This window comes from Bombus vancouverensis, chromosome 5, assembly GCF_051014615.1.
Source record: "Bombus vancouverensis nearcticus chromosome 5, iyBomVanc1_principal, whole genome shotgun sequence".
Taxonomy (NCBI): domain Eukaryota; kingdom Metazoa; phylum Arthropoda; class Insecta; order Hymenoptera; family Apidae; genus Bombus; species Bombus vancouverensis.
The window spans coordinates 12,863,456-13,372,808 of NC_134915.1; the positions used below are offsets into that span (position 1 = coordinate 12,863,456).

The window sequence follows — 509,353 nt, forward strand, 5'->3', positions numbered from 1 at the left end:
TGTCTGTTCGTGATAACGATATCGTCGGGCTTGCACGAAATTTCTCGTAGAAAATGGAGTCGAAGCGTGCCTCGAGTCCCTGTGAAATCTTAATATCCTGTTCTTTCGTTTTCTGCTTCATTTTGTTGCTCGATTCTACACGATGTTGGTAAATGACGGAAGATTAACGCGAATAATATCGTTAGATATTGTTGGAAAATTCTCGCGGTTAACGGCACTCGACACGTTTCGTGGATTAGATGAAAAATCTGAGTGCGAAGGAAAACGGAAATGTCGTGGAATCGTTGGTTTGCCGTATCTCGTCTGTCTAAGCTACTCGTGTTCGTTAATGATCCATCGTTCCATTATGCAGGTGTCAGCAATTATAACACTTGACTAAATGGTCCGACATCATCCCTCGGGAAGCCGTCCTACCTCCCGTTCCGGATAGTCACGCACGTATCACGTAGAGAGGTCATAGTCGAGACTTCGTCGTCCGTATAAGTGGCTCATCTCTCGTGTACGTGGATCGGTAAAGGACCTATCCGACCGAGGAATGTGGATCGTTTCGTTCGATCGAACCACGTTCGAGCGATTGCCTAGTACGGATCCTTCTCACGTCTAGCGAGAAGCATCGTTTTCGCGACAAAGGATGAAGTGAGATGCTACCATGGTGACGTAGCGTCTCGTTAAAGTTATTATTTTGTCCGTTTTAAGTTTGCTCCGGATTCTATTCGCCATGGGACAGACGGCCAGGATATACGCGTCGCGCGATCGTTTATCCGGTCATGGAATTTCAAAAGTTGCGAAGAGAGAAAGAGAAAAGCAAACATGCGGCGACGACTGGTAACGTGAGTCCTGGAATCTCTCGAATGATCCTCGATGAACAGCAACAGAAAAGTTCCTATCGAATGAACGGGGAGGAGGCACGCGCGGCTGATAACCATTACCCGTGCTGCTCTCTTTCTCTCGCTCTCCGTTGCGCTCGTATCATCATCGCGTCGAGATGCGTTCAATGCACCTGAAACAGATAACGCGAGCGCCGGCCAATGGCTTCCGGGATGCCCGATACGCTTCCCTGTTAACATATTTTCTCGTGAGCGGAGAGAGGTGAATTCCTCGCTGCTCGCGACGACTCGTTACTATTAAGGAACTGTTTCTCCGCAATTCTCTATCTCGGGGATGGAGAGATCGTTGCGCTCTTTCAACGATGCATCAACAATCGTGTCACGATGGAATCACCGACTTCGCGCGGCATTTTGCACGCGACGACTAATAGATACGTTTCCAACATTACGATCCGAATTTGTTCCTCCTCGAGTACTCGTTCGGTTAACGCAAATGGTGCAAAGATAGCCAAGGAGCAGGGGCCATTTTGTAGAAACTGGGAAAAGAGCCTAGAACGATTCCTGTTTTCACCAAAAACAGCCAGTTTTTATCAGCAGGTTCTTTGATCGAACGGACGATCCTGCTAATCCGCGGTTCGTCTACGAGCACGACATTACGCGGACCGCAAAAACGAGGGCCATTCTGTTCTGGTCGATGACCCTCGGTTCGTCTGGTTCGCACCGCTTCGTTCCCAGGCAGGGCCACGGCCGGATTCTGCGGTCCTGACAGATTATCTGGAGCGCAGTTCTCTCGACGAGAAGAGCAACGAATCGAAACAGAGACGATCATCTGCGCGGCGAGTAATTTGGTCATCGCCACAGCGGGCTCTTTCCCGATTCATCGTTGCGCGCGAACGCGTTGCCCTGCTAATTCTCTCCATTAGCGCATGGGCCGGCCGTGTAAGAGGATACTACAACCGTTATCATCTGGTAAGAGAAAATCGCGCGAAACGAATGCGCTCGCGTAAATGACTGCGGTGCGCACGTCGAACTTACAGTATTCCAATCTGCGAGATTTGGCCGCGCCTTCGCCCAAGGGAGCGCTGTCCGATTTCTCTGGGAATTTGGAAAATCGTCGAGCCTCGAGATCCGATTGGTATCGAGGAGAAACCGACGATTACGGCGTAACGTCTGTCACAAGTTGGCGGCAGTCGCTACTTAGCGCTGCAGGCAAACTTAGAGCGGGAGTTTAATAGAACGAACGGTTTCTCCAGGTGTTTTTGTCACGCTCTCATTTAGCTGGCACATTCAGGGTGGTGCCGAGCCGTCGGAACGAAACGGAGACAATCATCTGCGGCCCGAGTAATTTGGCCACCGTCTGCCCCCGTTCCCCAAAACTTCTTGAATTCCGTAGATCGTGGCGCGTTTTCGGAAACAGGGAGAGAGGACGGCGCGCAGCCTGCGGGCCGAAGACGAACAAAGTGGTATTCGGTGGATCGCGCGAGCGCAAGGAAAGAGATCAGAAGAAACGGCGAGGCGAGAGGAGTGCCGCGTGAAATTGCAAATGCAACGTAATCGTTCGCCACCCACCACGTGACAAATCACCGCCGCGTCGCAAAAGAACGGGGAACCGTTGCACCACCGAAACCGAACGACCATAAGGCAAGAACTGGAGCAAAGACACGGCTGCTCTGCACGCCCTACTCCGCGCATCCTGCTCCGCACGCCAGGCTCTCGCGAATTTATTTCTTGATTGCGAAGAGTTTCGGTGTTGTATATCCCTGCATAGACAGCGCGTTTTTGTAAAACTACGCCCAGCATTCACGCAAAACGTATTTGGGACGAAGCAAATGCACTTTGTCCGTTCATCCACCCTTTGCTGCCTCGTTTCGATGCAATATTAAAAGTTGTTAAAACGTTAAAAACATAAATAAACAAATGGAGGTATAATCTTTGAGAGAGCAGAAATGCTGTAACACGGAATCAATTAAAGGTTAATCTGACTTGAAAACTGTACTTTTTTCATTTCAATTATCGATGGAATTATTTCTCTGGCTTTCAGGAAACCGTGCGTTAATGGATTTCTCGTCGTTTGGAAAGTGCAATCCTATCATTTGTTCGTGTAAGTAATCATTAGCTTCGTCCGCAAACCTCGCATCTTTTCTCTTCGCGCTCTATACCCGCGTGCAAATTATTATTATCATTCAGTGAATTAACCGGTCACACGAAGGATTCCTCCATGTCGCGACGTTATCGGGGAAGATCAAACCCTTTTGACAGCTGGGCAACAACGACCACGGGGAATAAACGATAGAGAAGCATAATATTCGTTATCGCTAATGACCGATCGCGACATTGCTTCGCGGCACGCGAGTGTCTGTTTAAAAAAGTGTTTATTCGAGACTGAACACGAGACGCAGGGAAATCGAGTTTTACAATCGCTACGTGGAAGCTTTTGCCGGTAACTGGTTGCCAGCGACTCGTCTAGATAGAAGATTTTTTGAAATTAAATAAAAAAGCGGGCGATGCTTTCGACCAGTCCGTTGGTAAAACTCACAAAGCAATCAAGATTACCATTTGATCAGCCGCTATAGAGTCTATTTCCCTATTAACGTGGACGTGTATGATTGTTGGCTATTAAGGGATGAAAGAGCGCGAATTCAGGGGCTGGCTGACCAGTAATGATAGAGTCGCAGATGCTACGGTACAAATTCGATGGCGCGGCCATTGATTCGTTGCGGATACATATAGACTATGGATGGCCGAGCACCGCCAAAGATTCGCACATTATTATCAATATTGATATCTCGCAGCATCGGTGTAGGATTAGTACGCGCATCAATATTAACCTGCCTATTAATGCAAATACATTGGCGATTTCCTCGGTTCTTCTCGTGCGTGTTTCTGTTTCAGAGATATCCGTCGATTTCTGATGATATAAAAACGTCGATAGGTCGATAGCTATATCGTGTAATTAGCTGTATCGTATAATTTTCAGTAAATGATAATGAATCGCTTGGCGAGTACCTCGATTCTGTGCGTAAATTCCCCGCTTCACGGTAAAAGTGATCTTTCTACACATTTTCATGAGATAGATACAGAAGACTTTCACGGGGCGTAGAACAACGACGAGAGGGTACGATAAATTCCTTTAAATGGCATACGTTTATCAGTATATACGACATCTTCAACCCCCTCTCTGTCATTCGACCGAGTTACGATGGCCCGGTTTTATTCCGAGAAAAAGAAATCACCATCCATTTCTCCTTATCCTGCGTAGCTTGTGTTCTCAATAATTCTTTCCTTGGTAAATTCCTTTGGCTAGTCACTGACCTATCTTCACAGGTTTCCGTAGAGACCGCGATAAGACCACTGCGGCTGTTTATCGCCGCCGCAATATCGATTATCTGTTTCTTCTTGTAAGATTTATGATGAAAGAAACGAAATCGAAAACGGATATTATCTTTCGAATGCAAGGTTTTCTGTTAAGGCGGCGTAGAAAAAAAGAAAAAAAGAAAAAAACAGAACGGAATAACACGAGGCGAAGCAGGACGACGAGTGTTTCGTCTTCCTCTGGTACGTGGAAAACACGATCGACGTGATTTATCAACGTTTCGATTAAGCGTTTAATTCTCGATATCGCGTGGAAAACAATTAATCGAGTTTGATAATATATAGCCTCGACTTACGAGTTTCTCAAACTTTGCCAGATTGCGATCAGGCGAATTTTTTTGTAGCCGGCGTTTTCCCACTTCTATTAACGCGACGACGTTTAAAGAATCGATTAAAACGTTATTAATTTCCGGAAAAGTTAAGAGCTTCCGGTGACACGGCGTCGCCATAAGGAAGCAAACGACGTAGTGAGTCACGAGCGGCTAGAACGATTTTTATCGGCTGCGTGACGGTACGCGTTAATTACGATGACGAGCGATAAGAGGCAGGCAACGTTTCTCGCCTATCGTTCTTACCCCTTTTAAAAAACGCCGATGCTTTCTACGCGAAAAAGAAAACGAAGATAGACCAGGCGCCTAGATAAGATTCCATTTCGCGAACTTATCTTATCGTTCTCCTCGGACGCGTCTATTTCTAGAAAATGTTTGAGCTCGTCGTTCCATGGAGTCGATATTTCCGAGAACGAATAATAGTGTTCAAGTACTCGTTTTAACTATCGAATGTCAATAGATTGTAAAACGAGAGGTATCCCGTTTATATTCCTGTCGCTTAATCGAACGCTCACGCGTGGCCGGAGACACGCTGATTCTCAGATACGATTTATTAGAACGCGCGACTGATATTCCAAGGAGTCTGAAAGGTCGGCGGAAACAACGTTCCACAGATCGATTTAATTTCTTTTAGTCTAGACTATTGATACGGGTTCTAAGAAGCAAGAACAATTTCCGACGAATCAATGAGAAATACATAATACGATTATCTCGAAGGGGAGCGCGCTAAAAATCGATGATAACAATTATCGGTGTCAAGTGACGAACGTTCGCATATTTCGATAGTAAATCAATCGAAAGCGTTTGTCTCACAGAAACTAAGAATGTCCCCAAGATTAATAGAGAAGACCCCCACGACCTTTCTTCGCGACCCCCGCAGCAAGCAGAAACACGAGAACCTATAGGGGTGTATGTTTCTTCGATGAAAAATCAAAGTTTCGACTGAGTGAACCCATGTATATGCGTGGTTGCTTGTGTACGAGCGACTCCTAAAACGGAGGGTTTTCGAAAGGAAATCGACGACAGACGCGTGAAGGGACGCCGAGTGGGTGGAGGTGCGTACGTGCCTTTTGGCCTTCGAAGGGTCGAGGATGACGAGTAGTCACGGAAGAGAGGGGTTCGAACGATTCGACGCATATTTTGACAGGCACCGTAGACGCGTGCCAAACGACTGCGATCGTATGTCGGGACGTCCCCCGACCTGACCGACCCTTCGAGTTATATGAGGGTAGTTTGAGACTACTTTACGGCGATCGGTTTATTTACCGAGGGATCGTTCCTTAACGGGACGTATAATTAGCCGACGCATCGCGCCGCCGAAAACAAAATAATCTTCTAAGCGATTCCATGATTTCGCATGGAAAATCGTTGAGCAATTTGCAACGCACAAGAATGATATTCGAGGGGAGGAAGGTTCTTTCAGTTATTCGTCGTTTGCATGCATCGCAATCTTGATCGACACGACGACTTCATTATGACGCGCGGTACCGCTGAAATAAAGATAACGTGTCGAGATATACGTTGCACGAGGAATATTTGCCCGCAGAAGGGTGCATTCTATCTGGCCATAGGAAAACGAAATTTGTTTGATCGTATTTATTAAGATACATTTATTCCTCCTGAGCAGAGCTGAATTACGAACTTACCGAACAAGTTTTATCGCTAATAGTCCATGCGCGGTTAACCGAGTTCGAGATATCTGAGATGAAAATCTTGTTAGGAACTCGAATGGAGAAGGCAGACGTCCGGAGGATATCCACAGGATAACGACTCGCGCGCACGTGTGGGTGGTAGGACGGGGGAACGGTACGTGAGTACGAGCGAAACAGCTCCAACGATGGAGCGAAGGTGGTGCACACCGGAGAGCAGGGAGGAAAGGAGAGAGAGGACGAGAGAAAGAGAGAGTGGGCGGCTACATAAAGACAGGAGCTGGCGCGTGCCAGGTGCTTCGTTGCACACAATGCATCTCTGTTAGGCACCGGGGGACTCCGGCCAGCCGGAAGTCGAAATACAAGCGTGTACAGTGTACACAGGCGGCTCTTATTAAAGAGGAAGAAAGGAGCGCGTCTGCAGAATGCGAGATCTCGTTCGTGCCCAACTGGAAAATACTCGTGCACGTTAATGCGATCTAACGACTGATGCTCGTACGTGCTGTTCGACCTCAGACTGTCGTGTAGTCCCCATTCGACTAACCCCGGAATTAATTAAACTCTTCGCGCTAATACTAATTAACCAGATTTTTTACGCTTTCGCAACGCTTCCGAGAAAGAATACTGGGAGAGAAAAAGAGTACGCGGTTATCTTGCTGAAGCTAAAATGAAACCGACGAAGAGCTGATGCGTTGCCAGGAAAATTTGCCCGGTGATAAATGGAAAATAACATGGATTGGTCCAAGTACGATCGAATCACGACACGAAAACGTTCGTATCAACTTCGAAAGCAAAATGAAGATTGTACGAGTCGACTAGAACGCGTATTAAGCGTCGAAATTGAGACGTTTAGACATCCCATTAAAGAGATTCCTTCGTCCAACAGCGTTTCATAAATCACTGACTCGTTTTTCACCGTTCGACCGAGTGGAGTAAAGATGCACCATCCCCGAAAGGTGTTCGTGCTGATGTCGGTTGGCGAGAAAGACGTCGGAGCGAAAGGAATCGTTGGATAGTCGCGTGCCGTCAGACCTTTGAATAGCCAGCCCCTCGTATGCGCCCTCCTATAACTACTCACCCCCATTTCGCTAACGTGGAAGGCCAATCCATAAATATCCTAATGGGCTTAAACTGTCGCTTTTACCCTCGACTGTGGGGGTCAGCTCGCTGAATGAACCACCTATTCCGTCTCTATCTTTCTCTCGATCTACCTTCGTCTCTGGCCCTTTTGCCCATCCTGTTTCTGCCCTTTCGGCAAATTTCCTGCACCCGAAAACGACGTGAAAAACCATATTTACGGGGCTTTCAGCTTTACCGTGCACCTTGAAATCGTGCTCCATTCATTCGATAGTATTTTCGGTGAGAACTGGAAAACGAGAATTCACGTTCCGTAAATTCTACCAGCTTCCTGGAAAAATACAGCCAACGAATGCCACATTTAATGACTAAGAGCCCGCCATATGCAAATATATTTCCAATCTATGCGGTTGAGTTATTATAGTTTCGTGGTTGCTGATAGGTGCTTCTTTGGAAGGAAGTAACGATCGAAAGTTTTCAAGCATCATCCGTTGGAATTATTAATGACGCTTAAGACTCGGAGCAAAGTATTCAATGTCTGCTATCTTGTCACCCAATGTTCGCGTCTCTAGAAATTCACCTTCTTCATTTTTTCGTCGTTCCGCCGGTGATACCGGTTACGATAATCTTGCGACAAACTTCCACTCTTCTTTTCCTCTCGACTTTCTTACGTAACAGGAAAGAAGATGGTTGGGAGGGTCGTCGGCCGTGTCTTGGTATCTCGTTCCAGGACATTTTTTCTGAGACGGGAGTTTTCCAGAAGAGACACGCTCTCTTCCCATTGTTCCGCGCGTGGCTCATTTGCAAAGTTACATTTATGCAGCGTAACTTTATCCGCCGTGCAAACTTGCTCAGGCGAATCGACTGCAAGCTCGTTGAATTTTATTATAAAAAAAAAAAGAAACAAACAAGAAAAGAAAACACAGAATAAGGCGAAGGAAGGAAGAAAAAATGGAAGTAGCTAGAGGCGCGATAACAAATGTAACACGCTTGTGCTTTATGTAACCCTGAAGTATTACTTGCTACAAATAGTAGATAATATGAAGCACTACGAGCGAATATTCTTTGAATCTTCTTCGAATAAATCTAATTAGGAAGTTTCGATTAAAAGTTTTTCGATCGTTGTTCTAAAATTCCACCTCTTCGACTCGAAAATCGTCTTGGTTTGAAGTAATCACTCTCGGTTGATAGATAAGCTCCCCACGTTAAAATCCATAGAATCTTCTATCGAAGGGAAGGTGCGCCGAGCCGAGAATAATTTAACGTGGCCCGACGAATGGCCATTGATTTACGAAGCATCAAACTTCCACGAAAGTTAGCCGCGTATCGAGACCGTCCACCCTCTCTCTTCTCGTCCCTTCCGGTTTGTTCTTAGGCTGCAGTTAGCGGATTCGATTTAACTTCTCCTGTGGGCGAACGACATGGTTCTCGACTGGCAGCAAGCTCACCAGGCGAACCTACACAGAGATCAACCTAAAGGGAGAGGGAAGGAAGAAGAGAGAGTGCCAACGGATGCCCAGTAAGAGCAATTTGCCAATATCGAAAGTGTTTGTCGATAATCTGTTGGCGAGCTGTTCTTGCTAGTTACTAAAAACTTGCTTCCTCCTTTACTTTCCTCTCTTGTCGCTAGTCGATCGTACGTTTTCTCCTAGAAAGCACTTTATCGCTGTAGATACGTATTTTGTAACTTCTTCGGAGATTCGCTCGTTATATTATATATCTCAATAATTGTACCTCTCCCAGCTGTAATTTCTGTAATAGGCGCTGAAGCAATAAAGATACCGCGAAGCTGGGAATCACCGTGATTTTGGAAATGTCAGGATTCTTGTTCTTGTACTGTGCAATTAGCAATATGTATGCCCTGGTGACTACGGAAAGCGCAGGATGTGATCGATGAAAAAAAAGAATGGCCCAGAACATCGATGGACACCAAGGTCGAACGCATTTCAATATTAAATTATAGTACTCGGGGTCGTAACTTGTTGTCTTTAAATCTGTATAAGATAATACATTGTAGCTGCATTTATCATCTGATAGTTTCACTCCCTTCGGTGTAATCATCCGGATTCCGTGCATTTACGTTGGAGAATTTTTCAATTTTTCCGTAGTACTCGGTATTCGACTGGTTTAATTTTTTACATTTCACTGAAAACGATTCTTTTCCCCTTCTTAACCTTATCGCGTCAACAGTTTCAGAAGGGTTATTTGTCGATCTCGACACCAGTTTGTCGGACAAACTGCGTACCACATTCTCGATCACCGGCGAACGATCGAGAGTTCACGATCTTGATTTCTCACGGTGACCAATTGATTCTCGTTCGACGCGAGGTTTTATCTCGCGCGTTGAATCACAGCACTCCCCTACCGGAACCGGTTGTAGTTTACATTCAGCAAAATTGTTTCGATATTTAGGAAGTATTTTTCTACTGTGCATTTCCAATTCTGTTCAAACCAGGACTTGTTTTATTCGCTTCTGCTCCGAACTTTTCTACAGTGTAGGTACCTACTTTTCTATGTCGCTGCTCCGAAATTTTTCGATATAAGCACGTAAAACGTCAGCCAATTGAATCTCAGGAAATTTTACCGGTTCGCCGATAAATATTTGCTTTTCCCCTGTTCCGCAGGGCATCTCATCATTCCAGTTCGATAAAGATATTACGGATGCATACGCGACACTGGGTTATTTTCTTTCCGACTATGAACGGGAAGGTTCGTGTATTCGCGGAGCGGTTTCAGGAACCAGGAACAAAACGACGCAATGATCTGTGCACCACGTACTTATACACGTAGTTCGATCTAGGGACTTTTGAAGTAAGTCAGCGAAAAGCACACAGGTCGACATTTCCCATGTCGTTCTTACTTTTCAAAATATTTTCAAGGTACATCGATTCGCCGAGATCGGTTCCCCGAAAGCTTTCTCCCCGTTGGAGACGATATTTTCATCGTCTGGCAAATAATTTATTCTCCGGAACTTTTGTCGAACATCCCCCGTGCATAAATTAGTGCAACGTAAGTCAACCCGTTCATCTCTTAGAGATGGAGGGTGGATATATTAATCGAATTAGAGGAGTGTCGTGAGAACGAGGTAAGTCGTTCGTGCAACAAAATGCCTCGGGTTCAGTTTATGTGCGCGAGATAGTCGACGTGTAACGCTATATCGTATAATGTGTCTCATTCCGCATTTTCCTCCCACTTCTTGCTCGGCGATCGATCGTTTGGCGATCGTTAAACGAATACCACGCGTTCCAACGATCTAACCCCCTTCCAAACACGTAACTGCATGTCGACATCAAACACATTTTAGACCCCATTCCACTCGTGTTCAGGAACATTCTGGTAATCACCGGATGACCATGTGATAAGCGAAAAAATCGGAAGAATCAATTCGCGACATCGCTGCAAGAACGAGTGTTCCGCTTGAAAAATCGTGCCATAGGAATACGGCCGTGGTTTCGTTGGGAAAATCCATGCTGTGATTTATGCATTGTCGTGCAGATTAAAAGAGGACGGCCGAGATACCCAAGTAGGAAGGAAATTCATTTAAGGATACTGGATACGCGGAATTTATTTGCAGCATGTCATTTCCGGTCATTTGAGCGAAAATAAAACGCGGTGCAGAATGTTTCGATCCCATCAGCGAGAGATAATGAAGGACCATCGTGTCACTGATGCATTATCCTGATGAACGCGCCGTAAATATTCAGCTACAGAGCGAAACGGCGCCGATTAATCAGCCGAATTCGAACACGCGGTTATTTAACGTTCGGATATGCGGAATATAGCCGATCGCCAACTGTTTCTATTTATTATTTAAGCATTCGAAAACGATACGGTCGAAACGGTAGGACGATAGGACGCGGAACGGTTGAAAATGCAAAATTACGATGGTTCGTGCGGTAAAGAAAGAAACCACCGCGGGAGGTTCCGCGTAAATGGCAGCGTAGAGGAGAACGAAATGAAAACGTTAATTATGACGCGGCACGCTTAAGTGTCGCTATTTAACTCGGAATTAATCTGTCACGGAACGAGTGTGAAAAACTACCCGTTTAAGAGGCCGACTCTCTTGGCGGGTCGTTTGATTGGCAGCTCTCGAGGAGAGTTCCTCTTGAACGTCGTTGGTGCTCCCTCTCTCTTTTAAAAACCTCTCCGGGACTACTGGTGCGTTCGTATATTCGAGTCGGAAGCACGGCGCGATGCGGAGGGAACGAGGGGGCGCAAGAAGGAACGGCAGGGAAACGAAGGAAGACTTTATTTTCGGTGGCCCGATGACGCTGAAAGGCGCGAGCGTGGAAGAAGAGGAGGAACGACCCGTCGAACACCGAGCGTAAAAGAGCGCCGGAACGGGCAGGCTGGAGGGGACGAGACACGAAGAAAGCGAAATGTCCTCGAGACTCGGATAATGGCTCTGAACGCAGTCTGTGATTCGTAACAGTTTAACGTTTTATAGGAGCAACCTGATTGCACTCTGGGCCTGTGCCGTTGTAGCCGGTGTTGATTTTAATAAGTGCTTCGTCATTATGCCCGAACGTATTCGATTGTTCGACCTGTCTTCCAAGAGCAGGTAAATATTGAAGTACGGTATTAATTTGCGTTCTAATTTGAAACTATTCGTAGCAAATAACATCGGAGAAATCCCAGCTAGCGTATATTTCATCGGAAACGTTGCGATCTAAGGTAAACGACGTCCGCCGAAACGCGAATACAGCCCGAGTGAAAACAAAGTTCTATCTATTTTGAAAACATTGTTGCCGTGTACGCGTATGGGCCGATTTAACTCGTATTACGGGTTAAAATATCAATGTTTACCAGAAATTACGAGAACTGTCGACGTTAATTGCGCAATAACAATAATCACAACGACGCAACGTCTCGCGTATATTCATGCGTTAAAAATCGAAGTATCGTACGTCATTGTATAGAAACACGAAGCACGCTTGAAATCACATTTTGTCGGTGTAAAGGAAAACAGTATCGAGAGAAATCGAAATAAAAATGATACTACTAACGAGAGAACCTGATGTGCATTTCATGGCTGCGAACGAGATTTTCTCGGCACATAAATAAGCATAAAAAAAAAAAGAAGGGAAGGATAAAAAGTAACAACGTCGTCCACTAGATTGTACTTATAAATGTCTGAACGAAGGACAATCTAACGTCGAGGTAGAGGACAGAGAGAGACGGAGAAAGGCGCTTATTGTGCGCTGAACCATGTCGCCTTAGCGCACCGAGCAAAGTGAAACCTCCACAAAAAGCGTAAACAAAAAATAAACGTGACGAGGGTCAGTAGAACCTCCGTGTACGTCAACACCGCGTGAAAATACGACGTAAAACGAAGAATGGAATTTGTAACGCGAAGCATGGTGCAACAAGCGCATAAAGACGCTTCGAATCATTTCACGAGTGTACCGTTAATGACGCGACCGCCATCTTTAATGCGCGAACTTTTGGCGCGGATGCATCCCGATTAACGTTACGCGCTCGGATTATAGTGCGTTATGAACAAGTGAATATCGAGTGAAAACATCGCGATCCTCGTCTCTATCCTGCCTCTCGTGACGCAGTTTCGCGTTCAACGCATCGCGAGAGTAGATAACTAAGACGGAGATTCGTGATAGCAATCAGAATTACGCGAATGTATAACCTAACCAAAAAAAAGGAGGGCGGTCGCGTAACAAAGAGGACATTTATGTTTGGTACTCACGATTGGAGACAGATGAAGTTGGATGGAAGAGTGAAGGTGCGAGAGAGACACATGGTGATTGTGTGTGTGCAGTCAGGAAGGAGACGCGAGAGAGAGAAGAAAGAGAAGGATCACGCGTGCGGTTCCTCGGTTGTTAGGTCGTCGTTACACAGGTTCTTAAAGGTCCCGTGGTCTGGCGTCTGGCTGTGTGTAGAGTGGAGTGTAGCGAGCGCGGGGTTCTCGGTGTCGCCGCTTCGGTCGGTGCGCGCGCAGAGCCTCGACCGGCGTCCGCCAGGAGTCGCTGGCGCTGTGGCCGGCCTCGGGCTGCGCGAGCGGGCCGTTCAGTCTAATTTGAACCGTCGCGCGCGCCCGACGCGGGGCCACCGACAATCCCTTCTCCGCCTCGACGTGACACGAGGCTCCTCGTGCATGCCGCGTGCAACACACGCGCCGATCCCCCGCACGATATTAACCGAACGCGTGCCCGCCATCCAGCACAACCGACAGAAGCATCGTTGCCATCGTAGAATCGGTGTCGAAGTTGAACCGTGTACTACGATCGTCTCTTCGGTCGCTCCTCCTCGCGAATCCGACGACCACGCTCGTTGCTCCGTTCACCGTCTGCCGAGAATTTTCGCTCGCAAACCAGCGTTTCGTGTTTCGCTCGTTCCCGTTCTTACGTTACTCGCGATTCGTTGACGTGCGCGATCGTTGTCGTCGTCGTCGACGACGTTAGTGCCGCGATCACCGCGAAACGTCGACAAGTCTGGACGGCAACGGGGAGGAGGAGGCGGAAGAATCGTGTGGTAAAACTGAACAGTGAAGTGCGTCGCGCAAGGGCTAGACTTCGACGGTCGACACTACCAACCGCGCGAGAGCCTCGTGAGTATATTTAAATAGTGTGTCTCTCTGGCTGGTCAGAGGAAGCCGACAGTTTCTTGATCTTCTTCTTCGTCGTCATCGTCGTCGTCGTCGTCGTCGTCGTCGTTGTCGTCGTTGTCGTCGTCGTCGTAGTCGTCGTCGTCGTCGTCTTCTTCTTCTGCTTCGTCCTCTTCTTCTTCTTCTTATTCCGCTCCTTCCTACGTCGTGTGTCATCATCCTCGGCTTTTCCTCGTTCGGAGTGCAACGTGATACGACGAGAGACCGAGCCACGAGATCGGGGGTGGCGCGAAATTCTTTATCAATTCTCAACAATTTATTTCGAGATACGGAAACAGTGCCGCCGACTCGCCACCGGGAGAGTGCTCCAAAAAAACCAAAATCAAATACGGTCGAACAGGACGAACAGGTCGAACATACAATGAAGGAGTAGTCGGTTCGACGTGTACGCACAGGATACAACGATCGTCGATTTGGAGAACCAAGTCTCTCGATCGATCCGAAAAAGGTTTGAAATCCAACGAAAAAGTCGTAGAAGTACTCTATTATTTTCAATATAGGAGTGTCGCGTATATAAACAAAACTATTTGCAACGCAGGCACAACATTAAGAAGGGACGACGGCGCCTATTACGGATACAAGGAATCGCGAGCAGGATGTTATTCTCCATCGATCGACAGGATGATCGCGAGTTTTGAACTGTACTTCTCGATGAGGTTTAGAGGGAGTACAATCGCAGTAGCCGGCGGTCGTGATCGTTTGCGATAATCGCGAATAGACGCAGTACGAATTCGTACCGCGGTGTTCCTGTCGCATCCATCCCGAGGCATCAAGGATGAAGAGGACGGTACTAGGCTGGACGAAGAGCAGACAGCTGAGAATCTGTCCGATGGAAGTCCCGATGTTTTGCTGCTGCCGGTGGTACAACACCTCGTGAACGAGCGATTCTCATTATTCGACGACAGTCGTCTACGGAAGGAAGGAGACCTTGGTAGACGAAGGGGTCGCGAAGACAGCAGTTTCCGAGCGAATGAGGCTTCGCTGAAGATTGAACGCGTGCGAGAGACAGGAGGAGAGGGACGCGATATCGATAGCGAAAGAGATCTTCTCGCGAGATTTTTAGGCGAATTCGCGAACAAAGAAAGAGAAGAGAAAGCACCAGAGAGAAAGCGACAGAGATAGAGAGAGAGAGAGAGGGGAGAGAGAGAGTGTGTGTGAGAGATAGAGAGAAAGAGAGAGAGTGGTGTGTGCTGCGTTCGGGGTGACCGAGGTGTCGACCTCACCCCCGATTAAACCAGCAAGCAGGTCGGATGATGTGGGCGTCTCTGTTTTTGGCCGGGATCTTAAGCGGCTGGTGGGGCGCACTGGCGCTCGCTGCGGCACCCCCCGCCAATTGGAACTCCCTCGAGGAGACGTCGACGAGGACCACCAGCGACCATCCACCATCGATGAGCATCGCCGCCGTTGAAAAGCCCCTCGATTACCGTTTACCAACTTGGAACTTCGTTACGCGAACTATCGATATACGCGAGCATCGAACAGCCGACCAGACCCTCGCCCAACCTACGCGAGATTACAAATTACCGGTTGACGACGACGTTCAACCAACGTCACGGCTTAACCAACGATCCGAACAACTTTGGAAGGAACAGCAAGAGAGAAGATTCCCCTCGAACTTGCAACTCGCCACCGAGAATGATAAACTGTTCGTTGCATCGGATTCGTGGACGTACCAGAAGATCGGTGACGAGGGTCCATCGTCGACGATCGAGCAAGCTTCTGGCAGTTATCGAACTTCGACTTTCCCAGTGGGAAACCTTCGTTCCCAGGATGCTTCGAAGAGATACACGACTCAGGAAGAGTTCGACGACTCGATACGCGACGTGTTCGTATCATCGTCGAAGCGGGTCAACCGTCGTCTAGATGACGAGACGGCGAACATTTATCCAAAGATGGAGGAGACCGGATTGACCCAGCTACCTCGTCACTCGTCCACGCAAACACCGATCCTGCGTTCGTCCGGAACCGAATCGTCGATGGAGAGGCCGCGTGTCATCAGATCGACCAAGCAACGACCAAAGAACCGTACGAAAGCGGACTCGCCGAGAGAACAGCGACGAAGATGCCGGAACAAGGGTTGTCGCGGTCAGAATTGGTGTCCTGACGTGGACGTTGGGAACAGAGCTTATCTAGCGCCAACGGTGTTCGAGGGAAAAGCGAGAAGCATGTCCTCTGTGAGGAAACCAGGCTCGAACTACGCGGTGACGTTCGAGGTGAAGCAAGTATACAAAAGCCAGCCCGGTTTCCAGCCGTTGCAAAAGAACGACAGCGTCAGGCTGCACTTTCGAGACAAATCGGCGCCCGGCAAGTCGACGGTCTGTGGCTACGACAACGATGGGAAGCAGCAGCAGCAGCAACAACAACAACAACAACAGCAACGCGATAATCAGAGTGGTGTGGTGCGAGCCAATATTAAGAGGGGTAAAGTGTATCTAGTGTTTGTGAATCGCGTGGGACCCAGAAACTTCACGATCCTCGGTGAGCCGGTGATACGAAGCAAGAAGAACGAACAGGCGGTGCAGGCTGTCATTCGACCGGATTACGGTGAGTACGATTATCATCTCTAGCCCATTAATCTAAGAGCTTCGCTCTCGACCGAAGAAACGACTATTGAGAACGATCGGGAGTTATTGCAGCTGCGTGCTTTTGATTCGCGACCCCCCGTGTCTCGTATCGCATCGCGTCGCGTTTACGGATGCGTATGCTTCAACTCTTGCTATTATTTTCACGCGTGAGCGTATTCTCATATTCAACGATCCTATCGAAAACGCGCTATACCTCGGCCTGGATTCTGTCGAAAAATCTTCCACCGATACGATATCTGGTATCCTGATTTTTTGGATATCATACGCACAGATGCTTAGACGTTGAACCACCATGACGTTTCTTCGATACGGTCGGATTATATATGATGGAAAAAACGCAGTTTGCCGTCCGTTAGAAACCTAATCCGCGCGCGATACAAGCTTGTAGAACGTCTTTCGGCTTCGGCAAAATCATTCCAGACAGTTAGAACCGTGAACAATAAATTGTAACCAAGCTTTGACGCTATTACTTATCGTATCTGAGACTCGTTTCTGGCTACACGAGTACGCCCACGTAGAAGAGAAGAGGTGCTTTCCTCGAGGCGCGTAATCGAGACGCGAACACGCGTATATTTAAACCGCCACGTAAGTTGGATCGCCTTCAAGTCGGCGTGCGTGGTTCGTTCGTTCGCTCGCTCGCTCACGCGAGCGTCCGACTACGAGCTACTCGTCGGCTTTCCGAACAGGCGACCGTCGACGACTACGATGACGACGTGATCGGGCATTTCCACCGGAACTCGACGCCAGAACGAGCGTAACGAGTCTCGAGTTTTGAAGGTGGTCCAATTTGCCCGCGGTTCAACGCGCTCCACTCGACTGCCTGCTCGTTCCCTCCGTGACGATTCCCGGCCAAAGACTTGTTCGCGCTGTCCGATGACTACCGTGGCGGCGACCTTCCGCCACTTGATTTATCGCGATAAGTTGTGCGCCTTGGTCGACTCGGCTTTAGATATCGAAAGTAGCTCGTCACAGAACATCTGTGAGACTTTTGACGAGCCGATGTTCCGTTTCAACTCGTCGCGCACATGTGGTCTCCCTGTTTCGACCTGTAACATACCGCGTTTTCCAACTCTTCGATCCATCGAGACGTTTCCTCGAATATTTATCATCTACTAGTTTACTCGAATTAGTCACAGCTAGGAATAATGTATTACCTTAGTGTATTGCGACATTTTGAGACGAGTTATCGATACCGCCGTGATCGCATAGATAACGTCGCGTCGGAATTAGCGTTGCTCGTACGTTCCGATACAGGCGAGTTAATGAGCAGCGTTTTGAGAAATTTGCGCAACACACGTTAAAGGAGATCAACGTAGCGAGATCGATAAAATCGAAGCATCGACCGAAGCGTCGTCTATTCGAAGCACGTTCGTTCAGATTCTGTTTTATTCGTAAAGCGGACGCTTTGCAAATATGTCGGACATTTTTCGATCGGGCTTGCTGCTGTGTACGGCGCAAAGGGAGGAAAGTTCTTTGATACTTCTTCGGAGTAACTCGGCTCCAGCGTCGTTAGCGTCGTTTTCGTCGTCCACTTTCCTCGTCTCGTTTACGACTTCGGAACTGTTGCGCTCGTTTGCCCAGCAGCCCAGCTCCAAACCCTCTTCACCTGTGCGTATTACACATCCGCCTTGACGCGTATCGAAAGTTTCCGGGACTTATCCCATTATCAAGCCTTGGAGTATCTCGTTTCGTGAAGAGCGGAGAGGAGCCGTCCCACTCGGCTAGAGACTCGGCTCCTCTGCCTCCGCTTAAACCGATTTATCATGTACGTCTGAACGTTGAGGGGTAAATTGGATTCTCGGGAGCTTCGAATCTTGATAATCTCGTCGAATCTTAGTCACAGATCGTTAAAAAATCTCGTAAACCTGGAACCTCCAGTCTTTTCTTATCGAGAATTATTTCACTCTTATTTAACGATTCTCTCGAATATTTGATTTTGCTTTGTTAAGCGTTTTCAAAGTATCTTCTTGAGAAGAGCAGATTTTTAAATAAACCACTTTTCCAAAATGAAAAGCGTATGACTCGTAGGAAACGAGGGGTGCAGAAGTTGGGCGTGAAAAGAGGCGCAAACGCTTCTGGTGTCCGGCGACGCGACGGTTCGTTGATCCGCGATCCGCAAAAGCGGGTCCGCCAGCCCTTCTCCCAGTTGCCGGTGACTAAGCCAGACGGGGGGACCCGGGACGTCAATTATAAGGCCTTAATCGGAAACCCGTCCTTACTTCTGTTGGCTTACACTCGGCCATGCCACCCGAGTGAGACAGCGGGCGAAGAAAAACGGAATATCGAGAGCATAGTCGTGTCGCGCGCGACTATCCTCGTCGTCACGCGCCCCGAGTCCCTCGGATACCTGCGACTGTTATCGTATCTCGACGGTTGTTCTCGCCTTTGGCCAACGCGATCCGTTGCTTCCAAGGGAGCGCTTGTCTTTCTTCAGGCTTCTACGAGATTCCGGACGACTCTCTTGGGGATACAGGTTGCACGGTACAAGAATCTGCCGCTACTTGCAGCTCGAAATCCATCGAGAGCTATTAACGAATTCGCATGTCGAATCTCCGTTTCGGCAGTGATCAATGATCAGAGATGTGAATCACATCTTCGTAAGTAAGAGTTCTCCGATAGTAATTGCAACTAACTGCGATTCGTGAAAAGGTACCAGCACCGAATTGTTTCGGGTCAACATCGTTCGTCTCCGTTTAAATGACTACTTCTACGATTGATGAACTTCCAAGCGTAATCTCGAGAGCGATAAGCACAGGGTATTTAAAGTCGTATCTGTAGTTTAAAAAGGCGGAAACGTTTAGTCATGTGCGGCAAAATGTCGCACGGTCTATCGTCGTTGTTTTGGTACATCGTAACACAACGTTCGTTAGACGGGACTAATTATTAATCCTATTTATATCAGAACCTGTAAAGCCGATGAAATCGGGAAAGGTAACCGAGCACAGATCGAATAACCATAGTGTCGACCATTTTTCGGAAGCGGTCTCGTCGGGCAGATTAAGAGCTCGCGTTCGCAGAAATTTCTACGTGCTATTCTTAGATCGTGCACCGTGTATGCAGCGATTGCGCATTATGGTGTAACTACGAGTTCAGCGGCGCGATATCTGGTTCGTTGGTTCGTTCCTTCGATCGTTCTTGTGGCACACGCGATATTGCGTTATCGCGCAAGAGACTAGAATCTTCGGGCGCAATGTGTCGGCACGATGACAGGTCCTAAAAGGGACGCGCGCAACGTTCAGGGCTACGAGTTATTTTGGCATTTACCGCGAGTACCGTCGAGCGTGCGATGCAAGCACATGCGGGTGCTGGTTAATCGTTTCGATACTTGTAATTTCTCGGTAGGGAGCTGCTGTTCTCTGCATGAACCAAGTCTAATCAGAAAGCTCCAATTTTCAGGCATTTTCACCAGGAAACGAAAATGCAATCGCGTTGATTTTCACAACTTCATCTACTGCTAGATAGAGAAATCTTTGGTCGAGGCTGCGCAGCTGTCGCCTGCGAAGCAACGAATTACTATAGAAATTAATTGACGTCAATTATCGTTGCGTTCGACGGGTGTATGTAGGACGCACCATCGAGTGTCGGTGCACGGTGCAACGGTGCTATGGTGCAACGGTGCTTCGGGCAGATAGTTAAAAGACCGATCCTTCGAAAATAACGATCGTCTTGCTGTGACACTTTTGATCAAACGAGCGCGCCGTTGAAATTCGGTTCGTTCCTTTGGCTACGCGTTTTCAAGTGGCTAATCGCGTAGACGATATTGGATGCCTCTGTTTAAAGCGAGTAACGGGCAATGCGATGCCCCCATGCCAACCTTTACCTGTTACTGTTGCGACGCGACTACGAACCGACCGTGAAATTAATAGAAGCGACTTTCATTTATCGCTCGCGACTACGTATTTCGGAAATTGTATATGGGTCAGCGTTGACTTCGTTCTTTCCCATCTCCTATTCCGTTGTACGCTCACCGACGACGGATTAGCGCGATGTAATTAACGTGAATTAGCTAGATGAAATGCCTGGTTCGATCAAAGAGAATTTCGACTATTCATTTCTGCGAAAGTCGGTGTCTCGTGATAGTCGATCGATAAAGCATAATTGGCAACTTAGCGGGAACAGAGCTCGTACATGGGACACGAGATTGATCGTCGAAGGAAGGGGAGTAAGGCACAAGGGCATCAGGAGGAGTAGCAAAGAGACGGATAGAGAGTGAGAGATGGAGAGACAAAGCAAAGCGAAAGAAAGGACTGGGTGAAAGAGGAAGGAAGAACGAAGGAAGGAATAAGGGAGAGAAGTGGGCCCGCGAGGCGGGCAGGAGGAGGGAAATCGGCACGTACGTATCCAGAGCACGTACGGCCCTGTGCCCATACTCAGAGGAACCCGCAGGTACGCTCTATATACCGTGGACTGTGGACGGTGGCTCACGCACAGACAGACGGTCGCACACGCACGTGCATAGCTAGAGGTGGGGTATGCGAGTGGTCAGGGTGGGGGACCACACGTGTGGTGTGTGTATACACCGTAGCGGCGAGCAGGTAGACTGCTGGGCGGCCGGCGATCCAGCCTCGAGCACGAGGTCTCCGAGGTGATCCGCCGCCGATCTGGAGAACCGGTGCTCTCGATGCTGCGCTCCACCTGGCTCGCTCGCATCGAAATTAGTTTACCCGGAATGCGATTGTAGCGATGCGCTGCGATGCGTTCACTGCGCGACACTCGGATCGTTTCTCGTTCGCGTTCCACGGCTCGGTTCGTTCTTTCCTTTAGAAAATTAATTTACAGATAAGATTAATTGGCGAAAGAGTCAGGACGAGGGATCGGCAATTGGATCGAGCGTGACACCGCCTTGTCACGCCCTTTCATTGGTCCGTGGAAATGCCACGTTTCCGTTGGAATTTCTCGACTTTCGAGAGCGTTTGTAAGTAGATAGAAAAGAACGAAGAAACGATGAAACCTCCTTTCGAAGTAAAATTTATAATCTCGAATCGATGATCGGTGCTGCAACAAAACGTAATACGCGTACTTTGGAATAGAATTTGAATAGCAGCCTCAACGCGTTAATACGTTCAGGTTTAACGTAATAATTCGATCATGATAAATGGACGCAGGTCTATGTCGAGCGGCCGATTCAACGGTACGAACTGGAACACGGAATAAATTGCGGCATGTCGTTCGCTATGTCGACGATCGAGTAGACTGCTGGGCGACTGCCGATCTAACGTGGCCGGTCACTCGAGCGTGATTATTTTTAGCGATCCGAACGACAAGCGATCAGTGAACGGTGAACCGCATCGATGGTTCGTGAACGGCACGGCGCACAGTCCGCCTGTCCGTTCGCGAACATAGCAGAGATTTTTCCACAATAACGAAACCTCGATATTATCACGGAACGACGCGATAAGATCTATCCTCGCGATCCTCTTATCGCGCGAATTTCGTCGAATTGTGGCCGGCGATGGAATGTTTCGCAAAAGAACGAATTATACGCGAAGGAACGTTCTCGGTTTCAAAAACGACGAGCTTCTCCAAAAATGTGAAACTCGTGGCTGATTAATGTCCACGAATCGCGACGAATCTCCGTGGTCGGTGATAAGGAACGACATGCATCATTTCTGGAAGGAAGAAAAGTTTTAATATCGTCCAGCTCGCGAAATTTATGGTCCGCTTTTCTCCGCTGGGGAATTGGCCGGTGTTCGCAATTCGATGGCGTTTGCGGAAATGTTTTCCCTTCGGTGTTCCGTCTCATCGTACAGGATTGGGATTCACGAAATTGGCACAGCTGGCAGAACAGTTGCCGTAGGACAATCAATGTTCCCGAATACAATGCGATAATTTGCTATCGCTTGTCGCCATCAACGATTGAATTACGGGCATATTATTATCGTACCGGCGCATTTCTGACGCTTGACTATTTCTGCCACGGACAAATGTTCACGTGATTAACGATGCCTCGATTGTCTCTTCGGGCTCGTCGATTTTTCTTCCCGCTCAAAATCGCCAAAAGATCCTTCCATCGTCGAAAAGACCAATCGTTTTTTTTTTTTTTTTCTTTGCAAACGCGAAACGGAACTCACGATGAATATTTTTATGGTCGCGTATCACGGTAACGAGGTGAATGTTAAGATATCGTTAATCTTTAATGACTGGTAGCTGGCAACAATTCGAAGCCGCGACCCGCTTTCGCGAAATTCAAGGTTTCAAACTTGAAATCAACGCACGCGCTTCGCGACCTGTGCGACAGACCGCTCGATCCACAGTGTCGTAATAATCACGGTATAAGCGGTAGATCGATCGATCCATCGGAGAGGACGAACCTCGCTCCTTGTTATCAGAAAGCCTGCGCGAAAGTAGGGGAAAAAAGCAGCCTAAACTGCGACGCAGCGTTCCGAGAAACACGATTCTCCGGGTCTCTCTCCACTCGACTCGTCTACCCTTTTCTACTATCCCGTGGAAAACGCTTCGGTATCTCGTTAAAAACTCGGTAAAAAGTTGGAGTTAGGATTCCCCTCCAAGCTCCCCCTTTTTTTACCTCCTCTCGTTTTCTTTTTAACCTCGATTTCAACCTCCGCCACGAACGAGCCAACAAAAAAAAGACAGCCTGTCGATAACATGTGTTTTCCCTGCCGGTTAAGCCGCCACCCCTTCTCCCGCGACTCCGGCTTCTCTCTATCAGTTGCCCTTCCTACACACGCTTCTTTTCTAGTCGGAATAAGGGATGAGCCGGCTTAAAGAATCGTAGATTGAATATCACGGCTGCGAGACTGGTGGCGGCCACAGCATGCGGATACGCCCAGCGATTTGTATGCCGAACGCGGTTGACTATTTCACCCTTCCGTGAGCTCGCGCTTTTCCTTTTGTTTTTTTCTTGCCTCTTCTTTTCTTCCACTTTTGCGCAGATTTCTTCGCTTGTCCTATATTCCAGACGACTATATGCTGCTCTGTTTCGTATGCCGCTTATAGATCACTATGATCAATTTACGCTTCGGTAGCCGTGTTGTTCTTTTTTCGTCCGTTGATTTCGCTCGATCGAGTTTCCCGCTGTTATCGCGGCCCACCGTTCGCTTTCTTCCATCTTCGTTGGCATTCTTCTTTTATTCGAGATCCGAGAAAGCACCCTGGCGCGATTTCTGCATACGCGAAGGTCGGCCGAGCAGTTTCCACGGGCGAAAAAATATACTTTGAGAAGACGGCTGACGCAACACGGCTAGGAGCTGGTAGATCAGACGTCCGGTTCGTTGTCGCGGTTATAAATAACCTACTCACGGAGTATTATTTCCGAACGGTCTAGAACCCATTCGGATCTATGAAAGAGGTCACGTAATGCGAACGTGGAAAAAGGAGGAAGTAGGAAATCTGTAGCCGCAGCTTCGACTCGACCAACGTTTTCGCCACACGGAAGCACGATCCAACAACTGCGGTCGCTCGAAAGTATCCTACTGAAATAATAAAAAAAGTGAAATGTCGCGCGAATTTGCGGAACAATGAACCTTAGCCAGGAAGTATTTCGTGTCAACGAAGGGTTCGTGAAACAGAAGCGAAGTTGATATGGAACTCCGGTTGGTCGTACAATCGTCAGACAATTTGATAATTAACGAGCAGCCGAGCTGCTCCGGCTTGTTAAATAATTCCTGGATCGGATACCTTTGACGAACACCCGTATTTGCGCAACTCCGAGAGCTTTGTCGTTCCTCCGAATAACCCCTTCCAAGGGGAGGAATGCGCTTGCTCAAGGTTGTCGCGAGCTTTCCCGCGAATCCGAGCTTCCCTTGGTAATCCCACCGGCTAATCTTCCTCGTTTGGTCCCGTTGGAATGCAGCGTTCCTCCTTTTTCTCCCCTCTTGCTCCTTTTCCTTTTTCTAAAACAAAGCAGAACCGTACACGCCGGTCGCGAGTCTTTGTTCCGCCGCGTTTTGGAACGTTCTCGTTCCGTAAGAGAACGGAAGGAGCTTATCGCTCATTGGCAGAAGATACGAGCGATTTGCGAAGGTATTCGAAGCAACCATTATCTTCCTCTGCCAAGCACGTACTCTGTATGGTAATCGATTCGTTTTTCGAGAATCGCTGGTGCACGCTCCGATCGTCTTCTCGCTTCTATTCCGACCGATCAGGTCGAAGGGTTTCGGTTAAACGGCACCGACGATCTCGATTAAAGGCGGACACAGGGAGATGGCGAACCGATTGCATTGCTCCAGAATCGCGAATTTAGCGTTGATCCGTAGCGGGCCGACACAGTCGGCGGACAGATGGAAAAACGTTTTGTGTCGGGGGTGGGAGGGAGTTCGTATCGGGACTGAAATCTTGGCAGACTCGAGAACACTTCGCTACGGTTAATGCACGGGGAATGGGCCGCTGCACGGAAACAGGGTTTTCCTTGGAACACGAGCTAAGAATTCGTGGGAGCATTACGATATAGGATGACGTCAAGTGTGTCAGGAGACAGAGGCTCTCTTCTGGTTGCCTAACTTTGCGATTTTTCGAGTTTCGGAAAATTTGTAAAGAAACTCTTTGTCCAATGGCTGCGTCTGTTATCGTCGTCTGTTTTTTCCTCGTGTCGTAGTGTTTGCTTTGCTAACGAGAGGCAATCGAGGACTAGTTCGAAACACGACGAAACTCTCGTTTATTATGTTCGCTTTTCGTTTCTTCTGATACATCGCGAGACCTCGAAATGAGAAGAGGCAGGCGATTTTGGGTCGAGATCAAAATAAATAGATCAGATGTCGGCGCCACTTTCTTTCGATACGATCGTTCGGTGGGGAAAACCGTGAAACGACGGAGACGAATGCGACGTGAAAACCGCGCCAGGTGAAACACGGAGTCATACCGGAGGAGACGATAAAACGAAAAAAAAACAAGAAGCGAGAGACACGGCGAGCAGAAAGAAGAAAAAGCTAGAGAGAGAGAGACAGACAGACAAAGAGAGAGCAAATGACGGAAGAAAAGAAAGACAGCAGCGACCAGCGGTCTGGCCGTCATCGCGTAGTCACAACACGCCGCGAGTTATTGCCCCCGAGTGCTCTACCGAGACCTCCACCTCCACGTCCACCACCTCCTCCTCCTTCTCCTCTTCCTCCTCCTCGCGAGGAGTTGGCATACCCACTTTTCCTCCGACTTAATTCGTCCAATTCGCAGCCAAAAAAGCGACGATCGTCTGTGCGTGTTAGAGAAACCGAGTCTGGAATTATCGAGGAAGACAAGGATGGTTGGATGAAAGCACCCTCTCGAAACGAGAGAGAGAGAAAGAGAGAGAAGGAGATAAAAGGAAAGAAGCGAAGAGGAACGGAGAAGACAGAAAAGAATGGAAGAAGCTGGAAAGACGAAAACGAAACGAACGTGGCTGCGCGAGGACGCGGACGAGATAGTAGGAGGAGGCGGCAGCCGGTGTTGGCAGTGTTGGCAGCTCACGAGGAAGGGGATTGATGGCGTGGAGGTGGAGGCGCAGACGAAGAAGAGAGAACATCCACGAGAAAGATGCAACGAAGCGCGTCCGAGCGAGAAAGATGGGCGACAAGGGGGAAAAGGGGGTGCTCGCGAGTCGAAGTTACCTTGCCGAGAGAGAAAACAGGACGGGAAACGTCGAAGGGAGGAAGGGAAGAAGAGGCCCCTCGTTTTTCCATAGGAACCGGGAAACCCGAAGCGCGAGCCAGTCACAACAATAACTGCGTTACACAGCGGCGAAGATACCGGCGACGACTGGTTGTTTCGCCTGTTGGTTGACGTGGGTGCCGACCGACTGCTGGCTGAGTTCAATTGGACGGAATGTCTCGACGAGAGAGGCACTTCAGAAAAAATCCTCTCTTTATTTGCCCGTTGGCTGTCTCTCTTTGACTTAATCTGTCCGCGACGCGAAATCTCCCCTCAGCTCTACACTCGGATCTCGCTGAATTTCCCCGAGTATCTTTCCGTTTTTCGTCTTCTTCGTCGTTAACGCAAATATCTGTAATCGCGCGGTCCTCGTTTCCACGGACTACGCGTTTCTTTCGAAGCCCCGGAACGCAGTAGAGACAGACCGCTGCGTTGTTGAGAATATACCACGCTGAGAACCGATGTTTCCAAAACGCGTAGCGGGAAACAAATCGATCTGGCTTGTGTCCTTGATAGGTTGGTTTTTCCATTTTTTAGGTGCGCTGGCAATGGATAGCCCGGAACGAATGAAACCGTTTTGTTTTCGCTTGTCGTTGCATTTGTTTTTTCAAATTTCGTCGTTTTCCCCGAAATCTTTTTACGTCCGAGAATTAGTCGTTTTTTTCGTGTTTAGGTACACGTTTCTGGGAAGCTCGAGCTCGCGAAGCTATCTGCCATCTGTAAACGCGTAAGACCCATGAAAAGAGAAATGGGAAATCGTAGGAGGCGTCGAACGCGCGACGCGTTTGATATAGAAATATGGGAGAACAAGTGTAGGCGTTATGGACGAGGGATGCGTGACGAGATTGCAGAAAATCCGGCCTGGGATGAAAAAAAATGATCGTTAGAAGGCAGTCGCTTCTATGGCGGGTCGTTTATTGTTTGGAGACTTGTATCGAACCATGTAAACATGGATTCTTGGCGCGCGTACGTCCGTAATAATATCGCCGATGATAATAAACAGGCAGTCTGTTATCGAACCTGATCGTTACGCGTTCCTTGTTAAATTCGTTATTGTTTTGCGTAGTCGAAAATTCGATAACGGCGCAAGCTGCTGCTCGACGCGTTGTACGTTGCTGTCCATGATCGTACATATTGTACATGCTGCAGGCCAACCAAATAATTGTTCGATTGTTCCACTTCGGAGTTCGGTTAACCAACGATAATCGGAATAATCGTTTGTTGTTCAGTGAGTTTAATGATCTCGTAAATGTACCGGTGGTCGCGCGATAATACGCGCCATCGAAAAACACTAAGTATCCTCGAATCGCAATGCTTTTTCCATCGAGAACAGTCCGAACAAACGAGGTAAATAGGAAGCGAAAAGTCCAAATGTGAAAAATTCGAACGATCGAAAAAAGAAAAGATGAAAAAATAATGCGGGAAAAAACGAGAGAAGCAAAAGGTTGGAGGAAAAAGCGAGGACGCGTGAATCGCGTGGTTCGCTTGATGGACATGAGAGCAGTCGATGTTCTGTGTCGAGATCGAACCGCAGAAGAGACATCAAGTCGCAGAGTCGGTGGAGACAGACGGACGGTGGCATTTGCTCTTAAATCGGCAGATCGCCGTCTTTACTTTCTTTGCATCAAATGCAGTGGTCAACTGGCAGCGCGCTCATGGCGGACGATCATCGTATAAGGCGAAGCGGCCGTAGCCGGATCCGACGACGACCGGGATTCTGCCTTTAGTCGCATCGCTGGCTCGCGGAACTGTACTGCGGTGTTTATATGGTGTCCTCTGCTATTCCGTGTACGTACCTATCTTTCTATACGTGGACAGTGCCTATCGCGTATCGCCATGTTCGTTGTGGGAAAATCGTAGAAAACAAACTCGTTTATCCTCCCACCATTCCCTACCCATCCGATCTTTCGCGTCTCTCTCTCTCTCTTTCTCTCTTGCTCTCGCTCCCTGACCCTTTTCGCAACATGCCGTTCGATTGCCTCGGATCGTCGCAAGATTTTCAGGAATTTTCTTTCTCCCGATCGGGCGACTGGCGATCGCCCGTTTCGCGCGATCCGAACTGTTTCTCTGTTCGAAAACGTTCGTCGGTATTTTCGCTTTTCCCTTCTATTCGAACGTTCGTTCGGGACGGGAACGGGAAGGCCCAAAAATATTTTGGAATATTTAGCTGGAGATCGGACGTACCGATAAAGGAGCGTAGGCTAATTTTTACAGTTACGCGTTGGTGAAATCGTTTAACCGTTTGCGGCAAGAGGACGGCAATTTTTTCCAGTATACCCTTAAGTAATCTGAAAATCCACTTACCCCCATGAATGCCTCGGTTATGTTTCTATAATGCGGTGAGCGGCGTAGAAGCCCCGACACGTGACTTTGTTTCATGATTTACGGGCAATTACGTTATCGGCATAACGACGGTTCCTAATATTTCTCGCGCGCTAATGGGACACCGCGTGGAACGCCATAAAAGGAGCAACGAGGGAAGCCACTTCATTTATTACCCTCTTTTTCGAACGGACGTCTTCCCGCTGGGTCGGCTAATAAATGTTTAAACTCCAAAAATGTATCCCCTAATTGTTCACTTTGGTTAACGTCGTCGATCGCGAACCTTCGAGTGGAAAGGAAAATTCTTGCACAAACCAAAAAAAGGAAGAAAGATCTACCGTATTTAACGAGAGAAACGAAACCTCGTACAACGATCAATTGCTACGCTCGGGTTAAAAAGTTCTTTTGCTCGTGACCGTCCTCGTTGTTCGAGATCAAGTGTCTCGAAAACGCGGACCATGCTCTAATTCGTTTCCTTGTGAAATTCGGGCGAGTAAATTTCCGAAACATCGGCATACTCGACTTGGTATGAATGGCGAGCAAAGCCTCTTACGGGCCGGAGAAGAAACGTAGGGATCGGTGAGGAGGGATCGTCTCTCCTCCGTCTCTCATTCGATTCCCCTCTCTTTTTCCCTCTTTTCTCGCGCGTTCTTAGCACCGACGACGTCGCCGAACGACGAAGACGACGAAGACGACGACTACGACTGAGAAGACGCTGGCAGGCAAGGAGAGGTGGCGCAAATGCGAGACGACGAAAATATTGGGTCTATTTCGAAATTCTATTTCGGTGCGTCGGCCGAGCGACTTTCCTACACGCAGTTCACCGCGTCACGCACACGCTTCTGTCCACAAGCACGCAACTTGACGCACTCCTCCTCGACCGTTCCTCCGCTCGATTATCCGCCGCGACGTCGACCGAGCGCCGATTTTTCCACGAATACAGGCGGGCAATCGGTCAACGAGCGCGATTTTCTCTGCATTATTCTCTCGGTTGTTAGGTTCTCTACCCGTTAAGTATTTCAGCCGTTTAGCTGGAATTGTCAAAACTCCAGAGGCACGTGATGTAATTGGGAGAGCCGAAGCTCTTTGCGTATCCTTTAAATTTCGCGTACAACGTTTGCGCGGTCCTGTAATTGCGCTCGCATGAACGTAAGCAATTAAGTAAGCCGCGGAGACTTTCGGGAGATCGCCGCGACAGGATTTTTCCCAACGACTTCCCTTAATTTAATAGCCAGGCTCGTCGGCCGAACAAGAGAAAAACGAACGCGCGTTAAATTTCTCTTATCTACGAGCGGTCGTTTCACCGCGCCCAGGAAACATCGCGATGCGTAGCAAAAGTTCAGCAAGTTCCCTTAATTGCTGGTAATATAATATAATTACCGGGTCACCGGTACCACTGCCTGTCGAATGAAGTGGAAAAAGCTTGCAGCTACAGTGCTCTATGTCCTACCATTCCATGGTTACCACGAAATATTTGAACTCCAGCGGCAGACAGAGAGCGGAGATAGAGAGAGAAAGAAAGAGAGAGAGAGAGAGAAAATACGCTCGCTTCCCTAATATGGTAACTCTAAATTTAGCCTGGTCGCGGAGACAAGTTATTGTTGTAGATATAAAAAGAGCGCTGGTGGAGGATCCAGCGTTACCACTGTCCAGTACAATTAAGCTCCCCTTTTGTTTTGTAATCGCGGCGTTGTAGCTCGACTGACCCCTTGACCAAGGAACGTTGGCACGCGTTGCGGACGCGGTTGGCACGTGTTAATAAAACACCGGTCGCCAGCCAGTGGTTTACTAAATATCAACTTTTAAACAGGATCGCACTCGCCTCTCTGCGCCTGGCTAAGGTGACGGTCGCGCGGCTAATTATTGCGCAAACCCGCAACCGACGAATTCACCGTGACTCCCTCGCGTACGTTTCTCACGTTCGTTCTTCGCGCGATTTTAATTACACCGACGTCCTTCCGTTTCGTTCCCACCTGGCTTTTCACGAGCGTATCGTCGCACGCGATTCGCCGCGAAAGTATTTCATCTAGAGCAGACGACGCGAAGCGTAACGCGTAGCCAGTTCATTCCGCGGAGACGCTTCTTCCACGATGCGCTTACTTGAAATAAATCACCTGCTAAGAGAGTTCGACAGAGTAAAGTACGACGGTAGATCGCGACAACCGAGTCGGCGAAGCTCCTGTTGCAACGCAACTGTCCCGGGAACCACCCATAGATCACTGACCCGCGTTTACTGTATTTTCCACTAACGAGTAGTAAATTTGTATCGTCGAGTGATATACAATCCGACGAGTCCCCTGCTCGCTACTACCACTATAGTTACTCTTACGATCCCTGTGAAATATCATTTTCGAAACAGTGACAATTTCATTCTGCCTACGTACGCCGTCCTTCCTGCTCGCTGCCACGTAAAACTACATTTCACTGTTTATCGCGCTTTTCACCCTTCCCTTCGGCCGCTAATTTCATTAATCGGTTTCGCAATGTCGATTTCGAGGGATTTCGATGCGAAGGCACATTATTCGATGATATCTAGTCGCGACGCGTTAAGTGGTTAAGTGGTTGGCCGCGAAATCGGTTTCGCGATACCTTGAAATGAAATTTCTGCTTCGGAATTCAATTCCTCTCGAGGCTAAATTACCACTTGGAATTAAAGCTTCGACCTATCCCGACGGCTGAGTTAACATCGGCTATTTGTTCTCTGCATTTATATCGTGATAGCGAAGATACAAAGACAGGATAAGCCCTTTTGCTCCAGTTTATCACTGGTGACTTTCCGTTTGAAAACGGCGAAAAGTCGGAAGTCGTTTCGCGCGATCAATTCCCGTCGCCTCGAGTCGATGCTCGAACGAACAACCGGAAATCTATTAGCCTGAGTACACGCAGAAGGGTACAGGGACCGCAACAACATTCTTGAACATTGTTGCACGCGGTGGTCGTGCGTGACTACCATCGACGGCTCAACGTAATGGCTGGGCAGATTAAACGACGCCCGGTCTCCGTCTGCGCCGGCCCGGCTTCGGCAACATTTACCAGGAATCCGCGAGATAACCTCACGCTTACGAGCGAAAAACTTTTTATCTGCCGTCATGATATACGAGCCGAACTCCTAGTTTTCTATGTTCGGGCCCGACGGTGAACGCTCAAACGTTTACCCACACTGATAGCGATCTAGAGTGCAACGCCTATTTGCTGGTTTGCCTCCGCGGGAACGATCTAGCGCCTCGTTCAGACGCGAGCCAACGACACGCTCCTTCCATCTAGCCGATTGACGGTTCTCTGTTTATCTTTTGCCTTTCCTGACTCCGCGCTATATCTACGAGATGCTTTCAATCGTTTTCCTATCGTGAGCGTTTAACTTTCATTCGCTATTTTGACACTCGCTATTTATAGGAAACAAAGGTTCGTCAATCGTTAGTCACGTAACGTACGCGTCGCGCGACAGTGGAATCAGTCCTTGGACGCGTCACCGATCAGACGGTTGGCGTTTCTCGCACGCGCGCGACATCGCGTTTCTCCTCGACTCGAATCAGGTACAGAGGTAAGACGGCGCGCGTTCGATGGACTTAGCACGAGAGAGTTTACGAGCGCGTCCTCGCCGGGTCGAGAGCGTGACGCTTTTCTAACAGGCTCAAGGCCGTAGAAGTTGCGCCAATTATGCGATTAATCGTTAAATGCGCGTTCTTTCGACCTGTTGGCATCTACTGCCATCGAAACGATTCTGCGGCGCTTCGAGCTCGTTCAAGGCTGCATCGTAAATCTCGTTCGAACGCGAAATTCCGTTTCCCTCTGTGACACTCCATCTGAAAAAAGATAAAAATGGAAAACAGGAAAAAAAAAACAATAAAACTATCGAAAAAAAAGGAGGAAAAATAGAGAGACGAAAAAACGAAGCCAAACTGGAACGGTTGAAAATGTTCGTGGCACGAGTAATCGTGGAGTATTTACTGGCCGATCGTTTCTTCAGCCGGTAACGGATAAAACATGTATCTGCGAATTACAGGGTATCGCCGGTGTCGATAATCGTAAATCACGAACGATTTATCGAGCGGCCGGGGAATGCGCTTACGTCTGTGTTCGTAATTTTTGACGCGACACTCGGCACCGATCATTTGAACCATTGACATCGATGCCTGGGCGTCGCGTCGTTGACCTCGACAATAATCGCCACAGTGTTCGTTCGGAACGTAACGTGGCCCGATTTCGCCCGAGAATCGAAAATAATTCGATTTCATCGATCGCCTCTCTAGATCTCCGATCCACGACCAGACCAAACGATCGTGTCTCTTCTTCTCCCTATTCCACAGTTCGAAACGTTGGTCCGATTTTTCTGACTGTTTTCCGATCGTCGAAATGCTGTTATCTCGTTAAAACAATATCCACCTCATAGAATGGACAATTTCAGATGTCTCGACTCGGATGATATTTTATTACCGCAAAAGGATGACAAACCGAAGCTCAGGATACAGTATCGACACCTACGTTTACGATACACGGCTTTCACAAACGAACAGCTCCTATCGGTACATAGATCTGATAAACGATCATCATTCTGAAATACCTAGTACTTCGCGTACTTCGGTTTTCCGTTACATCCGTGCGAAACCGTGTTTCTCGATCGACCGTAGATTCTGTTACTCGGTAAATAAATAAGCAAATAGCTCTGCTTATCCGATGAGTAAGGTGAAACTCTGGAAAAGATCGCAACGAGCTGGAAAAGTCTGTGTGACTGCGAAGCAGAGGAGGGAAAAGGCTCCGTACGAAGGTGCAGACGGGAATCGCGCGCGCACTATGATTGGTCAGGAAAAGTCAAAGTTTCGAGCCGGCTAGCTCGGCTGCAGCGCGAGGTAAAACCGCTTCGATCAATCGCCTCGTGGGAGTAGTATCTTTTCCCCTTGTCGCGATCGAGCAACGATACCAGAGGCCCGATATCGCGAATCGATAGGGAGTCCACGGTTACACGCGGCCAACTGTGTATATTGTCGCGGCGTGCTCTGTGGCCCATTCCCACTGGACCACCGTGCCTTTTCCGCTTATACACGCTCGCGGGATCCACGCCACGCCGTTTGTTGTCTGCCAGCGAAACGATACGCGATGCGTTCGATTTCCGCGTCAACCACGTTTTTATTACCACTATTACGTCCCTAGAATAGAATGGTAGTTTACGATGGTTCGTACAACACCGAGCGTATACGCGATACCAAGCCAGATACCGATGGGTGGATTAGAGAAAATGATTAGAAACGACGAAGAGCGATTCTCGCGACGAGGGAAGAAGCGAAACGACAGAGGTCGCGCGTTTCGAAACATTTCCTGGCGGAAATGCATCGCGGAACCGAACGGACGAGCTTTCCAATCGTGCGTTCGGACGTTAATAAAGGCTTAATGAAAACGGGAGGGCGAAGTGAGCAGCGTGTGTCAAAGGCGTGGCGGGGAATCAACGAGCGTGCTTGGAACGGGCTACGGAAAATGTCATCGGCGTGCATGAGTAGTACGAAGCCGCATTGTATTCTCGTGGCTTTCCGCGAGCTCCACTTTAAAAGCTCTCTCTCTCTCTCTCTTCCTCTCGGAAGGTGAAAGGGTCGTAAAGCCAGAGAGAGGTCAGAGCTTGGACGAAGCTCTGCCGACGTTCCATGCACCTGCCTTCTTTTTCTCCTCCCCGCTTTCCACTTCTTTCCCGGAATATTTTTTCCTTCTTTTTAACGTTCGATCGCGAAAACTCTTTCAGAGAAGCTCATAAAAGATTGAAGTCACAATGAGGCGGGACCCGTTCACCAGCACAAAAAGATAGGAAAACCGACGGACGGCGTTGAATCCGGAAGATTTTGCCTCGCAGCCGACACGCGACCCCTTTGCCTTTGTCCGCTCATTTTCGTCCCCCGGATCAGCCCCCAGGCGTGCCACGGCCTGGAAAGAAAACGTACGTTTCCCGCCCGTTACGGACGCCCGTTCCGCATAGCAGCGGCGTAACGTGGAAACTTGAAAACCTTTAACGATTTTCTGTCACGTGGAAAACCCCGATGTTTTTTCCTTTACGTTCCGGCTCGGTCCGCCGACGTCGCAGCCGATTATACGCCGGGACTGGGTCATTGTCACGTCGTCGAAAGTAAAAATAGTTGGACCGAATGTCACGCTTGACGAGTCCACCCAAGGGACTATGAAGGGATAAGTTAATTGCCATACGCGTCTAGCAGCGTGTTCGTGTTATCGCTCCCTCGGAGCGAGATTAATTAATGAACTTTTAATAAGCGCATTAAACCGGCGACTGACATAAACGCTACCTGGTATACATTGTTTAAAAGCGCCGGGAACGAGACGATTAAACGGCATCGACGTGTACGGCATCCGATTTGAATTTTGTTAGAAAGTTTCTTTGTCCGCGGATAAGAACGCCGAGACGTAAGCAACGAAGCGAAAAGGAAGAGAAAGACTTGGTAAATTATGGCGGGCAGCTAATAAAAATTAATCGGTTCCATTATTTGCGCCGCTGCCGTGATTACACAAGCGGCAAATAGCCGAACCTCGACACCGTTCTTCGCCTCGATACACCAGTCTTTTACTATGTTCTCGCTGGTTTCGTGGATCCCGCGCAACGAGCATTGTCTATGCGTAATTAAAACTTTTAATTATCAGTCGCCAGCTCGTCATAGCTCTCCGTGTAATTGCGCCTCGAGCCTTAGGTTTTTCGCCTCTTTCAGTCGGTGTTTCGATAAAGAAACCCGTAAAGGTGTTCGCTAGATGAGACGTTCGATCGTCTTACTTTCTCGCCGTTCTCTCCCTCGTATCGGAAAATCCATCGATAAATAGAGATCGTAGCGCAAAGCCAGGCATTCGGGAAATCGGTTTTCCACAAGTTGCGAACAAACTACCGGAGGTTGGAGGTTCTTCTTTACGACGCCTTTTTCGCTCTCCAAGGAGCCGTGTTCTTAATTTGCAATCGACTCTCGTAATCACGATAAATGCGAAAAAAGCGGACCGCGGAGGCGCGAGTTTCGACATGCGAATAAACTTCCAACCTGATTGGAAATCGAACGGAGTATGGATCCAAGCCGGCGAACTAACCCGTGCAAAAAGTTTCAAAGCCTGTGTGTCTGATAGACGCACGCGCGCGTTTGCAAATCGACTTGGATTGTTTTTAATATCCGCGGTAAGTAAATACTATCCGTTTACATATAGAAGCCGTACAAAACGATGGAACGGTCTCACAGAAGGTCACTCAGCTTCATTCGTGCGTCGGTGTATCACGCGTTTAAAATGACGATCGAATCGAAAATCTTGGCGATGACGCTTTTACGTCTTTCGAAGGCTGTAAAAGTTCTTCCAAAAGGAATTCCCCTCCGCGTTACAGCAATAAATTGACGGTAATAGAGTTATGGATAAATTATTGGTAAGATCGTGGTTGCGGGAATTCAACAGGGACAGAGAAACTGTACGTGATCGTAAATGTTCAAGCCGCTCGTTACTCATTACAGACTTCATTGCAAATGATATTCATCGCAGTTTTTTGCAAAACTTAAAGAGTTGTTTGGTCGATGATGCTTCACAAGAAACGATGATTTAAAGGATTGCATAAGACGATGGTTATGTGAACTAGCGACGGAAGGGTATGACGAAGATGTACAAAAACTTGTATAACGTTATGGTGATTGATGGTTGCATTGAAAATTAACTTAGTACGTATACTAAAATTACGAACGAAGACAATTTTTTCCGATGCATTTGTACCGTTGTTATTTCAAAACGAGTATTACTTTCTGGAAGACTCTCGTATTTCGATTCGAATCTCTCGTGTAAACGGAAATATAGATAACAAGCGCGACATGCAACATAAACAGTCACGCACCCCCGTTACGATTAAATATTATTCACCATGGTTCAAGCTTTCTGCCAAAATTAGCGCGGCGATCAACGATCGACGAGCCAGATCGATTTCAAACACGAATCCATCGATGATTGGTTCTTTCGACGCCGTTTGCCTGCTGAACGAGAGCATTTCCTGAAACACGCGGTCAATAATTTCGAGAGGGAGCTTGAAAGCTGTTGGAATCCCTCGCAATCAGTTTGATCGGTGCCGAATCACGTCAAGATTGAAAGGTTCGCGGTGTCACTGTCAAAGCGTACAGCCGCTGTACGCGTACAACGAAGAGAATGATACTAGACGAATGAAGTGGAACCGGGTACGCACGAGTTATATAAAGAGCACACCGTGTATAACTATCAGCGCGAAGCGACACCATGCGATTACGTGAGTCACACTTTAGAAATGGAAAGAAATGTTTGCATTTGAAATATCGCGTTGCTCTAACGACGCGTAATCACCGATCGTATGAATATTAAGAATACTCGGCGGTACGGTCTTTACTGGAAGTCGAGTCGCGACGCGTCGTCGGCCCCGCGAGCTCAATGGCGGGTAATTAAAGTTCTCGCGTCGAGCGTTCCAGCTGGGTTTCGAAAACAAACCAGAGTTGCGATTCGATGTTATTTCATTTCACGCGGCGACAAAATCAATGGGACTTTCGGGAGCCGCGGTGAATCGGTCGTGACAGGAATCACAGGATCCGTTGGAAAGTTGTAGCGAACGGTGGCTACGCGTCGCGTCGCGTCGCACCATATCTCGTTGCGAGCGTTGTGCAGATTTGTCAGCAGGAAACTATTGATTTCCTCGTAATGAGGCGTGCCAGTGTGCTCGCTGAGAGCGATGAATACATAGGAGGGCGTCCAGCGGGAATGGCAACTGGGATGTGAATAGCACATACGGCGATATCTGTCCGGCCGAGTTCGCATAGAAACCGGCGAAACGCGGTAAAGCATCGTTATTCCGTTCGTTATGCATCGGAAAGCCGATTAAAGCGTTTGCAGTTGCCGTGCCGTTCAAGGCGATCCGTCGTCGCCTGCACGAGCTACGGATTCTACTTGAGCGTGTGACATTCTAATCGTAAAAAGGTCTTGGCGATGTAACCTTGCCGCCTTATGCGACCGACCGTTCCGCAGGGAGCTTCCGTGTCCTCGATTCTATGACGCGACGCGCGATCGACGATTAAGCCTAAGGTTGTCTGCTTCGTAATTGTCACGATGCGGCAGTGGATAATACGCGCAGAGACGGTGAACGCGAGTCTTAGGATCGCGAGCGTTGTTCGGTCGTTTGTAACGTCGAGTCGATGCGAATGAAGATGGTGATTCGGTTGTTTGCCGGCAAGGGAAATGCTCGCAAATGCTCGCAAACCTTTCTGGTAAACGGTGTGGTTCGTTCTCCCGGCGAAAAGCTGATTAACTCACCGCCCCTGGCGGTACTCACGATACTCAATACGAGCTCCGGTTACTTACCTTGAATGGCTATAAGGCGCCGAGCTCCGCAAATACTTGGGCTTTGATGAGCGCGCTTTCATGCTTCGAGCCTCTGCCGATGAATCGTTTTAACTCCTTCTGCTAAATATAACTCCCGGGTAGAATTAGCTTTACTCCGCGTCGCTAGTAATTACGCGGACACTCTCTGACGCGCATAAGCTGTCCACTTGTGATGAAAATTTCAAGCACCGTTATCCTCGTGTCGCGGCAACGCGTCGATACCGCATAAATCGCCGCTACATTTTATGCATCGAACCTCAGCGTATCCCGTCCCTCCGGTTTACTATCGTCGTTGATTCGCGGAAGCGTTCGCCTCGCGCGAAATCGCCGTAGAAAAATCGTTCCATCGAAAAGACTTTCCTTTTCGATCGGCGAACAACGTCCGCGGCGTAAAAAGAGGACGGCCACGTAACGTTCCGCTGAAACGATACCCGCAACTCCCGTTAAATAGGAAAATAGTTGGCAATTTGTCTTGATTCGTAATCGACGACATAATAGACCGGCGGAACGCAGGTGTGGTTCGCTTTAACATACCCGGTAACCCATAAATAACGATCTCCGACCTTGTCTCGTAGCTCACGCACAGGCAAAAGCTGTTCAGCAGCCATAGTTATTTCTCGCTTGTCGTTCGGCGTACGCGAAAGTTGTTGTTCTCTTGTTTGGCATCCGAGTCAGAAGTAGAATTCGATCGATTATTTTCTTCTTGGAAAATCGACGATTCGTGGAATGAAAGCGCGAAACGACACACGGGTCAACGGATTCGCGTCGGGTGAATCACTCGTCCATTCGGCGCCGATCCACGGGTCGTCATTAAAGGCGACCATGCCCGTGTTTCACCGTCGGTTCCACGAATTCGGCTGGCGTTGGAAGCCGCGTCGAGACGTGGGTGGACTGGAGGAAGGACCCGTTTCGCATAGAGATTCAATTGTAAACTTGTAATCCGACATAATCCGCGTTTGATGGCCGTAGATCAACAGGTCACGGGTGACGGTGGGCGGCATTGTTTTCTGTAATCCTGATGAATATTAATGCGGGTTTCGTGAACTAACAAAAACAAAATAAAGAGAGGGAAAAAAAGGAAAAGACACGTTGAAAAACGAGAATGGCAAGGTGGAGTGAAAGAGAAGGAAAAAAGACGGACCGCGTCTGAACAATTCGTCGTCCCCGCCTCGGTGCGTCTTCTCGATTCAGTCGCGACGCGCTCTCCTCTCCGACGGTATTCTTTTCGCGTGTGGCTTAGTCACCGAGAAAGAGACTCCGGGGCTCGCAGTGAATCCGCTCTACGTGGCTATTCAAATTTCGACTGCGTGTGACCAGAATGAAAGATCCCTGTCGACGTTCCCGCCGCGTCGTCTGCATCTCTTCGTGCCGTTCCTCTATCAGACCGTTTCGTTGCGAAAACGCTCGCATCGGGAGCAGGCAACTGCAGAGTCCTGCAATCACGATCGAGATTAATCCGTCACTTTGATCGCCAAGTTTCTCTACGATACACGCGTACGCATCGAATGGAGGTACACGTTTCCATCGTGAGTTCTATGCGAGAATTACGCGATTTTATTCAATCCTTCGATACCGCTCCTCCCAACGTTCAAGCTAATTATTTACCAGGAAATTAGAGTTTTCGTTGGTTATCGATGATATTGGCTAGCAACTGTTCACCGTGAAACAAGTCCGAAAATATGGCTTGTTTACATCGAATAACAATATCGTTTATTATGTAGTTAATTACGAAATATATATAAGTATATATATGTATATATGTATCACGATAAATATACGCGTACACGTACATATTATATTTATCCGGAGGACGCGGACGGTTGCGTACACATATTCTCTCACGGTATGCTATATTTTATTCAAATTATTTTACTTTAACACACTCGCGTCACGGCATTCGTGTACATAACATTTGCATAAGTTAGCCGTGGAAACGCGGTAACAGAAATATCCGTGATACAACGGTGACACGTTTTCTTTAAATCGCGAGCGTGCGTCACTACTCAGGGCGGATTCTCAATAACCCTCGAGTTTCATCGGAACCGGGACGGAATAAAGGGCTGCTCGACGAGATTCGTGATTTTAATATCGGCTGGGTCGCGATGGCTGACAAAAAGTCGGTCGAAAACGCAAAGTCCGTATCATCCGTTTGGTATTCGTGATTTACGGTGGAAACTGTAATTTCTGTCGGCGTTGAGTGGCCCGAGGAACGAAAACATCATCGGGACAATTACGCTGGCGCTCTGTAGCTGGCTCGGTCGCCGTGTTCGCGCTATTCCATATTCGCCGGAACGAAATTTCCCACGGTCGTGGAACTTGATTCGCGACCCAATATCAGGAGCACCGTGAAAAGAGTGCGGACTTGAGAGAAGCGGGGTAGACAGAACGATTTACGAAACGGAATTTCATTAAACGATAAATAACAAACGCCGTTACGCATACACGTATACGCGTACACTTCTACAGAGGCGATCACACGTACGGGACACTGGTGCGCCGTAGACAGGGACGCGAGAGGGACGAGGACAAGAAGACAACGAGAGAAAGGGAGAGACTTTCGTGAAACCGCGGCATTCAGTATTATTAGCTGGCGCTAGGCGCTGCCGGGCTCCGCGGTATAGGCGCCTTATTGGGTTACACGAAAGCAAGTAAGATAATATACACGTAGAATGCGAGATATCCGAAGTAAAAGGTGCAGGGCAACGCGAGAGAGCGCAAAGAGAGCGCGCCGCCCGGCCCAGACCCGTCGAGTCCCCACGGCTGATAAAAGGTTATGCCAGGAATGCAGTTTCATGAGAGAGCGCGCGCTACCATATTAATTATTGTCTTAGAAAATTAACTTTTTACGCGTCAGTACGTTCGCGAAACAATAGCGGCCAGGTTTCCGATGCCTCGCTCCTCGTCGCCATCCTTTTATCATATTCCGTTTTTCTTATCGCCCTATTGCACGCTCGTTAATTCTGGTGCAAAACGTTGCTTCGTTCTGCTCTCGATCCTGATTCTACTGACGTAACGCGGCTCACCGCGATAAAGTCGAGGACGCGAAATCGTACCGATTCCTATTCCCACTCCCTGAGATTCCAGCGTCACAGCGTGCTACTGCACTTGTCGCTTTCGATCGTGCTCGCTGCGCGCTTACCGGGTAACCTGACCGTTGAAAGCAGTATTCTAGGCCGCTACACTCAATATGTATTTCGACTCGAACGTGTAATGTGTTTGTTTGGCTGTTCTACCCGAGAAAAAAGTTCAGCTATAGGTCTGCGCGCGGTTGTGAATCGCGTGCCGATAAATCGCGGCCGAGACGCTAACTGTTTGATCACGATGGAAAATTTTGGAGCTTCTTGTGGGCCCTCGCGATCCCTCAGAAGGACATTCCATCGCCCGTCCCAAACGTTTCGTTTCGTTTTGCGTTGGAAAGCGTCTCGTACTTTCGGTAACTTGTAGATCGGAGGCTCGGCGACTTGTTTATTTGTTCGTTTATTGCTAGACGGTACTCTCCCTTTGGCGTACACGCATATGCCGAGATAAGATAAGTTGCAGCCGTTTTGAATCATTGTGAAGCAGCGTGGTTTAGATACGACTGTGGCAAAATATTGATTCAAACTTTAAACTGGTTAAAACACCTCCCCTAGATTTAAAGAGACGGAGACTATTTTTTAAGGGTTCGTTGTTTGATCGCGCGCGTGTTTTTATTATCGCGTTGTCTGCTGCCGTCGGTCGTAGCCAGGAAATCGACCGAGACGCGTCGATGACAACGAAAGCTTTCGTAATCGACAGTGCGTCTCGTTTTCTCGAGATTGAGATTCCAGCGGCGCCGCTGCTCGCTGCTGGCTGACCATCGAAACGAGTATTCTAGGGCACTGTACCCTGGTCTTAGAATAAACTCGGTTTACTTAAGCATGACGGGCATGCATATGAGTACAGGGCAAAGGAGAGCCGCCAAGCGCCATCTACCCAGTGACCAGAAATAATTGTCATTCTACTTGAGGCGGGCCCGTATTCGCCAAGGCCTCGTTGATCTCGCTTTTCTCTCCCTTCGTCACCCTTTTGACCTCCTGTTTCCTCTCTCTCTCTCTCTCTGACGCACCACTCCTCCACGACGCGACGTCCGTCTTTTTCCAAACGTGTTGCAATCGAATTACCTTCTTTCCTTCCTTTTTGTTTGCCTTCGAAGATAGACGGAAACTAGTCCACGAGCAAGCGTGTAAGATTTCTCTGGACATCGCGTTCTTGTCTTTCCGACTTTTCCTTAAAGTTGTTAAGAAAGGAGATAGTTTTCTAGGAGCGATGTTTCACTTTGTGTTAACACGCGGGTTTATGACCGCTTTGCGAGAAATCGATCGCCACCCGAGCGAATTCCTCGAGCAAAGAACGCGCGTACTCGTTTGATGTACGCATCCAAGACATTCCGCGTGCTCGCCTTCCCCCACGATGCTTTGGTAATTTGGTCGCGACGATGGTGTACTCGTGCGCAGGAACGGCATACGTTTGGCAGTAAAACGTCCAGCAGGACGACGCTCGACGATCGTTTACATTTCGTTCACGTCCGTTTCATTCTCTTTCGAGGAAGCACTGAAAAACTTTTGTTCTCCACCCAACGATTTTTCAGCCGCCGCACACCGCGCGACGGATTACCTCATTTCGGTTATTGCGTCGGGAGCCGGCGACGCGAAGCGCCATTATTTCTCTTTGCCCGCCGGTTGGCGGAGCACCAGAGATCAGGAGTCAAGTCAAAAGGAAGATCCACGAAGCTAGACGAGTTTTCTCGCCGGTTTCCCGGCCGGATTTCATTCGATTAGAGGGAAACCGTCGGGCTGTCTCGAACGACTCTCGTTTTTCTCTCTGCTGGTCGACGAAACGAACGACTTTCCTGGGTAAGCGGCCGCGGAAACACGACCGATCGTTCCAGCCCGTTTTCCGGTTACGCGGGAGTCTTAAACGGGCTCTTCATTGAATTACAAGTTCGGACTTTCGAGTCGGCAAACGAGTTCAGGTCGCGAGAACGAGCATCGGCCGATCTAATAAGCGTTGCGAACCTTCCAATTTCTTTCTTTCGCGGTGGAAACTTTGAACCACCTGCCTCACCGTGTTCCCGTGGTTTCTCGATCCATCGAGAGACGGTTTCTCGACGATTCACGTCGTTCGCAATTTCTGTGTTGGTCGACGCGAGACGCGAACCAGGTCCAAGAAAGGCTAGATGTGCGGTTCCGTATCGTATCGCACCGAGTAACCATAGATTACGCGATCTCGGTTTCGCGCGGAGCGTAAATTACCGCTATATAACATTGTGATTCGAAGCTCGCGGAGTATGCGGACGAGCAGAGACTAATCTGGCTCGGTCTGGACAAGAGCAATCCGTTTCGCCTAATCGCGGCGTAGTCATTAGACACGTGGCTCCGTATCGATTAAAATAATCTCTGTTCGCGAATAATCGCCCAGAATATCAAAACATTCTTTTTCTCTATTATTTACGTTTCTCTTTTGGTTAATCGGTTAATCGAACGAGCTTCATATGCTCGCCAGTAATTACGATAATGATAATGTTCCAGGAATAATAAATAAACAGAGACGGGGGTAATAAACACGAGCGCGCGGTTAACCACCGAGCTTTGTGTTCCTTGTGTGCTCGTGTATTTTAACGTAACGTTTTGTGACTCGGCGTTGTTTCATGGTCAGTTGCACGCGGCGGATAAGCGAACGGCAGAAATATATATATGTGTGTGTGTGTGTGTATGTGTGTGTGTGTGTGTGTGCGTGACAAATAATAGTCCCGATGCGAGAGATAAGCCATCTTCCCTGGCCGAACGAACGAACCGTTTTTTGACAAATTCTAGATCCACCGATAATCGCGTAACCGCGGTGCATACCAACGATCGTTGGTTCCCGGGAATTCCGAACTTACGATTAGCCTGGAATTTCTCTTTGCAGCTTGTGATCCGAAACGGGGTGTTTCGAAAGCGTTGCGGGAAATCCTGCCGCTGTTGGATATCTTTCGTAACACTTTTTCGTTCGCATCGACCGTGACATTGAGGAGAGCGTGGGCACACGGCAAAGTGCAAATCCTCCGATAAGATCGGCGACAAGCATGAACTCCACCTTCCGGTTACCTGTCCCGGAGTCGCCGATAAGATATCGGTCTTAGATAATTCTCTCATCGCGTACAATCGCCGGCATTCCGAAGCGGTTCTCGGTTTCTCGGTATAGCGGTTCTCCTTCTCAGGGCCGTGTCGCCGCGTGGGCGGACTGGACATCCGCGTGAACCAGGCGCCACCGTGGCTCTCGCTTTTCATTCCACGTCTAACACCGAATTTGTACACAAGTAGAAAGAGATCCTGTCCCGTATCGAGAATAGTATCAAGGCCTAGTGCGTCATTCGCGCCGCGACTTTTCCTCCGCTTCTCTGTTACCAAATTAGCGGAAACAGGAATTTCATGGAACAACGTCGATGACTCGACGACCGGTGTCGTTCGAACCGGTAGCGCACTGCTATCCAAGGGGACTGAACCGAGCCGTCGACTATAGAAGGACATGGTTATTTATTGCAACATTGTGAGCGTTCCCCGGTGTTCGGTTAACAAATCGATATCGCCTGGAGACGCAACTCTGAATACTTTCGCTGCTTCCCATCACCCACGTCGAGCTTCTTCCCCCCTTATTTCCTCGACTGTTCCACCGTGTTGTGGCTTCGATACGCTCTTCATCCGGTGTTAGATTGCGCCAGCGTTATCAATTTCCATTGTTTATATAACATTCTCCATTGTCTATTAGGGGTATCACCGGCGAGGCTGAATCAGTGGTGACACATACACACAGCTACCGATAAAGATTAAAGGCTTTTTCACTTAGCGCGACGGCGCCTAACAATCCGTTGCATTCTTTTCGCCTCTCGTCACTCCACGTGTGTGCACTTGACTCTCGTTCGGCGAAACTAGAGTATCGTGAAACCTTTCCTTTCGTGGTTTCCTTTCTCTCGTTTGATTCCAATCGTCACTGTGACGCCACGAAAAGTGGCCGAACTAAAGCGACAGCTGGTTAAAAGCGCGAGAGAATCGATCAAGCCGGTAAACGCGCGTTCCTCTTCCTCCTGAAAGGAAACAATCTGCCGATAGTGTTTCTATTTTACTCCCGATACCGATCCGGTTCGAACGTTTGCACGAAAGCGTCGCTCTGTTCTTCTATCTGGCCCCCTTTGTTGTCCTTTTCTATGGCGCGTTGCCTTCAGCTTTGTTCTCCTGCTCGCTCAAAGGTCGATTCTTTCGCTTCGAACTACTCGGATAGATATATGCCGCAGGCAGTATGCCACTGCCACGATTAAGGCACGTATATCGACTATCCCAGGGGAATCCCCGACACCGGGGAATGGATAAATAATGGCCACCACCACTGGCGTGCTTTCCAAGTCCAAGCGTGGTACTCGCAAGCACGATATCCGTGCGAACGGCTATCCGGTCGAGACGGAGCAGTCCGACTCGACTAAGTACATGAGCTTTTCCGTGATGTTTCCACCGCCACCCTCCTCTGCCGCCACGGAAGCGGTCAGAAAGACCTTTCGTCCCCGCAACGTGTTCTGAACTCTGAACACCCGCCTAACGAGAATCCCCGAAGAGTACAAACGACACCGTGATTTTCTCTCGTTGCCTCTCGTCCCACCTCGTCCCGTTTCTGCTTCGTTTCGCATCTCGGTCTGCTGTCCGTGCGAAACGATAAATCTCTTTCGTTCGGAACTTGCGCTCCTCGTGTTGTTGTTTGCATCGTAAACAGGCGAAAAGGTTTACCGTTTCTTTATTGATGAAATAAAATGGACCGTGCCGTTCGCGTCGATAATAACCGCTGTTGCGAAGATCCGTGCTTGATGGATCGATGCGGTTTCGAGGTGGATCGTTAAAATTCCTGCACACGGTGGACGGTTCGTAATCGTGAAATCCGCAGCCTCGTGATTTTGTAGATGGTGGAGCGTGAACTGTTAATTTGGCCAAGCGAAAAATGTGTTCGGGAATGACGTTCAATAGAAGGTCGGGCAAATCGTTCCGCGTTTCAATCAACAAACGTTCCATGGTAATATATTCGCGGACAGCTCGATAAAACGCGCGGAGCCCGCGCGCATCCGCTGCCATTCCATTCGCCCTACCGGACGAACAGTGAATGCTCTTGATGACCCCGCGTCAACTGTATAATTTAATTACGCAATAGCAATATGACGAACTTTTTGAATACACATGTCCATCGGCAGCGATTCACCCAGCACACCCTAGAGCGGCTTTTCGCGTGCTCGCTAATGAGGGTTTTTAATTGGCCATGCTGATCGCGATAACGCGAGTGAAAAAGGTGGATCGATTTTTCTCACTGATTTTTTCTTTTTTTTTCTCCACCATTCCGCTTTATCGTCAAATTCCCTGCCTCGTAACCTTCGAATTGCTGCACGGAGAATCCGCTTCCGGAAAAAAACACTCTCCGATTTCCTCGAAAACACGCGCATCGAGGATAAATCGAACGGCTGAAAATTGGCGAGTACGGCGGTGGCCGCGTGGAAGCCGGAATCAGAGAGAGAGAAAGGGACACAGCGGGGGAAGAGAGAGCGAGGGCATCGTGTCCGTCGTGGCACGACGATCGCAATAATGCCAGGACACGCTCGATCGAGCCTCTCGCATCGGGTGGGGTCCATCGCGCTTTATGGAGCCAGCTTGGCCTCGTGTACGTGCGTAATACAGGCTCGTAGAGGCGAACGGGTATTTACTAAATTACGTCCGGTGGAGGAGCGCGGGCTACCGTCGCTGCATAAGACGCGCCGCGGTGCATCGGTGGGCCTCAGCACGACGTCGAAATACGTCGTTGTTCCGCTCGAACGACTCGATAGTCCTGGGATTTTGCGAGGTCGACTTCCGTGTGCCTCTCTGTCCGCTCCTCGTCCCCCTTCTTTTCCTTTCTTCGTCGCGCTCTGAATGCCGCGGAGATCGTCACTGGCAAGGTGATCGCAGATCAACCAAACGAAAGTGGTCCTTCTCACGAGAGAACTTTATACGCAAACTTTCTGTACGTTTAGTTTCTATACGGTTTTCAGACGTTTGACAAATTGACTTCGGATAATGTACGAACTGTTGGCGTTCCGTGAAAAGTCATTCTACGAAAGAATCTGTTTCCCGGGTGGCGTGGGTTTCGCGAATCTGATACCGGCGCATCGGCCAATATCTCAGCGAGTTTACGACACCTTTACGACAAGCAATAAACTCATAAAGCCCGTAGATTCTGTGGGCGCGAGGAGATTTCTAACGCGTCGCGTGCGGTGAATACTATCAAGGAATAGCTTGGTAATATGCCGCCGGTAAGCGGATTTAAATCTATGAAACACCTGCCGCTCGTTACAAAGTCACCTCCGTGACTTCACGCCCGTCTTTATGCTCTCTTGCCGGGCATCGCGATAATCTGGCCGGATAAACCGGCCCGTTTCAACGTGTCGCTTAACATAGAAAAAGTTTCATCGACTGGAAAGTTAAATGGATTCGTCCTGTAGATTTTCAGTGTCGCTAGGAAAATAGATCATTGTTGGGAGTTGGCGGACGCATCCATGCCGATTGTGGGTGGTACCCGTGTGGGTGCGTTCATCGATTCCAACCTCGTTGCTCAGCCACGATGATCTCAGGGTCGTTCAACGTGCCTTTAGCGTTACATCCGGCAAGTGTCGTCGATCGTTCTGCACAACTTATTTCTATAACGCTCTGTCACCGTCGTGTTTCGTGCCACGTAATAGCTGCTATGTTTCCTTCGAGAAGGACGACGATAATTCATCGGTAGGTCGCGCGAGTTCTCGCATCTTTGTCATTCTTTATCCTCGGATTATCGATTCTTCCTATCAACTTTTATCCTCTATTGGATTTTATGTGACGATCGTGCATCAAAGATTCACGGTAAAACACGAAAGTGGCCCGACGCCACGAAAGAAAGTTACGTACTCGATCTCATCATGGCGAGAAGAAGCACACGATGCATCGATCGGACGATAAAAGCGACGATGCACGCCCGATAACTGGGTTGCCTTTTACAGGCGCGTAGCTTTTTCGCCCAGGTAGTATAACTCGAAAAACGACTGTTCCTTCTCCATTTTCCTAGATTTAACGACACATGACCATCGTTCGAGAGACATCGAGCTACGACCGTGCAGTAACTGTGTGTCGCCGTTCGATCGAGAAAATCTATTGTCACACGTAGCGCTGTCGCTCTCGTAGATTAAAATTCTACTCGCGATCCACGCGATTACAAACGACGTTAGCTTCTCGAATTAGCGCGAAATTAGCGGAAAGTAATTTTGTGGAAGTTGCCTTTGCGGCGTTGCAGTCTGTTGCGCGGGGACGAGAGACAAATTAAATCGTTACGCGGCACAAAGCGGAATCCTAATTGCGATCCGGTCGCGTCGACCGACGACGTGAACACGTGAGCCGTGTAAAATATGGAAACGCCCTTTGTATTATTTATCCGGACGGTTTCTCGCGATACCGTTCACCGTTCGCCGTTCGCAGGAATTAACGCCGTGCCTAGATACCACCGATCGCGCTGTTAATTACTTATCGCTCGGCGTGCCGAGTCCGCAATGCCGACTGAATTATCGATTTGTCCGCGTTATTTCGTGCGTGATCGAACGAGCTTTCCAACGTATAAAATCGTCCCGCGTGCACCGCCGCTATCTCCTCGCGCCGCTCGTAAACTTGCGCTTTTTTCCTCGCCGCGCCATCGTTCGGTACGCGACCGTTGGAACGAACCGGCCCGATTGTTCGCGAAAGGAGCAGGTGTTAAATTCTCCTTTAATCGACTCTGCCGATTACAGCGTAGAATCACTTAGTTATCAACGGTTACCTTTAATTAAAATATCCTTAAAGTAGCTGCACACCTGGCGAGAAAGTCACGCGATCGTCGTCGAGCGAAAGTGCCTCGAGGAAAGCCTCGAATCGCGATCCTAGTTCTACTCCCTATGAATTCTCCGATCGTAACGAGGTGGACGAAGGACGTGAAACACGTGCCGCGACTTCTCGTAAATATGCGCCAACTACGACGACGTAATGCTTATTTATCGTCGATAATAAACGCGCCAGCCTAGAATAGGACTATCGAAGTAAGTAGGTCGACCGTCATTCCTATTATCGTGGCGCATGATTTTCCACCAACTCGAAATTAATCCCTGGCTGGCCGTCGATTTCTGGAACGCGACATCACCGGTGATCGTTTTGTCCAGTGCCGCTGGCCAATCTATTTTATAAGCAGCGATTCCCGTGCAAGGAACGCTTCGTTTAGTTAGATCACGATCGCGTTGGATTTTCAGCTATAAATCTCGCGATCTTATACGTTCTCACGTGATATTTGCCGAGAACACGCCATGTTCTCACCGTGTACTTACTCACAGTTTTCGTTGCTCTAGGAAAAGACACCTTTGTGACAGAATCGGTCCACGTGATGGTCTGATCGCTCTGCACCCTTTCGATGGACCATGGCCATTTAGTCATTCTTCAAGACGATCGTATCGCTCCTTTTTCCATGTTTCTCACGTTAGTCGATGGTTTATATCGTTCGTCGTAGAAACTCGTCCTACGGTTGATATCGTGGTAAGGCACAACGAAATTATCGTGGCCATTTAAGGCAATTATCGTGGATATTGAAACGTTCCGTCGATTTTCAACATAAATTCTATTTTATCCTATTACGTAAATATTCTGAAGATTAGGTGTAATCTGGATGACGCATTTCGTATCTGTTTAAGGTATTTCGATCGTACAGTTTGCTATTATCTTGCTATCGTAACGAGGTTATTGTCGACTCGGAATCAACATGAACGTTGCACCTTTCGCATAGTCAGGACTGCACGCAACTTTCTATCGTTTCATAGACTCGAATGTTTATCTTATCGAGGTACGGTTAATTGGCTCGTCCTCTTATCAAATTACATATACACGATTCGTGGTGTTTTTTTTTTTAATACACATCGACGTTGCTCTACTATCGATAATACGATATATGAAGCACCGGTGCCAATTCTCTTATCAGAAAAAAATCACCAATGAATTCTCCAAGGATAAAGAGGATCGGCGGAACTTTATTTCGTTGTGCGGCAAAGTTCGCGTAATAATTTTCAAAGCCTAGAAGAAGTTGGCGAGGCACGACTTAATGCCTCGCAGAAATATCCGTCTCCACGTGGCGTGAGCCGAGGTCCGTGCACTGGGGTCCGCCTTTCTTATTAACGTAGATCTGAAATTCATATTAGCGCGAGGGCCGATTTACATCTCTACTCGGCGATGCGAAGTTCCGCGTAAGTAGCGCGACGTTCCGTGGAATGCAGCTTACAGAGGACGACGTTACTCGATTATTCTCGATAGTATGTTCCATCGAGATTCGTTCCGGTCTATACGTACCGCGACGAAATTACGGATAAAAGGGGGATTCGAAATCGGCACGACGCGACGCGACGTGGCGGGCCCCTACGAAAGAAGGACGAAGAAATCGTTGGCTCCAGGATTCCGTTCGTCGTTCGGCTGGCGCCGTTCCAAGAAACTAAATCGCGTCGGGATTGATTTATGACTGACTGGAACTTTTTACCCTCGACACAGTGGTCTCCGGGGCAGGCAGGGGTTGCGCCGTGCTGCTTATCGCGATCGGCTTGATTTATTCCGTTTGAAACGATCCGCCAGCCGAAAATATAATTGATCGTGAACAAAACATACGTAAAGACCGATCTAGCAATTAATACGCGACATCCGGCAATGCATCATCGTAGTCGGATCGTATATTATTCGAACGCTTTTGTCGTCCGTACACCGCCGCGTATTTGTATAAATCCCGTGGTGATACTCGCGATTATTTAATCGTTAATATATATGCGTGTTGCGCTCTAAATCGCAGCCAAAGTTTGTACCGACAAAACCTGGCGAGGTAATCCGAACAGAAAATGACGAATGGCGATCCGCGGGCGCGACTGTGTTTTCTCTATCGTCGACAGAAAGTAGCTACGGATATTGGTCGTCTGACGTGGAAGCTGCAGCGCGGCGGCGCGACACGACTCTGCAGGACTGCGGCAAGTTGGTGGGACGCGAACAAAGAAACAGGCAACGAAATCTTATTGTAAGTTGAAGCAAACGATATCGCGCGCAACTCTGACGGAACGTTAATTAAAATTCACAGGGAGAAGATGCATTAGATTCGCGGGCAAAGTTTGAAAGCTCGAGCCTCGGCCTGCGATAAAAGGACTGCTTGAAATTGTATTTGAATAATGTCCCATCAACGGGAACCGGAGAGAGAATACCACCTGCATTCTAGCACTCGTTATCGATCTTCCGTGTGCGAGCCGTGTATTATTTGTTCCCCTGACGCGTGTAATCGCGCGTCTCTCGCACACGGACATCGGCGCCCGCGTTTCCCTTCAACGAGATCATTTGTAACCCATCGCGAAGAACCGTCCCAATAGTCTCTCCGACTCGTACCCACCGTTTTGCTTCATTTGGTAGATGAGGCCAACATCTGGGACAAGACGAGCGGTCTCTTCTCGCGCGCTTTCAGATTTGGGTCAGATTGTGGAACACAGGAGCGTGTGCAGTGATACGTGAGAACGTGTGCAACCGACGTGATGCGTCACCGTGAGATATCGTAAAAATCATCGGCCATTAATTCGTCCAAAGCAAGCATCGTTTTGAAAGGTTGCGCACCGTTTGGCATTCCCACTTTTCTCGTTTCTCTGTTTCGCTTTTTCGCTCGAAATCGGAGAATTTCGCTTATAAATAAAGTCTTTCGTATTTATCGGAGAAGTTTCATAGCCTCGCAAATCGTTCAGACCCTTTGACCTAGCCTGCAGGCGGGCGCACGAATTTTCCCGTTTCGATTAAACGCGCTGGATTATTTTTAGCCGAGTGGAAGACACGCGGCAACGATCGAGATGCTCGCGTGGCGAAGCGAAACATTTAACTGGACAAACTTTGCCGTTTGCCGCTGATGTTTTCAGTGGTATTTCCAAAAGCTTTTACCGTCATTTTTCCCGTAATCGAGTTGGCAAAACTGACAGCTTTTTGTTTTTGGCACACGCGCGAGGGCGAATGTTCGGGTAGAAAGAAACGCGCACGCGCGATCTGCCGGCGTTCGATCGTCGAACAGACCGATAGAAATTTCCTAGGCCGGTAGAATGAGTCGGAAATTGACCAATCTTTAGCCGCGCAGCTAGGGAAAATCTCTGTATGGTGGCAGCGAGATTGCCGGCGTGGTTTTTCTACCGCTTAACGGTCCACGTATCAAGATTGCCTGCTGCGAGCTTTTCGCTCTGCTTCTCAATCTATTTCTCTCTTTGTCCATCTTTCGTTCGGAAAACGTTCGAACGTCGTTTTCTTCTCGAATCCATCCTCTCGCCTCTGTTTCTCGATAACAAATTCGATTTTACGCAAGACACTAATGCTCAACCGCTAACATCCGCAAAAACGATCTCGCAGAGCCTCGCCCTCGTTTTTTTTTTTTCCAGCAAACGAATCGGACCGGGAGAACTCCGACGAGGATCGAAGTAAAATTTGTCCGGGAGAAGGAACGTTTACGTGAGAAGATTTAGAGTTTACGCGGGGATATTTCTACGGGCCGATATTTCCACGGCGGGCGCGGCAAAGAGAGCGGTGCGAAGCGCGCCGTGACTTATGGCGCGCGGCGAGCAGCCCGAGCGAAAATAGCTTTTGACAGCGGCGTGTAACAATCACGATAAATCTCGCTTCATCGCTGGCAACGCGGAATGCTTCCATAATCCAGCCGCTGCGTGCTTGTCGCGAAAATCAGCTCGCTTCGTACATTGTTTCCCGTTGCAGAAATCGTGCCGGACCAACTCGCTTCGCCTTAAATGGACACGGATTAGTTACGATATCCCGTTCGAATCCTATTTCGAGCTCGTTTGCTATCGTCCGCCCACGGTCTCCGTCGACATCCAATTCTGTTTGTTTCGCCAAGATTTAACCGATTCCAATATATTACCGCACGCCTGTGTACGATATATATCTGTATATATTTAGGAAAACTGCGATTTAACGAAAGTAAATATCGTCAGCGATACGGAGAGAACAGAAGCCTCGAACAAGAGCGAGCCACGCTTTTCGATAACGTTGAATGCATCTCTCAGTCGTTGTTCGCTTGCGTATTTGCCGGTGCTTGTATTTAAATATCGTAATTATTTTCGCGTAATTATTTTCGCGTAATTATTTTTCCGCCGCACAATACGGAGCGAACGGTGGCTTAAAGAAATCACGAGACTTCTGTACACACTCCTTCCGTTTCTTTTTTTCTTCCTCCCGTTCTCTGTTGTGTCACAGTTTTCGAATCTCGTCCGCGCGTTTCACATTGCGCGCCAGTTGTATTTATTTGTTTCTAAACGGCCGTCTGCGCGACAAGGATTATTTGATCCTATTAAATTCGTTAACAGAATTGTGAGAGCGCCAGCGCGAAAGCCAGAACGTGGCCATTCACAGCTTAAGCCGCTTCGCGACAGCACCGCTCCAAGGAAAAAAGTCGGTCTATGTCGATTCGTGTCCCTATCCGGCGAAACTCGTTACGTGAGGGGAAAATTAAAACGACGCGAAGACGAAACGCCACCACGATTTCTCGTGGACAAACATCGTGTCCCCATTTCCGCAGCCTGGGACATTTAATTTGTTCGAAAGCTGACGCGCCGTGAATCAGCACACGAGGGCCGCAGACGCGATACCAGAACCAACTAGTAGCCAGACAAAGGCAAATATTTGCCTACGTTGTTAATTTCGATATTCGTATGCGAAGAAGATGTCCCCTTGCTGTAAATCGAGCAAACTCTTCGATCGTGTCGAGCAAAAGATAGCACTACGGTAACGAAATGAAAAGAATACAGTCGAACCGATTCGTGACCTCCGCCGTTCTTTCGTTCTCGTGCTTTCCCTCTTATTACTCGAGTTTTCTCTAAAAACACGGCTCAAAATGGAAACCTAGGTGGGCTAGCTGGAGGGTAACGTATTACAGCATTAAATACACAGTAGACTCCCTCGGTTTGTGGCACGGAAACGATCCCCCGACCGTTACGTGCCACGTAACAACGAACCATTGTGCAGCGATCCCTTTGGGGAAGGTTTCGGACTTGGTTCGTGATTGAATTTCAACCCTGTCGGAGGATGAAGTGCAAAAAGCGGACGGAAACCGCGTCCACGTCTCGTTACCCCTAAATTACGAAGGATTAACGAGCAAGTGTTTAATCGTATCGATGGAACGGCTATCTCCGTTAATTGCGAGACCTTTCCATAGGGCGGAGGGTGCGGCACCCGGCACCGCGCGATTTTCGCGCTCGGAACGAGCCACGGTATATTGTAGTTTCGGAACGACACGGAAGCGTGAACGAAAACGCGAGCGGAAACGGCAGGGCGGTTGGCAGCGTTCTGGGGATCCGCCGAAACTTTCTGATAATTGCCGCGATCCTAATAAAACCGAATAAGCGTGCGAAATTACCAAGATCACGCGTACACTACCGTCACTCAGGCATATTATTCGAAAAGTTGCAAGAGTTCGAGAAGTTGCTCTCTCCTTGGGCTTTAATGGTTTTCAGACAGCCGGCCAGTCGGATTCGAGCCACCAAAAAGTCGTTACAACTCCCTCGACACTCGTTCCGATTCTCACCCTCTTTCTCGGACACCGTTTCCGGCCGACTCTGTCCCATGCTTGGCACCACTCTTCGCTTTAATTACGATCCACTTTGGGGATCGTTTCCAACTATTTCTCGGGCATTTTATCGCGAGTGAATTTCGCGAAATTTTGTCGAACCGAGACTACCGTCAGACAAGGAAGGAATCGCATGTAAGTTCGATTCCTAGAACACAGATCTTGACGATAATCCGGTTCGATTTATTCGATTTATATTTAGATAATTATATTTGGATAGTTATAAGATCTCTATTTATATTTAGATGATAACCAGTGGATGATGTTACATTTTAATCGACGTGGTTCGGGGGTATTTTGAAACCGCATAGTGGCCTCGTTTCTGCCCTTGGTCGGCTCTCCGGTTCTTGGTAAGCGATCGATCAACCACCTCGTGATTTCACCGTGAACCCGGACCATTTTTCGTTCAGCCGCGTGGCAATAACTTTCATCGAGGATCCAGCGAAATTACGCGTACTTCTCTACGATACTCTATACTTCTATTGCCACTCTGTACTTGGCTCTTCGCGAAGTTACCATCCGCAACGATTCGCTGGTAACTGGTTCGCAGCGTTCGCGTTTCGAATCGAGGCAAGTGCAGCTATTTCCGTGGACCGCGGGAACCGATGCAACATGCAAATGAGCCGGTGGAAACCGCATTACCGGTGGAAGATCGTTCCACCGGCGGTTATTAAGCGATCCTAAATAGTCGGAGCGAGGAAGAACAGGAAAGCGCTTGTTACGTGCACGCCTGTCTTCCTCCCGTCTATCTATCCATTCGTTTTCGTTGTCCTCGTACGATTCACTCGCCTCGGACAATCAGCGCCATGGTAATTAGAATGGTCCTTCTCTCGCGAGCTGTCTCGCGGACTGAATTATTTTGTGATATATGATTCGTGACCAACGATTGAACGAACCGTGGATGCAAGAGCTCGGATGGAAACGGATTATCGAAAGGACGCTCGTTGAGTGAAAACGACGGGCTGATAAATACGCCAAGGTTTGCATCGGTGGAACAACGAGATCGTAAATAGTAATTAGCTACTAGTTGGCTGTATCGACGAACGAACGCGCGCTCGATCAACGTATCGGAATCAATTATTTCACGGGACCGTTGGCGAGTCGCGAAGGAACGATAAATCGTGAAAAAACAAGAACAAGGACGATGGCGGTTGTGCGTGCCGTCGAAGCTGAAGATGATCTGCTCTGAATTCCTGTGTCGTCCGATCGATATCCGCGGTGCTGGCGTCGATTAATCGGTCACAGGGAATTACCCCGGAGGATGATTTATAGCGGCAGGAGGTTTCGCACGAAACAAAATAGCCCGAAGAGCGTAGGGAAGCGACGTAGCTAAAAATTCAGCGCGCGATGAAATACGCGGCCGACCGAGGGCGACGTTCGTCGCGCGAACAAATTATTTACAACGTCGGGGCTTTTTTTCGCAATAATTGCCGCGATAACGTCGCGTCTGGCTCTGTCGAGAGTTTGACGCGAAGCGGGGACCGCGTCAGAATGGCCTACGGGAAGTTGAAGCGAAATAAATACGTCAAAAAGTTGCAACTGGATCGTCCCGTTCCCCCCTTCCACCTAACTCGTGACGGAGTTACAGCCGGTTGTATAACGAAGTCCAGGTTTGTCGGATAGCCGACCGGTAACCCGATTAATTAGATTCAATCCGAAACTGACGAATCATCGCGTGTTGCTATCCGGCGAGATTGCACGCTTGCATGATGCTAATTCGAGTTTTCAAGCTCACCCCCTTGAACCGCTCGCCACCTTGTCCTGCTCTGCCATCCCCTTGTTGCCACGGCTTAATAAACCTAATGGAATTAGCGGTAGAACAAACAAATCGATCGGCTTCGATCGCAGCCTGGAGAAAAAAATCGAACTGGCAGAAGGCCTTAACTAGGGCTCCGTTGGTCGAACCACCGAATCACTTTGTTCCGCTCGTGACTCTTGCCTCAGGGTACGTTGAACCGTTGCGTGCATCCAGTCTGAGCTTTTAAGACGCTTTACCGAGAACATCGTTCACCCTCGCTCGGCGAATCGTCGGCCGCGCTTCGCGGCCTCCTGAGCGATCTTGGCAAAAATTGGAAGTTACTGCCGCTACTTCCGTGTTAGAATCGTTCGATTCCGAACTATCGTTTGCAACGGGACTCTTGTCCTTTCCAATCAATTTTCTTCCTTCTGCACTATAGTGGCTGGAGTTGTCTCTCTCTCTCTCTCTCTTCCTCTCTGAGATTTCGCCTCGGTGCTTGATAAAAGCGTACTATGTTCTACGCCAATTAGACGCGATAAGTAGGAAAATAAGTAGTAAACGATGATAATTGCCAGACCGTGGTACAGCTGTGTAATAGAGCACGTTGTAAACTAGAAAGCACGGCGATGGTGTTTAAATCATCTTCGGCAAATTCCGCGAATCCAGTAACAGACTGGAACGAAGGCGCCAGTGTTTATTTGTTATTCGAAGCTTTAGAAGCACGGAGAGGAAACTAGGCAGCGTCATCCACCTTATCCGTCTTTAATTTCTTCGTCTTTGAGGGCCGCTATCGAGTGATTTATGGCGCGGTCAAGTGATACTTGGCAGAGGCCCGCAGTCTTCGCTTCTGTTTCTACGTTCTCGCTCTCTATCTGTTCGAGAGACCTTAATTCGGATCTCAGCGGGTCTCAATCATTCTGACGGTGTCGGTTAACGCGCGTACCGTTCATCGCGTTGAATCTAGGAAAACGCTTTTCGAAAAGCGAAGGAGTACCAGATCCGAGATTCAAATTTCGTGAAACAATTAGCACACTTTAAGAGAGGTCAGACTCGATCTGGGTTAATCGAATCTCGTTTCGTGCAACTAATTCATCCGCTTTGCTCCCCTCCGTGTTTTCTTACGTTCTTCTACGTCTGATGTTTATACACCGATGGAAAGAGTTCCACGTCTTCGCAGGTTATTACACGGAGACGATATTTCACGGTTGTCGTTTTAATCGGTATGCCAAAGAAAAAGAGGATATCACGCCTTTGTCAGCTCCGAGCAAAGAATCCTCTGAAACGAAAGGTGAACTTCTTCGATTCGAAGAAATGGTCGAAGATAATTCAAGAGGGTCGTTTACAAGGCGCAATCCGGCCCCATCCAGCGTCCTTTCCCTTACCGGACGGAGAGGGAGCAATTTTAATCTATCGTTCAGGCGCCGAGCCAATTGCACGGCTGAAAGGAGATGCGGATAGGCTCGAACGTCTCTGTCGACATGGATTCGATGAAAATCGATGATAGACCGGGGTTGCCGCAGCGAGGGGATGGGTCTAGCTACGGGAAGATTTGCTCAGACATGACGTGAGCCTCTACAATTTGAACAAGCGCGTAGTTGCCGGCCCCAGCATGGGCCAGAATGGAGTACTTAACGCCGGGATATATTACACGCTGTCGGCCTTCCACCCCCTCTAACCAACCCACGTTCTACGATCCGGCCTCCACGGTCTCACCACGCAAAAACGACGACGGAGACGATGGAACTGGTTACACCTAACCACTCCTCCAAACTCGTATATTCGTTCCGCGCTCCTCTATTAACGCTGACTCGTACCCCCTCAGGAAATTATTCGCGGTTCCACCTCCTGGCTGTCTTGTGATTTCGCTGGTTCTTTGCACCGCGAATTCTAATGGAACACACTCGTGCATTGGAGCCCGCGGGGCTTGTTCGTAGGAAAACGCGGATAAACGAAATTGCGGGACGGTACAACGAGGAAATGGGGATTGCGCCTTCCTCCCTTGCCCCCTCCCCTCCCAGTCGTCGAGGAATATTAGATAATGGCGAGACGAGCGAAGAACAGAAGCAACTGGAAAGGTTTTGCACGCGAGTACAAAGTACCGTCCCGTGCGAGATAAAAAGAAGGCCGTGTTGGAAACCGGTGGTAAAGAGTTAATCGAGTGACCACCGTCCAATGAGCAATTCACACCCCGCGAGTCGATCGAGCAACCCTTTTCTCTCCTTGCCTGCCGCTTTCATTTTTGATCTTTTGTTATCTGGCCGTATTTTTCCAGGACGAAAGCCGGTCGGTTAAGAGCAGAAAGAACGCGGTGAAAAAGTAAACGCGTTGGCACGGTAACGCCATCCCATTATCTGCCCAACGTGCGTCACGTTGGGGGTTGGAAGGAAAAAGGCGGAAAATTATTAAGCGCGATAAAGCTGTGGTTTATTAGAGAACGAAAGAGAAAGGGAAAGGGACAGGACAGAATCGATGAACGAACAGACTCCAAGTTTGCCGTTTGCCAGAACCCGAAAATTAATGATTTATAAATAGGTGGTGCGATTAAAGGTTTGACCGCGTTAGCACCGACTCCGATAATTAAATCGAACTTGCTAATGAAATCCGGTATCAACGAGTCGCGGGTGGGTTGCTTCGTGTTCAACGCGTTTGTTCTCGTGGGACGGAAGTGGTAATGATTGTGGATTTTGTATAGTTCCGAATTACAACAGCCCTGTGTTTCATCCTTTTGCACGGTCGTTTCAACTCGAAACCTTTCGCGAATAAATTATTCGGCGTGTAGGTAGTTTGACGGGACGAGAGGATCGTCTCGCGTGGTCCCGTGGTTCTCGCGCGTGACGTATCGAGCGGTTCGATTCGCGCGACATCGCGATACTCGACAGTCGAAACATTACGAACGCAATTTGTACGGTGGCTCGGCCGGAAAGCGAACAATTAACCTCAAACGTTGACCGCAACATCGTAGTTCACTGTCCGGAGCAGCTATAATTCGGTGCTATCTGTTCCTTGCTTATTGGCTAACTCGATTTCAATCAAACGGAACGAAATCCGGCCATCGATCGATCTGTCGTTCCACCGACACGATAACGTCCTGTTCCGGATTTGGGAAAATTTCGCGAACTCGCCAGGACGAGTAGAACGTCGCGCATTTTCGCGATAAAACATTCAGTCGGAATTCGTACCGTGTTCGAGACGGTTCGTGAAAGATCCAGGCGGAAGGAGAGTATTTAATTCATCGTCGCAACTCACAGACACATGTTTTACTGACGTTCACCTGCACCTTGGAGAATCGATCGCCGGCAGTGCAGACAACTCCTGGCTAATTCGATCGTCTTCCATTCACATAATAGAACTCGTGGATCGGTTATGAGCCGATCGCGATAAGTATTGTCAGTCACAGTAGTCGTGGAACGAGGTATTCAAAGGTAAATCGTAATAATTCCCGATGGATGGAAGGGGATAGGTTCGTATCGCGGCGAAACATCTGAAGGCGAAGTAACGGCGGCCAATAACTCGCCTTTGTCGAATCTTCCGGTCGGACGAGCTCCATCTTCCGGTTGGCCGAACGCAGAAAATATGGAATACTCAATCCAATACACCCAATATAACCCTCTCTCGGGTCGAGCCATCCCCGTTCGTCTTCCGTTTCGCGTTCCTTCCACCTGTCCCCATCGCGACGCGATTCCATCCTCCCCAGGGCCGCTGCATTCTTCTATTCACGGCACGAATGCGTCCTGCCAGTCGCAGACCGTGTGCCGAATCCATCGACCCGTTTCGTGGGTGTCCTCGTCACCCGGCGAGCTTCGAAACTTCCGCAGTTCTTTCGATTGCTCGCGTTCTGCCTCGTGCACGTCGGATCGTCGAGACTGACTTGGGGGAGATGACAGGAGAAAGGATAAGATAGCTCATCGTAGAGTATGGCTTTGTTAGGGATAATCCCGCGAATAGGGATAGCGATCGAGGGGAGATAATCCGACGGAGACGCACGATCGCTGCGTCGAGAATCGAGGAGATTTGGGGATGCGGTATAACTTGCAATTAAGGGAGCAGTGTGCGTGTCTCGCGTGTCGCCTTAAAGCGCACGATTCGACGTCTTCGAGCAATTTCGTCGCGACGATATGTTCTTTTTAGCCACGACACTAAATAGGCAGAGAACGAATGCTCGTGCCAGCTGTTTCCGGTAGCTCAAGGGGAAGAGAGCGAGCGAGTAATGCGTTAATGTCGCGCGCGTTTCTCTGGCTCGTTGGGCTTGATATTTTGAAGTAACTTTAATGCACGGGACAGACTCCGCGGCCCGCTTTCTCGCAATTTAAATATTTTTCTTGCCGGTAGCAGCCCGTCGCTCGGTGACGCAAATTTCACATTAGAATTTCAGTAAATATTCTCTGGAGCTCGGCCGGCTGCACGGCGCCTCATCATCTTCTTAATTCGAAATCTAAATTCAAATTGTCATTACATTCTCTTCGCGTCATCCCTTGGTCGTTTAAATCAAGACCTAAGGAATAATCGTCTCGGCTCCACTTGCACAGTTCTAGCTACGTCTTCCACTCTTCCCACCTCTGCAATCATATTTTCTCGCGATGACTTCGTTTCAACGACGTCTCGCGTTGAGATTCGAAAGGCAGCGGCGCGTTAATGACAAAGAGGACCGGCTTAATCGAGTTTGCGAGCGAAGACGTCGATTCGCATTCAGGAGGATGACGACCTGGATCGACTACGTTCTGTCGGCGCGCCGCGCTGCCTGCCAAAACCAACGGACTTCCTTCCGTATCGCGAGCCAGCCGAATAAGAAGGATACGGTCGGTATTTACGATCGACCGCCGCATTATTATTCCATGAATTTTAATGCTAAACGCACGGCATCGCCCTAACGTTGGTATACGGGAGGCGAGGTTGCGAAAAAGACACGGACGGAGGCGGCGTCAGAAACTCCGCATAATCCGCAATTTCAGGCGGTACGTTGCTCTGAAATCTCCTCTCTTAGAAGCGTGGAGCATTCCTCGGAGCGGCTTAATTCTAACGCTCCTGGGAATGACGGCGTGGTACCGTCCTTCCTTTCTTCCTCGCGGTGAATCTTTGCCTCCAGCTATTCCCTATCTCGTCTTGATTCGGTTAGGGGTGCATCCGTAAACAGGGCCACGAGGTGAAAAGGTTGATTAAACGTACTCTGCCACGCGTTTTACATTTTTTCCATTGGCGAGCGATGCTCCATAGCGGGTTTTACGAGGAGACGTTTCGGAAGCGGAATTCTTCGCGCAAGTTTACAGAGGCGGCAATGGTTCGTGGAGCTACGTTTCATCTCACTGAGCGGGAATCGACGATTTATTACGTAATGAAATACTTGACGGTGGAAAGCGGGTGTGTCGTTGAGCTTGGCCTACGGAGCGTGCGGAAACTTCCAAGTGACGGAGCAGCTGCTATCTATGCTAGCTCGTATACGAGCGGCCAAAGCACCGTGCAATAAAATCGTACGATAGCGCCCGGAACAACAGCCCTTTAACTTTGTTTCGGGCCGGCTCTATAACCGCCACTAGTTTTTCAACCTCAGCCAGAAGCCTGCGATGAACATCGCTTCGTTGTCGAAGTTGGTTTCAGCGATCAGAAACGACCCGTGTCTCCAAATATTGCCGCCAACTTCGGCCTCGACTTGTCGCTGACCGAGCCTGCAAATGGGTTTTTCCGGCGATGGGAAAGAGGTCGAGGACCACCGATACAACTTGGAAATATTCGACGCAGAACAGGACTGAACTCTTAAAATCTTGACAACTGAGTGAGACTCGGCATCTTGGAAATTACAAGATAGAAGATAGGATGGATTCTTTTCTTCGATGACGTTTATATCGAATCGGTTTAAACGGCCAACGTCTGCTTCTACGTCTTGGCACGAATTGTTCGTAATTGTTCGTTCGCCTGTTTTTCTTGAAGCATCTCGTCTCGGGCGTAGATGAACGCCGTTGAATCGTTAGAAAGTTAGCGCGTAGGCAGTGGCGGCGGCCGTCATGGGTTTTGATTAATCGCCAAATTAGATCGGCTTAGACCGAACCGGCGTTGGGTCGTCACGGCAGATCTTAATCCATCACTTCTAATTTATCGAGCGGAGTAAAAGTGAACCGTTATTCACAACGTTCGCCGCGTTTCTACCCCATTGTTTCGCGGTCGCTTATATTCTTTGAGAAGGCAAAGGTACCTGCCGCACGAAACGAATGGAAAAACTAGACACGAGCCAAAGATAAAGGGTACGTGTCTCCGCAAAAATACCACGCAGCCTATCGCAAGATGTTTTGCCTTTTTCTTTCTTCCTTTGCCACACGTTTTGGCTACCGTACGCGTACGTGCCTACCCGGATGACCATACTTTACTTATTTATTTACTCGCTCAAACGGGAAACCGGCCATGGAAACATACTTTTCCTCGATTCCGTTCTCTTCCTTACGTGCTCGAGTTCCGTAATGCGAGCCCGGATACGTGGCAGTACGTCGACGTACCATGTATTTTCCTCGTTCCTCTGGACTAGCCTTCTCGCGTGTCAACATACGCCGGAATAAATTTACAACGTATCCACCGACGTATTGTTGTATTTTTAAGAGGGCATACCTCTGAAGGAAGATACACCCCGTCGCCTCGGTGAGCGAGACGTTCTAAATTTCTCGCCCACAACGGTACACATTGTTCGCGAGACATCACGAGCGAGACAAAAGGAACGCGGTAGAAGTTGTTAAACGGGTTTAAGAGCATTCACACGGCTGTTGGGTATGTCTCCTTTCCGTTTGACGCGAAACTCGCACCCAGTTTCACCGTCTAAGTGATATAGCCCACTATGTGGGCGGGCAGGTGGTCCCGTCTCTGGTTGCCGCATGCGAAGCGATCTCGCGGTTCCTTGTGCATCCTGGAAATTTCGCCAAAGCAGTCACGTACGCGAGATCGTTAAATTCCGCGGATTCGTCGGTCGCGTTCATCCCGTTCGCGTTTTCGCGCGTTTGTTCATAGAATCATCAACCACTTGCAATTTCCTTGACACTCTTCCGCGTGGATCGTCTTCAACTGAAAGAGCTGCGTCTCGAACATCGTCTCGCGTACAGTTCGTTTCCGAGTTATCGAGCGTAGGTTTATCGGATCATAGAACGAGGGAAAGAACGTTTGGAAGCGGTGTTATTTCCAACGTCGAGGTGGGGTTAACGAATGCGTAACGGTAGATCGCGAAAAGCCATGCGACTTCCACTAAATCCAGTATTACCCTCGTAACATGAAAGTAACGGTCTGCGTGCCGTTTCTTTACTACTTTCCCGTACTTCTTCTGATATAGCATCTTCCTGTTATCGTCGGCCAGTAATTAAATTTAAGAGGAGAGGGGGCGGAGTCTGTAAACCCTTCCAACAGCCGTTTTATGTAGCTACGCGGAGTTCGCCGGAGACGAACAATTCGGACGATATATCGCGATAAACGTCCTCATTCTTTTATTAAAACGGTAAAACGTTGCGTTGGACACAGCGATGTAATGGAAACCCGTGCAACTTTTCGCATAATTCATGGAAGCGCCGTTTGTCCGTCGGGAAAGTTCATCCCGAACGTTGTCGTATTTTTGCTACCGGATTGTCGCCGAAACACGGTACAGCGGTTCGACCGTACATTTGCAAAAACACCAAGGTACCGGCGATCGAAGCTGTGACTCTTGTGCTAAGGGAGATACGAGCGTTTAAATTGAAAATTGGAAAGAAACGTGGGAAATCCGAGAATTAAAGGTCCACGATGTCCAGTCTACCGATCGGCGTTCCTAAGACGCGGCAAGTTCCAGGGAAAATCGAAGCGTGGAACCGGCGAGTCGGTGCGAAAAGTTGGCCCGATCGCCTAAGGCGCAATTAACGGAATTAGTGGCAATTAGTCGGGGTTAATTCGCGGCCTGTTACGACCAATTGGCGAACGTTAGTGGGTCAGTTTCCAGCGGGGTCTCGACGGACGAACGAATTTGAATATAATCAGAGATCCCGGACGGTCCTGGTTTCCGTCTAATTGTTCGTTTGCTCGCCAGCCGGCTCGTATAATGGATACCGGGTGTGATCGCATCCTATAATCGTGTAAGAATGTCAACAGTTATCGCGATTATGAGACAAGGCAGACGGGTGAACACGTTTCATGGAGGTTTTCGAGGCTTCGTTTCGCGGAAGATCGTTTATGCGCGAATAGAGTTACGTTATCGGTGTTTGTTATTCTTCGCTGGCTCATCGGCGAAGGGGACGCTTTATTCGAACCGATGCACCGAGAAAAAATAGAAGGAGACGAGAGGGTAACGGCCCACAAATCGCAGCCTGCAACCGATGTGCGTTTCTTCGTCCGCACCATGTAAATCAATGCGGGCTTAAACCGCTCGCTGAAATCATTTTCAAAATAAACTACCCTTCGAGAGCCGAACCGCCACTCGGTAGGCATCTCCTTAATCGTTGTTGCTCCTCGTTTGTCAAGAGAAAGAATCACGGTGAGCGAAAAAAGTGGACGCAGAATACGACGAGGTTTTTATCGAAACTGTTCGACGCGTTTCGCCAGAGAGAATGGAAAATGTTCTAGCGAATGTAATATAACGTAGGTATCTAGTTTGAGCGATGTAAAGATCGATTTCGAACTCGTTATATTTGACGCGGTCGTTTCTGTTGCCAGAGAGTAGGCATTCATAATTTCTCGGTGAAATTTCGCCGAAAACATTGATGAATAGGTGCTCTATGGTGATGCATCAATTAATTAGTCGTCGCATAAATTATAAAATTATATGGAGCGCAGCAAATGCGAGGCTCATTGACATATTTGAAATTTTGGCCGTCATGTGTTCGGTGAGCTTATTTCGATGGAATAATTTTCGTTTTGAAATCCCAAACGTTACTAACGTGGCTCCAATTGTGGATCAAAAAGGAGTGAATTCAGCTTCCACAACGAAAATCGAAAACCCTTCTCCCACCGCTCGGAATAAGCAGGCCGCTTGTTAAAGTTTGAACAAGTTTCGGGGTTATTTGTTAATTCGGAAAAGCGCGAATTATCGGAGAATGTAGCTTTGTATATGAAATCTCGTGCAGTGGATATATCGTGGCAGGGTTGTTAAAACGCTTTCAGCGAGCTGACTCGATGCGTTAGGTTGTGCTTCGGGAAAATGCTAGACAGCATTCTCTCCTTTCCTCTTTTCTTGCTTTTTCTAATTAAACTCATGTGATAACCAGCGTGGAAACGTTGCTCCAACTCATAATGACTTGACGAACGAGCATGAATATGCAAGTGACCGAGATAAGTTTGCAGGGATGGAGATACTTCTTAATTCACACGAGTTTCAATTATTATGCGCCTTCGAACTTTAGTTACGAGAGGCAAGTTTTACGTTCGAGCTGCGGCGAGTGAATCTCGAATGCAGAATTACCGGAAAGATGCTCGGTAATCCGGACGTCCTAGAGCTCGTTACTCATTCATCATCTAAAGCTGATACGTCTTTTGCCCGTGCAAACTTTCGCGAGCTTGTCGAGCACAACGCGCGATAATAATCCACGTGATCGTTCTCCATTCTCGTGTATGTTCTCCGTTAATGAGACAAACGAAGAAAAAGGATGGGAAAGTATAGAAAATCTGGCAAGAGATATTTGGATTCGTCGAATCGGTGAAATATCAGAACTCAGAGGTACTGGAACACCGAGTTAGCCGAGGGATGGAAAAATCTAGGAATAGTAGTTTAACGAGTGGAAAGACGAAGAAATAAAAGACAGAAGAGCACGACGAAGAGACGTTGAAACGAAGAGGTAAATTTTTTCACGGTCACAGCTCGGTCTCGACTCGTAAGGTATCAAATATTGACCTGGAAACAGTTGCTCGGATTCTCATAGCTGCAAGTGGGTTCATGAATATTCGCCAGTTTTAGCGGCGCCTAAGAGGGTACTCGTTGCCCGTACGTAACCATATACTCGATCTCGAAACGACATTTCTCCGCCACTCACGGAAGCGATTTAACCCTTAACAGCCACTGCATCCAGTACGATAGCTGCTCGAAAGATTAGTTCGTACCTTTGCCTATCTTTATTGCTCGCCGTAAACAGAATGTCGTTCGTTTAAGGGGCAACTAGTCGATTTATCAGAACTGCGCGATGTTTTTCGTACCGCGAGCTCGACCGTGCTGGTCGCACGCGAACAAAATTACATTTCTCGGCTCGTTGCGGACCCATTGAGAGAACAAATGAAATGTTCTCGCGTATCGTTAAACGCACCCCTTTTAATATCATTAGAGAACTTCGGCCCGTTTCTATTCACCGCTTTATTTTCTCCGACTCGCGACGAAAAGGCTGCTATCGGCCAGAGGCAGAATGTTGCGTGTCTCGCATTATGGCTAACTTTAAGAACACGAAGCACGCCCCTCGCCTGCTGCAAATGGGTTACCGTTGACGACGTTGCAAATTATATTATTAACCCTAGTTCACTGTGCTACGATCTTGGACAGCTCGTAAATTCAGCCGGTTTTCTAGTTACTTGTCGCGATTCGCGCACCAGTTCGATGGTCCACGAGTAACGACGGTAAAAATGTCGATTGGTCGGTCCAAAGTGATTCGCCACGACGAAATTAGGAGCCACGTGGATATCCGAATACTGGCCAGCAGCCTGCGAGCCTCTCCATCGTTCGTAGCGCGGAAATAGAGGGCTGGGTTCAAGTTTCGAATTCCAATCTCGTGGATCGGCGGAAACTACGCACGGTCGAGCGCGTCGCCGAGTTTCCGCGCGACAGACTTCCGGATCGACACGCCGCCGTTCGGCGGTCAAACTTGAGGGAAAAGTTAGTTCGTAGTTGAACGAGCGTCGTCGAACAGACACCCGTCGATTCAATTACCGACGATTCGCTGGGTTACCGCATTTTAATGAACCACCGCTTGCCAGTCCCGCGAACCATCCTTTTCCACCCTCGTTCCGCCTATGCCTTCCAATTTCGCTAGTTTCCAAACCGATCCGACCACCGTCAACTTTGGGTCCTATCGTCATCGTCGTCCTCGTCGTTGTCGTAGTCGTCGTCACTGTAGCAAAACCGCCAGCAGAAATTAACAACAGACTATCACCGTTCCGGCTGAAACTTCGAACGACGCTCGCTCGAAAATAAATCGCACGCGATGGCTCGGGTCTTTCTCTCTCGGCGACACACCGCTTTTCTTTCTCGCCAAAGGATTAAACGTCGTCGTCGTCGTCGACTCGTGATTCTTTCTTCCGTGCAGACACGCGAGTTTCTCTGCTGAATCTGCGTGACGCCGACCAAAGGGAACGGCACGAATGGAATACGTGCTTTAACGAGCTTCACGTGCGCCTTGGACTTTGTTTCTCTAATGACATCGTTTCATAATTCGGCCAATGGCCTGAATTCTCGAGGTCGCGGATCCACTGGCGAGCATTCTCCGATCGAATCGCGTTACGCGTACGTGACCGATCTTGCGTCAAAGGGAACTCTACGGGGTTCACCTGTATTCGCTCTAATTGCTCCTTCAAAGTGTCATCGAGTAGAACGAATTTATTTCGTTACTGGGATTTAGACTCGACGACGATGCGCCGCCTCACCGTTGCTTCGTACCAAGTAGTTTGTTGTTAATCCAGAAGGATAACGAACTGATCGTAACGGGATGGCACGCGAATTCGAAAAACTCTGACTGACCTTGATTGTTTTAACAAAGCCGATCGATTTTCTGGATCGTCGTTCTGTCGAGCAGACGCGAAATAGATCCGCGTGTAGAGGATACGCTTTTCATGAATTTAATTAATTAAAATACATAACGAGTGGCACGATCGAGGCACTCGAAAGCACAAAACAAGCCGACCGGCGAGGAAAACAGGGGCAGCATTAATTAAAGTTATTTTTAACCGTCATTCACACCTCATTCCCTTGGCTTTTTGCTTTACCCTTCCCGTCGGAGGGCTGTTATTTCGCGCGTCGACCGTGATTGTTAATTCGTTATTAAAGTTTTAACTGGATCGTTGCCCCAACCTTCTACGCGCCGTAATTTCACCGGCGAGACGGACAGCGCAACGGAAATATCGTCGACCGGATTTTCGCGATCATGGCCGTTGATTCACGGTCGGCGTTCTCCTTTCTGTCGCGAAACTTTCTGACGAACGACCAATCAATAGGCCACTTCTTCGGCAGCCAGCCACCCAGCCAGGCAAAACTTTAACCGATCCTTCTCTTTTTCTCGTTATCGTACGAACGAATCGTAAGCAGAACGATTTACCTTCCATTTAATAACGCTTCGTCCCACTGGAAAGTTGGCCGGCAATAATTTCAGAGAATCGACGATTTCAGAGATCTGAAGAAGCGCGAGTTCGGTATAACCGTCAGGAGACGAATCGAACGACGTCTCGTCTCGGTAACGCGGCAGTTTCGTAGGCCAACTCCTTGAGCCGCATGGAAAATAGGGAACAGACGGGACAAGCCGATACGATAAACCTTTAACACGAGTTTGATCTTCCGGCTGAAGTTGGTCGTCGGAACTTTTAAACCCCGGCAACGGCTTGCAAACGCTTCCTCTCGAACGCTCTTTCCGCTGTTGCTCCTCGTTTCGCATACTTGTCGAATTTCGTTTTTATCTCTTTCCATCCATTCGATTTTCACTCGATCGATCTGTACAATAGCTGTTGAAGCGTTTTAAAAGACGTGAAAATTATTAAATAAAGGAGCGAGGAAAGAAACGAGGTATAAACAGAGATCGTTTTCTTCGCGTTAACTACCTAATTTCCGCGAATTTACGCGCGTAACAAAGTCCATCGATCTACCTCCGACGATAAAATAAACCTTCTTAAACATTCTTACGCTCTCGTACCTCTGCCTAGTAGTTAAAGGTAGTAGAATGAGTGGACGAAGTGGTGGCGAACATACGTTAACATAAGCACGGAACAACGATCACGGCCAGTTTTAACCTGTCATTTATAGAAGGATATATAGGATAATTTCGTTGTCGTAACTCGACCCTGTATCCGTGATCCTTATCATTTTCATTATTCAAATGAGAGATCAATCCTGGCCGAGACGACTGCCCTCGGTCTTACCGATTTTCCACATTTTTTGTATCCGTCTACGTCGGATAGAAGGACGGTGATTTAATTTTCCAACGTCTATTGCGGCCTTGTTTCCAGAGACATGTCACCATCTTTATGGGTATTTAACCCATCAACGTGAGACTCGTTTTAAACGCCACCACGGTCGGAATTACAGCCGGCTGGCTACCTAGGATTGGCCGGTGTCCCCGGAAACGAAACCGCGTCGTTCCAGGGATGGAGAAAAATTAATGCCCGCGTGTTGTTCCTCCCGCAAATGGAAGGACGTTAATCAAGCCTTTAAGAAGCTTGGCTGGTGGTAGAAGATTTATAAAGCTTCATCGAAATTTATATATCATTTTGCTCGCTTTTTTAATACGGGCTTATATCGCTGGTTTTGTTTGGGTTTTGTTGCTCGTTCGCAATACGTCTCTAGCAGTTTATCTCCATTATAGTTGCTCGGCGGGAGAGATGGTGGGACTCGTGCAGTATTAATTTACGAAAATGCCCGCGATACTTTTTCTCGTATTCAGTCGCTCGTTCCATTCTATCCACTGATTGTTCCTCTCCCTTAATTACCCCGAGAACGCACGGAACGCCCCTACAACTTTTTCAATTCGATGAATTTATCGCGTGCGTTCGAGAAATATCTCGCTCGCCCCTTACATTTACTTTTTCGGCGATATCAATTTACACCTGTACGAACATGCAGGGATGCGATTAACTCTGTGGAAATCGCCAACGACCCGTCAGATACACGCGAAATCTTTTTAGAAGCGTTTTTCAACAGCCAGATCGTAAAACTCGTGGACGAAGAATACCTGTCGTACGATACTCTAAATTCGTGTAACGCTGATCGTACGAACATAAACCTATATCGTACACGTAATATACTCTTCGCGAATACGAGAAATTTCTCTATCCGGAACGTACTTTCATTATTCATGATACGTACTAGTATCATTTAGTTGCTCATTTTCTGTACTCGCTACACGATGTACGTCGCACTTCAATTTGTTACAAAGCAATATTTACACCTCGCTTTATGATATGTTCCGTTTAATAATCGCAAATTATATCTTAGTAAAATCCACCATTTTTCGTCCGTTCATATAACAACGTTGTAGTCATTGCATCTGTCAGATACAACGCGACCTACGATAAAAATGTTAGAACCGTGATCTTCGCAGGATTAAATCGCTGCGAAACGTATTGTCGGCCGGTGGTTATCTCGATCGGTATAATCACGTCTGGTACGTTCCAAGAGCCCCCGAAAAGCTTCTCCAACGGGGACGACTATTTATTTAATCTCGCGACGCAAATTCCCGCAGGAAACGCGGCCGTCAAATAAATCCCCATGCCGCGTTATCTGATTCGTCCGTTCTTTCCTCGGCTTCGCCGGCAATCCGTATCTATCCACCTGTTCGTCGGCCTGTCCAACCCCTGTCGGCTCGCGTTCGCTGTCGTCTGATCCTCCTCCGAGCGGTCGAGACCCGGAAGGGGTCGGGAAGCTCTCCGGCACGAGCTTCTCCGGTAGTTTACGGTCTCGAGGGCAAGTTTAACGACACGCTCGTCGATCTCTCTCGACTCGGCCTGGTGGCGCGCGGTTCCTCCGCTCCGGCAACCCCTTTCCTGCACTGTCTCGCGCACCCTCCCGGGTCATTAGTCCAGCAGTCGCGAGATTTCGATCGCAAAAAGTCCCGACACGAGCATCCGCATGCTCTTTCGGTCGCGACACGCGCGCATTCTCTATCGACCACCTCGCGTGACCATCCACCTCACCATTTACCAAATCTAGATACCTTTTTGCCAGCGTTTTTGTCACCGCTGAAGCTCGGAACGTCGATGTTTCGAGGACAAAGCGAGTTCAAAGGGTCGCGACGTTTCTACGGAGAATTTCGTACGTACGTAAAAAACGCACATTTGCCACGCGCGTCAATGAAACGCGGAAAAGCTGAAAAGGTATCTACAATCACTCGAATTGCAAGAGCAGCGGTAGACCGGCCGATAATTTCAAACGGCGTAGTCGCGTAGGACGTGTCCCGCGTGGACGATCAGCCGTGGAAAAAGTCGAGACGCCTGCGGAAGCGGAACGACGCATGGCTGGGTCGCGTCTCCGGAGAAATCTTATCAGATATCTATACGAAAGAAAGTCGTCTGCCACTGTATATATCGTCGATGCGGGTACGGAGCAGAGAAAGGCGACTTCCTCGCAGGTCTCCGGGATTCTTGAGATTCTCCGTGGGCCTCTTCCAACCCCCGGTTTCGAGTTCCTCGGAAAATCTCGACCACTCCCGGCAACCGCCTCCGCCCGCAATCTTGGATCAAGCTCCGCTACACACGCAGACACGTACGAGCATAAATTTTCCGCCAGCCTGAACTTATTCACGCAGCGCGTGTAAATCATAAACGTATCGTAGCTCGCGCGTACTTTCTCTCTCTCTCTCTCTCTCTCTCTCTCTGACAATCTCGCGGCGGAAAGGCAGCCGCTCGTGAAATTACAATTGCGTACTCGGAATCAACCGGTGTGATTATTCTTCCGCGTCTTCGATATTCCTGTCTGGCCGGCGATCGATTTTCATCAAAATCGAAACGCTTTGTCTCGCGTCGTGTCGTTGGAATCGCGGTTCTACAGCGGTCGTACACACGCCCGATATTGCGAGGCAAACGATAAAAGCAACGAATCGGTGGACAACTATTCTCATCGTCGCTCGGCGAAAAACAGAACGGTTAGAGACGCCGAGAGAGAGAAACGAAGATGTTATTTGCGTGCGTGGTACGTTAGGGGGCTTCAAACGGCCGGACAAAAAGAGTCGGGGAAAACGAGAAAAAGAGGGGAAAATCGCGAACGAGGCTGGTCGCGACGCGAGTGGCAAAGGGTGGGTCGACAGACTGTACGGTCGTGTTCGTTTATTACCGTTTTCCTAAATTGATTTCCAATTCACGTGCGAGCGTGCTAGGTGGATGGCACGTCGCGCAAAGGCTCGTGTGAGCCAAGAAGAAAAAGGGGTTGAAACGGCCGAAGGGAATCGGCCGACAAGTTCGGCCGAGCGAAACCCTCATCGAATGCTCGGTCAGCCGTGCAAATGCGAATGCACCGGTCAGACAAACAACGACGTCGTACCCACGAACGCGACCACACTCGCTCCGGAGGACACGGAGGCCGCAAGGAGTGCGTATCGACCTAGGAAACGAGATCCAATGGATGGAACGGAGAGGGACGCGAGAAACGTTTCTCCCCTTTTTCTTCGTTCCATCCCCTTTCGTTCGACGTTCTTCCGTTGGAAGTCTCGTGAAATTCGTCGTCGAGGGGGTAGCTGATTTGCCAGTAACCTTTAAACTTGCTCGTTCTTTCCGCCCGTTAGTTCTCCGCCCTAATCCCAGGGAAAATCGCGTTGCGGTTCGTACGTCGCATAGCGAACGTCGAGGGGAGAAGTAATTCCAACGTGTGTAAACGTTTGCAGCTTTAAGAGCAACGAAAGGGAAGGCGTAGCGAATTATCGTCGTGGAACATTTTTATCGGGACGCGTAAATTCGAACGTGGCTGTGGAAAAAGGAGAAAAAGGAACGGCGAACACGGGGCGGCAATTTTCCTGAAGGAGAACGGTAGCCACGTGACAGAGAACGACACGGGCCGAGGCTATTTTGCGAGGGACGGAGAAGCGTCGGGAGCACTTTGACAAAAATGCAGGCCGGAACGAAAGTAGAGAACCGCAATATCCGTCGTGGCCCGTCGATAGCGTGGCTGGTCGCAATTCCGGTTCCGGCGAATCCCCATTGGGGCTCGAACGATGGGAAGGGCAGAACGCATCCCGACCGGGAGAGCATTGTCGTAGCCGAAAGAGGCATTGATATACGTTCGCGCAGGCCGACAAGAAGCGGTAACGCATTACCAGGAAGCGACCCGATGGGTGCATACGTTACCGGATCGCGGCTACGTACCGGTGAGTTAACCCAAAGCCGCTTGCTACCTTCCCGGATAGTTAACTGCGGCGGATTCGAGTATTTCGATCGTACGTCACTCGTTCCTGACCGCCGGCCACGTCTCACGATTACCTCCTATTAGCTACGACCGATCGATTTCTTCCTGAGTGTCGTGTAGCAGAATTCGAGGTGCTTTCGCTTGTTGTCGAGGGCGTGTTAAAGTGGTGGAAATCGAGGTCGCTTGAAATATTTTTCGTTTAATCGCGTCAACAAGGAAATACAGAAGCTCGCGTCGGTTAATGAAATGCATGACTAGCCCGTCGATCAGTCGAAAGAGAACGCGCGTCAAAGTATCGAAACGTTGAGTCGGACGGCAACGCGTTAATTCGCGACAGCTCGACGGATTGCGTTGCGCACGGCCCTCATCCGGTCTGTCCATGAATAATTTCCGACGTTCATCAAAAGTTCGAACGAATCGGACGCCGATGGACGCGGGCAGACGCGGCAAGTTATTTGAATGTTAAATGGAATCGCGCGGAGCAGCGTTAATTTGTATTTTCTATTAGCGGGCGACTCTGTTCTCGTTCGGCCGGCGTTCACGATCGCCCGCTAATTTCCGCAAACAGCGAACCGTCCGCGATTTTTCCCAGCCGTCCGTTTCTCTGTGATAATTTAATCGCGATCACAAAGAGAGAAAGCACAACCCCAACTCCGACCGGCCGGCTACTTCTGCCTCTCGTCCTTTTTCTGCTGCTCGATGAAACGAATAAATCACGGCATAAAGAGTGCATTAACGCGACTGCAAACAATATAAATTCCCTTGGATAGTGGTATCTGCTGGGAGAGAGGTTTGACCGCGCGTCGATGCGCTTGGTGATATCATAAATCGGCGAGATAACAAATCGGCAATCTGTTATCGAGATTATTCTCGATATTGCCCCTGTTGGAAATCCTGTTTAAATGTCCCGGCCGCCAGCCGATAATTACACAGTTTTGCACGGCTACTGTAATTGGCGCAATCGAGAAATTGTCGCAATTAGTAGATGAGTAAAGCGACACTTTTATTGATTCCCTCGGTCTCGATTCCGGTCATCGTCGCGGCGCCCGTTCCACGACCGGCGAAAACTTTTCACTCGATTCCAATCTCATCGACGAGATCAGCCACTCTCTGCTCTCTCTCCTTCTGTTTACCGATCCAGCCGCGTCGCGGCCCTTAACGCGTTCGCCGCTGTTCTCACGGGAGGCTCGCCTCTGTCCTGGTCGTCGTAGAATTTAATTAAAACTTTTAATATCCGAGAAATTCCTGACGAGTTGCGTTCGATCGCTCGATTCAATTCACCGTGTTCTCGGAAACACTTGCTCGATGCGTCCCTTTACCTGCGTTCGAAGGTAGTCGTTTCCTCCCCACGGTGATTTTAATCTTTTTTGGCGCTACGAATCTTCGCCGCGTATACGCACAGATTCCCAGGTCGAATCATCGTACGACGTACTCCTATCTCAACCGAGTCTAGCGTTTTAAGTAGAAACAGGCTTTAACGAAACGCGACCTGGCGAGTTTCTATCGGCCTTTGGTGAATCTATGTTCTCACCAACTACACGAAAAACAACGGATACCTTCGTCTAAATTAATGGTCGTCGGATGTAGTCCGTTATCCCGGTCCAATTTCCGTTCCTCGTTAAATGCAATCTCGTCGAAATAACACGGACTATATAGCTCCGATTTCATCGTTTCGCTTGACAAGCGTCGAAAGGAAGATCTCGCTTTCTCGGCGAATAAAGATTCTATTCGAAAGTGGGTCCGGATTTCCGCGGAATCTCTTCGAGCTATAAGCGTCATCGTTGCGCGTCTTCTATGCCCGGAATCTCAGCGTCATTTAAATGTCGTATAATCGGAGGAATCTAACGTTAGATTATAGTCTCCTTTTGGTCGACGAACATCTTGCCGGAAGATTCTGTCCGACCTGTTTTCCATCGACCGTTTTACCGTGTAATTCAGCGACCGTCTATACGGAAACCGGAAAACGTTCCGCCTGTGTTTCTCTTATAACTCGTGCGTCAGGGTACAGTCCATTTACGCTCCTCTTCTCGAACCGAGATATCGTTGGAATAGGTCTATGAATCGCGAAATGAATTCATTCTCGTTTTGCTCGGCAATGTTTTTCGATCGATGAGAAAAATTCCGACCAACTAACGGCATGGAAACGCGGACGAGGAAAACGCCTGGTAATTTATTAGAATTCCAATCTCTGTTTCGTGTAAAACAGCAAAACGTAAAACGCTGGCTCGGTAGCCGGTCGGGTTTTATTGCGGCAACGAGAGCGTTTCGCGGCAAACGAAAATATTACCCGAAGTATAGCGGGGACGGTCGTCGACCCCTCTGGCAATATGTCTTTTCCCTAGGAAAATATTTCATTGGGAGGGAAAGTTCGCGGTCGTGTGACCCGGGCTCGCGAGCTTCGCAAAAGTCCGGCAAACTTTTGAACCTCGTCTCACTGCTCTCTGCCTCGATTGTTCTTTCTCCTGTGTTTCAACAACGTCATAAAACGCATTACCTGCGAGTTAATCGTGACGTGGATAAGTTTGCAAACGAAAGAGAAGCTTCCCGCGGGCGGAGTCCAAAAAATTTGTTTCCTTCCCGATGCTCCATTGGCACGATGCGCTGCAACTATTCTCCTTATGATCTCTTTCGTCTCGAAACAGAAGCCGAGATCCCACCGTGTTTGTCTTCGAAACGCAGACAGTTGGATGCTCGCTCGGCGTTCAGACGAGGCGACCCATTCCGTTTGTCCCTCGCGATTCCCAGCCAGAAGAGCGGAGACAGTTGGCGAAACTCGGCGAAGTTGGCAGCTCCTGCGACTCGGGTCTATACCACGTTCCATGGGAAAACATAGCGAGAGCCGAGAAGATGGATGGCGAGCGAAGACAGGATTCGCTGGCAGAAAGAGACAAAATGCCGGAAAGAGGAAGTGTGTTTCGTGACGAGGAAGTGGGAGAAGGAAGGATAAGCGGAGGACTCGCTTAACCACGAAAGAATGCACAACTCGGGTCATCCAATTTTATAAAAGCCCCGATATTTCGAATAAAACGAGCATCGCGGAAAATCGTGTTACGGCTCCGTTCCACCAGGGACGATTATTCCACGATTCCGCCTCTCCGACTTGGAAGCTTCGCCTTGAGAAATTTTATGGGCGAACGGTCATTCTCGGAAGTGCACCACCAGCCCCGGAAAAAGAGGCCAACTATTAACATCGCTCGATTTTATTCACCTTTAATTTCTCAAGGGAATTGAATGCCAAGATTCGCGCTGATTAAACGGAACGAGGAACGGCGTATCGTGGAAAACCACTTCTATTCCGTTAACACGAGTCTCCTTTGAAATATTTTCTACGATCCAACGCAAATATTCCTAAGATGCCTCACGGCCAAACGCGAACACGAAAGTCACGTCCTCCCTAATCGGAGAACTGACCTCCGTTACACCTCTGACACCTTGCTCGGGGAATAAATTACAAGGGCGGCTTCCCTCGTATAACCATTTTACCAGACCGTTACCCACCAAGTATGAATTCAAGCAAGGGGAAGCTGCTGGCTTTCCCAGGATCAACCCCGAAGGAGCAACGCCTTCGGTTCGCGGACAACGAGCATCGGAGGCAACCCCGAGACGTCGAGCTGCTTAGCGGCGTGCAAACCGGGGTTGGTTTCCACCCTTCCATCCCCTCCTCTGCCGCCAACACCCATCCACTACGGAGCATTACGCTTTCACGACTTATGCAAATTTCGCGTAAATTGTTGGGTCGCCGCGCGCCCCCATATCGCGTCGTTTACCGCTATACCAACCCGGCTTCCGCTCGAATCTTCCCGAGACAATTCCACTCACGCGACAACGCGATTACTTTAATGCTAACGCCTTAAGCGCGAAGTAATCGGTCGTGTCGGGTCGCGGACGAAAAATTTGCCTAGAACTCGCGGGAAATGAGAGCGCTCTACCAAAAGATTTTCTTTCGGATGAAAGATTTTCGGTGCATTTTCGCGTCGGATACGACGTTGTGTCGCGTTCCGTTTGAAACTTTCACGTTTTCATCTCCGCGGCCGTGCCACAGAATTCGCCTGGCATTCGACGTTTTAATAATTTAACGGAACGATGTTTCTCGGCGGCGAAGTAGTTACAGAGTTGCCTTGTTAGCGGTAATTTTATTTCACCTTTCAGCCTACGATTTTACATTCGCGTCGGCCTTGTTAACCGACCGCCACGCCGCGGACCAACTGCCAGCAAAGGTTCAAATGTTTCGGAATGCGTCTTTGCGCGCGCTTTATGAGCCTCGAGGGAAGCTCGGTCGGCCAAGAACAGTAGGGAAAGTACGAATTTATAAGGATTAAATTGCAAAGCTTCTAAACCAGAGAGAAGCGAAACTATAACAAACGGGTAGCTGATATTTCGCTCGTTTTTTTCCCTTTTACGACGGCCCGACGGGCCACGAAAAAACGCGTAAATTTCATCTTCCACGTATGCTCCTTGCATATCCCTGGTCCCTGTTAAAGTAATCCTGCGGAAACTGAAGAGGGCGCCAGGTCTCTTACATACTCATTAACACGGACCGCCGAGATTATCTGCATGCTTTATTAATGCTCCAAGTAATTAACTGCTTGGATAAACTACTTTTCCCCTTACTAAACTCGAAATATCACGGTTATTCGAAAGTTCTCGTGGACGTTCTGGTTGATAAAAATTGCGGGAAAAATTAAGCCCTTGCCGTTTTCCCCCTGTGTCCAATCGACTTTTCCATCCGCCTATACATAGTAACCGCTAATTATACGATATTTATCGAATTTGTAATTGCAGAGTGTTTATTTATATCGCGTTTCGATAACGCCGGATGTTCTCTCGCTTTTACAAACTTATTCTAACTATCACAAAGGCACATTCGATTCGTGTCTATGGTATACGGAGATCGACGTAAAAAGACGCGCGTGTCTAGTCGACCGGCGAACGAGTTAACAACTTGGCGACGCGAGTAATCGATAATACATTCTCGTTCCGCGGTTTCTAAGAGGATAACGAGACAGCAGGAAGGTTCGAGCGGCGGAAACTAAGTTGGTAATTTGCCGATGTCCCGCGGAATTCCGATACAGAAGATCGTACGAGCAGTCACGATTATTTCGTCGATGTCTGACTGTTTCTCGAAGACAACCGCTAATGGTTTCCGATTCGATTCCACGAATCGTCGTACACCGTTTCACGAAAATCGCCCCAGAACCGAGTCGTTATATGCGATAATCGTTCGAGCGCGCTTTACAGAGAATTCGTAGCCCGTCAGCGGTCGATCCAGCCGAGCGTGATCGTACGTCGATTTTGAACGGCGATAAACTTTTGGCGTCACGTGCACGATCTGCAGACCATAGTTCAGGTTCGATACGATGCGACCGGTCGCCGATTACCCGAGTAGGAGATTACACGATCACTGATCAAGCTTTCCAAGCGGCAGGATACGCTCTGCTTTTTCAGACAACTCTCTATTTTCCTTGGAATTGGCGGCTATACGAACGGCCAGCTTAAAGCTTTCCGATTCACAGACGTGGAATACACGAGTCCACCGACAGGATCAGAGTGTCCTTTCTGAGAGACTGAACGCTACCGTAAGACGATCCGAGTTCAATAAATTCCTCTAAAAATCCCGCCATCCAATCGCCTTTCCAGGCCGCAGATAATATAGACCGCTACCTATCTCTCTCTGTCTGTCAGTCTATCTGTCTGTCTGTCTCTCTTTTTTCCTCTTTCTATCTGTTTATCCCGATTCACAAGGGAGAAGTGGCTCGATTTCCGCAAAGCGTTCCCATAACTCGAGAACGGGAGGAGTGGGTTCGCCCGAGCGAGCTGGTGCGCGAACTTTTTGCCCGCGACGCGGAGTTGCTCGTGCAGAGCACGAACCCTGTTATCTTTGAACGTGTCGAGTTACCTCGTTAACCAACAATGGCCCAGCTACGAACGCGTCCGGGGCAACGTGCGACAACTTTTCACTTTACGACGATGCTGTACGTGCGCGACCACCGTTGCCGTTCTCGAACCTCTCGCGAAAAATCCCGACTCTCCTCCCGTACCTCGCCTCCCATTCGGAGGGGAGTCTTTCGTCGGAGATCGAGAAGAAAGGTCTTCATCCCGGGGAGCCGCTCGTTACCCCGACAAAAGAAAATAACGCGGCGACGACGAGGACGTCGACGGTCAAACGTTAGAAGCGAAGAAAGCCGAACTGCTTCGTCCGATGCCATGGACGTTCTTTGCCTAGTTGAAAGTTTGTTTCTTTGTCGGATGGAAAGTCGGGTTGCCAGCTCAAAGGGATTTCGATTCTTTTAGGGTCTTTTTGATACGTTCCCTGGCGAGCTACTTTCTTCCTTCAGCCTTCTTCTTCGCCGGTTTCTATGCCGTGCAATTCCAAACTTTCGGATATTCGCGGATCTTGGAAACACGCGAACAAGTTTCGCTCGCATATTCGATTACTCCAACTTTCCGTTTCTTCGTTTTCTCGCCTTTTTTCAATTTGTTTCCGAACAAGATGTAATTTATGCGTTAGGAAACGATCGGAAACTCGCGTGCGCGAACCAAAAAGTCATAGACTTTGGGCGAAGGGCGGAGGAAGTTTTATTCAGCAAATTCGAACATTTCTTTTTTAGACGGGTCAAGGGTAAACGTACGATCGTGTTTCTTATCGAACCGCGAAATTTCTAACGAGTCATTTACATCGATAGTTAATCACGCGGCGAAATATCGTTATGCCCCTGTAGATTGGCCGCGTTATATACAGGGTTGGCATCCTCGTCGTTCCCCAATCTATCGATCGCCGCGGAATTATTAAGTATGCATGCGACGGATCGCGCGTTACGGTTGTATTACGCGGCCCTATCAACTATTGCAGCCGTTAATCTGACTTCGCGTGACAACGTTATGGAAAACGCGCGCCCTGCTGAATTAAGGATCCTCGATACTGTTCCGGCCGCGTCTCTCCCTCGACACGTTTGCTGCTTCGAGTTTAAGGCGAATCAGCAAAAAGTCCGCGCTTACAGAATTCTCTAAATTGGTTGCTTTCGTTACACGAATCACTATTAAGGAGGAAACATTGAACGAGATTGCTTCCCGGTTTTCGATGTCCAGCTAATTGGAGGTGGTTGAAAAACGGGTAAGCAAGGATGGAAATTATCGCTTAATTATTGCCGCAACTTCTCCGAAGCTGGCTGTAAAAAATTCACAGTCGCTACACCGTGCTGTAAATTACGATGAGTTATTCGTAGATAAAGTTCGGCCCCAGGTGAATGTGCCGGCCAACTCACCGGGCGACGGTAACTTCCTTCGCAGTAACCCGCGGACACGAAACTTTTCTGAAAAATTGCACGCCCTTCGTCGCGATCCTGTACCGCGTACGTATAAATTTCGAGGGCATCGCGCGATATCGCTACGTTCCACCAAACCCTCGCTTGCTTCGTCGCGCGGAATTTTTCAGATGCCTTTGAAAAAATGATACACCGCGTCTCGATTAATAAAACGAAAGACGCCGCCACGTTTCTGGGGTTGCACGCTCCAGGGAAACTTTTGAACCAGCCACGGTGCATTTTCAAGAGACGGCTGATGATTCGCGCGGACGAATTTCGCGTAGCTCGCGGCCATGCGAACCGTTGTCATCTCGAGAAATCTTCAACGCTTATATATAATTCACGCTGATGAAAAATTCGTCGGCCCGATGTCGAAGACACTGTGCCGCAGGAATTTGCGACGAACGTTGTCGAGCTAAAAGATTCTCTGACTGCGTTTACACCGAAGAGCGGCAATGCCATTGCGAAGTAACGAAGAAATGAAATTTTTAAAAACGTCGAGGTACGCTCGATCGACGGGTCGCGTTGCAATCTTGCTTATCGCGGTACTATCCTGGCGAGAAACTTTAAGAACATCACGACGCGAGAATTCCCTGTATGACACTGAACGACTCTGGCCGCCATTAAACGGAACATTCGGGGTGCATGTCGAGCCGCAGGCAATCGTCGTTTCGCGAAGGACTCCTCGGGGAGGCGAACCTTCGATAGTCCCGCTCTAGAGAGGGATAAGTCGGCAAAAAACCCTTGAGCTTGCCGCTCCAGGAGCTCGAGCCAGTGGTCAATGCCGGGAGAATTAAAATGGTTTCACGGTACGGTCGTAGCAGGTCGAGGAAAAATATCGTCGTTAAAGTATCGCGGTTTAAAACTCATTGGGAATTTTAACCTCCATGCGTGCCACCATCGGCGGAGAATGTTTTAAAGCGATAACGAGTACGAATCGACTGGGAAAAACCATAATAAACGGGACACAGCTGGCTCACGTGCATTTTGTTTACTCGCGCGCGCTTGAAAACATATTTTTAATGATCGGTTACTTTAATTGCAACTAGCCACGGTATAACGAGTAATATAAATTCACGAGGACCAGTTTGTTGCTGCTCTCTCTCACTCGCGCGCGCGCACATTTCTTCCTCATGACGATCGTTATTCGCGTGAGTCTGTCGTTCGCGTGATCATCGATTACAATCGAATCCTCGTCGACTTCGCGGCTGTTCCGGTATTCATACGCTGGCTGGATCCTCGCCAAATCGAGACCTCTCGAACGCTTGTCGTAAACAACCGGGCAAGATTGATAACGCTTTCATAGGAACAGCTCGTGCCGAGCTTCCCGTTTCTCTTTCACGCGGCTTCTTTCGCTGCCATCCTCAGCTTCGAGATACATTTCGATGGGGCCTCCTCGTTCAAATCGAATTATCGGTGACGGGTATAGTAGCCCGAGAAACGTGCAATGTTTCTGAAACGATCTCCAAAGTTGTTCCAATCTACGGCTGTAACTTTAAGAACGATAAACGGAACAAAGTTACGATCAGTGTTCGAAAGTAATTCTTTGCTTTCTTGGCGTAACAACAATATCGATTCGAGCGATTCACAGCGATTAATAAAAGCGATGGGAATTACACGCAGCGCTTGGTATTGGCAGATGCGACAGGCTCGGTCGGCTCGAAATAAAAAATTCTGGCCGATCGCATAAAATCCAGCGCATAGGTCGCGCGGGGAGGCGAATATTGAATATTCGGCACGGCCGATTTTCCGGCTCGTTCCAGTTAAAGGGTGCCTCTCCCGATTATTCCGTCCCAGTGCAACGAAATATCTGCCACAACGATACCGGCCAACGAAGATACGCGTCTCGCTACGAATCCAACAGATTCACCTCCGAACCCATTAAAGCGCGACAATAATCGATTTATTATCAGCCGAATTAGGAAACGCGGCCTTCGCTTACCTGTCGGTCGATTCTCCTTGAAACATCCCTCAACGAGATCGAACGGTCTACAGACGTTTTTAAGGATAGAAACCGCGAGTGATTCCGTGATTTCTCTACAGGTTCAAACACATGGAAACGAGTACTTTTCGAAGGATACCGAATTAAGACAATTCACCGGTTCAGAAAGGGAGAACTTTCGTGGAAGTTTTCGCGGCTGGAAACAACGCGGGAGAAGTGGGAAAAGCGAGAAAAATCCTGGAAGTCGACGAACCAAGTGCCGTAATCCTTTTGAAAAGAAACGGCGACAAAGTGGCGTAGTCGGCGTTTCCATGGCGTCTATCGCGGCGCCTTTGTTTTTACCGCAGGCGACGTGGCCCTTCGGCCGGCGCCCGGAAGTCACCAGCCATTTTTCAAAGCGCGCGGAAATGAGATGTCCCCTCGACCGCGGTCGATCCCGTTCGCGTATCGAAAATCCGGTCGCGAGCGCGATGAGTTACGTTCCCTTTCTCATGGTCGGGTTTCTGGTTAGCTTCGAAACAGCACCGCGGGGGGGAATTTTTCAAGTATTCGCCAGCTGGATTTAGATCCATTCTGCTGGAAATCAACGCGGTACCGGGTCAACCGTTTCTCGTCCTTCGTAAATCACGCGACGCTCGTAATTTTGTTTCACCGAAAAAGAAGCAACGCGAAGCTAGGAGCGCGAGAGGAGAGAGGAGAGAGGAGGCACACGATTTCCATAAGCACCCGACAGACGGACGGTCGATCAGTCGAGAGGTACCTGCATGCACCGTAGCCGAGCAAGACAGAAGATTTAATCGACCGATGGCGTTTAAGCGTTCAGGCGCGGAACGAGGCGATCTCTGGAGCCACGAGAGGCGCGCACAAGAGGTTCTCGCGGCGTTTGGTTGCGTGTGCTACGCGTTTACTGAATTACCTGGCTTTCCCTATGCACACGGTGCACCAACGTCCGTGTGTCGAGGCAGGCAATCACCTTAATGATAATTTACGATCAGGGGCATAAACGTGTCCCGGGCCGGAATTGATTTGTTTACTCCCGAAGGATTCTCACGCGACTCCGCATCGGGATGCTGGACCTCTTACGGGTGGCCCGCCAGCTCTTGTTGCTTCTGCCATTTTATTTTACCGTCGCGGCATTTTTCCCCTCTCTGTGCTCTTCATTTCCAGGTACCCACCACCACCTGACGCATGACTTCGCACGGCCTAGTTTAAATCGTCTCGCGATTATCGAGTCGGATACGATTTATCGGACAACATAGTTCCACGATATTTATTAGCCGATCGAATGAAAGGCCCGTTTCGTCGTGTTTCATCCGACTGAAATGCCGCTGTTCGTTGCCGAGATTAATTCAAATCCTAAACGGAGTTTGTTTCCAAGCACCTAGACGATACTTCCCGGTTAGTTCGATCGGGAAACTCGAGTTACGTTCGTCTCTCGATGTTTCTTTAGCTTGGGAAGAATGCTCCGACTGTTCGCGAAAATAACGAGACAACAGAGGGCAGGATAAAGCCCAAGGACCCGATAATAACAATACGAAGTATTCATTAGGGCAGTTATAAAGCAAAAGAGAATCACCGAGAGCGATTAAAAAAAAAACGATTCGAGAAAAAAATTTTAATCTATTTCATGATATCGGCGTATATACGGGTTCCACGAGCGGAAAGGGAAGGGGTAAACACGATTAAAATTTGAGTCATAAAGCTGACAATTAAAAGGTGGACGATTCGAAAACCGATTTCGAAGGAACGGTAGTTGCAGCGAATTTCATCGAAGATTTGTCTTCCGGCGAGCATAAATCGGGAACACGTTCGTCGATGAAGATATAATTGAGTCGTAATCTGGAAGGTATGCGCGGAATTCTCGGCAACGGATACGCGTTTCACATGCTGACGCGTTTCGCCTGTTTTAATAATTCCGGTGTCACGCGGCTCGCGAACGCGTCAAATTAAATCCGGCCGGAATAAAAGATCGCCTGGGACGTTGCGCGTCTCGTTTAAATTTATCGGCATCCCGTGTAGCCGTTCGGTCGAATAGCATCCAATTACGTTCGCGAGCTCGTAATTGCGCCGATCGATCGATCGCGATCTACACTTCCTCGCGTTTCCGTCCTCTTCGTTGCATACGCGACCGCGTTTCCACGTAACAATTACGTCAAATTTTCTTCGATTGATAATTTAACGTGCACGTGGACGTCGGAACGATATCGACTAATTAAATAAGCGGTTTATCGAAGAAAGGTGGAAACGTCGGGAAGTCGGCCTGAAACGTAAACGTGAACGATATCGATGCTAGTAACAGGGTCCCGGCGAGCAGTCTAGCCGGCCCGTAAATTGTCAGCGTAAATCCGTAGTGTCCCGGATGTATCGACATTTCGGCCGGCGGCGTGTAATGAGAAATTCGGTTGTTCCGCGGTCGGTATCGATCGGCAAGTGGACATAAAGCAATTATTCCACGCGTGCCCGGCCGCTGGCAAACCTCATCGACTCTGGCAACGGCACCTGAAAGCAATGAACGAGGAACCGGTGTACACAAACGGCTTGTACTCCCGGCGAAAGGTCGTCCCTCCTGAATCACCGGGCTGGATTTAATTAACGGTGACGCGGACGCGATCGGCCCGCTCGCTATACTTAGCTTCCGATCCGAAGAGCCCCTCTGTTCCTGTGCCTGTCTCCGTAGCCGATGCACAGCGCCGGCGACGCTCTCTCTTCGACCGTATCTCCTGCTTTGTTATTGCCAGGAAACCGGCTGCAATCGATATCCACGCGATACACCATGCCGTTCTGGCTCCTCCTCTCCTCTCTTTTCTCCTCCTATCAGTCACTAATGAAATTCTCGTGCCGCTAACGATGTTTCCGCGCGGCCAAAGGAAAGCGTCTTGAGAGCCAGCGTAGTTTTCGAGGGATGGAGATCGGTCGGAAGCTCGTTTGCGGGGTGCACGTCGCAAAAGAGAAGCTTGCCTCTGCAGGGTATTTCGGTTCGCGATCGATTCCCGTGCCGGAGAATTGGCAGTCGCGCTCCGGGAGACCAAACAATAGCAACGCGGTTCGATCGATACGCGAGAACGTCAACGTAATCTGGTTTAAGTAATTGATCGAGGAAAGCGACGGTAACTAGCCTTTCATCGAGCGTCGATCCAGGCTTCCTCTTTGGTTGCCACGACGATCTTTGACAAGCCATTCGACGATTGGCCAATTCGCTGTTTGTGTCTTCTTTAATAGGACTCGAATCACCGCCGATCTCTCGTTTGTTTCGCCGTGAATCGAAAAAGATCGCTCGTCGTGAATCTCGACTCGCCAGTCCGGAAGTTGGCAATTCGCATCGATTTTCCATCCAAGTCAGAGCGGCCGGAAAAATAGCGCAAAGGTAGGAGATCACGCGCGAACGGTGTTTGTCTTGCCTTTCGGAACGCCAATAATGGTTCGATCGTATTTCATCGAGTTTCGATTTCACTCGGACGTCGGCTCTCGTTCTTCGCTAGGTAGAGGTACCTTTTACGGCGCGTCCAGCCCCAACCCCTTCGGAGATCCTGTTGCCAGAAGGGAAACGGTAAAAACGGTTCCGAGGAATCGAAAGGCGCGGAGCAGACGCTTTCTGTCTTTGTTCGGTCGGTCGCGCGTCTCGTTCAGCCTTTCGCCGGACTCGTCGTCGCTTAATTAGTACCGGCGTACAATTAAGCGGGCGCGCTTAAGTTCGGGCCACGCCCTGCGTCTGCCAAGATAAATTGGCGCCAATGAATGCCAATTGGGCCGGTGCACGACCGGTCGGAACACGGCGTGGTCGATGCAAACGGATTCGCAAACTCCCTCTAAGCGTCTTAAGCCGCCTTCGAGGATCGATATCGATCGATTCGATCAGTCGCGCAGATTTATTCGCGCCACGAACGTCTAACTACGCCGGCCCACCTCGGCCAAACCCGACGAATCTTCGATTAAGTGGATAATCACGGACTAATCGGGAATTAATTATAAGCAGGAAAACCGGTGGTTCGGTGCGCCTGTTCGTCTCGCGAAAGCTCCGCTTGGAAAGCGCTCGACACGATCTTTGTCGACGCAACGATGCATCGAACAGGTTCGACGCGCTAGAAGGAACATCCTTGTGGATAATTGATTCGATCTTCCCGACTAGCACAGCGAATGAAAAACTAGACGACTCGCAGACGCGATAATTAGTTTGCCCGGTTCCTCCGTCCGTCTTAGAGTCGATGTTTGCTGGCGACCGAGGAACGGGGTATACGATCGCTCGTCGAACGGTTGCTCGTTTGAAGAGAATGTCGACGGCAGGGCAGACGTAAACCAGCCAATGACCACTGGATCGTCCTTCCGTGTAATTGGGTGAATCGCGTTCGCCGTGTTAAGTGGACAGTCGCGAATTAATCAATGTCGGATAATTGAATCGTTGGCGGTCGACGATAGATCTGTTTTCGAAAATTTCGACCAACGTTGATGTTTGTTTGTTCAAAGGGGAAGAACCTTAACCCGCGTTTCTTTTTCTTTTTACTTCTTTCTCGACCGAAGGGAAAGCAATCCGCCAATTATCAACTCGCGCCACACTCCAGCCGAGTGGTTCTCCCGAGCAATTTCCGAGTCGAGAGATTCTTTAACGTTGGCGAATCGAAGCACGCGAGTTTCCGAATCTAATCCCTGTTTGAAACGGTTTTCCAAAGCAACTCGCGCCAAGCGATCCTTCGCTCCCTTTCGTTGATTGGCGGTTTCCCTCGGAACGCTCACAATGATCAACCACCGGCCCGATTGTGCTCTGCTGAAAAGAGCAAATATCGAGTCAATTTCCGATACCGCGACGTTCGCGCCGTCGGCAAAAGACATTGTTTCCCGCGTCCTTTCCTTCCCCATCCTCGATCGTCGCCGAGTCGTCGCATTTTTTTCGGTCAAGAAAATCCCGTAACACACGAAGCGAGCGTTTCTTGTTCGTTCGATACCGCGTCGTTGAACGCACCGGTTCGCTTCTTGGTAAGTAGTTTGCATCTTTGAAATTCGAGTAGCCAAGTCACCTCTTTTTGCCCCGACGTTGGCCCGTCGCGATTTCAAGACGTTTGAAAACAAAGTTTTCCGTAAGAATTGTTTCGCAAGTATCGAGTATCCCGCGGGGATGGGAAGCGGAAGTCTGCGAGACCGGGGGATCGATAGTCGATGTCGGCCGAGGGAGAAGGAAATACGCCGGCCGGAGGATGAGAACGAAAGAAATTCCAAACGGGTCGGGAATCGAGTCGCGAAACGCAGACACCTCGGAGGCGGCACTTGTGAAACGGAGACGGTCCCCCGAGAGGACGAGGGTTGACGCGGGGTTGAGAATAAAAACGCGGATAGTGTGGCTTTTTAGTGGAGAAGCTTCTTCCATCGGGGTCGAGAGGGTAACTACAGGAAAAGGGCGGTCTGAGACCCATCAAAGCCACGTAAGCTCTGAATGTTGCACATCCACGCGAGAAACGTCGCTGCAACCGGCGTATGTTGCTTTCCAGACGCTGCCTTTATGGGGAATCTTTGGATAAAATCTATTGCCGCAAAAAAAAAGAACGGAAAAACTCGGGTCGCTTCGTTTCTCATCCTGTTTCCACTCGCCACGTCGTTTTCTTTGAACGCCCGAGCAGAGAAACATCGTCAATGGTCTTGTCCGCACCGACACGACTAACGATCGATCTGTCGCGCGTTCCCGATTCACCCGGGCCGTCAAAACGCTCGCGATTTCAAGTGGAAGTTGGCGCAATTTCTAGCGAGTAATTAAACGGCCGCGTAAAGGACCAATAGCAATGTGGATGGTACGCGTACGTTGTCTCATCGATCGAGCGAGTTTCGAGCGCAGAGACAGGTGTATAACTTGGCTGGCAAAACGAAACAACGTTTGGAAATTTATGGCGCGCGTTAAACGCTCGCGCGGATGTCCATGGAAAGTTTATCTACGCGAGACGAACGCTTCGCGGCAGATCGATGGGTGGAAAAAATCCAGTGATCCGTTAATGGAAACCGAAAGTAGACTTGGGCGAAAAGCCGATTTCCAGAGGAAATTTCCCTGTCTTTCGTCGGATACGCGCGGTGTGTTGTTAACGTCGTGTTTAATCAAAAACGTAGATACTAATGGATAGCGTAGAAACGTCGGGGCAGGTTGGCTGTTGAAATTCAACAGAAGTTTAGCCGAGCGCCACGGCTTATGCAGTTAGAGTTATTACGCACAGCGCACGTCTCATTTTCGATTCCGCCAGCCATTCGTACCATCGCTGTACTTAGATACTCTCGCAATAAAATTCAAACTCCTTGGGTTATATGTTCTCGTGGCTGACAGCTGAAAGCTCGGCGCATCGCGCTCCTAGTACCTCTACCACCGCGGGATAGTATACTAATGTTTGGCGATGTTTCAGACCGTGTTCTGGAAATATTCGACAACAGAACCGTTGAAACGATCGCCGGGAAAGGGGACCGTATCTCTTAACTGCAAAGGGAAACCGTATTAAATGACGTTTCGAGCTAATTTTGTGCAACTGCGCGTCACAGTTAACAACTCGACGGAACAATCTATTCGAATTCCTCGACGTTAGCGTTGGTCACACAGAGAGCGACTCGCCAGAAACCGTCAAACTCGATGTATATCCAAAGCCAGCCGCGTAATTAACGGGATTTAATAACGAACGTTCAGCGTTACCGTTGATCGCTACCCTTTTATGAAATTCTCGAACGCACAGCTATTTTACGAGCGCGCGTGCCGAGTGAAACAGAGGAGCAAATGCCGACCGATTCTCCGCGGCTACTATTCCCGACGCGCCTATTCCTGGTCGGCCAACGTCGCCGCCCGTCGTCGCTGGACACCCGTTTCGCGTGGCAACGTCTACGTCGTATTTTCCAGCAATTAGACGCGCGACGCACCGTCCGACAGGTATATCCCGGTGGCTCGGTCGTTAGTAACGAGCCACGTCGGCCCTACGAGGCCGTTGTCGCCGTGTCGTCGTCGTGTCTCGCTCGTGTCACGTTTCTGGAAACGGTTTGCATGCGACCACCCCGATGAGAAACCGCCGTTCCTGAATCTCGTTTTCTCTCTCTTCGACGGCGACTCCACCGGATACCTTTCTACTCCTCGTCAACGTACGGACAACCGCGTCGACAGCCTCGTACACACAAGGAGTGTTTTCTTGTCTGGTATTGACTTTGCGCAGCGCGCATTAAACCGGAACCAGGCGCCGACGCGCCTGACTGACTGGTTTACGTGGTTCAAGGGGAGGGAAACTCGGGAAGGAAGTTTCGAGGGTCGAACACTTCGTTAACTGAACCGCGAGTAAGTCTTCTTAAGTCCTATTAAGTTCTTCGGTATCAACCCGAGTTAAACACTTATCTTTAACGTCAGGGAACGAGATTGGGGTGAGAATTTTTCCTATCGGGCAACTTTGCCCGATAACCGAAGGGTTGCTTAATCATCGAACCCGTTACGAGGAACTTTTTCCACGGAAAAATGGAAACACTCGGGTTTCGAACGCGTGTGGCCCCCTTGAAACGAAACGTTCCAACTCAAAGGCGGATTTTTCTTCGATCAAAGCCACAGCCCAGCGCGTCGATTGGCCGGCCCAACGAAGCGCTTCTTTTCAGAAAGTTATGTATTTTAACAGGGTTGTCGCGTGCAAGCTTGACGAAACCCTGGTCACAAAGGGCAATTCCGTTGGAAGTCGAAGCAGCTGAGGGTGCGCGCGTCCATCAAGAAGGGCGTTCAAAGGGTGGCCGGCGTCAGGTAGTTCGGTAAGACGCAACGGGGGTAACAGTTCCGGATCGGTGTTTCGAAATTCGCGTAACGTGTCACGTCTAACGTACCGTTAATGGAGGAGCTTGTTAGCCCGACGTGCGTTCCGTTTCACGATGCGAAACGGCCTCGAACCTCGATGCTCGATAACGCGCCTTGTCGTGGGCGGTTCCACGAACCACCCTTCCCGGTGTCCGGAAAGGACACTCCGCGTTTGTCTCCTCGCGGGATTCTCGGGATTACCTGCACGAAGGGAATTGTAACTGGGCCGACGTCACGTGCTTCCGTCGATCTGGCTCGTTCGAGCGTTCCTGCCTCGCTGTTGCGACCCGTCTTCTATCGTAAACGAACCAACCCTGCCAACCCCTTTGCTAATGTATCGGATCTCCTTCCGTCTACTCCCAGACGGTGTACACTGTACATACACCGACGACGAATTAATGCTCGTTGCAACGGTCGTAAGCTTCGCCGACGATTTAGTAGACCGTTCGCTTCCGACTATGTTACGCGAAATAAAACAAAGCGCTTATAGAAAATTTGTATCGCGAGAGAAACTAATTTTATCGCACCAGGCGGTTCGGTGGTGAATCGATATTCGTCACAAAGAGGATCGTAACGGCGGATCTATGTAGAGCATCAGAGGATCGCTGCGTGGGGTAGCGAGTTTATCTTGGCGAAAACAGCGCAATTATCCTCTCGCGGAGGAAATTGTATTCTAGAACTAATGCCGCGCGTTTCCGTCGAGCTAGCTGGCCGGCTCGGGTATATTCGACCGGCTTTGTCTTGCCTCCTGCTCGATTGCGTATACATCGGGTTTGGTAATGTATCGAGTTTGTCTCGGCTTCTGGCTGCGCAACAACGGATGGTCGGATTATCCGTAACAGCAATTGTATGCGATTCCAGTCAGCCTGGCATTTCTAATTATCTCACGGATAAATCTATCCTCGCCGTTTCACCGCTATGAATTCCTGCGCGGCAGTCGTGTCAGTTTTCGGGCTTTACACCCGCCACGGAACCGGAATGCGTTCTTCCGCCTTGATCAAGTCGCCCTACGACACGATAAAGACGCGTCGAATTACGGATCCACGGATATCTATGAAACAAGGGTCGCTTTGCTTTTTACCATCGTACTCTGTCCTATTCTCTCTCTCGCTCTCTCTTTCTCCGTTAATTTTCACGCTGGCAACGCCTAACCGCGAGGACGTACGCCAAGTTTCGCCGGAATCTTCGCGTCTCCGTTGAGACTCGAAGATTTAAACGCATCCCTTTAGTTAACGGGGTAAGACAGTGCTGGCATCCAATTTGTCGCGGAACGGTTCGTTCTGACGAGCTCCGTCATTAGGCAAAATCTACGTCTATATTTCATTTATACCCGGCATCCACTTCAGGCAAACCTCGGGTCCGTATCGTTTGGATATCGCTACGTAGATGGATGCGCTCCGTTTGCTTAGACTTATCTCTATTTGGTGACTACATTACGTCTGATTAACTAAGCCCTCTTGATTACGTCTTCGACGTATTGCCCATCCTACCGGCCGTTGATTGTAACATCTGCATATCTCGCGCCCGCGCTTACGGATTTCATTAAGACTCGCGATAGTTTGCATTCGAAGACCGAGCCGTCCTGCTCGCAATCAAAAGTTCTCGCGTCGCGCCGTGCTTTAACGCGATTAAAGTTTCCTTCCGGTGTCGTAACGGACGACGTTCGTAGCGTTCGAAATCGTCGCGCGGAACCAAAGACCGACCGGTAGGGTAAAAATCCAAGAAACTAACTTCGTTCTATGAAATAACGATGCCGATTCGGTGTATCGATTGCTAGCGAACGAGCTCGATAAGGGTGTAATAATTGGTGGAATTTATACGGGTCCGGTAGCCGCGGCGCCGAATAGCCCACAGTTTCTTCTTTATTCGAGCCGTAGACCGATCCATTCTCCGAGGCACCATTGAAAAACGCTCAGCACCGATTTATCGGCGCAGGTAGCCCGGCCCAAAGAGAAACAATGAAATTCAACTAAGCCCGAAGCGTGTAGCGAGCTCGCACCGCGCCGCGCCATGCCGTGCCACGAGGTTCGAGGATCCGCAGCGGAAAAATGATAAATGTGAAGCCGCGGCCGTAACAAGCCCTCTCGAGGCGAGCCCCAGTTTTTAATTGCCTCGTAGCCGGCTGCAACCCTCGCGCCTCCTACAGCTTCTCATCGAGGCATCTTCTCGAGGCTAGCGGACCGCGAGCCGAGCGAAAAGCAGGGAAGATTTATCGCGCGGTTGTTTATCTGGGGTGCGTTGAAGCGCGTCGCGATTGACATCCAGCAACGTTCGTCGGTTTTTCCACCCCTTGATCGATCGGCAACCGTGGCTTTCGTGACGGCTTACACGTTCCACGAGTTTATCTAACGGCGCGGATCTCTTACAACTTGCCAAGGATGTTGACGTCGTTTTCTGCCCCTATGAAAGAATTCTGTCCAAGGTTTTCGTCCCCTTCCACACTGGTTTTTTGTTCTCGATTATCGTATAACGGGAAAAATAGAGTAGGGTCGACACTTCCGGGGCCGGGCTTGGTTTAATCAATTTTTACCAGCGCCTTTGTTCTCTTTAGCGAGCTTTTTGCCTGATCCGGATCTGTGCCGTGTCTCGAAACGATTTTCCGCGTCAAGCTCCGCGAGCATGTCGCTTTACAGCGAGTCGTACGGAAAACTATACGCAAAAGAGAATATTAGATGACAGCCATTGTTCAACCACTGAAAGGACATCGGGTGGCGAAATTATTTCCCGTACTCCGGCCGGGTAAAATTGCGTATAGGTGGTCGTAGAATAGAGTTTTCACGCGTTAGATACCACCAGCTCGTATTACCACTTTCAATGCGGAAAGAAATATCGTCGTTATAGGTAGGTGTGATTTAACGCGCAAAGCGTATCCGTCCCGTAAGAGGATTACCGGTAAAAAAAAAAAAAAAAGGAAAACCTAACAGCGTGCCGCAGCTTTCGCGAACCCCGCAATTGTTGGCGCCAGCCGATTTTTAACGCGATCCTCTCCTAACCCGCGAAACATCCGCGGTCGTTTCACGGCTTTCGAGTAAACCTACCGTGTAACATTTATCCGTGCCACGTGGTGGTCACTGTTTAAAAACGCGCTTCGCATCGACCGACGTAATGTCCAGCGAAAGAAAATATTTCGAAGCAGACGGTCGGCAAATCGACATGGTTCTCGTCAAGATCAAAGCTACAATCACGACTGGCGTTTGTTTCCTTCAATTACTAATCGAAGACGCCGTCGACGTACCAGAGGAGGAGAAACAACGATTCTAGACGCGTGCGATCGCGAGAAAAACAGGAGAAACGAGACGATGGATTAAGACGCGTACGCAGCCAGTCCGCCTGTTTGACTCGCGTCGCGTCTTTCTGGCGCCCGACGCGATCGATCTTTCGTCTGCGAGCAATCTCATAAACATTTGGCAGAAACGAGGAACAGCGTTCTCTTCTTCACCCTCGTCCTTGAGTCCTTCACCCTTAACGCAGAGTCTCGCAGTCGCGTGATTTTTGCGTCATCTCGCGTGCTATTCCCATCGCGAGAGAGAAACCGTCGGTATTTCTGTACCACAGACACGAACGAGATTCGTTGGCTCGACTCTCGAAAACTTGCAGAGACGAATGTTACGTTTCCGCAGGAAAGAAGGGTGGGCCGAATCGAACGATTTTGTCCTTCTCGAGGCACGAGGGAAATTCTTTTTCCACCCCTGCAGAGACTGCGTTGCGGTACAGTGATCGACGAGATCGACGTTACGGGACACTAGCACCGGATCTCTGTGAAAAATGATGAATGGCCATGAGCGTATCTCCATTCGTATCGTCCGTTATCCTTCCTCTGGTTCGATCTTCTCTGAAGCAGCCACAGTGCTCTCCATTCGAATCGTCCGACCCGATCCGACCACAAAGACATATCGTCGCACGGAATTCTCGTGTTCCGCAATTAATGTCAGACATTTTGGCATTTCGGCCGAAAGTAACGATTATGGCCCGATGGAGCCGGACGATCGATTCGGATCATTCGTCGGGCTAGTCCGTGATATCCGAGCGTCCGTAACAAGATCCGGTTGTCTTGTTCTCCCGTAATTGATGAAACGAGTGCTGGCGTCAACGTTAGAACCAGCAACGAGTGTCGCTCGTTCCCAAAGCTTCCAAGAAATTTAGGAGCAGAGCTGTCTAGAATTTGGAACGGGCGGCATCGTTAACTTTGACAGTGTCAGCCTATCCGCGCGTTTCCAATGCTTTGCGCTCACCTCGGCCTCCCGAAAACATCGAACTACGAATAACGATGGAAATCACGCGGCTGAGAGTACCACGAAGCTTCCGGCAAGGCAAGGATCGAATCGTCTAGACGAGATCCAACGACGAACGCGAAGAAAGAAGGACGAACGTGAGAGAGCGGAGCAGCTCGCCCGGTTTGTCAAGTAACAGGGAAAACAGAAATGGGCGGGAAAGGGGGAAGGAAGCAGGAAGAGAACACAGAGGCGACTAATTTAATGCGAGAGGATGTGATGCTCTACTTCCTGCGATGCCACCTATTTTAGCCGACGTGAAGGCGCGTCGCGGGCTTCCCGACGGTTTTCCGTAATAACAAGATTATCTTCGGCGTCGTAGTCGAGAAACAGACAGAATGAAGAAACGAGCGAGCGAACGCAGACGGTTTGTGGACTCGGAGCAAACGGTACCCGGGCTTTTAATTCATGGGAACGTGAACAGAACGCGGGTGGGACGGGTGGCTGGGCCAGAGCTGACGCAACGAGAACGCGATTTATTGTTGCTCGCGGAGGGTAACAATGAGGGGCTGCCTCGTCGAGCAGGAGATATACGACGGCCAGTAGTTAAAATTAATAACTGGAGGAAACAGAATGCGATCTTACGGTAATTAAGCTGGCTTTTAAATTCCACGATTCTTGGACCTTCGTGCGTGCAGGGATGGCGGAGGGTTGTTTGCAAAGATACGCTGGCAGAGAGCGCTTTTGTTAGGAAATCCGTGCTAATAAATAGCTTCCGATCGAACCGAGTTGCGCATACGCGTTTATCGAGCAAGTACCTCTAGTCTGGTGTTCGCGCAATTAACTAATTTTATTTTCTATAGCGCAAGGATAACAGAACAGCGGATCAATTTATGGGGAATAGCACGCGAACAAAGATCCGTCTCGCTCGATGTACCGTAATTTTCCCCGGGCAAGCCAATTCAGATGAAAGCACGGAATGCCTCGATTAGCGAGTGGAGAAGTTCAAACAAAGATCGGAATTGATCAGCGTCGGTTAAAATCGATCGTTCGTTCTTATTGCAACGTCGATAAAACGTAGAACAAATGCGTAGAGACGTGGAAATCGGAGAAAGATGTCCGCAGTTTTTGGTTTTTACATCGGACAAGATCGACAAAGGGGAAACGGAAACGCGGATGAGCGACATCGTTGGCTCGCGATCCAAATTCGACGCGCTCGAGACTTTCCTCCGAAGACGCTTCTTGTCCTGCGTTCTTCGTCATCGACGCCGATAGATAAAGAGAAACGCTCGTCTGAATTCGGCATCTCCGGCTGGGTCAACCAAGCTTTCCCGATCTAACGAAATATAGACGGACGACATTTACAAGCCAAATTGAAGGGAATGAAGAGCAGTACGGTACGTGGCAACGCGGAAGACAAATTGATTTTGAAATGGTAGAGGAAACACGAGACCGGAGGAAAGAGCGGGTCGTGGAACAGGACAACGAACGAGACTCGAGACGCGAACCAAGAAAGTACATGGTACCGACCGACTGGCGTGGCACGCGGCATTTGACAATTATTCAAATTACCTTCGGATCCATTTGGAATCGTCTCGAATCACGATTAACCCTCCCTTCCGTCCTCTTTCGATTCCCTATCTCCAGTTCTTCTTCGTTGGAACGCTCGTCTCGTACTTGCTGCAGCTGTTCGGCGGAGTTAGAGAATCCGGCAATTTCGATAATTTATCAGGCGAGCTATTAGATGCGGTATCCGACTGCATATCGTTAGTCAGTTTAACCCGGTCGAACGCTTCGGAAAGCCGGCTGCGTTTCATGTGGCGGGAGGCGGATCGCGTTCCAATTTCTCGCGGTGTATGAAAAATTACTGGAGCGAGAAATGAGCTAACCGATGGAACGCGAGGAAACAACGGCGTGGCGTGGCTCGATTAATGGGCCCTAATCAACGCTTTGTCATCTATTTATTCGCATGGACCATTCCGCCGCTCGTCAGTTTGCTCCTATTAACGGGGGTTAATTCTAGATACGATATTGGAAACTTCTGCTAATCAGAACGAGCACTTAACCGGCTGGGTCAATAAACCGCGCGCGCGGGCCGATTCGAACGCATCCACGCCAACCGTGTTGCCAACCAATGCTCGCTAGCCAAGGTAAACTCCACAGCCCGGAATCGGAATAATCACGTCCAATCATCCGGAATGCAGCTATTCGAGTAAATCGTAACGCGATTCGAGTCTCGACTTCGCTTTATCGTTCGATTCACCCTCCAATTCAATGCGACCGTTCCTTTCTTTCCCCTTTGGTCAAGGGAATAATACGCCAATCTTCCACCATGAGAATCGAACAATGCTCCAGTTTCCTCGATTTCGGAGCTTTACGTCTTACCCGTTTCAACGTTTGCGATTATTCCCACTTTATCGTTGCTCCACCGTCTCTCGTTGGTTCGTTAGTTGGTTGTTCTTCGGCCATCGAATTTGAACGGCCCGTAGCAACTATTAAAGCAGCGGCATTCCGATAAAAGAGGCAAACAATCGCCTTGCTCGGTATACCGAACTCTGCCGATCGTAGCATCGGCCACGTTTGCCGTGAAACAGTTGCGGTGCCTCGTTAGAACGTCCGATGGGGTTGCTTTAGCCCCGACAGTCACGAAGAACAATTTACATGGCTGGCGTTACAGCGCGGAATACCGGCAAAGCAAACCTGCGCCGTCTACTTCCCCTCACACGCACGTCAATCAACCGGGGTCTGGTGGTGGTGCGCGTCGGTGAAACCATATACGAGCCGTTTAGATTATCATACACGAGGCTTGCACGCGCGGAACCCCTAGATTTACGTGTATTTACGCGTCCCCGCGAATTTGTCGGCGAACAAATGGGAACGGTTAAGCGTTGCCCGGATATCGTCATAGTTCCAGCGAACTATCAGAAACGTAGTTAACCGGTTATTCAGTGTTCCCGGTTCATTTAAGCTTCTCGCCGGTCTCGCGTGAAATTGCACGGAAATTAGTAATTTAAACGAACCTTGCGCGCGAGCCTGCTTCGAAATCCCCACCTCGCCCCTTTTCTAACGATGTTTCGCCTGTAATTCCATATTCTTTCTCCTCGTTGTTTTATTGTTTTCCATCTTGATCGTCGGCAAGTTGGAAACTCGGGCGAATAAGTTACCCAGTTACGAATGAAAGTTCCCGGTGCAATCGACTCGGATTCGGTCATTGTTCGTTAAAACCGACCCTAATTTTTCAGTTCCTCGTCCGTAGATGCGAAGCTGGACTCACGAGACACGGACAGAACGGATGATCAGAGGGATCGACGTCGCTCCGCTGCCCGCTAATAATTAATACCCATCACGCTACGTGGTCATTAATTCGGCGATCCTACGCATCGTCAGGGTTAGTTATGTCTTCGACGACGGCTAGCGGCTATCGATGATTCTCTTCGACGAGGAAACAACGGTTTCAAAGAAGTTGGAATAGATGCGTCGTTAATCGCGTTCTTTCTTTGCCGAAAACGGACTTGCAACGATGAATTCAATTAGGTTACCATTGATCGACTATCGCGCGAGTAAATCTCGATGCTCCTGGAATTGCCGGGTAATGGGATTTCGAATAGAATTTAATGGAAACCCATTACGATGCGTATACGTAATTAATGCGCGACAGGTCTGAATCGACACCCAATAAGTTACGGACGATCGCAACTCCGCTTTATATATCACCTGATCCTTTCGTCGAATTCGAAAAATTCGCTCGCTACTTTCCACTGCCTGTCGTTTGTCGCAACGATCGAGCTTCGATGGAAAACTTTTTCTCTCTTGCCCGAGGACTTATTACGACGGACGCGTAAGAACACGACCCCTCGGAGGGTTGATCGGGCGAAAAAAGCTGGATTAGCCTTAAGACGAAGAAATTCGTAGGCCATCGAAGGCGATGGTAATATCGTGTTTTCTTCTTCGGAGAAAGACCGACGAAATCCCTGCTTTTCTCCGCGCGGAGTCGCACCGACTTACCGCGTTCGAGGGCCGTCGGATCACCGACGAAATAAAGAGACGTCGAACGACCGAAGAAAATGAGAGAATCTTCCCGTTGAAAATATTTTTTCTTTCCCGTTGAAATCACGGGGTCGCGTGTTTAAACGAACCAACCAATCTCGTACTGCAAACAATACGAGAACGTCCGCCTCCACGCTCGTATCTTCTCGACCGGGTGTGCAAATTTCAGCAGAATCTTGTTTTTCGCCGCCAGTCGCCTAGAAAGTCTTTTATCGAAAGATTTTTCACCGTTCTTGCATATTTATCGTCGATAATGAACGCTACGTTTGATAGGGCTATGTTTTACCGATCGCGACAAGGGCGAGAAGAGAACAGGAAGATATCGAAATCACCGATAATTAAAACCTCTCTTCCCAGAAGAAACTGCTCATTAGCAACGTCCAAGAACTCGAGACGCTGTAAGAGTTAACCTGATCGTCTGGAACTTGGATTCACGACCACTCGGTGTCAGAACGATCGCCCAATCCCCTGTTATATCGTTCCATGAGTAAAATCGTCCTCGAAGATCGTCGCGAAGACGTTGACAAACTTGGGATCTCGTTAGCGAGGTTCCAGATTATAGGACGAGGATGGAAGAAGAAAATAGACCGGTGGCGGAGAAGAGACGGAAGAAGGTCGAAGCGGTATTTGATCGTTGGCAATGGCACTCGCGAGAAAATGGCCGGGTATCAGAGGGGATGGACACACGAGGTCATCGTTCCTCGATAAATCTGCCGGATCTGTTTCAACGAGCCATCGTAAATTAATCCGTCGCGTCGACCTGACTTTTCCATCCCGATGCTTGATTCTAATCCAGTAAGTTCTTTCCGTCTTCGAGAGAGCCTCGTCCGACCCCTGAAGGAAGCGCATGCGGATCATCCTAGCCTACAAATTGAATGAGAAATTAATGGCTCGCGAGGGCTTCCTTGGGGTTCCTTCTTCGCGTCTCGCGTCTTCTTCCTTCGCCGTAGTATCGAAAAGGATGAAAAAAAAAAAAAAAAAAAAGAAAATTGAGACTTCCTCGGGTTCGTATTCTAATTCGAACTTCATCCATCGATCGTCTACCTTCCAGAGGCATGAATTAGGATTAACGAAACGGAGAAATACCGGGGATCGTTTGTCGACTAGTCGTGGTCTTCTTTCAGACCAGGTAAAGAAATCTGCCGAGTAGTTGTACTAATTCCTTCGACGATAATTCCAAAAGTATCGTGGCCGTATTGTCTCCGCATAGACCGGCTAACTTTCGAAATATTTCAGTGCACGGTTATTAAGCGAGATATATTGTTCGGCGTTACAGGCAACTCGGAACTGGAAATCATGCCCGTGACAAATAGTCTCCGTAGAAGGTGATCGTCGGGCTTAACTCACTGGAGGAAATAGGTCGCGAAGTTAACCCCTGTCGACTGAGGATCGAATAGCGTAGTGTTCGAAACTTTCCGTCTATTGTCCCGCCACGACTTTAACGTAATTAAGGAAAAATCAAAGGCTGCGTCTCGAGTCTCGGTCGACTTAGCTTCGCTAAATGCAAAGAGAATGGCTGCGCTTAATGAACGCGCGATATTCCTAGGGAGGTATTTTCACGCGATGAAAATCGTTCTTCGCGGAAACACGTATGCCGGAAGGAGAGCACGAGGGGATTCGTAGGAAACGAGGTTAAAGCATGGCGCGTCATGCTCGATCGCGAATCCTTTTTGTCTCATGACGACATTAATAATACATAGCAGTGCATAGCACGGCTAGTAGGTATAGCCGGCGTGCGAAAGCAATATCTAGCGCCATTAATATCCACGGAAGGATAGGGCATACTCGTGCTGCGACCTCGAATGCATTCTATTATACTCCCAGAACCGATGTGTATATTGATATACGTACGCGAGGGCTCTCGTCCTTCCGCATTATCGACCTAAATCGACCATCCCGTAAATAGAGCAGTGCGCTTCCTGAAGTCGTGAATCGGCCGCCGTTAATCTTCTTTGATTTATCGCCGATCATCGAGCTTGATTGAAACGAGGCATCCTTTGTCGCGTTATCCCAGAAAAGGAACCCTTATCCATAAAAATCTACCAAGTATTTATATTGGATCATCCAGGCAGTTATTGATTTTTTTATTTTTTTCTTTTTTTCTGGACCGAGTAGATTGGAAAGGTAATCTCCAGCGTTAGTGACCTCGATGACCTCCTTCACCTTGGACCGGCCTTATCCGACGATAACGATACGCTTTAATTCGGAATAAGGAATTTCAAACAACGGTATGCTAAGACTTTGTAATTGCGCGAGAAGAGTTGAATATACGACACGGTTTACTAGCATTCAATGGTCTAGATCGTTCGGTTTTGTTGATCGTACACCATTCTTTGCAGACTATCGTCATCAAGTAGAGCAATTTAGGTAAACGAGAGCCGAATTAAACCCGCCTCATTGCTAATGCTAACGTTCTCGATACAAGCGGTGTATTTCAAGGAACATCGAATCCAGGCGGTTACGTTCCTTTCCTCCCTCTTGTCCCAGACTTTTTTCCCCGCTGTAATTTTATTTCCATCCTATTGCAACTTCCAGCCGCGCCCTCCCCTTCTCCTGACGTCGTTGGATTTTTATCGAGAATTCGTAGAACGCTTTTCGCCTCTCGTTGCTTTCTTTCCTCTGCAACTGGACGGAGTCAGACGCATTTTGTTTCTCAGTCGATACGTTCGCCGAACTACGGATATGGAAATAACCGAAAAAGTATGATCCTCCGAGGATTTCCAGGCATCGTTGAAATTGCCACTGCATATTTTAGTAAGCGCGAAAGTGAGTCTATTTCCGTGAAACGTTACGTAAACTTCCACCAAGATAATTTTAATCGTTTCGTGTTTTATCTGTCTCGTCTATACGCGATCGACCAGTTCCATCGTTCGAATTAGATACAATCAGAGAGGCGATTAGAATTCGAGTAGAAACGCAGGTGGTCGGGCTGATAATAAAAGGTTAGTACAACGAACTAAACCTAGACGACCAAAAAACATGGCCAAAAACGGATTAAAGTTACACTGCGAAACAGAACGGAAACAAACAGCACCCTATCGCATTACAAATATCGACGGAAACTTCTTCAAAAATCTTATAGCCCGAAAGACACCAAATAGTTATCGGTCGAATTCGCATAGGACATTTCCAGATCATCCACTCGTATCTTCTGTCAAAAGATTTTTTCTCTTCGATAGATTTCTAGTATATCGATTAAGCTGTCCGAACTATCAAATTACAACGATTCTTCGGCAGAGGTTGATAACTCGTTTTCAAATTTACGTATCAAGGATTCGATTTTTGGCGAAACGATTTACTCTCGCGGACCTTTCGTGACATCTTCCTTTTTTAGCCTCGCAGGTGAACGATTGAACCGCATTCCCGACCCGTGTAGTATGCATGTTTCATTTAGCGGCGCGTTCCAATTACAGACCAGCTTCGCCGGGAATACCGGCGTGGAATCAGAATTCCGTCGATGGCCTGAGTTATTGCGAATATCGATTTCCCTGGGAAGAAGCAAATATGCCCGCGTTTGTTGCTCCGGGGGAAGAACAAAGTCGATCTGGAGCTGTTTGCGTGGCGGGAAAAATATATCCGCACACGCGGGCGTATTTCTCTGGTACGCGTGACGGCATGTAAAGAGAGAGAGAGAGAGAGAGAGAGAGAGAGAGAGAGGAGAAAGATAGCTAGTGTGTAAATACTCGGAAACGTATACCTGTTATCTGTCGAAAGCGCTTCCACGTAACCGCGATTTCGCTGATAATAGCGGCGCCGGGAATTTTCATTGACGCGACTCGTGCAACGCGAGTGCACTTATCGCGCGTAAAGAGTCCTATCGACGCGCTGCGAAATTGGCGCAATGCCAGTCAGTTGGTGTAATTCGCGATTTCCCCGTGTCTCCCTAGCACGCGCGGCATTTTGTTAAAAAAAGTAGGAGAACATCGGTGCAAAGGAAGGTAGGCAAAATGACAAAGGGAGGGGGATGGGAAAGCGGCGGTGTTTTTACACCTAATTTCTCCGCTTCCTCGTCCCATCTTGGTGCTTTATAAAGCGTCATAAAGCACGCCTGCGTCGACGTCCTCCATTCGCGGACAAAGTGCGAAACTTTGAAATCGAAGGCTCTCTTGTCGACTTCCAAACAAGTCGGGTGTAAGAACGATGGAACAAACTCGTGAAAATTTCGTCGGATCTCAAAGGATCACGTGTCCCGTTTTTCCAAGCCGCTCCATAGCTTCGCCACAGGAATTTCGAGGCGGACAGTTCGCCGCGATTCCAAAGCCGCATACCACGCCCCGTGAGTTTAGGATTCTGGAAGCGCGAGTACGGTGCGGGCCAAGCGATTAATTGGATCGAATCATCGAATAGGTAGCTGGTCGGGCGCACACCGGAAGCGTCACTTTTCCGACTCGATCGGGCGTCATCACGCGAAATCAAATTGCGGCTGCGAATCGATGCGCCGTTTACAATAAATAACGCGCGGCTCGATGAATATTCTCCACTGGCCAGTCATCGATCCACCAATCGTTCATTCGTGTCAGCACGGAATGGTAGCTACCGATAGTTAATGATCGTTGCACAGAGCCGCGAAAAATTCCGACGATTCGGCCGCGCAGATTCTAAACACCTGATCGGTATGCGTCGGTCTTGTCTCCAATTATTCGCTAATCGGACGCGCGTCGATTACGATCGATCGATGGCAGCTTCGTGAACGTTCGAAGCGTCAGTTCGTCCTGGGACGTATAATCGATCGAATTTATGACCGTAAATAATCCATTAATGCGTCTAAGACAGAGCGTTTAACCTCGAGCGAAAGTCCCGGTGGATTTCGACGTGAACGAATTTCAGCGAGAGGAAACGCGTTTCAGCGTTGACGAGTGTGATCTCTCTCTTTCTCGAACGAACGAACGATCGTTTCAGAAGCGAAATTTCCAACTGAGCTTGAAGTTCACCTTACGGTTCCTTGCACATCATTGTCGTTACTCACGAAACTCCAAAGTTGCTCCTTTGTCTTTGACGCTGTTCCGTCCGTCTTTCCCCACCCCCTATACCCGATGTTCGCCTTTTTCTTAAATTCTCGACGGATACGCGCGCGTTCTTCTCGATGGAATTCGATTTGGCAGCATCGTATGGCGGATATCTTGCCAGAAACGATCGCGCCGGCTGTTTCGTTCTCCAGCATTTTGGCCCGCACGCGGCCTACCCGATCGTCCGTTTCACGATGGCGAGCGGAATCCCGCCACCGAGACGAAATAACGGATAAAAGCGCACGATAACGCCGACCAAATGGTCCACCCACCCGTTACGTAACTCCGTTTAGTGGCGAATTATACGGCGAACCTTTCTTCCTGGCCGTGATCGCGATCGTTTTTGGAATTTTAAGTCGAGCTCGACGGATCCGCGGCGTTGCCGAGGATTCTACTGCGATTTCCGTCAGAGTAACGCGACCAAGTCCCGAGGTTCCTATCTTCGACGAAATTTCCGATCCTCCACGTCTCCTTCCTACTTTCTCAAGAGATTGTACTTTCTCGGATATGAATTCATGAGAAGATTTTCATGTACGTATCCTGAAATCAAAGGACTAACAGAATTGAATTATCCAGAGACGTTGGCTTCGAGCTCGAGCTTCGGGACGCGCGACGAGAAGTGAATAATTCGCAACGAATAATTCTCAAGATCGATACGAAAAGATTATCGGAAAGATCAACGTCCGCTGCGAAAGCTGTGACACGTTTAACGTTTAATAGGAAATTTCATATTGTACAATCTATTTCGACTTGGTGCAACATGCATTATTAACGCGTCCAAGTTGGTGAACGAAGATTTCTTGGTCCCTGCTCATCCTTTGGAAACGTCGCCACTTGGTATACCGTACTCTGGAGAGAAAAGAGAACAGGCGAGACATTTTCGTTGATAAACGACGTCTCAAAGGCGATATTTACCAGGCAAAACTCAGGCAGAGAAACAATATACGTACAAGTCGTAGCTATGGTTAACTTGGGTAGATTTCTATATCTGAAATTCCAAAGTCTCGCGACCACGTTCGAAGCGATGCTTCTCCGGGAACACCAGCGTGCTCCATCGTTCGTAATGCTCGTCCATACTTTCTGGAGAACGCAGCAGTGTCGAATTAATCAGAAACTTGACGGAAGAGCAATCCGCGCCGGATACATCGATCCCGGGTCTTGCGAGTTCCATTCGAACGGGACAGGAACTGCGATGACTGCCCGTGGGAAAACGCGGCGAAGTCGATCAATCAATTTCCATCGACGTGGATGCACGGTGCGCACCTGTATGGTTTTCTCTCTCTCTCTCTCTCTCTCTCCCTCCCCTTCCAGCGACGAAACGGACGCATACACGGAAACGATGAATTCTCGAGGGACAGACGACGAAGGAGCTCTTCTAAAAGGAGCGTCGAAGGGGCAGGAGAGGGACGCCGCGGAGGAATCCGCCAGATAAAAGGTTCGAGAACGAGGAAAAATACGAGGAACAGATCGCTAAACAAATAGGAACGGCGAGTGACGGATTGAAAGGAGAAATTGATGTGTAGTGGGAAATCGAGGGGCTGAAGAGATAAATAGAACGAGACTGCCGAACGTGGAGAAAAGCGAATAAACTGAATCGAAGGCGATCCACGGAAAGGAGTTTCAGATTCTTTTCGTTTTTTCGTCCATTCCGCTTTAGCATTCCGTGTGGTAACCTCGCGAGGAAGCAGTAGAATCAGGCTTATGGAATTCCTAAGTGGTTAAACGATTAGAATTCCCCGCTTATTGTAGCCGGTAATTTAAAAGAAGATCTCGACGAACGGTCCGCTAGAGCAGAAGGAAAGAGACGTTCGACGACGAAAAAAAAAAGAAGAGGGGAGAGAGATAGAGATTCTGAAAGTACACGATTCGCCGCTTTTCATGGCACTCTCGATTCTATCGGGCTACGCTAGCGAAGGTGGCTGGCATTATTCGGCCACGGCGTTTCTCCCATCGGGTAGCGCGCCTCATCCCCAGCAGGCTAGGCTGTGTGCAGGTGCCTAAGATCCATACCGGCTCCGCTCCTCTTCGTGTACCAGTGCACGTACATTCTCGTATATCTGTACGAGAAGAGGACGAGCGGCAGCGCGTCAAGGCTTTAATGGGATTCTATTTACGGGGTTCGTGCTCCGGCTAGGCAAACACTCGGTCCTCCGGCTCCTCCGCCTCATCCAACGCCGCCTCCGCCTTCTTCTTCGTCGTTGCTTCTCTTCCCCTCTAACGTCCCAGCGCGTCTGTTCTCGCCACCGCATCTTCTCTCTTCTACCGAATCTCCGACTCGCTCTCGCTTGCCAACGACGGTGCACGAGCCCGGTCTCTGCCTATCCAGCCTTTTCTCTCCGGTCCCTCTTTTGCGTTTTCGAGTTTAGAGGTGCCACTTCGCGTTAAGGAAAACTAGACCGCCCGCGCGCTTCGCCCGGATTCCCCCTTCCCGGACGTCTCTTCCTGCTTTCCTAATTTCTCGAGTGCATCGCACCCGTTTGCGGCGAGTCGATCGTTGCCCCGGTCCAATCGTTTTCATCTTAATCAGCCATAGCACGAATATAAACTCTTCTTTCCGTCGTGCTATATCATCTCGTTCGAATTGTAATTAACTGTTGAAGTGGTCACCACTTCTAAGAAAACTCTACATCTGATCTTTTTAGTTTTCTCAAGCACTGAAGCCATCGACAGCGTGTAGACAGAAGACTGCGACGAAGACAGACCATAAACAGTAGACAGGCGACGTTGGCTTCGGGGTTTTCAGTCATTGGGTAACACAGCTAGCGTGCGGATCTGGACCAGCTCAAATTGTATTCTTACTTATAATTACGCTTCTATTTAAATATATTTTCTACCTTACAATTTATCCACGAGTTTCTCTGTTTACACATCGAATAACCTCAACATTAACGAATAACGCTACGCTACGGAGTTGACAGGAAAATAGCTTAATTTCACTACATCCGCGTAGGAAACGCGACATAGGATAATTGGAAGTCAACCGAGCACTCGTAATAACGATACGCGTTCTTATCCAAATTCTCGTAGTCTCGTATCGTCGCGCAAACTGTCGTTTCACGTCTCGATGACACACGATCACACCGAGTCTCGTTTCACTCGTTCGAATTGGAACGACGGTGCCATCGAAAGGCGAACCAGCAATCGAAAACTCTCCCCCTGGCTTGGTATTTTCCCCGGTGCACCGGGATCGTTTCTCCTAGGTGTTCACGATCCTATTGTTTCCCGAATCGAGAGGTCGAAGAGTCTGCCAGTCGCCGGCATTAAACCGTCGCTTCTGCACGAACGGGCTTACACATCACAAACGCCTTTTACCTGGCTGCTTTGACGGCGTTCGCGCAATAACGCCACCCCGTTTCCGCGACAATGACGAACGAGAGGAGCCTCGACGCGTGGAAATTGACTCCGCGAAGGTTAGAGGGTTCTTGTTCGATCATCCTCTTTCCTTCTGGTTGAAATTCGTTCGACGCACGCCCCTGTCCACGTAGCAGTCAGGCGAAGCTGGTTCGAGGAGCAATCTCGATTACGGGTTGGCGAATTTTCTCTCGAGCAGGAATTCGACGGGATTTCGGTGCGATGTAACGACAGAGTTTCCGATGTCCCGGAATCCAGGACGCGGTCCCGCGTCGCAACTTCGCAATTCCCAGCGCTCGGGCGTCGCGACGACTCCGACCCGCCCCGGGACTCACCGTGATCGATTACCGCGAATCTGGCGTGTCGCGATGCCTTCGCAAATCTTGTCCACGTTCCATTCGATCCAATTTAGGAAACATCCCTGCACGGAACCTCTGCTTTCTTGTTGCTCCTTATTGTACGGAGAACGTTACCTCGCGAGAGTTTTCGAGGACAAGCTCCCTGATCGAAAATCGTCGTCGTCGTCTTTTAATCAAAGGGCGCGTACGTGTTGTCCGCCACGATTTGCAGACATTTTCAGGAAATAGCGGAAAGGTATATTGTCGTGTTAAAGACAATGTTTACCGATACACGTAACAAGGGCAATATCGATGCTCCGAGGTCTGTGATATCCGAGACGGTGGACCGATATCGGGTTGCTGTGGAAAAAAAGTCAAACAGGAACTCCTTTCATCCCCATCTTTCTCTCCTTTCTGCTCGATGAATACCGCGGAAATGTAATTTACCTTCGATTCAATCGCTGATTTCCAAGAGCTTTTAGCCAGCCTCGTATCGATATTTCTTCGCGAGCAACGCTAGACGTTATCTCGAGACGAGGCGGCGAGAGGATGTCGCGTTACGGTAACGAAGATTCGCGAGTTCGACGACACATCGAAAAATCTACTTTCGCCCGAAGCGATCCGGTTCGCGTTCCCTCGAAGAACCTGCCGAGATATTCGAACATCGCCGGATCGACGGAGAATCGAAAAGAATGGATTCCCTCTCTCGAGTTGCCGAGGGCGAGAAATTTATTCAGCCGGATAAGTCTTCTTACCCGATAAGGGTGCGTTTTTGAAATTGTAATAGCCGTTTCGCGTGTTCCGCCGCGACACCAACCGCGAACAAGTCGACTGTGGATAGGAAAGGTCGATTCGCTATCTTGCAAGGCTATCGATGTTCCTATGGCAGAATGAAAACCAACGATTTCGGGGAAATTGAATTCGCGTTTCCGCTCCGACCCCCTTCCCCATTTTCGTGGGATCGAGGACGACGCTTCGAATGCGAGAACAGAGAAGAATCGGAGGAGATCGTCGACCCTGGTTACCGATGAGAGGAAATCTAATTCGAGGTGCTAAAAGTGCGCGCGGTTTCGAGGCGAGAGCCGGCGGAACGAGCGCGTGAAAAGCGCGAAAGAAAGAATGGAAGGGGCAGCACGGGGCGGAAGGGATACGCTCGAGGGTTTCTTGTTGCACCGCAGTCGACCGCCATCCTTTTGTTTCGCCGCGTTCAACAGAGAGTTTCTCTCCGCCCACCGCGTTCTCGCCGGTGTGAACGCGGCCTTAAAGCTGGTAACGCGCGTCGCCGCGTCTTTTCCTATTCTTTGCTTGGCTACGTTTAAATTAGAAATACCTTAGCGGCAGGCAAGCCGGCTCCCGGCGCTCGCCTCTCGACAAAGCAGAAACACTGTTACAAGTTGTACAAGACGTCCCGCCGTAAACTCGAGAAGTGTCGAGTAGCCGTGAAATTCGATCGCTACTAGTTCGCGCTGATCGACGAATTTTCCTCCTTTCGTTTCGAAAAACATTTCCACGGGCGTCGTTTGATCGTGCGAGTAAATATTTACTCGCACGCAAAGAATTTCCTTCTGGTGTTTGAGGAAAAGCTCGAGGATAAACGGTGGAACACGGGCGAGTCGGTTTGATGGAAGCGACACTTTCAACTTTTTTAAGCTACTTATGCGCATTGACCCGCGAGCACGTCGCGGCCCTTCAGAGTATCGCTTTATTACAGGGCTGTTGCGATTTAAGGGGTCGAGTGCAGTCGCGGAAGTAACCCTCGAAGTAAATGCGGTTCCGTGTAACGTTTTGAGCCTCGAGTACCATTAGCCTCCATCTTCAGCGACGGTTCGGAAAAGAGTTCGCGATTGAGAGAGCCTTTTTCTTTCTGTAGTCCGGTAGCTTTGGTGAATTCTCCTTCGCGATACTTTCGCTTTAATTCGTTTCGCCGCAGGTAAATAATATCGACGGCAAAGGTGGAAAACACTTCGGTATATTATGAGATATCAGTGGGTAATTAACGTAAAAAGCAAATTCCCCTCGTTATTCCCTCGTTTATATCGCACGCAATTATCTCGCTACAAATTTTCTCAATTTTTTAATTCGCCAACCTTAATCCCGCGTTTATAAAAATCCAGCTAATTCGAAGTAGAAGGCGAGGAAGAATAAAATGGTTAGAATCCGATAAAATTATTTCGTGGCCAAGCTGTGCGCCAATTGTCCTAGAATTAACGGAAATCGATGGATAGAGACGGGCCGTGCGTCTGACTATAGTCGAGACTTTCTACTTCCACGATAGTCTGTACCTATAGTGTCTCGTGTAGAACACTCTGTCTTGCATATCTGTTACTATCTGTTATATGTACTCGAACTCGTCTAGTTTTCCAGACTTCAAAGCCACGAAATATTTTCCAATGCTGATCTGGTTGGCCGCGTCGACGCTAATCGAGAACTCGATTTACACATATCATCTTTGCTTGATATTTCGATAGAAGTATGTCGTTCCTGGTTGAAATTTCATTAAATATCGTTAACGATTGGCCGGTAAAGAGGTTAAGAGATAGAACACAGCTGGTAAGAGAGACCTCGAAATCGTTGGGATGATTAAAAGCGTTCGCTAAAAGGAAAAATGTAGACCGGTCGTCTCTAATTAATTGCGAGCAGAGAGAGATTCCGGGCGATCTTTCTCTCTATTTCTGCTCTTGCTCTTCCTCTCCTTCTACTTTTTCTCTGTGCAACGCAAACGCAGCTGCGATCGATCTACCGTTCTGCCACGCGGAAAAAATTAGCCTGTTAATTCCGCGATATGAAAGCGGCCTACTTTTCTTATCATTTGCCACGGCCTTTGGCTTACTTTCCCGTTCGGTAACGTTCATCGGTGATAAAAATCGCTTTAAAGCGTGAAGGAAACGATGTAAAAAGCCGTGGAAGGGCAGTTCTGTCTGCGGCGAAAAGTATCGTTGGAAATAGGCGCGTAACGCGCCACGCTATTCCCTTCACAGAAGCTTCACGGATTCTGGCTCGTTAATTTCGTCTCGACCGGCCATCCACGTCCACTTTAGCCAAGTGCTCTTTGCGTCGTTGTTGATGACTCTAGCGGTGCACAAAGGAAGCCAAGGCGGAACGATGGTGCGGCCTTTGATCGTCAACAATTCACGCATCGATTCGCCTTCTTGGCTGTCCCGTTGCTCGCGACCATTCTCCCGATTCATTTCGAAACAGTGGCCACTTCCCGTATCGGTAAGGCACAAAGCTCGAGTCATGGCTGACATCGACTAACTTCTTCGAATTGCACCTACGATTCTCCCGAGTACAGTTTCGATAGCCAAATTCGAGGCTGCGGTACGATCGCGTTTTACCGGAGCCGCGTTTCCCCAGCCGTGCAACCCCTTATCGTTTAGCAAGCGCGTTTCCCAGAACTCCGAGCCGGCGATCGTGTCTCTTTCCCCGAGGTGGTTTCTGGCAGCAGGCTGCGTGCCTCCACGGCTAATCACGTGCACGAACTAATTTCTCCGGTACACGCTCCGTGGCGGCCGGCTTCGAAGCGCGACGCTCGGGAACGTGCTAAGAAACTCTTATGTTCGTCGCTTCTGTTCCTGATCTACGACCGGGAACGTCTTCCGGTATTATTAGAAAAAAAAAACAGCGGGAAGCCGCTGTGTCCTTGGTGGTTCGTAATTTCGCACGTAAACGCGTTTCCGTGGCGATAACTTGGCGACGAAACGTCTAAGTTTGCGATAAGCGGCACGAACCCAGACCAGTTAAACGCATTTCCAACGCTGGCCAGAAAACGGCTTTCGAGCTGTCTACCTCCTGTGTCGCCCATCCCCGTCCCGTGTTCTCTCCGTTTACTTGTTCGCACGCAGCGCTAAGTACGCGCTTAATGGCAACGCGCATTAACACCGTTGCTCGCTAATCTCTAGCAGCGTCGATTAAACGATCGGCGTCCGAATTTCGTGTGCCTGTATTCGTGCCTCGTTCACGCCACTGTTCTGGCAATCGAAACGCTCGTTCGATCCAAAACGAAATACCCCTTGCGATTTTCCCAATGATATTTATGTTCCGGGCGATTTTTCGCGTGCGATTTTCCATCGCAAATTGAAGGCGACCACGAATTTCTTGCCACGCTTGGTGTCGCTGGCACGGTAGGTGGGAACCAATGTCGAGATTAATTCGTAAGAAACGAGGTTATCAAGAGCGACAAAGAAGTCTCGGGAAAGAAGCCCGACAGCCGCATAATATCGTAAGTTTGCGAAGACAGCGACTAATGCGTCGAGACGCGTGGTAGGAAGCTCGTTACGCCTCGAACAAAGGAAAGCTGATTATCCCTCGATTAAATAACGACGACGCCTTTCTCCACTATACACCGTACACTTTTATTGCAACCTTATTGTAAACGATCATGCTCGACTCGATCGACGAAGGAGAAACTGCGAATACGAATTGCGAGGAGTGTTAAGGTACGCGATGATTCGACGAACCGGTCACATTATTCCGGAGCAAAGGAGTATCGTCGAAGGAATTTAGCGACCAGACACTCGAGGCATCATCCAGTCACCCCATAGTCGGCACTCGTTACCATTGTAAACGCAGCCCCGTTCCCCGTCAGCCGGAGTGTTTATTTAGCTTAACACTTGCTAATGCTTCCCCCATGGCATTCCACGAGCTGTTTATACTCGGTCTACTCGGAGTTGAAGGGGGAGCCAGGACAAGGGGTGGCCGAGAGGAACGAAGGCAAGAGGAGTATGTTCCAGTTTCGCTCTTACGAAATTCCCATCAAGTATTCGATTCCTCTTCCCCGTGATCCTTCTCCGAATATCTCGATAATTGAAATGGAAAAGGATTAGAACAGAATAACAGTATCGGGACGTGTTCGATTTACCAATGAATTTCGACGATGTCAGAGTCAAAGTCACCCCTCTGACGACGTCACGCTTCGATCCGATTGCTCGAAGTCTCCGACTTGTCCTAGAAATAAAATCTGTCAGCCCAGCCGACGAAACATCGTCGTCGGTGCACGATCCGTCAAGAAGGTGGAGCGCGAAGTTTTCCGAAGAGGCGCAGCACGAGAAAGCGAGGTCAAACAAATAATACGATCTAAGAGGAGGGAGCAGCGTCGCCTAATAATAGTCGGGGTCTGTGTTACCGGTTGTAATCTACGGGAAACCGAAATAGAAAGGCCGAAAAGGAGGAGCGAGGAAGAAGAGCGTCCGCGTACTGCGGAAAACTGTATCGAACGAAACAGGATAAAATTACGTAGCCTTGCTATTCAACGACGACAGTGCGCCTGTTCTTAGCGATCAAACTCCTCGGATATCGTTTTTGTCCTCGCAACGACGCGCAATTTCGTTAAGCCGAATTTACACTGTTTCGGATGAATGCCAAACACGGCGGATGAATGCTGCTTTCATTCTTCAAAGTGAAACAGCGTAAATTCGGCTTGAGTATTCGGTTGAGTACTCGGCTTGAGAACGTTCTAGAAGCGCAACTACGACCGGACAAAAGCTCTCTTCTCGCGATTCTCGAGTGACCCGACGACGAGTCAGAGGCTCGCGCGTCCACAAAAATTCTGTCTGCGATTGAAGGATCGTCGTGGCGGACAACGTCTAACAGCCGCAAGACTCGGCATTCACCGGAGAATTGCTTGGAGGCGAAGAGCAACGGTCACACAGCGGCCACTCAAACGTTACAATAGTCCAACGACGCTCTCGGGACCGTGGTCCTTGCCAGAAATTTTTCGGGTTGCCGTTTCGCCTGACTCGCTTTTAAAGCATAGCCTCCGTTTGTTGCGCGCGCGGCTCTGCAGGAGTCGAGAACCGGCGGAGAATCGTTCGATTTCGGTGGATACTCGTGTAGCGTTTTCACGTCGTCGAACTCTGGAAGCAATTCGATGCGGAAGAGAACGTCTCTACCGCGCGTCCTCCACGAATTCACGCGATCCTTGAAATAATAAATTACGTATACCGTGGCCAGTACGCTTGCCGCCGCGCTCTTGGCAAATACACGAACCGGAAAGTTGTTTACACCGTCGACAAGCGTTTATAGGCCGCGGCTACGTTTTCGAGACCACATAACCGAAATTGAGTCGCCGAGAGAAGAAGGGAATTCGAGCGGTCGAGGACGAGAACAATTTTGCAAGAGGAGCGTGCAATTTTTGCCACGCTCGTCCGTTTTTCGCTGGCTGTCCGGCTATCGATCCGCCGGTAAATAATGTACGCCGCTTTGTGCGCCACTGGACGCCACGTATTTCTATCGTAACCGTTACCAGCCAGCCGAAACTTTCACTGGAATGGCCATCGCTTCTTTTGAGAAACTTTTACATCGGGAGGATGAGTGAGCCGCATCTGCGCGTAACGCTCCTCTACAGCTAGTTCGACCGATATCAAAGGCTCTCACGGTGAAATTGGAAGCTGTCGTTGTTCGAGCGTTCCCTACGAAATTATCGCGTTCGTGTATCCGCGCAAAAGCGACGCAATTGGGAAAAATAAATAGCGGAGGAGGAAAATGTATGGCGAAAAATACGAAAAAAATACGACGAAGAACGTTCCGCTGTGTTTATTCAATTATCGCGTGGAAAATAGCAGCGACGAAATGCGCGCCGGTGGATCGCGCGAAAGGATAACGTCGTTACAAACGATAACGCGTTTTTCGTGGCATTTCTCAAGAGAAAGCGAGGATCTTATCGGCGAGCGGTTGCGCGACGCCGTTATCATCCACTTTGCGGAGATCTTTGTACCGCGCTTTCTCGACCCTCACGTCGTCGTGTTTATCGTTGACCGCAAAGCGTCGTTTGCTTTTCAGCAAATTATGCTTCGGCAAATTGTCTTTCTCCCCTTAGGACCCGTGTATTACGTTCTCGCACACCTTGAGTACGTCGAATCGGCTGTTCATTGACACGAGACAGAAACCACGCACGAATCCCTTCCTGGAATCTTCGGATCTATTTTCGTCGCGGTTCGTGTCCTTCTTCGACGCCGCGAACGTCACCCTTTCCCGGCGGCGAATTACGTAAACGAGAACCTCTTCCCGTTTCCTCTTTCCATTTGGCAAAAGCGTTCTCGAGTCTTCTCGAGACGTGGCAACTTCCGTTCCAAGATTGATTTTTCCACCGACTCTTCAATCTGTTCACTTATTAAATGCGTACCATAGACCTGGGGCTTCCGTCGAGCCGTGATAGAAATGGAGACGCGATGGCGGTACAATTTTTCCTGAGAAAGATTGCACGAACCCGCTGGGCTTTCGCAATTTTCGCGAGACGGATGGAAAATCGAAATCGGCGGTTGGTCGACGCTTTCGTGAGACCACCTGCTGTAAACACGACGATAAACGCCTATCCGTACACGGAATTTCCGTGATTCGTTTCGAGGGTCTACTCGTGCGACGTTCTCGTGAAATTTTCCGTGACGAGAGCTCGTTGAACGAACTACGACGGGAGGGAGGATGACCGAGGCAGAAGATAAGTCTAGCGGTTTGCTCGAGGAGGTATTCCCGATAAATAAGCCGGAACGAAGAGGAATCGGTCGCGTGCAAACGAGCGGAGTTCATTATGCCAAGAAAAGAATTCTGAACGGCTAGGTTGGCAGCGTCACAAAACTGGAATTCGCTTTCTCCCAGGGTGACGTGTCTATCGCTGGAGAGAATGACTCGTTAAATATTTTCGGGACATTCTTTCTCCGGCATTTACTACGACACGCCGCGCCGCACTCTTTTCCCCTGTCGTGCTCGCCATAAGTTTTATATATTCGTCTAGGAGACAACACGAAAATTCACCGACGATTATGCTCGAACCGATATCGGAAACCACCGTCGGTACGAAAAAGGAAGTTTACCAACCACGGGGCTTTCTTTCCGCTTGTTTCTGCGGTTCGTACGTTCCGCAGAGAATTCTCACGCTGTCTCTCGATCTCCTGATCGATCGTCGTTTCATACGTAATTGTATAATAGGTTACCTCGCTTCGTTTCGCGACGTAAATCACATTTCACTCGGGGCACGTAGAACGGAGTTTGATTCTCGACGTATTTAGAGGACGCATTACTATCCCAAGGAGCTTAAGATAGAATTCACCACGTATACGATAGGTACGTTAGGTCATACCGCGTCTAATTCGCCCGACGAATATACCGAATAGCGAGCGCACTCGACGCAGTATTATGGATATATAGAGTAATCGATCTGAAATTCGTAGTCAGGATTATTAATAGACGCGTTAAATCTGTCTGTTTCACTTGAAGTTTATTAAATTTAACGCTACATATTATAGCACAGAAGGCAGCGACCTTTTCATCCTAAATATAGAAATATTATAGTTACAGATAGCGTATGCGACTTAGGAGTCATTCTCTTGCCGTAATTTATTTACCGTTCCCATGAATATTTTTGTCCGTTAATTTAAGTGTTTCCCACTCGTCGATATTTGCCCTGCGTTTAACGTACAAATATTACGTATGATTCGGTCTCAGTTATTTCGAAGCAGACATCCGACGCATTTTTAATCGTTGCGCTGCGAGATGACGCGAGGTAAAATATAGAGGCCAGCGAGATAAAATATAGCGGTGGAGAAAATTGTGGCGACCGTGTTCGAGAAAAAATCGAGAATTCCGGTTATGATTTCCGAGATTGGCAAAAAGGAAGGTCGGTTTAAAGGTTTAAACCGATTCGGACGACGTTCCCGCGGCACGCGAACTCAGATACGTTTAGTTTGTAAATAAAATATCGCGGCAAACTAAAAAGAACCTGGGGGCAATTTATCGAACATCGCGCTACAGTTATGCGCGATCCTCGCCCTCCATTCGTCGCCGCAACCCTTCTTTTTCGCCTGCCTTTTCCCCCTTCTCCTCTCCTCCTTTCACATGATGTACCTCTTTCTCCCCTTTGCTCTATCTCATTCCTTTCTTTTCTCCTTCTCCTCGTATATTCTTCTTCTAGTTCTTTTTTTATAAACGCGGAAGCACGATGGGCTGTGGCACTCGTAAATCGTCAGATGAAAAATTACGGACGAATTATTGTAAAATTACGAGCCGGCTGATATCGGCCCGCAACGACGCGTCGGATTAACTCGGTAAGTAGATTTGTCGTCGTTAACGAGTATCGACAAGGGCGATGAAATGGAAAAGCGGCGGGCCTAGGTCCGTGTGCGCGACGCCACCGACGTTTAATCGATGCAGCCCAGATACGTCTTCGAAATAATGACCGCCGCAAAACCTGCGACGCGCTCTTTTATTTTGACAGAGAGACGACCTCCGATTTGTACGCCACACGAATAACGAGTCGAAATGGTCGTCGGTCCGCGCGATAGCCCGTCGATCGAGTCTGCAGTTTGTCGATTTTCCAATGAAGACGCAAAATAGGGAGACACCGAACGCCGGCGTTCCACGAACGATTGAATCTTTTTCCTTCTTTTGTTTTTTTTTTTCGCTCGTTCGTCGCCAAGAAAATTTAGCTCGATGCGAAATCGATGCCAATTACCCCGCGTAATTTCTGTCTTCCTCGTGTAACGGTGCAACGGTAATTTTGTTTCTACCGTGAACGCCGGCCGGATGGCGAAGTTTATCTCGATCTACCTACACGCAGCGATTTTCCAGCAGCGATCTGCCCGTTTCATCTTGCGTAGAACACCTTTAAATGCGACCATAGCGCGCGCTCGTAAATCGCTCGCCAGATAACCGTATTTTCTGTCAATTATTATTAAATTGCCCGGTCGGGTTCCCACGAACCGTGGACGCGACGCGATTTTTATCGGTATCTATGCCGGCGCCTACGAAAATACTCGTGGCCGAAGAATCATCGCCTCTCGTCACGTCAGCCTTTCCGCACATGGCCATCGTGGCTATTAACTCGCGGAACTGCATCGCGTGTTTCGCTTTTGTCGTACCGAGTTGTTCTCCGAATCATCGTCAGTAATCTTTGCTTACATTTAAAATTCATTTACCGAAATCCTACTTCCTTCCTGCCATTTTACTTTCTTTCCCTCGGGATTTTCGGAGACTATGTTCAAGCTTGATAAAAGTCTCGACGCTTCAAAGAATCTGCACCGCGTGGAAAGATCGAAGAGCGACAGATTCCTCGGCCTCGACCGTGCTAACTCAATTTCCTCAGACAGGAAAGCTTCGACAAATTATCCATTCGAACTTTATGAACCGAGGCGAAATAAAAACCAATACTGTACGTATCGCGGCGTGAGAAACTTGATCGCGAGCGAAGGCTCGTGGGTTTATCGCTGGAAACACGCCATCCTTGTATTCAGTTGATATCGTCGTCGCGATAAATCCGGAAGACGTTCCGGGAGAAGAAACCATTCCATCGAGACGTTCGCCGTTTAATGACCACGATCCTTTGGAAAATTCCAGGAACGAGTGTTTCCTCTCGAGGCGCAGACGCGTTTCCGAAACGATGGTCAGCTCGTCGTTTCGAAGGACACCGGAATGATACCTGTGCAGGCATCGGTACTCGCTCGTAACGTTGGAAACCGCGGTATTGACGAGATGTCACCGGAAACCGCAAAGCCCCGGATGTTTGGTATTCCTGATTCCTAATTCCCTTTGTTTCGTATATTCGAAAGCTCGTTTCGTGTCAAGGTAAAGCAAACGTCGAGGATCGAACGAATGGTTAAACGATGGGCTATTAAATGAAACAGACGCGTTTCGCGGAGAACGATCTAGACGAACGACAGTCGCTTACGAAGAGAATTACGCTCATAACGATATTCCCTGTATGACGCTAATCGATGGCTCGTGGGAACGAAACGACGATGAAGATAGGGGCCGATCTACGAACGGGTCGAGGATATTACGCCATCTCGTTAACTCCCATGCCTCGACGCTCCTCCCGGTGCCGGCTGCAATTAAAACGAAAAACAACGGCAAGAAATTCCGCTTCCTTCTTTCTACGGCACTTCCGACCCGCCCGCGTAATCTTCCTCCTCCCAGGTAATGGAAAGAAGTTGCCCCGGCCAGCCTCCGCTGTTGCAATTTCTCGCGCTTAAAAGTTTCCGGCTCTTCCTTCTCGCCGTGCCGTCCTGGTTAATCGTTGACCTCTGATTAACAAGCCCTTGTTCCTCGAGATCGAACGAGAATCGCGGCCATCTTCGAGAAGAGAGAAACGCCGAGTGTTTGGCGCTCTCTAACGTTTACGACACAGCCGTACCTATGACTCCGTATATACGAGCGGAAGAGAGTAACGAACGAGAAAGGAGTTCCAGTAGTGCTGGAAAAGTTGGTCGGATTTTATGGTTAGTGGACGAGTTGGTGAATTACCGAAAACAAATCGACCAACTTTTCCCTGAGCGTTGCTCCGTGTTCTCGGTAACGATCTCACGCGGATATTTGCGCGATTCGTGATCGCAGAGAATCGCACGATCGCTCTGAACACTTCCGTTTACTACGAAATACGCAATGATATAGCGCGAGTCATTTAAGACGAGCCATCCTTTTCAATGTTCAAGATAAGGAGTAATGTTTGGCAAACAAAAGTTTGGCAAGTCACGGGCGTAATAACGAACGAAAAATGAAAATTCACGTTTCAGAAATACGATACTCCTGACTTTATTAACCGAATCGTACTCGATCGATTCAAAATACGAGCAAACTTCGTCGAAGTGCTGAAGAATAATAATTAGACGTAATTTGCTACATCGAATGTTCGGAATAGTGACCAGCCGTATGCTATAGCCGGCTACCAGAGAACTGGAGAAAAATCGTCCGACGACGACAAACCTTTCACGCTTGAAGCGAAGTCTTGATGGAACAGCGATCGATAGGGACGGGTAATGGTTCGAGATGAAAAAACGAGGATATCGACGGCAAGCGGCGGCCAATTAATTCGATAAAGGTAGTCAGCCGAAGTGACTGAAAAACAAAGGGAAACCGGTGACTTTCGACCGATTGATCGCGATTAAATATTTGTCAGGATCGATCGGTAATCAGTCGCGCACAACCGATCAGGTTGAGCTAACGAATCGAGTGAGTAACCGGAAGCGCGCGGTTCTGCTGGCAGGACAGAAGCGGTCTGTAAACCAACGAACGGACAAAGGTGCAAACGCACAGAGTCATCCTGCGGACGATACACGAGCCCGCATTAATCGTTTCGCAAAGGGCCGGACGGACAAGCGCAGCGTGAAACCGCGCGATATCGAATCTTCCGGCGCATCGAGAATTATGATCGCCGGTCCGGAAGTTAGTCGATTACGAAAATTGTCTGGAAACGAATTGGCGCAGGAACGGGAATTGCGCGAACCTTTGTCTACGCCGCAATGAATAGCGTTCTTCGCCTCCGGTTGAAACGGCTCTATCCGCGTTCAGTTCGTTGCGAAAAGGTTTTAAAAGATCGGCTTTCACTCGGGTATCTGGGTATCGCGTATCACCTGGCGCGCCTTCTATCTTTAACCCTCTACCGCCGAGCTGAAATCTCAGAGACTACGCTGATTTTATCTTTCGTACTTTTTTACCATTCTTTTTATAACTAAGTACTTGAATTTCGTTTACGTATTCACGCAAATAGACCGACATAGTTTGTCCATTTTACGAAACGACGTTTGATTCGTGTACTTTGTAGTCTGTCAGGAGGAAAAGAAATTGAATGAAAGCAGTAAGCTAATAGTAACATAACTTTGCATTCTTTTACGATATAGAATACCTGTCGCTTTTGAAAGATAAAGTGAAAAATTTATAAAGAAGGATATTGCATCTTTGTATTACGAGAAAATCGATCAGCCAACAAATAGGGCTGCGAGATATCGTCTTAACCCTTTGCACTCGAGAGGCGACTTTCAGTCACCACGACATTCCGTGCTGCAATTCCATTGGTTCGTAAATTGGTTTCTTAGCTCTTTGTGTTCTTTGTTGGCAAGTGTAAAGTGTTAGACTTTAAAACGAAGATAAAATATTTAATCCCATATCCCTCCGAAACCATGGTTCAACTATGGTATTGAAACAACGTCTCCAACGTTAGTTCGGATTCGACGATCATGGCAAAAGTATTATATTTTAGAAACCCTAAAAAAGTGGTTTTCGGAAGTGAAATTAGCTCGAATGAAGATGAACTTGACTTTGAACTGTTGAAAAATGAGATTAATTATATCGAGAATGCATCTTGGTGAACGCTTTATAAGTTATCATACAAAAAAAAATACAGAAATTAATATTACAAAATCATATTTTCAAAGATGTAAATATAGATAAATTATTAGAGTATGTTTTTGCAAGTTAATTTGTATATGAGATCATTTTACACTAGCTGTAAGACACGCTAAATCATCCGAAGTAGCTGCTACGCCCGACCGAAAAAGTCCTCGAGTGCAAAAGGTTAACAATAATGTCGTAATAAAAAAATATCGCAATAATTCCTGACGAAGTGGGCTCTCTGACTATTCTCTTCCATTATGTTTATCGGGAAAATGTGCGATAAAAGTAAATCAGTAAGAAAAATTGTCAAAAACGTTCTATATGTGTGTATAAATTATCTGTACGTTCACGGATCTCGTAGACTCCACCTCGGGCTTTACGTTTCAAGTAGATATATTCCTCGATAGTAAAGTGTTAACATTCATAACGATGGAATAGTTTCACCGGCAGATCGGAGTATCTTATCGTAGGGAACTCGTTGAAAGCACTTTTCTGTAAGCTTACGTGCGAATAAATAGTTAACGTGGAGCAGAAGCCGTAGAGAATCGTGATTGCTCGCGATTCCCGGTAAAAATGTCGATCGAAGCGTCGATGACAAACGTTGGCTGTAATAACAGGACACAATCGGCGTGGTCGATTTGAATATCGACGAGCATACGAACAGACGACGCGCAAATATCTCCATCGAAGCGAAATTACGACGAGCAACAGAAGACCCTGAGGAGAGAAACAGATTTCACGTCGGGGTATGATATCGTGGTTGATGTCGCGTGTACCGTGCGATACACGAAGAGGGCTGTCGATGAGGCCGCGATACCGTTGGAAACGCCACTTTCTCAGACCCACATCCAGCTACCAGCCAAACTCGTTTCCAGCCGACGACGTGCCAGGAATCAAAGATTGCGCGGAAATTACATAATCTATCGCCGACTTGATATGATCGACTCAGTACTCACCCATTGTGTAATCTTCGAGATTCCAATCGTTCGATAAAATTAGACCAGGTGTATCCACTTTTTGAAAAAGCCACGTTCCCGGTGAAGCTTTTTTTACACCTCACCGAACCTCTAGATAATCAAATCACGAGTTATACAAAAGTAGCCGAATTATTTTAGACGACCGATGAAAAGGTTATTTCATTGTTAAATGTCCTATTTGCAGATTCATCGGCTTTCTTTTACTCGAGTTTATTTAGAGAAATCGGGTAAAGCTTTTATGGCTCAGATTTTTCAAATCCAAGATATTCGGTGAACTTCGTAGGGACGTACGACCAAGGTAGACAGTTTGAGACGATCGCATCGATGCGTTTCTTTGAAAGGACACGATAATCAAGAACTGCAGCCCGATAGAGTCAGCGAGGACGAAATGAAATTTGGTCGGCGCCAGGTCGGAGGGCGCGAGACAATCAATTATCAGGAGCAAAGGGTGGTCGGTCGAGGGTCGGCCGTATGCTTAACACGAGGTTGCGCCTCGTCACAAGCCGTCGGTGCACCGCGGGAACTATGAATCAAGCAAGCGGCATGGCCGGTTGCCGCAACCCCCGTTGTAGAGCAGGTCGAACGGTCGCCATCGCGTCAGCTCGAGGGCAACGTGGCAACGCGCTATTTGTTATTTTGCTCTTTCGGCGACGCGTTCATTAATCAACCTTGCCGCTCTCTTTGCTGGTCGCTCAGCATGTTTCATCCCTCGTAGCGGCCCGTGACACGCCGCCTGACAGACCCCGCGTTGCTTTTCTCTTTTCCTCGTCTCCGTTTTCCTTCCGTTCTTCCACGGATTCGATCGATCTACAACGACGACGGATCGAACGACCGAGCATGGCTGTCGCGAAACGGGACCACGCATTATTCGTCGCACAGTATCGGCTACCAAGCTTTTTGCGACGAAAACTTTCAGCGCGGCAAAGACGGAAGATCCGAGGATTGTGTGAAAAAGACGATCCGAGGGATTCTTTGCAAAGCACTGAAAACGCTTAGTCGACGCCTCGCGTTCAATGACGTTGCGCTACTTTGGAATTTTTGGACGTTGGAAGCGTCCAACTTTCGTCGTGTCGCTTCTCCCACCAAGTCTGCGCGGCGTATTTCTTTCGTTTCGAAGATGATGAACGAATTAGAGGTAAATGAATCGGAAGGTACATTCTAGAACATAAACGAATATCGTCGAGAGAGACGAAGTACGATTTGCGAACGATTCTCTGTCAATTGGAAACATTCAATAGACCCGATGTTAATATTAGTGACTTTTTTCAACATCGTCTTTCCCTTTTCCGATTCGCTCGGTTCTCCAGCCCGGAAGACTTCGTCGAACTCGAACACATTCGATATTATTCGATATGAAACCGTCGTCCGATCAAAGACGGTTACATTGCCTTGAATCTTATTTCCGTGGTACCGTCAGGCGCCTCCAGGCGTTCCAACATTTTTAATTCACGATTCATAGAAGAGAAACGAAAGAGCTGAAAGGAGAAACGAGTCGCCACGGCTAAAACGAGTTTTTCCACGTTTTCGTGGAAGCACCGCGCTGACAAAGTATTTCGATGAAAGGTCCGGCCCTCTTTCAGAACAATTTTTCTTCTCCCTTCGCCCTTCGTGGCGGCGTTCAGCCTCGTCATCGACAGCTCGCACAGCCCGTTACCACGACAATTGCGCTGCAATTCCAGCATAAATTCAGGTGCCTGGAGAACTCGATCGAGGCCGATCCCGCGAGTGCCATTTAAATTTGAATTTCGCAGTCAGTTCGCACGGCTAATCGTTAAATGACGTTTCGTAGTGAGGGCCGCACGCGGCGGCCTCCGGCAACATGGGAATACCGTGAATATCCACCTTTCGCCTCTTTCCATCCCCGGCTTCGTCTCTTCTCTTGTTCGTTTTATGTCTCTTCGCGTCCCACTCCTTTCTCTCTCCCATTCTCTATCCGTCTACCCATTCTATTCGGTTTTTCTTCGTTCCTATTCGCACCAATGCCACTACGTTTCTCCTCGAACGTACGCGCACAGACGTAACCGGTTAATAACGCATAGACCGGGAAGCTGGTGGTGCCAAAAATCAGACGCGAAATCCTCTTACCTCCAAGTGAATTTCAGGCATTGTCCGATCCGGGCTAGCTGCCTTCCTACCTCTTTCGGTTCAACGCGCAAAAGCACTTTAGCTATTGGCTCGAATTAATATCTCCGTGACTTAATCCGACCAACGACTACGAGATAGTTCCGCTTTTTCAAATAATCCACGGCTTGGAAATAAAACGTCGAAATGGGGAAACGTTCGGTCAAGAAAACAGCTTTTACTTCGTTCTTCTGGAAACTTGGCAGCGTGACGCTAATAGAGTTCCAGTAAATTTTTGTATACACTCGCAGATGCAAATATTTGACGACGTTCGTAAACGGATCAAGACTTAAGTCGTTTAGTTTAAACGTTCGTTTCGCCGACCACTTCTTTTCGAACTGCAAAGTACCGGAGACGCGACCAGATCGCCAGGAAATTGCGGGCGTCATAATTAATGAGTTCTAGGTCGCTTCTTTCGTATCTTTAACTCCTGTTCCGAGACGACAAGAAATTATTAACCGGGTCACGATGCAAGACAGTCGTAAAAATGTTGCGACAGCTGAGTTCCCTGCAGTCTGCTGCGATCCATAGAAAAGAGTCACGAACCGCTATAATACGAGAATAAAATGAAAAATAAATTCACCTCCGTTTGATAGTATATTTACGAATCAGTCGATAATCGACTTCAAAAAACCATTGGCGCTCGTTGATACGCTGACCTATTCCACTTTACTGTCTGTCAGAACTGAAATCTGGACGCTAATCAACTTGAAACAATCTATCTGTCACTGTGAATAAATGTCTGTGATATAATAAGAACGACGATCTCCAATCTCTTCTTCCATAGATTTTCTTACGAACCTTACCGCGCGTCCATACGTTGACTCGTACTACTGAAAATCTTCCTTAATCTGCTATAAGCTTTTTACACTCGTGAGCGGGCTGCGCTCATTACGAACTCTTTATCTATCGAAGGAATCCACCTTTTTACTAATTAGGTCAGCCAGGAATAATAACTGTTAATTCGAGGAATGAAATATTAATTAACGAAAGGTTCGTTTTAATCCCTTAAAAATCAAAGCGGATCAATCTCGGGCGTGGATTCTGAAACGGAAATGACGAGATTGCATGGCGTGCGGTACAACGTTAACCAAACCCCGATGTTTCGTCTGTGAGATACGTAAGCTCGTAGGACGAGGTAGATTCGTACGCGACGCTATTCCGAAGGATCGTACGCGGCGAATACGGAGCTGGCACGGTAAGTTTCGAGTAACAGCGTCGCCCGGCGACGACGACATTGATGGAAACGTATTAAATGTCCGAAGGCGTTCTTGCCGCGACGTGGAACGTCGTGGATAATTCGAGCGTCGCGTTTCGGCTCCCGAGGGAATGCTGTAATTACGCCGAGCACGCTAGTCAAAATACCAGGCGCCGTAGCAACGAGAAACGGACTTGAAAAATAGCGAAACCCTAGCAAAAGAAAGAACTGCTGGTGAGATTGCCGGGCTCGGTTCTACACGATTGCAAATATCGTCGATTTCGCTATTAAACCACGAAGCTGTGATCAATCTTTCGCGAGACGCGCAATAATTTTTGCAAATTTGTTCGAAACTGGAAACGCGATTGAGATCGCGTATCGGGCCCTTGATTATTTCGATGATACCGCGTTTCTGACGTAGATTATCCTGAATTCTTGGCTGATGTGGCTTGTCGTGACTGACGGCACGAGGACATTACCATACGTAATGAAAAGTACACGAGAAACGAACTATCGAAGTAGCACGATGAGATGACAAAGAGTCGGTAAGAAAAGGACACGAGTAAAGCGTGCCGTGATCCATTTTTATCCGTTATACTCGTTCCACGATACAATGGACGAGCTCGTAAGGAAAGGTTGGCGGATCTAAAATTAGAATCACCACCGACCCACTTTCCCAACGGTTTTGATTCGGACCCAATTTAGAATGGCAGCAGCTATCGGGGTAACAGAAATCCAACTCCTCGAGTGAAACGAAAGCCTTCGAATGCACCGTCCGGCGAACCATGGAGCACGAGGACGCTTTTTCTCGTTGCACGGTTATTAGAGAATCCTCGGTAACGAGAGGCAAGCGTGTGCACGAGTCGTTACAGGGTATACGAAGGCAAAGAACCGGCAGCCGCCCCGTTATTATTATTCTCCCTGGTCCGTGGCATAATGGAACGGGCGTTTTCATTGAACGTGTTCGTTGCGTTCGACCGAGAAGTCCGACATTTTCATCGGGAAATAATGCGGGGCTGGCGCAAAGGATTTCTTCACGACGGCCTACGAAACACGCCGAAAGCTCTCTCCTTGTGGAGAGTCTCGGCCGTTTTTATTATTCAGCCGCTTGATCTCGCCGCGGCTCTACCTGAATGGTGGGAGCAACGACTCGGTCGTAATGGAGGTGTATTATGCATCGTGCAAATGAGATTCATCGGATTAAACACAATGAGTCCTCCCGTTGCACGATCCACGTTCAATGGACGATGGATTCGAAGGTGTCTGTTAGCGAGGTCGTCAAACAAACGAGCTCGTATCCTGCTGCGACGCGTTGCATCTCGTCAAATGTAAGATCGCTCGACGAAAGAGTATTCCGTGCTTTCTCCATTCGTGAAACGTTACACATAGTTCGTGCGATATGGCAAACAATCGCAGTTCGTAGTGTCGTTGTTCTTCGTCGGCCGTTCTAGAAGTGGATCAGCTTTCAAAGTCGTTGTTACTCGATAATCTTGAACGTTGATTTTCAATAGCCCCCGGGAAATACAACGCTTTGACTTGAAATCAATAGTTCCGGGTATTCCGTGGCGAAAAGGAACCTACTCTATACGATTCCTTAAAGCGAACTACGCTACTTCCCTGTAAAGAATGCCCTTTTCTTCCTGCCTCTAACGATTCTGCCTTTTCTTACGAACTCGGGTCGCGCCGGGACAAGCCGGATGCTCTCGGTTCCACGTTCACCGCAGGGAAACGAAAAATTCCGTGAATACATCCTTCCCAACCCTTCTACTGCTAGGTACATTCTTTTGATAGTTTTAGGAGGAAATTTCGATGATAAGAAATTATCACCGGTACGTGCGAATAGTTTCCCCGTCAAAGATCGCGCAATTTGGAACACATATTGCTTCGTGGAGCCGTTTCTCTCGGTGGCGAGAAGTACGGCTCTCGAAAAGTTTATTAAAACTCCGGTAGGATTTCGCCGGAAGTTTCGTCAGAAGTTTCGAGACACGTAGTTGGACGAAAAGTTCGAAAGTGGCCGCTTTAAGAATTCTCTTTCAACGGCGCAGATTTACCCGTCGCGAAATTCATTACGCGTCAGAATTTCCCACGGACGAGGCTACGTCGTTCGTAACTTTCTCCCTAATCGTCTTTCGGATATTCCATTTCGTGTCCAGCTTCCGTTTCATTTGCGATCGTCGACGTAACTTCGACGAATTTCACATAGAGGTATCAAAGATCCGAAACGATTCATCGATTCAACGAATCGACGATGTAACTACACGACTTTAACGAGCGTAATATGTCTGATTGCAGTGAGGGAGGTTACGTTGTCCGAGCTCAGGGACTCGATAGCGAGGTTACGGGAGAGAGTGAAGCTCGTATGCCGAACGAGGGGTTCTCCGCCCCCAAGGGTGCACTGGCTGAAAGACGGTATACCGCTGCACCCTCGAAGAGGCCTCAGGATTCAACACAAACGGTGAGTCTGCTTCCACTTTGGTTTCCAGCGAAAAATATTCGCGAAACGGCTCGGAAAAACATCGCGTCTGCGCTTCTGGCTATTTACGAGGAAAACGTACAGCTTGCGGTAAAAGGAATTCAATGGAGCCGTTCTGAAAAAAGGAAAGCACCGAGTATAATGCGCGAACGTTTCGCGTGCGTCGGAAAAATCGTCGGAGTAACGACTCGTCGCGGCCCACGCGAAACTATTCGCTCGTAGCGAGCGCACGTTCCCGTTCGCGAGACAACTTTTGCTTCTCAACACGAAGCAAACGGTTACGAAACACCGCGAAACTTTCAGATTTTCGCCGAACGTTTATAACCAGGATAACGTACGACAAACTCGCCTGTTCTCCGACTAATTCGCGATTAACGAAATCGTTTCGTGTTTGGCACCGATTTCCAACAACGACTCGCGAACTTCCGCCGCTCGTTCTCTCGTCGTTTTTCATCGTCCCCCACCATCCTCTCGATTCAACGTTCGTACAGCTTCTAATATCGTTGCCAAGAATACTACTCGCGTGTGACATCGATTTCTGCCCGCCTCCGTCGTAGTCGCGTGCCTCCGGCCAATCGATCGTAACGACATAATCGCCATTATTACGCTCGATTTCTTTTATTACTACCGTCGTGGCTCGGTTTCCTCTAGAATCCGCGGCTGGAAAATAAAAAAGGCCACTTAATCGTTTCGCTCGAACCGCCTCCAAAATATTTATTCGCCTTGTCCACAAGAAGCCGCGATCTTCGACCAACGATCTCCACCTTCTCGTGTTCTATTTTCTTCTGTTTCTTTCTCGCCTGCGAGCAATCCGCGAAATCGCGACGAAAGATCGAGGGAAGAAACGACGAGGGTGGTGTCGCAGGCCGATAACGCGAGTTCCGTGCGGCGAACACGTGCCGAGCTTGTTAAAGCGATTGGCGGTTTGTAAATCTCTCGCGTGGCCGTGTGGCTCTGCGAGCGGTTACCACGGCCCTGGGAACCGTAATAATTTCAGACGGCCTTTCGGCCGGATTTACTATCCACGGAGGAACGATTATAGCGAGTGAGCCGGCCGGCCCTCTTCTCTGATGACTCAACTGTTGGCAAGACTCTCGTTTCGCTGATGCTGGTGCTGCTTCTGCCGCTGTTACTCTTTAAAGATGATGTATTCGTGTGGCAGTCGAGCTAGCCGCGTGTGCGTGCAGCTTCTTGCCGGTCCGACGCGAGCATATTGTAATGGAAACCGTCAGCTTCTTTTTCCTTTGCCCGTCAAAGTCTACGGTTTCAAACTTTTCTTCCGAGCCGCTTGCGTCGCTCTTCATTTTTTCCCGTCCTTTCCTCGTAATAACGCTTAAACAACGCGTCTCTCCTTTCTGCGACTATCTCTCGCAACTACGCGATATTGTAAACTGTTTTCTTGCGAGTTGCTTCGAAAGCTCTCGGAGAAGGCTCTGCTTTTCAACAATGTTCCAGGCGAGAAGAAAGTGAATCGCGACATATTTTTGCTTTCGCTCTCGAAAACGCGACGAGAGGATTCGCAGGGTGAGTTTAATGGCCGTTTGTAATTAGTCGGTGGGAACGCTTTACCGGGAACGCGAGAATGCCAGCGAATCGATAGGAAAGTGGCACTTGCCGCGATTGCTCCGCGACGACACGCCCGTCACCGTTTTTATAGAAATTTTAATGAACACTCGTAAGTAATTAGAGACCGAAGAAATGGATTTTTCATATTTTGCGTATGATGAAAGGGTTCGACGAAGCGCGATGCGTGACGGAAAAAAGAAATAGCTGGAAAATACGTCGCATAAAGATCACGCGGTATACTGTACGGGCGAAATTTTTGTTGCAGAATTTTTTACGCGCTTCTGGTAATTAATTAATCGACAGACCACGCGTGAAAGAATGTTCTCAATTAGATCGCCGGTCGTTTACGTTGCGTTGGTCAGGACAGCTGTACTCGCGTATCGTTGATTTATGACTCGCGAGGGAAACTCATTCTCCTCGATGGAATTATTAGCGGCCGACATTCTATACCGTTTTACGTCGCCCATCGATACTTTGAGTTTTATTACCTCTCGCGGATTAATCAACTGCCTGTCGCTAAAGTTTCAGCCATCGCTCGAAACTCTAATTTCTCGAATAGTCGCTCCGAAACGGAGAAACAGCTACGAAGGAAACGGGATGAAAATGTTTCGTACATCATTTATCGTATACGTTTTCTATATTTTCAGACCGTTTGATAGGTCGAGAACAAGCTGATGTATGTATAATTGTATATCGATATAGAAACAAATTTGTCGACCGGGGACTTTTCGGGCAGTTTCGATCGCAAACTTGTGGCCAGTGTGAAACGCCATAAAAGAAAGATCTTACGGCAATCCTTCACCGGGTCTGTCATGAACGGGACTGGCGTACGCTCTGTCGTAATTTTCAATTACTGTCTACGACGCAGACCGGCCGAAGCCCGCTCATTCCGCTGGAAGCACGGGTCCTCGTCGTAAAATCGAACGTGCCCGGGGTTGGTCGCGTGTACGTGGAAGATTCACGAGCGTAAGATCGCCACACCGTCTCTTAACACGATCAACAGAGTTTCGATAGACAGAATGTCACCGTATCGAAGGTATCGCGCAGCCAGATGCAAGCAGAGAAGAATATCGAGATTGCACGAAACGAAAGTTCGTTTTGACCAGCGAGAAATTTTGATATCGTTCGTAATGGAATCTGTTTTTCCTTCCGTACCAGCCACGTCGTTCCCGATCGTGCTTCTTTGCAAAGGGCAAGAAATTTCAGTCGGGGCGCCGATGGATTCCTATCGCACAAAAGGAGAGGGCAAAAAAGCGGCAAAGAGAAAACAGAGGGCGAGCGTTGAAAGGAGTCCCGACGTTGCCTCGCGACATTAATTTTCCACCAGCATTCAATTAACCTGAAAGCCCAGGACGCGGCTCAAAATTACGCGTCAATCGAATTAAGCAATAAACAAGATTCGTGGAAGCGGCGATGCCTGAACTCGCGTACCGCGCGAGACCACCGAACGTTGCTTTCAGAAAGCAAAGGGAACGAGACATTCTCAGAAGAATTCAGTACTTTCGAGTAATCGGTTGAACAGAATTTCTATCAGAGGAAAATAGAGTTTATTTGACAGTCCGCTGATGACTTTCTAATTCCCTTAAAAGCTAACGAGAACCTCCGCCGTGTCTTTGTTTAATTTCGCGTTAGGCGATTACCGAGTGGAAAGAAAGGACAGTGGCGCGTGCCTGCGAGACGCTGATTAATATTCACCGCGAGAATCTCGACATCGAAATTAATTTAACCGGGCGTTCGGCGTCGATATGACGAACGACTGGCGGAAAACCGAGTCCGATATCCAGCCACCGGTGAATTAATATTAACAATTAATCAAGGCAAGACGAATACGCGTGCTTCTCGTTGAAGTTTGATCAATGCCGACGGTTGCAGCTGGCAATTATTCCGAAATTATCACGTTCGTACGTTGTCGTTACGTACAACCGTGTTCCTGGGCGTTTATTATCCGGCCGGCAGTAGTTATCTCGCTAATTTGTCATCCGTAAGTACCGGAGGGGTGAGCAGGCTGACAAAAGTGCACCGTCGCGTAAGAGCCCTTATCGAGAGTGCTTCCGCGCGACGTTCTTTGCGCCCCCTCGCCCGTAAATTAAATGGGTAAATGTTATAATTACGAGCCGTGCGCTTCGCGCCTTACGCCTTGCGCTTCGTGCCGCTCAAAGAATCGGAGTCGCGCAGCCTGCATTTCGCAAACACGTTAATCCCGTGAATCTTCTCTTCCTTTCTCTTGCCGGCTCTTCCGTATTACCTTCAGTGCCGTGTTTTTTGAAGCACGTAACTCTCTTTGCCATTTAATTATATCGCAATGGGAACGATCGCGAAGCAAATCAGGAGGCTTTCGAGCCTTAGGTATCCCGTTTTCAAACGAAGGCCTTTCATTTACTCATCGCCGGTGTATTGCTATCGAATTTCCATCGATCCGGTGGACACTACGCTAGCGAGCGTTATCTGACGCGGCAAGCTATTAGGTGATTGCAGGTATACAAAACGTATTTCAACTCTACGTTTTCCGGACGTCTACCTTGGAACGTTGGCCAGCTTTGAACTACGTCCGATCAAACCGCCGTTCCTGCGTCTCGTTCATGAGAGAAAATTTAATAGAAAGATATACCTCGTAATTTTCCCCGTTGCGTTGCTCGGGACCAGACTGCGGAAGCGACACGAGGAATCGAAAGAACGTGGAAACTGGAGGTAGTTTTCAGGAGAAACGAGCCGTTATCTATCGCTGAATATCGTCGAAATTTCGACGACGATGTTGAGAACATTGGAATATTATGCTAGGGTAATCGCAAAAGTTGATCATAAAGGCGAGACATAAACGATATTAGACCGCGAGACAAGTCCGTGACCGCTAGCTTTACGACTCGTCTCGACTTATCGAACCGACGACCGTGCCGTTTTCGTGACCATTCGGAGTAGCGTGATTCCATATCCTATAAATCCATTTATGACTATTCGATTCCATTATTTAATATTCGATTTCGTTATTTATCACTGCAGCCAATTTTCGGAACTTCGCAGCACTTAAATCGAACCGCGTGATTATCCGGTGAAGCAAAGCGTAATTCGTTCTGGATATAATCCAGTAACGAAGCAACGCCGGTCGGCAACCGGTATTAAGTCATCCCATAACTAATGCGGCCATCGGTTTTACGTACACCAGCTGAAAATAAAAAAAGATCGATCAATAACGAATTTTCCTACTATCTTTATCATTTCGTGTCTTTCTTTTTTTAGTAAGTTTTATCTCCAATTTCATAGAAATCCGATAGTAACGAGACTCGTATCGTCTTGAACTTAATTGTTAGAAGAAGCACACAACTCGTAGGATGATCCAATAGAAGAAGCACGAGAGGAAATTTATGCGGTATAATTTGCTCGCTGTAAGAACGGACACCGCCAAAAGATCGTAGTCGCGAGTAAATCGTTGTGTAACGGAACTGCGTTTCGTTCGAGGGGCGTACGAATGCACGCTCGAGTTTCTACCGTTTTCCACTCACAAATCTCTCCGACGACCATTGAACGTGCCTCTTACCTCCGAAACGGAACCACCCCCGGAAGGTCTTAACCCAGTGCAAACGGCAAGTGGCGTTCGTTGCTCGTTACACCGAAACCGTTCGTACTCGTCTCTCTCTCTCTCCGCTTGTACGTGCTACTCGAGCAGGAAAGATTGCCACCAATAAAATGTTAATAGGTTAACGAGTAACAACCGGATCCTCTCGGGGACTCTGCAAACAGACCGCGTTATTGCAGAGCGGAAGCTCCCTCTTCTCTCTCTCAGACTGCCTCTCTTTCTCTCTTTCTCTGCCTCCCCCTGTGTGTTGCGCTGTTTCACCTTCGCCTTGTGAACTCATCGCTAATGAAAATTAATAAATCAGCGGAAACCGCACCCCGTGAATCGCTTCGGCTAGACACGAGAGCCCTTTTTCGCGTGCTGATTGAATACGAAATTACTGGAAGGGAATTTGAGTAATTTGCGCGGCATTGCTCGTGATTTTCGCTTTTGGAAGGACGAAATAGCCAGCCTCTGACACTTTCTGCTGCACGATGACTCGTTCGTGGTCGACAATGGAAATCAAAGTTGCGCTTACACGTTGCATAGTATCCAAGGACCGAGTTTTTTCCAGCGTAACGAATTTTGTTGATATTTAAATCCGATAAAAATGTATCGAAACAAACGCGTCTCTCGCGCGAAACTACAAAGCTTTATGAAGCAGGGAGATTGTACTATGTTCTAATTCGCGTGGATTTATATACATTCGAATGAATAATGGGCCAGGAACGACGTGGCACTTTCCGGCCTCGTACTAATTATTTTCACGACCTATCGATTATTCTTTTGTTAGTCCGTTAGGAGCGATACGCCCCGCGGCTTTTTGTTCTTTGGCTCTATCGATTAGATGCCGAACGTGTTTCTGGTGACCGTGTTGAAAAAAAAAATCTGTTACGTGAAAGCTCGTGTCGACGTTAACTACGAAGGGCCGAAATTTTCGTTCAATAGAAACGTCGCGGTCACTTTCGACCACTTACGTACCACTCTGTAAACAAACTGAAAACCTATCCGAACGTTTCAAACGATACCTGGTTTTAATGCCTAAACCTCGGCAAGTGACACACGCTTTACGAAATACGCTTCTCGATTTCTCTTTGTAGTCTCCGTCCAGACTGATCGTGACGTGAACTGTGTTCGTAGTCGAAGCTTGGAAACGGGCGCCGGTTCCTCTTCGCGAGGCTCGCGGCATCAATATTTATGCGCAAACAAACGGGACATCGATGCACAAACGTTCCTGATCCAATAAACACGAAAATGGAAATGCTAGCCAGGTTGGGTTCTTGTCATCTACGATCGGTATAATATCTCATAGAGCATCGAAAAGCGAATCGGATAGGAAATATTTAAGAGGATTTGCTGGTTGAAACAGAGTGTTATCCTTCTGTTCGAATGGATAGGCTGCCGAAGAGATTTGTGGCGTTCAGACGCGAAACACGGTCGTATCAAGCACGTCTGACCATGCACGGGCCTCTTCTACTTGTCGATTCTCATCACAGCGGCGAGGGAAGGCGCTCGAGTTGGAAGAAGTCCTTTGATTCCTCGGTTTCTTACGTTGTAATTTTCTAGTCCAACGAGGAATCAACGTCTTTCTCTTCGAATGTTCTAAACGTCGCGGAAACAAAAAGGGTTGAAAAGTTTCGCCGAAGTCTGGTATTCCGTAAGAGTGACACGAGAGTGATAAATTTTATCGCGAGACGGTTGAGAAAGAATCCAAAGCCTGCTACAGACTCGAAGGCGAGTAGCTGCCGTAGTCCCCAGTAAACAAAGCAGCAAAGTCAACAGGATTTTTAACAAGCAATTTAGAGTTCACGCGGGGGCCATTATCACGATGACGCGGGGATCTTTATGCGCGTCGCGCTTCGTTGCGAACACTTTTCATCGGCGAGATCCTCGAAAGCGAGCGCCAGACATAAAGTTTATCCGGCCGCCTGGAGTCAAGTTGCTTCGCTTTCGTCTCAAAGCCTCCGATCTCGTTCTCGGTCTCTGTCGCTTGCCTGGTCGCCGATAAAAAAATCAACCGACGACTGCGTTTGCATACTACGCGGCCAAACTATCTCGCATTTCTGTCGATAAATATACTTTCTGGCCACGGAGTTTAGCCCGGATCAGCAGCCAGCCAGGTCGAATGCAGATTTACGCAAAATAGGATTCGTTCTGCCTAGCTCTCCGTCGAAACAGAGACCATCCCGTACCGTCGTTGGTTTTCAATTTCGATTAAGTCTGCGGGCTGAACGAAAAACTTGCAGCTACCGACCGCTATTAAAACTGCCGACCTTTATAATAATGAAAAAGAAATTGCAGTCTCGTTGACCCTTTGTTATCGAGCGCATCAATTTTACAGCGCGCGATTTCGTTCCTCGCAGACGCGTCGGCCGTTCGCTTTTATTCGGAACAGCGGGCGAAAGAATGGTGCACGAGGTACGGCGTGCGAGCTTCCCAGGCTTAAAAGCTCGGCCGTTCGAGCCGGCTTTTCAAGCAGTATCTCAGCTTTACGGTTCTCGATTCCAGAAACGCATACGAATACGGCCGGGCCGTGTGTATAATTTACCAGAGGCCGGACGAGCTCTCGAAGGATGGACAGAGTTATTCGGGTGTGCGCCGTCGCTTATTCTCCGACTTCTCGAACTGCACGGGATTTTCATTGAAATACCGCCAACGCCATGGACCAGCTTCGAAACCAGCGTCTGTTTTCACGGCTGACAAGCGCCGGGTTTCGCCACGGTCGCATAATCGACCGCTCTCTTTATCTTCTCGCGATTGAAACTCTTCCGTCGTATATAAATTTCCACCTCCTCCCGTTTTACGTTCCAACACCTGTCTGTTTCTCCAGATGACGGAACGATTATTTTCGTTAAGCTTCCAGTTTCGGTATACGTTTTTTTTCTTTTTTTTTTTTACGACCGACAATAAAACAAACGTTCTACATTTACCAGTTGACGAAACGTTTAGAGAGCGATGGGCGGGTGAAAAAAACGGAGGGCGATCAAACGTGCAACGCGATTCGCCGAGCCGCGTGGCAGCGGTTACTTTTAAGCCGAAACTCGCGGACCGTGGAAAATTCATCCGCGCATCCTATTAAAAAGGTCTCGAGCACGTTGCATTGAAAATTGCTCGAATATTCGTCACATTCTGTCAGTAACGAGTCTTCCGTAATTCGTCAAAGCGAACTGCCACGGATAGGTACTTTGTCCCTCTCTTTACCATTTCCCTTATACGTCGCATAATCGTTATCCACGACTCGAGGTGTTAATATTCACGGTTACGGTTATTAATATCAGCGCTAACTGGAGCGGTAATGGTAGCAGCGTACGCGCGGTATTATCGCTATATTCTTACTACTAATGCTGTTGCCGTTGACACAACATGTGTACGAGCATAGTGTGTAATAATTAATATACCTGCATATACCTACATATCTGTAGGTTACCTGTTCATCCTCGTATGCTTCAACGCGCGATCGTTCGGAAAGCTATTTCTCTGAATGTCAGGTACCGTAACGCTTGTGGAAAATTTAATTCCAGATCAGATTACCATTTTAAAATGGGACGTCCTGTGTCGATCGTAACTATGGTTATAGATCTCTGATGAAAACGTTGGATATCGCTGCATTTGAAGTTCGAAGAACCGTGTTGCAGGTTTTTTATTCCCTTTGCAACATTATCTATCTATTATCTCGTTGGACAAACCAACGACGCTGCCGTTTCGTCAGTTGTCAATTTTAACGCAGCAACCTGTTCCTCTAAGACGTCAATGGTCTTTAGACAATCGTCTTACTGGTCTCGAATCTTCAATGTTGTCGATCCCTTTTGCCGAATATGCTCTTTCGCTGACTCCTATACCGACAAAATTGATCTTTCGCGGGAAATGGTGGCACCTTAAGAAGCTCGCTGTACGATATTCTACTTGAGAACGATGTTTAGCTTCCCTGCGCTAAGCTGGTCTGCTCCATTGCATGCTTAACTTTCGTTTGTCTTCTATTACGTTTCTTTTGTCTTTACTTTGTTGCCCGCTTATTCTGTATCGTTTTCTTTCCTTCTTCTTAGGACTTGGTATTCTCTACGCGATATTCTCGCATTAAATTGGTACTTGACCCGTATAAGAAATAAATTCGATCGAATCGTACGACGGTGCGACTGCGAGATCGTCGAAGACGCGGAACTCAGCTCTATGGACGATAGAGACAAGCGAGCTTTCTATCGAAACGAGTATCGTTACAGATAAAAGTTCTCGTCGCCATGGTCGGCGGCAATACAAGAAAGAAATGAATCGCGTGTTCTGCCAATTTTACGCGTACGCGCGATATAAAACGGCGAATTTTCCCTCCCTTGTTCCTCCTCTTTTCTGCTTGCGAGCTTTTGCCCACGACAAGTGACAGGTAACTTTTAAACGAGCCCAGAATGTGAGTGCAGTAAAAATACTCGCGAAAGGTAGCACAAGCGCGACGAACAAACGGCAACTCGCGCTGCCTATTATTTCGCGAATCTCGGCTTTCCCTCGGTGTCCGCGGCCGTCTCTTTGTGCACACGCACGAAATTTTCTCTCGGCGAAAACCTTCCTGTTCTCGGGAAAAAAGTTACTAAAACGTCGCGTAGGGATCGCGGAGTATCCAGTGCTCAAATGTTATTAAAGTTCCTTCTACTTTGATGTTTCATTTCGAGAAGAAAATTTACGTTGTTACGAAACAAGCAGGTAGTTGTCAAAAATTTGTGAAAAACTGGAATCGATTAGCACGCAAGTGTAACGAGGTTCGACGCAAAAATGTAGAAAGAAAATGTTCGCGCCTAGTTACACGGAGAATGTTAACTAGAAGGGAATTTGCGGCGAGATCAGCGCAGAACCAAGCAGTCTGGAAATGAGAGCGGGCCCGCGAGGCGGTTCAGGGACCCGTGGGGCGTTTTTGGAAATCGGAAAATAGGGCACCGCGCGCGTGCCGCGATAAGAAGACTCGAGGCATTATCTACGTAAGCAGTAGACAGAAATAGCTGGCAAAATCTGCGAAATCCTATCATGCCGGTGCGGTAGTTATTAATTTAATGCTTGAAGAGCGCGGGTGCCGCAGGGAGGCGAAGTGAAATTCGTAATGAACACGGAAAGCTCGCCGGGGCGGCGGAGATTAATATATCTTGATCGTTAAGTATTAACGTGAGAAACGGACTTGCCGGGTTATTTCGGATTATTTGCGCGTATAAATTCGAGGCTTTGCTTCCTCTCTCTCTCTCTCTCTCTCTCTCTCTCTCTCTCTCTCTCTCTCTCTCTCTCTCTCTCTATCTCTCTTCGCTCCATTTCTGTTCCACGCACAGCTATTTGCAGGAACTTGTTACATCGTTAACGGACAGTCGGTCGTCAAGAAGTTCTCGTTGATCCGACAAACTTGCCGGAACTTGGAAGCAGATGCTCCGGACCTTTGAAAGTGTTTCGCGATCCACGGTTGCGATCGATCGCAAAATTCACTCTCCCTCTCGCTTTCCGAATCCCTCGTTCGTCCGTATAAAATATTTCTAGTCAAGGTTCGGTCGGGACGTAGTCGATTCGCTTTGAAGTTGGATAACGAGGACAGTAGAGGGGACCGTAGCGGACAGGGTGACCTGACACGGTCGAAAGGTTGATTTAAGGAATTTCCCGGAAGCGACGGAACAGCAGGCGCTCCCACGAAGTTTGCCCGGTCGAGTTCGAAATTCCCGGTAAGCCGGGTGGATTCGCGGTACCATTCATTAAAAAAATTCTTCTCCCACAGGAGGTACTTTAAGGGCGACTCTTTTGGCTAGCGTCTGGCCGGTCACTGCCAGAGGATTACTGCGGTTGAAAAAGCGCGGAACAATCGCGTGTGGGAGAACGGAAAATCGTGGGCGGAAGGGAAAGAGAGAAAAAAATATCGCAGCCACTGAGTCGAGCGAACTGGCAAAGGAAAAAGAACGAACCGCCCTCACCAACGTTGCTGCCAGGAGGAACGAAATTAACGACTAAACGAGCGGGCTGCTCGCGCTCGCTGCATCTCCGCTACCGGATGAAACAAACGTACTTTCGGGGATAACTGTGACCGACCGACAAGCTTCTGGTAACTTTGGTCGTGTCCTGGACCACAGCCAAACACGATTAAGTCGCCGCCCTCTTCCTTCCAGGGAACAAAAAGGAAGAACGGGGGTTGAGACGTTGGAAAGGGGCCGATACCTGAGACATCTGCAAGGTGTTTCTTCCAGTCCCGGTGGCATAGCGCAACTGCAACTCCACCGCTCCCTTTACCCATCTGTTTCGTTGCAATTGCGACGCCGGTTGGATGTTGTCCAATGACAGTGGCATATCGGCCAGTTTATCCTGTCGAAATCCTCCACGTGGAAAACGAGGTTGGACTGCGAACGCGGTGAGAGTAAAGGCCGAACGAGAGCACCCGTCGCTGTCGGAGGATCGAAGCGGGGCGAAGGGCTGCGAGGGTAAAATCAACTGGCGATTTTCCACGGTTGATCCACAACGGTACGGGGTTAACTTACTGCGGTACCCTTCGGCTCGAATCAAATATTTATAGATTCCTTGGAGGGGAAAATGTATCGGCTGACCGATCGTTCGAGCGTGCCGGAAATGCGCGGGGCAACCTTCGACCGCCTCGACTAATCCCTAGAAACGAGAGCGAAACCTAGCTTCGTTCCGGTGCAATTAACCCTTCGCATCGTTGGAATATTTATGAAAGGGCGTCTGGAAACTTTGCCCGTTTTCTGCCCCTAAAACAGAGGACTTACGGTTTTTCTTGCAGCTGCTCCACGAGGCTCCGAGTCGAATCTTCCATTTGCGAAGGGACTTGGAAATTACGCCCTGAAAACCAGCCAATCGTCCTCTCAACGGTATTAGTAGTTCACGAGAAAGCAACGAGGTGGAAACAAAAGCAAAGAGAAATGGAGGAACGCTTTCGCCCGCCGTTACTACAAGGAATATACAATCTGCTCTCGGCAATTAGTAACGATTAATTAAGAATATTCGTGGCGTTCCGCTCGCGCGGGTTTCTTCCTTTAAAGACTCCGACGCTCATAATGGAACCTGCATGAAATTTTGGTACGGAGGAGAGGGCCGTCGACGTTCGCCGTGGAAGCATCAGGGCCGCTCACGTGGCGCGGAAAGAGAAGGATCCCAGACTGCGTCAAGAGAGTCACGGGGCCGAATGGGAGGTCGGTGCCTTTGTGCACGGCAAATTAATAATTAATTAAAACTGATGGGCATCCGTGGCCAAAGCTTGGACGCGGAGCTTCTCCAAACGCGCGCTTGGCGATGGTTCGTTGTCTCGCAAAAAAGGTTCAACCCATCCATAAGGCGAACTACCATTTTTAGTCGCGACCCTTGCTTTGTGGTAATTTGTTCCATTACATGAAAGCCGTGGAAAAGGACACGGCATTCGCGAATTAATCGTTAATTAGAAAAGCGAAATAAATACGTCGTGTCCCCGTCGTACACGCGGTCGTGTCCCGCCGCTATTTTTATTCGTTTTTCCTCCTCGTCGTAATTGGTTCGCGACGCCATCTCATTCGTCACCGAAAATCGATAATCGTTCCTCTTTTCGATCGTGGCGAACGGAGCATGGGTACGTTGTAACTTTGTGGAAATTCGGAAATGCGTTTACGTGACGGAGAAATACGACCGCGGAATCGAACGTACAGCGTTGGAAGTTTCGTTCGTTCGCAACGAACAGGCTCTCGTTCGGAAAAATCGATTGTTCCGGCCGGAGACGAGAGGGCACGACCTTGCACGCTCGAGAAAATCCAGCTAGACGCGGCAGACTCGCGAATCAAATTACCAAGCCGTCGGCCAACTGTAACGCGTTAGTTTATAATTTAACAATTTCGCCGGGACGGTGCGGTCGTCGCCAACGATCCCAATGAACGCGAACGACGACGCGGTTCGTTATACCCGAATCTCTTTCACGCCTCTTCGACCCCGAGCTTTTGTACTTTATTCCGTTTTAAAAGCCTCTTTTCCCAACTTTCAACAACTTTTCTGCTATTACTCGGCCAGCCTGCGCGTAATCCTTTTACGAATTTCTGCCACGATACCCACCCCCGCTCCCTCGTAGAGGAAGAAAGAAAGTAGTCGGCCGTGGAGAAGACGGACAGTCTGAAAGGCACGGCGAAAGCCGCGAGGATATAAATTTACCACGGGCTAAGGTTCTTACTCACGCATTTCTAAGCGATGTTTCGGTAGCCGGCCGCACCCCGTGCCCAGACTCTCAACTACGATCCTCCCTCTGCCTCGTTTTTCGCGCGCGTGTCCGTATTTATTTAGATTCGCGACAAGGTCCAGCATCTCCGTTCTCCGTGGATGACTCACAGCCGGGCACGTCGGACGAGAGAAGAGCGGAGAGAACGCGCGAGGAAGGCGGAGGTGCGAGAGAGGAAAACCAAGACTCCGAGAAGAGACTCTCATCCGCGGAGAGAAGAGCGAGCAAGACGAGACACGACGCTCTTGCCAACACTCTGCTTAGATTTAAATCGGTCTGTTCGAACCGCGTACTCTCTCTTTCTCTCTCTCTCTCTCTCTCTCCCTCTCTTTCTTTCTCTTCGTTCTAACCATTGATTCGCTAGAAATATCTTGACGAGTCGCGGATGAACGCGAAGGAAACCTGCCCTCTGCAAACTTTACGAAACTATTAAAAGATTCCACGAGGCGAAGGTAGACAACAGAAGTTGCTTTCGATAACTTCTCGAGAGGATCGATTACTCTCCTAGGCGTTAAATAAAGGATAAAAGAATGCGGGGCTGAGCAACATTTTCTAAATTTATTGATGCCGTCGACCAACGAAAAAAGGGCTTAGAGGGCTCTCGCGCCGTACAAAAAGCAAACCTCGCGAAAGATCAATTGACGAAAGATCGAATCGAAGGGTAGGTATAGGAGCTGTTTTTGTCTCGGAGGGATTCGAGGGCGATGCAACAACTTTGATGACGAAGCCAGCTACAAAAACTGCCTGCCGACCTAATATCTCTATCTCGCATCAGGAAATGTGGATGGAATTAACGAGGCCGGAGATGAGAATACTCTTTCGTCTGCTCTATCCGAGAGGACGTTGCAGGAAGGGGACAGGGACAAAGAGTAATCGCCGTAGTCGTAAGATTAGACCGAAAGGTCACGAAACTAAATTTCGCGATGAAAAAGGGCAGCCGGCCCGGCCAAGATCACCCTCCTGTCGGGGCAAAGAAGCGGAAGTGGTCGCGAACGGTAACTTTTGCGAAGTGGAAAGCTGGACGAGGCGGAAGTCGAACGCAGTCTCGAAAGGGAAGAAAACGAGGAAAGCCAGAGAGGAAGAAGGAAGGTAAGAGAAATGCGAGCGAAGAGGAACGGAGAGTTAAGGTGACTCTTGACGAATCAGGGCGTAACCCGCAATATACAGGGTGTTTCCGAAATCGTGCTGCACCTGGAAAAGAAATGATTGCTCGCGTAAAATTAAGTGGAAAGTATAGAATAAAATTTTTCCACGTGGAGCACCGTTTTCGAGAAAATCGTGTTTGCACATTCGTTAAGTAGAGGCGCACTCAACTAGCTCGTGATCTGCTTAATTTACCCAATTTGTCTAGCTACCGTTACCCTGCGATATATTGTAGCATAGCAGATAAAATATGTGAAATGTGGAGCGTGGCATGAGAATATGATCTGTGAAATGGATTTGGGATATTTGGTGTGGGATGGTGGATATTAAATGTTGGGTATAAGATATCGAGAGTGTGGAAAGACGGAGAGTGATTATCGAGTCTAATGTGCCATTTTTGAAGTATTAAATATGGAAAGTAGAGTATTTTGCTTGTGAGAGACACGGCGTAGAACGCGTGATTGCGAGATAAAGGAGAATGGATAGAATATAAGATTTGAGCTACATGCTCCAAACGTAAATAACGGCACGTGTTAACACGAAGTATGTCGTTTCAAGTTGCACAACGATTTCGAAAACACCCTGTATAGATGCAGACGAAGAAGACTTTTGCACCGAAAGAGGCTGTGAGAGCGGCTCGATGGTTAGGCGAGATTAGAGGCGCGGGCAGGCGAATACGAGCGGGCGCTCGAAAGCTCTAGAGGACTTCACCGTCGTAGGCCACTTCATCCTCGCCAAGAACTATACCAGATTCCTCGGCTTCTTTTCTTCGCGACCGCCCAAACAGCCAGCCGCCGGACTTTCGAGCCAAGACCTTTGTTCCGATATCTGTGCCATCGACTGCAGATTCGTTTGACCTTTTTCCAGGATATCACACGTAGCTCACGATCTTGCGTCTACCAGCTGATCCTTCTCGATACGATCGACGATCGTGCGAGAATCTGCACGACTCGTTATCGCATGAAACTCATCGCGTTGGAATTGAAAAAAGATACTCGCGACTCGTTTCGATTTGACGCGAAACAAAGGAAAAACGATCCAAAGCCGAGGTTGGAAAAGCGAGAGGAGCGGAACGCGTAAGCGAGGTACGAGCTGAGAAGAGGGTGCTGCAGAAACGACGAGCGATTAATATGAAAACAAGCGGAATAATATCGCAGTTTGTTTTCTGGTCGAGCGAGACGCAAAGGGCGAACAGCAATAACGCGATCCCAAGGCGCTTTGATCGAACTGAAACGAGAGATCGTAACAACGCGGATGCAGAGTGAAAAGGTGGCTGAAAAATGCATAGAAAGGGTGAAACGGTAATGGGACGAGCCGCATAAAACGTTGCTTGCACGAAACATTTACCTTCAAAGAGACGAACGTTATGATTCCTGGCGAAGAGAATGAACGATCGCGTTGTCGAAGTCGCGAGAAACGGAATTGCAAATTAAAACGAACAACTGCAGGTTAATGTAACGCGGGACCAGTTGCGAAACGCAACGGGATATTATTGAAAGAAACGAATATCGAGTGGTGAGAAAAACGAATGCCGCGAGCCCAGCCAATGATTGGGTTAAAATAAAACAAGCGTCTTTGCAGCGATGCTTTATTTCTACGTTTGTTTAACGCGCCGGATAAATCAGCGACCGCGACACCAGACTAAACTGTTTTACATAAATGACACGCTCTATTCGTCTCGCTTCCATAATTTATCGCGTCGGCGGTAGGATATTATTTTCGATGTCCAAATCGTCGAGAAACAGACCGACGCAACGCGACGCAACGCGAGGCGACGCGACGGTCACACCGGTGTGGAACGTTTTGCGAACGTTTCACAGCTTGTGGTCGAAAAACCAGATGGTGATGAGACGAAAAAGTCGGTGTAACATCGGGGGTGAAAAATAACGAAAGAATAAGGCTGGTAAGCCAGCACGCGAGGAGCACCAGTTCTTTCACCAGTCGAGGCATTAAGCTCTTCTGCTTTCCTTACACCCCGCTCCTTCGTTCCTGTCGCGACTCTGAATGGTGGCGCAGCAGTGGCATTGATGGGTCACAGTATTTATAACCAAGCGAGCGTGCGAACGCCATGGCTTTTGACTACCTGTGCTTAGACGGAGGAAGCTCCGCTTTCTGATATTTCGTCCGGGCCGCAGAGACTCGCGCTTTCAACCGAGTGTCCGCTCGGAAAAACGACGGACGCCATAAATCCGGCCAGTTTTCAGTAGTACGACCCTTCTTTGTCCGAAAAAGGCATTCATCTCGTCACGGAGGCTTCTTCGAAAAGCTGGAATCTTTGGAAAATTTCTTCGAGGAGTCGCTGGTAGGTGAATTTACCGATAACGGTATTTACGCGAGCGAATCAGCCACGAGTAAAATTTGCTCCACTCGAGTCGTGACGTGGAAAGTTTGAAACAATGCGGGATATACCTTGAGCCTTCCGAAACGAGAGAGAGAGAGAGAGAGAGAGTCGATCATCGGAATGTTTTATCGCGGGTTCACAAACGCCGTGAAACTCGAAATCGAAATTTCATCCCACGTGGGACGCGGAATTCCGCGTGATATGCTCGGGAAAATCCGTGCGGCTTAACGAGCTGCCACGACGAGAGTTGGAATCCCGATGGGAACGGATCCGGACTATTTCTCAGGAACAGTCCACCGGGAGCCCGCGGCGTCAGAGTTTTCCTTCTGTTCGAGAATTCAACCTGGCCTTCCGGACCTCGTAGATGTTCACTGATCGCTGCAACTCGCCGGAATTACGGCATCGTTAACGCGCGCCGCTCGTTTCGCGTTAATGTTCCCCGCTGGATTAAAATTACAACTAACGATAGGAGGTGGAAATCGAGTCGGCTCGAATTACTTTCGCGAGTTTCCGCGCGCCTGCAACGAGACGTTACGTCTTTGGGAAAAAGGCCTTTCGTCCGAGGTTCCTTCGAACGCGAATCGAATTCGATGGAAATAAGAGGGAAACGGAGAGAAAACTGCATGAGGAAGGAAACGCGGGACGATCGAAACGCGAAAACGCGCTTGGCTACGAACTGAAAACTACGGCACTGAACTGTCCCGACTAAAATTAGAAAGTACGCTCAGAGTTTCGTCGGTGACTACCGAGAAGCGTCGCGTTGTCTGGCCATCGTTATTCGTATCTCGCTAACGTAACTGATTCGTTAAATCAGCCGCGGTGACTTCCAGACAACATACCGACGTAATTCGATACCGCGTCGCCTGACGAAAGTCTACCGAAATTGCTCGGTTCGAGCGACGATCGTCACCGGACTACGTCACAAGGCTACGTCACCGAGCCGAAAGGAATTCGCGTCGACCATAAGTCAGACGCGCGCGTCCCACCGATCGTGTCGCGTTTCTCTACGTTTCGCTGGCTCCAGACCGAATTTTTCGCGATTCTCGCATTCCTCCAACTTCTCCCCTCGTCTTTCTCTCTTATTTCTTCTCCGGTTCTTACCCTGCCCTTTCCACCTGCTCCTCTGTCACCTATCAAAAGCACGATCTTCGTAGTTTCTACTTCCTCTTTCATAGGGTGCTTTAGAAGGGCCGAATGGCAGTGCGCGGTGTTGCACGAAGCACTCGTGAAAGCACGCGTCTGCAACTTGCTGATTTCAGCTTACGGTCGACTCGTTCGCCGTCGAATCTCAGCTACGCGTCTCGATTCGCGAGAGCGAGCCAAGTAAAAAAAGAGTCCGGATAGAATAGGACCTGGACGAACCGATAACAGAAAAGAAAGCCTTATCGAGCATCCTTGAAAGGTTGTTCGCGTCGATATCCACGGTACAAAACGCGCGAGTCTCGCAGCCGATTCTCGATACAATCGCGCTCGGAAGAATTTCATGGAACAACGGTGGCACGGGAGAACGGGTGGACGCGGTCGACGTTGAGCGAAGAAAAACGTCTATAGAAGACGGAAAGAGAGGAGCAGGCCGTACGGTTCAACCGACAGAAGCACTAACGCAGAGAGCCAGCCGGCCAAAAGAAAACCATTAACTGCTTCCACGGGATGGAAGAAAAACAGAAGGGCCAGAAGGAGAAGGGGCGAAGAAAGCAGCGCTTCCCTCTTTCTCCCTTTCGGCGTGTATCTCTTTTTCACCCCGTCGCTGTGCTCGTGCACGACATGCCGTTTCCATTACAAGACAGATAGTCCTCGCTCGCCATTCGCAGCGGCGTTCGCCATTAGGAATCCATTCTACGTCGTTGGTCAATCGGATCGGTCGTATTCAAGGAATACTTCCGATTCTCCGATATCAGGAGTCTACTTTCAAAGGCGCGAGTTCGTCCACTATTCGTGCGAATGTCGTTTCAAACCGCGTTGTAGCTATCTAACGACGCGTTCTTTGCTGCATAGATTCGCAAATGTTCTTCCACGAAAAATCCGCGCCGCTTCTTCGGCGGTAGGTTCTCGATAGGAGACAGGAAAAAGCTCGAGAGGTCCCGGAAAAATTGGGACTGCGAAATCGCAGAGCGCGCGACTCCATTCTTATTCGCGAGAACGCTCAGGTGAGCAGAATTTCTTGACAAATTCTTCGCGTCACTTTTTCTCGTTCTGTCGAGACATCGCGTTCGAGTCCCTTTGGGCGAAGGTAACAAGCGACGAAAGAAGGAAGAGACGAGGAAAAGCGAAGGACAGACGAGGGAAATTAAGCGTAACACCCGCATGACGACGACCTCTCGACGAAAGACGAAACGACGCGAGCGAAAAGCCTGTCAGAGATTACTCTAGATTTAATTTCGAATAGAAAGTCGCTTCGTCATAGAAATTCCATGCGGCTAATTGACTTTAGGATGCTCTCGGAACTATTAATTTCTACTTGCTGGCGATTAAACGCCAGCTCTGCGTTCCCTACGTGTGTTTTTCAATTACGACCCAGCGAAAACGGGGAAAGAGCAGCGTTACAAGCACAAATAAGCGTACCGCGCGGCTATTATCTCTAATGCAGGCCACGGGTTTACCAGCCGAAATAAGCCGCGGAAAACGGGCTATGCGTAATTCGTATTAATCGCGAGACAGAATGGGTCGGCCGAACGAGTTTTGATAACACGGCCAGCAGGGACATGGCAGAAGGGGATCTAGCGCGACAGTCTAAATCCGGTGGAACGTTAATAAACGAAAGGTGCACCGTGGGACGTGTCGCGGAAATGAATTTCTCTATGAGAGTCTGGCAATAATTGCGCTAGAGACGCTCGTAACATCGCGTGGTACGAGCGACGTCCAGCTTCGGTTTTATCGCGGCTCGTCGAGCGCGCTGGTAGTTAGCCGTGAATTCTGCCCGGAAGTAGGCGAACGTAGAAACACACGGTCCATAGAAATAAAGAAATCGAAGCAAAAATCGCAAACGTTCGACGAGCGTGTGTCCGATATCGAGGATCAACGATATCGAATTAACGTGCCGGCAAACGATCGCGTAACGACGGTGCGATCGCACTTGCTTTTGTTCGCGAGACGTAGGCGAGTACGTGGGCTGAACGACGATTTGACGAACGTTATTGCGCCGAGCGAGATTTACGAGCCAGCCGATGTGAATTGGGTCCCGTTCGTTACGCGATCAACGGGAAAATATGATGAGAAAAAGCGTCGGCGGAGGTGGAGTTAACACGTGGCTGGAACGAGGGATACTCGTGCAAAGTACAAGAAGCGTTATTTGGTGTTATAGTGATATAGGGATTGTAAGTCAGGATGAGGCGCGTTATTGAAACGTTAAGGGGAAGTTACGTATAGGTACTCCTAGCGCGTTCGTACTTATCTCGTGGAGTAAGTGGAGGGGCTGCATTCACTTAGGATGATCGTAAAATCCATTCTTAAGGCGGTTGGCCTGCTAAGCTCCCGAGTTACCGCCTAATCTCCACGCCTGTGACATCACCTTGCGGAATATCGGAGTACCCATAATCGAAAGCCTGCGACGTTTTTGAAAGTTATCCGAACCGGGTAACCGGGTTCCCGTTTGATGCAACGCAACCAACAGCTCCGCCGTAAGTTCCTTCCGATCTTTTAATTTCCGCGATCCATCTAATATTAACGTCTTCTGCGGCGACGCTATCGACGTGACGTATCGACGTGTTACGACTGAAAATCGATCTCCCAAGTTTCTGTTCGGTAATCAAGCAACTTTCCAACTTATTTCCCGGCTCTATCCCAGAAAAATCCTCGTTCGCCGAGAGTAATTAAAAGCAGAAAGGCTCCGGAGCGAAAGCGGGACTCGATGAAAAAGGTGTCCGGATGCGTCGACTCACGCTAGGCTATCTCCTCGCGCGGAAACTTTGCGAGGAAATTTCCGCAGACGGCCTTGAGTTCGGGAAGCGGCGTGGCGCGGCGTAGCTGGCGATTCGCCTGAGCCGGTCGTTACAAGATCCTCGTGGATCGATTCCCTTTGGAACGCGTCAAAGGGGTTCGCGGAGGGATGGCGGTGTGGCGGTACGACGGCCAGGGAGGAGGATCGGTAGGCTAACCGGCCGCAAAAACGTAACGAGATGAAAGAAGAGCGCGAAAGACGGACCGACTCATGAACGAGGTGGAATACATAAATAGAAATCTCGGTTTATCCCTCTCCATCGGCCTATGCTTCCAGCTCTCTCTCTCTCTTTCTTTCTTTCTCTCCGTCCGACCCTCTTCCTTCCCCCTATTTCGCTCCTTTTCTCTCATTCTCCGTCGGTCGAATTCTCCTGGAAGCTTCTTCTCTCTCACGGTGGCATATATACGCGTCTACTAACCGGAGAGTAGCGGTAGTCTAGACGGAGTGTCGATTTTTGCCGCGGCACCAAATTAGAAACCCTTCTCTGCTGGATCCATGGCGTGCGCGTGGTTCCACCGCCTCTCCGTCTGCTCCTCTCGCGCCACCATTCTCCGCCTCTCTTTTTTTCTCGTTCCCCGTGACCGTCGCACCAGACTCTCTCTCTCTCTCTCTCTTTTCTTCGTCCTTCCTTCCCCACTCGCCTGCTCTTCTTCTCTTCAGCCAACGTTTCTCTCGTTCACTATGTATCTCCGTATCTCGTGAACGCTCGCATGCGAAATCGCTTAAAGGGGATGAACAGACGACAAGCCGTGTGGCCCTTAGCTCTCCGCTCTCGTGCAAATATTTTCGCTGCGACCTGTGCGGCTCCGGACCTTTCGGAGGCTGCCGCTTTTCGGTAATCGAAAAAAAGGGAGAGAAAAGGGTCGACAAACGATGCCAATGAAAATCTCATTTTCGCAACCGTCGGTCGTCATCTGGCACAAGAGTGGGTGTTGCGGAAAATGCTCGTCCTCTGAGAACGTTGCAATTGGAAAATTTCTAGTCGATCGATCTTTCGAATGTAAGATTGCCGATGGTAGGAAATAGAAAACGACGGGGAACAAGCTTACGGCGAAGCTTCGGCAAATTCAAGCTCCTGAATGCAAAACACCGCTGATCTTGTATTCATCCTCTGATATCGGCCGCGTGCATACATTTATGTAAACACGCGTACGGGGTGTACGAGAAGAAGCCGTGGAACCAAGGTATCGCGTAAAAGGCGCATAAAGGTCGACCGTAAAGGAAAAAAGTTGAAGTTAATGCAGGGGCCGCGCAAATTGTGTTCACCGCACTACTCTTCGCTTTCATTACCTTTAACTCCTCTCGGCCTTCCACCTGAGAGGGCAATTACCCCGTCCCTCGATCCGTTTCGGCGATCTCTCAATTCTTTCGTCACGCTTCGATCCGCCCTAAGAGCTGGCGAATTAAAACTTCTCGCTCCGCGAAATCTCGGTTGAACTCGCAGCAAAGAGCAAGCTTCTTTCTCTCTGAAAAGCGGTCGTTCTCGATGCGAAATTCCTCGATTCGATTCCTACGGTACATGGTAGATCGAATGGTGGATGGTGGAGCACGATCGCGACGCACAGATCGAAGAAGAACGTTCGTCGGATGAAATTGTGCGAGACAGGTTGTTAGCTGGATGGAGTTTCGCTGAGGAGACAACACGGCGAAATTAATAACAGCGTAGACGGACCAGAGAAAACATCGATCTCGCCGCAATTAAGGGATTATTCTCCGGATGTTCACGGCGCAACGGGCACGGATATTGCGTTCGATCCAATCGCGATTTGCGCACGCGTTTCGTTAATCATCGCTGCAGTTGAAATGCTGGAATTAGTGGAAAGTGGCGCTGTCCATTTTATCCTATCTCGGTTTCAAAATTGCGCCAGCCAAGCTTGAAAACCAATTCGAAATGACAGCTCCTCTAAGCCATCGTGGCATTCGATCGACGAAGGATTATGGCGCCAGCGCGTGGCATTCGCGTCATTTAACCGCCAAAAAGCTTACCGGCTCTTTCTTTCTGCGTCGCTTCGATTCACGTTTTCATCGAGGTTCTTAAGAACGTGGCGTAGAACTACCAAGACGAAAATTATCGAAACGAAGAGGGAAAAGGCCGGTGTCTGACATGTTCGGCCAGAGTCGAAGATCCACCCTTGAAATTCCGACTGCGAATTCCAGCCGACTGTGGATTTACGATCAAGCTTCTCTTCTCTTCGGTCCGTTAACTTTCCGAGTCGCAGTACGTGGACTCGCTAGATTGCGGCGTAATACAGGGCCATCGAGAAACTCCTCTGACAAGTGGAAGGAGACAAGGGACCATTCCAGAGTCGGTTGAATCGCTTCCAATTTAAGGAGCTATCTCAGGACGAACTCACGTTTTGCCTCGCGATCGGAAATGCCACGCTCCTCGCTGCTTCCCGGCGATTCGACCTTGCCAGCTTCTGCATTTCTATCTCAAGCCAACAACTGCCTGTTCTCGAATTTACCGGACTCCGTTGTCCCTGCTCTCTTGCTCCACTCTTTCGAATTTCCAACGCATCGACGTCTCGAGGCAGCTGCAAACCAACATCGTTGGTCGAAGCGGAGTATTTGCAGTTTAGTAGTTTTCCTATTCGATATTCGTTCCCGAAGGAGCACGGATCGCGCGTAAAGTTGGCGGCAACGATTTTCCTAAGCGGCTTTCATACGTTTCGACGCGTAGCTTAGGAAATAATCTGGAATTCGAGATAAAACAGAGGAGAAACGTGACGTGGGTAGAACACGTCCGGAACCGCATCGATCGTTATCGATATATTTGCGTTACGAGGGAATTTCGCCGGCAGTAATCCGCAGTGTTTGAAAAGTTATTAAATTTGCCGGCGTCTCGAGGGCAAGTTCGAAAGCTCCCCGGCAGAAGTTTCGGCTTCTTCATACGGAAAAACGAGTTTTCCCGGATAGAGAAGTCCAGAAATTTCAGACCGCTCTAAACCCCATGGAAGCTCGCAGGCAAGTGTATTTGGATCCTTGGGAGCGCAGGCAAAACTTCATGTTTGCCCGAACTTTGCGCAATCTTCTCCCGGGACTCGAAGAAAGGTACGCGAGCTCGGTCCACGCCACCTCGATATTCGTGTACTTGTTGGAAAGATAATAAACGAACTAATCCGCTATCTGGCCGCGTTTCCATTGAATATTACCAGAGCAAACGATTATCGCAAATCCCCGTGTCGATGGCGTAAACTTTGCTTTTATATAGGCACAAGGTCTTGAAAGTCTAATGAATATCACGTTATCTGTTCGCAGGCGGAGATCGAAAGTGGTGATATCCTCCGCGAAACCCGAGGACAGCGGCAGATACGAGTGCGTAGCGGAGAGTACTTCCGGTCATCGAGCCTCACTCGCGGCCCAGCTTCTAGTCGCTCACGATACGAGAGTTTCGGAAACCAGTGAGTATCATCGATGTACGCGTACATATCGTACGGTTGCATCTTTGTAACAAACGAGAGGCTAACCGAGAATGGAGTATCTACTTATTCCGTGATACAAATCCATGTCTGTCTCTATCTATCTCATTAATAAAAATACTCCAGAAACACGATACTCTGGCGTCCTTAAAAACATGGCAGCTTCGTTATTCGAGCGTCGATCGTCGATACAAAAACGGGAGGAGGGACGTTCGCGAACAAAGAGAACGAGGGACGCGTTTTGTTCGATGCCGGCTGGATTTCCGGTGATCGATCGATCGATCGGTGAACACCTGCCGGCACATCACGACGCGCTTCAGTTTTCACTCGTTGTCGTCATAACTCCGATGGTGCGTGCACCCGCAGCGGAATCTCCATTGAATCCTCGAAAAAATAGAGGCGCGCGTTTTGTACGCGTAACGGGACGCGACTTCACGATACACTGCTCTGCAACCTGCGACATTTCGATGACCCTATTGTCGCCATGAAAATCATTCTTTTCCCTTCTTTTTTGTTTCATTCATGATCGCGTGACGTTCTGAAAGGGAATACCGCGCAATAAAAGGCGAATATAAAAACATCTTTCGATCCCTTTTCGGGTATGTCACGTAAGTTAAACACGGTGCAAACGGAAATCATAAATGTACGATTGGAAAGGTGAGTAATTTTTCATTTATCTCGCAATACGATGGAAGATATACGTATGAAAGGGAAGTGTAGGTAGAAAACTCGGTCAGGACGTCTGGAACGAAACGATAATCGATCGTCCACGGAGGATGCAAGTATCGGCTCACTGGCACGGTGGTGTAGCCATTTACGGTCGACGTCTCGCGTAAAGATGCGACCACCACGTTGTGCATAAACGTCTGAAACAGTTCGCATTGGCGCTTATCGATCGACAGCCGGCTAGACCTCGAGCAGAAGGCCACCGCGCGGAACCTTAGTTTATGGGTTTTCATAATACCTGCAACATTTGGTAGACGTTTTTCGCCAGGGTATTTATGCCAACTGAGAAATGCAGCCGTGGCGGTAACAGCTAGACCGGGAAAAACGCGGAGCTCGACCGCGGTGAAATTCGTACTGCAAACGCGTAACTCAGTTTACAGTGTGCTGTAATTTCCAGCACGATACGGGATCAATTCGAAGGAATTGCTGGTGTTCGAGTGAGAAATTCCTCGCCGAAAATACCGAACGTGAAGCGAAACGGACCGAGACCCGCGCACAAAGGGTCGTTCGTACGTATGGAATACTCGAAAGTTAGCTGTGGCACCGAAGAAACGATAATCGTTGAAAAATTGGTTAAATATCGAGACAGCAAGAGGAACGATATCGAGAATAGCGATGAGAGGAAAGATCCATTCCAGAAGTGGGCCGATAGACGCAGGTGATAAAGTTAGGATTAAGCACCTGATGCGATAATGCCCGCGCAGCCGGCGCTCGGTTCCAGCAAGGCCGGGAAAGCTTGCGGTTCACCGCCACCGAGGCACTGCGAGCTCGTATGACGGACAAAGGGCGACAATTACAACCCTGCCAGCCACGTCAGGGTTTCATATAGCTCTGAACTGCTGATGGCGGGTCAGCTACCCGTTTTGGTGTACACTCGCGTACATTCGACCGGCTCGTAAATCCCGCAACGATGGAACGTTGTCCTGATTCTCGCGGAATTTACCCGCATTTTCCCTCCACTATGCTTCGAGCAACGAAACGAGCGGCGATACGAACGATCGAATCGACGAAAGAATCGATCGAAAGAAGCGATCGCGATCGTTTCGTCCCGAAGACGCCGGTGAACTCGATGGAAAGAACGTGCCCTGGCAAACAATCACTCGACACGTTTTCCTCGACCGGCCCTTTTATTCTTACGGTCGGTAGCACGCTCGAGGGCATTTGGACGACGCGCCGCGGCCGTGACTTCTGTTTCCTTACTGGTTAGCTGCTCGATTGCGGTAACAGATTGTGGTAATGTTTATAAGCCTAGAGTTACTCGAAAGAGCGAACAGCGCGCTAGCTAGACTGCAATAACATTTACCACAAACTTTTACTACGACTCGAATGTTCGTGCCTTACTCGAGGCCCGAGCGCTCTCTCCACTGCACAATGTTTTAACAATTGCCGTTGCAGTCGCAATGGCACGCTTTACTACTACGGAGGTGTAACTTGATACAATAACGCGCGCGTTCCGCGTCGTTTAGTCGGAAAGAGCCGACTCGTGCCAGCCATCGGTGTTGTAGCCGCAGATCGGCGAAATTATGCATCGCAAGGCGTTCTCTATCTAACGAACCTCCGAGGAACCGTTGGAGTTCCATCGTTTGCCTTGTTAGCTGTTCCGGTTTATCGATATCGCGGTTAGAAGCTTTGACGACTTTCGAGCACTTGGGAAAAGTCGTCGTCGTAGTCGTCGAGGGGACGAAATAAACGTTGCGGATCACACGTCGCCACGCGAATCGCGCAAAAGCCAAGGTTTCGTGCTTAAGTTCCGCGAGAGAAATCCTCGACCGGTCAAATACCCGGGGCGGAGGGTGAGCCGAGGCCAGAGAAAAGGAACGAGTTTCTTTTGCACGGTGCGCGAATGCTCGCGTCAGCGTAGCCAGAAACCGTGAAATTGTAAAAACCAAGACAGCGGCCCGGGCAATTTATCCGCGCGTACGATTTCACCGACCACGAGAATCGGTGGAAGAAAGCGCGCTTTCGGCGTCGGACAAAGAGTCGTTTCCCGGTCCAGCCTCCGATATCCTCGAGAGCGGCCCTGAGCGGCAGCGGATGTGGCTCGAACATCGATCGTTTCAAAGTTCTCGCTCGAGCGAGCAACGACGAAACGAGGAGAGTGGATGATCAACAGAGACGCGGCTAATGACCGTGGTTAAATACTGATACGCCAGATAACGATAACGGAGCGAAGCGGAGGGAGGATCCGGTGCTGGAGAATCGCTCGAGTCCGTTTAATGCTTTCAGAAGCGAAGAGACAAGGAACAGAGGCAATTAGAAGGGGCGACGAAACGTCGAAATAGAAACAATTATGAGCGGAAGGTAAACTCCTTCTGCGTGGAGCATTGCGAACGCTACGGACAAACGGCGATGGCCATCCACTGGCATGGCGCCGTATTGACGCGGATATAAAGCTGATTGTTCCTAAGAGATTAATTAAACGCAGATTGATAGACACTGCGGCCTCGTCCCACGTTACTATTATACGGAGAACGTTACATCGATTAGGACAGCAGCCTCTTGGCTCACGATTCTCCTAAAATTTCTTCTCGTTTCTACGGGTTCTCTTAAAAGTTAAATTTTACGAGGTCGTAAGGAATCGCGAGTTTTCGCATCGAGGCAGCGCGAACGCTTAAAAAACGAGACACGGGAGGAATATCGTTAGCGAATGTTGCAGGAAAGGCGCGATAAGCGCGGTGCAAAGCATTCCGCCGTGTAACGAATACGATCTCTCTCCGGGGGTCGTTACACGCGACGTGGCTCGCGGCATTGTCTCGGCGTATAAGATGCGCGCTCTGCTGGAAACTCCAAAACTTGTCGCGCGCGATTTCTCGGAGCCTGTCTTCGCAACGACGAATAAACAACCGTCCTCGGTGGAATGGAGCGGCACACGCTCCGTCTGACTACACGTCGCTCATACCACTTACCGGTACTACTTGCCAGGTCTGACGGTATATTATGCATGTCACCGCAGCAAAGTTCGGCGCCATGTACGAAAGAAAAACGCAATACACATAGCGAAAGATCATCCTCCTACCACCTGGGATTTTCCGTCAACGATATTTCCAGCTACGGCAGAGCGAACCGTGCAACCTATCATTTTGCATTCTGTCGTAGTCGTTGACGCGGTCGTGGGAACCAAGTTGTCGAGGATAGTAAATCGCTGCGATAGGAATCGAGAGGCTATATATAACCTTAAAACTCCCAACGAACGATCTATGACATCTTTCGCCCAATTGTTTTGCTAGAAAAATTCAAACATCCGTCTTTGTTGCATCGGGCAACACTCTACCTAAACCAGGTCACACACCGCGGGCAAGATGGCAGCCAAATGTCTTCGGATCCTTACTGCGTACCCTCAATAGTCTCAAGTATCCTCCATACATCTCAGGAATTTCCTAGTCGAGGTCCTTCAAACCGAACAGATATTCTTTCGCTGAATTGTTTCCTAAAGTTTATCGTCCACCACGGGTTGACACGGGAAAGTTGCCTTTTCTCACGTATGAGGCCTCCCACTAGAAACTTTTCTTCGAGGGCGGTTAGCGTCCTTCCTCACCCACCACCATAGCAAATAATCAATTAACAACGAAGCCTATTTCCCTCACTCTCTTAGCCAAAATCGTCACCAACAAATCCGATGGTCCCGTGCGCTAAACACGGGTGTGTATCCTTAGCTTTCCTGCGCCACAGCATCACCACCGAACTTCACTGATTTTTCATCTTTCAAACAGTCAACATCCTTTGACCGGGTTTACACCCGTAGATCAGTCACTTACTTATCTTATACATACGCATATCTTCTTTACAAAATTGTTGTAATAAACTGTGATTTATAACTTGTTATATCAGCGTCATATTCAATTAAACCATATTTTTTCAATTCAATTAAATTCAATTCAAATGAATTCAAATTCAATTAAACCCCTATTATCCTAATCGAAATAGGGGATCGATCATCTCGCGGCGTCGATTGTCTAATCGTAACGGGAATTTACGACTCCCGTTGGCGTGCTTCCTCGCGATCGCGTCTCTCCGCGAGTGATTGAACAGTTTTAAAACGAACCTCGAGGAATTTCCCGACACCTCGTAATCGTCTGCGTGTTGTTTGGATGGATTAGACACGCTGTCGGTTCGAAGCGACGCTTCCCGCAACTGACGACCCAGAAAGACATGAATAATATTATGCGATAACAGCAGTAGGAAGTCTGTTTAGCGAGTCTGCCTCGATGAGTATGGTCTACGCAACATTGGGAAACTCTGTTGCGAGAGAAATACGTCTCCCATCGTGACCATTCGTCTCGACGAGCCCTTCGCGACCCTTCGTTTAAACTATCCGCATCTGGGCGGGAATTCGCATGATACAAACTTGGTCGGACTTGCCGAAACAGCCGTTGGTATCGCGAGTAATAATTGTCGAATGGTACTAGGTTGCTTCGTGTTTTATCCATGAAATAAAATGTTTTTGATTATTTGCACTTTTATCTTTATTTTATAATGCAATTCATATATCGGAAGAAGCCAGCTCTTTGGATATAAGAGATAACATACTTAACCCTTTAACCTACAACTACGGGCATAACTCGTATTAGGTGAACGGGCATAACCCGTATTAGGTGAACGGACATAACCCGTATTAGATGATCGGGCTTGGTGTCGAGCAAATTCGTATACGCGCGTCGTCTCGCTTCGACCTCGCGACACGTTCGTCTAACCAAAACTCGAAGACTTGTCCGACAGAGCGGAAAACCCGTTTGATTCTCGCGGTACGAAAGATTCGACGTGAGCGCGCTCGCTTTAGACGCCCGTTGCCAAAAAGAGGATGGAACATTTTGTGCAAAGGATCGGCAGAGAATCCGTGCAAGTGCGAGGCAACAGCGTCGAATTGTTGCTTAATCGCGAACTCGTTCCGCGAAGTGGCACTCCAACGAATTTCAATCGCATTCGTCGGCCAATTCCGAGCGTAATGCGATGCAGATGCAGAAACCGCGCGCGATTTAGCTCTCCGGCATAGACGCGAGAACGTGCATACATTCACCATCGTTACTACGTAACGTGCGGGACGTGGCGCGAAATTTCGTGCGCAGTCCGGGTCTCTACAATGGGAGTCGCGACCGAACGAATCGAATAGAATAGAGCTGTTTGGTGCGCGAAACACCGCATGCATCCAACGCCATCATCAACCGCCTCTACGCCCAGTCTGTTTCCCTCTTGATATAAAGAACGATTCTTGAAACGTTTATGATCGTCTGCGCGCAGCGCCGGTTTCCATTAGCCGTAAGGCGCAACGCGGGGATTCGACAACCTCTCCGTTTCTTTGGAAAGAAATACTCGTTCTCTCTGGAAGAACAAACAAGAAGTATTATGTAAAAGCTTGCAGTTACGAGAGCCGCTATCAGGAGCGAATATTCTCCGAAGGTGATGCTGCTTTTTGCTCGACCTCGTTTATATCGCGTTGCTAATTAGCTTCGACTGCGAAATAACAGTTTAATTATCGAGGGAGCTGCCGTTTTCTAACGAGCACCAAAGAAAAACGATTGTTCGCTTATTTATCGCCATTCGGGTGCCACGAAGGCTGCAAAGTTGTTTCGATTTTTCACAGTTCGGCTAACCATTTCGTCGTAGCCCGGCAAGGTGCTACGCCTCTTCTTCGACCTTCTGTCTCGCGAAATAGAAATTGCGACCCTGCGAGTTCCGCCGATCCGAGTCACGAGGCTTCGACGAATCGAATCGAAACCACCGCGAATGAAACGACGCGTAGACAGACGAATCATCAAATTGTATCTGCAGCACGCGCGCTAGATAAAAAAGACGGAACAACACGGAATCCTATTTGTTGATCGACTGTCGGAGAAAAGCGCGAGCCACTCGGTTGGCAATCCAATCGCAGGATCAAAAGGTTGATTCCGCGAAAGCCGTTTGATTTTCCACCGCGTCGTCGGTCAGCTCGTTGTTGCCTAGCGAGAAACGATAGAGCAACCGGCTGCGGCCTAGAGTACGGGCGTGTACGAGCTTTGAGCGAGCGGTAAAAGCATTAACTCGTCTCCCCAAGCGGGCACGATCGACGAGTTCTTTTTGCGAGCGAGCGATGTTCGCGCGATAACCGGCCACGACGTGTACGTCACCGGCTGCATCGAGAACGACGGGCTCCAGGCTTATAACGTATGGAATTTTATATGAAGCCAGACGCGCCAGATCGTGTTTCGCGTACCATAAGATCGTGTTCCGTGAGCTGCAGTTTGGCTGCGCCAGTTTGACGCTTTTCGCTATGATCGAGTCGAATTGAGATGTGCGAGATGAAAAGCAGCGGAGCTATCTATGTGTCGATACCGATCCAAATTTGCAAACTCGTCTTTACATGTCGCATGCTTTTCCAGGCTGGAAGACAGCTCTTACAGTCCTGTCAATTTACAACGCTATTTCGAAATAATTCACAACGAAAATAAAGATCGATCCCTTCTCTGCGATCACTTTGTCTTCGTACGTCATCGACGCGGTGTTCGTTCAAGTACGATCGAACAGCGAGTTCGTCGTGTATCGACAATGCCCTCAACGATGAAATCAACCGACAGTTTTGCCGGTGCTCGTAACAGCCTTGTATCCCGTAAAGGCAAGAAATAGGTTGTCGTACAAGAACCAGACTGATAACTTGGTTTAGCTCTGACAAGTTTTTTCTTTTTTTTTTTATTTCATCGTTCAGAAACCATTGGTTACGAATTACCGAAAGCTATCGCGCTCGTGAATCTGTCTGACCACTGACGGACTTATTTCACTTGTCGAGTATCTAGTATCATTTCGTCTTTGACTTGCTTGTACGTGAGAAATCTTGCTTTTATCGATCGAGTTATGGCGACCAGAGGGAAGGTTGGTATTTTTCATCGTTCCTTCGCGATGGGTTCGTTAACGAAGTACCATCGGCGTCCACGCTAATTTGCCATCCGAGGCGAATGAAAGTTGGAAAGGGTAGAAAAGATCCTTTCAAAGAACGTGGAATCTGTCTGACAAATATTCCCCGGCAGCGAATCGCATTTTCCAACGAAAAAATGCGGAAAGAGAGTGAAAAGCTGGGACATTTGCATAGGCTGTTCGTTAATTTACTTAGTGGGAAATTTGGCGCGAAACAAGGCTACGCAATAGCCAATGAAATCCTAGGAAAACTAATTACCGCTATGTTTATGCGAAAGCCTGTCGAGCACGGAACATCGAGATATTTAATATTCTCCTGTCGAATCGACCGGCAACAGAATTCTCGAGCGCAATAATTGCGGAAAAATGCGACCGCGAATATCGATGAGCATTTATTGCCGGCAATTCCTTTCGTCGGGGCAGGCGGTCGTGCGTGTGCGTGCACCTATGTTCGATTGCCTGTGAAAATTTTATTTCGAAGCTCCATTCGATTTTCGGCCGTATCGCCTCTAAAATAATTGTTCGTACGCATCGTTGATTAACATCCGATATTCCCGGGAATATCGACTACGCGATTGATTGGTTACAAGGCTTCGTTTCGCGAGAACTGCGATTCAATAGAGAAATCGAACCTGTAAGGTCCATTAGAAAATTCTTTGCGCGTCTCTTTGAACGACCCTCGAGTCGAGCACGAGATATTTACTTCGTACGCGCGATAAGGGTTGAAGCTGGCGACCCTGTTAGTACCGAACAACGCTGGCTGTTCGACCCAGAATGGGGAAAAAAGTTGTAGCAGGAATACGATGCGTTCTGTTGCCGGCTGGCACGGCTAAATGGGATAATGATAAGATATCGCGCGTACGCTTCGCGAGCCTTTCCCTTTCACGAGTGTGCGTGCATTTGAAATAAATTACGCTATACAATCGATGGTACATATAGGCGCGCGCAAATATTACACCGCTCCCGTACAGAATGAAAATATAGTGTTTGATTAAACTGTCAGAGTTATCTCGATTTTTCGATCGACAAGAAACCTGCCTCCGCCTGTCGGTCTTTACCGTCGAAGACTAATGGCCGACCACCGACACGACACACGGTTTATTAATGTCACTCACGTGACGGACAAAAAAAAACGCATTACTAAATTACGCGTCGCGGAATAGACGGGTCACGAGCTGGGTTGTGCGTTGTTCAAAGTACCCGGCTCGATCGATAGAGAAAGACTTCCGACGCTTCTCCGTTTACGTGGCAACCGAATTAAGATGGAGCTGGATTATACTTTGCTGAACGTATGTTAGGCCTAATACGGTTGGAGAAAATTCGAAGCCTGAAACAGGGCACGTCTAGATTGCGCAGAACTCGCATTACCTTCGAGATATGTTGAATCTAGACTGTGCGCCGTGTAACGATAAGATAGGGTAGATTCAGGTTACTCGCAGCAGGACTGGAATAATAGAAGATCTAGGCTATGCAGGAACTTAAATTAGCTCGAAAACTAAAACACCTACGTTGTAGCGAAATTAAAGAATCCCCGGAATTGTCTAATTATACTTGGTTAATTTAAAATTAGTGCCGGGCAGGCATAAAAGAAGCGACATTTTTTCCAATGGAGAACGAGGCGTACTTGGTCCGTGTTATACCCGGGATTTAGATTATTTCCTAGTTATTCCGCAGTAGAAGCGACCCGTGTTAGACCAGACGAGAGGCAAGCGAGAGAGATTCTCTCAGTGAAAACAAACCACGTAGATCGCGTTGAGTTTGCTATTTCTCGAAATTTACATCCGCGCGTTAGTCGGCGAGTAGGAGCGAACTTATCTAAAGGAATCCAGCCGGAGGCGGCGTCGGCCCAAATTTTCTTTTTTTCCTTTCGCGAAGCAGCAAGCGTCTGTAAAGCGACGCTGCGGGGGAAAAGACATTCGCGGATCTTTGATCGCGAACGGACGCACGTAGAAAGATACACAGAAGAAGGCACGCACGGCTGAGTGCCTGGTTAGATACAGAGAGAAGTGCATTTTCCTGCAGTAACCCCAGGGACGGCACCTGGGGGTACAATCTTCCTTTTGCCTTTCGCACCGTAGCAGTGCGACGCGCCGCGGCGATGTCTAGCGACGAAGCAATCCGTGCAAAAAGATAGAAACACGCGTCACGTGAGAATTTTGCACGGCTGCACACGTTGCCAGGGCTTGCGTCACTCTCGATCGTTGCATCCTACGAGCCCTGTGCATACCGGAATTACCCGAGGGGCACTCCGCCTTCGTGAATGTCGCCGATACGAGCCAGTCGACCGATTTCTCATCGCGACGACGACAGCGCGCTTTCGCTGGAACAGTCCTATGGGTGGAACGCGAACGTCACGTATCTATTTCGAATCTACACAGCATCCAATGTCCGTGGTGGTCGATACGATGTTCGTTCAATCTGATTATAATATCGTTTGGAACGAGATAGGAAACAGAAATTCGCGTTGATGAACGAAACACAAGCGAGGAAAGCATAATCCATTTATTAGCCGCTAGAACGAAGGTCATTGGGGGAGTGGTCACGCGTCGATGACTATGAAAGGTTTTCTGAAACAGCGAACAGAGAGTCGGACGAAACACGATTAAATCGGTTTCGCGCGATAGGTGCCGTTCGCGGATTGATTGCAGGATCAATTTTAATCACTTCCGCACGACGTGTATACCGCGACGAGTTACACATTCTAATGCGTTCCCTATTAATTTGAGAGTAGCCATTAGTTGCTCGTCCCGGTGTATCGTGCCGACTATCTATCACCCTACCCGGCAATATTGTCAGAATTCAATAAAGCAAACGAGCTGTTGATTCAATACTCGCCAGCTATTGTCGTTGGGAGAGCGCGATTGGATCCACTCGATCACGATGATCAAACTTCCAAAACGTTGAGTAGCTCCGCGATGTACGTGCCCGGCGAGTGGGGTGGTTAATCGAAGAATGCGAGATATCGCCTTGCGAAAAATCAAATCGCCGGTTCGCGACGTGCGACTTAATTGACGCGAAAAAGAAATTCGCCGTATGGGTGGAATACCGGAACAGCGACGAATTAGCAAGCAATCTGTCTGTTCAACGGGGACACGAAACGACAAGTAAGTCGCCAAAGAGTGGCAGCCGAAAAAAGAACGAATAAACGAAAGAAAGAAGTGGCGATGTAACGGTAATTTTTGAAATTTACAACTAACGAGGTAGATTTGCGACTTTGATCAATCTTCGAAATCGTTCCACCTACCACTGTCGTATGGAAAGAATAATCAGAGGTTGTTCGTGAATCTCGTAAAAGCTAACTGTCTAGAACAAACGGAAAGGAAATCAGGCTGACGTGCGCGAGACCGGAACCTCCACTGTTCCACCGCGTGATTCCGAAGAGGAGACAACGTTGAAGCAACGTTCCAGATTACGTTCCACCGGCGGAGGGTCTTTTGACATCAACCGACTCGGTTCTTGACACACATCTCGGTGTCGTTAACAATATATCGCCAGCTTGCGCGTCCCAAAGTTACACGCCGCAATTCGCGCACAGCGAAAACGCGGACGGCTGATGATATTCCGACGGCCGATATCACAAAAAGAAAAACGTGGAGGAGCGAAATGGAAATAGACGCAGAGCAGCGTAGGAAGGGGAGTTCGTTTGCGGAAAAAATGGCTGACGAAACAAGGCCGAGGCGGGTTGTCCTTAAGCGTACAATCGCGTGCATCCCCACGCCGATTCCGTTGGCAGGTGCAGCCGGCGTTGCTGTCCTACGTTCGCGCATTCATCGGCAAAATGTCGTTTCTCATCGCGTAGTTACATCGTTAAATGAATTCGCGAAAGAATTCGTACAGCACGGCAGCCGCTCCATTGTTTCTCGTCCCTTTGAATTCCGCAGCACGGTACGATTTTCGTCCCGTTTCTTATTCTCCGCGCTCGCTCTCGCCTACCTTTCGTCTTTGACCGTGTTTCCCGCATCGCGAGTGCTAGCAGCGTTCATTGCGCGAAAACGTTGGCTCGTTGTCGAAAAGAATTCGTCCAACGGAACACGCTCGTATCGTTCCACTTTGGTTAAATGGCTTCCGAGGAACGAAATAACTGGAGAAATAAAGTAAAGTTACTTATCTGAAACGGTCGATCAATTTCTTTCGGTTGTCGCGCGAATTGAGATGTCGCGTAACGACCCTTGGCGACCGTGTCGTCAAAGCGAATTAACCGGAGGGCATTACTTTCGACGAAAACGAGCGAGGCTAATGGAAGACAAACAACCGAGCCACCCTGAGCAAGCTTCGCGCGCAGCTCTACTTTGTTTGCGAGCAAAGTACGAGAAAAACGGAAGCATAGTGTCCGATACGGAGGATTCTGTGCGGTCCGACAACGGACGAAATTTCGCGTCTACTCGCTTGGACGCTCGGCGTCCAAGCTCGCAGAAGGAGATCGCAACTCGTTATCGTCTCCCGCCCGCATATCAACCTCTCCCGTCCCTGTGGATTTTCCAGGAAATTCAAGCGTGTCTCCGCGAACAAAAGACGGTTGAAAGCGTGTACACGACGCAAGACATTTTCTGCAAACGCTGGCTGCAACGGTCGTCGAACGAATTCGTAAAATCGAGAGAACAACAAAGGCGGTATAACAAAAATCTTTTGTCCGCCGGTACTTGGCTGCTGGATAAATTGGAAGCGCGATAGCGTGGCGAGCAGACTGTTTGATTACTAGGAAAGGAACAAAGCGGAAACGTGAATGTGATTTGAAACTCGCGAGAACCTGTCGATGCTCCGGTGTGTACCGCGAGAAGGGACAGATAGAAATTCATGGTGGATCGACGCGTCGAAAGTGGAAGAAATACGATATCCGGCAGAAACGAGTTTCAAGGGAAAGGAAAACGGACGAACGAAAATTCGAGCAATTTTGCGCCTCTGTTCTAGAGATCGATCTTACGTCTGTAACCCTTTAATCTTGCCCGTGCTGCCTTTGTGGTGGAAGGTGTAAATCGCGTGGCCCATTGCGAACCGAAGGCAAGAGCTAACAATCCCGCGAGTCCGACTAAAAGAGAGAAACAGGCGATCGCGATAACCGGGCAGTCGGTGAATTTGAAATTCCAAGCAGAATCGAAGATTGTATTAGCCGGGGTCAGCAATATCGCGCTCTTATTGAATCGTTCTCCCCTGCCGCGATACGAGTGAATACACGCGGCGGATGTCTGAAAAATAATCTAAACCGGATCGTTGACCAGGCCAGCTACCGGATTTGCGATGTTCTCGAGAACGTTCTGGTGAGTATTGGCCTGGTCATATCGAGCAGACGTGCCCATTTTATGTGCTTTCACTCTGTGTGTGTCTATGTGTGTTGCGCTCCTCTGATATTCTTATAAACCAAAGTGTCTCCGAAAATTCAAGCTGAACGGTATTTGCCTCGGGAAGGCTCGCAGAAAAATGCCATTCAAAAATCTCTCCGCTGACTGACAGATTCAAATGGGGAATTCGAACGTGGCACAGATTGGAAGAGAAGAAAATTTCCGTGGGTATACAACGTCGGTAGAGAAATTGTTGCAAAGGAAGAAAGTCTGGCGAGTAGAAAGAAAAGCTAAGATCAAAACTAAACGGTGGATAAAATTTCAGAGCCAGAGGTTTACGAAGCGCGGCGGAAAGCGACAGCGCCTCGAGTTGCATCGAGAAGGGGATACTCGCGCTCGGCCGGTTGTTTCCGTTGATGGAAGATTTCTCCCGTCGAAAACTCTTAGTTCTTTCTCTTTGTGGCGAAAATTCTCTTTGCGAGAATACTCGTTCCATCCTGTGGGAAGAGACGCTCTTAAAAAGACTCGCGAGCAATGGCCTGGTCGGGCGATGGTCTTATCCGTGAACGCGAGATACGTCTGCCATAAAACTTTAACGAGGATGATGTAAGGGCGCTCCGTTCTCTTCGAAAATTGCGCTCTTTCGCTTATGAGTGAAACACGAACGAAACAACCGTCTTGCAATCTTTTTGCAAACAGCCCGCAAAACGATTGCCATGTACCTGAATCTTACCAGCTTCGTACAAACCCGATTTTCGCTGGCTCCTCCGCTCGTTTGCCTTCGATCCTGCCGAGAAGAAGATGGACAGACAGAAACCTAGATATCGTCGATGACGTTAAAATTCCGTTTCCCGGAGCTACGTCGTAGACATCTCATAAGTCGGCTCGAAAACGTCGCAGCAACGGGAACGACGTGCGTGTGCGAGGATCTGGTCTCACTCTCTCCTCCCTCGTTTCTTCTTCGCTTCCGCGGGACTCTTCCTTTTGCACGGTTTGCTAGATCTATTCAATTTACTTTTTCTAGCGACAGGAAGGAATCTACCCCAACAAAGGGAAAGAACGTACGGACTAGGAGCGAGAGGGTAAAGAGGGTCGCAGATGGGGCACGAGCGGCCTGAGAGAAGGGATGGAGAATTGGAGGTGAAAGAGGGGAGGAGAATTTCGCTCGGTAAAGCATCACGTGGAGATCCGTGGACGGTGCTTAAAGCTCAGAGGGTCCTTTGAAACTTCACAATTTCATTCTTCCAGACGTGGACGAGCGCGATGATTCCGCAAGGCTCTCGTCCGGATTTTTCTCTCGCTTCTTTGGAAGGCTACTTTTTTCCTTCTGTCTCAAAGGACACCGGCGTAGTCACGTAACCCGAATCATTTTACCCCGTTAGAGACGTATGGAACGCGCGAAACGTCAGCTAAAATCCACTTACGCGATCCCGTAGCGTATTAGTCGTACGTCGGCGAAATACGAAATGATGAAGTTCTGCTCGAAGACGAGCAACAAAACCAGTCGAGGGCACCGATTTCTCCCGGGATGGGAATGGTCGCGAGTCGATTCGTTCGTCGCAAGCGGTAACAGTCGTTGCGAGAGCCAATAGAGCGGAGCAGCCTCGCGTTTGAAACACGATATTTGGAAACGCAAATGGACCGAGCCTGGACCGTGTTCAACGGTGTGAACCGTACGCGTGCGCGACCAGCCGAGCCGCAAACCCTCGCGAACAGATATATTAGGGCAATTATATCCGACTTAATTACGTACCGCCTCCGGTCCGCACCTATTTTCGAACACTGCCGATGCAAATTAGCGTTGGATGAAAGCGCGTTCTCTCATCTTCCGGCAGCTCGAACACCTGTCCATCGAAACGTTGCCCAAACGAGATAGCAGATTTTTCTTCCATGGTATTCGCACTCGCTGCAAAAATATAAAGATATAAATGGACCACGCTCGAGAAACTTTCATCGATGCGTCAGTTTGTTCTAACTAAAATCATGTAACTTTCGTTCGTCGTATTTTATCCGTGTGTAAAAGTGAGGTTTCGTCATCCTGAATAGATACCGTAATTTTCCGTTTTGGAAAAATTATTTTACTCGTTTTATTCGCGGAACGTGCAACGGGGGACATCAATGTGCCTAACGGCGCACTTTGTGATGTAATTGGAACAACGTTTCTCGACGAGAACAGGTCGTATAATTTGGTCTCCCGAATTTTTTTTCCCGGGTGTCTCGCGGTTCCGACAGCACCGCGACCAGAGCAGATTAAAAGTTTCATCATTTGGTCGGCTTCCGTGCGAGCCTGCTCGAGTTTTCGCCGCAATTTTCGGCGCACGCTCGAAGAACGAACAACTCGTATTTCATACTTGAAATACGAGCACAGAGGATGGGGCAGAAGAATCCAGCGTGTTAGCCTTAATTAGCGCGCGCATGTGCAGCCAGTTAGCGCAGATAACTAGAATAGATTTTCAAAACTAATTCTCCTGCCGCTAAACGCGTTCATCGTTCAAGCAACGAGAACACGAGAGAGAGCAAGCGTGGCTGGTTGTCGTAGCAAAAAGTTACACAGCCCGCGAGCATCGTTGTATTAAACGGGGGAAAAAAGTTGTGACACGGGAATTGTCGCGACAGGTACGATCAAAACGCGGACAAAGGCCGGTTGAAACGCCAGATCGAAAAAAGCCCTGTATCGATGTCAAAAATTTCAACACTCGACCGTAAACACGTCGAAGAGTGACGTATCAACATAGAGACTCGCGCGTGACGCGAAACAGCTGGTCGAGGCTATCTAAACGCATCCGCGACACCGATTGATGTTACATCGACAGGGATAATGGTATTCAAACAATGTTACACGCGTCAGGAACAGCCAACGGTAAAACTGTTTGTTATCGAGAGCGCTTCGCTAACTATAGCGGCTCTCTTAATGAGAGATAATTCTATTCACCTGGAAAATTCGTGAAATAAACGCGCGACAAGCTTGCCTCCACTACTACGCACTGGTTACCTCCTGATCGAAAAACATCTCTCGCGTAAACGTTAATTTACGAGGTGTTTAAAGGCCAAAAAGAGGAAATATCGTGGAAATTAATTTAGAAATACCAGCAAATTTCTGAGGTGGTCTATGATGGTAAAAAGTTTGAACGATAATACAGCGATGCTGATTATGTCGCACATACGCAAGTAGACAAGCTGGAAATCTTCCCATTGAGTTTCATTGTACCTTAACAACTTGCCCGATCTAGTTACCAGCCACGCTATTTCCAAATGAAATTCTCGACTTTATAGGGAAAAGTTAAGCAGCACGTTCGCATACTTCGGGGCACTTATTTTAATGATTCTGCCCTCGCTACAGCTTCGATTCATCAGGGGAAAAAATCGACAGACGTCGGTACCGTAACCAGACGGCGCACCTATTCACCGAAAAGCTGCAAGTTATTTGAGAGGTAGAGCAAGGCAGAGAAATTTGTTGGAATTTCCAGAGATTGAGGTTTTCTCGCAGCTCGCGGTCGAAGATCGACGCCCGGGTAAATGGATGCCGTCCATCGTGGGATCGTTTGGTCGCACACGAGTACCGGCAATCGTTTTGGAAAATTCTCGTCGCGCGATTGAGCCATGCAAGAGTAGATTTTGCATGGCAAGGCACGGACGATATTGGAGTGGAAGGACGAGCGCCGCGAAATTTCGAGATACAAACCGGTCGGTAAATCGAAGAACCTCTCGTTTGTCGTGTTCACGGCGACCGCGACGTCCTGGCTGATAAGCTTTCCTATTTTTCGCCCGAAAAAGTTTTAGCGTTTTCGTCGAATCCCGTAAACGCGCGCAAAGTCGCATCGCACAAGCCAAAACGGAGAAACGAATTGAAACGCGGCTGCTGTCGAACCAAATCGATATAGCCGCGATTCAAACTCGATTCTCGCCTCATCTAAACTTTTCTCCTCTTTCGTTCCCGCCGTTGTTAACCCTATTTCGCGCGACGAACTTTCGCATTCCACAAGATTGCTACAGAATGTTTTGCGCGCCGGCGAGGAAGAAGCTCGCGCCACCGGCAGAGAGATCAAACTTTCGCGATTCGACGCTGCCATCGAAAAACAAGGAAAACGACGAAGCCGGTCTTCAATTAACTCCGGATCCCGGCAGCATAGGTAATTCTCCACCTCTCCCTGCACCTTTTCGCTATGAATATTCTTCCAACTAAATAAAAAGGACAAAACCGGGATCAAGGGAAATCCGGTGCAATTCGAGTATCTCGTCGCTTCCGCAAAATAACGCGATTCGCAACTGCAATTTGTATCCGATCTCTAACAAAGGGAAGCCGGAAACTTTGAAACGAGCAACACCGGTAGAAGATTAAAATTTCAACGCGATCTGCCGTTCATGCCTCGCTCTAATCGCCTCCTCTCGATAGCGCAAAAAACTGGGCTACTTTGACCGCGAAATGTCTTCAGCTTGTTAGGAATTTAACGAGAAGAAATGCGTTGGATGAGGTTAAAACGGCGACGGGTAGTGGGTGAAAAAGCGAGAGAGGATAAAGCCGAGCGTACAAGCTACTCGAGAGCTTTCCGAAGTTGAAGCTGCGCTCGGTAATACCGGTCCGAATGGTCGAGTACTAATCCGAGTGTAATAATGGTGTACGCGCTTGCAAGCTCATCGCGCGAGCGCGAACGCGCTCTCCGTCTCGCCACACCGCGCCACGTCGCATTCTGCCGCTTCGGACGCTATTACTCCGCTCTGACCGCTCTGCACGCTTTCAAACTCATTATACGATTTTTAATACATTGCACACGGCTGCTCTGTGCACGGTTCCCGCGGCTCTTTGCTGAATGTTGCTCTGAAACTGCTCTTTCGGGATTCATCACCGTGTCCGGCGCCTCTCGCGAAACCAAAATCCCAACGTTCTGAACTTACGAAAGAACCGACGCTGTTCGATGATACTCTGTGCTCTCGAACGACTCGCCGACGACGTAGAGGTCAAGGAATCATCGATTTTCAACACGTTGTCTACACCAGCAACGATCCGATACACCGAAAGTATGGAAGATTGTATCACGTCATTAGGCCGTATTTCCGTAACAGATGCATGCAAAGCAATGATTAATCGGTATTCACGACGAGGCGCAAGATAGCGGCTAGATTCATTATGCATTACGGTTTGAACAACGACAAACGACAGTGAGGAATTACGGTCTGCCGCGGCATTACGCGGCTCTCTGAGAAATTTATAGGTTACGGTCCGGACGGATTCGCCAGCGAGAAATCGGCCAAGCATTCGACACTCTGTTGCTCGTGAGGCAGCGATTCTTTGGTGTCGCGCGTCGTTCGATTTCTATGATTATCGGCAAAGGGGTGAACGGAACGGGAAACGACGAGGGAAAAAGGGGAGAATGTTTTAAGCTCTTCATAAATCCAGTCGTTTCTCGCATCCTCGGCTTTCCTCCTTAGCAGCCGTTCCATTTGCATACTAAAGACTAATCCGCATGCAAACCGATTGAAATGAAAATGCACGGTTTCGCCCGGAATTCACGATCCACGCCTCGCGAGCGCGAATATCATTTTCTCGCGCGGCGGACAAAGCTTTAGCAGCAGCCGATTTAATCGCGCGAGTAAACGAGGCCAAAGCTCGCGATCGTGTGAAAGTCGACGATGAAAAGAAACGGGATAAAGAAAGAAGGAAAAGAAGGAAGGAAAAATGGCGAGAATAGAACGGGGAAGCGTCGTATCGACGAGGATCGGTTTTAGGGTCGCCGGAAGAGCTCGCGGAATTTATGCGCATTCCGTTCCCAATGCTGACGAATATATTTTCTCTGATTTTGTTGCAGCGACAGCGGCCTGGCCGAGGCAGGAGCAGCCGTGTCCGATAGCTGGAGACTTCTGCATGAACGGTGGTACCTGCCTGTTTTTCGAGACCGTCGGTGAACCAGCATGCAGGTGAGCGAGCATCGATCGGTATTGCTTCTGCATAATTGACCGTTGTCGCGTTCCGAACAAACAACGCGTCGTGCCCCCATCCACCCTCGCTCTTTCCCTATTTAATATTTCGTTAACGAACAACGAGACCAGCCTACCATCGTTATCCACGATCCGTCGGATTATCAGATCTATCGACCCGTAAGAGGTAATCGCGGGTAAACGAGTCACGTTTCAACATCCACGAGGTTCCTCGCCTATCGGCAACACGCTGCCGCTCCAAAATATTGAAACAAACGACTGCGAAACGTTTTTCCCGTGTCCCCTTCTTCCCTCCTTCGTCCGCAAGACGGAAATACAAGCCAGCCGAAATTGAGTTTCACTTCTTGTTATCCTCTTTTCTCCGAACACCTACGGCCGCCGGGACGGTGCAGCGGATGAGATTGCGAAGAGGTCGGAGGAGATTTCGCGGCATGTTTGTTACCGATTTCGTGCAGCTCGCCAGACACGTCGAGTCTACTGACCTTTCGACCACTCGCGTTTCCTCTTTTTCCGTACCATTCGCACTCCAATTGCAATTGAACCTTTTCCTTCTTTTTCCGTCGCCCTCAACTTCCATCTCTTCTTTTCCCCATCCATTAAAGAAAACACCTTATTCTCGTTTCTCTTATATTCTATTCTCTCCAGCCCTGCCATGCCCATCGTTTCCTTTTTCTTTATTTATCCACCTTCTGCTCCCCGTGCTCTCTCGTTACCGGAAAAAGGGAAGCTGTCTCTCAGGAGGCGGCGGACTTTCGCTAATCAAACTGTTTGCCCGTCGCAGGAATTAGAACGGTCATCCGCGTCTGCAATTTCGGTTATTTACTGCTTAGACCGCACATCCCCGACGTTTTTACGCCCCTATCTGCTCCCTCCGAAATACCAGACGGCGGTGGATGCCCTTTCTTTCAGGGTTGATTCGAACGCGTCGATCGAAAAGCGAGAGGGCAAAAGAACGCTCGAATGAGAACTTCCCTTGGGGTGGAGAAAAAATGAAGGCAACACGGTTGAATCGTTTTTCATAAAAAATTTCTTTCAGGTGGAAGCCTGCATTTTCACGTTCATCCGGCGCGTTTTACGCCCCTCTGACAGAATTCGTAGCCGGCTTCGGCCGAATTTTCCTACGACTCGTTGTTGGTGCGATTTTATCGGTTCTTTCGAAAATTAAATTTCCCAAGTGGCCCCCGTATTCTCGCGCCCTGGATCCAGTCGATCGATCGCGCATAGGTTTAATTAAAAAAGTTCCACTCCCGATGATCGGTGATAGTTCCGCGGAATTAGCCGGTCGATTAATCGCGAAGGAACACGTTTTTTGGCGCGCGTTCTGCCAGTTCTTTCTGCCGGTCGAGTTACTTCTGTTCGTGTTAAAAATCACAGCCAGAAAAAGCGAGGGAGAAAGAAAAAGGGAGAGAGAGAAGGAGATAGGTGGAAAAAGTTGGCCAATATCAAAGCAAACACTCGCCGAGGCAACATTTCCCCCGATTCTGGCAAACACTCGACTCGTTAATTTCAACGAAACGAGTGGAAATGCGAGGCGGGACTACTTGCTTCTGCGAACCTATACGCGTCGCTATTATTCCAGCGACGTGGCCAACTTCCCGTCGTTTCCTCTTCGCTCTCCCCCGTTCTTTCTTTTCTACGCGTCGCGGAAACCTGCAAACGAAGGTTCAACTTCGTCGGACAACTACGCCGCGTGTCACGGCGCGCCGCGTCGCGCGAAAAAAAGCACTGCTCAACGGGTGACAATGGCCTTTTTGTCGGTGCGCTTTGACGTTGATTAGCCGCTCGTTAAATAAATTCGAAGGACGAGAAAGCCAAGAAAAAGGCGAGCAGCGCGGAAAGAGAGCGGAGAGGCTAAAGGGAAACACTGTGGTCTATGGACGAGTCTCAACCAACACCGCACTGCCATCGGTTGACGAGGGTTTATTGGCTTTATCGAGGAATCAGGTCGTCCCCGGAGGAACATGGGCCGAGAGAAAAAAGAAACGTCCGATGGAAAGAATGGACAATGGACAAATGAGCGTACAGCGAGCATTGTCTACTTGCATGCAACCAACTAGGGCACAAACAGAACACAGATACACGTTCGTATTCTATTATTCGTACGACCATGGAAAATGAGTTGCTTCGTACGAGAGACGCGAGTCCCATAAATACGAAATTTTGATAGCGACTCTTTCGGTAAGCGTTAGTTATTAGGTCGTGCGTACGTTTCCACGCGAGATAAAGGATGTCGTTTCGAATTTGCTGAATTGGACCGCCGCGCGAATCTTCCTTCCCCGTGGCACCGGCTGCAACTCTACGTATTCCTTTCGGTTGTTCATAATAAATCACAGCTCGTATCTCGGCAATCCTCGATTTATGGATTTCCAGTGACTCGTCTTTTCGCGGAATAAATTTTCCCTCGCGACCGTGATTCCGATAAACTCGCTATAACCCGGCTCGAAATCGTCGTCGGTAAGAGGCAGCGTTAAAGGGCAAGAGAGGAGGAAAGACGCGTACGACCTACTAAAAAGCGAACAGGATCGTCTGGATCGACGATCGAGAGTGGAGAGAAGAGAGGTCGAGAGTGGCTCGCAGGGTCGATGGCCCAGTTTGAAGTCGTACCGCAAAATTCCAGCGCGTACAACCGACGATAGTCGGTGTCGCGAATCGAGCATCCAGTTTATCGCAGCTGGGTCCCATCGCTGCAGCCTCCACCACCCTTTCCAATCCCTTTCGCAGTCAGCCTCGCGGCACTTCACCAAAATACACGGCAAATGCAAAGCTTTCGCGCTCACCCAGCTCGGGGAGGATGCTCGTAAATCTCGCTGCTCGAGACACTTCATCTCGTACCCTCGATCCATTCAATTCCCGCCTCCACCTGTACAACCTGTGATTCCAGACGAGGACATTTGCCACGAAGACTCCGATATTCCGATATCGAAAGACGCCGAAAACCAAGTGCTTTCTTTTCTCTTTGATTTATTCCACGGCGAGACTCTGTCGCATCTTTCAGCCGATTTCTCATCGGAACGTTTTAAAACGTACGTGACAAGCGAACGAGGAAATTTCCCCCGACCAAGTGAATTTCTTTCGCGGCCAAGCCGTTCGACGCCTAAGTGACAGGTAAGCGAGTCCAACGAGGTTTCGTCGCATAAAATAAGCGCATGGTGCGTGCACGCTCTTCCCTGCTATTATATGGCGTACATAGATGAAACAATTGAAACGCGTATTTCTATCAAAATATCGAATGTCGGATGGTACAACGGTCGATCCATCGTTGAAGGGAAATTCGACAGCAGAGATCGCCAGGGTAACTCGACAGAGGCCGAAAAATTGACGCGTTGCGATAACGCAATTCGCGACAGATAAGTTGAGTAAAAAACAGATTATTCAGGCGAAACGATCAGGTCGTCCCGACCTGTCTGGCAGGAGCTGCTAAACCGGAAGGAAGGAAGAAAGGACGAGAAGAAAGAGCGAAAAACAGCCTCTGATATCCACTGCTTGGCGCTGTCGGCCTCTCGTGCTGGCTTTTTTCTTCGTCGTTTCCGTATAACCCTGGCCCATATACGGCAACTGACAACCGCGTCTCTCGAATCTCAACCTGCATACGCACAAAAGCTGTCGCACAAAGTGGACCAACGCGACGCATATCTGGTACCGCCCGCTCGCCACCGAATCTCTCCGAATACGAATTCTTCCTTTTTAGATGCTCGTTATTTTAACGGAAAGAGCCGAGCTTTTGTATGAAAATGTAGACCACACTACGACATCGACCGACTTCAACGCCGACATTTTCTATACGCTATCGTGCCAGCAGCGACATACGCGACAGTCGACCGTGTTCGATCTGCTAAACGGATCGATGCGTTTAATCGATGGAGATTCTTAGGATGGAGATATCTTTCATCTTTGATATCGTCATACCGAACTTAATCCCGAGGATGGATCGCGTCGATGGATAAAGAGACCGCGTTGTAATTTACAGATTCGAAGTGAGAAAAACGAAGGGTTGATGCGTCCGATTTATCCAGCTGCTGCATTGTACGAAACGAGACAAAAGTACGGAGGGACTAAAGGAACCGACTAAAAAGTTAAAATAATGGATGGACAGATTCGCGAGACGCGTAAAGCGTGCATTTTCGGCGTTTTACTTGGCCCATATTTTTCATGAGTTGCAAGGGAAAAAAAAAAGTGGAAGAGTGAGCGAACGTTGTCACATCTAATACGACGCTGTTAGTTTGCATTACGTTGGAGCAACGGTTTATAACGCGCCCCCTGTCGTCTCGCTGTTTGTCTTCGCGTTTTTCCAGGGCAAACACGCAACTTCGGGCGAACAGGTCTAATGGAACGGAACAAAAGCGAAAGAAAAAAAGCACGTCCTCGAGAGGAAACAATAAGAATCAACGGAGAAAGCGGCGGCGGCCTCTGAACGACGCTATGGACGTCTTAATAGAACTCGAAATCCCGCTTAGAGTTGTGAGTAAAATGGCATATACCTATACATTTAAATTGGAGTTTTCGTTTGAATTTCATGTAGGCGTTAAATTAAAACCGATGAAAGCTGGCGCACGGCTTCTGCTAGCGAGTCCCGCTTTTCGTTTCCCTTTGCCGCGGATTCCGTTCGCGCTCGTTTGAAAAGGCTCGCTAATAAAGACGATGAAAATTACGGGGCAGATGAGTCTTTTTAAAAGGAAAATAACTTTGGAAGAAGATTACGTCGATGCGGCAAAAGGGACGATCCGCCGGCGTAGTGGCGTAGTATCAAAATTCCATCAACGATTCCTCTTCAAATTTCCGAGCATAATAAGCTCGGTGAAATCGCGGCGGTGACGTCCATACGAAACGATAACGACGACGCGAGACAGTGTATCAACATCGGCGAAAAATTAATCGGGTCGCGAGAATTCATTAGTACTCGAAATTCAATTAATCCACTCGTGGTTTCTGCTCGTTTCTGCTCGAGATGCTTCGGCGATTCACGACACGTGGTACGCGGTCGCGTGTCTGCCACGAATAACGAGAGAAAAATGAAACGTACGGTAAAGTGAAATCGCACGAGTTTACGTGTCTGCTATAACGTTGCCGCTGGAACGCAACGAGAGGAAGCTTCCAGCGAAAGAGCTCGTGCTGCGGAGTTACAGGAAACGAAGAGCAGTCAGACATCGGATTCCTTGACGACCGCAAGACGTAACGTGCAGACCGGCTCGGCGTTCAGGGACATTTAACATTCAGACCACGAGCCGGAAACGTTCGAAGCCGATCGGCGATTAGTTTGGCATAGTTCGAACTTTCGGAATGCGATCACCATTCGTTTCCCGGCCGCTGCGTATATTCTCCAATCGTGACTGCCGTAAAACTCCGACTTTAATCTCGCCCCTACCCAGACATCTTAGATCCGCGTATTCGAGAGAACAATTTCCAGAAACCGACGGAGAGGAGGACGAACTCGAGCTGTCCTAGTTGGTCCACTGCGATCGCGTAAAACCGCGAAAATACGAGGCGCTCGGCCCCAATTTTCCGGAACTGCCTGAGAAACCACTAGCTTATTGTCTCTTCGGGTGCACCGAGTGCCGACTAAATTCAACGTGTCTGCCGCAGACGGTTTACTACGAGAGGAACGATCAGGCTCCGCATTCCCGCGCGGCAGAAGTACCGTGTCCTCGAGACGCGCGGACGTGGAACCCGTACTTCCGAAGAACCGCGGAACGCGTCGCTTTGACCGAGAAAACGGTTAATGCGCGAACACCGCCCATTCGTAGCCGGTCCTTCGCGTTCGTAATCGAGTGTTCGCAAGAGCGCCTCGAAATGCCGGAGTCGGGGAAACTCCACAGCAGCCCTTTCAACCCCTATTTACAATGCAACGGCCTCCGTAATTTAGCGGGCGAGCAGTACGCGAACCGATAAACGCGCTGCTGTATTGCCTTGCTCCTGGCTTGACAAATACAACGCTTACGCACATATATAGACGCGAGCACGGTTTATGGGGCCACGTAATACTCTCGCGAAATAGTTACAGCTCGTATCGAAACACGAAGGTCTCGCGACGATTTCACCGAGTTAATTAACCGCTTGGTAGCTTACTTGCATCGTAACGCCATTCCCTTGAGGTTACAACCGTTGCCGCGGTCTAGATTATTCTTGCCAAGGAAATTTTAATTTTCATACGTGTCGGGAGATTCGTCTGCTCGTTAAAGAAGAGCTGCGTGAAAGTCTTGGTGTTGGTCTTGCGAGACCTACCAATTATATGTGCGCGCTCGTGGTTAACGTAATCTACCTTCTCTGTGTGAATTGCAAACGGTAACACCCTTGTTTCCTGAGCGATGAATACATTAAAAATAATGTCGGCGATAAAAAAGTAATAATAATAATTATCGGAAGGCTGGGCAAGTAGGACATTGTAACGCATAGTGGCACGTGATGATTATGAAAATTTTTTGTCGGATGGCCGATACGAACGCGTCGAACATCCCCATATACCGTTTGCCTGCTATCGTCCCTCGCATCGAACGTATAAATATCGTTCACGTGACACGGTGTACGAGCCCTGCAATTGCGGGAAACACCCTCTAGAAAACACATCGGCTTGTCTGGAAATCAACCTCTCGTGCTTTGGGCGACATAAATTTCTTCTACGTCTGAGATATAAAAAATATTGCCACGGAAAGGGAAACGAGTTTATCGTTGCGGGAACAGAGAGACGATGGATTCGTAAAGCCACGAGAATTCTGATTTAGTTTGCGGAACGATTCTACCTTCTGCCACGATTTATTCAGGCAATACGCGTGGATTTCTCGACGGTCAGATCCTCCAACTTTAAAAAGGTCCTTTGTTTTTTGTCACGGCAAACTTTTCCAACTCGATCGACGAGAGAAAAGTGGTTTCCGTAAGCTGATTTGAAGGCGCGTTACACCGCGCCACGCTCAAAGTACAAAAAAGCTTCGTTAAGCCGTTCGGAATCTCGAAACACTGGCCGAAAAACCGGGCACATTCGTAGGCAAGATCACCATGACGCCTGGCCACGGACTGGCGCGTTTCTTTGTGTCTTCACGGGGGTGAACCTCGTTAAAAGTGAATCGAGTCCCTCGTGAAAACTTAAGTAACCGGTTCTTCCGTGCAACCTAATAATTCATCCTGAGGGTTACTTTTCCGTATCTTCGTGTTGAAGGTAGTGATGGGCATTCATGGCTCTTCCGTCTCGAGCAATTTTCTTGCGTAAGAATTCAAACGTCGAAGAAGATCGTAGAATCCGACAGACCTCGATGTTTCCCGACCAAACTGAATTGGAAATTTTAACGAACTTAACGGTTTGGAAGCGTCTGAATTTGGAAAGTGTAGCAAAGCCTTGAAATCGAATCGGATCGTTTTGAAGCTGTCGCTATCCGGCGGAAGCTCTTTTCAATCTTTGCGTCGTAGGTTGGTTCGACGAAAGGCGAGGTTTTGCAGGTCCAAAGGGCGGCTTATGAATGGGCAATTAATCCACGAAAACCACAGGCACGTCGTCACCCTCGGTGCTTGCGTGCTCCGTTACGCCGCCGTAAGCCACCTAAAATCCAGTCGTCCACCCGCCATCGTACACTGTATTATTCAAGGAGTGCCGCTTTGCATCTCCTCCCGTTCCCTTTATTTCTCTCTCCCTCTTTCTGATAATGATTTATTTAGCCGTGCAGCATACGTAAATAGGAGACACACATTAGCCGCAACTAAGCCGGCAGCCGTATATTCCTCTGGAAAGGGAGCGAGATTATCTTTGCGACTCTTAATGATGTTACGTGATATCTTTACTCGGTCGGAGCTTCGGGAAGAGCTACGGGGTCCGACGCAATGAAATATTGGACGTTCTCTTTGTGTTGTTCCGTTTGCGAATTCACCGCGGTTACCAAGCGACATCTCTACAACTGTGATACGTCCCAATGTAGCTCGTCAAGCGACCAATGGGGATGAAATTAATAAAAGCGCGACGCGCATAAGCGTTCAAATTGCGAGGATCCCTTCATGCCCCAAACAGCCGTACAACACGCCAACTCGTGACATATAATTAAACTATCATCTCCATATTCATGCCGGCCAAAGCAAACTTCCATACTCATCCATATACATTGCTAAACAATTGTCGGTCACCTATTTGCATTTAGGTTACAGTCTTCATTAACCGGGCCGGTGCTCGCACATTAAAACGCGAAAATTTTTATGATTCTCTCTATTCTCCCCTTTTCTCCCTCTCTCTCTCTCTCTCCTGTTTTCCTCTCGCGCGTGTATCGCGTTCATCGTGTCGTTGACTTTTAAAAAATTCTCGCGAATCACGCCAAGCTCCCTTATCGATATCGACGTTCTAGCAACCCATTTCACCGCAAAGAAATCCACACATTGTATAGCCTCTTATCGCCTACAGACGACGTTCCCTTAACTGAGAGAGAGAGAGAGAGAGAGAGGGAGAGAGAAGAGAAGCGGAAGAAAAAGGAAGAGAAACGGAACGCAAATCGAAACGTCAGTAGTGAATGGCGTTTCAGTAACCCACTCGATGTACCCCTAACCCGATCCACTTAGTCGACCCCCGGTACGCGAGACGCGAGGAAATGTTCGACGCGTGTCGGCGACACTCTCTCCCTTCGCCGGAATCGGCTTTACGAAAACTCCAGCCGCTGTGGAAAATCGCTGGGAAGGATGTCGCAAACGCGCAACCGACACGATAACGCGTTTTGACACGTAAAACTCTGGCAAATCGGCACTCGCGCTCGTTTCCACGTCGCACCAACGACGAAAATATACGCTGGGATGGTCGAACGATGGAAGAGAAGGGAACTATCGGTACGACGAACAGCGACGAAGAAGAGTTACGCTCCTGTCTGAACGTGTCTTCTCGCGAACACAAAATAGAGCTTCTCACCTCTCGGCGTCCCGTTGCCGTTTCTGGTTTCGCGCGAAATCGCTGCTTTTTCCGGACGCGCGGCCAACCTAGACAAGTCGCTGCCGTTTACAGCCTGAAAACTATATCGAACGGTTCCGGCGATTTTCCGGAAGGCACGCGACTAAAATACCTACCATGTCAGTCTTGCGACGTTTTCTTTACATTATAACGCGCTTCCTTCTGTCGCAAATATTAATATCAAACGTTCGAATTTATTCCGATTCAGCAACGCAATGATACCAATCGAAAATATCGAGCGAGTCAGTAATTCGAGCGCTGTAGAGAAACTGTGAGAACATCCTCCGCTACATTTTTTCACGGCACAGAGGTGGCTGTGGTGGGAATTTTATTGCGTCGTGGAAAAACGTCGGCCTGGCATTACGGCGCGTATTGATTTCTCCGCAGGGCAGAAAAATAAATAACATAACTGGCAGGGCGAAATTAAAGCCCTCCGCTGAGAGAGGTCGCGCGCGCGTCGATGATTTTGATCGCGTCCGAGGGAAATTTGCATGAAGAACGCGCGACGACTGGCGACCAAACGCAAAGCTGCGAAGCACGAAGTCTCGCGTTACAGTCCTGGACGAAGTCGTCTTCTTCGCGAAGAGAAAATAAAATTTGGCCTCTCTGAGCCCGTCGGTCGCGCGGAAGCTCGGATCAAGCTTTTTTTCTCGCGACGCGGTAGCACGGCAGACAAGACGGTACCGTGGCCCACGGCTAGCCAAAACATTCGAGACTTGATCGCGAGCCAAAAATCTCATCGCACCGCCAAAAAGATACACCTGGCCCATGGTGGAGAGAGTCGAGCCACAGGAAAAGGAGAGAAACGATTCTATTTTTCTCGATCTCACGCCCGGTTTTCGTTCACCCGGCGCAGAACGGCGCGGCGTAACCCCTCGCGCTGCCTCTCGACGTTTCACGTATTCTCGCGTGGCGGTGAATTCGCGCCGCACCGTGTCGCATCGGCCGCGATCAATTCCATAATGAACGCTAGCCTGCTTTCAACCAGATGTCTGTAATTATCAGAATGCGAACGTCCCTCGCAATCGTTCATTCCCCTTTAAAAAATCGATCGCTCTACGGGATACGATCCATTATTCGCCGCTAATATTTACAAACCTGTTTTTACCGAGTCTGTCGCTCTCTTTGGCCGACCAACTTTTATTAATATTGGGCGATATCACCGTGATCGGCATGTTCATCGACGGTCATGCATTTCGTGTGCATTTTAATAAATTCAAAGCTCGGCCATTGGAGCCGCGCGTTAACGCACGCTCGAACCCTTTGTGCACGTATTTTCCTCGCAACGCGGCTCGCGTATTCCATTATCATAGATTCCACTGGCAGATGCCACGGGACAACGTTCGTTGATCTCTACGCGTGCTTGTCCTTTCGCATCGACGAAATTCGATACTTTTGCGAAAACAATTTTGAAATACGTAGCTACAGCCATTCTTTCGCAAAGTAAAAATTATGAGAATGAGAAAATGTTATTCCCGGTTGTTCGAGAGAGACGGTGTACTTTGTTACGACTCGAAATAACACGCCTTCCTTTTCTATCTCTGAACTTCGGCGTAGCTCATGGTTCATAATTTAATTAAGGATTACGCCAGAAAATGAGAATCGTAAGCATGCACTGTTCCACGCAAAGTCGCTGTACGTATTTTTCCCGAAGGTATGTAAGTCCTCGAAAAAATCTGGAAAAAATGGAACAGTCGCGTTGAAAGCTTCTCCGAGCTTTCGCCGGTCTTTGTTCAGCGATGGAAAATACGGCTACTGACCGAACGTTACTAATCCATCGGATTATCGTCGAACGATCGCTTTCTTCGCGCTTGATTTATACCGGCACGCTTGCCGGTAAAGATAGATTTACACCTCGTGAAGTTTAAAAGCACCTTCCTACCGGCTGAATGTCCCTCGGGCTAGATTATATCGATGTCGAATTACGTAAGCTCTCCATCATCCCCCTGTTAACCACCTGCAACCTATCGCGAATGCGAGAAAAAAGAACAAGGGAAGGGAAAAAAGCATTTTAACAAACGATTAAAACCAAGATAGCGGAACGAATTTTCCTTATTCTCGAATATCGAACGCGTGCCGCGAGCGATCGTATTCGAATTCTCCTGTAATAATGAAACATTCTGGAAATAAAAAGAAGTCGCAGTCATACGATTCTTATCTTTACGACGAGCGAGCTCTAGTCAGCGCTTTCGGTTTCTCTCGATCAGAGAGACCATTCCGAAGTAAAAAAGCTGAAGTATAAAAAAACATGGAACGATAAAGCCGAGCCGCGCGGAAAGGGGTTTCGCGGATAAATCGATACGGTGCAGCCGATCGAGGGTCGAAACGAGTAGATTTTACCTTTCGACGAACGAGTGTCGCGCGACGGAAAAACAGAGGCAAGCGCGTCGGTGAACATGGAGAGGAGCGAATAAATTTTTTGAGGCGACAAAGAGTAACGCGGAACGGAAAGAGGGACGCCGGTGGACGACGCGGGGTCGAAATATAAAAAGAACTTGCGACCCTTTTGCCACTCGAGATACGTGCAACTCCGATACGAAATTTATAGTCGAATTACAGCTGGCTACCGGAGATAGTTGTCCGAAACCAGAGGAAAAAATGAATCGACAGCCAGACGAAACAAATCCGTTGGACCTAATAAAAACGGAAACGGTTGAATATTCCATCGCGCCGCATGCCCTCGTAGCACCGAGGCCGGTTTCAAGTTGGTGCATATGGCGTTTTCCTTTCGCGCGATCGTTCGAACTGTCGAAATAGAATCTGATAAAGGCAGACCATGAATGAGTTTTCGTTAACGCAGATTCCAGTTAGATCACAGCGTGAGCTTACGAATATTATTTTCGAATCCAATTCTGAATGGAGTTCGCGGTCGTAAATCCGGCCGAAAAGGATTCGCGTAACCGATCCTCCGTTGATTCCGGTCTCTAAAAACCGTCTGTCTCGAAAAATCGATAGATTCGACAGCTCGATCGAACGAAATCGCGACACCAGTATGATATTTCTATCTTGACCATCGACCAGGATTTATTATTACACGGTACATAAAATTAAAAACAATCGTGTCGTAAATTTCTGCGCGATCATCGTGCAATTAAATCCATTTTAGCGTGAACTACCGACAACGCCAAGAATATATTCGCTTACGCGAGCATGGTTTTTTGGGACTTTGCGACAAAGAAATTTCAAACGGAGACACGAAGAAATCGAGGAAACGCAGGGGTAGGCGATAACGACGATTCGCAAAGGCAGAGCAAAACATTGGCAAGTCGAACCGGCAAGACGGCTCCGTTAGCAACTTAATTAATTAACGTGCATCCCTCCGCATTGCTTGCGCGTTTTACACTCGAAACGCTGACTAATGGCTCCGCTGATTAATACCCCTTGCAGATGTTACGTAGCGATCTAAGCATTAAGACCACAATGTCTACAGTCGATTCAACGATTGAATTATCATGGACAAACTGCCAAAGTATTAAAACGTACGCGACGATCGTGCCATTCCCCACGCTGTGCATCCGGATTGGCTTTGAATAACAAGTCGCTCTCGTCGGCCGTTATGAATTATGCATACATTGCAAATCTAAAATAGATTGAAAAGATATTCGCAATCGATATCGAAACTTTCGTCGAGGAAACCAACTGAACGATTAACCTTTAGATGATAATACCTACGAACTACTTAGGACGACTAGAGTTTCCAAACTGTGTCATTTTATTTATCGACGAGGAACAGTTTGCCAAATTATGATCGATACTCGCATTAAGCTCGATATATGTATTTCTGTCATTGACGTTCCAACTAGAACCGATATACATATTGTCCATCATCGTCGAACGACGTACACGCAAACGACGTTAAAAGCGGAAACTGAAAAGCATAGGGGAGCAATAATTAGCGGAAGCGTCGAGTTGGCGAGGAGAACGGTAAACAACCGTCTCGATTTTATCAATATCTCGGTCGGCGAAGATAACTTTCCGGGTGGATATGTTGACCCAGCGATCGGTGGCGACTCTCTCGGGGCGAAATGTGTAAGGAAGGTTATATAGGAGAGCGAGCGGGGTTTGAAAAGTTAGTTCTGGTGACATATGTGGCCAACACATGTAGAGGCGGAAGTTGAGCCGGGATCGGCTAGGACCAGCTAGCTGCGGGCTGCGTGACATTTCCACCCCGTAACTACCTCGAACCGTCGTTTAAGGAAATAGAGCTGTCCGACGCAAACCCGCTTCTCGCCACGGCAACTGGCTTTCAAGGTATGCCAATAAATAGTAATCCAAGGTAAAAGATGCGCAAACCAAGACAAGTCGAAGACGAAAACCAGACATGTTCGTTTAGCTTCTTATTTGATCATCGTTATGTTCGTTTATTTCGGCTGGGAAATGTTTGAATTTGAATCTGAGAGTTTCAATTGGAAAAATTTCAATAGAAAATTAGCCTCGTATAACGATAAAAGCGATGGAAAAGTTAATAACGAAAAAGAGTTAAATCATCGCGTTCAACGCGCCATCCTTAAAACTGGTAACGTTAATAGTCACGGAAAGAGGTGTTTGCTTATTTTACTGTGTTTTAAACATGCACGTACACACCGATACGCAGATATTGTCTGTTTAGAAGGCAAAAACATCAGCGTCATTGCGGATTTTAATATCGCTTTACGGGGTACGAAATTAACCGGAATCGGTATCGAGTTCGGTGGACGCGTAAGTCGGCCACGGGAAAATGAATAATAATGAGGGAAAACTCGACGTGGTCTCGTCCACGAGGGTAATAAACGGAAACTTAATCAAACGACTCGTCGCAGCCAGACCAATCCGATCGAAGTGCTTTTCTATGTAGCGTGCGACGTTCCACGGCCACCGATTTTTCAACGCGGATTTCCACTGGATTTCGATCAGTCACGGCCAGCCATTCGAAGTAATTAATCGGTTTCCTGATGCGGCCTACCAATCGGCTTGCCCTCACCGACATCGAATATAAATATTACGAAATCGTGGACGATTCCGCCGGCCGATCGTGACCGCAAATCAGTGCGGCATAGCGAATCCGTGAAACAGCGTATGACGCGATGCGCGGTTACGCTCGCTGATTCGCGTCATCGATGCTCCGATTAAATAATTATTAATAATTACACGCGTTCGCGTGCAATGAACAACGAACAGATATCGACGTGGATTTAATTCACCGCCCTTAAGCGTGACACCATTTACATTCGCTGGAGCCGGAGTTGCTTCATGCGACGCGTTCAACAACGCGGTAAAGAGGAAGCTTCGTGGAAACTCGTGTCTCGTGCAAATTAATTCGGGTTGAACACCAGAATATATCGAGAACCTGGCTAATTACGTTGCTCGCGCCGATTCTTAAAGGTTTACTCGGGGCCGGTCGTAGTTTCGTACCGCGCGAAATTCGGTCGTTTCGCTTAATTAAACGCTTCCTTAATTAATTAGAGAAAGATCGAGCACCGTTCGAAGGCTAAACGACGTGCCGCGCCATGGCAGAAGGACACTTGCATGGATCGTAAGTCAACGCTCGTAAAATTTTCACCCCCGACTTTATTCGTCCGCCGGCCGTGCTACTCTCGACCAGCACCGTTTTTATTCACCAACATATTCGGAATTTTTCCGGCTGGTCGCTTTATTGAATGTACACCGGCGAAGTTGGACGAAACTTTCTCCACTATATTTTCAACCGCTGAAAAAGTCCATCCCCTCTCGACACGGTTAGACCCGCACGACTCCCGAAACCTATCTAAATCTCGTCTCCTATACGCTGTCTTTTTCGCTTCGTGTATTTAACGTGCGTTTAATTAATCGATTTTCCCGATTAACTGCATAAAAGGGCGTGATCCCTTACTACGAAGTTAGTCCAACTTGCTAATTCGAGATAACGCGACCTCGTTAGCTTTCGAAACTTCGGTTAAATTTTGGTTGGACGTCAACGATCATCGACGAGGGTAACGGTAGAAGCACCGAGCGAAATGTAACCGAGCACCGCATCTAGAAATCGTCGAATCAAGTTTCGTGGTCATCGGTCCAACGGATTCCTACGAATTCCAGCAAATTCGAGTTTCGGCTGATTCGCTTCGGTAAGAACGGAACGGAATAACCGAACTTCCGGGCTGAGGTTACTCAACAGCAGAAATCACCTCTAGCGGCATTCGAGCGTTTTCCTGGTGGCCGGTGCTAACAGGCAATGGCGCAACGATGGAAAATGATCGAGGGTGAACGGCTCTAGCCGACGTCCCAATTTCCCAGACAGTAACCTGTCCCGCCAGCTGGCACCCTTCGGGACATCAGGGTTTTCCCTCGTGACCCAGCAGTCACCTCTCCCTCCACCTTCTCCCTCCATCGAATCCTCCCCATCCGTGACATCCCTCCCCTATCTTTCCATATACCACGTCCGAAGGTTATGGTTCGGCATAAATCTACTTATAACGGCCAGCAACTATTCGTCGACGCTGGACTATTTCACGAGCTCCTCCTTGACATAAACGCGCCGCGTAAATCGTGCCTTTTCGATGGACAGGGGTTGGTTACTACCCGGCAACAGCCTATCTGGAAACGTATCTCTCCCCCTCTTCGTTGTTTCCCCGTGCTCTTCGTTTTCTTTCGCCGTTTTTTCGGTCGGTTCATCGATCCGACTACGCGCGATACCACTCCTCCTAGATTAAGGTAATTGAGAGACTGCGAGTAGCTGGTTCGACGTTTTCGCTAATGTAACTATAATTCAGGATGTGGATATTATGAATTCCAGTCCAGAGATTTGACCGCAAATTTCAAGGGGGTTAGAGACCCCGGACAGCTGTCGACCAGAGAAACTTCGCGCTAATTACTTGGACTACGATTAACCCTGTGATCGCCATATATCACGATGAGAAGGGTGAACCGTTGAAAGACACCGGATTAAGAGTAACGAATCGATTCTTCCTGCCTGCGTCGTTCATCAAATGGAGGAACTATTTGCTTGACGGCTTCGTTGCTCGAAGAACGATTCCCAATTTTCCTCCACCAGCGAATAAGTCGGAAGAGAAAGCAACCCTTTGGCGTTATAGAAACAAACATTCGGACGAGTCGAGTTTCATTGTGATCACCGTATCGCGTTAATGGGCGTTACATTTATTACGCGTCAGTTTGTAAATGGATGTCTCGGCGAAGGAAAATAGCAGTCCATGGCGAAGGGGTTGAAAGGTTGAGAGGGACTTCTGGTAACTTTGCTCGAACGCTGTTGGAAATGCCAAGAGGGTAGGAATACGTATACGCCCCGGTGGATGGAAACGCCATACGACCAAACGAGTAACCCAGTTTTGCTCGCAGGAAACTATCCGCCAAGGGAGTAGGGCGCGGGCCCACGTAACAAGAAGGGGTGTGGAAGAGGCAACCAGCTAGCCCCGCGTGGATGCTAGAGAGTGTTTCGAAATAAAGTACGGTACATTATAACCAGAGTCGTTCTACACACATTCAGAGACACGAATGGCGAGGGTAGGCGCGCATGCGTTTCTCCGCACGCTCGAATAATTTCAAAGAGAAACAGACAGACAGGCCGAGAAACTAGCAGGAGAGAGGCGGGCGGAAAACGAGACAGAAGGTGATAAAAACGGTGATGGAAGAAGGAAGATAGAGCTGGCAGAAAGAGAAAAAGAAAAAAAGGAAGAACACAGAAAGCGCGAAGAAAGGGTGGGCTGAACGCGAGAGAAAGAGGTGAGCCTCGTGCCCCCGCCCATTTAAAGTGTTATCTTTGAAATTGCGTACCGCGGGAGCGTTATTAAATTAAGTAAACCGCAAAAAAGTTTCTTTCGAGCCACGGACCGTATACATGGCTGCGCGTCCTGGTGTAGTTACAGACTGAGCCTCACTCGCGGCATATATGGGAATTAATACCAGAGGAAAACCACCACCCTGTGCCTCTTTCATCCCTTTCTATTTCTCACTGCACACAGCCAACCGACATTGACTTTCTAAACCTAAATATTCCTACACGTACAGGAGCAACCCGTATAAAAAGCTGCTTTTAATTTTGCGATCGTAATATACGTAGTTGCCTCGGTCTCCGACGGCCATCGCCAGAACCGTGGTTAAGACTTCCGCCGACGCACCAACAATTCGGGATGCGCACACTCCACTCCAAATGCAAACGTACCTTCGGTTATTTTTACAAGCTTTTTTCCCCAACTGGGACAGGACAACGGCGCGGAGCTTTTAAAAACGAATTTTTCCCCCGTGCTGCACGTTGGTTCACTGATGCGCCGTTAATAATAAAACGATTCAACAAATCCGTTGGTTGTAATCGGTGCACCATTAATTTCCTGTAAAGCCCGGCCGGATAGAGAGCTCCGCGTAGTTCCGTCGAATTAGTTAATAAAATCTGGTATCTCGTTAATAAAAGCCCAGGCACGGTAAAATCCTTTCGTCTCGCCTCTTTCTTCGACCCTCGCACCTTTTCGATTTACTAATTATCCGAGAAAAAAAAAACAAGGGAACTGCTGCCCAAAAACAAAAGTCACCCTTTTCACGAGGACACTGGCGAGAAAAAGCAAACGACTTTCGAGAAACTTCGGGAGCAATTTTCCTCTAATAAAGGACGTCTTTAAAGCGATTGACTCTCGCAAAGAATCTGCTTTGATACTCGCCTCTCCAACTTTTTATTCGTTGAAAGTTTGACACTTTCGCTAACTCGTAGCCCTGGCTACGAGAGTGGAAAAGGGTTTCGCTGTCCACCACCGTGGAAAAAGGAGCAAAAGGAACGACATTCTAGCGTTATCAGAGACGCGAATACAATGTGCGCGACGGAAAGAAAGCGATCAATCGCGAGACTCCTGCGATTCATCTAGCGTCCCATTCCGTTTCCTGCTTTTACCATGAAAAACGGACTAACGAATCCTTTAGTATGCACAATAATTACTGCTTCGACGATCAATCGAGTTCAAACGAAATCGTATATTTCATAATTTCATAAAGTACCTGCTCGTGAATACCGGGCATTAGACCTAAAATTATTCTTTATCAAGAGTATGTAGAACAGTCGATAAATCGTAATTATTAAAGATCACGTGCGCAAACCATCGATTCTGAGAAATGGCTACTTTTACGATGGCAACGTAACGAAGAATTTTAATTCACCATTTCCTTTTTTATGGCGCGTCAGCAGCGTGCGTAAATATTCCAACACGCACTCGTAACGTACTCGCCGCGGAAGTGTTATCGAGCTCAGGATACACCGTGGTATCACCAGTTTACGCTCAACCGAGAAATCGCGTTCCCATAAAACCTGTCATCCAGGAGGATCAGATTTTAACGACTGCTGTCGTTTGTATGTCGCGGCAAGCGTTTTTTGTTTATACCTAGCTTTCGGTCAAAAATATTAATTAACAAGCTGTCCCATCCTATCATCGAATTATGTCGTTTGTTTTAATTCGACAGTGCAGTGCTTCAACGCAAATACACTGTCGTTCGTTTAACGAAGTTAGACTTCGAGTTAATTTCTATGGAAAATTTACCGGTTACAATATCGCGTGGCGTAAGCTTAGAGAAAGCTTAAGTGTTCGAGCGCCGAGTGTTTCGTTATCGAAATCGTCAACCGAATCGCGGGAACGCCACTTTCCAGAGGGTCAAATTCCAGAGAACGCGGAGGGCCGCTGTATGCTTTTCATATTGGAAAAGTCGCCGATTCGCGACGAGTTTATTCAACGATGGCGTGTAAAAGAGCGACTCGTGCCGGTAAACACGCGTGTTTACGATAAATCTCAATGGAAAGCCAATTACGTGTTCGAAGCGAGCCGAAGTTACCAGCGAGCGTTAATGGGTTCAAGTGAATGGTACAGTAAATTGCACTATCTCCGGTGCTGTTTCTGGTTTGTCCAACGGTAAATCTACCGCGAAGTATATTTAGTACGTGGTCCTCGTAAATTCGCGAGGGTGCTGCTCGAACGAAGAGAGAAGAAAAAAAGGAGGCGTCAGAGAAGGGAAAACGAGAGAGAGAAGAAAGAGAGACGGAAAGAAATGCGATGGTAGAGGATCGTCGCGGACGGCCGTCCTAAAAATCGCCAGGCAAAGTTTGTTATAAAATCTTATTGCACGATCGTTCTCCGGGGAATAAATAGCGCGAACGAGTCGCGCACTTTCGCAGGTATTTACCGTGTTAACGGCTCTAACCGTGTGTTCCTTGTCAGTTTTTTAATACGCTTTAAACAGGAACCGATATTCGACGGCAGACAGTCCCTTTGGAGGGACATTGCCGCGATCCTTTATTTATATCTTCTTTTCTTTATATCTTCCGATCAGACACAGTCCATGCAATACCAAAGAGCTCTATCGGTAATTTTACCTCTGCGATTTCACGAAGTGGAAAAGACGCACGGTTCGGACTCTACAAATTCGACGCTGACGAAAGTATGTTTTATCGGAGGCGCGGACCGCGAAACCACGACAAAAGCGTTCCCCTTGATTTCCCCTAGGATCGTATCAATGGGACAATCCACGTTCCTTGGATCCTCTTTTCTCTCGCGTGTGCCGTATCGTCTTGAAATTCCTTCGCAAATAAAATTTCTCGAGGGTAGAAGTGTTGCTGGGAACTCGTCGGTAATCGGAAAACATTCCACTCGGACGAAAATCTCTTGTTTTGCTGCAATTGAATTCTATATTCGAAGAAAGAAACGTAATTACGAAGAAACACGCGTAAAATCGTTTAGCAACCGGGCGGACATTTCTGATTCTACGCTGATGACCCTCTGCTTGTAGCTTGCGAACACGCGAATGCCGCAAACGACACGTCTACCAGCGTTCGTACGTCTCGTCGTGGTTAGTTAACCGTGCTATAAATACCTCGACGTCGGCATAACATTATTTTTCCAAAGAAACGTCTTGGACACATCGAGCTGTCTCTGCACGGGATCTCTCCCCTCCTTTCACCCTCCCGTCTTGTCACACGACACCAAAAATTACCGACGAATCGGAGAAATTTTTACGCGTCTACGTCTCGTTCGTATTCTCGTTCGAACGATAACCAGCTGCTAATAAAGTCGTGCGAGACACGTTGTTAATTATGTTTTTCTTTCGTTGATTGCAGATGCGCGGAAGGCTTCACGGGTCTGCGGTGCGAGACGAAGGACGTCATCAGCACCGGAAGTGTGTACAACCGGCGTAGGGCGCCGTTTTCCTGCAAGCTGGGACTATCGACCTCGTACTACTGCTAGCGATAATCGCGCGGGGCCCTTCCATTCCGAGTAGACCCTTTTCTAACGTTGAACTCGGTGTACTCGGTATAGTCGGTCGAAACAGCCTTTCGAGCCCACGAGAAGAATGTCGTGAGAGGGCCAACGCGCGACCAAAATAACAAACGTGGAGGCGATTGTAATAACGCGATCGATCTCGAGATCGAGCGAAATATATCTGCGAACGGAAACGCAGCGAAATACACGACGAGAACATTGAACAGGGGAATAGGAAAAAAAAAAAGAGAGAATCAAACACGGGAGCGAATCTACGTGCGGATTTTTCGGGAACCGTTGTTGTCGGGCATTAGAACGAGTCCTCTGTATTGTAGGAACGGGTTCCAAAATCAATTTTTGGCACCGGGCATTCGTACCTTCTTCTTTCTCTTCTTCTGTTTCTACATCACCTCGACGAGTTTCTTCTATTTTGCTCTATTTCCTCCCTCGATTCTTCCTCTTCTACTTCTACCGCCGTTACTATTGTTACTTCTCTATTAGAAAATGTCGCGTTACGAGACGTGCCTCGCGTCTCTATCGAAATTCTATTCGCGAGAAGAAAAGAAACGAACGGGAGAGCATGTACGTTCTCGTACGTTTGAGTGTGCGTGTGTCTGTGTGTCCGTGTGTACGCGCGCGTGTGAAAGGAAAACGGAGAGACAGAGGTGAACGTACCAGAGGGTGTGCAAGGGAAAGAGTTATGGCGGATTCTCGCCTGTCCCGAACCCCTTCAGTTTCATATCGGGAAGGCAGAAGAGAGCGTTCGAGTGACGCTCGTGATTCAGAAGTGGTGCTTGACCTCGAAAGATCGCGAACCACCGATGAAGAACGTAAAAAGGAAGGGATGCAGTCAGAAGAGCATTCGAAGGTCGCACTTTTCGGAGTCTCTACGGGAGAACAATACCAAAGAGCCCAGGGTCTCGATGAAGGACGTCGTGAGAACGGTTGAAACGCTCGGAGATCGTCTTGGTCGATACGTCTACGTAAAAGTATACGAAAAAGAAAAATACGAGTGTGCAACACGCGTAGAGAAAGGAGGTTAAAGGTTACGAAAGGGTACCTTTCGTGCAGGTATCCATCTTCAGCGGCGGGATTAACGCAATCTCGAAACGCGTCTAAATATTTGACAGCTTCGAGTCTTGCCGTCTCGAATTGTTCCAGATCAAAGACGGTAGACGCGATTCGAGATTTCGCGACGATCGGTTCGTTGAGAAATTTCGTGAACCAAGTATCGCACGCTTAACGTCCGTTGCTACTCGTCTTCGGTGACTTCTCTTTCGCGACGATGGAAGGGAGCATCGTCGTATTCGTCATCGTCGTAGTCATCGTCGTCGTCGTCGTCGTCGTCGTCGTCGTCGTCGTCGTCGTCGTCTTCGTCTTCGTCGTCGTCGTCGTCGTCGTTGTTGTCGTTGTTGGAAAATGTAGGCCACACCGGTGAAGCGTAAAGTTGCGAGTGAGGGAGCAAAGAGGTTGGTCGCGAAAACTGGCTTAACGACGCAACACCAGAAACGAGAACCTCGGGCAGACGATATATAGTTGGACGTCTGGCCGAAAATTTCTTCGTATTTTTACGCGACCATCGGGACAATTCGAGAACGCTTCGCGTAGATCGATTGTGTCGCGCGACCGGAATAAATATCGTAATTCACTGGTCGCCGGTGAAATTATCATCGACGCGTGGTGGTCGTCGTCTCGCTTTTTCGCTTTCGACTCTGTTCCTTTCTTCGCGACGTGGTCGCGTTTTTCCCCAGAATTTTCCAACAACGATTGATAAGGGCCGTAACTTCTTTACGTATGTAAAAATATCACCGAGAGAAACGAGAATATTAGCCACTCGAGCCAATCGCTAGAGAAACCAAGGGAGAAAAAGAGAGAGACCACTAGGCAAAAACGATTTTATGTAAAATATGATAATGTAATACGCGCTAGGCTAGTTAAAGCAGAGACTTAAGGTAGTTAATGAAAATAGAGAGCGAGAGAAAAATGATAGTAGAGAAATGGAGAGAGAATGGGTACGTTGGTCGAGAACTTTCCGAACGAGACGATTGGATTGGGTCGAGTAATTCAAGGCAAACTCAAATTTCGAAATTTGTCGATTTTTCGAAAGATCGTTCGACGCGTCTTTGACGGTTTTTAGTTTTCGCATCGGAACGAGACTTCCTTTGCTACACGGCGTGGTACTTTTTTTTCTCCCTCTTAAAACACGCGTCTTTTCCGACAGCTACCAGAAAGAAAGTGGAACGATGATATTTTGGGCGGACACGATGGCGAATCGATCTCTTCCGGAATTCTCGACGTTACGGCTTCGCGAGATCGTAAAGAAAAATGGAAGGGAGGGGGCGTTTAGGATATGCGCTGTGCTCCCCAGCAGTCTCGGGACCCTATTTATGTTTTATATTATATTATATATATATATATATTATATATATAAATATGTGTATAAACATTTTTAATTTATTTATTTAATTCATTAATTTTATTGATTTACGATTAAACGTCATCTCCATCTCGGTAACCGCCTTTGTTTTTAATCTTACGTTGACCTTTTCGTTATTTTTCTTTCTTTCTTTCTTTTATTCAGAGTTTCTCACGGATTAAAACGTTGCGTTTCCTTGATTTTTCCGTTAAGCGCCAGCAGGTAGGTGTACGTATTTTCTTTTGTTACCATCGATTTCGCCTCGTTTGCGCAGCGAACTCGCAACAAGCTAAATGGACGACGATCGCACCGATTAAGTCCCAAGATCTTCAAGTTTTCGACAATGGCGTTGAATCTCGTTGCGAGACAAAAGGAAGGTAAATGCACCGGCACGCGGAACGACTGATTCGAAACAAAAGATTCTTCCCGTAGAAAGTTGATAGACGGAGTCAGGCCGTGGCACGAGAGGGAGTCGCGATGCGACGAAAGAACCCTCGAAGAAAGCCAATAGAAAATTTTCATAGCTAGCAAACAGTTTCTCGTCTGCCGCCTTTAGTCTCTTATTGCATTCCAGCGAGTCGTTTCGAGACGAGTCACTTTTCTTCCCCCGTGAAAATAGCTTTCCGCCTGTTTCCGACCAAGGACGAGAAACGATAAACAACGTCCGAGCTGAAGCGCGACGTTGCGTTTTCATTTCGAAATCGTCAAAGAACCGTGCTACAATCAGAAGGACCGATCCGATGCGCGAGGACAACGCGCGGTGAAAAGCAGAAAGGTACGAAAAACAGAGAAAAACGAAACAATTCGCTGGAAAGCGTCGTTTCGCGTGCGTGTTAACGCGATTGCGCGAAAAGATCCGTCGTAAAAGAAGCAACGTCCATAAAACACGAACTACGCAACCACGTCGATTCTCGTAACCGCTTCACTTAATCGAACTTGCTGCTTTGAACGTAACTTTCCTTCGGAAAGATTGGAAGATCACTGGCTACACCATGGAAGATTGAAAACGGCGTTACGCTCGGTATCGGAATACGGTGATACCGCGTGATATTGCATTTCGCGCTGTATGGATCGAACAAGGAAAAGTTTCCGCGTGATCAACGCCTAGTCGAATCGAGCCGAGGCGAACCGAGCCAACCTGTTACTTCGGGAAAATTCGTTTAAAAGTGTGATAATTCATGAATAAGTTGGCCAAGCCGACGGACTATAAATTAATGTACAACGTCGCTCTGGCAGACGCTCGAAAATAGAAATGATTTACTGGATTACCCCTTGTGAAATATAATCAAGCACTCGCCGCAATAGGGATCGCTTTAAATTTAATATGAATCTCGGTTAAAGGAAGCTTCCTGCTTAAAGGAAATAATCGCATTTAACCGATTCGGATTATTTTAATGGGCGATAAATTTAATTCATTCGTTGGGAGAGAATGCAGCTCGGGACGAGCTTAAGTTCGCGCCGCGCCTCGGATGCGATTACCGAAATAGAAATACGAATCGAACCGCGGTTGGTTCTGGGATATTTGCTAACCGCGATTCGCGTCGTCCCGGTTCAAGACGAGGAAAGAAAAAAACATGGCCAGAGAATCTGTCTTTTCTTCGTTGCACGGAGAACTTTCCACGCGAAAATCAGCCCCCAAAGTAAATCGGCCGTGGTTAGCTTTTATTTTCGCAAGCGATTTTTATCGTCTGCTTTATTTCTGGCGAAACTTATTTTTCTCGCGTTTCTTCGACGACGATGAGGCTCGCCGCTCTGCTGTTGACGGTGCCGATTTTCGCGAAAAAAGCGTCCAACGCTCGCCGAGTGAAGTAAAACGTATGAATATCTACCGCCCGAGATGTATTAAACCTGTCTTGTGCATGTACCGAAAGAGAAATTGCTTCTTGCGCGACCGCCAGCCCCTGCCTGGAAATTCATTCGATTTTCATGATTGCCGCACACTGCCGTTTCCTCGCTGCTTTTTCGTCAGGAACAAAGGTCACGAAACGCGACAAGTGTTTCGCCGCCAAAGAACCAGCCGCTGCTTGTCGTTCACGATCGGTGCGGAAAAATTCAAGCGCGGTTCAAGGATGAACTTTAACAAACGCTGTCGTGCCGGACAACGCGGTGATTAATCGCGATGCTAATTATCGAGAAGGGATCCATCACGCGGTGCGGTGGGAAAATAATGAATCGGTAAACTCGAGAGAAAACAAAACAACGCGCATTCCCGGGAAATAGAAGACTGCGAAGACCGCTCGTTAATTACCGCCCGGAGATCACTCTTTCCCCGGTGACTACTTCGTCGTACGCGATGTTACGATTCCCAATAGTGGAGCAGAACCGCTATTATTATACGTTAAAAACCGAACCGCACCGAACCGGTCTAACTTTATTTGCAAAACGTCGTGATCAAGCCAAAATTCATACGTCAACGTCCTGTTCTTCCCAAGAGATATCGCGCGTTGACGTTCTCCTGCCATCGGGAGCTGAGTACGTGATTTCCAAACGGACTGTCCAGAGAACGCGATCGCGCATCCAGGCACGAACACGCTGTTGATCTACGTATGCGTTTAATTGGGATCTTTCGAAGTGTGTAAACGTGACGATCATCGTAATGCACGGGATCGTGGAAACTATAGACGTAAGCACATCTAGAAAGAACGAGATATCGCGATAGAGAAATAAAAGAAATTCGATTCCCGTCGGTCTTGGGAAAGTGCACTAATCCCTCGATAAGAGATTTCTTAAACAATTTGTGGAAACTTGGTGGAATACAGCGGTACGAGAGCCGAGTAAAAATTGTTTCGATTGTATTTTCCGGTTGGGAATTGTCGAGATAAACGGTATCGATTTGCCGCGCAGAAATCACGGTTTTAAATCGACCTCTAGCCCGGAGACAACGGTCAGGCATTGTGCGACGCGAAGAAGGAGAAACTGGTTCGCGATAGAACCGAGGATGGCACAATACCGTTGGAAAGATTGCGAGAAGCTGCTCGAACTCGGAGAAACGAAGTTCGGCTTTATTGGAAAAACAGCTGCGGATTTCTTTCACAATACGGCGAACCGGCAGCTTCTCTTTAAATTGGATTTTAAATATTCTCCAGATATTTTTACTCTTATACGATACAATACGCAGCCTACCTGAAATAACTTCATTGTTTTCAATCGTCTAAATGAACTTCAACAATGATACCTTGCTCTTCTTTTTCGGCTTCGAGAGTAACAGAATGCAACAAATGGAAAACGAAAATGAAAATGGAAGAAATATCGAACAGTTGAGGGATAGCGAGGCTGCGCGTAACGCGTCAAAATTCCATAATTTAAACGAAGATGCGGCTTCGGGGAACTAGAAGTAATCCTAGATAATCCTCGGGGACATAATCAGAAACAGACGGACCGAATGGTCCGAGGAACGAGAATCGAAAATTAGTATTATCGATAGTCACGAGCGACTAATCCGACAGATTCGCGTTGCGTTTGCGCGTACATTAGCCTACCGGTAATACGAACTGAAATCACGAACGGTAGCGACTAGGTAGTCCGCAATACCGTAGTCTCATCAATTGCGCCCAATCACAGGGAATTTTCAATACGCGAGGACGTTCGTTCTGTCCTCCTTTCATATGTTCCACGAACAAACACAGAAAAGGGCGGCGAGTGGTAAGCTGGCTGGACTGCAAAGGGGTGGCTGTATTGTCGTGGTAAATCGGTAAAAGAGAATCGATTGCCGTCCTCGTTCGTCTTCCCCCGAGGCCTTCGTCGATAATCGAAATTTAACGGTGTCCAAATGTTCATAGCTCGACGAGTTTACGATTAAGGACCTCCGAAAAACTACACGAGACGACTGCTGCTATATCGATGCGTGTGAAAAAGGGGCCGTTGGAAAGCGTCCTTATTCATCGACGAAAGCGTACGTTAAACTTTAAAGGAAAACAGACGTAGCTATTTTTGAGTCTTCATCTAAAAAGAAGAAATTAAAAGCTGCTAATCTGTCAGACGCTTAAAATATCATTCTATAAGCGTTCAGGTTAAATTAATTAAGAGTACAATCGATATTTTTCCGGAGGAAAGAGGTGGACCTCTGAAGAAGAGGAGGACGAAGTATATTTCGTATTCAATAGCTTACATCTTATTCTAGAAGTTACATTTATAATTAAGAACATATTTGCATCTTAATACTTTACCTCAATTTCTCGCATTTTATCGTTATCAATTACCAATTTGAATAATATGATTTTACATGCGATATAAACTATATTGACTTCTCTTTACAAAACAGTGTTGGAATTTTAATTTCCAAGTTACGATCGTTTGAAGCGAGAGAGTTCTGATTTGTTTTTCGGTGCATCGTTAAATTCATCTACATTTTTTATAACATTCTCGACGAATTTGTCACAAATGATTATACTTTTACGATATCCTAGAATTTACAGAACGATGCCCCGTTAGAATTTTAAGTGCCCGAAGAGGTCAAAATTTGCCATTTTTCGATCCATCGTTCTCCTGCTGACATTAGCACGAGAGAAGGGTCCGTGAAAACGCTCAAACCACCAAGATCAGAGCATCAAACTGTGTCGCGGTTAGTTTATCTCTGGAAATTTCGTAGAGGGAAAACAAAGCTCCCTATTTAGGTATGATTTAATTAACGGGCAAGCCGCCAGCGCACAATAGCGGATGCGTGTGCATAGCCGTGCTTTCCAGGCATCGCTCATCGCGCGTAGGATTAATTCCCGCTCGACAATCGACCGCCCTTCCTCGAATGCCCGTTGCTGAGGGTGGTCGCCGAGCAGGAAAGTCACGAAGGGTTCAACTAAAAGAGGAAAGTGATCATCGGACTCTCCCCGAGGCTCTTCATTAACGCCTTAATTAGAGGTGAATTCGAGCGACCGTATCCGAAACGAAAGCCGAGTGTACGAATTCCGAGACTCGATGCGTCCGACTCATTAGTCTCGTTGTATTAACCGATGCGACACTCCTATAGCCTGTCACACCGCGCCGCTTTCCATTCCACGCCCTTCCCTCTACCTGCTATCCCCCGTGTTCCCTGTCAAATTAGGTCCGAGCGTGATTTCGTCGGTGCGACGATTCAAAATTCGACGCTGAACGTTGGCTAACGAGCCACGCAGTGGCTTGCGGCAACGTTTTTACCATAGATAAAAAAACAACCTGGACGACTTGCACGATCTAAGCTGCAACAACTCGGCGCAATTGGATTACACGTACCGCTATTACCCGTAACGACGATTACTAAGGGTTAATTCCGCATCAGAGGTGAACTTTGCACCGTTTCAAAACTCAAGTGAAGTTTGTTCGCCAACTGTAACATTGCACCTTGTTATTCGTAGTGCTGGGCTGTATTTGCATTAACACGGTTGACGTATGGAGCGCGTGAGAACCAACAGCATACCTCGAGCTTGCTAAGAGACCGCTAGCTAACGATGCTTTGATAGTAAACGTTCGAGGAGAACACCACCGAAAAATATCGCAGTGTTTTATCCGAGAGTTGAAGTAAAAATGAGAGAGAAAAAAGGAAACGATCCCTTGTTCAAGATCTCTAATTCGTTTATCGGAAACGTATCGTGCGACACACAGGTAATCCTATAAAGTAACGTGTTGGAAAAAAATCTGCCGGACAATCGAACAAGAACCGTTCACGTTGTCATCGACGTACGGATAGAAAAAAAAAAAAAAAAAAAGGAAAGTGAAAGTCGTTAAAAGCAGCGCTTCAAAAAGATGTTGGAAACGGTATCAGGTTTTTCACCGAATCGGAATTATCGTGGCGTATCTTTTTTAGAACGAGCCACGCTGTTATAAAAATTCTCCGTGGTCGCGATAAACCTTTGAAAAAACCAAGACTAGATAGTCGGTTATTTGTTTGTACGGAGACTGCGCGAAATGATCCAGGATTTGAAAAATTTGCCGACCGATAGAAATTTCGCGCCAGACGAATCTCACCTGATCTTCTTGCATGCTCGCGATTTATTACGAATGGAGTTGACGCAGCCTGCTGCGTTGTTAATAATTCATCGACGGACCGATCGATACTTTCGAACAGGGGATGCCCGGTCGTGAAACACCAGTAACGCGATTATTCGGAAGAGGCAGGCAGAAAGACAGAGAGAAAACAGCGGAACAAGAAATACGTTGATTTTAATACGAATTTCGAAAATTCGCTGGAGGGTCGATTAAATATTTTCCTTTTTTGCGACTGAACAAACAACTGCCCCCGGAACGATGTTTTTATAATTGAAAACAGCGCGCCTCATTTTTTCAACGTAATCGAAACAGCGATCTTTTTGTTCCATATTCTCGTTGACCGGTGAAAAATATCAGCAACTGTTTTCCCGACGATCCTCGACCGCGAACGAAAACTGCCGATTATCGAGGGACGCGAGGCAATCGTTGACACATCGATTTCGCTATTTTCAATGGAAACCCCGATTTTCCAAGGAAAATAATCGGGTAACGGAATCGTCCGGATTCTGTTCTCGAATTGCGGTTTGAAATTCAACGATACGTTTCCACTGTTGCCTTCGAGCGAGAAACAGGTGCATGTTGGTGAAAAAACGATCGCGGTGGAAAAGAAGACGGGGGAGGACGGACGCGTGAAGAAAGCGATTCTTTTAAAGATAGAAGAACCTTGAAGAGACCGTGAACGATTCTTAATTCTAATCTGTCGCGCGTGTTATTGGGAGGAACCTATTAATAGCGAGAAGGTTGTCCAACCGAAGGAGAACGGTTCGATGACTTTGGTGCGACGCAGAAAACCATCCAGGCGATAATTCGGAAACGAGTTCCGAAAAGGTAGAAAAAGCTTTTCGACGGCTACAGTTCACGCTAAACGATTACACCGAATCGTTGGAATAGGTGCAACGAACAAACGAAAGGACGACAGGAAAATAACGCGTACAGTATCAGAGAATCGATAGGATACAACGGTAAACAACGAGGTCGTACGAAATATGGAATGAAAATTTTGGAACTCGAGTGGTTTTAAAGCCGTGATTGAAAGGATGCAACGTGCTGGCCCGCTTGTTACGCTGTTCTGCGTTTATTAACGCATAGAAATACAAGTCAGAGAGATTAAATTTACGAATTGGCAAAGTGCTCGCGTTCTAACTGGATTTCAAAAAACCTTGTTCACCGAAACGTTATTTCCCCGATGTCGCCGGGCGACTGACTAATCGATATCGCAGCGAAATCCACTCTTCGATGCCTCGACGTTCGCTGAAAAAAAAAGAGAAGAAAGAAGAAAGAAACAGAAGATGCGCAAAGCGATGTTTGCTACGAAGAAGAGCGGAATGACAGGTTATATTTTCGCGCGGCTGCAGGCATCACGTGCGATCCGTGAAATTATGCCGCGCAATGCACGTCGTCCGTAACGACACGAACGTTCGCATAATCGAACGGGAGAACTCGTTCGGTCGTGTAGAGGTGGCCGGCGCGGCGTAAAGCGACCAGCCAGTTCGGATGCAAATCTTGGTTCGTTTTGCATGTCGTCGTCCGCTCGACAGAGAATCGGCTCCGGTGCAAGAGAGCGTTACATCGCGATCGTTCGCCGACGAGGGACCGCCAAGGGCACCGACACCCTTTTGTCCCTGGTGGCATCGATAAGAGAGCCCGGAGCTCGGAGCCCGAAACCGAACGCGTGAGGCAAGCGCGCGCGAAACAACGGGACGAGCGAGTAGGCGACGAAAAAAAAAAAAAAAAAAAAAGGAAGGAATACCGACAAGAGACTGTTAAAGCGCAATTACGCGGGCAGAACGGCGAAAAAAGGAGCAACAAGTAGCGGAAAAAAATATCGCCGCGCAACGTGCAGTTGTGAAAAACGCGAGGCCGCCAGAGGGACGGCAGTAATTGCGAGCGTGACCGGGAGGGGAGGCAACCAGCCCCGAAACGAAATAATTCTCGGACGGAAAACAAAGGGGTAGCCTGGGTGGCCGACAGAAAATCCGAAATACGAGTAGGAAGTACCGTTAACCCCGGACAATCGCGGAAAGCAAGGCAAATGGGATGTAAATCTTGGTTCGCTTTGCATTATGTCATTCCGGTACAGAGGTGAAACGGTCGTAAAACGTGGGCGGGAGCAGCGTAGCCGCAGGATTATGCGAGAGAACGGCGCCGGCTTTTACGAGCGACGTCCTCGCGTGAAAATCCGGCTTCAGACTAGCCGGTTATGCGAGCATTCGACGACGAATCGAAGCGTTACGAGACCGGATCGTTCGCTCAGCTATCATGATACGAGTACGACGTCGACGACGCGACACCATCCCGCGAACAAACAACCGATTTCTAACTGCCTCGCGTCCTTCCGGGACACTGCTCCTCTGCCATCCGCCATCTCCTATTACCCTTGTCGCTGATAAATATCGCATGTATCGTCCGTCCATCTATTCCAATCGTACAGCGGAGACTGCTAAATGGCTAAAAGGATTATACGATCGTAATCCAAAATTATGAAATCCAGCCCAGTAGAGATTTTCCTCGCTCTACGTTCGTTCCGCTTGCACCGGCTTAACGGCTATAATTCTTTCGAATACGTAAGATCGACGCAGGATTTATATTTACCGCGGGACCATCGATTCGCGTTTTACGTCGTGTCGTTCGCGTCGAAATACAAATACGCCGCTGAAATGGTAGCGGTTCCTTCCATCTGTATCCCGGTCCCAATAAGGTGAAAACGCCATGGCCTCGACAATCTGATTTTCCAAACGTTCGCTCGGTCGATAAGCACTTTCCAGTCGCAAGAAACGCGGCTAGAATGCTCTGCACCCAATTGTTTCGATAAATTTTTCCGCGTACCTCTCGACGATATCTAACGACGACTTTAAGTTCCAGAGGATCACTAAAAAAGATATTTTATATTTATCGTCGAGCAGTAACGTTTTATGCGTGCATGGGACCGTTGCTGAAGAACGCGATCGATTTTCGTGTTTACAGCTTCGCACCGCGAGTGAGAAACGCGATCTTGATTTCCCGAAAGATCGCATTAGGCGGTTCGAACGTTCAAGCTTCACTGGCAGAAATGAAATTGGAATTGTAATGAAAGAGGTGGGAACGGGGAGAAAGCGGTGATTCGTTGACTCGAACTCGAGCGACTCCCATAATGCTAAACACATCTACAGATTAAGCGTTAAACGATTCGCACGCTCTTAATGAGTCGAGCATTAATTCACAGCGTGAAAAATCTAACGACCAATGTCGTAATAGCGAACGTAAATACAGGTATTCGGTCAGAAATGTATCCATTGTGGTAGCGGGAATTCGAACAAATTGTTGCCGGTGCACTTCACTTAGCAAAACCGTCAAAGGGGTGGTTACAACAATGCACGTCGGTGCAGATATAAAACGGGGAACGATGATGGATCCGGTCGCGAAACAAAAGGAACGAATTAAAGTGCGCGCACGATGAAAGGTCAGTAAATTAAAATGTATGAAGAGAGAACGTATCGACAGCGTGAACGACGATGAAACAACGATAACTCGATGATTGTGGTGAACAGGACGTACCGTGTATTACTGACCGTGATCGAACGTAACGATTAAATCAAAATTAATACGTTCGAGGGCCGAATTCGATTGCACGTGAAGATATTTTTGCGACGGCAAAATTTCATTCTCCCGAATTCACCTTCTTTGCGAAACACGCCGAGAATTCTTCGCCGATGTTACGTTCCCTTTTCTCCTCGATCGATCCACCCGAAAATTCATTACGAAAATTCATCCTCCACCGAATACGGAGAGCAATATTCGCCGACTCGAAAAAAAACGGTCAACGAACACGTAGAAATCGAAAGATTTAAACGCGACGTTTTTTCGTTTCCCGGATTCGCTGGTGACAGCGGTTTTTTAAATTTAAAAAAACTGTCATCCACAACGCGTTCCATCGACGCGCGTTTCTGACGAACGAGGACCGACCGAGTCGATCCTCGCCTTCGTGTAGCCTGTTAGGTTAACCGAGAACCGGCGAATACATCGACAACGATACCATTTCTGTTATCGATAGAACGAACCTTAAACCACGACCAAGCGACGCGTAGTTGAAAGCCGAGGGAAGATGAGAGGGAGATTCACGGTCGCAGGTAGCTGTACGTTCTCGGCGTCACCTTCGTTATCCAGATCGTCGCTTCAATTGTTAATCGGCCACTCGCGACGGCGTGCTTCGAACTTCATGTTCGTAGCTACGAACCGCATTCCATCCCGAAACCAGTATAGCCAGCTATAGCGCCGCAAGCACGATCCAGAGAACGCTTTATGGCTTTCATTAAAGCTCACGGAGCCGGTATAAGGACATATGTCCCCGGGGGAATGGCGCACGGTTATAAGGAGGCTGTAGCTGTGGCGCACAGAGGTTCATAGACGCGGTCGCACGATTTCTCGTTCACCGTCGTTGAGCATACGCAATGTTTACACGAGCGAACAGCCACCTCGATGCTCTTGCCCGGCAATGAATCCGCATTACGAGGCTGCCCGGCGCATTAAACTATAACGACTGCGAGGACATTCGGTGGACCATAGCCAGCCAGCTGGACAGCGACCATGCGTGTCGCCTGATCTTCCTGTCATCTACACTCCGACGATTTCAACGATTGAATTCGTCGTGCCAACGTGACTCCAACTCTCATTTTCTAGTTCAGATTCCGGGGGAAAAGTTACGCTGATTTTTCGACCGTATTAAAAATCAAACGATACGAGGAAAAAATAACGAGATGGTTCGTGTCGTAGCTGAGAAATAGTTGCGAGAGTAAAGAAAGGAATTGGCGACGGAATTCAAGACGAGGAAGAGGCAAGAAGGCGGATCAGCGAGGCAAGATCGGCGTATGTGCCGCGAAGTACAACTTGAAAATTGATCCCAAAGGCAGTCTCGTTGGCCTTGATCAAGAATCGACGAGCTATTGACGAATTCACCCCGAGAGAACGAGCCGGCATCTAGCCTACTGGTTACTCGGGTCAACGGTAATGCGATAGAGTTACGCGGCTACGGTATATGCCTTGGCCACCCTATTATATCGGTCTGGAACCCTTTGGGAAATTGTCTATGGCGCCAGGCTGGGCCTCGATCAACCGTGAAATGTAGTCTGATACGTATTACCGTGGCGAGGCTATCGTTCCGTTATGCACTTGGATACCACGTTGCCGACCGATCGAACACCGTTCCGATCCAGCCCTACAAACCGAGATCTCGATCTTGCGGATCCAGTGCTCGCGGTATAATCCCGACGAGAGGATGCCACGCGCGACCTGGTAGTCATGTACTTTTTGGCTAATTGATATCGCTTAAGCCACGAATTGGGCTAATTGCAAGGTTAAGCTCCGTGCGTACGCGAAGCACCACTTAATTATCAACGAGTATACGGCCACGAGATTCATTGGTCGTTTCATGGAGATTCGCGAAACATCGAGATCACTTTTCGCGAAACGTAGCGAAACACTATCTCGTTGGTCGGGACACTTTGTCGATCGGACTCTTCCCAACGCTGCTGGATTTTAACGCGAACTTTGACATCGGTACACGTCGTTAAAGCAATTCCCGAGAGTTGTAGCAACTTTACCGTGAAGAAATTTATCGTTTTAGGGCCGTCTGGCAACGGACCGTTTACCACCGACTCTCTGGTCAAATTTCCATCGTTACAACGTCTACTGACCAGAGGACGCTCGAGGATCGTTTCGAGCGCGAGAATACTCTCGAAATATCGTACGCCTCGGTTCGCCTTCGTCGTTTCCACCAGCGGGAGACCGCGGCCGAACGTAACCAGACGAACGAGCGGAAAGGTTTTCTCTTTCTCGTCGCGAAAGTCCTTCTAGAGGCGATCTCCCTACGAAATCATCCTCGAAGGAGCTTTATCAGGAATGCAGCATCTTTCAACGGACCCATATAACGGCGTTATACCAGCATTAAGAGAGATAAGTGAAGCGAGAATGATTCACGAGGGACGGAAATAGAACTATGACCGTTTCTCGACCCCGTGCTAGCTCTCGTGTTCGCTCTTCTCGAGGGTCGACCAAGAGCCCTAAAGAGCCCGTAAGACGACCGCCGGTGTAGTACGAGGCCGGACCACTCCCGCTTTCAAAAACGCACGCGCATTCTTTCCCACATGTATTTCCGCGCGTTCGCGTTTTCTCAGCCGTATTGTCACACCGGCTTCTCCAATTCATTCGTTCGATTCACAATCCGTCCCCGTTGTCCGATTTCGATCGAACATTTTTCCCGCGCAAACCGATTCTGAATCGAACGAACGATGAATCGGCGAAGTCCTGTCTATTTAACAATTATCCGTAAGAATTAATGGAATCGTGTTTCTGTTCTGCTCTCGCTAACTCAAGATATGGATAAGTTCTCTTCGTTCGCCGAGGACGTGACGCTCGCCCGCTTCTAGCGCATCTAGCGGCACTGTCAAGGTAAATTAACGATTAACAGTCTCAGTTGTAAACTAACGTTTAACGATCTTTACTAGCCGTGTAAGATAGAGAACAATTGTCGCTTGCGTACAGCTCTTGCGCTGATCTTCGTTTAACAACGCGTTTGATGATACCACTAATCTTTAATCGAACGACCGACGAATCACCTGGATATAAAGTCAAACGCGTGTCGCGTCGCTTCGTAAAGCAAATGGGAAAGCGTTTCCGGTAACAGAGAACCGGTCGCGGAATATTAAACGTCGCCGGGCAAATTTATCGGAAAGCGCGTTATCGAACCTATCTATCCAGGTAATTCGCGGCATTGCTACCTCGACAAAGACTAACCATCGATCTTCCTGACATTGTTGTGCTTGCAGCTTGCACATCGGGACATTCATCGTGTTTTGTTTTGTTGTAGCCTCACCCACATTCCTTCCCAATACCCCTTCAGGTTCCTACATACGCGTCCTCGACTTCTCCACTCTCCTCGGGCTCTCCACGTTTCCCCGCGCTATCTCCATTCCCCGACCCGACCAAACGTCTCGAGCTTTCGCGATCTTCTCACCTCATCCTTCTCGGGACTCCAACGTTTTCCATTTTCCCGCTTCGTTTCCTACATCTTCTATCTTATGCTCCTGTTCGTCGTTGCCTCGTTTCGTGCCCGCAACGAGTACCTGGCTACGCCGTCAATTTTCAGAGGTAAGTTTATCACGCCGCGTCCTCGGCAGTTTACCGATATTACCTAAACCACGTTACATACGAGTGTCGATACTTACTAGTTTTAATCGTTCAATTTCTACTATTCTCATATTCCTTCGTCTGGCATCGATGTTTGCGATGTTCTTCTTACTCGTGAAGAAACGCGAAGAGAGAAATTCTTTTTATTCCCTTGCAGTATTTCTGGTATTTCATATCCGCTTCTTATGAAAACTTTGTCGAGTCTCGAAATTCAGAAAGCCAGAATTTTGTCAAAGGAAGCCCTTATAGAGAGACAGATTTCATTTTGCTTCGAGTTTTGGAGACAGCGGCACGAAATGACGATAATCGACAAATCGCTCGACGTTCTCCTCGTCAAATTAATTACAAAAGGGCTCGCACCAGATATCAACCATATTCCTGTCGATTCGAGTTACTCGATTGTCCCTCCTTGTCCCGCGAAAAGAGACCGCAAACGAAATTTTCACATGACGTGCCTCGACCACTGAGAAATGAAGTGCCGCTTTTTCCATCGATAATTCTCACACATCTCCGTGACTTTGGAAGAGCAACTCGTAGATTAATAAACGTAGATCCCGATGTAATATGCAGCCGACTTTCCCTGGAGTCCTTAGATAGTGCGACGTAGTAGGGGGATGCGGAGGAATGGTCGTTTTGCGAGAAGGAACGCCAGTGGAAAAGGAGGAAGAGGCGGGAAACGCAGCGAAAAGAGTGCCCAGGGATATGAGCTCCGCGATATCTGCGCCGGAGCTCTTTGCTAACTCGCGGCAACCTTTACATCAGGGGGGAAAAAGCTGCTCTGGAAAAAAGGCGAACTCTCGAAACGCAGGCAGCTCGAACGCTTCACGAGGTAGTGAGTGAGGGGAATAGAGAGAGGGAGAGAGAAAGAGAAAATAGAAAGAGACGGTCAGTATTAAAAAGAGGGAGGAAAGAAGGAAGGAAGGAAGGAAGGAAGGAAGAAAGGAAGAAAGAAAAGAAGAAAGAAAGAGAAACTGGCAACGATCGTCCAAAGAAATCGCTGCTAAATTTTCCATGTCTAGAAATGAGTTCCAGAATGTGTACGCTTTCCTTTACGCGTTTACTCAGATAGAATAATTTAATTTGTTAAAATTCTAGAGAAACTGCGAGTCCGGGAATTGTATTCATTTATAGAACAAAGGAAATCGAAAAATACGAATTGCTCTAGAGATAATCGGAATAATCGCTTGGCCGAAGTGTTTCAGACGACCGCGTCAGCTATACGTACCGAGTGTCCAGAGATTTATATGTATACGCGGTGCAACGTGTGCAAGATACGCACCCTTAACACCGTCATAATGGACTTGCAAACTATTCAGCGTGTGGGAAGCCAGCTAGCTAACTTAGCCTGGCTTCAAAGCCGGCGGTCTCCAACTATAGGACGCTTCCGAATTACAAATCCGAAGATGGTACAAGTGCTGACTATCGCGTATTAGAGAAATTGTGTTAGAGAAACTCGTTATTCGACGCGTGGAACTTCCACCTAAGAGGAAAAATAACGATTACGAGTAAAGGATTAATGACAATAAAAATTGCTCGATGAAAGCAACAGCAAAATTGGCGAACAACTTTATCAGGAAATTTGTTAATGGTGGATAAAGGCGCGTTTCATGCCTCGACCATTCTGTGACGATCGAAATCAATTACGGGAACAAATTGTAACGAGCGTCCTTCGAAGCGAACGCGAGATAAAAATTAAATTTCCCATTTTCATTGGCGGCCGCGAGCGGACGGCAATTATTTTTTAATCGTCGCCGAGTGTAATCACGTATTAATACACGAATGTTGCCCCCGATAATTGCACGAGAACACATCGGTAAACCGTGAAATCGTCTGGTTGCCAGCCGCAACAAGAACGAAACTCGACGACTTCAACGTTCATAGATAAACCTAATGGCCCATGCTAATTAGAAGCAAAGACCATTATCGGCCCTCTCCAGCCGGCAAAAACAAATTTGTCGGCCACATCTATTACCGATTCCGCTTGTTCGTAACGACTGCTAACGGGAATCTGCACTATACATAATCAAATATACATTCGATCGAGACCTAACCTACACTAAACCGTGGTAGCTGCTCCTTCATTTACGTATCCATTTAACGCTATTTTGCTATTTTCATTATTTTACGATGCCTTCTCCGATGAGAATTCAACGACTAGCACCGTACGAGAGCAAAGTCTTTAAGAATCGTCAATTTTGGAGAATGGTTAAAACGGTCTAATTGTTACTTAGCATCAACCCTAGATAGAACGAGGGTAGCGGAAACATACGATCCCGCGGTATTCAGGCTTAATCATTCGCTACTTAGTCCAGAGTTATCTCCCTCCCGTTGACCGAACTTTCCTCCTACAGCGTCAGTTCCCCGAGGAACTTGGCGACCCTGATGCCCCCAGATAAACTTAATAGAACCGGACTAATTAGGCCGGAAAGTCCGGGAGCGGAGGAATCACCGGTACCTTTTGCGGCTCACGAATAATTTCGACGGCCACTTGCTGCCACAGGAGAGCCCCAGGAGATGAAGCAGCAATTCGCCGACCAACGTCATCCACGCGCATCCCGCATCCTGGATCGTCGATAATTCAGCATCGTCGTCAACTAGTCTGCTCGAATTCACTGCGGGGAGCATACTTTCCGGAAGGTTGAGCCTTTCAGGAAGTCCTTCTGATACGCCAAGCTACGTCCTCTCCGACAACATCGGCAACGTCCATTCTTCCACCTTGATCGTACCGAACAAGGTAAGAATTCTCTTTTTCTCTCTTATCTAGTTAAACGTAAGATAATAGGAATAGAGGCGAGACCAATCGTACTATGAGCATAGTGTATATATAGTATGAATAACAGATATAGCGGAACAGAGGGATGGAATTTCTATTTGGTTCGCTCGTTAAAGCAGAGACAAGGTAAACTATCGTTGGCTAGGTTGATTCCATTAGCCACCTTAAGCCTCTCGTTTGTCGAGGAGAAGGCAGAAAGGAGAAGCAGAACAGTGATGCCCTGTTATACCAAATATCCACGAGGGTGAGCTGCGTTGAGATAAAGATGAATCTACGCCCAGCAACGGAAGGAGGGATACAAATAGGGTAGACGAAAGAAGAAGCAGGGTTGCGGGGGATCCTTCTGAACGATGCTTCATCCATAGCACAAAGGAGAAAAGCGGGAGAGTAACAACCGCGTCGAAACAACACCACGAAAGGGAAGAAAGTTGCAGGGAAAACAGAGAAGCCTGCCTTCCGTTTCGTTCGAAATGAGAAATTGCTGGAGGACTTGGCAGGATAAATGAATCAACACCGCAGTACTTGGTAGTTTTGTTTTAACTGTTGAATATTTGATTGACCCGCAGACGCGGCGAGATCACTGTAAAACCGCTAATTTAGCTTCCAGCGTAATTTCTTTTAGCTACAATTTATCCTGTCCACGACGACACCCGTCTTAAATTGAAGACAGAGAACGTCGCGTCGCGATGATGACTCGATTCCTTCTTCGCGCGACTTGAATACACATCGAACGGAGACTCCTTTTAATCGATCCGAACTTCTTTCTCGTTGCAGAGCATCGTCGAGTGGTTCGACATCGTCCAAGAGCAAACACGAAGAACGGAGAATCTCAAGAAACAAGAGTCGCCATCCAATGGAAACACCGTGTTCACGGACGGAAAAAGTATCGTAGCTGAATTCGACGTTCGAAAACAACGAGGGAAATGTCCAGCCATTCTCTTTTTGCCCCGTTATTCCTCTCTTTCCCATGGTTTCCGCATGAAAATGTGAGAAATACGATAAACGTTGCCGCACCGACTAACGGCACGGGCAAAACTATCGTGGCCAAATCAAATTTAAGTCCCATGTGTGTAAACTGTATTTGCAGAGATATGTTTTTCCTGGCATTTCGCGCGGTATGTCCCAACAGCTTTAATTTTCTCCCTTGGGATCGGCGTTGCGCTCGTCCATCATTTACGCGTATCGAAAATTAAAGCGGGACTCGGAACGCGTACGTACGTACGCGAATCGATTTTTCTTTCGCGAATCATCGTCGAGAAAGCGGCAACATCGTCTTCCGACGTTCTCACGCTTTAAAATCTCCTTTAATCTTTCTTGAGAAGAGCAAGTCGCAAATACATGTTTCCCTTTCTTTTTTCGAACTTCCTGTCGCTCGGGAGGTTTGCACCGGGCGAAAGAACTCGACAGGTAAGAAAAGGGATAGAGAGGAAAAAAAGAAACGGGGTAGACGTCGTAAACCTTATCCGCAAGCACGTGCGGATCGTTAGAACACCACGTGGAGGCGACGATTTCGTTTTACGGGATTGCAGGAAGAAAGGCACGACATGGACGATCCCGGATCTTGTAATAGGATTTCCGGGATCAACGAGTCTTCCTACGCGACAGCCAATGTCTTCGAGGCAGAAACGTAATTGCGTGGAGCGACGTGAATTTCGACGATTTCGAAAACCTGTTTGGCTCGTCCAATTCCTTCGATATAATTCCATCGAAATGTTATCGAACGTAACAACGTATTCTCGCTCGTTTGCAAAATCAAGCGAAACTATCAAGAACCAGTTCGCGATTAATTCGTCGACAGGAACGGATCTGCCTCGATGAACGGCCCGATGTTCCAAACGTGGAGCAATGTTACCGTGAAAAGACGCTTCTCGGTTTTCGAGCGACAGTTCGTCGAAACGTATGTCAGACGCCTCCAGGAGAGTATTGTACAAAGTATTCCTTGTATCCCTTCGAGCAGCGTGTGTGCGTGCGGTGTGTGCGTCGAACACCAATCGATGGAAACGACGAACAGCGATCGATTCGTCTATTCTTCAGGGATAAAACAAAAATCGTGAGATTGGGTGGAAATTGGTCGACAGAGTCGTTTGTGGCCCTACTTTTCGCCTGCGACAAGGGTGGTTGCGTTATTACGCCGGGACCGAAGAAATCAGGCTGCACTTTAATTAACGGAGTTCGCGGCAAAGCATCGTCGTAAGAATTGTTACGCCTCGACAGCGAACGAGTAATTGCATTCTCGCTGGCATCGTCGCCGAGAATCGTAATATCGGCCTCGATTGGCCTCGCCGAAACGATCGTCGACGGAAAATAGGAAATAGCAGGGAACGATGGTAACGGTGGGAAACAAGGCGCGTTTATAATCAAGTCGAATGCAACGATAACAGCCAGCGAGTTACTCGTTAAGAAGAAAAACTAACGGCTAAAATGCCTTTCTCTCTCTCTCTCTCTCTCTTTCTCTAGCTTCTCGCGTATTTTAATGTTACTCGAGTGAAATTTGGCATACAGATCGAGACCGTGGTGTTTCGCGTTTCCATCGATCGGTGAACACACGCACGCTTACTTTTTACATTTTAGAGCTATAAAGAATTACATATAGATAGTTGTTGAACGAACGAGCGAACAGTGTTCCAGAGTTCTTCTTGCGAGAGAAGAGGAAATACTTTACCATTCTAGCGATATATCAGAAACTTTGAGAAGAGAAGAAAATCGTGGCAGCGTATGATGTCCGTGCAAGCTTACTAGTGCCGCCGTGCTTTTTCGTTACAAATTTATTTCGTCGCTCGTACCTATCGAACGATTTGTATGAAAGTCATCGTAAGTCATCGATGGCGCGCCGTTCCGTCTAGTGCCGTTCCCCTTCCCAACCCCAAGATTCTATTAACTAGCTGCTGTTAATATTGATCTTCAAATAGATGACAATTATTCGAGTATCGGGTATTCGGTATCCGAAAGATTCTGATTTCTTTTCACACTCGATCTTGTTACTAAGATAAAGAATAAAACACGAATATCGACACCGGAACGGAACGACGAGCCTGATCATAGCGAACAAAAGAGGAATGTATTTTATGATATTTTACGCATAAAATGATCGTAAATCGAATATAGCGATTAGTCCAAGGTAAACTTAAGTAGAGGTGTATAAATGAGAACCCAAAGTGTGCATAATGTTGCACACGATATTTACAAGGGCTGAAAAGTGAACGCGTCGATTTTCTCGAGCGAGTGAAAAAGGGCCGCGGAACGGTGATTGCGTGCTAACGATTGTACCAACGACGATGATAGTTAATTACCGATAGGCGATCGTCGATCATTATCGTTAACATCTAGCCCCGTAACGAGATCATCCTGTGCCAGGATCGCATGAAACGGAAATGCGACCAACCCACTTCCGGGACGTTACGTTTTTTTTTTTCTACGGAAGTGAATAAGAACATCGGCAACTGTTCCGTGGTAATTGCCCTATCACGGATAACACTAAGCGCTACTGTAAAATATTGTATATTATTTCACGTTATTTATTTTTCAATGTTTTTACTAGGAGACGCGTTTTTACGATACTCAAGAGAATTATCGCGTAATGTTATAGAGACATGACTCGTTCTGATCCGCGGTGCTGTGCTTACATGTGACGACCAAACGGACCTGTCAATTTCGGACCCTTTTAGTATTTATAGCGATCGTTCAGAGTGATAGAATAAAAGTCAAACTAAACTCGAAGGTACAATAAAGCAATGGTTTTCAGTCACAATTCAGACTTTACAGTCACAGCGGATCAGCCGAATTAGAGTGTTTATAAACTTCAACGTATTTCCAGCAGCTTTTGCAGTGTGTAAAACTAACCAGAGAAACCGAAGCAAATCTAGTCTAGGCGAGATTTAAGAGCGTACAGCTTGCGCGTTAAAGATTATTACGAACGTGCCGTCCGCCCTCGAAATGATTGCACGTGGTCATAAGCGTGAACTGCGCCAACACATGCGGATACAAGCAAGCTTGCCTTGTTCTCGAAAGTTAAGTAATGTTAGTTTTGAAAAAAGAGGGCCGATCGAACGATTCGTTTTGTACGACGCGTGACAGGGAACGATTACGTTCCATGCTGGTCTAATAGCGAACCAAGTGCACTATGGATCGTATGGCTAACTCTAGCAGCACGAAGTACTAACGAGTTAATAGCGAAATTGTCGTAAGGGAAAAACGAACGCTGCAGGTATTAACGAAGCATAAGCCGCTGTTGATGTTTCCTAACGTGGTCTTCGATTTCTGTCGAAGAGATCGGGTACAATAGGTACCGAAAACGAGGATATTACGACCAAATACCACTTATACGACATCGTAAAATGAAATAAAAAACGGAAAAAAAATTTTATGTAAGAGACGAAGTTTCTATTGAATTTCGGTTGAAGACGCATCCAAAAAGATATGATCCGAATCCGCCGCAATTACTTACACCTAACGAAGAGAAATGCCTAGTCAACATGTACGTGCTCCCAAAGAATATATTTCCGTTCGGTATTTATCCATTTCGAGATTTCATTTAGATATTCATGTATTACTGTAACATTCTTTAATCGTGAATCGACATCGAGAAAAAAAGGAAAACAGAACGAAGTATTTGATAAATTTGGAGCACTTGTACATTTAAGAATATTTAAGTAATGCTAACGATGTTACTTGCGATTTGGTATATGACGAACGTCAAACACGAAAAATATTTTATTCTAGTCGTATCTTTCATGCTTTGCCAAGTAAAATAATATAATTCCTGTGTTAAGTGTAATAGTCAATTATGTTTTAATAAAATCTGCCAAGATTCTTGTCAATTCTCTTCTTCCCCTAACCATTAACTAAACCATTAAATAACTAGATACGAACGTAAAATAGAAAAATATATACTGATACTAGAAAGAAGAAACGGGAGTCTAAGATACAAGGATAACTGCTGGAAGTAGGATTTCCTATACAATAAACTGACAAGCTATCAAAGTTATATCAAAATATATATTCGTATAAAACTCTTTGTAGGTAATACTAATAATTCGTAAAGTATATTCAAACCTTTCAGAACAACACGACCACTTTCATCTTATAATCATTTGTATACAAAAAGAAAGTTAAATAGCAGTCTTTAATATCAATTACTGTTAAAAAGATGAAAGAAATATATATTTCATATGTACATTTCAATTATCAAAGATAAAACATGTAATACCTAAACATTCTTATAACTAACTATGGTATCCATCTTATGAATAGAAGTTGAAAATGATCGTAATTGTACTTCTTGACTGTTTGCGATAAATACTGGCTGGGTTTCATCCCATTCCTTAGGGATACCACAGTCAGGTACAGTATACGTCAAAATATCAAATGAACATAAACAATCCAATAGTGGAAGAAAACTTACTGTACCTGAAACATAAAAGATCCGACAAATCAGATTTTAAATGTAAAGCGCTGTACTATGAAGACTTGAATTATCGAATAAGTTACCAGTGATCTGACGTATGACTTCACGAATCTCTTTCTGTATAGCCTTTACGTCCTTTGTACCTACTTCAGGAAGACTATTTTTTGTGTTATCATTGGCGCCATTAGATGACTGACCTTCATAATCTACTCTGAAATCCCACTTTTCTAATACTTCTTTGGTATTAACATTTGTTATAACAAGCGTTATCTTTTGTACTTTTCGTTGAATAAGCCATTCCTGAATCTGGCTAAGAACAGTATCCAAATATCCTTTGATCTTTTCATCTGTAGACATTAAAACGAACAAACCAAAATGTTCGGCGGGTTCAAAAGTTTCCGGAGGATAAATGCCCCTTTGATACAAAATACTATTCACGCCATAAACTGAAACGAGTAGAATCAACACGTAAGACGATGAATTCTGATTAAATTCCAAGTAACGCTCGACAATTGTAAATAAGTTTTAAAAGAATGTAAAAAGTATGATTAACTTACGAAGATATTCTTTAACCAGCTCTGCCGATCCTTTTAGCGTAATACACTTTGCTTTCTGCTGAGTTTCTGTCATAGTTTTCAAATAACTGCCACCCGATATAATTGAATGAACAAATTTCCGCCGAAAATTCTAGTACCTTACAGGTTATAACGAAGCCGGTTTATCATTTTAAAAACATCCAATGCGCTGCTTATAAACCGATATTTCACCAACCAAAAGACAGAGGAAAAATTTATGAACTTTGAGTACGTTTATAAAATCAACATAGTGTATAAGCTCAAAGAATTACAGAAATGATTTAACGCGACTACTGACAATATATGTTTATAACTTTACATCACAAACGTTAATAGTTCGTTAACTAAATATGAATAAACTAATACACAAAACATGAGAATACATTTGAGATAATAGAAATAATCTTATTACCAATCCGAAATGATATCGCAACAATGTGTTCCACAAGTAACATGCACCGCACGTTACTACATAACGCATCTTCATCCAATACAATCCGTGCTCGACTGTAGCGCCATGTATATGAAAATGGGGAGTGTATGAGACTGCTGTCGTGCATCCAATTGCGGCTAGGTTTTGCAACTCTTCGCACGCGTCCATCATGGCATCTGTCGTAGAATCGAGTGTTTCTGCTCTTGTGTATGAATATTTACTAAAAAAGGACGCGTCGTTGGCGAAGGTTTTTCAAAAGAAAACAAAAGCGGTAAGATTCTAACAAGTTATTTCGTACATACAGTAATTGATCGATTTTCAAGAAGTCAATGTATATGCGATACTAGAAGTACCGCCATTCGGCCTTACCACGTGGGCGAAATAAATTCGTTATTTTATATTTCGAATTCATGTTAAAATAGAACTTGATCATCATCACTTTTACTCATTATATGTATATTAATTAATATTCTGATCCATATATTATTTAATTTCGGGTAATTCATCGTAAAGATACTACGACCTTCACTCATGTTCGTTTATTTCGTTTACAGCCCGCATTGCCAAAGGGCGCACCAACAATTGAGGACGTTTTTAATCATTTTCAAAAAACATCGCAAATAAAGTTAAACATAAAGGCACAAGCTGAAGATACAAGTTCAGATACAAGTTCAGAGAGTGAAGAAGATGCACCAAGGAAGGTGCCACAAGTAAATGGTAAAGCTGCAGTTAATGCTGCAGTGAATAATAAAAAAAAGAAATCTTCTTCAGAAGAAAGCTCTAGCGAAAATGAAAAACCTTTACCAAAAGTACATGCAAAAACTAAGGCTACTGTTAAACCATTATCTAAAACGCCGCCTGTAAAGAAAAAAGAAAGTTCAGATGATAGTTCTTCAGAAGAGGAAGAGGTACCTAAAACACAACCTAAAGCAGTATCAACGCCAAAAGTAACTCAGGTATCTAAAACACAGAAATCTTCGGATGACTCAGATTCAGATAGCGAAGAAGAATCTAAAGCAAATATAAGTGCAAAAGCAAATACAAAATCAGCTGCAACAGCTCAAACAAAATCCACAATAAATAAAAAGGAATCTTCGAGCGAAGATAGTACTGATAGTGAAGAAGAAAGTCCAGTTAAGCCAGTATTAAAGAAACCAACATCTATAATAAAAACACCAGCAAAGAAAGAAGAATCCTCTAGTGATGATTCTGATGATTCTTCGGAAGAAGAAGAAGTTGCCAAACCTCAGCCAGCAGTTAAAGCCAAGCCGGTTGCTAAACCTACTAATGTTGCTAAGCAGGAGGAATCTTCGAGCGATGATTCGGATGATTCTTCAGAGGAGGCAACTATTGCAAAACCACCAGTTGCTAAAGCTATTCCAAATAAGAAAAAACAGGAAAAATCTGTTCAACAAAAGAAAGAAGTAGTGCCTACTCCACAAAAGAAGGAAACAACAAAATTAGGAAAGCAAAACAAAGGTTTACCAACAAAACCAACAGTAACAGTAACGAAAGAATCATCTACTGAAGAAAGTAGCGAGGAAGAAGTATCACAAGTTAAAAAGGCTGTTCCTCCATCAACACCAGTCGTAGCAAAGAAAGCTATAGTTAAAAAAGAAGAATCTTCCTCTAGCGAAGACAGCAGTGAAGATGTAGAACCAGCTAAACAGCCAGCTATTCCACAAACAACCGTAGTTGCAAGGAAAGTACCTGCTAAGAAAAATGAATCTTCTTCCAGCGAAGATAGCAGTGAAGAAGAAGAACCACCAACAAAAAAGCCTGCTTCTGCTAAATTAGTAACACCAGTTGTATCTAAAAAAGCAAAATCTTCTAGTGAAGATTCTGATGATTCAGATGAAAATGTAAAGACAGCTACAAAAGCGACAACAAAACCTGCAAAGAAAGCTGAGTCCAGTTCTGAAGATTCGGATGAATCTGAAAATGAAAAACCAGTCAAAAAACCAGTATCTGCAGTTACAAAAACAATAAAGAAAACTGGAGGTAAAAAGGAATCATCCAGTGAAGATTCTGACTCAGATTCATCAGACAATGAAAAATCAAATACATCTATTGCTAAAACTCCTGTCGCAAAAGAAACAGCAGTTAAAAGAGATTCAAATTCAGAGGAAGGTGATTCTAATGAAAAACAGCAAATAACTCCAACCCCAAAGACACCTAAAGTTGAGAAAAGAAAACACAAAGAAATAGAACAGGAACAAGAAGAGGAAGATGTAGGAAAGCCCCCTGCAAAAGCTCAGAAAAATAATTACAGTAATTTTGTAAAGGCGAATAATAGTTTCAATAATGACAAGGTAATAGTTATTGCATTTGATGCATTTATACAAGAAAAAAGAAACATTTTTATTTACAAAATTCTGTGTTTAGCGACACAAAAATACTCCATTTCGTCGTGTAAAGGATGATGAGCTAGAATTGGATCCCAAATTGGCAAACAATTCTTTTGAGGCAAAGGTAAATGCTTGGAAACATTTGAAAAACACAGGTCACTCGTCGTTTTATAAAAGCTTGAGACCATGTTTCCCTGCATTCACCAATACCTTTCATGTTTTTTTTTTAGCAAAGACAATATAAAAAAATGCTTCTAAAGATGTTTCACGTATAAATGGACTTGAATAGAAAACGGCGATTGACCTGAGTCTTTTGTTTTAGGAGGACAATCAGGAAGAGGGTGGTTTTAAGAAACATGGCGGAAGGGGTGGATTTGGCGGAGGCAGAGGCGGTTTTGGTCGTGGTGGATTCAGGGGAGGTCGTGGCGGTGGAGGTGATAGGGATTGGGGAGGTCGCGGTGGTGGCGATAGAGGAGGAAGAGGTGGCGGCGGAGGTGATAAGGATTGGGGAGGTCGCGGTGGTGGCGATAGAGGAGGAAGAGGTGGTTTTAGGGGAGGTCGAGGAAATTTTAGAGGTGGTTTTGACAATAGAAGATCATGGGGTGGGAATGATAGGGGAAATACTAATGAAGGCGGTAGATCCGACGGATTTAGGAAATCATGGGGTAACGGCGAAAGTGAAAGAGGGGGTGGTCGCGGCGGATTTAGGGGGGGCAGAGGTAGTTTCGATAAACAGAGATCATTCGATAACGCATCGCAACAAAATAAAAAAATTACGTTTGACGATTGACAATAGAAATTACATATAAAGGTGAGGGAAGTTAATTCGGAATAGTCAGGTATCTAAATAAAGTTTATGTAGTAAGTGAATATTATTATATGGAATTTTTGTTAAACAGAAAGGTGCTCGTGGTTCTTGGGGAGAGAAAGCGAATCAGGACCTCAAATTCACAAGAGGAAAGTCATTTCGTCACGAGAAAACGAAGAAAAAGCGCGGTAGCTACCGCGGTGGTCAAATAGATACTAGCGTCAATTCTATTAAATTTGACGACTGAGAAAGCAGTTGTAAAATGTAAATGAGCACGTTATATTATTATTAGCCTATATATTTAATTAAAGTAACAGATATAAGAATTTTAAGTCTCTAAGTTTCATTTAGTGAAGAACTTGGATAGTATTTTTAGAATCATTAACGCTATTGTACTCGATTATTACGAAATTAAGTGAACTATATATTAAGTGAACTTTGCTATTATGTTTAATCTCTTAAGTTGATTTCATGTAGTCTCTTTTTAACAATTAGTATCTATAAGACTGCAATTTGAGTATATCTGACGAAAATTTCTATTACTTATTTTAATACAAAGAAAATGACTTACAGAAGATATTTCGATATTGGACTACTGTATTAAAAAGTAATTGTCATTTATTGCAATATGTAACATATTTCGTATATCTATTGCTCCTAGAATTACTAGGAAATACAACAGATATTTGTCTGTCGTTATCGAAGCCTGAATAATTCCACCTTTCTCGTCAAATCTCTTAAGGATTTTTTGAAGATATATTCTCTATGTAATATAACATTCAGCTTCGTATACGAATGTTGTTTTGACATTGCTTTCTTTCCTAACTAGTAGTAAAATTTTATTGCGACATGACATGTAATTAAAGATTCAAAATATGAAATACGATATGCAAACTAATATTTAAATGAAAAAGGTAAATTTCATAAGTATGCAACAGAGTTTATATATATGGAAATAATTTAATGAATCTGGTTACAATGAATTGGACAAAACAAGATAGAAATAATTTTGGGCACACAAATTTATTATCACTCCATCGCTATTCATTTAAAAATGTGTATACTTTTGTAATACATTGTCATCGAACAGCTATAAAGACAATGTACTTCTACCGATTGCATTATTATATTAACCTCCACATCCATAAATCCTATTTTAATATTCCTAGTCTATAAATGTAATTTATTAACACATTTTTGTATAAAAAGTAGTCCTCAGAAAGTGAGGAATATTTAATAGTTTGGCAAAACGCAAAGGAAAAAAGGGGTGTTCTTATTTACCCTCTTTAGTCTCCTCACAAAGAAAAGAAGAAAGGTTTCAAAGTAGTAGAACAGGAGCCGATATTCCTCGTCTCATCCCCCCTTTTTCCCTGACTCTACCAGAGCACGGAGAGCGGTTACTTACGATTCTACAGTCAACCTCTAGACATCCACCTGTGAGGACGGAGGTGTTCGACCCCACGACATCCGGTGTGGTGACATGAACAGTGTTTAAGGAACTCGTGTGCCCCCATTTTAATTCTATTCCTTCTTAGACCCGAACATTGCGATCGATTCATGTAACGCGTATAACCGATCATATTATCAAACGGACCGAGAAAAGGATTCAAACGCACAGTGTTAAAAACGGTCTTTCTCACGGTGAGTGACATCCTGCAGGTTGTAACAGATAATAATGACAAATTTTCATGACTGAATGTAACATCTGAAAATGGTATGTACAAATTTTAATGACTCGAAAGCTCAAAAATTTTCAATATTCTACGATATTCCGTTTAAATTAAATAACATTTATTCTGATCTCCTGTTTAAGGAGAAAAAAATCTCAAAACAGATTAGCAGCATTCTGAAATCGTGAAATTTCTAAATTTGAATTTCTGCTTCGTGATTTCGCTTTTAATTAGAACTACTGCTACTCGAATTCTAATGCAAAAATATAAGAATAGTCATAAAGTTTGAAGCTTTCAATGTAACACTGACAAATATACAGCGACTGCACGTCAATCTTCGAGCATCGAAAAAATTATGATACACTTTGAAAAACATTCCAAGCAGTTACGAGAGGAGATGCGCAGCATCTTAAAAGTCATTACTGTAATCGAAATCAAATCTTACGGATTGGACTCTACGCCAAAGTTCTTCCAGGCTTTAAAATACAAAGGGACAATGATTAGACACGTCTCCTTAAACTAACATTTCCCTCGTTTATTACTTGTCACAAAATCGCGTTCCTATCTTTTTCATTGCTCCCTTACGTTTTTGATCCACCGTATTACTCCGTTTAGAATTGCAGTTACTTTTAGATCAAGTATATTGCTCTTATTGCGACAAGGAAACGATCGCTAATCGTGCAGATCTGTTACAATAAAATTACAATTGAACATTCGATATTTTACGAGGCGTCTGCGCTCTGTCATGCGAAAGCGATAACGAGCCCCTGACTAGGAAATCTTCGCGCTGTGAACACGGAGACCGAAGAGGCGGAATTTCGAATACGTAACAACTCCGTGACAGTTATAATAATTTATTCGTGAAACTAAATACCGAAATGACTATACCGTTAACAGAGACCAAGGATGAGTAAATGTATATTCGATAAAGAACAGCCGAAGCGAGAGGAAAAAGCGTTTAGGACGATTCATCTTTACCGTTAGAAACAACCGCATGACACGTTCATGGTCCACGAGGAATCCTCTCCTGAGTGCCGGAAGCAGAGTTCTTCCCAAGCTTTTTTCTATGTCATATTTCATCAAGTCTATTTCACCTACCAATTCTCGCATTACATCTAATCGTCCGAACTTCCTTGAAGCTGCTTCGCAGCTCCAGTTAGACGAGCCTCGTTCAAATTCTACCAACTGTTTCCACGATCGGTGGTAGCCTGTTAATTATTCCCGCGACGTGTTAGCATATTAACAGTACCCTCTCAACAATTACTGGGAAAAGAAGCTGCTAGCAACGTGAGAAATTGCGGCTCGAATAATTGTTCTTGTTGATAGTAAATTACCGTGAATCCGTGAACTCGCGGAAAACCTCTATCTTCCAAGTTCAAGTGATTCTCACGTCTCTTCCAGTTGCTCGATTTTGCCTTTTCGCAGGTTCGCCGTTATGTAATCCATCGAGACGCGATAAAGATACCTCAGATATTTATCCGAATGTTCTTACGTGGTAATTATGCTGTGTCATTGACCATTGACGTTGATGCAATGTGACTCGGCTACATACAGCTCGATCGAAGAGGATCTAGAGGAGATTTCCTCCTGCAATGCTTAAAATTAATCAAAATAAGAGAATAAATGTACGTTCTGATTTCTAGAGTCAAGCGATATAGAAATATGTGTCTTATCCGATTCGATCGATATAATATACGATATTGGAATGTTATTTCTGGTATTACAAATTGTACAGATATTTCAGTTATATTTTCTATAAAGTAGGAATAAGGAATGCTAAAAGTAGGCAGCGCTTCCTGAAGAAACAGATACGCGATGTCAGTCACGGCCAATGACCAGCCTTGAGTGCTACCCATTAATGATTTTCTTCCTTTCCTTTTCCCACGCGCAATTTATCACTTGGCCAAACATTAAACCGCAATTTTCTGCCGCATTGATTTTTCTTCTCGACTTGGAATCATCCAAATGATCGACAAATGAAAAAATGGACATCAAACAAATGCACCGATCGAGCAACTTAAAAACTAGATCGAATATTGAGGTTTCTCGCCAATAAAATTTGCACAGTATTCGAAATTGAGCATCGAACGCTATTGGCCGCATGCTATCGTGTTGCTTTCACTCGTGTTCGATTAACGACGAGAAATACATATAGCGGAAGTAATGTGGACCTGACAACCTAGAAACCCCAAACTCTGTATATGCATGGAGTCCTATTGGTTATGCACGCTCGCTAATTGTTATTCTTAATTGCGCACGGTCGTCACTCTCTCGTGTCGTCCGGACGATTTTCATCGTTCGTGAAGCTCGAAAGGGAAAAAGTTTGCTCGCTCGCTCGTTTCTTTGCCGTTCGGACAGTACCCGCTACCAGCCCGTGAAACGGAACCTCTGCGGGCGAGTTCGCAGAAGGAAATGATAATGATAGACCAGCAGTCAATGGTTAAACGTTTACAAAATCGTAGACTAATAATGTCAAAGCGTGCAGCTACGCGAATCCCAATTACACACGCTCATTCGAAGAGATTCGGTGGATTTTTGCGCGACGCGTCACAAACCAGAGCCCCAGTGTCATTTACTTTTGCTCTTGACCTCGTGCGAACTCGAGTTCCAAGACCGTGCGTTCACTCACACCTTCCTTCGTCGCGGTGACAACACGTTCTCTCGTACGAGTTTTGGTAATCCGATTAGTAGCCAGTTCTGATTGTTTTATTCATGAGATGTTGCTCACCGGCGTAATTAATTTTCATTAATACACCTGTCTTTGAAACGACTCTCGATACGTGAAACTATCTGTCCATTTCTACTCTTTCAAGCGTGTTATTCTCATGATTTTTCCTGTAATTTCAGATGTCCACGTACCTGGGTCTGATTCTTGTTATCACCACATGCGCCCACGTCGTGTATGCCAAAAGATGCGAGGGGAACGGATTAGGCTTGAAATACGTGTGGGGAGACGCGCTCACAGATCCAGCTGACTGTATAGGTCCGAATAACATGGTGTATCCCTCGTAAGTGTTCCTATATAAGAGATTTTCGGTTAGGATTTAAAAGATGTCAGCTTTATTCGCGACGTCGTTACCAAAACGAACAACTGCCGTAGAGCCGCGATATCGAGAAGTTACAAGAATATTTGGGCGAGCGGTCGAACAGCGAGGTCCCATCAGCCTCGAACGATCGATCCTGAATTAACCAGACAGGCGCTATTGCACAATTACAAGATTACTCATGGAGATTATTCGATCGCCGAATCCTCGCGAAATGGTAAGTTCGCAAAAGTACTTGTTTCGTTTTTTCCCGTCGAAAGTAGATTAACAGCTTCCAGTTCTGCAGAGAAATTTATGATCGTATTCGAAACGCGTTTTGGGAACGACGACGTTTCCTATTCAACTGCGAAACAATTTAACGGATCACGATCGAGTCGAGGACGTGGCTTGCTTGAAAACACGCGGAAGACGAACTTGTCCCTCTTGTTCGAAGCGCAACAGTAGTCGAGCCGGTTACTTGAATCACGAATATATTTACGAACAGCTATAACCTACATCCTCGTCGAACCTCTGTTTTATTTATTTATCCTGTGATTACCACTTTGTTCAAATATAATCCGATAACGCGATTCTCGTTATATTGTTCGATATTCTATTTACGATTTATTACAGTTGTTTCTTTACTGCACTTTACAAGATTATTGTACCATCGTATACAAACATCGTATTCTTGTCTATCGTCGTTTCTTTGATCAACATTCTCAGAAATTCGACGTAGGCAGAATATACGTTTTAAGTCTACAAGGAGAGCTACTTTTATTGGTTTTGTGATTCTGTTGTCTCTGCGTCGAGCAAGATCCAACGCTCGAAACGTCAGTTTGTTCTAAAGACGGTTTAGCGTTACGAAATATCTGCAACAATTACATAGTGAACGTTTCTAAAGTATTTTTCGAAATCGTTTGCAATGTCAGAAACGTGCTGAAAAATCCAGAAAAATCGGAACAACCGGTTGCGCGATGTATCGACACTTTGCAGCCTTGAATTATGTAGCTGTCCTTATGACACGAAAACCCGATTTCAACCGAGTACAACACCCGCCGTGCGCATATCCTCGATGAATTCCTTTTTAAAATCGTGACTCGTCGTCGATTGTTGGCCGTGCCCGCGAAAAATGCATTAGTCCCTGTTCGGGAGGTTTCATTTACTGGGATCGATTCTCCGTCCTTTAGATAATGGCTGGCTGGTGCAAGAGGACGGTAATAAGGCACCGTGTTATCCGGCCAATACAGTTATCGCTCGTTCTGCTCATAACGGGATACCGGCGACCCACTCGTCGTTTCGAACACACGAACCGACAGAATTCCAAAGAAAGGGCGCCAATCTCGTAAACGAGTTACGACATCTTCTTTTAGATTCTTTTCACCCTTTTTACGTAGCTCCTGAGAATTCTTTTACACGAGGCTGTCTATCGTAATCGTTTGTACGAGTTTTGCGAAAAAGTTGTAGTAGTTTCTAGGTCAACGAAACTCGTAAGACTGGTACAACTTCTGATCTAAATATCAGGAAATACGTCTTTCATATGGAACAACACGTTTATTTCCAGGTAGAGCATTTTCCTCGAAGGAGACATGTGGTTCCCCAGCCAGATTATGCAAAACGAGGTACAACACCACGGCTCCTATGTACGGAGTCAGCTTAACCAGCGGTCAGCCTGTGACTATCGTGCAGAAGTTCCCCGACCTTTTGCAGCAAGTCGTGTTCGAAGTTTGCGAGTGAGTATCGCATCACGACGATGTCGTTGAATATGTCGTTTCAAAACTCGCTCATCCGTTGTAAATCTGTACCTGTAAATCAAGAGGATAGGCTCGATCGTTATCCACTGTTACTTTCTTAGCACGTTCGATCGTGATCTGTAAATACATGCGACGTGATTCCAATTGAATTTCATTGAGACCTACCGGTAAGTCGTATCGATTCAAATGTAGCGCAGTGGGCCGAACAGGTCTAACCAACACGGAGCCTACTTTTGGAACGTTTTTGAACCGGTATGCGTCAGCACGATTATCCAGCCACGAACTGTCGCATACCAAAAGTGAACTGCCAAGAAATTTCAATCTTCCTTCCCTCCTCCTTTCTCTTTATCGATAAAATATTCTCTATCGTCGACTATTAATGCAAATGGCATAAAAACGTGAACGCATTGTTACAGATCGAAGGAGTGCGACGTGGTCCACGGTGAGTGCACGCAGACATACGTGCCGTACCTGTTTCTGGTGATTCCGCTTGGACCGGTGACCTTGACTGGCCAAGATTACGTTCTGGTTGAAAGCGGTTGCGTGTGCAAGCCGAGAAATTCGGCGAGCGCCACGTCGGAGCCTCCGGCAGTTCCAAGCTTTTAAACGTTCGTCGAACTCTAGCGATCAACATTGAGCGCACCAGTACACCTCTGCGCTGGAGGATATAGATCGAGATCCGCGTCGAACGTGACGAATCGGTGGAAGGTGACCCCAAGCTCGAACAACCTCGCCGAAGAACCTAGTAACCTCTTTGACGAAGCTAGCAAAGAATACTGAAACCAGTATTGAAGTCACTAGAGAATTGATTTCTCGAGAGAAATCTGCGACATGAACAATTTTCCCTGGGAATGCAACAGTATATATCTATCTTGCACGATGGGATAGCAACTTTTAACGTGAAACAATCAGCTTTTCTAGTTTGTCCAGGGTATCACGTCACGATTTCCACGAGGAACAGCTTTCTAGCCGAAGCTGAAGGTTCCTCTCGTTGCGGCCAAGAATTTCTCGCGAAATTCTTGGTGGCTTCAGAGGTCAACGTATAGATAATTTATGTTTCGAAATAAAGACTCTCTATCGTAGATGGTTCGCAACAGTCGTACATCGGTAGAGTTATTCGATTATAAAATCTGATGATCCGTGAACTGTTCGCATCAGTTTGTTTGCAAAAGAAGACAGCTTCGAAGAAACATCGATAATTAGGCGTGCTTCACGGTCGAACAGTACCGCGCTGCTCTTTTATCGTCGTTTGTTTTTTTTTTTTTTTTTTAAGTCGTGCGAGAAAAAAAAGAGATAAATGAAGAAGAAGATAATCTAGAAGAACTTATTTTAGCGTGAAAAAACAAATCGGAGCAGCGGCGGTCATTTCGCGGAATCCGGTCTCGGAATCCGATCGAGTTCACTAGACCTGCCCACGAGCCGGTTTCGAGCAGGTGTATAGATCAACTTGTAACAGTGCTCCGCAGGAAGTATAGGCGAGAAATTCTTTCAAAAGGTATCATAAAGTTATATCATTTGCGTCGACCGCATCGTAACAAGGCGGAAACGTTGTTAATGCGTTCCCCAGCTCGCTTCATCCAACGCTTGGAATCGTTATACGTTCATTCTGTTTCGTTTGTTATGAAATAAACTTCTGGAATTAATCTTCTTTGCACCGTGTGTTGGTGCAAAATACCAACGATTAATTAGCTGGAGCGGTCATTAAGCGAGCGAAAGTTCCGGTTTCGACTTTTTCTCCCGTATATTACAACTCCTGGATACGTTCATTAAGAAAAAATCTCTCATCATTGTACGAAGAAAGATGATTCTGTAGCGGTAGAGCGTCGGAAAATGTAGTGCCGTGCGATCTCAATCGCAATACAAAGCGAGATCTTCAAAAGGATCATTCTTATTCCCATATTGGAGTCGGTTGAATCGGTGCTAAGATACGTCACTGGCCCGTTTATGTTTCTCAGAACCGGACTCTGAAAGCTCGCGCTGGAATCGTACCGACAAACAGGATGGACGTGCAGTCGCAGTACGAATGGACCGTACCATGAATTCCGATGAGTATAATGTACCGTTACCCGCTTTGCGGGACCCTTCACCTCGATTTACTTCACTTGGTTATTTCATAGGCGAGATCCATGCAGCGCCCAAAAGTAGCTGACTCGTATCGTTCATTCATGCCGCTCTACTTGATCATCGATAGTTTTATATTTCTTTGGTCGAATATCCATTTTCTACGGTATTTGCGAGTTTCCTATATAATTCCAAATAGAAGAGCGCCCTACTGATTCAAAAGTTGAAATATTTTAATTTAAACGTAGTAGTTGAGCGAAATGATTTTCGGTTTTATATATAAAATTAATCGTCGATCGTTTTTGTTGATATAACACAGAAAGAAATTGAACTGGACAAATAGGAATTCGCACATCGTTCTGTGCCAGTGTCGTATGGGGAAAGTGATAAATAGAGAAATGCCGAAATGTTACGCGTGCAACGAACAATTCTTTCATATCACATGTCATCTTTTGTATTTATAGTTGTAACATGCAAGTATATATTTATAATTTATTACTAGATTTCGATGTATTATGTAAATGAATCTTTCCTTCAATCAATTACCGTAAACCTTTGTGTCCTTTTCTCACCTCTTAAGAGCCGTCGAAAGGGAATTATTCCGATTCGGCATGCGATTGGTTTAAAAGCACCAGGGGAGAAACGGTATAAATACATACTTTGAAATCTATTTTCAGCAGCTAACGGTACTAGAAAGATAAGCACCGTTCACGCTGATAACCGGAAAAAATATGCAGATCAGAAAAATATCCATCTACTTTTTTCAAAGCAACTATTTGACGTTCTCTCTCTACTTGAAGACGCACAGGAGAAGTTGCGTCGATTTTTATTCCAACTTTTTTAATCAAACTATTTTTCATTATATTGCAACAGGCAATAGAGTTGGATTACCTAAATCTTAAAATATGATGACAAAATCTGACAAAATCAAAATTCTTGTCAATAAATAGTACTATGATATGTTGCGTGGCCTTGCTAAGATTTTGGGGAATTTGGCACGGTTGCAGCCTGTGGAGTGCTGAAGCACTACGTAACAACTTCAAACAATTCGAAAAACTAACTCGATGTTTAAACAAAGAAATACATAACAAGAAAGATTAACGTGAACAATGATTTATATTTAAAACTGAATATTTATAATAGATTGACTATTTTAATAAAGACTTATGATTTAATGAGATTTATTTAAACTCTAAGCTCAAAGCGAAGGTTCTAACGATTTAACGATTCTAATGATTCTCACTTTTCGGTCGCAAAGGAACCCATTTATCTGCTCGGATTTACATGACAATCTACAATTTATTTGTTGTCCAATAAGATATATTCCTATTAACTAATGCTAATACACATTAATTTGATTGGAACTTACAATATTAGAAAACGAGCGATTTACACCATGGCAATGTTCTTTCCTATGGTAACCAAAGTAAATACGAAATTTGGAAATGATCATAGTTGTTACTGATAAATAACTTTGACATTTAATCAATAGATTTGTTAAATAACTTTTGCTCGTTGTCTCGGTTACGCTGCTGTACAGTTAAATTCACAGCTTTAGAATTTACTCGATTATCATACGATATATTCACGTTAGTGGAAGGTCTACACCAGTCACAACAGATAAATGGAAATATTGGCAACACTTACGAATTGTGGCAGCACTGCTTATTTCCAAGCAACTTCAACTTCCTGTTTTAACAAGACCGACGCCATGTTGGCAGATTGATCCTGTTGTGCGTCTGTGTTCATGCGTGCTAGCCGCGTTTGATATTTGTATATATAAAAGTGTATGAAATTTTGCAAATAGTAAGAGGTGTAGAATTTAACTACGTCTTCTTCTGACTCACATTCTCCTGTTTTCTGTTCAGAAAACGAATTGAAGAAGGCAGTTAACATCGAACATCGTGCAATTTTTGCTTTCTGTACATTACCAAAATGATGTACACGGTAAATTCGCTAGAACTTTTGTTTAAAAAATAATGTCTTGCGCTGTTAAAATCCTATCAAACTGTTACTTTCTTCGATATTTTCGGATTAATTTGGATTAATTGCTGAATTTCAGGGGACTACCGCGTCGCAAGACACGAGGTTCAGCGATAAGGAGAAGAAACTTCTTAAACAAATGAAATTTGGAGACTCTCTTACACAGAAGGTAAGTATCTGAGTCCAATATCTGGTTACGTTAATTATATATATTTATATATATATATGATATATATGTGGTATATTTGGTTACGTTGATTACGGTTTTAGTTTTCATACTAGTTACAAAATACTTTATTTTTAGGTGGATATGAGTAAAGTTAAGCTGGATGTTATTAAACCATGGATAACCACAAAGATTACCCAGATTTTAGGCATGGAGGATGATGTAGTGGTAGAATTTGTATATAATCAACTGGAAGAAAAGGTAAGAAGTTTGTTACATTACCAATTTGATTACAATTTGGCCTAAGAGATTTTAAATTAATGATACGGAATATAAAATGCGTTCACTTGGCTTTTTCCCCTCATCATAGGAAATCGATAAATACACATTATTTCAGCACAATATTTTGTACCAGTTACAAATGCCATCATCCAAAATCTGCACAATGTGCCGACTTTGGAGATGAAAAGCAAGGAGGCAGAAACCATATTAGTCATACTTGCCTCATTGTTTTTTTTCTTTTTTTTTTAAATTTTGATAATATATCATCGAACCTCTATATCCTGTGTACCCAATTTTTATTGATCTTAAGTATCCACTCCAAGCTATATCCTATATCAACGAAAAACTGATGTAGCTGATCCTGCAACATTGTAACATATAAAATCAATGTTTTATCACGTATGTTTGAATTCCCCGTTAGTATAAGTAGAGACCGTTGGTGGGGCTCAACCCTATTGTCCAAATGGCATTCGGATGTGCTCCTCTCTACATCCGATTGGCCGCCTTTCTATCAGCCGTCAACGCTAGCTGATGCCAGCTGGTATGTCAACGTCATCTTAGAACACTGCTGAAACTTCAACCTCAGCACTTCATCCAGCTCCGACTCATCGTCATCGGAGGAACAGCGTATTCGCAAAAATATCGTCGCATCGTCCTGTTCCTGGTCTTCTCACCTTTATATGGAGCTCTGCCTTGGCATTCTACCATTCTGCAGTTGTCTTCGTTGCTGCAACTACGCCATCTACTAGCTGCACTGAACATCGTCTTCGCCAACCCGTGACTGCCTCGTTCGAGGTGGTTACACTCCAAATTACAACTGCGAAAGCTTTGCTGTGGCTTTCGATCATTGGACGTCTACCAATAATCGGCACTACAAACTGGAGCGGAAGGAAATCATCGCACTCCCTATCCAGTTGCTGTGGTCTCTTCTTACACAAGGACAATCGACACACATGGCGGATTCTCCCGAGATGCAGGTTCCTCCATTCTCCGTGCCTCCCAGCCCCATCCTGAGGGATCGAGGATTGTTACATCGTGCAGGTCTGTTCTCCAGTTAATGATTCTCCAGACATTCCGTCAATCCCAGATGCGATTGCCGATCGTGGATGATGCCGGAGGTATCTCTACTCGGTTTGACACTCTTTGTCAATATCACAGGTTGGTGGAACGGTGTTCCTTCTATTCCAAATTAATCCTTTCATTCTCAGCTAACATTTTTAACATATATTTGCAAATCCTATTTCAGCATCTACTTTAGCAGTGTTGTTAAATTGAGAAGGTATCTATGTATCTGTGCTACGTGTGCGTTTATCGATGAGTATATTTTTTTCTTAGCATATTGCATATAAGTGCAGCCGTGAAACGAGCAGTTTACTGTTGATGGTAAGGTATATTAGAAATATAAGAAATGTATCTGCTTTTTCGAGGGGGAAAAGCAGTTAGTATCGACGTATGGAGATGGACATTATAATGTTTACTCTCGTGCCAAAATTGCATAGAACTGAACTTAAAATTTTCTATTGTGATAATATATAATATATGTACAGAAAAATAAAAAACAATATTGTATAATTTACAGTTTCCTGACCCCCGAAAAATGCAGATCAACCTCACTGGCTTTCTGAATGGAAGAAATGCTCGATCTTTCATGGGTGAACTATGGGACCTCTTGGTCTCTGCTCAAGAAAGTGTAACGGGCATTCCAGAGGCTTTCTTGCAACAAAAGAAAGATCAAATAAAAAAGCGTTTGGTAATTATCAATTTTTATATTCTTAATACTGTGTGAACTAATCTGATAATAGCAAAACAGTTGAGTTACTAAATTTTGACATTCAGGAAAGTTCAATTAAATGAATGCTTCTGATGCATGCAATTCAGTTTATACATTTTTTTTATGTTTATTTATAAATAAGTGATTTATGAAAACAGGAAGAGCAGGAGAAACTCCAAGCTTCTTTGGCGGAGAAAGAAAAGGAAAAGGAAAGGGAGAAAGAAAAAGATGAAGCCGAAAGCAAGATAAAAAAAGAAGAGAAAGAACGTGGTTCTTCGAAGGAACGTCGAAGAGATCGAAGTAGAGATCGTGATAGAGACAGGTATTTCTTTGAATTCATAAAATATTACCGTTATATGTCTTTAAAAATGTTTCAAAAATACATATGTCACTACCTGCAGAAAAAGAAGTCGATCGAGAGATCGACACAGAGATCGTGACAGATCGAGCCGCAAAAGACGATCTTCTTCGAGATCGCCTAGTAAAAATTCTCTTAAAGACAACGGAAAAGATATGACTGAAATTAAAGTCGAACGAGAAGATTCACCTCAACCTGAAAATGCTATACCGCTCATGCCAGTTAAGACAAAACCGTAAGTATTCTTCTTTTGTTGCTTAATATAAACTCCGGAAAGGTTATTTATCAAAATGTTTTAATAGGGAAGCCGCTGTTGCGATATCGCGATTACAAGCTAAATTAATGAGCATTGCTGATGGGAAAAAGAAAAACAATCGTACTCCATCTCCTGAATCATTAGAAAAAGCAAAAAAATCTAGATCTAGATCAAAATCACCTATAAGTCGCTCCAAAAAATCTAGGTCCAAAACGCCCAGCCGAGATTCAAAATCACGTCGTTCTCGATCACCAGCATCTAAGTCGAGGCGATCTCGATCTAAGTCAAGATCAAGACGATCTAGGTCTAGGTCAAAGTCTAGAAGATCCAAATCCAGGTCGCAAGATCGCTCGAAATCTAGACGTACAAAGTCCAAGTCTCCAAGATCGCATTCAAGATCTCGTTCACGATCTAAAAAATCAAGATCGAAAAGCATTGATAGAAGTAAGTCTAGAAAATCGAGATCTGATTCAAGCGATTCAAGATCATCAAAATCTCGTTCGAAGTCACCGGATAAGAGAAAGGATACTCTCGATTCCAACAGGAAACGAGATGCAAGTACAAGCAGTAGCTCCGAATCAGAAGAAGAAAAAGGAGCGAAAGATAAAAATGACTTCGAAATTAGAAAGAAGAAAGATGGAGTACAGGCAAAAAGATCATATAGGAAAACAAATAAGGATGATAGTGGTAGTGACAGTGACTCGAGTCGTGAAAGAAAATCAGTTCCTAAGCGAAGGAGTCCAACGCCACGAAAAGATAGAGGTCGATCAAAGGACAGAGATAGATCGCGAGATAGATCACGCGATAGATCACGGGATAGGTCTCGGGATAGATCTCGAGATAGGAATAGAAGGTAACTATAAATATTATTATATATTACAGATGTTTATTACAATAATCATTATTAAATATGACTTCCGAATTATCTGTGTTCAGGAGATCCATAGACAGAGAACGTGAAAGAAGAAGAGAACGGGAGCGAGAAAGGGAACGGGAGAGATTGGATAGATACAGCGGCAGTCGCAGCATGCGACCTCCATCTGTGCGCAGAGCACCTAGTAGACGCAGGTATAAATCGTATTCGTTACTTATACCTTTACGTAACTAAATGTCATCGACAAATTCGTAATTATTGCAGAAGCCCTCCTCGGAGAAGCCCGGCACGATATCGTCGCAGATCACCAAGTCCCGGAGATAGGCGCCGAAGGAGATCTCTCGATCGAAGACGAAGATCATCGGAAAGAAGAGACAGACGTCGATCTCCGGATCGTCGTGATAGCAGACGTCGTTCGCCAGACGGACGGGACCGATCCCTCAGGTACGATAGATCTTCCTCTCGTGACAGATCGAGTAGGCGAGACCGTTCCAGAGACAGGGACAGAAGGGATAGAGATAGAAGATCTAGATCTAGGGATCGTAGGTCTAGATCAAAAGATCAAAGATCATCGGTGGATCATTCGAGAGATGGAAAACGATCTCCCGATCGCTCAAGAGATGCTAAGGAGAAGACAAAGGACAAGAAAGTGGATGAAAAAATTAAAAGATCAACTGATACGGGATCGCGAAAAGAATTACGAAACGGAAGGTCTAAGTCAAGTAGCTCGGAAAGTAGCGAAAGTAGTTCCTCTAGCAATGAGGATGAAGTGACCAGGTGAGTAAACGAATTATCTCATACATTCACGTTTTGTTACAGACCTTACGATTGTCGGAGCGTAAAGCAGCTACGTTGTGTTTCCTGCTTAGCAGTGAACAAACGTTCTTACTTTCTCTAATAATAATTTTCACTGTCTGTGTGCAGAAAGTCACTAGAGCGGAAATCGTCTCAAGAAAAGCGAGAACGCGAGAGGGATCGTGAACACGCAGATGAGAAACGTAAAGAAAAGGAGAAGCCTATCAAGGAGGAATCCATCAAACGACCCGAAAAGGACATCAAGAAAGCTGAACCTGTGAACATCAAGAAACCAGATCTCAGCGTTTCTCCTAAAAAACTTCAATCTGCTACGCTTCCTGTAACTAGACACAGGGTAAGTTTAAGACAGTCATTTGTATTATATTTGTAATATATAACATATATTTCTAATTTTGTAATTGCGTTTTTTTCATTATTCTAGTTTTCGAAGAGTTTATCTAGAACGCCGTCTCCGTTTAAAAAGACTGAAGACATCATAGCAGCGGTTAAAGTCAAACAACCATCGAAGTAAGTTTGAAGTCCTGTTCTTTAAGTACTGTTTAAGATATGTAAAGAAAATCATTTACTTTAAGCATTTATTGTCGTTTTTAGAGAAGATAACAAAGAGGAATCACCAAAAGAAGAATCGAGCTTTTCATCTGCGGATACGTTCCCGTTAAAAAAGGATGAAAAATCGATCAAATCAATCAAAACTACATCCGAGGACAAGAAGTCAGGTCAAAAATCGGCAGAACCAGTTCTCTTGAAAAAGCCAGCAGAAGTAATAAAAAAATCGAAGAGGGAAAAGCGCGATGGTTCTACAGATTCAAATGATAGTGAAAGCGAAGGTAGGATAAAATTGAACATGCAGGAATTATGTTTCTTTAACATTTCTTACATTGTTTCTCATTGCAGGTAAGAAAAGATCAAAAAAGTTAGAGAAGTCCAAGAAATCCAGGAAAGCTTCCACGGATGAAGAGAAGTCGGACAAATGTGGTTCTAGTTCAGATTCTGAAGAGGAAAGAAAGCACGCAGAGAAAACCAAAAAAATTAGGGATTCGAATCGAGGTGGTAAATTTTACATAACTTAATTTTGCAATTATAATTCCTTTACAATTTTACAAATTTTTAATCCCCGTGGTTTCCATAGATTCATTAGATGAACGTACAAAAGACAGAAAAGATAGTAGAAAACGGGAAATGAACGAGAACGAATCTCGTAAGCGACCGAAAAAAGAGTTAGAAGAGGAAACGAAGAAATCAAAAAGATCTAGGAAAGATTCCTCTTCGGGAGATGAAGAACAGAAGATAAAAAGAAATAAAACTGAAGACGACAGGTCCAGATTACGAAAATCCAAAAAAGATTCGAGTTCGGACGATGAGCCGAAAAAGACACGAAAACGAAGAGACAGTTCTTCGGAAGATGAAAAGTCAAGAACGAGGAAGTCAAGAAAGGATTCTACAAGCGAAGACGAAGGGAAGGTACGTTTGAAAAAATCTAAGCGAGACTCAAGTACAGATGATGAAGAGATTGGAGAAAAAGATGCGAAGAAAAAGAGAAAAGCGGATGACAGTTCAGATGAAGAAAAAGTGAAGAAGAAACGTAAGAAGAAGACTAAAACTAGCACTAGTGAATCAGAGGTAATTGTTTATTTCATCGAGGCTTAATTTGTGCAAAATCTAGATTTTCACTTGATTCATTATTTGTAATTTGCATTTTTAGGAAAGTGAAGTAGAAGAAAAGAAAAAGAAGAAGGATAAAAAGCACAAGAAACATAAGAAGCATAAGAAACATAGAAAGCATAAAAAGAAGAAGGTTGCAGATTCCGACGAATCTGATGTAAGTGAAGGTAATACAGAAGAATTAGAAAAAAAACTTCGCGAGAAAGCATTAAAATCGATGAAGAAAGGACACAGCATAGAAGGAAGTGATTGAGGTGTTGTGTGATTTATCGAGGGTGTGTTACGTGTGTGTATCTCTGTATTACAATGCACTTGCTCTGATTGTATCACGAATACATTTCTGTTTATTATTATCGTTAAGTAGGATTTTATCGTGTCACACTTCTTGTGTAAAACAAGTCTGATGTTACTAAACAGATCCATCGCTTAGATGAAGAAACCTAATTTTTATGACCCTAAATATTAAGATTACGAAGTTGAATACAATAGCTGTTTCTTTTTTCTTATTAACAAATAAAAGTAGTTATTATCATAGGAATAATAATTTTTGTGCCACTTTAATATACGATTTTTACATCTTTTAAAGTTGACACAACTAAGCAAATACATGGTTTTAGTAGTTTATAAGTTTACAAGCTAATTATCATTTTATAGCGTATTGATGAATTTAATTTCTAAATCTGATTTATGTAAAAATAATTTTTCATTGAATTATCTATTATTAAGCCAGAAGCATAAATTGCGTCTTGGAACAAAATATTAATGTATTTTATAAGGAATCACGCCCTCTTGTTGACGTATTCATTCACATAAATTATATAATAAACTTTATTCTACAATTACTTATTTAAATTTATTTAGGTGTATGAATTACTAATGGATTTGTACGTGACATGACTTTCACGTATACTGTAGTACTGAAAATACATGATTTTTGAAAAATTCGCTTTTTGTATCTTAAATAACATTAGCTTTCATTACATTTACAAATATTCCACATAATAAAGAGTATGTAATAAGATCTATTCATATTAAAAATTTATTTATAATTTGGCTAACATTGATTCCCAATCAGGCGAACATATCAGCGTACTGGTTACTGGACCTAAATTAATAAGATCACCGATTAAATTTTCGGTATCCACTTTTGCAGCAATAAGATCCTGCAATATTAATTATTATTATTATAATTATAACTTCATGCAATATTTGCGATCATTTCAGATACATACATGTCGAAAACTAAGATGTGACCCAACATCAACAGTTAAATTATTTTCTCCCAGTAATAAGCGTGCTTTACCCGATTTCAATATCTGTAACTTCCCTAAAATACCAGGTTTTAAACTACTTAAAGTACAAAATTCCGTTTGTTGTTTACTTTCATTCTCCTTTTCGTAATTTGCATTATTTGATCGAGTTGGTCTAGTGTCTTCTGCACCACCTACTAAACCTGGTAAACAATCTGGAAACTGTATTAATTATTTAGTGAATTATATGTGAAAATGAATATTACTTTTATTTCATTTTTAATAGAATTCCTTACCTGCATTAAAATATATGAATTTGGTTTATTTTCAATAATCTTGGGAATGCTTTCTAAAAATTCATCTTTTGTTTCTACATCAGATTTGGGTATCTTAAGTTTATGTTCCTTCTTTGGTGGTAACACTAAAAGTAATGTTATTATCATTATAGATCAAAAGAGAAAAAAGGATTATACTTACCCTCTCCATTTTCCAAAATAATGGGTTTCCTATCTATTTCTTCTTCCTCTTCTTTTTCAATTGATACTTTAGTGTCCTCCTTGTATAACTTTCCTATAATAAGTAAAAATCAATAAAATATGATTTTTTAAAAAATAGTTACTAATACCTAGAAAGTAATAAAAACCTTTGATCATTGGCAAAATAACTGGTCCATTATCAAAGTTTATAGGTTCTCCATCATCGACGAAATCATCTCTTAGCAGTAACTTTACTTTTTCTTCTTCTTCAGCTTTATCAACACTACGGTTCAATTCTAATTTTGGTTTTTCTAGACATACTTGAGCACTTCTATCACTATCCCTACAACCACCGCTATAGCGTTTTCCTGGTGTACTCACTATTCCAGTGGACCAAATACCACTAGACTACAAACATATTTTATATAAAATATCATAATATAAAGTTATATTTACTAGAAAAATATTTTCATTATACTTGAATCAGATTGCTAGATCCCCTTCCACGTCCTCTGTCGCGTCCTCTATCTGTATTACCTCTGCCACGTCCTCTATTATGGTCTCTATCTCTACTTGTCTTTGCAGAATCATTTTGCGTCGAGTCTCTGGAAAATAAGCATCGTTTCATTAAATTCATAAACTCAATCATTAATTCCTCTTATAAAGTTGACTTACTCTTTTTTCTTAGTTCTCTGAGCATTTAAATTTGGTATATATACTTTCTTGGATTTCTCAGTCTTAATGTTACCCCCCAATGTTAAATCTCTTGGCAATCGGAAAGAAGTTAATCTAGTAGTAGTTGATAAACCAGGTTCTGTTTTAATGTTTTGTATAGGTACAGGCAAAGATGTCCCAGGTTCTACCTTTATTTGGATATTTGGTGGAAGTGAATTGCTTGCATCGTCAGACTTGTCAGAAGACATTTTTAATTATTACAAATCAATTAACAGCTAAAATCAAATATTATATATTAGTTATCGATAAAAACAATGTAGTTTTAAAATATATTCTCACCACGAAGAGATATAAAAGGTTTATTACAATGATACTACAATGATATTTAAGCACAGTACATCACACATAACCTCTAATATACATAATAATCACAAATTTTATAAAATGTCTTTTATCAAGACAGATAAGTATCAATAAATAAATACGACATTATAATACAAAATTTCATTGAACGTGTCTTGCGATGTAACTTATAAATCTTTCGGATCCATAATGCATACGTTCGCTATGTCGCATAGGTCGCACGTGTCTTACTATACTCTTCCATTTTGTTTTGCATGTATTGTTCGAAATGCATATTTATTTCTGTATGCATTTTTAGTTATGAGTACAATTTTAATTTGAAAACAGAGATGATACATTAACAGATAAAAATAAAAATAATTTATTTCGACTTGTTCGTATATTGTGACATGTTATGTACACATATCCTATTTCTAATTTAAAAGGCAGTCATTCTTTTACAGAATAAAATCATGTAAGACAGGTAAAGGAATTTTGTATTAAAAAGAACTTCATAATTATATTTTCATTTACATTCAGGAAATATGTTTTTTATAATAATATCTCATGTTTATATCGGATATCCGTGTGTTGCAAGTACAATTAGGGTACAGTGGAAAGGCGGGTATTTTTAAAATTACCATAAGACATCGAAAAGTAAATACGATTTTTTAGTGTACTGGTATCTTGAAGTCCTGGCAGGATATTCCAGATAAGCGATAATGCGAACAGTAACCTCCAGGAGACGGTGGAGGTTAGCGATGTTTTCAGGATGGCTAGTAATAGTGACATGGGCAGGAGAACAGACTTCGTGTGATGAGGTCATCGTATGGTTTTTTAGCCGCGCCGGCAGTCGCGACGCGGAGCGCCCGAACGCCGGCTGCTACGTATAATCCTGCGGCAGGGACATGCTTGCCATGTGCCTACCCACGACGTATCATTTCTCCCATCGCGAGTGCAACGTGTCCTCTTTCTTTTTCGGTGTCACGAAACCGTCGTTCGTACGCGAACACGTTCACCTTCCTTTTAATTCATTCGCTTCGACTTGCTGGTTCTACTTCTGATTACGATTTTCAGTGAGTTTCGAGCCCCAAGAACCTGTGGCTACGAGTGCCTGATTTCGAATCGGCGTAATTTCTACCGGCTAGACAGATGACCGATTTAAAAGGCGACCGGTCAACTACGGTTCTTAAACCTGTTTCTCTCCCCCTTGGACATGGAACACGTCGAGTTTTCGAGTAGCCTGCCTTCGTGATACCTGCGCGTGGTATCTTTCGGTCCAAGTCCTTTCTAGTATTTGATCTGATGAAAATTTATCCGCGAGAGCGGCATTCTCCGCTTCAAGATCGAAACATGTTTATGCACGAACTCCCGCGGCCCGAGACTATTTCGTATTTTCGATCGATTTCGCCGCTAATACATACCACGGGCTGAATACCTTTTACCCTTTGTAAATATTCAAAACTTTTGTGAACACCGCGAGAAATTGGAGGGGGCGGTGCTTCGAAGGATACCACGTGTTTCAGGGTACGCGACGACGAGCAAAATATCGCGGCGCAGGCGCGAACTACGGTGCTCGGTAGGCGAGTTTCAAATCTCTTATCGCAGACTGCAAAGCGTGGTTCTGCATGAAACGGTGCGCGTTTTGTTCATAGAACCGTGAACGTTAATTCTCGCGTGTCGTCCACCGGATGCTGTCAGATATACAGAGTGTCAAATTCGAGATTACTCGCAGGAATCGATAGCCAGTTTGTTAGCAAAACTTCGCTGGCAAAGCTTGCAAAAGCTTGAGATCATTCGCACAGTTGACGTTTGAAATAAAAAATATTAACAGACCGGATAAAACGATTGTTCTTCTTCGTTGATAACCGTTTCATTATTCGGACGATTCGGCCAATGTACACGGATCGTTTTGTGGTCGTTTCGATGCAATCGCGTTTCGACGTTTGCATGGTAAGATTGTAAATAACCAGTTGTTTATAGAGACAACCTGTGTCGCGTTTCGCAAGCCTTACTTCCTTCGTTGGCATAACATTAGCAGAGTCGATTTCGCGATTGACCGTTAATCGCATCGTTGTCCTTTGTCGGTTGAGTCGAGGTGCAAAAACGGTGTGTGAAATCTCGCGTGAATTCGTGTACTCGAAAGACGTTTAAATGTCTTTCAGTTGTCGCGCGCACGTGTACGAGGATGCGTCGAGGCGACTCCTAGTTCCTATGAGTTTAAATTTTTGACTCGCGTTCGCGCGTGTCGGTGTTCCGCGTGGTATACCATTCATCTCACGGCGAGAACTTGTACTCTGTTGAGTGGCGTTTCGAGAGTTCTGGGATATCGAGGATCGTCGAGGATCGTCGACGCTACAAGGAAGTGGCTCGGACCGGAAAAGCGATTGTTTTGCCAAGATGAACGGCGTGCAGCGAATGCCTAGTGACGCCTTCGACACCAAGGTGAGATTACAATTTATTCGTTCAAACGTCTGCGAATTAACATGTCTCGAATATTCTGTACATAGTAGACTTATGCAAATGACCATTTAACACCGTGCAGCATTCCTGGATAATTAAGTATTGCTGTGAATTAATATGAATAACGTTACGACGTCGTAAGCAACGAACGTAGAAACTTTGTTAGCGTGGACAGGCGCGCCACAATCTATGAACGTGTTTTATAAAAAATAAAATATGAAAATTACGACGCGATTTGCTCCAAATGTGTCTCGATTTGCGAGGTTATCACTAGTCGATGAAGTAAACCGAGACGGCGAAGGTTATTTAAAAAGCATCGTTTGACATGTGTACACGTAATCGGGTCGACCTTGGCCCGCGTAACCCAGTACATAAGACGTCCTTGAACGGGGTCGTTACTTCTCGTAGGAACAAACGATCGTACACAGTTTCTGTCGTTGTCTAGGCACTTTGTTCCGCCTATCCGTGGCCCCGATAGGCGCGTTCCCACGTAAAAAACATCTTTTTTCTCTCTTTCCGCAATGCGACTCGTCCTTCGGTAACGTATTTTCGACAAACATCACTATCGATTACATCACCTGTCTTGTATAGGTAGCCAATCGTTTATCGATTTTACTATTGCTCGCTTCACCATTGCGAATCCGTTTTAAGTTTGTTTGTTCACTGCAAGTAGATAAAAAATTGATCGTCGTCAAGTTCTTGGTCCCATTCGAGAAAACGGAATGTCCTCGGAAATGGTTACCAAGAGGACATCGATCGCGGCTAGATTTATACCGTGCAACCTCGCGTGTTACTTTTTTTCTCACGGAATACTCGCGGTAGAAGCGCTATGTTTCTCCACGAACATATTTCATAGCGCTTTAGATTATTTGCACATTAGTAAAAAAAAACCTGATATCGCGTGCGATGCAATAGGAATTCTTCCATCGTTTCACTCACTTGTCCGTTTGCTTGTTGCATTTCGATTTCCGAGCAAGATTCGATATACCTTCTATCGACTAACTTCGTCGTAGCAGAATTAAAATTCTACAGCCTATAACACTCCAGTTAAAGTATCAGAAGAGTATTAGTTAACGGAGATATTTTTTCGAAAAATTGAGGAGAATCCACGTTTAATTGGAAGCTCGTAGCAATCGCTCGTGTCAGGAACAGACTCCGGTTCCCTTCCACGGAGATCCTTCATGGAAAGCTCGACAAGCTGGAGTAAGGAAAAAAAAAAAATACGAGAGTAGAGAGGCGACAAAGGAAACGCGTATACTCTGGTCTCTTCGCCACAAATACGAGCAGAGTTCACCCACTTTCCTGCCTGGCAAGGTGGTCACCGAGAGAGCATTACCATTCGGTAAGGGGCTCGCTGGTGTGCGTACGTGCGCGTCGAACATAACGTGCAATTAGGTGTCTTAACGCCGAGGCTGGTGCACCGAGGTAACGCGATACCTATACCGGTCTATGGCAACGCGACTCCATCGAGCTCGAGCTTGATTCGAGCTGGTCGACACGCTAGCGTCGATTTCAACCCTCCAGGCTTGTCTCGTCGCCGTCGTGTTTAGAAAACTCTTTCGATCGCCTGGTATTTTCTGCCTGCAAAATTGTTAGATTTCAGATCGTTTTATACTTTAGTGGTATAGGCGATTACCAGCGATTGGATTCGTTGTCCTATAGCGATTTGGATTTCGATTGATTTGGGACTGCTGCTCCGCATTTATTTACATTAGGTATTTGCTTCGTCAACAAGCTCGACGATTTTTGTACTATGGACGAGAATACGGATGGAGAATTTAATGTGTACGAAAATAGAAGAAAATAGTATCACGATGGAAGAAACGACATAGTCCGATATCTCTTCGCAACAGAGATCTCCGAAATGCTGTTTACGCAGGCGAGTTGGACGATAACGTTACCCTTAGAGAGGAAGTTGGTGTAACCGATATAAATAGCGTTGACGAATGCCGTGCAATCTCGTAACGCGATCGCCTCGCGATTTCTTGCGCTTTTTGCTCCTTGTTTCGCCAGCCGAATAATACACGCCATTCGAGGCGGTTAATCGATTAGGATGGCTTGGATTGAAGCGATAAATCTATTACATCGCAACGATAGACCTAAGTCAAAGATATTGCCGCTGTTGCGGCGTTTACGCGTTGCGTAAGCGAAGTTTATCAGCAGGGCAGTAATCGGTAAAAAAGTACACGACACTGTTGATTCATTCTTCAAATCCGCGAACACGGTCACGCGTGCTTTCGAGGATCCTCTTACAAGTTAAAGTTAATATTTTGCAAGTCTGGTATCTGTGACGTATTCGCGGACGCTTTGTCTTTCCTCCTAGGACAAATTGAAGACGAAACGACACGCGAAGGTACCGGTATTTTCGTATCCATGTACATCGTTCGCCTGTCGGTTTCGCAACGAGTTGCTCGTTTTCTCGTCACGACATTTCACCGAACCTTCGTCGCTCCGTGATGGCGATCAGGCTGCTAATTAAACGGGTACACCGAACGATCCCGTTTCGATATTTCGCATAGACGTCTTAGCCATGGTTAGCGCAAGGTCTCGTGTTATTAAAATGCAATAAACTAGTCGCGCGTGCTACGGGAACGTTCGAAGGCTGGTCTATCTCGAAGCTCGAGTGAAAGCAACGGGAACCCATTCGCTCGGCCTCTTTTTCTTTTTCCCTGCTCATGGTTTTTTCAATCGAACTTTAGTTTCGCGTTACCCGTAAGACTTTCACGTAGCCACGTTCAGTTGTGCGCTTGCGACTAAGCCAGACTCACGTGACTGAAATCGAAAATCGCCGATCGTATCGCGGGGAGCCGCTCCACGCCGTTCGAATTTCCGCCACGATTCGTCGCGGCCGAGCAAAACCTCGCTTTTGGTACTTGACCGACGTTTAGCCTAACTGCAAGCCGCGGTTCTCGTTAAAAACCGAGGCCTATTGTTACCTTACGAAATTGCCGTGATAAAACGCGCGATCGATCATCGGTTTCCCTCGGACAGGCAGCTATTAATCTTATTTCGCAAAACGGCAGCCGCAAATCGCGAGATATACGGCGTATTTAAGCGAACGGTTCATTTGCCGCAATTAGGTCAATTATTATCATTTGCTGGAACAAGTCGTAAACCGGCGCGAGTTTCTCGCTACGCACGAGACAACGTTAGGAAACAAGGTACAACCGTACCGTTTCTCCTTCTCTCTTTTACGATTTACCACGTCGCCGGCTCAGCGCTCTTCCCTCCGTGATTATCCACGTTAATCCTCCAACGCCGCTCCGTATCGCCACACCGCCGTATCATTGCGCGGTTCGTGACGCGACTGGAAAAGAAATCGCGAGCCGCGGATGATGCATCGCGACCAAGTTCCGCGGTATTGCGACCTCATAACTTCCGCCGCGTTCACCAGCGAAAGTAGGATAACTCACCAACATCGTCGTCACGTATGATATTTTCCTCTCCTTTGTTTCTCCTCCTATAGCTACGTGTTAAACGTTGAAAAAAATGACGAGATAAAGTTGGTTCGCGCGAGCCTTGTCTTGACGATTGTACGATTATCTGCGATCGGAGCGCGCTCCAGCGAAAAGAATATGCGATGTCCTCGTATTCAGACTATCGTGTGGAGTATAGAGTACATATCGGTATCCAGACTATTCTAGATCTCTGACAAACGAGTTGTTTAACGAAAGAACAAGCGGCAACCACAATTTCACGATCTACTACGTTACCATTTTTGGGGGCGAATTTCGATTGAACGCGTAAATCCGATTCAATTTCAAAAGATCCCAACGATAGAAAATGAACGATCGAGGATGGAACGAAGAGGGGAATCGCACGAGCGTCTCGTGGAAACGAGGAGAATTGTGCCAATGTTGCGCGTCGTGTTTTCATTTACGGTTAAACGAGTTCTCGGACGACGAACATGGTTACCGCGTATCGATTAGGGAATCATCGGGTTCGTAGCGATCGTCTCGTCGATCGAGCAATACCGGCGACACGCGATCCCATTGCCTTTCGAAATGGAGGCTTGTCAATTATTTCTCATACCCGACAGGAGTCCACCGGCCAAAGATTCGATATCAATTATCAGTTACACGCATGACGCGCGTAATTGCCAGAGTACGTTTCCACGACTTGTTTTTCTCTTCGGCGATTTATGTCTTCATCTTTTCGCGATCACGTCGCATGATGAATGGTACGAGAAATGGAACGTACACAAAACGTTTGTTTCGTAGGTCGATGTGTACCTTTTCGCATGGCAGTCTGTCGGTATTGGAAATTAGCGCCTCGAAACGCGGCACCTTAGGCCGTTCGGTATCGGTTCTTCCGGACAGCTGGTTAGAATTATCCGTAGAGTTCCTCCGAGAGCGTCACGTTAGTAGAACTTTCCAAGATGTTCCAGCGAGGAGAAATTGCTGATTTATTAGAAGCAGAAACGGTTGAGGCAGAAAACGCGAGGTCAACGTAGGATTTCTGTGGGTGATTACACGTGTACCCTCTGTTGAACAGATTTCAATTAACAGTGACTGACGATCGACGAGGGTACCAAAGTAATTGCCGGTAATCAAGCAACCTCAGTTTCTCTGTCTTCCAGTAGGTAGGATCGATCTTTTTGTTCCGATTGAAACGAGCGTCGTTTCGCGGCAAGCGAAACGATTTCGCTTCTTACTTTTCCTTAATAGTTTGCTAATTGCAAATTTGCAGAATAGATAAAAGAAAAACGAAGCCGTATCGGTGCTAAACGGCAACAGAGGAAAGGGAAAAGTATTTTTAAAGGAGAAACTGAGAAACGTTGCGGAAAATGGAAACCGCTTTGAGCCAACGGTCGCGTGTTTGTCGGCAGTTGTGCTCCTCCGGGAGTCGCGTGACTCCCGTGGGATGCTTACCTAATGCTCGAGGAGGATTCGTAATGTAACGTGGCCAACGTTGGCCAAGTCCTATGGCTACGTAACATAGTGACTTTACAAACGGGGCGCCGGCAATCCCACGAGACGTGTTTATAAGCGAACCAGATAGATGACTGTCATGCTTAAGAAACAGCCGGTTAATTCGTTCGAATATGTCGTAAATATGAGTTCGGCTGATTCACAGAAATCATGCGGGAAGCCTAGCACGTTCCCATTTAGAGTGCTTGTTCGCTGGTTTGTGCGCGGTGAATATTTATTTCTGACGTAGGTACTTAACGCCGACTCACACTTGTTTCGTATATGGAAGGTAAACACGTAGTAATGGTGTAAATGGTACGTGATCGCGCGGACCTGTCGGTAATCGATAATATATTAATAATTACGCGTTGGCAATATGATTTCACGAGTGCTCGTTATCTGATCTTCGGATTAACCGATAATAATTTCTTTTCAATTCTTGACAATTTTTTTTTTGAAGAATAGAACCTTGACTGGTATGTTTAATCGCTTATCCGATAGATCACTCGTAACTATCAGTGATTATCGTATCATAATTCCGGTGAATATCGGTAACGTAAACTCACGTGCGGAACGTTTCACGCTCGCTCGTGGGATTTCTGAACTCGATGACTGGCAATCATTCGATTCATTTATAATTTCATGGTCCAACGAGTCGTTTTATGATCCCGTTTTGCTTTCAGTTTTCTTTTCTTCGTTACGTAGTTTTTATATGCAATATCGGCATTCCTTATCCTCGCCACGATTTACAGAGAGTTAAAACGCATCGCGAGTCAGTGGTTTTCTTCGAATCGTAGATTCTTTATCGGGTTTTTAACTGGCCACGAGATGGTGATTCGAGAGTCCATTTCGAATGGCGAGAGTCTTCGCTCGAAACGCGTCATTTACCATACGAGGACAAAATGTTGCAATTAAAAAAGATAATCGCGAAGAAAGAAACGCGGGAGTAGACAGGAACGTCTCTCGACAGAACACAATGCGCTCTATACGCGAGCCTAAACGTTTCCCAATAAATATCGGGTTTCCGATGCGATTAATTGGATCGAAAGTTTCGAGATAGCGTCAACCCTGAAAAGGTGAACACATCCTTTGCGATATACAGCAACTATAATCAACCACGCCCTTTCGGATCTTATCTAGAGTGCAACCTTCGATCTTTTTCATCCCCTCCCGTGCCAGTTCGTCCCCGAAAGGTTAGCCTAGCTTTGCCTCGTGTAGGAAGTCCCGCGAGATAAATCGGCTCGATGAAACTATGAGGGAGAAATAGGAATAATCGTACGATGTCGAATCCTGTTTCAACGCGTTGGCGGTACGGTTTGCTTTTGAAGTGTAAAGGAGGCGTGGTTTCTCTTTTTACGCGAAACTTCCGTGACTTGCTTATAGGAGCGCTCAAGAGAGTTAAATTCGTTCGTATCTTTTTAATTTCGACGATGAATCTTCGTCGAGAGAAGAAGAGACGTAGGGTCCGAAGAAAGTGGGCGGAAAGTAATCGACGCGTTTGCCCGAAAGATTCTGTCGGGACCGCTGTTCCGAGAAATTGACCGTGTTTGGTTGAAAATATCGGAAATACGAAATATTCCCTCTGAATATTCCGACAGCTACGCAAAGTTTTCGCGATTTAGTGAATTATTCTTCTACTTTAATTTCATTTGCCGCGTCAAAAAACCGTCCTTGCCTCTTCATTGCCGGAACGTTACGAAACGATCCTTTGATTCCTCTGCTTTTATACCGAAGGAAATCTAAGGAATCACGTACCGTTCTGGTCGACGATCGAACAAGAAGCTGCACAAGTGCCGCCCGTTCAAGGAGATTGATAAGCAATAATTTCGAAGAGAAATCACGCCGATGCATACCGTGTACCGCCTACAAGGCACATCGTAAATCGTATCCGTTACCATTCGAATCGCATTCGGGGACATTTGGGGAAACCTGACTTGGACTAAATTTCACGTAACAGTTAATTTATGGGATTGCGCAACGTCGAGGCAGATATTCCAGGGCCAAGTTCAGGATAGGATACCGTGGAACCCCATACGGTTTCCGATCAAGGCTGACCGTGTCGGTCGGGGACGTAAGGAATTCGAGTGTATCGGTGGCAAGCCAAATACGCAGCGTGCGTCCTTCGATGCCGCGATATTTAGCCAGAACACCGATAATAGAGAAATCGGGGTCGGTGTGTTATGTGTGGAACAATACTCGGAGATCTCGGTGCAGCGTGTTTCGTGACCAGATTGGAGCACGTGCCATAGCTAACGGCCATTCGGCCTGATTTACATCCGACTACTAGTTTTCCCTTTTTGGTGATCATCGAGCGGCTGCATCGAGACACAGAAGAACGAGCCTTTAGGTGTCTTTGCGTTACGGACGAATGAACGTGGACCGTGAACGCGAGAGCTCGAAAGAAAAGGAGCCCAAAAGAGGCCGTTGCTAAAAGAACAGAAGCTTTTTCATTCGTAATCGTTTCGCATGTCACTCCTATCTTCCGAATAATGTTTCCACGACGACATGAAAATTGTACACCAACGGCTTCTAAGAATGGCGCGCTAGACTCTACGATAGAAACGGATGTGGCTAACGTTCGACAGGGTATCTCTTACTCTTACAAAGAAACGAGAACAAGCCTAGCTTTTTAGAACTCGAGCGATCAACTCGATGCTGGATATAAAGTTGCGCTTCGTATCTGGTTATCGCGACGCGTCTAAGGAAAACTTCACTTTGTCTTTGCAACGTTTCCCTAACGAGATATTATCGGTTGGCGGAATATACTGCCGCGATTTAGAATTCCCAGTGACGCATTTACAGTGGCCTGCGATAAATTTTGGGTCGCCGTTTCTGTAGTTACACATTCTTTCGCAAGGTGTGACAACTCGATAACTTCGACCCACTCGTTCATTGTTCTTCTCGGTGAAGCAATTTTTATCCGAATCCATTAGAGAAATTTTTCTTATCGTTCCATTGGTTATTGTACAAGTTTAGCCGCTTGCAAGATACAGCTTATCGCTAGGACATCTGGATATTAGTGGCAGTCCATGGGATTTAGGCAGATTTGCCCACCCTTACGGGACAAGGGTTTATTAATCACGAGGAAGTATGTTATTAAATTACATTATGTCGAGTGCATAGAACTGACCGTGGTTCCTGATTGTGTCAGGGTCGTATCACTTTATTTAATAAGGGTTAATTGCCCTCCGGTCAACGATGTTAGTACGCCATTGTATAATTTATGAATTACGAGCGTTCCACTCTCACTCTGCATTACACGCGCGTCATCCTCCTAAATATTCGTGGCCCTAACGTGTTGTCGGCTATATCTTAAAAGTTAATCCCTCTGCTCGTTGTTTCCGTCACAGTAAATCTGCTCGCCAGGATTTACGTTCTGCCGAGTACTCGCTGGTCGCACTTCTCTCTTTTACATAACTCTCGTGGTACGCCGTACGCCATACGCGTATCCTTTGTACCCCCACCGATGACATACGTTCGTTCACTTCTTTCTATCGTGATTTTTTACAATGTAAACAGTTCTCAAGGATTGATATTTTTACATGCACCACGTAATGTCATTCGGTCGGGTTGATCGCGATCTACGAAATCGAAAATTCGTCAACGTCAAATCGCGCCAACATTTCTTTTCCATTCTCCTTCCTCGTCGCATGCTTTATCGCTGAATACGGCCGACTTCGTGTGTTGTAACGCGATCGATTAAATTCCTCGTTACACGCCCGATGCTCGTAATCCATGATCGCCGATCTAATTCCCCGTTATCACACACGCGCGGAACGAATTCTTCTTTGCGACGAGGAACAGCGACTACTAGTCGATGCTCGTTATTTTCGATCTCTGGTTGTCCCGATACTTCGTACACGAACGCTATAGGTTGTCGCGTGCTCAATTAAAACTCGCGTATCTAAATATAGCGGGCAAGTGGTGCGGCATTCCGATCGTGAACATTGGTTAGAAACCGACAGTGCGTACGAGAAGTTCAACGATGCGACTCATCGGTCGAATTTTAAAGAATCTGCCGGAGCGAATGATGGTTTGCTAGTAACGCCGCTAATATCGACCGTAACGCTATAGTTGCGGCGAAGCGCGTGGAATGCAACAGGAGGAATATCACCGAGTTGAATGATGGCGATATCGAGCTTCGGCCGGAAATGCGGACCGAGAGTAGGCAGCTTTTCCTGTGTCAAACGAGTCCAATTAAATCGCATCGAATAATCCCACGCGCGCGACATTCTTCGCGCGATACTTGTTCCCGTTCCAGCCAGGGAAAAGTAAAAAAAAACTGCTCGAACGTTGGGTTAGAGATATCTGGAATAGCGTGTCGGACACGTGAGAGCGAGCACAGGTGACAGTGACCTGACAGAGCACGATCGAGCGCACAGCGTTGGACAAAAATGCATCGGAAGCCTATAAACACGCGTGACACAATCGTTGGGGAATGTCAGTGTCGGAGGGCCATAGGTCCTTTCTCGGTTTACCGTCTTCTTCGCGATCCAGTCGCAACGATGCTATTTCTCGCGTGGCAAGTTAAGTAAACGCGATCGTTAAGTAAAAAGCGCGTACGAAACCGTCTCACGAAAGATCGCTTTCTTTCGATTAATTTTGATCGAGTACGCGACTTTGTAACGATAACCATCGGGGTGTGGCTCCACTTTCCACGGTTCCTGGATATTTGAGAATTTTTCATCGATACGTGCAATATTTATTCGAACCGATCGCGGTCACCACGCAAGGTTTCGCTTTCGTCGTTGGTCGTAGGTCGCTTTTGCGCGTCGCTTTTATGAATAATGTAAGAAAGAAATGCTAATTGAAATACTTTCGAGCGCTTTGTTAACAAATCTCGAGGCGGCTCGCGCTGACGGTTCGATGAATCACGACCGATTGCTCGCGCTGAAAGCGACGCAAGCAAGAAAGGGAAAGCCCTCGTTGCAAAGAGCGGAGGGATGACGTAAAGGAACTGTGTCGATCGGCGGTTTAATCCTTCGTCGATATTTCGAGGCGATCGCCCGCGCACGATCGCGTATGAGTCAAATGTCTAATAGTGAACGGGAGGAGCGAAAGCAAGAGGGAGGGAGGACATGGGAGCAATATCGAGGGAAAGGGAGGCAAGAAACGGTGCGAGAGTCATGTAGATTAAAAGGACGGGCGCAAAAACCGATCGAAGAAAGATGCTGTGTAACGTTGCAGTTGGCACGTCGCCATTCTCCCTTTTCTTCCTTTTTTCCCTTTCCCTTTGGCTCACCCAAAATTTACGACGTGTGCTGAAAAATATCAATCCCGCGAGAATGGAATTCTTATCTCGCGCCGCGATACCGGCCACTATCGGAAAATGGCTCCGCTCCGTGACTTTTTTTTTTACAACGATTTTGTATTTCTCCTTTTTTTCTTTTTTTTTTATCTATATCAGGCTTCGCCGTATTTTCGACTGGATGATCTCGCCGAGACTCGAGCGCTCTCGAGAATCCTGTAAATTTCGCTTTCGATCGTATACGAGGATCGAGATTCTCGATCTTTGCACGAATAGGTCGAAGGAGTGGATTGCCATGCCGTGAGCGTAGAGACGAAATAAAGGTCGTCGTGACCAGACACGAATTATTTATGTCTTAAATTGAACGGCCAAATGACGCCACTTCCGCGCGGGTGACATCATATCGTCGATGCTCAATGTCAGCGTTCATTTACACCGGTTCCTTGATGAAATTACGAACGTGACGGAGTATTCCAGAATCTGGGACGGTTCGTGGCATTTTTTTTTTTTTCTCTCTCGATGACGATATGGCGAGTCCGACGTAGGAAAAAATACAGACGTCGGATATTAGCTAGGATTATCTTTTCGCAATTGTCACTCTTGTTTTGAGCGTAGCGATGCAATTGTAGCCGCAACTATGCAACGAAGACGTCTATCGCTTGTGTTCCTACGCGTTACCGATTGCAAGGAAAGTTATTCGGAGTTAACGTATAGATATTCGATGACGAAGAGAAAAGCTATTTCGCGAAATATCAGCATTGTGGTCGGCTTCACGTCAGGACGCGATACGCAGAAAATAGTTTATCAGAAACAGCTGGAAATGGGTGGTAACTCTCGCAGCTTGACGCTCGTTTCCCGTATTTGTTCCGCAACTTCTCCAAAGCAACAACTTTGTACTCTTCGTCTCTGCATCGAATATACCAACTAACGTGCGTTAGCGTAATTCCAATCGAGATATACGTTATGCGGGATTCAGGCCGTTATCGAATTTCGATAATTCGTAGCATTAGGACGATTTACTTTCAGCGGCTTCTTTAAAGAGCAAGGCTATCGTTGGACACGATGACGTAAGGTGTAATCTGCACGAAAATCGTTCCCGCTTCCTAAATTGGAAATCAATTTTTTTATTCCACAAGTAGAACGAAATTAAATTTTTCCTACGTTAAAATATATTTATCGCGTTCAATGATAATTATATTTTGCATCGTCGAAACAGATCGCAATTTGAATCGGTTTTCAAGTTTCAAACGTTGCAGATCCCTGCAACACCGGCCTGGGATACGGTCGATGTTCATCGCAGCGGTCTTACGATCACCGGACGATGTCGCCGTTGGATTAAGCCACGATGATCGATTGATTTAGAGGCGCGCGCCGACATGGCATACGAAACTGGATTGCCTCGTTCGTTGCTTCGACTGTTACAAACATTTTCTTCGGATATATTTCGTACTGGTAATAGCTCGGCGAAGACTACAAGCAACGCGTTAACAGCATAGATCGCCATCAAGCTTTTTCGCAACGCAAACGAGTAACGGAACCGCAAGCAAAAAGCATGCCAGTTGAATAGCTAGATTCTAAGCGATCTTCGGGTTCTTCCCTGCAACCTAGAACATATTTATCAATCACTGTCTCGTCGGCGAAGCTCTACCGGAGTGAAATAAGACTCGAAGAAGTCTGAGAAAGAAAGCTCGCGAACGATCCTACGCGGTTCCGTAATTAGTCAGCGTTTCAAATAGCGTACGTTCCGTACTGGAATTCGAGATCCTGGAACTTTGCGTTTCGACGGAATGTCCGTGCAACGGTCCAGCGTTCCCCATTGAAACGAGAACGGTACAAGACCGAATGACTCACCACAGTCGTGTGTTACGATCAGACGCTGAACAATTGTGACATGCACCGCTAAATGCTTAACGGTACCCTGGTTAAATCCAATTAGAATATTTCTATCTCCCTTTGTTCGATCGTTACGGACGAATCACTCCCATGGCCGTTTCTCCGACGCTTCTCGAATACTTACGTAGTAAAGGGTTCCCCTTTACAACGAGACATTCTCCAGAGCTAAATCTACTTTTGGCACGTTGTTATTTAAGTCGTGTCAAATTCATGCCGTATTGTTCGATACAGATCGAATCTGGGTTTCGTTTCGTCTATGGTGTATAATGGGGTCTAGGCTAGCCGATCTAGCGATCGACGATTGGCGTAGGTTAGAAGAACGCTGGAATCGGTCGCGTTTACGCGCATCGATAAACACGCGTGCGGGGTCGATTGCAAATCGTATCTATTGTCGGATCGGCCTGGTATTCGCGCATTCATTAGTTGCCAGGGGAATGTGAGAACGACGCCTTAAAATCATCGGTGCTCGAATACGTCGCCCTTGAATCCGACAAGTACGTAGGCATCGCGTGCATTACATCTCAAACGGATGCCCGCATCTATTCCCGGATTAAGCACGTTTTTACGCGCCTACAAGACACAGAGACACGCTCCGACGCGGTTTTACGCTTCGCGTTCGATCTTCCATTCTTTCTCGAATCGTCGTTAAATTCGTAACCGATCGAAGAAACCGAATCTTGGAACGATGAAGATTCTATGGAAGGTGGATGATCCTTCTGCGGTGTTCTCTTAGGAGGCTCACGATCGTTGTTGGATTATTCGTACGGCGGGGAGCGATCGAGTCTCTCCGTGACACAGATAATCGAAGAGTAAGCCGTCGATTCGACGGATATCCTCGGTCTCACCATTTCGGGCGAAAAGGTCGATACGCGCGCGTAAGGCCCCGTTCACCAAGCGGTTAGACCTCTCTGTGCAAAACGGCGGGGGCGTTGTGACAGGACCTTGTCGCGGCCCACACACAGGGCTGTAGCAGCGAGTTCCACGAAAACTCCTTGTTATGAAATTTCCATTCGCGTGAAAAAGTATCCGACATCGATCACCGATGTCGAATACTCGGTGTATTTTTTGATCAATCGCTTTTTTAAAAGCGACTACGTCGCTGTTCTTTACGGGCATCTTCATCGTCGTCGTCGAGTCCTCGATATATTTTAAGTATACGCTCCTGCATGGTCTCGCAAACAGGCAAAGATATTTAATTATCGATCTTCGACCGACTTTTTCAAAGGATCACGTGTAGGAGGAAGCAGAAGAGGAGGCGTGGGTATACAGTCGTTTCCGTCGACCATCAAAGAAGATGCATAAAGCGACGGCCTTGATTTCTCGTTCATGCGTACGGAAAGATCGCTCGTGAAATCGATCGCGTTCATAGCCTTTAGCCTAGATAACCAAGACCGATATGCTCCTTCTTCTCTTAGTGGCGGGCTTCTTTCTCTTCCACTCTCTCTCTCTCTCCCTCCCCCTCTTTTGCTCTCTTTTTTTCTGGCCTCTTAATTCTTAATGCCGCGAGCACTTTTACCTTAGTTCGTCGCGGTGAAACAAAATAATTCATGGAAATCGGCCGAGCACGATTTCTGGTGGCGGCGGAGAAAAAACAAGACGCGTTCATACCTTTGCCGATTCTTCCTTGAACGAGCACGAGCGTCCCGGTTCACAGGTTTTTCGCGGTTAGAAATTCATCGAGCAATTACGGGCGAACGGAGCGCAAAGGCGGCACGTGGACCCGTTCAGCGATCGTCGCATTCTAGTTAAGATCGACGCATAAATCCAGCTCGAGTCCATGGAATCGTAAAAATCGTGGGTAGCGTTTGTTCGAACCGAAACAGGAAACAGGATGCTGGGAATAATCTTCTGTTAGACCATCTGTCCACCACTGTTTGGAAAGGACTTGGAAATATTTCGGAGCCAGACTGATCGGTCAGCTGGTTCCGACCAGCAACTGTCGTTCGTCGAAACACGCGTCGAATTGCCCAATTCCTGTATAATATTTCTACGATCGACAAATTTTTCTTCGTCTATCATTAAGAATAATCCTACGTTGATCTCAACCATCCAGCGAGATCGACCGAGATATCAGCGTGCCGTTGTCGTAAGTCATATTCTAAACGAGAGGAACGCGATACGCGAGCCACGGGCAATTGTTCAGCTGCGTGGCGTAACAGTGACAGCCCACTTAGGGGAGCCGATACGCGATTAACGAGAGATATACGAAAGCTGTTTCAGCCGGCGTGTTAAAACCCGGTCGAAAATTATCTGTCTGTGTCAATTTACAACCGAGTCGCCACCCACGCGCAATAAATCCGACTGCGTTATAAATTATAACGCGGGAACGGTAATCGGCGGAGAATATGCCACGATATTTTACCCCTGCACGTTCGGGGCTGGCATTGTCTCGAACTTAACGTCTCCTCGTTTAAGTAGAATTATCCTGTCTCATTAAACAAGGATCAAGCGTCCCTCGAGCTGGCCGTCGCGTTGCAGTGCGAATCAACGTACCTGTCAGAACGTGATTCGCGATAAATCCGGTAACCACACCCGCGGGATCTCGCGTCCGAGAACTTATTAGACGCGCACGGACGATTTTATCGCGCGACCGAACGTTCCGCTGAGCATTTTCGTGACGCGAAAGGACTTTGCTCGCCCGTACGATCCGATGGTTTCGTTCGGTAACGATTTGCCGAGGGCGGCCGAGAAAAAACGCACACTTTTTTATTGTTTTTCAAGGATACTGTGAATCATCCAACAGGTTTTCGTTCCCCTGGTCCTGACCGAATGACCATAGCGCGTGGAGGAGATTTCCAAGGAAGGCCATGATTGTTTTTCTGCCTCTTTTTCCTGGGATCTGTGTCCTTTTCTCTTTGGTTTTCCCCCTTATTTCGATCACCTGATCATTTTTCTAAGGACTCGATGAGTCAAGCCGAAGTAACTCATTTTGCGAGTCGCTTCGATGATGCGCCCCGCTGACCATTTTCAGCTGTCATCTCTCCCTAACCCCCTTTCGAAAGAGAAAAGAAAAGATAAGAGAAAGACACCGTATCTTGCCCGTTTTTTGCCTAACGCAGCTATTAAACGACGGTGGCGCCTATCTCTGCTCGAGCTCCGAGCCGTTACGCACTCGCTCAAGTGTCGGTTAAACCACGACGCACTGTCATTAGGAGCTGCTGCGGTCGGTGACGACGTTCTTCGACTTTTTGCTAGACTTGTTCGTCGAGCAGGAATCGAGGAGGCAAAACAACGCCGAGAGTCGTTCCGATGAGAGGTCTGTGGCATGGAAAACGAGCCGATTAGGAGCGTCGATCGTCCCAGCGAAATGACTGTAATTAGACAAGCTCCACGAATGGGAGAAGAAGAAGATCCGCTCGATTTACCCGAGCATTCGATGGAACATAATCTAAACGAGCGCGCGTACATTGTACATCCCTGTCGTCGTGGTCGTTTCGCCGTAATGTGTTGCTTCCGATCGTAACACGTGTCGAAAGAAACTGAAGGTCGACGAAGGAAGGACTACGGTAGGAAAGAGAATCGAGATTCGGGTGAAAATTGGTTTGAACAGAGCGGAAAAGCTGGGAGAAGAGTCCCAGAATCCCGGTGAACTCGAGCGAGGTCGAGCTCACGTGGTCGTGTCGCGCCAGATGTGGAGGTGGAGGACGCAGAGAGGAGCCGGATTAACGGGAGAATCGAGTGGTCCGCCTCACCTCGAGGAGGACCGCAGGACGGAGGACAGCTAAGGAGGTGACGGTGCAAAGGAGAGGAGGATGCAGGAGGCAGTGAGTGGGGACGTAGAGAGCGAGGCATCTAAAGCGAAAGAGGGAGAGGAGGAAGGTGGTGGACAGGACGAGAAGGGGGAGAGGAACAACACGCTCTCCTCCGGTGCACACTCTCGTGGTGACTCCGACTGGCAAAGTGCTCGCGTTCGTGAAAGTCCACAGACGACTTTCAGGGTCGTCTGCTCCGTTCGTTCGGCCGAAGCCGGCTTCGCCTCGCGAAAAGAAGCCACCGAAAGGGATCCAAAGATACTGCTGTTTGTTGCGGTTACGAGGTGGCCGAAGCGACGAGAAGAGCTGTCTTCTCTCCACCACGATAGCGATTCGTCGATCCGCGATACCACGTTATCAAAGAATCCGATGAGATACCGAGTCTACGACGCGCGTTTTTCCCTCCCGGTCTCGTCGTCGTTGTCGTCGTCTCTGTGCCGTAACGAACGAAACCATCGCATCGAGTTTCTTTGACCGACTACCGATGTCACTCGTTGCTGAACTCTGCTCGCGATAGTCGCGACTGGATAATTTCGCTGCGTGAACTGCGCCGCTGATATGTGATCGAGCTGTGCGATTTCTCCTCACAGGACTTGTCGACGAGAATATTCGCGATACGGATCGAAAGAAACCCGATTAAGTCATCGGACGCGGTAATACACGTCGCAAACTGGATTCGCGGAGAACCGTAACGGAACCTTGAAAAGTTTCCAACGTGACGCGAATCGATCGGTTCTAGTAGATACACGGTTGATATACGGTGCTGCGCACGACCATGTCGCGTCTTCTTCGTGGTTCCTCGTCGATCAAGGAAGGTTCCAAAGTGACCTCGTATTCCAAGGACCGTTTGCCCGACGAGCAGCAAGATCACGCGTTAAAGTCGTACAAGAACATCTCGAATCGTTACCATTTTGGCATGACGGGGCAACAGAACGACGAGGTGAGCAAGAACGGTCGAGACTATAAGGAGCACGGGAACGTAAACGCGGACTTATTGTATAAAAAGAGTAAGGAACACTTTGGCGCCTGGGACATCAAGGACATTGTGCAGAACGAGAGTCTCAGGTCGAGGAAGCAGACAGATCGATTCGAGGGTTCTCGATTAACCAACGGACGATCGAAGAACGATTCCACGAGGCAGGATCGTTGCGACGATCACGAGGAGACGTTGCAGCGTGACGATGGAACGAGGACGGGATCCATCGATCGCGAACATGCGGCATCGCATAGATCGAAAAAGAAAGAAAGCTGGGAAAACTCGGACGTCTCGAAAGCTACGTCGAAGCTGGCTCGATCGAAATACGACGACAAAGACGACGTGCAGAGAAACGACGAGAGGGATCAGCTTCTGAAGGAGATCGAGAACTTGGCCGTCGATGGAAGATCGCCGGATCGAAGGATCAAGGCGATGATAGAGCGCTTCAAGTCTCGAGAAGAAGACAAATTGAAGTTTAGAGCGGAGCGCGATTCGCACAGTCCGGAAAAGGACGAGTACAGGTCGAAAAGTGGAGGTCGAGGCGAAGTTCAAGCAGATCGTATCAACGATCGAGAAGGTGAGCGCAGATCTGGCAGATCTAAATTGCGAGACCTGGACACGTACGAGCAGGAAGATAATAGAAATCGTTCCGTGGACCGAAGGATAGAGAAATCCAATGACTCGTTTACAGAGAGGAAAGCCGACGCGTATGGTGTGGAAAAAGCACATAGACGACCTAGAGAAATGGAAGACGACGTTTCTCGAAGGAAGAACAGTCCAAAGAGAAGAAGTTACGTTTACGATGGCAATCCGGAGGATTTCGACGTGCGAATACAGAAGTACGAGAGAGCTCTCGTAGAACCCAGAAGAGATCTAGAATCGCCTAGGCGAGTTTCGTTGAAAGATTCGGACGTCGACTTAGGGAGAAAGGACTCGTTTAAGGATCACGATCGACAGGTGACGAGAAAAAGTTCGTTTAAATCTGCTGACACGAAGAAGAGCCACTCTCGGGATAGGGAGCCCAGTTTGAGTAGGAAAACGTCCTTCAAGGACGAAGAAAACGATTTGTACAGAAAAAACTCGTTCAAGAGCCAGGACGTCGAGAAGAAATACTTCGGAAGGGAGCCGGAACACGTCTCGAGGAAGAATTCGTTGAAAGAGCAGGTCTACGACGCAAGAAGAAAAAATTCCTTCAAGGAACAAAATTCGGATTACGGGAGAATTCTGCCTAGGAATCGCGACGACGAAGAGGAGAGGAAGCGTTCGCTGAAAGGACATACCGACGGAGTCAGTAGAATCACTTTCAAAGAACACGACTTTGATTCAGGTAGAATTCACTCGTACAAGGATCAAGAGCCAGACGTCGGCAGAGTTAGCTTCAAAGATCATTCCAGCGGCGACTTAGGTCGCAAAAATTCCTTCAAGGAGAAGACCGTCGAGTTTGGCAGAATTTCCTACAAAGATCGTAACGACGATGCGGATCGAAGACCTGTCCACAAAGGCCAGGATAACGAGCCGAGTAAAGTATCTTTTCGAAACTTGGACGAGCCAAGGAGAAGGCACTCTCCTAATGGACGATACGTCGAATTTGGCAGCGTGTCGTTCCAGACTCAAGACGACGAGACCCGAACGAGCCCCCTAAACGATCAGGATTACGATTTGGAAAGAGACTCCTCGTTGAAGAGGCGAACGTCTTCGAGGAGCAAAAATCACGAGGCCGTCGATAAAAGATCGAACAGACATTCCAGACCGTTGACACCGCCGAAACGGGACGAACCGAAAGTGGAGTGTCGAAAGGATGCCAAGGACCGCGAGGAATTCGATTCCAAGTCGTGGCACGAGAGCAACCGGATTTTCGCCGCCAAGTATTTCCGAGAGAACAGCAGATACCGTGCGAATCCGGAGGGTCGTTCGGAGATCGACCGAGATCCCTCTCCCGAAACGGGAATTCAAGAATTCCATGGGAGAAAACAGTCGAACGAAGGATTCGGCAACGAGATAGAGGACTCGAAACGCAGCTGCACGAAATTGGAAACGTACAGCGGCTTTGGCAACGGGGAACATCCTCGAGATCTACAGAGTAGATACACGTCGACCCACGAGAGAAACGGGGCGACGATCATCAGGATTCGAACGAGTCCGGAGACGAGCCCGGCCGAGAGGAGGCGTCGCCGTCGTCCTGTACAGGACATGTACGCGGAAAGGAGAAGGCGTTACGAGGCGGAGGACGAAGCGGACAGCGACGAAGACGAGGAGGAGAATGATCGTCGACAGAGAGGGTCGACGCGCGGAGACGGCTTTATACCAGGGAGAGGCGTTTCTACACCTTCGAGAAGAGTCTGGAATTACCGCGAAGGGGTATGGCATTTTCATGAGTCAATTGCGTTCGATCAGTCCTTTATGGTTCAGAAGCGAGAAGCTATATTCATAAATCGATGGAGAAGATGAAAGCGAGATGATTCTCGTAACGGTTTCGAAAGCTGAGGCGAATCGGAGTGCTGCACGCTGGTAATCGACCGGCGCAGCGAGGAATTTTGTTTTTCTGATTTTCACCGGGCGACGCGCCGCTGGACGGAATCAGTACGTGCCGAGTGTGTTGGTGGATCGTTGGAAGGTGCGAACGTTTTCTTGCCGTGTTTCACGCGATTTGCTCTTGTTGACGATCGGTCGTTAGTCGTGGTTCGCTCCTGCCACGATTTTGTATCGCGATTTCTTTTTCCTTCACGCCATACGTTAACTATACGGCGGTACCATCCACGTTACTTCCTAGATAGTTGTATGCATGCTTTTATTATATCTACGCACAACTACACGAGAGCTCGTTGAACGTTCAACGGACATGTATGAAATAAGTGAAAGTAATTATGAGAGCAATTACCGACTTATCTTTATGGAATTATTAGATGCGTATATATGAACGAGTACATGTAGAAAGTTTTGATTAAATTTTTAGTTGACCAGTGAAATTTTTTGATTCCAAACCAACCCCAATACGCCTCTGTTCTTTCGAACATCTTCTTGCCGCTTGCAACGCTAATTCTATGCTGTCGACGCGACGTCACCGCTACGATATCGAGGGAATAACGAGCGCTCGAAGACGCAAAAATCTGGGCTGGCTGTTAAGTCAATCAGGGTGAAAGCAAACCCATCCGCTGCTTTATCCGTCAACGCTTGTTAATCCTTTAATTAATCCACTCCGTTACTCGGCTATTTAGTCTTTCTTCGAGCACGGATACCGCTCGCCACGGGCTAAGACGTGAACTTTCTCGAGTCAAAGTTGGTCAGAACGGTCGCGGAGCGCAATTAGTCCGAGCGAAAATTACACCGCTTGGATTTTTTCGCGCGCGAGCGAGTTATCCATCCAGTCGGTCGGAGGGTTAACGGTCTGTCATTCAGTCGGCTTAACGCAAGTTTTCAATGTCCTTACGTAATTCCACCATCTATTGGCTAACACGTCATGGAAATGTCAGCGAACCGCCTACAAGTGGAATGGTCGCGCGGCGTGTAGGACACGTACGCAGCCGTACGGATCACATCTTTCCTCGAGCCGTGTTCGCAACCGCCGCGTTAAAAACGCCAAGCCTTTGTCCATATAATCGACGATCGTCAATCATCGTCGTTAACGATGGAAGTCGATAGAATCGCGACGACCGAAGCGACCTCGCTTACCAAGCTGTTAACCGCGCTATAAACGGACGAGGAGTCAACGACATGCGCTCTGTGCGTGGACGAAATAACGACAACGTACGGACGTTGACGAGGAATTTACATGATCACCGAGGATCTCGTTCTGTACGTTCCTGAAATCGTTTTTTTTCTTCGCTCGAAAAATGATCTAATCGTCTGCCTTTTGGCGTATGATTCAGCGTCGAAAACGAGACGCGAGCCCAGCACACTCGAGGAAAACAACTCGAGCTCGACTCGACTCGAGATTAAAATGTCCGACGGTGCTTGAAAGAACGGCTGCATAAATCAAACGCGGCAAGGTACGCGCGCTCGGTTTTCAGGTGATTTCCAGTTAGTAGTGCGAGCTCCGGAGAAAAAACGAGTACCCGGTCCTTTCACTCGTGAGTCAGGACGAAAAATATGTTAATTAGGCGACGCGCGTTCGCTCAGGGATCATTATTCAAGATTCCTATATATAGACAGCTAGAGACACATCGGCTTACATATTTTCCATGGCGCGTTACTTGTCTACTCGATATTTGGCGATGCCAGTGCCGCGACCTGTTTCACGTGGGCGGACCGACCATATATGCCGGCCGGAAGGTTCTTGAACGCATCCAACGCGCTTCGAGCTTTCCATCGTCGTTGCTTCCCTTTATCTCCGCTTCGTAAACGTTCGCGACGACGCGTTTGGAAGCTGCCGCGCCGCGTCCAAATGTCACCCAACGATTCTTTAAAGCCGACAACGTGGGAGAGCCCGCGTGTAACGTCTTAAAAGGCAAACTCTTCCGATTTGCCGGGAAATCTCAGACGATCGTTCGCTTTTGGAAGTACGGCTACGCGCTGTGGATACGCGTTGTCACGAACAACGACCAGCCGTGCGATTAAAAACTTTTCCCAATTACAAGACTCGCGACTCCGACCTTGTCCCGCTTCGGACGTAATTAACGAACGCGTCACGATCGTGCGAGAGGATGACGCGCTTGTCTTTCATGCTCTTAACTCTTTCCTTTTCCTATTTTTTATTTATTCTTTACGATCGAGGGAGCAACGTATCGCTGTTAGATCGGAGCGTCGATTCGTAGCCGAATAGAGGTATCATTGAACGACGCCGTAGGCGACTGACATTTACAAAGATGATCCAGACCTTTCACCATTTTGCAATTAACGCGACCTTATCGCAACAACTATCATTTTTATCGGATATTGTTAGATTCGCCGTGATTGCGATATGTAAAAAACGAAAATGTATTTTTATTTGTTTGATCGTAGGGTGTCCTGATCACGGACGTCGAAGAGGGGCAACCTTGTCTACAATGCGGAGATACGTGTTCAGGATTCTCGCCGCACACGTGGAGGTAAGTGTCGAAACGTTTTTGATACCGTTGCGTTCAGTAGTTCACCGCGATATCCTTTATCGTCCGTTAAAAAAAAACCTTAGTTCACCTTGCTTTCTGCGAAGATGAGGAGAAGAAGGAAACGAGCTTCCGTAAACCTTGATGGCATTTAAGCGAATCGGTGTTCCCTCTCCAACGGCGTATTCGTAACGCTGACACACTTTGGTGTCAAAGTCTTCGAGTTTCTCACGTCTGTTGACACTTGCGCGCGATCCGCTCGAACGATCGATGAATCCCATCGCCTTTCAATTAGCCGTACATTGTCTAATGCGTTTCATCGATCGACGAGTTTCTCTAATCGGGATATCGGGTTGCTTATCCGGAAATAATTATCTCGTTCCATTAGTTGAAGCGACAGGGAATCGCGTCATTCTCGCGTCATTATCAAGCGAGAGGAGATCGCTTTGATCGGTAAGAAGGAGAATTGAATTCACAAAATCAACGTGATCAACGAGTCGAATAGAATATTCTCGATGAATAGGTCGAGTGGAACGGCACGAAAAAGGAAGGAAAAAAGGCGACGAAACGGGACAAAGGATCGGCACAAGATCGAATCATGGCGAAATTGTTCACCGAAACGCTTCACAACCTATCCATTATCCCAAGCGTAACTGAACAGCGATGGAATTACCAGCTAGTAATTATCCTCCGTGATTTACGGACCAGCAATGCGGTAATAGCGAATTAATTGGTCAGAGTAGCGGGGAAGGGAACCGATCTTCCTTCCAGCATCGCGGCGCTTGCAAGAGAAAGGTATGGGACACTACCTCGTGCTCGGCTGCATTTATAACCACCGAGATGGATTTACAATTATGCCACCTATAGCCACCCGAATCCGCGCGGCCTTCGATCGTCGCTAGGCTTCTCGATTCAATTTCATTCCCCTTAGCGTGGGACGATCGTTGCGTCCCTCAGGTGCCGTGCTTCTCGGAAAAATTTTACCGATCCATTTTCGTCGAGAGCTCGTGCGTAGGAAATCCGACTGACCGTTGCTTTTCTGGACACGTTAAACGCGTGGGCGTCGTTTCTCTTTTCCTACCGCCTGCTGCCACGAATTAAGCTTGTTAGCTTGGAAAAACAAGGTCGAACGTCAGCTAGAAACGCTTGTTACAATTATTTCGACCTGGTAGCGGGTCGTAGCTCGTTTCAAAAATAAATCCTTGACATGTGGGAACGAAGAAGCGCGTCGTCATGCTCGATTCATACGCGGTAAATTTAGATAATTAAATTACGTCCCTAGATCGGTATCGCTAATGGATTCCGAGCTAGGCTTCGCCTGTGATTTCTTCTAGCCAGCAAAAGCGTTACGAAATAGATTTTTGTGCCTGACGATTGCGGATTTTGTCTACGTTCTCTCCTCGATAATCCGTTCCAGTTTCTGCGAACGAAAGACAAAGACGACGTAATTCACGTGATCGTCGTGAAAGTCTCGTAACGACTGTTATCGGAGCGATACTTTCCCCGTTTTTAGACTACAAACACGAACGAACAAAGGTGTGACTTATCGATTACCGACCTTCGTAAGCGTCGTCTTCGCCGCGACTTCCGTCCAGCAAACTTTTACTTGTTGCATGTTCCCTGATTTATTAATCATCGGCTCGGAGGCGCTGTATCGACGTCTCTGAACTTACGAAACAACGGAGACTTTGTCGTTGTCCCGCTTTCACTTAAATCCAATAAAACGCGGCGGTAGTCGGCTCTCTGGCGGCATAGTTCTAACAGAGGTCGTGCCTTTAATTTTACACGCTGCATGCGAATCGTTACCAATTCGTTTCTATCAAAGTTTACGCGCTCGACCGCACCTCCGTTTATCGAAGCGCCTACGCCTATGAACGTCGATAATTTACGCGATAAAAGCGAACGGATACGCGTCGACGAGTCGTTTGACACGCGTATTTTCGACTGTTGTTCGCCCAACGAAATCGCATAGGCGTCGACCATGTGTAAGCAAGCGTTTAACTTTTATCGATTTACGAGAGCGCGCGCGTCACTCGATGCGAAATATCGTTTGACTGATTTACCAGCCCGAGCGGATCCGAATAATCTAGCAAGCAGCTGTTTATCCAAGACAGTCGTCTCTCTTGCACTCCTTCGTGAAACGTGGAGCACGTGCTCGTATTTATAGGTTTATCAGTTGCCAAATAGCGGCTGCAGCTCGCGGAAAGCTCTCTGAATTAGGCGGATTCGCTATTCGTCGCCGATTTAATTCGCGGCTGCGTTTTAGAGACCGATAAGCGGCGCAGCCTGTATTACGCTGACTTATACAGATTTTACGAGCGTATCGCGCTTCAAACGATCCATGCCACGACAGAAGCACGTGGCCCTACTTGTGGATCGACTATTTTCCAAACATCGCCAGCGATATAATATCATAGCGGAATTAGATTGGCGTTCCTCTCCTACATATTCGGTTAGACCTGGACCAGATCTTCGACACTCTAGATCCACCACGATTCCGGGTTACGAATACGCGATTTAAGGCTAACACGCAGTTACGCTCGTTACGGTCTAAACAAGTCTCCGATTGTGAGCGTAGCAAATCCACCGAGTCATAGAACCAACAGATTAACATAGATTCCAGCGACGCGATGATGGATCGCGTTAACTCGTTACCGCGGGTCCAAATTCGAGGCGTTCTAAAGAACAAGGTTCTCTCGTCGCTGGATTTTTCTCCCGCTGTTCTTTGTCCACGCGGATTTATCTCGCGCCGTATCTCTATTTTCGTTTACTGATCGCGTCAAACGAGCCCGCTGAAAATTCTCGGTTTATTTCGAACTCTGGTTGTGATTGCTCTGACAATGTCAGCCACAGCCAACCTCGGTACATCGCTGTTTGATCGATTCTCACGAAAATCAGGTATCGCGTACGAATCACCGCAAATTCGTCGAATAGATGACTAGATAGAGACTCGAACAACTGTCTCGCTGCGAGTAGAACCGGTAAGCCTTGGCTAGTCGGTTTGATCGAACAGCAATTGCTCGAAACTCGAGTCACGCAGGCTCCCGACACACAGACGTCGATCCGCGTGTGCGTCCTCACGCACCAGAAGCCGTGAGTCATTGGCGAGCAAGCGAGTGAGTTAGCTAGCTCGCTTGCATCGCGCCTCGTCTCGCCTCGCCTCTTTCTGGCAACTCCAATACGCCACGCGTGCACGTGCTTCGGCAATATGCGCCAGTATAGGGTCGGCGAGCAGCGCACGAGTTCGTTTTCGCCTTTTGACCGTGATCGTCGTGTTTTCTCGGCACCTGTCCAGTCGAGATCAACGTTTGACCGACGCGACGTTTATCTTCTCTTCTCGACGAGGCGTGACATCTCGATTTTACGTTGACCGCTCGGAATTCTCCATCGATGTCGTCTTGACATCGCGGTATCGCGATTACGCAACTGATCAGACCGAGTGTGAGTGCGTGGGCCGATTAGAAGCTGGTCGAGTCCGGGTTCGCTGCGTGTACCTGTTGCACGACTCGTTCGTTGCTGAAACTGTGCTTCGTGAACAATCGAGAGTAGTGTATCACACGTTCCCAGTAGTGATTCGAGTCGATTTGATTTAGCGCCCTGTGTAGTCTGCTAGCTGCATACTGGCTCCGGGGAGACTGGTCTCGATGTCTCGAGATTGTTACGCGAGCGCGTGGGAGCTGGGTTTCGGTACCTGCTTTGGCGACTGCTCGACGGGCACATAGGTAAAATAGAATTGTATTTAGTAACAGCTGTGCAGCAGTCGCGTGTCGTATTAATTTCGTCCGTGGACTAGTTTACGCGGCCAGTGGCTCTGATCGATTCTAGTCAGACCAACGGGGGCACCTGTTGCTCCGCTTTACCGCGAGTCTCTTGCCTTTCGTACCGGAAATTTGAATTAAAAATTTACTTCGGGCAACGTAGAAACTCGAACCGTGCCGAATCTTTCTTTAGAAATCTACCCCTCGTAGAAAATAAGCCGAACGTTTTAGAAGGAAAGACGTTTTTATGTCGACGTTGTAGTCATAAAGGCCTGTAGAATAAGTAGCCTGTGAAATATAGGCACGGTGTTCTTAGGAGTCTATGATTCATTGAAATTACAGCACCGACGATGAGCGCGTCGCAAAAGTAGCGGTACAAAAAGCAGGCGATATCTCTCAACGTTTGCGTCGCTGTAACACCATACAAGAGCCGAGAGTAACGCGCCATTATTCGCGTATAACTCGCTCGCGTACCGTTAACGTCCATTCGTGTTTCTTTTATTGCAGAGATCGGGGAACGTTGGTCCACACCACTTACGACACATCGTTTCGTCGTTGAGCCTGGTTTTAATGGTTCATTTTAGGCGGATTTCAGGATACATGATCGTTGCTTCTGGCATCGGATCGTTAATGGTTACTGGCTCTTTAGGGTCGACGACAGACCTTCATCTTGCCTCTGGTGTTGCAAGTAGCATAGTTTCAACGTGTCTATTTTTATGTAATATTTTGAATTATCTCAGCACAGAGGAAGGAATGTAGAAGTCTGCCGGCCTACTCAGCTATGCAGGCCTAGTTATTTCAAGCGGAGAACACGATGACCTATTAAAATTCGCATATCAATTTCGTCCAGTGTCCAAATTTATTCTTCTCATGACCGTCCGTCGGGCAGAACGAATAAAAATCCGCGGTTTAACGAAAAGTATCACGAGGACAGAAGCGATCGGCGAACAGGTAATGTCGAAACATGGAATGGAAAAAACGATCGTTTAACAAGGCGATTCTCCCGCGACAGAGCAGCGGCATCGTGGCGGCCGCGTTTGCTCGCGGAGCAGCGAAGCGTCCGGAATTGGCGCAACCGCGGCTTCTCGATTTGCATGCTGGAATATCGAATGACGAAATGCAGAAAGTCGCCCGTACTCGTTTCTTTTTGTTTCGCGAGATTTAACACTGCCTATTGCGCTCCGGCGTGCGGCTACTCGCGCGTTCCACCGTCTATTTTAAATCGGCCCACCTATCGCGTTTTTAAACGCTTTAAACGCTGATTTACAAGCGGCACCCACCTCCCGCAGCCGTTGCCGCTTCCGAAAACACGATAAAAGACTATTTTCAGTGCGGCCAATGCCGACGTCGTCCCTGGCCTTTTCAAAGAACTTGTCGGTTAAGTACCTTCAAAGCCGGTATGGTGCTTTTCCCGGTTAAAGTTATTTATTTTAAATTATTTTCAGAGTTTCGCTTGTCAAAACCGCGTTTCGACGCCAGATTCGAGACAGCCCCGATTAAGTTTCAAGAGAATGTTATCGACAGTTATTTAGTTGATTCCTCGCGGCAAATAAATGTTTGGTTTGCGCGTGGCGCGACATAACTGGCGCTTTGAAGTCGCGCGTCTTTCCAGCGCGCCAGTATTTTTGCTTTGATCGCTACGAATCCTCGAGGCTCGTCGAAAGACCGGCGGAAGGTGTTGATCGAGCCACGCGGTATTCCCCTTAGCGAAAATCCGAGGAAGAGGCGCATAGTTTCCTCGAACGTTCCGCGTCTTGGTATTCAGCCAATCGGATACTCTTTGCGGCCGCGTCACGTCGGTAGCATCTTTGCGCTTCCATCGGAAAACCTTGAGGACTCGCTCGATTTCTCGCGCGACTATTATTACGAACGTCCGTCCCGTCGAGTGATTCTCGCCGATAATTGCTCGGACGATTACTACGCGCGATGACACGCAGGTGCTCCGTCGCGTGTAGGACTGACGAGATGTCGGTCACCCACGCGTACCGCGCAGTGAGATCACCTTTATACTTTAACTTTCTTAGTCACGGCTGCCTCGAGAGTGTCGTCCGTTCGACCGAAAACCAGCGGCTTTTGTCGGCTCGAATACCGGAACGTCAAAACGGTTCCCGGCCAAAAACGATCGTTAACAACCAGCCACGTATTCCTCTTTCTCTGACATCATCGCTCGAAGTTCCTGGAGTTGCAGCTGTGATCAGGATGCGTTTTACTTTTCCGGATACGCGATAAACCGTTTATTGAATCGTCCTTGCGGCAATGTCGCACGCGCACCGCGACTCCATCTCTCGTCGCTTAGTCCCCGCTCGTTTTTCCGCTAATTTACGCTACTTTCTTTGTCCGTCGTAGGCGCCAGCAAATGCTGCGCACTTATCGACATGTCCTGTCTTCAAGTTGCCTTAGCTTCCTTTTGCATCGAGTATCCGAACGAGCAACCAACTTACGATTTTGTGGAGACTAAATCCGCCCGCGACAGGCGACTCCACGTGGTTGCGCGCAACGCGCCAACTTGACAAATCGCACGAGCCGTTCTCGGCTTCTCTGGATCGATCTTTCCTACCGTGGGACGCTTCAATTCGCAGACACGCGAGAAGATAGAGACGCAGGCGGATCGGTGACAATGCGAAGAGCGTAATAACGGGATCGCGTCGGCCGAACGACCACGGTGATTTTAATGCCCGAATTGATTTATCGCGTTACCTAGCCAAGCCGCCGCTCATCGTCGGGAAAGTAGGATCACAGTGATCTCGTGGTCGTTCTCGAACGATGGATCTAGGAAATGGTATAGGAACCACGATCTTTTTTTATGATTACAGTAGGGCTGGATATAGCTTCGCTTACATGATCCACCATTGCGGAGTCCAGCTCGTTAGAAACTGCTTCTGTCGGGTAACACGAGAATTCTAAAGGAAGGTAGTCAGTGACATTTCTAACAAATACAACGCACACCCTAACGTAGGGTTTTTACACCAGCTCGTGTCGAATCACTTAGCGGGATGGTCATAAGCCGCTTGGCAAATAGATCTCGGCACGAAACACTTTTTTCAAGGATCTCTTCGAGGGACGCGCTCGTCGAAGCTTTTTAGATTGACCCGCCATCGGCGCGCGAGCACCGTAGTTCGATCGGAGCACTGAATCACGAGGGAGGTTCCAGGGAGTTGGCACGAATCCGTTGTCAAAGCAAAGAAACGCGGTTTCCATGCGACACATTCCCGGATATTTATTTACGAGAACATGGACCGAGGCAAAACACGAGTGAATTCGCGATCTCTTCGCGTGGAACGATCACGCGACATTCTATGTGTGTCAAAGCTCTATATTTAATATTCCGCGAGCCACCACAGGTCGGAGATGCGGCACGCGGCACGGCTATTTATTTGACTTAACCGCCTGTAAAATACCGAGAAATTTATCCGCTATAAACCGGCAATAACTCCAGCGCTGGTAAACACTTCGATAATTCACTGGACTATCTCCAGTTGCTTAAAACAAACTACTAAATTTTGAAGATCGATCGAACGGTCGTCGCATATCAAGTATAAACAAGTGCTGCTATAATCGTTAACCTGTCTTCAAAATGTTACACGACGGTAATCGTTTCTGACCGTTCTTCGAGAACTCCACTCGAACCGCGACAATCATATCCGAATCATCACGTTCGGTATTTTTATGCTTGCTCTAACGATGTAAACCTTCGTTTGCCAATCACTTCGTTAAGTCTCCTGTCTGTCGATTTTATCCGTTTCGTTGATCAAATCGAACGAAATTACTGTTCCCATCGTTCCGGATTATATCTAAGGATAGTATAAAACCTTTGACTTTTTTCAAGACCTCTACTTCAGTTAAGCCGACAAGATGTCTCGTAAGATGTTTGATGGACGTTACATCTTGTCCGCGGTCGTACAACAAACGCGATATTATCGTCAGCGAATAAAGAGCGTTTACTCTCGCGCTGGAATCATATCGGCGCGATTGATCGCGTCGGTACTCGCGTGCGGTCGCTCGCTCGCTCGCTCGCATTCTGCTGGCATCTATAATATGTAAGTACGTAAGCGTAATCACGCCGCGTCGTTGTCGTCGTCGTCGTATGGGAATGCGACGCGTGGGTGAAGAAAGCACGCGAGGGATTAGAATTCCTGGCAAAAGCGTGTTCTCCTCGGTTTACATGGCTTTCTAGCGCTCAAGCCTCTCTTTGCACGGACAAATAGTGTCGAGAATTTCACTTTTTGTTCTGCGCGTTTGGGTCCACTGAACTCGTCAATGTTACATTCGTATTAGTAGCTTTAACAGTCCTTCGACTATTTCGCACAAGTTCTTCCGAGTGCATACTGAAAATTGAAAGTATCTGCTGCTACGGTTATTACGTTAAACTTATTGGAGTGATAATGGCGAACAGCAAAGAACCGTGCGATTATATAATGTATAAGATATCGGTAGCGAGCCTGGAACGATTTGAAGGATGCACGCATGGACTGCACGATGTCACGTGGAGATTTGGCTACGCGTGGCAAGAGTATGTGTCGTGCGTGTGATATCTTTAAGAGTTTCCGATCTATTATCATTATTATTTTAGTATTATTTATTTTATCTGACTTCAACGTACGAAGATTTGCCTGCCATCCGATATTCCTACAATACCATGAAATACACGAAATACATGAATAACATTTACAAATCCTAGAACAATCCGAGATTTTCATTAACTCCGCGATTGCGACACGAGTATGCGTTAAGTAATACGTCGGCAGACGCGGATAAATTTATTCTGATTAAATAAATTGAAAGACACACGGCCGACATGCCACGCGCGCGTAGGCGTTCATTCACTCGCCGATAATATTTTCTACATACCGATTGCGACATTCGTCAGAGTCGATTGCTTTGCTCGCGACAGCTACTGCCGCGACGTTTCTTTAAATCGATCCTCGTTATCGGCTGTTGAATCAACGGCACGTTGAAACAACGCGTATCTTTTCCCCCGAAGAAAGACGAAGACCGGGCGAATGCAACGTCACGGTAGCTCTGAAAGCGAAAGGGGACCCCTTGACTTTGAGAAGCCCTTTCTGAAAGTGGCGTTTCAGCTCCGAGGAAGCGATGAACGGGAGCATTATATTCCGGGACAGCGATAAATCATCGAGCGCGTAAAGCCGAGCTGCGTGCTGCTCTATCCGATCAGCTGGCATTGACAGCGCACGAGCACGAACACAAGTAACGATGGTTTGGTCGGAGAGGCAGAAGAAGAAGCTCGACGATTTCGATCCAAGTTAACAGTTACAGCGGTTAGCGAACAGTGCGTATATTCCTGCCTTCTCCGGCGGACGTGCGTGCCTTCGTGCGTGAGTGCGCGTAATATCGTCCGTTTCTCTCAACTTGTCTCGCTCGCTCTTCAACCGATCGAGCTGCGCTAAATTTAGAGTATGATCGACCGGTTGTTCGCGCTATCGGGACAAATAACCCGGCGATAAAGTCATTCGCGCGACTGGAGAACAGGCTGAAAGCCGACGCAAAGTATCGTCGTCAAAATTGCTCGCGGCCTCCACCTTCCTTCGTTAGAGCCGCTTCGCGAGTCTCCACCGTGTCGGTGATCCTGTCGTTCGTTCGTCGAGTTTCTTTCGTTTGATCGTCTCGCGCGTAGTCTACCGGAGGTTCGCTGGTGAATCGTGTCGCATTTCCACGTGGCGAGCACGTGCATACACGCGAGATGGGCGCCAAGTGGGAGAGTTCGAGCTATACCGCTCGTGTCATTGGAAAAGAGGACTCCTCCCTTTATCACGGCAATCGGTGAGTCGACAGTCGGTTAGAGACAACGACGACACAGAGACTTTGCTAAACGCTGATAGGTTTACACGCGGCGGAATTAAGTTTGCAGAAGGATCAAGCGAAGGCTGGTCGAAAGTCGAAGGCTTGTTGCGTGGATGGGATACGTGTTTGCGTTGTGTCACGTTCTGACTTGTAAATGTACTGGCTGTCAGCCATCTCAGTAATGGAGTAAGTTTCTTTGTGATTACAACAAATAAACAGATCGCGGCTATCGTGACAGCACGCGTTCACGTTTCATCTCTGAATGTATGTTCGTTTCTCCGTGTGATCGTTTTACCGCTTCCTCGATTTTCGTCGACCCCTTCGCCTGTGCAAACCTTTTAAACGATCCAGCTCTAGAGGAGGAAAAACGACTGCCACGGAAATTCTCGTATCGCCCAATGTTACGAAGCTCGATAATTCAATTACAAGTCTTAGCTGTAAGGATTCTTCGTATCTGAGAAACCCGACAGGTATTGCTCTTCCCGGTACTTAAACGTGACTTCCCAATTAAAGAGTTGGCGTTGTTCACCCAGACGACTGTTTGTTAAGCTGCACACGAAGCAAAGCGTCGTTATCGAGGCGTACGTTGTAACGCCGTAACGTGTTGAATTCGACGCTAAAAAACCAGAAACAAACGAAAACCTGGATACGCGACAACCAGAAAAATCGTTTATGCCACTGCAGACAGGAATGAAGGCGAATGATGGAGTGCTTTCGAGAATCTGATTGTATGCAAATGCGCGTTAAACGTCCTTTTAAACGCAACTCGTTTCAAGGGACGCACGCTGGCAACGCCTCACCAAAGCCAGAGATAACGAGGTTACTTGCTCGTGATAATCTTTATCGACGAGGACACCACTGGCATTGTAGTCTCAGTCGTATTCAGCGTTCTCGTGAATACACCACGATATACATACGTCTCACGTGGCTGAAAGCGTCTTGCGTCAAGTTCGTTTCGCGAGAATCGTTCCGTCTTCTCCTCCCATAGTCGACGCGTCGTCTCCAACGATTAATTAACCGCACAGCAACGGTGTGGTTCGCGCACGAAATTCCGGCTGCGGAAAAACGCGGCTTGCGCGTTACATTCAACATCAATGACTGTAAATAACTGGCGATAAGATCTTTGAACTGCGGATTGAATTTACGACGAATGGAGGGGACGATTAGAGGCGAGGCTGGCGCGATTGCAGCTGCCAGACGCGCAGCATAGAGTCAAAGTCCGACTCAATGTCGAGCAACAAGGTTCTCTCGTCAATTGCCCAATAGCAGCCATCGTCGGTCGTTTCAGTTCGCGTATGTGCTGCGTGCAAGTTCCGATTAGAGTATTAGAGAGGCTTTCAAACGCTTTACGATATCATTAAGGCCGCCGTGTAATCGCGGCTCGATGATTCACGCGGCAAAATACAGATACTTACATCTTGTTACGAACCGAATATGCTTGAACCCAGGTATTAACCTTCCCAATGCTGTAGGTACTCGAACGATTTAGGACCTAAAGTCGAGAAGCATCTCGAAGCGTACCAATAGGATTGCGTGAAATAGAACGAGCCACTCAGACGCGTACGTGATTGAGAACACGGATCTACCGTATTGATCGGTTAGAAGGAAAAGCAGACTTTTATCTTTGAACGTAGAAACGATTGGTAGCGATGACACAGACCGCGTACGATTCCGAACAACGGTGTTCGTAATGCAAACCATCGAGCGAAGGTCACTGCGGCTTCTGTTCTCAAGCGAAACGCGATGTGCCGCGACTGGAAGACGACCAGCCAGTCGAAAGTCGCGCGTGGATCGACATGGAAGCTGGCTTAACGCGATCAGGGATTTTCAGCTGATCTTTCATACGTTCGAATCGTCGGTGTCCTTTGTTAATTCATCGTCGGCAATCGACGAGTAACACTTGTGACGTTATCGGACAAAATCGTAGGCTACGCGTTGATGATTTCTCGAGTGTGTCGTGGCTCGTTTCACGCGGAACGATCGTTACATGCATGACGCGGTGACCGAGATCGAGTCGCGATCGGGACAACGAAAAGGCTCGTAGATTCCATAACCGCATTAAGTTAATTCGATTTGCCTGCCAGGGGGATCCAATGAGACGTCGTTCAACCAACTGGCCTCGTTCAGTCGCGTTTGGTTTCAGTGTTGACGCGGCCGAAGGTCGAGCCACCTCGTGATTCTCTGAAAGCTTCTCACGAATTATTTTGTTATCTCGATACGCGGCCGTGTTTGCTTTCGAACGATAAGCCTACTGCTCTACGAGGATCAGGGACCGCTTTATTACCGTGCGATACACTCAGTTTCTGATCGATCGTCGATTCGTCGATTCGTGTTCCGCGAGTGTTTCGGCCATGGTTTGGGACGATGGCCTCTCCGTCAAGGAGCTCACTGAGATGAGGAAGAAAACGCCGCGATTCCCCTCGCGAGAACGGAATTTCGCTATGAGAAGACGGGGAGTACGGAGAACTTTTTCTCTGAGCCTGGGCAGTGCATCTCCGCTCTCAGGCCCGCCACCCGATATTCACGAGGAGGAACGCACTGACTGCACGCACGATCAATCCTGCAACAATGACGTTTGTACACTGTAAGGACACGTGTTTTCCTGATTCCGAGTACTTGAATTATCGATGTTCTCGAAGAGAGAATAGCCACGTTAGGTGACGCAACCTTAGCGATTTCTTATTCGTGCATCCGTTGGATCATCGTTTTCCGAAGAAAAGAGCAACTGGAATAGTAAAGTGTCGGAAAACATTTCGGAAGGCTAACTCGGAAATCGATGACGCGATAGATTCAAAGATAGAAAATAATTCGAGATGACACGTGACAGCTCGTACTGGCTGTTTCTTTTTCATTTAATGGGATCATTAAGAAGACGTTCTGGTCGCTGCTGGGTACAGAGTTGATAAGATTTTCCTCGAATTATCGATAATCACACGTGCATTTCTTCGCAAGGAAACTCCCCTCTTATGAATCTAAATCAGGATGATGCTCATGGATATGACTCGTACGGTCCGCTCGTTCGTTCGTCAATGTCGCTTAATTTTGGCGCATGGCAATTTACGTTTCATCCGAAAACAGATGAGACGGAATTTAGCAATTTCCGTTTAAATTTACCGCAACTGCTATTCGAGATTCTAGTTACAAATTCAACGAACGTTACCTTATCGGTCTGCCTAGCGAACGCAAAATTTTGCAACGTATATTCCGCGTATTTCAACTCTCGTGTTTCTGCGAACCTGCGGGTGACCGCGAATGGCTTACGCAATGCGAATTATTCAGAGACGACATTTTACGAAATCCTCCTTGTACCTGTCCAATCTCGACGCGAGCGTACGTCTCGCGTCTTTGACGATTACGTAGCTTTTCGTTTGCGAGATTAATGACATCGCTGATCGATAATACGACTAATTCCTCGTGCTCGTAACGTTTCGGACGGAATCGTGCTGCATTTAATATAGCTAATCGAGTTTGTTGCGACATATGGCTGGAAGTTTTACGTTTGGAAATTTCCCTCAACTATCGTAGTAGATAGATAAGTCGAATGAAAACTATAGAAGCTGGTCTGCGCAGTATCAGGATGTCACGATCAAAACCGCAAATGATCGTTTATTGTTTCAAAGTCATTCGATGTTAGTTATTCACGGCGAACGTCCTAGAAATTCGTGGTTAGTTAAAATATATGGGTACGTCAAATAAATCTCACTCACGTCCGTACCAGAATAAATCAGCGACTCATTGCCAAGGTGATTCGTATGAAACTTATTCCGGCTATTCTTCGGTTTTCGATAGCGCCAGATCCCTTCGCGTCCGTAATTTCCGCATCGTAACTTCTTGGCAGAATAAAATTGCCTGTTCATCGATCGACCGTTTCTCCTTTATTTCGCTTCGTCGAAACGTAAATCCATAAAAACTTGCGCAAACTCGAGAACATTTACAAGTAATTCTCGCGGTGTAATTTGCATACCGTGTAAGTGAAATACTTGCCCGTAGAAAGACAGGTGTAGTAACGGGCGATAATCCAGAAACGAACGCGTGTGTTTACGACAGGCTGTCTTGCGCATCCCAGCGTCAGTCGTTGTCGGTAGACTATGCCAAAATCTTGTCGGCTTATGTCATATTTTCGTGGCGATCTGCGCAGCTTTCGAGGGAGGCTCGACCGCTTACCGAAATCGCTCTCTATTAGCGCTTCCTCTTACGTAAGCGCGAAGAACGAGATATCTACCGACCGCGACAGATCTTCCAGTCGACGCGGCAAATGTAGCATGAATCTCGGCGCGTTCACCTTGTGTTTAACGCGAGGAAACACGCGAGACGTCAAATTTACCTCTTGAAGAGAAGGAAATTACTTCCAACCATTTAGCTCTTCGAGATAAACGCACCGCGCTTAATTGGTCGTTGTGCAATTTGCAATTGCGATTGACATAGCTCCGCGCGGACAATGAGAACGAAAAAAAAAAAATAAAAAAGAAGAAGAAGAAGAAGAAATAGACGATAATGCGTTTAAAAATCCTTTCACCGGTAGATACGACTGCTTCGAGGCACGGTGAATCTTTTACCGTATTTGGATTCTCGCAAAAAGACGAAGGTAATTTCTCTTCCGCATCGTGGAGAAATTACGCTGCATAAATAAATAATGATAATAATTAAAGTCGAGCAGCGAGGAAGGTCTCGCGAGAAACAGCGAGCCGGGTAATTTTCCTTTCTCCGCTGACTGCGTTCGAGCGAAAAAGTGCTCGAAATGGCAAGCGTTAAACGATTCGTAAAAGCATCGTCCATCTTATTGCACACGTTCGAGCAAAACGACAACTTCCGTGCAACGCGACAGTGCCAATATTTCAGAACGGTCGGTCCGAACGCGTTTCCCTGTGCCGTTCAAACACGCCTCGAGCAGCATAATCGAAAATGCTGACTTCACATCCAACAAACGCGTTAACGATCCACGACGAAATGCCACGGCGTCGTCTTGCACCGTGATTTACACGTTGTACACCTTTTATCGAATCGCCGTAACGAGACATTTGCCAGGCGTTTGTTACCTGATGCGGTCATAGAGCGTGTCGAATCGAGCAGCTTCCGAAGTTATCGATCGTCCAGCAAATTACCTATTTTCACCGGCATTCGTTACAGTCTCGCGTCAGTTTGCGAATTAGAACCCTAAGGAAACGTCGCTTCGTCGTTATGTACGTTCGCTCTTTACCGGTTTATCCAGTCGCTCTCGAGGGATTTGTCGTCGGTTTATCGACGCGATCGACGAAAAGGGTAGCCTCGTTAGAAGAGCATCGGATCGCCCTCGAAGTTTGCTCGACGTTTCGTGATCCCGAAGATCGTCAGCCCTCTCGAAGGTTTTTAAAACCAGAGATTTGCCGGGGGTTAAGTCGAGAAGACTGGTAGCGCGCGTAAATGGTAGATCAGCAAGCTGCGCGGGCCGCGCTTCTAATTCGACTCGTGTTCGGTTGCAATTCACGACAAGGTGGGAGCTTGGTCCGTGTCGGAGCTTTCGACGACATTCGAGGGATCCGCGTCGCCCGCGCCTGCGCCACCGAGCCGCACTGTTTCACGGGCCACCCGGTATTAACTATAGGTACACACCTACCTACGTTCTCGTCGAATCTCATGGCGCCAGTTTGAAGTACGCTCCTTCTGCGAATGCACTCTGTTACGTGGCACGCGTCGCGCCGTGCCGTTTCATTTCGAATCTCCCGCGTTCCCGCGGCTGCCTACCGCGCGCGTTTGTATCTTCACTTTTATCGCGCTAATCTTCCTCTCGCCCCGATCGCAGATTCGCAATAATCTACGGTGCTATCTAGAAGACAGTGCGGTGATTTCGCCCTGTTGGCCAAGATTACGAGTGGTGGTGTGCAGTTCGCGAATAATAACAGTGCAAGCGCGTTCCTCGCTTCTGTGTACACACGTGCAAGTTGTTACGGTAGGCGATATACATACGTTTTGCAGAGACGCGGCGGAGGTCGAACGGTCTGCACGATGCGAGTTGTCTAGAGTCGCGCAGATAAACGGAAACGACGGAGAATTCACCGAGGCGAGATTACCTACTTATATTTTTATCGTGGTGCTCGTTTGGCCGAGATACCGATCGTGAACGACGATGGCTACGTCGGCATCGAGCCGCTCCCCCCTAGTTCGTTTCACTTTCGTCGGGACGCGAAACGCGCGAGTCACGATGCAAGCATCGAAAAACACCAGCGGGGCTGGCTCGCGATCGCCGATGATAGGCAATAGACGAAACACGCCATCGGGAAGACAAAAACAAGGCGAAATTGCGTGTTATTCCGCGACCGAGTTATTTCCATTCGGCCTGCATCGCCGCCGCTTAATATAGCCAACATTTATCTAATTAATAGCCATTAGCCGTCCGCCTTCCTATCTCGATAATATGCCGTCAAGATGCGTTGCCTTGACGCGAAAGCTGCCTGTCTAGCTTCTTTGTTTCACATCCTGACACCTGTCACTACGCTTGTCCAACGTTTTCATGCCTGTTGCCGAGCGCTCTGCGATTTCTAAGTCGCTGTAAACAGAAAGTACGAAGCATGATCGCGGGAACGCAGCGTGAAAAATTTCGCGAACGGCCATTCTGTCGCGAAAAATTATCGTATCGTAGGAAACGACATAAATTTCTTATCGTCGTAAGAATTTCTTATCGCAGTCTTTTGTAAGCGTTTCGAACGATTGCATACGATTGCATACGTTCACACAACGATGTACGTATGCACGTAGTCACCGATATTTCAATCGCGAAACGCATTTTTCTTTCCGAACGACCGGTACGCGATCACCGAACGAACGACGAAAATACTTTGCTCTTATTAGCGGATTCTCTTCTTGGCAAACGAATTCGCCTGGATGCAATTTGACGACTGACTAACTAACCGACCCCTGTCCCTTCCCCTTCTCCCTATCGGTGATTCTCGCGCTAGATTTGCGCTCGCGATGATTCACCTGTGACGGAATAATCGGATTCCAGGTAAAACCATTTCAGAAATGGAAGAAAGATCGTAGTCGGTCGTCACCGGGCTTTGATTATATCAAGCCATTAACGTCCGATATACATACATACATACATCGTACGCGAGCGTCGAACGTTATTAGCTCCTACCTTCTTGCTTACGTCAACCTTGTTCGCGTACGCTGCAAGCGGCATACGCGGTTGCTCGCTATCTGCTGTCTAACGTGTTATTTATACGACGGAGGTACAAAATGGGCGGTTAGCGATCGAATTCATATCGATACGTTATTAGAACCGAGTCTTCCTCGCGGCGGTTCTGCGAGATCCGGGATAATTGATTTTAATCGCTCTTCCGATAGATCCGCAACTATCTGGAATGGAACGGTGGATGTTGCTTCGAAGCTGAAAAGCGTGTAGGATTAATGCCAGGTCTCTGTACGGAAATTCCTATTCGTTTTCATCGGAACGCGAGTGGGTCGATAGAAGCACGCTGGTGTAAGGAAAAGGCAACTTCTTGCTTCCATCCTGTTATCTTCGATGTTAGATTTATAGAGATTATCTCATCGCGACAACGTACAGCACTCCGATTCTATTAGCTCAGCACGGCCGCGAAAAACCGTATCGAACGTCGAACGCGTTCCGAAAATTTTGTTCGCGTTCAGATTGCCGGTTGTTTGAGTTGTATCGCCGCGCACCAACGCTTGGCCAGGTTGTCGATCGAAAGCAGGCGGAAATGAAAATTCGGGGCAAATGTGACTTCATCGACCTTGTAGATAAGTTAGCGATCGGTCGGCTCGAGAAACGTGATAATCTTTGAGAACAACGAGTTGGCGAAATTCACGAACAAAGCGGTTCTCGGCTTCGATCTCTCGGTTCTTGATTCGATCGAGCGTTTTCACGCGCAACCTTCGGTCCTTCTTTACACCAATGACACGCACAGATATCCCGGAGGATCGTCCTTCCTATAAATAACCGCGTGTCTCGGTGAACCATGGCGATTTCCGCAATGAAAATAAATTCAAGCGGCCGCGCGTACAAAGCTCTCGCGCGCGTCTAGATGTAATAATTTTTCTGGCGACAGCCGTCCGTTCGTCGGCGATAAAACAGACCATCGACCTGCATTCGAGCCGAATTATAAACCGACCGTGCCGTTTTTCTACGAGCACTGGCAGTTTCGCGATCTAGTTGCGAAACGAACGTTCAGCTTGTATCGCGTTATTTCTCGGTCGCTCGTCGCTCCTTCGATCGTTTCTCTTTCTTACGTTTTCGTTCGATGGATGGGACTTTTTACGAGGGGTAGAAAACAGAAAGAACGGGCTAATATGGATCGGGAGCGTTTCTTGCACGCGAGAAGAACGTTCGATCATCCGCGCCCCGCTTTCCGTTACTCTTCGATTAGCTTTTTGTCCGGTGAAAGTATCTTCGCGCGTGATTTTCCAGAAACTCCACGTCTTGAAAGATCATCGCGCGTGGCGACGTGCCGTTTGCCAATCTTCGCTCTGTGCAACGGCAATCATCGCGAAGTTTCGATGACTCACACTCGGGACGAAAGTCCGGTACACCTGTGACTCGGCCAGCGATCACGAGGATCAACGAGAAAGCAGAAATCTTCTCCTAGCCTTGAAATTAATCATTCTAGACACCTGGCAAGAACATTGAGGAAGATTCGCGAAGCTCGGAGAACCCTTGAAATCTCGAGAAGCGGACGCGAAGATGAAGATCAAAGGTAGAGAGTCGAGCGGCTCATCCTGAACGACAAACTGCAAAGGCGTCATACGACGCCAACGCTGCTCTCGGGTTTGGGCCCCAGGATGAGTCCCAAGGGACCGAGTCAGGAGGGCCCAAAGATGGAGGTGAGGGTGTCCTGCGTATCGTCGCCGGGCGCAGAACCTCAAGGGATCAGAGTGAAGATACCGGAGCCGAAAAAACGACCCATGAGTCCACCTTTTCACGAAGCGACGCGCGCCAGATGTCCTACCGTGTCCGAGAAGGATTTTTACAAGAAAGCGGTATCGTTGGATCGTCGGGACAGGTACCCAACGTTGTCCGGTGCCGAGATCAAAAGGGGATTAATTCCCGGTGGCGTGGATGCACCACGGACCAGGAGGAATCCCATGCTCGATCGAAAAAATCGGTTTCCAACGATCTCCGGCGCGGAGCTGAAACGAGGCCTCGCCATCGGCAAGTGTCCCCTGGAGGACGGGCTGGATCTCAGCCTGGCACCCTGGCCCGGTATGAAGTGGGCCTGCGTCAGGGTGTTGCACCTGTACTGTAAGGTGTTCGACCAGTTCGAGCTGTTCGAGCTGATAGTTAGGTAATTGAAGAAAGCGGCAAAGTTAGTTTCTGCAAACGAGTTTGCTGCGAGTGGATTATGTGGCAAACCTGTTCTATCGGATTTGGATTTAGCTGGGGTTAAAACGTAGGGAATTCAGGTTTTACCATGGCGATATTTGAATTCAGGTTTTATCGAGCTCTCGGTGGTTCTTATCGAGTTCTAGCTGGCGCCCTAAGGTACATACGCTTTCGATTCCGGCCGACGTGTTTAACGATAGTACACGGTTAATATTTGCTCCTCCCAGACACGTGCCATCACAGTTGATATATCGTTTACGGGCAGACCGTAACACCTTTCACGGACGTCTAACAATCTCAAGGCAACGCGTTTACTCGATAACATCGCGACCAATTAAAATTCTAGAGGTCCATTAGCGCCGGTGAGAGGACTGGCGGGGAAGGGCAGCAAAAATATAATTAAACGGCATTAGCAGGCAGACGGAGTTGCCGTCGATGGCTCGTTGGTTGCCCGTTTCACGACAGAAAGCAGCTTAGAAAGTCGGATCGAAGTTAGTCACGTCGACGACTACTTCTCACGACACAGTCTTTCGCTTTTCCAGATTTCACGCGCGCACCTTTCTTGGCGCGCGAGGCGCCGTGCCGTAGAAACGTAGCCGGTCGATCGACCGCGTGACACGCGCGCGATTCCTTCAATCGCACCGCGTGCAAATCGAATTAGCGTCGTTTAACGAGTCGTGTTACGCGTGTTCCTTCGAACCACGACGGCGCGTTATCTTCCACCGCTGGCAATTAATAAACTCGATGATCTGGCGACGATTCCAGGGCAATTTTCCTCCGGCGCGGCTTCTTTTCTCGCGGTAGAAGCGCATTAATATAAGTCCACTCTGGCTCCGGCCTCTTCAGTTTTACGTTTTTTCGGATTCCGCACCAACAGCGCCGCTTACACGCGTTACGCTTGTATCACCCATCGTGGAATGTCGGGACAAATCGCTCGGTTTATATATCTCCCGAGGAATTAATCGCGCGGTATGGTCTCGCTGCTCGAACCGAAGGACGCAAATAGTCGTGCGTGACGCGCGTGGGACCTCGTAAATTATTCTGCTAAATTTTTTACGATGGCATCTCCGTGATTCTCGTCGCTCTTTACGAGATGCCATTTCAGACCAGGCCACGGTGCTTCCTAACCATTGTCGATTATACTCGAGCTTCGTAGCAAACCACTCCGACTAGTTCGCAACGAGATTTAAAGAGGCGCGCAGTTGGTTAAACTCGTGCGCGTTGTTTTTCACGAGTTCGATGCGAGGCACGACCGAGCCAAATTTAAAAACCTTCGTTCGTACAAATCGGTTGCTCGAAAACGCGGTGTTTCTCGTGGAAAATTTGCTTTTTTACGCGCACGACGAGCGGAATCGTATTCGCGATCGAATCGGTGTCAGCGGATATTCACGTGGGCAAAGGAAAACGAGCGTGTCGCTAGCGAACCAGTTGAAACGGCTCTAGGACAGCGTGCCATGAATGCGAATGAATTATGGTCCACCATGCGAGTATTACGTTTCACGTTCGCAGAGTTAACGAGGCGTCAACGTTAATTTGCATCCACCCTGCAATGCCAGGACACATGCACGGCGCTCGTATAATATCGAGAGAACGTAACACGACGCGCGGGTGGATGTTCAACGTTATCGTCCCCTTGTCAACGAAAAAGGCGCGAGAAACGAGCCGTTCCGTAGCAGCCGCGAGAGCCCTTTATCGCTCATGACCTCTTTGCCAACGGCCGGATTATGGTTCGTTGGCAAACAAAGTGTCTATTTCTCTGACATTATGAACGCGACATTATGAAAAGTGTTGCGCTGTGCCCCACGGGGATAATTCCTCAAAGGTTGCCGAGCTAAAAATCGTTGTTCCTCTGATTATCAAGGGGAAAAAATAAGTTTCAGTATAGCTGGATATCGCGGTCACGTAAGAACAGAGCGATGCTTCGCCTTTTACGAACTGTCGGTCGCACTTTGATCGACCCGCGAAAGGAGCTCTCGATGGACTAGTTTAGCTTCGAGAATTTACGAACGGGATACGAAGAATCTTTTTCGTTCTCGGTTGCTCGATCGACGAAAATAAGGTGTCAAGTTGCGTGGAGCGCGAATGTCTTCTCAGTCTCGAAATCGCGCTTCTATGAAACCCGATTTTACGGCGGCCCATTAATGCGTCCGCTGGCACTGTTAAATTTAACGAGCTCTCCTCTGCGTCGATCTTCGCCTATGTTTCGCCCGTTTCCACCATTCGTCTGCTCCTACAAATCGAAATTCGTAGATTTGCGAGTAAATCGCCGCACCACTCGTCGCTTCCTCGTCTTATTTTTCCCCGTTTTTTTTCCTGAATATAGCGCCGGATAAAGCTTCCTTTTGTTAGATTTATCTGAGAGCCCTTGTAGTCGTATTATCGAGGTCAAATGCACGAAAGAAGAAAAGAGAGTTTCGTGTTAGAGTCGACGCGACCTTGTCGCTGCTATATCCGGAAGGGTGCGGTAGAACGGCGATGAATGCCGGCAACAAGGCAAATGCATCCCCTTGATTATACGATTGACGTTCGATCCGACCATTAGCGTGTGATACGTGGGCGGCAGGAATTAGAGTCGCGACTTTTGCGCAATCAGCCTTTCCTCTGTTATTCCCGAATCGAGTCGCAGATTGCTGCAGGCAAAGTTTTTCCAAACTTTCTGGTGGAATTAATATCGTAGTTTTGGACGCGCTAAGAAAAATCAGGTCGCGGCATCGAGAGTTGTTAACGTTGACGAAACGAGCGTATCCCAGTTGGAACAGTAGATGAATTGAAAAAAATAGGAAACGAGGACATCGTTGGAAAAAAATAACGCAGATGTTTGCATTGATTTAGAGCATCGGCAGGAAGCGTTAAAGCGCAATAAAACTGGATTCGATTAAAGGTTCTATCAGGACATGGAGACGTATCCGGAGTTAATGAAAGACTGGAGACAAATATTTAGCCTGCGTGGTATCCTCTCGGTTTAATAGATACGTGCAGCTAAGGTATTGGTGTCCGCCCTACATACAGCCACGGGGAAACTAAGGCAGTTTCCTAAACGGGAGAGAGACATTAATCTTCTTGCTCGATACCACGAGAAATTCCGAGTATATCATGAATGATGCATGACTTTGCAAAGTAACGAATCACTGAGAGATTCTTTCTCCTTTTCAGAAAGAACTGCACCAGTTGCAAGTGTCCCCGAGAGGCGCACGATGTATGCCACGAAGAATGGGTGTCGGTCAGGTCTCGTTTGGGCCTCAAAGGCGAAGAATCTTCGTGCCCGGTTGCTTTCGACCCCAGGGAGAAGGGCCTCGCCTGGGCTCCTCCTGGTCTACCAGCTCACAAGGTGGGTAATCGCGATCGTTTCTTCCGTGCTCGTTCCGTGCAACGTGATAATCGTTTCCTGCTCGATCCCGTTTAACCGCGCGCGTACCGTCTCGATTTGACGCAACCGCCGAGATTCAACAAACAATCGTAACACATGAAATTCTACAATTGTCGGGAGTTATCTGGTCGATTACGTCGAGAGGATACCATCCGCAGATGGAACCAACTCTCTAATAACGAGATACAGTAGTAATACGATCGTGAAAAACGTTGCGTTACGCGTTCACGGTCGAGTAGCTCGTTTACACGCGCTTGCAGTTTACAATATTTTCCAAAGCCCTCGGCGTAAATTACCAGGAGCTGGTCTTTATCATCGGCGGATGCTCTATCTTTCGCTCCTTCCGCTACTCAATCGCGTTTACCGTATCTTACTGGACATTGGATAGACACGCGAGTTTTTGCAGCGATCCGTCCTTGTTTCGTTAGAAATTACATCGGCGCTACATCACGCACGTTTCCCTTTTGTTACAGGTGGAAGAATACTTCTCCATGCTGCCGGAGATATCCGTACCCAGGCTAGGCACGCCTGGGGAACGATACAGGGACCGACAATTGGCGATTCAGCTACCTAAGCAGGACTTAGCCAGAGCTTATTGTCGCCATTTGAATCCGAAACATGCCAGTAGCGCGGACGATTTTATGGCGGCGAGGAACGAGATCGCGTTGGATATCGGAAGCGTACAAGAAGTACTCGAGAGAGATCTCGTAAGTATCAACGCGAATATTATTATTCTATGCGATTCTATGGAAACTAAGAGTGTTTGATTCGTTTGTAGGATTGCGGCGCGTGTCACGCACCCCTGAAATACGGTAGCCTCGCCGTATCAGCGAGCAAGTTGGGTCTTTTGTATCATCCTGCTTGTTTCCGATGCACAGAGTGTAAGGAGCTTCTCGTTGATCTCGCTTACTGCGTACACGACGACACTCTGTTCTGCGAGAGGCATTACGCCGAACAGCTGAAACCCAGGTGCGCAGCTTGCGACGAGGTGAGTACGTTTATTTGCCGTTTGCTCGCAAATTTCGGTAATCGAAACCTCTGCGACGATTTATGGCAACGTTTAAGTCGACGAAAGTTAAAACAAGCTACGAATTGCTTAATGAGACGTCCTTAAACGTTTTAAATTTCCCGCTCGAAAGAGGAAATAATACCGGCCGTACCCGATCAGATAAACTTACCGTGCGGCGCTAGTAAGATAGCCGTAGCTCATTCCGTGACGAAACGTTCTTATCTACTGAAATCTCCTTTATCGACGGTAGAGGTTTGCTAACCTCGATCGTTGCCATCGATACATAGAAACGAATCTCGATGCACGTTTCGAATTCTAACGCGGGAAATACTGAATCGTTCGCGCGGAATAAACGATAATTCATATTTTTTTAATTAATTTTCACGAAGCCAACAATTTTTATTGTTACTCTTTCAAGCAAATCTGATTCGTCGTCCCACATGCGATTGATTTTTCCATTTACGGTTAAGATCCGGCGAAAAAACGAAAGATCGCGCGCGACTGTTTTGCGAAGGTACTTTGCATCGTTCCGCCGAGCGTTTTTATTGCATCGGTGGCATTGCTTTCGCATTAAGAAAACCTGAAATCTCACCGGTGACCCAAATGCGCACAGTCAGCTGTCAAGGTGCGCGTAAATCGCGATTCGTGCCAAGCTCGGGCCTGTTTACCGCTCTTAAGTGTACGAGAACATCGTTTCCGAGCTTACGAACGATTTAACGTCGACATTGCCGCGATCACCGGCGCAAATAAATTCTCATTGAGTAATATACAAGTTACCGTGCAATTTTATGCAATCGTCAAACGATTTATTCGGTTGTTCCAGAATCTTTCTCTCCCTTGTCTGGATACTTTCGCTGTTCTCGCTGACAGATATCGAGCTCTCGTGACAGTTTAAACGTCGATCTTGGCTAATCGTAAACAGTCTGACTGTTGTTAAAATATCTGCGGCATGGTGATACGAAGTGCAGCGCAATCGCGAGGCGTTGTCTCGCGCGTTGCGCCGGAACTGGGCCGCTTTCGGCTTTATTTAGATGGACGGAAATAGGAATCGTGTAGGATTGAAGCCGAACATCGTACAAGCATGTTCGTCACCGTGGCCACTGCGCAATGCGAATTATGTTGTAGAAACGCGAATTGGCCAAACCTACGATCTTTTTATCTCGATTCGTCGCTGACTAATAACTTTACTCACTCGTTTCGATGTCTGTATTAAACGTTACTCAAATATACGATCAATCGAGTACAGCGCGTTTCCATGTTTCATCTTCTCCAAGAAATGACTGGGATAATCAAACAACTTGTCGATGTTTCATCTTTTTCTTTTTTATTAACTCAAACTGTGACAGTACTAAACCGAAGTTTTTCAGAATCGAGAAAAACTTCGATGCGACCGAAAGATGGTTCCTCTGGAACGCGGCTAACTCGAGAAGCTACAAAGCTTCAGCTGTTACAATTTGTTACCACCTTTCTCGTTCGTCTAACACGTCCGAATTGGTTTTCTTCCAACCGGAAACCCTATTAATCGTACCTGCGGCCGGTCGGTAATCTATTTTGATTTCTTGTCGAAGCTCCCACCACGATCGCGTAGTGTCCAGACACCGAGAACCGTTCCCGTCTTTTATTAGAGTCAGTCAATTGGAGGCGAACGAAAGGCCTAGCAAACCGCGAGAATAATCGACCAACCCGTTCTTCCCTCTTCGATCGAATCTAGTCGCGTTTCCCGTCCTCCTGATTCGCGCGAGTCACGTCGAGTCCGGCGTTCTCGCATCTTCGCGATCGTCTTTGATTTTTTCTGCGGCAGTAAAAGCAGTGGTCTCTGGTTTCGGTAAGTGAAACGAGTCACACTCAGCCACACACGAGCCACTACCCGCTGAGGGCAACGTTCGATCCTCGAAAGACTAGTTTGATCGACGATCAACAGCCTTTTGTCGATCGACGATCAATACTCTTTCGCTCTGTCTGACAATAAAATACAGAAACACGCAACGAACGTTCGCATTGTTCCCTGCCAGTTCGTATTCGGGCGTACGGCCAACGTAATCGTAACCGGATCTCGATAGAATCTCGTAAGGAATTTCGACGAGAGCGTCGGCAAGCTTGTGAATATTTCTGATAAAAAACACGCGACAGGTTTAGACGCGCGAGACTCGAGCATCATCGACGATCATTTCGGAAGACGGTCTGAGCCTCTGACGGGAAACAAACGGCCTTTATAGAAAAGCGTGGCGTAACAGTGACGCAACAAGCCGTTATAGCGTCGCCGTCGTAAAATTCTACCGCGTTGTCTATTTCGGGAGCGTCGTGGTTCACGTACTACGCGTCTGCTGCGCAAAAATTGTCTCTCGCGCCTCCATTTGACCCGCGAGCGTGCACCCTCGAACGCTCGATCGTTCTAGCTCGCGCTAGGAACGCTACGGCGGTGAGCTTCTGATCGATCGGATATCCTGCTCGATCGTCGCAGCTAGAAAACGAAAGAACGTTCCGAATGGAAAAGCGAATAGCAAGACGCTTTGCATTTTACGTCGTCTCGCAATTTGGCTGTCAAGCGCATCTGTCGATGACAAAATATACAGGGTGGCTGGTAAATGGTGATACAAGCAAAAAGGGGGTGATTCTACGCGAAAAAAGAAGTCGAAAATATAGAATAAAAATTTTTTTGAATTTTTCCATCGAGACAACGATCTACAATGAGATCCGTTATAACGTACCGTACGCGTACCGAGCGAAAATTCAAAGTCGATTTTCTCGAAAACAAAGTCTGAAACGAAAAATTTTTATTCTATATTTTCGACTTCTTTTTTCGCGTAGAATCACCCCCTTTCCGCTTGTACCACCAGTTACCAACCACCCCGTATATAAGCCACGCGTTACTACTTTTCGATCCAAGTTTCGCTTCGGAGCAATTAATGTTTCTTTAAAATTTCATCGAGCGAGCGCTTCGGAGTATTATAGCAGACGGGATCGATCGTTCGGACTAGAAGCCGCGTACGAGAGCAATTTCGAAAATAGCGCATTGCTGTTGCAACGCGAAAATGAATGACGCGAATTCAGGTCACCGGAGCCGCGTTCATTCGTCAAAAATACTTAAACGAAAACCTAGCAGCTTGGGCGATAAGTCGTGGAAACAGAGAGCTGCACGACTAGCATTCTGTTTAGGTCTTTGCACTTGACCGCTTCCCTGCTGCTACAGCGTTCTTCGCGTATCGACCGGTTCGAAAATGAGCCGCGGCCATCGATTTCGAGCATCGGAGACAGTTAGAAGCAAAGTTTCCACGCAAGGAATCGTGGAAGATAAACACGATGGTCGATGCAGCGTCGAAGGTTGGCTATTCTCGGAGCGATTATCGAAAAAAGTGTATGCATCAACCTATTTCGCGTAAACACGCGGGCGCCTGCGCGACGGACATTCGATATAATACGATAGCAAGCTAAGATCGCAGCTTTTGTATTTAGCATTTTGTTTGCCCGCTGACGATACTCTGTTCTTTGCCCCACTCGTCCAAGTTTCACGTAAGATCAGCGTTAATTTCGATCCGAGCAACGATACAAAAGGTAGAAAAATAGCTGTGTGCGTTGGCATATTAATCTTTGATCCAAAGACTATTCGAGAGGGTCAGAAAAGCGTGGACGAGCCGCTAACGCTTAAGACGCAAGGTGGAAGCGTGCTCGTTGAGCAAAAGATTCCATGCACCTGACACAAGGTGGAACGAAGGGTCGTCCTAGGAACAGTGGGAACGGCTGCAAAGTTTTCAGCGGTCTAATTCGGTCGGCTCGCGAAATGACTTCGTAGAGATCCGGTGGCACGCTTTTCTCCGACCATGGCACACACGTTCGATCATCGACCGAAATAACATTGGCATTGTTCCGTTTCCCTCCAGAAGAACCGGCTTTCGTGGCAATCGGGTCGACTAATTTCGACCCTTCGCCACGACCGTGGAATGTCGCGCCTTCTACGGCCGCATTTTCAGATCGATTCACGTTCTTCCATTTCGAACGAACGTCGATTCGATTCGTTTCGCTGTTCCGCGGAACCAACCGTGTACGATTTCTAGTCGATCCATGAGCGGAAGGGGTCAAGGTCCAACCACGACTGTTTGCCAAACCAACGATTCATAAACGAGAAATTAATTCCATGGTTCGTGACTAGAAAACCGTAACCTTGCAAATTCAACCGGGGAAGGAAGTTTGGAACTATGTCGTGAAAACAACGCGACGAGCGCAGTTTCGCTGGCAGAAACGTTTCGTGAATCAGAATATTAATCGTCGCGACCCACGATTGTCGCTACGTTGTTTCGAGTCGTTTCTCGATGTAAATACACAAGGAAACGAGATAGGACGAGGAGGACGGAATTTTATTTTCGTCGATGATTTATTTACTCGTTCAAGTGCCAGGTGTGGACGAAGTGATTCGACCATCGATCACACGGCCAGCTTTTCCTTCGACAGCAACAGGAACCTCGTGAGACGTCGAGGTCTTCTTTCCGGCAGGGAGCGATAACCTTGCGCCTGCTTATCGTATCTTCGACGCTTTTCATTCAGAAGTCGTTCCACTCGATTAACTATACAAATTACACGAAAAATCCTGTCTAACGTTAGAAATAGATTCGATGGATAAGTATCGAGGGAGGCAGAGGGCAAAGCTCTCGTTCGTTCCTTGGATCCTCTTTTAGCTCCGGAAATAAAGATACTCATAATCCAAACAGCGCTGCTCCGATCATTGCGAAAGAAAAGCACACGGAATCGCTCCGTCCACTTCTTCGTATTTACACGACAGATCAAACGAACGTGACGCAGTCGTTTTGCATAACCAGCGGTGTTCTCTGTGCAGGAAACGTAATCGTAAATCAATTTACTCCAGCGGATCGTGTTCGATAAATCGTGCCATGGTAACTGACGCCAGCGTGACGCGCGTGTTTACGCGTCATACGCTATCGTGATACGCAATTCGAAACTTTATCGCGTTTTTTCTCCTACCCTATCGATTTCTATCGTCTTATTCTATACGTCGGTACGGTCGGACGAAAAGCATACAAACAAAGGTAAACGATTTTTAAGGAACAATCGGACAGTGTTGCGGTACGGCGCAAATATAGATCATCGAGAGTTCGATAAGCTGGACGTTGGGTGTTTCGATATCTGTTTGGACGTGCGCCAGAGAGACGTACCGCGCGCAAAACGTGTATCAAAGATCGGCTCGACTCGTTGATTCGTAACCGATGAGGTAACCGAAATAAAGTGGTGCGAGTAACGCGAGAAATTCGGCCGCGCATCTCGGCCACGTAAACAAGCCGGAATTTCCACGCCAGAACTCCGTCGAGTTCGAGCGAACATAGAGAAAGAGAGAGCGCAACGATGAATGGGATTAGGTTAATTGATCGACGTAACGGATCAAAGGTCAGGCCGCAACTGAACTTGAATCCTGGAAACTTTCTCTCGCTCGAAAGTTTCGCGACGAAAGATGGGACGACGTAAACGAAAATAACGGCGACCAGAGTTCGCACTGACCGTGCTAGTTGCTGTATGATCGATTTTAAAGATGCGCTTGGACGCGAATCAAGTTGCAAGCGACGAATCGTTCGTTTTTGCGAAACGATCGCGACCAAAGGTGCCAAACTCTTGTTCTCTCGTCGCGACGTCGTACAGATATCGAAACGACGCCTCCGCGCCAACGTTTCCGAACACGACGAGGAACGATGGTTAACGGATTGGCTCATTAGAGCTCGGCATCGATCGCAATTAATCGCGCGGCCGATGATCGGACGTCGCACGCGGCGACTGCCAAATCGGGCTCCGTTAATTATCTCGAGCGAGTGATCGATCGCGACGCGTACGCTGCATTAAGGACAGAGATTCGCGTCCAGGGACATTCGAGCTAACTTTAGCCTTAGCCACGGTTCGCTCCTCAAGTCGAACGTTACGTCGACATAACGAGCCGAACGGCCACTAGTTTACCCCGGGTCCGAACGGTTTGCCCACGGAAAATAAAACAGTTCTCTGGCCGCCATCCGGCCGCATGGATAAGCCGATAATCGCGTGATCACCGCCTCCTCGAGTACGTGCCGCTCGGTCAGGGCCCGCGACGCCTTTCAGCCTGCTAAACGGGCTACGCCACCGTTGTGGACCAGTGGGTGCGCGTGGGTGGTGGGTGCCCCCCCTAGGAAGTCGTTTTAACTTCTCGTCTCGTCTCGTCTCTTTCCTCTCTTTCGTCTCCCGGGTGTGTGACGTCAGCCTAGAGGATTACCCGAGTGACACCAAGAGTTTGGTCGAGATCCCGAGGATATCTTATGGATGTAGCACGCACGTCACCGAGATTCCCTTCGCTCTCCGAGATCGAGGAATTCCGGTATACGTTTCCGAGAGGACTTCTCTCGTAGATCATCCTGGAGCGGTCTCTTCTATGCTCCCGAAGAGCGACGAGCTCGAGAAAAAGAACGATAGGATGAAGCACCGCCAACTGTATGGGTATTTGACGTGTCGAGTTCGTGACGTAACATAGTCTCTATCTGTAAAGTGATTCGCGTAGAAAAATATCGTTTATTCATGATAATACGATAGAAGACCGCTCTTACCGTTTCTCATCGGAAAATCCAAGAACGCTTTTCGAGATGGGCTTAATGATGTCGATACTGATCGGATGCGTCGGCATGTTGGAGCTGCTCGCCTGCCTCCGTCACGTCACCGACGGCGTCGTGATCAGGATCAATCAACCAGCCACACCGTGTCTCTCGTATCACGAGCAGAACGATACTATGAGCACTCATGACTCCATCTGCAGTTTCAGTCACTCGACCGACGTGAATTTGCCTCGTGGCGCCAAGCACAAATTGGAGAATCTGCACGAGTATAGTTTACGAATCAGAACCGAACTGCGATCCTTGGACAAGAACTTCGACTACAGCGCGTTGTCGGAATGCAGCGCCAGAGATTTCCTGTTACCCTCCAGGGTAAGCCCGGACTCCAGGCTCAGTCCAGATTTCGAGTATCTGGTACAAGCGAGCGATTCTCGAGAGGATCAAGCGGAAGCGGAAAGCGATCACAGGGATCTATACGAACGAGATATTTACGAAGATGCGACTGAAAACTGGCGAATGGAAAGTAGTTCGAGAGACCGACCATTATCCGTGATAACCGCAGAACCGGAGAAATACGTCAGAGTACCGACGCCGATTCCTTTCAACGTGGACGATCCGTTGTCCAGTTCCGGAGCTTCGAGCGACGTGGGTACGTCGTTCGACAACGATTCCGGAAACGAAGCGCCCACAATGAGATCCTTCGAATCGATTCCAATGATCAAACGATACAAGAGTCCTTCGGAAGGCGGATCCTCGATAGACGAGTCCGATTGCCACGAGCAAAGGAAATATCCTAGGAAACCGATCAGAAAGTCTCGCTCCAAGTCTCCCGAACCTTCGAAGAGTCTCGAAAATCTCCGAGAAAGCGAAATATCGATTCCTTCCGAGAAACCGAACACGGCCGAACATCAAGTTGAATCGGCAAGAGTACCGAGTCAGAGGAAGAAGATCAAGTCCTCCGGCACGATCACGAGGAAGCCCACGAGGTTGAAATCGAAGGACGCACAGGTGAGCAGAAGCGCCGAGAATTTAACGGCGAGAAAGTCGAAGAGGCACCGAGATCCGGAGAGACGAAAGTCGGATATCTCCGTTCAGACCATCGGCAGCTACCAGAGAGACGAATGGACCAACACGTCGCCTCCAGACAGTCCCACGATGTCCAGGTCAGAGAGTCGGAGGAGCGTGTCCGTCCAGGTGCAGACCAGTTTCGAGAAGGAACTACCGAGCTTGGAAGCTTCGACGGAACTGGAGGGCTCGGTTCTGGGTCTGTCCGAGAGCAGAAGAGATCTCACGTCTCGGGATCATTTTGGCAGAAGGACCTTTAAGAATAGAAGATTCGGATCCGGTTCCAGGGACAAGGCCGACGACGGCGACGGCGCTCGAGATAACTTCTCGATGACTAATGCAACTTCATCCGTTGAGAGATCCAAGGATGAGGCGCGTCTGCTGAAAATATCCAGCTTCGAGGAGGCGGACGACGAGGATTATCAGAGAATCCGGAACATCCTAACAGACTCCGACTCGAAAGAGTTCAACGAGAAGAAGAGGAGAAAGGGATCTAGGTCCGTGTCCTCGTTCGAGGACGAAGATTATTGGGACGCGGAGGATGTGAGTGCAGCAACTGGACGGATACAGTACTCGATACCGGATCCCGATCGAAACAAAGCTTTCTGGGTAATGACGCAATCAATGAAGCTCCTCTCGTCTCTCTCCGATTACACTCGTTAGTTACACCCAATTCATTCGACACACTTTAGACAGTGAAATACAATTGAAAACCACTATACACACTTTCCCCGCTGTTTGTATGATTTTACTCGACTCAATGTCGCTGTCACCCACTCAATTATCGAGAAATTTGGAATACTTGAGATTTCGGAAAATCCAAAAGATCGATAGAAGCACTCATCGTCCGATAACGGTCGATGTTGATCCTAGGAATATTTATTTTCGAAGAAATTACTAATTGCTGACTGTTAGAAATCTAACATACCAAAAGGTGCAAAGAAAAGACAGAGAAATTAATTTCCAACCCCACTAGGGGCGATTTGAATTCAGGACAATTTGATAGGAGTCGCGTTATCGAATATTCTTCTTCACTAACACTGACCATCTAATCACCGTCATCGTACTTGCTTCGTGTAACACTCGGCAATCGGAATATTTTTTAAACTCTGCGTATTAACCACGATTACGGTTATAAAATAGATTTTAACTTTCGACCAGGTCGTCAAATAGTTAGGAAGGTGCGTGTACAAACGAGACCGCGCGTAACAACGACGGTATACTCACAAATCACGGTGACTCGTGTTTTCACTGATGGCACCGAATTCTTGGTCGTTATTTGTCAAATAACCGACCTGGAATAGCGGCGACGAAGTCGTAAAACTAATGGCGAATCGCTTTTGGCCGCGAGACAACGGCGGTGTGCGAAATTACTCGCCGACTGGTATCAGATTCATTCTACGTGAAATAAAAAAACAGATGCCACCTGGTTCTAACATGAAACGATAGAAAATTTGCCACCGACGCGACGCGACGATTGCATAATATCCCTCAGCCTCGACTCTGGCCGAGGCCACTGGCGATCTTGGACCCGCTATTGTTATCCCCAAGATCTTGGAATCTTACGTTGTAGAGGGAAAAAAGAGTTGCAAGGAGACGGGGTGAGAAAACGCGATCCCAATTTCGTACGAAATACTCACAGTTCTCTGGCACGTTCATTGGTGCCGTGTGCCTCGCGTGGGGTCTCCCAAAATATCAATCTCGTACTCGCTTGCAAATAATATACGTATACATCGCACTCCTGTCTCGTCGTTTACCTCAGACGCGACACTTTCTCAGGGCTTCCCTTTACGAACGTTTATGGGATTACGGGCACACTAAGTTTTACCTGGTCGTCTTCGAAGCTCGCTGGTTGGTGCTTTGACAGAGTTAAGGTTCAAAATGTACATCATGTATCAATGTATTAAACGGATATCAGCGATCTATCGCTGATCATCGAACGTCTACGATCACCATAGACGTTTTCAAGGCAATAGCTGGTACACCAGAAGCTCATCGCCAGAAGAATCCTCGTGATATTCCACTATTTTGGTCGACCCGATTTTTCAGCGGCGTTATATTTTTAATCGTCCCTCTTCCGGACCCCTCATGGCCGATATTATGTTACCGCCCGCCACGATTCTCAATCCGCGTAGGCGATCACATCCTCCTGTGACGGGCGATTTTCATTTTCCTGCTATTTATAAAACGGCCGGCGTTCCTGAAATATCTGTATGATGGAATGGCGATTTACCGTGAAACCGTGAAATCGAGACCACCGCCTAAATCTACCATGGCCGTGTTCCCGTAATTCTCTCTCGCCGGCCATGGTTACGATTTTCAAACCGGACCAGAATACGCGAATGGTCGTTGGTCGTGTTTGATAATCACGGCTGAAAGAGGTATCAGTGACGATGAGAATGCGGAACGTGGGTGGGCCACACGAATTGGTGATGTGCGGAACATTCCGATCCAATTACACCGCGGACTTCTTCTTTATTTTTCCGGCCAGTTCTATTTTTCGCGTAGTTTCACCCCGCGTCAACCAGGAACCACCTGTTTGGCACGTGATCAACTTGTCGATGTTTCAAGAAACGATCGTGAATGATCGATGACGCTTTCGTATCTTTCCTACGAATCTCTATAGATCGCAATAGTTTACAAATGGCTTTATCGATAAGAGATTTTTCGCGTCGATCCTATCTGACCTAGATCGGAAAGCTTTTGGAAAAATCTTTACTCCAATTCCATCGATCGTGAAGCAACGATCCGATTCGTTGATCGTCGATTACCTAGTTGCGTTTCATCGACGAAATTATCTACCACTCTACCACTGCTCCCAATTCCCAGTCTTATCGAACCAATTCGATCGCAAACAGAAAGCAACATACAATTTTATTTCATTTGATCTATCGAATGGGCTAATATATAGGGGGATACTCAACGATCGTCCTTCTGATCATTCAGAAATCGAATCGTCTGGTCGAGAGCGGGCAGATAGAGGAGACGCCGTTAAAGTGTGCAGAAATATCGCTATCGAGAAAAGATAAATAAAAATGAAGAAAAAGGGAAAGATTTCAAGGAATCGGAGCGACGTTGCCGCGAACCTGTAACCTGTCGCGGTCGATCGCTAACGAGTCGAATGGCAACGACTAAAGAGGGGGACAACGGAGTCAAAGAGAGAAAGAGGGGTGTCGTGGAGAAGTTGCACCCGGCACACTGCATCGAGAATCTCGACGAGGAGGAGGCAACGGAGGAAAAGAAGGAGTAGAAGGTTAGGGAAGATGAAGAGGGAAGAGAAGAGAGCGAAAAGGAGGATGGGGGAAGAGGGTGGCGGACGCGCGCGGCGAGTTTCTGGAGTCGTCGGGACGCCGAAAATAGCGTCCCGATATGATGATGCCCGGAGCGCGACGATCCTAGATTTCAGTCAGTTCGCAAGCTCGAAAGCTGCTGGCTACACACGGAACACTCCGACCACGCTCCGGTTTTACATTTTCATAGAGGCGCCAATCAGCCTTTTTCGTTTCCGAAGCTCCAAGCGTTCGTCTTTCTTTTCGTCTCTTCTCCTGGACTACACGTCCGGTTCCCGGTTCTTCTTCTCGTTTCCTCGTGAGACGACATTCGAGAGTATTCTCGCGACCGAGATCGTTAAACGCGCGGAACAAGCTTCGACGAGTAGCACACGATGGCGGAAGTAGACGGTGTAGTGTTCACGACCACCGAGCGCAAGATTCGCAAAGTGAAGAAGACGACGAAGCGCAGGGAGAGCCACGATCAGAACGCCGAGGTCACGATCACCGAGGTCGACAGCACGCAGAATCACCACGCCATCGAAGAGTATGTGCTGGCTGCAGATCTAACTCGGATCGGCCCGAACACGTTTTCGACGATCCCCTTTTTCTCAGCCACGAGCTTTCCGTTTGCGATCGCAATCCTCGCGAAACGAGATCTTGGCCGTCACCCGTGAACCCGCGCGATTTTCCAACTCGATCGTTGTCACGTGAAATTTTCGCCTTTTTCGTCGTTGATCCGAGTTTCAGCATGGAGCATGGTGGAAGACAAACGCGAATCTCGATATTCGCGGCAAACGAGAAAAATCGATGATTCATTTCGGCAACGGACGAAAGCAAGCTCTTTGATCGCGAGCTGTATTTGCTTTCCGACTCGACCTACTTTACTTCGATAGCGAAATTTCATGGTTACGTTTGCCGCGGTCGGTTCGTCGTCCCCCCTCCCCTTCCACTGGTTGTTTCCTCCTTACCGTTCCAAAGTAACGAGGTACTAAAACAACGAACCACACAGGAACGAGCTGCGATAGTAACGACAGCTCGAAAGATTTGCTAATGTTTTCAAAACACGTTCGTTTTGCGAAATTTCCGGGTAACCGGCCAACTTCTCGTGCCGAGGGGCGCTCTTCTCTCATGGGAGTAGAGGTTCGCGACGCGAGATCCTCTCGATCGACGATCGAGAGTGCCGCGTAATTCGTACGATACATATTATGCATTTTTCTTTACGCCACGATTATATGTTCCCGTACAAAAAATACTCAGCCAGCACATACAACAGCACTCAACCAAGGTACATATAACCAGCAAATCTATCGCAACACCGTCGCAGATACGCTAGACACTGCAGCACCGAGCAATGAAAGAGAGAGATTGCGAGGAACTTTTGCGGTTCGGTCGGTGGGAAATTTCGTCGGACGAAAAAGCGAGAGAAAACGATGCTGTGAGAAGAGCGTATCTGGAACTTACGTCGTCGTACATGCCACGAGATTTATCGTGAAAAGAGAAACAGAGTTTTCGCGTTTAAATTAGACAGAGTCGATGCTATCTCTCGAATATTTCGCGTTGCCAAAAATTGTCGTGGAGAAGTACGTCGCTTTAAAAGCGACGTTTTCCTTGTTCCATGGAATCGTTCGATTGCCTTAACGTATTAAGGGGATCGGGTCTAACGAGCGTTCCGAGAGAAACCTGGCAGGAACGATCGTCTCTAAACAGGTCGCGTTTTTCGTTTCCAGTTGATTTTCAGTGGCGAGTACACGAAGGCGATGAACAAGGACTGGCACAGCGGCCATTTCTGTTGCTGGCAGTGTGACGAATCTTTGACCGGGCAGCGTTACGTGCTCAGGGACGAGCACCCTTACTGCATCAAATGCTACGAGAGCGTTTTCGCTAATGGCTGCGAGGAGTGCAACAAAATCATCGGTATCGACTCCAAGGTACGTATATCGCGGTTCCATTCCCGATATCTCGCGATCCTATTTTCCCAGCGATAAACGCGTTGACTCACCGACCTCGATCGCCCAAACGCTCGATTTTTCTCTCGATACTTGGTGTCGCGAACACGCGCCCGATAGAAACCGAGATATTTCACGAAACGACGACGATACGTGGGTTTGGATACGATCCAACCGGGCGGAAAACCAAAGTTTTCCCCTAAATTTAGATTCGCGGCACACGGCACTCGTTCCACCCTTTCCACGCGTGAAAAAAATCGAAAGACCTTCGCCGTATCGAAGAATTCCGTGGTCCGAAGCAAAGCCGATCGGACAAAAATCGGTAATTATCGGTTCGCGTATGATCACAAGACGAGGTGGCGATATACGAACGAGCATGGGCGTTGATTTACTCATTCCTAGAAATAGAAACGATGATGCAGGTGCCTGCTTATTTCCGTTTCTCGCTGGTTCGTCGTTGTTATTCCTCCTACTTGGCCAGCCAAATCAGAGGAAGCGTACCACGAACAGCGTTATTTCGCCGGCCGGTTTTCGTGACAAATCGATATCACGCGAGAAGACGTTTGCCAACTCGACGGAACAAACATAGCGAAACAAACACCCAAGGATCCGCGTACCTTTTCCTCGCCGGAATGACACACTGCTCTAGTAGCATTGCTTAAAGGTCGACGAGTTAGCGATTGTAATCGATCCCGGAATGGAAACCCGCGTTTCGTTTCGATACAAACGCGTTTCTCTCTCTAAATTCGATGATTTGTATCCGCATGTTGGTCGTCGGAACGTGGTCGAACGTTGCAACGTCCGTCGTAGCGTTCTATCGTTTTGCATAAGATCGGTCACACGAGCTACGTCCGTCAGATTTGTCGTTGTATTTTTTGTTTTCCTTTAAAACTGGACACACGAACGGATGAATATTCGTAATGTGTAAACACGACCTATAAGAATTTGTTTTGTCTTCTCAGTTCCTTTAATTCGTCAAACGACGACCGCGACATGCGAAGATAATCGAAAAATTTCTTTTCGTCGGTTCGAAATGCATCAGAGATCGTGTAAGATGCATCTTTCAGTAATCTCGAATTCATCGCGAGTTTTGGCCACGTATGGATACTAGAAACGCGTACTGATAGGGGAAAATTACGGAGATCAAAACCAACGCTCGCGTGACTGTAGCCACAACTTCCGTCACAACGGACGTCATCGTCACAACGCTTGTGTAACTCGAGCCTAAAAGGTAAGACGACTGACTGACAACGAATCTATTTGCTTAAGGCAACGCTGGATCTAAAGCGAGTTCCTTATAGTCGCAAAGGCCGTCGCGTCAAACATAATCGATGTTTTCCTCTGCTCGTTCAGCGTGTAATTCGCGAGATCCTGTTTTTCGTTACCCATTCGCGTATTTTCATTTCGCAAGCTGTCCGTCGCTTGTCCGTTACACGAAACGAAAACGATTATCACCTCCGTAAGGCGAGAGCGAGCAAACGATAATTGGCGACGAATCGTTTGCAGGATTTGTCGTACAAGGATAAGCACTGGCACGAGGCCTGCTTCCTCTGCAACAGGTGCAGAGTGTCCTTGGTGGACAAACAGTTCGGTAGCAAGGTGGACAAGATCTACTGCGGCAACTGTTACGACGCCCAATTCGCCAGCCGTTGCGATGGATGCGGCGAAATCTTCCGTGCTGGTACGTAATTCGAAACCAATTTCTTCGATCGCAGAAATAGCAGAACGCCTCTTTCACGCGTATCCTGTCGAGTGCTTGAATTCGAAGGAACGCTGTTCGAACAGCGATAAAAATACGACCGCCGTTGTAACCCGAAATAACCAATTCGTTCACCACCGGCCGACTATAGGAGGTCCGGTCTAGACGATCGATCGAACCACCTGTTTTCCAGCAGCGATGACCCCCGAGGAATGACTCACGGTCCCGAGTGCGACACACGGGCAGTATAGATCTCGCATTCGGCGTTTCTTATTAAGGCAATCGAGTCAAGGTTCGAACCAATTATCGCGATCCTTTTCAAAGGGAAAGGAAATGCTTAAACTTCTGTGACCTCTGATTCTTCAGCGCGTGTCCAGATTGTTCGTGGGATTTTCCCCAAAATTTCGCTTCCTATCGAAACGTATTTTAAACGACAAACCTGGACCGTATTTCTGGACCCGGCAGACATCGATGTTTGATCGCATTTTAGAAGAAACTTTGCGAACGAAATTCGCGCTGTACGGTTTCTCTGGCGGGTTTCGAGCCGAGCGAATCGAGAAGCGGGAAAGTGGGTCGAAAAAGGTTGTCGAGCAATTATGCGCGCGACCTTTTTCGACAAGCGCGGAACGCAATCTCCGAACGACTTATCGCTTTGTCGCCTCGCAACCTTCGGCGATCGCAGACGGCGTGGTGGAGCGCACCGCGACCTATATATCGCGTGATTCACGCGTGCCTCGACGACCATGCTTCAGGCCACTACACAGGTAATTGGGACGACAACGTGAGAGCCTGTGTTAACGAGCCGCTGATTCCTCGAGAATCGTAGACCTCGGAAGAGCCCCGACGATTAAACGTTAGTTCCCCTTGTTTCTTTTGGGAAAAGGTAGCTCTTCGCTCGAGGGCAGCTACTTCCGCTGAAAGATTACGGGTTGGTAATTCGGTCAAGTACGCTACAAGATGAACGAGACATCGTGCAAGTAAAACCGTATGGCAACGAAATTCGGAGAATACGAATTAAGCTTCGAATACGTTTAAACGAAACTGTCGAGGAGAAAGCCAAGTGCTTAGGATGGATGATCGATTTGGCGAACGAGGTTCGTGCCTCTGATGGACTGGTTCCGACTTACGTGACGCGCGTGGGAGTCTCGTTAAATCTTAAGAGAGGCACAGATAGTTACGGGATCGGCGAGGAATCGTTTGCGAAAATGACTCGGTACCAACGCGTGTCCGTATACGGCTCGACCTTTCGAACGATATCTAGCGTGGTGCATGGCGAATGAACTTCGTGAAAAAGAAATGCGCCGTATTCGAGCGATCTGGTTTCCCGCGGAAAAGTTCGCTGTTTGCAAATTTTTGACATGGAGTATCTTTAACGAGTTTTAATTGAGTTTTACGACGCAGTCTCGAGATATCGACGATAAAGATACCGCTATTTATTCAACCATTAAAAGAAACGAGAGATTACAGGACAGAAGAATCAATAACTTGATCGAACGAGTACGACTAACTAAAGGTTAAACTAGCGCGACGATCGTGAATTGAGCGCATTCTGTTGGCGTTTGACGTCGCTTATCAGGGAACGTGTTAATCGACTCAATTCTTTCGATGAATCACGGCCGATTAGTTCATTCTTCAAGCAAAATACTTTGTCATTCGTTTCTTTGGCTATTGCGCTGCAGGAATAATAATCTGGTCGTCGGAAAAAGAAGAAGTTTAAGAGTTCCGTGCCACTAATTGCCAGCGCGCTAATCACCACGGTACTCGATGGCGTAATCGTGCAGAGAAAATCGTTCGTCTACGGCAAGAAATCCTTCCCCTTTGTGAACGTCGTGACAAACGAGATGTAAAACCGATGACTACCGCAGCTAAAGCGATCGGCGCGCCTGTTAACTTCGAGGTTAATGCATATCATTTAAGCCGAAAGAAGCAGACTGCATTTATAGAAGCAACCATCAATGTCACGACGTCTGAACGATCGAAATAAACGTGCCCGTCGTTCGATCGATTAATGCACGCGTCAATTACAATTCCTCGCTTCTGCATCTGCGACGATGCTAGACGTACTCGACAGAGGAGATGATCGGATGAATCTCGAAAGAGACGAAAAGGAGCCGGTTCGACGAACGAGGCCGGGCCTGGGCTGGAGCGAACGCGCCGCGTAAATATATAAATATTCGCGGACGCGCTCCAGGATGGCGGAGAGTGGGTCTGGTGGAGCGGAAAGGCGAACTTATCAGCGGAGTAGAAGACACGTTGCGCGTGCTCGCGGTGTGCACGGTGAGTCCAGCGAGGGGGCTCGCTTCGGTTGCTTCAGTGGCTCGCAAGACTCCGGGCCAATCGCACGATCGGCCGATTTCTTCTCCTTAGCTTCTACTCTCCGTAGACGTTGTATTTGCGTCGTGTTTGAATCGTGTTCGCGCGTCAATCCGGCTCTCTTCCGATTCCCGTAGGTTAGCTCTTGATCTTCTCACTTCTCGATCGGTCCTCGACACGCGTTGCTTGGGAAAATTCATAGTAGACGCATCGTATTTTATTCCTTGGACGCTTTTACTTTGGTTAACGACGGTGTAAACACGTCTCGCAACACGTCTGGTCTCGGACAAACGTCAGATATCTCGCTCGAATGCTTTTACTTCGAACGACATCGCTATAAAAATACTTGCCACTTGCGACCGTCACGTTGACTTTTACAACTTTCTCGATAGTAGAAGCAACGATTCTTTTATTCTTTACGACAACGATATGCGCTCTATGTCTGACAGTTTTACAGCTTGTTTAGTGCAAACTCTTTTAGTATTGCGCGATCGAGGGTGAGAAATCTAAGGGTCGGTATTTTATATGCCATCGCGATATCGAAATTTCAGTGAACGTTTTGTCGTGGAAGTTAAGAGACTCGTGAGAAAAAAAAGAAACGAAGAGAAAGATGGCCACAGACACGTTGAGCGAACGGCTATCCACTAAGCTTCACCTGCAAACGAAGAAGGTGGGCGAGGACAGGATAAGAAGGGCAAAAGAAAAGGACGAGGATATTGCGATATTCAGCATGTTTTCATTGGAGGGTGACCCTAAGTTCAGATGCTGTCTGGGCAAAGACTGTCTGCTGGGAGATCCGAAAAAGGCAGATCCAGGTGACGAAAATGATAAACGACCTTCTTTCTTATTTTTCAATGATCTTTTGTTTAAAAACTCGAATGAAAACAAAACGTTCTGGGAAGTATCGTGTTCGACATTCTCGGTCGATCTTGGAGGACGTTGCAAAACCACGCGATGCACGCGGGGGCGACGAATAAGGTTCCGTTCTCAAGTTTTCCTAAGGTCGACATCGGCACGCCGATCGTGGGTCGATGTCGCGCAACCGGCCCGCGATAAACTATCCGATCGAACGGACAGTCGGCGAATCGTGCAACAGAGAAAGGAAAAAGGAATGAGAGAGAGAGAAAGAAAAATAGGCTCCGAGGAAAAGTGGGAATTCGAAGGGAACCGTGACCTTATGTGGAAACACGAGCACGGCCGCACAGTTCGATTGTCCGTGGCTACATTTGCTTAGTGAATCAGGTTAATTGTCCGTGACTCGATCAACCATACAGTTCTTAATAAGAAATCGTAAATAACGTGGAGAGTATATAACGAAACGTCTAACGAAATCTAGCGGGAAAGACGGAAACGTGTTTGCGAAGCGCGTGTTTAGAGAAGAGATAATCACCCAGAGACGCGGTAGGGAACCAAACAGACGGGTTTCTATGCTAATCGTACACTCAAGCTTTATGATTAATATAGCTATACGATCGTGATCGACTGTGTCGTAGGATTAATAAAGCGTTCGATACTTCCGGCTGCGATCACGACGCGTGTGTCACTTAATGAACGTTTCAACATTTCCTGGAAAATTCGTTTTTCCCTTCTAGTTACTTTTGACTTTAACGTTCGACAGAAGCTGTTTTATTTGAAGGACGCGACTGGTGTTTGGTTTGTTTGCGGATAATTCACAATGCAAATCCGTCTAACGAAGCCCGGCATCGTCGCGTAATGCACGCGGCAAAATTTGTCGTTGGTCAATTGCAAAACAGCTTGGAGTTTGCTACGGTGCGATTAAATAATGATGTCATCCGTCGTTTATTCGAATGTTCGCGAACTCTGGCAAAAGAAAAAGATCCTCGTGAAACGCGACTTTTCCTCGGTTCGCTCCTCGTGCGTGGATCGATCGAAACGGTGACAAGAAGTAGATCGGGCGGACAACCGCGATCGATAGATCCTGGCAGAATGAGCCAATCGATTAAAAAATTGTGCATGCAGATAAGAAGTCCTATTAATACGACTGATGTAATTCATTTCCAGACTGTCATTCACGCTTGTTGTTAGATGCATCAATATCTATCGAGGCAAATTTCTTGCTTTCTTATCACGGCGCAATCTGCCTCGGCCGTTATCAACTACGTATTTGGCGCCTCGTAAATCCCCGATAGAGTAAGGAAAAGAACGATTTCGAGTTTGCTCGCGAGAAAGGAGACGTGGGGAAAACAATCGCGGCAAGATTGATCGTTCGAGGCTTGTCGTAGGCACGACACGGCGAAGAGTAAAGTTTTATGTAACGTTTCAAGTCCGTTGTGCAACGGCGAATGATTTAAAAACGGGCCGGATGCGGCCACCGTGTTCTATATTTTCCTCTTGCACAATAACTAATAACGCTTTATGAAGGGACGCGTCGTGAAGCCTGAGCCGCGTCGAATTTCACGTGTTCACTTCACCAAATTCTCGTCGCTGTTAGTCGCGCAGCGCTCGCGTAGATCTGGAAAGTCCGAGGCCCGGTGTTCTCCTCGTCGGTGAATTTATATTTAGACTTGACGTGGCCGAGAATCGCCGCTTTCAACGGATTACCAGAACCTCGTCGATTCGAGATCTCGTAAAATGCGGAACGATCGCGTTAACGATCTTCGATTTCAAGACTCTGTAATCTTCGACCTGCGGTTAGCGGATCGACGCTTAGCTGTTTCCAGAAATACTCGAATCACACGAGGTTTTCGCGAATCTATTTCGATCCTTCGGATAAAAGAGCCGGTTCCGCACACGATCTCGATGAAAGTTTGAGGAAAACATGGGAAACAGCGAGTTAACGGCACCGCTCCTCCGAACTATTCTAATACGTAAATCGAATGAACGCGCAATTTTTCACAGTCGATCAGACCGATGAAACGCAGTGGTAACGAGCGAGCTAAAGCGACATGTATAATGCGATATTACCACATCGCCGGCCTTGGACCATCAGACTTTATACATATACGGAGGTATTGCTTGGACCAAGTGACGTCACAAGCCTTCTCCTGACTCACGGTGGACCAAAGGAATAGCGCACGGAAAGCTGTTGCTTTTTTCATTTTCGAGGACCACTGGAATCTAGGCTATCTATATTGGGAGGCAAACGGCCAAAAAATACACGGGCTACAGTTCCTGCTACTCGTTTCTTCCCCAGAACTTTTTGCACGACTCGTAATTAGGACCTTTTGCCGGTCTCTCAACCTATATTTTCGTCGGTTCCCATACACGAGCTCCGTTTGAATACAATAGCGTCTGCCTCGGATGATTAGCTATCTCTTCTACGTCTCGAACGCTATTGTATTCTACGATATCGAAAAAAAGAAGAGGAAGACTGTTACCAAAACTTGTTCTGCTATTACAGCGTGATTCGACGCTGTACTTCCTTCTGCGCGCAAATTAGGCATGCGATCGTCCACGTGTAGATCCAAGATCTCGATAAATGGAAATAAACTTGATTCGAACGGGCATTACAAAGGACAGGCTAATTCGCAGTGACTGATCGATCGGAAACTATGGGACCGGTAACGGCGCGCTGTTCATTTATCAACGACCACGCGGTGGATGATAATGCGTTGATTATATTGACGTTGCTGGCAACAGATGGTCGAATGGAGCTGGGTATGCCACGTCGATTCTTTCTACGATTCGTCCGCCTTTCCGTAAGCGCAAGAACTGCGAAAAAGTTTCCTAAAATGTGGGCAAATGGATAAGATTTAAACGAATTAAAGCTGGTAAAGAAAGAAGGAAACATAGTAGGTGTCGAAAGACGTTGAAACCGATGATTCATGAAACTTTGAGGACCACAAATGGTATTATTTAACTGATCACTCGGACCTCTTCTAAGTTCTATTAGATCACCTTTCGGAATAGCGAGTCATCGTTAACTCGGGTTGCCCTTGGTGCGGCGCAAAGAAAGAGGAAGGAGCTAAGGAGCGAGAGAAATGTCGGAACGCCTACGGGGGAAGATTCCGCGGCGCTCGAAAAAACTCAACGCAGACTCGTGCAAGTGTCACGATTGTCACGATTAGTAAACAACGCTTGATTCTCTGATATCATAGCGGAGGAAGGCGATTGAAAAGTGGACGCGTAACCACTCGTAAGATTGTGACGGATCGTGGTCATAAACTTCGGTTCTGTGTTCGTCGCGACTACGAGAAAGGAAGCGACTCGAAGCTCGCGCGACTTCTCACGTAAACGGAAAGCGAAAGATTGTAAGCGTGGGACTCGATGATCTGCCCAATTATAGAGGACCAGTGACGAGCTCGCTCGCAACCCGGTAATTTCGTCGATCGTGGAATTACACGTTACGATCGGTATACCAAAGCGAAATTTATTTTCTCCTTTTCCGCGCGTGCCGAAGAAAACAACCACTTCGAATAAATTTGGTCGTCGAGTATGCGAGTCAAGTTCTTAGCAAAGTTGTAGGTAAATCGCAGAAAAGGTAGCTATCAGTTGTAAGTTTCTATTAGTCGATAGAAATGACTACGATCGAGTTGAATGAGCACAGCGAGCCATCTTATGTAGATTATTAACAGCCGTGACTAGAAAGTTCCGTGCATGAAACTTTAAAACCGCATTGCGGGAGATGACACCTATCTACGCCGGCGATCTTCCGGTTTTGCGCGACTTTTTACACCTGTCTCGTTGAACTTTCTAACCTACTTCTTGTACAAACACGACCAATCGTCACGAAAGTCGGTCGAAATAACTTCTCGCCAACAAAATCAAATTCCTCTAGGAATGGAAGATGAAATTCGAAACTACCCTCGGTTCGAATCGCGTTTCTCTAGCAGATTGCCTTCCCTCTAAGAACGATTCCTTATCGGTGAGTTGTCGGAAAGTCATCTCCCTAGAATTGCACGAGCGAAACGGACATGCGAGCTCGTCGGGTGCCGCACGCGATCGTTCAAACGCAAAATGCACCCTACGCTGCAAACTTTCACCCTTGCAGACCGATCGTCTAGACATTGCCACAATATTCCACCTCTTTTGACGTTGCTTTGTAATTATTTCGCGAAAACGTGATATTACGCGAGGGTATTGTTCGTTCGGGGGAAAGTTTCGATGTCTGAAGGGTGTCTTTCGCATCCTAGGTACCAAGAAGATGGAGTACAAGACCAGGCAGTGGCACGAGAAGTGTTTCTGCTGCGTGGTCTGCAAGAACCCGATCGGTACGAAGAGCTTCATTCCGCGCGAGCAAGAGATCTATTGCGCTGCGTGCTACGAGGACAAGTTCGCCACCCGATGCGTTAAGTGCAACAAGGTAAATCGATGAACTCTGGCGCATTATAAGCAAGAAAATTATTCGCGTGTTTTAACGAATATCTTTAGTTCAGCAAACGATTATCTCTTCGAAGAATTCTCCTGCTGTTTAACCGTTTGGCAAAGAAAGTCCGTTTGCCGGAGGAGAATGTGTTCTCGTATAGAGAATGGATAGATAAAGGGGATCTTATCGTTCCAGATTATCACCAGTGGCGGCGTAACGTATAAGAACGAACCGTGGCACAGAGACTGCTTCACCTGCAGCAACTGCAACAATTCACTGGCTGGCCAGCGATTTACGTCCCGCGACGACAAGCCCTACTGCGCCGATTGCTTTGGAGAACTGTTCGCCAAGAGATGCACCGCCTGCTCCAAACCGATTACTGGTATTTATCTCTGTTTCTTCTTGCGAATGCGATAAACTTTATCCCTTGCGATGTTCATTTAACTCTTAGAAGATTTTCTTGCTGAAGAGGATAAATTTCTGATTCGTTGCCCGTGTATTTCAGGCATTGGCGGAACTCGCTTCATCTCTTTCGAGGACAGGCATTGGCATAACGATTGTTTCATCTGCGCGGGTTGCAAGACCTCGCTGGTCGGTCGTGGATTCATCACCGACGGCGAAGACATTATCTGCCCTGATTGCGCCAAGATGAAGTTCATGTAGAGGGGTAGTGAAACATCGAGCGAAGAAGAACGAACGAGAAGTAGGGGAGAGGGAAAAGGAGTAAGAAAACGAGAATTATCAAGGGTCTACGGTGTCCAGTCTATATACGGGAATAATATCCTCGCTAAGAAACCTTCCCTTGGAAACAACTGGAAGAGTCCGCTTCGAGAAACAGAAAGAAAGAAGAAGGAAGTCGACCAACTTTAACATAATTGCAGAAGGATAATTGAATAGTTTAGTCACCATCTCTCGAACGCGATGAAAATTACCGTGTTTTCTCCCATACGTAGAATAATATATATATATATATATATATATATATATATATATATATATATATATATCGTTATACGTATGTATACGTGCTCATAGTTGAGAAACGCGGTACTTTTTATTGAAAAAGCAGACACCATCCCGCGACGATTTTTTTCGTATTGGTCGGAAAGCTCTCTGTTCTTCTCGATCGGCTCGGTAATAATGCCGAGCTTTTGTGCATATTATCTCGAAGCAGAGAACGCGAGCAGAAACGAGGGTACTTCCTAGCTTCGTAGTATTTAGAGGTCATTTTAGTCACTCGCGATTCCGATTTCTCCGTCGCGCCGTAACAGCCGAAGAGACAAAGGAAAGTAAAATCGAACAAACGTAAAAATTATCGCAGAGAAGCGCGTTGGAGAAACCGAAGGAATATGCCTTGAAAAGTACGAGAATCAAACCGCCTTAATCAGTATAGTTACTGTTATCGAGCTGTGTGTTTAGAAGTGGAACGAAGTTACGTACTGTCGTGGTGTTATTAACGTTACTGTTTCTTTCTTTTCGCTTTATACAATAGATAGAGAAACGCACGACAAAGATTAACGCGAGGAGTAAAAGTTAAACGACAGGGACAAGAAAGGAAGAACAGATGGATCCTATATATTCTTACGGAATTAAATTTGATATACCTATGATAATATTATTTTTATTTAACTTAAACTCACACGTACACACACGAACACGATCGCGAACAATCACACACGTACACACTAACGCGAATCCCAACACGCGCGAAAACTGCACCCTTTTTTCTCTCTCTCTCTCTCTCTCTATCTCTATCTATCGCTCCGCGATATTGTACAGTAAGACTCGTGCAAAATTCGAGTATAACGAACGACTAATTAAAACGACGGGGCTCGGGTGCACAGTTGTTAGAAAAATTCAAAATTTTTCAAATTCAAGGGTTTTTCGATGTATGAGATTTTTAATGTACAAATTTTACTTTTGTATTACTCCAACGATCGTAACTAAATTTCTATCTTTCCTATGTTAGCCTCGGAACGATTTTAACTCTCACACGAGCCCACAAGTGCACATATTCGCGAATGCGTGAAAACGCGAATTTTAAATGCAATCGACCTTCATGTTCGATCGTTGTACTTTTTCTCGAACAAGAAAGTCAGTAAGGATCGAAATGATCTTGTTATCTCGCGTATCCGCGATATACGTTCGCGAGCATTTTTTGCATTAACCACATCAAAGTGGAGAAAATGATAAAAAATTGAAAAAAAAAATAAATAAAAGGAAGAGAAAGAAAAAGAATCACACGCATCCACACACGCATGTCGGACGAGTGTGCGACACGCACACGCGGAAAATCACTAATTGTGGCCTTATCCGCACGAGTACATAAAAATAAAAAAAAAAACTAACGTCTTACGAAAAATAATTAGTTGTTGATACGGTACTTGGTAGAGATGTGTTACCGTCGAGAAGAGAAAGGACAAACGTGCAAGAGAATAGGCTAACAAACGGTAGCGTACCTCTATAACGAAATAAAAGGAAAGCGAAAGAAGAAGAAGCGACAAAAAAAATATCGTGACGACCAATAAAAAGTACACGTGCTATATAATATATGTTCTTACCGATCACTCACATACTAATCGCCTTAATTAGTAAACGATAAAGAGCAGAGATTATTCTATATTCAGCGTATCGTATACACTGTTATACTGTGAAATTGATAAATAAATAAATGTAATTATTTACAAGAGCTCTTTCATTTACCATTCACTTAATTACATAGAAATTCCAAGATGGAAATAATAGGGAAAGTTCAAAATTCTCTTTTTGCTTCTAACTACTAACTATAAATCGAATTCAAATGCAGGCTACATAACTGTAAATTTATACGAGTATAACAAAGGCAAGGGAAGACGCGTGTGGGATGAATATACCTTCTAAAACCTTGGATATCTTTTTACATATTTTTAAATACGATTTGGATCTCGCTTTACTGATTCCATAAAGATTCCTGTAAGACATTTAAAACTTTATCCTACGTCCTACCTATTACAAATCTAGAGGCTCATAAATCCTACCTATTGCAAATGTAAATGTTTATAAGTTCTATCTACCGGAGATCTAAGGATTTTGTATAGCAATTATTTGCGCAACAGTAATAATTATCAACCTATACATTCAGATTTATATATTTGCAGCACTAATAACATTCTAGGAAGCTACTGGTGAAACTGGATAAAATGACTCAGGAGCAGGAACATGCTGTCACAGGTACGATGTAAAATAAAAACATAAATCGAAGAAGCTAATTCAAATGCACATGAACGTCGCACAGTGATAGCTGTCCGTTCGCATGTGTATGCTCCAACAATACATAAACGTTTGTTTGAAAATCTACGAAATTTGAAAAATCGACAGGCAAAGTCAGAGATAAATGGCATGCTCCGTCATCGTGATTCACCGTCGGTTTCCCAAATCAAATTTCCCGAAACACATGAATATGCGCCTAACTCTAACCCGATCAGGGATTGTACCAACGTGTCTGGCCCTACCTACAATTAATGCTCATACCGGAAAGTATCCTATTTATCTCACTTAACTGTATATTTAAAAAATGGCAAAATAGACACACGAACACACTGGTTCTACGGTTCTCACAATTTTTACACTTTAATGTGCGTAGCACCTTTCTAAAATTGTTTGACGAAGGCATTATCGGCGTGCATTGAACACGATAAAAACGCGTATAAATTTCAATTTTAATTACAATAATACGTACGAACATCTTTAAACAGTTAGCACTACTGGTATAAATGATATGGAGGATATCATTGTAATTTGACAGTGATATTTTTATATGACTCATATATCTCATTTATCAGCCATAATCATATTTTTTTGTTGCTTATAATTCTTTGTAGGTATTTAATCGTAGATCTAGCTGTGAATTCTAATTACGTCACTAGTTGTGAACTCTTTAATTATTTTTGATTATAGTGAATGTAATAAGGACTGAGAAACAACGCAATTCCACGGCCTAGCCGCACGCACACAGACACACACGCAGAGTATAAAATACGTCATACAGGATATACACGCAACATCAGTTACTGAGAAATTATTAATCTTATGAACTAGTCATCGTACCCATTGTCTTTCTTCTATCCGGCAGTACCTGAGTCGGTGAGTGAAGCGCTGGCAATGAACATGGAAGGTGCTAAACCTGAAAATTCTAGGCTAAATATATAATTGACATATCTTTTACAATTTTCATGTAAAGAGATAATAGTCCTATTTCATTCAAATTTTACTGACTCTGTACTTTACCTTACTTTATTAATTTTCAAATAATATTTATATGAATAATTCTAACTGAAATACTGCCAACAGAAACATCCTGGAGTTATTTCGTCGTTAAAACACATCTTCGAAGCACAAAGAATGACTCAAAACTTGTTTTGATTCTGAAATCTTCTGGTCGCGAAGTGTCTGCTTACACGTGAAATTTGATACACCTTAACAAGTGAACAAAATTAGACATAATGCCTTCATATTTCATATTCCAAATTGCACTAAAATTATGTTGAAAATACAACTTAAATAATAATGTTGTTCCACGCTATCGTAAAATAGAAGATAAGATTGAATATAATCATCATTAGCATTATAATAATTTCGATCATAATTAAAATCTTCGTGCTAACGAAGTTTGAGTGTATCAGACTTCTCCACTACAAAATACTTGAACAAAGCCATTTCGCTATTTATTTCAATATTCATACAATATATGCTGTATGGACATTTAATCTTTGTAAATAATCATATTAAATATAATTTGATTTTATAAATAATTATAATGAATATATTCTGTCATTTTCAATCGTTTAAACATACATTAATTATTTACATTATGCTATTCATACAGATTGTTTATATTGTAGTATGTAAATATTACACTGACATACATGCATTGATCAACAACACTTAAAAACGCGATTCGTAAGGAAACCTGCCCTCAACTAAAAAATAAAATACAAATAAAAAAAGTTACTACTCATGGATATAATAAATACCTGCGGTCACCATGCTAGTTAAAAATTCTACGTAATACGATCGGTCACCCGTGTCGATTCGGACCTTTCATCCTACGACACGATTGAGTGACCAGAAAAACAAAGATGCATGCGACTCATGATTAAATGCGAAGAACGTTGTCATCGATATCGTTGTGGCCCAAGGGAAGCCATGACCAAGGCGTCATCAGACAGAACCGCCGAATTCGACGGAAGAAGCGAAGGCCAAAAGAAACTTGTAACAAAGCATAAAGTATTATAATTTATTCTCAATGATAATGCTAATTAATTTGAAGGTTTAAAGTAATAATATCGTAAAATACAAGGAATATAATGAAACGAAGTACAAAATAAAATGTTACATTGTTACGGAAAAATAGGGGAATAAAGTTAATTGGGATACAGTGTAAAAATCCTTACATGCTTAAAGCTGAGACACCGCTACATCCTTCCTGGCGAAAGGGGAAATGTTATGAAGAATCTGTAACAAAATATACAAAATATTACATTTCGTCCTTAAAAACATACTTTTACTGTAATAACATAGAAAAATATAAGACTGATAACGCGTCCGTTTTAAATAATATTCGGCAAACACATTAGCTATACTCGGGTAATTTCACTACAACAATATCTAACAAAGTATTAAATAAGAACATATTAGTTAAACGAACCTAATAATCGTATAGATCTTCATTTTTTCTCACTTTTTCGCTGTATAACGTCATCTAGCGCCAAATCTTCGCCTGACTGACTCCTGATTGGTTGGGATCATTTACAAATCTTGCACACAAGTTCGAAAACTTTCTTTCTAGTAAATTATGTATTATGTTATTCAAATCGCTACTATGTATATATGTATATCGAATCGATAACATCGCATGTGACACGAAAATGGTAAGAGAATCAGGAAATCCTCAAAACGTGAGGCAAAAGTGTTACATGTCGCATCTGTTTTGTACCTTGTCTGTATCTGCAGCATAACAGAATCTCTAATTTTTTAATGACTAAGACATGTGACACGAACTTATATGTCATTACAGACGAGATGTACTCGCGTAGTAGCATATTATAAGTGACATTTTAGTTCAGCTTTCTCACCGCCAGATGACCATACCGTTTAGTCGCGTGCGAACAAACCCCGCTAAATGTAAAAGATCGAAACAATTAATATATGTCACAGCAAAGTACTAAACAAAAAACGAACAAAGTTAACAAAGACAAAGCGAAAAAAAGTATGTAACTGTATCTATTTATCGTCTAAAGTGTAGAAACGATAATACCAAACACGATATTTCCGTTTTATTCGTCCAGTAGGAGAAAACTTACTTGCCTATGAATCTTTTCACCGTACCGCTACACTTACCAAGGCAAGGTCATTCGAGAAGTTCGTTGACCTATCAATGTCACCGATCTCACACAGGGAACCATAATCCGACTATAAAAAGATCTAGTGTCCATTTATTCGAAGGAACCTCAACGATCACGGGAAACGATTTTTACGTCAGGCAAAAGATGAGAAGAGCAAACGAGAGAGCGTAGTAATCGTCGAAAATATGCTGGTGAATTAAAGAGGTCATTATGAGAATGATAGCCCTCGCGGTGTAACATTAAAAAAGCGAATTTACGATCTTGAAGATTTGTATCTGCCCAGCCCCTCTTTCATACCTCGGCAGGGCAAGGCGTGCAAAACACATAACAATTACTTCAAAAATTCCACGTGGCCCCGGTAGGTATCGTTCGCTGTGAGACGAGCAAACGCAGTCGCTTAATTAAAACTCATGTAAATCGAGTAACCGCGCGGCGCTACGCCAATTAACTTTACATCGCGATGGCGAGCAAAAAGGATGGAAGGGGAAAGAATAAAACGGACCAGCGCGGCGAATGAGTGTTTCGTAAAAACCGTGGACGTAACAAATTGGTCCACGAAGCAAGACGCGTCTTCCGCCGATGCGAATCGCTTTACATAATACGGAACCGCGTGCTAAAATGACGCCAGTTCGATTACCGCCGATTCGTTCGATGCACTTTATTCTCGACGAAGTTTCGTTTACTTTGATCCCTCTCCGCGCAGATACCAACAAAGAATGTTTTCGGGCGGTTAATTTTCGTTAACGGTGAATCAAGAGCAAATAGAATGCCGTTTGCAAAGAATTGTGAAAGAGTAATGGGAACGACGAGAAAAAGGCAGGGCAAATTTTCGAGAGGCATCTTTGCTTTAAAGAGAAGGAAGTAAATAGACCAAAGTACAAATTTCGCTATCTAATTAAAAACGTCTCTGGCCCGAGAGAAAAGAAAAAACGGGAAGTTTAATAAATCTTTTTCGCACCGCAGCATTTTTCCGGACAATGTGTGCAAGGGCTACAGAATAGGTCGGCATAATTTTCAGCTTCCTTTTCTCCGGGCGTGTCAGAGAAAAAGTGACACAGTTCCTTTTATTTCGGAGATAAAATACAGTATCTTCTATTTTCGATTTTCCGACATCAAACTCGACTAGTTTTATTTTCCGAAGCATTCGTTTAAAAGATCGATCTAAAATATCTTCGAGTACTTTGTTTAACTAATCGTAAAAAGTTATCGTTCGATGCCTTTCGATTTTTTAAAAGAAGCATATCCTTTCCCTGAAATCCGAGATCCCTGTCGATCGATTTCACGAAGTTCCGAATTCAGTCCATAAAGAAAATCACGAGCTTCCGTTGCACGTACACTGTACACATGTGCCGTCGGTGTATGCCGAGCTGAGGTGAAGCGAGGTCGATGGAAAGTGGCATAATCGCGGATGTGGATCGGCTCAAGGAGAGCAGAAGAGGAGATCCTTTACCTTACTTATGTAACGAGCGGTCGCCGTGTGTCTCGTGTCTTCGACCGCGTCCCGAACACATAGAAACCCTCTCTCGACCGTGTTCCTTCCTCCCTACTCTTTCCATCATCTTTCCCCTTTCCTCTTCTGACTTCTATGAGCTATCGTGATGTTTCTGTAACCGGTGTCCCTGAAAATCCCCTCGGCCTTATTGGGTCGACGCAGCTAGTCACCCCCTTTCTCCTTCGGATCCGTTTTCAGAATTGTCTATAGCTGCGAGTTTCCTAGAATTACAGATAATGGATCTATTAACTTTAACAGAACAGGATGAATGCATAGAACATTTTTGAAAGAGAGAAGATATCATAGCTCTTGCCCTTTGCATTTTGTTTAAACTTTATTTCATTACTACATTGTTAAGCTTGATTATGCCGGAAATTCCATCTTGAGCATAAATTTCTCAAGCTTTTGTTACAGCCATTCTTAGTGACTAAGCGGATGGCTCGTGTATTTGTCCATGACTCCTTAAGAAGAAACATCCTTTCCAACGAAATCTCACGAGACAATTAGACATGGAAAAAATTCCGGAGACAGAGATCGGTGTTTTCTCTGTAACCGATGAACAAGCTCGGAAGCTCAAGTATGGAGGAGGAGTTTCGTTTAACGATCAGTCGTAAAAGTCGAAAGCACGAAGCCGTAAAGGCATTATTCTGGCGCGACGGTGATTTCGACACCGAAAACGGAGGCCGTTGTTGTCGGAGGTCATTCGTCGGTTCAACGTTCGGGCCATTTACCTGGCCTCTGCTCGCTGAATCCTTCGTTATCGACGTTCCGCCATTGCATTATCATTTCCTTCACGATCATGTATTTTCAATCACACGAAATTTGTCTGATGATTCACAGGTGGAAATAATTTCAAAGGATCCGTCAGCGTCGATAGAAAACGAGATTGAGGACTGAGATCACCGATCAGGATGAGCTCATCGATCACCAGTCGCGTCGATCGAGTTGATCGAAGAATAGATGCAAGTGTGCTGCCTCTTCCTCCGAGTCTTTTTCTTTTTCAGAATCGCGAGAAGCGATTGCTTTAACCCTGTGAGCAACAAAGTGCGAAGGGAACCGATAACTCGAGCGTAATCCAGGTCGCGCTACCTTGTCCGTCGACCTTCCGCGGTATTCCTGCACAAGTCGGGATGATGTTCGTTGCCGACAGCAGGAACGACGTTACTGATGTTAACACGCGCAACAGCGACAAACTCATTCGATGCCAGCAAACGTAGCATCGAATTAAAAGTATTTCTAAGGATGTCATTGCCTTTTTCACTTTCAAAACAGCGTAACTCCCAAATCTATCGTCATCCTCCTATACTAAATCTCTATCCCTACTCCCAGTCTAGTGACAACTCATTCTCTCTCAAGAGTCAGAGTTAGCATAATTTTGACCGATTCACCGTACGATGTCTCATCGTGGAATAAAGATCCCAGTTACGGTGATATTTAATCGGTACAGCATTGAAGACAGTTCTGGCAATATCTGTAAGCACATTTAACCGAAAGTGTTCTTCTCAAACTTACTTTCTTCGTATCAAACTTATCTACAGATCTTTTTCTTCTAACTTATCGATCGCAAGCGACTACGTTCTTCTATCGTAATCGCAGCTCTTCGATCTTTACGTCACCGATAGGAACAGGGATGATCGCGTGGTCTCATCGATCCCTTGATCTCCGTTAACCGAGCTACCTTAAACGAAGGGCAGCCCGAGTTCTCCGTCGATCGGCATTCGGAATCCGAATCGCGAGTAACTCACGCCACTGGAATCGACCTCTCGCAGGAAGGGGATGAGAATACCGAAGAAGGAGAAAAGCCGAAGCTGCTGGAGGGGGTCAGGTCCGAGTGGAGGTGGCGAGGACGAGCAACACGCAACACGACACAGCCAGAAGCGAACGGAGACAAGACGAGGGAGGACGAGGATGGTGACGATGGTGTGTGACGATGGTGGCGGGGACGCGGTGGAGGTGGCAGGAAGAAGGACGAAGGAGAAGCGAAGGGAGACGATCGGAGGCAAGTCGAACGAAGACACAAGTTCATATCCAAGAAGATGTGGGACGATGGCCCGGAGTAACCTCCATCAAGGATGGACTTCCATCCACCGACCGCTGGGACGTACTATACATCCATACCTTTCCTCGCCAGTTATGCGAGGCTGGATAATCATCGTGTAGCGGGCGGCCCCGATCCTCATCTCCCAAACATCGAGTTCACGCGAAACGCTATTTGGATTTTCTACTTCCGAGTTTTCCTTTGTTCCTTCCGTTTGAACCCACGAACGAGCAATCGCGGCTCGTTCAACTAGTTTCCATCGATCACGGAATCGACTACGAAGAATAATGGAGTTAAATGCTTTAACCGAGAACGCTTGTTCGTGGAAGGATTTTGGAGAACGATGTATACCGATCGCAGTAGCGTGTAACGTGTATCCGTGATGGGAATATAGAGCGGAACAGGGCAGAAATATTCGTATCCCGGTGTGGGATTAATTTCTATTTTCAAGACAGTTTGGTAAGGAGCCCAAGATTATTGGACCTGAAAATGGTCGTTGATTGTCGCGCGAGCAGATCCTCGTACACGGTCGATGTACCGGTATCTTGATGGTTCACATGTCGATTGTAATTTGTTTATCGGCTGAAGGAGTTCGGGTGTCGGGGTGAACGGCCGTCGAGAAAGAAGTATCGTTGTTTTCTTTCAACGGCCGCCCGGAGCGGATAATGACGTCGACGAGCGGTCGGCCGTTTAGTCGAAATGTAGAACAGGAATCGTAGAAAACGAGGGAAATTCTTGTTTAATCTTTAGACCACCGATCCGTGCTGACTCGCTCCAAATTTGTAAGACGCGACTGAAAGTACGACGTTTCTCGTTAGCAATAGGGAACTCCGCTTCTGAAATTTCGTAGAATATTCGAAAGTGTATTGGTATCGCGTGACGTCGAACTCGCCGATGAACGATCGAAAGGAAAATGCTTCGACACGCCACAAACGGTAAGCAATGAATCATAAAGGTTCGAGGATGACGCGCGATCGAACTCGGATCTCGAACTTTCGCTAATTACACAACAAGAATGCTCCGAAACGCTTAGAATCTGCCTACGATCTATCGTTCGATCGTTCAAACACGTCTTTGTCCGTTATAAAACTCGTTCGTCATAAGAACGAGAATCACGTGTGACGGCGAAAAATCAAAAGTCAGGGACGCGATGACAAATGATTTCCTGACCAAAATCCGCCATCGTCGTAGAGCAGCGAAGAAAATGAAAAAAAAAATGATAAATAGCGAGCGTCCTAGTAACGGTGAGTCGTAGAATGTTGCGTAGAAAAGAACGTGTCGAAACAATTCCGTGGCATTCCGCGAGATGGTCAGGCCGACGAACCCCAGCGTGCGCGTCCATGCGAGCAGAAACGAACGCATACGCGTGAAAGTAATGGCGTTGCGCCAGTGTGCGTGCGATGTGCACGACTTATGTGCCTGCACCACGTCACATGACTTCGCCTTAACCCAGTGCCAGTGGCAGTTGCCCATGGAACGAGCGCTTTTTGGGTCTAGGTCTATCGAGGGCGTTCACCCCGCTTACGTTGTTAACACACTTACCATACCGCTCGACGAGGCCTCGCTACCACCGCCGCCGTCGTCGCCGCCGCCACCGCCGCCGCCACTGCCAGCCTCGCGGCTCGCTTCCACCGCGCGGCGGCCACCAACCCGCCAACCAGACGAAGAGAGTAACGTCTGCCTACGCCACTTTGACCTCCGGCCACGTGGTCAAGAGGCTTCACTTTTAATCGCGCTCCGCTCGGATCGACTCTGCTCCGGCCGGTTCGCTCCTGCCGCTTTGCACAGCGTCTGGAAATTAACAACCACGAGATTAATTCTCCCCTATGACTAAACATCGCAGGCAAATTTTTTTCTTTCTTTTAGGGGAACTGATGGATCGGATAACGGAGCTCGAGTTTTTGTTCCTTTCTCTCGCGTCAAACAGGTACTGGAAACGACCAAAGTCTGATCGGTGAATAGCGAGGGACGTTCGCGAAATTTTGTCGACGATTTTACGAGAGGTCATTGTCCGAGGACAGTGACGAGATCAGGACGTTCATCCCGTTCGCATTGTCACCGTAATAACACCGCGTCCATCTTCTCCAAGCAGACGAGAAAAATCCGACTACCTACGTCTCTTGGAAATCCGTCGCCTCCAGTGTTCGCTAAACAATAGAGTGACATTGTCACTCCGAAAATTATACTACTACGCTATCTTTGAACACCCGCCATCTATTCGAATCGAGCGTCGATCACAGTCGACGACTCGACGAACCTCTGCAAGCTCTTCGTTCATCCACCTCGAACGCTAATTGCAGCTGGTTCGATACGAATTCCGGTGTCGGAGAAGCGAGGTCGTTTTTCATCGGTCGAAACGAGCCTCGCTGGCGTCGATAACAGCAATCGAATCGATGCTCGGTTTTATCGGTTCCATTGAACCCAACGGTCCGCTCGGTCGTTTCACCTTCGCTTCGAACGGTCGCTTAACAGTACATCTTTCGGATGTAGATTTCCTCGTCGATGGCTGGAATGACGAAATTCACTCTCTCGCATGCGGGTCCCTATACGCTCGCCAGGCCACGCCACGGTACTTTCGTTACCGTCGAATGGAAAAGTTCCCTAAACGCAATCGGGACAAAACGACTCGGCGTTACCGTTAGTCCTCGCGGTGATCGTGCCTCTTACTCGTCGTTCGTTCGAAGGCGGCCGCACCTTGGCACGAAGATAGAGGGTGAAAGCCCTACGAAACCATTCGACATGAATGAACGTGTTTGTTTCGAAAACCGTGATCGTTATCGCGTTCGATGACCGGAAGAGCTCTATGCGTTCAAACCAATAAAGATTGCTCTCGCTGGGACAAATTTCTCAGATACTCGAAAAGTCTGTCATCGATGAAAGTTGTATCTTGTTCGAAGAAGGTTATTGGTCTTTGCATACATTTAAAAATATATACCTAGCGTTGAAAAAAACGTTGACCTTCGAATATTTATCTTGAAGTTTCATATCTAAAAATAATTTCAAGCGAACGACCTCACTCCTACGACCATTTTTCTCAACTTACCTCATCCTCTAACGCGCGATCGTTGAAAAACGGCCGACAAACGACAATAGAGTCTGGAACGTTCGAAATTTCGTTGTGGTGATTGTCGTGACTAGAAGGTCCTCTCGTCTCTTCTAGCACGGCGACTATCGTCGGACTCTCTCGTCGCGTATGCGTGCCGCGTACCGGGTGCTCGATGCACATGCACATGTACACACAAGCCCGTGTACACATAGACAAACGCTCGCGCCGTTCAGGAACTGCGATGCGTGACCTAGTGCCGTTGCGCCGTTCTACCTTCGAACTAGGTCTTCCTCGTTCCCAACTAAGTCCGTGCGGCCAACGACGTCGAGAATGCACCGGCGCATCGGGCCCGTCATCTTTCTAATCTTTTGCGATACACCTGCACCGCTATTCGTTCATCTTTCTGTTTAATTCGTAAATGTTCCTTCGAACATTTTTGGTTCGAACGGTTAGGTCTCTGTTTAATCAGCCATTGCGAGAAAGCTTGGAATTCGTGGAACTTTCGGTGGACCTAAGATGGTCGTAGAATGCGAGAACGTTGCGCAACCTAAGAGATTAAACCACCTCTATTCGTAGTTTCCGGAGAAATTAATCTTCTCGAGTGAACAAGGTAATATGCTTTGGGTTTCGTCGAGCGATGATTCGCTGAAAGACGTAATAGCTTGTAACGTCGTCGGTTAGTGCTTCGTTAGTATGACAATTTGTTATCTTCCTCTGCAATAATAAGTTAGCAACAATTTTTACGCTAAGTCCTGCCAATCGTCCGTTCTAATTAATCGAGCATTCTAAACTCTGCAGGAACGATCCGGACAAAACCGTACGCCGAGACTTTCTCACCGAAGAGGGAGTTTCGTTTCAGTCGCAAGAATTCGACCGTACCGCAAGCGGGCCCGGTCGAAATCGACGATTACGTAAGGCGATACGTTGTCCTGTATTCCCCTATGGGGAACGTAATCGTTTCGGGGCCCCGTTAGAAGCGGATTTGTTTACGTACGGGGACAAACACCTGCGAGAATGGCGGAGGGAACAGTAAGCGAGTCATTCCATAGGAGCTTGGCCAGGTATAAGAACGAAATGCGGTGACGTCGGGTCAATGCCTCGTATACGGAGCAGCATACGACTCGCCGACTTTCCGTATATGCCCAGAAACCACGGCTGAGATTCGTGCTCGAGCCAGATAGCGATAAAAACGAATGTGTCACGGGAGAATTCCCTTTTCAAAGCGGAATCGCGCGATCACCTTGCGCGCCCCCATTCTCACCCCGAAACGGATAGCGCTTCGACAACCTACGATCGATCCGATCGCCAATGTCTCGTCAGCTTGTTCGTCGCATTGCTCGGTGCTTCGATTCGATCATTCGCGATAACGTCTTACAGCAGCGTTTCATCCGCGAATATTCAAAATCGTTGCACGATAGGAATTGAATCGAACTAGGAGCTGATGATCGATGTCGTTGCTCTTTTTCCTAGAACACGTACGTTCTTAGGTTGTCGAATATTTCTGTGGGTCACGTTGTTGCCGTTATAATAGCGTGGTCAAACGATCATATACAAAAATGTTAAAAGACGTATTTTTTTTGCGCGGCATCAACGCCAATTTAGATCTTGCGTCACGTAGCACGCGTTTCCTGTGCGCGATCGAACGAGCAACGCGGAGGAGGATCGTTGTGTATTCGTATACGTATGTTGCTTAGTTAGTTACGAAATAGCACGACAATAACGCGATCGTCGATATGAGATAAATGGGAAGCTTAGTCACCGGCGGCTACGAATTCGACAGGTTAAAAGTTTCAGGGTCGGGCTTTTAACCTCGAGCATTGAACTCCGTGCAAAAAATGACTTGCCGACTAGAATAGACCACTGATTCTTTTCGTTTTTTTTACCAAGGATCTGTGGTTTCCTGGGCTTCGCGCAGGATCGCTCGATGAAAATCGGTATCATACAGGATGGTGATTTTTGTAACCCTTGGAAATTTTTCGCGATGCAAAAACTTCCGCGTTGCGTGCGCTTTGCATACAATCGGTAACGCGATTCCAACGGTCGGTCGAGAGGAACCGGTTGTTAAAAATGTGATAAACCGGTCGCCAAAGCGGCGAAAAAAATCGTTGAACCGTAACCCCGCGCTTTTTTTCAACGGGCGCGAATGTTTCTCATCGGAGTTTCTCGAATCCATGTTGAGAAAACGAAAGATCGCAAGAGGCAGATCTTCGCCCGGTTAATTAAATGCTCGAATGTTGCGCTTAGAACGAATTATGACGTATAGTTTTTCAGGGAAACGTTAGGTCTATTCCATTGACGCAATATTATTTAAGATTAAAAATTTAGTCGTATTTCGGGCCAACCAAGAAGCTACAACTTTTAAAAGAAGCGAGTCAAATAGAGGAAGAAGAAAAAATAACGGGACAGATGACCGTGAGGGAAAGCAAAAGGGTTTTGATAACGACAGACCCGATTCAATTTCATAGTGCCGATCCGATTGATATTCGATAATTGCTCATAAGTTCGCTATTATCGAATACGAATTTGCGATTAACTGATACATAGGTATACACGATTGAATTTAATGGTAAAAGTTATCTCTGCCAGACACAGAACGATGAAAGGCTTGTCAAGTGCGAGGCGTCGATACCGTTCGATTCGCGGTCAAAGCCATCGCTAGGGACAGCCTCGAGGAAGCAGAGCGGTCGTCGACCCCTGAAAATACTCTTACGCATTGTGTGCCACTTCACTTCTGAGCGGTCTCGAGGCGAGCGAGGACGAAGAACGAGCGAGCGAGCGGCGGCGTCCCTCGCTCGAGGCAAGCGAGGACGAACCTCGATGTTTCCGACTTGGTGTTACATTATGGCTCACCCTAGGATTCCACGCAGCTCTCTACCCACTCCCCGATCCCCTCCCTCTACCACCAACGCCTCCTCCCTTTCGACTTTTTCCTCCTCTTCCATCTCGCGCTTCTCTTCTTCTACTTCTACTTCTTCATCTTCTTCTTCTTCTTCTTCTTCTTCTTCTTCCTCTTCTTTCGTTTCTCCTTTCAATTCGATTCGCGACTCAGACCCAAAGCTAACAGTACTCCCGTGCCTAGCCTAGCCAGACGTTGAGACCGTCAGGGACGTACCGCTCGAATTTCTGGGCCCAAACGAAAACGAGTCAGCCAGCCTCGAGTAACGTTAACACAATTTTCTCCCCTCACCTCCAGGCTCGTTCCCTTTCGAGCGTCGACATTTCGATGACTTTCCCAGACCAAGTCTTGTTTCTCTCATTTGATAGCTCTGAGATTTGTACAAGGGATTATAGAGTTTCGTTAGAAAACCGAAAAAGAGGAGGACAGCGGTGTCAAGTGCCATTGTGCATTAGTTTACGCGTGGGTATTTCGGTAGCGAAGGCCACGATAGAGAGACATTTCTCAGAATACGCGGTTGTTAAATTAAGCAGCTGGCGCGAGGACGTTTCAAGGATAGAGCTGTCCATCGAGTATTCAAGGTTCTCGTGGGTTATTGGACCTTCGCTCCATGGAAACGGATTAAAATTTCTAAATCGAGGATCCCGTTGCGGATCGAACAGTCGTCGGCAGGAAGCGTTACCGTACAAGCAGGGAAAGTGTCGAATAACTCGAGGAAAAAGTCTGGAAGAAATCCGTTTGTCGAAATTTATAACGCTGTAATTCTACAGAGCGTTTAGACGTAATATTCGATGATTGTTGGCTCTTCTTATCTTGAAACGGACACGCGGCTTGATTGCAAATCTTGGAGCTGTCATCCGCACTAATCGTTGAACGTTCTTATCGCGTTCGAAAACAGTGGCAATTTCGAGCGCGTAATTACACTTTGCGCGGAGACGACATTAGTCTTGCAATGTAGGTGAAATAGATTTTCCAGCTAACGGAATCAATTGGGAATACTTTCTTTAGTCGATTTCATCGTTCATCCTGATACACATAATCCACGGAGGAACGTGAAAAGGAAAAAGCATCGTTCCTTGGTGCTGTATAACGTTAACCGTGCAAATCTCTAACATCGATGTTGGAAAGTTTTCATTGAATCTAGAGCTGCTAGAGCTAGCAAAGTTTATACACTTTCCTGGTTTCACAGTGGATCGTTGAATCGTTCGAGTTAATTACTGTTCGAAGCAGCAGTGGCGGCGGTAATGCCGTGCAGAATTCGAGGCAAGAAGAGAGGCATCTGGCCGATGTAGGTGAAGTTTCTAATGCGGAGTCCCGGTGAGGAGAAGCGCCGCGGCGCGATGCAACGTACACGTATACACAGTCAAGACAAGACCACCTCCACCTCTATGGAAAGAAGTAAACTAGTGCATCCCGGTGCGCGGTGCACGCAACCACGATGTAAGAGAGTATTTTCAGGGGTTAACGAACTCGCAACGGACATCTCTCGCCGGCCGTGTCATACTTTGCGCTTCTGAACCACGTTTAGCGCGATATCAGGGGAAAATCGTCGATTTTTCTTCCGATTCCGCGAACGTGATTTCAATTTGAGCTCAGTTCGAAAGTCGATCCGCGGCCGGCACGCTTTTTCGCGCGTTTTAACCTTTTACTTTTCAACGTTATCGATTTTTCCGACGATTCCTTTTTTTTTTACGGAAAAGGAAACGTTAAGAAGCACTTTGCAAAATTAGACAAAGACGACGATATATGTAAACGAAAAACCTAGAGAAAAGTAAATTCCTTGCACGAAGATTCTATGTATATAGGAAGAGTCTATGACATAGATCGGAGAATGCGCTTCCGGTAGAAGAGTGGTGAAACGCGTTATTGGCCTTCCGGCGTCTCGGCGAGCGGAAGCGACGGTGGCGGGAAGCGCAAGGTGAAGGTAAAGGTAACGCCGCAACGTCGAAGGTACGCCGAGAAAAGTGGCGATTTAACGTGATCACGGCGGCTCGGTACGCAGCTCGGTAACGACGAGCTAGCTAAGTAGTGCAAGCGTAAGAGTGCTCGATGCTAGAGGTCAGTAACCACTTGCGAACGCTCCACTCCGTTCCGTTCCGTTCCGGTTACCCGCTCCGCGCGGTACGACCGATCGCTCTTTTCCTCCAGAGATTATCCAGAGATAGAATTTTTTGTTCTGCTCGCTTCCAAGAAATAAATCTTAACGTTTTGAAATAATACAAACTCTTAATAAGCTGCTAATCCTTCTAAAATTACACAGTATTCGTAAAACGTCGAGTAATTTTTCCACGCCGGTGCTGCGATGGGAAATCAATTTCGTTGTCTTTAGTATTACGCGTCTAACGGGCAAAGGACATAACATAAAAACAGTGCCCGTGAAGTTTACGACAAGCGCGACGGAGGAAACCCGATAGCAGATTTTCATGGAGCGCTGTTCGATGCGACGATCGAGTATCTTGATCGACGATCTTGGAGCATAATCCTAACGACGCGGTATATTTACCTCGAAGACAATTCACCTTCGTCGCTTCTATCGTGCGTTAGCTCGTTCCTTCTGTCCACCGCAGCATCGTGCATTTTAATCGGACGTTGCTTAGAAAGACGCTCCCATCATAGACATTCTAAGCTCGATAGAAATCCTTCGCGACGACGAACGAAAAAAATGAACGCGACTAACCAATGGGAGTAATTCGACAGGACACGGTCGATCGATCTCGGCATCGTTTCGCGGCGTGGTTGTTTCCAAGCACACGCGGTATTATGTAAAAGTGGCCGCATCCTATCGTTCTTCGTTATCACCGCCATTTCCTCTTCTCGTCGTATCCGTCTTTCTCGATTTCACGTTTCTCTTGCGTTTCGAATCCTCGAGAGGAGGACGATCAACATGGAAAATAATTCATTCACGGTCATTCTCTGGTGATCGCGCGCTTGCCCTCGTCGTTACTTTCAATCGACTTTCAAATTTACGATTACACAGACGGAAACACCGATGCAACGCATCAAACGTATTATTCGATCGGCGAGGCCCTCTTACGCAACGCGTTAAAGGTTGATAAATCGACATGGTTGTCGAGGGTCTCGTATTTCTCGACGGAGCCGCGCCATCACGTGGCATTGGAGCTCGGAGACTTTAACGCCCGGAAAGACGATTCACAGTGAACGCACGCGGCATAGCGCGCGGGCCATTCGCGCTACCATCTTTTTTCCTACTTTTCCGCTCGTTGATCCGCTCGCAGAAGCGCGGTTATCGAAGTGGACGATAATCGAACGGGCAATGCAACGATTAAAGGTACGATGACAGAAGAGTAGAGCTTGCAACGGTAGCGAGGTTGCGCGATAATTATCACGGTGGCGAAGAAAGGAAGTGGCGAAATCGATCCGCGACTTTTTCCACGATCATCAACACCAGATTCCCCGTCGTCGCTCCTCGGCCGTTAAGAACGAAGCCGAAGAAACGCGAAAAGAAAACGAGTGGCGGCTGATAGCTCGGATTTCCGAAGGTCAGTAACCAGGAGCAAGAAACACGGAAGAGACAACCCAGCGTAAAAACGGCACGTCGATTGAAATTATATAATTAACCGATCGCCGATTCCAGCCGCCTTTAAGAGACGTTTCTTTTTGCGTGACTCCATACCTTCCACGGCTGTCGTTCCATTTAACGCTATCTTCGACTTGTGGACTCAAACCCCTTTCGAAGGAAAATAAAAAAGGGAAAAGAAGAAACAGTGGGAACGACGTTCCTCGCTTTCGAGGCGGCTAACTCGAGTTTCCCAAAAGTTGTGAGAATATTCGAGAGCGTGACAATGGAGAATCAAACCCCCCTTTCGACCTACTGATTTGGCTCCACCAGATTACCCTTGACCGTCTTCCTGATCGCGGTGAAAAGATGGATTAGAGTGGAAAGCTCGGAGGTTGAAAAGACGTGTATACGCCTGGGTCCTCCGGCTCGTATTTTCGGAGGTCAGTAACCAGAAGAGAAAGAAGACACGGTTGCGCGCTCGTTCGCGAAGGGAGACGGAAGAAGCGAGACCTACGCGCGTGTACGGCCACGTCTTGGGGAGGGAAGGCGCGTCGAGAAAAACAGAGAGAAAGAGAGCGAGCAAATGAAAAAAGAGGCGAAGAGAGCGGGGCTACTCGATGGCCGAGGCGATGAACAGAGAAGAGGAGCACAGAATAGAAAGAGAGAAGAAGCAGAGAGAAGGCTACCGCCTTCTCGCTGAGGAGAACTCGGAGCGAAGCCGAGCTGTGCCGAGCCGAACGAAGGGGGTGGGGAAGAGTACCGTTGGTTCTGTCGATGGGGAATACTGAACCGAACGAACGAAACGTACCGGCTGCACCGCGTCCTCTGCACTGTCGAGGAACGAGCCGAGAATCCAAGGAAAGAAAGGAAGGAGAGAACGAGGAAAGAGTCAGGCAGAAGAAAGAACGAATCGAAGGAAGGAGGTTCGCCGGTGCCGCCGCTTGCTGCTCGCGCTTCTCGAACTCGCGCGGTCGAGAAAGACGAAGAGGGTTCGAGGGGCCGGTTAGAGTGTAGGAACGGGAAGAGAATCGAAGAGAAGGGAACAGAGAGAAAAGAAGCGAAGTGAGACTACTCGTCGAGTCGAGGCGAGCGGAGCCGGCCTCCTCTTCCTTCCTCGCTACCCGTCCTCCGTCAGTCCTCCCGGCGACGCACACGAACGCGCCACGGTAACGTGGTTACGTTAGTGCGTACACGCGCACACCGCGATTCGTACACAAGGAGACACCTAGACTCACCTTACCCACCGTACTCGTCAGTTCGTACCACGCGGCTTCGCACGGTGTACACGACCGTACGTCAAGGACGAGGCAGTCCTCTTCGCCAAGGAGCGAGGAGAGGTCCTCCGCGCGTGATTCCGATCGCTTCTTCAACGCGCTTAGTTCTTCCGCGCTACCGCCTGTCTTCCTCTGTTTAACGCGCGCTCGGACCTTCGCGAGAAATCCTGCGAGGTTAGTGACGAAGCCACGAACAGGTCGGACCACGAAGATCGAGCGTATCGTCGATAAGGGAGAGAACACGGCAGCGACGTTCTGTCGTTATTTTCGAGTTGTTCCACTCACAGGGAACTTCCTCTTCTGGGACGTCAAAAAGATCGGGAGGAAGTTGAGACTACGTCGAGAGCAGTGCCGGCAAAAGCAGTTGAAAAACTCGGTTCAAGTTTGTTTGTTCGTCGGGAACGAGAATCGAGTCGATGAGATCGATTCGGTTCGCCAAAGTTTCGCGCGTAGACGCTAGTGACCGCTGACGGACCACATTACGACCTGAAGATATGTCAGTGACTTTGACTTGTGAACTTTGACAGTTTACCGTGGTTGTGTCAGGATTCGCCGGCTTCCAGGGAAACGTCTAAGGTGAGTGACGAGTCCTCCTATTCAGCTGGTATACGATGTCTTAAATTTCAAAGCAACCCCCTGGTCCGAGTAATGTTTCACGCGTAACAATCCTTACAACAAACACGTTCGCGCTTGTTTACTATAAAAGTAGGCGCGCGCCCCCTCCTAATCATTCTAAAAGAAGCGGTCAATTTTCTGGAGAGTTCCGGAGAACACGCGGTGACCTGACATAGTTTTACCGCTAAACGGAGCAAAATTGTTACGAGGAAAGTTGCGAATCCGATACCGTACAACCACACTCCGCTAGTAAAAATTAATCGAAGAATGGAATAAATGGTATCGAGCAATTCTAAACGACGTGTAAGATTCCTTTTCTAATCGTTGCCAGCAAATTCCACGTGTAATCGATGGCTTAACTACGATGGAGCAATAAAATAGCATGGAGTATGTTACTTCAAACGGTTGAGACCCTTTAGTGCGCGAGTTACGTCATAGAAGGAGCTCTTCGAATACAGAAAGTGTTTCTTCACGCTCGGTTCTTTGAGAGCCTTGGCCCTAACGGTACCAGGACCAAAGTTAAAGCCTGGAAAAAAAGAGAACGGTAATAACGCAATCCGTGCTTCGTTCCCGAGTGCATTGTTCGCGATTCACCTTGTCTTACAGATTCGCATCGTATAAGCTTCGTCGATCCAGAATAATCGTGTTATTTTTGTTGATCTGTCGTTACTGTTTTATTTTTCCTACTTTTCCATTGAAAAAATCCATCGAGTTTCAACGACAAATAGAAAAGCAAATATTTGCTTTAAATTAAAAGCGATCACCATGTCTGTAATTTAGACTCCATCCATGTGCGCCGATCGACATTCGAAGATTAACGTAAATTTACACCGAACATGAACAAATCGAGTTATCGTTCTTTGTAATCGGAAGACGTTTGTTCATTATCGAACAGTTGGTAAACGATTCGGCTACCTCGAAAGTATCAAACAGCGAAACGAGTATAAAGAAACACCGTTAAACGCGCGTATTTCCTAATATGACATAACGGTGCACTGTTGGTCTCTTCTTCCTCCACTCGTCTGCTCGAAAATCTGTCGATCCTTGAGGAATCGCGCGTTTCCGTTCTTCACTTGTACTCCACTATACTTCGTGGAAACAGGAATGACGAGCGATAAGATTCGTTAAAAGTGTGAAAGGAAAACCAAAGATATCGAAATGAACGTAACGTCCAATCAAGCAACAGCTTGAATCAACTGGAACTAAGTTCCGCTAAACTAGGGCTCCATCGGGTGAACGTCGGGATATTTAAACGAGACATAAACGGTGCGAAAGGAATCGATTTCTGCCACGTTACAAGATAAGTGGTTTTCGATTTTGAGAATGGCACGCCGTAGGAGAGGATAATGACGCTCGCAGGTGCCTACTAATGTGACATAACGGTATCCGCAGACCGCGGTTCGTAGCCGCGGTCATTGCAAACTCGCGTGTATGTAATCATTTTGGGGTGGGGGACGGGGGCGGTCGATTTATTGGAACGGTCGTTGCACCTTTCAAACGGGCCACTCGACGAAGGGGTCCTTTTCCAATGATTACAGCGTATCTGACACTCGTGGCAGAGAATAAAGGGAAAAATCTGTTTAATCCGACAGAAGAAACGCAAACATTTGTAAAAATTCGAAAAAGATAGAAATTCAAAGATTCAAATGAAAAAATTTGAATTTACGTACAAAATAACGAAATAATGTAACTGAATTTGAAGATCAGATTAATATTATAAGGTTCTTTTTTAAGATACTTCGATCTTGTCATAATCTAATTAGTACAAGGCAGAAGCAGTGTCGCTTTCTCCGTCTTTAAAAAAAAAAATCAAGGGTGGTCGATGACCGTGTCGTTCGTAGGCCTAGCCTAGATTCGTTCGCCGCGGGCGAGCGGCGAGGCTGAAAGTACCGTAGCGCCATTTTCCATGCAAAAATTGCGCTTGTCCTGCGATTCCGCGATAATACATACGCCGAACCGTAAAGTATTACGCGCTACCGTAACGATGACCGTCCGGTATATACACGGTGTCCCGTTCCACGCATTTCACGGTTCTGTTATTAATTATCGCGCATTCGCACATTTGTCTACACGCCCCTCGATCCTTTCGTAAAATCTTTTCAAGTGATCTTTCTGCCGTTTTCCTTGCAATCCTTACAAGATCGTCTATTAGATTACAAGAAGTTCATAGAAACATTTAAACAAAAATGACTGCGTTCACAATTTGTATTTTTGCTCCAAAATGTACTTAGAGATATTTTCTCCGCCGTTTCTTACACCGATTCTGCAACGATAATTTAACGTGCACCTCCGATTCCTCAAATTTCACGCCCCATCGTCGCAATTAATCGACCTCGTGTCGTTATCAAACAGCGAATTTATCGCGATTATCAAAGTCATTATTTTTATCGCTGTTGCGGTTATTATTATCGAGAAGGTGCGTAGGACCGGTTAAAAGCGAGGTGCGCGAGTCTGCGTGAATGCGCCCCGCTATAAAGGCCATTATACTCACTTCCTCATTCTCACTTACCCTGTTCTTCGTAAGAATTTACCGCGATAAAGTTCGCGGTGGCAGCGGCGCGTAAATCTTCCATAAAAATATCGTAAAATTCCTTCGTTGCCGCCGGATTCCAAGGTCAACCGGGAAAAAATAAACACATTCGTATTCCGAGGGAAACACCATTAGCACGAACCGCGGTACTTCACATCCTGCGTACACCGAAGTACGTATTCATTCTGAAACGTTTTATCGTTCGAAGGAAGATTGTCCCGGAGCAACGAGATATCGAGGGAGAGAAAGAGAAAAATTATCGTAACTTTCTGGCCGTGCTCGGTGCACCGAAAAAGCCTAAAGTATCACGGATCCTGCAGAGGCACGTATCATATACCGGGTGACTCGTTTCGAGACAACGTCGAACGTAAATGTGAATGGCGTGTGTACACGAGCAGGGGGTCTCGAGTGAGTCTAGCGCAAAAAGCCAATAACCGCCCTACATCGATCCTGTATTATCGAAAAAACAACTACTACTACTACTACTACTACTGCTACTACTACTACTACTACTACCACCACCACTACCACTACTACTACCACTACCACTACTACTACCACTACCACTACTACTACTATTACTACTACTACTACTACTACTGCTACTACTGCTACTACTGCTACTACTACTGCTACTACTACTACACTACTATATCGCGAAATACACGTTAAATTGGATCCGATAAAAATGCAAAAAATAGCAAAAGACACGGAGGCTGAAAAATTTCGGAAAATCGAAGATAAAGAGAAATCAATTAAAACTCGTTGTGATTAGCAAGAACGAGCGATAGGAAGTATAGCAGAACATTCAACGGAGCGCATTAAGTTCGATCGATCGAATGATCACAATTGGATGGTAAATAAAGGTAGCAAAAATGAGTCGGTTCGATGATCGAGTAGTGAAGAAGGCCGAAGTATCACGAGGAACGGTGAGCCACGTAAAGCTACGTACCGGGTGTTCACATCGCGCAGAAGCGCGACTGGTTAAAGAGAAGGAGGAAGGTTCGAGCTTGCACGTATATAGGAGGCTCGCGAGCCGAGCACCAGGAGTCAATGACCGTTCTACATTGACGCGTTGCGCCGGCCCGAGTGCCGGCTGAGTTGAGTAAAGTCACGGCCAGCCATCAGCCGTGAGATTCCCTCCCTTCGCTTCGCTTTGCTTCGCTATAGCCTTGCTCTACCTGTCGACAGCCCCGAGCTACTCTCGAGTACGATCAAAACATACTTTTCCTAAGCAGAGTCACTTCCGTTCCGACTACTTTTCTATTTATTTCCTTTCGCACACTCAAATTTTTATATTACACGCGCACGATATCGACTAAGAGTCGTTTACACGCTATAGAATTTTAAAACACCGTTGGGTTCAGCTCCGTTTAGGTCGTTGATCGATTATCGATTGATCGAGTTAAATTTAGATACTCGATTTCAAAAGTATTCATCTAAAATACGATTTGGTATTTGAGATAAATTTTTGTTACTTCACCAGGCTTTATCGTCCTTCCAATTGAATTTAAATTGTTCGAGTCGAGCACGATGAAGATTATAGTTTACATCGAAAAAGGAAAAAGACAAATCGGTTGCGTGGTCAGAACGCGGCAGCTGATGGGCTATCTGGAAAGAGCGTAAAACAGGAAGTTGTTCGATAGGAAGATGTACGAACAGAATTCGATCGCGAACAAGTTTAACGCGATTCTGACACGATTTTATATCATTTTCCGGGTGTCACCTCCAGATGGTAATTACGTATGCAGGCTAAATTTAGTGTCGAAGGCTGAGCTATCCTTGACTCTCTCACCGGTAATAAACGCGCTTTACTATCGCCAAGCTACTAGAGAAGGTACACTTACCTAGAAAAGATACCACGTAAAATTTCCATTTTCTCAAGTACCCGCGAACGACTTTGAATAAGCAGCGAAGTAACGATCGCCGCGGAGCAAGTATGCCAATTTGCAATTCAAAACGACCATGCGGTTAACTTCTAATTTCTTCTTGATACCGTGGACGATTCATCAGAACGATTTTCAGCGTTGTTACAATGCTTCTCGTTTCCTTTGACATTCACCTGCCGTTAGATTCTCTTATTTTCTTTCCTTTTTTTCCCCTCGAAAAGAAACTCGGAGAAACTTTACCGAACGATGTTGATAATTCCATCTTAATTAACTTTGATCCTTGAATGAACGTACGAATGGAAATTATTTCGTTTCATTCGGGCCACTCGAAACGCATTAAACCGGTAATATGCAGCAGGCAAGAGCGAGCGAGCGGACGAGCGGGTGAGCGCACTCGTTGGTTATATAAGGTGAAAGGGCGACTGACATTGACATTGAAGTTCGTGCTATTCAATGCGGAAACGGACAAACTCCGTTATTTAATCTCTTTCACAACGATTACGAGGGAACGTTTTATCGGCCGGAGGTATCGACCGGAAGCGCAAATGCGTGTTACGTGTTTCGTCGAACGAGCTCGGCTAGAATTCTCGCGGTGCGTAGCAAAATATCAATTTCTCCTGTCTTACAAGCTACTACTACAGGTACTTCCGGTAATTATATATATCTTCTCTCTTCTGTAGTTTTTACGTGTCATTCTTAACGTTGCCATGACAACGATTTGGTCAAAATTCGAAAAATATCAAACGAACGTACTCTCCGATCGACGTTAACGCTGCTTCTATCTTTCGTACGTTTCATTAGAACGCGATGTTTCCGTTGATCCTCGAGGAGTAGCTCGAACGAGATATAGGAGTACCTGACCTGCCTTACACCACGCAGTCGAGCACAATACCCGAATAACCGACGCTCTTATCTGGCTACGACAATTTCTCCAACGGTGTACCGCAGGTCCGTACTTGGTGACGTGCCACCCGCTTATCAGGATCGTCTCGCAAATTCCGATGCTGATAATCCTGCGTATTCCCCTCTTAACGAAACTTATTTCATAACATTTTGGCGTAAATTGTCAACGATTACCAGAGAGATCACCATCCTTCATTTTCACTTTTTATCGTTGAACGCGGCGCGTGCAAAGGTCCATCCCGAAACACATACGAGTTTTCGTTCGACTCTTCGTGTTCTGAGCTGGTCAATGCAGGCGATAAAGCGGCAAACAAGCACTCAGACCGCGTATGCCGAACAAGAATTAATTTTATCAGAACGCAAATGTCCCTCCATCGTGATTGCTTCCACGAAATGGGTTACATGGGCAAAAGAGAGACAGAAATGGCAGGAATGCGGAGGGAAATTTTCGAAACGGTACAAACGTTCTTCCTTGGTTTGCAATGCGCAAGCTGATTGCCCATTCGTTTGCTTTTTGCCGTAGCAACACGGATCGTGGATGAGAACGAACGTTTCTTCGAGCGCTCACTTTTCTCCTCTAGCCCCCTTTTATATACGTTCGTTCTATGAATCCGATTTTTAGCCCGAGCGAATCATCTAGAAATTAGAATGCGGGCAAAGAACGATAGTTTCCAACAAGGACACCGTTACGTAGTCCATTTTGTAATAGGATGTGCGGGTCCCGGTGCGATTTGTGGTGTTACAAAATGGGTTATGCCGCGCGGCGAGTGCCAAGTTCATCGACCGTGCAGGAAAATGAAAATCCGCCTTTCATTCGGTGAAAATCGGGCACACGGCAAAAGGGAATCGAAGACGCGGAGACGCCATGATTTCGAGCGAATGTTCTGTTTCATTTACAGACAAATATTCGTTTCGACAGGTATCCAGCGGTTCATCGAGTTCTTTCGATGCGAAAGAATGGAAACCAAGCGTAAATTGTCTTTGAGACGGTCGAGCCGACAGCTCGAAGTGTGCTATTACAAAATGGGTTATGCAGCGCGTGAAGAGAGTCAAGTTCAATAACCGACGAGAATAGAAACCTGCGACCTAGTACAAATTCATTTCACTCGTGCTAGTAAAAATCTCGACGATTTCATTCTCCGCTCTAACAATTCTTCAAGGATTCGCTGACTATGCCAAACTATCGAACAGTTTCGTTAAGAAAAGAAAATAATATCAGAGTTCTGCTAAATTTTCCTGACGAGTTTTCTTCTTTCTCGCGTATCGTCAAATTTTCCACACTTTTCTCGAGAGAAGACCCTTGTCTACGTATCGAAAACATATTGAAGCGAATGGCTAGAAATACGAAGAATCGACGCGTGGATCGTCGATTTTCGAGAAGGATACCGGTGTGCCTGTTCGAAGTGTGCTATTACAAAATGGGTTATGCAGCGCGCAAAGAGAGTCGGGTTCAACAACCGACGAGAACGGTGAACCGAGGCGCGCAGGCCGGTAGCGAAAATGATATAGCGGTCGTCCGTGACTCCACGGCGTACCGGCGTACGTAGAGGAGGTCCTCGGCCGAGAACAGAAAGAACAGAAAGAGAGGACACACCGGCGAACCAGCCGGTCGACCTCCACCACTGCCGTAGTCTGCCGATCACGTGTCCCCATTGAAAGCGGCTGGCCACGTACGGCCTGACGTCGATCACAACTACTCGAGAGCGGCGTTCTACCTTCGCGCGCCACGTTGCTTCTATCACGGCCGACCAGACATTGTACGTTTCCACTTGTACTTTTGCGGAGCGATACGATACTCTTCCAACGCAATACGCTTCGACGCTATTCGACAATATCGGACGGTTCGGTTAGCGGAAGAATTTCTCTTCGCGATTCCACCAAACGAAATCAATTTTTCGTCACTCGTAATTGGAGAGTTCGAGCATAGAAGTATCGAAAAGATAATAATAATGCCTCGACTGACAGACGAAGACAAAATTGGTCACGGTTCGTTCGTGACTTCATCGAGGATGAAGAACGAGTCCAGCCGCCGCGCCGCTACGACTATCATTGTCCTGTCGAGATCGATGAAAAGATACTTGGAATTCAGGGCCGTCCAGTTCGATCACGACTAATCACGAAGATCGGCACAACGTGACGCTCGGCTCTACTCGATACGATGAACTCTCAAGGTTCAACGAATTCCCTTCGGTTCGAGGTCCTGAACTCGAGAACAGAGCCAGGAAACGATGTCTCTGACCTGGCACAGCTCGATTCATCTCTCGCCTTTGGGTTACATAAGAAGCAGAGGATGCCGGCGATACCTTTTACGGAGCGTGTGCGCGGACCTTGCGACATTAACGCATGCGATTAACCAAATCATCGATCGTTCATCCTATTATCGCGGAGAGTTCAATAGTCTTCGGTAGTTTCCCGACTTTCGCACAGCTCTTGAAGAAAATCTCATTCGTTTTATTAGAAACGAAGGAAAAGTCGCCACGAAGATACGGAATAGTACGTCGTACGACAAATAGCAACGTCGAGGGAATGACAATGTTGTTGGAAGGAAAAGTGAAGAAGGAGAGATAAAGCGCGGAAGATAAGGAGAAACACGACTGACCGAAGTCCTACCGAAAACGAATTCGGTTTTACTTTTGACCGCACCTTCGTCGGCTGTACAACGGTGCTTTTACGCACCTGTACACGCATAGACGCGTGCATAGTGGCCCACGTGTAAACGTCTTCACGTATTCATGGTTTTACGACCGTTTGGTAGTCGTACCTGTACGGTACCTTGGTATACACAAGCCTATGTACAGTTAGGCGAGTGACGCGGTTTGGTTTCGATGCCAGTACGTGGCGATATGCAGGGGCGGATCATAAGCCTCGTAGTATCGTAACTCGTGTGTCTCGAACTAATTTTGCCACGTCGACTTATCGCCAATCATTCGATACGTTTTTGCCCGTGCCGATTAATTAGATGGAACACGAGACAAGACTGTGAACGACAGGCGTCATCGATAGCGTGTAATTAATTCATCTTGATGTAAATACACAAAAATTGCGACTCATCGTCTCGAATATCAGCGATATTACGATACGAAATGTAATCACGATTGAACGTTGCAAGCAGTTTTAGAATCGCATACGAGAAAGGATCGTAACAGTTGGATGTGCAAAGAAAACTACGATTCTTGAGAAACAGAAGGAAACGCGGCGCGCTCGTTTAGGAAGATTTTCGCGCATGGCTAGGAACACGATGCGTTAAAGTTCGTTCACCGCTTGAACACTGTCTCCGTCCGTCCCTGTCTGTGAACGTACACGTACGTGTTGCGTATAGAATATAGGCGCAAAAGGGGGTCCCCTATGGGGGTATCGGAACCTCGTTACTCAGCGCACCATGCTTATAGCGTGGTCCAAGTCCAAGTCCAAGTAGACTTGCAAGTGGGACAATGACCGGCAAAGACCTTCTTTCAGATCCGTGGCGAGAGAGAATGGAAGGTGCCAGGTGAACGAGGAGAAAGAAGGACGAAGCGAGCAGGCGTAGAAGGGGAGGCAATCGCGAACTCACTTCGCTAATTCACTTGCTCGTTGCTTTTCCGGTTTACATTTTGCTACCAGCCGAGAGTACGTCGGCCTTTAAAGACGCGCCGCCGACTAGTCCGAGAAACGCGCCGGAAACGGGACTTTGATTTTCGCTAAGAATCGACCGTCGATAACGCCGATCCAAAGGAAGACGCGTTCTTCGGTTCTATCGAGAAATATTGAGAATTATTTCTCGTTAAAATCGTTTCTCGTTGCACAATTTGAAACTAATCGAACGAGAAATTTTGCAGCTGCTCAATCGAAATTGATTTTTGAAATTATCGAAATGTCTGGACAATGAATTATTTGTAAACAAGGTGGCACAGGATAGTCGTGGAAATTCAAATCGACTAACGGAACGTAGGCGAAGTTCTTTAGAGACGCCAACAGCTACACGCGGAAAATAGTAGATGCTTTTTATCGCGCGTAAAGAAGTAAAGTTCTCTGCAAGATCAGTGGAATAACAGCACTTTCTACAAAAAGCTTAAACGCAACATGTCCCGGTTCAAAGCCTTAAGGGTCATTGACACCGCGGTGACTCGGCAAAGCATCGACCTTCTTACAGATGTCCAGACCTTTCTTAACCGTCAAGAACACCGAATGAATATTTGATCCTGTAAGCTTCTAAACCTTCGGAATCCTCAACTTATCCGCTAATTGGTCAGTCGATCCAAGTTACCTCGTTACGCGATATCTTCGCCATAATCGACGTCCAGGCGTCCATCAGTAAAACTTTCAATGTTCAACTTTACGCGGTAAAAGAATTTCGAGAGGCTCTCCGGAAAAAATTGACGAATCTTCCAGGAATTCCCTCGCACGAGTCGTATACGCTAACCGAAAGAGAAATAAAATCTGTAAAGAGCCCGGAAACATTTCGGTGAGTCAACAATATTTCATTCTAGGCGAATTTCTGTCCGTTATTCTCGGAAAGCCGCGTGTGTATACGCAATCGCCGCGATAAACACGCATACGCCCGTATGGCCCGTTATTCTCTAAAGTAACAGTTACGAGTGTTGTACGAGAGTTAAAGTATCCTACTACACCACGGAATAGTTCGAATGGGTTCCATGGAAACGGCATTTCCGGTTCACATTCGGTTTTCTATTCGCGGCCGCTATTACGCGTCTGATTAGAAACTTGCCAGCCACGAGACAACACGTTGCGCTTCCGTCATTCATTTTACGAGGACAAAGGATCGGGAACCTTTGATTTCCCTTTCGATCGTAACTCGAAGGTATCTAATGTCGTTAACCGATAATAAAGGTATCCATGGAATATCGTTCGATCGATATCGATTTTACGTTCAGAAAATATGGATATTCGAGATCAAAGTATCGAATGAAAATTGTTTCTACGAAATTCTGTGATTCGATCGACACCGATGAAAAGTTGGTTAATCAGAAGATATCTAAGGATGAACAGGATGACCGACGTCTAAACCGACGATCTAACGAAGCGAACGACACTGTTTCTCGGTGTCGCCATAGCGTCTAAAAAAGGTGAGCTATTCCGAAATCGTGTGATCCTATCTGACGGTGATTCTCGCAAGAAGCGGTCGAACCGAAGGAAATTAATATATCTGGTACAGCCGTTCCTCCGAGGAGGGAAAAGATCGACGACCCGGGAACGTATCTGGGTTAGTAGTCGTCGGCGATTCACGCGGAAACTTCTTTCGCTAGGCGCCGCGTGGAAATTCGCAAGGTAGATCTGCAGCTCGTCGATTCTCCTCGAAAAGTGAAATTTCGAATAAGCCGTGCTCCGCTGACAAAATTTCGTCGCACGAATTCACGCAGAGATCAACGACCTCGCCCACATACCGGCACGAGTCACTCTCAGACTCGTGTCGCGAAACTGCACCGAGATCGAGTCTCGATGACAAAGAAATCAGCCCGATCGGATACGCGTTCAAGATCCGATACCGAAATAACAATCTATTGTTCTTTTCTCTGATAAAAGTGCAATCGTGAATATCGTTTAGAACTTTCGCTGCGAATAATCGAAACATTTGTCTGTCTGGCCCGGGGACACCGCGTGTTTACGGAGCGAACAAATTTAATTATTTTCAAATTTCCGCCGAAAGTAGTCGGTGCAGTGTACGCGCGACCGGGTTAAAAGCAGCCTGCCGTTAAATTTCGCACGCATGGTAGGATTAAAGCGGAATTATTTTATTCCTGTAAAAGAAGAGGAAGATGGAATCGCGACGAGACGGATTCAGGTGCGACAGAGACAATGCACGCGAGGACCGATAAAGCGCTATTACTGCCATAAATTTAATTCCACCGGTAGAGGCATTTCCACAGAATTACGAATAAATCACAGCTGGCACGATATTCTATTAATTTCAGGAACAGTGCCAAGTGAATTATTGCTAGTCGATACACTGCAATGCCTCATCGTCGGCGCAGTAAATATTTTTCCCAGGTCATTGAGTACGTTGTAGAAAATTTCCATACACCCACTCGTGGTCTGTCCTCGGACAGACTATTTTTTCCTCCCTATACTCTTTATTACACCGTATTCGGTCTTCCGTCTGTATGGTTATAATCCTAGCTACGCATTTAGGCAACATCGTCTTTTATTTACTTCTCGTACGTATGTTTTCGTTGAGAATATGCAAAGATATTCATGGCGAACGGCAGCGACCGTGGCTGAAACAACGACGGTATTATCTCACGATGAAAATCGGGCTTTTGTGTGCGTGGCAGATTTCGTACACGTAACCCGGTAGATGGAATCGAGACCGGTCTTCGGGATTAGAATCCGAGAAAGTTCGACGACCCGTGTGTATGTTCCTCTGTTACGAGGTGCCGATAGTTCCAAGCTAGGTACTCACGATGACGCGCAGACGAAAAAACGAGCCATGTACGAGCGATGCTCGTTTAACCAAAGTGAACGGGGTTACCGATCTCGAGTGGCCGTGACTCTGGGCCAGGGTCTGGGCCAGTTGGATTCCACGTACTTGGTGTTGCGAAAGGAAGATATCGACATCGATACAAAAAGAAGAAAACAACGTGAAAATAAGCGATCGAAGAGAGAAGATCGTTAGCTCTTTAGATTGCAGACTGGTCTGGATCGATTTGGGCCGATTTACATTCATCTGGCTCGAACGTGATCGGTCTATGCAACGAACCGTGAATGGAAAAGGAGGGTGGGAGTGTAGGTAAAGGGTGGCGCTGGGGTTAAATGCACGTCCCCGTAAAGGGGTTGCCTGAGGACAACGGACGAGGAGAAACCGTGTGAGAGGGACGCACCGTGGAAAAAGCACATACTCAAAGGAGGTGTAAACAAGGACGGGAGAAAAACACCGCAGGATTTTTGTAGACGGCTGTCTGGCTTGTAAATTTACCAGACCAGAAAAAATTGTCCTTCGATAATAACGACGATAATCGTTTCCAGCTTATACACCGCATCATGGACGATAATATGAAAATTTAAATCGCGAATGTTGTTAGCTCGTCGCATTTTAGTTGGAAACCTGTCGGAACGAGGTCAATTTCATCGTCTTGTGTATAGACTTCGTTTAAATTCAAATTTTCGCCACTCCATCAAACTATTTTTCCTTCGCGTGTCCTTAAGTTACATCGACTCGTATTCGAACGAGTTCCCTCCAATATTTTCCGCGTAGAATTGCGCACAAGAGAAGTTGAACGCTTCTGTATTCTTAGATCATTCGCCAACTCTCTCGCCTTATCGATTTTACGCGTTACATAAACCACCTCCGCCAAAACTAAGCTCCCTTACGAAATCCATTCGAATTTTCAACCGAATCGAAATGTGGACAGCGGTGCTCTCGTTCGTATCGAGAATATGCGCCGCGATGAACGCGGAATAGGCCTCGGTCAGCGCGATGCACGCGCGGCTCGCGCCTTATTTTTTTCCATTACGTGGTATGGTAAAACGTCTTACGATCGCGAGAAGTTACCGAAGAATTAAACTTAGAAGCGATCAGCGCATGCACCCTGTCGACATCGACGAACAGAGACAGAGCCGACGGCATGGAAAATCCGAGGACGGAAGAAAGAGAAATAGGAGGTAGAGGAGAGAAAGAGGGAAAGGGGAGGCATCGGTGAGAGGAAAGAAGAAAGGGAAGGGGACACGGTTGCACGCGCTGGAGTAGCTGGAGGGGTTGAAAGGGGTAACGAGAACGCGCTCGACGAAGAGAAGAAGAAACGCGAAGCGGAGCGACAAGGATGAAAGGGGGAAATGCACGAGAGGTACCGGGGCGGAGGAGAGCGAGGAAGGGAAGCGGAGAGAGAAGGATGGGAAAGAGGACGAAACGGCGAAGGGTGAAGTAGAGAGAGAACGGGGCAAGAGGGGGAGGGAGAGAACCTCTGGCAACGGGTCGATCGAAAGCGCAGCGCAGAGAAATGCACCACCTCTGCTCTGGTCTGGCAGCTTTGCTGGCACACACCACCGCGTCCGTGTTCGCCAGAAAGAGAGAGAAAGGGAGAAGGATGGAGAGAGAGGGATAGCGAGCGACCAATACCGACGCAGGGGGAGGACGAGCCAAGCCGACTCGCGTTGGGCTAGGTCAGGTCTACCCGAGTTCCACACACTGCTCTGCGTGTGCCATCCAAAGAGACCCGAAGGCGGAGACCAACCACCCTCGAAAAAGGGTTGAAACGCGAAATTACGCGAAACGCGTTCATCATCGCGGAAGAGTGTTGCCTTTTTCGACGACATTTTTTTTTTTTTGTTAAATATAAAACCAAACCAATCGATCGCGTTCCAACACCACCGGTTTGTTTGTCAAACGATCGGCATCATAACGCGGCGTGCTCGCTCGCGTTCGCCGTTTAACCGCGAGACCACTCTGTCATTGACAGAGAGGGTAGAAAGATCCCCGATCGTCGTTAGTGCGTCATTTTTTCCCTCGTGATAAAATCGTTCGTTGGTTTCGAGTTCTCGAGCCGTCGATCCGTCTTCGTAGTTGTTCAACCTGGAAAAGTAACGAGGGGTGGAGAGGGTGTGAGACAGAAAGAGGTGAAGTGCGTGGAAGTGGTTCGCGTGTGCCTTCGAGAAGAGAAAAAGAAAACGGTGCTTTCCGGTTTAATTTTTCCTTCGTATTCGACGGGAAACAGCGTCGACGATCGCGCGAATAAACACGCAAGGAGAGATCAAGGAGAAAACGGAAGGGCAGTGGTGTCGCGTCGAGATCCTCCAAAGGATAGTTGTTGTTGATAAACAAGCAGAAGAGAGAGTGTCAGTGATTGATTAATCGGGTGCAACGACAGCGCCGATCCAAATTTCCTTTTCTCGATGTCCTGATAATCGATAAGCGTCGTATAGGTGGTAGAGAACCGCCTAGGCCGGCAGCGATCGGCCTTATCGACGTCGAAATTTCGCCTTGCCGAGGGACATTCTCAAATAAATGTTGAGAAAAGCCAACGTGTTTCATCCCTCAACGCGAGGCCAGCCGAGGCTCCCGAGTGTCCCAAGAGTCGTCGGGATGCCGATCTCCCTGAGAAATCACAGGATCACGTAAAACCGGCCCCGCCAATTCTTTTCGAAAATCATCCCCTCCGAGGGACTTAATCAGTCGCATCAGCACAATATAGACGAAAAAGCAGCGGAGGAAATCATCGCGAGGCGGTATTAAATTCGTTTCGTCGACTCGCAGCTCGCGACCGATGCACCAAAAGGCGTGAGTACTGCACGTTAACGCTGCACGATATCAACTGACATGATTTTATTTAGAACGAACGACCAAAAACAATAAATTAATGGTACGACGAACAAAAACTCGAAACGTTTAAACAACACGTATGGCGAGTGGTGTACCCCATCGGAAGTTATAAGATATTTAAATGCCTCAAAATTCAACAGAGTCGATGCACGTATACTGTTGTTTTATGTTTCCTTTTTTAAGTCAGTTTCATAGAAGTACGTGTTAACATGATGCATTATGAACGTGATCGTTCACCGGAAATTGCAACGTTTGTCTCAAACGCTTTAAACCATGTCTGAACGATTCATCGTTCAAAAAGCGGGATCGAATTTCAATCAACGGAAAATTTTCAACGTTCAATCGTTACTTATAAAAAAGATCCAACAAATACTTTAAGGTATTTCTGAAGAACAGGTTTCATCCATACAAAAATACCATGCGATAAACGGTGAAAAAGGAAGGCGACTTTAATATAATAACAAATATCGTTTAGCAGTCGATTAACGAAAATACGATTCGAAAGAGCATCGAAAATTGGGAGCAAAGACAAATCCTCTTCGTCGAAGGGGATCGAGAGACGAGGAACGAAAATCAAAAAGTTACGCAGAAAGTTAACGAATAGTGAACGGGTTGGTAGCGTGCTATTTCCACGGAAATGGAAATTCAACGAGTAGCGAAAACCCCCGATGGCGAGGTGGGCGGGGGTGAGAGGTCGGAGGGGCGGACTTCAGAGTTTATGCCCCGTCCCCCTCCCACTCACCCCTGCAGTCGATCAATGCGTGGACGGGTTTCACTTTCGCGGTGTTAAAGTGTTGCACCATCGCCGATTGAGGGACAAGGAAAAGCACAATTTTTGTCTATCACGTGGCTAATTTTTTTTTTTTTTTTTTTCGTCCGTAAACCAAAAACGATCGATCGTTAAATTCACCGATTCTTATCGAGAAACGGATGATGAGCGAAAATAAATTTCTCGTTGGTTGCAAGCGTCGACACGCGGACGAACGCGTTGCTTTTCTTTTACAAGCGTTTCGAAGTTAATGGCTGGAGTTATTGATCGTATCGATTTACCGGAATCTCAACTATTTATAACCCTCTGCGTTGTCGGTCGTCATTATACATAGACACTTCTAAGTCAATTCTAATAATATCGCGATTTTCACGTTTCGTTTTCACCCGCGATGATCTACGCTCGAACTGTAAAACCGCTTCCGCACACATTCCCGGTCAATGCTCGGGGAAAGGTTTAGATCGAAATATCAAAGTTGAAAAGTATAGTGGCAGTTATTCGATGACTAAATGTTAGGAATCGAGTGATTAAATAATTCATCGAATCAAACACGAAACCTGATCGAACCTGGCTGTAGAAGCTCGTAGATAACGGCGCATCGCTATGTGCTAAGTTTTTAAATAAACGATTCGGCTATAACGGTATCGAAACACGTACCGAGTCTTTGCGTTTCTGCGCACCAAAGTTACACGCGTGTAACGAAATCAAATTAACAACTATGATCGAATACTACTCGAATACTGAGATACTTCTTCATTCTTTCCTTGCCCGTTATCTAACATTTAAATCGAACATCGAAATTTAACGTTACGTTTTTGAATTTCTGTACAGTGAAGGATGGAGGCCAGCGAGTGGGATCACGCGACCTTGAGAGAAGAGGAATTCGAGCAGCATGCCGTATATTTGGTACCGGATGTGGCGGCATCGCCAGGCGATACCAATCGTGCGGAGGCATCCCTGCCAAGAAATTTGGTCCTCAAACCTTCTCAGGCCCTCAACGATGTACGTTCCTCCGCCAAAGAATCCTTTCTCGAGACCTCCTCGGTGAGAGTCGCGAGAATAATCGCAATTTCTCGTTAGTTAATTCCCTAGACTCGCTAATGATACCAACTCAGACTTACGAAAACCTATGGGAACTTGATTTCGTTCAATTCGGTCGGACCGGGCGATTGTTGCGATTTAAGGGATACCAGCGGCGAATCAAACTTGACCGAGTAACGAAGCTAATTAACTTACCGAGTACGACCTAGAGCTCAAGTAAATCGTTACACTTTCCTCGGTGACAGGAATCGAGACCAGTAGTCTCGGTCATTGCACGACGCGTTTCAAGTTCGAACAGTACAAAGTATTATTCGGTTGATTAGAATCGACGTACGAAAAAAGAGGAAAAAGTACAAGCCATAAAATCAAAGTTTAAAATCATCGGAGAGACGAAGGATATCCAGATATACCCGATCTAAGTATGGATAACATTTCTCCACACGAAAATAGAGCAGCCTACCGAAACGTTCGTAAATATCACGCGGATAAAACAGTTTAACGTGACGTACGTTCCCCGTCGAATTGACGTGCATGTTGTTCGGTATTCTCGTTCTACGAACCTCGCGTCAACGCTGAACATTAAAGATTTCAAGTATCGAATGCCGTACCAATTCTCCTCGCGTGGATATAGCAAAGCAAACGAACGAATTCTAGCGAAACGATGCTTAAGTCGGAGTCGGCAGACGATAAAAAAATATGCTACGTATTCGCAGGTTTTGGGAGTGTGGAGCACAAGTTACATTCCCAAGGGAACACGGTTCGGTCCTCTCGTGGGACAAGTGTACACCAAGGACTCGGTGCCGGCCGACGCGAACCGGAAGTACTTCTGGAGGGTAAGAATCATTTAAGTGCCTATTCAAAATCCTCGTAGCAGTTATTTCGCGAGCTTCGACTATCATCATCGGCTAGTCTCTCGGATGATGAGAAAAAAAAAAACAAGAAGAAGGCGAAAAGGGAAAGAAGAAGATAGAGAGGGAAGCCTGCAAAGACCAGAAACTGGTTTCAGCCGATCTAGCGAGCCTTAAAGCGAAACCCGCGAAGCCATTGATGCCTCGTAACGAATTGATGAGTTACGATAGAGAACTTGGTTCTCTCTCGATTCTTACTATTAAATCGCCAATATTTCCTCGTTGGTCGACGCCTTAACCGCGTCGAACATCGAAGATTTAGTCTCTACCTTGAACACGAGCTAGGGTTCTCGCGATATCTTACATTTCTTGCAGCTACCATTCTACGCAATAGCATATATCGAGCGTGTTCATTGTCACGATTAAATCATACATTTTTCTCGATAGGTGTACAAAAACAACGAGCTGTTCTACTACATCGACGGTTATGACGTCCAGAAATCAAATTGGATGCGTTACGTAAACCCGGCTTATTCGTCCGAATCGCAGAATTTAATAGCATGCCAGTATAAGGTGAGCCGAATTGATGGAACGCCACGCGTTCGAATCAGCTCGAGGCACTCTAACAGAATCATTCTGGTACAGTAACTCATCTCGATCGTGGTTGTTTTGCAGATGAACATTTATTTTTACACAATCAAACCGATACTACCGAACCAAGAGCTTCTGGTGTGGTATTGTCGAGAGTTCGCAGAAAGGCTCAATTACCCACTAACGGGTGAATTAATGCTTCAAAGAATACGTAAGCACATGTTTCGTTTGTCGCTTCGGCAGTGCTTCGTGGCTGACGACGTTTCACACGGAAGTTTCGTTGTTACAGGACAACAAGTACAACAATCAACGTTACCAACGGAAATTCCACCTACGGTGGACGTGGTGTCACCGTTAAAGGATTCATCGATTTACGAGAGACGCTCGCAAATGACCCCAACGGACGGTTCCGTTAGATCGGACGAAGGCTATCATTCCAATGGTTATCACGACGAGATCCTCACGCCCCCGGAAGAGAGCAGCGAGTCGGACTCGGAGAACAATTACGTGCTAGATTTCAGCAAGAACGCGAAAACGTCGGTATGCAACAACGAGGTGCTCAAACAAGACAATGCAGTTGCGAAGAACGAGTACAGGAAGGTTAAGATCAAGATCACCAAGACCTACGGGAACTTCCAGGCGTCGAAGAACCTAGACGCTAACGGAAAGGACAAAGATCAAGAATTGCCGAGCAGAGCTGTGACCCCGGAACTACAGAAACCGGTGTCACCCATAATTCTTCAGAAGAACGCCGTCCTGACGACGGTAACCGAAGATGAAATTCCAGAGAAAAACCCGAAGCCCTTTTACGAGTCCGAGGTCAAGGGTGCTTTACCCGTTTCCGGGAGACCAGCCTATCTGACCAGCCCGAGTAGCTCTATCCTCGAAAATATCCTTCTTCGTAGCAGTACCGATAACAATAACAACAGCCACAACCATCATCACAATGGAACGCAGCAACACCATCAGATTCACCATCAAACGCATGCCGATTCGGTCACGCCACCGCCATCCAGTCCAACGGAAATGGCGTACTCTTACAAAAAATCTCATCGCTACGGAAACATTCTACCTTGCAGTCCCGATTCCAGTTCGAATCTGCCTATGCAAGCGGACACGTGCGTCAATTCCACTACCAGTGGTAACAGCACGCTACCGATGCAAAGTCCGACGAGTAACTTGCATTCCAGCACGGGAAACCTTCACTCGAGTACAGGCAATCTACACTCCAGTACCGGACCCAACAACGTTCTACAGTCTCATCCAGGGAACATCCATTCGTCCAGCAATTCCAACAATCACCATTCTAGCGCGAACGTTCTGTCGTCTAGCACGATACTGACATCCACGAGTAACCTTCACTCTTCGACGACATCCAGTAGCTGCCCGCCTAAGAGAAAGACCAAGAGTCCGTCACCGTCTACGAATCCCACGGGTGCGTCCACCCCGACGATCTTGTACTCCAGTTCCGGCGGATGTCAAATAGAATCCAGCCCGGTGTACCCGACCTCCGCGGCGAACAGCAATCAAAGTGTTTCGCCCATTTCACCTATTCAATCGCCTTCGTCCTATCCCTACGGCATTTATCATCAGAATGGCTCGCTGCATCACAACGTGGCGCCGTTGTCTATCAATTGCACCGCCTATTCGCCAACCCCTAGCGGAAACGTGGTTTACGAGAGAGCCGATGGAAGAAGGCTGGAGGCTGCCACGAGCAGTCACCAATTGCCGACCTCGTCGACCATGCAAATCGACAGTAACCAAACGTTAATAGCTGGCACGCACAATCTTCACCTGGGTCATCACCCCGGCCTCACCATTCATGCCAACTCTTCGTCATTGAACCGATACTCGCCCGCGAGTTCTTTATCCCCGGACGACCACGGTTGTTCGCAGAGTGGTTCGCTGAGTCCGAACTCCCAAGGATCCAGGGGCTACAGGTCGTTACCATACCCATTAAAGAAGAAGGACGGAAAAATGCACTACGAATGCAACGTCTGCTGCAAGACGTTCGGCCAACTGTCGAATCTCAAGGTGCACCTGAGGACTCATTCCGGCGAGAGACCATTCAAGTGTAACGTTTGCACCAAGAGTTTCACCCAGCTAGCTCATCTACAGAAACATCATCTCGTGCATACAGGTAAGTTAACTATATTTTCCCATATAATTTGAAAGGATATGAAACTTGAGAGAGAGAGAGAGAGAGAGAGAGAACACTAAGACTGTATCAACGATATAGGTGAAAAACCACATCAATGCGAAATCTGCAAGAAGAGGTTCAGCTCGACCTCAAATCTGAAGACTCACCTGAGACTGCATTCCGGCCAAAAGCCCTATGCTTGTGACCTGTGCCCCGCTAAGTTTACTCAGTTCGTTCACCTCAAGTTACATAAGAGGTTACACACGAACGAAAGGCCCTACACCTGTCAAGGTTGCGACAAGAAGTACATTAGCGCGAGCGGTCTTAGGACCCATTGGAAGACAACCAGTTGCAGACCAAATAATATCGAGGATGAACTTGCCCTAGCCGCGGCCGTGGGTTCGCCGACGTATTACGAATACGGCCCGGACATGAACGTCGGTAAGTAGAATTGAGAAGAAATCGATCGACCATTAGACAACTTGGAAGAAATTCTGAAGGAGAATATTGTTTCGATCGCAGGAAATATGCCGAAGGAATGCGAACTGGAGCACATCGATAATTACGAGAGGCACGGATCCACGCATGGCCCACACTCGACGTCTCTCCACAACCTGGAGAATTCCGTAGGCCGGCCAAGCGTCATAGAGACCTCCCAGCCTCACATAATCGAGTGCACCTAAAAATGGGGGTATGAGCCCTTTCGCTCAAACGCAAAATCCAGCCGTGGAATAGTAAACGAGTTGCTCACGACAGACGAAAACGACGTTGCCCTCGTGAGATGGTAGTGACAACGATACTCGTTCGTGCTTCCCTTCGCAGTGGGTCGCAAGAACGGAGAAATTTTCGAATTGTACTTTTCTTCATTTCGTTCGTCGTAAACAGCGTGTAAGAAGAACGTATAAAGAGGCAGAGACGATCGGAGACAGGAAAATCGTCGAACGCGATCGAAAACGTGAGTGAGATTACGTGAACAAGTAATTTGAGATTGTTAAATATTGTTGCTTGGTTATTGTTAACGCGAAGGAATTCAAAGCTTTTAGTAGATACACTTCTTGGAAGCTGGTTACTTTACGTACGTTAATCGTAACGCGAACTAGTTCGATTTCTCTGACGAGGGTGGACGAATCGACGAGATTCCAGCTACGAGCATACAAAGTTCCTTCCTTGTAAATACTCGTTTCTATATTTTTTCTATGGTAGCGCCACCAACGAAAACAAATCTAAAACGTCAAACAAATGAACATGAGGGACGAATTGAACGATAGGATTAATATGTCTCGAGTCGTCACACGCTGCCATTTCCGGATAGAATCGGATAGAAACCGAGAAAAAGCGAGTACCAAAGTCGTCCGAGCTTCTCGATTATCCTTCCACGGTCTATCCTAAAGCGATGCTTAGAAAAGGTACCGTATTAACGCGGTACACCGAGCCGTTGCTTTTTCTATCTACATACAAAGTCCATAAAAAATACTTCCGCAAATACTTCCAACGTTCGTCTGAACGACAAACTCTATCAACCGTACATAATTTTTACTCCTGAAACGTAACGCGTATTTGCGCGCTACGAACATAGTTTATACTATTTTTATTACGAAACATACGCATCGTCGAATAATTATTATATTTCCTTCTTTCTCGCGATATCACGGTACCATTTTCTATGCGTTCGAACTTAGGCGGTTGAAAGTGAAAGATGACGGATTTTGTCGGCATCCGTCAGCATATTCGCGTATAAACGCGCGAGAAACAAAGGCGAGAGAACGCGATAATCGAACAACCAGTGACGACACGACTGCAACTATACGAGACCTGTACCTGTATATACTAACATTACTATTAATTATTCGATAATTTAAAAAGGTAATAATATAAGGAGCTCTAATTTATGAATACCTTTATATATGTATATTTAAAATCGTCGTCGATTGGCGAGAAGCACGGTAGGCTGCGCTCTACGATAATCCTTTTGATAGGAATAAACCTTTTCAGAAATTAGGTAATTTATTACACCGCGTACTGTAGTAACGTTAAAACACGAGAAAAAAGCTTTCGGTGATCGAGTATCTATATCTATATTTATACACGTTCATATAAATAACATATACATATATATAAAAATATATATATATATATATTTTTTAGGCGTCCTTTTGTCGTGGAATTTTCGAAACGGAAAGCATAGTCTCTCGGTCCACGCGAACGAATCTTTTTATTTCCCTTCTCCACCCTTCTTTTCGTTCTCTTCCCCTTTTCAATTTTCTCCTTTCGCGACACTATTCTTCTCGTTTCGATCGATCGATTTTCGAACGTACGGTTTTTTTTCTCTGTCGTCGATTGTAAACGCCGATGCGGTAAGACGATAATAAAGAAATCGAGAACGATTTTCATCGTCACACGGTTGATCGTTCGACGGAAAAACGTCTTATCTTTCCCGTTTTATCGCGATCGCGCACAAAACTCGTTTACTCGTCGCGACGTAACGCGATTAAGAAAGCTGATTAATTTTCGTGTCGTTAAAAGAATACGAAGAATTGAAGAAATATGCGCGCTGGAAACGCAGTATTCAGATGAAAAGGCATTAATTCGTTAATCTTCGAGGAAAGCCGTTGACTCGCGATGTCCGGTGTACAAAATAACCTATTCGTCGTCGGGGCGAAGACTCGGGCGTGATTTTCATTGGGAACAAGTCGAAAGCGCACATTAACACGGGAACATCGGGTAGAGAAATTCGCAGAAATCATAATCACGCGAAAAAGGAAAATCTAGTCAAAAAAACTAACACACGGCTGCGTCTCGTGGGTAACTTTTCGTGTATAATTATAAGATCCGCCTGAGCCTTTCCTCCAACTTTCGGTTCGCGCTTCGATTTAACGTAAACGTTTAGCACATAAAGAATTGTATCTTTCTAGATGTACGTAAAGTTATTCGGATTACGATGAAATTTGTAAGATCGTTTTAGAACGCTGCTCGTAATTGGCAAAAATACGATAAGTCTTTTTTTATCAACAACAAGAAAGCAAATAATATTAATAATAATCAATAATCCATAATAATAATAATAATAGTAATAATAATAATAATAATAATAATATTAATAATAATAGTAATAACAATACTGATCACCAGTCGATCGTTCGAAGGATTCGTCATCGAACGATCGATCAAAAAAAAAAAAAAAAATTTGCCGAAGAAACTCGAACGTATTAATCAGGCTCGCATCAATGGCCACGCACCATTGATTCTTTTTCCCTTTCTTTCTTTTTTTCGTATCTTCCATTCGGTTGCATACAAAATTTCGTCACTCGTACTTCCACTAATTTTTAAGTGCCGAATCGTCGACAGTCGAAATCAGTGAGAAAGCGCAGCCTACCATTAGATACGAAACGATAAAAGTCGCGATCGGTTAATGATTCATGCGCCTCCTGAATCCCCGAGTTTTGAGAGGCGAGTAAAAACGAGGTGACGCTGGAATCGCTAATCGATAACGATAGCACATTACAATGTATCGCAGACTGATATACGCACGGTTATCAATCGTTTATAAAAACATTCTAAAGGTACGTGCATCGCGATACGACTCCAAGGGCGAGAAATCAGATTAAACAGGAAGATAGGAAAAGAACGAAGAAACAAATGGCATGAAGCACAGACCGCGTTCAAGGACAATTAATATTCCAAACTTCCTTTCTTAATGTCTCAGTTTCGAGAGAAAAAAAGTCGTCGCGCAACTCGCGTAAACAATTAACCTACAGAAATCCAAAGGTTCCGCGTCCAATAATCGCAATCTATCCATCATCTATCCGTTTTAGCTTGGAACGTGACAAGTTCTATGGTTCCTGCAAATATCATGGTGCTCGTCGTAAGATTTTTGGAACTGATCGTTTAGTTCGTTTCTTCCGTTTCGCTGACCCCTTTTGTGTAAAGGCTCCTTTATCATAGAATCTCTATCGGGAAACGATATTTCGATACGTCATAAATTTAAGGCAGCTTTAAAGTTTACTTTATTTCGGCGAATCTCCGTTCATACGTATCCCGGAGGAGAAGGTAAACGAGAAAAAAAAAAAGAGAAAAAAAGAAAAAGAAGGAGAACGATAGAAAAGACGGTACGATTCGCAAGGCCTTTATGCTGATTTTTGCAAACAAGTTAACAGGCAATGTAGAAGACTCGGGCATTCTACCGAATGCCTAGGCCAAATGAAAATTTTCTTACACGATGTGTACGCTATACTAGCGATTTATCGGCTAATCGAGACACGCGCAGGACGCTGAGGACTACCTTGATCGCATCAAAATCGTAGGAGAAACACGGACTGAACGATTCTACGATGTTGACTTTCGGTAGTAAGTTTAGGCCTGCATGTATTCTATGCCGTGAAAACGACATTGGAAACGACAATCTATAGAACATTCTACGTTCGTTCGATACGACACCATTCATTTCGCACTCATCAAACATAACAGATGTACATTCCAATCATTAATTTTAATACTTTTGCGACCGTGCTACTATAAACTAGTTAAGTATAGTACCTTGGAAATTCGGGATTGCTAACATGACAGGTATATATATAGAGCTGCTCAGTGATCATGCTGGTTACGACTATACGACATTTAATGAATCCTAAAACACATCTGACACAATTCGAATCCATCGATCGCAAAAGTGTTGATTACCGAATTCAACCACATCAGGTATATTTTTTTACATACTCATATGTATCTCATATTATACAAGGATAATATGAAAGTTCGGGAGATAGTTTCCAGTGACGTTTTGACGATTGTCATTCCGTATATTGCCTCGATTTCCTACCTTGCCTGCATTAAACGCACTATTATAAATAACGAGATGAAGAAATGAAAGAGAAAGAAAGAATGCTGGAATGAAAGAAAACAGATGAATGAACGAACGAACGAACGAACGGGAGGGCGAAAGTAAGGGAGAGAATGAAATAGCGAAAGTGGAAGAGAAATAAACCTAAAGTATAAGATTTAAATTGCGAAAAAACAAAAACAGGAAACGAAAAAACGGTGTAGAGAATGGAAAATTAAGAAGATCGTGTAAATACGCTGAAAGTAGATAAACGAAGGAATCAAGCGACTAACCGCCTCGACAACAGACAAGCAATATTTAGTTCTTACCATCTCGTAATAATTAAACGATAACTCCAACTGTACTGTACACACGTGTACACACTCGTACGTATTTAAACGACTATAAATTAAATGTTAATTATCCTTACACTTCGTATATAGTAAATTGTTACGCATTTATTATCATTACAATTATTGAATAGGTAATGCTCAATTAGCATTTGTTTCTTAAAATAAAGAATAAATATATGGCTGTTGGATATTTATATGCACATATCACTACCTATCATTCACACCTCTCTCTCTCTCTAGTTGTAAGGTCTAATTTCAATCATTCACTTTACCTCTCCATAAAATGAAAAATCGTTCGTTGTTTTCCGTCGATATAAGCTATCGTGTAAAACGACGATCGAATAGAAAGACGGATCCTTCTAACAGGAAGGAAGTCCAAGGATATGTTTCAACTTATAAGGCGAGGTATATCGTTTTTAACCTTTTATTGTAAATTGATCTACAATCACCATATCCTGGTTCATCGTCGTTACATCGTCATCGTTATAGATAGGAAAATGTTACAGCAGCACTATTGCTCAATTATAGTGTGTGTATGTGTGTATGTGTCTGCATATAACTCTGTTCATTTTACGCAAGTATCAACTTCGATCATAGAGTTTAAAAATCACTTTTCTCGGACCGGATACCTTTCCGATTTATTAATGTACAATTCGATAAAGTGCAATTTCATTGTCATATAAACAAATTTATCGCGAAATGGAAATTGCAAAAATTTGCGTCCGCGAAATGGTAAAAATGGAACAAAAGGGGGAAAGCTACCTAACTTACGAATAACACCTTTTCTTTACACTTACATCATCGTCATCATCCCCCATTAGAAGAACGTGTAAAACTTTCCGTATACACGTCGAAGATAATATATATTCCTATATTAATTAGAAAAATAATACAGATTTTGCCTTGTTAATGGAAACAATTAGCTATATGTAATATACTACATGATTTATGCGGGTATGGACATTTGAGTATGTTGTCACGGCTAACCAAGTCCCTGAAAACAATTTTAAGATTTCTTTCATCTCGCAGAAAAATTACACGTTCTTTGTCTAGAACAAATACTCTTTAAAATACGCGCCAAAAAATAGATTTACTTCGTACTATCTTACATAACCGCAAAGAGCATAAGCACAAAATCGTTGACGGTGCTATAAATTTCATATCTAAAATATTTAAGCAACGATAACGCATAAAGAAAAAAGAATGATAAAGAAGACTCGTAGTAACAGTAACTATTGCAATCACAATATCAAAATAATTTTTTTAAAACGCGAAATTTTTAACGCAAAACAAAGCATTTTATAACGTTCGGAACATAAAAGGAAACTATGAGCCTTGTATCGTAAAATCACTCCAAAGCAATACATCATATGGAACTATAGGAGCGAGGTAGCAAAAGTTATACATTCTTATACACATATTTGGAAATAATAGAACACAACTAAAAGCACAAGAAATGGAATCCTGATAACGTTTGGCTCTTATCAGAAGTAAAAGATTAGGAAGCCATGAACGTTAAATCACAAATAAAATATCATTCCAAACACTAAATATATACTCAATTACAACATTTTATTATTATAAATATGTCGCGTCGACGAATTAAAATGTAAATATAGAATACGATCATTCGAACATTAATTGACAAAGAATAATGAGGATGTGAAATGTCCTACCTTATCAAGGTACAGGACTGTCTGTTCCACTTCCACTGTTGGTCCCAGCTTCTGTTTTCGTAGCAGCAACTCTGTCGCCCCGCTTAGAACTCTTCGATAGAGAAGCCACTTCTTTTAACAAACTGGAGATCTTGAGTTGCATCGTCGATATTTTGGCTTCGTATTCTTTCTCCGTCGCTTTCATCTTGTTACGAAGTTCCGTTTCCGACGTGAAGTTTTTTGCCTTCAATTCTGTAATCTGTAAACAAGAGTAATTCTAACTGAATCAAAGCTGGTCGATAACATTTCAGAGATTTTCGCTTTCAGAATATACATACTTGTCTATCCTTAGCAAGTAATTGCCCATCTTTAATAGAGATTTGTTTCTGAAGATGGGCTATCTTTTCTTTAAGTTGTGTAACCGCAACTACGTGATCCGAACTGTTGGGATCATGCGGATCGTGAACGCCACCCATCCGCGCTGCTTTCACCGGTGTCGGACCGTTTGTGTCTGCACCTTCGGACTGAGGCGGTAATTTCGTTACATCGACTCTGTGTGGTCTCTTATTGTGACTTTTTAATCTGAAGCAAAATAAACAAATTGACCAGGAACTCATACAAAATGCCTAGATACTAAACATTACCGGATTATGTTACAACAAAAGAGAAATTGTGATGAACACAATTAAGACTACTAAGCACAAAGTTACCTTGTGACATTACGTATTTGGATAATTACTTTTGTTCTTTGTGCTTTGCTGCTCGTTGTTGTGCAAGTTTCAAATGTGCCCTCCTCTCAGCATCCGATTGTTTAGTTTTTGCCAATGCACGTTTATATGACAGTGTACATAGCCAACATAATAACTTTCCATCAACCTTTAATCAAGATATTAGTAATTATCCTTCACAATTTACAAGCATATCATTATCTTATCAAAATGAATTACTTTTTTATCTTCATCTTGTCTGTCAAAGGCACACTTCTGTTTGCACTGCTCGCAAGTAACTGGTGGCCCATAACGTTTTTCAGAATTTGTACATCTTTGACATTTACTACCAATAAATGCAGCTATGGTATTGCAATATTCACAGGCCGATGGCTTACCATAAGATTTCACATTCTGCTCACATTTCTTACAAATAGTGCTTGTATTACCCTTACTGCAAATTAAAGAATAAAATTGTTTAGAGATATATTAGATAAATTAACCAAAATGGGAAATAACTCATGTGGTGCTTACATTGTTTGTTGGAACTCTGATCTACAATATGTACATTTCACCACAGGAAATGCACCTCTGCATTCCTAAATAAGCAACATAATATAGTAAAAATTGATTAAAAGAATGCAGAAATATAAAAATTTACAATGTATGTATTTACATTTAGTCAGTTTTAATGTTCACACATTACTCAAGCTTTTGCACAAAACACATAATACTGGAAGAAAAAAATGTTTATTAAAATCCAAATCACAATGTCTCATTGAATTGAGACAATTTTCAAATAAAAATGATCAGTTAAAACAGTAATTATTTAATTTTTAGGTGCATACGCACAATTGTTCTTAAATTTTAGTTTAAAAGCGAGTCTGTATGCAACCAAATTTTTATCTAACTCATATTTTAAGGTTTGATCGTATGAAAACAGCAACAATTGTATCTGGAACGTGCATTTGAATTAAAAGTTCTATTATTAGCATCGTATCTTGCAAACACGAAAAATGACGCTCCAAAAGAATCGGTAGTCGTGTGGTGGAATCCGAGGAAAAATTCGAAAATCCAAAGCAATACCTTGCACAATTGTTGCCCCGGCGAAAGCTCCTCGAAAGGATGCCTTGAGAAACATCTTGAACAGGCGAAAAGTGCTTGCACATTATTCGCGCTCATCCTCGAACAGCAAATTGTGTTTGGCCTCGGTATTCGAGAACCGTACGTCACTGTCGATAAAACCAATTCGTGAAAGCAACGGTGGAACAAGCCAAGTTTTGCTTTCACTGCTGATCGGTGGTATTGCAAAACAAAAAGAAACGTAAAATTCAACGCGTTGGCACTTATGATAGAAACTCCTTACATGTTTCACGACGTTTTCCGCGTCTGACGCGATTGTTTTGCGTACATAACCGCGTCACTTAACTCGTTCACTGTACCGGTTGTTGATTTGAGACGGCCATCTGTGACTTCTTACGATTTTACTAGTTTACAATAGTGACTAGATGTCGCTTTCGTTTTCCTTATGCACATCCAACGGAATATAAACTATGCTATAACCAATCATTACTTTTCTACCTAAAAGATCTGATTGACAATTGGTTCGTATATTGCTAACCAGTATTACGGACGTTCTCTGTAGAATTTGTCCTCTTTGACCTTTCCTTGTTGGAACCTGTTGGAGCTAACGAATCAGTAGGCCTTATTCATTTGAGCAGTTGATCAGTTCCGTTTACACACGTGCATCAATGCACGCATCTTATGTTTATATACTTTTCTAAACCTAACCACAAATACAAATATAACCTAAAATTTTATGAAAGCCTGATCACTTCTATCGTGAATATGTTTCTATCTATATTTATATCTATCGAAAATTGAATTCGCGAAAGTACAAAAATGAAAGTTACAAAAAAAATTATACAACGACAGCAAGAAAAAGAACAAGCTCTATACGTTCGTTTGCCACATACAATTCGAGATAAAGACGATGTTGCAAAATTATTTACTGGTAATTTTAAAGTAAATTTACTTCGACAATCTAGTAGGCATTGTTATGTAGTATTTCCCGATGTAAAGGAGAAGATGAAAAATTTAACAGCAGTGAAAAATACAAGGATAAATGGGAAACGTATAGTGATTGCACCTGCAAATACAAAAATTGAAAGAAAAACTACAGTAGTAAGAAAAAAGATTGTTATACCTAAGGTGAAAGAAGATAAAAAATTGACAAAACAGTAAGTACATTTCATATCTTTTATAATTACAATGAAATACCAATAATAAAATGTGCTTATATCTTTAATAGCCTTTTTGTATCAAATATCAAATGTGGAACAAAATCTGATGAATTGAAGGCAGTTATCCCAGGCTGTGTATCTGTTAAAATGTTAAAACCATACTCGCAGACATCTAAGTAAGTTTATTATTGTTTGCGTAGATGTATCAATAGTATCATATGCAAAAAAGTACAAATCACAAAATTATATGTTTAGGGCTGCAATAGTTAAAATGGAAAGTACTCAGTTAGCAGCAGAATATTTAATGAATGTAAGGGATATGCCAACTGTAGCAGGAAGAAAATTAAGGTTAAATCCAGACACTAGAGACAGACATAGAAGACACGAATCGAAACCTCTTAAAATTTATGATGGTGAATCAGAAATATGACAAGAAGTTACAGAAGTGAAATAAAGCTTTAGGTTATATCATACTTAAAAATAAGATGTATAAAATTTATTATGCTATTAAATTTTTATTTGCTTTTAAATATATCGAATTCTATTACTATATCATTATTCCATATTATTAGTATACTATCTCATACTATTTCACACTATTAATCTGAAGAATACAAATATATAATTATTTTAAAAAGTGTATCTTTACTTTCTGTAAATTCTCTATCATAAATTATTATTTATTACAGTTATTTGTTATTAATTTAGTTTTGTTAAATATATCACTAAAAATATATCACTAGATTCGTAATAATTCATTTCATAATTATGTCATTTATGTACTAAATTCAAACAAAAAGGAACTATCAAGGTTTATAAGAAGCAGGATAAAAGAATTCATTTGCATAAATATGTCATTTAATAATGTGAGGGCAACAAATGACATATTCATATGCATATACGCCTTATTAAGTATACACATTTACGTCACGTTATAGATAAGTTCAAATTCCATATTGGAAAATATATATATATGTATATATATATATATATATATATGTATATATACAGAGCATGCTTTAATAGTATAAGTGTTCGGCAAATCAATCGCAAGAATCGACGATCAAAGTAAAATCATTATTGGTGCAACATGGTTGCCGGATAGTACTTAACTTAGAAATAGTTTACAAGTTAAGAGAGTGAGTAAAGCACGATCATGTGAAATAATTAAAAAGGCAAAAATATCTTATTTCTATCGAAACGTATATTACAATTGTATAACGGTTAATTCTGTAATTTCTATAGTAAAACGAAAATTTTGGTCCGATACTAAAAACGTAATATAAGGTGAGTTTTTGTGATAAAAAAGTTACTTCAATGTTTTTTCATTTATTATTTTCATTCTATTATTATCTTCTCTTCCTTACTTAAGTAAACTCTTCGTGTAACACAATAACCTTCACTCTAATTGATACCATACAACCTTTACGCTAAACTATGTCTCTCTTAAAGAGTATTGATTTACAATAAAAAAAATATGTGCTTTTAATAAATTTAATCGAAGCGGGTGAAACGGTTCGAGAGGTTTATCGGTTGACCACTAGGTAGCGGCATAACCTTGATCGACAGTTTTGTTTAGATTTGTAGGAGTGTAGTTTGCAGTGTTTCTCACACAATCAAACATTCTGCAAAGCTCGGCATGAAGTAACCAATAAGCGATTTGCCAGTCTAATCGTTCCAACGTCATTGCATAACTCGCGTTGCTTTTTAAACCAATTATTTAATGCGCTGCGTGCAATGATTTTGCACTTGGAGGCGTTTTCCGATCGATGTCACGCGTGTGTAGTGACGCCGACCGAAAATGCGAATGGGCGTAATAACGCCGGCACGTTCTGCGAATTGAATGTACGTCAGAACTAACCTAACTAAGGAAAAAATTCACTGTGTTGTTTTAACAAGAAAATAGATTATTGTAAAAAAGTATGAACCTCTATTTGTCCCCGTCTTATCGAATGTCGACTTCGATAAGTTTGACGTTGTCGCTCTCGTGTGCAATGTCCGTAATAATATAGGATAGTATAGGTTAACTCACGGCAGCGTCCATAGACATTTACAATCTGTCATTTAGATTCGACATTTTGTAAATCATATTGTAATGCATAAATATAAATATAGAGTTGATGTTTTATTGGGTACAGCGCGTTTTTTGCCATGTATTTTGTAATAATTACAACCTTTAAAACGTTCCTGTTAACCAATATTGGATCATGCAAATTCGGAGGTAACTAAATATATATTTCATATATTTAAAATTAATATAAAAAAAATGCTGCAATATATATAGGATTTTTTTTTATAAGTGCTATGCAATGCATTTAGATACTGTATGTTAATGATACATGAAAGTCTATTACATTATTCTCTCTTATTATATAAATATATGTCTGTATGTATATATATATATATTATATATATATGTGAAAATGTTTTCATTTTCTTCAATAGCTGTTTCTTTTTTCTTTTGTTCCAGCAACCTTTAAGAATGAAATTAATTTCATTTTGGAGTAAGTTTTGAATTTGTGTATTTATAAAATTGAAGTAGTAATAGGTCCATTACAATGCATTTATGATCAAATGCCATGCATTCTATATGTGAAAAATAATGTTTAAAGTCAATGTATATTGGAGTATAACCTGATTGCATTAAAAATGCAAGCCAAGAAGCGCTATTTATTATTATTTGTAACATGTGCGTTTCTTGGATATTGTTATTTTGGTGGTTATCGGTTAAAAAGTGAAAAATGGACAGGCAGATCTCAGTTGCCTTATGAGCGATTGCCTTCATATTTAAGTCTAAATGAAGAATTCTATGACAAGGATTTGAGAACATCAAATGGAATCTCACCTATGTCTCATCGTGCAAGGCAATGTCGTATGGAGACTTGTTTTGACTTTACCAGATGCAAACAAGGTTTCACAGTATATGTGTATCCGGTTGAAGATGTGATAAGTCCATTATACCAAAAAATATTGAATGTTATTACAGAATCAAGATATTATACATCAGATCCAACTCGGGCATGTATATTTGTATTAGCTCTTGATACATTAGACAGAGATCCATTATCGACGGAATTTGTGCATAATCTTCCTTCAAAATTAATACGTTTACCATATTGGAATAATGGCAGAAATCATTTGATATTTAATTTATATTCTGGAACATGGCCTGATTATGCAGAAGAGTCATTGGCTTTTGATTTGGGATATGCTATGCTTGCTAAGGCCAGTATGTCTATCTTTAGACATAGACCAGATTTTGACATATCTATACCATTGTTCGGAAAACAACATCCAGAACGCGGTGGAGAGCCAGGTCAAGCTTTAGAAAATAATTTTCCTAATAATAAAAAATACGTTGCAGCTTTTAAGGGTAAAAGATACGTCCATGGTATAGGTTCTGAAACTAGAAATGCTCTCTATCATTTACATAATGGCAAGGATTTGGTATTTGTTACAACTTGCCGTCATGGTAAAGCATGGAGAGAGTTACAAGATGAACATTGTCAACAAGATAATCAAGAATATGATACGTGAGCATCAAGAAGGGATAATCTAACAAACAACTGTTCTAAATAAAAAATCAAAACTGATATTTAATTCATGTTTTTCAGGTATGATTATGAAATTTTATTAATGAATGCTACCTTTTGTCTTGTACCAAGAGGAAGAAGACTTGGCAGTTTCCGATTTTTAGAAGCTTTAAGAGCTGGATGCATTCCGGTTATTTTAAGTAATGGCTGGGCGCTTCCTTTTCATGAACGAATTGATTGGACACAAGCTGTTATATTTTCCGATGAAAGACTGCTACTTCAAGTAAATAAGATTAAAATAAAGGCTATTATCAAAAGAGCGATCAAGTTGAACTACAGATAAATGTTGTTTTTTTAGATTCCAGATATAGTGCGGTCTGTGTCCAATGTACATATTCTTAAATTGCGGCAGCAAACGCAGTTTCTTTGGGAACGATACTTTTCCTCGATAGAAAAAATTGTATTTACAGTATTTGAGGTAGTATTATAAAGTAACGTTAATATCTTAGCGATAAGAGGATTTTTTAACTTTGTAATATTCTGTCGAACTCGTAGAATATCCGTGAGCGTTTGCCTTGGGAAGGTACAAGAGAAAAATTTGTTTGGAATACTAGTCCTGGAGCGTTAGCAATATTACCGCAATTTGCCGATAGTCAGCAAGAACTTCCATTTTCGAAAAGTAATCCAGGTAATACCTTCACTGCCATCATATACTCGCAGTTGGGATCCACTGCTGTGCTATATCGCCTGCTTAAAAGTCTTGCGAAAAGTAAATACCTAGATAAGGTGAGCTTATCATATAAATCAACTCCTTTTTTTCTCTATTCCTTTTTATATTTTGTACTAACACACAATTCGCTTTAGATTATTCTCATGTGGAACTCGGACATTCCGTTACCAAGAAGACCACGATGGCAAGGGATCAAAGCATCAATACATGTCGTTACGGTCGATGGTATATCTCAACGTTTCTATCCTCACCCATTAATCAAAACTAGTGCCATATTATCTCTAGACGAAGATGCCACACTCAACACAGATGAAATTGATTTCGCCTTTACGGTATGGCGATCATTTCCTGACCGGATAGTTGGTTACCCAGCAAGGTCACATTACTGGGATGACTCTAAAGTAAGTGTATAAAACAACATTTTTCATCTAATATATACGGTAATTTTTATACAAATCTTTTTATCATTTAAAGCGCTCATGGGGTTATACAAGCAAATGGACAAATGATTATAGTATAATTCTTACTGGTGCCGCCTTTTATCATCGTTATTATAACACGTTATATACCGAATTACTGAGTTCGACGTTACACAAGACTGTCGAGCAATCACAAAACTGCGAGGACATACTTATGAATTTTTTAGTAAGTCATGTTACGCGAAGACCACCTATTAAAGTAACTCAAAGGAAATTGTATAAAGATACTACAGTGGGTGGAATCAGGTATGTATTATGTATTTTTGTCAAGTTGCTACGCAGGTAAATGTGGTTTACCGAATGATTTTAGCGCTTATCGCGACTGTTTCTTTGGTTGCATACAAATGGTCCACTTTGTCACTTTTTTAAAAATGAACACAATATTTCTGACACTGGTAACTGTAAGCATTCCTTCATAACCAATCTTCTAAATTAAAGAACGTTGATATTTCAATAATAAAAAATTTATCACGATATTTTAATATTTAAAATTGATCAATGATATTTCAATATTTAAAATCGGTTAATGACATTATATTGCATAATCGATTTTTCACAATATCGATTAGATCTGCAGTAGTTATGCTCTGATTGGCGGGTCGTTATTTCAAAGTTTCCGCCATTAATAAAAGCGACGCCATGATGTGTAAATCCGTTTAGTCGGTAATTAAATTTATAAAGTATTTATTTTGTTTTTCATTTGTGCAACAAATATTGGAAACAATTGAATCATAGATTTATTATAAGTTTTAAAAGTGTCATGCTTTTTATCGTAAATGTATCACGTATATGCTGTCTCTATTCTATTGCCATTGGTAATTGAGTTTTCATTGTTTTTCATTGCAGTTGCGGTAAGCTTAAATTTTTTATTTTTTGTGATTTAAAAATATTATTCGTCGATGTGTAAAATAATTATATATTATCCATAAGGTCCGCTTGATGCTTATAATGCATCGTTATACCTGCGTAGCAGTGTCGTATTCTTGAATAGCATCTTCAGTTTATTCTCTTACTTGACACATGAAATTTTCAGATCCCCATGGAACGATCCAGATCATTTTATACAACGGCAAACGTGTATGAACACGTTTGTAGCTGTTTTCGGGTATATGCCGTTGTTACGATCCAATATGAGGCTCGACCCTGTTTTGTTCAAAGACTCTGTAAGCAACTTGCGCAAAAAGTATAGGCAAATTGAATTAGTTAGTAACTAGAATTATACAGGATATTTTATCAGTTATGCAGTTATCTACCCTCGAAACGGGCATACTATATATAGCCTCAAATATTTCTATTAAATAGTGGCGCGTATTGCTAATTGCAGCCGCGTGTGCGCGCTAGAGGCTATTCCAAATGTATAGAGAACACTTACATTGTTGTAAGTAAGAAACCACTGTGTTTCAGTGGTTATCGGGCAGCAAATTAAGAAGGTCTTTCATTCTCGAGGAATGGCGATATTCTGCGCTTTTATGTATTCGCAAAATGAATTTTGTACAAAGTATGGGGTATCTTGTAATATTGTTCGAATCTAACTCGAGCCACGGCGTGCAACCGTTGTTGTATATATTGCCGTGTTCAATTGATGTACATACGAATCGTTTCACAGTTACTAATAAAACGAAAAAATAAAAAAAAAAGCTAACATTATTTGACAAATTCTTCGACTTTTAAAACCGGCCTTTGGAAGCTACACAAAGTATTCTAATCATAGTCAATTGAAATCGCTCGAAACCAAATTTACTAAACGCTTACTTTTCTCTAATCGTTGAAACAATAATTATCGCGCAGATAATATTTTATATAAACCAGACAAAAAACGTAGCTGTATCGGATTGAGTGTTGAAAATATAATAGTAGCCTCAGGGATGGATCTATGTAACGCGAGAACTGAAATGCAGCTTACGATTTCGTGGACTGAGAGCAATTGATAATAATTTTGTTATTTCTACATATAAATTTTGATAATCCGCCGATAGTAATTAACGCTGTTATCCTTGCAAGTTTCAGAGAAGTGAATGTTTGGCTCTATTCAGGGTTCATCGTTGCAGTAAATGTAAATTTACGTAAAACGTTTAAATTCATTTCTCAATGTGAACACAACTCCGTACGTTCGTAGTTTCTCTATAAAAAGTTTCTCTATATCCAAGGCACAGATTATTCGTAAGTTGTAATCAAGTACGTAGAAAGTATTTCAAGGTTTTACGTATTGTTGTATATGTATACATACAGATGTTGCGTATTTTTTTTGTTCTTTACGAATACGTGTACAGTTCGATCGCTCTCAGGAGACCTTTGGAAGGAAGTAAGAAATTACTTGTGACAGAACACCACAAGTATGTCTAGTCGTTTATGTTGATTTATATTGGTTCACCCAAGGGAAAAGTACACGATCCACGTAGGTAAACTCGATGCCGTATTTGTGTTTTCACAGTATAAAAAATGAAAATAATGTACATATATATGTGATATGTTTATAATTATCATGTGATATATTCGTAATTATCGGATGCAGGATTAAAAAGGACTGTGTAATTCCACCAATGGCATTTCTTTGTCGCGGTATACGTTATAATATATGTTGTAGGAAGTGTTATATTTTTTATCGTATCGCTGATTTCGATACCAAAAAGGTCAGCAGGAACAAAGAATACTTTTCGATAAATATTTTCGGATTCATTGTATTTTTTTATTCGAAAGATTAACGTCGCAAGAAATCGAAGTCTTATCATTGTTGCTATTTATCGACACGAATAAATTTGATTCTTCTTTCCTGCATATTCTCCACCCTATAAATTTAATTACGTACGGGACTGTGCAAAATGGTCGCTTTTATTCCGAACAAAGTTATCCGCGATAGCTTTGCCGTTTGTTGCAAATATCAAACTTTAACTTTTAATTCTAACAAGAGAATATTTTAAAATTAACGTAGTTTTCGTTGTAATTCGAAGCTTATTATCAATGTAACCTTGTTGCGTCAAAATAACGTGTGTTTGAACAAATATTGGTGATTTTATATGGCCGAGAAAATAAAGTTTTTATACAAACCTACAATCGTTGATTCGTAGGAAGGATATATCTGTGATTAATTTTATTTTCTCACGTTTTTATTTGTGATTCATTCTATAGCATTGCTTGTTTCTTTATTAGAGATTTACCTCCATGAAAGAACCATATTTCTTCCCCATGAACCCCCCGACTCGACTGCGCAACATTTCTTCCGAAATATAATACACCATTAAAGATTCCTGGAAGACACGAAGAAAGGTAGGAATATTTCACGCGACTCTATAGCCGTGTCTTCGCAAAGAACCGAAATTAACCCTCGGCATTTCGCTTGCAGGAGAAAGAGCGTCGAGATCAACGTCAAACTTTTCTCTCGTTGGCCGGTCACGTAAGCCGAGAATGGTTTCAGGGTTACCGATACGAAGAACAGAAAAATCTGATCGAAGGAAGGCGGATTTGGTGGTGGAAGGCGGCTGATCGGTATATCGGTACCACCACCGCCGTAACCACCACCATCGGTCGTTTGGTGATCGCGAGCGCGAGAATGGTGGTGGCCACGCGATATAGTACCAACACTCCCTTCTTTGTTGCTGCTTTGCTAGAAAGGTGACTATGCCAAGAAGACAGGAGGTATTGAGCACGCCTTGCGTATACCCAGTCACCTTTCTCTCTTCGTGACCGTAGCATATGTTTTGCGACGTCGATGGAGCTCTCACGGCTTTGAACGGCGCTACTATTGAAGCTGCTGCTCCGGCTCCTCGTTGCCTCCTTCCTTCCCTTTTTCCCGTTGAATTTTTACCGACTTCTTGAGCAAGAAGAACGCACCTGGAGACAGCCAGTGTTCGTTCGATCGGGATCAAGCTCGGTAAAAACGTAAACAACGAAAAACGAAAGGAAACCACCGCGGCAACAACGTCGGCGCGGAGTCGGCCGTTTCGCGCTATATCACCGTTTCACCGGTTAACTTAGTTTTCATTTTCGTATACGCCTTGCAACCATTTTTACGCATATGTGCGCGAATCCTTCGACGTTCGAATAGCAAGCATCAACATTGTCGTTATCAATTTGGAAATTTGTTTCCAATTGTTTCTGCGTGAATTCATCGAACGGTTAGGATGAGACAGAAGAACACGACAATGATCATCGTGAGCAGCGTGTTGCTCCTACTGGTGGTCGTATCAAGAGTGGGTGAGTGTTGCACAATTTTTTAATATTATCTTTAAATTTTATTTTCTCTTTATTTTCGCGCGTCGATACAGTGCATTTCAGATATCGTTTTTTGACATCTGGATTTTAATTTTTGCTTTGTATCGAATGCTTAATTGGTATCTTTTGGTTTATTACATCGCTATTTGTACAAGTACGTTGTTTTTGCCACTCCTTTTTCTTTGTTTGGAACTGCGGTGCTCAATTTTTTCGCGAGGCTCTAAGTAATGCTCGCGCTTTCGTTCATACAGAAATTCGATTCGCGCGAAACGTATTTCGCGCCGGCGTCTTTAAATCACTCTCGAAGGTCGAAGAGGAAAACCGATCGTAGACGAAGTGGTGAACGGCAACGCGACACAAACTTGTATTTAAATATCTTGAATAGCTTACGGCTTACGTTACATAATGCACAAGTGATATTTTACTAGTTTCGGAATGGGTTTCGAAATAAATTTAGAATAAAAATATTGGAAAAAATTTGCTAGAGAACTTGAAAACATATATGCATTCGCAATTTTTTTTATAGAATTATGATATTCAAACTTTATTTCTAAAGTATACTTGTTTATTTATTTAATATTTCCACTACGAGATGAAATATTCGTTATTCAATGACAACGCTGTGAAGAAAGTTTCCAAAAAGATTAATTCTGCTAATAATTCTTTCCTAGTTGATGGCATACCGATTAGCGCACTCTTTGACTGGCTTAAGTTAGCCGCGAAAATGTCAGTTTACGTAATGTTTGGATCGTTGAATAACTGGCACACGCGGAAATCAAGCAAAATGCTTTTGATCTCTGAGGGCGTGCCCCAAGGGTGCGCATGATCCTTTTTTCTCTCTCGACGTTCACGGCGGTTCCCTTCTCGATCGAACCCCAAATACGGTGACACGTTCTAAAATGCTTCCTTGAATAGCCAGTTTGGTTTAATTCGCTTGGACTGCTTTGGGAAAAATCTGCTACTCGTTAGCGGTTCTTATCGAGAGATGCCGAGAATACTCGATGCCTTTTTTAAATATTTTGAACATTTTCTTAAGGAAATATCATTTTAGTTCCACAAATGGGATTTCTTTACACTTTCTTCTTTTATCCATTTTTTGATCTTGCATATCAAGTTGACTAAGAATTATTTAGGACAACTCGCTGATTTCCAATTTGATTGTTTGAAATATTTCGTCGTAATCCGGTACTAATAAATTCAATCCAATTTCGCGGTTGTTAATTTTCGTCGATTCACCTAGGCGCCTCCGTTGAAGTCTGCGGCCACCGTAACAGGATTTCGCAAAACGGTTGTTTCGCATGCGAAATCCACCTACCAGCACCTCGATTGCAAGAGTTTCTCCCCGTCGATCGTTGAAACGGACAATCAACAGAAACCGCTTGTAATCGAGTAACAAGTAACAATGCTGTTTACTGATTGCCAAAAATTACTTGCCGTAACAAATCGTCTGTTCACAACGAAATCATTTTCTTACGTTCTCGCGAGGGAAACGAAAGCTTCGGCGGAACGTGAATCCTGTCGATTCTCGAGTAAACGCGAATCGATCGACAACAAACGATCTCTAACAAATTTATTGCAAAACTGACGATCGATCGTGCCTCGGTGAACCGTGACGATCGTATCAGAAGAGATTCGATTTATTAATCTGAATTATTAAATGAACGAAACGACTCGATTCAAAGATTACTTAGATGCAGACAAAAGAAAATATTAACAACCGTGGTAGATTTCGGTAACACGGTTGATGGGCTCGCCGTGGAAACGATCCATTTGCGAAATCGTTTGCTGGCGGTGCTCTCTTAGCACAAGAGACGCCCGCCGCGACTGTGGATAGAATCAGAAATCTATTCCCATCGGTTAACAAGGAACGCGCACGCTCTAACGTACATCCGCCGTTGGTTCTAGCCGCCTGTGAACTTTGATACCGCGAGCGATATATAATTATACCGGTTGGGAAATCGATGCTTTTGTAAAAATTATAGCAGTGACGTTCGATTCAGCTACGTTCGCTCTAGGGAAGTCTATGAGATCTTAATTTACGACGTGACGCATTTCTTACGAGCTACTTAAAAAGCTATCGAAAAGTTGAAAAAAAAAGTTAACATCGGCGACATTTAACGTACGATTGAATCATCTTGTTGCAACAGCACGAGAGAGTATAACGATTATACGTCGCTGAATGGCGCCATTCGCCAGCGAACCTTTATCGTAACTTCCCGAAGATACAGCGGCGATAACACGTTAATAGAACGCAGAGATTCACTGGAATCCGACCTTCGACGATGGTTTCAATATTTTTTTCTCGCTAGAAATACACCGCTACGCGGGATGACGAAGATGTTATCCATGAAAACAGCTGAGCGCAGCCACGTGCCTGCAGCTACGAGTATTCAAATTTATTCAATCTCTCTCCGATTTGTTCTCGCTCTTTCAGTCACGGACAAATTGAAATAGATTCCGTCCTATGCGTAGAAATTAAGAATATAATATTATTCTGGCAATTAAACCATCGTCTTTCCCGGTCGATCGACGTCGAGATTTCTCAGAACCGCGAGAAAAAAGGAAATTTATCGGACAAAAGATAGGAATCGCGATGGTATCCTCGTAACATTCTCGCAGGAATCCTGCGGATCAAGGGTCCTAGGATTATGGAAGTAGATGTAGTTTCACGCGTAGGCGCCACGTTCCACGGTATCGTCTACCGCTATCGAGTAATTTACTGTCAGGATGCAGTTTACGCCCCGTAATTTATCCGCCCCCAATCTCAACCTCGGCGTCAAGGGCTCGGTTAGAAATATTACCGAGATTACGTTTGGGTGGCGCAGGGTGCGGCTTGAGGAAACCTCTCGAGTCGGTACTCTTGTAAAAAAAGAGTATGAATTACCTCACGGTTCCCTAGCTTTTCCATTATCGTTTGGGATAGGAGGTCGTGATCGTTTCTTTGTTCACGATTACAGCTTCGAGTTATTTATGCGCCTTGTGCTAGATCTCCAGTCGATCTCCTCGAAGGTTTAAACATTTGAAAATATAGATTCAAATTTTTACAAGTAATTTTTCCCAACCGAAGACAATGATCTTTTTCTGCAATGCAAATTATTTCGCTAAAATTCGTATGACTTTCGGGTTGTAGAATTCCGAGTAAAAGAGAAACCTACTCGGTGATCGTTCCAATTATCGGAAATTCGAGTTGCTTTTCTCTGACATTAACCAGATCAGCCATCGCGTTCTTTTTTACCGAACGATTGTTCGAATTATTACAATATTTCCCGAGGAAGGAGAGGATTTCGCTGATAGAACGTATGTCGCGGGGAACAAATCGTTTCGCCAACAGAATCCCCCTTTTAACCGGATCACATAGGTATTCGCGACTTTAATTCGCCGATACTGTTCCTTTAAAAGGCCGGATTACAAGCGTTCGTGTAAGCCAGTCGACGATATTTTATCCGCCGACAGTCGGATGGTTAAATTATGTTCGCGCGGCGTATTAAAACCGATAGCTCGAGTAGTACGTGCTCGTCCAATATTCAAGGAATACGATACAAACCGCGACTGGACACGTTCCACGGCTATTATCCTTTCTCCGGGATTCCAAGTGCACCCGCACTGCACTTCTGCCTCGCAATTATTACAGGAATTCGCTTGTGATGCTTGTCGTCCGTTATACGGCCAATCATAGCGTCCTGTGTTTATGGTAAGTTTAGGAATATAATATAAATCGCGTATCGGTGCTGGCATGAACGGCGGCTCGCGACTTATCCATCGATTTCACGGGAAATTGCTTCTCACTCTCATCGACGACCGCCGTGTCGCGGTTATTATGCTCATACGTTTCGATGTTTTTCACGGTATTACACCAGGGAGGGCGAAGTTTAGCGAGGATAGAATTCCACATCGGACAAAGTATTCCTCGAGGGTATCCGATATCGTAATATCGCAGGCTTGTAATTCCGTTTGTTAGCATACACGCGGAGAACGGATCTGTCCGGTCGAGTACCAGCAAACTCGCCGCTTTGTGTCGCGGCGAAACGTTCTCCGGCCATTATCCTTCCCTCGGGATTCCATCAGCACCCACACCCTCTGCCTCTTGTTCGCAATTACCGAGAGAATTTACCACGGCGTACATAGGTTATGCCATGAACCGCGCCGTGTTGCCTATTACGTTCGCCGCGCCGCATTATCCATCGATGTCTTCGCTGTAGCTCTCGCTGCTCGCCAATTACCAAGAGAATTTACCGTGGCCAATGCACCGATATCAGTTCCTCGACTCCTCAGCCGCCATTATCCTTGGACCGCCGACTGGTTTCGTAGCCATCTCTGCAACAACAACAACGAGTTTCGACGATCATGACAGACATGCTATACGCGACCCTCGCTTGTGTCAATTCCTTCTCACTTCTATTTACCGACACTTTTTACCGTAAATCTCGCCGAATTATGTAAACGAACATAAGTACAAAGCACGTTCTTAAGTTCTTGAATTTAAGAGCACCAGATGGTATTAACACACCTTGTTACCTATTACGAACGCAGCGGTAACGTCTGTGTTCGCGTCGTAAAACATTCGCAACAATACGTAGAGGAAATGACTAGCCGAGGACCATAATAATACGTGTAGAACCAGCTATCGCTTTTAACAGCTCCGAACGATCGATCGATGAACCAGGATCCATATTTGGATTCGCAAATAACCAGGATTACACGTTATGATACTCGAAATAACCACTTTTACCGTTCATTCGTGTGTATAACGACGATGCTAATTCAGCTTGAACTTGAGTTTAAATTATCCGAGGACCGAAATCAAGGTACTCACCTTCGTAGAGTCTTTGCTCGTCCATACCTATCGCGACGGCATCACCGATTATCAAATGTCAAACATCCAAGATCCTTCGTCATCGCGTCATCGTGCTATTTCCCCTACTCGTCGATTCCTCCGAATAAGGCTAGCCTCAATCGAGCTTCAAGAATCGCGTGTTTGATCGCATTAACCATCGATTGATTAAATATTCGCCTTTTGTATAGTCTATCTGTGAAATTTCTGAAAGTCGTTGCCAATGTAGGAGACGAAACTTTCGCTTACGTCGTCTATCAGCCGCAGTAAGAGATTCGACAGAGGCTGGCAATAAATAAGACAGTTAGGATTTGTGCGTAGCTCGTTAAACGCAACTTGCACCGATTTACTGCTCGAAGTCGAAGTTGAATCGGTAAGAGAATTGTCGAGGATGGTTGGTGTCGTAGGTCAAGCATTTTTCACGTCGCAAAGAAACGCCCACGCACTCGTACGTCGTCAGGGATGTCGAAGCTTGTCCAATATGATTTAATACCGGACAATCGTCTACCTACGTCGTAAATGAGATCCTGTTCGATGGAACGATATACTCTCGATGTTATCTCGAAATCGACCAGAGTGGCGTAATGTGTCTGCTCTATTAGTCTTACGAGATATTGACGTGCGATTTCATGCACCGTTATTTTGCTATTGTTTTTCAATCGGCCGTTGTTTAACCTTTCAGTTGCGAACAGCGAACGTATACGTCTTGGTAAAATCGTTATTCTAAAAGAGCGAGCATTTATCGTGATCTTACGCTTATCGAAGATGCTCTATGCTCTGTGTTTGAAATATTTACCCAGTTTCGAGCACGTTCGTTTTTATCCAACATTCTCGTATCTTTTATCGAACGCATTTAAGTTCTACGTACGTACGCAATGAATTCTGTCGCTTGCACGGTCACTCAATTTACGTTGAATCTATGTACGCGCGCATCTCCGTCATCGTGTCCTATTTCTTACGAGTTACGCGGGAAGAAACAAAATGAAACGGGTATTAAGGACATACACGTTCGCGTACGCTCGCACTTACGTCCCGTGCCCTCGAAAAGCCACGGTACATCGAGAAACGAGGTTTCACCTTCTCCTTCGACAACTCGAACGGTATCCTCGCTCCGTATCTCTTTGCCTTTTCACTGGTGCGAACGTCCGCGACCCGAGGCGACCAAATCTAGACAGATAGCTTTGCTAACAATTAAATATTCCACGTTTCGTGGTTGAAATTCTTATGCAATTACCGAGGCCGCACCATTAGCGCAATTACGCCGACCAACTTGCTCATGAAAATTAATTGCTTGTCACAAGACCCAGCGTTGCGTCAATCTTCCTTCTTCCGCAACTTCTATGAATAATTTTTGACGAAATCGAGTCGCGGTATAGTTGTCAATTTAGGTGAAACAATAGTCGTCTGGTGTGTTGGAAACTTCGATCAATGCAAACGAAGTGCGCGACACGTGTACAGAAAATAGCCGAGAAAGGAAGTTTCACTCTGTCGTTGGTGTCCGAAGCGAGGAACAACACCAATTCCAAAGGCTTGGGGACTCAGCGAAATCCTACTACTCACGGGACTTTCGCACGTGCATTCGCGCGAGCGCGCGCTTGCGTCGACAACGATAGCGAAAACAGCGTGATAGATGCTTGATTACGCAGCAGACGCTTCACACGAGCAACTTTTCCAAGCAAAATTGTGATTACCTGTTTTTTCTTCTTCTTTCTAATAACAATGCTAATGGTAGAGTGTTGTAACAATTCGGTCAAGTTTTTTTCAAGGCTTGTTCGCAAAACCAAGAAGCTACTACTCTATGTAGGTCGTCAATATCCGGTATCAGTTTTTCACTGACACTTTAGAGAGAAAGAAAGCGGCAGCGTACTGTTTGGCTGTCTTCGATATTTCATAACTACTTGTTTATTACGTTTTCTTCTGGTGTTACTGGGATTAGCGTTTCGGAACAAATAATTTATAATCTTACGTCGATAAATACAATAATGGTCGTAATGGTAGCTGTTCTCATATCTTCGGGACGTCTTACCCTCTAGTTTGTTCGAGATAGAATTTCTGTGGTTAACAAATTCGCTAATAATGGAAGATTGCGAATAGTTACTTCGTATTAATAAAGTTATGCAATCGAGTAATCACTCGACGCGAACACATAGGAAACGCAGTCGCGATCTTGTGGTTTAACTCTTCCTCGCTGGCCTCTGCAATTATTAGCACAGCGTGTAATCGATTCACGTTACACGTAAAGAACCAATAATCGCCCACAGCCATTCGATGTCCTATTACATAAGCGGTAATTTACAAGTAAAATTGAAGAGAATTCGAAACAATGTTACCAAAATAATCTGGCAAGCTTTTAGTATTGTTCTTGCTCGAGAACGAATTGTTTGTTTTAAATTATCGCTTGTGCGAAGTAGCATCAAAGGGAAGAAGATCGGTGGAAAGCACAGATAGCAGCAAGATCGTAAATTAAACTGAAAATCAAGGAAGGAGCATAGTCGTTGAGAATTTCTTGTTCACCCAGTGACGATATGCTATTCGTTCGAGTATTCCTGTCGCACAAGTGTTACGGAGTAAAGATTTACAAGTAAAAGCAAACAAGCACGAGCAGCCTAACGGACGGATTGGTAAAAAACGGAATGCAATCGTTCCGCATAGACGGCTGTTCGTTTGTGGGATTACTTTCATCGTGTAGACAAAGTTTCATTGCGGCGCGGCGTAGACAGCGTGTGATCATCGGGCTAGCGCTCACGTTGCGTGGTCTAATTAATTAAGGAATTCATGAAAAAGAATTCAGCGCGATTCTCAACCAAGATATTCGACCGTGTAGTCGAGTGATTGCGTTTTAACCGTGTACACAGCCGCGTTCTTTTCCTTCTTCGTTTCTTCGCGTCAGATCTTTCTTTTTAGCGGAAATTAAAGATCGTCGCCCGATCGTGGTAACTTGTTTTTCTGGCATCGTAGAAAACAACGACAACTCGTTAAATTTTTTCTTCATTTCGATGTGGCACGATTTACATTCCGATCGTTCGGTTGGCGCCGCTATAAATTTTTAAAAACAGCTTCTGCGTCACCCTTTCGCTGAGTTCGACGGAATTCAAGGTATGTGTATCGCCGCGCGGCACGTTTCACTTTCCACGCATACCTACTATTTTGGAATCCACGCGAAACTGACGTAGAACTTGGAATCGAAGAAGCTGGTCCTCCGTGAATGCCGTCACCCGTTCGTTCAGACGTCGTGCGTTTCTTTCTAAGTTTTAGTACCACCCACCATCTTTCTTTCGCACTATTTTCGTTATGACGATGAGAAAAAAGGTAATGTAGTCTGCACTTCAAGGTCGACGTCTTGTCCTTTCCCTCAAAGTCCTCGTAACCAGCTGAAAGAGAAAGGGCAGCATACGTGTCCGCGCTCTGAGATTTCCGAACCACCTAAAAATATCTTGAACCCGGAGTCCGAGGCGTCCTTGTCGATTTCCTTCGTGGTTCTTGAGAATGTTCCGGCCTGATAACGCGCTCGTGCATTCTGCTGCATCTCATTAATCGATTCCGTTACGCGTACACCCTCGAATCTTATAATTGTTCGTTCGTTCTTGGCAAGAGTCGCACGCGTTATCGCTGGCGAATCTTTCGATCGTACCATATCTCGCAGTCTGTCAATGATAAATATTTCACTTTTTGCGTCCGCGTTAATTTACGATGCAAATACATATCAATTCGACGACAAAAGCGATTTGAATAATCCGATAGCGATCGAAGGAAATTATGTCGCGAGACGATTTATGTGTCCAGTATGCAAAAAAATGTCTTTGAAATTTACAAACCGGGCATTATGATGGTATTGTTGTGCTACTTTGGACTAACTTATTGCTGGTTTTTTCGGCGACAGGATCCGCTGAGAATACCGGGTTTTTTGGTGGAATAGAAACTTTTTAGTTCAAAGAACCTCTGTTTATCTTGTTTAAAATGCAGTCGCTCGACGAGACGTAAAAAAATGAACGTAGGACCTTCAAAAGCAGGCCTCCTACCTTTCGCTGCCTATGCAAATTTTTGTCGACGTTGACGGCCTCGATAAATCAAACATTCAAACGAACCACAGAGAAAGAATAGCTGCTCGAATATTTGACCTTCGTTTACGAAACCTGCTCTGGTTTCCGGCCACCCTCGGGCAACAATTTTTAGATTGAGCAACGTGTAGATAAGATCTCGATTCTTTCGCTTCTAGATCGCCTTACAACGAACGTAACCTTGTCCTTTTCTCCCTCGATTGTCCTGTTTTCCTTACACTGGCTGTAGTTCGGCGAAAATAAGATCGGACGTAACAGATGTAAGTGGCATACATTTTTTGAGACGTTTTTGCGAAAGGTTCGAGCCACGAAGATCCGCCTTCGAGAGTCGCCGAGATTTCATCGTGGAATTTAAAGTAACAGAAACATCGAAGCGCCACTTTATATTCACATTCTATGTTAGTTACGAGCTATTATCGATTATTTCAAATAGATCCGCCGTCTCTACCCACCGACTTCTCTGTCTTTATCTATCTCTCGCTACACCGAGTTCTGTATGGACAGAATTTCCATTTTTTAGAAATTTTATAAAAGTCTGCGCGCCATGCAACGTATAACCCCTTTGACAGCTACCCACGAAGGTTGCGCAAATTGCTTACGAAAAACAAAAGAACCATAAGGTTTGAAAGACCTCGACGAGCGAGGAGATCTTATCAGAAGCTATCGGTGGACAATAGGCACGATAAAGGTGACAGCAAAAAGGCACGAAACTAGAGAAAGAGAAGGACGATTGCTCCTTTCTCGAGTGGCCGCGATCGGTAACGTAAAACCTTGATCGATCCGTGGGACTGATTCTGCACACTCCCACGGAAATCTGACGGTAACCGTATACAGTATTAAGAAACACGCGTGGCACGTAATCGGCGCGCGTGTTAGAACGCACGACAGACCTTCCACTCGTAGAAAGGCGGATTAACTGGGCTTCTCAACGTCGCACGCACCCGCATTGGTGTTCTTTTCCAATTTTTTTCATTCCCAATAAAAGATCAAATTCCTTTGTGCTCGCCGTGACGCCGCGATTTTTAACGCTCGAATATTCGTATAACGCGATTACCTATCACGACGAGCGTTTGCCATCTTCTCGGTTAAATTTCCTGTCACGAGCGGTGACGTTCGATCATCGTGTAACGGAATAATGAGATCGAAACTAGGAAATTGCAAGAGAGACGGCGAGTCAGCGATTTCCATTTCGCGATGAATAGCGTCGACCTTTATAACGCGATCGAGATCCTTCCGGTTGAGATTTACCTGGCCAACGGAGAAAGTAATTACGATTATGCGCACGCGTTATCGCACGTATCTTTCCAGTATAAATCTTTTTCTTCGATGGTAAGCGGAATCTCCCATGACTCCGCGTCTGTATCGAACGCTTCGTGTGACATAACTTTCATGATCTAACGAGATCGCGAAGAAAATGTTTCCGCGCGAACTGTATGGACGGCATAGCGGAACAGAACGTAATCGGTGTGCCGAATTGGCAGCAAGCAAGTAGCTCGTTCACGGAGAAAGTTATATTGCAGAATATACGCGTTAGAGTGCCGCGCCGCGAGTACGCGGTATTTTTTGTTGGTGAACCGTGCGTTTCTCGGCATTGCTGCGCTTATCCGGTGCGCTAATGAGATCGAAAGGGAGTTCGATCGCTGGCTGGTTGACTCTCTTATTGAAATTCAGGCGAAACGCAGGCGTCACGTTCGGACACCGACGTTAATAACGACGGACGAACGCCTGGAAATATTTTGATCTGAAAAGAAACCAACGGGACAGGTCACGATTTACCTTTGCATATCGGGAGTCAGCGGTGGAAGGACGGGTTTCGCGAGAAATGTGTCGCAACGCAGCAAAACTCGTGCAGATCACTCGCGAACGTATAAGGCAAAACGTGGAGCATGTCAACGATATATCTACGGGTGGATTTCTCGCGTCTGGAAAGCCTTCAGCTGACCCTCTCTCGTTCGACGTAGAACGCTATCGAAGGGACGTATCTCGGTGTCGAGAGTCTGTATATCGAGGCAAATACGAACATACTGACGCACGCTGACCGCCTATCGTCTCGACGTTCGACCTGTTGCTTTTGTGCATCGTACGACTCGTTTCGCGTCGATGCCACCTCGCAAATCGACCCCTGTCGAGATATACGACCGTGGAAACGCGTAAAAACGATAAAAATCATGACGCGTACGCGATCGAGAAATATGTGTATAGCACGCACAAACGAGTTACCGGTTCTCCCCAGGAAAGTCCGGCTGGTCTTTTTTAGTTTTGCTCAACGGAACCCAAGTCCCTACGATGCGAACTCGTAAACCACAATTACGATATTCCTTTTTGTCCCCGAACGATCGATGGAAAGCGAGAATATCGTGTTTCTTTCCTGATCCATTACCTGCCGCTGTTAACACCTGAGAAATCGCCCGCCAACGAGAAGCTCGCTTTTTGTATCGTCGTTGCGCATACGAACATATATAATTCGCGTCATCAATTTTTTCCCTTTTGTTCCTAACTTAACAAACGGTGTAATCTTTCGTACGTGATCGGTGGTTGCTTTATCGTCTCTCGAGCTCTGATCCTGGCTAGATCATGCTGTATGAACACGTAACAAGAGTCGGCGTGATAATTTAACACAGACGTACGCATATTTACGTACATAAGCGTACGTACAGCTCGCGATCGCAGCCGATTGTATACCAGGCGCTTATGTATTTAAGCGCGATATCTCTCCTGGATTCACGGGTGAACGCGCGTGTGCGGCGTTCACGTCTCAGAGTTCACGTCTAGGTAACAACGCCTCTTGCATCTGTACAACCTTGGAACTCGTTTTCAGGTCGATGAAACCCTTACCAGCAGGGATTTACGCTGCTACAGGCACGAACAGTAGATCCGTTGAAGAATCGCGCGAAACGACGTTCGAACGTGTAGCTAATATTCTATCGAAAAGTCGATCGAACGTATGCCGATGGGCAGGCTATAAATCATAATTTGCTGATCGTTAGCGAGACTATTAGCCAGGGGAACTAGTCGCGCGAAAAATCGACGAGTCGGGCAATTCCATCTGAATTTGCGGTCATTTACCGTGAAGTGCATTAGCGATCCCTTTCCGTTCGGTCGGGGGCCGCTATTTCTTGCGCACCAACGTTACAAACGGATATACAGCCGGGACGTAAGAGGCGAATTGCACGAAGCAGGAGTCTATTAAGAGCAGAAATAACCACGGTGTATTACACCACGAGATCGACCCACGAACCCAGGATTTAATCAACACACCGAGCTATCGATCCTAATTGTCATCTAATTATCCACATTATCTCGAAGGCATATCGTATCTTGACGGCGATCTATCGCAACACCCTCTGCGAGTGATTTTTCCACTGCTAACTCTTGGTTCGCGTTTAGTTGGTAAGTCAAGAGGGAAGGAGTATCGGGAACGAAAGGTCAGTTGTTCGCCTTCGCTCCTGGGAACGTTGCATCGCGAAAATTTCATCAACTTACTTCGTCGGTTAGGAAATTTTTAGGCATCGATGCAGATCTTGACACGCTTATTAAAATCAAGAACAATCATATCGTTATCTTAATGAAGAACCCCGCGTAGACATCGCTACTCATTACCATATGGTTGCGAGAATTGGACGTGAGGATGTCTCGCGCAGGACAAATTTTGAGTCACGGGATATTCGCGCAATCCCGTGGCAACAGAGATGGTCCAACGTCGAACAAGTTCAAAACAATGGCAAATGAAACGATGATTTCGTCAACGTACGCGTATCGCAACGATCGACCGCGGCAGCGACGGCAATGTCTTCAGTTCCGTGAGTGAACGTACACAAGGCGTTCGAGTCGGACAAGAAGAAACGGGTAACGCCTGTGTAGGTATTCCAGCAGCCTTGGGACGCGTATCCAGCCTTTCTCTGGATCGCAAACGCGATTCCAATTGGCGATTGTCGCCGAATTCTGTTTCTTCTGACCCCGGACACGACGTCCCGCTCTCGTGAAAGTGAAATCGCTGCACCGGACCTTCGGCACGAACGTATCGCTTGACTTGGTGCGTTCTGCGTTCGGACAACCCTCTTTTCAAAGCCGACACCTCGCAGTTTGGATATCGAGAGTATCTTATTCTTTTCTCCTTCGATCGACGGATCACGATCGCATCATGCCACGTTCTCTCGAAATCCAAAAAACGCGTGTCACGTTCGAGACGCTTTCTCATTGGCGACACCTCGAGAAAGCGGAAGTTGGCAATTCGATAAGTTCCTCGTCGAATATCGGAGACGCTCTAATTCCCGAGAACGACTCGGCGATTTTATTTCCAGTCACATTGTCGCGATTTCGTAACGCGACGTAATCGTTCTCGCCGATCCAATTAAGGAGCACCTGCATTAAGGGGCGCCAGTGACGCGCGTCGATAACAATATGATAATGAACTTCAGGTGTGGTGTTGACAGAATCGTAACGCGCAAACGAAAGTGGATGCACGTCGGTCGACCGGTTACGCGCGGTTATCGTTCCGAAGCTTTTGTTCCTCGCTGTAAATGGTGCGAAGGTCGTCACCGATTTGGAAACGGGTGGAAGCCTGCGCGATCCACGCTCGCGTGACTTTGATCTATTTTTCAACGCACGATCACGCTCTCCATCACGATCCGGTTGCATCACAGCGAAGCCTTTTGTGTCGTCCTCGCCTGCACGCGCTGTTTAATCGCTCGACGAACGGGCTCCTGGAAACGATTCAGCGTTCGATTGCTCAACCAGGAGTCCAAGTCTCGTACCGCCGCCTAACGCTGCGTTACTTTTCATTATTAATAGAAATACCAAGATACGGGTAAATACACGAAGGTTCGCGAGCACCGTTTCACAGAGAACCAAGTCTATGAGATAGAGAGAACAAAAAAGAACGTGCTTACGTTAATCGTTGCATCGTTCTAAATGTTTTTTACGTAGAAGAGTGAACGCCATAGAATCTGATCTGTTCATTTGAAAAATGTCGGCTTGCACAAAGAAAACGTATGAATCGAGTAGAGGGATAGCTCCTGACGCATTGGGTCAGCTGGATAGAACGTCATTGAAAATTTACGTAAGATTTGCGCAATTTTCGTCCGACGATGATGTTTAGTAATGATGATGCTCGCTTTCCTTTTCCGTGGAAACGATGTCTTAAATTGCGTCTACAAACGCAAAACTTGGTTTACGTCTGATTTATAGCACGTTTCTGAGGAGCTTGCACGCGGGAGAAAGCCACGCAACGGGAAAAAAAAAAAAAAGAAATCGCGCAGCAAGAAAATACGCGCGTCGTCGATGATTTGATTACGAAATCGCGATGCGTGAAGAAGACTCTAGAAATTCGTCAAAGGTGAGACCATCTCTGTTCCGTCTCACCGATCTGGAGACACGGTCTTAATTGTTTCGCGAGATCAACGATCGGTCATTCAGATGGATCGATAACAGGTAGAAGGTTGTGTACGAAGACAATTGTTTTAACGAGCCAGTTGTCCGTTCTCCTTGCGTAACCGTGCGTCTGCCGTGTGCATAGTCTTGTCAAGAGGAGTCGAAAAGTCGCGAAGAGGAAAAATGTCATTTTACGTTACACGGTGCACGAGATAATACGACGAGCCAGACGCTTTCTGCCTCGGTTAATCTCGGATTACGCGCGAAGATACATAACCGACTACGTACCATTTGATGAGTGAACACCTTTCTTAATCTGCTGGAGTCGGCAAGATTCGAGTTACGTAAAAATATTACCGCTAACATCTCCCGTCCACTAGTTTAGAAAATTTTACACATACGACATTTATGTCGCCCACTAATTAATATCTGCCCGTAGAAAAACACTGCATCCTTTATGATCGGCGTACCATTCGTCTAGCGAATTATACTTGGTCGAATTCCTTCGCTGGGTATCGTGCTTGTTAAAGAAACGTTCCGAGCATACTCGAGCTATAGTTCGACAATACGCGGCGAAACGTCGAGTCAGTTCACGCCATTCCCGGTGGTCAGCTGATTCGATTGAAACCAAGATCGAAGGCGGCCGCGTACAAACGTTCACCTCGTTACATGGCAGCGGCTAGTCAATCCGCTAGTCAGAAAGCCGTACAACGAGACGTAGGTGTGTGCACGTCGATTACGTGGGTGCAGTGACTTCCATGTCGACGCGAGAGCGAGAGAGATGCATGTTTTAACAGGAGCGTCGAGAATGAAACTCGCTCGCGCCTCGGATAAGCTATATCTATCTTTTCTCTCGACGCGTTACTACGTCTATTCTAACGATCTACAGGCCATCGGTTGCCTCACCTTAAATCGAGGATGGCTGGCTAATGGTTGGCCAACAGCGTTAGCTTTCCTAGCCTTCACAGCCTTTGAACACAATGAACGTTGCGCGTGCCGAAAATTAATTGGGACGAGAGATAGATCGAATCGAGGGGGTATTTGTTAGGAAACGCGAATAGAAGCAAAAGATATTAGGATATTACCGGTTAGATCGCTGTCACCGATAACTTCGTTGCTGATTTCTACCGATTACTAGCTAGCATTCGCGGTAACGTTGAATAGATAGTCTGAATGTTACTTCGAGACGGTATTAATCGCGAGAAAGAGGTAATGTTTAGGATTCAGTGACTATAATAACCGACGGTACAACGGTTAATTTCCATTCGTACGTAGAACGGCAGAACCGATGCACGGGTTCTCGTGTAGAACCACCGCTTTCCATAGAAAGTTTCGCGTCCTTTGTTTTCCTCGGTCGCGGTTGTCTCGCGACGAGACATCGAAAGCATTCAAGATCGTCCTGGTATTACGAATGACGAAACGGACAGCCACGTAACGATACTCGTGCGTTCAGTTATATCCGGGTCAGGAACGTGTCGCCCCTAGGAATCTACTACGTTTATCACCGTATTTAACCACGACGAGGTACTCTTCTCCGATTTCCGCGAATTCTCTGGCCGTTCGTCGATTACTAAATGTTAACCCGACTTCTGCGACACTCCGTCGCCTCTCCTTCTCTTTCTGGAGGCCACAGCGTGGAACATCGACCGAGTAAAAAGGAGACGAGGGCACACTCGATGTGTATCTGTCTGTCCCTTGGAACCGTTCACCTCATTACGTACCCCGTTCCCGCACACACAGCGCGCGGACGTGTGTTTCACTTCGTCGAGCGTTTACGTGGGTGTGCAGCGTACCGTATCGGATATCGAGCGCGAAAAAGATAACGGTATGCCCGGCCCGCGATAGCGAGAGTGAGATCAGATGCTTTCGAAACCTCGCGGACGTTCGTGGCTAGTTAATACACGGGAATATTCTCATGGAAAATGCCCTGTACCGCTTCGACAACTAACGCGCCATACTGAGAATCTATAATGTCATTCTATCGATAGTTCTGTCTTGAAGACTCAAAGAGCGTCTTGGGTTCCTCACGTTTCGTAGTCCGTGATCGCAAACTCGTATTTCGATTTGGGTTATAGCCGTCGACCTGTGGAACGAAGAGAAACTTCCATGTTTAAAATATCGCCGATACAGGCTGAGAAAAATGAGCGTGAATAGTAAAAGATGTGCCTAAATAACGATGATGTAAGATATCCAAAAGTAGGTACGGTTCGACGAACACTCGTAAATTAATTCGGTGGTCAAACGTTGCTTTGTCAATATCAAGCATTTCGGTCTACTTACAGACTTGCTAACACGACACCGATGGTGAAACTTTGCGTACAATAGTAGTTTATACTTCGGATATACCGAACGTCGGATTTCTTGAAATCACGGCTACAAGTACTTACGGGCACAACAGATCGCGCCTGATCACTACCCTTCCTTTTCCACTTGCTTCATCACGCGAGTCTTATGCTCTCTTGTTCCACTGAGAGCATAGAATTTCGCAAAGTGATCGTTTCGAGTCACGCGTAGAAAGGCAAGATTAACTACATTTTGACATCTATCCCTCTCTTCTTCTCGCTTGTCATTTTCAATGGAAACAAGCGTTTCGAATTTACGAGTAATTTATCTGAAAGATTTGCACGAGATATTCATCGTTCAGGATCTTTTCCGATGGACGTTACGTGCCCCGGATTTCGATATTAGCGTCGTGATTCACGACGCCACGAATCGGTCGAAAGTTAACGGCGAGATAAAGGGAATCGCGAATTCATGCAAATTTCTAAGGAAATTCCAAGCGGCTGCGCGCGTTTCGCTTTGTTTACGACACGAGATGAAAATTAGAACGGAGACGGTGGGAATGGGTCTCAGGAAATTTTGAAACGAACACCGTGTCCCGCTTGTTGCACCTTTCTAACTCGTGGCTGTACGCGAATCGAAATAGCAAAGGTTAAACACGTTGTTCGCACACGCCCCTGTAACTGCGTAACTTTCATGGCCGATCGGTACATTTCCACGCCTGTGTGCATTTCACGCGATCAAATCTATAGCATCGCAATTATGAATTGGATCCGCGGAATAATTTTTTTCAACAAACGTTTTGTCTGTTATTTAACGATATTCGCGATATATTTTCGGAGCGTGATTCGTGAGGATTAATGCGGTGGTTTGTTTCCATCTTCGATTGTTAATATTTGTCAGAAGTTAACTTGCGTAACCTTTCGTCTTCGTACTTTCTTTGTACTCTCCTCTCGCGTCACAAGGTAATCTCTCCGAATTGTCTTCGTCGATGCAACGAACGTTCGATGTCAATCTCGTGGCATAGTAATTAATCACGTGTTCGTTCGGAACGTAATAATCGTGCTTAACGAGGTAACCGCTTTCTACGTTCTCCGTCTCGCGCGATTTTTGCATAACCTGAATTGCAAGGTTAAACAATCGGTGATTCGTGCTTTCGACCACCTACTGATTACTTACCGCTTCGACAATGCTATCATCTCGAGAAACGGCAGCGCCTTATACGCTTCTTTCATACGGACTCTTTGATTATGCGCGAATTGCCGCTGCCTTTCTGACGTCTTGCACCGATCTCAGATCGATAGCGGTTTCTTCCGCATCTAACGCAACGAGTACCTTTATGCAAGTTGTTATCCAGCAACTTAATTTACGAATGTTTTAAAAAAACTCACTCACGTATCTCCTTTCACGCCTACTTTCCTCTTCCTCGTGCTATGACTTCACGAATTTACTTTCACGACGATTCGCGCGCGCTCATCTACCTAACGGTCTAAGCGGAAGGTTAAGGTCCTGTTTGAATATTCGGTGAATCCGCTGCCCACGCAGCATCAACGACCTCGTCTTCCGGCACTTGGTCGCTACTTAAGTAGAAAGAGATTTGTAAGGGGAGAGAAGATCGTGGGATCGAGGCACGAATGCCGATGAGGTCGGAGTATCTTTAATAACGCCGAGGGATCCAGCGAATCGTGAGTAGGTGTTCCCAAGTGATCCGCAGGATTGAAGACTGGAGCGAGGGGCGTTCACTGGTTACCATTATGCATTCGTTTATATCGGTGAAGTTGCAAGCAGCCCTGCGAACAAACGCGATCTCTCAGCGGTCTTTCTCTTAAACAGACGATTAATCACGGGTAAAAGGGTAAGGGGAATGACGCGCAGCCTATCCCACGGCATCCCGTGATTGTAAAGTTTTATTTCGTAAAATATGTTTCCGATCGCGTCGCGTACGTCACTGTGAGTCACGTTCGCGCTGTTGCGTCGTCGGTCAATAACTTCTAATCCGAACAACCGTTCTATAACGCGACGTTCTAATTAGCCGCTTCGCACGTGGGAATTCGACTCGATCGCTTGCCAATTTCTTCTCAAACGTTAATACGTAGGTATATTCCGGTGGAAATCGATCGTTAAAAGCAACTAGCCATTATATGCGAGCGTTACTTTCGCGCGCTGGTCTTTGCTACCGATATTTGTTAAATAAACTACTCGAAGTTAGCAGTTGATACGTTCCATACTAACGTTAACGTTAAAAGAATGATTTAATCGCGTTGCTTCGATGCGGGCTGATTGAAAAAAGACTTTTGAAAGGTATACGATTAAACGGTCGGTCGATGCAGAGTCCGATATCGTTGATTGGAAGAACGGCGGAAGTCTTCTAACTTCGTTTGGCCGATCTCGCTAAATTATGGTCGGTGTTTCGCTTTTATCGAGTCGTCCACTGGTTACGAAAGCGCGCTTGTCTCGTTCTATCCAATTTGTATTACGCTATTTGTATTACGTATTCCGTACGCCAGGTAAAACGGAATTACTGCGGGAAATATCGAAGGAAAACAGGCGGAAATACGAGTACGAGACCTCGTATTCATCGCCACCTCTTTTGGCAGATGCGTCTTTTCACTTTTAAGGCCGTCCAGTGGACGAGGCACCGTTACCCGATTGCATCCACGTACTAAGACGCGCGTCTAGAAACACCGATTCACTTGACCAAGAAGCCTGCGGCCTTGTAAATTCTCTTTCACCCGAGGATACTCGGTTTACGGCTGGAGTAGAGGGAATCTCGTCGATCTGACTAGAAAACAGTTTCCATGGACGCGATGGCACAACTATCGAGGTCGTGTCTTTGTCGTTTCACGATACGACTTGCGTATCGGAATCTGTTAACACCTGTTCGGTCGTCGCTCAAGTGGTACGTGATTCTTGCTTTTTTGCTAATCAGTTGCCTAATAGACTTATCCTTTAAAAGTTTCCTTTATGAATATGAAAAAGAAAAAGACAAAAGACGAAACGTCTTAAAGTGGAAAAGTTTAGCGCGTGTTAGCTCGACATGGTTAGCTCGACAAAGCTATTTGTCGGCGATGAAATGTCGCTGTAACGAATATTCACAGTCCGTAAATGAAAACGTAAGTGTTACGAAAGCGGGTGGTCGCACAATGCCACGAAACTGTATCGCTTTCGAGAGAGAAATTCCCCAAGAAAGTTTTCCTCGGCGAACGTAATTGGTCCACGTGATGTAGAAACTGGGTCGCAAGTTATTCTCGGTCGTCACGTTCCATCTTGCAATTGTACCGCTGGGATTATGAATTTAATTGCGAACCGCTAATACAATACTCTCGCAATTACTGCTAATTATTGGCGCGCGTCTTCGTTCTGCTGATTCGTACGCGCTTGCTTGCACGACACTTGTCGACGTTAATCGTCAGGGAACATTTCCACCTTTCACTCGTCCACCCAATGTCGAAAGGATTAATTCTCACCTAATCCGAACACATGGCTGGATTGATAGACGATTGCGCAAAGCATTATGCATCTTCTGATTATTACCATATACGATGCCCATGCGCGGAGACACAGCACGATGCACATCTCTGTGATTGCTAGTTTTCCACTTGTCCCTTCCTTTCGAGGTCGTTCTCCGTCGTTTAATAATGAGAAAGGTCGACGGATGTTTCACCGAATCCACTGTTTCCACTTCGCTACTATGCATTGCTCAATCCTTTTATCTTTCATCCTTCCTAGATAAACGGATCTGCCTGTCCTCGAAGGACGGCTACGTAATTCGTAAAGAAGAAGAAGGCTTCGATCCTAACGAGAAACGCGAGACAACAAATGGCATGCGCGTTTTTTAGACGTTTCGTTATGGTCGCCGATCATATCGTGTTCCAAGACTGTATCGGATTGAATAAAACGCAGGGTGTAGCGGGTGACGGTAACCGGTGCGGTTACGATTCGATGCTCCACTTAAAGTGGGAATCGGTTCCCAAAGTCACGCAAAGAAACCTAAAAACCGTTACACGGAGCAGATATATTCGTTAGATTTCCCAGCCCGTAGGCGTCACAGGTATTCGTGAAATCGACGCGGAAACGATTCTGCTTTTAATTTATTGCGAATCAAACGCAGTGCTCGTTTTACCGTTCGAACGAAGTACGCGGTGCGTCGATCGAGAGAAATGCTTTGATTTACAGACTCTCGTATCTTTCTCTCTCTCTCTCTCTCTCTCTCTCTCTCTGTTGAAGTCGGAAGTCTATTCAACGAGTCGTATAAATTCTCGAGATTTACAAGAACGACAGGAAGGCGATGCTTGAAATTCCTCGTTTTTCGTGATATACTCGGCAAAACTGTTGGATCGCGCGAAATCCAACGTTCTGATTCCCTGCCAAATGCGAAAAACATCGAAATTAACAGTGCGCCTATCCGTTGTGCGGCAATCGCGGCTGGCAATGAAACTCGAAGCAACTCACGACGTGAATCGTACTTACTCGTGTTCTCTGACTTGGAATGACCCGCCAACGCGATAGGCCCGTGTTTTCCACGCTGTTTGCTCGATTCACAAATTCCTCTTTTTGCTGGCGCACACAACGATCAAGATTGCGAAACTCCGCTCCGGTGCACGGACAATCTGGGTGTTCGTGCCGCGAGGAAACTATATCGGAAAGAGAAATCCGCTTAGTTTGGCGTTGATCGGTGGGACCACTAACAGCGGTTAGATAGAGTAAGCAGGCTTCGAAACTGTATCACGAAATTGATGCAAACTGCTGCGCTTCCGCGTAGAAATCGGTAGTAACGTGTACTCGATTATGTTAATTACATTCAATTTATAAGCGATGTCATTTGTTAATGACAACATTTCTTCCTACCTTGATTTACGATCCAGCTTAATACGGGAATTATAGTTTCCCAATCGCAACTGATAGTTCGCTTCTTTCGCTTCTGTCAGGGTCTTTCAATTTCGACACGATCACAAAATATTTCAATTTCTATAAATTTCATCATCAACTCCACCCAAGAGACTGATGGAATCAGTTTCAAAGTTTACGTTCACCCTTCCAAAACAAGAGAATTCCATAAATGGGAAGCAAAGACAAGATTCGTTGCCTTTGGTGTGTTCTTACAAAAAACTAGGGATTGCGCATTCTGGATCTATAATAATTATACACTTTTCCTTTGCGTAATTGGACGCGTGACTCGACGGTAATTGTGCGCGCAGCTGATTCGATCATCGAGCAATCCTTTCCGATCGCTAGGGAGTAATCAAATTATTCCGAGATCGTGTGCCGGATCGTTGGAGAGGAACACAGGAAAGCCTAAGTCACGAGGAAAAGTTCCGAGTCACCTATCGACCGTGTTATTCAATACAGAGACCGTCTCGGTAATTCGTTGCCGTTGCACAATTTAAAAAATTGAAAATGGAAAAGTTTAAGATCTGAATTTATCGTACCAACAAGATGCAATTCCGTAATTTCGCGACTGCGAGTTTATTTGGCGGGAACTCAATGCAACTGGAGTATGCTTATGATATTACGTTGCTACATTCCCGGGCTCGCGCAAACGTGATTCGGGTTTGTACAGTCTAGAACGGTGTAATTGCTGCTTCGCGTTGCATGCAATCGCGAACGAAGGTATTTAATTTGCCGCAACTGTATGGACCTTTATTAATCATGGGAAAACTCGAGAGTACAATGCATTAACAAGCGAGTCTTACATATGGAATTAGCTGCAACGAAGAAAGGACGGACTATCGATGTGCTATATGGCATTCGATTGCGTAATCGTATTGAAATTGCAAGTGGCGGACCATGGGTACCGCGGAAGTATCTTGATCTCTTCTCAGAATTAATGGGAACGAACGTTGAAAATAGACGTCCGGCTTGAAATTCTAAGCAAATTTCCGTGCAATATGTTTAGCAAAGTGGCAAGGTGGACACGCGGTAACCGCGGACATGCACGCGCCTTAAACTGTTTAAACTGTCCGATATTATGCAAGCCGTGTTCCAGTTTTAAAGCCCCGCTTCGGTATTCCAACTCACTTTCACTCATTCACTCGCTAACTCTTTTATCATGACTTCTCTCGCTCGCTCTTCTTTCTCGGCCTGCCTCCTTCCCGCGTTCTTTTTCTCCCTCTCGTTGCCATTCGTATGACTTTCACTTCTCTTAGCTTCGTAAGTCGTTCCTTCCTCGCCCCGCGTCTTTCGCTGCAAACTTCCACTTGTAACGCCTTAGAAAACCATAGTCCTATGATTTACAGAGTGCCCCGGCGACTCTCGTTGCTTTGCAAACTATGGACGCGAATCGCTCCACCGTTCGATACTGAAAATCGCTTCCCGTTTCGCGGTTCCCGAACGAAGCCCTTTTTACATGCACGTTTATCTCGAAAGATCCGTATCTCGTTAAAAACACAATCGTAAACCGCGTAATTTACGAGGCAACGGAAAGTTTACGATGGCGTTGTGGCGATGAAAATCGTCCTCCTGGTTTTCATATTTCGAAGGAGTTGTTCGTTTCGTTTTGCACGGACCAACTGTTGCGTGATCCTGCGATCCCAGGAACGTACGGTATTCAAGTACCGAGCTCCTTGCAATGTGGGAGATGTTATTAGGTTGTCGTTATGATATTTACCTCGTAGTCTATTAGAGAGGTCTGTAATGCGTCAAAGGCTGATTCCAGCGTCTCGCAAAGCTATCCTCGTCTTTCGTTACATACTCAGCCAGCTTTATTCTCAGCGTGTAAAAATTCTAATTAGCCGTTCTAACAGGTCGCAATTACGTAATTTATGGACTGACGAGTTTGTTATAGGTGGTAAATAGGCACCTTATATGGCCGTAGGTCGTTAGAGAGACGAATTTACGGTAATATCGGTACCGAGAAACAATCTGTTTCTTAAATTTCGACTATTATCGCCTCTGCTACCAAAGGTTAGACACGTTCCGGGAAACCCCTGAAATTGCTAGTTTTACGACATGTTTAGGCGTCACTTAACTCGGCACTCCTATTGGTTTTGCACGGACAATGATTTTATGGTTTCCGAATTATGTTTGAACGACCAGCAGGACTGTGATTAGGTAAAATACCAACCGCTGGTACTAATTGCACGGAAACTCACGCGTACCAAGTTGCCGACGATAATTTGTTAATTATATTGTAAAATATTGTTAAATTGTATTGTAAATATTGTTAAATATCGTATTGTTAAATATTTGTTAATATGTTCGTGATTCCATGGTATTGATGATACGTTTGCCGATCGACTTATCCCATTTTTACATTCGTGTCGAACAAATTGGTGTCTCCGATGCGATTGGTCCTGCTTCATACGCTTTGAAATATGAGAATTCCAAACGCGAACACGAGGTAGTTAAATTATAGTTTCACGGTTTTTCCAATTACCACGAAATCGTTAACGATTTAAAATCAAAAGTCCGGTAGCTGTCGGTGTAAAGCGCGCTCGTTAAAACGCGCGTTACGATAATCAGCGCAACGTAATCATTTCTCAGCTATACATCGAAGAAGGCGTTCCTCCAGGATGGCTTTATTGTGAGCGATAATGAGACCACGTTGTCTGTCTGGTAATACAGTTCTCACATTTCTGCAACATTCAATAAGGCTGAATGGTGTAACTTTACATCCACGATCTCCCGCCTCTCTTTGCCACCCACCCCCGGTTGATGTCATGTGAAAATTCAGCGAGTATCTCTCTCACAAAAAGAACCCGCCGAAAACCGCAGCTCTTGCGAAACCCGGCTCGGCCGTTCAACGAGTTTTGTAATTTTTCCGTCACAATGAGCCGCGCACGACCGCCACTCCCCCGTTTATTCTCCATTATCAAGATTTTAACGAGAGGAATGTCTGGCCGAGCACGCGCCCTCCTACGAATCCGCGAAGGCTTCTTAACACGTCGATCAAACGATAACAAGTAGCTCGCGTTGATTGGAAAAATAAAATACACGGAGACATATTAACAACGAAGGTCAAACGACTAAAAGAATGCCAAGGAGCACGGTCAGAGAATGTACGCGTACACGAGTGACGAAAAATTGGAACGCGCGTCGAAGGTGGGACCGCGTTTCATTTGACATTTACTCCATCGCAGCCAAAGTGCGCGAACATTCACGGGATCAGTATATTATTCGCCTTTCTAGAACGTCTGAAACACCTCTCGTCATCGGCCCTGACGCTCGATCGCATTACATTTTATACGAACGCCAGGCAAATGTCAGAATCGTACGAGATCCGTAAGAAATCTTATTATCCCTCTTAAGGAAAGAGGATTCCTCACGCGAAATCGATTTCACGCCAGGAGAAAAGATCGCGCCGCTGCGGAGGAAATTGAATTGCGACTCGATGCGATACCGCAGTAAGTACTGCAACGTCGCATTCCTTACAACAACGACGAGATGGGTTATCGGTATCGTATATCATTCCTCCGAAAAAGAAAGTCGTAAAGCGATCGTGTTCCAAAAGGAGAATCGTAGGAATTCGTGGTCGAAAGGGTCGATAAATATTTAAGGATCAGCTGCCTTACCATTGCGGCAAGGTCGACGTCAGTCTATCGGAAGGTCGAGAGAACGGTACCAGGATATTCGTCCGAATGCTCGTTTTGTCGTACCTTCTGAACTATATTCTCTTCAAGGTCGATCCCGTCACGCAGTCCAGAGAGCTCACTTTCCTCCATTTCGATTTTTCCTGGTGACCTTCGTCGCGGCTAGTTGATACTTTCAATGACACCGGGAAGAGCGCCAAGCTGCGTCTCCTTGCTCGAAGTACATCCACGAGGACGCGCGTTGCCCTCGTAATCGTCGCCACGTTCGATAAACAATTCCAGCAGATAGTTTGTTCACGATGACCACGCGATGGTAATTGACCACGATGATTATAGATGGTATTATAGGTGGTTTAATAGGATTTACGCAGCTTTTCGTATTACGAAACGAAAGTGTGATTCATGTGTGCCGCGATTTAGCGAGGTCGGTCTATTAACAAGGTATAAAAGTAAAAGTCGCTTGGGTGGGAACGATTGCATCTATAATCATATTTTCTTGTTTGTTTGCCAAGGGCTGCCACGTTAATCGCGCTTCGCGGCGCACCAGTTTCCACAATTCCGTGTAATTTCAATTAACGACTGGTATCCGTGATGTGTCCACGCATGTTACGAACAGCGACCGTTACGAACCACGTTAGGTCGCTAATAGAAAGTACCCTCGCGGTTACAAACCAGGCCGTTCGTTTTTACACTGTCGGACGAAGAAAATTTCCAACGTGCGTCGAACCCTTGCCGCATGACTTCATATTTTACTTGCAAAACTGAAAGCATTTGGATGGAACGCCGCGAAACTGGAAGGCGAAGGTTGGCCAAACGGTTCTTGTTTCTCGTGCTTTTTGTTCCTCGGTGTTATCGTACAGAAAAATGTTCTCCGTCTCGTTGAACAATAAGGGCGTGTTAAACTTGCGAAAGAATTGAATTTCCGACCGCTGCCTCGATAAACCGGTCTTGATCTAATTAAACGCGTTCTCGGTGATCGATCGCGTCTACGAGTTATTACGCGAGGCTTACCTTCGCAGCGGCTCCGATACAACCCGCGTCTCCAATTACAGTTGCTTAATTCTACCGGTAACGGGTGTCTCTTCTCGTCCTTCGCATCAACAAAAATTCATTACCGGTATCCCGCGCGTCAGATGCGCGCAGCCTAATGACAATTATGTAATCGCTCTGTTATTCCTTCGCCGCACATGGGAAGGTAAAGAAACACACCGGGAGTTGGGCGTTCCACGGTTTCACCGCGCCTCGTAGCTCCGCTGAGCGCAAAAACGTTGACCCAGAAATGCTTTCGATGCACGTGGTTGCTATCGCTTTCGATCGGCAATTGGGGAAAAGTTGGAAAATAGAAGCGAACGCCAACTTTCGACTCGTATAGTTCGTTTCGTTCGTATGTATTTACCACTTTCTCGTTTTTCCTAACTTTTGTCAAATTTGACACACTCGTGCTACCCTGTCTTAAGTGGTGAACGAGGATATCTAACGGAAGCATTGGCTCATAGATTTTGACAGTTTAGTCGCAACTCCGGTAACACCGTTATAGAAGTGGTAACGACGTGAAAAAGGATTTACATACAAGCAGCCGGCCTAGGCGTTACTGTACAGGCACGTATTCTCACGACGAAAGTACAACAAGGAATGGCGTAAGTCACGTTTCTAACAAATCAATTCGTCTTTCCAGCGGTGGCGCGGTCTCACGATGAAGTTGTGCCAGAAAGCTTTAGTGGGATAATCGAATCCGCCAGCAGACGAAACAATGGTAGAACGTAGAAACTATATTCAACGATAGCATGTTATTTAGCTGGTAACAAAGTGGCACCGCAACCGCTGCCAAACGCAACGCATCTCGCTCGCTTCGTGTCTCTCTTGTACTCCTGATGAAATATCGTTCGCAAATTCGCACCATAGCGACCACATCGTATCGATTACGAAAAATTTGGCGCCAAGTGTTCGATTTCAGTTGCCCCTTTCCCTTCCCTAGTCGTTGTTGTGGTGCATCCGAATCTGCAAACATTGGTTGCTCGAATTTCTCGAATGTGCGTACGCGCAAGGTCGACCAAAAAATCCGGTTACTTACAATCCGCGTTACGCAATCCACCATCTCGTCTACCGCTCACGTTCCAATACCTCAACCGATCCACATCGAGATACGGGAACATACACTACTATAATTCAAACTGTATCGGATCCCCGTGGACAGTATCTTTTATCGTTCTGAATTTTTTCGTTAAACCACTTCTGCTGCGGAGGCGGATATCGAACGTGTCTCAACTTAATCGTATCCTATTCTGCTTTCAGAATGTCAACGAAACCCCATTCCTAGAAGCGCCAGAGCGAGTAGAAACGAAGCGGTATTGGAATTCGAGTGTCCCGAGGAATTTGGATATTACCCTCATCCTCGTGACTGTACGCAATACTATGTTTGCGTGTTTGGTGGTGCTTTGCTCGAATCCTGCACAGGGGGATTAATGTACAGGCAAGTATAATCCTCGAAAGTTATCCTAATGCGTCGAACTTTACAAAAAAAAAAACTTATTTAATTACAGCAATTTCATTAATTTTATCTTTAGTTGTTCTAACAGGAGCTATTACTATAATGATTTTGCGTTTAATTATTATTATTAATTAAATTAATTATATTGTTTCTACAACAGGATATATAATCCCAGTTTTTAGCTTAATTAACTAAACTTAACTATAACTCAATTTAATTAAATGATTAGAATTAGAATTCTATATTTTGACTTCTTTTTTCGCGTAGAATCGCCCCCTCTCCGCTTGTACCATCAGTTACCAACCACCCTGTATAATCCCAGGTTTTAGCTTAATTAACTAAACTTATCTATAACTCAATTTAATTAAATGATTAGAGGGGTTATAATATATAATTCTTGTCCTACTGTCGAGCCAACATTTTTTCTCATTGTAAAATACAGCCGCGGAACGTTTCTTCGAATCAGCTGATAATTGATCGAGAGGACACGTGCAAACGGGTGAACAAACGGATTGCGAGCAAAAACGTGGAAACGATTCTCGTACACGATCAACTAATACGGGTAGAAATTGGTAGCGCGGTAAATTGAAACTCGAGCGAATAATACGAGGAGTCGGATCAAAAGCGAAATGCGGTATTGTCGTCCAGATATAGACAAGTCTAATGGATATACTCTCCCGTATTCCCAGGACTCGTGTATTACGAGATTCCGTGGAGATTTCTATTTCTTGTCCGTTTCCAGACCTGAACAGAATGCTTCTCAAGCCTCAGAACGTCCACCAACAAACTGCACTACTCGTGGAATTAAACATTTTCGATAACACTAAATGCGCTATACTCTGTTGTTCGAACTAAGATTTCAACCATCTAAAATCGCCTGTTGGCGGCTACGTTTCATATACTTTTAACAAATATCTCGATATCGAATAAAAGAATTTTGTTTACGCGAGATGGTTCGCGTGACGTAGAGTCGGTAATCGAAGAAACTTGTTTCCCGATCGAATCACCATGTTTGATGGGAAAAGTCACGTCGTACGTCAAAATGATGCTTTATAGTGGGCGAATAGTATAAAAGTTAACAAATTACCGCAGCAATCACCGAACTTCTGCCTGTATCGTTAAGGGTAATACTAAGTAATTTACTTGAACCCTCGAAAGGTACTACCTGGAGTTGGTAGTATATTGGTATATTGTCAGGATCATAAAGGTATATTGTCAGGAGTAGTAAATCTGTCACAAAACTTGCTTAACCTAAAGTAAACCGAGCTCGATGTGAATGCCATGCTTTATTCAGGATAATGGTTAATTTACCTGAAACCTATAGCGTAAAACGACCCTCGAATATTTCTACGAGATGAAAATTTTGTAAAGAAGGTTTCGTGCTATTCTAACACAGTTATCATAGGTATACCAACCCTGCTATTTTTTGCCAAAACGATGATCATAAAACGATTAGCGAAATACAACAATCGATATTGAAGAAACTTGTGTTGCTTTCTTTTTACAGTCACGAGTTGCAGACATGCGATTGGCCACGTAACGTAGGTTGCCCCGAAGGCGGATCTCCCAGTAAGGAAGCCGAAGAAGATCCGTTATTGGAAAGGTGAGCTTTCAACGCTATTACGTGTCGCTTGTAACTATTACACACGTGGGTTACCATACCAATTTATTTATCAGTTTTCGACTGTTCGATTGTCTTTGCTTGTCTTCCCTTTGCTATTCGATGCGAACGATTAGTCAAGAACAGGCTGCGACCAGGCCGATCTGTTTGAACGGTCTTTGGAGAACAAAATCCTCTCTCGATCGATCTATAATACCGGACGTCCGTCGATTGCGTGACGATTCAGCTTTGACGGTGATTGCCAAAGAACTTCACTCGTGTTCGCTGTTGATGTGGAAAGAGGAAAAGCCGCACGGAGTGAGAGTTCGAAGGACGAGGAAACGAAATGGGAAGGGCGTAGCGATCGAGACAGAAACGTATCGTCGAAACGATCCGGTCGTATTTTTCCAGTTGTCGAAACTGTTACGGAATTACGAGTTGATCAGCGATCTGACTGCATGCGAGAAAACAGTACCTTGAGAAAATAGAAGCAATGACGTCAAGAATCGAACAATAAACGTCGATCGATCGCGATTAATCCGATTACGATTTCCTCTGCCTCCCTATTTATCGCTAAAATTACAATTCAGGTCTGCCATGCTTTGTCAGACCGGTTGCCACGTATGAGACTTCCTATTATCTTTGCTTTCCCTCCACTTTTACAATACTACGCTACTTTATTCTTCTAGAATTCTTTGGATCTCGATCAAAAGAACCGTCAAAACGGCTACGCGTTAATTCTCCCGTCCATTGAAACTCGTTGCCGAAAGGATTAAGCGGAAACCCAGTGAATTTGTTGTATAACCGAGCGCTAGCCTACAATGAACTCCCACTCTCTCCGGCTGTTTCTCGCGGAGAGCACTACACCTCGGAACCGGGTACGACTTCCCTTGTGCGAGCAAAAGTTAGGCAACAAGCGGTCGCCGGTCGCTCATTAACGTATTGTGCACGAGTAATCGGGGAAAGAAGCGATTTCCCAACCTGTGCCCCACTTCTTTTCATCTCGCCGTGTCTGATCAACGTCCTTGCCATTCCTGGCAACGTGTTTTGGTATCGAAACTGGTTCGATCGGCACGCCCGGCCGATGAGACGTTACGATTGATCCGTTTCGATCGACGAATCGATCCGCTCGGATTGGTCCGGCTACGAGCGCAACGCGCCGTTCTTTTATCGCAATGAATTTTCGTTTAAGCTAACACGGTCAACTTGGTTTTATTTCCTCCGGCGTGCCGTGTTCGACACGGAACTTTGCGAAATCTCAGAGGTCGAGAAAAACCCACCCAACCCAACGGCCGCAATGATCGTTAAAGGCCGTCAATTAACCGTGACGCAATCGTTTCTCTTGAATCGCGCAGATCGGCAAAGATCGAGACCCTTCAGGAGCAACAACGGCCGCAGCAGCAAATCCGAGAACAACAGCAAATCCGAGAACAACAACAGATCCGAGAACAGCAGCAGATCCGAGAACAGCAACAGATCCGAGAACAGCAGCAGATCCGAGAACAGCAACAGATCCGAGAACAACAGCAACAACACAGACGTGAACAGCAACAGCGTCCCGTTCAGAGACAACCGATTCCTATCACGACAACGCCGTCTCCCGTACCCCAAATTACCGAAAAGCAGATTCGACAGAGGCAACAGGCCAGGAACTATCACGAGGACGAGTACGAGCCAGCGTCGGAGGTAGAGAGCGATAGGCAGCAACGAGTCTACAGAGGACAACCCTCGACGATTGGCCAAGTTCAGCGGGATAGAGATGGTCTCCGAAGAAACGTGATTTCGGTGAGTTCCTTTAGTCGCTATAGTATATATGTATATATATCGATGGAAAGATTAAAAAAAAAATTTTTTTTTTAAATTTTATTCTATATTTTCGACTTCTTTTTTCGCGTAGAATCACCCCCTTTCCGCTTGTACCACCAGTTACCAACCACCCTGTATATTGGTTTTTTTAAGTGTTCTAACGAAGCTACAATAAATTGAGTAATCCCTCGCTTTCTTCTACTTCAGAAATAGCATGATTAAGTATCGGTTTGCCATTTGTCTGGAACGTTTGGCAAGATAACTGTAAATCAATCAGAGATAAACGTAGGCCGGTCGATTGGAACTGCCCGACTCGATCGGCCAAACAAGAAAGTCTACATAGCGTAAAAACGGGGACACAGAAGACTCGTGTTCGTACAATATAAATTTCTCTGCTATTTTCGAGCTCTGAATCTATTCGTACGCGTTGCGTAGGAAATAACTTTCGTAAGAAATGAATTCTTCGCGCAATCGTTGCCACGCGGGCGCCAAATCAATTAGCGTGGTTGAAAGCAAGATAAATTCGACGAGAAATAAAAAACAAGCGAGGCGGGAATTAATTTCTCAATTAATGTCCCGCAGGAAAGGGAAAAGGAGAGTCTGGTGAGCACGCGTGCCCAAACGGAAGCCCATTACAGGTACGTAAAATCTGCTTTGAAATCGGACCGAGCAGCCCTGCCGCGGCGCGCGCTACGACCTTTTTACTCGATTTCTCTTTCGCCGTGGGCTCCTTTAATTCTACCGGTGGCTGCTTCGCCTTTACGTAACGTCGATTCGACGTTCCTTTTTTCCAACTTCCAACACCGATTATCTCACGAAACGGCTCTAGCTGCCAGTGATCGTTTAAGATAACTCTCTCCGTTGATAAGTACCCCTCTAAAGAGAACGTTCCAGAATGTTAATCCTGTTTAACGTGGCACAGGACGCAAGTACCATCCTCCGAGTCGCCGAGAGTCGCCAAGATCTTGGCGTCCACCGTTGCCCCGGTCATCTCCAAATCGTACTACAACGATCCGGACCAGAGTTATCCTTATTATACCATTTACGATGACGACGTGTCCATTTACAAAGATGACGGTAAGATAATTGTTTACGTAAACCGACTCGTGACTCGTTTATCCAATCGAAATGCTAGAAGTCGTCCGTGATCGCGAACGCGTCGATGAAACCATCCGGAATAATATGAATTGGATAAAAGTAATCGATGGTATTTCCCGGTTAGATTACAACCAATATACCGTGAATCAATCAGTGCCCGTTCAACCGAGTGTCAAGATCAGCGAGGTAAACACGAAACAATACCAAAAGCCAAAGAAGGTCGCGGTGAATGAAGCGGACAAATACAACCTGAACCAGGACGTTACGGCGCAGGATTACGATATCTACGAGAATCAGGTAGAATGGAAAGCGTCTAATTGCTCATTTAGAAACGAATTGGGTGCAAATCGTGAATCATTATTGTGTCGTTTTTCTGTTTGCCATGTGCCGGATGTACGTCCAGGCTCAGCTTAACAAGAACAAGTTCCGAATTACCGAAAACCAGTCGTTCAGGTGAGAAATCTTTTATTAATTAAGACGGAACCTTTGATAGTTTTATGTAAAATACTCATCGATGTCTGCTAAACCTTCAAACTCTCTCCTTGAGCGTGAAGCGAGAAAGAAACTACCGTCGCCTTGAGCTTTCATCGATGTCTCTTTGCTATTCTTTTAAATTACGTTTCTTAGGAATTGAAGATGATATCGGCACATCCGTGCAACGCTCGCTGACTCTTACCGCTGACTGATATTCCGTGAAATCAAGCGAAAATCGTGCTTACGTAAACGCGCCAAGTTATCGGTTTAAGGAGCGTTAAAAATAGTAGTCGGCGCAGACAAACGCGCGCAACCTGCTAGACACCCGTCCAGCTGGTCTGGATGACTTGCTGTTTCTAAAAGTCCATTTCAAGCTGAATTTCCTTTTTCTCGCCTGTTCTATCGGATGCTTTAATCGCTATATTTTTGTATTTCATTTATATAAATCTCATTCTAATTCGAACGACGTAAAGTCAACGACAGGCAGAAGAACAAAGAGAAACTTTACACAATTGGTCATGGTTAATAACATAGAAAAATTGGATAAACGATCCGTCTCAGCAGTGCCGTCTGCGGTCCTTCACCGCAGAAAGCGTCGATGGGAACACGAGGAGAATCGTTGCTCGGTTTCTCGTCAATTTATTAATTAATCGTCGCGTGTGCACAGACCGAACGTGCTCAGCCACCCTGTCGTTCACGTGACGACTCCAAATGCCATCGTAGACACGTTTATCCCGTTAACAACGACCACGCAGCCTCCGACAACTACCAGCAGGCCTTACACAGTCAATGCACCCAGGTAGAGTATCCACATACTCATTATCGGTCGTCGTCGACTAGTTTTTTCCCGAATTATGCAACCAGAGAGGACTGAGATCGCAAGGATCACCGCGCACAGCTTGATAGTATTCCGACAAATCGATAGTGACGAATGCGACATTATTTCTCGCTTTCTTCGAATGTCGAGAGGCATACGGGATTCCCCCGTCCTTTCGTAAAGGTTTCGATAAAAACCCGGCGGTGTTTATTCAGCGGGGACTCGTTCCATGATCGAAGATCATTACGCGATATTACTCAGCGCGAAAATATAAAACGTGAACGCTGATTGAATGCAATGCGTAAGTACGCTCGTACATGTTCACTTTCATTATATACTCGCGTCCAAGAGTTCGTGAAAGTGGTGGTAAAACTATCGTAAGCGAGATCGAAGACGTTGAATACCGTAATATACTTAGGATTATTTCTCGTGAGAGTAACACGTTCAGTCACGTCCAAATTTTTCGATAATGTAACAACGAATTACGACGCGTTTCGATCAGCATCTTCGATGTTCGTTCCGTTTCTGCTTGAACCGATTCTTTGGATTTCTGCACGGCGAAAGAACGGCCTTGCAGCGTCTCCATCGACCAAGACCCGATTTCGCCGGTCTCTGTATTCCGCTAAACGAAGCATTCGCTTTCTCTCCCGACAGTCGAACATTTTCCTTTTGTGCACTACCGGAAACATCACCGATTTTTTCATTTTCTTTTCCTTTGCCTCTCTCTCTCTCTCTCTTTCTCGCGTGCGACTCCTCCTCGCGTTTTACCTCGATTTCTATCACGCCTCCGTTTTCTTCAATCCTTTTCTGTGTTTTTCTTCCAGCCGAGGTCGCCCACAGCAGGTCCACCGTGGCACGGCACCACCGTAAGTCGAGATACTTCGCACGATATTTCGCTCTTCTGCGTATTCGAGAAACTAGCTCTAGTTCCGATTAGTCGACAAATTATCAGGTTCTTTCGCGCAACGTTAACATCGTAAAGGTTGATTACGAGAATGATCGTTGCAACGAAAACGAGCATCCGACCCGGGATGTCGAAAATCACGAGATCCACTAGCGTCGCGTCGCCTCTCGGTGTCTTTTCTCGTTGCCGACGAGGTGAACGAACGTGACTGTATCGAATTAATGCAGTTAGAAAGTTAATTGCGTGTAAGCTGCACAGCTGTCGCTAATAAAGTTACTAAACGATTATCCGCCTCTAACGGATACCATCGGCCACCGGGAAAAGTAAAAACGAAAGAATAGAAACGGCAAGAGAGATAAATCAATTTTTGATCGATGGATCACGAACGTTGTCGTTGACAGAATGGTGAAATCACGTTGCACGAAAGGAAACAATAGCTAGTTTCAGCGAACTGCGGAACGCGACCTTTTTTCGCCATTGATTCTCTGAAATCGATAATTCTGCGTTTCAGGCGATCGCGACCAACCTTGAAACCGTCCACCGAGATCGTATCGAAAGCGCAGGAGTTCATCGACATTTACAGGTATCCACCGACGAGGCCAGCGCCGATTTATCCGACTCCTCAGGTCGACAAACCAGCGGCAAAGTGTCGCAAGGACGTCTGCTTGCTTCCTGATTGCAGCTGCGGCGGCGCGGACATTCCAGGTATGCGAGCACACGCAAATTATTTCCTTATCCGTTCGACGCTCGATACGGAGCAGGGGAAAACGACCGGTGCGCTTCGCGTCGAGGAGACTCGCATACACAGCTAAACACGCGGAAAAGTCGAATCGATATCATCGAAGTTGGAACGATACAACGTGGGTAGCCAGTAGCCAATGACGCAAGCGTCCGTACGCCATGAATGTTAAGTTTAGCCGATCGGTTTAGCAGCCACCGTGACTTTCTCCGGTTCTAACGTTACACATAACCGTTCCATGGGCCGCTCGAAAGTGAAACAGATCCGCCTAGCCGCTTGCAATTTCGCACGTGCGCGTAAGACTGTTCGAAATCGAAAGCTCCCGCGTGATTTGAATCCGAATTAGGCATTCGCGTTTCAAAAGTATCTATATCGACGCTGAAAGCGTCGAGGTATCATCTTATAGGCGTTATGTCAAAAGAGAACTATCCATATATATTAAATTAAAGCGCGTGGCATGAACGAAACGCGTCGAGTCGCGGTAATAATATTTGGCCGCAGGCGAGCGATACGTAAGCGATTAAAACAGCCTAGCTAGCTGTACATGCGTCTAGAGTGGATTGTGCAACCGCATACCTCGCATAAATCATCCGGAAGAATCTGCCAGAGTCGGGTGTCTCTGCTTATGTTTCGTTTCTAATTAAGCAATGGATCAACCGCGCTTCTTTATCCAACGAGATTTCGTTTTTCTGATAAGCGTTGCGTGTCGCATGGATTCGGTCGCGGTAAATTCCACCGATGCACGAGGATATCTCGCGATCTCTCTTAGAAGTGGACAACGAATGAAAATCGCGCAACGTACGATACATGTGTGTAATGTCGTGTACTTAGGTGGAATCCCAGTCGAACAGACGCCGCAGATCGTTCTGCTGACGTTCGACGATGCCGTGAACGATCTGAACAAACCGTTGTACAGCGATCTATTCGAAAATGAGCGTAAGAATCCGAACGGCTGTCCGATCACGGCCACCTTCTATGTTTCGCACGAGTGGACCGATTATAGCCAGGTGCAAAATCTTTACGCGGACGGCCACGAAATGGCATCGCACACTGTCTCGTAAGTTAAACGGAAAGAAAAAGTAGCCGCAGCTTTTTTTCGCTCTGACTACGTACACGGGACGGGCGAGGTTACGAATGTCGCGCTTCTACGCTAATTCGTTGCTCGCGTAATACATGGTTCATCGAACGTCATTGCCTACGTCACTCTTCCACTAACGTTCTCCCGCTAGACTTTACAGACTTCAGAGTCTACTAGTCGCCTATATATCTGCGCTGGTTCCAAAAAGAAAAAAAAAAAAAAAAACACTCTGGAACGCTTCGTTTCTTCGACGATCCTCTAATTTCGTGCAAACGAAACCGGGATAATTTGTATCGGAGTAGACGATGCGCGGAAAAGAAAAGCAACATCCCGACTGCAGGGAAGAAACAACAACCAGCTAATCTGAAAGTAAGATTTCGTATTCTCGACCGACGTGTTATTTCAGGCCTGAGAATAGGATAGATAGGAAAGAAAGTGGAGTCGATAGTATCGTCGCGCGATGTCCTCCAACGCGTTGTTTGGAAAGAAGTAGACGACTTATTTCATTGACGCGCATCGGAGCGTTTCGTAGAAAGAAGCGATAGCTTCTCTCCGTGCACAGGCACAGATACGATGCCGTGTTTCCGGAACAAATTGCTCCGCTCCCATTGCGAATGCCGCGTTACGCTCGGGCCAGGCAATTAGAGGATTGTCGGGGATCGCGATAAAACGTAAATTGCGACGCACGGCTGGTGAAATGAGCGTGATCGGAGATGAACGGTGACACGGGTCGCGAAGCAGTTTCACCAGCTGTGCACCGCACCTGTGCCGTGTACTAATGACGCACACTAACCGCAACTTTTCTTTCTTTTCTCTCTTCGCTCTCTTCTTTCTTTCTCACTCTTTCTATTCGCATCACTCAATCATCCCTCGCATTCCCATCACGCAACGACACCCGAACCGATCGCAACACTCGTCGACGTACATTCACGCACACGACATTGCCGTTTCTTCGACAAATTACGGAAATACAAACAATCGGCGTACACGTTCCCACACGATAAAACACGTCCACGTTTCCGATCGTCCTTCCCCTTCACCTTGCCCTTTCCCCTCCGATCCGGAACAACGATCCCCGAAATAGGTGACTACCTTCCGGAGGAAATACCGCAAATCGTTCTGCTGACGTTCGACGATTCTGTGAACGATTTGAATAAGGGTCTCTACAGCGACCTGTTCGAGAAAGGACGAAAAAATCCAAACGGCTGTCCCATCTCGGCCACGTTCTACGTCTCCCACGAGTGGACCGACTACAGCCAAGTCCAAAATCTCTATGCCGGTGGTCATGAGATTGCCTCCCACACGGTTTCGTAAGTATTCTCGATAGGGAAGAAGAATCAATGAACAAAAACGTTGCAAGCGATCTTTTGCCGTTTTCTACCTTTTTCTTATCGGTAGAGTTCCCTTCGAATTGAAAATCTTTTATACGATCTTGATCGTTGTATTCGTCTATCGATATCAAAAAGATCGACACGTTACACGATATCCGAAGCAACTACGTAATTGACTGTATTTCATAAGATAACACCGCGAATCGCTGCTCGATCGATCGAGTTAACGAGATACCGTGTGTTACATCGTCGTCTGTTGTTGATCATTAATCACGTGTTCATTACCATCGAGCAATCGGGGCGCTTCAGCGATTCTAGCAATTGTCGGGCATCGCAGTCGTTCACGCTCAGCCTGTATGTACCGCCGATCAATTAGTAACCAATGCCAGCTTGATTAGTCCGTTCGAGCGAGACACAATCGCTTATTCGGATAGAAGACGCCGCTTTCGCACCTCGCTATGGGTCAGGATGCAAGAACGGATCAAGAACCGGTTTCGAACGCGTCGTAAAACATTGCACGGGTATCGATGGAAAGCGACACTCGCAAAGGGTTCTCGAATCATTTTCGCATGATCGCGTCCGTAACTTGGAAGCGAGCAAACGATTACCGGTCGATCGATTTTCTTGGATCGTGGCTCTGCGAACGCATGTCTTCTTTACCATCGGATGACCAATAGGCTGATTAATTCTAAAAATAGGCACAGTTTCGGTGAGCAGTTCTCTCAGCGAAAATGGGCGCGAGAAGTTGCTGGACAGCGAGAAATTCTCTCAGCCTACGGAGGCGTCAAACTGGAAGATGTCAGGGGAATGAGGGCGCCGTTCCTATCGGTAACCCTTCGTTCTTAAAAAGATAAGAATGAAGAATATAACGCACTCGATAACGACGTTTTTAATCCTAACGAAACAGGTCGGCGGAAACAACATGTTCAAAATGTTGTGGGACACGAACTTCACGTACGATTCCTCCATGCCGATATACGAGAATCGACCCCCGAGTTGGCCGTACACTTTGGACTACAAGCTGTTCCACGATTGCATGATTCCTCCGTGCCCCACCAGATCTTATCCAGGCTTGTGGGAGGTTCCTATGGTGATGTGGCAGGATCTAAACGGAGGTAGATGCTCGATGGGAGACGCGTGCAGCAACCCACCGACTGCTGACGGTGTTTACAAGATGCTCATCAAGAACTTCGAGAGACATTACACGACCAACAGGTCGGTCTCGCGAATTACTACTCGGTTATCGATCGAATATACAGTTACCCTAATTGTAAGAAGAAATTACCTTTCAGAGCGCCATTTGGGCTATTCTATCACGCCGCCTGGTTCACGCAGCCCCATCACAAGGAGGGCTTCATTTCGTTCCTAGATACCATAGTCGCTATGGACGACGTGTGGATCGTGACGAACTGGCAGGCAATTCAATGGGTCAGAAATCCTACACCGCTGCCGCTGTTACACACCTTCGAACCCTTCGGATGTAACTACCCGGTATACATAAATCTTCTTCCATTATTTAATAGGCGAAAGCTGCTTCGGTCGCTCGACTCTGGAAGATGGCTCGAAGAAGCTTTGAAAAAATGATCCACGCATAAATCTTCGGCTTAATTTATTTCATGTACGCCGTAGGACCGGCCGAAGAAGTGTAACAATCCCAAGGTCTGCAATCTGTGGCACAAGAGCGGAGTGAGGTACATGAAGACTTGCCAGACGTGTCCGGACATCTATCCATGGACGGGCAAGACCGGAATACGAAGCAGTCGTATCGACAACGACGTCGAAGCGCACGAATGAACGAAAAGAGAATCGGTGTTCCGTGCGATCGAGGCCCACCCAGCCGAAGAAGAGTAGCAGCGCCAACGGAGGAGATGAGACGTTTTTACACCGATTCGATTAATATCCCGTCCTTGTTTCTCCACTAGCCACGTCCTACGAAACATATCCCAGGTCGAGTACGCCAACGAAATCGACTCGAAATCACGCCACTACCACCTCTTCTCTCCCTCTTTTCATCGAAAATGGACAAATCGCGAAGGAACTAGCGTCACGCGGTGGGTCTTCGATAACATACACGAAGAAACGTGTCGTTCGACTCATATTGAGGCATTCGTTTCGCGAAACGAGTCATTCTGTTCGACGCGGCGAACGAGCGCACGATGGCCGAACGTTTCGAGTCTCTATATTCCGATCGGCAAACGTACAAAAATTCTAGCCACGCCATACAACGTGTGCCTGTCGTATATTATATTAATGTACGTCGGTTGTATTTAAGCGATTTGAGATAACTCGATTAGGCCGTATTAATTGATCCTAGTTTTGTTTGACGAATAGTAAGATCGATACAGTGTCTTTTTGCATATCGTTGCAATCAAGGCACTTTAATTAAGTAATTAACTAACGTATCGCATCAACATTTGTAATTCATTCGATTAATTAGCCGTGATCGTAAGTCAATTAAAGTTTCTTTACAGCGTTGTGCCAGAAAATGGAATCGTGGAAATCGAAAAATCGGTCGATACTTTACGCTGAAATCGAGGCATCGACCGATTCGCGGTTATCTTCTTACCGCGTTGTCGTTCCTTCCATTTTCTTGCTTTATCATCTTCTCTCTTTCACTCTTCGTCCTCTTCCCGCTCGCTGATTCTTTTTTCTCGTTTAGCTCGAAGCTTGTATCCTTGGCGTACTCGGCCTAAATCCGATAGATGAATTAATTAATTACAAAGTATATTGTCGTGGATGTGCAAACGCAAACAAAAACTGGAATCGTCATCGGTCGCGAGAGGTTTCCTAAAATCGACCTGGAGGTTCAGCACGCGCGGAGATCGCCTTGCGGACGAGAGAAACGAACCGAGAGTAACCGAGTGTTCACCTTAAACGAAATATCGTGTATACGAGGGGATCGTCGTGTATACCTTTTAGAACCTGAAACTGTAATACGCCTTTAATCAATAAACATTTCGCTACAATTCCTACCTCTATTTCCTTGCTGCATCGTCTTCGTAGTCGCGTACCAGAATACATTAGGAATTGACCATTAAAAACTAGAATATGGAGGTGGAAACGGGTACAATATGGTGGACCAAGCGCTCACACTGAACGAGTGAATCTCCTCCCAACGGATTCCGTCCATGCTACCTACGTGTTCCACCCAATACTGCGCCATACTGTTATAATTACTCTCCTCCCAAGTCTACGACATGCATTCGATCTACGATACCATGGAAATGATCCAACAATTATTAATTACCCTTTTGTTCTGTTCGATCCAAGCTTGAACCAATTTGTTCTCCTGAGAGGAAGCGAATTTGCACGCCTTTACGAGGATTGATCGAGACCGTAGTTTTCGAGCACACAGCAGTTCCATGTAAGATTGTAATAAGTACAAGAATGGTTTGACGAATGGTGCGGATAGAGACTGGTTACGAAGGAACTTGATAATCGTTTTGGCGTTCTCCAGTCGATTAAACAGATCGCTCGATCGTCGGATGTGAATTTGACGCTTCAGTATTAACAAATAACACTCGAGTGCCTGCGATGAATGGCCGAGAAGTTATTATTTTACATACAATCGTATACTTTTCTAATTAATTCTTTCTAACCTTGAAGCAGTTGCATATTTTCTGAAAGTTATTATGCGTGACCTGAGTTTTTAACTCAACCACGTCTTCCACGAACGTAGACGTCACTATTACGTTCCTAAAAAAAAATTATTTGGTAAGGTAAATGTTGTGATCGAGTGTCGCGAGTACTCACATTCTCAATTGCCAGATAGCTAGACAATTTGTCAGACGCAACACACTCTCTGGATCCCGTAAGGCACAAGTGTTGGATCTGAAAGCTGAGAAACATGAAAGAAAATCTCAGCGAAGATTCTTATGGAGAAATTCTTACCTACAACGTTTCTATAGAAATTATAACAAGTTTCGTATGTTTCCAAGATCATGGCAGCGTCTAACAAAAATTCCATGCACAGAGCATAGTACCATATGATAGCAGAATAATCTACGTCCCTGTGAGAGAGATGATACAATTCGTACAGCAAATCGACAGCTTCGTATATCTTCTTCGTCCAAACCTGGTATAATGTTCCCGCGATTAAAGCACAAAAGATTCACGATGCTACGTTAAAAAAGCCTTACCATAGCTTCTATCAGCGACGGTAGTATAGCAAGCTTCATCTTATTCAAGCGCAAACAATTACATATTTTACAGATATTTATTCCAACCTCGATACTTTCCACCAGCTTGCCCTGTAATATTCTTTCATCAACGAATAAATTATTAACGTTTGTTCTTTATTACGAAGAATTAAGATATTTTAAACCTATTGAATTACCTGGTTTCGAATATTGCCTGATAGATCCGAGCCACCAATATCATTTCTTCGGGTTTCTTCCAAACAAGCTTCTCTTTAATTATTGATAATATCGGTATCTCCAGGGACTTTATCATGCATGGTTCTTGGAGCTGTCGAAAAGTTTGCACAGCGGATACATAAATCTCTCCTTTCTCCAAGAAGCCGTCGGGGCTTCCGAACGCCATTCGAAGACTCTGCAAAGTGGTAAGTTCCGCCATTTTCATTTCGTTCTGCAGCTGAAATTTCATCAATCACGTCATACGTATATTCCGATTAAAGATTTAAAATTGTTTTGTGGATCGCAAATGTCTCGAACCATCGAAGCCATGGACAACCGTTGCAGAGCGATAGCGTGCTCTACCTTCTCAGCAACCTCCTTCTCGGAGTTTTTATTTACGGTATGACTGGGAATACCTAGCATCTTATACCGCACTTTTTCTAACGCAGTATTGTAACAGATTGCTTTGGCGCTCTGCGGTAGTTCGCCATTCAACAGCACAGCGTCGGTATAAAATTTCTTCGCTTGAGAATAATTTCCGCAGGCAACGTAAGCATCCCCTGAGCAACAACCGCGTTCCAAGAACTGGATTTCTACTGAATATCGCCTTGTAATATCATACAATAACTAGGAGACTTTACCCATTAAAATTAAGTATTTTTTTTTGTCAATAGCTTGATCTATAGCATCAACTTTCGACTTTTCCTTGATCTCTGCGATATCGAAATTAGTGATCATGGTCGCGAGAAATTTGATTGCAGAGAGAGGCTGCCCGGTTTGGATTAAACCTGCGCTATAGTTCAACATAAACGTGACAAATTTCTCAGGATCGTCTGAAAAATATATTTCTGTAATAATTATACTATCCGCTGTTATAACAACTACACCGTTAGGGGAAATGTGAAACGTTACCAGACCGTAAAATGTGATGATGCAACTTCCAGAAGACGTAATCGATCACTTCAATACATCTGCAATTACGATAATCAATGTAGCTAAATTGCTCCAAACGGCTGTCCCATGAATCCTCTAATACGGTATCCAAAGTAGCAGATCGACTCGTTCTTTTTATTAAACTAGGTGCATCGCCGTTCTTGTTCGTGTCTCGGTTTTCTGTATGATCTATCGAAAATAAGTAGAGTCAGATGCAAGTACATACATGTGTTTAAAGTTTGATACGATTTCAGTATACACATGTATTCACCATCGGTTTCGTCAGTATATGTTGGCAGAATGGAAATCCTGCGAATACTCGCAGTCTCACGTTTCTTATCGTTGTTAGTATCGTCAACAAAAATTGTACTTCGTCTAGTATCTAATCTATCGTATCGAGTGTGGAACGTTTTTCTTCTCTGTGCCGTTACATTTAGTTCCTGTGACACTTCCTTATGCTTGGAAACAATCAACGAAAAATTCGAGTGTCATTTTAGATTACGAGTACTGGCTTTTATCTTTTAGATGCTTACGATCGCGTCGAACTCGTCCTTCGAGGTCGTTATTAAAAATTTGCCTCCGCCACAGGTATTACACTTTGAAGTTTCCTTTTCAAGCTCGTCTACAACCTTCGAGTGGTAGTCTTGCTTTTCGTGTGGCGCGAGCACATCGTAAAAAAATTTGCGAAACGAGGCTATTGTGAACTTCAACATTTTACAGTAAGCGTACGAAGGCAACGTTTCCTTGACAAATATAGCTGGAACAGAATGTCATTATCACGATCCAGAATTATCCAGAATGATCCTGAATGATCGGTATGTGTCGAATCAACCAACGGGTCGCTTGACATTCGCAGATCACCAAATGATGCATGTTGCTGAACGTTTTCTGTTTTTTGAATATGTGATACAATGACTCTGTCGAGTGATAGAATTTTCTCTGGACCATAGCGCACTCCAAAATCCTTAATTTGATCATCTGTGCTACGGCTAAAGTAATCAGGAAGAATATGGTAATTGCGAAATTTGTTTGCAATAATTGATACTTCCTTTTTGTATGTATATCGGTGTAGCGTCAACCATCACGTGGTCCAACATACTGCGTAGAAAAATGTCACCCAAAGTTGCCGCACACTTGATGAAATTTTGCTCGTAGAAGTTCATTCTGTTATAGATATCGACTCTCAAGCCTAACGACGTTACGATGTTCGTTTAAAATATCTTATATTAAGTTGGAGCATATGAAAACGTAATTCGAATAATAGACAAAACCCCAAGTCACCTATAACGTCTCGGTTGGATTCAACGAAACCTCTCGTCTGCTTCGACGATATACATACGTTCAACGCGCTCATCTGCGTCCAGTGTAGCGGTGGTGCCAACTCTTCAGGCGTCAAATATGCTGGGATCTTTGACAATAGCGATTGATCTGGGAAAACGAGATTATAGCGAGCCGCTTCCATAGGCGATATCGTGACAACCTCCAACGAATTAACTTGTATAGCTGACATCAAGAACGCTTCACACCAGCAAATCATATTTTTACTACGTTGCTGAAGAATTCTAAACGAATCAAGCGATCGATACACCGTACGACGTTTCGATAGAAAGGGACTAGGCTGAATTTACCTGTCGAGAGCGTCTGGAATCGCAATAACGTTCAAAAATTGGCAAGCAAACGCTGTCAAATATTTCGGCTCTAATCCGTCCAGTATTCTGTTCATCAGTCTCTTATCTTGATAAATGCCAGATTCGACTTGAGATAAATTATCCGAAGAAGTAGGTTCCATCATCGTCATGCCTACAACCACGCGGTTATTATTCAAAGTAGAGGATAAAAATTGCCAGGAAAGAAGATCCATGTATTGCACGTCGTCCAGGAGGATGCACAAGCAACCAATGACCTGAATTGAAATTTAACTCCATATAATAACATTTATAGACCGTTTTCTCAAAATAATCATTTGCCACGTTATAACCTCGTTTAATATATCTTCAAAGATCTCGGTTGCTTTTTTGTGACGCTGCCAATCGGTATCCTCGCAATATTTCTTCGATAGAGGAAACTGTACTCTCATGATGGGATTCAGGTAACAGAAATCCTCTGGGTCCAGTACTTTGGACAGCGTGTACGATAGAACTTTTTCGCGATCCTCGATGGTCGAGCAATCTTCAGCTTCGAAAAGCTAGATGCGCGAGAAAGAACGAAAAACTTGTCGTACTTTTGGCAAACACAGATGAAAGGAAATTCTGAAATTCTTGAATTTACTTGCAGAAGCACATGGTACAGTACAGCGTAAGCTTTCTCCGAATACGATGGATGCAAAGAAAGTTGAACAAGCTTTATTTGTCTGTTTCGAACAATCGTGACAAAAGCGTCGAGAATCCTCGATTTGCCAGATCTCTCACAGCCCTATGCGATTAATAAATATGAAATTTCTGATTTTAATTGCACATACCGAAATTTGTACGTTTCGACCAGAACTTCGATAAGCAATCCGGAATAAACACGTTCTGCCACTCCGATGTCATCTAGAATATCCTTGAAGTATTCTATTTCATTATATCGGCCAAGAATGGGATAAACATACTCCAAGCTCGACAGTAATTCGGTTTTCCTGGAACTAGAATGGATTTAAGTAGACACCAAAACAACGTTATGGAACGTGTAATTAACGATCAAGGGCATAATTACGACGGATCTTTAGCCGAGAATTCGTAAACGTGACATTTTCCAAACTTTCTCAATATCTTTATACCTTGCGAAAGAAATTTTTCCTTGGGCAGATCACTGTTTAGAACGGTGTCGTAGTCGCAACATATCTACGATAAATATTTTTGTAGATTTTACAAAGGAATTTTCAGAACGAATTGTTAAAAACTTAGAAAACGAACTGTATCGAATGAAACAATCGCCAAAGAAATCGCTTTCTGGACAGGCGTACCAAAAATCATGTACTGTCTTCTAACGGCATGACCTATTACTCCGCAGAATGCTATACCTGTTAAATACGCAATAATGTAAAATCTGAAATTGAAAAATTCGACATTTAACATTCAAAAGATCACCGGTCGAGATGCCAATCAGAACCGTTTTGATACCAGAAACGCGTTTTACTTCTTTTATTATTTGAAGCGAGGTCAATAACGCGTTCTTTGCATTATTCTTCTCGCTTCCTCTTTCTTTCTCTTCCTCGCTATTATGATATCCTTTCATTCCGTATATGATATAAAACGATATATCCTTTTCGCATAAATTCACCATGTACGGGCATCCAAAATATCCTTCGATTACACTGCAACAAAAGATCAAGACATTCGTCACTTCTAGCGATTGCACAGAACAATTTCAATTCCAATGAATCTATTCCAACGGAGATACTTTTGAATAATTTCGAACAGTTGGTCCGCCAGAGAAATCAACTCGTACACGGTACACTCACTGGGAACCATATTGATACAGACCACGGTAACTTGTCTCAATTCCGTTAAATATTTCAACGATTCTTCGTCTTTGATCTGAGAACAGAATTTTGTTATGCAATCGGTTTTACATTTCACGAGAAATTACGAAACTTACGATCTCTAGGACCTCTCTGAATATGTAACTTTTCAAGTATATGCCGATACGTCTTCGCAACGCGTCGACTACTGAGACTCTGGCTGTGAAAAATTATCATTATCGTTAATTCTTTCATTTCTGTATTAATTTGCTACTAAATCGGGACGATTTACTCTGAAAGTGTATAACATCAATGTCGGGATCGACGGTTACTTCGGAGACGAGTGACGTTTCCGATAACACCTGAGACAAATTGGGATGACCATTCAACGATAAGTTATCCACTGGTGCGCTGCTTTTTCTCGATGGTTCCGACGGCGGTCCAACCACTTTAATAATCTATCACATACCGACAATCGATGATATATCGATATTTAAAAAGATAGTCTTCGATCTTCGAAATTATTCGAAATTAAGTTATTCGCACCTTAATGTTCCTGGCGTCTTTGATAACGTACTCATACTGGCTGGGTGAGCAATGTTCCCAAGCACTGGAGGACAATACAAGATCGCCTGGTAAACTGATCCTTTTCGCGTGCTTCAGATCCTCGACTGGCTTGCCAGCAATTACAAAGTGTCTGGCTCTGTCGTCGCCGATTATCGAAAACGTCAAGCTTCCCGTGGAGATTACGATATTCACTATGAACGTCAAGATCGATACATTACTACGACTCGCGTCTTACTTAACTATGCGCACCTAAACGGGATTATCTTACCTTTCGAGACAAAATCTTCACTCTTCGTGTGAGCAACGGCATCCTGGATTCGTTGAGCGGATAAAATCGCGTGATGCACCATTTTTGAAACGAATTCATCTCTGTTTACCTTCCACATGACTAGCAGAGCATCGTCTACGTGCAACGACGATTTTTGAAAAGATTTGTTTTCTTATTACCAATGGAAATCGATAGACGTACGAGAGAATTTCAACACGTCTCCGTGAGTGAGGTACACTTCTTCGATTATAATCTCTATGTAACGGTTCAGAAGAGAGAACAGAGCATAGCTACCGCCATTTTCACCACTGATGTATTTTCTATAGAGGCCGACAAATTGCGTCATGCTGATCATCGCCATGACCGCGGTAAATTTACGGAAATTCTTCTTGGATAAGTCGCTCTCGTATATTAACTCATCAGGAACGAATGTCGCCATTATTCGAGTGCAATTGTCGTCTCGGTGAGCGTTTAATACCTAATTATTTTGTTCGAACGTCATACGTGGATACGAAATTAAATGTAAAAAGAGAAAAAGATTAACCTCTCGCAAACTGGTACTCTCTTCTTTGTATATCGGTCCGATGACGTCTGGCGTCCACGCAGTTTCCACGTAATCGCAATACAACATTACTATACTCTTTAATTAAATCTAAGTACGAACGATACGGAAATCGAAATATATTTTTAATTCACTCGGAATCGCTCGATTACACTTCGTAAAGAATTATAATTCGATCATCATTTGTTTCGATACGATATAGGTCGAAAGGATTGGTAGGTTACATCCGCGCGTGAAGAGTTCTAAAAGTGAAGGATTTCTCCAAGCTTGCACCATTCACGGAAGTAGAAAGAACGGAACATTAAGGATATTAACAAATACATTTTTTATATAAATTATCTATTTTATTATGTTATTAATTAATACAGAAGGGAATGTCAGAATTTTGTATCACATAAAATATGATATCACAAATACAAAGAAAAGTAATATGTATGTAATAATACCAGAATGAGAATAGTTAAACACAAAATAATTATATGGTTGCATTTCGCGATACCTTTTACTTTAAAAAATAAACAAAAAACAGCGTAATGCTTAGTCAAAAAAGAACCAAATAAACCTATATATTTACCCATTTGCATCCGTAAATAGAATATTCGACACATGACGATCGTCTTCTATCATCGAGCGCGGACTATTCCGCAAGCCGCGACTTTTTTTTGTTATCGGCCGTGGAATATTCCACATATGACACAGTTCGCGTTTTGCTGTCAACCTGCGAGCATTTGAGCTGTTAAAAAATACCATGTCAAATAAACTCTAAGAACCATTCAGAAGTCATTTACTATAGGAGTTAACGAAAATAATAAAATTACCGATATACGGCCGCGCGTGATGATACGGCCCAATCATCAGTTGAACGACACTGATGTCTGGACACAGTAACACGGTCATGATGCAAATGGGTCAAACCTATAAACTAACCTATAAACGATAAAAGAAAATGTAAAATTTAATATATAATATTTACAAGTACAAACATAGATTTTTTTATTCCCAAATTTCTTTTTGTTGGTTTTGATTTTAGTTTTAAATATTTGTTCTAGTACTGTTTTTATATTTATTTTTGAATTATTATTCTTTTTTTTTTTTCTTATCACAACCCAACCTAACCCCTAGAAATAACTATTTTCTATTATTTACAATGACCACCGTAATAAAACATTCTGTCTTGTTTCAACATGAACATAAGGAAACCAAAAATAGATCTCCTTTCATGTTATGTTGTTCGTGTACATTATCGTATATTGGAATTTGATGCACGTTAAAAAATTTAATACACGATTTAGTACACAAATAAGATATTTATACACAGTTGTAGTATAAATTGGCTGACATATGCAAATCTTGGTGGTTTATTTACGATGTTCTCGTTCGTCCCTTGACAAAGTGTTTTTTAACCGATTAACCCTGATATGTCTTTTCCCAAATTTCGCCATGGTAAAAGATAGTAAAAGATATCGAAAACTTGAAATGATAAATCCTATAAGATCTGTGACTAAGTGTGTTAGAGCATTCGATTAAGGAACGTAACGTCATCAAGTATAAGAAAGGAAAAGAAAAGAAATAAATCCTGGTTAAAATCGTAAAGAAAGGAACGTAAACTTCGTAAAAGAATAAAGTTGTAATCTATCTTAACTTAAACCACTATACGCTCCGTATCTTCGTTGATACAAAAAGAGCCAAAACGTAAAATATAATTGAAAGTAAAAAAAGACGTAAAAAAAAATAAAAATTAAACGAAAGGAGAACTTTGTCAAGACGGAAGACGCTCAACGAAAACATTGAAACATCGCATATTTTCATGGAAAATTTGATTCCATTTGAATCTTCCAACTATTTTGAATGATAAACGAAGCACGTAAGTTTTACAATATAAAACGTCAACCACCAAAAATGTTTTTGCTGTTGCACTATTGTACACACGGCGATCGTTTTCAATTACAATTAGTTGGATTGCACAATTTAACCCGAAGCTAGCGATAGTCTGATAAACAATGCGCTAATGCTTTCAGGTAAATCTAACATTTTAATAACTTCATTACTAAGCAAGTAAATCTTATCAATGTAGTATTACATAGCTAGTATCGATTGCTTTGGTCCTCTTAATCTTTCAATAGTATATGTACAACGACAGTCACTTCCTGGAATAAGATCCCTTAATGAGAGATGAAACTTACTAAATTTCCCTCTTGTCGTTTCTATGTAGAAAATTTGCGTGAAAAAAATACGTGAAGAAATATTCCACACATTCTCAGTTACTATACTTAGCTCTTGATCTTAAATTATTAGAAGATCATATACTTGTTCCAGTAAAGCTGGCTTGAGCATCGGTCGTTTACAAAAATATGGAATTTTTATCAGAAAATTTGTATGAAAATACAAATATATATATATATACATTTAGATATATATGGATATATATATACATATATATATATATACAAATATAGATGACCTTATACTTCTATCTATTAGATACCTTATCTATAGTCTTTTTTAATATCTGTAACAATTAGCTATGTATTCAGTTGCTTCAGCGTATAGAACGAAGGACGGAATTTCTTATCGATCACGGCATACTATTTTTTCAGGTTTATTCCTTCAGGTTACCGTGCCCGCTATTCCGTGTAGCTTGAAGCATTAGAAAAAAAAGTAGGCTCGGCTTTTATTAGATAGTAAGTAGGCTTTTATAGTTATATAAAATTCGATCAGAGTTTATCGCGGATTTACTGCCGAGAAGATCTACCAATGTTTTGATCTGGCGACATGCAAGAAGAAGGGTATCCTGTAACCACACGGAACGCCGCAAACGTTGCAAGTATAAGGATCGTTTTCACTGTGATACCCCATATGGATAGTATACATCACTAGGTTACCAAACACGATGTTACAGTGTTGACAAATGACTTTCTGGCTCAGTGTAAACTTGCTCCAGTCGTAACCTGATTGCCCAAAGAAACAAATGTCATTGGGAGATGGAAGCCTGGGCGATTGTTCTTGCTGCTCACGTGATTCTTCTTCATCGGACTTCTGGACCACCCGACGATTCAGCTTTACAGCTTTCCCCTTGCGTCTGCTAGTACGTGTCTCTTTTGATTTGCCAACATTTTTAGAAGTACTGGGTTTACTAAGGTCTAAAGGTGCCTCCTCCTGCTCTGTTTCTTCTACAATGTTCATCAAATCAGGCTGAATGGAAATCATATCGCGAAGCGCCGCGTTATTTGGCGAATTATCGGCCACATCATTTGAAACATTGCTCCCATCGGGCCATCTGAGCACGAGATTTTCAAATGAATCGTCCAACATCCTTCCTCCGTTTAACATCACCAAGTAGTCCATCATCACCTTAGATTGTATTTGGTCGAATTCTTTTACGATATTGTTGCCTTGGGCAACAAGGAAGGGCAGTAAAGGAAAGCGAGCGAATAACTGATTGTATGGGAAAGTCGCGAATGATTGATTCGGTATGACTTCGTTGAGTCCCCTTGCGGAGGTGGCACTGCTCGCAATAGCTCCGTTCAACATGTTGACACTATTCAAGATGGCAGCGTTTAAAATGATAGCATTGTTCAACATATTAGTATCGTTCAATATACTCGCACAGTTCAACATATTCGAGAAGTTGAGGATATTCGCATTGCTTAAATTATTTGCTCCGTTCAAGCTAAACGCGCCGTTGAAGATATTTGCAGCGTTGAAGTTATTCACGCCATACGAAGTGCTTGGTCCATACGAAGTGCTTGGTCCATACGAAGTGCTTGGTCCATACGAAGTGCTTGGTCCAGCCGAAGTGCTTGGTCCATACGAAGTGCTTGGTCCAGCCGAAGTGCTTGGACCATACGAAGTGCTTGGTCCAGCCGAAGTGCTTGGACCATACGAAGTGCTTGGTCCAGCCGAAGTGCTTGGGCCATACGAAGTGCTTGGTCCAGCCGAAGTGCTTGGGCCATACGAAGTGCTTGGTCCAGCCGAGGTGCTTGGTCCAGCCGAGGTGCTTGGTCCAGCCGAGGTGCTTGGGCCATAGGAGGTGCACGGAGCATACGAAGTGCTTGGTCCAGCTGAAGTGCCTGGTCCAGCCGAAGTGCTTGGGCCATAGGAGGTGCACGGAGCATACGAAGTGCTTGGGCCATACGAAGTGTTTGGGGCATACGAAGTGTTTGGGGCATACGAAGTGCTTGGTCCATACGAAGTGCTTGGTCCGTACGAAGTGCTTGCATCATACGAAGTGCCTGCGCCCTGCGAAGTGCTTGCTCCGTGCGAAGTGCTTGGTCCATACAAGGCGCTTGCATCATACGAAGTGCCTGCGCCCTGCGAAGTGCTTGCTCCATGCGAAGCGCTTGCTCCATGCGAAGTGTTTGCGGCATTCAAAATATTCGCTGGACTGAAGTTACTTGCAATGGTCAAAGGGTTTGCGCCATTCAAAGTATTTACAAGATTAAAAATATTCGCTGCATTGAAGTTATTTATGGTGTTCAAGGGGTTTCCGTTGTTCAAATTATTTGCAATGTTCAAAACAGTCGCTGCATTGATACTGTTCGCGATGTTCAATGAGCTTCCGTTATTGAAAGCATTTACTCCACTGAAGATATTTGCGGTGTCCATTGGTCCTGCGCTGTTCATAGTGCTTGCCATGTTAAAAGTATTCGCTCCATTAAGGTTACTTGCGATGTTCAATGGACTTGCGCTGTTTGAATTATTCGCAGCGTTAACAATATTCGCTGCATTCAAGTTATTTGCGATGTTCAAAGGGCTAGCGCTGTTCGAAGTATTTGCAACGTTAATAATATTCGCTGCATTCAAGTTATTTGCGATGTTTAAGTTGTTTGCACTGTTCAAAACATTTGCAGCGTTCGCTGCATTTATAATGTTCAAGTCGTTTATTGTATACATCGACAACTGATGGTTAATCGGAGACACTTCCGGTGGAAGCTCTGATTGAGGAGAAGATGCTGCAACTTGAGCGTTGCTGTCAACAGCGGTGCTCGGGCCTGCGCCATCAGGAGACTTGATCGCCTTTGGTTTCGGACCACGACGTGTTCCATACACATCTATAATAGGAAGTGGATTCGGCGAACCATCGGCGTTCAACACCATCGCCGGATCGTGGTCATACTTTCTCAAATGAAGTTTCAACGAGTGACAGTACTTGGTAGCATATGAACAATTGGCGCATCTATATTGGTAGACATTCGAGTGAGATTTAAGATGGCTGTTAAGCATGGATTTGTTCACACATGAATATGGACACTTGCTGCATTTGAAAGGTTTTGAGCCAAGATGATTCCGCAGGTGATATTCCAGATGATGTTTATATTCGGTGATGAAAGGACACTTTGGGCAAGACAAGAGCTTCTCAGCCTTAATATGACACCGACTATGCTCCCAGAACTCGAGTTTAGTTATGGCTATGAAAGCACACTGTTTGCATTTAAAAGTTTTCACTTTGCCTTGCGAATTCAATCGTGGAACTCGGAGTCCCGGCTCCTCGTCTGCTTGCTGTCTCGAACATTCGCCTTGAGCTGCGCCAGATGCTGATTCCGCTCCCATCTGGTTAACCATAGATTTTAACGCTTCTGAAGCGTCTCTTCTTAACGTAGAATGTGCCGTTAAATGAGTCGAGAACTGTGCCCTGTAAAAGAAAATCCCCCTTTCATTTTGTCTTTGTTCGGTTTCATACTAATATCTATGATAAGAAAAAAGATAGATTAGTTACCTATCGTACGTAATGAACTCGCAAATAGGACATTGCAGGATATTCTTCTTGGGTGTACGTTTTTGTTTCGCTTTTGCTGGTTTCGTCACTCTAGAACCCTTTTGTTTCGGCTTACTTCCACTCTTTGATGTACGTCCCGAAGATCCCGGAGTTGGATGATTGTTATTAACCGTCCCCTGTGGATTGTGACAGTATGCATTCCTTCCTACGTTATGCGAATCCTGCGAACTTCCACTTTCCGGTGACATGCTAGAGATAACTGTCGAAAATGATGTCGATGTACTCGGCGAACCAGAATTGCTCGTGGAATGATCGGGTGATACACCTGAATCGTTGTTCTTGTCTTCGTTTGATTCTTCTTTCTATGAATACCGTATTGTGCGCTTTATTAGTTAAGGTTTTCGATTCAGATACGCTGTCTCTCAAAGAAAAACAACAAAATGTGAGACAGGAGGATAGATAGACAGGTGGTGGATACAAGTTGGCGAGTGGTCGGTCAAGCGATAGCAAAATTAAGCCAAGTTCTGAAAGTAAAGCTATGAGGAGTTAACCGAGTCCATCGAGTTAAGTGAAACGACATTTTGTCGATCGCCGAAGAGAAAGCAAGTGGGGGTTGCGGCTGGGGGATAAAAAAACGAGAGGGTGTAAAGGGGGAAGACGCGAGTGTAGAGAAAACGAGAGGGATGAATGTGTTAAAGGGAAAAAAAGGGATTTGATCAGAGAGGGGTTGAAACGATTACTCACCACGCTTCTATCGGCGATACCCCAGGCGGGCGTGGTTGACGATTGAACTTGAGGTGGGGGACCTTTCTCTTGAGCCATGGTTCGTTTCCGTTTTTGATCTGTTTCAAAACTGCTACTCTGTCCTCCGTCTCTGCTCCCTGCACTATCTTCCCTGTCCGATTTCTTATCGTCCCTTTTCTTATCAGAATAAATAACAAATATTTAATCGTATTCAATTTGAAGCATGCTGCTTCGAAGTTGATGCGATAATTAGCGAATATATGATAATCGTTCAAATTGTTACATAGGCAAAAATTAAGAATTCGTATCATTCGTGTCCGTGAGGACAACAACACATATGAAAATTCGACGATCCAAGTAAAAGATTTAAGCAAGGTGGAACAACGAAACAGGTAAAACAATTCGGCTTGGATTGACCTTCGATAGAATACAGTTGAAAAGGATTAATATTTACAATGATCGTATGAATATCCGCGAAGAAGGGAGCAGACCGCCTCGGCAACTAGCCTGCGCCTATTCTAAAGCTAATTCCAAGTAAAATCATTTCACAATGTTTGCCTGTTGTTCCCGTCGTCCTTTTGTCTTGTACGCGCTACAAGAACAAATTACTTTTGATGTATGGAATCAGTCAAGCTATTTTACTCGAAGCAAGACAACGAGTGGTAAAATCGTTCCGATCCAAAACACGTATCTCTATCGTTCAAAGATTCCGAGAAACGAAACATCGTCCTATGAAATTATTCGAAATCTACATCGGTACATCTTAACGAACCAATTTATTCGATCTATCTATCTATCTAATTAATTTGAAATATTTAGCAAACTTATTGTTTCATCGCTGTCCACTGCGTTGATATATTTACGACAAGATGCATATTTTAAAAATGTAAGTATCCCAGTGAAATTGAAGAACAAAGAAAAGCGAGAAAACATATTTTACCTTCTGCGATGTGCCGGACGGAAGATGAACGGCACTGGGGTTAAAGTCTACCTCATTTATTCAAATGGAGCATACTTGAAAGGTTCAAAAAGTGACAGGGTTGAAAAATCCTACTTTTCACTTCAACTGGAAATGTCATTGTTCGCCTGCCTCTGTACGACTATGGTCATAAATTAAAAAGTAGTCTTTCCCTTTTGCTTGACTGTTATACGACCAAGTATACCCAGAAATCGGTTAATAACAAAACAACCCTTGTATTAATAAGGTCGTCACGGTTTAACCTGGATTTGCAATGCATGAAGCGTCAAGTTTTCGAATTTTTACGATTTCTAAATTGCAGCTATAAAAAATGTACAGCTTAATTTTAACCGTGACGAATTTATCCGACGCGCAATTGCCAAAAATTCAAATCTTCTCGAACTGTAAGTTCGAAGAATTTCGTGTCGATCATCCGCTGCGGAATTCTTTCGACGACGCACAAACATTCGCGTTCCAGTAAGAACGCTTATAAGTCGATTAAAGCGAACTCCATCGTGCTCGTTTGAACAAGAACAAAAAGACTTCGGTAAAGGTCGAAGGAAGAGAACCTTTCGAAATTCTTAGCACAATCACAACAGTAGGTAAATAGAAAACTTACAACAAAGGGACGAAACGGATACAGACCCGCGAATATAGATGACTTATAGATCAGAGAGAAAACGAACTCGTTCGAGATGGACAATCAGAATTAGAATAAGTATCAAACTAATGCGTGCTAAACAAAAAACTTAATAGAGTCTAATAAAACGAATCGTAGTCATTTTTGCAGAATTACAACTAAAATCTCTGTGAAATCGGTAGTAATTATTAGAGGAATAAAAACTGTTAACAGATGATATTCGAAAACGATCATTAAGAAATTATAATGTCTATATTAAATCACGAATTTGTAATTTTCAGATGTGTGCAATATTGAGAAGTTTGTAAAATTTGTAAAGCTCGCCTTGTTTGAAGGTCGCCAGGCTGAAATAAAACTATCTATCTATTAAATCACGATGTAATGTTTATTTGTATAAAGTTGAAGCCTGTATCCATGCTAGACTAGAAGACAATAATACGGATGTATCAGGACAATGAATGTAAATTTGAAAGACTATTTAATGAGGCGACACTAGGGCAAACGTGAATTTCCATCGGTCACCGTACAGCGTACACCGACGTTATGGCGATTCGGAAAACAATCGGCGAGTATCGTTGCTGACTTCGCAGCTGCCCTGTCTTTTTTTAATAAAAATTAAAAAGAAAAAATGAGGCGAACAAAGGAGAAAGAAGTAAGAAACAAGAAGACGGAGAGATTTGCGACCATATTCACGAGAAAACATATAACGTTTGTTTTTCCGATATCCTTGTTGCTCCCGACATGTTGAATTTTCTCTGTGTTTGTTTCGATTCCGTACACGATGTCATTGCTATATTATATCGATACTTTTCGAAACGTGCAAACTAAACAACGGCTAATTTCGATGCGCGCGTATACCTCGATAGAAAAGTCAATGATTCTCGGATTCGGCTTAGAAAGAAACTCGAAACCAGCGTATCGTTGCTGGCGAATCTGTAAATTGGACACGACACGCGTATACACCGGCAATTGAACATTTTAATTTATCCGTATAAAACAAAGGAGCAGCGTAAAAAAGTGCATGATCGAATGGAAAACGATCGAACAAACGCGCGAAAAGAGAGGAAACGATCGGCGATCGTCCCTCCGAAAACGTTTCTGCTGTTCGAATTTCGATTTTTCTTGCTTTTTCAATTATTGGATCAATTATGGATCGCATGGTTTAAAATCTTCTTTGTACCGCGACTACCTTTATTCGCAAATTGTCACATAACGTCAGATTAGAAAAGTTAAAAGATTACTTACCTCGGAATTTGAATTCTTCGCTTTTTTCATTGTCACGAACGATTGTAGATTTTAATTACACACTATTACCACTAATTTAATACACTTACTTAATACGCGAACTTAATTACACGAATTTAATACACTAACTTAATTACACGAATTTAATACACTAACTTAATTACACAAACTTAATCACATAAACTTGCCCGTATATAAACATTATAATCTAAGAAGAAAAACTAAGAAAATTAAAAAAGCTAACTCTGCCGGTAATCGATTACATAAGTAAACCGACAGATATGTCAAGCGCTAAATAAGTAGGCAAATACACAACTAAACCTCGTTAAGAGCGATCTGTCCTATGACTGGCAAGGAACTGCCGAGCGACTGGCGAATATGACCTAAGTCCCAAAATGAAGTGCTAGGTATATTTGTGACTCGTGTATAGAGGGCAGCTACCCTCTCCCTTTCCAGACCGTCTGCCCAATCGGAGGCCTCCGATCGCCTGGTTCGTTTTTTCAGTTCCCACCCCTTAACCCTGTCATGCCTCCTGCATATTGAAAACTATTAGCACATCTTATCAACCACCACTCCGTACCTACGTAACATTTCTTCGTTCCCTCCAGACACAGATTTTGCTTGTCCACAATGTTTTCCAAGCATCCTGCCTCTTCTTTTTCTACCAGCTTGAACATTTCCTCCCATCGTAGATATCTATAATTCCTTACTCTCTAACTGTTTCCTATCGTTCGTAATACTCGTCTAAAAATTTTTTAAATATATAATTTTGTTTTATAACGCTTTTTTAACCTTCTTACCGTACTCTTGTCAGTTTACTGAGTTTAATCGAATTTCGCGATTTTACGCGCCGTTAGCTAAAGAAAAAAAAAAAAAACAGAAGATGTAAAAGTAAAGAGCGTCTTTTAATTAGCGTTCGGCGATTTCCAAACGGAGAAAAGGGACGAAAAATGCGTGGATACGCGTGCGCGCCCTATTCTTTTTCCGTTGGAGGCAGTCTGCTTTCTCTCGTGTTAGACAGATCGCACCCTTTTCCCGCGTTTCGGGAAAGCATCAAGCTAAACCATTAGCCAAACTCGTTGTTCCCGGTTCAGAAAACACTGATAATGGCGAATAAAATTTCCAAAGTTCCTCTCCGCTATTTTATCAAATTTTGTCAAACCCGAGAAAAAGGTGCGAAGAGGTGCGAAGAAAGCTGGTGACATGAAAATCCTAATAAATTTGAATGAGACTGTGGAATTCGGTGTTTTCCATATCTTGTAGAAAATGACGTCGAAAACGTAATCTTGAGGATTTTCAAGGGTTTTGACCGACAGGTACAACAGCTTCGTTACCGTAAATCGTCTGTTAACCCTTTCGAAGTTGAGCGAGAGAGAAAAAGGAAAAAATTCCTTTAACCCTTTCCCGTAATCTGCTCTTCCAGCAAGCGGAACTATTTCTACCGTACGTTTACGACTGTACTTTTACAGTTAAAATCGCCGTCAAAAGAAAAAAGAGGGTCGCATGCATTTCTAACAGTTCCCACGTTTCTTGTTTGTCGTACAGTCGTTGTACGGTAACCCTTCATCGACCTTGTTTTTCCAATCTAGGAAAAGGCCAATTTTTTATCGTACATTCTTGCCCATCGATGCTCGAAGATTTTTATGTTTAGTTAATAACTTTTAACCCTTTAGCCCTAATAGCGTAACAATAGATCGACAAGAAAAATTGAAGGAATTTTGCGAACGAGGTTCCGAGTCCTCCAACTTTCGTCCCCTTGTAATTCAATTTTGAACTTTTGCAAAAGCTTTTCAATACATTGCCGTTTGCAAAGGTCTAGAAATAAGACGAGAAAGTGTTTTCGCCTCTTATAAAAGAATGAAATATTTTTACATCTTTCTAACCCTTCGTGTATTCATACTTTGGCCTTGTTTCTCTTTGTTAACCCGCATTTCCGTCTAGCAATTTCTGTCATAAATATAACAAAAAGAAAGAGTACGACGACATTTATATGCAAATGCCAATAACCGCCGTGGTAATAAATTATTATGCTATTAGGTCACTACGTTCTGCGTTACTAATGAGGGACCAATGTCGAGATTTTTGAGTAACTGTCCCTCGTACCTAAAACCTATAAAAGGACCTTAGTTGGGGAAGATCCGTAAATTTTGCTTCTTTAACAACCGTCCTTTAATCCCTTCATTCAGTCAAGTTTTTCATTTGCATGTCGATACGTAAAATTACCAGGAAAATATATTCATTTTTCTAAAATACGCAACGTATTTTATGCGAAATATGTTGTGTATAAATGTACCGTTGAAAATTATCAAAGGCATTTTTCTAACGTGACTATTGGGCCGTTTCTTCGCGCTTAATAAAATTTACGATACTTGCACATGCGTCTTGTAGAAAATAAATTTTAACATTTAGGGATTAAGTTATAATCGAAAAGAGCCTAATAATAGGTCTTTTTAAATGTGCGATACGAAGACGATATCAAATACTCAACAGTACTTAAAAGACTCGAAAGACATTAACAAGAGGTTGTAGTGGGCAATTATTCAACGAAGAAAATTCGTTAACTTTTAAATAATAAGGAAAGAGGTGCTTGGAAGCGCCTTAGGAAAACTCGTTTATGAGAAATTCATTTGCATGTCGATACGTGAAATTACCAGGAAAATATATTCATTTTTCTAAAATACGCAACGTATTTTATGCGAAATATGTTGTGTATAAATGTACCGTTGAAAATTATCAAAGGCATTTTTCTAACGTGACTATTGGGCCGTTTCTTCGCGCTTAATAAAATTTACGATACTTGCACATGCGTCTTGTAGAAAATAAATTTTAACATTTAGGGATTAAGTTATAATCGAAAAGAGCCTAATAATAGGTCTTTTTAAATGTGCGATACGAAGACGATATTAAATACTCAACAGTACTTAAAAGACTCGAAAGACATTAACAAGAGGTTGTAGTGGGCAAGTATTCAACGAAAAAAACTCGTTAACTTTTAAATAATAAGGAAAGAGGTGCTTGGAAGCGCCTTAGGAAAACTCGTTTATGAGAAATTCATTTGCATGTCGATACGTGAAATTACCAGGAAAATATATTCATTTTTATAAAATACGCAACGCATTTTATGCGAAATATGTTGTGTATAAATGTACCGTTGAAAATTATCAAAGGCATTTTTCTAACGTGACTATTGGGCCGTTTCTTCGCGCTTAATAAAATTTACAATACTTGCACATGCGTCTTGTAGAAAATAAATTTTAACATTTAGGGATTAAGTTATAATCGAAAAGAGCCTAATAATAGATCTTTTTAAATGTGCGATACGAAGACGATATTAAATACTCAACAGTACTTAAAAGACTAGAAAGACATTAACAAGAGGTTGTAGTGGGCAAGTATTCAACGAAAAAAACTCGTTAACTTTTAAATAATAAGGAAAGAGGTGCTTGGAAGCGCCTTAGGAAAACTCGTTTATGAGAAATGAAAAGGATTTGCATATTTCGCCTTTTGATTTACGGACTTACCAGTTGTTCAAGATTTACAACCGAAAAACTAATTTCCATTGTTCTTCCTGTCCTTATGTCGAAAATATGCTAGTTCTTTGTTAACCGAGTTAAGCTTTAAAGAATATCTTCTGCTGTTTTTGATTTATTTATTTTATTTCAGTTCTCCTTCTGTCGACTTTGCCTGGTGCCCTACCTAGTTTTGTAAACCTCTCTGATAATCTTCCTGAGATTGTTATTTTTTAAAATTATCTAAAAATATAATCAAAAAGTATCAAACATCAGACATCGATATTATTGCATTCTCACGCGAGAAACAGAAAGGGAAATTTTCTGCCAGCAATTAAAAAGAGTAGGTCGGATTATTGTCTCAGACTAGGGAAAAGGATTTCCTCCTGTTCAATGACCTTCTTGTTTTCTTCCTGCTCTCTCTCTCTCTCTCTCTCTCTCTCTCTCTCTCTCTCTCTCTTTCACGCACCTACCGTATATCTATCTCGTTTTACAGGTCCGTCCAATATTCGGATTTTAAAGCAACCAATATAAAATTTTCACGCAAGGATTCACCTCAGTTAGGAACTTTATGCACTCGATGATCAATCAATTATTATATAATTGTAAATAGAATTTATTGGACCTTTTTTTTTTTGTACAAAAATCTGTAAGACTATTTTGGCATTAGAGCTTAGGATAATATTTTTATCTTACATTTTCGTATAGTCCTTAATCCTTTTTAAATCCTACCTACTGTCATACTTCTTATATTAACTTGTGAAGCGGTCATAAATATCTATATACTGTAACCATCATAAATGGTGTTAGAGACCACAGAGCATTATATAACAATAAAGTAATTAAACATAAGCACTAATAAAATTCGAAAAAGACAACTAAACATTCTTGTTGGCATGAAAAAAATTATGAAATTAATACTTGTACAAAAATATATAATTTCTGACCGTGAATATGTGTTAACGAAATTCATGCAAAAAAGTTGGATAAGCGGAAACATCGGTAAAGGCGCATTACCTTACCTGAGCGTGGGTGTGTCGAAGTTCGTTTAAACAGCTGCTCCGTAACCCCTTTTGCACCCCTTTCGAGCTTCTCGAAATTTTGCCAGAAAAATATTTTCCCGTTCCGCTTCGCAGCAGCCGTACGACAAATACGTTGCAATCTCCTCCCTGTTCTGTCAGAAAACTATTTTCTCATTTTGTGTATCCAAATAAAAATGACGTCGTTGTATCACGCGTTATGTGCATCGTGTTTTCATCCTTTCGCCGTTTCTTTTCCGATGAACAATCAAACGACTGAAAATTTGCGGAGACATGCGGTAATTTTCCAACAGAGGCGATAATCGAGGAACTCGGAGAATGTCAATGTGAACAAGTTTAACGAGCACTCATCGGTAAATGAGCTCGAAAATGCATAACGAGTACGTTATCGCGATTTAACTCGGATTTTCCTCCTTTTTAAACCACCTTTGACTCATCGTCTCGACTAATGTGATTTACTTTTTAATCACTGACCCCTGGATTCTTGGTTGTCGTTGTCAACTGATCGTTTCGTATCGATCTCGACCCTTTTCCACAAACAACAAGTTTATCCATTCGTTGTTTGCAGCTAGATGATAAAAAATAAGATATTTTCCTCTCGTCTCGATAGATGCATTTATTTACGATTTGTTTCATTGTGTTTAAACTGTCAACGAGAAAAATATCTGTTAACGAACATGGACAATAATTTAGTACATCCGATATTTTTGAGGACTAAAGTCATTTTTTCTGCCATAACACAGCCCTTGTACCTTTCCACGCTATAATCTTCCTCTTCGACATGAACCTCAACCACGAGGCAATAATCTTGAAAACCCAAGAGACAATAGTCGGTCGTTATCTCGTTTGGGCAATGCCTATTTGCTTCGCTAACTTACGAGGAAAAATAAGACGGAGTCATTGTTTTTTTGAGAAAAATTCGATGAAAAATTGGCTCGATGACGTGCGCTCTAAATAAACTTGCGTCGTCCGATGTTCGACGTCGAATTCCTATCGCACGCGACGATTCGAAATCAGTGTAAATTCAAATTTGTTAATGCAAGCAACTCTTTAAACGGGGAACGGTTTTGCTTGGAAAAAGATTAATGGATGAGATTTCTCCTCGGTTAAAAAAGAAACCGTTCGCCCACATTTTTAACGAAACATTCAAATTTCTAAGAAAACGAGCGGAACGGTGAATGAGGCGAAGTCTCGTGCCCCGAATCCTTGTTCCGGGCAACGGTCCAGGGGTCCAAAACTCGGTGAGATGAATAGGAAAAAAGCAGAACGGTGGCCGAGAATGTCGTGGAGGCATCGGTGACCGGCCGCTCGCGGCTACAGCACAGCCTGCAACGCACAAATGGCGCCCTTCTGTAAGGACAAACGACTGACAGCTGACCCACGCTCGTGCTAGCTTGACCCACACTTACGGTTCATCTGCTGACAGCATTTTTGTCCCCTTTGCCTATCTCGCGTTGTGATATCAAACATTTTTTCGCCTCGAGATTCTTCTATCGGATGACACTATCTTCCGCTTCTTTGCATTGTTCTCTTACATGAGCGTTATTGCCTTAATGTACTTCGTTTTCCTTGTACGAGATACACACGTGTATATGCATATGTATATGATTTTTACGTGTGTCCTATATGTAAAAAAATTTTCAATACAAAAAAGCAACAAATGCTTTCTCGTACGCGATCGAACCCAGTAATAGAAAGCTTTAAAATTTCCAGCTTGGAAGATTAATCTCACTTTACCGGACATCGAAACGTTTTGTTAGGGAAAAAAGAAAAAAAAGGAAAAAATGGTGGCGTATATAAAAGACCCCTAAGTGACGACTTGGCGGTCAGCGACGACCGATGGTAGTCGCTTTTCGAAATAGATTTTTTTTTCTCCCCTGATGTATCCCTCCGCGCCTCACCCCCCGCCTCACCCCCCGCCTCACCCCCCGCCTCACCCCCCGCCTCACCCCCCGCCTCACCCCCCGCGCCTCACCCCCCCCCCCCCCCCGTGCGTAAAGCGGTCCGCGCGGACGCTGTCTGCGGATTGAAGGGCTCTCGATATTCAGTGGCCCAATCCACTCCGTGCCAGTTCTACCCACAAGTCCGCATGTTCGTCCTTCTATGTTCCCCTTGCCTTTCCCAGCCCTCGTCTTTTCCTTTCTCCCCAGCTTTTTATGTTCCCCGTAAATCGGAAGAACGGACATCCCTCCGCATTTTCTCTTTTTCTCTTTTTCACCCTGTTCTTTGCTTTCTTTTTTTCTCTCCCCTCCTCGTTTCGACTGGTTTTTCCGAGCGCGTGGCGCGACTCACATCGCGTATAATAAACACACATTCGGGGGATCGTTAGTCCGCTGTCAGCTTCGGAATAAAACGGTCCCGTGCAGCCAACGTGAATCGAGAGCACGGGTAGTGGAAAAAAAAGTCGAAACAGATTATTAGACGGAAGGAACAGGTTTACAAAAAATTCGACTCACCCATGGAATGTAACAAGGGGATCGATCTGTGCATGCGATGAAAAAAATTTTTTTTTTCCAGTCTCCTCTTCTTTTGAGAGCACAAGGTGTCATCGAACGAGAATATTAGCTTGCATACAGGCTTTTTTTTTTTAGAAGTCACCTTTGAAGATGTTCCTCTCGGATTACTAATAATACGAGATGTTCTTTGTGGCATCTGGCCCGTGCCTCGTTCACGAGATCGACGATCGCTTTACAGATCCCGATCTCGGTCTTTTCATCTTCGTCTCTTTCTCCGATTCCCTTTGAGAGCCTACCATATCTTCGTAATGACCATCCATCGGATTTTTATTACCTTAGAGGACTGATCTGCCATCGAAATTGATAAGAACCTTCGTAAGTATTTGCGATCTTGAAAAATCTGAAAATGCTAATAATGGCTAATGCTCGGTGGCTTCGATCGTACGATGCCTTTCGGAAATCGGAGATACGACGATGAGGCGAAGCGAAACGGCGACTTTCTGGTTTTCGCGAAGGGCGCGTGGTCACCGCGCGGACGCGCGAGAAAAAAGAAGGGAGAGAACGAAACCAATGACAGATCCAGATTCGACAGGACGGAATTGTAGATCGGTTACGAGCGACTCGTAACCTGATAAATAAGAAAGCCGGGGGTCACGGAACCATGAGAGGGGTCAACTATTGAACAATGTCGGGTGCGCGGCCTTTTCACCCCTGGGTTAATATGCGGGCGACTAAACATCAGCACCGGACAATGCAAGATTTATAGATGGAAGCATACGTGACCATTGTCCAGCCAGATTCCAGCCCTAGCTAGCGAAAAGATTTTCGAAAACGGCTGCTGCAGCCGTCCGTTCTGCCAAATTCGCGACGATTGCCGGGTGAGAAAGTCTGGAATCGTATTTTCACCCCATATTACAGAAAATCGGACACCCCGAGTGTGCGTGCGGCCTTAATGACTGGCCGGCCCTAATAACAAAACGTTTCAACGTATTTACTGATCGCAAAAATTGCGACCGTCCACTGAAACAAACAAAAGGTTAGACTGTTCAGTACTTGCACCAGCGAGCTACGATGTGAATCACGTACTGTTGTTGTTTAGTACTTGCTTTCTCTAGATCGTAAAATGTAGTGATTTGCCTTTTACCATCGTGGTGGATAGGCGTACAGTAAACAACAACGTAATCCGTAGCGCTTTACAACGGCTTTACGCTACCGGATAACGGTCGAGCATCATTTATGATGGAAACGCGTAATCGGATTCCGTTTTTACGAAACGAGGAAACGGTGGCGTTCACGTGCAGCTCTGATCATTTTCATTTATAGGGTTTTTTTTGTATCGACTGGCGAGGGGCAAGTCAGCCCTCAAAGGGCGGAGCGTGGGGCCACTGCACCCTCCTGGCACCGCAAGTATGAAGGGTGGACAGGCGAGAGAAAAGAGAGATCGCAGGCTGGCCAAGGCGCACGCGTTAATTCTGGCCACTTTTCAAACGTCCTTACCCTGCTGCATTTTTTCCCTTCCCCTTTCACCCCCTATTCTCTTTTTCATTCTTTATCCTCTTCATACTCGCGTATTACCCGAGTATGTACCTGGAACCGCGTGTTTGATCGCATGCGCGTTCTTCCAAAATCCTGAAACTCCATCCTTTACTCCAAGGTAAAAACGAATAATTTCAGGAATAAAAAATTCATTTTTTTCCCCATCTACATTTGACATTTTTGAAGGCCATCGAAAGTAACCGAAATGTCTGTCCGAGCGATTTCTCGGAAAATCCGCAAAAACGAACATCGAATACCCATTGGTGCCGACGCGGTTCTTGCTCGTCCTCCTCCCTTACTAGTTTTCCTCCCTTTTTTTTCTCTCGTCTTTTTGTTACGCTGCCTCGACATACGATACGACCCCAAGCGCGTGCTTTCCCCGTGATTTCCGCTTTCCGCCTCAGCTGCGTCTCTCTTATCCTATTTATAGAGCCATTTTACGTATATATCCGACGATCTTGAAAGGAACACGGAACTCAACGCGCGCGCACGCGTAGGTGCCAGTAAATTTTCTCTGGATTCCCGAAGACAAGCGTCGGCTTGAGAAACCGCGCAGGAATCACCTTCCTTAACCACTCATTGCGCTTAATCGCTAGTCTAAGCTCCCTGGATGTCAGCGGGGATTAGCGGTTTCTCTAACGCTGTTAACTAATCGCCAGAAGCTCTTCTGTGCCGTCGTTATTGCATTTAAAAAAAGAATTAATTCATTAAAGTAGGAAATGCGCTTCGAACGAGTTCGAACGGATTGTTCGTAAAAATGATAAAAATCGAATGACACGGGCCTCAGGATCCATTGGAAAACTTCTTCTCTATTTTTTCCCCATTTCCTCCTGTAACTTGCGAGTTTTTGCAAATCACGAAGACGAAGGAGCAACACGTTGATGGAACGACGTTTAAACGGAAAGTTTTTACAAAGGACCCAAATCGTGGCCATTAAGAACGCGTTTTGATGCACTGTATCCGGACGGTCGTGAAAAGTAGCGTGGAGCGAGAGAAAAATACGCATAAAAAAGAGGAATCCCCCGGTGTAAATGAAATCCGCATCGTTTGGGACGATCGATCGATCTGCAACGTCATCGTACGATTGTTGACTGGTCGTGGATACCGACATATGGACGATCCTTAACGAGCCACGCGTTTTTCCAGAAAATCTTACTGTTGGAGCTGCTGCCGAAACATTGATCCATCGTTCACAGCTGCACTCGACGTAAATAATATTATAAAATAATGAACTACGTAGAATCGAACCGAGTAGGTTACTTTTTAATAGAGATATAATACTTATAAGCGTGTGTAGTTTGTGATCGAGTGTTTCGATGGAGGGTGATGTGGAAGGGTAACGGAGATTTCAACGATGCCGGCTATAAAACGCCCCTTCCGTCAAAAGATCACCTGTTACAGGCAGGGAAGTTTTAATTTTTTTTTACGTACAGCGTTGATCTCGCATTACAACCCGCTTGCACAATAGATATCAACCTGTTGAGAGAAGGGGAGCTTTTTTGCTTCTATTAGACGCGGTATATCACAGGGGAAAAGCATGGTAAGCGTGTGGAGTCGTTTTTTTTTTCTATCGAGTTTTTGCGATCGACAAAAAACCATGCTGCATCGGAATCTTCTACGTTTAGAAGCAGGTGCAACTATGTGGTACTATGTGGATTTTATTATATTATCGGCGAATGTATTTTACTTTATCGTTTTCTCCATTTTGAATATATTTTTAACCCAAAGCAGTTGAACTTTCCTCAGCATCTAACTCCTCTTTTTCCTTCAAGACAAAAAGGGGTAGTCCTAACTACATCACGGTAGCCCACCATTGGTTGCGCATCCTTTACCTCGATGCTTAGCGTTTTTGTCATTCAATAAAAAACATTCGGGAAATTATTTTTTCCTGGTGTAACGCTTTCACTTATATCCAATGACAGAGCTACACAAAGGATTATCTGTTTTTGAGTAGTATGAACAAGTTTCTAAGTATAGTCAAAAAAATACAAATGAAGATAATTCAAGAACCTGAAGGTTTTCTGTCGCTGAAAGGGTGTGCGGAGAGAGGTGTGGTAAAGCCCAGGTATCCTGTGGCTAATGTTCGTCCAGTCCTCGCGAATGCTTTATTATCGGTCGACAGAAGACCATTTCTTCTACTCGACTCGATCTACGCGGTTTTAGCCCGTATACGTGTTCGTGAAAGAAACGTTTGTAACCGAAGTCCTCGCGCGTGCTAACCCTCGTTATTTCGATAGGAAGTTTGAAAGAAAAAGTACAAGGAGTCGCTTAACTAAATGAACTCCTAATTCTATTTTCATTTTCTTTTTAACAATTTCCCATTATTTTAAATATTTTTATAATTTCAAAATAAATTTATTTGAAATGTATTTCAAAAGACGGCTGATCGATAAGAATTCATTTAAACAATTTTTTTACTACTTAAAAATACAGAGGAAGTAATATTCCCAGTGTGATTTATTGTTATTGATTAGTACAACAAACTCTTTTTCACATATATTTTGCAAAAGAAGAAACTTTCACCTCTATCTTCAGATAATACCTTCCATTTACACGTTCGCTTCCATTGCCTGTTCCTAATCTTCTTAATTGGCCTGTAGTCATAAATATATCAGAAATAAAGCTTCACAGCACACCTTCCTGGAATTGTTTATGTCGGTAACCGGTAAATAATACTAAACAGTAAACCCCCCCCCTACCCCCAGGAGTTAGAAAAACTTCATTTAAATCTAAATGTTCTAAGTCGAAGCCAAAAATATCAATATATTTTTCAGTAATCAGTTTCTTCGATAAATTCCCTCATTCGGTAGCGTCTTCTCCATTAAGGGAGCAATAAAAACCTAAATTTTCTAGCTGCGACGCAACGACTCTATGGACATCGTTTCGAAAAGAATTAGTTTTGTTAAGTATGCGCGGAAACGAGGGGGCATACCTAAATAGAAAGTTACGTTTAGAATGATCGAACGCATTTGGAAGAATCCATAAAAGTACTCGTGAAGCGCGCAGGACGTCATGGGGTTCGTAGCCACCCTCGCAAACTGCCACCGTTCGTTCCCTATCGCCGTTCAATCCCACCCCTTGCCAAATCAGAAATCTGCCGCTTCCATCCCGTCTCAACAGCGATGGCTGATACTCGGATCCGAGGTATCGTGAAAAAAGAACACGTCGAACAAGCATTACGCTTTCCTCTCGTTTTGTCGATCGATCATTCCACTACGAAACGAGGCGGTCGCGGTGACTAACAACAATGGCAAATCGGGAAAGCAAGGACGTACATAGAGAAAAATGAGAGACTTGGATGCCTCGCAATTTGCGTGGGACGATGGTAAATGGGACATACCTATCGAGATTCACTACATCTACGTACATATGCATATAGGTAATTCTATATGTATATGTTACGATGTAGAAATACACGTATGGTTTAACACGTTCTGTGCAGGACTAATTTTTCGTTGCTTTCCGTTCAGACCACGTGGGGCGTATACGCTCCACGTTACTACGATTGATAGTTTTGCTTCTGATATTTTTGCCTATGCCTTATACAATTTTTTTAATATTGCAGAAAACATAATTAACAAGAAAAGGGTGTATTGTTTAATATCAAACGAATAAATATAATTTTTAAGAAATTGTTCTAACAAACATATGGTTGAATATTTACTCTATCAGACGAGTCGGATGGTCCTACGTAATATTTTTTAATGATGTAAAAATTAATTTTTTTTTAATTATTCGTTTTACAATGAAAATTCCAAATGGCTTGAACGGAAAGTTGAGCGTGGGGCGTATACGGAACGGATTAAATAAAAGCAACGTTTAGGAGTACAGAAAAATAACACTGTTTGTCAGTACGTAAGTAAACAATATATTTATCATTATCGTTATTACTAAGGCACTTGTTACCGATATAAAAATGTGTACGTCACAAATTATTGCCAATGAGCATATATAAATACTGATATTAAACAACTAATTGCTTCTCGTAGTATAATCTCAGATATTATGGATGTCACCCAAGGGGAGTTTCTTGACTTGTTTTCGGTTTCTGTTACTGTTATTCGACTGTTATTAACAAACGCTTTCCATTTCGTGAAATAACACTTATTTTTCTTCACGTTAAATTGAAGGCACTTTGTAAGAGGTCTCCGCCTCCACGCGATGCTCCCCCCGCCCCTACACATAACAACTAAATTGAGTTTAGACTAAAAGCAAGATACGGTATGGTAATATTAATATTATCGTTAACTAGCAATAAAAATAATACATTAAATGTATCTGACCTGCACGCCTGGAAGCTGTCGCAACGAGAGTAACGTAACGCAACGATTTCGTGATCCTTGTTAACGATGGTAACTTTTTTGGATCGCACTCGAAAATAGATCTTCGCGTTTAATACAAGCTTCGCGTTACGATCGAACATAATAACCATGAACAGAAAACATAGTAGACAACGATAGTAGAAAGAAAGATTTTGTGCCTCCCGACATGATTAAAATCACTATCGATATAGACTTCTCAAACTATGAATGCCTTCTTTTATACGTTTGTACAACAGCTTTATTCATTATATAGCCATTCGCATTAAAATCGTTACGATATTGCTATACAGAAACGTTTAATATACCGATAATAAGGAAACAAGAGACACTCGTAATTCGAGAAAGGATATATATATCATGTCTAATATCAAAAAAAGATCGCGATGAAACGATTATAAAAATTTTCTTCTTACAATGATTTTTAATGCAGATAACAGGAGCGTTAAGTCTACCGTGTTTTGTGTTGCTACACGTAATTACTATACAGCGATCGCTTTCCAAGTTTCAGTCGAATAATACAGATAGTAACACAAATATCGAACGAATATTACATGATCGTTTTATTACTTTATTAAAAAATAAAGAGGTCGAATATTCGTGCTGCTCGCACAGCTACCGTTGTAGCAGTATAAAAGATAAAACCAAGCGTGCGAATAACTACAAAACAAAAATCTAACTTGCGTCTCCGGAACTTTTCCTTACTGAGAGAAAAGGCAGGAGAGCTTACGGATTTTTCCTTCCACCTTTTTTGTGTTTTCATTTCTTTTCTTTCTTTTAATTTATCAATGAAATTCTATGATCTTCGATGAACGACCGTGGTTGGCAGACGTAACTGTGACGATTCGATAACAATGAAAATTCGATGATTAACAAGGAAACGTTAACAAGATAATGTTTTGATTATTTAAGAAAGATAACAGCTCTTTCTTCGAACTATAGAAAGAAAAAACGTAAAACATGGAATAGATCAGTCGGATAAAATTGGTGATCGCGTGATTGTTATCACTGGGGTACAGTACTTATCAACGTTATCGCCGCATTATTTCGGACTAACAAAAGAAAGTTACGTCAACCTCCGATATTTTTTTCCTTCACTTTTTTTCCTCTTTTTTCTTTTTCTTTCCCTTCTTTTTATAACGTATGTATACACTTAAGCTGCCATGTAACTAAATATACATGTACGTCTCCTCTTTACCATGTCGCTTTGATTATTCGATAATAACCATTACTACTGGTTGTTTCGCGAGGAACATACAAAGTACAAGATTGACGGCCTCTTTTTTTCTTTCAATTTTCTTATCCCCAAGAACTAAGGGAAAGAAATACGCGAAAAATCCTTAAGGCTAAAGATATTTAAAGGTAATCTATAAACATCATATACTCTCCTTTTTTAATGTCCATAATATAACTGTATGTAGTATAAAACGCAAGAGAATTTTATAATCTAACAGTGATTTCAAAATACCAATAACTGCAATTTGTAACAGGTATAGACTTTACATATAAAAAAAATATATATATTCATTTTGTGTTCCCCTTTTCAAAGTATTTAAAAGGGTCTAAAAACGTGTTTGTCTATTTTAACAATTACCACATGTTCATATAAACATCTCGTATAGACGGACGGTTATTGCTTTAAAACATGACGATCAATATTGTCGTTCTAATCGATTGCAAAGAAAAGGCACTTCGTTTAAGCATATCGCTTGTAAAATAGTCTGAGCATTATCGACACTCGATTGCGGTGTACATGTGTGTTAATATGTATACACACACACATGCGATTCGGAGAAATCTGTTTCGAATCTGAATCATACATGTAACACGACTTGTTCCGTATGCCAACTTCGAAGTATAGACAAGTGTCCGTGTGTTAAAAATGCTTCGATACTTTTAGACGTTGCCGTTGCTTCCGTAAACATCATATAAAGATCACCGCTATATGAATCGATGAATATCGAATAAAATATCATTTATCGAACATCATACCTTCTTTCTTCTTGTTCTTCCATTCTCTCTGTACATAGTGTTTTCATAATAATTGCACTTCGTCCTTATTTCATTCCACAAGTTTTCAATGTACGTTCACAAACTCCGTGAACACATCAGGTATGACGCTGTTCTTTTTAAATTTAAATCACATGCGAGATCCATGATCGTAAAAAAATCTGATATGTCATGATATCAGATTCCTTTTGTAAACCAACGTGATATAAATATAATTAAACAACAATTTACTTGTCTACTCCATACTATCGGGAAGTATATCGAGCTTTCTCCATTCATTGCGCTCTCCTCCATTGACCCGAACGGTACGCACATTAAATATTATTACTCATAATAAAATGAATAATATTCAGTTCTCTCTCTCGCTCCCTCTCGTACAATGCTTTAGTATAGAAATACAAACTTATATACAAAATGTTGTGGGGACAAATGCACTCATACACGCATACAAGCATACAAACACTCAAATACCCTAATAATAAGAGAGAAAGAGAAAGACCCGAATACATTTTTTACATACAAGATGTCCTAAAAATCTTAAAATACAACGTCACAGATTGTATTCTTCATTCAATTCCAACAATTTCGATTATTCCATGCAGCAGGTGGTAAAAAATGGTGGAGGAGAAAACTAGTTTCTGGAGAAGCCTCAACGATAATTACGGCCTGCTCAACATTCTCAAAAATTTCTTCAGGAAGACTCGACAAGCTTGCCATGAACACTAGATTTTAAGGCTTCGAATTTCACTATTTTTTACCACCTCTCATTATTCAACAAGCACGATATATAACAAGAAATTCGTAGTATGGAATTCAATAAGAACTATAATCTTCCGAATTATCGTCAACATTTCTAGGACACCCTGTGAATGTTTCTGTATAGACATTTCTGTATATACGTTGAGCATAGCGCATTTTGTAATTAAGGCTCCATTCTACTTAAACTTTAAAATTTTTCTCGTTCACGTGCGTTTTTTTTTATGGAATAGTCGTTACCTTACTGGTAAGATCCTCTAGAATCGTTCCATTTAGTTTAGACGTATTGAAATTGCAATTTTTTTTTTAACGAATCGATTTCATAAATTGCTTGCCTGTCATAGACAATTCTTTCCTCCATACTACAGCCACGTCAGCACGTTTTCAGGTTTTGTCGTATTAGGGTTTATCAGCGATTGCACATCGTCCAAAATATCGCTACTGAAATCTTCACTCAGCTGGAAACAAAATTACAAGAAACAGGAGAGTGATATTTGAAACAGTCTTTGTAACTACTTTTACATATAAAGATTTAATAAATACCTGTAACGATGGAACAAGATCGTCCGTCGAATCGATATTATCGCTCAGTGTAGAGAGATCTGGGGTCTCCATGGGTGCACCACCATCTGTAGAAGAGAAAAGAAAGAAAGCTTTTAATATTACCGTATTACTGTCGAAGCGAGTTCAGGTGTGATAATGTTCAAGGAAGACTTTAAGCTCAAGTTTATGGAAAACGGACCGTTGTCTCTTCTCGTGAAATATTATCGCTTTACTTCTTGATTATTCTATCTTCGCTGATTTATAAACTGAAAAAATTGTGTTCAAAGTTTATGAAATTTTAAATTATTGTATGTAGAACTTAAAAAAACTCAATACATATTTGTTGTTTTCTAAGTAGGATTTTCATCATACTATTATAAATTTGTATTCTTTATATCAACGAGATATATGTGAGCTGATTAATTAAATTTGTTTGAAGAATGTAGATAGAACAATTAAGCATTAGGGCGACGATATCGCATATAAAAGAACATCTTACCACTGGTGCCATCCATGTTATCGTCGATGTTTGCAAGAAAATCTTCAGGTGTATGAGGAAGAGAATAAGCAGAACCAAGACCCAGACCACTGTCTGCGCTTTCCTGACGTGCATGTTGTTCGTTGATTCCCGATAAAAATGGGTCCATAGCGGCGTCGGTAGTGCTTTGTCGGAGCATAAGCTCTTGCTACAGATAGAAAAGACCGCGCGATATTATGAAAGACAAAAGCGAGCGATCAAACACTCGAATAAGTACTCACCTGACGTATAATTTCCTGTTGCCGTTGCTTAAGACGCTCGCGTTCCATCTGTAACGACTGAAGACGGAGTTTCTGTTGACACGCTTGCAATGTTTGATTACTCTGAATGCCACCACCTGTGGGTTGTTGTTGTTGAAGCCAGTTTTGTGGTAACATCGCACCTGAAGTCGGAGCCCTTTGTAGATGTGTAGCTAAAACAAAACATAGCGGAGCTCGATACAATATCCGGTAAAAGTTTAACAATTCGTACGAAGAGAAGTACGAATTCTCGCATGAAAATAAAGACACTCGTCTATGATCGACCTTTGGAAGCAACCTACGCGATTTAGAGTGGGTCGATCGCAATGAAACTTACGGATTCTTGGATCGAACCACGAAGTGGTACGTGTCTGATGATTAATGAAGTAGATTTCTCCTTCAGGAGTACGCGCTTGCTCCCATCCGTCGGGCAATGGACCTAGAGAATTGGTAGCGCCGGTCGAGGATTTCCCATTGTCGACGGCGGCAGCCACAGCTGCCACGTTCGCTGCTGCCGCTGTTTTTCGTGGATCTTCCCATGTCGTGGTTCGCGTCAGGTGGCTGGAAAATAAAATTATAACACGTTCAGACGTCGTGCTATTTTGTACGTATAGCGTGGCCCCGTGCAGAAACTGAATACGCCACGGCACGTACAGTTATCCACATATAGTAGGCGCATTCTAAAAATAGTTCCATTCAAAAGACGACGCGAAGGAGTAACAGCAGGCGCCTAGCGGTAGTTAGCATACGAGTTTTAACGTCTCGAGAGAGAGAATAAAACGTATTTCACGAAATTTCCCCAAGGATCAAACCACTTTGTACCGTTCCTCCACGTCACGATCTCGTCGTCAATACGAAACAGCGATCGAAACGTTATGCTCTGTTATTCGCGGAAACGCTCGGATTCGTCTCCTTTATTTATTCGTCGCGTGATCGGTGGCAGGTCGAAGAATCGAAAAGTTAAGAAACAAGAAGCCACGAAATACACGTTCCAACACATCATGATCGTATTTTAAAGCATTTCGCGGAAACAGACGGCAGCAAAAGCTGTACCGTGTGTTTCTGCGTACGAATGAGCCCGAACTCCGTTTTGAGAAGTTACCGCACACACCGCGATCTGGCTCCGATACGGGACGAAACGGTGTAGCATGGGTCCTTGAAATCGTAGCCACGCACGGCCCGGAGCGTCTCTTCGATCGTCCAACTAATTCCTCCTACTGTGCGGGACGAGCATCGTGGTTAATTAAATGGCAAAGCATCGTTCGGCAACGGCAGCAGCTTAGCACACGGGGATGTGGATGGAGTCGTGGTCGTTTTATCCGAAACGGCTTTACTCGGCACGAAAACACTACGTCGTCTCTCGGTCGACAAAAATAACAGCTAATGGCTGTGATTGCCGATCTCGTCGTCTTCCCTCTACCTAACGTATTTACCTTACTCACGTGTCACTTTTCAGCCGGGAGGAAGTAGAAAACACTACACCGTGCACGACCGCCGCTCTTATTTACCTTCGTGAAACGAATACCTTTGCGAACCGATTACCTTGCCTGACTCCATAGAAATTTTAGACAACGATCGAACATGCGGCACGCTTAATACGACACCGTGGTTCGAACACCGAAATTTCCCAATCGGGCGATGTATATCGGGCCAGAACCATCAACCAACAGATTCATCCGCGTGGCAAATTTCGTGAACGCGTAGGAAGAAGATTGCTTTTCCAATGATAATTCTCGTAACCATTTAAACGAATACGTTCAAATCGCTTGTCACGAGTTCCTCGAACAGCAGCCGCCACCGATTCTCGAATCACCACGAACGCAGAAGAGTTCAGCCCGCTTTATATTTTGCCAAAAGTGTCACTCGTTTGCATTCCATGGACGATGACTTAATGCGTTTCGCTTAAGTCATCGGCGACGACATAAACAAGTTGTCTAAATCCGCATCGGGATATCGTGCACCGGTTCTCAGTATTTCCGAGCGAGAAACAAATCTTCTTACACGGTTAATAATACCCGCGGAACAGAACGCGTTTGACGTAGTTTTAACATTAAGAGCATTATCCAATCGAGATATATCTGATCGAGCGTGTTAAGCTGCGTCGTTTCCCGAGATCCGTCACCGGGCAGCCACGGATCGAGAAGGACACGAACAAAACACGGCTCGTCGATTCCTCTGACGCGATCTCCGGATAACGGCAGAGACGCGGGTTTACGATCGCGTCGATCGGTCAAGAAAATGTCAAATTTCCCTCCGAACTCTCGCCGAATGACGCTTTCCTCGGTCGAATTAGACGAAAGGAAATCGGACAGAACGATCATCCCGATGAACTTTTCTCAGACGACTCTCGAAAGCGATGCTTTTCTTTGCCTTCTCCTATCCTTCCCCAGCTGCGATTCGATCGTACTGATCGATTCAGCTTCGAGAGAAACTCACGTTTCCTCGTTGATCAAAAAAAATGACAGAAGAATCGTATAGTTACGATTAAAGTAATAAAAAGGAAGGAAAGGAAGAACAACGGGGCAAAGGAAAAGAAATTGAAAATCTATCTCCAGGATGCGTGATCGGCGGTGGCATAGCAGAATACAGAACGGCGGTGTGTTCCAAAAGCTACATGTCGCGGGTCTCTCCGGGAGCGGTTGGATGCGTTCCAAGAGAGTCCGAGGTAGAGAGAGAAAGAGAGAGAGAGGGCTAGGTGGCCGAGAGGCAAGGGTAGAGAAAGGAAAGAAGCGAGAAGAGGAAAAGAGGGAGAGGTAAGCAAGCAGGCAGGCAAGTAAGCAAGCAAGTAAGCAAGCTAGCAGGCAGGCTAGCAGGCGAACAGGCAACCAGGCAGCCAGGCAGGCAGCTCGAGAGCATTGGAGAATTACAAGAGGGTTTCTGTGTGGCGCACAGCATACGGACTACGATGTATTTTTACTCCGGACATCACGGCGCCGGACAACTCGTAAATAGACACTCTCGCACCGACGCTCTCTTTCGCTTGCCTGCTCTTCTCTCCCGTCGTCGTCGTCGTCTTCGTCGTCGTCGTCGTCGTCGTCGTCGTCGTCGTCGTCGTCGTCGTCGTCGTCGTCGTCGTCTTGGTCGTCGTGGTTGTGCTCGTGGTCGTCGATGCACGATACTCGTTACATCCCTCCAGCACCCTCCCCCCTCGAAAAAGCTACGACCGATCCCCTTCCAAAAATGACATCCAAGTACCGAGTTAATACATGCTTTTAACGACCTACGAGAACGAACAACTGCCAGCAGAATCGCTTAACGAACAATGCTCGATAACCCTAGACATCGAGGCATCCTCCTCGCTTTCCACGCTGTTTCATCTTCTCTCTAGACTAGGCGTCGCGTCGGCTGCTCGTTTCGGAAATCGAGGCGATCCCTTGTTTTCAAAGTCAAGCGCGCGAAACATCGATAACGAACACCGAGCGCTCGATACGAGACAGTGCGAGAAAGCAAAGGCCTCTTTGAATGAACGGGGCTACGCGTTCAGACACGACACGCAGCGTATCAATTGAGAATCTTCGCTTCGAGAGTACATAAATTGTAGCCGAAGTACGTAGCGAACGGAACATCGCCGTCACGTCGCATGGAACAAATATGAAACAATATTCACGGGCCGATTATGACGTCATAGATGATATTTACGAGTCGACTGGAAACCTCTAACGATACACGAAATTTCCATTTAACTACGCGTCAAAATCATCGAAGAAAATCTACGAATATCGCAAGGATTACTAAAAACCTATGAACCTTTGTACGAGCTCGAAAAGATCGTCCAATCGAAAATAGTTTTCTAATCGACGTATCGTAGTCCCCTCCGACTTCGATTAGCCGCAGCGATAAGTTATTATTCGAATGGCTGACAAAATGAAACGCCTGGCAAGTCGCTTGAAAATCAACGACGAAGAAAACAGAAAAAGGACAGAACGGTGATCGTTAGTCGGAAAGCGGCGAGAGCGAGTCTCGCCGAGGACGCTCGGTCCGCCTTGAACTTTCGATACATTCGAGGTATTCCCGGAGATTTGTCCTCCTATCTGGCATTCGTGTTTGCAGCGCAAGACTCTCTCTCGTCTACAGGTGTGTCGGGGTCTTTAGCCTGTCGAGTGGTCGAGTAAAAACTTCGATCCTTATGCGAACGTCTTAACGTTGTAACGCCTTTGCGGAAAAGAGCACGACCTACTCCTCGTTCCGTGGAAAACACCGATTACTATATAACGCGCATAATATTACCGATGCAACTGTTACGCGCGCGTGTACACACGCGCGCACACACGCACACGAGCACACCGTACATTGTAATACAAATAGATCGAACGTGACGCGCGCGTAAAATAAAGTCTGCCGTGTGTCGTTTATCTCGCGTTTTTAGCTCTCCTCGCGTCACGAATGTTATTTATCGTTCTGTACCTTTCGCTTATCGAGAGGAACGTCTTTCGAGACGCGGCACACCAAACGAGAAACGGATTATACCCATTCGACACGCCGCGTCGCGGAAATGTGGTCGTTCCACGAGCAATCAGCGCATAGTTTCCTCTTGAATTTCTCAAATAGCGTTATTTCTTTCCCCCCCCCTTTCTCCTTTTTTCCTTTCCTTTTTTCTCAGATAAAAACTTAAAAGACACGAACAACCGACGAAAAAGATAAAATATCGGACACGATGGAAAAAAACAGAAGGAAAATGCGTGTCCGCGTTGTCGAACTGACCCTGAACACAACAGGATGCCGATGTCGCGCACACGCGGTCAACTTTCACTGCATTCGAAAATGCATAGATACTAAACGTCCTCGAAATGAATTTACGAGGGAAACGGCTGGAATATATCGGCATGGTCGATTCCACTCGTGGATCGTTTCTCTGGCGGTCGTTATCGACCAGTTCGCGAGAGATTCGCGTTACTCCGTCGCTCGAACGAGGAAGTAGCCGCGAATCAATTGCCATTAGCATCTCAGCCTCGCGATTACGCTCCGTATATAACAGTATTCGTTTCTCGGATACTTTGGAGCGCGGGCGTGGTTCGTTACTCGTACGATTTCGAACGTTTTATCGCGTCACATAGGAACGCGTGATTTTTTGACGCGTGATTTCTACCAGTCGCAAACAATTCCGAATAATGCCCACCTATCTCGACCTTAATACCAGTGACAGCCAAAGAGAATCGTCGTTCGATTCTTCAGCTTTCTCAAAAATATAGCAGCAAAAGTAAAAAATTAGATATTTGCTCGCCAGAAACCAAAGAAAACATACGAACGAAGGAGAATCGGTACAACAAGGAATGACACTCGTTCGTGAAACGAGCTCGATAAACGAGATCCGTTGAAGCGAATAAATGTAGAGTCGGTTGAATTCCACGTATAGTGTGACTCTGCTCGTGACTAATGTTTCGTCAAACGATACAGTTGACGGAAAACCTTGGTTGCCTGTTCGTCGTGTCTCGTGTGTTCACCTGGCGGTGGAACGTGTTTCTCGAACTGGCAAGATCGTTGCGTTCGAGCGAGCGAACGTACATCGCGATAAGAGAGCGATGTCTTTGCCTGTCTCTCCGAGAGAGAAGAAACGGCGCCGCTGTTTACGTCCGGTCGATGAAAGAAAAAAAAAAAAAACGATCCCTCCACTGGTTCGTGGCAAAGTCGTTTCGTTTCGACGGTATACAGTTGCTCCTTCTCGCTGGTATGTAATACGCGAACCTAGCTAACGGGACCAACGTATAACATTATACGGCGAGGTAGTAACGCGCGAGTTGCGCGCCAACCGCGCGGCAAACGAAAAATCCAGGAAAAAATCCCAACGATGGGTCTGTACTAAGAACTCTCCGTCGATCGCGTGAAATTTCGCGCGAAACAAGCGAGTTGGTTGAAAGACGATGACGCGATCTGGTCGCTTCCAACGATACCGGACGTTTAAACGGCGCGTCGTCGTCAACGTTTCTCTGTTTAGGCTCTCTCGTTATTTTCTCTGGCAGAATATAGAATACACTAAGAGAATGCACGGAGTAGAAGCGACGTAACAGAGAGAAAGAGAGAGGAAGGGAAAGAGAGGCGAGGCGACACTTCCTAGAAGGTTTCAAAGAGTCAGTTTGTTCGCGGCTCGAATCACGTTTCAATTACGCAAATTAGATTCTAATAAGTCCCGCTTCTGGATAAGATCCAAAAGCTCGGAGAGACGGGCCAGAGGTAATTGGACGAACGGCGCGAGAGAAGAGAAATAAGAGAGAAGACACGGGTGCCGTCACGGTAGTCATTACTGCATAATACAACAACCGTGCGGCTCTCGGTTGGCTGCACTTCTTTTACCATCGGCCATTACCGAGCAACTCTCCTCGCGGCCGCTGTGTTACGTCTATCGAGGGAATGCCATGCTTTTTCTCGTTCCATGAACGATAATCCATAGTAGCACCGGAGCACGGCAGCAACTACTATATCTTACTATAAACAATTAAACGATATTTACGTCGGATCGGTCGCGGTCGAAATAGCCATAAATCGGTCGGAGAAGCGCGAACCTGAGACGTGATTAATTCTCGTCGATACAAGGCTACTCGGGTAAACGTAATTATTCGTCGAGCCACTCCTTTCTTTCCTTTGCCATTTCATTCCGCTTCCTGCATTGCGAATGGGCACGTTACCGATACATTACAAAGTACCGGGGGAAAACGGCTCCGTTTCATAGAAACGACTAAATTTCAGATCCTATAGGAAGAAAATTTCAGATATACGTTTCGATACGAACGAGCAAACGAAAAGACGCGACTCCTGGTAGAAAGTACGATTGCGATAAAACCTTTTAGAAAACTAGAAAGAGAACCTTTTAGAAAATTAGAGAACGAGCTGTGTTACGAGCATTAAGAACATAGAAGTTACGGCGAAAGATCGACGGGAAAGATTGTCTAATTACGTTTTTACGTAACATTTCGGTAGGACTTAGTGGCTCGAGAAATTAAGGACGAGGGAGTGATTAAATAACGATCAACGAAAGACGGTAAAATATACGTCAACGACAGCGTATCTGAAAATTGCTCGATGATTCGACGACGATACCTATCGACGAGTTTTACAACTTTCACGATGCTATCTCGAAGCGAAGGCTCGTTGCGCGACGTTCATTCGAGTTTCCAGCTCACGCTGAAATCATAGAACGTAAACGGAAATGATTTCCCTGAAAGAAATTCCCCTTAAATGGAACGAAACGAATGGAATGGCTGTACAGCTTCCGAGCTTGAAAATTTTAAGCTGGTAGGTAAAAATAACGGTTCCAAAATAAAAGAAGGAAATTCATGTTCACATAGTAAAATATTTGACTGTGGAGGGTTGAAAGGGATGGACATTGCATAAAGGGATAATTCTTACGAGAAGTAAGATCCAATAGCTGGCATTCTCAAAAACTAACCTGCCTAGTCCTCGTTCTTACAAAAATGTCAGCGGCAGGTAGAATTCGCAGTAAAGCATTAATAGGCAGGGTTCGAACAGTAAAACTCAGGTAAAATTTTCTGCTAGAAGACGCATACACGAGAACAGAGATTTCTCGAGTTTCTCTTCCCGGCTTCTCTGTAAATTGCGTTCTTCTTGTTTGCAAATAAGAAAGGAGAAAGAGAAAGAAGGAGAAAAAGAGGTGAGAATGACGATGAAAATACTTGGAAATGAGGCGAAGAACAATACCGGCTAACCGAATGAAAGCCCTTTTCAATTGGTTTTGAGGAAGGCGAACGTTGAAAAGAAGACACGTTGAATATTTACAAAAGTACAGGTATAACTGAATGAACGAGAATCCCTTCGTTCGCAGGTGTACTCGTTATCGATACGGAGGCAAAACGTATCGATTATCGCCGGGATATCTGTACGTGACATCAGCCACTCGACCAACGAAATCGTAATCAGACATCAAAGCAAACAAGGAGGAAAACGTAACGCGGTCGATCGATCGACTCCGAGGAAAATACGTGAACTCGAAGAAATTGAACGTGGTAATGCATGCCGACATTAGCTATTATCCTCGAAATTAAAAAAAAAAAAGAAAAAAATAAACATAATAAAAGAGAGATATGTCTGAAAGAAAACGTTGTTCCATAAGTGGAACAAAGCGAAAGATGATTTGGGCGATCTCTAATTCTTTGAAAACTGCTGTTTCAAGCAGCTTCGTCACGAAAATCGTGAAATATTGGAAATTAGACGCGGCGATCGAAAAAAGAGAGAAACGTCCGAGCCACCGGCGAAATACAGGTGGGTGGAAGGAAGCGAATGAGGCGACAAAGCAGACGAGGAGCGTTTCCCACGACAGGTGACACGTGGGAATCCTAGTGACGGCGCAGGTGGATCAGGTTAAACGAGCGAGATGGAAGAGAAACGGGGAAGGGACTGTGGAGGTATCGAGTAGGCGGCTCGAGATTGACAAGGAGAGCCGAGCCAAGAGAAAGACGAGAAAACGGGATCCATAGCGGGGACAAGGAGGATATGCTAGCAATTGGCAGTGGGGAGACGCGGCCGAGAAACGGAGGAACGGAGAAACAACGATGAGTAAGTCGAGGTGGTGATAAAGACAGTAACGGCCTTGAGGTATGTGAGACCCCAACACGACGAAAATGTGAACCAGCCAGCAGTCGCGTACAACGGTGAACTGCTCCGATCCGGAGTAGGATCGTTTATTCAATGGTCATAGATAGAATCCACTTGGAGATGAATCAATAAGGTTGTGAAATGACTAAGAAAATGTCAGATCGATGTCGTCTGTTCTCGGCATTCCCTTCCCGTATCTTCTGCTTCGTATAATGCCGTAAGAGGATCGGCAAACGTGAAACTAGCGTTTATCGAGGAAACCTTAAGAACGTTCATGAACAAGGGTTCCGTTGATAGGTAACTAGTCAGATTCTGTGGACATGTTAGAAAAATGTTGAAAAATCTATATGATTCGATCGATTCGAAAAGAAGATAGAAATGGGCGGGAAGGGAGATAAGCAGGAAATAGGGAAGGGAAAGAAAAAAGAATAGAACAGCAGGCTTTGGAAAACAAAAAGAGGAAAGTAGACTTACTTGAGGAAGTAGATTTGTCCCTCGGGGGTGCGCGCCTGTTCCCATCCATGTGGCAGGGGACCTAGGTCGTCGACCGTACTGATGACGTCGTAGCTGCGTTGCTTCTGGTGATGATGGTGACGCGCGTGCGGCTGGGGCGCGTGCTGAGGCGCCTGCTGAGCTGAGGCGTAGGTTTGCTGAAGAGAGGCCGGGCTGCTGTGAGCGCGAGGATGAGCAACGGTGAGGCCAGCCGCGGCCGCTGCCGCGACTGCAGCCGCAGCCGCACCTGCGGCGTTTGATCCGGTACCAGCGGCAGTATTTCCACTTCCACCAGTAGCCGCACCTGCTGCTCCGGTAGCTGATGTACCGGTGGCGTTTCCACCGGGTGCTGGGCCGGCACCGGCGACCGCGGCCGCTGTACCAAACGCGGAATCCGCCGAATTCTCCCGTGAATGCGAAATCGAGGGACTCTTGCTACCCGTCGACGGTGGATTAAAGAAGGAATCTGGTAAATTGCGCATGCGCAGTGGTACTTGCAGCGGACGCTTCGAGTCTGGCTTCAGGACGCTGTCGAACAGTGCCTGTAGATCTGATTCCGAGTTTTGATCGATATTTACTACCAGATTACTTTTCGACAACTGGTCCACGTCCTGGTTCAGCGCCATTTTGGATCACGCACTCTAACGCGCTTCGTCCGTGTCTTTCTTTCGCCCTGTCGTCTCTCTCTCCTCGTATCCTGTACACTCTGCTGCTACCTTTCGTTCTTCTTTAGTTCTCCCCTCTCTTTCTCTCTTACACTCTTCTTTCTTCCCTTCTTTCCGTCTTCTCGCCTATCCTATCTCCTTCCTGTCTTTTTCTTTCGTCACCGTCGTTCTGAACCTTCTTTCCACCTCTCCCTCTCCCCTTTACGCTACGTTTGCTCTTGTCTTTTACGGTACACCTATGGGCATTCGTGCATAGCACACCACCAGTCTCTTCTCTATTTGACCTGTACACACAGTCTCGCTCTCCTCCGTCACTCCTCGATTCCTCGACAACGCGATAGCTTCTTCTCTTTTCCACCTGTGCGTGTCGCGAGAGACAACAAAACAAGCAGGACAATGCCGCCGCCGCCGCCGCCGCCGCCGTCGCTGCCGCCGTCGTTCTAACTACCACAAGGTCCCCTTGTACCTCTAGCCTTCTACAATACCCTCGAATTTTTCGACGAGTAACGTCTCCTCCACCTCTTACCACGATATCGCGCACCAGGAGAAATCGACTCGTTTTGCTAGCCGGCCGTCTAGCAAACGAGTGCTAGCGTTCACCGTGCGTGGACACGCGATTACGTACAGGGCCTAGAAATTCCCGTGTATCCGACTGATTCTCATCTTTCCACGCTACCTGCTGGCTGATACTGTTACCAAATTCTAACGGCGCTCTTTTCGAAAGTTTATCGCCAGTTTGATACAATAATGTTGTTTACCGCTAAACGACCAAATACGAAAATAAAACTACCTTCGCGCGAAGACAGTATTACTTCCTCACTTTTTAATAAATTCGAAGAAAACAATCACAAAAGAATCAAAAGGCTTTAACGATGTTATTATGCGATTAATAAATTTGTACATACGCTACCTTCGATAACTTTTTAAAATGACCATACATTTTAAGCCTTCATTAAACGATCCTCCCTCGTTAAATGCTTAAAGTTCGATAAAATAAGAAAACCATACATCGATACCATTTGAATTTTCTTGATGCTTGTGAGATCTAACCTTCTTTTTGGTCTTTTTTATTTAAACACTAAATTTAACTTTATTACATGAAGAGTACCAAGAACAATTGAGTAGAGTAGAGTATGAGAAACGCATTTTCAAGTATCCTTCCAAAATCATATTTCCTCATTGGTAATCTCATACTGAAGATATAATTACAAGATTCAGGGAAGTGCCATTTACGAATGTATACATGCAGCTACATGATGATTGGTTATTGCTTATTTGGAACTTTTAAAAGATATAATTTACTTCAACAGCTTCTTTTATTAAAAATGTAACATTTAGTTGGTTCAAAGTAAAAGTTTTGCTCCTATATCCTTCTATTTCTATTTCTACTTGTTCCTTTATCATGCTTAAAATAATAAATAATAGTAGTAAGCTTAATCAATCCTCCTAGATTGAGACATTTCAGTTCTGCTATCTAGAATATTATATGGTCGATGGTTTCGATATTTCGGTTGTGTGGTTACTTTAATTTATTGACAAAAATGTAACACTTCTATTTTAAATTGACTATGTTTTTACAACCGGAATGATATCTGTTTTATCCACGTTAAGTTATTTGTGTAAATATTGAAGGTGTTTTTATTCAAGTAAGAACTCGTTGACACGAAAAGCAAAAATGTCTTCGAAGAGGTATTTAATTGTTTTTACTTCGTGTTTTTAAACTTGCAGAACTTTACAAATTTATGGATGGAAGTTATTTGTAGCTAGAAGGAATCGTCTTTCGATTTTTAGCGCATTTCACTTGTTATATGAAACAATTGTACAGTATCGATTCTTTGTTTCTTTGTTAACCTGCATTATCAATTTATTCGTATTATTTATTATATTTAAAGTTATTTCAGCTTTTCTTAATAAATCTAGAAAATATTAGTTCTGCGCGTCTTTTAATTTGTTTTATAACCGACAAACCTGCTTATCTAATGCACTTATAGTTCGATTTTAATAGAAATAACGCATTTACATATAGCATGTCACTTATCTTATAAATACCTTGTTTAAAAAAAATGCAAATTGCATATAATGAAACTAAAAGAAAAAATCCAAGTATTATTTCTTTGTATATTTTCACATGTTATGTGCAAGTATCATATTTATCTTTGATCAGATATTACAATTTCTTTTTTTAGTGAATTAAAAAAACTGTCTGAAGAAAGTTTAACCAGACAACCTGAAGAAGTATTTGATATAATATGCAAGTTGGGAGAAGGGTAAGTGGATAAAGATATAAAATGGCATTTAATCTTTAATGAAATCTTTTTTTATGTAATTGTTTTTATAGTGTTTGTTTTATGTTTTGTTCATATAGATCCTATGGATCAGTTTACAAAGCATTACATAAGGAAAGTGGACAGGTACTTGCTATTAAACAAGTTCCTGTTGATACAGATTTACAAGAAATCATAAAAGAAATTTCTATCATGCAACAGTGTGATTCTCCATATGTTGTTAAATATTATGGAAGTTACTTTAAAAACACTGATTTATGGGTAACATTGATAATATAATAAATAATATTTTTTTATTCATTCCTTGCTTGTATATAATCAAGATATGGTTTCATAGATTGTAATGGAATATTGTGGAGCTGGATCTGTTAGTGATATTATGAGGTTAAGGAAGAAGACCCTTCAAGAAGATGAAATAGCAACGATTCTCAGTGATACCTTAAAAGGTTTAGAATATCTCCATTTGAGAAGAAAAATACATAGAGATATTAAAGCAGGAAATATTTTACTCAATAATGAAGGACATGCAAAATTAGCTGATTTTGGAGTAGCAGGACAATTAACTGTAAGCTATAAAACATAATATTTATCGCTATATATGATAAATCACTTTATCGATCAAAGTAGGAATTAATTTTGAAAATTTCTTTTAGGATACAATGGCAAAACGTAATACAGTTATAGGAACTCCATTTTGGATGGCTCCAGAAGTAATACAGGAAATTGGATATGATTGTGTCGCAGACATATGGTCTCTTGGTATAACTGCTTTAGAAATGGCAGAAGGCAAGCCGCCATATGGTGATATACATCCAATGAGAGCAATATTTATGATTCCAACTAAACCACCACCTAGCTTTAGAGAACCTGATCAATGGAGTCCTGAATTTATAGATTTTGTCAGTGGGTGCCTTGTTAAAAATCCAGAAGAAAGAGCTACTGCAACTGAGTTGCTAAATCATGAATTTATAGGTAAAATCTATGATAATGAAACAAATTTGCTCTAGTTTTCTTGCATGTATTATTCAATAAGGTATTTTATTACAGGCAATGCCAAGCAACCAAGTATTCTGAGTCAGATGATTGCAGAAGCTCATGAAATACGAGAAAAACAAAGTGTACATCGTGCTCATGTTATAAATAATGTGGCAATTAAAAATCAAAATCAGGCAGAAGATTCGGTACTTATATTGAGATTTATTATGAATGCTATGTATGCGCGCGCGCGCGTGTGTGTGTGTGTGTGTATACTAATGTTAATAATAAACATTTGATGTCTATTGTAAGGATGAAGAAGACTGTAGTGGAACAATGAAACCTCTGCCAGAAGACACGGGAACTTTAGTACCGAGTCATGATCTTCCAGATACGGGTACACTTGTTTCAGCAATGTTAGATTTGGGAACAATGGTTATTAATAGTGACACCGATACCGAAGCTACTATGAAACGTAAGCACGTAATGTAATGAAATGACGAAACACTAAAAAGGAAAATAACAAATACCGTTTATTCATAGGACACAATACAGGGTCAGTGGAATCCGGAAAAAAATACCGGCCACTATTTTTAGATCATTTTGATAAGAAAGAAGCACCTGAAATAGGAAAGGTATAAAGTAATAAATGTATTATAGTTGATGATTATATTATGTAAAATGTACATGCACGAAATTAATTTCTTAATCTTTAGGGAAATGGACAAATACTTGGGGTACACAATCAAGATAATGAAAATAAATTAGAATTACGAAGCCCTACAGAATCTCAGAGGTTTCAAAGTCACCTACAATTACAACTTAACCAAATTTCTCACCCTGTACAAGAACAACCTCATAATAACATATCCAAGTTCCAAAATGTCTTCACAGAACGTGATTTCGACTTCGTAAGTAATAGACACTTGCAAATTCTCACAGAAGGTTGAAAGTAGATTAAGAACGTTCCCAGTATTTTTAGTATTTTTTTAACTTAAAGTCGATCGATATAGTGCCACTTTAGGCATCATTAAAAAGAACTTGAATATAGATAAACAACCATATCCTGCAGCTGAAGTTTCTCTCATACGAGGAACTACAGCAACGAATGGCTAATCTGGATGCGGAAATGGAAAGAGAAATTGATGAGCTGAGAAGAAGGTACCAAACGAAGAGACAACCGATTCTTGACGCTATGGATACCAAGCGAAAACGTCAGCAGAACTTCTAACAGTTTGGTTACTTTTTTTATGCAAATAAGTGTGATGATGATAGATAAAGGGTGTACAGTTGTATAAATGAATAGATTTTATTCATCTCGTTCTTAGTTTCATCAAAGAGAACAACATTGTTTACTAACTAAATATCTACCTGACAAACGATGATTAATAACGATTAAAAATATTTTCTTCTTGACAATGTTCAAAACAATGTTTATCTCCTTGGGAATCAAGTACGAGTAATACTAGCCAATAGCCTCACGTCACCAATGTAAATTATTATACATGATTTAGGTGAGCAAGTAATTATACTTAATTTTTTATCATTATGTTTACATATATACTGTTATTATGGATATCTTATAAAAATATTATAAAATTTCTTCAACATCTTTTTTTAGGAATTAAAACTAAAAGATTAAAAAAACAAATGAAGATAATTATGCCATGTTTGCAACTTTGTTTTTGATGTAAAAAGAAATTAGATGAGCGTCCATGTGAAATTGGTATTCGGTTTTCATCTTACGCTAGTCACGTATTATGCCATTTATTTTATCGATAATATTACATTATCAGTATCATCACTCATACGAAATATATGCATGGAAGTTATCCCGAAAATATATTTATATATGTAGTCCTATATGCTAATGTATTGTTTACTTGAAGCAGTTTCAGATAAGTGAACAACTTAGAACATATTGAAGAATTTATTCCTCCTTAACTGCCATAGGTATATTACGCGTTTATCTATTGATATAATTAAGTTACGGAATGATTTTAAAGTTTTGTGAATACAAATTGGAAATTTTGTAGTAGTATCATTGTACCATGCAAGATTACGATGAGAATGATAATATTTCAATGTGAAGAAATACTTGACGAATTAACTTACCGAAATTAGTCTTCCGTATTAGAACGTATCTTGATATTTCAATAATTTGTTAAGTCAGTAATTTAAATTGTTGAGATAGTCGCAATGGCAAGACTTATACTTTTTAGCTTTATATAAAATTTTTATTCTTTTAAAACATATCTTTTAAATTATTACCATATTTAGAATTTTCATACAGCATATCATTATTTCTTGTACTGATAAAGCTTTCAATACACATGTTATAGGTCATACCACAATAACAATAACGCGTGTACGTATCGTTGAGAATACTATGATATAGTGGAGTAATTCTTTGCTGACGTTGGGCTATTTTACAAGTAGCGGAAATAGATTTATAATACTTAAATGCTATAGCCAGAACTGACTTTTCTGTTTATTTAGGAAGTAACAATACAGAATAACAACATATTTTTGATATAGAAGATATGCACATTATGATCGAAAAAGATACAAATATTAATTAATTATATCTAGTCTTTATATGGCCCTACCATGACATGCAAGATTATTAAAACAATAGTATTGAGTTTCACCATTAATAAGAAAAGCAGATAACTAACTAAGTTATGTTCTTTAAAAAAAATGTCTCTACTGTTCGAGAAAAAAATAGTGCGCACCATTCACTGCGACATACAATATATAGCGTGTTGCAATATTCTAACAGAAACAAATAAATTTTACTCGTACAGAATTACACATTTGATAGAACATAAATATGTTTGTAGTGACAAATTTTCTATGTTCATCTTCCACTTGTATTATTAAAATGCAAAAAAAACATGTGGAAGTAATATTGTAAAAAATAGTTATGCATTTCCATATATTTATCTATTATCCAACACTAAAAAAATGCGATAAAAATTTTTTTCTATGAAAACTTAAATAGTCCATGAAATAGAGATCTATAATATTTATGAATATAATGTACACATGTAGAAGTCTATTTCATAGGACAATAGTGAATCTGTTTACTTTTCATATTAGAAAAACACTACCATTTTATATTACAGTTTATAATTATTTGTTTAGGAAGTCATTCTAATTTTACACCTTTCTTATGCATTGTACCATTCTCTATATGTTTGGGCAAAATATACAGACTGAAGGCAGAAAATTGTCTTTCAAACAAATAATTACCTATCTAGTTAGAATTATAATCTCATTATGCAGCGTAACCTATGAATTACTCCCATTTAGTATTAAAATAACAGATATTAATTTTCATTTAAAATAAAGCAAAATGAAATACAAATGTTAATATAAGACACTGCCTTTTACATATATGATTTGAACAATAATAAAGTATTATATATACTATAATTTATTTTAGTTCTGTTTATTTATTTCATTAAATATTTGCATTAATTTAAAAAATTGTTTATTATCAACAATATATTTATATATCATACAAAAAAACTGTTACAAATCTATTGATATCTAAGTTTTATATTTTACATCATTTAAGGATTAAAAATAAAAGTAGCAAAAATATGGATTAGTATGATTTAAAAAATTTGATATTTTTCGAGATATTTCTAATGTATTTTTCATTTCACAGTTCCAGTTTATATATTCATAAGTCGTCATCATCGATCATGCGAAATGCATTATTTTCCATATCATATTCCAATGTTTGTTTTCCTTGAACCTTGCTACTTATGTTACTTCTAACATCACTAGATTTTTTTATTTTTACTACTGATAATCTGTCAGCAAGTTTCTTCATAATTGGTTCTGATTTAGAAGGTTGTTTAATACAACGATTCTAAAATAGAACCCAACGATATAAAAAATATTAATAAATAAAATACAGATATTATTAACCTATCATACCTTTTTACTTTCTTCAGATTCTTCATTAGAGCTTGATCCCACTGTAATACTCTGGCCATTTCTCATAACATAAATCCAGGATTTTTGAGACACCTCCTATAAACAAATTAGTATTTAATACAAATGACTTTACTTCTTAGCAATAAGTAGCATTTTTAATTAACCTGAGCCTTATTATTACTATCAACAGTCTTTGATAATAATTCATCAATCATAGCTTGCAAGCATACAGACATTAAGATTGCTTGTTCTGAAGTAACTGTAACCCATTGTAATTGATTTTTAGCTATTAAATATTCAAATGATAATTCTAAACTAAACTCATCACTTTCTTCTCCTCCCCTTTCAGATCCCTGAAATTAGAACAAATTGAAACACGCGTCGCAATGTTAAAATACGTTTTTTCTTTACAATGTACATTTTGCACAGTAGTTATACGCCAACAACGCATTCGTGAGACTTTAAATACTTCTTCGCATTGTTCTCCATCATTTAATATACGCAAATTTAATTCATTTCTACCTATGGCTACTAATACTTTTGAATCTGGTTGAGGATAATCACAAAGACATGGAGCGAAATGAATATATCCATAATACTTTGAAGTACGTACTATGTCCAGATACTAAAATAATAACATTTAAATTTGATATTAGTTATTGACAATTTCTTTATATAGTTTATTACGTTACTTGTATCGATATATATATATATATATATATATATATAATATATAAATATATATATTTATATATAAACAAATATATATTTATATAATATATAAATAATAAATATATATATATATAGATAACTATACTTCTTTTTTGTTTCCATGCTTTTTTAAGACTGTTAGCTTGTTTCTTAGTTCATCTGTAATGGGAATCCATCCCCAATTAATTTCAGCAACTGCTTGAATATATAATAAATTCATTGCCACCTCATTATCCATTATTTTCAAATCATAGCCCACATCCCAATAATTTTTTCCAAGTACAACTTTACTTCCTATAACGTGTAGATGTTTAATAGTTATAAATGGGGATTCAAAGTTTTGCAATTTTCGTAGTACTAAAAAAAATAATGTGTAAATAGTAATTTATTCATTAACCATGTATGAAATATTATGATAAGGATATACCTACAATGAACACTATTTGCTTCATCGTGAGCAACAATAAATAATACAAAATATGCATAATATTCTTCAGGTAGTCTAAGGCTCTTGTATACTTTCTGTTGGATAAAAAATGTTAATTCATATTTCTAGCTTATATATTCTATACATAGTATAAATATTCATACAACAAAAGTTACCTCTAAAACACTACCAGAATGATCCCCTGTAGAAACATTTATTGTTATTTTACAACCATTCATAAGAAAAATGTCCATAAATTCATTATTAGATGGGCCTCCAATAGTTTCTTGCTGAGCATTTAACAAAAATCCATTTAACATTCCCGAATTATTAACAACTGGATTTTGTCCAATTGTTTGAATATATTTTTCCAAAGAAAGACGACGCTCTTCTTGCTGATTTGTTGTTAAAGGAAAAAATTTTTTAGGGGGAAATGCTGGGAGAGATATATCTAAATTTCTAGCCAATTGTTCATGGAGACTGTGTAGTTGTTTATATCTCACAGTACAATGAAATAATCCATTTATATGAATGTTGTAACCCTGGGATTGAAAATAAAGTAAATATATTAATATACAGTAACATACATAATATAACAGATATATTTACCACATATGTATTATCAGTTGCATCAATAAATTCTTGTGTATCTGGTATAGAAAAATGCATTTTTATAAAATATATTATCAATGCTTTGTATTTTTTTTATAATTAAGATACATTGTATATTGAACAATATGATATAATAAATTTATAATAAATTATAATTTATATGAGCAATTTATATTCTATGTCTTTGTATATAGATATACACAGATGTTATTTAAGAAAAACTTTTAATAAAATCAGCATATGTAAATAGATAATACAAAATGTACAAAAATATCTACATAAAAAATTCCACATTATATACAATCAAAATGTAGTTGAGTTTAGAAATGCATATATATATTCCCAAATATTACTCCATCTGGAAAATAAAATAATAATAAAATACAAGGAAAATAGATTAAGTGAGGATTCAAATACATTTCAATATATGTTATCATATAATAAATTAACAGATATTGCAATAATTTAAACTCAAATTCATATGTATTAAATAGCTTAAATTATACATACATAATATGATTTCACTTTTATATTATTTCAATTGGCAATAATTACTCAATTATTAATTATATGAAATATTTTCGTATTGTCTACTTACTTTTCTATCATTATTTATGATAGGCGTATTCGCTTTACACCCACTCAACAACTATATTTCTAACGATTAACACTGATGCATTTTTTAATGATTACGTTAATATAAATATTACGATGATTAATAATACAATCCATTGATATGTACATATGTATGTATTAGAATGATCAGAGATGAATATCGAGATCACAGATGCAATGTTAAAAAATGCGCACTAAGAATACGAGCCTCTAGCTGACAACGGCCGAACTATAGACACATTTTTTCTCTGGTGCTCTTGGTGGGAAAAACGTGCACATGCACAACGAGAACAGAAATTTGCATTCGTACTTACGATCATCGAAGGCTAAAGGCGATAAGACATAAAAATAGCTTTAAAGTTTAATCAAATAATAGAAAAAACATTGCTCCTTTTCCGTATTGATTACAGAAAAAGCTACTTTGAGGACAAAAACATCAGGATACCACAAATAGTCAGCAGTAGTCAGTAGCAAGGATCTTTTTAGAAATGATGATATAATGCAATAAAAAATGAGATTATTTATTGGAAAAAGATTATATAGAATATATTTAGAAAGAGTTTCAATAAGTCAGAATAGTTGAACAGCATTTTACAATTTCTGATTGCCCAACCCCACAAAAACTCACAAAAAATCGAAAAATGAGATCGGGAAATGGTTAATTAATTCGGTTTTAATTCCGGTTTTGAAAAATTCTTGGAATATGACGTAATTTCCAAGACTCGCCGAAATTATGTCATCCTCTATGCTATTACATTTTCCTAATATAAAGTCGCTATTTTGGTCGACAAGTGTTTTACTCTCGGATTTTTTTAGAAAATAACGTCATTTCTAGGAATTTCAAAAGGTTTCAAATACTTATGTTATTTTATTCTCTTAATGGCTATCTCCTCTCTGCCATCATACACTGATGCAGTAAAGTTCGGTAAAGGTTCTTTTAAAACATGGAGGCGATTCAGGGTTGCCAGGAAAAATTTTCCACATTCCCCTAATGTCATTCTACCCCTACGTCGGTTATGTCACTCGTTTTACGTCTCTCCGCATACTACCAGTAAAGACAACATTATTTGGTTACATTGATATGTTGATGCGATGAGGAGATAGTGGCAATGGGTGTATTTTGATCCGCCATTTTCCTTTAATCTGGTAGTGCTTCATAATACAGAGTTACCAACTTGGTTTTTTAATGCCAAATTCCGGAAATCTGTTTTTTTCAGCTTGATTGGCACTAGAACATTGATTTGTTTTTTCGTTTCCGTTTTCAAATCCTGTCCCTTTTTCTCTGATTCAAGATCAGACAGGTAGTTTATACTACCGTAATAAATAATTTAAAGTAATAGTTCAAGTCCTGGGAATTGTTCGTTTGTGTTGCTTATTTATAATCGTATTAATTGCGTAATAATAGGAGGTCGTTAGCGACTACATTGGGTTATACATCACACATATATCATTGCAGTTTTTGTGAAGAACTCTAGTATTCTAGGGCACATAGGGAGTGGACATAATGCCTTAATAGAAGGCAATGAAACAAATGATAATTGGCTAAAGAGTTTTATTACTAATTATCTCGGATAGAAAAGTAGGTATGCACTTTACCGTAGAATAGTACAAGGTTCTTGTAGCGCGGAACTTAATAGGTTCTTGTCTATGCTAGTAACTACAACCAAACAGGGTAGATCCCTAATTTTATAGGTTCTTGTACATGCTAATTTTAGTGAAACTCAGTACTTGGTCGCATGGTGCAGTACCTATACATTGAAAGAACTAAAACTACGGGGGTATTCATTTTCTTTCTGGTAGCATATATTAATTTAGGTCCAAATTCATAAAATAACAATATATTTGTAAAGACAAAAAACATAATTAAAGATCCAGTATGCCGAATATATCCAATAACCTACTGTTATTAAGTCTAAAACACATGCTTCGGTTAAATGGTTTGATAATAAATTTCATAATAAAGTTAATAAATATGTTATAAGCAAGAAAATATTAATTATTATAGAACCATAGAGATATAAAGATATAAAGATAAAAACGAAACAAATAAATGTTACTGTACGTACGTGTTACTGTACACGTGAATGCGATATGAAAATATAGAGAGAACGTTTCATACAGCGTGTTCCGCTGTTATGATATGCCTTGCAAGATTTAAGGAAATGTGACTTACTTGTCTAAGACTTAAGACTGCATTAATTGCATATTATTAGTAAATACGTATAAATAATTAATTACGTAATCGGAATAATATTATACAGAGAATATCTTAGAGAACTACAATAATTATTTCATTTCTGAATAGTTTAAAAATTTGCCTTACAAATCAAGACACTTGATTTTTTAGTTTCCTAATAGAAAGATTAATTTCATTTTTCACCACTAGGTGGTTGCAGTGTTTCGCTGTCTGTAGATTGGGCGATTTTTAAAATTTACTTATAATTAAGAAACTAGGAAGAATATTTGGACAAAACTAATTTTAACTATTTCTTTGGGTTCTAAACTTTCATTCGAGCCCTCAAACGTTAAAAAAATCTGTCTACGAGCCGAAAAATGTCGATTTTTTAATTTTGCCATCTTTGCCAACAATAATAAATATATTTTATCTTATTTAACAAAATGCCGATGACAATGAAATGCTGTAAAAAATTATCACGAGGAAACTATTTCTACTGTTACATGTAGTTCTTGAAATAGTATAACTTTATCCTGAGAAGGTATTTCATTCAACAATAAGTATAGCAGATACTTAGGTAGTTCCAGTTAGCTGGTCTATCTTGTTTAAACTTTCGTTTCAAATATTATTAAAAAAAGTGAGTTTAGAATTGTTTCGTACATTTATAATACACTAACATAGTAAGGTTATAATGTTAATCGAATAAGAAATATTTCATATCTTTAAGTATCAAATAACGAAAACAAAATATAACCTATAATTTTAGGTCATAATTTCTGTTTCTCCATCCAAGGAATAAGGAATGTGTAAAAAAAGTTGATCATTGTTTTAGAATTTTGTATACGAATCAAATAATTTTTTTTTTGTAAAAAATAAAATGGCATCTACGTTTATGGTTGTAACTCGACAAATTTCAACATCAGCGTCATGTCATGGTAAACGAAATTTTCGTATGATACAGATATTCAATAAGCGAGGTAGTCGTGCATATAAAGAAGCACGAGCCAAGGATCCAAACTACGATATTCCTATTGATAGTATGTAATTTTGGTCTTTGAATATGATATACAATAACAAGTATAAAAATATCTTCTATGTGCATTCTTTAATAATCACAATGGTAAACGTATGATAATTAACAAATATTTTCAGGGAGAGGTGTAAAGATAACGGGGAAATGGGTAAACAATCATTGGGTTAACATACCAGAAATGATACCGGAGCTTATTGTTCCTTCCCTGGAAAATTTTCATTTAAAGCCATATGTCTCTTATAAAGTTACAGATGTCAAAAAACGTGAATATACTGCTAAAGATTTATTTAATTTAGTGTATGCTGATAAAATTAAAAAAGATTTTAAAGAGGGTCAATTAAACCCAGATGGTGAACCATTAAATCCCAATGAATATGAAGCATTGACACCTGAAGAAGCTAGGATTCGGGCTGAAATGACTGGTACAGATATTTTCCAAATGGATGTAGAACGTCCAAAGAAGTCTTAAACAAATGTAAATTAAGGGAACTAGAATAAATATAAATAAAAGAACTTTAGTTTTATAGTTTGCATAATATTTTATTCAATATGCTCATACGCACAATGTATACATTTGTTGACAGTTTTGTAATTTATAAACAGTAATTATTTACCATCATACATAACTTCAAAGAAATCAGATATTAATTTGGTACAAAATATTAATTTATTGCAAGTACAAAAACGACCTATTTCAATTATGAGTGGAATGTATTGCACATTTCCATTAGATTTGTGTAATTAGATCATGTTCTAATATTTTTAACACCATATTAATTAATGGTAAACAATTACTTTACTTGTATGTGTTAGCTGGACAGTATATTGCCAAATAATAATTTCATATCATGTAACCTTTTGTAAATTCTTTTACTGCTAACAAAAATGATTTTACAAAATTCAATGATACTTCAATAAAACAAATTTATTAACTAGTAAATCAACGATACACGTTTATAGATGATGTCTGTTTCATGCAATCTCAAATTTCTATAATTACAAAAAAGACATGGATGGAAAAATGCAACAATGCCAAAACTGATTTTCAATTCCTGAGTTCCTCTAAAACAGTTTTCGGAATGTTATTTCGGGAACAATATGCCAGAACAAGATCTCGCATGATTATGCTAACTTAACAGCTATCTTTTTACTTATCAAAAGTTTTTTTGAGCGAAGTTTGATTGTTTTTGTTGGGTAAAAAATGGCGGAAAATTTGAATATTAAAGTCGTTGTCAGTTGTGCGCGGCCGGTATTGCTTCCTACTGACTAGACTACTAGAACCTAATATATATTTGCTTTTAAAAAGTGCTGTATTCGTATTAAAATGTACAAACATGTTGAAGTTATTATCGATTCCTTTCCTTTCCACTTAATAATAACCGTGCAAAAAGCTCGTAAAGCAAAACTATTTGGTTTTCATTCGGAGTAAAATGATAACTTTGTACTTACATTTATGCAAAATGTTGTACCGATAACTATTGATACAACTTGCATTTTATGTAGAAAATGAAAATGTATAAAAAACGTATAATTCAAAATGTAAACAGTCATTTTGTTAAATATTATATATATAACAATTTTATTTAAACATCTTTACAGAATGCAGCACTTTTTTTACTTCTTTAAACAGCAGCTACTATTTATCACTATTTATTGTTTTTATTATTTCTTAATTTTCTATAACGATCATAATGAAGAGTGGAATGATGAAACACGTAGTTTTGTACAATATTATTAGAATAGTTATCAATAAAAATGTGTAACAAAAAACTTTAACATGGTTTCTTTCTTTCTTTTTCTCTTGCTCTCTCATTTTATTAACTCCACTCTTCAATAAATTGCATAAAAAAGCATAAGTGGCATAGTTCTTGCACTCACAGTTCTAAATAAAGTTTATCTCAAGTGTTTCTGTGAAGTGAAGATTATTGTGTCTCTATTTCATGTTATAACATATTTATAGTTTGTTTTCGTATTTGAGCACTGATTTTTCTTACTTCGTTTTCCAAATTTCAATCTGGACTAAATATCTTAGCTAACTTTCAGTTGTCTAAAATTTTCGTATGGAAGTTATAAAATGCATAAATTAATTTTAAGTTTGTTTTGTATACTATCTTCTGATTCTATTGCGTTATAATACGATGAAAATAACAGACGCGTACAGATTATACATTGTCATCATTATATGATAATTTACCGAAATGTATTCAGGAAGCACATCAAAAGCATTCTTCATTAATTATCATTAAAATATGCACGCGTATACATGTTGCACTTCCAATTAAACATAGTCGTTGTAAAGCAAGACATATGCCACTTGCTCATGAATATAAACTCGATTGGTGTTTTCTCTTGTTAATTATCAGTCTATGACATAATTGGATATATTTGACTGATAAAATCAGCCAGTTAATAAGGCAGGCGCACATGCTACTACATGACAAAGATTTTTAATAATGTTTACATTTTTTATTTTGTATGTGTGTATGTGTGTGTGTGATATATGTATAATTTTTTAATGAATGAAGTGTATGAATGTATAAAGATATGTGATAAATTATGCTGCTCAAAGCATATTGATTGCAAAACCGAATTTAATTAACAAGAAATCTTTGACATTTAGTAACATGTACCTTCCATTTAATTAAAGATTTTGTGTATGAAAGCTAGAATATCACGGAGAAAACAGTTCTACAATGAAATTTATACAATATTCTCCTTGAATACTTAAAATATATATAATAAAATACATAATTATATAAATGAAAATACTGATATGGAAAGACTAGGAAGGCAATACTGCTTATTGTATTTTTTGTATCTAATCTAGTCTTTCAGACTCAAAATCTCCAATACTAAAAATACAACAGGATTAGATGTTTATTCCATTGGATCTCCAACGTTTTCGAAGATGGTTGAATGAGGGTTGCTTCCAGTGGGCCACAAGAAGCCACCTACACTGCCAGGTGGCAAATATGATGCTCCTCCACTGAGGCCCACCTGATATATTTTCTTCTTTAAATTATTTACATTTTGTGTCATTTTTGTGTTCAATATCTTCATTACAGAATGTTAAGAAATAAAATCTAGGAAGCCAAATAAGGGAAAGGTGCTACAAATGATATATGCATCTTCCAAGCTTAATGTTTAGGTGTTTAACACTGCATTGTTTATGGGTTTTTCAATCGCATTTGTGCTAATATATGTTTTTTTACGTTGCATTGTTGTTAAATTATGTACTAGTGCATATGTCGTGTTATTGTTTGTGTATTTAACACAGGCAAGTAAGTAACTATTTAAAATTGTATTGCACAGTTATCAAAATAAAATTTCATTTTTGCATAACAACAATTAATAATGCATATATGGTAATTCATATAATAACAGTAGTCCAAACGTTTCTTAAACAAATATGAACTCTTTTGTTAACTGTACACTGATGTTTAATTAAGGGTTCGTACATGCACGAAGTAAGGCAAATTAGAGTGAACAATAAATTGCCAAATTAAATAAAAATAATTGTTTATTTGCATCTAACACAAATAATTGTGCTTTCGTATCACAAGTAACGTCTAATCGCTAATATAAACAATACTAATAATATTTACATCAATTCATCGTTGTGAACATGATGCACGCTCACAACAATGTTAACATTATGAAAGGAACAGGTAACATAATACTCTGTTTGAGTTCGAATATAGGTACGCAATTTTGGCACGATTTAAATTTATTCCAAAAGAACAATGACGTCATGGATCGTTGGACAGATACCAACAAGTTATTTTGCGTTCTTTTATTCCGACTCGATAACTTTTTTTATTGGACAGTTCAACCCAAACGATTTTTTAAATTTCTATTTATAGAATTACCTGTTGGCTCCACAGCAGTGTCCTTTCTGCTAACTGACAATCTGCTGCAAGTCGAGATGGTAGACTTTTCCATCTTTCTTCATCTCGTTTTCTTTCTCTATCAAAGTTTCTATCAACATGTCCCTGAGATAAAGGTGGTAAGATCTGTGTTCTTTGAGCTAGTTTATAACTGTCTTGTCTCGGTACGTGGTCAGCGCGTCTACTCGTGGTACTTGTTGATACTGGTATTGGAGTAGGACTGCCTCCACCTCTATGTCTGTGATATAAGTTTCGTTTTTGTTGCAACATACGCTGTTGCACTAACAGCTGTAGCTGTGTACTGGAGTCGCCACGAATTTTAAACTGTGTTTGATTTTCTGGTGGTGTAGATGGTGGTCTCAAATGAACAAGATCTAAATGGCCTCTAGCCTTACCAGAGTCTATGAAAACAAAACACATTTGTCACGACCATGTGACGAAAAGTCTTTACAAATGAAATATCTTTATAATTCAGTACCTTGAATACTTCGCTGCTTTGTCGGTCTGTCCCCTCCACCTTGCTGACAAAATAATAATCTAGGTCCACCATCTGAAGCTCTACGACCTTGAGAAACTCTAGATATTCTACCGCTAATTGGCGATGGGCTCATAGGTGGTGGAGGCGTGCAAGAGGGCAAGCTACTTGTAAATGAATTTGCCCCTGAGTAGTCTGGTGGGCAACCAGAATCAAAACTAGATTCAAAAAGCTCGGATGACGAACTACCACTACCACCCGCAATAAACAATGTCGTTCGACTAGGAGGATCAATAGAATCCATAAGTGGGGTATCAAAATGCTGTTGGTAATCACTTAATCTTCGATTAACTATTTGACTGTCAATTCGTTGACTGATATCATGATCTAGGCCTAGTCTATGTTCCTCGAGTTTAATTTGAGCTTCTCTCAATTCATCACCACTTGGACCTTCCTCTAATTCACCTTCTGCACTACAGCATCCTTCATCAGTCGAAGAACTAGTTGAACTAAATCTTTTTCCACCGCGAGTTGCGTCTTCTCTTGTTCTAGAAACAAATATATAATGGAAATTCGCCTACAATACTCTAATTATTCGGTAAAAGCTTTTGTAGTGATGAATGGACAAGTATTAATCGTGAAGATTTTTGTACTGGACTTTTGTTTCTTCTATGTGCTGCATCATTCTTATTTTTATCAACATATATAAGGACATAAAAATATATATAACGAAAATTATATAATATGTTGATATAAAAACAAAGCAAACATATGTATATTCACTGATAGGAATTTACGTACAACTCAAAATAAAAGGAAAGCAATGAAATAAAATGAAAGAATTACCAAAAATAAAGTGACAGCAAAGCACTTCCAATCCAACCTGTCCTGACAAAATCTTCAATACATGCATCACCATCAATAAAGATCAACGTCCCACTAAGCTTTCGCTGTAAATAAAAATTATATGATTAAAATTCGATTCTTTACCAACTTTTTCGACGGGCAGGATTGGAAGACAAGAAAATCGTTATCTAAGAAAAATCTTATAATAAAAATTATTATAAAAACTAATAGTTAAAACAATATTAATAATTCAATAAATATACCTTGATTTGAATTTGTCATCTTTTGTTCTTGCAACGCTCGGCCAGCAAGTATTGTTTGCTGTGCTGGTGATACGGTGTTGCTTCAGCCTTTCCAATAATAAGAAATAAATAGCAGCATGATGATCATAGCTACTATTCCTCAATGACTGAAAGAAGTAAATACTTTGCTTTAGAAAATATAAATTATTATTGAAATATTTTTTCTATAATATTATATATTAAAGTATTTTATAAATAAAAAAATATATATATTAAAAATACCTCTCTGGTTCGCGTGATGTCTATGCCTAAACTATGCATAAGTCGAAGTATTTGTTCATTTGGTTCTTGGATGGATGAAGATGATGATCTTGTTATAATCATTGAACAAATAGTGTCTGCTGATCCAGCCATCCAGCGATGTCTCTTTATTTGTGGAATGGTATATCGTTTTGCAGGTTCCAGAACTAACATTTTACGTATTAAGCTTTCACAATCTATGATAAAAGAATTACAGCTTTATCATAGGCAGCATTAAATTAAATATTCAAAATTTTGTTCTAAGCTGCAAAAAATACCTGTACTCATAAAATATGGAATTCTAAATCTTCCACTCAAAACACGATCTCTTAAAGATTGGAGGGTAGATCCATCAAAGGGCAGTGCTCCACATACTAGTACATATAATACAACACCTAAACTCTGCAATAATAAAAACATAATGTCATAAACTATTTACACTACAAATTGTATATTACATAAATATATATAACTTGCTTACCCACACATCAATTTCAGGACCAGCATAATGTTTTCCTCGAAAAACTTCTGGTGCTGCATAAGGAGGACTACCACACCATGTACTTAGTCTCTCTCCAGGTGAAAATCTATTACTAAAGCCGAAATCAGCAATTTTAACGTTCATCTGAGCATCTAAGAGTAAATTTTCAGCTTTGAGATCACGATGTGCTACACCCGTTGCATGGCAGTATTCAACCGCAGAAAGTATTTGAGCAAATGTTGCCCGAGCTCTGGGTTCTCCCATTCTTCCATATCTTGCAATATAGTCAAATATTTCACCCTTGCTTGCATATTCACACACCTAACAGAAATATAAAACTTTCTATTATCTTCTAAATTTTTCAAACTTTATAAAAAAAATCACTGAAACATACCATATATATCATATTTTTTGTTTCCATTACTTGATATAATTTGACAATGTGTGGATGTTCTAATTGCTTCATTATTTCTACTTCTCTATAAACTTTTTCAAGATTGGTAGGATCCAATTGTGTTTTGTCAATTATTTTAATAGCCACCTAAGAAGAAAGAATGTTGAACTTCTAAATAAGAAAGATAGCACAGGAAATATCAACAAGCATATGTTGCGATAAAGCATATTTACCTCTGTCTTGGTAATACGATGTCTAGCTAGTTTTACCACTGCAAAATTTCCTTTGCCAATGGTGCCTTCAATATCATAAAATCCAACACGAATTTGTTTCTTCCCTTGACTCACTCCAGAATCCATTTTTATTAAAAAATTTATTACCAACAAACAATTTCAAATGATTGTATTCTTTTAATCCTATTGTACAAATTTGAAATCACTGAAAACAAAAAGAAAAGACGCATTTAAGTATTTGAAGATTACATGAGAACAAACATGATAAATCCATTTTCTAATTTTTACGTTACTTGATAGTTAAAAACAAATGAATTAATATAATACAATGAATTGGAATGATTTGTTAGGTCTAGACATATGAGTTGCAAAAATAGGTAATACATGCACAATGTATTATACAAATCATCGGCACAAAGTATTATACAAACCACTGACACAATTAATGTTACAGGTAGTAATGTTTTTGAAATGTTCAAGGGGATAGCAAAGGTATATATGAACATGATCACAGATGACATACATTACAAGATTTTATAGAAGAGCAACTTTTAAATTCAATATGTCAACCAATTTCACATCAACTGCATTTGATTTTGGGATTAAATATGTCTTTGTCAGCCTTTTGCACATTTAAGAAATGTTAATAGCATTAGTTATCATGAACTATTATTAATTAATAAAATATACTAATAAATATTTCTTAAAAAATATTGTTTTTGGAAAACACCTACTTTTACTTTCAAGATCATCTATTTTTAAAAAACACGTATCGTTGAATTTATCATTTTATACATTTTGTTAACCAATCTGTATTAAGATATTCTTATTTAGCTACCAAAGGATGCAAAATTCAATAAATTAACAAATATGAATTTATCATTTCCTGCATGGTTTTCAAATTTAATTCAAAAAACAAATAAATACACATTGTTGCTAATATAAGATTACAGTGTACTGAGACTGGTTCCTTATAAAGTTCGAGAAAAAAACATTTTTTCTGTATGATATTCATTAATCGCGACTTAAAAATCTTTCCAAATAGTCGTTTTATATTTTCTCGGACAATTTATTCAAAACAGTAACGTTTCTTTCTAACAATAGATAGTATGAAGAATTCCGTTATACATGTAGTGTATATAGGAAGCGGAAAGTTAAAGAGATAAGAAATTTCATTCTAATTCGTGTTGATCGAAAACGAACATTTTCAACTGAGAGCGTTGCGCTCGCACCCGCAGCGTATATGCAAGAACGACATCGTTATTCCGTGAAAAACTACTAAAAAAGCCGAGGAAGGCCTTTACAAAAGAAGCATCCTCACAAAAGTGTAAAAGCTTCCTGCAACAAGTACAATAGGTATTCTGAACTGACGTCATGGATCGACAACGACCTCTTGCCTATCGACTGGTCCAGGATCGATACCCGTCGATAGTCCTCGATAAGACGATAAAAGAACAAAAATGAGCACGTAGTGAAAGAAAAAGCCGTGCAAAGAATATTAAAAAATCTACAACTCATTCTATCGATCTATACGTTGGTTTTTCTACGAGCACGACAACAGAGAGAGCCCAGATAACATTTACTGATTGGACAAGTGCTCGTTACTTACAATTCGATCCTGGCCCGAATTACCGGGTACACGTTTCGAACCGGTAGAACCGTTTTTGAAGCGAAAATGTCGCGCTGGCGTTGCCGACCTCGATGGGTGCGTAAGGCCGGAAACCCGATGCCATCGGTACAAAAATCGTCCTTCACGTTCACGAGATTCCGAAATCTCGTTTTAAAGCGGCGGCGGTCCTACGACGAGGGTCGTAGGAGCTTCGCGTAATGCGGCGGTTCGATACCGACTGACCGACGGCCATGTTGCTACCCCCCTGCTATGCTAGAGTCGCCGGCCTCGTCACTCTCTCTCTCTTTCTCCCACTCTTTACTCTTCGTCATTGCTCGCTTCCAACCCCCTCCGTATACCCTTTCCTTCATCACACCATTCTTAGCGAACACTACCACTACGTACTGTCACCCCACCACTCTTGCGTATCGTCGTTTACCCCCACCATTCCGTTCTTAGCGAATACTAACACTATCTACCGTTCCCCTACTACTATTTTTGCGTATCGTCGTTTTCCCCCACCATGTCTCCTACACCAGCACTGTTACAGGAGACGTGCACGCGCGCATACACGTTATCTTCGACAATTGACGTCAACGTACGTGCTACTATCGGCTCATCGTTAATTGTTCCTGGGTGTAATTGCAAGCCAAATAGTTCGTGTACCACCACGTGGTCGGCTAGTTGCTGACTTCTCTCTTTGTCTTTCTTTCTGGTTTTTCCTCGAATGATTCCTTTTTCGTTGATAAATGCCAACCAAGCGATTACGTGCACACCGCCAACACAATTCGATCCGTCGTTCTAACGAAATTCGCGGTAGTTCGCTTGCGGGAGAAAGTAGAATATGATTACTTGACGTAGGAGCTGATGCATCGTTAATTCCTATAAAGGGTTTTAGGTATTATCAAGCGTATTTCAAAGATACATCGTTAATGTATTTGGATATGTTCTCGTAGAAATTTCTTATGAACTTATCATGTATGTTATATGGAACATTTGAATATTTGAACATTTATCATAAAAATAGATAATTAATTTTGTTAGTAACATTACTAACAAAACATGTTGTAGTCTTGATTTTGGGAAATAATTTTTTAAAAGTAGAAGACAAGAAGTTATTTAAATGTATGTAATATATTATACCTTACGAATTTACAAATCTCTCTTACAAATGCATTGTTTTATGCCGTCTAGATACTATTTTTGTATCTTTCAAAAAAGAATATAAAGTCTGGTATAAAAGAAATAAATACATTAAGATAAAAATAAAACTGACGATGAAAGAAACTATACTATTACGGTTATATGTACGCTCTTTATTAACAAATCTGAATTTTGTAACTAACTTTTCTATACATTTTTAGATTTATTATGGACTTTACCAATGATAGTTGATTCTCCTTATATTGTTAATGAAATTTCCAAACGTTTTACATAATAAGTACAACATACACATAAAAGATCTCTATGGCAAATATTTAGATACTTTCACGACTCGCTGTACCTATTTCGTTAACGTGATCCAATTTCACGTTCGTCGCCATACAATATATGTATATAGTTCATCGTTTGGTATTTACAATTTAAATTGCTTTACTACATATTTCCAATTTTACCTTATCTGTACAGGTTACTTATTTCCCGATAGTCGTCAGCAATTTTACGATCAGTCGTCATCGACGATCGCAGATAATTAATACCAGTAAATACTGGTAACTTTTTTTAACGAATTGACGTCAAACCTGAGTTTCCTATCGTAAGCATTTTTAAAAACAGGCGGCGAGCTACGTATTTCGTAAATTATGTCGAGATTAGAGACTTTTTTGCGCGTCAGAAAGAGTGAAACGGAAAAAAGTAAACGAACGCAATTGTGTACTTTCGGTCGGCACGCGTATCGTTTGTTACGGTAGGTCAAGGGACACACAGGGTGATTGCTCTTTTCCCGTTCGTTATCAAAATTTGTGAAATATCAAAGAATAACAAGAATTATGCCGCCAATCCCGTTGATTAGATATTACGTTACTGATTAATTGATATTTTTCTTACGAAACATTATTTCGACCTTGATTATTTCATGAGCGTCATGTTTACCATAATCCTATCTATACATGTTGAATTTTTATTCCGTAAACGTATTTCTGATAGCGTCGAATCATAAACGTGGATCATCTATATCCGAAAGGTTTCTTTTAATAAGTAAAAGTGCTAAAAAAATAAGAAATAAGAAATTTTACCATAATACCATAATATTAATAATATAAATTTAATAATATCGTAAATTAAATTATATTAAAGTTTAAGTTTCAAATAATAACAAGAAAGATTGCTGTATTTATTAATTAAAATCACATGCTTGAGTTGGCGACACGGAAAGTCATAGTTTTTTGAATATCAAAGCCAAGATCTGTAAATGAAAAATGTGCTTAACACTTGTGCTTAAACACTTTTATTACAAAAGTATACGTATGTATTTATTAATAATGATATAATGATTAATATGTAAATATATGTGTTTAAACGTTTTATCGGAAAAATTATTCACGGAATTAGCTCGATCCTAGACATATATGCATAAAAAAGTCTATGTCTATATCGCAGAAGATAAAGATATAAAAAGTAATTGTAAATAACTTTTTGCGCATTTATTTGTGATATAAATGAATAATTTCTTACTATATATATATAACGATGTTATTCATCAATACTAGATTTATGTCGAGATACAATGTCAAGTCGCAATATCTAACAGTGAACTATTTTTAACCTTGAATAGGTACGTCATAAATTCAAATTACGTGAATATGTTAATCTGAAACCCACAGATTAAATTTTACTAGTTCTTTCTCTTTATCCTTAAGGCTTAACGAATGAAATGTAAACATGATAAATGCATTTTTATTAATTTCTCGATTTTAACGTCAGCTTATGACTAGCAAGGAATATTTTAAAACAAAATAGCTAAAAATAGAAAGATATTAGATATAGTGGAAGAAGTTTCAAATATTTATATTTATCATCAAAATCAATCTGCCATAATATTCAAATATTGCTTCTTAATAATTATATCTTTGACTTTTTTTTACAAAGTTTCATCGACCCAACAGTTACTTTTCAAAAACTTATATTCTCTTATCATTAAGTCTAACAAGTTCTTTACATTCTTAACTATATCGTATCAAAATATCGCTCTTAATCATAAAGCAACATCGAAGATTGAAGATTTACACCCGTAAGAGTATATAAAAAATCGAAAATAAAATATTCGTTACGGTATTTAAAGGTCGAAACAAATTTCTATTCAGATTTTATTTCCTTATATATGTTCACAGGAACATAAATTTACATAAAAGCCTACAATCTAGTAACAATAATTATTTTAACTTATCATTTCATCTTGAATATTTAAACCAGCAAACACCTTTTTACGTGCATACATAGACCAAGCGAACACATTCGCCAATAACTTTATGTATACCGTTATACACGATCGTTTGCTTATCTTACTCGTATGCAATTGGTGTATTTTTTTTTAAATTCATCCATATTTTTTACCAATGCTACCAATATCTATGACCATTCCTTTTCCACCTACATATACTTGGTAATTGGTAGTTCCACGCTTGGAAAATGAAATATTCATAAATGAACGATATAACGTATTTATTGCATGTTAGGCAAAGGTTACACGATAGACTTCCCGCATTAGGACGTAGTAACGTTGTACATAGATGTAAAGTTATATACGCGGCGGTGTTCGTTCATATCGAAACGTTCCATGTGCATTTACGAAACGTTTGCAATAATTTAAACGCATCGGTTGTGCATAATTCCAGCCGGTTACGCCTACGATCGTGGTCGCAGTAAAAATCTTGCTCGAATGACGGATAACGATAGATAATGGCAGATAATAGGACGGAAATGACGAACAACGATTCACGGTGTCATTGATGAACGTGTTTTTATTCAATAGAGACGTCGTTCGTTTCGTTCTTTTTTAATCTATGTAATCGTTCTAGTCAAGGATAGATATTCGTGTTATCTATTTTCTTCTACTGGTAAAAATAAATCTGAATAAATTCCATTCCGTTTCACGGTCTCGAGAGGTGATCGTCTAACTCGAGAAGAAGTCGAAGTACCGATGGTTTTCTTAGAAGAGACAATTATTCTCGAAGTAAACTATCTTTTAAATTATGTGCGAATTCAATCGGCACGAATATTATTTACATGTTTAATAGAACTTTATAATTAAATCGTGGATATTCATGTAAACGTATTTTTTTCAAAATTCGTATTTTTATGAACGACAGTAAAGACAAAATAAAACGAAAATTCCTAAAAATAAGAAAACGAAGAACGAATCATATTCACGTACAGCTCGACGATATTGCTTTTTCGTCGTAGAAATCTAATTTATTCCAACGCGATCACATCGCTGTATATTTATATATATTGATAACATATTAAAAAGTTTATAAAGTACGCGACGTGCTTCCTTTCTCTTTTCCCTATTTTTTCTCCCTTTTCTTTTTACCTACGATCAACACGTTTGCAATTAACGACTTGAATCACCGTAAAGCAATTCACGAATCGTGCAACGCGAACGTCCGCGCGATTTATTCGGGTTACACGAGACGTAATCCCGTTCAGGCCGACCTGGCTTTCGAGCGTCATCGCGTGTCTTTCATCGACGTATTTTCGGCATCATGCCACGGACAAGCTGGTGTAATATGTTCCAAGTGCGTCATAATTAAAACAGCCGAACGCCACGATGCATTCGTCGAAAGCTTATGACGATCGCGGAAGGAACTCCGATGCCCAGGTATTTTCATTTCGCACGAATCACCTCGTGGAAACTTCCGTTCTTTTCACCCTTTCTTACGCATCTGTCGCCCTTTTCTTTCATTTCTTTTCTTACGTATTTTTGTTGCATATCTTTCTATTTTTTTCTTTCTGCCGAGACACCTCTCTTTCTGTTTATTTTTTTTACTTCTTCCATTTCTTTTTCTTTCTTCTGGAATGTTTCACGTTTTCCTCTTATTTCTTTGTACATTGTTAATTTTTTTTTGTTCTCTTTCATTGGGGTCTTTTATAGGGTGTCTCTGTTTTTGTTAACTTATTTCTTCCTCCTTAGGATCTTTTGTATTTTTACAAATTTCTTTTCTTTTTTCTATAAATCATAAATTAAGTCTTATAATATCTCGGAAAGATTAATTTATTTTGGTATCTTGTCGAAGCATAATTGAAGTGTAATTTCTGATTAACATTTTTTTAGTCATCTTTTATACAACGGGAATTGATATTATATAGTACGAACTAACAGCAGAAATTGTTTCGTTCTTTTGTACACTTTCCTCTACTTATTTTTAAGTTTCTCTTGCCCTCTCCTCTGATACACTTTTTTCTCTTGTAGGCTACACATTGCCTTTTCTATTTTTTCGCTTTTGTTGTTTTTTTTCTATGTTTTTCTTTTCTTTTTTAGATATTTATATTACCCTTATGTTCCTCTTTCTCTCTGAAGTATTTTTGTTCCTTTTCCCACTTTTTTCTCATTCTATTGCCTTTCTTATTTTTTCTTTTCTTCGGATACCATCGTTTTTCTTTAACTCTTTTTTTATATTGACAGCGAAGTCGTCGTGCGTCAGTCGTGTTTCACGGTATGATTCAAACTTATCGAAGTTTCTAGTTAACCCGTTTTCGAAAAAACGATAATTATTAACGGTGTATTTTGTGCGTCACGTGAAAGCTATGACTCATTGCCCGTTTCTTTCGGTACCATGCTAGTTTGATTTGATTTAGAACTAGAATATAATGAATATTTAATAATGGCAAATTAAGCAAGTAATCGCGATAGCACGAATAGTACGTGAAACGATGTAAGTATAATATAAGTATACGTGAAAATAAATGTATATATGTTAATAAGAATCGCTATGCTCATAGTTAAGAACTGAAGAATACAATTTTTCAACGTAGGTATAAAGTAAATTGAAAAAAAGAAAAAAGATAAAATCGAAACAAGCAGTTTAATTAATTTACTGGCTGTATTAATTTTAATTTAAGGAAATTAGAAATGAACGACAATTGAAGAATTGAGTATGTAAATTATCTCATTCATCATATTGCGCGCGAACTCCATATGGTATACATATCTATATATAAGTACTTACGCACATTGGATATTCAGTAAAAAGCTTTCTCTTAATATAGCAGAATCTATTTCACGATCTACGTCTTTTTTTATTTTCCTGCGATATTCAGACATGCGAGCCACAATTTTGTACGATACAGAAACACCATAGAAGAGAACAATGTAGCTGATGAACGTTTTGTCCGCGTCGTTCTGCATTTTTAATTATTATTATTTGGAATAATATATCTTTTTACGTTTAAATATCGAGATAATCGGTAGAACGATATTATATTGAACCGTAGGAAACGTTAAGCTACCACATAAGCTGTTAGCATTATTAGAAAATCTAGTAATAGGATCAGGATAATAGGATTGCGAAGATTGGTCTTAAACTGACACTCACGCGAAACAGCGTAATGTTGCGTTGGGAAGAAACTTATGGTTGGAACACACTTTGGCTTCCAGGACATTTATTCCCTTCGTTGATAATTTTAATCCATTAGTTGCCGCGGTTTCCACTAGGAAAACATAAGAAATGGATGCTTATATAAATTTTCTAGCATGTATCGTGAAAATGAAAAAATAAATACTGCAAGTGAACAATCCTAAACAAGTCTCTATTTAGGTTTCATTTCTTTAGATGTATGCGTACAAGTAATAATAACAAATATAAATATATATATATATCCTATAAATTTAATTTGTATTAGTAATGTGTAATTAGTAATCGAATTATTGTACAATAATCTCTAATAATTTTCTTAATTACATAACGGTAATAAAAAAAATTTTGTATGTCAATTAATAAAAGTAGGAAAACAACCCGGACCTGGGGTCAGTCTGCGTGCTTCCAAAGGTTTGCACGTCGTGAGCTTAAAATAACGGTTCATAAATGATTTCTTAAAATAAATAATCCTGTAGTTTTGCTTTTTCTCATCAGTTCGTTTATTTCGTCGAACAAGGCGAACGTTCGTGAGATGTGAACGATTCCAGATCGAAGAAAATTGTGGATCACAACAGAGTTGAATGACGAACGTCTGCAGATCGCTTTTTCTTTTGGCTACGGATATTTATGTAAATTCATCTTTACAAACATGCTGAAGAGATGAAATGTAAACAGAGATTTGTTTTTTGTAGTTTGAATATTTTATATAATATTGCATATATAAATTTTCCACAAATGCATGATTATCCGCGGTCTATTTACTATTTTGACTTATCACATGATTGCATCAGTGAAATTGACTGCATCAGTGTTTTAAATTACGCATATATAAGGATTCATATGATTAACATCTTTTTTATATTTTTAATACAATAATAAAATTAATAGAAATTCTCCGTTGAGTTATTCCACGAATAAAATTTAATTCGTTGTTTTGAGTTCAAAAAAAAAAAAAAAAAAAAAAATAAAATAAGATAAATCTTATTTGGACAGTGGGTGGCGATTGATAAAGTTGTATGGCGAAAGGATTGGTAAGGCATTGTGAAATAGAAAATTGCCACCGAGATATCAGTATGTTCTAATCTAATACGATGATCAAATAATGACCTGTTTTCGTATGCATTTAAATATTTGGAATATTTACCACAGAGGTAAATATTACAGATTAAATGAAAATAAAAATAGACAAGAATGACACAAAGAAAAGTATACAATAAATTTACATATAAATATAAAGTGTAGTAGTAGATCGAAAGTTTTAATTAAGGAGGATAGATTCGTTAGCTTATTGTTCTAATAGAGTTCTGTTAATTTTCGATGAATTAGTTAAAAACCACAATTTCCAATGTTTCAAAAATCTAAAGCAAGAACATACTGATTTATAGTAGTTATAGTAACTATAAATAAATTAATGTTTATCACTTCTAATGCGCATCTATCAGTGTAACACATGTCGCCCGTACAAGACGTTTCGCTTTCCCTTCAGCCTTAACTGCTCAACTTTCCATCTTTTTTACAGCTTCTTGCCTTCGATGTCTTGTTACAATCTCACTTTCTATTCTTGTGTAAACAATCTTCGCACTTTAACCATTTGTGTCATAATAAACGTCGAATGGTTAGGGATTTCACAGGAACAGCCACGCAATAGCATCGATGAACCGATTCACGATTTCTACTTGGTTTGCCCGTCATAGTTGATGATTGCCTCAGTCAGGACACGTAGACGCAAATCCTTTCGATCGATGAAAGTGAAGAATATTCTGAATGTCTTGGGATCTTTTACAATAGTTTTATGTTAGACAGATAATAGTGTTGTAAATATTATTCGTGATAAAAGTGACACTAATAATAGTAGATAGATTAAAACGAAGATAATCTTTCGATGTCTTTTGTTCGTGTAGTAGGTTGCGATACAGATTGTGATACTCGGTTGAAAGATTAAATTTCATTAAACTCAGTTTACGTCATAGTGTGTTTTTATAATTTCAAAATATATATTGACATTTGTAATAATATAAATATATAATATGTAATAATAGAACTAAGATATTATTTTATAAAAAATAACAATGGACTGACTTATGATTCTGATACAATTATGATTCCAAGTCAGCCATATATGTACCTAAACGTTTAATTTTATCCAATTAAATGGGATCTTAAAAATCTAATATTTTAATTCCACTATGGTTGTACAAGACATAAGAGATATGACAAGAATCCTTTTTATTGTTAATTGTGTCACACTTCTAATGAAACAGCAATGTTAAAAGTCACTGAAAATTTCAAAAGTCTTAGGCTTTTCCTGTCTTCCACTTGCTGTCTTCTTTTGAGACAATTGACACGACACGAAGACCAAGTGAGATCTTATCGATAACGAGCGGTTGTTTGATTTATCAATGTCTGCATATCGTACAGTACGCACGTATGTACATAATATATATGAGTTGACAATTGTACCGAAGTTGCATAATGGAACTCAAGGCGATTTCTGACGTCTTGAGTTTGAAGTCCAAAATTTAAAAACTTTTGGAACGTTTTTTAAAGACTTTTGTCTCTGATCTTTAATCTCAAATATACTCTTGTAAATTTATGTCAATTTTTAGGAATATATAGAAAGTGTGAAATTCTTGGTAGATTTGAAATTATCGAATATTAGGATTTAAATTTATCGGAGGTTAAAATGCAAAGATATAAAAAATTGATAAGGAATGCAGAAACAATCTATCAATAGCAAGCTGTTGCTTTTTATTGCATCTGTTTAAATATCGATACGTGTAATATGTTTACATAAATGCATACAAAATTGGGGAAAACTACAAGTTCCGAGTAATCTTTATTTACGCATCTACTTCTTTTGTATCTTTTTTCTTGCTTAAAAGATATTAGCTTCCTTTTCTTGCAGCCATTGTGACTCATTATAATTAAACGTGCTTGCATAATAATTAAACGATTAAGAAATGCTAAAGTTCCTGTTGGTCATCAAAGTGATTTTTGGGAAATTCTATATTTTCTATTCTTTTGTCAAGCATTGTAATTTGAAAAATTGCAACGAAGATGGTGACGAATATCGAGGTGATCCAAACAACGATGGATTTATGAAATGAAAATATGTATGACCTGTAAAAAGTATGTACTTTAATTGACTGAAAAATAATTTTTTACGGAAAGTAATCACAAAGATATCCAATAAACGGTAAGAAGTTACGATCGCACGATGCGTATGTTGTTTAATAATTTGGAAATTCTACAGTGATACAATATTTCGAAATTCTCCCTAAATTACGCTGTGATTCAATATGTAAACTTGGTTTCTTAATCCAAGCAGCTACCGTGCAACCGTATTGCAAAACGTGGTACGATTGAAATATAGTCGTAGTAGGTCACGTAGTCAGGATATTCGGTTGGACGTGGTTCCTGGTCGGTTTCGGCACGGTCCTGGTTTGACGTCATTGAATGACGTCAATCCCGGGCCCCACCAGATCCCCCGGCCCTCCTTTGAAGCGCGCTTTACCGCGTCAACGTAAGAAGACGCAGCAACTACCGCCGCCTCCGACGCCTCAGCCCTCCAGAAGTCGCCCGATACGGTTAAACCTGCGAGATTTACGAAATGCCAACGCTACACCACTCTCTGTCTCTCTCTCTGTCTCCGTCTCTCTTTCATCGGTCATCTGCAAATAGAACTCTCGAATCGACCTGAAATAACAGCGGAGAAGAGATTCCTGTGGGAGCAAAGAGAAAATAATGCCGAATTCCTGAAACATAGCTTGAACCTTGATGGAAAAAGAAATGGCAAAGATATATCCTGGGTCAGAGGCGTGAAAGGTCGTTGTCTTTAATATTGTCGGAGATGGGCGAGGTTGTTGGGGTGGTTTTACGATACGGGATTGATGTTTCGATGGTCGAAGGTTTAGGGCTCTGGTTTTGTGTGTTGGCATGACTCGCGTCGATTCTGATTCTCGCTGTTGGGATAGGTAAATGGCGAAGGAAATAGAGTGTGCTATTAGGTGTTATAGAGGATAGAATCTAAGAGTTTGATCTATAAAGGGGTTTCTGCCCCTTTTTCTGAGTCTTTAGGTGATTTTGTTGGTTTTGATGCGTTTAATCGGAATATTTGTTTTAATATTGAATGTTGATTGGTGTATTAAGCGTGGAGATTTCTTTCTTTCCTTGCGTCTTTGGGCAACTTTCGTGGATTTTGTTGGATTTCATTCAATGCATATATACATTTATTTATTTATTTATATCATATATATTATATTTTGTGAAAAAAATATTTCGAGTATAGTAACGCTACGAACTAAGAAGAGTATTTACATGTATACAAAAATATAAGCCACGTATAAAACGAACTTTTTTCTTTTCATACGTTCGAGATAATGTTAGTGGTTGTACGATTAAGGATTGTTGTCTCTTGTGGGAGAATATAGGGTTCTGGTTTGTAAATTGAACGAGCATAACCGAGTTCTGCGCGCGTAAATGTATCTAAATGTTTTAGGAAACGGAGCATGTTATTAGAAATTGGATATACCGAAGTATTGCCTATTTGTATTTATATGATTTAGTGCAATTTAATTGAATCGATGATACAGGCTATGCTAAATAATATAATGAACGGATTAATAATTATTGGTTACTTATTCTATAAAAGGAAGCATTTTATTCTGTGATTTCGGCATATTGAAATATTTAGAGCTAGAAATAAATAGTCGATTATCACGACTGGTATAGCTGTATAGTAATGTAATTGGGGACGAAAGTTAATACGATTATCGATTTTTTATCACGAAGAAATTGATTCGTAAAGTCGTTTCAAGGAACGGTTGGTCGTTTAAACGTTATACGAGAATAATCGATACATGGAAGTCGTAGATTCAATAACGCATTACGTTTGATTAACGTGTACAAGTTACAATAATTAAAAAATTAATTTTTGAGAAGCAACAGAAAGCTCGAAGTAATAACTTTTATTACGGAAGCATATAATGATTAATTAATGGAAGGACACACTTGAAAAAATAGTTCGTTCAACTTGTATCTTTTGTTTCTCGCATTGTGCAACTTTTTTCCGGCGCTGAATGCGTAGTATAGTTTAATTTATGAAAGTCTCTAAAGCCAGAAGGAGCTGGAAATAACCGTAACGATTCAAACCGTAGTGAAATCCCCTATTTTACAAATTCTTCTCTCTTTTTTTTTGGAATATCTGCTTTTTTTATCGTACGTTCATCTGCGAAAACGAGAAAAATCGATGAGATGAAAAGAAAAAATAGCGTTTCTTCAAAAAAATAAACAGCGTGCATTTATTATACGTAGAGTCGTCTATTCTTTAAAATCGCATTTTTTATATCGCTTTACGATCGTATTGCTTTGTAAATTTGTACTTGTGAAACCAGGAGGAAAAGTAAGACGACTGATAAAGAGAAACTACATGCAACTACATGTTACATCTATGTTGCACCTAACATGAACTAAATGTTACCACTGAATGAATATAGATGAAAATTGAAAATGAAAAGTAACAGCATATCCGATCTATTGCATTATTTATATTTATTTATCCTTGCAGTATGTCGAACAAAGTTCGAAAACGAACAGCATTGTGCATGCAAACGGTTGCAACGAGACTAAGAAGATGAAGAAGACTTAAGAATTAATCTTTATTATTTCCAACAATTCTTTAATCTTTTGCTTTTTTATGATATGATCAACCAACAACTTCGATATATTTGTGGAATGAAATTTAAACTCTGAAACCAAGAGTTTTGTTTCACGTTCGAACAGAAAAAGGTTATAAATTTTTGCAAAATTTATTTGTACAACTTTTCTCCTTTTTATCGGTGTGAATAATGTAGAAAACAATTTTTTAGTTTATCAATGTTGTTTTAGTGGCGTCATGATTAAATATATCATTGATGTTTAATAAATTTTACTTTCACGTTTGCTGTCCCCAGAAAGTTGCGTTTCATTGAATCCAGCGTTTTGTTAAAAAAGACCTTTCTTTCGTTGAAATCAACAATGATACGATTAATTCCATATACGTAATATATTTTTTGTTGTATGATAAATTATTAACGTTGCAATTAAAATTGCATTAAAATATAGTCGCCAACTTCCATATAAAAATCGAAGTTAAATTCTGTTCCGATTAAGAATGTTTACAAAAGATTCTTCTTAACCTTAGCACTTCAACTATAATACCTTACTGTAAAATATAGCAGTAAATAATGTAAAATGTAGCAACACTGTACAAAGTATTATGATAAAGAAGAAAAAAAACATATCGAATAAATTTCCTCCATTAGAATAAATTGTTCATACTACTGTTTATTTTTCTCGCAATATACCAAAGTAAAAAAGATGAACATTTTTTAATCGTACAAACGGTCGTAGTCCGATCAGGCGAATGCTTCAGAGAGTTCGGATGGTTTGTGCAGTTTCTTGCGAAATTACCAGGATACTGTGAGTTCTTGAGCATCCTCATTCAAATTCGATATTCCAAATATTCGCACGTGCTCAGTTCTCACGCCTACTACGTGTACCGTGTAACAGTTTATCCTTCTCTCTATCTGTTCTCCTGTCAGAAACGCGCGCGAACTCGCGATTTATTTCGGTCGCCACTTTATCCAAACTTATGTCACAATCGCGCCTCGACGGATCTTTCGGATAAAATCCAAGGCCTGGGAAGAAATTAGAATGAAAATCTGGCTTGGTGGTGACGATATGCATTTTCTACTATATTCCGACATTCTAATAGAGGACCATTTAATATTTAAAGTATATTTTAGTTTTAAAACACGGGCACGTAAAAGATTGAGTATTACAATTTTAATTAGAAGACGTAGTTTCGGCTGTCTGAATGAAAAGACACGTGTACACGAAACACGCGCAATCACTTTGTACCTCTACGCTACATACGTGTACGTACTTCATTATATATGTATACACTTAGTACAGATTATTATACTTAATATGCATTTTAAAATCATGACCACTGCTACCCACTTATTTAAATGAATTAGTGATGTTTAATATAACTAATGGAATATTCATGTATCTATGAAGAACATAAATTTGTAATTCTATAATTATCAGTCTTTTATTGATATAGTATATTAATTAGACTATAGTTATTCTATTAATTTCTTTATATTTCTTTATATCTATACATATTTTCATATTTTCCTGGTAAAACCAAAAACCGAATATCTGTATATTAAATGAGATAACAAATATTAACATAAATTATTTCCCAATGACACTACTATTCTTGAGATAAAGTAGCAAATAACAAATCAAATAAAAATTTTATTTGAATTATTGCTTGGATAAAAACTTATTTGAATAATGCCAAATCTTGTATCACATATCTATAAGTATACGTGAAATGTTTCCAATTAGGGGGAGATTTCCAATTTCAAATGGCAAAAATCCACGAGGTAAAACATTTTTCAACTTTATTGAATTATTTCCTTGTTTGTTTATTACACGGTGGAATTTCGATTTCGTTGTTTGATTAGATGGTTGGATTTTCATTTTATATTTATACTTTCTATGTTATATTTATTACAATTTATTCATTTTTAGTTTCAATAGTGTATTGTATCGTAAGGAAAAGAAGCCTGTCTACGGTGATAAGTGAACAAGAGTAATAATATTTCATTTTGTATCGTAGGACATAAATATGGCAATAAATTTAACGAGAATACTGCTGCTGTATTCTCGGAAAATTACGAATGAAAAAATATTTATATTTTACGACTTCCTGAGTGACCCTGGTAAAAGAGAAATGATTAAGGTCAGAAAGCTTTCTGTGGCCAACAAGGTGAAATGCGTATTTCAATTTGGCTTTATCATAATTTAAAAATATTCATGTTAAATAAAAAAAGAACAAAATAGTAGAGATAATAATGATTTAAAGATTATCACGTACGCTTATACATTTAAATGTGTATTATACTGGACAAAATGTTTACCAACACAGTATTATATTCTTCTTAATATCATTTTAATATTGAAAAATATTTACTGTTAGTTACAGTGTTATTTAAACTCGTCATATGATCCACATGTTTCACAAGATTTGTCACGTCAAAACGATGAAAAGATTAGAATTATAATTAACGTTACAAATCTGTTCATTTTTTATTTTCAGTATTGCTTCATTCTGTATATTGTATTTCCGTTGACATGTTTATAATGACGTTAGAAAGTCATAAAATATCCATTCGTTATTAAAATTCGGTATATTGACTACAAAATGATAAAAAAAAAAAAAAAAAACGGAATAAATAAAGCAAAATAAAAACTGGCGATGATGGCTTTTAATGGTCCATCGTTTGAACGAGAATGGATGGTGAAATGGAAATGATCTGCGTTCTCATTCATCCACGACAGATATATGTATACGTATATCAAACGATGTTAAAAAAGATAGTCGAGAAATGTTGGCTACTATCCATCATGTTATCAGAAAATGTGGGAATTCCTCGATGAGATAATAATGCTCTCACATATACAGCCACGTCAATGGAAAAGTGGTTCTTCTCTTGATCTTATTTTTCATCAAGGATCTGCATGTTGATTTGGCTAATTTGATTAATTGCTAGGAAGAAATGTTAACTATCAAAGTGTACTATGATATAAATATCGAATTAAATAAATAAATTTCCAATATTTAATAAAACGTATGCGACATAGAAAAAAAGAACAATTGAAAGGAAAATGAAATCGCTGGGATTCGAATGCATATTCATGATCAATGAAATACTAGTTTTTCCGCGCTGAAAAAACGGCAAAACGTTTAGAAATTGCGGTATACGTCGGTATACGTGTATTTTGAGAAACGTTTGGTAGGCGGTTGGTGACGATAAATAAGAAAAGGTGCGCATAATTTTATAAAATAATATTTCATTCGTTTGCAACATCGCAATAAAACAAGTAGCAATAATTCGTGGCCACGAATATTTTCACGTCTTATAAAAGATTACCACAGGACAGATTTTTGGCCTCGATTTAATTTCGTTGCTTTCTTACGAATAATTGCTGAGTAATACGTACATCTGTTCAACGCGAAGATTAAATTCTCGAAGGTCCTAAAAATCCTTGCACCCGTAATAAAACTTTAGCCAAAATGAAATATATAAAATGTGGCACAATACTAATTCAACTAATTTTTCGCAAATTCTTCTATTATATATTTTCCTAAAAAGACATAATCCTACGTCTATCTACAATTCATTAAAAAAAAAAAAAAAAAAAGAAAAAGGCAAATACGTAGATATTGCAAAATATTTATCTTCGGATACGAGTCATTGTATCAACAATGTATCGTTGTGGAAATTTAAGACTGACGCAATAAACACTACCTGGAGTGCTGCGTTGTCGCAACTTGTTTAGACGCAACGTAAACAGTTTGTTTCTCAATCGATCAATGGCTTGACACGCGCATTGCAAATCGGTTTTTTGAATTTCAAGTCATTCCTCGTTATCGTGGACCAATTGCAAGCTGTAGCAAGTTCTCAGTGCTACGAACTTGCGTCATTTCGTTTGCGTAATTAGTAAAAATTCTGAAGCACGATTCATCCCATTGACGCACAATACGATGAAAGAGGAAAACGAGTAACGAACGGTGTGAAAGACCAAACGGTTCCTGTTTCAAGGCTCATGTTGTTTCTCATCTACGAGACGACATAACAGTTGGTAAATAAATAAAAATGGACTGATATTATTGCCGTGCGATCTTCAATTGTATTCGTTAGATACGTAATACACCTTGATGTGTACTAATTATGTTTCCTGTCGGTTCTATTATTCTTTGCTATTCTGTGTATTTAATAGCGAACGCGTAATAAGCACGCACAAAGGTACAAATTACTCGCGTATAAATAATTAGAGCCAAAGGTCCGCGTTCGGATATGGCGTGTAGGCGTTTTATGTAACTAGCAACCTACGACTTTTTATATGTCTTGACATTTAAGAACCTTGTCGAATATATTAAAAGAAATTATTACAATTTTTTGTTATTTCAGCCCCCTTAAAGGTTATTATTATAACCAGATTATTTTTCTACTTTGCATCTTTATTAATTACCAGCCTTGCGTGAATCCTTTTTCGTAAAATATTTTTAAACAAGTGTCTCATTGTTCGACTACCGATCATGTGTGAAAATTGTTTCGTAGAACTTTTTGGAATAAATATTCCATTTCCATATTGATTTCTTCTTTAATCATAATCCTACATTAACTTACTCCGCACGTTGCTTCAACACAATTCTTTTTCTAGTTGATTTTTTATTCTGCCAACGAGTAAGAAAATGTGAATAATAACATCTGTTTTCAAGATAATATTTTCAAAAGAATGTTTCGATAATAATAAATAATAAAATTTTATACATTTCAAGCATGATAATCTTGTTTCGCGAAAATGATCCTTGTTGTTGACAAATCACGAAGATTAATGTAAGGAACGTGTTATCGTTTGAAGATGCAAGTATAGAGTTATTAACTAGTGTTAGTTACCATAGTACGTAAACGAGATTATGGTGAAATCTTATTGTCGTGTGTATGCAAATTTGCAAAGTGTGCTTCGCGGAACAGGAATGTTGGAAAATTTCATTACGAACATTAAGCACGTTTTCCAGTTCGCTGCCTATCTAATCGGAAACGCTCTAACTTTAACTTTTGATACGTGTTTATTATTACAAACTTATAAATTCATTAACAAATAATATAGATTGTATCGAAAATTATAAGAAAAATTAGAACAAAATTTTAAATAGACAAAAATATTTCAAATTTTTTATTAGCATTATGTTTCGAATATTCAGGATAAAATAATATACTTTTTATGCAATTGATTCTTAATAATGTTATAAAATTAAATTTGAAAATTTTCAACAATTATAAAACTAAATTTTCAAGTAAATCGAATTAAATTTGGAGTAAAGTATTTTTTATATAGATAATATAATAATTATTTCTATTGCAAATTCTGTATCACATTTCTACACTTCAATTATCACATTTCTTCGCTTCTTGCTGTGTACTTTAATTGTTAACGAGTAAAACAATTTGTTCGTGAATAATATTGTGCATAGACTACTGCGTACAATATGATAGGTAATACGTAATATGTAGTTTTCAGTGTTTGAACTGCAAATAAATTCCATACGCGTTTGACAAAGAAGTTAGAACGAGAATTCGAAATAAACAAAATGCTTCTTACGTGATTCTAAATTTTAATTTTTCGCATGACGTTAGTCTCGTATGTTGGCGTGCTCTTTTTCAGTCGTGGACGATTACTCGTGACAAAGGTAGGCTTGACGTCAAAGTTCAAGATTGAGCAATCTAGGTTACGAAATTGTACAGAATTTTCTCCTCATTTGTGCATATGTACGTCAGTTACATTCCTATTAGTAGTATAATGGTCGCGAATAATATATATCGACGTTGAAAAGTTCAGAAGGTTGAGTCATATGGGCGCTGTCATTTTTCTTAAATAATTCTAGATTTTAATATCTTCACGTTCAATGATTTTGATTGCATGAAATATTAAGCATAGATCTGATATTCTATTGTACTTAAAAGATAAATTTTTATGTAAAAAGATGGTATAATAAAAATTGTAAATAGTAGAAAATTTCCAACAAAATGTTAAACTTGTCGAACGTATTTCTTTTTTCCTGTTAACAAAAATTATGCGTTTCGGTGATATAAAATAAAATATAAATTTTTATCGTATTAAAGCTTTTAACGAAAATCGCATCTCGATAATTTATGTATTGTTTCAATATTTTCAAAGAAGCCACCGCGAATAATTATTCCATCTACATACCATTATTAAAGAAGAAAGGAAACATCGTAATCCATATCACAGCTACCACAAAGAAACTCAATTTATCTGTCATAAAACTTTATCTCCAGCTATAAAAAATCTACTATCTCAATTAGGATATTACACGTAAGAACGATTTAGAGGAGCCGAAGAATGATAATGGAATGGCTGCGATCTCGCATTTAACAAAGTAATAGGCACTTTCATAAAATATTCAATTCATTGTTAGTAGAATTCCTTTATTAAAAGATTTCACAATATCAAGGTAATAAAAAAAACATGACCACGTTCTTCGACTTTTGGGTCTTGTGTATTTTTACAAACGCACTTGATACGCTTGTACAGTGAAAATCCGCTCGAGGAGATTACAACACAGCTTGCTCACCCAGGCTTGAGGAAATAATTACCAAGAAAGAGGAAGTATTTCGTTGTTTCGTTGCAAAAGTGTAATATTAGACTGTAACGTATAAAATGACCGATTTCTAACAATTCCAAAATTCTACATTTCTATTCAAATCGTCCTTCGTTGTGGATCTCCTATGAAAATGAACATTTACACAAACATCCACTCTACAAACGATAATCCTCATCCTCTTCATTCATGCGCAAATAAGCGAGCCTTTCACGGGTCAAACAGGTCAATTCCACTTTTTTAATAATTTCTCAATTTCGTTACGCAAGCAGCTGATTAATGTTCGATTCTCGGGAAGCAAATTGTCTACTACCATGAGTATTTACCTACATTCATTTGTTACGAGAAGATGACAAGAATAACGATACTGACTGCAAAGATTTTCAAAAATAGTACTTAAAATGTCATCGCCTTTCGTTGCTTTTCGATTTAATGTGGTTTCTGAACGACTCGACTCGATAATAATCCTAGTGAATAATCTTCGTCGAAACCACGTGGATGCAACAACTTGTAGTCAACGATATCCTCGAGTCGATAATATCTCCTTCGACTTGGAACGTGGATAAAGAGCAAGTAAGCTAATCAGGCATACCAAGAGGGATTCCAATCGACGTCGATTCCATGCTTCAACAATCGTGAATATTAATTCGATCGATTGGTCGCGTAACGCGTCTCTGTGTATACTACACGTTTTTGTATATGTACGTGGGTGGAAGGAGTGCATATATGTATGTGTCCCGGTAGAGACGTGTAGCGTGACAGGTTTGTTCTTGGACTATTACTATGCCGCGATCGTTACGACGTATGACATTATAGTGGTATCACGTGAGAGCATTCGTGAAGAGATGCGATCTCGAGCACCTCGAGCATGCACCAGAGTTCGATCCACTCGGCGTTAAGGGGATTGTACGAGGGAAACCGAGACGAAACCTTTCTGTACCTCGAGTACTTTGTACGAAAAGGTTTCCTAGAGCGTGACGGCGATTTATTCAATTCGCATTTCGAGGGCAACGTCTCTGAAAAGCTAATCGTTCGATGATTTCTCGTCGAATCGAAACTACCATTTTTCTTCTATCCATGGCAATCGTTTCACTTTGTTAACCGAGCCACCGTTTAAGCTAGAAATTTTTACAATCGAAGCGCCTGCAGCGATAAGGCAATTTCAATATTTACATTGTGTTAGATCGGTACAAAGGAACCGTACGCGAATATACGTAGCTGCGTCGAATTACTTTTTCAAACGCGCTAAAAATTCGTGGACAGCCGATATTCGAATACGAAGTTTAAAGGTGTCTGTCTTCTTTTTCGATAAATATTAGTTCGATATAAATGTGAAATGTTACTTCTACTTTTGCTGTTCTGTTACACTGTATATAGATTAGAATTCTCATAGGATTACGTGATATCTAGGGAGGAATAATCGTGAGGAATAAATTTGAATTAATTTACTATCAATAATGGTGCATCGGTGAAATATAATACGTACGATGAATTTGAATAGTCGCACGAATAATTATAAATAAAACGAATAAAATAGTGTACGAATAATTTTTCTTTTATCGAAGTATTTTTGCAACGATTTCGAAGTAATATTTCGTTCTACATCGAATGTGTTGATAATATATTTTACCATTACCGAAGCTTCGCCATCCTAAAGCACAGATTATCCTTCTAACGTGACGACAGGTTTATCCAGCAATAAGTCGAATTAAAATTCGACATTTTCCTTTATCTACGCGCGAGACACTGAAAAATGTAAAAGGGAAATCACGCGTCCTTGATAATATTTGAAGCACCGTTTGAAAATTTCACTAAGAAAACAACGTTAACGTTAACGCGTAATGATTTAGTTGTATGTTATTTCTGTAAGGATCGATAGATAATTTTGATGAATTCGAAGAAAAACAGTTGTTGCGTAGGAGGCTCGATTCGTGTGTTCGAATCTCTCGTTTTAGGAAATCTCGGTTTGATGTACGTCACATGACGCGCACCCTGGCACGTTTTCTTCTGTCGAGCATGAAGTATTTGCGCAAATAGAGAGCAGATAAGGCAATTATGTAATTTTCGTCAGTTTTCGAATTACGAAAGTTACGCATGTTGTTCCAAACAGTATTTTGTTTACTGTTACGCTTTTCACACGGCGGGTGTCTGGAAACACCTAAGCAAGCATTCGTAGAAACGCTAATTAGCGTTTCAACAGGATAGAGAGACAGGAGGAGAATTCTTTTATTATATTGTTTTTAATAGGAAACGAATCTTTCAAATAATATCCATTTTTTATCGCTATACAAAGGAAAAGAAATTGTAGCATCTCATTAAGATTTCTTTTCTCATTGAACTTCTAAAATATGAAATTATACGACGCCAATATTCGAGAATGTGAAGAAATTGATATATTTATAACAGCGTGATAATTTATTTTTCTTGAAATCACGGGAATATTTTCTCCACCTTTTATTCCTGTAATCAGCTTCTGAAAAGCTTCTGTTGATGTAACATACTTTTTGTCTTGACGAAACCGTATGTAAGTTATTTCGCAATTAGTTAATTTATTTGCATTTACGTAACTTTTGACGAACTATTTCAGCGGTTGATCCTTAACGGGTTGAAAAACGATCTTCAGGAAAATATCTTGACTCGTCTCGAAGCATCAGCGATTAGTCTCGCAAGAATGAATAGCTCGCGAAATAATGGCCAATATCTGTATTACCAGGGCGAAAAAAGGTTGGCCGCGACAAAGGGGAGCAACGATCTCATCTACAACAGGCTACAATTTTCAATGACTGCGGGTCCTCTGCAAGAACCTTTCATGCCCTTCGCTGCTCCGCTCTATTGCCGTCAATGTAAAGTACGGTGGCTTTTGTAGCGCGAAATTTACAAGGGCAAGATATTTCTAAAGAACAGCACGCCATTGTATCATTGGTGCATGCGTGCGATAGATGCATCGATAAACAACGAAAAACGCCGAGGATTCATTATCTTCGTATCGCGTTTATGCAGCAGTACGACGTCGCCATCTATCAATAGGTTTCCGGAAAAGTCGTATCGTATCGCGATATTATTATATACGGTAACATTATTGCTATCGTAATCGCGAAATAATTTTTTCCACGGATTAAGATCGCTACAATTCGATGTATTTTGTAATATTGTAATTGAAAAAAGCAAGCGTGCGTTTGAATGGCAGAACCTCGATTAACGATTGATCGTGGGAATATCGAAAATTTGGGAATTGGCCCGTGTAAGAAAAATTGCTGAACAAAAATGGGCATTGAAAGAAATTATTATATTTTTATTTAAAATTCTTCCTTTTATCGAATATTAATGTACATATATATTATTTACGATTATTCAAAAAATGATTTATCGTCACGAGTAGTTGTACTTGACCTTTCTGAAGTTTGCAGCATGTTAGAATTTCAAATGAAACAATGTTTTCTTTAAGTAAATAGATATTTTAATCATAGCATTAGTTTCTCATAGTATTGAAACTGATTATATTTAAAAACGAAAGTTACAATTATAATACTGTTACTTTTCAGAAGAATGTATGAGAAACTTTGTTTGGTCTAAGAAGGGAAAGGTGATACAAGTTTTAAGCAGAGATCAAATTACAAAATAAACCTGTGTATACATAGTATAAAGTTACGCTCTACCTGAAAAAATGTTGTTTCATTTGAATTTGATTCTGTGTTAATTTCTTGATATTATCAATAGTAACTCACGATAAGGAAATCATAAAAATTTGCACTTTATTTTTTCAATACTCTGTATGCACAAGGAGAAGTTACAGTGAAATTTCATATCGGTTAGGTATATTTACTCTTTACGTAAAGATGAAAAATAATTCTACTGCCTTAATATTAATGACCTGTCAACTTGATATTCTATATAGTGATTGATTTAATTGCTTGAATAACAAGTCGATAAATATAATTGCTAATAATTATTTAGCTGGATTTTTCACTTTTTTTACCGAATGATTAATGATGGATAAATCGATTAATGTATATTTTCGTTTAATTACACTGCTGATTGTTAAGAATAGATAAGAGAGCGATTGATAATGTCGTAATGTAAATATGTTCGTTAAAAGTTTGTTGGTTTTAGTTGGGTGAAAAAAGATCTAAGATCGTGATTAATACTTTTATAATTAATATTCGCAGGGATAATTTGGGTTTGATTGGTGTAGAAGCATTCTAGAGGATGGAAATTCATTTATCGACGTGTGTTCGATGAAATGCTTCCCGGATTTCCCGTTGGCAGCATTTGCAAAAGCGTACGAAATTCAAATTAAATGGCGGGATTTATTAAACCACGAAGAATGAATATAAACGAATTGTAAGGTGTATTTTTCGTTTATTTCGAATTGATTTTTTAATGAAGTTTTAGAAAAGTATAATCTGAGTGTATACGTTAATCGCAAAGCGTAAAATTTTTGGTAGAAAAGTATATGCCAAGAAAAGAAAAAATGATTCAATGACTCGAAATTACTCGATGAAACAGGGTCGATAAATAAAATAGTTTATCAGACATTTTTACTTTAAACTTTAAACGTAGTTACCTTTGAAGCTATATAAAAGTCAAACGTTAGATGCATTTTAGAAAAAGTTTTGCGATCATTTTATCGATCTTTTTTATATTTCCATCCTTCAAGGTATAATAACACTTTAAGGTAAACTCAACCTTTCCATATATTTTCTATAATTGTCTGATAGTTCAATTTTCTCACCAAAAAGAAAATAAATATTTCAATTTACAAGATTTACCCAGCGATCGAGCCATTACCTTTCCACAATTTCTCAAAATTAATAAAGTTAATAAAATCAGCCTAACTTCAATTTTTCAACAAGAAATCCACGAAATACTTCCAACTTTCCGAAACCTTGAATAAGAAAGCACCTTTCGGAAGAAAAAGGGAAGAAATCGATTAGAACCGGTACAGTGGCAATATTTTCATAACACCGCAGCGCCTACTCTCCCGGAAGGCATTTGTTAGCATCACCGGAAGTGGAGGACGTATATCAGGTTTCTGTGACTTCCATAGCCTTCTCCCTTTCGCAACTGCTTGGGACAACGTGCACGCACGTAGCTCAGAAACTTAAATCAAAAGGAGGAGGACACCTTATCAAATCGTGGCTCGCGTACATAAAACGCGAAAACCCGTAATAAATCGTCTGGTTATAATTACCGTATGTTGTTATTAGGGCTGGATCGCCGCCAGAACTCGAGCAGAGACCACGGTAAAATACTGCTATCTACGGTAGATAAGCAGAGAGCCGAAAGCTCGCCTGGTAGAGGCGTACAGAGGCGGGAAAAATCGATATTATCCAGGTTCGCTCCGCGCAAACCGACGAGCCCTTCCCAGAACGTTATATTTAGATATAGACCCTTCCCTCGTCATCAAGTAGCACGGTAGAACGGTGGACCTTGCGCGACTGCCCCTGGAAACGGATATTAACGCGGTTAACGATGCCCGTTTCTGCATCGTGGTCCATCATTTACGTGCTCGTAACGTGTACTACAAACGAAACTCTCAAGAATTCGAGAGAAACTTATCAAGGCTTCTGAGACGTGCTGAACGTTGAAATAATAATTCAGATTGTCTTTATACGACGAATATGTTAATGTATCGCGTGTAATAAGTGAATCGAATAGAAAAAACTCGACTGGATTATATAGAATCACAATTGCACGCACGCACGCTCGCTCATATGGCGTGATATATCACACATGACAGGAACGGAAATAAGAAAAAGAAAAAAAATCCACGCTCTATACTTCCTCAATATAGAAATCATCCCCATAAGACATCCCCAAGAATTCCAAGACTTTCAAGATTTTTAAGGCGTCTAAGACGTTCCACAGTCTCAAGATTCACGAAAACTTTCAAGATTTCTAAGTTTCCAATGTGTCTATGTAACGAAAAAGTCGCTTATAACGTGATTCGAAGCTTAGAACGTTTGAAACTTTGATCCCATCGGTATCAATCTCCAACTGGATAGATATCGAGATGTTATAGCGCGATATCGCGTGTAACAGGCTCGTACGATTGTCCGTTGTATCTTAACGAAGCATTGTGCGTTATTCTATATGGATGACTATTCTTTTTTCTCTCTTTCTTTTTGGTTAGTCGATTTTCTCGTTGTTTTATTTCCATTCGATCGAAGTTTGGCTCTATGCGGTAGAGTCGAGTGATCGTAACATCCGTGTGCCTTTTTTGGTGGCATATTGTTTTGACATGAGCTTTTATTCGACTCAGTCAGTCTTTCTAGTTGGGTTAGGTTAACTTGTTCGTCTCAGAGGCAATTTATTTTGATTCCTCTGGTCGAACTGAATCTACGTAAACCGTAAGTAGAATAGGCGTATGTAAACCATAAGCAGGGTAGGAACCTACTTATATGCAAATTATTATTTTAACGTTATACAGGGTGGTTGGTAACTGGCGATAAAAGCGGAAAGGGGGTGATTCTACGCGAAAAAAGAAGTCGAAAATATAGGATAAAAATTTTTTTCTTTTCTTTTTTAATTTTTCCATCGAGACAACGATCTACAGTGAGATCCGTTATAACGAGACGTGATAAAATGCACGCGTACCGAGCGAAAATTCAAAGTCGATTTTCTCGAAAACAAAGCCTCAAACGAAAAATTTTTATTCTATATTTTCGACTTCTTTTTTCGCGTAGAATCACCCCCTTTCCGCTTGTACCACCAGTTACCAACCACCCTGTATTTGAATGATATTTGGTAAGGTAAGTTTGATGTTAGTTTCTTTAGTAAAAAGAAGTCTACAAGTCTCATAATACGATCATCAATAGTTTAAGTATTAATTTAATAAAGAAATATTTTTATCTATTCTCGACCCTAAAAATTCTTAGGTTTTGTTTGGCAGAAATCTTATACAGACGCTTTTGTTCAATCCTTTCGTTCCTCTTTTATTGAGACGAGAAATATAACACAAATATGTAGTGTGCTCGTGTGTGTATTTGGTCTCGAATCTTGCAAGTTCAATTGGTTGAAGAGACATATTTTTATTTATTGTATTTGTACAATTTATATCTTTCTTTATTTCTTGGAATTCTATCGCACCCCATTTTCTTCAGTGACATGTCGTCCTTTTTGTTTCTTTCCTGTTCCAGCAAAGAATGACTTTGTTTCTGCATTTCTTCGAAATATTTAATTTTTGAAATTTTTGCGTTTTGTTTTCGAAATTTTTTTTACATATCCTTTTGTCCACTGGCGTATATCATCCTTTTTACTTTTTTCTATCGCGAGAAATATAAAAAGCATGAGTTAAATTTGCTTTAAAGACTATCCTGCGTAGTCTATTTTTGCTGTTTACGCGTCGTTCCATTTGTTTCTCTGTCATTGGAACAACTTTCGACGAACAATTTTCAATGAAAATTGAACAATAAAATATCCTTTCGACTACTAAAAAAAAAGGCATTTGCATTTCGATATAACGTATGAAAAAAAGAAATTCGAGAAAGGAAATTCGATGGAAGTGTGCGATTTTCGTGAAAATTTACGTGAAATAGTACTGATATTTCAAACGTATCAATTCTCTAGGAAGGACAAACGTCATATTCTAATTTTATCTTTTTCCGTGGAATCATCCGTGACCGATATTAGAATCTGAAAGCATAAAAGTTCGTGTGCATGGTTCTCAATGGTGGCTAAAGCAGATATTGCGACGTTCGATTCTATATCCCATCTTCGTTGATACTTTGAGTGTCGTATATCAAGCCACGGTGAATATTTGCTTTTATATGCACACCTTGGGATATGTATGCGGTTTTGGTACTGGCAAGGATCGAAATTGAATAAACACGCAATTTATAGTGGCAGATGAAAGAGAATTTTAAAAGTGATTGCTAAGAGAGGATACGATAATCTTAGAAAATGGAATTATAGTAGCTCATAACAATATCTGAACGCCTATAGGAACAGTTTATAAATATATTATTATGTTATGTGAAATTTGTATGAAATTTTAATATCACTGTAATGAGACAGGATTATCATGATTGTATTGATAAAGTTTGAAAGAAAACTTGAAATGTACAGAGAAAATTGAATTTATTATCAGGTAGTTGAGTAAGAAACGTTTGTATGTCATACAATATGAAACAAGGCAGTAACATTTAATTCATAATTCATATATGCGAATGTTATATTCAAATTGTGGAATGAAAATGATGTTTCGTGTTTCCCCTATGTCTCTCCCGTTAATTATACCTTTATTTATAACTTATGCAATGCTCTTTTAATGCAACATAATAATATAATTTTTTATTTTTAATCTTCTCACTGAACGCTATATGCAGACGACTAAAACCTTAGACTTAGCTGTTTCAATGTCCCATATGTAAAGATACAGCATAAAAATAACAAAGTTGTCATAGAAATTGTAGAAATGGTTAAAGGAGTTGTTAAAGTATAATTGAATGATTACGCTTCGGTAATAAGATTCTTAATGAATGTTGTATTATTTCAGGGGTCACATTGGAAAAGGAAAAGGACAGAAACGGAAATTACATACTCTTTCAATATGAAACCAACGTGTGATGTGTAAACCTGCATAAAGAAGCTTTCTCTTTAATCTATAAAAGGGTGCATATCGGCCAACATGATGAATTGAAGAGAAATTGTGTAGGTTGAATATTCGCAAGTAGGTCGAGAAGTTCATTAGAATTCTATAAAGTACCATTACATTTTTTTTCACGAGAGAGAACAGTAATTTTCTACTTATTTTAATATGATCTTCTGACAGTATACCGAACGATTCTATAGATAATACTTTTTTAATTTACTTTAATTTAGCTTAATTTATGTGTCAGGAGAAGCGCGAATCTTTTTGGGTCATTAGCGAGACTGCTGTATTGCATTACATAGTTCGATTATAGATGCAAAGAAATTTTCTTGTGTTTCTATTTTCCTTGATTTTCATATAATAGCTTTTATCAGCTTTAACCTAATACCTTTTAACCGAAAAAATGATCTTAAAATCATAAATTACAAGGTCTGTTATTCTAAATAAACTAATTCTATCTTGATCCAATTTTTTTACCACAAAATTCTCCTCCTATCAATGTAATTTACGTTAAAGTACACAAATTTGAACATTAATAAAAAAGGTAAAATAATTATAAATTTAATCAAATTTTTAATAGGGAAATGTGTACCTACGAAAAACAATCTTACAAATATCGTTATTAGAATGAATAGGATTTGATGATTTGGTCAAACGTAAAATTATTAAATTCGAATAAAAATGTCCAATCCTCCGTCGATCGATTTTTTTCTCATAAAATTCCTTCTCAATCTTCGTATATCCCATTTTTTAACTAAAAAGAACGAAAGAATTTTATCACCAAGTAAAACTGAATTTTTTAAATATACATAGCAGAAGCTTCGATTAAAGGAAAATATTTTTCTAAGAATTCGGTTTCCGTCGAATTCCGTTGTTCGCTACACTGTTATTACATCAGCTTAAAACATTAAAAGTCCTATCTCCGTCGTCGTTTCAACGATTTGTACTCGCGTTTGGTTTGCACAAATAGCAAACACGACTGTGAAAATTTTACAGGAACCGTCGCCACAGTTCTCGTCGACCACACTATCAATGTTTACGTTTTACTTTAATCATACAGCGCACACGCGTTGTTATTAATAAAGTAAGGGCTGCCAAGAAGGTTGCATCGTATCACGTATACAGGGCAGGCCATGAATGAACTATTTTTTGACTTTGTTTTACCGGATATTCGTTCGAAACATTGGGGCAATTTTGTAAAATAATTTATTAACTGATTACTAGGCTGCGAATGTTCTCATATAATTAGATCTACTAATCGGAAACAGGAGAGTAGAAACAACCTAATAATTAGATTGTATTAAATTAATAAATTATTATACAATCGTATAATATTAAAAATAAACAGCATTTATTTAATACATTCGAGACCGGTGGCATAGCATATATGCCATGCAGTATCTTGTCGCATGACAACACATGTATATCATCAGTATTTTCAGACAATTTTCAGACAACAGTCACCAAAGCAATGATTGTAGAAATAATGAAGGTTTATATTTGGGAGAGTATCTTGAAAATTGTTGTCACGTATGATTTATATTACTTTAAACAATTTTATTTGTTTAACTATATATCCTTACATTTTATTAAAATTTTTATATTTTGCGTGTGTGTCATATTTTGTCGGTTTTGGCCTACAAATATGAATAACGTTTATTCCTATCATATATACGTTATATAATTGTCTCATTCTTGGAACAGATATAATTACCTTTTGTGCGTTTATCTTTATGAAGTTTTAACTAAAACGCTATTTTACTCGGATAACGTACACGTTATGTTACATGGACATCAAAATTATTACGGTTGCCCGATCACATAACGTGTATGTCACGACTTATTTTTAAATAAAAATTGTTCAAAACGATCCTTTTTATTCCTATATCGACCACTTTCGCTTATTTTGTTTATTATAAATGCAAACAAGTTGTTGCTCATTTTGGAGAGTTTTGTTCAAAAGAGAGTTTTGTGTTGTAGTAATTAAGATTCGATGTAAAAGAACGACTTTTCACACGGAAAAATCTAGCCACGTATAATTTATTTAAACAACTTATTTTACAACGAATATGAAAAATCTGGAAACTCCATTAATCTGCTCCCATATATCACTCATTTACCGAGCCAGCCAGTCAATAGAAACTTTCATCCCTAAGTGAAAAATGACCGTGATAAATCGCTAGTCGATTTTACGCGCGTCATTGTACAACTCTTTCATAGGTGTCTACCATAGAACATATGTGGTAACTTTAACTCCTTAGAGAGTCTATCTGTGTAATATACATTGGCTTGTCTCGCAGATACTACTTTAGAATTCTTCCTCTACACGTATTATTACGCGTAGATACTCGTATTAATATATTTAATTAGATACTGAAATTTTGTTAAAAATGTAAGGTGTCCTAAGTCCTTTGAACTCTGTTGTAGCAAACATTTTGAAAAAAAAACACTGCTAAAACCAATTGAAAAACGAATAAATCCAAATATCCCAATATTATGAGTCAGAACATTCGAATAGATACTAAATTAGTCACTGGAATGTATGAAAATCTACAAACTATCGATCCGTTTAATTTTAAAACAAATGAAAGATTTATACACTTATGATGTGTGTAGATACTTCTGACAATTTTAGAGTTAAAAGTACCGAGGAGAATCATGAAGTCTTGAAACGACGTAAATCCAAGAGCGCACAGATTATTTCTGAGCTTTTCTCTGAACATCGTCGGGATGACATTCGAGATCCTGATCGCTGATTCTGTCGTATTTCCATTATGAACACATCCGACCGGCAGTGATGTCGATCTACGCGAAGATGAGGCCAACAAAGAGGCTAGGGAAGAACCTTAAGGGAGCTGTGAAAAAAAAACGATCTCGTGGAGAATTTTCTTCACGAACATCGAGGGGTTGTTGTATTACGGGCTGGGTTGAATTGACTACCCCTTCATGAGTCGTTTTAAAAGTCGTTCAGCGTATAGTCTTTCTACGAAATATTTACCTTACCATACGTACGCAAACAATTTCGAAGATATATCACGAAGAAGATATCTTCGATCGTTTTAAAGATCTGTATGTGGATGAATGGATTGAAACTAGACTTCGTTTATTATACTAAACGTATAATACACAGCGTTCTTAAAGAAATGTGTTTGAAATATGAATAAAAATGGTTATCACCATCGCTAATAGTACGAAGAATTCCTTTCGAAGCATTTTGAGTGATTTAATAAAGAAGTCTCGCAAACTTAGATTATACGTGAAATGAAATATTTGTCAGAGATAGAGGCTAACTGTATAGGTACAAAAGAAGACCGGTTCTGGGTAGTTTTTCTTTCGATCCTGCAAAATCCTTTTAAGAGCGGACTCACAGTATAAACGAGACTTTCTTCGCTGTTATTGATTTCTAGGCGGATAAAAACATAGCTTTCGCGACTCGATTAATTATTTCATCGTCGATGAAACGATTTTTATTTTTTCATACGAGAACACGCGTGAAACACATTCGATACGCGGTAACGCTGTTTTCCCTTTCGCTTTATTTTTCAATTTATTCTGCGCTGATCCATAAATCATATTATCATTAAAACGGTTTTACGCGGTGAGGTTTTGATAAATTTCGTCCCGTAAATAAGAACCTATCGGTATAACAAATTTTTCAAGTGAAACCGTTGTTTCTCTCATTCTATCGGGCAACGCATATAATTATCACTTGTCCGATTATAGACAGGATATAACCGTATATTATAAATTCTCCACTGATACTACACGAATCCAAGTAATGTTTCCATTAAGCTGTTTCGCGAACGATAAATGCATGTAGCGCAATCCTCTTATGAATCCTTCAATATTTATGATTCATTCACGCGTTGATTTCAGAAGTTTCGCAGTTCTACGCTGCGTGAATTTTTTTCTCATTTGCTATATTTATTAATTTTTTTAATATTATATGATACAGAGATACACATTGAAATCAAATTGAGCAATTCTATCGAAGTTTAGAAGAATTATTTTCTGACATTAACGTTGGCTAGTACCTAAAATTTTGATAATAAAATTAATCTCTTGGCATACGAATTAAGAAAACGAGATCCTAAGGATACAAACTTGAGATTCGTAGCACGATCGAATAGACGTTTACATAATTACGCAGACGATGTATTATGCTTATGGTGGAATATAAAAATCAGGGCACTGTTGCATAATAATTCACCGCAATATTGGTGAATTGAGAAGTTATAAGGTTGTAAACTCCCTTTCTAGAATTTTACAATTTTCAGTTAAATAGTTTTTATTATTTTCTGAAAAAATGGTTAGGAACTTTAAAGTGCAGAATAGCTAATGGCTTTACCGTATAAAGTCAACTGATATTAGCCTATAATGACATACATATATTAGAGGCGTTAAGAAGCTTATATTTATCTCTACGGTGAACTTTAATACTCCCAAATTCGACGATTAATACAACAATTCCCATTATTGCCTTTCGGTAGTAACAGGAAAATATCGATTAACCATTGAGCAAGGACAAGCTGCCTTTTTTTTGCAGGAAAGGGATTAGCAAGTACTGAATAGCATTACAACATTCGTAAAGAACGAAAGAAAGCAAGAGAGAGACAGACAGACAGACAGACAGACAGAGGGAGAGAAAGAGAGAGAACGTACTGTATTTACTTTTGAAGTTGTAATATTCGATACGACCGATTTGGAACGGTGACCTACATTGATTTGCTGGAATATGACTATGGATCATAGCATGGATGGTCGTAGAAAGCGAAATTGTCAATGTAGGGATCCAATTCCTCCCAGTTGCTTTTGAGAGATCGGAGATGCCTGAGGGAGTTGAAATGATCGCAATCGAAATCACTATGGTTGGCAGAACGCGGACAACAGCAACAGGCGATTTCTGGCTTCGCAGAATGGATCCGTGCCTGCTTACGTATATACATGTATGCACATTGCTACCTGGAAAGCTGCACGATATGCGTCTGTGATGTATTGATTGGAAGCTGGGGCTACAGGTGGCTTTCTGGCGCTTGCGCCATGAGGGTATATGAATAAGCTCTCGTTTCCTTATTAAAATCCCCCATGAGCTTGCTGGAGTAATCATTACCCGAAGCCTGAGTTTGTATCTCTCGCCTCTACTCTCTCTCCCTTTTACTCTAGATTCCTCTACAGTTCTTGTCTATCGAATTCTATGGAGAATCGCTCAACGTTTTCAACATTTTCCATTTTTCTAAAGCAAAATTCGCAACCGTCAGCGAATTCTTCCAGCGAAGTTTATTTATTTCACTAGAGTGGTATATACATACATGAAACGACTCACGAAAGTATTTCAACACTCACTATAGGAAACTTCCCATCATTCATCGTTCGTGTATACTTTGTACGTATACTATACATAGATCGTGAATTTTTATATATTTACGCGAAATTTAAAGGTAGAAAAATACACAGGTCATGGTATGCAAAAATATATAAAGTACAGAAAGCACTCGTACTCGTTATAATTTGTAACAGATGAAATAAATCTGTGTTTTAATTCTACTTTTACCTCCGTTCGTAGAAATATAAAGTTGCATAAATATCTTCAGTCCAGTCACTAGGAATTAGATTTTACTAAATCATCGACGAATTAATTTAAATATCCAATAGCTTAGCCTCGCCCAATAGTTTTGATTTCCTTTATTATTTCGATAAAAACTTCGTTAATCTCTGTTCATTGAAAGTTCACTATTAATGGAATACATATGTTCGTCTTTTGGCTTAATTCTTGTTACGAGATTGCTCCTTTTTCTCCGCTATTTCTCCTGTCTCTGTTTCAATGATTAAAAGCTTAGCGTCACCTGCGTTAAATTAGTTCGAGGTTACTCGTTACTTCGAGTTCTTCCGTTTTTATTATCCTCCATTCTAACTTACTTATCTCCTCCTCTTTTTCCTAACAACTATCAGCCAAGGATTTCGAATCACCAACCACTTTTGTTTCATTCCTCCCGTATTTTTCTTTCCTCTGCACACTGCATTAGTATGATGAAATAATTTTGCTTTTCAGTCTCTCATTTTCTTTAGCTTAATCATCACGAGAATTAAAAAAAAAAAAAAGAAAAGAATATGTGTAACGAAGCTTCTTCGTAAAAGATTTTCGATATACGTACATTCTTGAAATTATTTAATGATTACTTGTGAAAGATATTTCCAGATATTAAAACAAACGATATTTCAATATTAATGAACTATTTCAATAATAATTGAAATAATCTGAAATATTGTAAACTCGAGCAAAATTAACAATAATTTTCGCTGTGTCACGAAAGAAGTCAATAATCTGATGTATATATTGACGAATAACTCTTTCATTAAAATATTAACTCACAATATCCGTTTTGCCTTTATTCTTATCATTAAATGATGCAATTATAATTAATATTTATTCGTATTATTCGTATGTCCACTCCAAGTAATAATTTTATAATAGTATTCAAAATGTATCACCAGAAGCCAAACGAACTTTCTTATACAATTTAGTAATTTATCCAATGATGCAGTTTTTTTTGGATAAAATTATCTTTTGAAAATTATATCTTTGATAAGGATGTGTCTTATTTCGAGCAATATCGAATTAGACGGATCAATATGAAACGATCTTCTTTTTTTCTTTTCTCTTTTCGCGATTAATCTCTTTATCCTTTTCCTTTTTTCACAATGGCAAGGTAAAGAAAAACATATTTTTGTTCATCTTGCTTCCTGTATTTTTCTCTTCTTACGTTACGTTACGTATATTTCGATGATCATCGGCAGCAGACACGCCGATTTTATCTTTAGCTAATGACAGACGCTCGTTCATTCTTCCTTTCTCTTCGCTCGCCCATTTTGTCTCCGTTTATTTTCTTTTTCTTCCTTTATTCTTTCATAGCAAGAAAAGCGTAGTTAGTGTTTTTGCTTCTTCGTACGTTCTGCTCCTATTGTAATGAGTATCGATTAGAATTATAATCGGTATTATGGTTTTTACGTCCGCTCGTATTTCTTCTGTCAGTTGCCATTTAAAAAAGACAAAAGTTAACGTCGAATAAAAGCACGGTGTGCTCATAAAAATATGAATATCTATAAATATTCACGATATATATATATCGATTAAGAAATACAATAAAAGGAAAGTTAAGCCACCAAAAATTTGGCCTTTTTTATTACCTACGCGAAATTTCGAAATAAATCATAAACTCGAAAATGGATCAACCACCGAGAGATCAGACTGGCATAGTTGACATCGTCAGATGCAAAGCAGCAGTAACCATGACGTTTGGGTTGTCGAAAGGAGGAATCGTTTTGTGTTCCAAGCAGCCATCAATCTTCTTGGAGTGGCCGTTCACGAGGGAACAACCTTGTTTTTCCGTTGATATTCGCTTTTTTTTGGGGGGGCGCAGGTGGAACATCTGCTCTCGTAATGGAGCGTATCCTGTGACGCATGAAAGATTCAAGAGCGCCGCGAAGACGTTGCACCGGCTGTGTCCTGTACAACTTTTTAATTAGAGGACCGAATGGAGTGTTTATCAGGTCAGGACACTTTCTTACGCGTTTCCAGGACGATACGTTATAAACATTGCATGCAATTTGTCGAAGTTTCTTTATCACACTGTTTCAGGATATTGGGCGTCGATCTTTACGTTGTTTAATTATGTTTTTAAACATTTCAGGATTAAGTGTGTTCTTTTTTGCGGGTCTATGGAAAATGTCTCCCTTTGGTAATTATTAGTTCGTTGATCGATTTTTTATTAATTTATTATTAATCTGTTACCTGAGGCGTTTTTTAATTAAAAGTTTTCAGAACCAAGGGATTAAAAATTAATCGAGATAAATCGATTTCAAACAGATTGATCTGAATTTTTGCAAATGTAACATAATTATACTCCTAACAGGAAGAAAAATACGTATAAAAAGTTATGCGATTCCTAACTAGAATAATCACTATCATCGAGAGATTCGGTATTTAACGACGAATAAACTTCTCTCTGCTGTTAAACGACAAAGTTAGACTACTATTATTTTTCATAAACCGGTGGTCTGAATATAATTCGAAATTACCATTTCTTGTTAATTAACTGTGAAATTAAATTGATGATGCTTTCAGCAGGTCGAAATCATGATTAACTAAATTCTCGCTACTATATCTCTCAATCTCGATATATGTGCCAGTATTTCTCCAGTTAGATTATAGTTATTCCCTAGAGAAGTTATAATTTAGATTATATATATAGAATATTATACATATAGAAGAGATTAATATTAACAACACTGGTTGTACGCATCAAATCCTTTAAACCTCAATTTCTTATCTTCGTTAAAACTTTCACCATTCTTTCATTTGTTACTTTGTTTTTATCCTCGAATTTTGAAGCGTCGAACACGTAGCAGTAGTTTTTCAGCGAATCTTTGATGCTTTGTATCATATTCGTTTGCTATTCGACGATACGCGATTTTTCAGTGGCGACGCAGAGGGTAGAAGAAGGAATTCATTTTATTCGTGTTTGAGACCGTACGAAATACATATCTAAGCGATATTGTTGCTGCGAGATATTTTACCTTTAACATTAAATATGATGAAGCAAGAAAGACAGTAGGAAATTTCGTGCACGACAACGTTTCTTAAGATATTTCAACCGAATACTTCAACGAAATACTACCCTTCGAAAATACGTTCGCGGGATAAAGAATACCGTAGCTGCAGTTAAATTAAACTTGCATGAAGAAGTACTCGAGACTTGTTCTTTTCATCTTTGACATGTTGTACAACCCTTGGAAATATAAAGGAACAGATAAAAGCCCGAAAAAGAGTCTTCCTTTCCTCCGCAGGACTATTTATTTTTGAATCGAATTTTGTAGTTCTGTAACCATGTTGAAAACACTCAGATTTCTATTGGAGAAAGTATCTTTTGAGTAGAATAAAGCTAAAGAGAAAAGAAAGCGAGAAACGATGAGATCGGTGATGTTTTCATGTTTTTAAATATTTCAGGTATTTAATCAGAGGTAATATTATTACGTAAATAATAAAATTCGGATAAAATTATCTTCCAACATTGGATACTTCGATGTTTAAACAAACGTAAACATTTTTGCACTTAAGCGTATTTTGTTGAGAAAACAATTGTTAATTTATAGTTAACTGAAATCCGTATTGTAAAGGTAATTTAAATATAATGTTAAGTAAGATAAAAAATTCGTATTTTCAAATAATTTAATATCGATTGACAATTCCTGTTTTATCATAAATCATCTTGAAGTACGTCAGAAACAAAATGAAATAAAGGGATTATGTCATCAAATTAAAAAAATTAAAAAATCGTATCATTAAAGACATACGATATATTTCTGTCGTACAAGTAAATCAGATATCTTCGCGAGGAATTATAGTTTCAGGGAAATTCTAGAAGCATGTACTTAGATTTTCCATAAACATTTCATTAGAAGTTGTACTCTTATCTTATCTTTCTGACGGATTTCCATCACGTACAAGGGTAGAAAGTTTCTTCGATTAAGGAAGTTATAGGTGGAATTTATAGGTAATAAGCCGACCGAATATCTAATGATATGCAGTTTTCATCGTTCCCAACCCATTGATCGATACGCATAGTACTATTATCCACGCCAGAATGTCTATTGTCTCCCTGTTCTTAAGTTTTATGAACATTCCCTTCAATTCTTTCTTGCTTTTCGTTGTATTCAGCATTACATTTTCATTTTACATGTAACTTTCTTAAAAGTTATTTCAGTGAATCTGCAGTTTAAAAGAAGACACGAAAACCAAAAATTGAAAATTGAGATTCTGTCTTGAGCAGGCGAACAGTTTCTCGAGGATTCTTCATTTAATTATCAGAAAGGAAAAATAGATTAAGATCTGTATTCGGAGCAGAGAAATTTTGCCACAAAATATATATAACGTTACGATGTTATAATTATCTAGATGTATCTAGATGTAAAACTATAGAAAAATGGCTTCACTATTGAGTTCGTAGATCTTTGGATATGTTCTCGTCACAGACTGTGATATTTTTTCTATACAAAATAATACAATTATTGGCATCGCGGTTAAGTTTTTCGCCTTTATTCGTTGATGGCTCTATTACATACTAAAAATGGATTAGGTTCGGTTAGATTAGGTCATAATAGATTGACGATGATGTAGGAAGGCGTAAAATTTGTGCGTTACGTCTTACATTTTTATAATCATGCTTTCAAGTTGCGTAAGAGTAATCGAAATAATGAAGAATAAAATTTGTATGCTCATTGTGCAAAAGAA

General features: G+C 44.3%; 19 protein-coding genes and 1 long non-coding RNA gene across 64 annotated transcripts; 11 read left to right on the plus strand and 9 right to left on the minus strand.

Moving 5' to 3' along the window:
• Positions 1-12,180: 12,180 nt before the first annotated feature.
• Positions 12,181-213,160, plus strand: vn (membrane-bound neuregulin protein vein). 8 transcript variants are annotated; one of them, XR_013058325.1, is made up of 8 exons: positions 12,188-16,417; positions 126,781-126,943; positions 150,954-151,096; positions 169,803-169,911; positions 189,894-189,952; positions 204,758-205,531; positions 208,071-208,304; positions 209,118-213,160. XR_013058325.1 is itself a non-coding variant. In XM_033332830.2 (6 exons), exons 2-6 carry the CDS (start codon positions 15,124-15,126, stop codon positions 190,018-190,020), a joined length of 1,836 nt encoding a protein of 611 aa, XP_033188721.2. In that variant the 5' UTR covers positions 12,190-14,321; positions 14,412-15,123; the 3' UTR covers positions 190,021-192,550. The 8 variants fall into 8 exon arrangements, 2 of the variants coding, with proteins under 2 accessions (XP_033188721.2, XP_033188719.2); XR_013058326.1 differs by having other exon boundaries at positions 204,758-204,832; positions 205,210-208,304; XR_013058327.1 differs by having other exon boundaries at positions 204,758-204,832; positions 205,251-208,304.
• Positions 213,161-213,320: 160 nt separating this feature from the next.
• On the minus strand, positions 213,321-214,712 carry mad2 (mitotic arrest deficient 2). Its single transcript, XM_033332884.2, has 3 exons — positions 214,305-214,712; positions 213,831-214,193; positions 213,321-213,749 (listed from the first exon to the last, which is right to left on the minus strand). The coding sequence occupies exons 1-3, from the start codon at positions 214,375-214,377 to the stop codon at positions 213,550-213,552; spliced, it is 636 nt and encodes a 211-aa protein (XP_033188775.1). The 5' UTR covers positions 214,378-214,712; the 3' UTR covers positions 213,321-213,549.
• Positions 214,713-214,849: 137 nt separating this feature from the next.
• Nopp140 (nucleolar and coiled-body phosphoprotein 1) lies at positions 214,850-219,023 on the plus strand. 3 transcript variants are annotated; one of them, XM_033332844.2, is made up of 5 exons: positions 214,850-215,026; positions 215,310-217,067; positions 217,141-217,227; positions 217,426-217,914; positions 218,003-218,139. In XM_033332844.2, the coding sequence occupies exons 1-4, from the start codon at positions 214,925-214,927 to the stop codon at positions 217,891-217,893; spliced, it is 2,415 nt and encodes an 804-aa protein (XP_033188735.1). In that variant the 5' UTR covers positions 214,850-214,924; the 3' UTR covers positions 217,894-217,914; positions 218,003-218,139. The 3 variants fall into 3 exon arrangements, with proteins under 3 accessions (XP_033188735.1, XP_033188738.1, XP_033188737.1); XM_033332847.2 differs by lacking the exon at positions 217,426-217,914 and having other exon boundaries at positions 214,852-215,026; positions 218,003-219,023; XM_033332846.2 differs by lacking the exon at positions 217,141-217,227 and having other exon boundaries at positions 214,852-215,026.
• Positions 219,024-219,331: 308 nt separating this feature from the next.
• Positions 219,332-226,891, plus strand: LOC117156110 (uncharacterized). Its single transcript, XM_033332848.2, has 5 exons — positions 219,332-219,552; positions 222,429-222,589; positions 222,682-222,842; positions 224,169-224,337; positions 224,775-226,891. The coding sequence occupies exons 2-5, from the start codon at positions 222,429-222,431 to the stop codon at positions 224,962-224,964; spliced, it is 681 nt and encodes a 226-aa protein (XP_033188739.1). The 5' UTR covers positions 219,332-219,552; the 3' UTR covers positions 224,965-226,891.
• Positions 226,892-228,117: 1,226 nt separating this feature from the next.
• Srrm1 (Serine-arginine repetitive matrix 1) lies at positions 228,118-235,429 on the plus strand. Of its 4 annotated transcripts, XM_076618930.1 has the most exons (16): positions 228,122-228,206; positions 228,288-228,366; positions 228,482-228,571; positions 228,707-228,829; positions 230,430-230,600; positions 230,780-230,943; positions 231,023-231,214; positions 231,282-232,088; positions 232,172-232,303; positions 232,374-232,886; positions 233,034-233,259; positions 233,347-233,432; positions 233,517-233,752; positions 233,820-233,972; positions 234,055-234,545; positions 234,628-235,429. In XM_076618930.1, the coding sequence occupies exons 2-16, from the start codon at positions 228,355-228,357 to the stop codon at positions 234,838-234,840; spliced, it is 3,609 nt and encodes a 1,202-aa protein (XP_076475045.1). In that variant the 5' UTR covers positions 228,122-228,206; positions 228,288-228,354; the 3' UTR covers positions 234,841-235,429. The 4 variants fall into 4 exon arrangements, with proteins under 4 accessions (XP_033188706.1, XP_076475047.1, XP_076475045.1 ...); XM_033332815.2 differs by having other exon boundaries at positions 228,118-228,366; XM_076618932.1 differs by having other exon boundaries at positions 228,118-228,366; positions 232,374-232,553.
• Positions 235,430-235,603: 174 nt separating this feature from the next.
• On the minus strand, positions 235,604-237,663 carry RpIIIC53 (RNA polymerase III subunit C53). 4 transcript variants are annotated; one of them, XM_076618938.1, is made up of 8 exons: positions 237,549-237,663; positions 236,989-237,263; positions 236,792-236,918; positions 236,481-236,721; positions 236,315-236,407; positions 236,134-236,258; positions 235,820-236,059; positions 235,604-235,750 (listed from the first exon to the last, which is right to left on the minus strand). In XM_076618938.1, exons 2-8 carry the CDS (start codon positions 237,234-237,236, stop codon positions 235,631-235,633), a joined length of 1,194 nt encoding a protein of 397 aa, XP_076475053.1. In that variant the 5' UTR covers positions 237,237-237,263; positions 237,549-237,663; the 3' UTR covers positions 235,604-235,630. The 4 variants fall into 4 exon arrangements, with proteins under 4 accessions (XP_076475053.1, XP_076475052.1, XP_076475051.1 ...); XM_076618937.1 differs by having other exon boundaries at positions 237,355-237,629; XM_076618936.1 differs by having other exon boundaries at positions 237,331-237,629.
• Positions 237,664-238,198: 535 nt separating this feature from the next.
• Lmpt (four and a half LIM domains protein limpet) lies at positions 238,199-307,823 on the plus strand. 13 transcript variants are annotated; one of them, XM_076618927.1, is made up of 11 exons: positions 238,199-238,406; positions 239,496-239,775; positions 261,511-261,596; positions 283,617-283,791; positions 284,304-284,537; positions 284,609-284,818; positions 297,476-297,676; positions 299,201-299,375; positions 306,800-306,969; positions 307,168-307,354; positions 307,478-307,823. In XM_076618927.1, the coding sequence occupies exons 2-11, from the start codon at positions 239,731-239,733 to the stop codon at positions 307,633-307,635; spliced, it is 1,641 nt and encodes a 546-aa protein (XP_076475042.1). In that variant the 5' UTR covers positions 238,199-238,406; positions 239,496-239,730; the 3' UTR covers positions 307,636-307,823. The 13 variants fall into 13 exon arrangements, with proteins under 13 accessions (XP_076475042.1, XP_033188696.1, XP_033188691.2 ...); XM_033332805.2 differs by lacking the exon at positions 238,199-238,406 and having other exon boundaries at positions 238,914-239,775; XM_033332800.2 differs by lacking the exons at positions 238,199-238,406; positions 239,496-239,775 and adding an exon at positions 255,793-258,930.
• LOC117156094 (uncharacterized) lies at positions 289,190-291,550 on the minus strand. Its single transcript, XR_004464043.2, has 2 exons — positions 291,409-291,550; positions 289,190-291,342 (listed from the first exon to the last, which is right to left on the minus strand). It is a non-coding gene; the product is annotated as an uncharacterized LOC117156094 (long non-coding RNA).
• A 950-nt stretch (positions 307,824-308,773) lies between the features above and the next one.
• Positions 308,774-357,240, minus strand: LOC117156092 (protein FAM76A). 7 transcript variants are annotated; one of them, XR_013058540.1, is made up of 11 exons: positions 356,815-357,240; positions 356,263-356,327; positions 355,969-356,182; positions 355,761-355,897; positions 355,360-355,603; positions 355,043-355,280; positions 318,428-318,676; positions 314,806-315,068; positions 312,659-312,795; positions 312,405-312,465; positions 308,774-312,219 (listed from the first exon to the last, which is right to left on the minus strand). XR_013058540.1 is itself a non-coding variant. In XM_033332823.2 (7 exons), the coding sequence occupies exons 1-6, from the start codon at positions 356,908-356,910 to the stop codon at positions 355,047-355,049; spliced, it is 990 nt and encodes a 329-aa protein (XP_033188714.1). In that variant the 5' UTR covers positions 356,911-357,238; the 3' UTR covers positions 353,777-354,360; positions 355,043-355,046. The 7 variants fall into 7 exon arrangements, 2 of the variants coding, with proteins under 2 accessions (XP_033188714.1, XP_033188713.1); XR_013058539.1 differs by having other exon boundaries at positions 312,947-315,068; XR_013058538.1 differs by having other exon boundaries at positions 308,774-311,134; positions 311,239-312,219; positions 312,659-315,068.
• Positions 344,415-353,554, plus strand: Blimp-1 (PR domain zinc finger protein 1). Of its 2 annotated transcripts, none has more exons than XM_033332819.2 (7): positions 344,415-344,621; positions 345,332-345,451; positions 345,914-346,039; positions 346,142-346,268; positions 346,347-348,197; positions 348,297-348,638; positions 348,720-353,554. In XM_033332819.2, the coding sequence occupies exons 1-7, from the start codon at positions 344,415-344,417 to the stop codon at positions 348,878-348,880; spliced, it is 2,934 nt and encodes a 977-aa protein (XP_033188710.2). In that variant the 3' UTR covers positions 348,881-353,554. The 2 variants fall into 2 exon arrangements, with proteins under 2 accessions (XP_033188710.2, XP_033188711.2); XM_033332820.2 differs by having other exon boundaries at positions 344,415-344,579.
• A 121-nt stretch (positions 357,241-357,361) lies between the features above and the next one.
• On the plus strand, positions 357,362-358,501 carry LOC117156093 (uncharacterized). The gene is made up of 3 exons (XM_033332824.2): positions 357,362-357,968; positions 358,040-358,147; positions 358,227-358,501. The coding sequence occupies exons 1-3, from the start codon at positions 357,631-357,633 to the stop codon at positions 358,399-358,401; spliced, it is 621 nt and encodes a 206-aa protein (XP_033188715.1). The 5' UTR covers positions 357,362-357,630; the 3' UTR covers positions 358,402-358,501.
• Positions 358,502-359,016: 515 nt separating this feature from the next.
• Positions 359,017-365,306, plus strand: ttv (exostosin glycosyltransferase 1 ttv). Of its 2 annotated transcripts, none has more exons than XM_033332902.2 (8): positions 359,017-359,258; positions 360,442-361,504; positions 361,586-361,787; positions 361,863-361,982; positions 362,060-362,290; positions 362,369-362,635; positions 362,709-362,959; positions 363,747-365,306. In XM_033332902.2, the coding sequence occupies exons 2-8, from the start codon at positions 360,621-360,623 to the stop codon at positions 363,925-363,927; spliced, it is 2,136 nt and encodes a 711-aa protein (XP_033188793.1). In that variant the 5' UTR covers positions 359,017-359,258; positions 360,442-360,620; the 3' UTR covers positions 363,928-365,306. The 2 variants fall into 2 exon arrangements, with proteins under 2 accessions (XP_033188793.1, XP_033188792.1); XM_033332901.2 differs by lacking the exon at positions 359,017-359,258 and adding an exon at positions 359,484-360,192.
• A 993-nt stretch (positions 365,307-366,299) lies between these two features.
• Positions 366,300-407,290, plus strand: Cda5 (Chitin deacetylase-like 5). Of its 3 annotated transcripts, none has more exons than XM_076618934.1 (16): positions 366,300-366,904; positions 394,282-394,459; positions 395,985-396,080; positions 397,433-397,862; positions 398,466-398,521; positions 398,806-398,960; positions 399,106-399,278; positions 399,385-399,434; positions 400,123-400,254; positions 401,097-401,138; positions 401,688-401,881; positions 402,747-402,972; positions 405,023-405,152; positions 405,232-405,539; positions 405,617-405,815; positions 405,954-407,290. In XM_076618934.1, the coding sequence occupies exons 1-16, from the start codon at positions 366,832-366,834 to the stop codon at positions 406,116-406,118; spliced, it is 2,607 nt and encodes an 868-aa protein (XP_076475049.1). In that variant the 5' UTR covers positions 366,300-366,831; the 3' UTR covers positions 406,119-407,290. The 3 variants fall into 3 exon arrangements, with proteins under 3 accessions (XP_076475049.1, XP_076475050.1, XP_076475048.1); XM_076618933.1 differs by lacking the exon at positions 402,747-402,972 and adding an exon at positions 404,078-404,303 and having other exon boundaries at positions 366,301-366,904; XM_076618935.1 differs by lacking the exons at positions 400,123-400,254; positions 402,747-402,972 and adding an exon at positions 404,078-404,303.
• Positions 406,427-413,374, minus strand: LOC117156097 (adenylate cyclase type 10). The gene is given in 23 exon segments (XM_076618693.1): positions 406,427-407,514; positions 407,572-407,853; positions 407,924-408,020; positions 408,078-408,162; positions 408,216-408,399; positions 408,464-408,584; positions 408,661-408,911; positions 408,944-409,239; positions 409,321-409,512; positions 409,592-409,801; positions 409,884-410,070; positions 410,146-410,369; positions 410,449-410,551; positions 410,620-410,794; positions 410,884-411,174; positions 411,241-411,515; positions 411,591-411,797; positions 411,881-412,235; positions 412,307-412,434; positions 412,507-412,613; positions 412,681-412,907; positions 412,994-413,130; positions 413,192-413,374. Coding segments are annotated over 22 exon segments (4,224 nt in total). The 5' UTR covers positions 413,065-413,130; positions 413,192-413,374; the 3' UTR covers positions 406,427-407,358.
• A 3,705-nt stretch (positions 413,375-417,079) lies between these two features.
• On the minus strand, positions 417,080-423,784 carry Hb (hunchback). Its single transcript, XM_076618704.1, has 5 exons — positions 423,755-423,784; positions 420,912-421,088; positions 420,168-420,529; positions 418,605-420,083; positions 417,080-418,430 (listed from the first exon to the last, which is right to left on the minus strand). Exons 1-5 carry the CDS (start codon positions 423,782-423,784, stop codon positions 417,200-417,202), a joined length of 3,279 nt encoding a protein of 1,092 aa, XP_076474819.1. The 3' UTR covers positions 417,080-417,199.
• Positions 423,785-436,139: 12,355 nt separating this feature from the next.
• Positions 436,140-451,023, minus strand: yki (Transcriptional coactivator yki). Its single transcript, XM_033332907.2, has 6 exons — positions 449,719-451,023; positions 441,038-441,261; positions 440,683-440,873; positions 440,423-440,609; positions 439,924-440,009; positions 436,140-439,838 (listed from the first exon to the last, which is right to left on the minus strand). The coding sequence occupies exons 1-6, from the start codon at positions 450,360-450,362 to the stop codon at positions 439,743-439,745; spliced, it is 1,428 nt and encodes a 475-aa protein (XP_033188798.1). The 5' UTR covers positions 450,363-451,023; the 3' UTR covers positions 436,140-439,742.
• An 869-nt stretch (positions 451,024-451,892) lies between these two features.
• Positions 451,893-457,099, plus strand: hpo (serine/threonine-protein kinase hippo). 3 transcript variants are annotated; one of them, XM_076618961.1, is made up of 10 exons: positions 451,893-452,090; positions 452,588-452,668; positions 452,767-452,947; positions 453,024-453,251; positions 453,340-453,658; positions 453,734-453,867; positions 453,974-454,136; positions 454,205-454,296; positions 454,378-454,572; positions 454,700-457,099. In XM_076618961.1, exons 1-10 carry the CDS (start codon positions 452,077-452,079, stop codon positions 454,775-454,777), a joined length of 1,485 nt encoding a protein of 494 aa, XP_076475076.1. In that variant the 5' UTR covers positions 451,893-452,076; the 3' UTR covers positions 454,778-457,099. The 3 variants fall into 3 exon arrangements, with proteins under 3 accessions (XP_076475076.1, XP_033188795.1, XP_033188796.1); XM_033332904.2 differs by having other exon boundaries at positions 451,894-452,090; positions 454,713-457,099; XM_033332905.2 differs by having other exon boundaries at positions 451,894-452,090; positions 454,734-457,099.
• A 41-nt stretch (positions 457,100-457,140) lies between these two features.
• On the minus strand, positions 457,141-461,108 carry Snx17 (sorting nexin 17). The gene is made up of 9 exons (XM_033332906.2): positions 459,961-461,108; positions 459,360-459,720; positions 458,927-459,292; positions 458,755-458,845; positions 458,430-458,680; positions 458,031-458,237; positions 457,777-457,965; positions 457,613-457,708; positions 457,141-457,544 (listed from the first exon to the last, which is right to left on the minus strand). The coding sequence occupies exons 2-9, from the start codon at positions 459,417-459,419 to the stop codon at positions 457,353-457,355; spliced, it is 1,452 nt and encodes a 483-aa protein (XP_033188797.1). The 5' UTR covers positions 459,420-459,720; positions 459,961-461,108; the 3' UTR covers positions 457,141-457,352.
• Positions 461,109-462,353: 1,245 nt separating this feature from the next.
• Positions 462,354-463,712, plus strand: mRpL41 (mitochondrial ribosomal protein L41). 3 transcript variants are annotated; one of them, XM_033332940.2, is made up of 3 exons: positions 462,354-462,790; positions 462,920-463,190; positions 463,306-463,712. In XM_033332940.2, exons 2-3 carry the CDS (start codon positions 463,031-463,033, stop codon positions 463,653-463,655), a joined length of 510 nt encoding a protein of 169 aa, XP_033188831.1. In that variant the 5' UTR covers positions 462,354-462,790; positions 462,920-463,030; the 3' UTR covers positions 463,656-463,712. The 3 variants fall into 3 exon arrangements, with proteins under 3 accessions (XP_033188831.1, XP_076474643.1, XP_076474642.1); XM_076618528.1 differs by having other exon boundaries at positions 462,354-462,694; XM_076618527.1 differs by lacking the exon at positions 462,354-462,790 and adding an exon at positions 462,815-462,833.
• Positions 463,701-471,909, minus strand: LOC117156151 (uncharacterized). 4 transcript variants are annotated; one of them, XM_033332938.2, is made up of 10 exons: positions 471,654-471,909; positions 470,045-470,249; positions 469,812-469,958; positions 469,418-469,738; positions 469,215-469,338; positions 468,919-469,133; positions 468,658-468,803; positions 467,552-468,096; positions 467,056-467,474; positions 463,701-466,183 (listed from the first exon to the last, which is right to left on the minus strand). In XM_033332938.2, exons 2-10 carry the CDS (start codon positions 470,168-470,170, stop codon positions 466,064-466,066), a joined length of 2,163 nt encoding a protein of 720 aa, XP_033188829.1. In that variant the 5' UTR covers positions 470,171-470,249; positions 471,654-471,909; the 3' UTR covers positions 463,701-466,063. The 4 variants fall into 4 exon arrangements, with proteins under 4 accessions (XP_033188829.1, XP_033188828.1, XP_033188827.1 ...); XM_033332937.2 differs by having other exon boundaries at positions 463,701-466,195; XM_033332936.2 differs by having other exon boundaries at positions 463,701-466,198.
• Between the last annotated feature and the right edge of the window lie 37,444 nt (positions 471,910-509,353).

What these genes read in the sequence shown, in the direction of transcription:
- vn (XM_033332828.2), top strand. Translation starts at nt 15,124, where the DNA reads ATGATGTGGGCGTCTCTGTTTTTGGCCGGGATCTTAAGCGGCTGGTGG. An exon ending in CTCAGGATTCAACACAAACG is followed by an intron (nt 126,944 to 150,953) that starts GTGAGTCTGCTT and finishes ATCTGTTCGCAG; the next exon opens with GCGGAGATCGAAAGTGGTGA. An exon ending in GTCGGTGAACCAGCATGCAG is followed by an intron (nt 169,912 to 189,893) that starts GTGAGCGAGCAT and finishes CGTTGATTGCAG; the next exon opens with ATGCGCGGAAGGCTTCACGG.
- mad2 (XM_033332884.2), bottom strand. Translation starts at nt 214,377, where the DNA reads ATGACAGAAACTCAGCAGAAAGCAAAGTGTATTACGCTAAAAGGATCG. An exon ending in GCTGGTTAAAGAATATCTTC is followed by an intron (nt 214,194 to 214,304) that starts GTAAGTTAATCA and finishes TACTCGTTTCAG; the next exon opens with TTTATGGCGTGAATAGTATT. An exon ending in AGTCATACGTCAGATCACTG is followed by an intron (nt 213,750 to 213,830) that starts GTAACTTATTCG and finishes TTTATGTTTCAG; the next exon opens with GTACAGTAAGTTTTCTTCCA.
- Nopp140 (XM_033332844.2), top strand. Translation starts at nt 214,925, where the DNA reads ATGGCATCTGTCGTAGAATCGAGTGTTTCTGCTCTTGTGTATGAATAT. An exon ending in ATAGTTTCAATAATGACAAG is followed by an intron (nt 217,068 to 217,140) that starts GTAATAGTTATT and finishes TTCTGTGTTTAG; the next exon opens with CGACACAAAAATACTCCATT. An exon ending in ACAATTCTTTTGAGGCAAAG is followed by an intron (nt 217,228 to 217,425) that starts GTAAATGCTTGG and finishes CTTTTGTTTTAG; the next exon opens with GAGGACAATCAGGAAGAGGG.
- LOC117156110 (XM_033332848.2), top strand. Translation starts at nt 222,429, where the DNA reads ATGTCCACGTACCTGGGTCTGATTCTTGTTATCACCACATGCGCCCAC. An exon ending in AATAACATGGTGTATCCCTC is followed by an intron (nt 222,590 to 222,681) that starts GTAAGTGTTCCT and finishes CAACTGCCGTAG; the next exon opens with AGCCGCGATATCGAGAAGTT. An exon ending in CGCCGAATCCTCGCGAAATG is followed by an intron (nt 222,843 to 224,168) that starts GTAAGTTCGCAA and finishes GTTTATTTCCAG; the next exon opens with GTAGAGCATTTTCCTCGAAG.
- Srrm1 (XM_033332815.2), top strand. An exon ending in ATCAAATAAAAAAGCGTTTG is followed by an intron (nt 230,601 to 230,779) that starts GTAATTATCAAT and finishes TTATGAAAACAG; the next exon opens with GAAGAGCAGGAGAAACTCCA. An exon ending in AGAGATCGTGATAGAGACAG is followed by an intron (nt 230,944 to 231,022) that starts GTATTTCTTTGA and finishes CACTACCTGCAG; the next exon opens with AAAAAGAAGTCGATCGAGAG.
- RpIIIC53 (XM_076618938.1), bottom strand. Translation starts at nt 237,236, where the DNA reads ATGTCTTCTGACAAGTCTGACGATGCAAGCAATTCACTTCCACCAAAT. An exon ending in CAGAGAACTAAGAAAAAAGA is followed by an intron (nt 236,919 to 236,988) that starts GTAAGTCAACTT and finishes CTTATTTTCCAG; the next exon opens with AGACTCGACGCAAAATGATT. An exon ending in GATCTAGCAATCTGATTCAA is followed by an intron (nt 236,722 to 236,791) that starts GTATAATGAAAA and finishes ATATGTTTGTAG; the next exon opens with TCTAGTGGTATTTGGTCCAC.
- Lmpt (XM_033332800.2), top strand. Translation starts at nt 256,372, where the DNA reads ATGTCGCGTCTTCTTCGTGGTTCCTCGTCGATCAAGGAAGGTTCCAAA. An exon ending in CTGGTCTACCAGCTCACAAG is followed by an intron (nt 283,792 to 284,303) that starts GTGGGTAATCGC and finishes CTTTTGTTACAG; the next exon opens with GTGGAAGAATACTTCTCCAT. An exon ending in TCATCGGTATCGACTCCAAG is followed by an intron (nt 297,677 to 299,200) that starts GTACGTATATCG and finishes AATCGTTTGCAG; the next exon opens with GATTTGTCGTACAAGGATAA.
- Blimp-1 (XM_033332819.2), top strand. Translation starts at nt 344,415, where the DNA reads ATGGAGGCCAGCGAGTGGGATCACGCGACCTTGAGAGAAGAGGAATTC. An exon ending in ATTAATGCTTCAAAGAATAC is followed by an intron (nt 346,269 to 346,346) that starts GTAAGCACATGT and finishes TCGTTGTTACAG; the next exon opens with GACAACAAGTACAACAATCA. An exon ending in ACATCATCTCGTGCATACAG is followed by an intron (nt 348,198 to 348,296) that starts GTAAGTTAACTA and finishes TCAACGATATAG; the next exon opens with GTGAAAAACCACATCAATGC.
- LOC117156092 (XM_033332822.2), bottom strand. Translation starts at nt 356,910, where the DNA reads ATGAGCGCGAATAATGTGCAAGCACTTTTCGCCTGTTCAAGATGTTTC. An exon ending in TCAGAGTTCCAACAAACAAT is followed by an intron (nt 356,183 to 356,262) that starts GTAAGCACCACA and finishes TTTAATTTGCAG; the next exon opens with TAAGGGTAATACAAGCACTA. An exon ending in TACTTGCTAAGGATAGACAA is followed by an intron (nt 355,281 to 355,359) that starts GTATGTATATTC and finishes TCTTGTTTACAG; the next exon opens with ATTACAGAATTGAAGGCAAA.
- LOC117156093 (XM_033332824.2), top strand. Translation starts at nt 357,631, where the DNA reads ATGAAAGTTACAAAAAAAATTATACAACGACAGCAAGAAAAAGAACAA. An exon ending in GATAAAAAATTGACAAAACA is followed by an intron (nt 357,969 to 358,039) that starts GTAAGTACATTT and finishes TATCTTTAATAG; the next exon opens with CCTTTTTGTATCAAATATCA. An exon ending in CCATACTCGCAGACATCTAA is followed by an intron (nt 358,148 to 358,226) that starts GTAAGTTTATTA and finishes TTATATGTTTAG; the next exon opens with GGCTGCAATAGTTAAAATGG.
- ttv (XM_033332902.2), top strand. Translation starts at nt 360,621, where the DNA reads ATGCAAGCCAAGAAGCGCTATTTATTATTATTTGTAACATGTGCGTTT. An exon ending in GATAATCAAGAATATGATAC is followed by an intron (nt 361,505 to 361,585) that starts GTGAGCATCAAG and finishes CATGTTTTTCAG; the next exon opens with GTATGATTATGAAATTTTAT. An exon ending in ATTACTGGGATGACTCTAAA is followed by an intron (nt 362,636 to 362,708) that starts GTAAGTGTATAA and finishes TATCATTTAAAG; the next exon opens with CGCTCATGGGGTTATACAAG.
- Cda5 (XM_076618934.1), top strand. Translation starts at nt 366,832, where the DNA reads ATGAGACAGAAGAACACGACAATGATCATCGTGAGCAGCGTGTTGCTC. An exon ending in GAAGATCCGTTATTGGAAAG is followed by an intron (nt 396,081 to 397,432) that starts GTGAGCTTTCAA and finishes TGAATCGCGCAG; the next exon opens with ATCGGCAAAGATCGAGACCC. An exon ending in GTCCATTTACAAAGATGACG is followed by an intron (nt 398,961 to 399,105) that starts GTAAGATAATTG and finishes TTTCCCGGTTAG; the next exon opens with ATTACAACCAATATACCGTG.
- Hb (XM_076618704.1), bottom strand. Translation starts at nt 423,784, where the DNA reads ATGAAAAAAGCGAAGAATTCAAATTCCGAG. An exon ending in GAGTTCATTACGTACGATAG is followed by an intron (nt 420,084 to 420,167) that starts GTAACTAATCTA and finishes TTTCTTTTACAG; the next exon opens with GGCACAGTTCTCGACTCATT. An exon ending in TCGTATGCCCCAAACACTTC is followed by an intron (nt 418,431 to 418,604) that starts GTATGCCCCAAA and finishes GGCTGGACCAAG; the next exon opens with CACCTCGGCTGGACCAAGCA.
- yki (XM_033332907.2), bottom strand. Translation starts at nt 450,362, where the DNA reads ATGGCGCTGAACCAGGACGTGGACCAGTTGTCGAAAAGTAATCTGGTA. An exon ending in AACAGGAAATTATACGTCAG is followed by an intron (nt 440,610 to 440,682) that starts GTGAGTACTTAT and finishes TTCTATCTGTAG; the next exon opens with CAAGAGCTTATGCTCCGACA. An exon ending in TAACATGGATGGCACCAGTG is followed by an intron (nt 440,010 to 440,422) that starts GTAAGATGTTCT and finishes TCTCTTCTACAG; the next exon opens with ATGGTGGTGCACCCATGGAG.
- hpo (XM_033332904.2), top strand. An exon ending in AAAATCAGGCAGAAGATTCG is followed by an intron (nt 453,868 to 453,973) that starts GTACTTATATTG and finishes GTCTATTGTAAG; the next exon opens with GATGAAGAAGACTGTAGTGG. An exon ending in CAGAACGTGATTTCGACTTC is followed by an intron (nt 454,573 to 454,712) that starts GTAAGTAATAGA and finishes ACTTGAATATAG; the next exon opens with ATAAACAACCATATCCTGCA.
- Snx17 (XM_033332906.2), bottom strand. Translation starts at nt 459,419, where the DNA reads ATGCATTTTTCTATACCAGATACACAAGAATTTATTGATGCAACTGAT. An exon ending in TGAAGCAAATAGTGTTCATT is followed by an intron (nt 458,681 to 458,754) that starts GTAGGTATATCC and finishes TATTTTTTTTAG; the next exon opens with TACTACGAAAATTGCAAAAC. An exon ending in AATCTGAAGAAAGTAAAAAG is followed by an intron (nt 457,545 to 457,612) that starts GTATGATAGGTT and finishes GTTCTATTTTAG; the next exon opens with AATCGTTGTATTAAACAACC.
- mRpL41 (XM_033332940.2), top strand. Translation starts at nt 463,031, where the DNA reads ATGGCATCTACGTTTATGGTTGTAACTCGACAAATTTCAACATCAGCG. An exon ending in CTACGATATTCCTATTGATA is followed by an intron (nt 463,191 to 463,305) that starts GTATGTAATTTT and finishes AAATATTTTCAG; the next exon opens with GGAGAGGTGTAAAGATAACG.
- LOC117156151 (XM_033332936.2), bottom strand. Translation starts at nt 470,170, where the DNA reads ATGGATTCTGGAGTGAGTCAAGGGAAGAAACAAATTCGTGTTGGATTT. An exon ending in ATCGTATTACCAAGACAGAG is followed by an intron (nt 469,959 to 470,044) that starts GTAAATATGCTT and finishes CTTTCTTCTTAG; the next exon opens with GTGGCTATTAAAATAATTGA. An exon ending in CAAAAAATATGATATATATG is followed by an intron (nt 469,739 to 469,811) that starts GTATGTTTCAGT and finishes TATTTCTGTTAG; the next exon opens with GTGTGTGAATATGCAAGCAA.